This window comes from Equus przewalskii, chromosome 23 (genome assembly GCF_037783145.1).
Source record: "Equus przewalskii isolate Varuska chromosome 23, EquPr2, whole genome shotgun sequence".
In the NCBI taxonomy this organism is placed as follows: domain Eukaryota; kingdom Metazoa; phylum Chordata; class Mammalia; order Perissodactyla; family Equidae; genus Equus; species Equus przewalskii.
The window spans coordinates 11,010,103-11,586,818 of NC_091853.1; the positions used below are offsets into that span (position 1 = coordinate 11,010,103).

Below are 576,716 nucleotides of genomic sequence, written 5' to 3' on the forward strand. Positions count from 1 at the left end.
TATTGTAATGTAAAACAGCTACAGCCAGTGATTTTGTAAGATTATAAGATGTTCATTAAAAAATCAGCACACAAAATATGAAGTGTCTTTGGGGTCTTGTTCTTTGTTTAAATCATTTTGCCACTTCCAAGTCACTTTCCATTTGCTTGTGCCAGGTCCAGACGTCCGTCATTGTTTCATTGATTGATTGACCATTCCTTTCATTCACTTAAAAACTATTTATTAACTAAATGCTGTGAGTAAGGGAGATACACAGGAAAGTTCATGAGAAGAGATGACATATACGAAAACAAAGTACACAGTAGTAATGTCAAGTGCCTCATGAGTTGTGAAATAGAGTGCAGGAATCATTTACAGTTCAGAGGAGGTAGGAGTCACTCCTGGATGCCAAAGGCAGGTAGCATTTAAAGGACGGTCTGTGAAGGAGGCACATGAGCTTGATAGGCAAAAATGGGAAAGAAGGAGAGGAAAGTTCAGGCGAAGTGAAGAATAGGGCTGACAGTACGGAGGTAGGAATGTGAAAAGGCTGGGCAATCTTGAACATCACTGGGTCATCCAGCTTAGCTAGAAGGTAGAACCCAGCTAACATGTGTCATACATTTGGCCAACACAGTCTTATTTAATCCTCGCAAGGGATCTCCAACGTCCATATTCTCATTTCACAGATGTGGACACCAAGTGTCAGTGTGGTGAAGAAAATTCCTTAAGGTCGCATGCCTGGAAATAGCTCCGGGCCTGGTTTTGTGAGACACCAAGAAGTAAGACGGAAAAGAAAAATGATGGTTAATAGGATAGGGAAAGGGAAGGGGGAGGGCTGGAGAGAAAGGTTAAAGGTGATAACCTCTGCATTAAGGCTACACACCCATAACGATTATCACAATGGGAAAGGGAGGCCTCTTAAGAGGAGCAAGCTTTTGAAGAAAGGGCACATATTTGCTTTTTGATAAGGCCGATGTAAGGAACAGAAAGGTAACTGGTTGGACATTTCATGTAGAACAGTGTTTAGTGCACTGGAGAAGGCCTCTGCAGCTGGGGGCAGCGTGCCAGGGTCTCTGGCCATGCCAGGCCCCACCTGCCTGCCCGAAGGGTTGGGCGGTTATCTCAGCACACTGAAAGCCATTCGGGAAGGCCAGTGGGATAGTTAGAAGTGTGAGCTTGGAACTTGGGAGAGAGGTTTGTGACTAGAAATAAACGTTTGAGACTAAAAATAATATTACCTGATGTTTTCGTCATGGTTTACAAAGTACTTCCATCTGCTTTATTACTACCCATGGGTGAAGTGGAGCAACATTTTTTGTTTCCATTTCACAGATGAAGAAACTTGAGTATCAGAGAGGTTATTGAAAACTTTAAGTTCATATAACTAAGTGCAGGTTGGGATGAGAATCCGAGTTTTCTGTCCCCAAATGAGATGTACTTTCCACTACATGATGTTCAGTTGCAGGGTGAAGCAGATCCAGTTGAAATGGGAAAGTTAAGTGTCTTTTCACCTGTCCATGTTTCAAGGCCCTTACTGGTTTCCGTGTGACTCTCTTAATAGCTGATGGTAGGAACTGAGAGCAAACCTTCTAGATCACCCTTCCAGGGCCGTCTGCTCATGCCAGGCCCTGAGTATAAGCAGATGCCCCTGCACATGCCAGTTAGGCCGGCTGGACTGAGACATCTGGCAAGGCTGCCTTCTCCCTAATAGCTTCCCCAGGGAGCGTCCTGGAGAGAGACTTTGGAGCTCTGGTTTCTATTGACTGACAAACTTAAACGACATGATGAGTCACCCGTCAGCTAAGAGACTCACTACTCTTAGATTCAGGCCAAGGAGATGATGAGGGGCTCAGGATGGGGAGAAGGCCAATGAGAAGATTTTCCACTTATAAATAGCTCCAGGCATCTCTTTTTATGTCACCCTAGGAAGACCTCTGATTCTGGATGCCTAACATTTCAGGTTGCCCAATGGTTGGCTTACAAAAAAAAGGAGATGGTGATGAGAATCTTATATCTTACAATATACATCCACACCGATAAAACCTTCTACATGTGCCTTGGGTATTTGGGTCTGGAACAAGGTAAGATTATGGTAGAAAATAGTGATTATTTTCAAGTCTGCCATTGTGTGAGCCTGCTTGGGCTTGACTGCACGTTTTCCTGTCAGTATCCAGTCTGGTGGTCAACACACTGCGAGGTGTGTGGATTTGCCACATTCAGCTCTTACCACATGATCCCTTTGGGGTTTTATTGATCCTGCCACTAGATCTTCAGGTTACATTGCCAAGTGTTAGTAAGAACTGGTACAACAATGGCAGAGTATGTTCTTAAAAGAATCTACAAGTCAAATCTGGTTAATATTCCAAATCGGTATAATAAAAACATTTCTAAGCCCTGAAAGATAGAGCAGAGTGACTACAGTTGGCTAATGTTCTTCAAATTTTCTTCTAAGGATAATTTCATATAGACAAGCTTCCTTTTCTTTGTCCACATACAAGTCACTTATTTGAAAGCAAAATAAATAAAGGAGAGTGTTGACTTTTTAATGACGACCAATCGTATATCAATTTGCCTCTCGTCTCCGTTAGATAATCCCTATCTGAAGGCAGCTGCCTGTTTAAAAATGTCTATGCATGTACAAGTCACGTATTTAAGTCTCACAAAAGGGGATCTAAGTTAGAGAATGTTCCCATAGCACAGCTCAGTATGGGCAGCTCAGAGTGCTTTCTGCACAGTAAGTCAAGTGTGTTAGGACACAAATGACTTCCAAGGAATGATTTTATTGGTAGCGAATCAGTAACCTTTAGAATGATCTGTAAGAGAGTTCCTACAGCTGCTTAAAATGTCCAAGTAGTCTCCACCCTGGGAAATATCGCTTATTAACTCGACCCTGCTCATGCCTTCTCTACTTCGCTAGATGACCTGCTGCGGGGAGGCTGGGGGCAGGGATGACCGAGTCTGGACCTGTTCAATGGACCTTCCCAAGTCTGGAAGGTCAATGTGCAGGAAGTATTAGCGACTTATAATCCATGAGCAGCAGTATGGTGCTCTGCAAGGAGAATAAGCTTTTGAGCCTGACAAATCTGAATTTGAATTCTGACTCCACCACTAACTAGATCTGTCATCTAGTTACTTAACCTCTCTGAGCCTCAGTTTCCCAAAAATCTACCTTTGCAGGGTTATGTTGGGCACAGCACCTGAGCAGTGTCAGACAGGAAGAGGTTAACAAGTGGTTGATAGAAAGGATGAGTATAGTCTACTCTCTCAAGAAGTATGATGGTGGAGAAGAGGAGGAGTGGCCTTTATATGGCTTTTAAATATCCTTCAAATTCTCCAACACTGTGATACTTGGACATTAGATGGTCACTGAGATGTATGTCATCATTACTATATCCTCAGGACAGAGCAGATAGGAAGATCCCTTGTGGTTTGGCTGCTAGAAGATATCCTAGCCTACTGATTCAGAGAAATGTCAAATGGATTTGTAGGGTAATGGTGGTAAAAGCGTGGCACTGAGAAAAATGAAGTGGGCTAAGGGGAAATTTTTGGAGTTGGTAAAAAAGTTGGTAAGTTCCAGAATTTGGAGTATACCTGGAAGTTGCATTAGCCCTGTGGAATGCTGTTTCTTTTCTCCAGAAGATAATTGAATTGCTGAATTTATCTAGTTGGCAGAGGAGTGCCGTTAAACACAATATTCTGCGATGATGGAAATGCTCTGTGTCTGCGTTGGCCAATGTAGCAGCCACCAGTCACAGCTGCTATTGAGCGTTTGCACTGTGACTAGCACAACCGAAGAGCTGAATTTTAAATTAATTCCAATAATTTAAATGTAAATAGCCTCCTGTAGCTAGTGGCCACCACATTGGACAGCACAGGTCTAGAATATTTCATACATGTATCAATCACATTTGCTTTTAAAATATGCTTTGAACATGATTTTTAAAATCATTTGCTTGTGTCTCATGGCTGAAGTAAGGAGACATCATATTCAGTTGGGTATTTGGGTTATATTATTCTAGTTTAGAAAAACTTAAATTTAATAAATCATCTACAAATTCATAATGTCAGAAACCTCAAACCACAAGTAAAAAAGCAAATAAAAAGATCTCTCACTGGCCTATAGTTTCCATAAAGTCTACGCAGTTTTCTAACAGATAAGATAACTGCGTCACCACTGGGACCTTATCTTTGGGAAATCAGACAGTGACCGAGCAGGTGAAACACTTAACAAAAATGAGACATGAGAATTATTCAGAGAAGCACAGAGAGGCCCAACATGGCACAGCTAATAAGTGGCCGAGCCAGGACCTGGAACCCGGGAGTCTGGCTCCAGTCTATGCATTAATCCACTCTGCTATCTAGAACACTCTCTCTACTGGGAAACACCTCCTCAACAGACCATGGTAACGTCGCTAAGCGAGATCCCTTCTCCTGCTTCTTCCCCCGAATCTACTAGGCACAATGAGTCCACATCCTTCCTCCTAAAGTCTAGCTCTCGTTGAGTCGCCTGTAACTCAGGGAAATGAGTGCACTGATTCTGCACGTCCCCACTGGTCAAACCAGTCTCAGCACGCCCAACCTGTTACATGGACCTCCCACTGCTTCTGAACAAGTGCTCCTTCTGCTCCCCAGAGGGCACCTTCCCAGCCCCTGAACCTCCTGCTTTTGCTCATGCTATTCCCTCCTCCAGCCTGCTTCCCTCCGTCTCCACCTGCCAAAACCCTGCTCATTTCCTCAAGCCCTTCTCTCATCCTCCAGTTTCAGGAAGTTGTTCTTCATTCCCCTTTATTGTGTCCATGACTCCTTATTGTCTTCTCGTGGGATAATCAATCTAGTTGACTGACGTCTTGTTAGATGTGTTCTTGTCTTTCCCTCCTACTCAGTTGTAAACTCATTGAAAGCAGGTGAACTCAGGGCTCCACTAGCCTATTTGATGCCTTTTGTAAGAAGTGGATGAAGTACCCTGTCATCTGAGTAAGAGCAAACCAGCACCAGAGACCACGGCTTTAAAAGTGTAGCACAAACTGAGTTTTTAGCCACACTCACACCTTGGACCAGGCAGACTTGGGCAAGACACAACTTCACATCTCTACAAGGTGGCCCTGGAAATACTATCTTACTTGGTTTTAGAGCTTGGCGCTGCCTCGCATGGTGCCCTACCTGAGTAAGACCTTGGAATTTGCTGAATTGAATCTCAACCCTGATTTTTACAGATGTGAGAATCAAAAGAAAAGAGGAGGTTGTGTTTGGGGATGGGGTGGGTGGGTGGGGCTGTGGACAGTTGAGCTTTGCGCTTTGACTGGTTCTTTAACAATAGTCTGGAAGTGAAGGTAATACAGGGCTGACATGGAAGACTGTGGGTTGTGAGTGCATAGCATCAAAATGTCACATTGTCAAGCTGACCCTGGAATTCAGGGTTTGTCAGTCACTTTTTTTTTTTTTAAAGATTGGCACCTGAGCTAACAACTGTTGCCAATCTTCTTTTTTTGTTTTCTCTGCTTTTTCTTCCCCAATCCCCCCAGCACATAGTTGTATATTTTAGTTGTGGGTCCTTCTAGTTGTGGCATGTGGGACGCCGCCTCAGTCAATGTTTTGTTGAGGTGTGCTTTAGCCCAGCTAACAGATGTGCATATTTCGGTTTAGATGTATAGTCCACGTGAATTGGGAAGGAGGAGAGATTTTTGATCAAGCAAGATAGAGAATCTAAGAGACAACCTCACCTGAGATGGAGTTGAATGATCTTGGGCAAGTTACTTAATCGCTTGAGACTCAATTTTCCCATCTGTAAAAGGGAATGATAATTCCCAACTTAAAGAATTATTGTGAATTACTCTAATGAATGTGAAGTGCCTACCATGGAGCTGGCACTTTATAAATGATGGTTATAAGAATTACAACCCAAGGTAAACAGAAGTATTCCTGGCACAGAAGGGGCCAAGAGGAAACAGAGTAGTGGGGATGGTGATTGGCTGGCTTTTGAGTTTCTGGGCACTTTCTGGCCTAGGGTGTGAGCTATTCTAATGTCCTGTTTGGTGTTCTCTCCCTGTCTCTCTCTCTCACACCCACATACACACTTACATACAGTCAAGTGTTCTGTGAACCTTAGGCTATGTTTTAAGTATAATTTCATTTAAGGCCATTCCATGTGCCAGTTTGAGGCCCCAGATTAAATAGTTAAAATGTGACCCTGATTGCAAGTATTAAGGAAAGGAAAAATTTTTTTAAAAATGATGGCAGTAAGACAGCGTAGTTTACTCACAATTGTAGAGGGTCATGCTCATGCCAGAACACATCCTGGGCTCTGCCTGAGCGGCATGCTCATGCGGCATGAGCCATATGTAACCACCTATAATAATTTAGAGTTAGACAATTTACCTTCAGGAAGTAACAAGGGCCAAGGGAATAGTGGTGGCTTGGAGAGAAGCAAATTTCCCTCCAGACATAAATGAAGTCCCGGAAGTATCAAGGCATCTGTGTATTTTAAGCCTTGACTCTCTTAGAGTGAACTTTGGTGGGCATTCTAGGCCGTATGTATTCATGCCTGCCTATTGAGAGAGTATAGACTTCAGACTCGAGACCTAGTGTGGATTCCCAGCTCAGGGAGACCTTAAGCAGACGACTGAGTCTTTTAGGGCCCATTTGTAAAGAGGTCCTGAGAGATGAGTATATATTTGCAGGATTGTTATGAGCATTCAGTGGGTTAACATTAGTAACCCTTGAAAGCACTTGGTACCTAAAATGCTCTATGTGTGTTCATTTCCCATAACATAGCTAGAGCTCAGTAAATATCTATTAACAATAAATGTTTATTAATGAATGAATTCCTTTCCTTCTTTTTCAGTGAAGTGCCCAATATCACCCTATTAGCATTTCAGATGTTCTTAAAATCTCACCCCTTGTTTCCAGTTTCCATTCATGCTATAGCTTAGCTGAGAGTTTCCTCTAGGCTGGTTAAAGCTTAGGGGAAGATGAAATAGGACAGAAAAGAGTTGAGTCTGGAGAAGGGGAGAGTTGAGTCTGGCAAGACCTAGAGGTGAAGGCAAGGTCAGATTCTGGCAATATCTGTTTTCCAGGCTCTTGGGGGAGCTCCAGCCCTCCTTCCTCATGGATAACTGGCTAGCAGTTGACCTCATTGTCACATTCTTATCAGGTTTTTTGTGAATCTCCTGGCTAGTGAAAGCTTCATCTGACAACTGGGCTTCTGAAACCAGACCCTGCCTTGACCTCAGGCTTTTGCGTACTCTCTAAATCCACTCTTCATGTCATTCCAGCCCATCCCTTCACTGCCCTTGTGGTCTTGTCTCTTCTGGCTCCAGTGTCTTTCCAGACTTGCCTCTTCAACCCATTGCCACCCACATTCCCGTCTCTAACACACACCAAAAGTCTGTCTGCTGTTTGATCAAATTGTGAGGGTTCTGACATCCCAGGTCCCTCCCCACAGTGAGGATACCACCTTGGTGAAGGGCAGGCAGCAAAAGAAAAGACAGAAGCGAACTTTCGCAGGGAAGAACTTTCAAAGTGCCTCGTCATACCCTGAAGAATGTCAGGCTCAGAGTTTTTTGGGGAAAAAAAAAAAAAAATTTGTAGATCAAGTCTCTTTTGGCTCTTTGTGGAGTTTTCCAAATTTCTTCTGGGAGGCCCCCATTCTGTGGCTGTGGGTAGGAAAACCCACACCTGGGAAGCCTGCTTGTCTTTTCCATGTCTCTTCATCCTGAGCATTCCTGAGAGGTTCGGGCAGTCCTTGCTCATGGCCTGGCCCAGGCTCTGTGGCGAGGAATGCAGCTACACTCAGACATTCCAGTTGCTGCTCAAACCCCGTGGCACTTCGTTAAGTCCTGGGCCACACCCTCTCCTTTGAGTGTTTGCTGGTATCGCCATGGCAACCGAATACCCTTTCTTTCTGTTCCCCTCTCCTTCCTCGACTCCAGTCAGCTCCATCACCAACACTTCTATTGTGGGCCTCCTCGGATCCCTCCCTGGTTGCCAAAGGACATGGAGGCTACAGAATGAGGATCAAAACATCTTTCCCTGTCTGATACCCAGGAGTGAGACTGTTTGGAAGATCCGGAGGTCTGCAGTGCGTTAGACTGAACTTCTTGCTCAGGGGTTACCATGGTATAGATACAACAGATCAATGGGTGTGGTAGAATGCTTCTGTTCTATGACTGTAAGGACATCTGAGTGGCTGGGATGGTCTGTCTGAAAATTTGATCAGGCTAGATGGTGGGGATGAGGGTTACACCTCGACCCTTATACCAGGATAGACCAAAACTCAGTGAGATCAGAAATGGGAAGAGTTCCATTTCCAGGTATGCCAAAAAACTATGTCACAAGGAGCCTCAAAAGTGCCCAGGCCCTGCTCCACAGTCACACCTTTTCAACGGCAGGGGCTGACACTGTGCTGATGACTGGGGTGAAGCAGCAAGACTTGGACATGTAGAGATTGTGTTGTCAGTTTCACTGCCTGCAAGAAACACCCTTCCCCCTCATCAGAAAACAAAGCTAAACAGCAAAGAGAACAACAAAAAAAAACCTTTTCAGTCAAATTTTGCTGTTAGTTTAGCTCTTTTACTATGTTGACTTAATATAAATTCCAGGTGCTAAGGATGAAGAGAAGGTGATCTAAGTGGGCCACATGGCAGCATTGTAGAGTGGGAGAAGGATACATCCTGGCTCCCATACTTACTGCTATATGGCCTTGGGCAGGTTACTGAGGATCGGTAAGTCTGAGTTTCCTCATCTGTAAAATGTTGCCCATAGCAGTGTCTGCACATAGAGTTGGCGGGAGAATTAGACAAGAGAATCCAGGTAAAAGTGCTTAGATGGTGCCTGGCACATAAGAAGCAATCAATCTAGGTTACTTCTTATTAGAAAACAAAAGCATCTTCAGCAACCAAAGAAATCTCACATAAAACAGTGCAACCTCTTAGAGGCAGTTCAATTTCAAAGATATGAAAAGATCTTTGTCACGTAATAAAGAATGCATAATACGACCTTGGACCATGTTTTCTTGCTACCCTACAATGCTGTCAAGAGAAAGCAACTGGGAAAGCATAATATCAGTGGCACGTTTGGTTCCATTTCTGTGTCTAAGGAACACTGAAGAGGGCCATGGGGCACCAACAGTGTTGAGCACTTACTAGATATGTTCAGGCACCACACTAAGTGCCTTCAGAAGCATTATGTCATTCGATCTCCAGACTGCGTCTGCCAGTTACTAAGCTACCTGCTCTCAGCTGAAACCCACCCTTTTGTACTTTGCTTTAGGCTGCTGCTGTAGGAACATTGCAAACTTCGGTTCCTTTTTGTCAGTCAATTCTGCGCTAGGTTTTGTCAATAGGAGGCACTAGAGGGAGAGTGGAAGGAAGATGGAGAGAGAAGGGGCTAGTTCCTGGCTGTTTGCTTGCTGTTCACGTCAGCCTCATCCCCCAGTGGCTTTTCACCGTGGCAGCAGCAGCAGTTCATTCTAGTCTCTGTTATCTTCGTGTGCTTGGAGAACCAGCCTCATTATGTTCCCACAAAGAGGTTCTAGCACCAGGCAAATGGCTTCTCTTCCTCAAGGACATCCACTTTCTGTGAAGCCAACTTCCTCCCTTTGTTCTCCTGGCCCAAGAGTGGTGGCTGCTTCCTGTAGTTATTTTTAATATCTCTATGTTATCTCAGTGTTTCAAATATTTTTGCCTTTTTGATTTTCTAATATCTTTTAACCAAATTCCTACATTAAATTCTCTCTGTTGAAATCTTGACTGCCTCCTAACTGATACACTGCTCAAGTGGAAGGAACAGACGGAGACTTTGAAATCCTTTGTTTTAGGCCACCTAAGATACCAAATTAAAACCATTAAGACTATTTTAAAATACTGATGTAGAAACAAAAATGACAGTTCAGGAAACATAAATGAAATGCTGTGAAATTGATGAGGTAGTAATGGGGCCAGAAGGTCCCGAAAATGTGTTTTCCATTCTCACTCTATTTCCATTATCAATGCACAATGAACCTGTATTCATTTTTGTGTGTATCGTAAGTCATGTACAATATATGATGCATGCCTAATAGATTTTCCTGGATAGTCCTGATTTCAGGTATGCTGTACCTATCCTGTTCATATAAATCAGGGAAGACAAATGCATGGCATGCATCTTGCTATTCATCATTTCCATACCCATACCAGGCATTGATCATGGAGCTCATCACTCTTTCTGCCAAATACAGATCCATCCTCAGAAGCCTTTTCAAGTCAAAGGCAGCCACTACCACTTGAACAAATTTAGCATTCAAGCGGAAGCCTATTTGCTATCCCTGCAATCAGTCTTAGAGTTCATGGAAATCTCTTTACTTTGGGCATCAAAATTTTATCTTCCAGATTGTCATTCAGACCTTAAAGAGTTACAAAGCTCCTATGCCAGATGATATGTAATAATTTTTAGTTTGAAGTATATACTAGTTAAGACTCAATCAGGAAAACAGAACACATTTTAGGTAATCCAATAGAGGAAATTCAAAATGGGAAAGCAATTAGTAAGGCTTTGGAATAAGAGAAAGGGCATATAGAGAATTGTGCGGCAACCCAAAGATTAGCAGCCGCAGGAAGCAGTTCCTGCTTCGAGATGAGATGTTACTGAAATTCAGGAGTTGGAGCCACCTGAAGGGAGCCAAAAGTATGGAAGGAATTTGCTAGAGGAATTCTAGGCCAGATATGTAGCTGGAATCACAAAAGAGATGCTAGAGACACCATCCAAGTCAGAGAGGGAGAAGTACCCTGGCTGCCCACCTCTTTTTGTCCTCCAATCCACCCCAAATGCCTCCCATGGTCCCACAGGGCTGGCAGCCTGTTGACAAGGGAGTCTGGGAAATGTAGTTTGCAAGAGTCAGCTCTATGTGACACAGAGTGGAGCCGCAGAAGGTTGAGAAACAGATCTGAGGACAAAGAGGCAATTGACTTTTGACGAGTATATGCATTACCACGTAATGCTTAACAGTCACTAGGACAAAATGACAGTGAAGGCATGTCCGTCCTAGTCTTACCCATGGGCACTTAGGTCCTGCCATCACAAGGACATGGTGTGAGGTGGTTTCATCTCTAAATTGGTAGGTCAGAGAGCATTGTCCGACTCATTGGATAGCAATAGCCTCAGGGTTACTTGACATTTGAATCCTTCTAAACAAAGGAAGTCGTTCCTAATTATTAAGCACAGAATATGGCTGAGGATCTCCTACTGGGAAAGATAGTAAGGAACCAATTACACTAATTTGTAGCCCTGTGTGAAAAGGCATATTTATAAACTCTAACAAAAAGCAGTTTTGCTGAAGAAACATGATGTCAAAACCTCTCCATCCCTATGGGAATCAATCCAATTACAGCACACACTGTGAAGTCCCAGGAGAAAGAGGTTCACTTTTTCTCACTTTGGAATAGTTCAGACATGAGCCCAGTCCTGGACTCCCAAGTGTAAGAAAAATCATCAGCTGCTTCTACATAATGTTGAGGTTGCACTCAACGCTGAGCTGCTGGTTAATTGGTTCAGTTGAAATAACAATAAAATAGGAGGTGATGATGGAAGCAGCGGTGGGAGGCAGTAGGTTATCAAAATCAGGGCTGAGTCCTGGATCAGCATATCAGCCTATGCTGTCCTGAAGGGCAGGAGGCTTTTGTTCCCCAAGTTCTACTCAAGTATTGCGAGTTACCATGGATGCCTGGAGAACACAGAGAATAGGCCAAAGGAACCATTATGGCCCAATACAGGCTATGTTGCACATATAGAGCCAGAGTCAGAATTTCTCTGCTCTGCATTGTCTTCACATGACAGACAAAAAGACCAAGCCCAACAAACCCCAGAACAACCCAAACAAACAGACAAAAGGTGACAATATGCTTGAGTTGTGGAAACAAGCTATGCACTCTGTGTTGTCTTCCTGATGACAGTGTTTGGTTTGCACTGCTCCAGCCACATTCTCTCTTATTGCCTGACAGAGCGTGACCGGCCAGTGATTTGCAAAGTCTCAGTGGGAGGAGTTTTTCCCTTTCCAGGAAACTCAATGAAAAACAAACTCATTAACGGCAGAGGCAGTGTGTTGTGATGGTTAGAGTGAGACAGCCCTTGGTTGAAATGCCTTTCTTTCTACTTAGCTGTGATCTTGGGCAAGTTATATACAGTCTCTGAGACTCTGCTTCTCTTTCTTAAGAGTATGAATTTCACAGCATTGCAATGAAGATTGAAGAATATTATGCAGTTAAAGGGTTTAGCACAGTGCCTGGCATATATTAAGTGTGGGGTGTCCACGTTCACATCCAGGAAGTTCCAAATACAAAAGGACAGACAAACAAAGTAATTGGAAGAAACCCTTCCCTTCCAATATTTCTTCTTTTTCTCAAATTGTCTTCTCCCTTCTTCTTTTGCTGACCCTGGAACAATTGTCCCCCGTCCTGGGGTTTCCGTCTCGGTTCCTGAGGTTCACCCTCTCAGAAGTATTGGGAAGAAACGTCCACCCCTCTTTTTGCTCTCCTCTGTTGGAGGAGAGACTCACCTTTTTGGTGAGAGGGATGTTATGCATATGCAGCCCAGCCTGCAGGAAATCTCCTCTCCTGTTCATGGTGAATTCACATCTGGGACAGGGCTTACTGAATGCTCTGTCATTGGATGGATGGAATAGGCAATGTTGGCCCCCAATCAATTCCCGTTTATTTAGCAGACTGATCCCCATAGTGGCTTAAAACCACCACCACTTTATTCTGTTGCATCATTTGGTGGGGAGGAATTCAGGCAGGGCTGGGCAGGCGAGTCTTCTCTTCCATGTGACATTAATAGGAGTTGCTGGGTGGTATGCAGCTGGCAGGGAGATCAGTCTTGGGGGTCCAGGGCAGCTTCATTCACGTGTCTGGTGCCTCCGCAGGAATGTCTAGAAGGCTGGGCTCAGCTGGGGCAGTGACTCAGAGTGCTTCCTCGTGACCTCTCCCGCACGGTGGCCCCAGCATGGTGGCCTCAGATTTCTCATGTGATGGCTCAGAGCTCCAAGAGCAAGACTTCCAGACAAGAAGGCAGAAGGCCCAAGGGCTTTTATGACTCAGACTTGGAAGTCACATAGTGTCACTTTTATCATAATATGCAGGTCAAAACAGTCATAAACCTTTCAGGGGACAGGCAATAGAACACACTTCTAGATGGGAGACGTGTCAAAGAATTGATGGCCATGTTTTAAAACTGCCACAGTCTTCATTTTCTGTTAATAGTTCCTGCTCGTGTGGAGACTAGAACTCTTATCATTACTTTTCAAGAGGGCCTATTAAAGTGTGCAGACATTTAATATCTGGTTATTGAAGAATTTAAAGGGAATTATATGTTTGGGTGGCATCAGAGATAACATTTCTTAAAGTTATATTTTAGAGAGAGAAAAAAAATTTGAGTGTTTGGGCTACCCACTATGAAGCATTTCATAACAGCCGGCCTGTCCCAAATGCTTCTATAGAAAGTAAGACAGCAATGTGTCAGGGCTGGCCTTTTGCATCATTTTTCTTAGATACCCAAAGTGTAAATTTCAGCAACTCCCAAAGCATGGTGTGCTTCTGTGTCATAGTTCTCTTCACCCTTGTAATGACGGGTTCAATGTCTAACTTTCCCCGTAAAATCCCATGTACTTTGATGGAGAACAAGATCGTCTTACTCACCAGCGTATCCTCTGCACTGTGAATAGCAGCTGAAATACAGCAGATATGCAATAAATACATTCCGTTGGCTAATTATTTGGACGCTGACAGAAGATGAGAATCACGACTTCATAACAATAGGTTTGGAATTTGCTGTGAAGTATTTAACTTTTTTTTTTAGTTAGGATCATGGGCTAGAAGGCTCATGTATTTGGAATCTAAGATGAAACATTTAAAACTGACAGTTCCCCAGTGGGTCCAACCAGATCACTCTGATTATTGAAAGACATGCAGTAGCATCCACACACCCAACACTTACTAACAGCGTTGTTTATTATTTAGTTGATTATTCCATTTTTTTATAATCGTACAATAATCCCTTTAAACAATACTGTTATACCCGAAGCTGGTCACATCATAGTCTTTCTTCCTTCTATAGAAGTAAAGCGGGTTTTTTTCACACTCAGTTTTTTAATAGAACATCTGAATATCAAGAAGTGTAATTAACTAAAAATAATGGCCGGACCGGACTCCATGGAAAATGATTGCACACTCAGAGGTCTAATGCTGTCACAGTGGGTCCTGTCCATTCAAGAGGAGACACCGGCGGTCTCGTGGGAGCCCCAGAGCCGGGAGAGGGTGGGTAGACATAAGGGACTCCATTAAGACCTGTTTGGCAGCTTGGAAACTTGAGGTTGATTACTGGCCCAGTACCACCACCCTTTCTAGTCAGGATGGGTTCCTCCAGGCAAGCTTCGGGAAATGTCAGGGGGTGATGGCGAGTGTCTTCTTAGGGCAAAATCCCCCTGTTACATCCTCAGGGGGTCCTAAGACTCTCTCCTGCCCTATTCATTTTGGCCTTACTTTTAACTGACAGTAGGTGGGACCCAGCCCTAGGGGTTGTGTGTATAGTGTGTGTGTGTGTGTGTGTGTAGTGTGTGTATATAGTGTGCATAGTGTATTTGTGCACCTATAGTGTGTGTGTGGTGTGTATGTGTGTGTGGTGTATGTGTATGTTGTGTGAGGGTGCGGGGGTGTATACGGAGTGTGTTTGTAGTGTGTGTGCTGTGTGTGTATGGTGTGTGGGATTGCGTACAGTGTGTGTGTAGCATGTGCGTGTGTACATGCACACAGGTGTGCAGTGAGGAGGGCACCAGGGACACTGAAGTAGGAAGAGAATCACAGAGAAGGAAGGGACCCCAGCCAGGAGGAAAGGTCACAGACAGGAGAAGACAAAGATAAAGAGATGGAAAGGAGGTGGAGGGACTGGGAGAGCCGGGAAAAGATGGAAGGAGAAAGGGGGAGAGTGAGCCTCTTTTATTTTAATAAAACAGAAGGAGGGGACCAAAAAGGGCGATCCTGAGGTCCCTCCCTGTCCTCATTCCTGGCCCAGGGCTCGTACCGGACCCCCTGCCTGGGCAGGAAGGTAGCGCAGCCTTGGCAGCCTCCCACCCACACTGCGCAGACCCCCTTCCTGTGCAGACTTGAATAAAAGGACAGCCAAACAGGAGCAGCGGCACAGAAGCTCTGCCCTCAGCCCTGCTGCTGGTGGGTGTCCAACTGTCTACGGCATCTTCCTCTCTGCTCCCTTCCGGTGAGGGGCTTGTCCCTTGAGGCATTTTACCTGAGGCCCTGCATTGACCACAGTGGCAGGGCCGAGTTTTCTGCCAGCCTTCGCTCCAGATGTGGGGGAGTCTCTGAGGCAAGTGCATTCTAGAGGGCAAAATAAACCTTTAGATCTTTCTCTGGAAAGACCCAGACAGCAGATTGTGCTGGCAGTCTGACCGGAGGCTTCGCTCCAGGCTCCAGAGGGGAAGGCTCATACTGCAGACCGTGTCCCAAAGGGCACTTGCCCCAGCGGCAGAGCGCACCGTGGCACATCTGTACCATGGAGGGTGGGAGAGGCCAAGATCTCTGGGCAGGCCCCCCATGGAGCTTAGAGCTCAGACAGCTGCCCCGGCAATACTGAGTGCGGTGCTGAGCATGGCAGAGGAATCCTGTGCTCTGAGTCCGACTGCTTGAATCCATATAGTAGTTCCAGCAGATAGTAAATGAGGCATTTGGGGCAAGTTGCATAACCTCTCTCTGCCTCACTTTCCTCATCACCGAAATGGAGCCGAGAACAAGACTTCCCTTACGGGGTTGCTGTAAGAATTCAGTGGTATGAAAGTGCTAAGAGCAGCATCTGCATACAGTAAGCACTCAATAAATGTAATCTGTCATTATTACTATTCGGAAAAAAATTAATATGGCTCAGTGACTGGTCTTATGGATCCTGCATCTCCTTCCTGACCTTTCTCTTATGTTTCCAAATGAGGAGCCCTGGTCAAAGGCAGGGTGGCTGAAAGAGTGTATTCAGGCCTCCAAGGTGTTTGGGGACAGCTAAGGCTGTTGGTGGTCCACTTAGCCCTGCAAAGCTCTTTTTGAAAGGCTGGGCTTTCTGTTAGCTGGGCCACCATTTGTGCCTGTGCCAATCCTCGGCCAGTGGGGCAGAAACAGGGGCCTGGCCCCTACCTGCGGTCCATGGAGCCCGTCTACACAGAATCACTGCTACTCCTGGCCACTAGATGGGAGGGGAAATTGGTAGAATTCTGCTGATGGTGATCCAGAGCAATGATTTGCAAAACTAGCAACATAATTTAGCAATTTAGCAAGAAGGGAGGGAATGGACAGAAGCTTTCTGTGATCAGTAATAGCCTTAGTTCACTAAAACACTGACGTGGAGGTGTTAACCCCTCCTGGACCACAGCAGACATCAACCAAGGCTTATCTGTCCAGGGTAAGCGGTGCAAACACTGAAGAGAATCCAGCCATGTGATGTATACTGGTGGGCTGGAGAAGTCCATCCTGGAGGCACAGGAGTGTTTTAAAACGATGAACTATGCTCCTTTTCTAAAATGTGGACTGCTAACTAGTCTCCCAGCTAGACTACTCTGAAGATGCATTTGACAGGTATCATGTTGTTGCCTCTTAAAGATCATATTGTTTGGAGGAGAGGGCAGAGGCCACAGGAGATTTAATTCCAGTCCTGTCTTAAAATGGGGAAGGAGCTAAAAATCCAGAAGACCCACTGGAGCCCAGAACAGAGGCTGAGGTCACCTGTGAGGTGTGAAGATAGCAATAGGAGGGCCTGGGGGGAGACTCATGAGACCTACACAGGCATCCCCTTCCCAATGTTCTTACTGTCTTTCTCTATGAGCAGAGCTTAGGCTCCCAGATGCTGCCTGAGGAATGCCTGAGGCTGGTCTAACAACTTTCTGGCCTCATCTCTGTCCCCAGTTGCAAGGGACTCAGGAACTCAATGAGCATGGGGTGCCTCAACCTGATGGACCTTCACGGGAAGCATGACAGAACTCTTCTGCATTTTGATGAACCTCTTGGGAGAAAAATAAACAAAACAAATTAACCACAAAACAAGCCCCAAAGTAATCCCCTGAAGAGAAATGGCGCTGCATGAAGCCGCTGGCTGGCACGTTGACTGATCATGCAGATGAAGAACATCAGTCCGAAGAGGTTCTGCAAGGAGCAAGGATCACTTCCTCCCTGGTTTAGATGTTGCCTGTGGAGGTTTTAATGTTTCATTAAAAAATATTAAAAATCCACAAACCAACCCCAATGTCCCCCTCCTCTCTCCTGCTTCCTTTCGGCAGCCGCTCTCTGGCATCATGGTGCTAGATGTCTTTGCTGTCCCCATAATCGTTGTAGGGGACACTAAGGGTCTGCTCCTCGCACGTCTTCCTGAGGTCCCGGCTGAGCTCTGACCAGTCAAGTCCATAGGGCTTGATCTCGCTGTAGCGGCAGCCCAGGTACTTGAGGGAGCTGCGGCGCAAGCTTATCTTGGGTTCCCGAAGGAGTCCATTGCACCAACTGCTGAGATCCCCAAGCTGGGAAAGGATGAGGCCAGCTTTCCTGTGGATTGAGCATGGAGGAGACTCAGGTTAGAAAGAAGAGAAGGTGAGAAAGGCACATAGTGTGAGGCTGTCAACTTCAAGAGGGCAGAGCCTTGTTGGTTTTTCTTACTGTTCTATCATTGGCATGTAGAACAGGGGGTTTTCCATAAACATTTGTAAGTGAATGAATGCATGAATGAAATAATAGGATGGATGCACAAAGTGGGGCAGGAACCAAAATGAAACAGAGAAACAAAATGCAATAACAAAAAATAAAGAAGAGAAATTAACTAATATTTTGGTGGGAATGCATGCCCTTTAAAAATCATAGAGTTGGCAGTCTTGAGAGACAAATCAAATCAATTTTCTTTAAAGCCAGTAATTTATCATCATTAAATGACAAATAAGGTGTTTGACTGAATACTTCGCTCTGCAAGGCTATTTCTGAACTGAGTAGAAGCAGCCGATATACTGAATTTCAGGGGATATGAAATGTGACTAATTATGCCTATGTGGAGGTAATTATAGTCTGAGGGTGAGGACAATAATTCCCTTGGTACGCACTGACACATGGTCATTCTTTGGGAAAATGCAGACTCTCAGTGGCACACATCACCCACTTAACCTCCCGGTGAGCTCCTGCTCCGTTCCACCATCTTCCTCAGGAAGGAAGGAGGCCACTGCCATGGAGCTCCAATTGAAGGAGGGGGAAAGGAGGTGATGAGAGGGTGCCTGAGCTGCTGCAGATCCCTAGAGAGAAAGGAGCAGAGGAGGGCAAGTTCTCCCTAAGTTCACATGCACTGGAAAGGAGTGATCCCTGCGGGCCAGGAATAGAGAGTTGAGCCTCTATGCATAGCTTGGGAAAATGGGCTATTACCATGCTCTGTCCCATTGCCGTGTGGGCTTCTTTTGGCATGCATTTCTGGTGTCAGAGAGCCAATTCTCAGACCTCACTGGCATTGACTCTGAACACTTAGGATGAGTGAAGGAGCAGGAGTCCCTCACTCAGCTGTGTTCTCCTTCTTCAGAGACCTAGTGACCAGAGACCCATGGAAGCTTGAACTTGCTTGAACAAGCTTAGGTGAGGCTGGAAAATGCTGTTCTGGAAAGCTCAATGAACGGTACCCCTTGCAGTATTTATCAACTTCTAGGCTACTTTCTCATGTGAGGAACCATCTTTTTTCTAATTTAATCAACAATTCTTTCCAGAAACTGGAAGTTTCTGCACCCTGTCTAGTATGAGCTTTCAAAGAACAATAACCACGTTCATTTCATTGCTCTTCTTCTGTCCTGGCAGCTCACTGCATTCCTGGGAGGGCATGCTGAGAGAGGGGTGGAGATGACGCGGGAGGAAAGGTGTTGAGCTTTAGCAGCAAAGTCAAGGGGCTAAGAGAGTGTAAGGTCTTTGGAGAGGAAGTCATATTTTCTCCAACTTCAAGGGTGGGTCAGAGGAAATCAAACAAACACTCTGCCGACTAAATAGTATCTTAGGCAGATGCTCTCTCTTCTGCCTATCAGCTTTGCAGTTTGGCCAAGCGGGCTTTCCAAAAGTCGTCATCACCAAGCACTCTGGCAGTCCTTCCCCTTAATCTGTCCTCTACATGTCATTAGTTGCTGAAAAATTCTTGGGAGGTAGAGGAAGGGGGATTGAAGGAAGAATGAGGGGCAGTATCTGCATCATCTTCAAGAAATGGATACAGGAACACATCCCAGCCATCTTTTCAAACAAATGGATTTAATTAGCCCATGGGTCTTTGGACTACTTTTATTGGTCACTTTTTTTTTTAATAATAATAATTTGGGTCTGCCTTGGCCATCTCTGAGTCTGTGGCCCTGTCAAAGTATGTCAACCCTCAACTCAATCCAGAGGCCTCCATGAATTTTAACAGAATTGGATTTAACCGAACTGAGGGGACCTTTCTGCCTGCTCACAGGAGCTGTGTACCCCACAGACCCTTTTCCATTTGTTCTCATGGCTAACTCCAGAGTGGGTTGACGTATCTCCACGCAAAGGACCTTCCCTTTCCTCTGGTTCTCCCTGAGATCCACAACACCAAAAAGTAAAACTTTATTTTCCGCCAGCTGATGAAACTATACATTTTTTTCTAATATGTAGCCTTGAGAACCAGGATTACACACGAAAGAGTCTCCCAGGAGGAGAGTTTTGGGAAAAGAGCGTATGGTCAGCAGCAGGCCTTACTTTGTGCTGAGATCCACATTTCTTCCCCTGCTTACTTTCTTCATTAACCAATTTCCCTCCTGACTCTTGAGTTACAAGAGAGAAATTTTTTTTTTTTTTTAAGATTTTATTTTTTCCCTTTTTCTCCCCAAAGCCCCCTGGTACACAGTTGTATATTCTTTGCTGTGGGTCCTTCTAGTTGTGGCATGTGGGACGCTGCCTCAGTGTAGTCTGATGAGCAGTGTCATGTCCGCGCCCAGGATTCGAACCAACGAAACACTGGGCCGCCTGCAGCGGAGCACGCGAACTTAACCACTCGGCCACGGGGCCAGCCCCGACAAGAGAGAAATTTTTAAAACAATCCAAATACCCTTAGAAATCAAGATGATACAGGCAATGTTAGTGCTATTCAAATCGTGGCGTTTATGTTCCCTAACAAAGAACTGTAGATATACACTCAATAGATGTCAGAAGGAAGACGAAGGGCGGGGCGGGAGCAGAGAGGAAGGAGGGATTGGAGGGAGAGGTGGAAGGCAGTGAGCAGTGGGGGAGAGAGTTACAAAGAGGGGATGACATTAGGTGAGAGTAATAACAAGGGCAGGAGTAATGATAAGGTATTGAGCAGCAGGATATTTCTCAATATGTTTCTGCTTTCTAACCTAGGATTTGCTTTTTACCAAAACTGAGACAAAACAAATTAAAAGTCCCTTATATATTTCCCTCTGTGTCTTGGTCCATAGCAGTGGCATCTGTTTGCTCAAGGGCTCCCAACCTTTATAAACTTCAGGAAATAATCTATGGAATGGAGAAAGATTCTAGCTGAACTTACACATGAAATCATTTTATTTCAGGAAGATAATCCTAAATTTCTTTCTTCCTTCAAAAGTAAGAAAACAGGGAGAAATGTCCTGCACACTGGTCTTCTAGGAAAGTTTATAATTTCAGGTCATAAGAGGCTGGGTCTCAGGACCCTGAGGCTGAGTCTCCCTCCAGTTTGGTCAGAGGTCAGATAAATGGGGTGACTTTTGGGCCATACTTTCATTCAGCCCTATTGACTGGAGTGCAAGAATTCTCTAAGTGCTGGAAGATTCTACAGTGTTGATTTTCTTTTATTTTCCTTCTTTCTTTTTTCTATTCTCACAATCCTTGCCCTATTTTTTTTTGTCTTCAAGGGCGCCTAAATAATTTTGAAACAGATAGGGACTAATATTCCTGTGAAAAGCCTCTTCACCGTATCTATGGGAAAACTCCAGTATTTCCAGGGAAATCTGTTTTTCCCAAAGCAGTAATATACAGCCATGATGAACAGAACAAAAGAAAGATGATATGTCTATACATTCTTCCCATTCCTCTCTTTCAAAGATCTCTATTGGTGGTGTGCAATTAAAAAGCAGTGGGTATTGAGTATTGGGAAGTTGTAGCCTTGAGGCCGGAGGAGGTTGGCAAACACTATCCTAACTTTGGTCAAGATAGATATCAAGGTGGGTCATTGGCTGACCTCACGTTGTCTTTCAGGACAATGTGGAACTTAGCTCAAGATATATCTGTATAATGCCTATAATATACAAAAAGTTCATGTGCAATAAATATTTTTTGGATAACCAATAAATACTATGGACAATACAATAAAATTCTTTCGATATTCCTCAATAAATTCTTCAATTCTAAAATTCTTCAATAAAATTTCTAATTTTCTTTCACAATACTAAGCTTTCAGCTCCTTTAGTTTTAACATTTGGAATGTTGTGTCACTGTGAAACAGAGGGGGTAAAACAGGTCGAGGGCAATGTGTTTTGCAGAGTTCAGGAAATGCATTCATGACTCGACTACTTAAGTATAGTTTATCCAAAACTATTCTGTACGAACTGAGCTGTCTAAAAGCATAGGACTTACTTCTCCAAGTACCTAAGCTCATCCAGGAAATCTCTGGAAACTCGTGGGCACAGTATTACAGTGGAGGAGATACAAAATTTCAGAGAGCTGAGGTCTTTAAAAGAGGCAAGGAAATTTATTGATTACCTGGGGCCTAATTCATCCTCACACCGCCAGGTGAATTCTCCAAAACTCTCATAGTGCTGGTTATAGTGGTAGAGGACACGATGTAGCGTGGGGGAACCCAGATCCAGAAGCGTGTTGTAGGCGGTCTGTTGCTCCTTTCCACTGGTATAACCATTGAAGAGATTGTAGATCTTGTCTGCTATCTCTAAGGAAGGCAGAAAAGGAAATAAATAAGATTTTATATATATGTATGTATATACACATATATACATGCTCATACACACATATGTATATGTATATATGCGTATATACATATAAATATGTGGGTGTATGATGTTACTTAAAGAATACTGAACCTAGAGCCTGCAGCAAGCAGTTTGAGTAATTCACTTTACTTCTGCCCCATTGGTTTCAGTTTTCTCTTCTGTAAAATGAAAGCCTTCAACGAGAATATCTCTAAGGTCAATTTCAGTTATAATATTCTTTGTCTTTACCCATGTTTCCTGAAAATACAGAGCCTGAGGCAAAAGTGCTTAGATTAATACTTTATTGGCAAGTGCAACCCCAGGAAAGCAGGAGGGAGAATTGAGGGAGATGAGGCAAGAAGGTAGGCAGAGTAAATATAAGGGAGTGCAAACATAAGGAGCCGGTGGCTACATTCTGCAGGAGAGGATGTACGAAGCTACTGGATCCCCACCAGTCCATCCAGGGGGAAAAGGGAAGAAGACTTTCTCTCCAGTTCCCATGCATGAATGGTCCATGCGGGCCTTTCATGTTTGCCCCCATGAAGCATTAACCCCCCTGCACTTCTGGGTTGCATATACTTGGGTACCAAGTAGGTCCTGCAAAAGCAATAGGGAAGCCCCAGGCAGCAGGAGGCAGGCATTTGGTTCAGGGACACAGCGAGGCACTGTCATGACATGCCCTGAGCAACATGAAGAATCTGGAGTGGCCGCAGTGTGGCCGCAGTACCACAGCAGCCTGGGCCCATGACTGCAGGAATGTGGAACCTTTCCTAGGACCATCCAGACCACTATGCAGACAAGCTTGTCGATCTGTGGTGACACATAAATTAATCTAGTGCATTCTACAGTTCCAAATGAGTAATCTTTCAATTTAATTTGTATCCTTGATATTTCCACCTCCAAGGCATACATTGCGAAGACTGAACTTGGTGATGCGGCAAAGTGGCAGTGAATTTGGATAGCCTTCACATTTTTCCCTATGGAGCTCAAAGCTTTGTCATTAACGGTTTTCTCATTAAACCTGTCAGAAAGGAGATTTGTTTACATTTCCTTCCTAAGCAGCTGGGAACTGAGACCTGGAGAGCAATTCTTTGTCTCAGATCCAGTGTTAATTCTGGGGATGAAAAAACGAAGTCTACAGGTTTCTAAGCCAGAACTTTGCCCGCTTGACCCCTGTTAGCATAAAGGCATTGTAGCTTGATTCCTTGCCACAATTCCAAGTGAATTCAGGATTGCTGGTAATGACACAGTCATCATTATAGGGGGTTCCTGGGTTGGAATGGATAAAATTTCTACTCCTACTCTACCCAGACATTGCAATGATTTTCTTACTTTTCCATCTTGCCCATTGCTCATGAAGCCAGGGGCCAGATCTTGCTTCCCCAGTGTCCTAAGTGGCTAGTACAGGGCCAAACAACATAGTAGATCAAAAATGGTTAGCTAAGTGAATAGAATTCACAACTTTGGGAGCAATTTGAATCTACTTTGGGGCAAGGTTTCCAGTGACGTCTCTGCATACCAGGATATACCAATTCTTTAGCAACTAAACTCTTGTAGCCAGCACCCTCGGGTGCATTAAAAATAATTTCAGTCCAGAAATTCATTTAGACTTTCAGGATTTTAAAATTCTCAGTTTGTTAAAATAGGATCAAGAGACAAAGTGGATAGTGATTTGGAATATAAAGATCTATGGTATTCCCAGCTATTTATTAATGGCCTATTGACTACCAAGAGCTTTACAGATGTGAATTCCAATCCTTACACCACCACTGCAAGGTGGATATGAATGTCTCTGTCCTACAAATGAGGACATTCAGAGAGAGGCCAGGTTACCTGCCCAAGATCACATAGCCAGTGTGGGCTGGAGTCAAGATTTCAAACTATGTCTGCTTTCCATTGCTCTTTTGCACCGATGCTCAGGGGATGGTAGTGTTTAACCAATTTAAGATACAGGAGGCAGAGTCTTAGGGGATGCATTCTGGGGTAACTATTTCTAGTAGAGGACATTGCTCTGCTTGGCCCGTAGGTGCCAAATAAGACGGAGTCCTAGTAGGTATGCAGGGAGTCCATCATTTCTGGAGTTGAGATAGAAAAAGCAGAGGGACTATTCTAAAATAGTGCTGTGTTCAGTGGAAGGCAGAGAGTGTACTGCGAGAATGACCAATGGGACAAAAAATGTGGGTGATCAGACCAGATCCCAGAGAGGGAGGTTTGGGGCTCTTTCTCTACCCTTTTACTGATATCAATCTGTTCTTATTTCTGGTGATGCGATATAGCACCCTAGGCCCCAAGCCCTGGTTGTGACAGTCTCCACTGACGAACAGTGATGGCTGAGACAGTGTTTTCTGGCAGTTTACTATTCTCATAACACAACGGTAATACCCAGCTAGACAAAGCTGATGCTCCCCACTAGCAGCAGTGGACGTGCCTGAGACCAGGTGGGATAAGCCCGGGTTCCACAATAAATCTGAAAGCAAGAGAATCTAACTCCAAGGTGTGCTTCAAAGCCTACATCAGTAAATGGGATGCTATATTCAGAAAGATCTATGTGCTAGGCTCCTAGAGCATGAATATTTCTGGCTCCTCCTACCTCCACTGAGAGAATTTAGAGATATTATTCGCTTTCGTGGCATCTCAAGAATTCACTAACTCTAAGAATGGAAAAGAATAGAAGGTATTTTTAGTTATCATTTTATCCAGCTTTCAGCTTCACAGGAGTCTTGAGTTATTCGAAATAGGGATCTGCCTTCCCTCTTTATAACATGGATGATGTTCAGGAATAGTTAAAATGCAGGTGAAAAGATGGCAGGGAGTCTATATACACAGCCTCATCACAAAAAAGTAAACTGAGCTATGAGAAGGGAGCCAAGATCTCTCAGGCAATCGAATAAATGAACAGGACTGGGACCAAAGCCCTCAGACCCAGGGGCACAGGTGAGAACAGGCACCATGGCATCAAATGGACTTGGGCTCCACTACACTAGCTGTGTGGCCTGGACACATTACTTAACCACTCTGAGTCTTAGTTTCTTTGTGCAATGATGGTTAACAATATACCTTCTAAGACTGTTGAGAGACCAAAAGTGATATTAAATGTAAAGCCTTCCTTTAGCACAATGTCTGGACACAAGATGCGTATATTTATTCATTCATTCAATAAAATTTTTACTGAGCGCTTACCATGTGCTTGACATTTTTCTAGGCACTTGGTCTACATCAGGGAGAAACTCTGACAAAATTCCTCAGCCTCATGGAACTTATGGTCTGGTGATAGGAGGCATTCGGGTAAGCAATAAACATAATAAGTAAAATACAGTGTGTTAGAAAGTGGGGAAAAATAAAGTGGAAGATTGGAAGTGCTGGGTGGGGCGCTGCAAGTTTAAATAGGGTGATCATGGTAGGTCTCATTGAAAAGATGACATTTGAGCCAAGCCTTGGAGGAAGAGGGGAAGGAGCTGCGGGATATCTGGGGGAGAGCATGCCAGAGTGAGGAAATGCCAGCCCAGAGGGCCCCAGGCTATGCAGGCGGTGGGCATATTTGAAAACAGCAAATAACCATGGTGTCTGGAATAAGGTGAGCGAGGGGGAGAGTCGGACAAGAGCAGAGTGTATTTTTATTATCACCAGTTCTCTACTAGATCATGCTTTTCCCAATGCCAAGAGAGAGAGAAAGGGAGAGAACCAAACATGGAGTCCAAGAGACAAGGGAAGTAGTCTTATTTAAAGGATAGGAGTGACTCAGGGGCAGAAGTGAGCTTTCTTAACCCCCAGGGGTGGCTGCTGTTTTACCATGAAATAAGGAAAGCATCTGCACCTTCTCCTGATGCCTTCCTTGGCACTATAACAAAAGTCCCCTGAACGGAGGTCCTAAGTCATCACTTTCTTTATTCCTTGGGAGCTACCTGAGACCTCAGTCTATCCCCACATTGAAGTAAGTGACCAGAGAATTCCATAGGAAGACTTGAGGATAATGAATCCCAACTGGCTGTTGAGCTAGGTGGTCGCTTCCGTGTTCCCTCAGCACTCTCTACATACCCCTGTACAGCACTTTTCACAATATTTGGTAAGAGTGACATGACTCTTCTTTCTCTCCTGCTCCGCGTCCAATCCATTAGCAAATCTTTTTGGCTCTACCATCAAAATAACTTAGAGTTGGACCACTTCTCACCCACTCTATCACAGCATCCTAGTTGAAAACAACATCATCTCTCCTCTGTATTGCCATAGCCTTCTAACTTGTCTCCCTAATCCCTTAGACCTGCTACCTGGAGGCTATTCTCAACACAGCAGACAGAATGGTCCTGTGAAACATTGTCTGATCATGTCACTCTTCTGCTCAAAGTCGTCAGGGCTTCCTATCCCCATCCCGGGCAGAGTCTCGTTCCCTACTCTGAGGACCAGGCCCTATGGGATCGGCCCCGCAGCCTCTCGGAGCTCCTCTGTGAATTCTCTCCCTCTCACCATCCCTCTCCATCACAGGAGCCTCCTTTCTCTTCTGCTGACACGCCAAGGATCTCCGTACTGCTGCTTTTCTATCTGGAATGATCTTCCCCAGCTATCTGTGTGTCTTCCTTCTTCACCTTCTTCCCAAACCACTCTAAAATTAAATTCCTCCCTCTGCACTTCCTATCCCATTTCCCTGCTTATTTGTTTTCCTAACATATATTGCCATCTGAAATCATATTTATTTTACTATTTGATGGTGTTTGTCACCCCTGCTAATTTATAAACTCTATGAGACAGGGGTTTCGCCCTCTAATGCCTAGTCCAGGAATTTAGTAAGGGCTGAATATATGTTGTATGAGTTGATAATTTGTGACATCTGATTACAGAATTCTTGAAAATAGATTCTGAGTCTAACTATTTTGTTTCTTTAGCATCTAATATTAGGGTTCGGTAAATGGCTGTGGAAGGAGCAAATGCAGGAATGGACAAGTATTCATGTTTGGCATCAGGAAAGGAGGATGGATGTCGGGAGAGTGACGGACGAGAACTGGCTTTCACTAAGTGAAGCTTCATGAAGAACTTTTGGAAAGCCATGGCCCAACCTGGAGACTGGGTTGATCTTATTACTGACACTGGCTTGTCCCTACTGGGGGAAGGATGGTTTCAGTGAAACATTAGTAGAAACTTACTTGCACGGTGGCTTTAGTGTCATGATGTGGTGAAATTCTTCAGAGGAAGTATCTAGTTTAGGAAAAGTGTTCATTTAAGGAATGGAGTCTGGATTCCTGCTATATAATTAGGAGCTGAAGACATGCTCTGGGTCATTTAAAACATAATTCTCATTTGTTATTAGGTTTAAACTCAGACCCAGGTGGGTTATATTTATGATCACCATCTGGGTTGGAAGGAGGCAAAGCATATGGTTTTTTCGTGGAGCTGCTAGAACTGTATTAATTGCCAGGATACCCTCAATTAGTTCAACTCATGAATCTCCACATTTGCCCTGTACAGGACTCCTTCCTGCTGAAGAATAAGTGGATGTGGGAATGTTGTTTCATTCTCTCAGCACTAAATTGCCTCTCATGCTCCCAGCTGGTCTGCTGGGATTTCAGGAGCCCTTCTTTGCCAGGGAGCGCAAGTGGGCAGAAGCACATCTTGATACACTTCGGGGCTGGTGTTAACCCAAAGGAGCCCCACAGAGAAAAAGTATAATGATCTCTCCTCGCACACTGTTCTATGGTGGCCGCTCTTCATTCCAGATTTGCTGCCTATCCATCTATGGCTGCAGGCAGCATTATGCTGCATCCCTGCTCCCTGCTAATCCCCTCCCTGATGTCCCAACAGTCTGATGCCTGTTCAGCAAGCAGGTCCAAGGAGCCTACCACTGATGGCAAGGACATCAGCAAATTTCCCGAAACAGGAATAGCTGGGGCAGCTTCTCATCACCTGCTCCTCTCCGGCTTAGAGTAAGAAATCAACAGATGATGAAATAAGGGTCGTCTCCAGACGGTCTCCCATCTGGAGGTTTTCAACCTCAGACTCTGATTCGATCATCCAGGGATTGTGGAGCTCTTCAAACGTCATTCAGTCCATACCCTCTAAGCCAGGCAGACTCACTCCAGAGAGAAGCATGTCTGTTGTACTGAACATCCCCGTGGACACATTAGTCCTGAAAGGGAGAACGTTTTTGGTATCTAACGCGAACGCTTTTTAATGTAGGTCTTTCCTTCATTGGCATTCAGAGACAAAAAAAGGGTTTCAGTCTTTTATGTAATAACCTTCTAGATAGCCAATTTAACATTGTAGGCAAAATAGGAATTGGTGTCCAATAATGAGTCTGAGTGCTGGCTCTGTTAGATGGTAACTTTGTGACCCTGGTCAGCTTATTTATTCAACTCTGAATCTCAATTTCTGCATCTTTAAAATGGGGGCAATATTCTATGCATCCACTGAATACTTACTGAGTTCCTGTTAGAAAGCAGACTCTACGCATGGTTAATGATAGCATTCGCGTATTAACAGAGGCACTGACTGGTGCTGGAAGTTTAGTTGTGCAAGTTTCAATAAGAGAAATCTGCTTGTGGCCAAGCTGATTTGCTGGTACCCCCCAAATCACCTTCTTTATGGCTCCTGACTCCAGTTATATCAGGTTGACTGTGAGGGACATAATCCCAAAATGTATATTCCCTAACATTAACCTAACAGTTACTATGGGATGGGCACTTTTAAAAAAATACTTTAAATAAATTCATTGATTTAATTCTCACTAGAATCTTATTAGCTAGAGAACTATTATCCCACCCCCATTTTACAGATTCGTAAACTGAGGCATGAGGGAAAGTAACCTGCTCAAGGTCAAGTAGTTAGATGGAAGAGCAGGAATTTGAACCTGGGTCGTCTGACTCCAGAACCTAAGTTTTTCTGTAACCAATCAGTCACCATGCTGTCTTATAAGTGTTAGGAACACAGTAGTGGGCAAAAAGAGACTGGGACCCTGCTCTCATGGAACTCGCTGTGCAGTGAGGTAGATATTAAACACATGATTATAATAACCCGAGACGAATGAAAGAAATATGGTACTATGAGGATATCTAGCAATGACCCTCGACCACTTCTGTACTGGGGAAGGGACACTTGACCTGAAATCTGCAGGCTGAGAAGAGTTCATTTGTTGAAAGGGGTGGGGGTGGAGAGCATCTGAGGTAGTGAGTCCAACACGTGCAAAGGCCCAGTGGTAGAAGTGGACATGGTGTGTTGGAGGAACTGAGAAAGACAGGGAGGCTGAATGCAGAGATTGACCAGGAGACTGGGCAAGAAGAGGCTGGAGAAGTGGGCAAGGGCCACTCCCTTTAGGTCCTAACACGTCTGTTAAATATCTTGATCTTTGTCACAAGAGGAATGGCAATCCATTAAAGAGTTTTAAAAAGGGGCCTTAATATGATCAGATTTCGGTGTTGAAAATAACAATGCCTTTAATGTGCCACACGTGTTAAATGAGGCAATAGATGTGTGAATCCTTTCCGAAGCTGTGAAGAGCTACAACATCAGTGATTTTAATTAAAGTCAGTCTAGGTCACTCTTCTGTCTGTGTTTTCACATCATCAAGGTGTCACCCCTTGAAATTGTGGGATTGTGTCCCTCATGGACAACCTCATACAACTGGAGTCAGGAGCCACATATAAGGTGCTTTGAGGGGTACCAGAAATCAGCTTGGTCACAATATTTCTCTTACGGAAACTTGCACAGCCTAAACTTCCAGCATCATCAAGGACTCCATGAATGTGCAAATGCTACCAGTCCAGTTCTACTGACTGGATGTTAGTGGTTGAGCAGATCACTTTAACTAGTGCCAGAGCCCTGGAGAAGCAGAGCCCAGGACAGCTAGATCCTGGTTGTGGAGGGGATGTGCTCAGCCTTAGAGCAGGGCACGCGATCAAGACCAGCCAGGGAGCATCACAAGGCAAGGAGCACCGAGAAGCGTGCTGCTAGTCTGAGCAATGGACGTTGACTGAGACAAACTCTTCCTAACTGACAAGGGCCCATCCTGGTGCACTGAAGACAGACGCTTTACCAAAGAACTGGTCCATAATAACTCTAAAATATAGAATTAAGGATTTTGACACATCTTTGGTAGGGAGGAACATAGCATTTAATTCCAAATCTGTAGGCTTTCTGTGCTTTAATTCAAGATAAACTTTCAGATATACAAAAAAACATGAAAGGTGTAAGTGACCTGAGTGGCGTCCTGAGGGCAGAGGTCACGGGTCCTTCACCACATCCCAAGCACCTGGTATGTGACCACTTGTGCCTGGGGTTTCATCACATCTCCTACTGGCTCCTTGACTTACTGACAACGTGGAATAACGGGACACAGTGAGGATTTCTGCCAGAGGCAGAGGCTGAGGAGTGTCCCTGGAGAGGTGACGCTCCTGTGCTGGGCCTGGAATTCTCCCCCTTCCTGGATGAACTCCAGCTTGCTCCATTCGCCTCCCTTGTTCCCGCTTTCCTCATGACGAGGGGAGGTCCCTGGGGCATCCCTCTGCAGACTCTGCTAGCCTCAGTGTCTCTTACCTTGGGCTTTGACATCATCCACCACAGGGCAAGGGGTCTTCACGATCACGTCACTTGGTCTGGAACGTCGTCCTGTGTTGTCCACTCCCCACAGGGTGAACCTGGCAGGGAGGGGAGGGTATCATTATCAGAGAACCAGAGGCCCTGGCTGAGAGCCAAGCTTTGGCTAGATAGATGGGTGTGCCCCTGGCTGTTCTCACGACCCTGTGGGACACTTTACCGCACTACCCAGGTCACAAAGTGTGCAGTCTAGAGCCTCTCACTGCTTCCTGGTGGGTCTTGGATGCAATTTGCTGTCTTGAGTATGTTATTTGATGGAAAGCATCGTGGTATAGAGCAGCAGTTCTCAAAGTGGGGTCCCCAAGGCAGCATCATCATCACCTGGGAACTCGATAGCAATGACAATTCTCATGCCCTGCCCCAGCCAACTGAATCAGAGATGGAAACTCTAGAGATGGGGACCAGAAAATCTGTGCTATATGCCTTCTGGGTGATTCTGAAGCCAGTTCCATTCTGACAACCACTGAGCCGAGTGAGAGTAGCTATCTACGGAAACAGATGGTCAGAACTTGGGTGTAAGCCTCTGCTCCCCACCAGGAGTAAGAGATAACTCCTCTGAGCTTTATTTTCCCTATCTGTGAAACAGGGATGATAATAAAACTGTTTGTAGGTCACCGTGGAGATGAAATGAGGTTACATTGTATGGAAAGATCTAGTGCAGTACCTGGAACCCGCAACACTCTCTGGATCATGTTAATTCTGTTCTGTTCCCTCTTGTGCTCTGTTGAGACTTTCATGCAAAGGACTGAGGATGATTTTCCTCCTTAAAGTCAGAAGCAAAACAGCCAGAGTTGAGGGATCTTGACTTGCCTGTGGCTGGGGGCTCTATTTCCTCCAAGTAGCTCCTTCTGCCTCACTGAGACGCTACCCACTGTGGACCAGGAGTCCACAGCGGAAGCATTGCGCCACCCCTGACAATGGGAAGATGTGGTTCTAAGAGTCCCCTGAGGAAGAGGATGGAGCCCTGGCTTTCAAAGTCTGCACGTAAATTTTCCCCTTGGGTGATGGAGCTGGATGGAGAGAAAAATAGAGAGACTCTAGCTTCAGCTACTCAGAGAGGATTTCCAACATAACCACGGACATAAGTTGTGGTGTTGGTGCCCAGGGCCTCTACCGACTAACCTAGTGAGTCCAAAGCAAATCGTTACGCTGCCTTTCCTGTCCCTTTCTTTTTTGCTGTGTCGCCACGGGAGGCTGCATTTATTGGCAAGTCTGGATATTCTTTCCTCTTGGCAGAGTTACAGGGAGGAAGAGAGGTGAAAGAAAGAGAGAGGCCCCAAGATGGAGTGGCCCAGGTAAGCATGGCTGGTCCTTAGACAGTTGGACGGTCTAGTGAGGTAGAAAAGAAGTGGAAATTGCCTAATGAGACCGCCAGGAAATACGTGTTTCAGCAGAGAAAAGACAACCTTACATCCATCTCTCCCTCCCCACAGAGAAACCCAGAGAATGTTCCATGTAAGAGTCTGTGCTCCCCAGGTGTGACCTTCCCTCCCTCTGCCTTCCCCAGGTCCTCTTGCCTAGGAGTGATGGGCACCTCACAGAGAAGGCTCAGGAGCCCTGGTCTGGTAGGACTTGGGATGTGATGACCTGAGTGGGTGCAGGGCCCAGACCGCGCCTGTGGACTCCCGCAGGACTGCATGGCCTCCTCACTGTCAGTGAGACCAGGACCCAGTGCTCAGCTTTCCCCTGATCCACACAAGGTGGCTCAGTCCATTCCAGCGCCTCTGCCTCGGGCCCTGCTCCTTAGCTCAGATCCACTGTCTTGCCTAGTACTAAACCCCACCCTGACCTGATCCACCCTGATCCAGGCTCCTGCTTCCCTTCTCTCCCCGCCATCCTTCTCCTCCTAGGTCCCAGTAGGTTCTTTTCTCCCAGCCCCACACACTGAGCTGCCTGGATCCCTTCCATGGCAGCCACCAGAATCTTCCATCATCTGGCCCCAAACACATTTGATTGGCCTCTTGGTACTGTTTCTAGAATTGCAACTGAAGCCACCAAACCTGAAACTGGTGCATCGGATTGGCCCCGTGTGGCACCTGCTCCTTTTCCAAGCTCTATGCCACATCCGGGGTCTCAGGCAGAGTCTCAACTTCCTCCTTTGCCCTCCCGCTCCAGACCGTCAGGGATGGGCCCAGAGGTAGCTAGAGAGCAGAGTGTAGCCCTGCACCTCATGGTCTGGGGTACCCAAACACAGGTGAAGTTTCCCCTCCCACCCATCCGTGTCCCCTCCCTAGAGCAGGAGTGCTGGGGGAGAGTCCAAGGATGGACATTGTCCTCCACACCTTGCTGGACTGCCTCTGGGGCCTGAGTGAGCCCCCTTCTCTCACTGGAGGGCCCAACCATGGGGACCCTGATATGTAGGAAGGTCGATTTCACCGCCCAGAGGTAGGTCACTTGATCTTTGCTGCAGACTCTTTCCTGACACCTCTTCCTGCGTCAGTTCTCCTGGAGTCAGGAGATAGGAAGCCCTGTGCTCCCCCAGGCTGATGCCCTCTGGCCAGCAAGGTCATGGGGCTGCTAGCATGAGCCTGGCCTATGCCCCAGTCCTTACCACTGGGCTCCCTTCCTTCACTGTCCCCTCCCCAACCGTGTGTTTGAGCCCACGCTCCTGAGCGGCTGCCCTGGTTCTGAGGCTGAGATGGAGCACAGCCTTGGATCTGCAGCTTAGGGCTGGAGGCTTGCTACCTGCTGACAGGCTACATGATGGGGCCTGCCTGTATATGACAGGCTTAGGGGTCACCTGCCCTAGACTGCCTGTGGCTGGACTCCAGCCACCTTTTGTAGCCCACCATTGTTTAACTCTGGGCCTTTAATGTCTAGCGGGTTCCCTGGACTGGGATGGGAAATGTCCTAAGACTCAGATACCAAACTGGCTGTCAGAGGGGCCCTCTCTTAGTGCCTGGGATGGTGTTGCTCCTTGCCCTGCCCCAGCTGGTCCCACTCCTCTGGGCAGCTTTGCTTTGTGTCCTGTCTTGCAGTAAGTTCCAGCTAACTCTATGGGATTCTGAGCTGGGATGAACACGCCTGTGCTTAAATTAATTCGCACATCACTCTGAAGGGGCAATTTGCATAAAACTTAGAGTCCTAAGCCCTTACTATTTGTTTTTCCTTTTGCTGAGGAAAATTCACCCTGAGCTAACATCCATTGCCAATCCTCCTTTATTTCTGCTTGAGGAAGATTAGCCCTGAGCTAAGATCTGTGCCAGTCTTCCTCCAATTTGTATGTGGGACGCCACCACAGTATGGCTGATGAGTGGAGTAGGTCTGCACCTAGGATCTGAACCTGCAAACCCAGGCTGCCGAAACGGAGAGCGCAGAACTTGAACCACTCAGCCACAGGGCCGGCCCAAGGCCTAACTATTTTTAATAGCAACGCAAAGTATTAGGAAAGGAAATGCTTCCCATAACCTTTTATTCTTAACTTAATTGAGGAATTATTGACAAATATAATCGTCCCGCAGCCTTCTAAGTAGAGACAACCCTTGCCCTAAGAGCTGTTCCCCAGCTGTCCCGGCTCCCTGGGTCCTGGAGGGACACTGAAGGAGCCGCCTGCTTATTCCTACTGTTGAAGTCTGGGGAGACTTTACACATTCTCCTGGGGAAACGGCACATGCGGCCATTTCAGGAAGGCCTCCTCCATCTATTAGCATCGTCGTTCTACCACTGACCCTCGCAGGACAGGAAGGGGTTAGCTGGAATTACTGGACAGAAGAGACAAGCCTGCCCCAACCCGGAGGGCTGCTGTGTAAGCAGGTTTACTGCCTCGTCCGAAGCTCGGGGCCCTGTCCACAGCTGCCTGGCTGCGACTGTTCAGCCCGTCCTCAGAGCCCATGTGATGACACTTGCATCATGTGTGTGCACGTGCGTGTGTGTGTGTGAGAGAGAGAGAACCCACACAGCCTGGCTCTGGTCCAGGGCCGGGGTCTCCAAGGCCTGAAACTTGATGTGTGTGGAGTGTCCCCGGGCCTCCTGTCAAGAGCGATGCCTTTGTCTGCCCCTGTCACACTCTCTGCCTCCTGGGGTGGCGGTTTCTGCTGACTGCTCCTGTCCAGCTCCCTTTTTCTGAATTATCCATCTTCTGTCACATGCCCAAAAACACATGTGGTTCTCCTGTGAGCACATGCTGTGACGAACTGGGGTTGGGCTAGAAGGCGGGGGAGTCACTTCCCTACCCTGGCCTCAGTTTCCTCATCTGTAAAATGAAGATGTTGGACCAGACACCCTACGATCCCTTCACCCAGGAATTCCTAACTGTTTTTGTATCATGGACCCTTCTCAGAATGACGTTTTTTAAATGCATTAAATAAAATGCACAGGATGACAAAGTAAGCCAGCTGTGCTGAAATGAAGCTCTACCGCCATGGACCCCAGGTGAAGAGCCAGCTCTGTGCTTTAATGTGAGGTAATAACATCAGGCTCCTAGATCCTTCCCGTGGCGGGAGTGGCTGGGAGTGAGTCCCAGTACGTGAAGAAAATGCAAACCCTGATTCGATTCTTAACCCCCCGCCTCGCCCCAGACAACCAGCTGTGTGATTCTGGGGAAGTAACTCAGTGTTGCTGAACCTCAGTTTCCTGAGTTGTAAAATGGGAACAATAATCCTAATCCCACAGGGTCAGGGAGGGTTCCCAGGGGCACCCACACATAGTGAGCACTCTATAAATGAAGTCTGCCTTCCTCCATTTTATAGATAAGAAAACTTAGGTGCAGAAACTTTGTCTCACTTACAATCACCTACAGGTTAGAAACAAAACCAGGCTTGGGACCCACACGTTCTTAACTCTTAATCCAGGCTCCTCTCCTTACACCCGGGAGTGAAGTCAGCCTCCGGGATCCTTTGAGGGTGGAGCATCCCTCCCAGGCGGGCCCACGGGCCTCTTCGTGTGAACTGCAGCGCCATCTAGTGGAGGGTGGCTGATTTTTCCCTCAGACCCCCACATTGAAAAAAATAAACAACATTGACAAACGTTCCTGTTTTACAAGACATGAGAGGGCAATACTGAAAGTTCACCAAGGATAGCAGGAGTGGGACAAGGTGTCAGCTTCAGCTCTTTGATCAAGAAATGAAGCCAAATCAGGCCAACATGAGGAGGGTCCCAGGGTGGGGAAGAGCTGGTTCTTCCCACAGACAACCATGCCAGCCTCACGCTCCTAGAACTCTGAAAATTCCTAATTAACAGTTGAGACTTAGTGACAGGAATTACTGAGCCCTTATTATAAATGGCCATTCCAGTTTCACTGAGTTCGAGGCATTTTACACCAGGTTAGGTGGTCTACACTCCCAAATCTTTGTTCCTCTTGTCTCTTCCCGTCCTAATGAGGAGCCACAAATGCCCAACAGCAAGCGAGCTGAGGCTAACCATAAGCGGACTGCCTTCCTTTGTCCTACTAGTATCATTTACGTCTCTATATTTTCCAGCTCCTCTAGAACGTCACTCTTCTTCACTTATTTTACTTCCATCAGCGTGGCCCCCTGGTTACATCTCTGCTTCCTCTACTGAAGACATTCAGCCTGAGCATCTGAGTTCATCTTGCAATCAATGCCACTCACATTTCTCCTGCTTTTCCTCTTTGACCTCTTTAACTGTGGAAATGGAAATGATTTATTCTGGAAGCCTTGACTCTATTCTTGTGATCTCCTGTGTAAACTGTTAAATGTTTTTCATACTGATGGGGTCAAAAGGTTCCAGAACTACATCACTACGAATTCTGCCTTAGCCCCCACATTTTCCCATCGTGACTTAGATTCCATCGCTATCTCTCCTCTTCTGGTGTCTTTTATGTGTCTGCCTCACAAAGATTTTACAACTGTTCCCAGAGCACAGGGAGAGATGGAGAAGGGCTCCCGGAGAGAAGCGGGCTGTTCCTCGTGCCATGATAGAGGAGTTCACTGTGTTTTCTTTGAAGAAAACCTCTTCTCTAACCTCTATAAACTCTCTATTTCAATACCACTAGAGCTAGCTTTCCAAGGCAGAGTTCTTGGTATTCTATTTCTTTCCTCCAAAAAAATTAATAATCTCCTCTGACTTACAGCATTCACTCGATTTTCCCAGTCTCCCTTTCTTCCACTCCCTTTTACTCCCCGAATGCTTCCACCCTGTTGGACCACTTGCTACTCACCTTTATGTCTCCTTGCCTTCGCCCTTGCTTTTTCCTCTGCCTGGTGTGCCTTTTCTAACATTAGTCTACCTACTGAAATTCCACAACCCAAGTGAGCTGACGTCCACTCTAGTGAGAATTAAATGCTTCTTTCTTTTCTCTTTGACAACACGTTCCTTGCTCCTCTATCTAGCATTTATTTCATTCTACCTGAGGTTAAAGTTGGTTGTTTATATAGTTCGCCTCTATGTTGCAAACTCTTTGATGGGACTATATTGTCTTTCTTGATCCTCCCCCTCCAGTGCCTAGAAGGTTCTCTATAATGCTGATTGGGACAAGACTTGAAAGACTCAAAATGTGCTTCCAAGCCTCTGAAGGAACTCAAGGAGCAAAAAGGAACCAGCTAAAAGCCTCAGGACCTTCAGAGTAAGGAAGAACCAGGCAGGTGTGTCTCACTCACATGTAGATGGTGTCAGGCTCCAGACAGCGTATGATCAGAGAGATGGCGGTGAGCTGCTTGTCTGGCACCTGAGAGGGCATGGCACAAGGAGACTTCGCTCCAGAGATGATGTCGTCCACAAAGCTCAGCACCGTTTCTGCCCAGAGGGGAAGGAATGGAAAACACATGAGAAACAGCCAAGCAATGAGGAATGGGATCAACTCAATGAGAACTTAACATTAAAATCGCTCGATCCCAAGTCTTTTTAAATACTTAATAGAGAAAGAAGACCTAGAAGAATGGTATTTTCTGACTGTTTCATATTTCACTAATCAATTTAGAGCCATTTGTCCATAGTTAGTTCAGAAACAACTAAGGCAAGATGTGTATACCACATCTGCAAGCTCTTTAATGAAGTGTTCTTGGCATGGGCCGAGAACAGCTGTTCTGGTCAATGGTCATTGCCAGACCTTCACAGTACCTGTGCGCATCAGGAGAAAGGACCCTGGAGGAAGCTGTGGACAGCTCTCTATGCCTGATGGCAGTGCATATGTCTCCCAGCCTGGTGATAGTTTCCCCAGAAGCTATTTACCCTGAGTTAGACTGTGGATGCCACCATCCCGCTGATGACTACACTCATGCGTAAGTTTTAGGGCTGATTTATATTGACCTTTCCCTATGTGCAGACAGCAAAACATGAAGGCATGGAACATTTTTCATGGGGTGTTTCCACTCCTTTAAGACTTCCCTCTTCTAGCTGGACCTGGCAAAAGCAGAGTTTGCTTTAGGACAAGACATGGGGTAAGCTCATCTGTTTGCACATGCTTTTGCCTGGAGGGGGGTTATTAGCAAAGGAATTTTTTGTCTGTAATCATGGCAGTGGTTAGCACAGAATTGTTTCCTAATTGTGGGCTAGGATAACTAGTGTACGGTATTGTTGTTTCTTTGTGAGTGTGCCTAGAGGCAATGAAATGGACACCTCTTTTATAAACAAAAAGAAAAACAGAATCAAAACAAGACTTTGTCAGATGCTCACCATGCAAAAACTCTTAAATGGACAAGATGGCTGCTGCTGCTGCTCCCTACTCCTCCCACATTGCCCTGGGATGCGGGGGACCTGGGACAAAGCCAGGAGGCAGGACATTTTTCTTTTCCTGTTACCACCCTGGATCAAGGTGAGCCTGTGAAGGGAGAGATGCTCACCTGTCTCCACTTTGGAGTGGTCCATCCTGTCAGTGACCTTTTCTTGACGGATGAGGTAGTCGACAATCTGCACCCCGATGGGAGGCTCTGAGTGCTCCCACTCCAGGACCACGAGGGTACTGCTGGGCTCGTGAGCCGTGGAGAGTCTCAGCCTGAACGCAGACAGGGAGAAACATGAAATGGGGACCCAGTGGAGACCTGTAATGGTCTTCTGATACCACCACTGGCCACCTTCTCAATGTTGACATCATAAACTCTTCTTTCTAACCTTTCTTAACCAACCACTACAATGATCTCTTTGAGGGCCTGTCTCCTTCACCAGAGGGTAAAGGTTCTTGAAGACCCTTGAAATCTATATTTTATTTATCTAAGTGCCTGTTACAGATTAGGAACTCAACATATGTTTGTAAATAAATAAATAAGTAGGTGAGTCAAAGATGAATGAATGCCTGCATCTTACAGGGTCAGTGGGTACAGCTTTTAGGGTAGCCCTTTATAGGGTGTGAAAATATAGTATCTGGATGTGCTCTTGAAAAATAAGAGAATGTGCCTATAAAGCTCATACTGAGGCCCATTGAAGGTGGTGTCTGGGAGAGCCCTGCATTAACGAGGTCACAGTCGGCTCAATTCCTGTAGTACTATCAGAATCTGCCCTGCTGGAGGACCCTGGCTTCCCCTCTTGTGTGGGTACTAACATATCTTCTTTCCCAGGCCTTCTGCTGGCTGGGCCTTGGAACAGACTCCGTTTGGCAGTAATGCTCATAGGGGCTTTACTGGGTAGGAGAAGGTTGGCCACAAGTCAAGTTCTCCTCAGGGTGACGTCCTGTGTCTGCAAACTCAGGATCTGATTTCAGTTGCTGTCTTTGCTCTTGGGTTTCTATGAATATCCTGACTCCTGATTCTAGTCTTTCCCTGCTTTTCCCAATTCATAGTCTCCTCGTTCCATGTAAATTGTCCATTTTGACCACTCTTTTGCCTTGTCATCTCATATCTCTTTGTACCCTGAAGAGACTCAATAAACATCATTGACATTCACTCGTATGGATCTCCTAACGGTCCAAGTGGTTTCAATTCGCTGCCTAGTTCTGACGTCATGTGTGTGTCTCAGGTTTCTCACTTTTTTCCAGTTTCCTGTTTCTTCCTAGACCACTGACTTCTGGGAATTTTCCCAGTTCCTGCTCGTTCGAGCCTCCCTCCCTTACTTGCATCCCTGCATTCACTGCCATCCTTGGTTCCTATATTCCATAACCACCCATAATCCTGGACCTCTAGCCTCCACTCAGCTCACAGATGACTGTCACTGATCTCAAGGATCACTGGGCAAGATATGATGGATGGATGACGCCAAAGCAACATTCAATTTCAATTCAACAAATATTTATTAAGCACACATTACTTATAAGAATATGTTCAGTGCTGAGGATGCAGTGGTGCACAAGCCAGCTCCAGTCCCTTCTTTTATGAAATGGTCAATAGACAAACATACAATTATACATGTGATTATAATAATGTGTGATAAGAACTTTAACAAGAAACCACGGGAGGCTGTAGGAGCAATAGCAAGGAATTCAACTAGTGGGAAAATAATGTAAAACACATGCTCCTTAGTGGCTTACTATGAAGGAGTGCATAGTTTGCATATGACATTAAAGATGGAATAGACCCAAAACAGTGCGGATATTGACAAATTCATTAATTAGAGTCATATGCAGAATGCTATTTTGAAGAAAAAGCAGTAGGAAGCTTAAGTAAATAACTAAACCTTTCTGAGAACTCAGATCCTGTGAAAATACGGACTAAGGCCTCTACTATGAAATAAATGTGTATGATTTACATAGACTTGTATAAAACTAGAGTGCATTTCTATTTCCAACTACCCATAAAAATTCAAAATCTAAGGTGTGCCACTGATAGAAGTGATTAGATTTGACAAGGAAAGTGAAGTCCTTAATAGATGTTCCTGTTTATGGAAATGTAGCCCAATTTGCTCTTTAGCTCTGACATTTAGCAAATGCAGGTTTAGAAATGAAATCAGCCCTAGGACACTAACGGCTGGATCTTGTGTCCACCTGATGATAACTGTTTGGTGGCTTCAGTGTTATGTGTCAAAGGCAGCTTTGTTAGTTGATGAATCAGTTGAGAAGCACCACCTTCTTCTACTGGCTCCCTTTCTACCAAAAGAAAAGACTTTTACTAATAATGAGCTTGATTCTCTTTTGACTCAAGAGGTCCAAGCCATGGCTGTAAAGAGCAAGAAGCCAATGGCTGGTATATCTAAAACTACCCACAGAGAGAAGGCTTGTAGACAAGAGAAGACCTTGGCTTATAATGATATTCTGCTATTGTGTTCTCCTCTTTCTCAGTTTTCTTCCTGCTCAATCCTGGCCCTTTAATGCCCACTCGCACTTCCATGTAACAGGCCAGAGGGCAGTGTTCACTGAGACCAGCCTCTCCCTTGCTGGTTTCCTGCTGCCATCTTGCTCCTGCTTGCTCAGCCCTCCAGTTACCGTGGGTCCTGATCCTTACTTCGGGCCTTCTTTGCCTTGCCAGCCCATCCTACCAGCACTCTTCTGTAGACATGATATTTCTGTGCTTCACTCTCATGGCAGATGCCATATTAGAGGCTAAAATGTGTTCCTGCCTCAGGCCCTAGCCTGAGGATTTACATGAGCTCGGCCAGTTCTGTTCAGCCTTCCCCGGGGAGGAAGGAAAGTGGACACATTTATCCTCAGCCACCTTTGCAGCACTTGTCCTCTGTTCACCCCTCAAATGCAGATACCCCCTAATGCTCATCTCTGACTCTCTGCTCTTCCCAGTGATACTTATTCGGGAGCATCCTTTCTCATAGCTGTGGCTTCATTTCTTATTTCTTTGGGGTTGATTTAAATCTTCTTATCTCTAATGTGCTTTTTTACCGACCTCCAGACCATCCTTCCCTCTGACCACTGAACATCTCTATAGGGCTGCCCCACTACAACTCCAAGGCAGGTCCACACACAACCAGCCTCTTCCTTAAACCTGTTTATCCTTTGACGCTTCTTTTTTCAGCTGTGGTCTATTCATCTTCCCAGCTACCCAAATCATAAGTCTTAAGTCTATTGTCAACTTCTCCTTCCTTCTCACCCCTACTGTCAATCAGTCACTGAGCCCTGTTGGTTCTACCCACAGTCATCTCTCAGTTGTATTCTCGCCACACTATGATGGCTAAGATGATGGCTTCTTAGCCATTGCTCTGCTTCGTGCTCTATGACCTTGGAAAAATTATTCAGTCCATCTGAATCCATGCCCTTGTCTTTTAAATGGGGAGGGGAGGGGTGAAAACAGTACCTAGCTGCTCCACACAGTGCCTGACAGCCAGCAAGTGTGTGTAGGCCTAGCTAGGGTCTCATTATAGATCTCTAACGTCCTCCACTAAGGCAGCACTTTTACCCTCTTATATTCTAGCCATGCTGTGCTACTTTCTCCACCTTCGAGGAGAAATTCAAGTGCCAAGAAGATTGAAAGCTCCCTGAAGTCAGCTTTCATGTATCATGTTTTTCTTTCTGTTCCCCAAGACCCAGTCTATTGCTTTGCAAATAGTAGACATTCGCAGAATAATAGTGAGGCATGCGTGCAAGAGAGAGGCAGAGAAGGGGAATCGTACACAGGTTGTGGGAGAGGCGCACAGGTGGGGAGTCCATCAGCTCCAAAAGCAGTGGAGTCACATCGACACCAGTCCTCGATGACATCTCCAGTCCCTGAGCACCACAGAGAGCTCATGGTGGCCTCCTGCAAGAGCTTCAAGAGAGGGCAGAGAAAAGAGTGAGTGTCAGAGAGCAGGGCTGGGTCACCAGAATCAAGAGACAGAGCATCAAGGCTCTGCTTGGCCCTCAATAACTTCCAGCCAGTAGGCTGTAGCGCCACTCCACTATTTTTTATTTGTTTGAGGAAGATTAGCCCTGAGTTAACATCCATCACCAATCCTCCTCTTTTTGCTAAGGAGGATTGGCCCTGAGCTAAAATCTGTGCCCATCTTCCCCTATTGTATATGTGGGATGCTGCCACAGTGCGGCTTGATAAGTGGTGTGTAGGTCTGCACCTGGGATCTGAACCAGCGAGCTCTGGGCCACCAAAGGGGACTGCGCAAACTTAACCGCTACACCACTGGGCAAGCCCCCACTTCAGTATATTTTGATCTAAAATTCCTATCCCAGGAGATCGTTTCTGGGAAGCCTAGACCTCATAGGACCTCAAAGGCGCCTCCCTCTCATTAGTACAACAGTGCATCCCTGTGATCAAGGTCATTACCTTGGAAGCAAGTCTTCCTCCACCTCCCATGTCCCTCCTATTCTGTTCTATCATTCTCACTTCAGCTTCCAGCAAGAATGACCTCTTTCCCATACACTCAGGGGGCCTGCCCTGACCACTGTTCTCTCTGCCCAGAGGCATGGAGCCCTTTCTCAAATGGCTCTCTGTGCATCCTTATCTTCACCCTGCCCCGGTATCTCCTCTCACTTACAATATCTTTGCAGTTCTTCTTGGGCTGTAATTATGCAGTAGGCCTCTCTTTCCCAGTAGAAGGTGGAAGCAACGTGGCAAACAGGCTCAGAACTGCGCTCTGGAGCAGTCTGCCCCGTGAGAACTCCAGCTCCACCTATCACTGTTGTGTGACCTTGAGCAAATTACATACACTCAGTGTCCCCAGTGGTAAAATGGGGGGAAAAATAGCACTTTCCTCACAGAGTTGGTGTGGCAATTAAATGAAATAATATATATCATATGCCAAAGGGACAGCATAGGGACTATGCCGTGCACACATTAGTCACACATAAATAGTACACATGAATCATTGGTAAATGCCAGCAGTTATTATTGTCTTTGAATGACAGGGTTGGGTCTTATGTGGAAGCCTGTGAATGCCACAAAGCCTAGAACAATTCTTCATATACAATTTCACAGCAGAAATTCACTATTAAATAAAAGGACAAAAGAGTAAAATTAGACCAGTGAGGGAAGAGAACTTGTGATAGGGGCAATTCCCTGCTGACGAAGTAGATCCTGACAGGCACCGACCTTGCCTTGGGGCCCCGCTGCCTCAAGGGGGGCGAGCCCAAGATGGGGGAGAGGGTGAGACTGGCCGCAGGGCACATGGCTGTCCAAGCTGGCCAAGGTCAGAGATTTCACTCTGGGGCAACTCGACATCTGCAGCCTCTGCTTCTCCTGTGATGCTCTTCTCTGTCCTGCTCTCACCACCCCCACACAGAATTGCTAAATTAGAGAAATGAAACAGCTATCCTGGAAAACTTTAGGCCAAAAAATTAAAAGCAGGAAAGAAAGAAAGGAGGAAAGGAGGGTGAAAGGAAGGAAGGGAAAGAAAAAACAAAAAAGAAAAAAAAGAAGAGAACAAGAAAAAAAAAAAGGAGATAACTCTGCAAAAATCAAAATGTCCGAGCCCAAAGCCGGTAGCTTATGTTCCATTCTTCCAGAGCTCAACACAGGCCATCTCAGTTGGAATCGTTGAAATAAGGGTCCATACTGGCCCCCTCCTCAGACTGGGAGCCTCTAGGGAACAGAGACCAATTCTTGGTTACCGCTGGGATTTGAGCAGAGTCGCAGAATTGACAAGGCCCTTTTAGGTGCTAACACTTTCGTTTGGGCTCCATGATAAGCAGTATTGTGACTTACAGTAGAGGACATCTAGAGTCAAAGAGATTAGGTGACTTGCTCAGGGTCACAGCCTAGTGAGTGGGGCAGCGTCAGAACCTGAGCCCCATGGGATGGATTCGACCTCTCAGGCTCTTTGCATCAAGCTCTCTCAATTAACGCTGTATCCGCCAGCTCCCAGCGTGAAGCCTGGTACACACCAGGTGCTCACTTTAAGCTTTGCCTGACTGAACCTAATTCAAATTAAAAAGTGTGTTTTTTTAAACCAGGAAAACAGACTTCCTTTGAGATAGGTGGGATAAAAAGGAATTGCGGTTGCTGCCTTAGAGTCTTCAATCAACAAACGGCTAAGTACCTCCAAGGGACCATTTCTTGTGCTGAGTGTTAAGGGTACAACGGTGCATAAGACCTATACGGCCCCCGCCCACATAAAGCTTACAGCCAAATAATGAACAAACAAACAAACAAAAGTTACATAAATAACCAAATAACCACAACTGTGGTAGGGGCTCCAAAGGAAAAGAGTAAAATGGTGGCAGGATGGAAAAGGGGTAGGGACAATCTCACAGAGGAGTTTGGGAAGGGCTCCACGAGGATGTGAGTTTTTATCTGCGCTCAGAGGGACAGATCAAGAGTCATCTGGTCACAACAGCTGGGGAAGTGTTCAGCCTGGATGAAACTTGGTTCTAAAATCAACTGAGAAAAGGCTCATCTGGCTGTAAGAGGCAGTGGCGGCAAAGAGATGCTCAACAAGTGGAGGGAGGCAGGGCTGATGACGGAGGGCTGTGGAGGCCATGGTAAGGGGGCTGTGTGTCACAGTCTAAGACCAATCGTAACCCATTAAAATGTTTTAAACAGGAGAGCAATGTAGTCAGATTTTCAATCCAAAGGAGCAAGAACCAACACTTCTGATGACCAACATTTAAATGCCATTTCTTCAAAAGCTTTAACTTTCCATCTTGGATCCACACCATTCCATGAGAGTTCCTACTCTCTGAATCCTGGGCTACAGGTAACTGTAGAAGGGAGGATGAAGGTAGAAGAGAGAAATCAAGAAGGAACCCTTTTGGGAATGGAAGAGAAATGAAAGTTACATTTTCCTTAGTACCTACAATGTGCCAGGTGTTACATGTTAATTACAATCTAATTATTATTAGATTCAATCCTGATTCCAAAAAGAAATAGGCCTTTCCCATTTTTGTTATTATTTTTCTCTAAGGAGAGCAACTGAACTTTCAAGCCAAGTTCATCTATACGTTCATTTCTCCACCCATTCATCATTCATTCATTTATTCAGCAGAGTGCCAACTATGTGTCAACTATTGCTAGGCCCTGGAATTCCATAGAAGAAAAGGCATTTCTCATAGTCTAGAGGAGAGTAAACAACGATGATAGTAGGTGATGCGTGCTTTAAAAGATGTATGTACATATACAATGAGAGCTATGTGAAGGGACTCTGGGTCGGCATGGGAGAGTAAGGGAGGGCTTTCAACAGCTGGTGACATTTGAGTTGAAACTTGGAAGTAATAGTAGGACTTTGCCAGTGTCAGGAATGTGGGAGAGGGCATTCCTGGGAGAGAGAGTCTCAAGTCTAAAGGGCCAGAAGCACGAGAGAAAATGTGTTGTGTTTAAGTAAGTACAAGGAGTTAAATTTTGCAGGACAGAGTATAAATATAGAGTGGGTACAATTTAACCAAGTGAAGACAAAATTGGATAATGAACTGTGCTTGTAATGATGTGCTAATGACTTCAGATTGTATTCAACAGAGTCTGCAAAACCATTGAATTAACTTGCTGCAATATGATCAGAAGCCCATATTGGACAGATGACTCCGACTGGTCTAACAGGGAAACCAGTAAGGAGGCCACTATGATAAGAAGATGGTGGCCTGGTGGTACAATGGATGACTGAACTAGTCAGGCTGTGACAGGGGGTATGATAAAAAGAGGATGGATTCGAGTTATTTTTCATTCTTGGTGATGGAATAGATGTTAGAGAATGACAAGGAAAGTGTAGGAAGCATACCTGGTCTCCAGTTTGGGCAACTTGGTAGAAAATAATGCCATTCACTGGGATGGAAGCACAATAGGTGTGGTTTGGGGTGGAAGATGATGAGTGCAACTGTGCTGGGTTTGAGACACCTGGTTGGTTATATGGTTTGACCTACCTGTTTCTGGATTGCAATCACAGAGAGACTGAAATATGGTGTCAGAGATTATCTAGTCCAACAGAAGGAGGACAGTGAGGCCAAGGGAGGTTAGAAAATTCACCCAAAGATATACCAGAGAGGTAGAGATAAGAACACACACTGAGTTACCAATGCCATGACTTAGCACGCTTCCACTTCTCCTTTCCTTTTCACTCATCTCCATTCTTTGGAGAAAAGGGAAAAATTAGAAGGAAAAGCAGAGGAGCAGAGAGAATAGCAAAGACAGAATATGTCTAAGGAAGAAGAAAGGGAAGAAACATACGATGGCACTGAACTCCAGCTTGGGCCACCTTGTCTATGTGTTTAGAAATTCAAGTGTTCAAAAGATGGCCAGATGGAAGATATCTCCCAACCTCTCTCTTAAGATCAGTGCAGGGAGACAGGGAAGGCCAAGGTTTGGCAGGCAGAGGATCCAGAAAGGGGGTTGCTAAAGACAAAACTTCCTTCAGCTTCCTCATTTGGCTCGTGATGCCCCTGCAAGAAGCAGGGACTCCTTGCCCTCCTCTCCTGCCAAGCTCTTCTCTGTCCTGCAGCTTTGCATGTCCTGTCCCATAGGATGGTTCTGTGAGAGAGCTCCCTGACGCTGCACTTCCTAGGCAAGTGCACAGAAGCTCGGGGTACCAGCTGCAGCAGCCTTGGGTGTTCATAGAAGAGAAAGTGGCAGGTAAGGGGAGGGCTGGGCACTGGATTAAAGCCACTGCAGCTTCGGGTCTCCATGGTAACACAAGCCCCTCCTTCTCTTCATCCTTCCAAGCCCCCTCCAGTTGTCTCTCCTCTCCCGCTCCACTTCCTATAGTCACTTCTATCAGATTGAAGAGGAATTTGTTCCTGTGAAAAACCTTATTTTCAAATACTCAATGAAATATCTGTGGCAGAGGCAGATAGGCGAGAGAAACACACACACATGCAAAATCCCTCCCGTTGGTTTGAGCATCACCTATGAAACAAACTGTGACACACCAGGTGTCCCTTAAAGGAGGAAAGAGAAAGCAATTATCACCCCACCTGGATGGGCACACCTCTCAGGCAGGTAAGTGGCTCACTGCTGTGACTACGTCTTGTTCCCCAAGGTCGCCTTTGCTTATAGTCTCAGAAGTCCCACACTCTGAGCTTCATCTTTTTATTTTTGTCATTGTTGTTGTGTGTGTTTTGATCCACTCTATTCTTTATGTCCTTGAGCAGATCGGAGAGCAAGGAATGCACCAAGACCCTGTCTCTGCCACATTTCTCCAGCTTATCCTTTGGGGTCAATTCATTTTCTCCCAGCACCTTTGGAAAGGGAGCAGCAGAGGGAAAGGGAGGGTGCTTGGGAAATGTCATAGCTTAGCTGCATAATATAAGGCAGAAAGATCTGCATGGACTGGCGTTTTGTTCTTAGAGTCAGAGTGATGGGTGGGAAACCAACCCCCTCCAGATCCCTTTGGGATATGTGCCTGACATGCTCCTTCCAGTCTAGCTGAAGCTGGTCCCAGGCTTGGACCACTTAGGGGAGCTGGTCTACCTCCCATGCCAATAAAGGGGAGGCAGAGCTGAGCCTCCTCCCGTGACTGTCCCCCAAGGCTTTCTGAACAATGACTTTGGTGACTACAACTGCTATGCCGCCCTATCTACCTTCTGCTTTCCAGCCCTTGTTGCTCAAAGACCTATACAAATCTGAGCTGTGACTCCTGAGTCATTACCATGGATGCTGTGGATACACTGATTTGATTTAATATGCAAACATGCAAATCTAAGCAAATTAGGTGCCTGGATTACCTAAACAAAAAGTCTCACTATCCATATTCTAGCATGGAGCTCAACTGCACCCTGTCACCTCGTCAGGCCATCTGGAGGGCCCTCTGTAGTTGGTGATGCCTCTCTGAGCCAAAAGTCCCAGGCCTCTTACCCTCTGGGTCTGGTTGTTGGTCACCAGTTCATAGATAGGGGCTGCTCTGGTCACCTCCAGCAGAACTGGCTCGGCCGGGGTGTCAGGGCTGGACGTCACATGACACAGAGGGCAGGACGAGGGGCATCGTCCCTTGCTCTGGCACTCCATGCGGACTCCAGCTGCCATGCGCTTGGTGCCAGACTCTGACAGGCTGGCGATGTATTCTGGGAACGTCAGTACCTTGGGGTCTCTTTCCCGCTCCTCCGACTCATCAGATGGGGAGTTGCCTGCCGACACAAAATGAAAAGGAACAGTGAGGAAGGTGAAAGAGCAAGGACTTGCACGACCTCGTGGCCCCTGAGTGCTGGAGTCAAATCCTTGAGGGGTCGGCAATGTCACTGAGGGGGTAAGAATGTGATTCTGTCGTCCCACTTAATCTGGGGAACCCCTCCTCTCAGTGACCCACAGAGTTGGGAGTGGCCCCTCCCAATGTGAGACCAGGTTGTTTCCTTGCTGAGACTCGTCAGCTCCACTGCTCCTCTCAGAGGGATGCTTCTGCAGTATGTGTGCAGGATTTATGACTGTCACCAATAATACAAACAATAATGGCGGGGCTTAGTCTAGGATTTGTTTCTTCATCCATAAAACAGAGCTATTAATAGTACCTACCTCTAGCATTGTGTAATGAATAAACGGCACAATGTTTTTAGAGCACGTAACACAGTGGCTAGCGCACGTCACCGATTCATCATAATAGTTTTAATCATAACTATCGGTAGGATTTATTGAGCCTGTGCTATGAAAGTGGGAGCTGCTCAAGACCTCTTTAACCCTGATAACGGCTCTCTGCATGGAGTTCTATCATTACACCCATTTTACAGATGGGGAACGTGAGGCCAACAGCCTCAAGATCGCACAACTAGGATATTGTGAGAGCTGGGATCTGAATCCAATTCTGTCTGATTCCTGAACCTGTAAATCATAGAAGAAGAGGACTTCTCTGCCTCATTATTAATCAATGTATCAAAGATGGGGAGCATACTTTGGCTTTTTCAAAGAGATTGCCCTCCGAAACCTCAGAGACAGGTTCATATCACCCTTGACTGAGAAGTAAAAGACAGGGAAATTCTTGGTTTATTTTTGGCGACAAACATAGGAAATGCCTACTAGCAAATAATACTCTGTTCCCTATGGGAGAAGGCCCTGCTTGATATTTCTCTTCCAAGACTTCATGGTTTTCCATTTAACTTATGATTTCTAAAGCAAGATGGAAGTAGAGTCTGCTGACAAAAAGCCCTGGGCTACTTAAGAGATCCCTGACCCTTCGTGGCACAGCCGTCATCTGGAACATGAAACAATTTCAGGGAGACCCCTGCGCTTTTGGAAACAATGGCCAGACACAGAATGTTCACTCTGGTCCTCTCAGACCCATCCAGAATGCTATGCTTGATGGGGTGGATCTTTAGGGGAACTGGTTGGAAGGATTTGCACAGTGGTTCCAGAAGGTGCTTGTGAGATGTAACTCATCGACTTCATAATGGAGTTCTCTCTTTTGGGGTCCAGGGAGCTCTGCTTTCCTCCCTCTTGTTTGCCATGTAATAGGAGCCCATGTGGAATGTCAGGAGGCATTTCAGCCCTGCTGTTTCCCAGATGAGCATCATCATCATGCAGATGAGGCGCTTGTAACCAGAAGCTCCATTGACATGGGGCTCCTCTTGTGCACTAAGGCAAAGGATTCACTCAGTGACCATCAATATGCGCTATACTTCATTTCACATTTGCATCTTGTTTAATAACAGACCCAGAGTTGAGCTCAAGCCCTTCCTAGGCTATAAGAGAACTGCATAACTGCACACGCCAAAACCAACAATGATGTCATCAAATAGGAGGCCCAGAAGCCCCCACGAGCTAGCCCCCATGTTGCTCGAAGCCACATGTAATTTTTTTTTTTTTTTTTGAGGAAGATTAGCCCTGAGCTAACTACTGCCAATCTTCCTCTTTTTGCTGAGGAAGACTGGCCCTGAGCTAACCTCCATGCCCATCTTCCTCTACTTTATACATGGGACGTCTACCACAGCATGGCTTTTTGCCAAGCAGTGCCATGTCCGCATCTGGGATCCGAAACGGCGAACCCTGGGCCACAGAGAAGCAGAACGTGCGAACTTAACTGCTGCACCACAAGGCGGCCCCCGGACATGTGACTCTTGATTGACATTTAGCTTATGCAACTCATGGCTGGGAGTGTTTGGGAAGTGGCCATGATCTGGCAGGACCCTCCTCACCCAGCCCCTGGCCAGGCCTCCAATCTTCTTCAACCGGCTATGCGGACTGGGCAGGGATAAACTGGGGGTGGGGTGAGGCCTTTGGATCCTTAATGTGACTTCTTGAAAAACAGGCCTTCATTCATTGGGAAAGTGAATAAAATTCCAAAACAAAAACAAAAACAAAAAACAGTAGAGATGCAGTGCTTCTTTTCAAGATAAGGTTTTTAAAATTCTGCTGTGCAAGCCTTGCCTGAGAGCTTGAGGGTCTCTTGGCGGCCCTCAGGCCCCTTACAATCAGATGCATGGTCGACCCAGAGCCCTCCTGGGGGAGAATGTATTCGACTGAGGCTGGGCAAAGCGTTTCCACAAAATGACCACTAGATGGTGACATCAAGTCTAAAATGACTTCTGTGAGATGGAAGAAGGTGTGATCAATCCTGTGTGGCCACGCAGGCACCAGAGAAAATAAATTTACGGAAAAGTAATGCCTGGAGACTTAAAAAAATTTGTGGTGGCACAGGTTTTTTTCAATGGAATAAGAAAATATTAATGAGTAAAACAATTCCATAAAATTTATCCTAAGGAGAATAATAGAGACATGTAAAGTAACTGTGAGAGACACAAGACAATGAAGGGCAAATAAAACTCACAAGGGAAAATTTTAAAAAATGCCCCTCACTGTCCTTCACAGGGAGAACAAGTTACCTCAGGGGAAACAATATGCCACCAAATTCCTTTTCTCTCACCTTTAATCCCCAAATATCCAGGAACTCCCCACCCTCTGCATACACACCTATCTACATACCCTCTGCCTGTTCGTTACTTAGGATGTACTATTCCGACAGACAAATGAGGCCACTAGAGGGCACTGCAAGCCCAAACACTGCCTGGAGATGAATGACAGCCTCCCTGCCCTCCAGTGCTCCATCATGAAGGCTTGTAATTGCTGTAAACATTTGAGGGGCTGCTCCCCTCATTGCTGTCTTCTGGCTATCCCAATTAAAACCAAGAGGCAGCTCTTTCCCCTCAATATCCTTCAGCCCTGGATGGGTGCAAGGTTAGGGAGAAGAGAGGCATGGGAAGGAGGTTACGGAAGAAGATGGTGAGAGGTCACCAAACTCTTATTTGAATTCAGAATCATATTTTCCTTCTCCTGAATATTCAGGTCCATGTACAGTGAGCCCTGCTAGAGGCCGGGAGTAACTGCCCCTCCGGTCCCCTTGCCATGCAGGATGGAGCTGTCTAGAGAGGAGCTGGATTTACACAGAAGTAATGAGCAGCGAACTCCCCAAAGCCATCTATTCAGGCTCCAGCAAAGAATAGAGATGTGTGCAAGGAGGAGATTTTTCAGAGAGGAAATGCATTTTCCATGCACACTTAAAGATACAATTGGGAAATACTCCTTAGAATGATGGAGTCTGGTGGTGAAAGCCTCGATAAATCTCCCTGTGCCCAAAGAGAGCACCTATAGCCATCATGTCTGTGGCAAGCGGAAGAGTGGTCCAAATCCCAAAAGCTTCAGGAGAGTCTGATCTTTGAGACTTGCTTATAACTCCTCCTCAGGGTTAAGTGGGTGGCAGAGAGGTTGGGTGCGGCGAGTCCCAGGGAGGAGACCCCACCTGACCTCCTCATGGTTCCGTGGCTCCCCCTCCACTGCCCACTCCAAATACAGTGCACTGGTACTTCTGCCCTCTTCTGCCCTGCAGCTCCTGGGTAGAAATGCTCTAGTAACTTGAGACGCTACATTGTCTCTTAATAAAATGAATATTCTACTTCAACAAGTACGCAGTCTCTGGACATAAGAAAGAAGCTACAATTAAGGTCTTAAAAGATTATAATTCACAAAAGTATCTTCTGATTAAGAATACCCATGTGTGGCCCCTTCCCACCCCTGTTGGCAGAATTCACCCCATTCCTCTCAGGGGAGGCTCTGGAGTCCAGCCAGCACACTTAGTGCTCTTACAAGTAGAAGAACAGCCAACCTGGAATGTAGTTAACAATCTCAAAACTGCAAACCATTTTGCAAATACAGTTTGCTATAAATAAATGCCATTTGCTTTGGGCTAAATCTGTATCCTACAGCACTCAGTGGATGAATTTCCCCAATAGAATATGGTGGTTTGAGAATATTGGCATCCTCAATGTTCAAAATCTCACTGTGGATGTGCCCATGGCCTTAGGCATGTACATACTCACCCACCTAGACTCAGGAGCATACGAGAGTGATGAAGGTGACCATCCCATCCTCATGCAGGCTCTACTCTGCTGGTGGGAACTGACAGGCCATAAAGGTGAATTCATTGTCAGGAAGTAAATTGGTACAATTCCTATAGGATTCTGGACTGCTTAAGAATCTCTCTCCTGAGTTGTTGCCCAAGGCAATGAGATGCTAATGACATCACAGCTAGAATTACAGAGGCAGTTCATTAGGCAGCAAAGAAATCAAATGCAAACTAATCAGATCCCGGCTTTCGGAGACAGCTTACGATCCACACGAAAGAAAGCTTGACATGGGGCAAATGAAGCACGGCCATAGCAAACTGCGCCCTGAAGCCCCTGACACCCTGCATTCCAGGTGCTATCCCCACCCGTCCCCACCCCAGGCTATTCCTGTTCACACGGGACATCCTGGAGTTATCTGAATTCACATTTCCATCCGTGTGCCCAGGCTCAGATCAGTCTTTCCGGATGTTTTTGGACAGAGACAGAGAAGTTCAGGTCACTCTGGATGGTCTTAATCTGAACTCCTAGACCTGCCATGGGACACACCCTGAGACCTGAACAAAATACAATACAATGGATTAATAATCAGGGAAAAGAGGATAGAGTGTAAACTGGCCACTTCTCTCTACACCTCTATATGAGATGATGAGAGCTCTGGGGTCAGGCACTGTCTTCATCTTTGAAACTCCTTTCTCTAGTTCAGGTGTAGATATCCATATCTCTATCTTTCTATCTGCATCTATATATCCATGGATATATGTATTTTTTGGAGGGGAAAAGGGGTGAATATAGTTAAGTCATGACCATAGATTTAAATTTTAAACACAAGTCAAACAAAAAGCATTTGAAAACAGCCTCTAGCCCCTTACTAAAGTTTTACGTAATCAAGTAGGAAGAACAAAGCGTTATTCTGATGACAGCCAACTCTACATCTCTTGCCGGGATCTCTTCCACAAGTTTAGCAGGAGCTTAATATGCTTGCTGGGAATCCACTTGAATGTCCAACAGGCAGCTCAAAGTCAGCATGTCCCAAACTGCAGATGCCACTTCCTCCACGCCCTCCCCAGCAACCTGTTCCTCCTCTTGTAGGTCCTAGCCCAGCAAACAGCACCAATTTCCTAGTTTCTCAAGCCAGAAATCCTGGCTTTGTTGTCGGTTCTCTCCCACTCTCCCAATCAATCGCCCAGTCTTCTTAAGTCTCCACTTCTGACCTCCCCAAACCATCCACTTCTCTGCTTGCCCTCTGCTGCCCCAAGGGCATGGTAGTTGAAAGTGTGAGGTCTGAGTCAGACTGCCCGCGTTTGATTTCTCACCTTCCCACTTGCTGGCTGTGTAATTTGGGGTGAGTTTCTTAACCTCCCTGTGCCTGGGCTTTCTCACATATAAAACGGAGATAATAACTGACCTGAGTTAGTAAGTCTGTGATAAAGATTAACTGAGTCAATCCATGAACAGAGGTGAACAGTGCTTGGGACATAATGAGCACTCTCTAAAATTAATTATTCTCACAATGGCTGTCTACTTACCTGCCCTGCCCACCAGTCATGCCATCAAATGGTGGGCTCCTTCAGGGGTGAAATTACGTCTTGTTCTCTGCTATAATAATCCACGGTGCCTAACATGTAATGTAACTAATGCATTCAACAATTTATTAAACAAATATTTATTGAATGCCTGCAAATGTTTGTGGAGTTAATAAATCATTTATCATGACTTGTATACAAAGTGTTCTCCAGGTACTAACTACACAGGCTGGGTTTAAATTCATTTCTAGCTTTGCTGTCCTGGGTCCTTTTGAGATTTTCTAGTTTTCTTCTAAGAGGGACATCAATCCAGAGTGAGTTCCACTTCTTTCAGGTACAAATGGGAATTGGTCAGAGATAAACTAGTTGCAGAGATTTGAGGAAATACTTCAAAAGTACATTTTGTAAATTTTATAAAACATACATATGCATCTCAAAGGTCATTAATGTGCATTGGGTTGTTACCTAGGGATTTCAAGATTGGAGCTTAAGAAAAGGAATAGCCAACTGTGCTGCTGAAGAGCAGATGGTGGTTTTCCTATGGCCAGAAAATGTGAGAAAGTTGTAGCCAGTAATGTCACAAAATGTTGAAAGGACATGACTGGTACCTGGGCCTGTGAGGCCATGGGGACCAAGCAGCAGTTGGAAGGGACATCGATGTGGGGGTTCTAGGAGCTCTGGGAGAGGAGAGAGAGCATCATACTGGGATTCAGCATCATGTGCTCCACTTCACCAGCCAAAAAGGCAGTGGTTGTGACAGCAAAGAGAGAAACATTCTGGACCCCAAGGATGGTCATATGAACGAAAGATGAAAACCTGCGTCTTCTGCAGATTCTCTACGTTGCCCCATCTCAGCCTGCACACAGGAGACCATCCACATTTCCAACACACACTCCTCAGTACCCATTAGCTCAGAGGAAGCATATCTTTCTTTTAGGGTTAAATACAGGAAAACATGCTGGTTCGCATGTTCAAAAACAGTCCCAACTCCAAAGAGTTTATATTCTTGTTCCTCCCTACAAATGAACTCCGAATTTAAAAAAAAAAATCCTTTGTCAGGATGTATCCCTTACTTTTTGTTCTAAAATTAAAGTTACTGTACGCTTGGGATCTAGTTCTTTGGTATTTCTTCAGGAAGTTTCTGGAAATAGCAGATAATCTTTGTCACAGGCATGAGCAGCATCTCTGGGTGTGGCGAGGTTCAGTGTCATAACTAGCCCGTCAAATACCCACTAGGCATTTCAGCAAAGCTTCATTAACTGGGAGGTTCAAGAAAAGGTGTCGTCTGGAAAATTGAATTTTTTGTTTAATTGACACTTACCCAGAAAATGCTTACTTTCCCCCCAATCCTTGCTGACATTTTTCTTCTCTAAAAATGCCGTTTTCCAATTTTCCACCTGCCTTATGAAGCATTGCCCACCAAAGAGAATTAAACCTTTCTCCAGGGGGCCCCCAGGTGGTGATTTTGCTCATCAATTATGACTATGCAGATTTGGAAGCTGTAGGAGACAGAAGTGAAATGGTATCTATACCTTCAGATGGTTTTTTAAAAATTGATCAATAACATAAGGTCACATTTTCTTAAGATTGCCCTCTCTTAGTGGGTGTGTTGGCAAACAACTAATAGCCTGGTTGAAGTTCCTGGCTGATTAGGTTCAAGTTCAATTGAAGTTCTGGTGTAGGTGTAGTGCTCCGTCTCTGCCAAAAGTTGTTAGGCAGCTTTGGCATCAGAATAGTTAATTTCATAACAGATTGACTAAATTTGCTGAAGCCTCTGTCAGCCTCTTTCTGGTCAATAATTGTGATGTTCCATTTGGAACAAGAGGTTAAGCCCAAGAAACAGCAGGACAGCAGCATCCACCAAAGCATTAATAAAAACACAGAGATAGCCTTGGCCTGGCATGACTCTGATTGTACCCCTTTTTTAATCTTAAACTTACTGTAAAGAGGAAAAAACGAAGACAGCTCAGTGATGCAACCACCCCTTAAAGGATGCCTGGCGATCTCTCTCTACACAGCCCATGCATCTCAAGAGGAACAGAAACAAAATGCAAGAATGACTAGGAAGCCCTAAAGCTGGTGCTTCAAAAATGAACTCTTCTAATTAGTTAGACTGTCAGTCCCCAGCGGGCAAGAAGCTGCCTTATGTTTGCTGGATTGTCATGGCTCTCACCCAACGCCCCGCGCTTGGTAAGCGTTCAACAAATGCACAGGGATGGAAAGAAGCAAAGGGATTTTAGCTTTTCCTAATCTCTGATTGCCTGCAACTCCTCCAGGCTGCAGTCCAAAGCCTCATTAGGGTTTGCCATAAAGGCCAGGCCTGGAGACCTGCGGGAGCTCAGAGAGCTTATCTGAAAGCACTTACTAAGTGCGCAGGTGTGAGCCATCTGGGAGGCTGGGCTGATGTCATTCTCCTCCCCGCACATCCTTAAAAGTCTTTCCTTCTCTCTTCCTTCCTTTCTCCTTCTCTCCTTCCTGCCCGTCTGTCCTTCCTATATACTTACTGAGAGCCACTCTGCTCCCGCCGTTCCTAGTCTAAGTAATTCCACTGGTAATTTGTGCCCATGTCCAGAGGAACACGTGCCACACTGTATCAGACTGAGTTTGGTTTTAGGTCTTGTCTGCCCCACTCACTTCCAGGGTGGGGACTTACTCATCCGTTTGACCCTAGAGCCTAGCACCCAGAACTCTGTAGGCCCTCCCTCTGTCTTGGCTGAACTGTAATAAATTGGTGTGTGCTGTCTAACACCCACCTTTGGTAATATTTGCATGATTCTGTTTTTTCATTTGCCTCTTATGGTCACATTTCTTTCTTCACCAAATGCCTTTCATGCAACTCTGGGCAGATCACCAAGGTTTTTGTTCTTATCAAGTCTCTCGCTCTTGTTTCCTGGGGCTGCCATAGCAAATTACCACTGACTGAGCGGCTTAAAACAACAAAAATTTATTCCTCCAGTTCTGGAGGCTGCAAGTGCAAAATCAAGGTGTCAGCAGGACCACGCTCCCTCTGAAGGCTCGAGGGAAGAAGCCTTCCTTGCCTCTTCTAGCTTCTGGTGGCTCCAGCATCTCTTGCTTGGCGTTTCTTGGCTTGGAGCTGCCTCACTCCAATCTTGGCCTCGGTTGTTGGATGGGCTTCTTCTCTGTGTCTGTGTCCAAGGCTCTCTCTCCCTTCTCTTATAAAGACACCAGTCATCGGCTTTAGGGCCCGCTCTAAGTCCAGGATAATCTCATCTTTACTTAATTACACGGGCAAGAGCCTATTTCCAAACAAGGTCACATTCCAGGTGGGCATGAATCTGGGGGGCCCTGTTCAACTCACAGCAGTGTCCATAGCCTTTAACATGGTGACATTGGTAGGTGAGCCCTCCCCTGACCCACAGCCAGAGACAATTCATTTGCTGGTCACTTGGGAGCTGACTGACCATCCCATGGGCAACAGGCAATAGGAAGAGGGAAGAAGTTTCTGGCTCCATCAGTGTCCGGAGGCCGAGCCGCAGCTGTGTGCAGCTTCTTGTCAACATCAAAATAAACCTGACATAGAGATTCAGAGTCACAGCCTTCCGGATGTGCAAAGCTGCATGGGATTATCCCTGCTGATTCACCACGGACAGAGTGGCAGGGAGGGAGGGAGGCGGGGAGAGGACGAGGCTGAGAGAGAGGTGAAAATGAGGAACACCTGCGGGATTTGCTATTTTCAAATCTCCATTAGCAGAGAGACCACGTGAAGGAGTGGGCGTGCTCAGCAGGCTACCGGGAAAGAGGCTCCTGGGCACTTCTCTGGAGATTAAGGCTTTTTTTTTCCAGTCTTGTTTTTCTTTTCTGGGAGGCTGAGCTGAGAAGCCAAGTGCGCACCCCTAGACCACTCAAGAGCAGGTGCCTCCCCCCTTTCCTGGTCCTCGAAAGAAGGAGCCAAGAAAACTCAGGAAACTAGCCCAGGGCTAAATAGAGGGAGGAAACTAACGGAGAGAAACAGACAACAGAGAGCATGCAGAGGAAAGGGGGCTCCCAGCACCAGCCTCAGCCTCTGCTAATGTGGAGGGCTCCACGGGGGCCTCTCTGAGCTTCTGGCCCTATCTGTGGAGCGAGCGGAATTAGTGGTGCTTCCCTCTATTTACCAGGCAGCACTATTTCTCAGCTAGGGGGTGCCCATGAGTCCCTTTAGCTTTGCCGGAGCCATCAGCTCAGTGACGTGCTCTTTGTGACCCATTTACCCCTTACTCCACCTACTCCATCTCCTGCCCTCTATGCTCCAACTCCTGCCTCATCATCTCTCTTTTCTTTCTGGTTTCAAACCGGAGAAGAGGAGCACAATCCAGGGAAATCCCTTGACAATTCTGAAATGGTAAAGCCGACACATGACCACTACTTGCCTTGGCCCCACATTATAAAAACTCAGCTGCACCTTGTGTGTACCGTGTGTGTATGTGTGTGGCTGAGGATGCTCACATGAGTTATGTGCAGGTGGGAGCCTCTTGGGGCTTATGTGGTTCCACAGCCAGAAATTCAATGCCTTGCTGAGATGCTGCGAAGGCTGGCTTATAAATATCTTTAACTACCAAACGGTCTAGAAATTTTTAATAAAAATATTATTCAATAATAATACTACTCCAACCGGCAAGGGAATGTTGTAACGGTCTCCATTTTCCTCTTGATACTCATCTAGCTTCTGTTTTTCAAATGAATTTGGATGTTAAATCCTTTTGCTGCCCTGACCAATTTATTCCACAAATTAACTATATATGACAGAACTTAAAGCCCGTTACCACTTAGCTTTGCCTCACTGAAATTTATGCTGCTTTCCTGCCCGTTGGAGCCACCAGCTCAGAGAGATTGTAGCTCCTGGTTGTGATTCTGGATTCTGCACAAGTTCCTCACCTCTTGGTGAGTTTAAAATCAGCTGAGTGGACAGAGCCCTCAGTGACCGGTGCCCTCTGTTCTCAGACCCTCTGGTCTCTGCAGCTGGCTGTCCAGCCTTAATGAAACTCTTGTTATGAAATGTGGTTTCACCCAGAGCGGCAACACACACTGGTTTGTGAGGGAGAGTCCATGGCTCAGTCTGGTTGCAACATGGTTTGTAAACGGTGGAAACAGCTGGATGCACGAGAAAGCAAAAGTTAGAAGACGAAGAGACTGGCAAGGAGTGGAGCATGGCTGCCAAGCCACCAGATGTAATTTTAGATTGTACTAAGAGAGTGTGGTGGGCAAGGTGATGGAGAGAAACAGTGCCGTGTCAAGCCATATGCCATGAATTAGTTCAGTTCTGGGTGACTCAAGTGGAGAGAGACTCTAACAAAAGGGAGGCGGTCCAGGATTCCAGGGCATCTGGGCGACAGTGTCCTATGAACAATGGAGGGACTGAGAAGTTTGGGATGGATACAAGGAGACTTTGGAAGCAGGCTTAGCAGCTCTCTCTTTAAATATTTGAAGGGTTGTCACGTGGAAGTGGGATCACATGAATTCTGTATATTTCAGAGGGCAGAATTAAGATCCAAGACGGGAAGTGACAGGGAGATGAGTTCACTGAACCACAAATGTTCATTGAGTGCCGACTATGTGTTAGATACAGTACTTAGTACTCATACACATGGATAAATAAGAAAAAGCCCATTTTCCAGTGTGGTGTTGGGGGGAGTGGATAGAAGAGTAGACAGTGGACAGTGATATGTCAAGGAGTGATACTGAGGCATGAGAGTGAGGTTTTGGGCATACTCAGGAGAAAGTCTAGAAAGCTACTCTGGAGGGCGGGGGGAGGCTGAAGGAAGACTCTTGATTCCTTTAGGGACAGTTTTTGTAAGAATTCATAGGTGATACAAAGTAGGATGGGCAGCCTTGGACACGCTGAGCTCTGGACTATTCATGTGGAAGCCAGACAACCACTTGTCGGGGATGTCACAGCAGGGGGAGCACTTCCGAAGAATGGGTTCTAAATCCCTTTTCACAGCCAAATGTTAAACTTCTGTTATTCTGTGATCTGACCTTCTTAGTATTTCCCTAAATCAGTGGGGTGGAGCTGGGGATCTGCATTTTATCAGGCATACCAAATAATCCTGGCTCAGGCCAGTCTTCAGACAACAAGTTGGGATTCACTCCCCTAAACAAGAATAATTTATTTTGTAAAGATTATCAGAACAGTTTTTAAAAACTCTACAAGTAACCCCAATATGTACAAGAGAGAAAAGTGGGGCAGAGACTCCTTCAGCATTTAACATCATTATGTTTGGTAAAAATAACAACTCTATTGTTTATGGAACCCAGCAAGCATCAACTCAGGGCCCCAGGGTACAAGCAGCCTAATTTGAAAACTACTGATTCAGACTCTGATGACATTGGCCTGAACTGTTCCAGAAGTAACCAAGCATGCTCCCCAGCCCAGAGGACCAGTTACTGGCCCTGAGAAGCGTATTGTCACAAGTAGTAGATTCCATCACTGACCATCTATTGTCACTTTACTTCTTGGATTTTGTTAGACAAAAAGCACTGTGTGGTCAGTCCTAATAATGGTGATAATGAAAGTCAGAAAACTTTTATACTCTTGACCAAGAATAGATCTACTCAATCATATCAGTTCATCTCACAAAGAAAGGACTTCCTGGCCAAGTCAGATAAGAAGGTAATACCCACACAGACAGCTCCATTCATGGGGACAAGGGAAGGGTAGATATAGAAGCCAGATCTAATGCTGGCAACTATGGTGTTCTGGGACAGGCCCCTGCCAAGGAAGGAAGAGGCTGTTATTCATGGAGCAGGGTCCGGTTGGCAGTTATGATAACCAGTAAAGATGGCTATCTTGTCACTTTGCCCATTACAGCCCCTGAGACCAAGGTCTCCTTTAACTTCTAAATCTCTCATGCACACACATGGTTTTTTTATTCAATAAAGAAACTCCTGGGCGACAGCTGATGGGGAGCAGCAGCAGAAGTCATGGCAGCTAACAGCCAGCCAGCCAGCCGTGGTCCTGCTCAGCCCCTGAGCCAGCAGAGCCTCCCAGACCCAATGGTGTGTGAGGATGTGGTCTATGAGGAGCCCAGAGTCTCCGGGACCCCAAAGGTTGGACTACCAGTGAAAGCAGGAAAGCGGACGTCTGGCCCTGGAAATGAAGGAGAAGGCCAGAGAGGGGTGCATCCTCTGTCTGATCTCAGAGTAAGGAGCCGAGGCAGATGCTCTGAACATATCATGTCCCAGGCCACTATCAGCTGGCAAAGATCCATCTTCACCTGGAATTCCTTATCTCATGATGTGAGGCAGTTAGATCTGGGTTCAAATTCAGAGCTCTGAGACATATCACAAGATGCTTAAACTCCTTGGGCTACAGTTTCCTTATCTGTAAAATGGCTTAATAACAGAACTTATCTCACAGGGTTGTTCTGAGAGTTAAATGGGATAATACATGCAAAGCCCTCAGCATGGTGTCTGGCATCTTGGCTCTCAATGGTAGCTATGGTTGACCACTATATCCCCATTACTCAGCCAGTCTGGCACCCAGTAGGTACTCAGTACACAAGCAATGAATGAAAAAGCCATTGATGCTCAAAAACAAAACAAGGATCTCCACAGGCTAGAGACAGAAAGAGAATACTCAGTAGTAAGCGAGCCCTAAACTGGCAGGCTTCAGATCTGCAGGAGCTGTACCCACCAAGGTTGCTGTGAGGTCATTCGTACATAGTAAAGGGATCAGAAGTCCCCCACCTTGTGGGGAAACAAAACTAGGATTGAGGAATGGCTCCACCACTTGCCCCCCAAAATGAGGCTGAGGAAGCCATGACTTAGTCCAGGCCTCTGACAGTACAGAGTTGCCTGCCCCAGATGGCAGGAGGGTATAGAACCAGAATATGGGCCCAGCTGACCCACTGGCTTCAGTACCAGAGCTACCAAGTTCCCAGTAGCAACACAGGATGGGAAAGTGGGAAGGAGAAGATGATGCTAAATTTATAATTTGTGACAATATGCTTGCACTGACAGTTTTGAGGCATGACATCAATCAAAAGATGTGGCTGGTTTGCCTAATGGTGGTCTCTCAGGCATCCCTGTGGTTGACAGCACGCTTCATCAGAGTGGCAGGATCCCTATCTATGGTCCCGAGGGGACCCTCAAGCCTGGCAACCAATCTCTCTGGGAGTTGAGTGATTCTCTAATTAATATTAGGAGAAAAAATGAGTAGCTATTGACCATGCTGAGCTTTACTACTTCAAATAATAAAAAGTCCAATACTAGTGGAATAAGATTTAATTTTGATTCCCCAAGCCAACCTTTCTGGTTACAAAATATTTCTCCCTGAAATGCAATACTACTTGGATGGTACTTGCATGGGGTGGATGGTATATAAATGGCAGCATTTTAAGGACATCCATTCCACATCTTGAATAACTACTTATAATACTTAGGTGTTAGTACTAAGAGAGTGCTAGGATTTCTAGATTCTTTTTTATCTTCACAGAAAAGAGAAAAAGCAAATCCCTCCTAGGTATCAGCAAGACCCCAGGGGTATCTTTCCCCTGCATCAATCTGGAATCAGAAACCCACAGAGAAACGTGGAAAATAAGCCACTTCAGATATACTAAGTCATGAATTCTATCTCATTCTAAAGCTTATAGCTATGGGATCTTGTATTTAATTTTCATTCCTACAGTAACAAGTCTACCGGAGGACAATTCAGATATTGTCTTTATTGTAGTCTAGTGTCAAACCAATAAAGCCACACAATGGAATGAAGTCTGCCCCTGTATGCACGTGTGCACGTACACACTCACACATCTAACAAAATACAACCTCCCTTTCAGTGCCAGGAACTTAAATGGTGTCAAGAAAGCTGAGGGAACAGAACCCTTTTAAGGTGGTTGATAAGAAAAGTTCCCATTAGTATTTCCACATCCCTGAGGCACACCTAACTTTGTACTTTCAGAAACAGTGGGAAGTGAAGGCTGTCAACAGGTAACTGATGCTGAAGTTGTGTGTGTATAATGGTAAGTACTCATCTCGAGGTTGTTACCATTATTTATTTTTTTGAGTGCAAATCTTTTTCGACCTTTCTTGTGCTTTTGTCTTCAGCCTCCCAGGACTTTCTTTCCATCAAAAAGTTGATTGACATGAGGCAAAAGTCAGAAGTCCCAAACTGGAACTCAATTCAATTTGATAGAGCAAATACTAAGTTATTGAATGTCTATTTACAAGGTCCTGTGTAGGTCTTCTGAATGTACTGAAATGAATTATGTGTAATCCCTACATTCAAAGGATGTATTATCTTATAGAGGAGAGGAGATAAGACAGACATACAAAATTTAAGTACCATTTTTTTTAAAAAAGGTCAAATGAGGACCAGATGCTATCCGGATGTTAGACCAGCAGAGGCTTCACTGAGGAGGCAGTTGGGTTTGGCCTCGAGGGAGGAGAGCATTCTCACTAACAAGAGCTACCATTCATGATAGGAGTTGGCAAACTTTTTCTGGAAAAGGACAGATTTTAGGCTTTGTGGGCCATGCAATCTCTGTAGTGACTACTCAACTATGCCTTTGTAGTGCCAAAGCAGCGGCAGACAATACATAAACAAATGGGCATGGCTCATTATTAAAAACGTTATTTATGGATGCTGAATTTAAATCCTGTCTAATTTTCACATGTCATAAAATATTATTTTCCTTTGTATTTTTATTTTTCAATTATTTGAAGAGGCAGAAATCATTCTTAGCTTGCAGGCCATACAAATGCAGGTAGCAGGCCAGCTTTGCCTGGTGTCATAGTTTGCTGACCCCCGATCTAGGGAGTTCTCGCTGTAAATGCAATGTTTTATTATTCTTGATCTCCTCGAATTCTTACACCTGCTCTGTGATGTAGATATTATCATTTCCATTTTCTAGATATCCAAAGAGAAGCTTAAAAAACTTAGGTGGAACAGATTTCAAAGACCTTACTTTTAGCCACTAGGCCAGGGTACCTCCTCGTAACAGTAAGGAACTCATGGGAATGGTGAAATGAATAGGTTTTCTTTAGCCAGAGGCATTTAAAATCTAACAATACTTTGACAAAGACTATGAAGTTTGCTATCATGGCTGGCTCACAGTAAACTCATTTTAGACCTCTGTTATCGCCATGTTCTCTCTTCACAGTCATGCACAGGATGGATATAATGTTTAATAACTCCTGCTTTCTGGGATATAATATTCTCTCATATCTGAAGAAAAAAGAACAGGCCCCTAGCATTTGTTCCAACCTCTCTGCCCCGCACTCGCCCCCATGGTTGCCCAAAGCCCACACATGGCAGGCCTGGCTAGCCCCTGCAGGTAACCGGTATGCTTGGAGACACAATTCTCTCAAAGTTGCTAACTTCACTCCTCACCATTTTGAGTGACGATTTTCTCTTACATGGCTTCTTTACTGTCTCTCGTTTAAAAGCAATTTTATGTGCAAGAGACGAAGGAAGGAAAACAGGAGTTGCCATGGTCTCTCGTCACATGTTAAGATTACATCAGGGGGTGGTCTCAATCTTTCTTTGATCATCTTCTTTCTCTGAACAGAATGAAAGTGTCCTTTACACTGTCTGTAGAGTTTTTCACAAATGTAGGATCACATTGGGTGGTTAGTTTCCAGATATGATACCGACAGGTTCATCAGTCAGTCAGTACATGTCCATTAAAAATCTGTCGTGTGCCTGGCATTGTGCTAGGGGCTATGGGGAGCTCTAAAGTGTGATACTGACCTCAAAGAATTTGCAATGTACTTGGAGAGATGAGACAAGATAAGACTCCTTGGCACCCTACTAAACACTTTGTAAATATTCTATCAAGTAAAAAACAAATCTAGACTTAGTAGGGAGAACTTTATTCAATCAGATTATTGCAAGCCTGGAGGGTGGGGGCACTATTTCAGAAGGGGAGGGGAACTATTACAATTGGGAAAATACTCTGATAGGATCTTGAGAGTTGGGCAAAAAGTGTTTTTCTTCTAAAGGAGACGTAAACAAAGCTAGAAAGAACCAGGTGTGGGGAAGTGGTGAGGCCAGCCTATTCTCAGGAAGGGCTGTATGGTGGATCAGACTGAAGGTGAGCCAGAATTCAAGAGCCTGAAGGAAGGAGAGAAGCTTCATGAAAATTTGATTAACAAGCACTTTGTTCTGATTGATCAGTGGAGACAAGCAGTTCAGCTAATCATTTATACGGCAAAGAATGAGAATTTTGAGAGTCTGTGTCTGGCCTTGTCATCGATAAACAAGGGGGACATCTGTGAGTTCTCTCTGAGTCTATTGGGGAAGGGTGGTTCTTTGCAGTAAGCCATTTTTCAGGACACAAAGGGATGAAGTGGATTTCTCAACCTCCAGGTAAGATCCAACACTGTCAATTCTCTCTATCAACCTTAGTGGTTGGTTCCAAAATTGTCCTTATTTTAGAGATGACAAAACTGAGCAATAGAGAGTTTAATTGCTTCGCCCACATTCACAGAGTTGTCAGTAGAAGAGGTGGAACTTGTCCCCAGGTCTGTCTGACTCTGGGGCTACAACCAGGCCTACGTTATATGGCCGAGACTGCAAGTGTTAGAGGACAGGCTATCAGGGAGGGCCGGAGAAGTCACAGAGGCTCCTTGGAAGACTGTGTTTTGAAGAAGTGGCAGGAGCTGACCAGGTAGGTAGGAACAACGTGGATTATCAGGATACAGGCAATAAAGTCAAAAAATAGAGGTGAAGGTGGACAAGGAGGTCATTCAAGAGTTTAACTCTGTGACACAGAGGTTTTAACTGAAAAAATACTGAGCATTAAAGTTACGTAGATAGGGTAGGGCCATACTGAATGGGCCCCTGAAGAAGCCCACCGGGAATTTGAGGCTTGAAGTCATGGTTAGGAGCAAGCCTTGGCCAGAGCTGGATGGGAAATGGCACGGAGGATGAAAACGGCTGAGGAAGACGAGGCAGGCAGTGAACCACAGACTGACTCAGAATGGAGGGATGTATGGATGTATGGGAGACTGCGGCAGAAACGACCAGCCAGGAGGCTGTAGTAACAACGCAAGCTTGAGGGTCTGGGGGCCAGACTGGGGTGACAACCATGTGTAGAGAATGAGGGGCAAAGCAAGCAAGTATTTCAGAAGAAATAAGAGGATTTGTGCCAGTTCTGGATAGAGGAGTTTAAAGAGAAAACCTCTACCTTATTAGAAGCTGTATAACAAAAACTCAGATTTTCCTGAATTGATTTCATAGGACTTTTGTTTTTAGGATCTGTTAATAGCTTTACCCAAAATAACAAAGAGGCAAACAAACAAAAAGATTTTCAAGCTCTAATATGAAGGGGCAAGCTGAGTGAAAGGTAAGCAGGTTTTTGGTAAATCTTTGAAAAGCCTTTAAAATTCTCATGTGTATTACAAATCTCTGAGAAGGAAATATAGCATGCAGTGTTGTCAGAAATAATTTGAATGCAGAATTTATTTCTTGCAGAATGTCTTGGACTAGTGTGCTACAGAGCCCATTTTGGAAAATAACTTAAGAGTTACATTATTGAGGACCTACTATGCGCCAGATGCTCTGACAGCCTTAAGACACTTAGTCCTGACAATCCTCTGTGTTATTCTCATTCTCCCATTTGGCAGATGAGGACACCAAAGCTCAGAGGCTTTGAGTCATTTGTTTTAAAATCACCCAGCCACCGAGTGTCTAAACTCCCAAATCCTCCTTCTCCCTTTGCATCATGCTCCTTCCATACCATAGATACACAAGATCTTCAAACTCAGACGTCCCTGGCTTTTGCTAGAGTACTCAATTACTGCATCTGCTGAGTTGTTTTTAACAATTTCGGAAGTCCTTTCCTGGGACACAGGATTTCATGCATAGTGAGACTCCTGATACCAGCTTCCAATCTATTGGCATTCACCTGCTGTTACACACGGCTTCCAGTGGTATCATTTGGATTTTAGATTACTCCTCTCCCTTTGTTCCCCAGAACCTGACATCTATAAACATGACAACACAGGCAGGAAAGGGCACAATGAGCAATCTCCAGCCTCTTAATGCAGGCTGGTGTGATGTGGGGAGGAGAGGGCGGGCACCAACAAGGTCCTGATGTCTCAGACGTCCCTAGATTTGACATGTACCACCTCAGTGCTCATAGTTGCTACCAGCACAAACTGTTGCGTGTTAAATATAGAATAAAAACCAATTAAAAGATAACAAGGAAACATATGCTCAGAATGGCAAGAATCAGAGTGTTTATGAAAATATGACCTCTAGCTGCTGTAGAGAAGCATTGCTGCATGTTTTACGAACCTGAATCCTCCCATGACCCCTTCTCCACTTTTCGCCCATGTCCCTAGTTCATCTAGCCCAAACGGCTTTCAGTGGAAAAACCACCATGATTTTTACTACAGTGGATGGACCACCTTGTGTCTGAAAGCCAGAGCGCATGGAGATCACTGTGGGGCCTTTTGCTCGGCGCTAGGTCAGACGACTGAGTCTGGGCTGGGTTCGGGAAGAATTAGAATCATGACTCGGGCTGGGTTCAAGGTGCTTCTACTTGATGTTCCTGCCCAACCACAGGCTGTTTGTGGGATAAGGATACAGGTGACTCTGTAGGTTCCCCATCCTCCATTATATCGCAACACGGTGTGTCTGCAGTTCGGAAACCTAAAAAGGGAGGTATTGCTAGGGTGGACACCCCAGAAAGGTGAATTTGCTGCCTTTGACATCCCCCGCCATCTCAGCATCTGGAAACAAATTGTACTATCATAAAAAGCAAAAATTCTGCTATTCAGCAATCCATGTCAGCTTAGTTTAATGTCTAGGCTAAAGAGTTTTAAATTCTTGCTGTTCTGTAATTGGAGAAATCACCACAGGACCCTCAGGTTTTCCAGTTGTGTCTACCTAGGAGATTCCCATGCATAGGCTTTACCATGACTTACGACCCTCACCCTCCACATCCAATGAGTTACCTATTGGTGATATGTCCCAAATTACTGTCCCATCCACCCTACACTTGGACATTCTTCCCCTTTAGTTCAGACCCTCAGCAGTTCCCGCTTGGTCTACTCCAAAATTTTCCTTACTGCTCAACCTATCACTAGTTTTTACATCTCCCAATCTTCCTCTGTACTGTCACCAAATGCATGCTTCTAAAGCACAAGGACGTGTCTTCTCTCTGTTGACTTGATAACTTGTGCATGTCTTTAAGATAAAAAGAAGAGACTAGGGTATGGCCAGTTGGCCCTGTCCCCCTATCCCCTGGCCCCTCTCTAGTCTCACTTCCCCACATTCCCTGACATGTGCCAGGTGCATGGGGCTTTCTCACACCCTGTGTTTCACACGCCTGGTCTTTTTCCTGTTTAAAATATTCTTTCCCAGGTGCCACTCACCAGTGTCCACTCACCCTCCATCTCTCCGTGCAGGCAACACTTCCTCCAGGAAGGTTTTCTCAATCCTGCCCCGGTCTTGATTAGGAGCCTGTCTTTGATGCTTCCTGTTCTCAGGTCTCTTAGAGCCTTTATTACATGTTATTATAATTTCTGGTTTACTGGACATCCTCCCGCATATTTTATGAGCAACCTGAGGGTAGGGTGTGGCTTTTGTTCATCAACGTATTCCCAGCACTTAGCATAGGGCCCAGTACTCAATACACTTTTAGCAGTAGGTATTTAGTGAGTGTTTATTGGCTTGTGGAGTGGAATTCTCCCCAGGGGTGGGATGGCAACTGGGCAGAGTAAGGATCTTATTTTGTTTGCTATTTATGTTAAAAATGCCTAGTAATAATAAAACTGTTAAGAGTGGATGATCTCATGTTGGATCTGGCATCCTTTTGGGAGAGGGTGCTTATCCCGGGGCAGCATTGTGGGCAGATCCAAAATTCAAAGAGATACACCTGGGCAGTGGAACAAGACCCAGAGCCTTCCTGGTTTTTAGCACATGGAGAAACAGCTGCATAGCTCTGTGAGACAAGGATGAGCAATCAAGCCTGGGTTCCACTCCCAGTTCTGCCACTCTCTGTGTGACCACAGATTAGTGTCTTCACGTTGTGCGCCTGGGTTCCTGCCCTCTGACATTAGGGGTGCTGGACTGCCAGCGGGAGGAGTGAGAGCGAGCTACTGCAAGGGCATGTGGTCTGAGAGCAGATGTCCCCAGTGGGCAGTGGTTTTACTGCTCAGCATCCCGAGGATCTGGGACAACACTCACTCTGGAAAGACCACAAGGGAGAGAGCTCTGCTTTGCAAGGTGCCTTTCATGGTTTCACAATTCAAAGCGACTGAGCACAACTCACAAAAGACCCTTCACCAAACAGAGTCATAATACATAACCTACCTCCTCAGTTCATAGAGTGGTGAGAAATATGTTATATGTGAAAAATACCAATAATTCTAAGTTCCAGCATATGTATTACGATTATTATTATTTCTCAGGGCTTTTACATTTATACTATTTTATGACTCTAAGTGAACTAGGCAATGATGTTTGACCTACTAATCTCACTCTCCTGCTCAGCAGGAAAGGACACAGCTGCCCACCCCCTTCTTTACCACAGCCTTCCTCTGATCCTCCCACCTCTTGGCTGCTCCTTCATAGTCTCCTTTGCTGAGCTTCCCCCCACCTGCCACCTCTACCTGATCTCTAACTGTGGGAGCAACTCAGGGCCTGGTCCTGGGCCTGCTCCTCTTCTCTGTCTTCCTCCCTAGATGAGCACGTCCATTCCGGGCCTTTAGAAACTGGTTGAATTCTGCAGACTCACAGATTTGCATCTCTAGCGTTGACCTGTCCTCTGAGCTCCAGACCTGCATATCCAAAGGTCTGTTTGACTTCTCCACTTGGGTGTCTCTATGGAAACTCAAAATCAATAAGTCTGCATGAAGCTGTTTATTCCCCACCCTCCCCTAATCTGTTCCATCCCATGGCCACCAATTTGTAAATGGCACTTCGGCATAATCAGTTGTTCAAGCAAATACCTAGGAATTGTCTTGATTTCTCTTCCCCTGCTCCTCCCTCCCCCAGACCCACCCTGTCTTCAAGTTTCTTCCTTCCATAAACAGACCTCACTCTGTTCTTTCCTCTCCATGTCCTCTGCATGGGTTACTGCTTTGGGTCTCTAACTGGTGTCCCTGTGTCCACTCTGGCCTCCCTTGAAGCTATTCTGTGCCCAGTGTGGCAGGGATCCTAAAACATACATGTGACTGAAGCACTTGTCCCAGTGGCTTCCTCGCCAGCATCCTAGCTGGGGTCTGTGTTGCTCTGCATGGCCATCCCTGGCCTTTCCAGCCTCCGGCCAGCCCACAGTTTCCTCGCTCACTCTGCTCCAACCCCACTAGGTTTTCCCATCTCAGGTCTTTGCACTGGCCATTCCCTCTTCTTGGGATGTCTTTCCTCCAGTTCATCCTCCATATCTGAGCCCAGTGCCACTCACGCCTTCCCTGATGGCCGTCTCTAAAGTGGGCACTGCCTCTGTCACCCTCAATCACAGCACCCTCTTCATTACCCTCACAGCCCATTCAAAGTTCCTATTATTTCGTTTATTCTTTATTTACTTGTTTATATTCTGTCTCTTCCATGTCTGCTCCATGAGCGCAGGAATCGCGTCCCTTTCCCTGTGTTGTTTGCCCAAGGCCTGCACAATGTCAAAGCTCAACAAATATTCACTCATGTTGAAAAAATAAAGAATGATGAAAGAATTAAAAAGAAAAGGAATGGCTGATTGAATTATAAGAGAGATTTTCTTTGGTTTCAATTTGCTTTTATGCTTATCTGTAGATTACTAATGACCTTTACCAGCCCAATGAACGCAGGATACATGATCTACACAGGTCCCAACACATTAATTACCCTTGAAGAGAGATATTAAGGAAATTGTGAAGGAATGTCACCTCTTCTTTGTACCTAGCCCTGTAAAAGGATGCAGAGACCACTGAAGCTTGGGGACTGGTGTCTCCTGATTACCCTTGTCCACAGTGCTGTGAGCAATATTGAGTGTGAACCCACTGTGAGCGAGATCTACAGCAACGCCGATGGGGAGTTACAAAGAAGTGGGCCCAGAGACCCTGCTCTCTAAGGGAGGAGGCAAAACAGGCCAAATAAAAATATAGAAAGCTGTCAATGTCCCAAACACATCAATCTACATAGAACCAATTAGCACAGTAATTGACTAGACTTGTAATAAATTGACAGGAGGGGCTGTAGCAGTCAGTATGGGCAATAGAGGCACAGAGAAAGAGTAACTTTATAAGCCGCCTCTGTGGAATCAACCTGACTAAAGAAAAACTCCACGGAAACAGAAAAATGTCAAGGGAGTCCAGGCTGCTGGTTTACTCGATTAGGTTGTTTTTCCCTGTCACTGGCACTCACGTTTCACCCACAAAGCACATATTTTAACTGGCAGATTTATTGAGAAATCGAGCTGGAAAAATGCTTCTTTCTACCTTTCTTTTTCTTTATTTCTTTGTGATTTTTTTAATCAGCAAAGGCAAAAATATTTTAAAGGTCTTTTTGCACCTGCTTGATTTTTGCGATAGCTCTAACCTGAGGGCTCCTGTTATTACACACTAACCAAGCGGAATGGACGCTGTCCCTGGCCAGATTTAACCATGTTGATGGGCCATGTGTGGTTATGACTTAGTTGAGCTGTCTAGTCCTTTCTAGACAGTTCTAGTAATTACATTGGGCTTTAAGGGGAGAGCAGCATGACTACTTTCTGGAGCTTCGAGGCACGAACTCTGTTTAGGCAGGTCCTGTCCCCTTTCTGGTCTCAGCAGGCAGTCACCAGACCACAGCAGTCTACAAACAGCCCTTCACAAAGCCGCAAGGCACATTCGGGCATCTCACGTGTCCTAGGGATGGCCCGATCTAGCCCCATAGCTCCTGCCTCCAGAAATGAGTGATGTTGCCAGGGTCCTTCCTCTAAAGCTCTCCACATGTGCTCCTTTGCCTCCCTCCTTCAGTGTCTCACAGATTCCTCCCCAGGGCAGCCACCCTCAGAATAGGCACTTCGCTAGTTCACAGAATGTGCACAAGCCTGCCCCCCGAGGAACTTTCCAAGGAATGGGATGAACTCTCAAGGTGGAAAGTGTTTTCTGGACCTTACAACAGCTTTCTTTGCCTCTTTGGAGGGTCTCCCTGAGGGCTCAACCATGCTATCCTGTAGATATTCACTAGGCGATTGCAAGGAGAGAAGAGGTAAGATGAGGCTGGCAAAGGAAATAGTTATGCTTTATCTCCAACATCTAGAATTCCACAGTGCGTTAGGAGCCTTCTTTTGTTAACCATTGTATCCCTGATACCTGACACTCTGCCTGATCTATAGTAAACGCTCCATACACACTTCTGAAGGAATGAATAAACATCATTACCTTGCAAAGGAACTCATAACCTTCCCTCAACGTGCTGCTAATTGAGGTCCGCATGTCACTGGCTCTACCGACAGCAATATATCAGCAGTAAAGTCAAAGTGCACGTGGGAATTTTTAAGAAAAGGAAGTTGATCTGATTGGAAAACTATCTTCCTCTCATGAGTAACGGAGACAGACATGATGTATTCTGCAGCCTTTGACTGTGGTACCATTAATCATCTGCATTTTGTAGTGTAGCTGGCAGTTGGGGCCAGGTTTGAAGATGATGTCAACTACTCTCATTTCTTCAAAATTAATTACTTACTTGATCCATTTCTTGCTAATTTCCTTGACATTAGTTTTTTCTTATGTATTTTTAATTTTTCCCTTTAATTTATATCTTCTCATAATTGAACCAACTTCCAAAGAGTTCCATGAGATTCAGGGAGACTGGCTCTGACAACAGAGGAATGTAAACTAGGAATGGACCAGAAATGGCTAGTGGCCAAACAGTTAAGCTTAGATGAAAGGGGTTGGTTTGTTGATTTGTTGGTTTAGGTCAAAGCAGTTTTGTCTTATGTTTTAGTTTAAACACGTTTCCTGTTATACCTAACACATATCCCCTTATCCCCTCCTTCCACAAAGCAAACCTTCCAACTTCCTTTACAAAAGAAAAGTGATTAGAGTAGGGTGGTAAAAGAAAGGCTATTGTTGGCTCATACAACACTAACTGGTAGCCAGAAACTTGGAATAACAATCACAAATTGGAGGTTCACACATGGATTTACTCCAGATCCTGGTATTTAATCCTAGTCCTACCTTGTGTTGATCACTTGGCTTAATGTCTAGTCTATTTTTCTAATGCTAAATCCTGACACATGACATCATCCAGCCTTGCCCCCTACACACACACACACACACACACACACACACACAACACCCACCAATCAAACCTGGAGGTGTGGAGGGATGAATGAAAGGGTGGGCTGGTGCCAGGGGGTTGGAGGGGCAGGTGTTTGGGGAGATGCTGTTTTAGACAATATGCTGTCATTTCTCTTTGAAAGAAAAGAGGAAGAGAAAAAAGTATGGCATTCACTCATTTATTCATTCAACCAATATTTATTGACTGCATGCTAGATGCTGTTCATGGAGCTTTGCATTGCAAGAGGCGGGGTAGGAGTAGGGAGTGAACCCAGAGATTTGCAGATGTAGCCCCCATCTTTCAACAATTGTCGACCCCTCCTACTTCTGAGAATACAAAAGTGTTCCTCTAAATCAGATTATTAATGGAATTCAGGAAAAGATAGGAGCCTAACAAAAACACAAAAACTACTAATAAGTTGTCTCTCAACTCCCACATCCACTTATGTCGAAACTTGGGTTGTTAATTGGGCCAGGGTCCCACCCTTGGGGCACAAGAGGAATCAGTGTCTGCATCTGTATGCAGGCAGCGGAGCCAGAAGGCACAGGCTTTGAATCTCAGGTAAAAGAGAAGGCTGATAGAGCTGGACATTTTCATAAAATTTTCCCCCTTTGGAGGATGCACCTGACAGCTCCTTTGCACTTAAAAGGCAGTAACACCCAGGCTGCTTATCACATAAGCTTCCCTAGGGATCCTTTTCCACAGAGAGCACATGCTTATCGCCCCTACTCCCCCAACCGCCCCCTCCCCCCAAAAAATCCCTCTCATATGGGAGGGGGAAGTTGCACTTATTTCCGGGTCTTTTCCCAGGAAAGGGGCTGCAACTGGGACTGAAAATTGTTGCCAAAAGATGTGATGCTGATCCTGATTTTTAGAATGGAGGTTTGACCCCCCCTGTTACATTAGCCTGGTTTGTAGGCATTTGTGACTTCTTTAAAATATACGTCAGTGTTTCTGTGAAGAGCAAATTTACCCCGGGCAAGTTTTACTGATATCTCCTTAAAATTTTTATTAGTTCCTATTTTGTTCAAAAACAGTGAGCTGAACTGCAAATTTCATTACAATAATGCTAATAATAATAGTAATAATAATATGAGTCACAACGCTTTGAACACTTACCAAATGCTAGACATTGTACTTTCTATGTAGTATTGTATTCAATCCTTACATAATCCTTACTGGGAAGATAGCTATTAATAGCTCTATTTTACAGACATGGAACTGAGTCTCACAGCCATTAAGGAATCTTCTCAAGAGCCACAATTAATAAAAATTTTGATGCATATCTGTCTGACTTTAAATCCTTGATACAAACAACTACATTGAACTCCTTCCATTGCAACGTCAGTTGAGTTAACCTATTCAGGCTTGAGCCAGGCGTTATTGAATGTTGCATTCTGTTATCAGAAGTAGAAATCATTTGCTGAGTATATAGAGTCACAGAACATGAGAAGGAGAAGAAATTCTAAATATCATCTAATTCAAGCATATTATACACATGAGAAAATTATTTTGAAGAGGGTTAAGTAATTTACCCAAGGTCACCTGGCTGGCCAATGGCTCAACTGAGACCAAGAACCCAGGTATCTTGACTCCTCTTCTACTGCTCCTTCCCTCAACACGCTGCCTTATAGTAAGATGGGCAATATAGACATATTACTGCTTAAGACCCAAGGCACTCATCCCCAAAGATGTGAAAAACCCAAGTGATGTCAAGTTCAGATTGTCACATTTGATGTAGACTCTCTCCTTGCATCAACATTTATCTTGTAATTTTTTTTCCCAACATATTTTTTGCAAAGATAAACTGTTAGTTGTGGGATGGAGCCCATAACTTAAGATCAAGACAAAAGTCCTGGTAGATATATGTATTGTACTATTAAGCCTGTAGCCATATGCTTATTTCTCTTGGGTCTATGTTATCATGGCCAGCCCACTAGAGCATTGATCTACATGTTGGATAAAAGAGGATGGGCTAAACAAATAAGTCCTTCTTAGCTTGCTGAATCTGGGCAATGGAACAAGTTTGGCCAGAAGTAGAGTTTCTTCTCCTCATATCCCATCAGAGAAATCAGGCTTCTGTGTTCTCCACAGTCATGTTGGTTATCAGTTTGATATTTATCGAGTAACTTCTGTATGCCCCACATTATGCTTGAAGCTATGCGAATTCCAAAAAAAAATTACAAAGCCTTTATGTTTGCTATTTCCTCTACCTGGATTGTTCTGCCCCCAAATCTTTGCATGGTCAGCTCCTTCTTGTCTTTTGGGTCTCAGCTCAAACTCATCCCCTCATCACCATCACTGAGGCCTTCTCTGTACATGCCATCTTAATCAGCTCCCCAACCTCCATTACAACACCTGCTTTTAGTTTCTTTCTAGTACCTATCATTATCCAGAATTATTGTTTTCATTTGTTACTTGCCACTTTCTGTCCCTCTTCACTAAGGTATGAGCTCCATAAAAATAGGAAACTTCTCTATGTCATTCCCCATTCCATGCCCAGTGCCTGGACTGATGCTTAAATACAGAAGGTGTTGAATAAATGAATGAATAAGCCCACTCCTGGGAAGCAATCAATCAAGTTGTGAAGACAAAGCTTACATATTTGGAGTAGAGGATACCATAAAATTAACTACTAAATTGTTATGGACAATATGTTACTATTGTCAAGCCCATAATTATATGAAAGGAGTTTGACGTCACCACCAGAATTGCCCCATCAACTAAAACGCTAGCCTGGTTAAAATATGAAACTCCGTAACAATCTGTGGTTTCTAGAGGGAAAAAATGGGGACCTCTTGAATACTATTTCTAAAAATCTAGAAAGAATGCTTGAGATAGCAAGATGAGGACAGTGTTGCCTACCGTACAAAGCCTTAAACAAATCACCTTGTAGCCTTTAATCCTGATTGTTGGCATGTTTCCAATTCCTTTCAGTGTCAAGCGGCTTAAGACTGCTCAATTCTGCACACAAGCTTAATGATCAATGGCTTAATCAGAGAAAAGTCCCGATCCAAGTGAAAATCATACAGGCTGGTCCTCTTGTCTGTGACACTCCTCTGTGGAGATGACACCAGGACAGACCTGTGGAGGCCACCATGCCATGGCTCCAGTGTTGAACTTCCTGGATTGGACAGGGTGAATAGGGACAATGAGGGCGCCTGCTCCCTGTTGGTCTTTGAGAAAAGTACACAGCCTTGCTATTCAGAATGTGGTCCTTGGACTCACAGCTTTGGTGTCATCTGAGAGCTTGTTAGACCTGCAGAATCTCAGGCCCCGCCCAGACTTACTGACTCGAAATCTCCCTGTTAACAAGATCCCAGGTGATAAAAAGGCACATTAAATTTTGAGAAGCACAGCTGCACAAGAAAGCAAAAACTACCCCAGTAACTGTGTCGTCATCATACATCACGGCCAAAAAAAAAAAAATCCCACAGAAACAATAAAAAATTCAGAAACCTCAAAGTGCAAGGCAGTGGATCTGCCACGAGGTTGACATCTGGCCCTGTTGCGTTCACCTTAGACCAGCAGTCTGGCTTCAGTTATGTCTTAACCCCACCTCCATTTTGTCCACTAACCTTCCTATCTTAATCTCTTACGCCACTGGCAAGCTAAACAGCATGCAGCCATTCACAGAATATCTCAGTGGGTGAAAGTGTTCTTCTTATCGTGGCTCTGCCACTTACTAGTTGTGTGACATATGCAAGATAGTTAAGCTTTCTGAGACTTTATTTCCTTATCTATAAAATGGGGAGGGTAAGACTTAAGTGATATGTACGTTTGAGGATTAGCTGAGAAAGGCTATGTAACATGCTGTTTGGTAATATTATTCATAGGAACTTCCTCCCTCAACCTCCAGATCCAGTTTCCTCTGGGACTTGAAGACTCAAATTAAATCCTCACACATATGTTTAGGAAAGCTTAGATCCTCTTCGAAGCCTCTGTTTATGATAGCAGCAGGCTCAGCCTCAGCAACACCTTCATCAGGCCTGTGTGCCTGGGAACGCCATAGAACAGCTGTCTCCTCTAAACCCCATCTCTGCTCGCTACAGGGCTTTGCATGCAGCAGGCCCTCAGCAAACGTTTGTTGAATGAATTAATTAATCATTTAAAGAAAATAGCTATATGCCATAATTACTTTGCCACTTGAGAGCTAACTTCGTTATTGTAAATGTGCATAAAAAGAGACTTTGGAACTGGTTTGCAACCCTAGGGGTGTAAACCATGAAGCATTATAGAAACTTAAGTTATCACTCTTCATTCGATTTCTATGTTGTGTCCTTAACTTAATCAGATTTTTATGCCACGTACCACAATTATGCAAGTTAGCGTACAAACTGCACCAGCATCAGATACACAAGACTGGGGACTCTGCTGACCAGCACCCACAGACCAGGGTCAGAAGGCTGACTGCTGGTCCAGCTACTGGTTTTGGTTCAGCGATAGCAAAGATCTGTTCGCTATCCTGGGGAGAGGGACCAACTGAGTCTGTCTTGGACTGTATCCACCCAAAACCAAACTGATGGAAAGTGGAAGACATGGCATCCTGTGAGGTAGAAACACAATGCTGTGGAGGTGAGTTACTTCTTTCTTTGACTCAGATTAATCTGATTTAAGACCTCTCAGAGCCAGAGGGTCATCTTAAGGGAAAAACTCTCAGCTGTGTTTTGGAAGAAGAGGAAGCTATTCTTCTTAGCTTTCCCCATGGAAAGGAAACAACCAGCTAGAAAAAAACAAAAAACAGTGGACTATGGAATAAAATGTGCAGTGGAAAGGAAGAGCTTGCTATTGCCGACTGTCAACCCAGATAACCCCACTGCTGTGCACCAAAAGCAATGGCAAGAAAAGAAAGGCAATGGCAAAGGTCAGATCTAAAGTAACAGCGAAAGCGATATTGGAAAAGGGAAGGAAGAAAGACCCGAGGAGATCCACTCCTGAACGGAGCATCAAAAAGAAAAATGTGCTCTGCTTAGTGTGTCAGGTGGAGGATTAAAATTAAGCCCTTGGAAGTTCTTATTTGAAGAAGGTTCAATTTTTTTGGACACTTCTCTGGAATCTACAGATCTATAGCTCTTTATGGGTTTCTTCTGAAGCAAGGACAAAATAAAGGATTCATTCCTTCAACAAACAGTGGGTGCTCATTATATGCCAGGCACTGTGTCAGCGAGGAAGACCCAAAGATTAGCAAGAAATGGTCATATTGCTCTGTACTTCCTTCCAGAATTCTATTTGAAGTTCAGCTCTCTGTAGATACAATTGTGCATTCTGTTTTTTTCAGTTAACTTTATAAGTCTTCACTCAAGGTAACACAAACTTTTCAGGATATATTTTTCAATGTGTTAAGAGTTTTATTGTAAAAGTGGCACATGCTTCTTGTGGGAAAAGCAATATGGAAGTTTTTAGTACAAAAAATAAAAGTCCCTACCCCACATCTCTATCTTAGAACAATCAAATAATTTGTTCATTTATATATGTATGGAGCTATCTTGAGATTATATACACATTTCTCTCTGTATATACTATGTATATATATACTATGTATATATATACTATATACACACACATATATAAATATACACACATAGTGAGAGAGAGGCTAAAAGATTATACATCTATTTTTATATATGTGTATACACATATATTTAAATGCAAAATTTTTTAAACAGACAAGACCCTACTATATCTACTCTTTTGCAACTTGCTTTGTTCACCTCCACATGGCTGGGAACAGACTATCTCTGGGTGGAAGGACAGTAAACTGGTGCACTGGTGGCCTGGTGGCCTCTGGGGAGTAGAACTGAATTACTGGGAAATAATGGTGGGAGGAAGATTTATTTTTCACTTCATTCTGTTTTATACATATTGAATTTTTTAAATAAATAAACTTTTTAAATTAAAAAAAAGAAGAGAAATATGGAAGTGCTGTCAAGTCTACTATCATGGGAGACAGTTGTACAGGGAAATGACAATACAGGGAAATGTGAAGTGTGCCGCCAAAGGACACGTATGAGGAGCTATGAGAGCACAAAACAGGAAGCAAGGAACTCTGCCTAGAGCATCAGGGAAGGCTTGGTGGGAGTGGCAACATTGGAGCTGGCTCTTGAAGATTAGGAAGTGGGAGATGGTAGAACGGAGGAGGAACAGACGACAAGGGCAGACAGGCAGCGCATGCGCAAATGCTCAGGCCTGTGGACAAAGCTCAGCGCCCTCCTCCAAACCAGTGCGAACCTTGATTCTGGACCAAAGTTGGGGCCTGACACTGAGATGGGGTATCATTTAATTACATATGGCAATTTATAGAGTTGAAGGAGGCAATTAAAAAATGCAAACAAGGGGCCGGCCTGGTGGTGCAGCAGTTAAGTGCGCATGTTCCGCTTCGGCAGCCCGGGGTTCACCGGTTTGGATCCCGGGTGCAGACATGGCACCACGTGGCAAGCCATGCTGTGGTAGGCATCCCACATATAAAGTAGAGGAAGATGGGCATGAATGTTAGCTCAGGGCCAGTCTTCCTCAGGAAAAAAAGAGGATGATTGGTGTATGTTAGCTCAGGGCTAATCTTTCTCAGGAAAAAAAAAAAATGCAAACAAGAAGCAGAAATTATAGCCAGGAAGGTTAATTTGCGGATCCTAAGGGCCTGAAAAGTGAGGAAGACCCTCCCAAAAATTAGGTAACTGAACAGACACCAGGGAAAGGAGAAAGATAGAAAGTTCCAAGAGGAGGGCAAGAGAGGGACCCAAGAGAAAATTTCTCAGTGAGACAGAGTAGTTTTGGAGACTTTATGGGGCATATCTATGGCCTTGAAGGGGCAGGGAAGCCGTCTCTGAGACCTTAAAACTGTTTGGAAGCAAATGCTAGGGTTTGGGATTGGTAGCAAGTAGCCTTGTATCACTGGAGTGGAGGATGCTTGGGGCAGGGAGTGGTCAGTGATGCAGCAGCTAGAGAGGACAGAGGATGTGGCAGGCTGAATAATGGCTCCCAGGTCCTAATCTTCAGAACCTGTGAATGCTACCTGTGAACGGCAAAAGGGATTTTGCAGATATGCTTAAATTAAGACTCTTGAGATGGGGAGACTATCCTGGAGGGTCTGGGTAAGCCCAATGTAATCAAAAGGATCTTTCTAAGAGGAGGGAGGAAGAGTCAGAGAGAAGGCCGTGTGACTCAGAGATAGGAGTGATGCATTTTGAAGATGGAGGACGGGGCCACAAGCCAAGGAGTACAGGCTGGCCCTAGAAGCTGGAAAAGGCAAGGCAAGTGCTTCTCCTCTAGAGCCTCCGGGAGGAACCACCTCTGCTGATACCTTGAATTTAGCCCACTGAAACTGATTTTGGATTTCTGGCCCCCAGGACTGTCAGGGAATGAACTTACGTTGTTGTGAGCCACCAAGTTTGTGGTAATATTTTATAGCAGCCATAGGAAACTAACACAGGGAATGAAGTCATGTTTATGCTGAGAAGGCAGTAGGGAGTTAGTGAAGGGCTTCAAGCTGGAGTCACGTTATTAAGTGACATTTAAAAACGATAATAGATGGTGAAACATAGAAGGGACTAGAGTGGCAGAAAACTGAAGAAAAGGAGACACATGAGGATGCTATTTCAATACTTCTTATGAGAGCTGATACTGTCAGCTCATACAGTTTTGAGAAATGGACAGAAGACACCTGTTGAAGAAATAGTTAGGTGGTAAAAAGAACAGAAGTTTGCAAGCGGTTGAATGCAGAGGTGGAACAAGCATTAAGAAAGACTCTTCACTTTATATTTTGACACATAATGTAGTTCACGAATCTATTAGTGGCTACAGAGAAGAGAGATGTTAATCACTGAGGTGCCTGTAGGATATCCAGGTAAAAGTGCTACACACTCAAGGGCAAATGAGGTTTTGAATCTCAGGAAAAAAGAAGGATTAGAGATGTGGGTTGAGGTAGATACAGAAGAGAATCATCCAGCAACAGTGAAGAAGAGAGGAGCCTTAAGGATGAAATCCTGAAAAATGACCAAAATATAAATGATTTCTTTAGAGGAGTAGGGGCAAAGAAGAATGAGAAATAAAGGTCAAAGATTTATGAAGACAATCTGGCCAGAATAGCGTCAGGGACACCAAGGGATGCGAGAAGTTTCAGGAAGGCAGACCTGGTCAGAAGGGACAAATTCTTCAGCTGAGATAGATAAATAGTCATAGAAGAGAAAAGTGAGCCTCTGATTAGGAAGCTCTGTTTCTTTCTCCAGAGCTGTTTCTGTGGAGTGAAGTGGTTGAAAGCAATCATTTAAAGAGTGAAAGGAAGTAAAGGAAGTAGAGAGAAGATGAACAAACTACTCGTTCAAGAAGTTTGACGGTGATACGTTGAAAAGAAACAGTGGTAAAAGAGTGACACGTTTATAAAAACATTATTTGGGGGGAGATGTAGGGTTGGGGAAGGGATAACTCAGGGACTGAAGAGGTTGGAAAGATTAAAAAGGAAGAGTACTGAATGAGTGAGGTGTGGAGGAAGCAGGGGGGGAGAGGAGCAGGTATACAGGGGGAGAGGTTAGCCTGAAGAGGAGGAACGGGTTACATTTTCTGAGGCGTGAGGGCAGAGGAGGATCAGAGAAGATATGAGTAAGTTTAGAAGTGCAGGGAGGGGAGGCTGGGAAATTCCAATTCTGATAGTCTTTATTTGCTCTGAAAAAAAACTAAGATAGGCTAATCTTAGACAATAGGAAATGGAAGTATATTTCTCACAGGCTCCAGTGAGACAGGTGTTCCTAAATATTCGTATGGCCAAACCACAGAGTAGTAGTGTGACAATTAAGTGCCTGTTGAGGGGAAGGCTGCCTTCTGAAAATGTGGCCGAAAATCCGAGTTTTCATCAGTCAGGCATAACGAAAGCATGTTACATGTTTGTAATAAAACCCACAGGGGAAATCATCACAGCAGAAGGCCTTTCACCACTGTTCCTACGGCCACCACCACCGCTACCACCACTGTGGCTAACGACAATGGCAGCCACAACAACAGTAAACAACTGCTGAAGGCTTTCCGTGTGCTGGCTTCGTGTTAGACTCTGGGAGTTTAAATTTGGATAAGGTATGAAATCTACCTTTGAGATGTTTCATCGGGATTTGCAGAGGGAAGAGGAAAATCTTTACTCAAATGCCTGAGCTGAGAAAGCTTCTCACATAAAAGGGACTCATAGGGTCCATAAACCATCAGAGCTGGAAGGGACCACAGAGGGCATAACAGGTGAGGACCCGATAGTTAATGCACTAAACAAAAGTCACCTGGCTGATTCTAGCATCCCCACCCTAAGTCCTGTGCTCTTTCCATTCCATTTCATTTCACCCCTGAGCAGCCTCTTTTCCATTCAATGCATAAGCAATTTTAGGTATCGGATCATAGGTACAAAAGTAAAGAACAGAGAAACTCTTTTCACCATAGGAAGGTTTTTAAAGTTAGAACAGGCAAGAACATATAATCAAAGGACTTAAGTCAAAAAGGTGTCACTTTTATGTCATGGTAGGTATAGTCCTCCCAGAACACTTGTCACCACTACTGTATAAATCCCATTTTGGACCAATCCTCTCAGAGTGCAGAAGAGTGGAAAAAAATCTTCCTTTGTCTTATGCCCTTATAATTAATCAGCAGAATGCCTCCATGCAGGCTTTTGGAATAAAAGGAAATTAGTAGCTAAGGAGGAGAAAAATATTTAAGAGTAAGAATTGGACTAAATAATAAGAAAGATAAACCCTATGATGTAGAGGTGAGACTCAGGAGTGGGGGATGGTATCCATGGACAACTGAGGGAGATCAAAATAGACATACCAAAATGTGTGAATATCTTTTAAGCTCAATAACAAGAAATGGGTTGTGTACATCATATTTATAAGATCTAAAGTCAACAGTCAGACTATGACAATACTAGCTCCTGAGTGACAAGAATGGCTTGAGATCAAGAGGGATAGGGCACAGGGCCAAGGCCATGGACAAATTTCCCTCCTGGGCTCAGTGTTTAATCTTCAGGAGACTGCAGTGCTCAGGAAAGAAGCAATGGGTAGAACCAGGAGTTCCGGGGAAGGTCAGACTCTCCTCTCCCAGCAGTCCCAGGGCCTGGCAATCCTTGAACCAGTGGCCAACAGAAAGAGAGGAGGATTTAGCCCTTTGGTTCAGTCACCAGGCTCTGGCATGGAAACATAAGAAAGCTTTGCCAGCTGGGACTGCTCTTATCTACATTTGCTTACATTACAGTCCTTTCTTGGCAAATTGGAATCAGAACAATTTTAAGATGCTGGAGTTTGAAGAGATACCAGAAACCTGTGGGTATGTCTTTGAGTTTAGAGGAATCAGGGCTTGGGGGGAAATCCTGTAGCAACTGCAGCCCAGACACAAGCTTCTTGCTTCTTCTGGAAGAAAATGCCCAGCCAGAAGAGAGGCTCTCATGCCTCTGCTACCTCTTGAGCAAGACAAAGCAGGAATTTGTGCAGAGCTCAAAGAACCAAAAGCCTCTCAGACAGGAGGGCACATTGTTCCCCAATGCAGCACTACTGACAGGAGAGGGTCCCTAGACTCCGAGGGACTCTTGGTCATTAAATCTTGGGATGACCTACTTCTCGAGTTTTCATTGTGCTAATTTCATCACTTGCCCTTTAGCAACTCACACATCCATGACTTAGTCTCATCAGAATGCTGGCCGTGAGCATAAGCTCAGGAGAAGAAATTCCATGAATGGCAATTCTAAACCAGTCTTGGTTGATCAGAATACAAATTTCCCAGCCAGTACTCATCCTATATCAGAAGGTAAATTCAGAAAGTTTGAAAAATTCAAATGTCTTATACTTACTTGGATTGAATACTAACTTGTCATCAAACAGTGGACAAGGATTTATTTGTGAGGCTGTTATCCAGAGCTGTATAAACACTTGGGCCAATGGAGATTTCCTCATAACATAAATCAGGAGGAAAAATGGGCGTAAAGTCAGGGCAGGATGGAGTGAGACGGGGTTTACTATGTAGTTATTGTATGGGGTTGCCAGTCAGCATAGGCTGGGGGTGCTGGGGGCAGGAAGTAGTGGGGAGACTGTGACACTCTCTCCTCATTCTCCCCTATGCCATGAGAACAGTCTAATATTTTCCCTTGCTATCATAGCAGAATGTATGGTGACCGGTAAAAACCTCTGGAGGACCCTCTCTATGATAACTAACACAATGACCATACAGTTTAGACCCCATCCTGCATCTAAAGTTTCCCCAAATACTCTAATTTTGAGATTTGGTTTAGCAAGCAAATCTTGCCAATTTTAAGGATGGGCACAGAGCATTGAGGCAACAACTGAATTAGTTCTTTGCCTACAAACTCCTTAAGTTTGGTCCTATGGATTGTACCTATGCAGCCAGTACTTGCATGGGGTGTAGAATTTGCTGATGAGCATGTCACTCACCTTTGCTGATGTCTTCATATTCCAGCCACAGTCGCCGCTGGACCTGTTTGTTTGGGTACCAGATGGAGCAGGACTCCTCAAAGCCGTAGATAGCTTCCTGGATGTAATGGTTGCCAAACTGGTCCAACAAGGCCACAAAATCCCCACGCGATGTAGCCCCATCCAGGGAGTGGAGAGCATTGCTGAGGGCTATGGAGAAACATCACCCAAGAGCAAGAATGAGGACTCACAATGTGGGTACCTGGATTCCGAGGCCACTCAGCCTCAAATGTGGGAGTGCCTATGTGTCCCAAAGTGATGCTGGAAAGCTGGCTGCAACAGTCAGGTGAATATTTCCATTTAGCTAAATCCCACGTTTCGGTTCCTAAGTGAAAATCTCTTCAAGCCAGTTGGTTATGTTGTTAACTGCGTCCAAGTTACACAGTACACTGCCAAGTATCCACCACGCCCTCTGCTTAAGTAAATATTTTTTTTTCCCAAGTCACAAGTCATGACATTAAGTCAATTTGTGAGCTCAAATATAGCATTTGAAAAAAAAAATGAAAAAGAATAGCATAGTCTGAAATAGAAACACAAATACCGGCAGAGAACATTTGACATCGTACGATGAAGTTATCACTTCATAAAACTTCTGTCGTGTGTATATGGGAGTACTGTATGTACAAGGTCATGGTGTAAAATGTATCCTAACCAAAAACGTTTGTAGAATATTGCCTACAAACATAGAAATTGATAATGAGAAGATAATGAAAGAAGAAAGGCAAGAAGTCACTAATACACTGCTTATATTTATTTCAGAAAATCCAAAGTATAAGGATTGGGAAATGGCGAATGGAGGAAAGGATCTATTTGCCTCCTCGCTCTCCTCTCCAGCCAAAGCTCTTTGGATTTGCTTTCCCTGTTTAAGAAAATTCTACTTGTTGGAAGGATAGCCCATGGCAAATTTTCCAAATTCAATACCTGGTGAACCAGGCCAGCTGTATATGGCCTTCCTTTCTACACACCTGTGTCCTGTCAGGACCAGGCAGAGCCTGGCCCACACATGAGACCCCAAGCGCAGAAGTCTACACGACCCGTGATACCACGTGTGGCTTTGAAAGGCATGAGGCAACAGAGATAGCCCATTGCTAACCCCTGATAGGCACAGCACCTGTGCAAAATGAGCTTGCGAACAGGTTCGAGTCTGTACTGCCATGTTTTTCTAAAACGCAGAGCAGCCTAGTTCTTTCCAGGTGTTTTCTGCACCAGGAGAGTTTCCTTCAGTAAGATCCCCATCTCAATCCCTTCTTGCCCAGCATAACTTCATGTCAAAAAAAAAGTTCTGAGGCCCTTTGTGTCTATGGAAACGTTCTACATCCTCGATGCATTTTCCTTCTCTGTGCATGAAGCTTTATCTTTTGTGAGTATATATGTCTCACTTCTCTTTATAATTCTCTATCTGTCCCCTACCCTTTATCTCTCTCCTGTTGGCCCTAAGGCTCTGCCTGCTTATTGCTGACCCTAAGAGCTCTCTCCTTGTCTGTCATCCTGTGCCAACATATCCTCTGGCTCTAGTTACCCTCCATCTAACACAGAGAAGCCGGACTTTGACATACACTTCACATCTGGTACATTCTTTAGGTAGCTTCAGAGGATGGAGTTGAGTGTGTTCTCCTAGTCCAAAGGGATGAGGTGGAATAGAGATGTGTACCTATATTAAGGCCCTATTTGTCAAAATTTTCCCATTTGCAAACTGCACATTAGAATTGCCCAAGTGCTAGGAAAATCTTGACTCAAGGCATTTACCACTAAAATTTAAAGAATATTTGTACAAGGGGTCTCTCTGTCCCGCTTTAGAACAATTTGTCCGAAGCTTTAGAATTCACCGCTCCTAACTTGCTAGCTGTAGACACAGAAAAATCCCCTCCTCACTCTGTCTCTATTTTGCTTACTTGCTGTTTAGGGTCATAAGCTGTTTTCTACTTCTCCTCCTCCCCTTCCTCTTTCTTGATCTCTTTCCCTGATTTCTTTCATTGTACAGAAATTCTAAGTTATGCTCTTTGCATTTGGAAAGTTTTGTTCTGTTAATTTATTCAAAAAGTCTGCTTTTGCGCATCCTCTCTACCCATGGGGTGACCCCAGGAAAAATTACAAAATAGGTGTTTATCTTCAGCAGTTCCCAGCTTGCCCTTTCCATCTCTTCTACAGTCCAAGATAAAACTTGCAATTTAATCTCTACTTAGAAAAGGATCTGATTCCAGGTATTTGCCCTTAAGTGTGACTCTGGGTGAAAAGGTTACGTATCTCATGGAGTGGCTACGTTTTAGACTGCATCTTCAACAATGGGATAAAAGGCTTGTGCCCTTGGAAAGGAATTCCAAGCCCCTGGAGCAGGGGTGAGGGACGGCTTGCTGCTGTGCTCACCCTGCGAGACGGTCACTTGGTTGAGTTTGCTGTGGTACATCACAGACCGGACCTTCCAGTGCTGCAGCACGGGGTATCCAGACACCTCACTGAAGTTCACCATCCCTAGGGACAGAGGAGAGGGGGCTCAGTGTGCACGACTGATTCACAACTCCGAAGTCTACCAGGTGAAGGGTGTAATGGCGAGAAAATGAGACAGCATTCTTTGATGGAGAGAATTTCTGGAATCATAAAACAACTGCTGTCATTTATTGAACCCTTACTCTGTGCAAGACATTTTGCTAAGCACTTTGCATAAAGAAAGCCATTTGATTCTTGTGAGATAGGTGTTGCTATTTGCATTTTATAAATGGGGAAACTGAGGCTCAGAGAGGATGTTTGCATAAGGGCCTTAGGCCACCAGGTATAGCCAGGATGCAGTTCAGATGTGTCTGAGGCAGGGCTGGGGTTCTTAACCATTCTACCATAATATTCCCTAAATAAATTCATATAAAGCTCTCGGCTTCCTGTAGCACACCAGTTTTACTCTCTTTAATAGTTGCAGTAATTGACTCAGCTCACATACCTGATAACATTGATTTTTCTGTCCCATTTAACTGATTTGTGTTCAGCATTTAAGTTTTAATTACTCTGAAGCTGATAGTGCTATTTCTTCTTTACCAGGAGGGACAGTGTCAGCGTGATTAGGTCATTAAGGGACAGGGATGGCCCTGAATTGAGTCCCATGCCCATGCCAGACACCATGATAGACACTTTATTTGTGGTCCCCCTTTTATCGAGGGGAGAACTGAGGCTCTGAGTTGCTTGTCCAAGCTCCCTCTCAATAAACGCACCCTTGTAGCCTCTTAGAGAGGCTACAATGGGCTGTTCTTGCTTGAGCACCTCGGAGAAAGAGAGGCACTTTGTTGAAATTCTAGCCATTACTATAAATATAAAATGCTACAGACACAAAATAATTAGGCCACAGGAAATAAGAAAAAAACACCTTGCTAAGTCTAGAAAACCAATTTTAGCTTCATTTGTAAGCCTAAAGTTTGCTATATGTGTCCATTATAGGAATAAATATATATGCAAACATATGCACATATGCATATGTGTGTCTATATATATGCAAATGTAATGGCAATATATATAGTCAATTTAGACAGATATGTACATAGGTAGATAGATATTGTGTATGTATACATATACGGTCAGTAATACATACATAGTGAATTGTCTTGCCATTTGACCCGTGCTCCCTTCAGGCTAAATCAACTTATTTATTACCTAAACTGGATGAGGAGTGGGCAGGATTAATTAGCTGCTTGTCAACTCTGATCAAATTAGCAGAGTAATTGCCAAATTTCCATTGCTGTGTGAATCACATGGGAATAATTATTGGTAAGGCAAAAAGAAAAAAGGTCAGGAGAGATGCTTCATGAATCAATTGCTTAAATTTTGTCTCAGACAATCAAAGGTAAGTTAAACGAAGAGAAGGTGTTTAGCGCTTTTTCTTTTTCAAATGTTCTTCTTTGAGGGTTAACACTAAGCTTTGTGATGACAGTCATACCACTACCTACTCTGGCTTTTAGCCTTGATGTTAATTGTAAAAGCATACAAATGAAATTCTAACTTTGCAAGTTTAAGTCTCCAGTCACACACCTCAAAGGCACGTTTCATTAGAGCCTCAAATGTGCGTGCTCTGTAGAACGTTCTAGCTGACATGCGTTCTCTACTGACGTCAGCTCTTCAGCTTGCTGTTTCAAAAAGTCTATTAATAAAAAAACAGCAAGCTCAATAGACAAAGATTTTGCAATATACTAGAAAACGTTCGCTTTAATTGAATTGTTTCCCAGTGGAAAGAGAAACGAGCAGGAAATCAGGCGGCTGGAGTTCGAAGGCTGGCCAGGTTACCTCAGGGGATGCTTTCTGACCGCCATCGCTGGCTGGAGCTTCCTCTCTGGCTATCTGGCTAGGGGACCTTTTGGATCTCAGTTGTTTCACCTGTAAAGTGAGAGGCTTAGCTGAGATGACCTCTTGCTTCTTTTTCAATTCTATTATTCCAACCAGCTGTGTGCCTTTGGGCTAGGGGACCCACTTCCTTCAGTTTTCATATCTGAAAATTGGGGACAGGTGTATCCCTCTTGCTTACTTTACAGGTAGGTTGTCAGAGCAAAATAAAGTTATGGATGTAAAAGTACGTCGAGAAAAGATAAAGTGCCGTAGACATACATATGGCTTCCATACTGTTGTCATCCTCCTCTTCCTCCTTACCTCTCCCTTATCACCCCTAATTGTGCGAACCTGACATTTCTTAATTGATGCTTGTGTTATAAATTCCTAGGCTTTAGTTCAGAACAGAGGAAAGAAAAAATGAGGGAAGTTCAGATGGGATGTCGGGGCGTGGGAAGGGGTGCCAGTGGCCCAAATTCACCCAGGATGAGCTGAACACGTGAACTGCCTTACTTAACTGCTGAACAGCAATTCCACCGGGCACTGATGCTACACCAGTCAGGAGAACAGTAACATAACTGTCAGCACTCGAGAAATGTTGTTCTGGGCCCACTTACAGATAATTTTCCCATTAGTTGAAAAGAAAGGCATACTTTGATTCTTTCTCAGTGTGTCCTTGACATGCAGTCAGCTCTAGTTTTTTATTTTATTTTATTATTATTTGGGATACATTTCTGAATGACTCTTTTCTCAAACAAAATATTTCTAGATTTCCCCAAGAAAGAAAATTATTTTTTCCCTACCTACACTTGAAAAAAGAGTGACCAAAAAAGACCTACATGAAAGAAAGAAAGAAAGAAAGAGGGAAGGAAAGAAGGAAGGAAGTTAGTTTTCTCGTGTAATTTATTTGCAATACCAAGGGGACGTATTATCTCCAAAAGTTCTAAATCCAAGAGTCCATTTCCTTTGGATGACCTTCAAGAAGTTCCAAAGAGTTCAGAAGCTCTAAATCTTCACGCAGATTTAGCAATTGTGTCCCCAATAGGCCCATGAATGTGGCCAGCAGTCTCCTCTCCCTCCTTTGTCTGCCTCTAGAGTCTCTTCTTTTTCTCAACTAAGAGACTAAAAATATAAATGGACAATGGACAGACCACATCTAAAAATAGAACTCTGACCCACAATCTGCAGCAACCAGCCCAGGAAACCAAACTGTTATCTACAGTGACTAGCCAAAGAAGCTAGCCTACCATATGTAAGTCAGACTTGTAGGAAGTCAGACTACTGTCTCTAGCAACCAGTCCAGAAAGTCAAACAATCACCCAAAACAACTGGATAATTTTGGGGCCAAAATGACCAGGATTTGATTAATGACTGATTGCTTCCTTAATTTTTTTTTTTTTGAGGAAGCTTAGCCCTGAGCTAACAACTGCCTCCAATCCTCCTCTTTTTGCTGAGGAAGACTGGCCCTGAGCTAACATCCATGCCCATCTTCCTCTACTCTATATGTGGGACGCCTGCCACAGCATAGCCTGACAAGCAGTGTGTAGGTCCACACCCAGGATCCGAACCGGCGAACGCCAGGCTGCTGAAGTGGAACGTACAAACTTAATTGCTGTGCCACTAGGCCAGCCCCAGCTTCCGTAATTTTTATTCTTGCTTTCAACTTAGGTCTAACCAGAGAAAGTTAAATATATCCCCTAATCACCTACCTAGAACACCTCACTCCTGGTTAGTCCGCCCACCTACATGCCAACAGCCCCCAGTCAGGGCGTGTCTGAAGCCCTCCCTTCTCTCCTCTCTAAAGCATTCCCGCTCCTCTGCCTGCCTTTCAGCCTCTGCCAAACTAAAGTGATGGTGGCTGACTCCCTTGCTATAGCGAGCTGTGAATAAATAGCCTTCGTCTCTTTTCATTTGGTTGGTCTTCATTTATTTCCACACAACTTATAACACCAAAAGGGCTGGTGAAGCTCAGAGTTCTTAACTGTTATTTTGATGAAGAGGGAAGCAATCAGCAAGAAGAAACACATAAATCAGTATTTTTCCAGTACATTCTTCAAACCAATAATTCTGAAAAATGAAAATAGTTGTTACATGTCAGAGGATTCTCTAGTTAAATAAAGGTTTGAGAATTGCTGGATTAAATAAAGGAAAAGTGATTTCCTTCCTGTGGGCTTTTGGGAAGCCGTTCTACACTAAGGTGTGGCAAATTGCTGAGAGGCGATTCTACAGTCTTTCCAAACGTATTTGAAGTCAGAACCTAGTTATGAGTGGAGCACTGGTTTTTCATGAAAAAAAAAAAAATACATGGAAGCGCAGATACAGAAGATTCTGAGGACCGCTTTAGCTCTGAAATCTTCCAAGCTTGTAGGTTTGTGGGCATTATGACCTATAATAGCACATAGCGAGACGTGATATGATATTCTCTGGATGACTCTCAGGAAAGATGCAATTAAAATGTCACAAGGACTAGAAAGTTAATATGGAGGAACTTTGGTCAACCATCTGTTTAATTAGTTCTTCTAGTTAACCGGGGCTTTAAAAATACAGGACTGATTCCGTCATACATCAAAGGAAATATATGTTCTTGGCCTAACTGGTACCACTTCTTAAAATAGGTTAAAAACAAAGGCCGGTAGAAAAGCAGCAGGCCAAGAGAGTTCCCTCTACAGTTTTAGGAATGTTAGACTTCACTACCTCAAGGCTGTGACAAATGGAAGTGACCCATCCGCACATCCTTCTACTCCTTTTGCCCCCAATACGCCAAACTAGGAGAGGTCCAAGCGCACAGGGAAGAAGGACGTTTCTGTTGTGGATGAGGCCCCGCTTTTGATCTTTTCCTTATTTCTAAAGATGTAGATTCAAACATGGTTCTTCTGATGTTCCTCAGACCCATCCACCTACTTCTCCCAAGAGAGCTTCAGGCAGCATCCAGCACTTCTCTGTGTCCGCCCGGCCTGGTGACTGCAGGAAAGTCTCCTCACCACCACGATAAGTTGTGTGTGAGGTCCTGGCGGCTCTTTGAACAGAAGCCAGGTAGTTTATGGTTGGTGTGAGCCATGCTCTGCGGTGCCATCTTACACCTCCTTTACAAGGAAGGCATTTTATACCCACCTGGGAAATGCTTCTCAGCAAATGAGATGCCCTAACACTAGAGATGCAGGCTTCATTGATGTGTCCAGAGGCTGCATTCTAATTTCTTCAGTTTAGTGTGTGTGTCTGTGGCTCTGTGGTCTCTCAGAGGGCAGCTGATTTTGACGAGATTTCTTTCTGGACCGAAATACATCTAATTGTTTTCTCGTTTGTTCTCTCTCCTCCTCCTATAGGAAAATACTATTTGGTAGTTTGAATGTTCAGATTTTCTTTCTTCCTTGGTATATTCATTTATTTAACAAACATATATCTTACTACGTGTCAGGAACTATTGTAAAACTTTACAAATATTAATTTATTTATTCCTCATATGAATCCCTTAAGGAAGACAGTATTATAATGTCCATTTATATAGGTAAAAAAATTGAGGCACAGAGTAAGCAACTTGTCCAAGATCACACAACCAGTGAAGAGGTGAGCCCAGCTGTCGCAGGCACCAGCGCCTATGCTTCTAGTCACTGTGCCATACTACTTCAGACAGACCTCCTTCTAATCCCTTTCAGGTCTACACTAGAGTTTTGAACATAACTTGACATCTGAAAGAGGCTTACCCTCAGCTGAATTCATTCTTCAACAGGAAAGAGAAAGGGGAGAAAAGAACAGAATAAGAAAGACGTAGAATGAGGACAGGAGAGAAGTAGTGGAGAAAGGAACAAAGCCAGCAATGGAATTGAGCTCATGTCAAATCTTCCAGCAAGTGATGCTGGGTTTCTGCTCGGCTGCCTTTTATGGGTCCATGGAACCCTCTGACCTGTCTTCTTTGGTCCAAGAGGTGCTATCTGGGGGTCTTCAGAGGCACAGAAAGGAGAAGCATCCCCTGAGATTCCTGCCTCTTCCAATCAACCCACAACTTCATTCCATAATGCGCCCAGGGGAAGAGCAACACGGGGCTCAAAACAGCACTGACGTGCAGCGGGTGTTGGTCCCATCTTAAGATGAGGGCCACGAGGTCCCGAGAGACTGTGCTGTCCACTGTCATACAGCTAGAAAGTAGCAGAGCCCGGATTCAAACCCAGTGTCATTTGACAACAAAGCTCTATCATTTTCTAGTCCCCTCCATGGGTCCATAAGTACTCGCTGGGGAACCCAGCAGTCCCAGTGTCAGATAGTTAGGCAATGGTAGCAATCCACCTTCTCTCTGCCTCTACCACGACCTGGTCACTTCTGCGAATCCACTGAGAGCTCTGAACTCTTACATATCAATTATCCCATGTGTTTTCCAAGCGTCCTGATGAGACGAGCAGGGAAAGGTATCATTATGACCATTTTGCAGATGATTATATAATAACATTGGCAATTTTACTGACAAATAATCCTATTAGTGTTCAGTTTTAGAACTGAGCTTTTATTGTGAATTAAGGAAATCACTGGCTTTGAAACCAAAATAAGTGAGGTCGAGTTTGGATTTCATGAAACCATAGGGAGCTGCCTGTTTTTGCCAGTTAAGTAAGGGCAGGAACACACTCACCAGTCAGGAAGTCGGGGTCAGGGGTGGGCTCCGAGATTTCCTCCAGGCACTGATTCTCCAGAGGGACAGTGGCCACCACAAGACCATCTGGCAGTTGCTGGTCTAAACCTCGAGCGAAGTTGTTTTGCCTGGAAACAGAGGTAGACCTTCATTTCTTGAATGAGAGTTTCATTCAAGGAGCGAACCCCACTCCTTGGTGGGCAATCTATAACTCAACTTGCAATGAAAAAATTCTTTCTGGGCCAAAAAGTTCCCCGCCCCGCAAACCCCACTTGATGTACACGTCTGGAGTAAGAGGTAGGATGAGGGCTCAGGGAGATGAGAAATCAACCAGCTGAAAATGTCTACTCAAAAGATAGACAATATTCTTCCCTCCCTCCCATCCCAGTCCCTATGCCCTGACTCCCTCTCCATGAGATCTGGACATACTCAGTCTCCTCTGTAGACTGCAGTGAAGACTCCAGCCACCACAAGATTAGTTATGATGCCTCACCGCTTGCCTTTCACTAAAAGAGGAACTATTAATAAAGTCTTTCTGTCTGTAACAGAAAAAGCAACTGACTCTAAGAACTGGCTCAGATAATCACTATCAGTTTGCTTCTAAGAGTCGAGGCCCGGGTTGTTATCAACTGCTGGTCCTTACTACAACACTTTCATCATCATCATCATCTCCTGGAAAGCAGCATGGGTTCTGGGGGAGATATATTCAAATAGCCTAAGATAGAACAGGGACAGAGGTCAAAAGGAAAATCTCCTAAAATATTCCAAACCAATGGTTTGGAATTCCAATGGTTTGGAATATTTTGTTCTCAGGACCTTAAAAATAATTGAAGGCCCCAAGTAGCTTTTGTTAATGTGAATTATATCTATTAACATTTAACATTTTGGAAATTGAAAGATAAATTTTTAAAATATTTATTAATTCATTTAAAAATAACAATAATAAGGGCCAGCCCTGGTGGCCTCGTGGTTAAATTCGGCACGCTCTTCTTTGGCAGCCCAGGTTCGGACCCTGGACATAGGCCTACACCACTCATTGGTTAGCGGCCATGCTGTGGCAACAGCCCACATAAAAAAAGAAAAAAAGAGGAAAATTGGCAACAGATGTTAGCTCAGGGCTAATCTTCCTCAGCAAAATAAATAAATAAATAAAAATAACAATAATAAATCTATTAAATGTTAACATATACCATGAAACATGAGGAGAGGAGTGCCATTATTTTACGTTTTTTGAAAATTTTAATACTGTCTGACTTACTAGAAGACAGCTGAATTCTCACCTCTGCAACATACTGTTTGAGTTGAACTATATGAAGAAAATCCAGCCTTTCTGTACGTGGAAAAGAATATCCCCTGAAAGGCTCTCATAAACCCTAAGGGATCCTTCGACCATGCTTGAGGACTGATATTGTAGACTGACTCACACACTGATCCTTCCACTCAGAGGGAACAGAACTTGAGCATTTGGGTGTAGCTGTCATGGAAAATATTGCAGTCCTTGCCTGGGCAAGACAAAAATTTACCTAACACTTTCCTGTTCCCCAAGAGGAAGCATGGTTCTCAGATTCTGGAAGGAGGAATGTCCCATGATCTTCTGATCATGGGAGAGAACATAACCTATCCTTTTAGGATCACATTTACCTTGCTCCAAGATACAAAACTGTTTCCTGACTTTAAAGCTCTTCAGGGAAGAAGATCCATCAACAGCCCTGAATAATCAGTTCTGTGGACGTGAAGTTCACCTGAATGTGCCTTTCAGCACTTGTCCAGCGGCCACTTCCTTGGAATGGTTGTTGTAACCAAAGAACATCTCCCCAAAGAGGGTCTGGTTCATGGGAAGCTCCCTGATTTCCCCACAGTCCCCTCCCTCGGGGCAGGTCTCCGTGATGAGTTGGCAAGAGCGTCCATCCACACCAAGCTTGTAATCCTCGATGCACCTAACACAGTGGAAAACTCAAGATAAGAAGTTATTCCATCAATGAGCTGTGCCGTCAACTCAACCCAATAGACCGGGAAGAAATGCCTTTGGGAGAATGTTGGATGGCTAAAGATTATGAACATCCCAGTTCCATTTTGTCCCCTTTATAATTCAGTTTCTTAAGCCTATAAAGCGAGTCTCCTTCCATGATGTGATCACACAGAACCTCTCGCCTTTCCTCTGCAGCTTTCCTGTCAGGTTTTTGGTGTGCTCTCTCCTCTAATAAGTGCATATTTTCCCAGATAGGTCAGGGTAAGAATCACTGGAGATAACTTATAAATAAGTTAACACATTTAAACCCAAGATACTCTAGAGCCTTTCTCCAGAACCATCTATGTGGCCAGACCCTGCATCTGTTTGGAGGGTAATTAGGCAGCAAAACGAATGACACTGTGCTTAAGAAATTAATAACCTTCTAATCTGGTCCTGTGACAAGTCAACTAAGAAATTAGAAACATTGATCATTTTCTGGCTGTGTTCTGTTTGAATGTATCCAAACACGAGATCAACCCATATTAACTCGCCTCCATCAGTGTGGCCTGCCTGAACCAAATAGATGCTACGGCACGCTGTGTGAACACTTCTTTAGCAGCCTCCCCATTAAGCATATAGTCACTCTAATGAAGAACAATACTAATGCTGGTAAACACGGGTCAGTGACCCTTAAGTCATTAACTGGACCTTATGTGTAGTTATAATGAGAAGAATATAATCCGTTAATTCACGTATGAATGACTTTGATAAAGCTGTCATTTAAAAAGCATACTGGTTTAATTTGGGTCTCTCCTCAGAAATATACCAGATTTAGAATTTATAGATGATCATGACATTAAAACACATCATTTATTACTATCTGAGATATTTGTTGTAATAATATAAAAATGTCTGTTCTATATAGGGGAATAAATAATCATAGTTTTAAGTGATGAGAAGGAATATTGTAATGGTAATGACACTGTCCTTTACTGGGTGACCTTGGGTCAGTTGATTAAACTCTCTGAACTTCAGTTTCCACATCCGTGAAAGGAGGGAAAACTAGCTGCTTCGCTGGGTTGTTGAGAAGATTAAGTGAGATAATGAACTTAAAGGACGTCCATTGTCCCTAGCATACAGCGGGTATTCATTAAATGCTGCTGTCGTTATTATTAGCAGAGGTACAAACAGGCCCACTCTAGTGCAACTTTACAGCTCATTTTCCCCATTTACATGTTTGTGTGAGCAGTGTGAGTAGAGCTCTTCAGTTGTAAGTGCACGTGATCTGGCCTTCATATAAGAACCTCACATCAAGGACTTCTATTGGCAGGCTACAGAGAGTGGCTTGGAGACCGCTAAATACACACATGTACCAAACTCTGCTTGAAAGGGGAAAGTCCACTTAGGGAGCTACTGCATTAGTCCAGGCACCAGATGTGACTCAAAACCCAAAGGACTTTAATGGCACCAGCCTAGATCTGGAACAAGAAAGTAAAGCAGCTCCTTCCTTGAGCAATAACATAGTGTTTCTGGAAGGAATTTTGAAGGTGGTTGGTTCCCTCTCAGTCCGTCTTGAACATCTCGACAGCTTCCCCTTCCACACTGCCCCATTTCCCCTGTTCTCCTTTGTGTTCACGGCCATGTGTCCCACTGTAAACTCCTGTGAGGGCAGAGACCAAGTCTCGTATCCTGCTGTCACTGCTATACCTAACACTTAACTAGGTTCTCTGCAAAACTCGTGCTCGCATGCATGTTTATTAAATAAATAAAGCTATGCGACTTCGGCTGAATTTAGCTCTATTAATTGAAGTGGGTCAACCACAATGATAACATTAGAGAGACATTAAAATGTAGATCAAACTCCCATTTATAGGATGGGAGTTTACAAGAAACTGAATATGAAAATTGCTCAATTGCAAAGAAATAGAATAAAATGAAATACAATAAAATAACATTACTACTCCACCAAATAATCTTTTCATGATTATTCAGCAGGCACTGGCTTTTAGCAACAATCTGGCATAGCTTTATTATTACAAATATTGATTTCCATTGCAAGCCTTTTAGATTGCGAGATCCTTGAGGGCAAGGAAAGGGGCGGGGAGGATAGACAAGCAAACTATGGGTATAGAAGAATGGGCCAAATCTTTATTTACTTTATAAATATAACGTGCAAATGTCTTTAAATATAATTCCAGTCAGCGATGTAAATTTAAATGTTGAGGGAACCACAGAACTTTCAAGAAACCAAGGAGGCCTGAATTCTAATCCTAATCTTCCCACTTACTGACTCCCCATTCTTGAGGGAGTCACTTAACCTTGCTGTGCGTTAGTTTTCTCATCTGTAAAATGGGATAGCATTGCCTGCCTGCTCCCGCACGGAGTCATCCTCAGAACAAATGAAGTGAGGTGGGTGAAAGAGCAGATCCACAGTCGGGCTCTTTAACTACGGTGAGAAGCTGCTACGTCTGAGCAGGGCGGCTGCGTTCACAAAATGCAGGGACTTTAGGAGCAGAATTTAATTCTACATCCACTCCCCCAAAGATTCCCCCTCCCCCTCTTAGACAATTGATTAGTCTCACACAATCTTTCCCAAGCTTTTGGACTGTGGAATCCTTTTGTCACAAAACACCTAATTAACCTAGTTCCAAAAAACACAGCTTGGAAAATTCTGGTGTAAACGGGCAATGCCTGCGGTCAGTTTCCTCATCTGTAGGGGTGGGACTAGACTTTCCCTAAGAGCCCTCCCAACTCTGCCTTTAAAAGGGCTCCTCTTCCAGTCCTCCAGGCTTGCTCCTCAGAGTCTGAGAGCTGGTCTAGGGTGGCCAGCTCATTCAGATTTACTTTCCTAGTTTTAGCATCGAAAGTCCTGCAAGGCAGCAAGCCGGTTGGCCTCAGGGGCAGTTCAACTCACCCGCAGAACATGAGGATGTTGTATAAGGTGGGGTCCTCTGGGAAGGGCGCCATCTGCTGGAGACACAGCTGCTCACAGCCGCCATTGAAGCCGTCAGAGCAGTCCACCCCAATGTGGCGGTCGTAGCAGCCAGAGCTGTCCTTCATCGGGCTAAGTCCGGATGGGCACTGGCACAATCAGAAAACATGCACACAGTTGCGTGAATCAGGGGACCAGGTTCTCTGGGAACCAGAGTATAACCACTGGTGCCTATTTTTAGCACTCAGTCTTGAAATCATTAACTTTGGTAAGCAATGCATGAATTTCCCACTACGCTGGACTCCCTTTAAAAGCAAGTGACCTTTTTTGACATCTTGCTTCTTCTCTCTGGGCACAGGTCACACATATTCGCATTAAAGCCAATTCCTCCAAACAGGCTGGAACGGAGCATTGTAGCAAGATAGAGCTAGGTGTGCAGGCCTCCCGCTTGGGCCCAGGCTGGCAGAAGAGTGGAAGTGATGGGCCAGAATTAAAATGCATTAGCAGAGATTCCTTTTGGCTAGGGGAAGGGAGTGCTTCTGTTTGGACTTAGTATTAATAAGAGTTTCTTTTAATGTCCAAAGCACTTTGTCAACGTTGGTACCGGACAGCGGTGTTGGACGGAACGGACAGAGCCAGGGCTTCCAGCTAGAAGGACGAAGTGGACTTTCTCTGTGACCTTGGAGGGAGGTGTGACTGCTCTCCTCATGGGAGTGACCATACTCACGACCTTCCCCTTCAAGGACACCCTGCGGAACACGCACAGACAAGGCAGCTGCTACATGAGCACCCACAGGGGCTGCACTGGGCTCGAGCTTTATCCCAGTGCCCTGGACACTCAGTGTGAAGGAATTAGCTTTTCTGCACTGCTGCGTCATCAATAAACTCCTCAAGAACGACAGCAAAGGAGATAATCCAGGAAAAGATGTCAACCGGAATCTGGGGAAGACAAAGGGGCTTGGCGAGCAGTAGGAGCGCTCATATGGCACGCATCATGTGCTGGGCAGCGTCTAACTCACTCATTTTACTCATTTAACCCTCAGGACATCTCCTTGAGGTAAGCAGTGTGATCAACCCCATTTTACATATGAAAAAGCACAGAGAGCTTAATGTTCCTGTTCCTAAAGTTGCACTGCTGCTCACCGCAGGACCACACCCGAAGCCCTGGAGGCTGGCTATGACATCCATGACTTAGCTGCTCTTTCGTTCTCTTACACCATGCTCAGTCTCTCACACAACAGTGACCGTTTACCGAACACTTACTAGGAGCAGGGCGCTATGCTATGTGCTTTCGGTATTTCATCTCACAGCACCCTATATGAGTCTCATTTAATCGATGTGGAAACTGTTAACACTGCCAATTAAAGCATGAACTTCTCACTGCTCTGGATTCCGTCTGAAAGCCCATGAACATTTTTTGCCATCCTGCTGCTTTTGTCTATGCAACAGATCCTGCACATCTGCGTTACAGCTGATTCTTTCCAACAGGCTGGAAGGGGGCAAATAACTCGCCCAGGGTCAGGCAGCTAGTATGGGGCAGCGCTGGGGGTCTGTCTAGATCTGACCTGCTTTTAAGGACTGTGCTATACGCATACTGTCAGCTAGCTAACACACTCCTCCAAAACCAAAACCAAACCAAAAAAACTCTTTCAAAACTTGGTGGAACCGTGTTCAACACTTCCCCTCCTGCCCTGCTGCCTGGCTGCCTCTTTTTCACCGCTGCCAAGCACCTTGGCCTGGTAGGCCGGAGCTGCCGCAGGTGTGCCTCTGAAGACCCACCCCCCTCCCTCCCCGCTTCCGGATGGAAGATCACGCAGCAGGATGTGCAGTTTGCTGACACTAATTCTGCAATTTTCCAAACAAATAGCCCCGCTGTGGGCCTCCCAGGATCCCAGCCTGGTCCATCCTCTCTCTCCCCATGAAGCCAGCTGGAATGCTGGAAGGTGACAGCATTTAAAGAAGTTTCTAAGGGCTGCCTCATGTTGTGCAAACCCAGATGTTCCAGAGATGGTAAACAAGCAAATGAGGCAGCTGAGGATTGCACCCTACATTTTGTTAGCCCCCCCACCCATCCACTTGCTTGGCCACCCAGCTGTTAGGCCAGATGTGCCACCAGAAAGGAGCTGGCTTCACCACTGTGAGGCTTTCCAGGCATGCATGTAGGTTGAAACACAAAAGTTTGACTGGAATTAAAGAGGCTACACTAGTTGCCATGAATTCTTTTTTTTTCTTTCCACAAAGTTGGGGAAAAGCCGTCAAAGTAGGGACAAAGCCAGTCCATCCTGGTACCAGCTAGCTTTCTCAGTCACCAGCCAGGACGCCCCATCTTCTCAACCACCTGCTTTTTTTCGGAATGCCCCATCAAGTGTGATTTTTGACACAGACATCATCAAATGAAACTCCAGCAGGCTTTGTTCCAGCATTCCAAATCCTGGCACATCTATGCCTTGCCTGGCTCTGGTGTCTAGATGACCGTTGCTATGCCAAATTGGACCACCTGATATTTACACCCTCTTAGGAGGTTTGGAGAGAAGACAGTCAGCTACCTTGTCCATGTCGGACTTTTTTTGTTCTTATAAGCAAAGCTAAAAATAATAATAACAGCTATCCGGAATTAAGCAATTCTACGTGCAGGACAATCTACATATATTACCTTCCATCCCAACACACAAGGAGACTTTTTTCCCCTCATTTTACAGATAAGAAAACTTAGACTCAGAAAGATTAAGTAGTAACTTGTTTAAGGTCACAGAGGTGGAAAATGCCAGAATCAGACTTGGACCTAGATCTGTCTGACCCCAAAGCTCATGTGTGTCCCTTCCGCACTGCCCTGTTGCTTTACAGGTGTGAGATAACCTGGATTCATTGGAATCCAAAGAAATAAGGTCAATTTGTCAAGAGTTAAAGCGATCCTATAGATTTGTGGTTTGTTTGATTGTTTTAAGCAACTCCTGGAGTACATTCTCGGAGTAATAATGGATTTGTAGGTTCAGCCTAACATTCTCTCTCTCTCTCCTCTTTCACACACATGCACACACACCCCCCGTATTATGAGTCCATACATTTATAAGGCAAACACTGCACACTGTCCAGAGCCGTGACCTTGAAGGCAAGACAAGATCCTCAATCACCGAAAAAGATGCAATTATCTTTACCACACTATAGCTTACTTGGGCTGCAGTTCAGAGTAGAACATTTTTGAAAGATTTCCAGAAAAAAAAAAATGAAACGAAAAATATAGTTTTCTTCTTAACCCTTGATGAACCAGAACAGCCACTCCCCAAAGAGTCTAATCACTCATTTCCCATGGTATAAATTTGTTTTTGTTTTTGCCTAAATGTTCCTTGTGCTGTTTCTTCATATTCTGGGCTCCTGAAAATCTTTGTCTACCTACAAGGAAACCACAGGCTCCTAACCATGCCCTCTTCCTGGAAGTATTTGCTACCAGAGCCCAGTTGTCAGGAGAGAAATCCTGTCTCCAGGAGGAGCTTGTATTTTCTCTTCGTAAGCACCGGCCATTCTCTTCTTCTGGCTTGTGGACAATCCCTCCACTTGTTCCTTAAAATAGAACCGTTTGCTCAGGATTGAGCCCCAAGGTCATATTTTAACCTCTCTCGGCAGAGGTTACATGTGGCACTCCCAGGGCCTTTATCAACTACAGGCTTGAGAAGAAAACTCCATTTATCATGGCAACAGCCCTCCTCCATCAAGAAGGCCTAATAAATGAGCCCATATTTCAGTGACCCCTAAAATACACAAGGTTAATCATCGTTCATGAGACGCTCATGGCTTCGTGACTTATTACTGGTCTAAGGCACATTTTGCTAATGAGATTAAAATGGTTTTCCCCATTCAATCCCTTTTCTTCACCATCTTTCCCCTCTTTTTCCACCAATGGTTTTTGGTTGATTAATTACTTAGGATCCTAGTCGGATCTCACTGAGCCAGAGACACACACACCTTCGTTCCAGATTAGGAGGTGAATGTCTGATGGCTGCTGAATATGAGTGATGGACACATGAGCCTATTCAGGGCTCCTGGGAGAAGGGAACAACTTCCTGCCGTCGAGCCTGTCTCGCCTTACCTGCGTGATTCAGAAGACACGCAACCATAATTCCCACAATTCCTACTCAAAATCGATTCTCTTTTTCTACACGGCTGTCGTCTTCCTCTCACAAATAATGATTTCCCTGACTTTCGGATGGGCTCTGACACGCAAGCCCAAGCCACGCAGGCCTTCTCCCAAGGGGAAAAGTTTGATGGAATTAAATTTATATCTCAGCTTCCTGCCCCCATTTCTCTGAAAACCTCTGAGGCATACTCTTCTGCTTCCTGTCCTACAGAGAGAAAGAGAGCTGGTCATCTGTGATGGTCTCTGCACATCTGCGCTCCAGTAGAGGTGAAATGACACATTTCGTGGGAGACCATTGTGGACAGCATGTGGACAGAGGGCAGCAGGGTCATTGGGTAATTCGAAGCTCATTAGAGCATAATGCTCTGGTGGGGAAGGTCATATGTTCAATACACGAGAAAGCGGGACAGCCGACCTCTCCCTTCCAAGGCCACAGTCTGCTCACCTAAGTACATGCAGACATCTCACAAACCAAAGGCTTTTGTTTTGGCTACTTTTGGGAAGCTGAGAAAGGAATATTAGAACATGGGCTTTTCACTTTTGTTACGGCTTTGTAAATCATTTTCAAGACTTTCAAACAAAGTTTTATATTAAAGCTCAAGAGGTAGGCTTGATAAGAAGGAAGATGCCGTGGTTAAAGCTGAAAGTGGGGAGATGAGAGTCCTGCTGACCAAGTCTGCTCCAATCCCCACTGTCATCTACTGCCATCTCCCACTGATGGCCTCCCAAGGATGTCTGCCACATAATCCTGGGACCCTGTGAACATGTCAGCTTACATGACCATAGGGGCTTTGCAGATCAAGTTAAGGATCTTGAGATGGGAGATTATCCTGGGTTATCCAGGTGAGCCCAATGTCATCACAAGAGTCCTTAAAAGTACAAGAGGGAAGCAGAAGAGAGAGAGAGGGGGAGATGTGCTACAGAAGAATGGTCAGAAAAATGCAACGTAGCTGGCTTTAAAGATGGAAGAAGGGTACCATGAGCCAAAAATATGGGCGGCCTCTTGAAGCTGGAAAAGGCAAGCCAGTGGATACTCTCCTAGAGCCTCCAGAAAGAACACAGCCCTGCTAAGACCTTGATTTTAGCCCAGTGACACCAGTATTGGATTCTCATCTACAGAGCTGTGAGATAATAAATGTGTGTTGTGGGGCTGGCCCCGTGGCGCAGCAGTTGAGTGCACACGTTCCTGCTTCGGCAGCCCAGGGTTCACGGGTTTGGATCTAGGATGCGGACATGGCACTGCTTGGCAAGCCATGCTGTGGTAGGCGTCCCACATATAAAGTAGAGGAGGATGGGCACGGATGTTAGCTCAGGGCCAGTCTTCCTCAGCAAAAAGAGGAGGATTGGCAGCAGTTAACTCAGGGTTAATCTTCCTCAAAAAAAAAAAAAAGAAAAGAAAAAGAAAAATAATAAATGTGTGTTGTTTTAAGCCACTAAACCTGTGGTAATTTGTTACGGCAACCATAGGAAACTACTACAGGAACTTTGCAGGACCTTATGGGGCTCCACAGAACAGAGAACCACTGCTATTGTGCCTTCCAGGCAGGGACCCCTGCCCCCGCCTTAGCAGTAAGGACAAGGGGTAGAAGTAAGACGTGGTTATCAGCAGTGGGTGGCGGACCTCTGCTCCGGGAGCCCTCCCAAAGGTTCTGTAATCTCTCTGTTGGAGAGTGGTTTGGTCTGGAATGGAGTGATTGCGGCTTGTACAGATCTGTGCCTTTCACGGGTGTTTGTTTCCCATCCCCAGAGACTCTATAAACAACAGGGCAATTAACTGGGTAGCAATTAACCCTGTGGGAGTCCATGCATAACTGAGAAACATGCCCTGCCTTCCTGGAAAGAATGAAGGTTGAGCAACCCCACCTGTCTGGCTTGAATTCAGTCAGGCAAATATGCACATACACTGTCTCTTCCCATATCTGCCTCTTTCCTGGGTTTCTTAAGGGCCAGCATGTTCTGAGTTCCTGGGAAGCCTTTCAGTTCGGCACCCAGAGGACTGAGCATCAGGGTTTATGTGCAGAGGAGGAAGGGAGCCCAGTTCTCCCCCAAGTGCAGCTGGTGCAGCTGATCCCTTTGTCCCTGGTCCACCTCCAGATGACACAGGACCGCTCTGCTAATACACCAGGACTTCGGGATAGTACTGATGCCCAGGGGAGGCAGGTCAGCTCAAGGTAAAGTCCCCGGTCTTCTCAGTAGGGTCATAAGGGTCATGATGTGACACATCAGCTTTCAACCCTTCAGTCCTCTGTTTCAAGGATCATGTGCTTCGTAGCCAATGAGAAACAGACAATTGAATGGGCCTGCCAGTCAGCCTGGCCCCCTCTTCCCTCTAAGAACCACGTGGACCAGTGACTTCAAAGTGTTATGCTAATACCAGGCACCGGTATAATTGGGTGGCTTTCTGCAGTGGCTCCTATTCTAAAATGCAGTGATCTTATTGCAAATGCATATTCATTGGAACTATTCCTGCTAGCTCCGTCTCACAGATCACAGTGTTAAAAATATAAAAATACATCAGCACGGCTATGTGCCAAGTAAAAGGGGCTAGGATCACCAACAGAAGGCGTTTGACAGGCAAACCCTTAGGGGCTCAGGAAAGGGGCAGAGAAGTGAGAAGAGATGGAGAATATATCCGTGTGCATGTGTGTGAATATGTGAGCATCCTCAAACTCATATGGAGGTAGCTTTAGGGGGTGGGGATGGATGTTCACATATGTGCACACACAATATTTTAGTACTTAGAATGACCCGAGAGAGTAATGAGGAATGAAAGGCTGAAATCCGGATGAAGAAATGCAGCCCGAATAGTAAAAAAAATACGTCTCAGCTGGGAGTTCCATTAGACAGTGAAATCGTCTCCTGAGGGACCCGGTTGGGAAGCTCATTGCTTAAGACATCTGAAAGTGGACCAGGCAAAGGGAGGGGAGCATGGTGGAGCATCAGCTCACCCCTGGCTGCCTTTGGAAGACACAACCTACAGAGTGCTTTTCTTTGTATTTTCCTGATAGTCCTCTCTGTTCTGGTTTGCCTGTCTTTTGATTGACCTGCCAGGTTCTCCGTCTACTTGCTCCTCAGTGTTCTCTCTTTCCCTTTTCTTTTCTTCATTTTCTCTCCCTTCTCAGATGAATCAGGCTTCTGTCAGCTACTGCCTAGCCTGTGAAAGTCTGGGGAAGCCTAAGGGCTGAGAGAGTCCCACCCTGGATCCCAGGGACATATCCGTCTTTGATGGAGAGCAGCTCCCTGAACAGAGCAGGTGCTCAGAGACAGGAAGATGAGGGTGTGAAAGATGGCATGGGCCCAGCATCCTCACAGCTTGCCCCTGCTCTGAGTCCCCTTGCAAGAGCACAGCTGTCAGATTCAGAAGCAAGATGAGGCACCATATTCTCCCTGGAGCTGTAAGCTCCTGGTCCTGCCCCCAAAACACTGCAGAACTACATGTCTCAATAAATCATCTCTCCCTCTCCTTTGTGCCCACTTTATGCACAGCTTTCCTGCCTCCCTTCTCTGCCCCATTCCCTCTCCTCTCAGTGAGGATTTCATCATTCTGCCCCTAAAAGAAGAGAGGGCTGGAAACAGACAATAGTGTTGATGGACATGAAAGTGACCAATAGAAAGGCACCAGCAGCTGATGGCTTCATCTGCTCCTGCCTCCATTTATCTGTGTGGTTCGATCAATCTTCATACCTTTGGCGTGGGAGCTGTCTTAGTCTATCATAGCCCAAATAGTCTTTCTAGTGAATAGCATCACATATTTTAAAGGTAGCCAAAAACCACATAGCTGATAACGAAGTAGAAAACCATCTTTGACAAAGTAGGAGTTCATTGACTTCATCTCAAAGGTGACATTTTTTTTATTTTTCTTCTACCATTCCTGGAGTAACTTACTTCCTTCATCATTCTGGCCTTAGGCAAGTTCCTCCTAAAATTTCCCATTACAGTCAATGTAATTTGACTCTAGCCAAAGGTAGGTTTCTTCTAAATTTCCTATTACAGTAAACATAGTTTATTTCCTATTAGAGTCAAGATTATACTATTTAGCAGTTAATTAGTTTTCAGATTGTTTGGGGTATCCCTTACAAACTAGCCTGAAAGGCTGGAAAGAAAGAATCATGCTATATAGTTCAAGAAATTTCCCTTGGATAGATACACACAGTAGGTACTCCATAAATACTTCTTGATTAATGGACTGTGATTAGCTCCTCATGTCTGTCAAGGGAAAATTCATAATTTAGACTAGATGGTGGTTACACCTAGGGAGGGATCACTCTTGACCCTCTCTTTCATTCACAATATAGTTTTATCCATGTACCTGCATTGTGTCTTATCCTGTGCACTGCTCCCCCACCCTCAAAATGACAAGCTTGACAGGGCACACATACCACACAACCAGTGGAGTCCAGCTTGCGATCTGAGATGCAACGGAAGTTCTTACTGCAGCCCCCATTATCCTTGCTGCAGTCACGCACTGGACCGAAGGAATCTAAGAGAACCTCCAGGCTGTCGAAGGAGGATGAGGTCATCAGCTCCTCCCTGCGGGGAGAAACAGCAGGAGATGGCAGGCATCAAGGGCTCCACGTACAACAAGTAGCATCATAGTCCGCGTTCCTATCTGGCCAGCTGGATCATGTCTCACTCTCTCTTACAAAAAGGAAAGATCAACCATACCCTGAGCCTTGAACTGACGAATTATGGACATTCTCCATACCTGGGAAAGGAGCCAGGGCTGTAACGCCTGGTCAAAGGAGGTCTAAACTTGGGCAAGGAAATTAACATTTTATTGCCTGTCAGTGCTTTGGGGCTGCAGGAAGTGCTTACAAACTCGAATTTTATGTCCTTTCCCAGTGCCTGAGCCTTGGGGTGTGCAATATTGACCCAGATAGAGTAGACCCCGGCCCGGTGTCTGGGGAATTGGAGGGCAGCCTGCCAACTTCTCCTTTTGGCTAGGCATGATTCTTTTCCCAGCACCTTGGACCTTCAGGTCGTTTCTCACTGAGCCTCCCAAGCCAAATGCAGGCCTCAGCGTGCTGGGGCAGGGCTCACCTGACCTCCACAGCGTCCTCCATCACTGTCATGTCTGTCTTACACTTCGCTGATGGGTTGATGGCCAGTTCAGCTGGTGGAATCACAAAGCTCTTGCTGAGAGGCAGCCACATGCCTTCCCCAAGGGTGTAGGTGAATCTGCAGGTACACCCAACACCAGGTGGTTATGACTGAGGGGATAACCACCCCCACCGGGGAGCCTGGCATTCTATCTCCAGCTGCTTCCTTCTCACTCCTCGTAGTCCTCTTCAGAAAGGAGAGTTTATCGCCATTTTATGGATGAGATGACTGAGTCTGATGGAGGCAGAGAGGCCTACTCCTGCTCACATGTTGAGACAGCTGGAGAACTGATTATGGTACCCACACACCAGCTGCTAGAAGTGGTTTTTATTAAGTTGTGAGAAATTGAGTCCCAGTTTCCTTGAGATGTGAAGCTGGGCTTCCCCTATCTTAAGGCGGATATAATTGGAAGCATTCTAATTGAGGAGACATGCCGGCATCCCACCATCCGCATCCCTCGGGTCGCACACCCACGGTGGAAGTGATGGCTCCTCTCTGTGCCTGCAGGAACCCTACCCAGGAAAAGAAGGGAGGAAAGCTCCCCTTTTCTGACTTCTGTGTGGTGGGAACAGAAATGACCAGAGCCAGGAGCCTCCAGGGAGGAGAGAAGAGGGAACCAGACAGGCCTGGATGTCTTCTCTGCAGCACTCCCACCCACACCCTCAGATAATGGCCTTAACCCTCAGGAGACAGGGAAGATTTTTTTTTATTATTCTTACAACAAGGGCTAAAAGGAATAAAAGAATCAATCAGCATTTCAAGGGAGAGCTTAAGGAAACCATGAGAGATTATTTGTTTATTTATTCATTCATTTTATTTCAAAGGCATTCAAATGCTCTGTGTTCACAGTCAAAAATAGTCTATGGGATAAAAGCCAGTGTGGGTGGGATATCACGAGGCTGTGGCAGTCTGGTGTCCCCTTCCAACTTAATGTGGAGGGAGGAACAATGGAAGGATGCGCACAATTAAACAGAACCCAGCACTGGTTCGATTATCATGCTGGTCACAGAGTACCATTTCAGAATGCTGTTCCTTTCTCTCCCTTAACCCACACGCTCCCCTCTCCACTCCCCTCTCCACTCCCCGGGATGCCTGAGATGCTAGGAAACAAGAGAGATGACGTGAGATCTTTTCTGAGAAATGCAACCCCCTCTAGAATGCTGGCCTCAGAGAATGCCCACTGACGGAGGCTCAGGCGTTACCAGCAGCCAAGCCACACAATTCTCACCCACTCCCTGAAAGAGAGCCCTAGGCACCAGAGCAGCTGAAAGGGGAGGAAGCAGGTGCCCAGGGGAGAGGCAGACCACTGAGCAAGCGGGATGTGGCCACGATTTGGGAGATTTCTTCCCTATTCCCACTCTTACTCTTGGATCTCTACTTCTCTGACCTGCTGGGCAAACCTCTGCCTTAAGCGGCATTGAAATACCACAGATGCTTCTTGCTCTGAAGGAGGCTCTCAACTCTTCCCACCCACAGGGACATGAGGCAATAGGTGGCACGGGGTCTGCACAGGGGGCTCTGTACCAGGTAAGGGAGGGACATTACTGGGGGGACAGAAGAGGGGACCCACTTCTTCACTCTTCTGTGAAGCAGTTGGCAAAACTGAAGGCATGACAGCCGCTTTACACACACACACACACACACACGTGCACACATGTCATCTGACAAGATTAAGGAACCAGTTCAGGGCAAGTGATTGCTGTGAGGTGCCCGGAACCTGGGACTTAAGGATGAATGTGAGTTGAAGGCAACAACACGCAAGTATTTGTATTCACTTTGCATTTCCTAATGGACATTCTTGAGATTAGCAACACTATGATAGGCAAGCTGGGATGGGGGTGCCACTAATATTGTATATAATATATAGTTTCAGAGAGAACATGCACAAGTTTGCATGGTACCAGGGAGGAGGCAGTTTCTTTGGACATAGAGGTGAGTTTTTGTTTCCTGTTTCGGTTTTAAAATGACCAAGTTTTGCGTTGATGCAGAGCAACCGATCTGTGATCTGTAGCTTATAATTTATGCAACAGATTTTAGGAAACTGTTGGGAGTACTAGCACATTTCTGATGGTTAATTTTTCTTTTGAGAGAGAGATTCACATCCATCAATCTCACAGTTTTCCCTTCCTCCTGTACATGCAGTAATATTGCGAAAGGAAAAGCAAAGATCTTTCCCAACTGAAACTGTCCGATGACACCCCAGGCCTACAGAACAAAGTTCACATCGCCAAAGACATCATTGCCACCCACTTCCGCAGCTCCTTCTTTCACTAAACCCTGCTTCACACTATGTGCTCCTATAATGCAATCTGACTGTAGTTCCTAAAATCGTCCTAATTTTCACACTTCTTTGCTTTTGCTCCTAATATTCCCTCTTGTTGAATTTTCCTTCCTCTCTTTTTTGTAGGACTCCCACTCACTTTAAGATTCAGTTAAGGTCCCACCCCTTCCAGAAAACCCTCCAGAACCTTCACACTCAACCCTCAGGCCAAGCAAGGGGCTCTCCTCCATGCACGTGCACACAGTCCCTTGTCTCCCTGAGAGACTGAGTTGTGCCCATCTTTTCATGCGTCCATCAGCCTCAGCAGAATGTGCTCTCTTGGATGGCACAGGACAGTTCTTCATCATCTTTGTATCCCTATTGCCTAACACAATTTCTGGCCCAAGGAGGCCACTCCATCAATCTTGATTGACTGATCAATAAAGAGATTTAGTTATGCTCTTTAGTTTGCACAGGCTACTGGGGAATATAATCTCAATTTTCAAATTTAACGATGGGAGCGGTGGTGATTCATTTAGCGGTGGTCCTTCATTTAGAGCAGGACATGGAGTAACCTCTGGGTTTAAATGAATTTAATGGTCAAGATGGATCTGGGTTTGATATTGTGAGGAATTTTCAAAGTACACAAAGGCTTCTGAGATGTGACACTGTACTAAGTTAACAAGAAAAACAGTGTAATCTTCCATCTCTGGTGCGGTCAAGGTGAAACCCTGCAGGGGAAGCAAAGCCAGGTGGGCAGTGAGACTATCTTTATCGAGAACTCTCAAAGGGGCAGCTGCTCTGTAGACTGGCTCATTTATCCTCACAACAGCCCTCTGAGGTTAATCGATTGGCCCCATTTTACCAATTTGTCAACTAATATTGTAAGAAGTTTAGCGACCTCCCAAGGTCACCTCTCCCTAAGTGGGAAAGATAGGGGTTGGTCCAATTCTTAAGTGTGGCTCACAGCAGCTTTCCAGTCCATGCTAGCTCATGCCTATGCAATTCTAAAGTTTTTCTTTTATCTGCAAAATCTACTGAGTAATTCCAAAAACCAAATATAGAACAAACTGTCAGAGAAAAGCTGTGTCCTGAAATTTCATCTGTCCCTCATTCATGCAGATTTGGCAGGAATTATTTCAAAAAGCCACCAAAGAGAAGTTGGGTGAGCATCTGGAATGCTTTCCCAAGTTGGGCCTTCTCTGTTGACAGCTGGTGGTGACTATCACAGTTGATGGCTCGGCTGTAGCCTGAGTCCTGCACACGACCCTGTTGAACTAGAGCTTGAAACTACTGTTCAGAGGCAAACACTTGCCAGAGAGCACTGGACAGAACAAGCCTGTGTTCTCACTGTGCCTTGGCGTCAAGTAGAATGTGGGAAACCTGATAAATAGCTCTTAGCCTGGCTTCTCCACTCTTCCCAAAGCAGGCCATTCCGGGATGAGGTATTGTGCCCAGGGATGCAGGTACACACTTGGGAGGAAGGTCTCCAAGAGATAAATTTGGTCTACAGTAGTCCCTGCCACTAGAGGGTCTAGTGATATGGAGTGATCCTAGCCACAGTGGAAAGGTGGTCTTCAGCACTAGACCGGGTTTGGTCAGAAGACTCAGGCTGGAGGTTCAGAGTCCCTTTGGACCCTTCCCAGGATCTTTGGGATTGTAGATTACCAGGATTAGGTTGGGTATCAAGGTCTTTTCCTAGTCTGGTTTCAAGTTCTTAGGAAATCTGAAGTCATCATCTACAAATCTTTGGTGAAGACCTACTGTGTTTAAAATTCTATGTTAGATATTAAATTGTGTGTTAAAAATGTATGTTAGATATTAAACACTTAAAGCCATATAGGGTACTACCCACTCCCTCAGGAAGATGGCCATTTCATTGGGGAAACAAATAGGCAAGTTAAAAATAAATATGAAATAAAATAACTGACAAATAAACATTATAGTCAGCATGTTGTGGAAATTTGGAGGGGGAAGAGTCATTGTGGATTGATGAAGTGCGTTGGAGAAGCTTTAGAGTGGCGTTTCTCATTCCTGGGCACAGATTAGAATTACCATTGTGCTTTCAAAAAACACTCATGCCCTGGTCCCACCCCCCAGAAATTTTGAATTAATTGGTTTGTGCTGGGTAAGATTCTTGGTCATTTTTAAAGCACACTGGGGATTCTCATGGAGGGTCCGTGCTGGAGAACAATTTTTGGATGAGACTGTAAATTCCTTGAAGTCAGGGACTATCATGGTCATATTTGTTTGGTCACATCTACATCATCTAGAACAGCGCCTTGCGATGGTAGATGCTCGATAGATGTTGGGTTTAGCTGAGACTTGGTCTAGACCACGACAACGGGTGGTGTTATGTTAGGAGGAGAATAAGCATTCTTGCTGTAGGAAAGAGTATGAGCAAATGTGCAGAGTGGGAAATGTTCAGGTTGTTGGGGCAGTGGATCAGTTAGAAGATCGATTTGACTAAGAATACAAAGTTCTAGAGAAGAGCAGCTTATTAAAAGGAAGTACATCGGCACTCAATTGCAGAAAGATTTGAATGTCAGAATTTAAACTTTATTCCATAGCCCAGGCAAACGTGCAGTGGCTTGGAATGCATCAGGACACTAAATCATAGGGGAGCAGAGTAGCAAGTAAATAGTCATTAGCATCTTTAAGAAATTACAGTCACTGACCAGGCCATAGAATTTTCCAGAGTGGCCATTGGCAACTGGTTTACTCAGATCTCAGAGTGGTTTCCGTTAGAGTTCTTAATACCTAAAATAAGGAGATCATCACATATATCTTTTATCTGAAAGATTAGTTATTGTCATGTTAGAGCCCAAAATGATTAATCACTTAGTGATTAACCCATGGCCTCCTGAGGTAGTTGACCGCATGGGTCAAACCATGCAACTGATTCCCTCTGTAGCGTTTGGGTATCACATCCAGTTGGCAGCTAACAAACTTGAGAAGAGTAAACAGTGCTTGTGGGGATGGAAACACAGTTTTGGTGAAGGTTCTGTTTTAATAGCAATTTCAGTAAGGCCCTTGTTTTTCAAAGTGTTAGTTTCTGACTTTTCGAGGAGGGAAAACTTATCCGTTTCAATCAGCCCGACTCCACCAGGCCCTCCATCTGCCTTATCTTTATCACCATCATAGGTCCTGGCAGACCAGCAGCAAGAAAAAGGTGGGGGGAAAGTCAGCCAGATGATAAATCCTTGTTGGAAAGTTTAAATGCCCAAGTCATAGTCTAAGGAATATAGCTGACATCTCTTGTAGCACAAATCCTCAAAGGCAGCCTGCGGCCAATGCCATTAATGTGACCCGGCCTGCCCCGAGAGAGACACTCGGGAGAGAAAGGGAAGGGAAGGCTCTGTGAGGAAGTGGTTCTGAAATCTGCAGTCTAGCTAGGGGCATGCCTTAGGAGAGAAAACACCGCAGTGGCCAAGCCCCATCCATCCAGAGCCAACAGGGAGGAGCAGGAGAAGCTGGGGCAGAGGAGCCAGCTCTAGAAGGCAAATGCAGGAGCAAAACTGACACCCAGGCCAGGACTGGCTGATGTGGAGGGTCTGGGGAAGGAGTCTGGAAAGGCAGCAGTGAATACGTGAGACTCAGCACACTGTTTGAGTGCAGTGAAAATGAAGCAAGTTTTCCATTTGCCCCACACTGCTCACCATTCCTCCAGTAATGTCATGCAGTAGCTTAATGCATCCTTTGACATCAGACAGCTGTGCAAGACTGTTTACTTCCTCTCCCAGAGGGCTTGCTAGTGGAGGGAGATGCATTCATTTCCATACTGCCAGGCCAAGCACAATCTCTGGCACTTAGTAGGTACTCAGCAAATGCACATTAGGTGAAGGTCAGACTGACAAAAATAAATGGATGATAAGATCTTAGTTTGGAAATAAACTTCTGTTCCAGCTAAGGCCTGGTGTACATTAAACTTTCTGAAAACGAAATAGTTCATGGCTGGCACCCAAATTCTTCCCCTGCTTATTAACTTTTCTGATATGTCTTATTACTAGGTATGTAGGTAGAAATTTGGGAGGGACTAGAAACATCCAATTTGATAAGGAGGGTGGTAGATAAAAGAAAATAATAATGAAGTAGAGGTGAGAAAAGGGGAAGGCATGGGCGGGAGAGATGCATTTTGAACAACTTAAGACTTTATGAGGAAGGTGCGAATTAGGTGCAAAATGGAGAGGCAGAAACTGACAGTAATTGCCTGCTCTGTGCCAGTTTCTATGCCAGGGGTTTTCCCTGCATTATCTCATATATTCCTCACAACAATAGAGCCAGGCATGTAACGTAGCCCATTTAACAAGTGTGGAAACTGGGGGCTCCCAGAGGTGAAGTAAATTACTGGGGTTCACAGAACAGGCAAAGAAGGAAGCCAGGACCCAAACAGAATCTGTCTGACCTCAAAGTCCTCCATGCTGTCACTGGGCATGACTGCGGGACAGGCACTTTTGTTACTGGGAGGGCAGAACGACTGAACGTATTTCCTGTTTTATACTTTACCACTAGGAAAGAAAGTTCCATGAGATGTGGGACATGGTGCTTGCAGATGTACACAAGCAAGCTCCTAGACAACCACTTACCTGAATATTTTATCAGAAGGCTGTTCTCCCAAAACCAGGTCAAAGCCTCGCTGAAATATTGTGTAAGGCCAAGGCCTAAAAGGAGAAACATCATTCAATTAAAGTCAACTCAACAAACACTCTCTGAACATCCACTTCGTGCCAGGCACTATGCTAGGTTCTGGAGACCCAAAGACAAAGAGGACCTCGTCCTTGTCCTCAAAAATCCTACTAACGTGGACTCACACAAGACCTTGAATGCTGGAACCCAACCAACAACAGGATCAATGGAAAAGCCACTGCCCCACGAGGAAAGTGGAATCTAATAGACATGACAGTTGGAACTACATATAGAGTAAAATTATATTAATGTAGACCTCGCACAGCCATAATTCATGGTCCTTAAGATGTAAATTTAACATAAACTTAGCTTTGCCTCACTTAAGAAAGAGGGGCAGCATGATTTCTTGGGAAAGATGAGGCCTCTGGAATCAGACAGCTCTGAGTTCAAACCCTGGTCTTCTGTTAAACCCCATCTGACTTTGGGCAGATTATTGGTCTTGTTGGGCTTAATTTTATCACTTGTAAAAATAGGGTTACTAATGGCTGCCTCACAGACAACTGTGAAGATTAAGCCTAACTTTTAGTCCAAGGCCACAGCTCATACAGGGACCTTAGCATGTTCCCGTTCCCTACTCAAAATGACATGAATATTCTGGGTCTTTGACAGGTTCTAGATGGTTTCAAACATTTTAATGTCACTATTTCAAACAGAAACAACTGAAATGGTATTTTTAAAGGATCTTTAATTACAAGTCTCTCTAGCGAGCATCTAGCTGTTGTCCCATACACTTGAAGTAACAAAGCTATTTCCTTTAAATAGTAGGTATCTTTTCACTAACCCAGATGTCCAACTCTTAAATTATTTACCTATTCAAGCAAGATTTAGTAAATTCTGGACTTCTGTTGGGTACTAGATATTGTGCATGCTTGACGAATTGAGCCCTTGTTCTCATGGAACGTATAGTCTCCATGTATAACCCAGTTATAGCAATGCAATAACTCAAGTTTTGAGGACTTTACTGTAGACATGCCTTTGGTTTTCAAGGACTACAAAGAGACAGGAGAATGAATCGACATAAGTACTTGGGACTAAACCTAATACCAAGAATTAACCCAATGGTTGTCAATGAGAGTGGTATCACCCAATGGAGAGCATTTGGGGAAATGAATGACAGTTGCTCTTGAATGACACAATATTGGAGGATTTTACCAGCGTTTAGAAGGTAGAGGAAGAAAGACCAGAATAGTGTAGTGCTCAGGACAGCTCTGCACTACAAAAAATTGCCCCACATCCTGCAAAATTTTGAATGTCTTATTGCACATTTATGTAGGTGAAAACCTCTGTACAATTATCTGAGACTAGATGCTAACTCCATTTACACATAAGCACCAAGCAGCTTTCAGTATTTTAATATATGATGAATTTTCTAACTGCCTAACTACCATGTAAATTAAGGGAAGACTATACATTATTACTTAAAAATTTTACCAAGATTTGTTTATAATTTTGGAAGATCATATCATTGTCTGCAATGCTGTCCATGGCCTTTGAATCGTCAATATAGCCCGTCTGTATCAGTCTATGTTGGTCCTACATGTATCGTATATTACATGTTACTTTCCACATTACATTATGGTGAATCTACATTAGTTGCAAAAGTCTGTCAACTTCATATTTCTCCTATTGTAATATAGCAGAGTATTTCTTCATTAAAATAGTTATAATATCATTGTAAATTACTTTCTTATTTTTTCTCTTTTAATTACTCATAAGGCATTATATTTATTTTTGAAATTTTGTGTATAGAGATGTTATTATTTATGAATTTCATTTCAGCATTATAAAAGGGGTTAACAACATTTGTCATAAAATAGAGTTTTGGCTCTTAACCCAACCAGCTAAGTGATTAACTAACTAGTTGCAAGGGGATGCCATTGGGACTACATAAGGGAGTGGCTGGGATGAATGCGTTCATTTTTTATGCTTATTATTTATAACCACTTATTCCTAGAATTCAACTCAGAAATACCCTGAGGCAACTGGAATTGGATCCCCAAAGTACCCAAACACTGTGCTATGAATGACCCCTGCATCAAATGAACAGCTCTCCCCACGTGGTCTCCAGGTTTGTTCTCTTCATTGGAGGTGAACCCACACAGTGGGGCTGGAATCTGATTCTTTTTTGCTGAACAGTAAGTGGTGGCTTATAGGCAGCTAAAAAATATGTATTAATTCAAGAAAAAGTTTAGAAATTATGGGAAAAAATGTCCCATCTGATCTTAGACACCTAGAAAGGGCAATAAAAAGAGAAGAGGGATGTGCAAATTTATTTGTCTCTTGGGAAAATCACATTTTATTTACTCTCAGTTTAATAATTTTAAATAACACATTCTGCCTTCGAGTCATCTCTAGTACTCAAAACTGGTACAATGTGTAATTAGAGTTAATTCTTGGCATGGTTCCTAGGTTGTTTGAGAATATATTTTGAGGAGCCAAATTTTAGGACGAGCGTTGATTACAGCGTGAACAATTAACTGCATGGAATAACATAAATAAACCTGCATTCGAGCCATAGGTAATGAATCAGTGAGCCTGGGAACATTGATTAAGCACGCGTCAGCATGTTGTTGGGTAGGTCAGGTCAAAGAGACTTCCCGTTCTTGTAGGCCTGAACAATAAGGGAGGCAACTCAGATTAGAGGGGCACAGACGTGCAGCCCAGACTCCCTGCCATCACATTGGGAAGCAGCAAGGCCCAGTGGTAGGGTGTGGGTTCTGGAACCAGCCTTCCTGTTTAGAATTCCAGCTTAGTTATCAATCGCTGTGGGACCTTGAGCAAGTCTTTAATCAGGCTATGTCTCCCCTTCCTCATCTGTAAAATGAGGCTGACCGTAATAATTGTATCTACCTGGCAAGGTTGTTATAAGGAAGAACTAGTTAACATAGTTAAAGTGTTCAGAATAGTGTCTGGTATTTAGTGAGTGTCATATAAGCAATTGTTAAATAAGTTAAATTTACTGGTTACCTGAATCAAATTTAAATACTACAATAAGGAGAATCTCAAATTTGAGGAAGAGATGTCTTGCCTGAAGGTGCAAATACAAAATTAACACCAGGCTTAAACTCAGATAGTACATGTATGTGTATTGGCCGAGGAGGAGGCAAAGATGATTTGGGAAGACCACCACACCTAGCCCCACCTCCCACCCAGCGATCACTTGACAGGGCAGTGACCATACCGTATTGACATTAAATACAGAAAGGGGAAGAGCATATTGTGAAACGGCAAGAGAATTGAGAGTTGCAAATTGCTCCAGCAAAGGAATAAAGCAGAATTTGCTTATCTTCTTCCCACTAGTCAGGGAAGATCTGTCAGAGATGGGAATTCTTATTTGATTTATTTAGCAAATATTTATGGAGGGCCTATTGTGTGTGAATGGTGATACTAGGCAACAGAGCAGGGATAAATAGATTCTTTTGGTTTTTTTTTAAAGATTTTATTTTTTTCCTTTTTCTCCCCAAAACCCCCCAGATACATAGCTGTATATTCTTCGTTGTCGGTCCTTCTAGTTGTGGCATGTGGGACACTGCCTCAGCGTGGTTTGATGAGCGGTGCCATGTCTGCGCCCAGGATTTGAACCAATGAAACACTGGGCCGCCTGCAGCGGAGCACATGAACTTAACCACTTGGCCACGGGGCCAGCCCCTGGGATAAATAGATTCATGCCCTCAAAGGAACCTCCATTCTTTCTGAAGAAGCACATATATGTCTAGACAAACAGCACAGAATGAGTGAAAGGGAAGTGGAGTTATAGGAGATAAGCTAAATGGCAGTGTTAGCTCACTTGTCCTGGGTGCTGGGAAGGCTGTGTGTTGGCAGCACATGGAGCAATAGTCAGACGAGCTTGGTGCATGTAAGTAGAGAGGCCATAGGGCCATACAGGAAAAATCAGGGGTGAGTGATGGAGAGCTGGACCTAAAAGCATCAAAAACACTTTGGAGCTGAGTGACCTGAGACAGACTGAGTGAGCAAAGGCCTCTGTATCGGGCGCTCTGGGGTGTAAGGCCAAGTAAGAAAACTGAACTGCCCTCACCAAAAAGAGGCCCATCACTGAGTCATATGTCCAGGCTCAGATGGAAGTTGCCTAGGGGAAGCCTGTGTGGGGGATCAGAATTTGCCACCCCAAAATGTGTCCCTTTGGTTTAATTATTTTTAAGACCAAAGGACTCAGAAAGAAACTTTGAGCTTCCCCCTAACTGCCTAAAAGAATTTAAGATAGAAGGCCTGCTTCAGGAAGGAGCTATCACCATAAATAACTATAGTATAATGTGAACTTAAGTGTGGTAGACAAGGAGGAACCTAGCCAGGCCCATCTAATCAAAGTCCTCCCCACATGCCATTGTTTTTGCAAGGCAAACATTTGTTTATCAAACATTTGCTTTTCCATCTCCATGTGAATTGCCTGCCTCCTCTTTGAAGTCCCCAACCACTATGCCCAACATCCTCCTTTGTCTTTAGCTGAAGATGGTATTTAAGGTGGTGGCTGCAGCCGTTTTGGTGAGTTACTCAGTATTCCTGGGTTTCTCCCGTATATACATGTCATTAAATTTTGTTTGATTTTTTCCTGTTATTCTGTCTCATGTTAATTTAATTTTTAGACCAGCCAGAAGAATCTAGAGAGTAGAGGAATATTCTTCCTCCCCGACTCCTGAAAACAGGATCTATGGGCCTTTATAATTGTTCCTCTCCTCTCTTTGCTCTGTTTCTCACTCTATAGACTTGATTCTCTCAAAATGGCTGAAGTACGTGGTGGAGACGTGGCCTCCAGCAGCTCCAGCTCACATCTTTACAGGCTCAGACCACAAAGGAGACATTCCCTCTTCTTATTAGGAAAAAATAATCCATGGAAGAACAGCTTGACATATCCTGGGTGAGATGAGCAACCTGGACCACTCTCTGGCGCCAGAGAAGTAGAAGCATCTAAGCAGAGGACAACTCTCATTTGGTTTTCAGGGCTAGAGCTGGGAGGAGGGGAACATCAAACAAAGTAGTAGTTTCCCCCTCAGCTTCTGTCTGCTTATGGTGGCAAGAGTGGTGCCTCCGTCAGGAGTGGGTGGATTACTGAGCAGATGGTGCCAATATTAGTTTTGTGGAAAGAGCGCCCATCGAGGAGCTCAGAGATAGTGTCAGGTTAGACGGGGGTAGGAGGTGGAACCCTGCAATTGGAAGGAACCCTAGTCTCTTGACTCCAACTTAGATATGTGGCCTCCAATATTCTCTGAACTGCATTAGGCAACCCAGTCACATCTTCTTAGTTTAGGGAAATTAGCAGAATTAGAAGTCAGAATAAAGTTAGTTTGTTTGTTTGTTAATATCTTCATTCTGACAAATCAAGACCCTAAAGCTTGTCCTCCCTTGTGGGAGCTACAGATGGCCTACATTCAGGGGCATCACCGTCTAGCACAGGAACCATCTGGGATCCACTGCCTCAAGCAGGAACATAATCCATGCCACAGAGGAGCCCCATTGTAATGGAAACACAGCAGCCAGCAGGACACACATGCAAATTGTGTATACGGAGAACAATTAGTAATCGTTTATTTGCCTTTTTTCTCTCCCTGTCTCACATAATACCACGGTTTATGCAGTCTTCCCTAAGCACTGGCAATTTTCAAGCTTTCAGCTTCTCTCTTCAACTCCTGTTCCTCTTCCCCAAGACACATCAGTTGTCACAGGGTTTTTTTCTTTAGTTTTAGCCTTGGGCTAGGCCATAAATTGCCTGTGGCCTTGACCTGACTCGTTGCAAGGCACTTCTTTCACTATGTAACCTAGACCCAACTGAGTGAGTAAGAACTCTGCATGGCCAGCCCGACTGGATGACCCATTCATACTGGCCTTCCCAGTGCAGAAAGGGACCATTTCTGCATGGACAAGAACCCTTTAAAGGATGTTTTTGATTAAGTGCTAGACCCGGTTTTCCACCTAACTATGGCACCTGGAGATGGAGCTTGGAAGCTTCTGGTGAGTGTGCCCAGTGATGGGTTTCCTTGTGGAGAGATGAAGACTCATTATGGGTTGGGGGGCAGGGAAATAGATATAGATAGATAGACAGACAGACAGATAAAAAATAGGTGCAGGTATAGAGAGAGCAAGAGAGAACACAGGTGTCTACGCATGTTTATATGTATGTATGTATATACATGTGTATGTATATGGTGGCTGTGCATACACAGTTCAGTGAAGAGGGAATGTTCCAGCTGGAGGCAATGATGAATGAGGCATTTCATGATGAGCTTTTAGAAACTTAGGAGCTTCTTTTGAACGTATACATTCCTCCACCTATCACCAAAGAGAGCATTTTCCAAAGGATAATAATTTGCTCACGGTTAAATGAAAGCACATCATTTTAAGCTTGCCTCTGGCCCCCATTAGGCTATGAGGGTGGAAGTATGGTTTCCAAAGTTTCTGCCCAGCTATTCACAACACTTTGGGGTCTTGGTATAGGATATCATATCCATGTGTAATGGGAGAGCTGTTGAGAAAATGCTCTTTTTCTTATCCAGGTAAATGCATTGCAAGGAAGGAGCAGTGAAACAAGGAGAGAATAGAGGTTCATTAAAAAAGCAGTTCTGGAAAAGGTAGTTTGCAAGATATATAGGAGAAAAAGTAAGGAGAAAAGTGGTATAAATGACTTTTCCAGCTATGCAGTTGGCTGAAATATTCTATGCCTCAATTTACCCTAATGATAAGATAGGGAGATTATTATGGGCCCCCATCTTCACAACCCGTACCAGCTCTGGGAGGAAGAAGTGCTGGAATGCCTGATGCCTAGATTATCGGCTAAACCTGTGGCTTTATCAGAAGATCAATAACGAGGATAATGATGCCCAGGTTTCTACAGGATGCTTTAGGGCCTTGGGGTCTTTGCAGATGCTGTTTCTCTACCTGGAATTTCTCCTCCTCTCATTTACTTAGATAACTTACTATTCTTTAAGTCTGGCTTAAAAATGACTTCTCAAAATAGGCTTCCCCTGGTGCTCCAAGACTAGGTTATGGCCCCTGGTTACTCAAGCACTCGCATTTTCTTTTATAGAACCGATAACTGTAATTAATATATTAAGTATTCAGTTAATGTTTTCCACTCATCAGATGTAAAGAACCCTGTCATCAGTATTGCTGTATCCTCACGGTCTAGCCTTGTACCATCACACAGCATGAATTGAACAAAGAACTAGACTGCACTGCACATAAGGTTGAGGGTCGGGCAGATTGGGTTTGAGACCTGCGTTGGGTGGTCCATTGCACTATGCAACTGCAGGTAAGTCACTTAATTTCTCTCAGCCCCAGTATCTTCATCTGTAAAATGTGGATAGAATAGTACCTAGTGTTGTTAGGTGAGCATGTATGTACTCAGCACAGTGCCTGCCACACAGAACAAACTCACCAAATACTAGTTATTGTTCATTAGAATTAACATTCCCATCTGGAGAATAGAAAAGGCATCTTTAACATTACATTTTAAAAAATCAATCATAAGGAACATGGTATATTTTACAAACTCATGTTATCTTTAAACGTGTGAATCTCATGTAAAGAAAAATTAAATACTGATGCGATTTTAGTCACTCTGTCTATTAATAGGCAAACAAATTCATTTAGAATTGTGTGTGTGTGTGTGAGGAAGACTGTCACTGAGCTAACATCCATGCCAATTCTCCTCTTTTTTTATTTGGGATGCCACCACAGCATGGCTTGATGAGCAGTGCTAGGTCCCTGCCCGGGATTTGAACCTGGGAATCCTGGGCCGCCAAAGTGGAGTGCATGAACTTAACCACTACATCACCAGGCTGGACACCTCATTTAGAATTTTTCATGCAGAAAAATAACATATATATCTGTTAGTAACCAGAAAAGTAGCTAGGAGTGTGGCTCTAGCGCCAGACTGAGTAGGTTTAAAACCTGGCTTTACCACTTACTAACTCTGTGCCCTTGCTTAAGATCATTAATTCCTGCCTTCAGACTGCTCTGGCCACTTCCTCTCCTTGTTCCAGTCATGCCAACACCACCCCACCCCCATGTTCCCTCCACATTTCAGAGCCTGGATCACTGTCCTCTCCAACACTTCTCCATCATTTTTGGTGACTTCAATACCGACTAAGATGATCCTTTCAACCCTCAGCCACTCGGCGCCTTGACTTTTCTCCTCAAATGATCCTGTCCTCCACCCTCACAACCATGGTCATAGCCTACATTACCAATATCTGCAACCCCTCTTGGTCACAATTTGAAGAACCCAGTATTTGACCACGACCTCCTATCTTCCCAGCTCACTCCTCCTAAGGCCATAACGATTTTCCACCCTCCTGAGACTTAATATCCATTCATCCAACCACCGTTTTACTGACCCTCATTCACCTCACGTACTATCTCCCCTCTTTACTCAGATTAAATTCTGTGATCCATTAATATAATCACATCCTTTCACATAACCTTAGCTCTCTCACCCCTCATCGCCTCATCATGTTTGTCTGAAACACTCCAACACGGGTTAAACTCAACAACCCTGTGGCTTCATTTCTGTGTTTGCACTAATGAAAGCAACTGGCAACCACACTGATGGGTCTCATTTAAAATCCCACACCACTGACCTCGAGTGGGCTCTGAATACTGCCTAGTGATCAAACTACGTTTTCCTTGGCTGTTCACTCTCCCATCCTCTAGATCATTATTTCGTACCGTCTTCTTTCTCCTCAAACCTCCGACACCTCCTCCCCAATCCTCACCCTCAGCTAATGATCTGCTTCCTATTAATTGAGAAAACAGAGGCAATCTGATTAAAAGCTTTTACCACCACATCCGCCCACCTGCCTTCCCCTGTGCCGATTACTTGGCCCTCCTTCCAGTAATTAGGCAGGAACAGTTTGTGTTCTTGTCTAGAATGCTGCCATCCCAACTCACCCTCTGGCACTGATAGGCACTGGGATATAGGGAAAGGATCCCCAGGTGGAAGTCACAAGTCCAAACTCCCTTCTGCTACTAGGACCTCAAGCAAATAAGAGCATCCTAGAGCCTCAGTTTCTTTGTATGTAGAATGGAAATCATGAGGTATAACATAGTCCACACGAACTTCCATTGTCGGACAAAGAGCATGTCAACGAAGTTCAGATCTTAGATAATCTTTGATTATTCATTTCTTAAACAACTTTTTTGCGGTTTTCATTCTATATTTGATGTATGTGCATGTGTGTCTTTACCATAAATGATCTCATTTACAGATAGAACCGTGAAAACTGACAACCTCTGCCTCTCTGTGGCTCAGGTTTCTCATCTGTAAGATGGGATAATGATAGCCCACCAACTGCACAGGACTAAATGATCTGACATGGGCAAGCAGCTTACGGTAAACTTGGATGCAGTGAGTTCTGAATACATGTTGGCTGTTATTATTCACACATTATTAAGAAGGCTGCTTCTAAATGTTGAAAAGGGCCTTTTCCTGAAAAAATTTTAGAAGTATATAAAATGATTTTGAAAATGATGATAATGAACAAAATGTTGTGACTCCCCCTCCCCCCCCCATTTTGGAATTCAGAGATACAACTTTGACCAAAAAAGTGGCAATAAAGACAAATACACGCAATCCTGTTGCTTAAATTTATGTGTCAACTTGATTGGACCATGGGGTGCCCAGATATTTGCTCAAACATTATTCTGGGTGTCTCCATGAGGGTATTTCGGATGAGATTAACATGTGAGTGAGTAGACTGAGTAACGCAGGTGGCCTTCCCTGATATGAGTGGGCCTCATCTGATCAGTCGAAGGCCCGAATACAGCAAGAAGGCCGACCCTCTCCCCGATAAGAGAGACTTCTTTCTGCCTGGTGGCCTTTGAACTGAGACATCAGTTCTTCTGCCTTTAGACTTGAACTGAAACATTGACTTTTCTCAGGTCTTGAATCTTCTGGCCTTCAAACTGGAACTACATTCTCGATTCTCCTGGTCTCAGGCCTTTGGACTCAGAGCAGGACTATGCCATCGGCTCTCCCAGGTCTCCAGCTTGCTGACTCTGGATCTTGGGACTTGTAGCCTCCATAACTGCGTGAGCCAGTTCCTTATAATAAATCTTTCTATATGTTCTACAGCCTATTGTTTCTGTTTCTCTGTAGAATGCTGACTAACACACACATATACATACACAAATATGGAACCCACACTTAACCTTTTTGTCAACACAAAGTATGTCAGGGAATAAGCGAAGTGAGGGGATATGGGTACAGACCCCGGTTATGCAGGAGACATTAGTACCTTGATCCCTACCGCATGCCTTATGGGGAGAAAGGACGGACATCTGCTTCTGTAAACCCAGGGGGCATCAAAGAAGGCAGAGTCAGAGTCCATCTGTGCTCAGATGGGGAAAGTTGGCCCAGAAACCTGCAGTTTCCCTGTATATTCTGGGATCAAGGATTGTATAAAGGCAGAAGGAAGAAATCTTGAACAGTCAGAAAAAGCTGGTAACAGTAGTTGCCATTTATTGAATGAACATTTACCACGTGGCAGGCAAGCACCAAGTTCAGGGCCATCCATGCATCATTTCACACCACCTGTATCACTATGCAGCTATATGGTTATTATCCTCAGGTTGCAAAGGTAAACAAAGTTTCAGCAAGGTTAAGTAAGTTGTCCAAGGTCACACAGCTAGTAAGGGACAGAGGTGAGTGCTATCATGGAGCACATAGTCCTTACTTTTTTCACAGCTTGCCTTCCTCCTCTCACAATCATGGACATAGAGCTGCTGGAGAAAATACACAAAGACAGCATTGGGTCTAGAGGCAGGTATGTCACCTGGATATTGGCCTGGCTTGCCCATGACTGGCCTCTAGGTGCAGAGTGGTGGGTGGGGCAGGTGTAGGGTGATGGGCAGGGTAGATTGTATCCGTAGTGCACAAGAATTATCTGATGTCTTGCCTGTGTTTTCACGGAGTAATGCTAGCATACTCCCTGTGGTATTAAAGTCACCTGTGTATCTGTCTTTCTCTTTAAATGTTCTCTCACTGACATAGCCACTGAATCTCCTTTATCCTTGTGTCTTTCATAAGTGACATTTAGCAAAATGGCTCTCAAGCTTTGGGGTACATCAGATTCACCCCATATACGAGCACAGCAGTTCTCAGTTGCTCTCATTCCACATATCTAAGATGAGGTCAAGCATCAGTATTTTTTTTTTCCTGAGGAAGATATGCCCTGAGCTAACATCCATGCCAATCCTCCTCTATTTTGTATGTTGGTTGTTGCCACAGCATGACCGCCAATGAGTGGTGTAGGCCCATGCCCAGGATCCGAAGCTGGGAACCAGGGCTGCCAAAGTGGAGCGTTCAGAACTGTAAACACTTAGCCGTGGGGCTGGCCCCCAAGCATCAGTATTTTTAAAAAGTTAGATGGATGACTCTAAACACACAAGAAGTTGAGAATCACTGACCTGACCTGTGCCCACTCACGCCATGAGTGAATCTTTATGAATGAGCTTGGTGTTCTATAAGATACAATTGCCTCCAAATGGAAATTACAATCTAGCCTAAGAATTTGCTGGAACCCACTTTTTAAATTTCTGAATAATAATGAGAGGGGAAGTATATTGAGTTCCTTCCTGTCCCCTTTATTGACGAATTAAGATTATCCCAAATCTCATTACAATTATATAAGATACACGTTTGTTCTTTTTAAATTGTCAGTCATTTTGATTTTAGTGGATCAACATTTCCATTAAAACAGTATTATACAGAATTGATATTTTCAGACATTTATCCACAGGAACAACTGCCACCCCCCCATACATACATACATGTGCCCATGCACATGCTCCACACATGCTCACATACTCACGAACTCACACACACTCACAAACTCACACACATTGCCATGGCTGCAACATTTCCTTTGGGGTTGGGGGGCGGTCAGATGGCTGGGAGGACTCAGATTGCTTTCCTCTCCCTCTCTTTACCTCTGGCAGCTGCTGTGGACACTGAAAGCAGGACTGCAGAACAGAGCCGCTGAGAGCAGGGTCCCTTGCAGGCCACCACCGGGCCTCCAGTCATTCACACAGGTCACCCCAGAAAGGTCTCACCACGGCTCAGATTTTTGGGGTGGGCTCTGCAGTCAGACAGATCTCCACTCGAGTCCAAATTCTGAATTCGAGTTCCTTGCCAGCTGTGCGAAACTGACCAGATATTTAACATTTCCAAGCCTCTCTTTCTTTTTCTGTGAAATACTGAAATTCTAAATACTAAAATACCGAAATTCTGTGATACCAAAAACTGCCTGTTACTTTTAGGACTGTAAGAAGAGTCACTGAGTGAATAAACACCATTCCAGTACAACGACTGAAATAGTTGTCACTTTCTAAATGGAAGTTTCCTTCCCCCATTTCTCTCTGGACTCTGAATCTAAAGGCTCAGTCGATTTTCACCCTGGGCTACTGCAGCCAAGGTCTCCAGTTCAATCCTCCTGAAAGTCTGTTTGTCTCGCTTGCTCCTGTCCATGAGCACAGCCTGTGCTAGGCGTTCTTCGACACCCATGTGTGCTCACAAATAAACAGGACACGAGCTTGGTAATGGATCTGTGCAAATCCATCCCTGTGCAAGAAAAACAGCCCCACGCCTCTTCGCTGCTGTGTGCGACCTCTCTGTACAAAGGGGGGCACACACCCGGGTCTCCCTCCTCCTCCACAGACACACACGTCCAGTTCCAGCGAGAAGGAAAGAAAGTGAGAAGCAGTAACAAGAGGGAAGAGTAAACGATTAGAGGTAGAGGACGTGCAGAAGAGACAGCTTCTTATGCTTCTACGATCTTATATCAGGGGAAACTGACCACGTAAATAAACCAGGGAAGACTCTCACAGAGGACTTAAATAGAGCCTTACCTTCTCCCCAAAGTACTTTCCTATCTACTAATTTGTTGCAATTCAACATATATTTAGCAAGTTTCACAATTAATTCAATCCCTCACTCACTTATTCATTTCTGTAGTTACTTGAAAAATATTAATTAGCCAATTTCCATGTAAAAAACACTTTGCTAAACACTGTCAAGGGACACAGAAATGATTAATACATGTTCTCTGCCATCAAGGACTTCATTACTGTGATCCTGACACAGGAGAGCACTGGGACACGCAGTAAAAGGCTGGGTCCCTCTCCCAGATCATGGTCTAATGGGACAAGAATGACGAGTAAGCAATCCATGCCTTTGGGTTTGTCAATGTTTATGAGACAGCAAGTAAAAGCCATTATTTACGTACGTTTACTAGGAGTCAACAAGCCAAGTGCTTTACGTTTATTACTTCACTTTAATTCTCATAAAAACTTTGAGGCATAGGCATTCTATTATTCCCGTTTAATAGATGGGGAAAGTGAGGCTTAGGAAATTTAAATAACGTTAGCCAAAGTCTCCTAGCTAAAACATCCAGCCCAGTGCTTTCAGATGCTAAAGCCTGCTCTGACCTCCAGGTATGACCTCTCCCAGGTGCTGCTGGACCACAAAGGGAGTAACTGAGCTGCAGCAGCTGGAGGGGTTAGCAAGATGAGGACACATCCACAGTTCCAGGCAGAAATAAGAAGGTAGGATTGAAAAGGCTGAGTTTTAACTGTGAGCATCTGGCAAGATGTGCAGCAGGTAGCTAGATAAACTGGGCTGGCACTTAAAAGAGAGAGAGGCACAGAGATTCGGGGGGAAGACCAAGGCCATGAGAGTAGAAGAGATAGTACTAACAACAACATGGCCACTGATCAAGCATTTTCTCTCTCCATTTACCCCTATTTCATAGATAGGATCACTGAAGCTCAGAGCGGTGAAATTGCCAAAAAATCATTTAGAAGATAAATGAGGTAAGATCATTCATTCGTTCATCCATTTATTCAGCAAATATGTATTCAGCAGCTGGCATGGGCCAAGCTTGTGTTCTGGAGACATAGAGGTGAACAAAAGCAAAGATGGTGAGGTTCTGCTTCTTGGAGTTTGTACTAATGAATATAAAGTCACAGTTGCTCTGAGAAAGGAATGTGGTCCCTGAGTATATAAGGTCAAGGACTGCCTGTTTGAGAAGGTGAGGGTTAAAAAAGGCTAAGAGATCTTTTTACATACAAATTAGATTGAGTCGCTCCCCTCCTTTCAATTCCTGGCCCTCAAGCACCCCCCCCCCCCCCCCCCCCCCCCGCACCACCTAGCCCTTGCCTACCTCGCAGACACTCCCCCAGCCTCTCTCTCCCTGCTTATTACATATGCCAGACTCATGGCGTCTGACAGTTCCTAGAAGGGGCCAGGGCTTTTCCTCCTCCAGGGCCATCGAGGGTGTGGCAGCCCTGGAAACCTTACCCTCCCTCCAGGTCTGGCTGGTACTTTCTCATCTCTCAGTTTCAACTTCAACACAGCCTCTGAGGCTCCGGTTCCCAGATTTCAAGTTACTCTGCTCCTCCCCTCACTTTATCATTTTCCATTAGCCCTCTGTCTATTTTCCCTCACTGTACTTTTCACAGCCCTAAGTGATCTGTAATACGTTTGTTTCCTTGTTTGTTCTAGTGCCTTCCCCACCAGAGTGGTCATCCCTTGAGGGCAGGAGCTCTGTGAGTCTTTTCCACAAGGTATCTGCAGCTCATAGCAGAGCCAACACATAGTAAAGCCCTCAGGAAAAAAAATCACTGTTTAATGAATGATTTTGGTGATTATTAATAAGCAAAAGTATGTGGTATTAGAAAGAGCAGTTTCTACATGTGTGTGGTGTTTGTATGTGTAAGAGAGATGAAGAGAGGAAGTGAGAGTGAGAGATCACCAAATTGAGTCTAAGGTTTCAAGGTAATAATTATAACACCAGCATCAACAATCTTCAGTAAGAAATTAACTGAAAATAAAAGCAGAGACAAAACATGCAGGTTTTTAAAAGACATTTAGGCAGTGAAAGTAAATGAGAAAAATAATATGGAGAGAGAATAGGGTCAAGGGATCATCTGGCATTTGAACAAGGGAGAGGAGGTGTCTCCGTATAATAGTAGATACAAGAAAATGGCTGGGGGGGCAAGACTGTAGAGCAAATAAGAAGAGTCAGAATGACAAATTAAGGTGGAGAATTTAACAGTGGCAGTGAGAAGGACACATCCATTTTCAAAGACAGGAGTGAGAAAGGGTAAAAATGTGGAGAGACTGACAGCAACATGGAAGGAAAGTAAGGGAGCCTGTGCCCTACGGGTCTGATTTGGCTAAGTTAGATCTGAGGTCTTGGGCTGAGAGTGAGGGGCCAGGACAGAACTGGGTGCTTGAGGACAGTGAAGAGTAAAAATGCTTGACATGACCATGACAAGAGATGAGTAAGAAGATTGTGACATTGCTCTGAGTCCCTGGTTGGACTTACAGAAAGAATACCCATCAGAAGTTTCTATGGGGCTCTTCCTAGCTCTAGGAAGCCCCAGAGCAGCAGAGAAGCAAGCAAAAAGCTATCATAAAGCTTGGAAAGGCCAGACAGGAGTGGCAGAAGATAAAAAGTACAATCATTTGGAAGTGACTGTGAATGTATTTTTATAAATGGCTTCGCATGGGGCCTGGGCTGGCTGAGGAGACAATAAAGCCAGGAAAGGGACAATGGATTTGATGGATATTGAAAAATGAAGCCCAAGAGTAGAACCTTTGGGAGGATGGAATGGGGCAAGGAGAAGCTGGGGAGGCTGTGAAGAACTTCAAAGTTCAAAAGCTTAATGGTGTAGTGTTTTTCAAATAATAACGCCATCAAGGAGTGTCCTTGCTAGTAATCACCTAAATAGAGAAGAAGTGGAAGATACGGATGAACCAAGACACCTGTTAGAAGGGCAAATAACATGCATGTTTCTTCATTCATCAAAACAACTATTGAGGATTTACTTTGTGTCAAACACCACCCTCATCACTGGGGAAGTAAAGTCAAGTAAGACATGGCCCCTCTACTCAAGCACCTATAGTCTAATAAATGAACCAGCCAGATCAATGGATTATTATCATACTTGGTGATATGGGTGGAATTGTGTCCCCCAAAAAAGTTACGTTGAAGTCCTCATCCTCATACCTCAGAATGCAACCTTATTTGGAAACAGCATCCTTCCAGCTGTAATTAGTTAACATGAGGTCACAGGGCAGTAAAGTGGATCCCGACTCCAATAGGATTGGTGTTTTAACAAGAAGATGACCGTGTGAAGACACAGACACACAGAAAGAAGACCATGTGAAAAGAGAGGCAGAGATTGGAGTGATGCAGCTGCAAGTCGAGTAACATCTGGGGCCACCAGAAGCTGGAAGAGGCAAACAGGAAGCTTCAGAGGCAGGATGGTCCTGCCAACACCTGGATTTCAGACTTCTGGCTTCCAGAACTGAGATAATGCATCTCTGTTGTTCTGAGCCATCCACTTTGGGGCACTTTGTACTGCAGCCCTATGAAACTAGGACATTTGGTAAAATGCACTCAGTGGAGGATATTTGAGGTGTTATAGATCCACAGAGGAAAGGTATCTATTGGGGCCTGGGGGCCAAAGAATGCTTTGCAGAGAAGGCGGAAGAAACCCAATTCTGCAGGATAACTATGAATTGATTTAACAAAGATGGGGGGAGGTTCAGTCCGCAGAGAGACAAAGCCATGCATTTTGTCATGGAGATATAGCACAGCCGGTGGAGCTGTCCTCCTGGAGCCCAGCAGACAGACACCAAGCCTGGAGATGAAGCCAGAGCAGAGCCGGGTAGCAAAGGCTTTGTGCGCAAACATAAATAGTTGGAATTTTATCCTGAAAGATAATGGAGAGCTGCTGAAGGATTTTAAGACATGGGGGCAAGAAGAATGGTTAGCAGGCTGAGGGAGTAATCCCCATGAGAAGTGAGAAGGGATGGGAAGAAGTGAGCAGCCAGATTGGGGAGAGGGGACAGCTCTAAGGGAAATTAAGGAAGTAGAAATCAACAGGACGTGGTGATAGCCTGGATGTGAGAGTGAGGAAGAGAGAGGAAGTCAGGATGGAACCCAGATCTCTGCCTCGAGCAACCAGGTGGTGGTGGTTCTATTCACTGTGCGATGGGATCGAAAGGAGGAAGATGTTGGCAGCGAGTTCAGCTTTGGAGACACCGAGTTGGAATTGTTTAAGCTGGTAGGGTGAGGTCATGAAAGGCGAGAAGGTGAAGATCTATCCTGTTTTATTGCGTCAAAGAGTCTTGAGAAGTAGAAAATCAGGACGCAACTGGAAATACAGGTCAGTAGAAAGACGGAAGTGGCCTGACTGTGCAGAATCCAATTAGAAAAGAGATTTTTACAATTAAGCGTGCCCCAAAGCTTCCAGTTGCAACATAAGTGTGAGGCAGTGTCTCCGGAAATTTCCTTCTCCAGGGAGCTGGCCAATCCACAGAAAAATCCTGTGAGTCATGTAGGGTTGGCTATTAATTGAGTCCTGTGGGGAATAAAAAGGGGGGAGACAGAACAAGATTCTAAATCCATGGCTCTATCAGCCGCACGTATTCCGGGAGGTACTGAAGGCTGTGTATGCCGAGGGCAGATGGTCACACTGAATGTATCAACGACACCATTCTGTGATTGTTGATTGGCCTGAGTCTAGTACAACGGTGGTTCTCAACCTTCAGTGTGAGGTTAAATCCCCTGGAGGGCTTGCTAAATTGTGAATTGCTGGGTTCCACCACAGAGTCTCTGATTCAACAGGTCTGGGGTAGGCTGGAGAATGTGCATTTCCAACAATTTCCAAGGTGACACTGATGCTGCTGGTCTGGGGACCCCACTCTGAGAACCATTGTACTAGTGGTCATAACCCTCACTGGGCATCAGAGTCACCTGCAGAGCTTTTAAACTATACCAATGTCGGGTTCAATCCCCCGAAAGGTCTGATTTCATAGGTCTGATATGGGGTGTGGCCATGGACAGCTTTTACTACACCCGAGGAGATTCTAATGTGCAGCCTGGGTAGAGAACAGTAGCCTTGCTCAGCTCCTGCCACTGAGCTAGATACCCAGGAGCACAGAGTGAAAAGACCTGGCCCAGATCTTAAAGGAGTTCTTGGTTCGTGGGAGAATGATAGGTGTGCATACATTTATGTAACGTAAGGGAGGTGAGTAATGGAGGTTTGGAAAAGTGCAGTGTGAAGCTGAGGGGAAGCAGCGGATGCCACAGAGTGGATGATGACTGAGGTGAGGTTTGGAAAGGTAGACTGGAAGAAAGAAAGGTTTGACTTCTCCAGCTCAACAAATGAAGAAAAGGAGGGCAACGGTGATGTTGGGGTGGGAGACATTTGATGATGACAGGGGGCTCCAGTCATCATGTTTTGATGACATGATGATGTCATCATGTTTGATGATGATCATGTTTGATGTTTGAGAATGTGTTTTGTCTGGATAATGCAAGGGTTCAACATGGCAGATACACCAGGGCCATGAAGGTAAATGGGATGAGGCTGGTCGGGCTGTCAGGGGGCAGGTCAGGAAGCGGCATGCATGACAGGCTGAGACTCTGGGCCACTGGGGGTCATGTGGAGCCATGAAGAGCTCCCTACAGTGTCCCTGGCATTCCCACTGGGCTCCCTTCCTCGCCTCACCGTTATAGCCTCCACAGAAAATCTTCGCAACTCCCTGCGTTTTCTTGTTACTTTTCATGTAAAAGACAGACAGGAAAAAGCAATTCAGCACCTCAGTCTTGTTAGACTCGCAGCAGATTTCAATCCCCCTGACTTATTTACGGGCCTATTTTTCCCAAGTGCTTCTTTTTCCTGGTATATTTGTAAACACTGTTTTTATCCCTCTTATGCCTTTGGCAGCATTAACTCATTCTGCACTCATCGCCCTTATCTTTCCTATGAAAGATGTTCACAGACATAGTTAAAATTCACAGATTTTTTCTTTCTCCCAAAACTTTTTCTGATTTGCGGTTTATGGATGTTTCCTTGCAGAGACCATTTTTTTTTTGCTGAAGGCAACTCGCTCATCAGCTCAGGATGCGTTTTCTACTTTTTGCATCCCAGTGCCCCAGTGCCGTGCGCACGGGCCTCTTTCTCTCTCTCTCTCAAGCCTGGAAAGCGTTTGCGCTGACCTTGGACTTGGGCACGGTGGTCGGGCAGCCTCGGGCCTCTGGACTAACAAAGGTTTTCAGATTCCTGTGGCTGTCCCTCTTGCATCTCCCACGAGCCTCAAATCCACTCACACAAATGACAGCTGCTGGACCTGCCCCTCTTGTATTGTGCCACTGTAGAATATTCCAGCCAGAGCCTAATCCATTCTGTCAACCGACTGCAAGCAGAGACTTGAGGAAGTCCAGTGATTCTAACAGCCTAGCCAGAGCCAGATAGAGAAAGACACAACGGCGGAGGCTGGCCCCCGTGCCTCATTGATACCATGAAAGCTTTGCGATTTCTTGGGTCTTTCAGCAGTCTCCAAGATGGGGCTTCTATTCTCCCTCCACACCACCGGTGCAGCAGCCAGGAATAAAGGCTGGGGCTCAGTCATTGTTCAGTACTGACAGCCAGGAGAGTGGAGTGTTGGAAAGTGCCATTCTGCAGCATTTCACTTCTGATCTCCTCTCCCTCCAACTTAAATGATGGGAGATGGGAAGCATTTCTCTGGGGAAAAAGAAATGGTAGGGCTTTACTTCCTTCAGAACTATCCAGAAATGAAAATTATTGCCTTGTAGGTAGTAAGGTCACCATCGCACTGAAAGCAAAGAAGCTGGAGCCTTTTGGAAATGTTGTTGAGATGATCATAGCTCCAGGGAAGACTGCACTTCAGGAGATCATCCAACCACAGGCCTTAGGGACCACATCCCTCATTGCAAAACCACCACATGTCCACCAAACCGTTGAGAACCTCGGCTGCCAAATTTGAGAGATTTCAGAGGACGGGACACTGTCTCCTACGGAAGAGCATTCTCTTCTGAGATGCTCTTAAACATTCAACACTTTTCCACACTTTACTTGAACTAAAATCTTAGTCCCTCTAATTTGTACCTATTAGTCTTGGGTCTGCCTTTCTGAGGCCAAACAGAGCGAGCCTAACTTTCTTGCCATTATTACCACATCCTCCCTTCACTTCTCCTTCTCTAAACACCTCCAGGCGCTTTACCCAGTCCTGCGAGTGACTGACCAGCCTCAGGTCCCTCTCATCTGGACACTGTCCAGTTTGTCCCTGAACTGCCCAGACCTAAAACTTGACATCTACGATTGACCAATCGAGTGTACCACAGAGTAAGGTTCACACAAGCCCTGTCCCCACTGTCCCTTCCCTGGACCCCTGATCCTACGACTCAGTGAGAGACAGCCTTAGTCATGGCGCAGAGAAGCAGATAAGAGCTCTCACCATCCCCACAAGTGTGGCACATGGGACAAATGCCGACGAGAACACCCTGTTCTCACCACTCTGTCTGCTGCTGTGGATGCTCCAAGGCATCACCCAGAGGCCCCCTTCAGTTCCAAAGCTCTCACCCCCACAAGCTGGGACTGTGGCTCTGATGGACCATGGCTGAGGCCCGCTCTGGGCACTGCCCTCAGCTTTGCCTAGTGTAGGCCTCCTTCCCAGGCACAGCCCATGTCCAATGGCTGGTCCATGTCTGGGTCAAAAGCCTGATCTCCTTGCCTCAATTTGGAACAACTCTTAATGTCCCACCTCCAGAATTCCCATGGGACCAGCAGGTGAACACCTCCCTCTGCCCAATCTGCTTCTCTCACTCCCTCACAGGTGTAGCTCCCCAGGAGAACTCTCCCAGGTAAACCCCCTGCCTGCAAATCCTGCCTCAGGGTCTGTATCCTGCGGAAGCCGACCTACCATAGGCAGTCCCACCTCCACCTCCCTTCTGCGTAGGCCTCAGGTCTGGCTTGCAAGCCTGATGTGAAAGTAACTTTGTCCCTTCATCATTGTAAGCTCTCATCTTCTCCTCCAAACCTACAGACTTCTGCCTTCTAAACACCTGTCTGGTCTAGAGAAATCGTCTGTTCTGTGTGCCCCAAAGGCCTTCTCTCACTTTCGCCTCCTGGGGTAAAACAAGGCTTAGATGACATGAAAGTCTTTCCTAGGGCACAGAAATCTCAGAGAGGGATATTCAGAGCCCATCCTCCACTTAGCCACAGAATTCCATTCCCTTTCCCCACTGTTCTAGGCCCTTCTTCACCAGCTTCTTCTCCAGTGCTGTTCCATCCTGGGCTGCCCCAGATTTATTATGCCTCTCTCCCCAACCCCATCCTCATTCCCCCTCTGCCTAGTCTCAAGATCACTGCAGCTTCTTGCTGCTGATGTGAGTTCTCTGCTCTTGACAGTCACTGCACCCCTGACGCACTTTGGCAGTTAAGGAAGACCTGGAGCTGATCCCACAAGGAATCTGGGCCAGATCAAGTGGATTAGGAGGCCCATATGACAGACTCCTGCTTTCATCATGCTCCTTTGCTGTTTGTTGCTACCTGGCATCTCCCTTGGACCAGCCCAAAGCCAAGGAAGCAGGCCTGTAGGCTTGATTCCTCCTGGGCGCCTCATTCCTCTGTCCAAGCTCCAGGTGCTGAAAACTCCTCTACCTGGTTGGGAACTGACTACTCATCCACTTCATCTTGCCCCTCTGGAGTACAGCTATTCAACTCCTGTTCTCCATCAGCTGGGCCAATTTACTTTCAAACTGCAATCTTGAGACCTAGCTATTTCATTACCACCCTTTCCCCAACACACACACACACACACACACACACACACACATACATACATAGTATTTTTTCTTTCCATGCAGGCCATCTTCTGAAGACAAGAGGATCTACTATGCTTGAGGAAGACACAGCATTTTCTCTTCTTGCTGTAGAGGTGGCCAACCCTCACATTCACCTTGAAGCCCTGATGAACTCAGCAGACCCATGAGCAGGGAAGATAGGATGACAGGTTTCCAGAAGTGGCAGCTGAGATCTGGCTCCCGGCACTGCTTCTGAAGCTGATGCTCAAATCTGTTCTTTTGTCCCTAGAAGGATTGTCTCCCTTTATGAACTCCTTCCAGCTTATTTCATTTTCCCAGACTCATCTTCCGCCCATTTGTCTTCACAACATTTGCACGCAGAATAACCAGGAAGATGACAGAACTGTTGCCAGGTCCAAACAGGAAATGAAGTTAAAGATGGTGCCGAACCACAGGAAAGGGATTTTAATCACTTCATAAGAGTGAATAAAAAATCACTACTTAAAAAATGCAGTAGAATGATGAAAAATTTTAAGAACAAGAGAAAAATGACCACGAGCATCTTGGTAGTCCAAATGCGTGTGTATTATGCCTGACTTATGGACATCTCCAGATGAGTGGTGGATGTGGGTGGGGAGCAAGAAGGTAGCTGGGTGTCATGCCTTAAAGATGCAGATAGCTGAAGAGATTCTCTAGCTGTTTGTCCTTAGAGTGAAGTAAGAAAGGTTTGGAAGTGGGGAGAAGGATATGGCTCAAAATGTCTCTTTTCTAACTATCTCAGTATCCATTAATGCCACCAGGACATATAAGTTCTTTTAGTAGTGTCACTCAATCTAGTATCATGGTGAAGCATATGCATTCAGGAGCCAGGTGACCTGAGTTCAAAACCTGGCTCTGCCACTTATTAGCGGGATGACCTTGAGTAAGTCACTTTACCCGTGTCTCATTTCCTCCAATGTAAAACAATGATAATAATGATATTCACCTCTTAGGATCCTAAGGATAAAATAGGACCCACCTCATAGGATTGTTGAAAAGATTAAAGGAATTACTAAACTGAAAGAGCTTATGGTGGCTGGCACATGCTGAGCCCTACATCAGTGTTTACTGTTGTCATTATTCTTATCACCTGGTGCACCTGCCTTCTAAATTGTCTCCTCTACTGCTGGCCTCACCATAATCTAATTGGGGGTGATTTTGACCTCCTCTCCTGACAGGGCAATGTCTGGAGACACTTTCAATTGTCACAACTGGGGGCTGGAGAGCTACACATATGTATCGGATGCTAAACATGCCACAACACAGGACAGCCCCCCACAACAAGGAATTATCCAGCCCAAAATGTCAACAGCGGTGAGGTTGAGGAAACCTGATCTAATGCAGGAGTCATCAAACTTTTTCTGTGAAGGGCCAGATAGTATTTTTGGCTTTGCATCCATGCGGTCTCTATAGCAACTACTGAACTCTGCCACTGCAGCAGGAAAGTGGCCAGGGACAACACACAAATGAATGGGTATGGCTGTGTTCCAATAAAACTTTATTTACACAAACAGGCCCAGGCCAGCTTTGGCTTGAGGGCAGAAGTTCCTGAACCCTGAGGTCATGCCTCCTGTGCCTTCCTGAAATACCGTCTTCATTATCCCCGCTTCTGCTCAAAATGCACTCTATAGCTTCCCATTTCCTACTAGGTAAAATCTAAACTCCTTGTTTGAAATTCAAAGCCTTCTGGTCCCTGCCTGTCTTCCCACCCTTACCCTCCAGGTCTCTCCCATCAGATCTGCTGCCCTTCACACCCACTATTTCCTGAGCAGGCCATGTGCACTTCTTCCTCTGCCCCTTGCACTCTGCCCAGAGTAACTCCCCTCTCATACACATCCTCTCATTCCCAGGCTCTTTCCTTCTCCTCCTCCTCCCTTTCAGCAGGTGTGCCTCAGAACAGGCAGTGAGAGCAGGGAGGGAGATGTTAGAAACTGTCAAAGGTCATGGATTGTTTTAGAGTAAGGCAGTAGTCTTGGGACTAGAGAGAAGCAGCTGAGTTTGACAGACATTTCTGAGAAGAACTAAGAGGATTTTGTGTGACTAACAGGATGTGTGAATGGGAGAGTGAGCGGGGAGGGTAAGTGTGGGGGACTATGAAGAAGGCGCCCAAGTTTCTCATCTGGGAGACCAACTGATTGTTGATGTTATTTATATAAACCAAGAATTGTGGGAGTGAGAGCAAGTACCAGGGCGGGACTGGGTTTCGTGCTCAGGTCTGAACAAGTTAATTTGAGATTCTTGTAGGAAATCTACGAGCAAATATCCAAAAGGCAGCTGAAAATGGAGGCCTGAAACCAAGAAAAGAGATTCGGGCTGGAGATAGAGATCTGGAAAACACAAGCATATTTATAGATCACGTTTGAGGCTGTGAGAGGGGAAAAGCCCCCAGGGAAAAAGGACGGTCAAGTAACAGAAGGGAACCAAGGACTCTGCCAAAACCTAGGAAGAGGGAGGAATTGTGGAGGATGCTATGGGAAAAATACCTCCCTTTCAGATGCTCAAATGTTTGACCCTTGTCCAGGACAGTTTTAATTTGGGGAAAGCTGAAGACCAAGCTCTCACTTCATGTTATTTGCAAATTAATAGACATGAAAAAAAAACCCCTCTTATTGCTAGGTAGAGCAACAAAGCACTTTCCAAATTAATTCCTGACTCCTTCAAAAGAACTTGGCTCTGGGTACAAACCTACATTCTATCCAAACCTAAATAGGTTTGAGTCTCCAAGTGATGTTAATTCTGCCCTTGGATATGAAGCACAGAGGCAGCAGTTATTCCTTGAAGGAACCTAAGAGAGACAACTCCATTAGCTTCTTTGTACTCTTCAAGGATATTTTGGTTTAAAGATCTTGGAAATTTTTCAGAGTTGCAGTTAATAATGATATGTATATTCATACGCCTGGCACCTAGTACCCGGTCACAGCTATAAGTACAGGGGCGAGAGAAATAACTCACCGATGAAGGAAATCAAGATGCAGCATTAAGATGTAGAGGCCAGATGCAACTAAAGGTTTGTACAAGTACACACATTCTCTTGTCTGTTCAGATGAGGCTAAAATGATTGATTTCATGTGTAAGGAACATTGGCTGTGATAGTCATTCTTTTGTTAAAATTGCAAGGCTTTGAACAATGGAATTTGCATCTCGTCTAAACATATGCAACGTCTACAATGATCTGAGTTGACACTTCACCAACTCACAGGTCTTAAGCACTTAATGGGCTGAAGACCAGGAGTAAAAAGGGGTATTCCTTCAATGTTGACTTCGCCCTGGCCCTCTATGGAATTGGATTTAGGAAAGTAAGATAGATTTGCCACTGTTTTACTTACATAGGATTATAAGTGTGATGGGAGAAGAATACTATGACGAGACATTTCATTTCAGTGCTTGGGACTGGTGTTACCTTCTGATTGACTCGAGGTTTAGGCATTCAATTTATTCTTATTTAGCAACTTTTTATCCAGCTGTCAAAGGCATTAGATCTAATCACTGCCACTTTCTTTAGAGAATAGTAACCTCTGAAAGAGATATTTTTCCTCCTTTTCAATGGTGGGAAAAGAGCCAATTAAGCTTCATCCTGCAGAGGTACAATGGCCTAACAGATGAAACATAAACCTAGCAACCCCATTAAACTTTTGCATTTATATCCCTGGAAAAGGAAATACGGAAAGATGATGTCAGCCACTCTGGGTCTCTGAGGTTCTCTTGCTGTTTCTAAATCAAGAATATGTGTGGCCCCTTCCCTCCTCTTTATTTCTTCTCCATTCCTACAGAGCACAGAGAGGGAAGGAAGAGGCGAAAAGAAGAGGAGGGATTATCCAGGACCATGACTTTTGCCACCAATGGACAAATAATGGCTCATCCCAGGAAGACAGAGAAAATGGGCTAAATTAGCAAACATTTCACAATGCTGGGCCTTGGTAGCAAGTCGAGCCAAACTCAATCCAGCACAGCAATTTCCCACCTCCCAACTGTGTCTGCTTGTGCTCAAAGCTCCAATTATATCAGCCTGAATGCTTCTGCTAAGACGACTACTTCTCTTGTCCGCTTTCCCCTGCCCCCAGCCTGCGCTCTCTCTGGCTCCTAAAGGGAGTTTTGACTGTCAGTGGATTTGGGCTTCACTCCCTCCTTCAGCTTTCTTGAGCTGCCTCTCTCTTCTCGAGCTGCCTTTATTAAAAATGCTAATGCTACCATTTTCTGCCTGGATTTCAGAAAAACTCAGTATAAAGGAGCTGAGATGGGAGGGAACGTGAGAGCAGAGATGCTCTGAACCAAGGAGTGGCTTTTCATCTGGCTGTCCCTCAACTGATGCTCACAGCCCAGAAAGCAGTGAACACACAGCAGGGGGAGGGAGAAGAAGCTGCAATTTTTTTTCCTTTTAAAATTAAAACTCCCTAAAAAGAGAAAATGCTGTCCTTGTAACTTTGACAGAGACTTTCAGCTTTTGTTCTCTTTGTCAGAGTGGCAAATTTCGTTTTCTATTTTGGAAGAAGAGAGAGGAAGAGCAGTGGCCCGGAAACCTGGAATATGCCAGGTACTCGGGAGCACCAAGGAGGAAGACGGGCAGGGAGAGAATAACCAGAGGGGAAGAGCAAATCAAAAGTGATGTGAGGGTGAGGGGCAAAAGGAAGTAAAAGAGAAGAAAAAAAAATGAAAGAAGAGCCTGAAATGGATATAAACGAACAGGAAGGGAAAATATAGAAATGGTAAGGAACACAGTAGAAGGCAAATGAAAAACTATGGCTGGTAAAGAACCATAAAAATTGAGAATAGGAAGACCTTTCTAGGTAATGCCCCAGGGTCAGTGTAGTCACCCCCTCAGGTACCTTCCACTGAGCTTTGTCCAATCCAGCTTTACATTATTCAGGACCGACAGAGCCTTCCGCTGCCCCCTCCCCATACCAGCTAATAAATATCAACATCACATTTTCAGCCTAAGTTTTTCTTTCTCCTTCTTATCCCATTTCCTAGTTATATGCCCTAAATAACGTCTCTGCCCTTTCCTCTGACATTTATACCACTTACATACTAACAGATGACGCCACATCCCATTGACGTTTGCTTAACCCAAATTATATGCTTCATGATCATTCTTTTCATCTTTCCTTGTAAACCAAAACCTTTGCTGCCATAAACACTCTTGGGCCTGTTCCCCAAAGACCCTCATTTCTCTGTGCTTCAGGTAATAAAGCACCTTCAACATTTCGATCATGAAAATTGAAGAGCAATAATGAGTGGTTGTGCAAAGCTGGCAAGAGAGAGAGTGGAGAGGAAATAATGCAGAACTAAGAGTCAGGAGACCCGATCTAGACTAAATTCTACTACTACGTTGGGCCAGATTGGGTCAGTGAGGCTGAGTTATTGCTGAAGCCTATTTTGGCTCTGACAGTCTAAGATCTGAAAGATCTGATCTTTATTGACTCCGCAGCAGAGTGACTTTGTGGAGGCACGTGGACTTGAGAGTCTGGCAGTCTTGGGTTCAAATCTTGGCTCCACCACTTAAGCCATTTGACCTTGTAGCAATTTACTTGACTCCTGTGATCCTTAGCCTACTCAGAGACAAACTTGAGAAAATAATGCCAACCTTACTGGGGACATTGTATGAAGTAAAGAGAGGTTTCCAAACTTGCTTGGCTCAGAGCACACAAAGGGACTCAATTTTCACAGCTCCCCGAGGTCCAGAGAAATATCTACTGGTTTCATTTATTAGGTAGTTAGGTCCAAGCTACTTAACAAGTATTTGCATCCTAACAACTTAGTAGCCATTTGGAAAAATAATACTCATAAATTGAAAGCAGTTTGTGTGATCTGACAGATGTCCCTGTTTCCCTTGACAATTTAAAGTATCCCATGGGGCCCTGTAAGATGGCTGTGGTGCTGCACATCCCTCAGTGCGTAGTTGGGGAACCATGGAAGTAAAGTGTGAGTAAAGTTATTGGCAAGCACAGAGTAGGGACCCAACAAACAGCAGCTCTTTCTGCCACCAATCGGAATATCCCCCAGCATCTAAGCTGGACCTAAGGGAGTGAAGTGAAGTTGAGCCATCCAGACTCATTTGCTTCTCCATTAAGACGGGTTGGGAGGAGCTGGAAGAAAATTAGAGAAGAGACCTCCTGAATTGATCCCTGCCTTCAAAAAAACATATTCCTTGAACACTGTGAAAGAGAGTTACAAAGACGACTGCAGAGAGTGAGACTTCTGCTTCCAAACTCATTAGGGACCCCTAGGTGGGCCCTTGTGGCCACTGTCATGAAAAGGCAGGTTAGATGAGGATCAGAGAGCATCTTCTCAACTGTCTGGAATGACATATCAAACAAAACTCTTGTCTCCCTTGCTGTCTTTCCAATAAGATTTGGTATCTCTTCTAAGATGACCTTCGTTGCAGTCTCTATCATTGGGTGTTACTTTGGTTGCGGGTCCAAGAGTGGATGAGAGATTTACAAGGGCAAGAACAATTCCCGGTACTCCTCCCTCCCACTGTAGAGTGGAGTTGTCAATCATCTGGCACTATTTGTTCACTGATTCTACCATTGATTTAATGTTTTTTGAACACCTACTGTATGACTAGGAGGACTAGGCATCGCAAACACAAAAAAGCCAAAAAAACCCTAAAAGCTGAGAAAAGGTACAATCTGTGTCCTTAAGGAGTTTCTCACTGCTTGTACTGTCCAGTGGGAAAACAGACAAGAATACCAATGATTACACTGAATTGAGCTCTCATTCGGCTATATGTAGGTGCTATGGAACCCCAGGGAAGAATCTTTTACATCCACTACAGCAGAGATAAAGAGCAGAACAAATGTAAGAGTGTTCTGGAAGTTTTCTTGCAATAGGAGTTAGAGGTAGAGAGGAGCGGGATAATATTTATCCTCAAACAATACAGCCCCCACGCCCCCAGCAAAAAAAAGAAAAAAAATCTAGGAGCTTTCCCAGGAACACTCTCCTTCCAGAAAACCACCTGCTAAAAAGTCTAGCTGCAGCCCTCTCACCAACGCACACTGGGTGGCCTAACCTAGGTCAGTGGGGACTCGATTAGCCAGTCATCTCTCCGTGGTGATAGCCATTGTCCCACTGCTTTAGTCCTCAGACTATGAGTGGAGCCATTTCGGGACTACCTCTGTTTTCCTCTGTGTGTCTACCTAAATCACTCTTCAAGATGCTTCCTTCCCATTCTTTTATTCATCACAACTTATTTATTCATTCGTTCAACAGACTATATTTCTCATCAGCCTCCAACTTTCCGATATTCAACTCTCTTGTATCCTGTACTTCCTGCACATTACACATTGATCCAAGCCACATGTGAATTTTCATCACAATTCTGATGGAGATTCCTTGCTTCCTCACTTGAGGTTGAGCCCTATCAGAGCCTCACCAGGTAGTAACGTGTGTGTGTGTGTGTGTGTGTGTGTGTGTGTGTGTGTGTGTGCATGTTTGAAGGAAGTGGATAGCACAGGCTCTCTTCATTCTAACATTGTGGATGTCTGTGCAAGTTAACACCCCCCATGAGAACTCAGAGACCGGAAAGAATCAGTAGATAAATTCTTCTGCCGTCCGGCCTATCCTCCATCCCCATGGACTACTGAGACGTACAGATTGCCATAAGGCCTATCTATACTACATCTTGTGTCCAAAACCCAGCTTCTCAAAAAGCTGTGGCCAGCTTACTAATGCACCACCTAGCATTTGCTTTTCTTCCTTCCCTGTCTCAATTATCTTTTCCCCTCACTCGTGCTACCCAGGATTGTATCTTCTTATAAAATCTTAATACATTAGCTCCATGTCTAGGGTACTCAGCCCAGGACAGTCTATGTTCTTCAATATCTTCAACTATAAAATGAAAATGGATAGTAATAGTACCCACTTCACAAAGTGGTGAAGATTAAATGAGTTAATATTAAGTGCTTTGGACAGTGCCTAGCATATAATAAGCCCTACATTATTGTTGGCTATTATTATTTATCTCTTTTTTTCAGGCACCCAATGCAATCCCTGAGACATGGACAATCATTGGTAAAGATTTTTCAAATGAATGAATGATGGATATATCCTAATTTAATGGCACTTGGAAGACAAATGAGTTAACTCAGAAAAGAACACCATGCCAAATATTAAATATAAATAAACTGATTTCTCTTTTATGGATGGAGAGACCTAAGCACCAGGAAATGCACTGAGAAAATCATGCAGAGGTTTGCATAGAACTTACACGTATATTTCATGCGCAACCATTCACTTACTCATTCAACAAACATGTATTCAGTGCTAAATGCTGAATGTGACAGGAAAAGCCATAGGGTTACAAAGATGAATAAGACACAGTCCTGAACTTGAGGGACCTGCAAGCTGGAATAGTAGGGGCAGGGCAGATAAGTGAACCAGTGGTTAAGCTTACCAGATCATTATAATCGGTGTGAAAACTATTGCAGAGACACGTGTGGGGGTCACAGGGTCACAGAAGAGGGCCACTCTGTAAAGACTGGGTGGCATCATTAGATATCTCAGAAGGGGCTATCTGGATGCAGACTAAGCGCTCTGTAAGCAGGGAATAGCCAGAAAAGTTTGCACTGGGCTAGGGAGGGGAGTCGGAACAGCCTTTCCAGGCACAGCATACCCCACGAGCCAATGCCCGGACATGTGGGACAGCATGTGCACGCACAGGCTCTACGACAGATTCAGTGTCACTGGAACATAAAATTCCAGGTAAAGAGCAACTGGAAATGATAGGGCTGAAGGGGTTGGCCGACCAGGTCAGAAAGAGCCTGCAGGCCACCTTAGGAAGCTCCAAATGTATTCTGAGGGCCAGACGTTTCATTGGTGAGTTCTTGGCAGGGTGTAAAATGGACAGCTTGTTTAGACAGATCTTTTTGTTGGCAGAAGAGGAAGAACTTGAGGACAAGTCAGGGGGCAGGGAGCCAGGTGAGAAGTCTCTCATGAGGGTACAGGTGTGGGACAAAGTGCTGGCCTGAGAGAGCGGTGGCGCAGATGAGACTGTGCAGGCATGAGGGGCCAATTTGATAAAAATGACAGTGGTGAAGAGGAGACGTTCAATGCTGGAGCCCACTACGGCATCCCCTGGTCCTTGGCAAGGCTCCCCAGAGATCTGAGCTCCAACCCTGCCCTTAGGAACCCCATGAGAGAGCTCCACCACCTGATCTTCCGAAGATGGAGCAGGTGAGTCTGGTCGGAGTCTGCAAACTTCGGGGCTGACATCTCAGGCCCAGGTTCACGCTGAAATCTAAAATCGGGGTCTAAGTAAATGGCTTCGTTAACCATTACTCCATTCACAGTAGTCACTGAACTTCAAAGGGATCAAGAAACTGACAGTCAGAAATAAAGAGGCTACCCAGGCAAACAGCAAGGAAGAGGCAAGGCCTGGATAAAACCCAGGTTTGCATGATCAGTGACCAGGTGTGCTCTCTCGCTCTTTCAATCTTTCTCTCTCTCTGTCTTACACGCACACACAATGAATTTTAACTTCACAGTGGATTCCTCATAGTCATTATCAAATACATCCTCAGTATCTGGAGCCTCAGAGACATTTTCTTTCCTTTCCCAACCCCCATCCCATAGTGCCTTAGATTACCAACTGGAACCTTAACCATGTCCTACATTCCACATCTATGGCCCTAGCAAGTGTAATTGCTAAATTGGTTGAAACTGAAAGAATGGGGAGAGGTTTTGCGATAGCATCACCAGCCTCTCCCTGGGCTTCAGTTCAAAGGAATCTCGGTTCAAGGCCAGAGGAGAGAACAGCGGACTTATTGCACTCGTTGGCTTTTCTCTCTCTTCCTCTGCAATCCTCTGGTGTGCAAGGGCACAGCAGGGGTTGCTGGGAAACGGAGTCTTTGATGATGTGTTCTCCCTGCTGTGAAGACTAATGACTTCAAAGAGGGCATCCTGCCATGCTAGGGGCTTGCGTGGAAAATCTGCCTGCAGTGTAATTAGGCAGGAGACTTGAGTCGAGGCTCGTGTGTCCAGCAACACTCTCCTCGGCCCAGTGGAAAGCACAATTTGGGGAAGGGAGAGAGAAAGCTTTTGAAGAGCAAGAGTGTGTCTTCAGGACGGCTGCTTTGATGCTGGCAGAGGGAAAGAGAAAAGCTAAAACCAGATCAAATGACACCAAACAAAAAAAGCCCAGCCTGGCCAGTGGTCAAAATTGAAAGATTTTGAATGATGAAAGCAGGAACTCCTTCCTGAAGACCATCCCCTGACAGGTATTACGATGCCTCGTGCTAGAGTCTCTGACGCTCAGAGGAAGGACCCTCCGCTCCCATTGCTCTTCAGTATTACCAAGCACCCTCCACGAGCTACACACGCCCTTCTGTGATTCTCATTTACCTCTCAGTACAACGTTATGAGGTAGGTATTGTTGTTATGAGCCCTAATTGACAGGGGAGGAAATTATGGCACAGAGAGCTTAAGTAATTTGCCCGAGGGAAATGGTAGAGCCAGTAAGCAGCAGAGCCAGGATTTGGACTCAGGTGGTCTGCTTGTTGAGTCTTTACCATTATGTTCTATGGGCTCAGTTCCTCGTGTTTTTAAGGTCCTAATGGATTGGACCTCATAGGACTGTCGTGAAGATCGAATACAGTGTCTGACACAGAGGAAGTCCTCAGTGGAAATGATGTGTTGTGAATGGTACCAAGATGTTCCCTCCTTCCTGCCTCCAACACAAATAACTTCCCTGTTAGTCATGTCTCATAATGCTTGAAATCTCACCAGTAGCAATTATTCCATTTTTATTGAGCCCCTACTATGTATAAGACACTGTGTACATGAGAATGAGACTCAAAATTAAGCTCTTGCTTAAAAAGTCGTCTGGTCTACCAGGGGTCAAGACAAGTCTAGGGATAGAAATAACACAAGGCACAATGTGGCAATTGCCACAAGAGAGCGTTCCAGGCCTGAGCCAGCACAAAGGAGGAAGAGATGGCTTCCAACTGGGGAATTAGGGAAGGCTTTACAGAGGGGCAGGTATTTGGGCTGGGCCTTGGAAAATGGGTAGAATTAACTAGAAGGGGCATTGAAGGGAAGGAGCTGAAGGGGAAGAAATGTTCTGAGCAAAAGTGGAGTGGGGGTAAAGTCAAAAGGTAAGTGGGATCAAGAGCAAGCAGTTCAGTTGGGCTGGAAATAAATGCTAGGAGACTTGAGTGCTGGGAGAGACCTCTCCTGAGAGGGTAGATGGCAGCCACACTCGTCCTCATAGGTAACACTGAGAGCCTGGACTCAGGGCCAGACTGCTGGGGTCATTCCATCTCCTTCCCTTCCAACAAGTTATTGGAACCCTCTGTACCATGGCTTCCTCATCTGCCCAATGGGAGGAGGGAATGATACGAACACTCACAGAGCATTTACAAATAATGCCTGTCACATAGAAAACACTCAATGAATATTATTATTTAAATGAGATAATAGATATAAAGCACCTAGAAGAGTGCCTGACCCATGAAAGGAGCCCATGACACACTGACCTCCCCCTCTTGCTCCCAGGGAGCACTTCAAATGTCTAAAGGTACTTCATTGATGCCTGAAGCAGTTCATTCCTCTCGGTTACACTCCACCTCTCCACAGGCTTCTTTCAAAGTGCAAGTGCTCGGGGAGCTGAGAGAAAAAACCCATTAAGAGGCTGAAAGTGGGGAGATGATTACACTAGCTCGATCCCACAACGCTGGAGAACACGGGCTGGAGGGCTGTCCTGACCACTGTGTCTGCAGCCAGCTCAGCTGTCTGACTCACGTGACTGCCCTTCAAAGGAGGGAGCGTATGGGGTGGGACCAGACACAAGAAAAGGGAGCTTTTGCCACCCACCAATCTGCTTGTCCATAGGGTACACTGCTTTCCTTGTTAGGCAGCACCCTGGGAGTTAAGCGCATGGGCTCCAGACCGCCTGGGTTTGAATCCCACCTATGTCACTTACTATGATATAACCTTTGAGCAAGTTACTAAACTCTGTGCCTCAGTCTTCTCATCTGTAAAAAGGGAATAGCTTCAAAAAGGTGTGGTAAGATTAAAATATATAAAGATCTTAGAAGTATGCCAAGCAAAGGATAAATTCTCAGTAAATATTAGTTATTATTATTATCTTTACCTTCACTCATTGAGAAGGAACCCAGTAAGGGTCACATTGCTAGAACTGCTTGTATAGCAAGACTCTAAATGAGATAAAACTGCATGGCCTGAAGGAAAAGATGGCTTAAGGGTCACATTGAGAGTGTGGAGGTAAATTTTCAACAGCGTTGAGGTCTTTAGAGAAAGAGGATGGATCAATATAAAAAAATGAGAATACAAAGATGTCTGAGAGCTAAGATGGATTCACTAACAAGAGGGAGTTTCAAGCTAAGGTGATGACCATTCTTGATGGCATCTCTAGGAGGGCATTTCAAAGGGTGGCACAGAAGTCCACCAGATTGATGTTAGAAAGGCACTCATTCATTGGTTTAGAAAATGTATTAAGCATCCATTCTGGGCTATCTGGCACTTGACAAAATCTTGTATATGGACTAGATGGAAATATGTGCATTGAATGACTGTACATTTGACAAATTCCTGTGTAGCTGAACAAGTGTAACCAACAAGTTTTGAGTAAGGGGTCAAGGTCAACCTTCAGGAAGGTTCCTAACGGGAGCAAGGCTTGGCGATGTTCTCTTTAACAATTTCAGGGGTTACCTGGAGAAGGTCACCGAAGGTGTGTTAATTAAATTTATAGATAAGAAAGAAGGAGGGATAGCTAATACATGGGATAACAGAGTCAAGGTCCAAAGGATTTCAATGATTATAAGCTAAAATTTAATGGAATTGTATATAAGTCCTGCATTTAGGTCTTATATAAGACAATTGACTTTAGTCTTGAATATACTTTCTCTTTTTGACAGCAGTCCCTGTGAAAAAGATCTTCAGTTGACCATAAACTGGATATAAGCTAACCCCATGACTCTTCTCTTAAAGGACCTAACACAAACTTAGCTTAGAATTCACTAATAGAAAATACGGAGGAAGAAACAGGCACGATACAGCCTTTCAACATCGTCTGAAAGGTATAACGACAAACTTGGGAGATGCAGCAAACAGTCAGTAGGACCTGTCAGGGATTGAGGAAACTTGCAATCTAAAGGACAGTTGAAGGAATTAGGTATATTTGGAACAGAAGCCTTGGTGGAGAGAGCATCAAAATTATTTGAAACATTAACTCGTAGCCACCCCGTTTATGGTGGTCCTGTTTGTTTGCAGGCATCCACACCGCCCTCTGCAGCAGATGGGCACAATTCCTAATCCACACGAAGGCACCGTATAAGCTAGCAGTTCCGAGCCCAGAAAAGGAAATCAACATATTGTTCCAAAGGACACAGCTGACCAAGCATGCGGAAGTTATAGGACAACATATTTTGGCTCAGCCTAAAAATGCAGATTCTTAGACAATAACTGCATAAGAATCTGCATTTCAACAATGGCAAGAGCTGCCTTTTCAGAGAACTTAGCCCCGTCACTAAGAGTGTTCAAACAGTGGCTGGGTGGTGACCACCTGTGAACAAGGCTGTAGGAGGGATTCCCGCTCCAGGTGGCAGGTTAGATGAGATGATCGCGAGGTGGCCTTCTAGCTGAGGGTGTAGAATTGTCAGTGACTCAGCTGATTTTCTTACTCCCACCTCCTGAAATTGGGGAGGTGACTCACCACTCTCATGACAGTCTAAAGATCGAATTAGGTTCAGAAAACAGAGGTCTGTGTACCTCCTGACCAAAGATGGACACATTCCTTCATTTATTTGACAAATATTTATTGAGCACCTATTACGCATTAGGCAGTATGTTAGGATATGACAATGCAATGATATCCAAGAGACATTGTTTACGCCCTCATGGAATTTACATTCTGGAAGTGGGTTATTCTAAACCCAAATTGTCAAATTGATGTTAAGATCACATCATTTGGCAGCAGTTCAAAGAACATAAATGAGTCCATGACCAATGCAAACACCATCAGTGGGATACTTAATGCATCACTTACTGAGTGCTTACAGATTTTATGTAACATTATTGAGTGCAACATATTTCATTTAGGCTTTCTTCATAATCCTGATAACAACTCTATGAAGTAGATACTATTAACGTTATTTCTACTGATGAGGAAGTTGAGGCTCAAAAAAGTGATGAAGCTAGCCAAAAACACACTGCTTTCAAGTAGAAGAAATAAGATTTGAATCCAAGTCTGTCTGCCTCCACCTCTGTGCTCTTCCCGTTATGCTTTGTTGCCTTCCATACAGATAAAAATGTGAGCAGGTGAACATTAATCCTCTTGGGAGCGAGGTGTCCATGGCCTCCTGGCTAGGATGAAATAATTTGACCAAAGCTATTAAGGGAAGTCTGGTTAACAACATCCAAGGCTATACCCAGAAAGAAAAACCTCTGGACATATCCCTGACTACCTTCTTTTGTAGGCAAGTAGCTTGGGAAAACGGATGGCCCCATCCTTCAGATGTGACGATGTCACTCGTGACCCACTGGGCAAGGGCTCTGAATCTTTACCAATAGCAAGGATCTGCCTAGGTGTTTTATTTGCCCACATTTTTGCCAGCAAATGGGAAAATGCGATTCCTGCAGAGTCCATGGTGCAGGCTGTGCCACGCCCTCTGCTCCAACGGGCCATCTTGACTTGAACCTATGGTCATGATTTCACACTAGCCACAGCACAGAGCTACTCATAACAGACACTTGTCCTCAACAGGCAGTCACCAGCCTGGGGCCCCCAGGACGTGTCTAACTGAGTGCTCTTTTTACCAAGATTGGGCAGCAGCCAATGGCATTTACTGTGTTTAGGCCTCCAGCTAGGTCCCTCTAGTGACCTGTCACTTTCCCTAGGACTCTACATCATTCTGAAAGAGATGCTTAACTACAGACTACATACTTGTCATTGTTTTAATCTAGGCATCAACTCAGGATCCCCGGCCCCAGAGCCTCAAGGCTGAGCTGCGGCTTCTCTCGGCTTCGTGCTTTCATTTTGAGATTCTCAGAACAGTAGCCCTTGAGGGGTTTGGCAAGAGAAAGTTCTCTTTAGGGACAAAGATTCTCTTTTCTTGCCTCTGATACTCAATATTGCTGCAACGTTCAATAGATTCACCTGTAAAATGGGGACAACGATAGTTCCTACCTCATAGTGTTGAAAGGAGAATTAAATTTGTTGGTATATGAAAAGCAGCTTGGTACTATATAAAGAGAAGAGTGGCTGGCGCATCACAAGGACTGTATAAGTGTCAGCTATTATTATTACTAATATTAGTATCACTCTATTACTACTGTACCTGATGGGCAGATCGTTGGGAATTCTATAGTACCAGGCACGCAAAGTACGGATGTTAACTCAACCCCAGGTAGGCTTCTCCCAGTGGGGAATAGGTTCCCATTTGTGACCATCCCACAGTGGTGGCACTCACTCCATTTAAAGTCCCCCTTCTCGGTGGTTATAAACAAGGGAGACCTTGCTGTACGTCAGGATGGGAGGAAGTGAGTGCTGAGAACTGTGGTCGGGGTGGCCCCATGGGAATTCTCCACCTCCAGGGCTAAAGGGGCCAGTGTGTCACTGGGGCTGTTCACAACCTCCTTTCACAGTCCTGCACAACAGGAACCTGGGGACCCACCTATATCCAAGGGTCTTAGAGCCAAAGGCCGACCTTGACTGGAAGGCCTGGTTTGGGCCACATCCCCTCATGCCAGCAACACTACTCTCAGTGGAGAGCAGGGTGTGAATTGCTCTTGTAAACAAAAGATAAAGTAAAAAATGAGATGTTCAGTGTCAAAATGCTTGCTATCCAATTTCTGAAACTATATGCTCAGGAAAAAAATAATTATGGTATGAAAGTTTGAACAAAAATCCCAAGTATTTATGTAGGAAGAATAAACTTTGAGGTTACTTTTACTGAAATTGTTTTCACAGAAATTGTAGGTGGAATAACCATTACCCACTGCTCACTTCTTAACCAGCTTATAGAATTTTTATCAAGATTAGTGGTAATATTAAAAAAAAAAAAACACTGAGCCCAGCATTACATGTTTAATAAATGACAGCTATTAATTAGTGCTACACGAGGGGCGGCTGAAAGTCTTCAGTGACATTGAAGCTGTACTGCGTCAAATATTGTGCTGACCGTGAGGGTCACTTTGCGTGTCCACACAACCCTTTGTTACACAAAGACTTACAGAGATGTTTATAGCAGAGGAGTCTGACCTGAATCCTAGACCCTGAATCACTTTCTTCTTTCCTCCAAAATCAGGTTAAAATTGAGGGTCTTAAGTTAGACATTAAGCATAACTTCCCCACATGGAAAAAGTTTTGAGAAAATTAGTGTACCACAAAGATAATTTTAAAGCTTCCTTCTTTATCTTTTTCCCCCCAAATTCTGTGATTATAAAAGTAATATATACTCACTGTTAAATTATGAGAGAGAAGAAAAATATATACAGAATTGAGGAGGGTGGTGGCACGCAAAACTTTTGATGCATAGAAAAAGAAATATGCCAAAATGGTAATGGAAGTTTTCTCTGAGTATGGGACAATGAGTGGATTTTTTTCCTATTTATTTAAAGGAAAAAAGATAGATAGCCAAGATCTCCAAAGGCAGGGTAAATGACAGTTCTCTCAAACCCAGTCTTAGACAGAAACCCAAGGAGGCTGGACCCAGCGAGCACTCCTAGTGGAAAACATCCATGCATTCAGTAGAATATATAAATTCAGGACACTATCTGGAAAGCATGGGCAAGACATAAAACATTCATTTCTATAAAATTGAAACAATTTATCTTCCATTCTTGAGCAGATGGGAGGGTAAATTGAGGTTGATTTTTTTTCACCCTGGTGGTCAGGAAATACGAGTGTTCCCGCCCCCGGCACTGTTTAAAATAAGTCTCCAAGCCGGTGACTGGACTAGTCAGAGAGAACACTGCGGTAGTTTCACCCTCCTCTGGGGGGTAGGCAGTACTGTTGGGGGACTGCAGACATTTGTCACTGAGGGAAGGGCGGGATGAAGATGAGTCCCCTCAGTCCTGGGGGAGGAGGATGCGGAGAAGCAGGTGGGGACCATAGAATGTCCACCACTCACCCACAGCGGTAACTGACTTTCAGAGTGCCATATGCTCTTCACATTGTGCTCTCTTTGAAATCTGTATTTATCCAACTGATTTATCTCCAATTCCCTCCCGTCACTGTAAAAAGCTTGGCCACCAGCTACATGACCTTGAGCAAGTTTCTTCACCTCGCTGACTGTTTGTTTCCCAATCAGTAAAATGCAAGGACCCTTTAGGATGCACTCAAGCACTGGTCTACAAACCCATTCTTATTTCATTGGAGGGGATGGTGTGCTAGTCAGAGAACTCCTTCCTGAGGGGTCTGGAGATGCCACATCTTGCTTGGGAGGGTCCTTAAGCCTGGCTAAGTATTCAGAATCATTTAGGGGAGCTTTTTGTGTATACAGATTCTGGCCCTCTCCAAGACCTATGAAATTAACATCTCTGGGGGTAGAAATCAGAAATCAGTATGTTAAATAAGCTCCTGAGATGAATCTTAAGTATCTGCTCCATGAACTGGCATCAGGGAGTCAATTACTAGGGCATATTTTGCTCTTGTATTATTCTGGGTAAACAAGAAGGTCGCAGTTGCCTCTAAGAGGGGAGCAGAGGGCATCCCCTAAAATGACAACAGCAGGGTCAGCACTAGCTCACCAGATGCCTTTGTCAAATCAGACAGAGGTGGCCATCTGGACGAATGTACCCTTTGTCTCGGGGTTTGCTTGCCTTGGCAAGCACGGGCTCGGCTTCAGCCCTCAGTTGCTCTCTCAGCCAGATGTCTATCAGCAACGTACAAAGTGTATCACTGTACTCAACAGATTGACCACAGCTTTTGTGAAAATGGGTTACGTTAAATATCTTTGCATTTGAGAAAATCCCTGAGAATGAGGTGCAGAGTTTCTCAAGGCAACTCGGGGACTTGATCCCTTTAAGCCAGTCTGGGGAGGTCCTGGTAGGTGTAGATCCACTTTCAGTCCCTCAGCTCCTGCCTGCTCACTTGCGGAGGGGACAGTTCTCCTTCTAAGCGGCAATATTTCATCTGGAATCAGGTTACAGTGGGGCTTCTGGAGAGAGGAGGGATCGGGAACTTTAGGTTTAATTCTAAGAGCTTCCTTCATCTGTTTGACATTGAAATGGGTGGAAGAAAGGACAGCCACGTTTCCATTGACTCCTGGGGGAAGAGGAGGAGACAGAAGTAAAGAAAAAAGGAAGGAAGCAAAGAAGAATGGGAAATAAAGGGCCAAATAAATACACTGGAAACTCTTGTTAGGAATAAGTGATTAAGTTAGGAGTAATTAGAAAGAGTGACATACACACACATGCACGCACACATGCGCGCACAGGCACACACACATGCGTGCACATGCACACACACACACACAGAGAAACAGAGAAAAGGAGAACAAAAAGAGAGCTAATGGGAAGATAATCCCATTTGTGCATGGCGTGGCAATGACAGGAGCTGGGTCCAGACAATGAAGTCAGGCTGCAGGGCAGGGGAGGAGGGCGCCCAGAGATAAAAGAGCAGCAGCAGGCTGGCCTGCAAATCTTGTCTGAGGGGTTGGAGGAGGGCCAGTGGGGCATCAGTGACTCAAAAACAGGCATGTGTGTGGGGAAATAAAAGCCAGATGACGAGCTAGAAACGGGTAAAGGAAAGTCAGGAAATGTCATATGTCACACGGGATGGTCTGATTCCATCTGAGTCACTTCTGAAGAGACTTTGGATAGGTCAAAGAAGGTCAAACATTGTCCAAGACCCGGACTTAGAGTCAGAGCTACCCGCAGGCGTTTCAGTCCAGCCCTACAATGGCGCAGCCTTTGCACTTTGATTGGCAGACAGGTGACAGGAGATTCTTGCTCAGTTTTAGTTGGCTGGGAGAAGTGAGGATGGGTTTGGGATCACTTTGAATAATCAGTGGAGGCTGGTCCCTGCTCAACACCTAGAACCCAGCGACAAAGTCATCCTCTCCACTGGACTCTGGTCATTGTTCTGTAAGCAGTTTCTAGGAGAAAGTTAAGGATGGCACCATTCAGCCAGGCCGAAATAAAATTACCTCCTGTCAAGGACATGTTTTGAGCAAGACAGAGGGGCTGAGGCCAACCATGACAGACACCGTCCTCATTCTTGTCTTGAAAAGGAAACTGGATTCTACGGCGTGGGACGTCGCTCTTTCTACGGATTTAGAATCCCTAAGCAGTCACTCCCGGGATGCTGAGCAGCAGGGAGGAGTTATAGAAACAGAAGAAGAGAACAGTAGCACCTGGGACAATGGCAAGGACATATTAAGACACTGTGGGCTCTGCGTGTGTGCGCACGCCCATGCACACGCATGTGTACTAATCTGGGGATGTCATGGTAAGCGTGTTGCCTCCTAAGTGGGCAGAAAACGAAGGAGGTGTTAAGATGAGCAGGGCCACTCCTGACAACAGCTTCTAAAATCTTGGAGAAACACCTGTTCATTTTCCATGGCAGGTCTCTTCCCGTCTCATGAGTTATCACTCCATCACCACCCTTCACCACTGAAACCTACTGGGACACCACAGTTCTCTAGAGGGGGATCTCCTTGGTGTTGCCCTCTGTATCTGAGATGCCAGAATGAGAAATCAGACTATTATTTACCAGGAATCTTCAAACGCATGAGTTTAATCTAATTGCAGCGTTCAGAAAAAAGTATCTGGAGGCCCTTGGGTATGCTTCTAATTTAACAAAAAACATTATTGGAGTCTTTCTTAATAATTTCCAAAGTAGCTAAATAAATTTGTTTTTTTCTCCTCTAATATTTTCCTGTAAATCAATCTCTCTTGTCTCCTCTAAGCTCATTTATTGTTTTCATTTCTTGTCTGAAAATTTTCAATTTGTCCTTGTTGCATCAGCAAATGAATATCACAGTCCCTGGCTGTGGCCACAGGGATGAGAGGCCAAGGAGGTCTTTAGTGAATTCAGGCAGGTTAGAGAGAAGACGAGGTAAAGCCCCACGCTGGGGTAGGACCCTTCATCCCGGGTCCTCTGTTGGGCACGGGAGCACCGGGATTGCTGTGGCAGGGAATGGCGGACTTTGATGCCAATCACAAAGACCAAGATGTAATCTCAAACATCCCATGCAGTTTTACTAACTCAGTAGAAACCTGTCATCCACGGCTTCATTTAAATCTTTCTGAAGTTATTTTTACTTTTAGTGAACAGGAGCTTCTTGTGTAATGAGTTCAACGATTTTACAACCTGCCACCTGGATCCTGTCACCTGGGAGAGCTACAGAGACCTGCTTCACCACTCGGGTCCACACACGAACGTCTCAACCCGCTTTGTTTGTCCTTGGGTGTTTTTGGCCGAACCAGTCTCCAAAAAAATGGTTGCAACCCCCTCGATTCACGTATCTTGTACATATGGTCACCAATTCTCTGTCCTTCTTTGCTGTCTGGTCTTGAAAACTTTATCTAGAGGATAATTTTAGAACTATACTTTACTTGCAGAATTCAGATAAATAAAGATTTAGACAGTCTCAAGAGGTTTTGGGTGCGTTTGTTTCATCTTTTATTTTCTTTTTAGTATTATTTTAATTTCTTTTGAAGGGTCCGGAAAAATCACACGTAGGGAGGGAATATCCCACCAAATATACAGTCACCTTGGAACTCCTCCCTCCTGCTAACAATTCTCGGGGCCAATACGTGGAGCTTTAACGTCCGAAGCCTTTCGTAAGCAAGACTCTTCCAGATCTAGTCCTTCTCCACCTTACCAGCCTCTTCTCCTGGCTCTATAAATTGTACTTGTAAGCTACATTGAGGTATTTATTTTCCATTCCTGGAAAAACCATGTTTCTTATCTCTCCATGCCTTGGCATATGCTGTTCCCTTTGCTTAGAATTACCTTTGGTACCTGTTAGACAGAATAATTCAAAATCTAACTTCTCCATGAAGCCCTAGTCCAGATTCTTAGACGTCACATAAATCACCCCTTAAACCGTAATCCCATAGACCTTTGCTTACACTTTTATTTTAATAGGTTTTAGAATTCACAGAAATTTCTTATGTGCCCATCTATCTATCTAGATTATTAGTTCTTCGAAAAACAGAGACCACATCTTCTTATAATTAGCAACCTAGGTTATCCTGGGCCACAATAGGTAATGGAGTGAAAATTCATTGAAAACATGAATGACGGTCCAGGTAAACTGGAGCACGAGGCAGAGGCTGGATAAGTTGCAGGTGTAACTCTGCCTCACAGAATCATCCATTGTAATTTTTTGTATTAGTGTTCTTTATCAAGTTTCTTCCTTGTCTGAAAGTCATGAATGCTTATTGCTACTTTTCTCCTGGTCCATTAACCTAGATTTCTCACAAGGGAATTCATTTTAACTGTTAACTGGCCTAGGATTTGGTTGCTTTACTTCAAAAGAATGTTCAACTACTTTAATGTATGTAATACAATAATGCAAAGTGAAAAACATAAACACCACACATGCTGCTTACCTCCGCTTCCTGGAAAATTAAATAAAATACTCAGGAAAATCAGGCTTCACATTGATTTTTCCGTAATCCCCCAATATGTATCGTTAGTTGGCAATCTGTCAGGGAGTTTTCAATTCAAGTGACAGTCTTCATGTTCAAATCAATTTCGATTAATTTTGTAAGAATCATTTAAAGAAACGTGGCATCAGTTCTCTGATTTAAATCAAGATGTATGGCGTCTTCCACTTTTCATTTATCTTGTCACTTTATGAGGAAAATGCAGTCATTTGTCTGGCACTTTTGTATATACATATAAACTCATGCTGCTTATCACTGCTGGTTCCATTATCCTCAAGATAGTCACTTTCTTCTTCCTCCTAACAGTTGCTCCATTATTTTATTAGTGTCCAGAATGAGACCTCATAGACAGTGATGATCAGAGAATAATGGAAATTAGAGATGGAAATGACAGATTAGGTCTCCTTGTCTGTTTCCTGGGGCTAATGTTCCTGTCAGTCTGTAACTCAGTGCTTTCGCCTGTCTTATTTTAAATGACACCAACGTGGGGCCTCCATCATGTCCCTGGAGGCTTCTGTCTACATCCTAAGACTGTCTCTACACACAGCCAGAGGGAATGACGAAGGCTTGTGCAATTACCTAGTGAAGTCAGGCCCATCCTCGCGTGATCTGTCTACAAGGCAAGGGATGTGGAGGCTTGAGCGATTAGCCACCAAATGCAATCACTGCAGAGAGCCAGTCTGGATCATTCAGGGCAAAAAGTGAAACGACATTTTGTCATTGTTTTCTTCGGCAGCAAGTTTGCAGGCTAAGAGCTAGAAAGCTGATTATGCGTTACCCTTTACAATATTTTACTCAATGAGAACCAGAGTCACCTGAGACTCTCAGCCATCATATAAGCTACAATCTTGGACCCCCAGCAATGATGCAAACATTTCAGGGGTCTGAGAGTAGGGAATCTAAGGGACTTTCAACAGTGAATGGCACTCTTTATTCATACCCCGCTTGACATCTATTAGCCACGTCTTCTGCCCTCCTCACCAATCTTCCAACCATAGGCCACCTCACATGTTATTTATCCTTCTACAAACATCTCCCTCTAAATTTTGTGGACTGCCTCTCCAACATGATCTCAAATTCAGCAGAAATGGAGCAATCCTTCATTTTCACCAACAGAAAAATTTCATGGCGTTTTGACTTCCCCAAGTTTTCTGACCTGTGACTCAGATTTCCCTTCTCTAACTTCATTCTCTCTTGTCCTTATCCCTCAGCCTCAACCCGTTCCAGAACATTTGCCCTCCTCCAACGTCTACAGGCATCCATCATGCCTTGACTTAGTCATCAGCTGGCCAAGTCCTCCGAGTTGCGTTCTTCTATCCCTACATCATAAATCACTCCCTTGGGCTCTTCAATCATTTTTATTGCTCTTCTCCAAACTCTCACCCATTTGTCTCCATATTTATTGCTTTGAAAGTCCAGAACTACACTCAATATTCTAGGCTTGGTCTCATCAGAATCACACAGAGAGGGCTGATCATCGACCTCGGGGATATGAGTGCTCCCTGGCAAGGTGTGAAATGACAGTGGTTTCTTTCTTCCACCTTGTCAGGCCGCAAACACATTTCTAATCTGCAGTCCAAGCCATCGCTCCGAGATGGCATTTGCCTTGATTTCTTTCTAGTTTTCCCTGTTCCATCGATTGCTATTATTAGTTAGCGTTTATTGATCCCTTTCTCCTCTCAGCCTCCTCCATGACCCAGCCAATGCCAAAAGCAAGCTCTCAGCACCCAAAATAAAGCAGAAAGTTGCTTTTAAAAAGCAGTAGAAGATGGACAGTGGTAATGGTTGCACAACAACGTGAATGTACTTAATGCCACTGAATGGTACACTTAAAAATGGTAAATTTTATGTGATGTATATTTTACCATAATAATAAATTCAAAAAAATGTAAAAAAAAAAGCTAAAATAAAAAAGCAATAGACAAGGTAACTTTTTATCCCAGTCATGTGTGCTTGGGGGAAAGCAAGGTCTCACAGAGAGAGGGTAATTGGGGATCAGGCAAAATTACTCTTACTCCACACGGAGCTCTCCCTGAGACTTTGCCCTTCACCCCTGCTGACAGTCCTGGGGAAAACAAGTTTCTGCTCATGTCAGTCTTGCAAAGCTCATCAAGCTCTGGGAGAGCTACACTGGAGTCTGTGTGGCTTCGTGTGTCTCCAAGAAAATCATCAGCTAAGTTCTGCCTGTGGAATCCTCGTGGCTGGTGGTGATGTGAAAAGGAAGAGAGGGACAGCTTGATTCTCAGATCCCAGCTGGAGGCTGCAGGGCTGCGAGTCAGAGGCATCATCTCTGAACTCGTAAATGGAGAAAAAGATGATATGGACGTCACTGGAATGGTATAAATATGGAAATGCACAGTGACAGTTTTACCCATTTGCTGTTCAGAATATAACCACCCTTTAGCTCTGCTCCTCTGCACGCAGTTGCTCCACGTCATGTCTGCGTGACGGAGCAGTGACATCTGAGAACTGGCTAACTTGCCATCCCCTCACTTACCCCTGGTTTGTCCCCCATTCATTCCGAATGCAAAGGTGCTTGTGCACTGGATCCTTCATGTAACCTTCGTAGCAGAGGCATTCCCCTTAGAAGCAGGGCAAGGAGGAAGAAAAAGAAACATGAGGGAATTGATTAACTTGTCTGTGTTTGAGAACATTAATATGAAATGATCAGATTAAACTCTGACTCTAACAGAGGCACGGATGAGACAATAAATCCCATTATGTCACACGCCGTCTCCACCACCCACGTGAATGAGCACACCACCAATCTCTCCATTTTCCACTACATGATAATTTCCACTCATGGAGGGTCCAACATTCACAAAGCACCTGTTACATGTGCTCTGTAAACACAAAGACCAAGAACTCTTTGAGCAAAAAACTTCTGAATCTTTATTTTCTCAGCGCCCAGTTTACACCTATTAGTTGATCAATACATGTTGAAAGACCACATAAGTGAGTTACTTCATCAAATATTTCCAAGAAAGTTGAAAAGTAGGTATCAATAGCTATGCTATGCTGATGGGGGAAACTGAGGCTCGGAAAAATTAAGGGATCTGGAGACAGCTTGTAAAGGACAGAGTTAATATCTGAACCTATGTCTGTCTGACTTCAGACCTTTTTCCTCCACCATGGCATGCTGCTAGCCCACCGAATAACTACTGTAATTAGAGGAAGCCACTTATACCTATTACGGTTTTATAGGAACTCTGGGTTTTCATTGTTAAGTGAAAATGGCTAATTATCTTGGAGCTGGTGAACAGAAAGATCATCTATAATTCTCTATTTGTTTAGCACATTACTATGCTTCATGATCATTCGTTACTCCATTACTAGAACAAGAGGTCCACAGCCCCCCGGAATTGTCTGCAAAACTGTACACGTATGTGCGTATGTGCATCTTTCTGTGGCAGGGTGCCATAACATCCATCTGATTCACAAGCAAATCCGAGACCCCCAAAAGATTAAGAATCATTGCTCTATTTAGTACTGATGTTGAAGAAAATTGCTGCTGCTTCCTTATGTGAATAATTCCTTAGGCAATGCTCTGCAGCCCTACACTCTGAGGCAGTTCACTGAAGCACTAGTGTTAACTATTTCACCGGCTGGTAATTTAATTTGCAGGCAGAGAAAGCACAGGGTGTGACTTCCGGGAATTTGTAAATAACAAAGGTGCCCTGCACTAAGGAGACAAGGGGCAGACAGTTTCTTTGTCTCCTTAGGAAGAGCCACTTAAAAAGGATATAGATAGAATAATACCTTTGAGTACTGTTTTCTCTTTCAAATATAAAAACCAATAAAAATGAAGTGAAGGGGCCTCACAGTTATGAGGGAAGGAATTGGGTAGGCTCTGAGAAAGGAGTTTTTTTGTTAAGATCCAAATTCAACCATTCCTTTCAGGATTGACCTATAAGCTACTGCCCATCAGGGCCTCACTCCCAGATAACACTCATCTTCTTCCCCAACACCTGCTCAGCTCAAGGTGCTGAGGAGCGGAGTGAAAATGAGTAGCTTCTTTGTGGGGATCCACAGAGAGGATTAGATCAGAACTTGGTCTCTCATATGGCAAATCCAGGCTTCCATATGGGTTAAATTCGCAATAGGCTCAAATTTACTGGCTTCAGTGGTGCTGAGCTGTGTCTAGGAATAGTCAGGGAGCTATGAGTTGAACATTGGAGAACAAGGATTGAAATTAGGTCGTGGATGATAAGTCTTTCAGATGAAGGCTGCTTCTCTGATAGAAGTTAACGATAAAGAAGGCAAGTACCACCACCACCTCCCCTCAAGATGCAGATATCTAAGCCAATCAATGGGTCAGAGGCCAGACATGCTTCTCCCTTAAGGAGATCCTCTCCCAACTGTCCTTGTGGACATAAGGCATGGGTATGATATTAAAAAACAGGAAGTAACCTCGAGAGGTTGTCAAACCCATCACTCTGACTCTTGGAATGGTCTTGGCTGGCTGCCTTGCCTAGAATTAAGGATTGACAAAAAAGAGAGTCCTTCTTCCACATTTAATATCTAGTTACCACAAAACATGTAAAAATAAATGCAGTAGCAACTCAGAGTTCAAGCAGAGCCTGATTTTCCTAATGACGGCGTTACCTACCATTTGTGGAGCACATTTACCTTTCTCAAATTGCCTTCATAGTCATTATCTCCTTATGAGGTTTCCATCATTCATTACTATGTGGGGACACACTGCTGATGACAGATAAAGCTTTTCTCCATATAATGTCATACGCAGCCCAAAGTCAGAGCAACAGAGAAATTTTCAAACACATCAGGCTAGAGTTTAAGGATATCCAAAATTTGCCTCTCAAATAATCCTCATTTCCGGAAACCACCAAAGTTCCCTCTTCTGTATTTCTCTTCAAAACCAGTCTGGCCATCTACATTGAGAGTTCAGACTTGATGAGGAAAGTTGCCATGGCAACCAACTGCTAAATCTTGACTTTAAGAGGGGTTTCGTGCAAGCACAAGCTCCGACTGTTAGCTGTGAATTTTAAAGACCCCACAAGGGTGTTGGATGCCCTCCTAAGCTAGAAGTGTTACAGTCTCTGCATCTGCTGTGACAGATGGTGGGGAACACATGACGTGCCGACTCTGTGGCAGTGTTCATAGGAATCCAATGGAGAGACGTGTCATGGCCACGGTGAAGCGCCCAACTGGGATGCAGTGTGCCCTGCAGGAGGCACTCCCAGGCAACCACACTGCTACAGAGTAGAAGCCCACCGAGAGGAGATCTATGCAGCGCCTGGAGATGCCTATACTTTGATTTGTGCTTGGTACCCTGAGGGCAGATGCCTTGAGGTACCTTGTATGATGGACAGTGCCTTGGGTCATTTCCCATCCTTCAGATGAAGGACTGAGGCACAAATCTCATCAAAGGGTTAAAGAAAGACCTTGAAGCCAAGGCTCCTCAGACATGACTGGGCTCACCACAAGTTCTTCATGAGGTAACTACAGATCAAGACCAAAAGCCCTGAGTCATCTCTATCATTCAGGTAGTTGTGGCTTTTATTAAACGGAATTGGGTGTGCTTCATCTAAAAAGTGAAATCTTTGTAAGACATCTGGACTTGGCCAATATCCGAATGCCTGGTCTCCTCCCCTGTGGAAACATAAGGCAAGAGGCAGGCCCAGAGTCAAACAGCCACACATGGCTCCGGGAGGGCAGACAGATGGAAATATGCCAAAAGGACATCCAGAAGGAAGGGGCTTTAATAAGCCACAAAAGGGAGTTTGGAGTGAGTGGGCAATCCAGGTGGCTAGAACAAAATGGGATCTGTGCTGCCCTGCTAATTGGGTTCAAGAAAACAAGGAAGGCTAGAGAGAGGGAGGCAGTGGTTCAGAGAAGGGCAGGGGAAGAGGGCTAGATCAAGTCTGAAAATCTGCTCCACTGCCCCTCCCCAGGTTTTACACATTTCTACATGGTTGGGACTAATGTACGGAAAGATCTGGGACAGAAGGAATTTCAGGGAACATCTTGAATGGTGACTAAAACTTGATTTAGCTTGGAAGCCCATGCTCCTTGCAGACCCATAACAGCTACATATCTTGAAAAGGGCAGTGAGGGTCTGTGGCCAGGACTAATAGGGGCTGTGAAATTAAGCAGCTGCGTAAAGCCTCCTCAGCTGTCCATGTGGCAGAACAAAGGCCAGGAATGGGGTAAAGAGAGAAGTCACAAAAACCATGTTTTTGTCCATCAAAAAACAAACAATCAAACAAACACACAACCACAACAAACACCTTTAGAAAGGATAGGAAAAGTCAACCTCTGGCTGGATCCTGCCAGAGTATTAACCCATACAAGCTTAGTGGTTTGCTTTTAGCCCAACTTGACCGGAGATACACCTAAGGTTACAAACCTGGGAGGATCTGGGGACAGTGTCACTGCGAAGTTGGCAAAGGGCCTCTGGGCATTGGGCTAGGAGCTTTAGGTACCTTACAGCCCTCCTGAGTAGCATGTTGCTAGAATGTAAAAGGAAGGCTGGAATGGAAAAGAAATCAGTGTTTCCTCCAGCTCCAGTTCGTCCATAGATCCCTGACACATCTGCAGGAGGTCTGTGTAGCCACCCTTTATGAATCCTATATAAATTTATATAAAGAGGCACATAACACTGCTTGTTCTTTCACTGTCCTTTTTCTCCTCCCCTGGTGTGTTACTTTTCTATAGCTGCCATAAAAATTACCACAAACTTAGTGGTTTTAACAACATAAATTTATGATCTTACAGTTCTGTAGGTCAGAAGTCTGACATGAGTCTCACTGGGCTAAAATCAAGGCGTCTATAGGGCCATGTTCCTTTCTGGAAGCTTGAGGGGAGACTCCATCTCCTTGCCTTGTCCAGCTTCTAGAGGTCGCCCACGTTGCTTGGCTCATTCCTCCTTCCTCCATTGTCAAAGCCAGTAATGGCTGGTTGAGTCCTCCTCATATAACAGCACTCTAGTTTCCTCCCTCTTCCACTTTTAAGGACACTTGCAATTACATTGGGCCCACCTGGATAATCTAGGCTACTCTCCTTATTTTAAAGGCAGCTGTTTAGCAACCTTAATTCCACCTGCAACTTTAATTCATCTGTGCTATGCAACGTAACACATTTACAGGTTGTGGGGATTAGGACATGAACATCTTTGGGGACCCATTATTCTGCCCACACTTGGTATTCCGGACGCTGTGCAGGTGACGAGTAAACACATGCTTAACTATGGAACGCTATGGAAGGATGCCTGTGAAAAGCTCTAGGCCTCAGAGGTTGCTCCTTTGCAGTGACTGAGCGTCTATATTTGTGTGTTTGTGTGTGTGTGAAAAAGTATACACGTGCACTTGCACAGTTCCACATATCCATATGAGCAGACCCCTCAGCAAGGCTGGGAAAGCACATGTCCCAACACTATGACATTTCCAAGCGAGTTAGCTGGAGGATTGCAAAAATAATGTCGACTTGACTTGCAGCCAATTCCCACACTCAGCTCTTTGGAGAAAGGCTCTAGGATGGAGTGTGGGAGGCGATAAAGTTTCTTACTGATGAGCGTGTGGGATGACCACATCATCCCATGTGTGGAAAGAAGGAGGGCGGGAAGGGGGAGGGTTTCCAATTCCAGCATTAATGAAAATAAAAATCTCTACAACATCATTTCTCAGCTGCTACCCCAAATGAAGATGTTGCACCTTGGTTCTGTTGTGGGCTTTGGGTCCTTATTTGTATTCTCCCTCCATGGCTTTCCAGTTGGAACTTCATTAATCATCACAGTCACTGGGAAGCCACTAACAAGGGGCTGGGCTTCCCAACGTCATTTTCAGCCAAGATAGGAAATGAGACATCTGGGAGGGACTGAAGAGGAGATGGGAGCTCTGCTGTGGACAAGCAGCTTCCTCCGCTCCTGGCTGGGAGGCGCGATGCTCAGTAATGGTGGTTGCTGAGTTTTGAACAACAAATACGTTGGTTCTGACATGTCTGGAGAAATTAAGAAACCTTTTATAATCCCACCTCTGCTCTGGTTTACGATGGATAGAACACAACTCTGCCATAGGTAGCTGTGGGACTTTGGGCAAGTCATGCAACTTCTCAGGGAACTCGAGCATTGGTCTAAAGTAAGGAGGCAGCTTATCTCTAAAACCCATCCAAGTCTAAGACCCCAATCCCTTCTTTCCACATGTAACAAAAAGTGCTTTCTGTTCTTTAAAACCTCAGTGGAAGCTTCCAAGGCCCTCTGAAGATCATGCTTCTCTCAGAAGTGAGATTAATAGCTAAGAGTATCCCAGAATCTCCTAACTCAAGTCAGCAGGGGGACCAGAGACAAGCTCAGTTGCAAGGAGAGGCCCCACCTCTGAGATGAGCCCTTTTTCCTTTCTCCCGAGCACACTGGCTTTTGGGCCTGGTGCACAGCCCATCTGTTTGGTTTGGTGTTTGCCTGACAGTGTGGGAGGAGCAGCAAGTAAGCACAGTCTTAGACATCAGATGTTTGAAATGTTGTACTTTCTCCTCCATATGGGGGCCTAGAATCTCTGTGACGGGCCCACGTAAAAACAACTTTTAGACCTAAGAAGGTGATCTTTAGATGGTGCGATTACCTGGAACTCCCTCAAAGAAATACAGTCACAGATTATAACAGAAGTAAGGGCTGGATCTCTTGGACTTGACCTCCACTAATATCCCTCCACCCAACCACCTGAAGAAGATGCATCTGTAGGGGTACGTGTGTGTGCATGTGCGTGCGTGTGTGTGTGTATATATATGTGTGTGTGTGCATGTGTGTGTATATGTGTGTGTGCGCATGCATGTGTGTGTGTGTGCATGTGTGTGTGTGTGTGGTGGAGGAGGGGCTGCACATGCGGTACAGAGAACTGGAGGAGTTTGCCCCATCTGCAGCAACATTGCACGTGGGGGTCTTAGATGTCACTACATCCCCTGCCCGTGTTTCAGGTACCTCTTTGCTGGGAAGGCTCTGTCTGTGGTACTGAATCTACTGGGTGCAGGTCTCTATAAAGACTACCGTAGACGCAATCCCTTCTACAATGAAAGTGCAAAGCAACCTGGAGTGAGGGATCCATACTCCTGGATATCTTGGAGCTCAAGAAGCACCGTGAGGGTCCCAGTGCATGCTGTGTCTGAATCAGGGCCCACCCTCAGAGAAGCCCCAGCCCCATTTGAAAATATAACAGCCGGAAAGATGTCTACGCCCTTTGGCCCAGTAATCTCTCTTCTAAGATTTATCTGGAGAAGATAGCTTCAAATGTGCCCTGCGTTTATGTGGAAAGATATTCATTTTAGTAGTATTTGTAAAAATTAAAAATTTAAAGCATCCTAAATGTCAAATAATAGGGAACTATTTAAATGAGCTATGATATAGACATACAATAGAATACAAAATGACCGTTAAAATTATGTTATTGAGGGTTATTTAATGGTTCTGGAAAACTCTCACGATAGAATGTTAAATGAAAAAAATCAAGAAAACTCTACTGGACTTAGCGAGCTTGTAAGCCTCTAAGAACCATGCATAGATAAAAGATTGGAAGGGAGGACATTAAAATTTTAAAATGATTTCTCCAGGAGATAGAATTATAGATGATTATCATTTTCTTCTATAAGCTTTTTTAAATTTTCCAAATTTTCTACAATAAGCAAGCATGAAAAGTCTAGCCCCAGTAGCTGATATCCCCTAACTGGGTGGCAAGTGGGCTGTGGAGGTCACCCCCAACTGATCTGTGTGGCGTGGGGCTACAATTAGGATACTTCCAAGGTTTGAAGATGCTAGAAGCTTCCATGATAGAAGATGACCCCACATCTTAAGCCAACATGCTCAGGGGCCCAACAACATGCTGGCAGCTTGCGCAGTCTAGGCTCCCAATGTCAGTGGGACAATCAGGAGGGATGGCCTGGGTTTCAAGGGGGTGATTGCAAGAGGCATGAACTCTGACAGTTACCCTCTTCCCGGTGCTCCCGCCTACCAGTTTCGGGGTCGCATTGGTGTTCACAGGGGTCCAGGAGCCGCCGGGCACAGAGGTCCATGGCCCAGGGCCCACTGGAGTTCTGCTGAGAGAACAGCACCACTTGAGCAGGGTTCAGCCAGTCACTGGCATCCAGCTGGCTCCCCTCCAGCAAGATGAAGCGGCTCCCTGCAGGGGGAGAGGAGGCATGCCGTGTACAACACATACACACACATCACTGAAGACAGAGTAAGGGACACTCTGCAGGTTAGCCCCAATCTGAGGTCATTACTCCCACAAGTCCTGGTCCGTAATGAGCCCCCAAGCAAGAAATCAGCAGGTGAAGGCTTGGCTACCACACAGACCTCCCACCATCTCGTCCCCTGCTGCCTTGCTCCATCCCATCTCTACCAGGATGGACCTAAGGGATACAGGGACAGAGCCACTTTGTGATGGCCGTGGCACGGCTCCATCAGATCCAGCCACAGGCATTGGCACTCGTCCAAGGAACAGGGACCTGCTGCCTGTCTTCACTTGCCACGAAATAGCAGGCCCTCTAACACCATGGACAGTCCCCACCTGTTTGCAGCCTTACAGCAACCAAGAGAACAGACAGTAACAAGTCAATTATGTGCTCTGGGCTTAACTAATTCAGGGACTCTCAGAACCTATATTACTCCCTCATTATGTTGGGGTCCCCCTGGATGAAAGTAAATTATTGCTTCAGAGTTCTAGGCTTATAGCAAGTTATTGCAATTAGGAATGTCTCACTCGGGCATGCCAAACCGAAGTGTGGCTCATCCTTAAACGCCTCTACTTCTCCACTGAGCTTCTCCCCTCTCAAAGGCTGCGAGAATCTTGGTATTGACCTACCTGTAGCCAGCATGCTCTGCATTTCTCTACAAAGACAAGGCTTATATAAAAACAAACAGAAATGGGAAATGGGAGTGGGCGCAGAGAAGGGAGGAGATCTGTTCAGTTCCTTTCTGCTTTTTTTAAACCTGCTTTCTGATTTCATCTGTGGACGATCCAATTTTGTCCTAAGCCTTACTCTCTGGGTATACTTCTTTCCTCACTTATAGTAATAGGCAACAGTGACCCCTGGCTTCTCTGTATCTTCCTTGCCCAATCTGAACCCTTCCTCTTTAGGGAGGAGGTTGCATCCTCAGAAGTGGGCTCACCATCGGCAATCAGGTGCTCAGGGACGTGCAGGGTGATCTTGACAACAAGAGGGCAGCTGACGTGGGAGGAGCACACGAGGCCAATCACACAGCTGGTGATGCTGATCAAGGTCAAGGTGGTCTTGTTCACAGGACTTCGGGGAGAGCCCACTGAAAGCAAGACAAAAGCAAGACACCGGGTGGTGAAACTCTTGGCCGTGAAAGGCCAACTTGGCCTTTTGTTGCCTGGCCCGACAAACAGGGGAGGCAGCTGGCAAACTTAGCCCACTGAGAAATGTCTCTATTCAGCCTCATGGAACACATGTCATCAGTTGGAGTCAGAGGAGACTTGGCCTATTGGTGGCCCTTAGGGTCAACAAGGGTCAGCTGTGTGCACTTCCTCTGCACTCCTCCTGGGCCAGATTCACAAGAGAATTCATGAAAGAGGGCATTCTGCCCTCTACTCGCCTGGCGGGGCTCCAGCCTCTTGCCCAAGGGTGGCAGGAACCCTTTCACCCCACGCTGCAACTCCCTGCACTTCCCATCGCTTTCTGTAGAGGGCGCTCTAATAAACAGCTCCTCCACTCCCAGGGCTCAAACCAACCCTCTGGAGGAACTTCTGTGGTGGGGAGTCCTACAAGTGACTCTTATTTTGTGGGGCCTGGAAGGAGGAAAAGGAGGAAAGTCTGCTCTGCATGAGTAGAGGGCATTGTCGCACCAGAAGGCTCTCCCCAGTCCTGCAGCCACTGGGGTAAGGTTATAAATGGAAGCTTAGCAAGAAAATAATAATGCTGGGAACAAAAAACACTCCCGGGTAGGAGGGCACAGGGACAGGAAGGGAGGGTTTTTGGGTGTGTTTTTTGTTTGGTTGGTTTTGGTTTTGGTTTTGGTAGAAAGGATAAAACGGTAGTAACAAGAAGGACTCTTCACATAGAGGCAGAACAGATGCAGGAAAGTAAGAAAGCAAGGCAAGTTGCCCACTTCACAGGTAAGGAAAGTAAGTCTCAAAGACATAAACATCACAGTGATCGTTGACACTTATGAAGTGTGAGTATGTGCCAGGCACCAGCGCCCAGGGTTCTACATGGCTCACGGCATTGAACAATGACCACAATCTGATAAGGCAGCTCCCACAGAGGAGCAGTGAGTTAGAGAGGCTATAGGGCTGCCCAGGGTCAAGCAGCTACTAAGGAGTGGAGAGGGGATCAAAGCACAGGTCCAACTGAGACTACAGCCCCCAGACAATGCACTAATCAATCTTTGGGCCCAGCGGAGTCTCTGGAGCCGCTGTTCTCAGGAATGCAGAGAAGGTTTTGGTCCATGGCGGCACCCGTGCTTCATGGGAGCAGATGCCCTGAGAGAGTGTGCTGGCAGTAGCTGAGAGGGAGATTCTCCAGGGTGGCCAGCAGCCTCTAGATCCTCTGTCCCTTGCTACCTGGAGATATTCTATTCATGATAGCATCCTTTCAACACAGGATCTATTTCCCCACACTTACAAATTTCTACCTCCAGCCCGGACCAGGCCTGAGCAGCAGATGGCCCACCAGAATGTCCTTCAGGCTCTCAAATGCAATGTCCAAAACTGAACTCTCTCCACCTTCCTTCAAACTCTCCTCCCACTCCTATTCCCATTGCCCAGCAAATGGCACCATCATCTACTGGGTTTCTCAAGTCTGAAAACTCTATCACGTCTAACTCTTCCCTCTCTTTCATAAGCCACGCCCTCTTCATCACCAACGCCATCAAATCTTTTTTCTTTCTGTTTCTTTTTTTTGGTGAGGAAGATTGCCCCTAAGGTAACATCTGTGCCAGTCTTCCTCTATTTTGTATGTAGGATGCTGCCACATCATGGCTTGATGAGCGATGTGTGTCTGAGCCCAGAATCCAAACCCATGAACCCCAGGCCGCCAAAGTGGAGCATATGAACTTAACTGCTATGCCACTGGGCAGGCCTGAAATCTTTCCTCATTTTGCATCCAAAAGTTCTCTTGCCTCTATTCTCTCCATTCGTACCTACGTTTATCATCTCACACCTGGACTATGGCAATAGCCATCCACCCAGACTCCCTGCCTCAACCTTCCCCTACTCTCACCTCTCCTCCACAGTGCCCTAGCTGGATCCTCCATGAAGCAGAGTGGACAAAGGCAATGCTCTGTAAAAGCCTTCAATGACTCCAACTGAAGTCTCACGGCCAAGTCCTTCAGTCAAGGCCGTGCACTTTCTCCTGATCCTCCAGCTGTGTTTCCTAAGCAAGCTATCAGCTTGCACCATAAGCTTTATTCTAGTAAACTATTTACTGCTGTCTGACTAGACCATTATCATTTACGTCTCTGTGACTTTGCACATACTATTTCCTCCTCCACAGAATGCCATTTTGTCACCTTGTCAGCCTGGTATACACCTACTCTTCAAGTCACAGCTCAAACAACATCTCCCTGTAAACACTTCCTTGAAACCTTCAAGAATAGATTCTCCCTTATTCCTGGCTGTTCCTCCAGCCCCCAGGTGCACCCTGCTGCTGTAGCCCTTATCACCCAGCACTGTCACTGTTTACAGGCACTCGCCACTGCTCTCATGGGAATGCACTAACTTGCTACTGATTTTCTTGTCTCTCTGGTCCTTCTGCATTATCAACCCATCATCCAGCATCTCTACCTGTCTTCAAAATCTCCAGTGGTTTCCCATTACCTATGGAACCAAGTGCAAACTCAGTCACATGGCGTATAAGGGGTCCTTTGGCAGCCAGCCTCTCATCCATCCCCATCCCAACTACCCCCGTGTGTTTCTATGTTTATATCCTGGATTACAGCTGCCATGTTGAACTGCTTTTACTTGTTGAAAATACCATGTTCTTTTGTGCTTTCAAGGCTTTTTATATGCTATTTTCCTCTACCGGAATGCCCTTACCCTAATTTTCTTCTTTCAAGAAATCCTGTACATTGTATATAACCGAGGTCTAATTATTTTCTCCTTTTTTGCCTCCTGTTGCTGCCAGGTAGAATTAACTGTTCTCTCTTCTGAGCATTCATTTCACTTTATTTATATGATTAAATTAAGCCTTTCCTTGTGTCCTGTTTTCATGTTTCTACCACCTATCACAAAGCCTGACCCATGGCAGGTGGGTTATAGAATTTCTGGCTGGCCTGATTGATGTATCCAGTTCAATTCAACAAACCCTTACAAGTTTCTATTATAGGCAAAATCCTTCACTAGGCACTTTGGAAAAATAAATTAGACATGCCCATCCCTAAAAAGCTTACAATCTAGTTAATAGCAGCAAAGAGTTGAGGGACTCGGAGCGCTTAGTATTTAAAAGGAACAGTGTTACGCTGCAAAGAAACTCATTCTGACTCATTACTATGGATTTTCTTAAACAGGATTTTATTAAAGCAGAACACACCCTGCTTTGGTTTAGCCTAGGTTGACTATTTGCTGTCTATAAATATGTAATGAGGATCAGGGGATCCACATTCTCACCTCAGGGAAACTGGGGCATCAGATATTAGGCTGCCCAGAGCCCCAGTGATCTCTTAAGAAAAAATGCTGGGAACAACTTTTGTAGTGAAAGCAGCAAAGCCTACAGAAACTGGAATTGAGGAAATGAAAGGGGTTCTTCTAATCCCTGGGAAGAATGCCCTCCATATGAAAGGAACTCAAGTGGAGGGAGGAGACGCTCAAAATGTAGGTGTCTTTTGGGGGGCACTGGTCGGTTATTGGTTGGAGAAAATGCTGTTGAGTATAGCACAAGGTGATGTCACTCAAATATCCTCCTTTGTATCTCCAGGAGCCCCTGTCTAAAATTCTTAAAGATGGAGTGCTGTAGAAATCGCAGGCTGCACTGGGGAGAGTTCCAACAGCAACAATAAGAATTTCACAGTGCTTTGCCAGGCACCAACAAAGCACATTTTAATAGAATTTAATTCTGACAGTAGACCTATGGGTGAGGTATTATTAACCCATTTAATATGTGAGGAAACTGAGGCACAGAGAATTTGTTGTCCTTATCCAACATTACAGAGCAGGTAAATGGAAGCCGATTGGTGCTTGCGCCAGACCTCCCTCAGTGATGATGGTGACACCAGCAAAGTCATAGGTAGTGGCAGCCACAGCTGCAATAGCTACACATGAAGCCGCTAAACATCAGGGTGGCGTGGCACAGACGGTGGCTGCATGAAAGGACAACCCTTTTCAATGTTGAGGAGGATGAAGTAACTAACCTGGACCCTGCCAGGAGAAAGGAGGGGACTCGTAGGCTCGGGGTCCCGCGAGCCTACTGGGCAGGGGCTGAAAGGCCAAAGAGCATTATATACGTTTTCCAGGCCATAGATCATTCCTCAACCACCCTGCCCCCAACGCCTGCCTCGCCCAATCCCAAGGCCGGCGTGGCTAGGTGAGCACAGGTACCTAGACTGTCCATTTTTCCACATAAAACACTTTATCAACTTTATTTCCTATGTCTAAACAGCAAAATATGACTCCTGAGGCTTCCAGAAGGAATGGAGAGTCTTCTGACCAAGAAATAGCCTTTCAAACAACTTGGAAACTTGTTTGAGAGTGCCATTATCTGGGAGAGATGATTCTCTGAAAGCTCCCACTCTAGGCTCTTCTTTCTTCCTTAGGAGGAAACACCAACTGTGGTCCAAGAATTCTTCCTGCAGAAACTGGCTTTGGTCCACAGAGCCCCAGCCTGACCCGGCACCTCGGCAGCTCCCCGCCTTCCCTCCTCAGAGCCCCTTCCACTCCGCTTTGCCCCTTCATCCTCCCTACCTCTACTGCGCCTCCGGCTCCGAGAGGGGTCGGTGTAAAAGGTCAGCTGGGGGTCGTTTTCTGCCTCTGTGCCAGAGTCCCCTTCAGGGTTTAGGAAGGCGGAACCAGCTGTAATGAAAAGAAGCACGGCAAAGACAAGATATTCAGGTTTGTCTTCATGACACCAAGTCATTGGGCAAGTTCAAGAGAAAAATCGATAAAAATGAGGGTGGGTTGACTGACATTCCGGGAGGAGTAGCCTTGGGGCCTGAAGTTTCCTGATATAAAGATTTATTGGAGAAGCAGTCCTTTACATAATAGCAGTCACTAGGGTCCTACAGCCACCGGCCCACGCTCCTATCAAGGAGGGCCATTCCTGGCAGCTACCTGCCAGAGAGGACCTTCACGGATGGTGGGTGGAAAAGGAAAAGAGGGAAATTTCTCTCATTACAGGTCATGATTCTGGTTGACACGATACTGCAATTATTTCTAAAGGGACCTAGGATATTTTTTTTTCTGGTTCTAGAAGTAACATATATTTAATGTGAAAAAGGCAAAAAAGAATAAAGAAAATACACAAAATTGTGTAAAGGGAACAACTCTGATGTCCCCTAAATCCGAGAAAAAAATGTTAACATTTTATGTATATACCCGCCATCATTTTCTGATTCAGAAACACATAAAGCCTTTTTAATCTCCCCTCAAAAATGGCATTCTGCTGTATCTTCTATTTTATAATCTCATTTTTTTTCCATTTAATAGATGGGTGGGCAACTTTCCATGTTAACAAATATAGATCTATCTCATCATCTTAAATGGCTGCATGCTAAGGCACTGGACAGTAGACAGATGTGCGCATAGTTAACCAATTCCCCATTGATGGACATTGAAGCTATTTACAATTTTCGCTCTCTTAAGCGATGTTGTGATGAACAGCTTTTTACACACATCTTTGTGCACTTGTTCCATTATTTCCTGAGAATAAATTCTTGTTGTTGAAATTACTTGGTCAAAAGGTTTGCATATTTAAATTTTTTGGTAAGTAGAACTCAACAGGCCTCCAGAAAGACTGCGCCAGGACACATCCCTCTAACCTGCCTGAGAGCGGCTGAGGACATTAACGGCCCCGCCTCTACCGATATTGAGGAATCCACCTGGAAGCCCTGACAGCAGACACGGGTACCTCTTGCTTTGTTGTTGATCCGCTTTCTCTGGCTGCTGGAGGTGTGAGAGAGCAGAGTGGCCTGCTGGTGGTTGGAGTCCACAGGGCTGGTGGCAATGATGTTATCTTTATACTTGTTCATCAGTGACAGCTTAGCATTGTCACTTCCTGCATAAGGAAAAGTCAAGGGAAAGATTTTAACAGAAAAGGCCAAAGGAAAGTGAGAGCAAGGAAATGTGCCTGAACCAAGGAGATGGAGTTTCACAGAATTGAAATAAAGAGCCTTTAAAGTGAGAGACTGGCCGAGATTGAAATACTCCTCTTTGATTTCTAGAGGACTACAAAGTTACAAGAGAAGAAGTGAAGTAAGAGTGATCACAACCAAAAATCCAATTCAACTAATTCTGCATTGACAGGGTCACCACAAGTGGCCCTTTGGTGACATACAGACTGCCGATTTCTTTCTTTTGGTCTGCACAGAGTTTTAACAGAATTTGAATCTGAGTGCATTCAGGCAGAACATATCTTCTCTCTTTCATCACAGTCTGCACCACTCCCTATTGTCTGACACCCAGCTATTTCACACATTTGTGCTATTTACCTGCTCCCTGAATGATTTGTTTGTTATCCCCGAGTATCATATAGCTACTTGGTGGGCTTAGCACTATGCTAGGTGCTATGGGGAATATGAGATATTGAAGATGGGTCCCATATTCTCCAGAAGTTCCCAGACTTGAAATCTTATTAGGAAGTGGCTATTCAAAAAGGATCGTTTCTAGATAAGAAGCAGAATGGAAACCTCTAGGACACAATTCTCTCTTTAAGCCCCACTGAAAGTCCATATATCTTAAGTAATAGTCAGTATCAAAAATGTCTTCTTCAGGGGCTGGCCCAGTGGTGCAGCAGTTAAGTTCGCACGTTCCGCTTCAGCGGCTCGGGGTTCGGTAGTTTGGATCCCAGGTGCGGACAAGGCACCTCTTGGCAAGCCATGCTGTGGTAGGTGTCCCACATATAAAGTAGAGGAAGATGGGCATGGATGTTAGCTCAGGGCCAGTCTTCCTCAGCAAAAAAAAAAAAAAAAAAAAAAAGGAGGAGGATTGGCAGCAGATGTTAGCTCAGGGCTAATCTTCCTCAAAAAAAAAAAAAGTCTTCTTCAAAGATGATTGGGCAGTACCCTGAAGGATCACTGTCTTGGGGTTTTACCTATGGAGAGCTGCTTATTTATATAAGTTTGAGCGAAAGAGACAGGTGGGCTACTGTAAGAGAAAAGAAAAGGACTTGTTTCCTCTCTGAATTTTGTTGACCCTGTCTCACTCAGCTAATTAGGTCCAAGTCTCTTCCCCCAATGTCTCCAGAGATACACAAAGTGTTTGAGGTCTGGCAGCTTGACTGCATTCCTTCATCTTTTTTGAAGAAGTACATCCCTTGTGAAGACCACTGAGCCATGGGCAAGACAACACAACCAAAACCCCCAGGCCAGAGTCTCAGGAGTCATAGAAAAGAACAGATACCTCTGTCCTCTCCACTTCAGTGGAAAATTAAATTGCCTTAGTAAACATCCTCTGTACGGAAGTCTCATACACACACGCTGATCTCTCTTGCTATCTCCTTATTTTCCCGAGGATTGCTCATTATGTACTGTAAAGACTCTAACCCACTCTTCTGTTGGGTGTAAAAGGATCTCTGCTTCCAATGCAGAGTGGAAGTGGAGAGGGATCCAATTTACACTTATTCTTCTGATTTCTTATATTAGAAAACAGCTCCCATCATCCCAGGAAAGCACTTACTCTTCTTGCTCACTTGGGAAAAGGCACCAGCACATCCCGCTATGTATGAAAACCAGCCACGAAATTAGAAAACAGCTGTTCTCTACTCACTCCCTAGCTCCCTGAGAGGAAGGACCAAATTGCCCCTTGCCCTTCTCCCCTCCCCACCTGGCGTGAGGTCCATCCCCGTCTTCTCATTGCAGCCCTGCAGGGAGTCGAGGGTGCGAGTGACCTGGCTGGCGAAGTCCTCCCCTCCGTTCATGCACTCCCGCTGCAGGTGGTGGCGCAGGTCAGTGATGTCATATTCATAGCCATCCAGGATGGGCGTCTCGCGGATGCTCAGGGTGCCACTGGAGTTATGGCCCTGCACGCGGGCGTTGCGCAGACTCTCCCGCCCGTGCCCTCCGATTAGCACAGAAGGAATGTAGTGAATCTCGTTGGCTGCCTCGGCGCTGGCACTCTTCTGGGGCTGGGGCACCCGGCGGCGCTTGCACCAGCGCCGGCGAGTGTACAGGATCATCACCAGGCACAAGATGGACAACAGCAGAGCAATCATGCCACCCTGTTAAGAAAGGACAGCAGGTGGATGTGGGAAGATGGGTGAGCTCGTCCCACAAAGAGGCATTGCCCCTCCCACATCCACCATCCATCACTCACTCATTAATTCTTTCATGCAGGTGCGGTAAGCACTTAGAGCAAGCATCACTCAGCAGCAGAAGGACAGTCTGCTGTGATCAGTGTTTAAGGTGAGAGAAAAATGGGATGACCTGGGCATTACTTCAAGTGATCCATGGTTGCTTCTGGCTTAGCAAACAATTTGAAGAAGAAAGAAGTCTTTGTAATTGTGTGTGTGTGTGTGTGTGTGTGTATCATTTCAGCTGCAGAAAAAGGGGAGAGAGTTTGCTAAGGCAAATCTACCACGCATAAAGCTGGTTTCAGGCCAATTTTTAGCAGCGGGATGTCATCTGGTTTCTTCCTCCCTTGCATCTTAAAATCAATCCTGTATAGATTCTAACTCTGGCTCCACCAATGATCAGCGAGTCCTATAAACTCTAAACCTGAGATTCCTCACCTGTATAATGGAGAAGACCCCACTTACCCTCACAGGGTGGTGGTAAGGACCGAGTTAGGCACCTCTGGGAAGTGCTCAATGGAGTGCATCACAGGAATCCAGGCTGTCCTCAGCCCAACCTTAAATGTCTGAATCAGAGTAAGTGCCCCATCAGGGGAAAACCACCGACCAAGCCAAAGAGAAGTTTACATCCATCAGGTATTTACAACCAGGTGTGCAGAGGAATCTCAGCATCTGAACATGACTTTTTGGGTCACTACTGATTTAGGAGACCGCTCTGCCCCAATCCCACAGTCCTGAGTGATGCTCGCATTCCTGCTGCAGCTCGAGGGGAGGAATTGAGACCCACATTCTGGGGTCAGCCCGGCAGAGGGGTTTCCTTCTGAACCTTCTTGTGCTTCCAGGCCATCCACTGAGGCCATTACCTAAAAAACCAGGACACCACTCAGTTGTCTGTCAGAGGCAAGGATATAGTGCCCAGAGAGACTGAAATCTCACCTTGACGTCCACCCTGGACAGGGTTTGGAGGGAGGGCCTTGCAAGCCCGTTGCTGCACAGCACTCAGCAGGCATAAATCTCCCCATGCACCATCTGTCTTCACTCCCTTTATTTTGGTCAATATCCCTCCAAACCTATTCCATTAGATGGGGGTGTGCCAAATGGTTCTGCTCTCAACCTTGCACTTCAATCACTGCCACCCCATCACATAGGCTAGAGATGAAAACCCCCTATTAACTCCCAGGAGGCCCACCCACACAAGGCTGGGTCAAGATTAGTCCCTCAAACACATTAAAGGGGTTTTTTTCCAGTCTCATAATAATTATCTCCTGGATTTATAAAGTTCCTCTCCCCATAAATCTTCCCATTTATCCTCCTTCTCCCACTATCACCATGAGCAAAGGAGCATGCATACACACACACGCACACACACGATGTTGCCACTTTCAAATAGGCAGCACAGAGGAGCTGAGACCAAAGTCAGCTGCCAAGTGACAGGTCATGTCAGGTGGCTGGTCAGAGACATACGCTGGCCTCCTGGCTTTCAAACTGTTCTTTTATTGGTGGAACCCTTTCTCCTGGTGAGATCCCTACTGCCCAAGTACAGAGAAAGCGTCATTATGAAGCTCCTCAGCTTACGGTGGGGGTGGGTGTCCAGAGCCAAGGATTCTAGGTCCTGCCCAACTGCCGCCTCCCTCCACCCATCATCCCTCCTGGTGGCCGTGCAGACATGCACACAGAGACCCAGAGCACCTCAACCGAGCCATAATCCAACCCGGCTCCAGTTTGCTGAGAGTGGGTGTTCGAGTCCAACCCAGCAGTTTTTCGGCAGACCCTTTATCTCTGAGCCAGACCCATTATCCTTTCCTTCACCCCAAATCGAACCTGCAACAATAGGTAATTAAGCCACACAGAAGGAATAACTTCCTGAGTGAGAGAAGTTGTCAGACATTGAATTAGCCTAGTGAAAGCGAGAGGTAATTTTATTCCCTACAGAGCTGTAAAGGCAGCATAAACATCCATCTCCCAGGAAGGGTTTAACACCATCTTTCCTGCTCACATAGAGGTTTCAGGAGCCCTTTCCACTCCTCCTCTTGAATTCTCCTCTCAGATGGTCACAATAGGGCTGTGATAAGATCCAGGCCATAGGTTCATTCCCCTTGCAATGCAGTAATCCAACGAGAACAGTTGTCCATTATGGAGCTTTCACTGTGTAGCAGATGTTTGTTCTAACTGCACTACACTTTCAAACTCTAAGAGGAAGGGTCAACCAGCTCCCATTTTACATTTGGAAAAGCTAAGGCTTAGAGGTCAAATAGCTTGCCCAAGGTCGCACAGTAAATGAATAGCAGGGCTGGAATGGGGACAAAATGACTCCCACTGCAGAGCCTGCCATCTTAACCACTAGGCTACAGTCATCCAGAAGGAGCTTTGCTCACTGGAGACTTCCACCCTGGCGTCTATCTCATAAGGGGGTAGAGTAGGAGACTAGGGGGATCCCACCTAGATCCAACCTCACCGCTCCAGGGAAAAGAGAAACGATCCAAAGTGCACATCTAGCCGACAGCGGGTCAGCAGAGGCACGATCATCAACAAAGGACCTTTGACTAGGCACCCACTAAGTGTCACATTCCAAGATCAGTTGGTCATGCAGAGACAACAATCACATTTCAAGCTCTCTGTGCTTAAAAGAAGACTAAGCGGATCACACATCACCACATGCCTGGAGGATACCATGAGGCCTTCAGTCCAGTTGAATTTCAACAAAGTAGTCTGAGTTCTCTTTCACCTGCAAGACTCACTGAAATTCCCCAGGTTCAGCCCCTCCTTTTCCCAAGAACCAAGGCCCACAGAAACTACAGAACGAGACAGTGCAGAACTGGTTCCAGACCCAGAGCCTCTTTCACCGCTCTTTTCCTGGCACCATTTTGTTAGGTTAATCTAAAGTTCCCTTGACCACATATGGGCCAAGACACTCAACTGGAAATACTTTATGTTTATTGTTTTAAAAAATATAAAAACTGGGCTGGCCTAATGGTGCAGCGGTTGAGTTCACACCCTCGGCTTTGGTGGCTGGGGGTTCGCCAGTTGGGATCCTGGGCGCAGACCTGCCCACCGCTTACCAAATCATGCTGTAGTAGGCATCTCACATATAAAATAGAGGAAGACGGGCACAGATGTTAGCTCAGGGCCAATCTTCCTCAGCAAAAAGAGGAAGATTGGTGACAGATGTTAACTTAGGGCTGATCTTCCTCAAAAAAAAAAAAAAAACGCACAAAAACTTACAAGGAGCTAGACCACACGTTTTTGTTTGGCTAAGCCAGCGTATTTAGCATCTCTTATCTTGCTTTAGCGAAATATTTCCTCTGCTTGAGTCACTGACTCCCAACGACCTCAGCTTTTTAATAATCAGTTACCAGCAATGAGTTTCAGCCATTAGGTGAAACCCAGCACAGACACATGAAAAGGAATCCTCAGTCACTCAAGCTGTGGAACAACCCAAATTGGTGGCAGGTGTCACAACACTTTGTGATGACTTACTAATTGTAGATTATTATGTAAATAATAATATACATAATGTGATATATTAATATGTAATATTACTTAATAATATTTTATGATAATAATAATTTATAAAACCACTACACACAAATTCATCTGAATTACTTATCTGCTCAATCCAGCAAGGTCATTGGTTGGAGAAATATATATACAGGCCCTCCATTATCTAGGAAAAGGCTCACGTGTAGTCACCTTGATAACTTTATTTCTATGGTAGGAACTTCTAGAAATCCAGTGCTCACGTTCGATTACTTTTGTGTTCATGTTTTGAACCATAGTTCTTTGATATAATCATTTTTTTAACCCTTAAACTTCCAAAGAGGATTTTTAGCAGTCTCAATGAAAGTCAGAGATGCTCTAGGATTTTTCTTTCAAATAATCTAATGAAATCAAGATGTAGCAGATGGAATTGAAAGAAAGCCTAGCCCAAGGGCTAAAGTTGGGAGCTTCCTGATAACCAAGTCAAAAAGAGAAAGCCAAGTTGCACGTATCTTCTTGTCTGACAAAAGAAAGTTCATTGAGAGGAACAAACTACATCTAAGCATTCAACCCCCAAGGGACTACCACGTGGAGTGTGAGCACGAGCCCACTGACGAACAGTGGATGATGTCATCACACAAGGCGTACAGAGAACCCTCAGGAGTTCGTCCCAAGCCTTCACACAGCGCTCACGCCTGGCTTTGAGTTTCTGTATTACCCCAGCTGTGCTCAGAGTGTGTTCTTTATTTATGTGTATTAGTTTCCATTTTAATGGCATTAAAAAAACCCAAAACAAGTTAAGGATCCAAGCAACGAGTAACAAGTTGCAAACTTTGAACATTAAAAAAAAAAATAACACTGACTGCAAGATATGGAATTGTTTTTGCTCTTTATTCATCTTTTCATGAGTTTTCTGATTATTCCATTGATTTTCCTCAAAACTGTTAACATTTTGTAACTATAAGCACGTTTGAGGTATATGAGAACTCCACATCTATGAACAAGTAGCTTGCAAAAAAAGTGGCATTTAAAAATATATTTTCTTTAAAAAAATCAGTAAATCATTTCTACTGACTTTAATAGAGATCAAACAAATGAAATCAGCTTTTGTTTTATTATGAAACTGACATTTTCGGTACTTACCTGAGAGAGTAGTATGAGATTTGTCAGATAATTTGCAGACTTTGAATTTTTTATGTAACAATGTTTTATATAACATTGATGGTGACTGCCCAGGGAAAGAAAGTTCCGTGCAGGTCTCTCTTTTATGCTCATCGCACTCACGCAGGCCAACCACAAGACTGTCTCATTATCTGACCTGTGTATTCCTCCTGGGTCCAGGTCTCGCCTCCCTCCCTTAACTAACTCCTATTTGTCCTTCAAAGTCAATTTAGTGACATAACCTCAGCCAGTTCTTCCCTAGTCCTACTGAAGCACCCACAGAACCCACACATAACTCTAACCACAAGTACTGTTTCCTTTGATTTGCTTGTCAATCACATCCACTAGACTTTACGCTTCATGAGAGCAGGCGTCATGTCTGATGCATCTCTCATGGCTCTGAGCATAATGCCTGGCATAAAGCAGGCATTCAATAATTGTGGAAGGAAGGAAGAAAGGAAGGAAGGCAGGAAAGAAGAAGGAAGAAGGGGAGGGAGGGAGGAACGGAGGGAGGAAAGAGAGGTCAGCTTTGAATATATTTAACATGGGCATCTTCTATGTGCCTGCAAGCAAAGCTTATGAAACTCAGTGGCTTATATGATTCATTCATTCAATTCATTACTCAATCATTCAACAAGTATTTACTCACTTCAGCAGGGGATTTTTCTAGTGGTCACTGTTATGGGGATACTGCCGTGAATAATACAGGTACAGGTCCTGATCACACAGAGTTTACATTCAAGTTAGAGGAAATAATTGGTGTAATTTGGTTTTTAAAGGTAAACACGGACACAAAAGGAAGATAAAAACAGATCTCAAGGGCTGTAAATAGCCAGTCATCACTCCTCTTCTTATAACAAAAGAAACTAATAGGTAAAGATATCTTGGGCTAAAGGTCACAGTCTAGGCAATACAGCAGGGGCCAGTGGGAATCCTCCTCTTATTTCAAATCAGTGTTTATTCTGGACAGTCAATCCCAGAATAAAGACTCTGGATCTATCAAATATCACCAAAGTTTAGAGAGTCACCTGAGTTTTGTGAACCCTTGGCAGAGGAATGGAAAAGCTGAGATTATGTTTCCAGCTACCATCTGTCAAGGGACTGGAGCCAATCAATCAGCTCGCATCTCAAAGCTGCGTTTCATCCTGGGGGTAACCAGAAGACTGAATCTGAGACATAATTAATTATCCCTCAAGGCAACTGGACAAGCTGAATTCCAACTATACTCCTAAAGGAATTAAATGGTGGTTAAAAAAATAAGAATCAAATACACACGTTTGGTGGCCCGTGTCTCCTATTTTTCCCCAAAAACAATGCCGAAGGTCTGGGGCAAAGGCCCTCTCTCATCTATGACAGTGATCACTCACCTCCATCTCTAGCTCTCAAAGGAGACAGACCAAGAGGAGAAAGACTGCAAATCCATAGATGGCATCACTGGTCATATTCTAGCCTAGATCCAAATGCTCCGAGGGTAAGGAAAGCACGAGTTAAAGAGACTACTTTTCAAGTTCCCATCTGTTCTTGTGTTTCTATGAGCCCAATGGAAAACTAGACCTAAATTACTAATAGACTGAAGGTCACCAACAAAATAGCAGAGCTAACCAGCAGAACCACTGGTTCAAGTCGCATAATCTCTTTGAACCTACCCCAGGCCTTCGTCTATCAAATGAGGTGACTGAGGGAAATGCATTGGCTCTTCCAACTTGAAAATGTCCTGATTGTAACACTGATCCCTATCAAACTGGAAATAGCTCTCAACTGGTAAACTAATGGTAGAGAAAATGTCTGTAAGCTCTTCCTGACAAGTAAAGCCAGAAACTATAGACCAAGAAGATGAGGGAACTGATCCTTAGAGGTGGGCCATCAACCACAGCTGGCCAATGGAGCTCCTGATAAGCAGACCCACTCTCTTCCCCAGTAGCACAATAGGCCTTTGAAATCAGATGGTGTCATCGAAACTGTAGTAACATGTTCTTGACCTTGCAAATCCCTTTACTGCCAGAAGGAGTCACCTAAACTAGAAGAGAAAGCCCCTTGGTTTGCTCTTCTGGCAGATTCTCTTTTCTGTGGTGGCAGGTGAATAGAAATCCATTAGCCCCTGCCCATCTCCTTCCCAAATGGAAGAAGAGAGAAACACATGAAGCATATCAAGCAAAGAGTTCACTTTACAAATTATTAGGAACATTACCTCCCCATGAGGGTTTTCTGAAGTCTTTAATTTTGTGGAAATGCTTACCAGTTGCCTCGGCCACCATGTTAATTAAAAGGCCTCCATACGTCCTCTGGGGCTTCTGACATGAATTGCACATCCCACTGGCAGGGGACAGACCTGTCCTGCCTGGTTAGCCTCTCACGGGGGCATGATATTACTTTGGCCTGCTGCCTCAAGATGCTCTAGAACCCCTTCCCCATCCTTAGAGGTCTAAGTACCCAAAGCTTAGAGAAGAAGTAAGATTCTGTCTCACTAAAATGCCATTTGTTGGGTAAAGATAGGGACCAAACTACTTTCTATAAGCAAGAGACAAACTCTAAGACTAAGAGCCTTCCAGGTAGGCAGGTTGACATCTGATGACCCTTCCAACCTAAAGAGATTCTGAGCATGAAGTTCTAGTTCTTCTCAGCAGGAAATTTGACTTTAGAGCTCTTTTATCTTCTAATTATTTATTTATTTATTTTTTGCTTTTCCCAGCTCTAAAAGTTTTAATTCTGTTAGGTTTGATCATGGTCTTACTTCTTTAATCCGGGAAGTGTGGCTTCAATTTCCTTATGAGACTTCAGGAGTTTCATCTAATGAGAGCCTGAAGCCCTACAGAAAAAGTGGCTGGAGGCTGTGTGCTGGAGTCAGCCCGGGCTATTTCAAGTTGTCCTCTTTCAGATTCTTTTTATAGAGCTGCTTTTTTGGTTCTTGGGATTTTTCTTGCCTCAGAGCCTTGTCTTTGCTGTCCCAGAGCAAAAGCAAAGGAGTGCATTTGTTCATAGGGAGCTCAGACCTTGCTGATCATGAGTAGCGTCAGCGACCTATCGGTTGCCTTAATGAGAATGCTCAGGCAGAGTAGGGCTGGGAGAAGCAAGGTGACAGAGAAGCAGATTGCTGTGGGCTGGGTTTTCCAGGTCCAAGGCTACCCTAATAGATCCCTGAATTCCGAAGACTGGCCTGGATCTCTGCAGAGTGGGAGAGCAGTGAGGAATCAGGCCACCAGGGCAAAGCTGAGGTTTTCCTATCCCTCTACAGGTAGATTTAGCAATTTTCTGAGAGATGACACTGCTTAGTCAGACTTTATTGCTGGGACCCCAATCAGCGCTATGTTAAGAGGCTGGTCTCACATATAACCCATGTGTGTGGGTGTGTATGTGTGCACGCACGTGCATGAATGTGTGTGCTCTGCATAACAGGCAGGCTAGGGGATAAAAGAGTCCATGCAGAAGCAAAAGCACTCCAGGTCGCTGTCTCTGCAGCATGTGGGCAGAGCGGTGTGAGACAGGCTCCCTCCGTGGGTACGTGCATCAGCCCTTCCAAACTTCACAAGCCAAGCATGAAGCCAATAAATAAATTTCTCCAGCTGGATAATGCTCAATGCCTATTCTTGGCCACGTTCTCTCCTCCTTTCCTCTTTGTTTTTATGCAGTAGGTGATCTTGATGAAATAAAATAATAACAATAATCTGCTCCATTAGGACCAAACATTAAGGGAATTATTGACCAAGTGACAGAAGAGGCAGCTGGCACAGAATAGACCAATGACTGTCAGACTTTAACTCTCTCTCTGAACATAATGGAGTTGTTAAGTCCCTCTCCCTCTCATCTCGCCAAAAGTCGGGCCGTGTGGCCCCCAGGGAGGAAAGGAGGTCTCAGAGACCGAGTAGGTCTGTGGGTAGTAGCTGGGGCTGAGCAAATGCATATCAACATTAAAAACTAGTCACTGAGGGCAGACCTTATGCAAGGCACCTGTGGGGATTCCCTGACCTGTGGGGATTCCAGCGACCTCAGATGAAAACAGTTGGGAATAAAAGCGGAGAGAGAGTCAAGATGTCAAGATTTCCCTGAATTTGGTACATACCCATCAATATCACTCTCTTAACCAGTGAAGATTTAAAAGGTTTGTTTCCTCCCCAGCTAAAAACTGAAATGAATCCTTAAAGGCCGTGCTTTTCAGAGATGCCTGATAGTCAGGGGACAGGGGGAAGGCCCTTCACATAGAGTGCGGGCCTTGATCATATTCTTGTCCCACACAGAGAGGTACAACTTCATCATCATGACTGCCATAAGGTCTGGTGTGCCAGAGTCCAGTCAGGACCCTGCCCAGGTTCTCTTCCACGGTGGAACCTCCAGTGTCTGTACTACGAGAAGTGATGACCCTATAGAGCTGATGGTTAGTTGTGCAAAGATCTCAAAGGCTACCAACCACTATGAAAGCATTTCTCAGCTTCCTATACCAATCCCATATAGATGCTTAATTCCTCCCCTGAATTCCTGCCTTATTTAGTGCACACATGGCCTTATTCCTATGGTATCAGCCCACAGGAGAAGGAATAATGATAAAACCCACCATTTGTGAAGAACTTACCACGTGCCAAATGCAGCACATGGTGAATTACATTCATTATTTTATTTAATCTTACCCACAAATATAAGTAGTAGAAATTATAATTTCCATTTTCAGGTGAGGAAAAAGATCAGAGGGGTTAAGTAATCTGCCCAAGTTTATGTGGTAGTATGAGGCCAAACCAAGCTCAACCACTCATCTTAACGTTGTTATTTTAGTACCTTGTGAGCAGTAAGGGGCCCAGCACTGTAGCCTAGGCCCCAATTCCCATGTTCCTATCTTCTCTAGAGTGAGCCCTGGATGGCCTTGCTCCCACACCTAACTCTTGGAGTTACGCAAGTCAGGATTCTCAAATGTCTACACTCAGTATTGTCTTCACTGCCTACCCTAGAGGCCCCCAGTCTCCCTCAGTTAAACTTCATCACCGGGTTAACCAAATGTATAATTTCAAGCAAAAATTTAATTGTGCCAAGGGTGGCTATACTTATCAGGCTGCCATTTTGACACGGGCAGAGAAAATTTGTGGAGATATCTGTTCTTGATAAATGTTCTCTAAGTGAAATCAACTGTCTTCAGGGTCAGCAGCTAAAGATGCTCAACTGCTTCCTTGAGAAAAGTCTGCCACACATGCACAGAGACTCAGGTCTCTCTGCTGCCTGTAAGTCCTTGTTCTGGGGTTAGAGACCTACGAGGAACAGTAGATGTTTTCCACAATATAACAACACATGTGGAAGACAAACCAGGGAGAAAATCTTGGCCTTGAACACTTTCAGGGAAATTAGGAACTGCATCACAGTCAGGTCACCCCAAAGATTGCTGGCTAATAGATTTGAAAAAGGCAGGAGAAACCCTGCAAGTCATGTCTTGCACTAGGACCCAAAGTGTGATAATGGGCACTCCCAATGCAAGTCATTCAAGGCTGGTCGAACACAGAGGTTAGCAAAACTCACACACATGGCTTTCTGTTTGTAAATCTCCTCTAACTTGTAACTTATTTAACCCACAACTCTGAGGAGAAGAATGGACATTGCTGGTCACATCTCTTACAACACTCCAAACGTGACTCAATCTTGGCATCCAAGTAAGATGCATATGAGAGCTGAAGAAGTGCAGCAGAGGGGACAGGCGAGGGGATTAAGGGCTAGAGGAGATGCTGATGTACAAACACAATTAGTGCATCACACACTAAGATCCCTTCCAAGCCCCTCACTCCTTGCCTGCAAGCTTTGTCTGGCATCAAACAGGGGAGGGAGGGGAAGATAGACAGTCCAAAGAGACTCCTCTTGGGCCATGCATTAAGTGCTGCGACTCTTATTTCTCCCTCTTAAAAAATTATTATAATTCAATTTTTCTCTGGAGCTAATCAAGCACAAAATCTGGAGAAGAGGCCTGGTTTGTGAAAGCAGTCTCTGAGCGAGACACTGACATTCTCATTAGGGCTGGCTTCGTGAAACCACCAGCTCCAACATCAGCAGCATATTGTCTTCAGCTAATTATATTTTTGCTGGCAAAGCCATTGCACAAGTCTTCAAATCCTTCCTATCATTAATTTGAAAAAAGAAAACAACAACTGCCCTGCTCTGCCTCCTCCCTCCCTGGCATCCCACCCACCCAGCTCCACGTGCCATCAGCTTCGTTCTGGTTTTCCAGGATTTCTCTCCTGTATTTGGCTTTTGAGGGGGAGGAGATGAGTTGGAGCAGAGAACCCGTCACCTGTAAGCTTGATTTCTTCACTAGCTGACCATAGCTCACTTTGTTCCTGGCCAGATGCTGGTCCTACATACCAGGACCTTCGGCACAGGCCCAGGGCTCACCAGCCAAAGACCGGCCAGAGCAAAGGGAAGCTAGAAGCTGAGCCCCAGCTCTGCCAGACCCCATGTGGAAAGTGACAAACTCTGCTAGCCCGACTCTGCTATTATTTTGATTTACTGATCATTGGCTTGATCATGCAGAGGGACTCCATAGGTCAGGCTGACCTGGCCAGAGACATTCATATGATCCAAAGGCCGTCAGGGGTTCTTGCTTCCAAGGCAGCTGACGAGACAGATATCATCTGCCCAGCCAATAGAGAATTCTGTACAGGGGGTGGGCATGTGTTCCCGACCCGAAAGGGCCATTCCCAGCCAAGCTGCAACCTCATTATGACCTAATTTAGATCATAGTGTTCATGGGGTTTCATTTTTCTACTTTTTAGCAGTGTGATTTATTTTTTTCTGTTCTTAACATTCAGTTCCACTGTAAGGGAGAGAAGGGGAAAGAGAAAAAAAGAGAAAAAGAGAGGTTGGGAGGAGGAAGGAGAAGGGGCAGAGGGAGAGAACGGGCCTAGGGTGCCAGGGTTTGTCGATGCCGTTTTCCAAGCCTTTGCCCTCTCTCTTCCCAAACACGCCTTTCCTCTCCCTCTACTGAAGTCCTTCACAGCATTTAAGTCCCAGCATAGGCCTTCTCCTTCCTAAACCCACTTTGATTTCTCCAATCCTCAAACATGTCATTCTCTCCCAAAGCCTACCGCATATGTGGGCATCACTTAATCTTTAATCTCTAATTCTGTTGTTTCCCAAATCACAGCTCTGATTACACTTGCAGGCAGAGACTATGCCTCAGAGACTTTCCACAGCCCCAGCCTCAGCAGAGGGCCCAGCCCAGAGCTGACCCTCCGCAAACAGGTCACTGCTGGATTAATGAGACGCACATTCAGCTGGTTTGGCGAGGTGGAAAAAGCACAAACAGCATGACGTTTACAGTTTGTCAGCTCAGACCTAAGGCCTCCATCTGGAAGTCCATCTTTGCGCCCCTCAGCTGGCTCCTTGGCTGGCTCCGAGGTGCTCCCTCGGTTGCAGAGCCTTCTAGGAAGAAGTCAGCTACGGTAGGGTGTCAGCTTCCACCCCTCAAGGATGTTTGAATAGGACGTCCACGCTATAGGTCCATGGTCCGGAGGATAGTAGCTGTGTTTTCAGAAAGCAGGATGGTGTATATTTATCCAACCTTGTTCTAGTTTGCACCTTTTTGTACCATTAGCAAGATGTAGTGAGGTGGCGGAGGGCTCTTTGAAATTAACAGGGGTTTTTTCCCTTGTAAAAACTAACTGAGCTGGACTTGGGTCCAACTGTTCTTGCTCTGCTCCACAGAGCTCTGCACGAAGAGCCTCATCACCAGAGAGGTCAAAGAAATTTGTCACTGCATTTTAAAACATCTGTTTAGCACCTAATTACAAAAGGAGCTATACTACGTGCTTTACAAAGAGAATGGTGTAAAAAAAAGTCCCTTCTCTTAGAAACTAAAGCTTTAATTTTTGATTTTATTAATATATGCATATATGTATTTATGTCTGTGTATAAATGTACATTTGTATTTCTGTTTCTGCAGAGTGACTATGGGTAGGATGGAGAAGTTCTTGTTAACTCCATTCTGTAGTCAGAGCAACTACATTTGGCTTCCCAAGAGGGCCAAACCCTGTCAAGACCAACAGTTTTCTCTGTCACCACACCACGACAGCTGGGGGCTCCAAACTGGGTGGACCCCACAGGCACCCCGAGGGGTCCATGCACTCCCAGCACCAGCTGTAGCTCCATTTTTTTCTCTCTCAGTCAAGAAGCCTTACCAGAATGCACGCTGAGCGAGAGTGAGGTTATTATAGGTCATTTACAATGTTGACTCCACTCTCAGGGAAAAAGGAAACCAGTCACAAATTTCAGCACTTTCCCTATTATCAGTATCAAATTCACTTGCCACACTTTACAATTGATGGGAACACGGCACTGTGGCTGCCAACTGGAGAGGTGTGACAGCAGCCACTGCGGACAGGAAGAACTAGCTGCTGCTTGCTTTACCCAGAAGGCCGGGTTACGGACTATCCAGTCCTCAGGTCTTGGGAGGGACCTTCTTCATTTTATAACACCAGGTGGTGCCACCCTGGTCCTTACGCTATGTCCTGTAACGCTCAAAACTGAGGTTCTCACTCTGGAAATCTTCCACAATGATTTTGTTCAGCGTCCATTAAAAAAAAAGTTTTTAAAGATAGATATATGGAGAAAAATGGCCTTGTGACCTATCCAGCTCTGGTGTGTGTGACAGTCTTCCCTAAGGTTCCTTTTCCATGATTATGTGAAGGGAGGAAGGAAGGTGAGGGTTTAGTGGAGAGAAAGGAGCCACAACAACCAGAGAGGAGACCTGAACAGAACATTGCACTGAAGGTCTCGCAATACGGAGAAAGCGGCACTGACTGACCACGGGGCTCCCAGTCCCAATGGTGCCACTTAGCGGTCATTTAGCCCTTTGACCTCTTTGAGCTTCAGCTTTCTATTTTGTCAGACTTGCTCAGCTTTCCTCACAGGGTTGTGCTTTCATTCCCAAAGTCCCTTTTGGCCTCCCAGCAAAGGCCAGGTCCTCCACTACTAGGAGACAGAGATGCATAATCCCTCCTAGCGAGGAGCTCATGCTCAGGGGAGACAGCCTCCTGCACGGATGAGGACAATGGCAGGGATATGCACCAGGGATTGCACAAGCTACTCAGCCGCGCCTAGAGGGAAGGCGTATCAGAAATGCTTCCTAGGGGAATTCATGGGGCGAATTCTAAAGAGAGTAATTAGAAACAATCCTACTCAGAGGGAAGATATTTTAGGCCAAAAGTATATCAGTGAAATCACAGAAATATTAAATAGCAAGGGAGGTCCAGGAAAGACGACTGAGCTGGTCAGTATGGCTAGAAGAGAGAGTGAAAACCAAGGATTGGTAGGAGATGAGCGTCAGGTCATGAAAAGTTTAACATCTTGGAATTTACCCTTCAGAGTGGAGAGAACTACTCAAGGCTTTTCACCAGGAAGATGATGCTTTCCAAGCTGCATTTTACCAGGAACAGTCTGGTGACAGTGAGAGGGAAGTTCTGAGGGGAATGAGCCAGAAGGTGGAGTGAACAGGAGGAAAACCCTTGTGGCAGCCTGGGGAGAGGTGATGGGAGCCCATACCAGCAGTGGCAGTGGAGAGGGAAAGAAGAGAGGGATTCTAGAGACATTTGGGGGCAAAAATCAGAAGAGCTTGGTGCTGGGTTGAATGGAGAGGAAGAGGAAGAAAAGGGGATCTAGCCTGGGTGACCATGTCAATGGTCCTTGCACCAACTGAGGCAGAGAACACTCTCCACAAGAGGTGGAGAGAGTGGCTGGGAAGACAGATGATGCGTTTCATTTGACCCATGTTGTTTGGAATGCACACTGGACAATCAGACTGACAGATCTACAAGTCAGAAGCTTGGGGGAGAAAGGCCAAAACTGGAGATTGAGACAGTTGTAAGGACCAAGTGAAAAAAACATGATACAAACAAATTATATTCATTCTACAAACACCAACTGGAGATGTTCCCTGTGTGAAGTGTTGTGCTGGGAGCTGTAAGAAATATAAAGATGAATCAGACTCAGACCAGATCCTGCCATTTAAGAGCCTCAAGTCTAGTCAGGAAGAAAATACTTGTCAAAACACTAACACATTGGTTGGAAAAAGATACCAGCCATAAGAGAGACTCAGAGAAGTCCTTCTTGTAGGCCCAGCCATAGGAAACCAAGAATGAGGCACGGCCTCTAGTTGAAAGATTGGGGAAGATGGCCAGGTGGAGTGTTTGAGGTAGCACCTGGAAGATAGGTAAGATTTTAACACACACATGGAGGGGCAGGGAGTGCACAAGAGGACAATGCCATGGCCATGGCAGGTACAGGGACAGTGAGCAGGAGGGTGCAGAAAGCAGGATCCTGGGCAATAAGAATGAAGACTGAGACCCTTCTGTCCCCAAATCATAAAAGGCACTATTCGTGTAGCTGCTTCTCAAGTGAAATAACTGTCTTTCTCCTTTCGACTGTTCTTTCTCTGCAACCCTAGTGACCTGGAATGATATTGGCTGGGTAAGACAGCATTTAACACAGATGCTGGTGAAAATTTCTGGATGCAGAAACAGCCCTTTGAATGTGCTCACAGTATCACACAGGCATTGCTACACAGCCCACTCTTAACTTTTTCATTCGATGAAATCAGGTGAAAAGGAACATTAGTTCCAAGCTTGATCAAAGAGGCAAAGGAATTCACAAAGGGCATGTGGAAGAGGGAAGCAGGGAAGAGGAACACAGCTGAGAGAGGACCTCTCGTTCCCGATGGAAATATGGCATTGACTTGTCCTCGCCCTTGTCTGGAGGCTGTCCTGAGAACTGGCGAGGCGCGCCTGAAAGGGCAGCCTGGAGGCGCCCTGCAGTCCGGAGCTGTTATCTGGCAAAGCAGAGTCCACTATCCTGTTAAGAATTTTCCTCCTAAAGAAGACTTTTCTCCCTAAGATATAACTGCTGTCCTGAGAAGAGAGCGCACAGGACAACTGAAGAAATAGGCGAGGAAGCAAAATAAAACCACTGACTCGGCTGTGCCTACCAGGAATCGCTCTCTGGCTTCACAGAGGTCATTTATGTAGGAGGATAAACGTCCTCTTCTTAGAGCACCCAAACTCCTCCACAGGTGATTCCACAGTGACCCCTGGGACATTTCCTCTTGCCAAATCCCCCAAGCTGGAGGCTGCGGGCCCTTCCCATCACCTGCTCCCTCACGTGGTCCTAAGGATCACTCCATCCTGAGGCCAACCCCAGGAGGCTCCTGGAGCACTTCCTGCCAGCAAACATGGGGGCACATATAGGGGGACTCCATGGAGGCTGTGAGGAGTAGCACTGGCTGAGCACAGAGGGCCCTGGGCCAGCAGTTCAGCAAATCCCAGGATGCCTACAGACAGGCCCCACTGGGCCTGGGGAAAGGGCTGACAGCCACCAAACTCATTTCAGGGGGTCAGCACAGTGTGAAGCGACAGCTCTCTCCCAGGGCAGAACTGCTATCATTCAGCCCAACCTATAGGCACACAAGCCCGCCATTTTCCCCACAGACCATCATCTCATGTTCATACAGAGAGAAAAGAAAAGCAGAGTCGCTGCAGGGAATGGAATAAAGATTCTTCATACATTACTCTGAAGTCTGCTATAAGCAGAGATTGCTAGTGCCCCGTATGTCCTTCACTTTCATATACCTAGAATGTGAGAGCTGGAGGCAACTTGCAAGATCATCTAGCCTGGGACTCCCAAGGCAGAGTACCCACAGCCCATCTATGTACTCCTGGTCAATGGCATGCCAATGGCTGGTGAGAGTGTGGACCATTTTTATTTTATTGCTTATCTTATAAAATATTATTTTTCCTAAAATGTATTGAAATAATTAACTACTATAACTCCAACTCCATGATGTTTATCAGCATTTTCATCTAAGATAAGGCTATAATAAGTTCATACTGGAAAAGCCAGTCACTTTAAATTAAAATATTCAGAAATATTAATACAGATTGTACAAAAATATGGCAAAAACCCTGAATGCCTAAAGTTTCAAGGACACTCATTTTACAGATGAGAAAACTGGGCTCAGGAAGGTCAAGGAGCTTTCCTGAGGTTTCACAGACTTTGGGGGGAAAAGGACTATAGGAAAGCTTCCTGACTTAGAATTCAGTGGTTTTATCCAACATAAGGCTGCTCGTTTCCTCTGCCCAGCTTTAATCACTGTTGAGGAGAGGAAGAGAAGATGCAGTCTACATGAGTACAGCTGGGTTCTCAGCTGCATCTCTCTGCTATGGAAGCTCTGAGCAGAGCCCTGGCTGGGACATGTTGGTACTGCCCCATCCCAACCCACGTCCTGAAGTCCAGGGAAGGCGACCATGCCCTGGAGAGGCTGGAGGCCTCAGATGCCAAAGCTGTTGGCTCTGATCCCCAGAGCACTGAGGCGAGTAGGGCTGGGGACTGACACAGCCAGCTGAAAGCCCAGGATGGTGACTTGGATGAATATACTCCATGACACTTAGGGAAATAAAAGGAGAATAAAAGAGGGATGCTTTAACATCTCTGTGGGGTGCAGAACCCTTTCGAGTTTGTTCTGTATGCCAGCTTACCTCACTCTATAGGAATGTGTCTAAGGTCCATAAATACCAAATTCTGACATGTTCACTCTTATAAATCCAAAACGCATATATGTCTTAGTCCCAAAGCCTTCCATCTTCTTCCTCAGACAAGATACAGGAAAGAAAGAAGTAAACGGTTGAATCCTTTAATAAATGTTGGTTTCTGATTTCTCTTAGGGATCTCACATGGCCCTATCTTCTTTATGGTATTGGGGAGGCAGAAGTCACCTTAAGTTCACCTTAAGCAACCTTGGGGATTGGGAGCCAGAGCCCAGAAGGTCCCAGATACTGCTCTGTGAAGCACCCACTGCTTTCAGCCACAGTACATCAACAAACTGAGCATCTGATTCATCCCAAGTTAGAAGGCTCCTTGACTCATCTCTATTGCTATTCATGGATGTCAGCAGCCGCGATGGAGGTAGCAAGAGAATCATAAATAGCAAGGCAGCAGCAAGTAGCTCCTAACCTCCCTGCATGTACCATGGAGACCCCTATGCAACCTGGAGGCGGGCGACTGACATCAGCCTCTCAAATAGGCAAGACTTTTCATGAACTCTAGCAAAAACTTGAGAGAGTCATAGCTGATTTTATGAGGCGAGATCTTAAAATGTTTTGTCCACTCTCAGCCTCCTCACCAAGGTGGAGAACCACCAGTAACTCTTAAAGTCCTTAACTATCAGTCCCCCACAAACCAACCAACTTGATCACGACATGTCTTGAAGCATAATTCCACTTTCATGCATACATGCACACCCATATTAGGTATTTTCCTATAAGAGGCTGGTCTAACATAGCCAGGCATTTAATAAAAGTCTACTGTGTGTGTAAAAGCTGAAACCAAGCAGGAGCCATCAGCCTCACTGGGAAAAAAAATAGCATATTTACTAATAGCTACCCTGTTAATACTTCTCTTGTCAAATCTAGGCATATTTTTGTTTTCATCAACTTTTGTCTTCACTAAACCCATTAATACCTCTCAGGCAAGGCTAGTGTGCTGGCATTTCACCTGAATAGGGAATACCACATGCCTTGAATCTGTAGCAAAAACAATCTTTGTCTATGCCTGGCTTAAGTGACAATTATAATTAATCTATGGGAGTCTGACTAAACCCAGCAAACTATTATCTTTCACACTGCAAATGGGACACTTATTCCTTCTGCTAAGTTAGATTTTAGGTTCTATTTAGGCTCTGAAGGCACTATGAGAATGTACATGATCAGGATCAGCAAACTATGGCCTCTAGACCAAATGTGGCCCACCAACTGTTTTTGTAAATAAAGTTTTATTGGAACACAGCCATAATCATTCATTTCTATATTATATATGGCTGCTTTGGCATGACAGTGGCGAGAGTTTGATGGTTGCAACAGAGCTTATATGGCCTACAAAGCTGACCATCTTTGCCACTTGGCCCTTTACAGACCCCTGGCTTAATTTCCTGCCATTATCCATGCTTGCGTTTTCTCTATGGGCATATGGCTGGCTACATCTACTATACCCAAATCTAGTCTGTCTCCAACCAGGGCCCATGGGTGTGGGTTTGAGGTCAGATTTAAAAGCAAATTTCAGGCCTGTGAGAGAATCCCAAAACTTTACAGATGAGCAGAAAGAGAGGGGAAGATAGCATGATCTGGAGGAAAGATAATAGCATTAGGAATAAGAATCTCTGAGTTTTTCCACCAAATTCAGGCCATGAACGTCACCCACTGTCCTGCACCTTCCTTTCCCTGTTGTGAATGTGAGTAATAACAATCTGTGTATGTGCGGATACCCAGGCAGAAAAGGAATTCCCACAATGACATCATTTGGTTTGATGAAAAAATAAATAAATTAGTGAAGTTCTTCCAGGAAAGTTTGGAGCTAGGATTATCATCCTAAACCATAGGTTAGCTGCTAGGAAACCCGGTAAACAATGAAACAGAAGTGGCTTAACAATGTCCTGGATGTACATGACCACATCCCAGCTTTGGAACGGGCCAGTTCTGTTGCTCTGATGCCCTTAATTGCCTAGGTCTTTTCCCTGAGCACAACCCTCTAGGACTCTCTAAGAGGTTGCTATGATCCCAGCTGCTTTTCTGGCTCCCTAAGGTGGAGGGCCCTGGGGTGACACATTGCATACAGAATTGTTACAGGCAGCTTGCATGGCACCCCAAGAGTTTACCTAAGTTAATAGTTACTGGGCACTTCCCATGGGCCAGGCATTATAGGAAGTGTTTGATAAGAATCATCTCATTTAATCGTCAAAACAGCCCTATGAAGTAGAATCTATTTTTATTCCCATTTTATAAATAAGGAAAGTGAGTTTAGAGAGATTAAGCAATTTGTCCAAGGACACTAGAAAATCAAGTAAGTGGTAGAACTAGGATTTAAATTGGTCTCTCTGATAGCGAAGTCCTGGCTATGAACTTCCTCATTAAAGTTCAATACCATAGAACTTAGAGTCTTCATTGGCTTCTCAATGACCTTTGCTTAGAGCCAACCCCAGCCTTCTTTGCAATGCTTAATCTGTGCCCAATCCGGCTCTTCACCTTTTGAAGTGGTTCAGAGACTCCACCATGACAACATCGTGCCCGATTCTCTATGTGCCTTCCTATTTTTCATCAATTGAAGGGTTTCTGCTGTGATTGCTAAAAGAAGCAAAATTATTCCACAGCCCAAACTGGAGAAACCAACCGACTTTGAAGCCATCAAGCAGCAGAGTGAAGTCCGAAGTCAGATACGCTTGCCTTGAATCCTGGCTCCATCTGTGTGACTTTGGGTTTGTGACTTACTTTCTCTAAGCCTCAGTGTTTACATTCTGAAAAATGGGGGAATTACTATTTCACACGGTTGTTGTGGGAATTGATCGATATTATGCATAAAAATAATCCCCTACATTGCCTGAGACACAGTGAGTGAAATAATGGCTTCATTACTATGAATATTACTAGTTCTTTATATTGACTTAAACCCCACAGAGATTATGACCCCTGTTTTCAAAAGAATCTTCAGAGATCTTTGGAACTAAATACTTAAAAGCAGTGTGTTGGCTTCTATGTCGTGAACTAAATTGCTGAACAGAATATTACATCAAGTTGTTAAAAGACATTAGTATCCTTGTGAAAATTTGGCCTCTTAGCTATTTCCCTTGCTGTCTGGAGAAATAAGGGTAACTTAAGGCCTCTATGAGCTTCAAGAAAGAGAAGAACAGAGCTGTAAAGAGGATGTAAAGAATGGCAGAGAAGGTAGACATTCCACGTCACTCTCAGTTCTGCCAAAGGCTATCCTCAGATGTTAAGTATTAACAATACGATTAAATGTTCCATGAAAGCAGAATCTTGTCTTATTAATTTTCTATCTCCTTAGTAGCTAAAAAAATACCTGAAGCCTGACAGATACTCTTAAGTGAAAGAATCAATGTCCAAATGAATGAATGAGTCAATGATTCTTTTAAATCAATGATAGGTCAATAATGCTTTTAAAATGCTTTTTTAGTTTCTAAAAATGTACTGCGAAAGTAAGTGCATGAAGAAGTCTAAGTTTATTATTACATGACATTCACAATTTTGGAGTTGGAAGTCCCCAACCGCCCTTCCCTGCCAATAAACCCACTGCCAGCTGTGAGGCGGTGTGGCTGAAGCCAAGGTTAGCAGGTGGGTGTAGCCGAGCTGAACAGAATCTGAGCTTTTGGGGTTAGCTGCCTGGCGTAGTCACAGGAAGAAAGCACTGCATCCCACCTTGGTTATGGGTCCTAGTGCTCACAGAGTTATTAGTTTTGAAGGAGCAATGGGAAAAAGTTCAGATGAGTCTCAGCAGACACAAGTTGACAAAACAACAAAAGGTGGGCGAAGGACATGTGACAAATACATATTGGGCACTCATTACAGGCCGGTACTCGAGCTGACGCTTCTTAGAGTGTGAAGTCCAGACTCTGCCAACTGCCTCAGTTCAAATCCTGGCTCTGCAACTAACAGCTGTTTAACTTCAGGTGCGTTACTTAGCTTGTCTGGCCCTCAGTCCCTTCATCTGTAAAATGGGATAATAATAAACCCCACCTTATGGTATTGGGATGAGAATAAAAAACAAAAGCTAATTTGTATTGAAAGTACTTAGAGTAGTGTCTGGCACATAATAAGTACAAGATAAGATGGCGATGATGATGATGACGCTGATGACATCTTTCGATCCTCCTAACATCTCTACAAGTTAGATCGCAGTATGCCTGTCATACTGAATGAGTGACTCATGGAATCACGGCTTCTCAGCCTCTGCTAAAGGAAGTGGTTCCGGGCTGTGCCTGGAGCAGGAGCGGTCATTTTCCGTCCCACGTGAGCCAACCTCCCCATAACCACAGCCAAGAGGAGAAGGTTAGAGTGACATCCACCTGTGAGATAACTTGATAGGAAAAGTTCTGAACACAGGAACTATGGGAACTAGCTAGGTCCACCTGCTCATCTCCCTAAAGTTAGAACAAGGGAAAAAGCAGGGATTCTGGCAGCCGGAGGAACAAAGTTGGAAACATCATAAAGCTGAGAAGTCAGGAGGGGTCATAAGTGAGGTGACCTGATGAGTAAACGGATAGTGCACACATATAAAAACATCAAAGCGGGGAAAAGATTTACAGACTAGACTGGACGACGGAGCTAATTCATGGCAACAGGAGCCAAAGAAACAGGTGCAAAAGAGCCAAACCACAAACTGCGGAGGCTGGGGGCTGACAAGACGACTTGGATCCTGCACGACCTTCCAGTTCCAGCCTTTATGAAATCCTGCTTTTTGGATTTTTTTTTAAAATCACACCATTCCTGTCTCCCTTAGCTTCTCATGAATTTCTATAGTAAAACTCCATTACGGAGAAGGCCTGAGTGGATCTCCGGTCTTTAAAAAGCCTAACCAACACATCCATTTCACAGATGACATAATGAAGCTTCCAAAGAGGTCAGCAAATTACCTACAGTGGTAAAGCCGGGATCTGAAGTCCATCTTCCAACTCTAAGCCCAGTGTTCTTTCCACTACCCCCCAGCTCCCACTCCACAGGAATACTGGAGGGTAGCAACCAAGGCGGAGCTGAGCAATTGAAATGACTAACGGACTCACATGTACCTGGGCCTAACGCATCTTGGCAAGAGATGCACAGCCCAACCATGGTGCCAGGTGGGGGAATTTGCAAGCCAACTCTCCCTTGGCACTTGGAATAGCCCCCAAATGGACCCTGGCATCTCCAGTCTTTTGCACATCAGCCATCAGAGACAACCCAAAAGCAAACAGGTTTTTTTTTAGGGATATTGCTGATTACGTTAGAAACTGTCCACTGTTTTCTTAACAGGAGGCCAAGTACACAATGATGGCTTTGGCCGGTGGGCAGTATGGCCAGTGTGTTGGTCCAGCCCCGTAACGGATGGCTTGAACTGCTAGATAAGTTCCTAGGACTGAATCAGGACCTGTCTCTTTGTACCTTCCAATTTATTACTCTAGTTCTGTCTTTTGTGGTAACACAAGACATGTTTAAACTCCTCCATTGGTTTCTTAAAGATCAGAAGGATTGGTTCTGATAAATTAGGGCATCCTCAGTTGAACTGAACAAAAAATATCAGCTGACAATAAAGATGTAAAAGTGACCCTGATTAATGAATTTGCTAATGAATTTTTGTAAGAGATTTGCTGAAGGCAAAAGGTACTGACAGATAAACCACCTAGCCCTCTCTCCTGTTCCCACGAACACTTAATAAGTACTGGATGTTCCTGGCGGCACATAGCAATGACCATCCTTGGAACTCCTCTTCTCTGCCCTAGAAGTGGCTGAGCTTTAGGAATGAAATGAAGACAGCTTCAAGCAAAGTAACACGTGATGCTCAGGCAGCTGAACTGAACTTGAGCAAGGATGTTCAAGTAAGAGTAAGTAAGTAAGTGTGAAGATGGGTCTTCTGGCACAAGGTTGTCTGTAGTCCTGGAAACACAATCCTGGAGGCTCCCATGGGTGTGTTCTGGAGGCTTTGTAACTGAGCCCAAGTGTTACCCAGAATGGAACTTCCTTTCTGTTTCCTGGACTCTGGGACTTGACACCAGCACCTATGTCCTCAAACCTCGTTCTCTACATTATTTCTCCCAAAAGAAAACTCTGTGTCTTTGGCTCACCTGGTGCTCCCAGAAACAAGGAAGCTGGGGACACCTGAGGAGCCAGCAATCGAAGACCACAGGAACCTACAGACACTGGCCAATGGGCTCCACATGACTGGGCTAGCTCAACACCCAGGCTTGATTGATGGGCTCTATTCACAAAATCCTCAGGGGGATAGGCAAACGCTCAAAGATTATTTTTTTCCACAATTGTGAATTGTGCCTAAGAAGGCTGAACTATGAAAGATATTATCTGCCAGTGGGAGTTACCACTACAAAATATATACATATATCAAACCGAAGCATTTTTGAAAGGCTACTTGCTGTGAAAAATGTACTTAACCAACCTATATGCATATAGGAAGTCTATTAACACTGCCATCTTTAATTACAAAGATGAAATATATGGATAATACATTAAAATCCTATTATACGCCATTAAATTCCTTTGCATACTTTAAGAAGAAAAATGGAGATCATATGGTAAATTAGCAAAAGTACAATATGGAAATTTAAATCCACACAGAGTCTGCATATCTAATGTAAAGTCATATTAGAACCTGATCTTCTATGGGGTAAACAATTTGCTTATAACTGAAGAATTCCTGGACTTCTGGTTTAAACTCACACGTCAACTTTCATTTGATGATTTTGCTTTCACTTGTTCAAGAGTCTGCCATCGTATCCTTGCGTACGTTCGTAGTTTTAAATGTCAATTATCTTGCAAAATTCTAAATAAATCTCTTCAGCCAAGTTGGAATCATGCAGGAGGTTAAAATGCATTGTTTGACCCTCAAAGCAATAACATAAGATTTCAGAAGGGAAATCCAATTATTCTACGCAAGGAAGAAATAGCATCTCTTCGAAAAAAAATAATTCAAAAATTTTAGGATGTGATTGAAACATAAGAAAAGCAAAAGGTTTTTCAAAGTTTTAAATTGCCAGGTTGCCAGCTGAGGTATTGGTTTTCTGCAAGCCCGAGGTTTCACTGATGGTATATTTATACTGGGCACAGCATAAGAGAGGACTTACAGATTCTCATTCATACACTGTCATAAGGATACAAAAAAAGGTTTTCCTTTTCATCTCATTCTCACGTTACTTATATTTTGTGTTTTTAAAAAAACACAGTCAATGCAAAATATAAAAACAAACAGTGGTCCCTGCATCGAGGCAATATGGATGAGAAAAGTATAAATACAAAGTGAGAGAAATGTATACTTTAAGGTTTTCATAGAACCATTAATTCTCTCTGCACATATTGGAAATATTTAGGATTATCAGTTAAGCTTTTAGATAGACATTTTCTTAACAAGAGAGAAAAAGTTGGGTGTATTCATATTTTGATAATAACCTTAACTTTTCTCTCTTTTGAATTATGCTATTTGGATCCAAACTGAAAACTGCATCAATATCGATCGTTATAGTTAATGAAAAATAGCCCTGCTATTATTATTTCATAACTAACAGGGTTTGGGTAATAAGATTTCATTTAAGTGCGTTTTGCTGCCCAATACTGTTACTAGTCAAGGGATTTTGCTATCTCCTGACATTTATAATGCTGTCATTCCGGATGTCTCAAACGGCTGCCTACTTTACCTCCAAACGATGTGGTATGAAGTGTATCAAATGATGTCTACCAATCCATGACTCTCTGAAGAGGAAGCCATCAGAGACTCTAGGAACAACATCTTCAAATGAGATACCCTCAGGCTTGATTTCTAAGCTGAGGGTAGATACACAATTTTAAAATGTTTCTAGAATAGAACGTTAAGGATAGGAGAGGCAGAGTGCGTGGATGTGTGGCATGGAACGAGAATGGAGGAAGGTGAGAGGGCAAGCTGGGTTGCAGGAGACTCCATTGCCCAAACCATCTTTAACCAAAATGGAAGGGAGTATTTATATCTTTAGTTCACCCTGGGATCCATGTTCTCCTGCAGAAGTCAAAGGCCTTCCTGAACTTTTCATGGAGATGTGGGTCCATCCACATTCAAGACGCCAAGCCAGAGACAAACACAAAACTTGTCCACCCTCGCCCTTTGCCCAGGCCCTTTTAACCTCTGCTTCCTCCAGCCTAGTTGAAAACAACATAGAATAAAAAAGTTGAAGGAATCATCTCTTTCATTTTCTTTGGAAAATGGAACATTATTGATGGTCTGCCAAGGGGGATAGTAGCATATGAAGGGCAGATTTCAGAGAGAGGTTTATAGTTGATTCTTGTTCTCTCTCCATTTCAACAACCACTGTCCATTAATCCCTGCCCAGGGAGTCTCAAAAAAAAGCATTAGTGATATAGGGCATCTTACAGGGGTTATTATATTTTTAAGGGCGCAACCTAGTTCCTCAAAACCATTGGCATCCTTAATCAGTGTATTTCTATCTTCACTGCCACCTACCTGCATAAACATGCATGCGTGTGCACACATGCACGTCCTCTAGAGAACTTACTGGAGCACCTCATTGTGATGATAGAAGGTGGGGTCCTAGCTACACTGAAGATACGATGTAGAAACTAGGACAAGCTTTAGCTGCCTTTTCACGGATCCTCACACTACTCCCCAGACCCCACTAAACACACCTCTGACACACTGCCTGTCTTAAACCTCTTGTATTCAGGGTCTTTCTTTCAGACACAATCACACCCAATATCAGTCCTCTAGAATCTCCATATACTTTTCTTCACCTTACACATTTCTTTGGTGTGACAAAGACTGGTTCTTTGAAACGGTCTTGGACCAAAAGAAATAGAACAAAAACTACCCGTGACCACGACTGCTTCCCACATTGATGGGAGGATGTGGACAGCTGGTGGAAAGTCCACCATTGTGCCCTTCCTGTCAATCAGATATTATAAATGTGAAGACAATGTGGCCTCTACATCTGTTGCCTTAGTCAATACCAGGGCTGACGTGGCTGATCTGCCTGGTCTCACCACTCTCTGGAAACTACAAGCTACAACGAAGAAGACAACCTTCCCTGAGAGAGGAAATATTGGTTGTTGATTAAGGACGTACAGGTACTATGGATACTACGTTAAAAACCTGAATTAGGGGCTGGCCCCGTGGCCGAGTGGTTAAGTTCGCGCGCTCCGCTGCAGGCGGCCCAGTGTTTTGTTGGTTCGAATCCTGGGCGCGGACATGGCACTGCTCATCAAACCACGCTGAGGCAGCATCCCACATGCCACAACTAGAAGGACCCACAACAAAGAACATACAACTATGTACTGGGGGGCTTTGGGGAGAAAAAGGAAAAAAATAAAATCTTAAAAAAACAAAAACAAAAACAAAAACCTGAATTAATTTATAACTGTGATAGTAACAGAGATTGGATTAGCGGTTACCAGAGGGGAAAGGGGGAGAGAGGAGGGCGAAAGGGGTGATCAGGCACATGTGTATGGTGATGGATTGTAAGTAGTCTTTGGGTGTTGAACATGATGTAATCACACAGAATTCAAAATGTTATGATGTACATCACAAATTAATATAATGTTATAAACCAATGTTAGCATGATAAAAAAATTTATAAATGTGGGGCACAGCAAGCTCATTTACCTCCTTGCCTCCTGGCATATCTGGACACTGAGGTTTACCATTTGTGATTTAAGGGCTCTTTTCTCAACCATGTAGTTTAAATAGAGTAGCTTGTGTATATGCAGGTGATCTATCAAGCCAGTTACTCATGGGGACACTGGTTGAGGAAGAAATGGAAGGCTTACATTCTGAAATGTTATCAGAGATTTTATGGGGAGATGTTCCATGCCAAATATTTGGATAATGGAAATTTTTATATATCTAAAATGTGTTCAATTTCCCTCAATCTGATACACAAACTAAACAGCATGTAGTGATGGTACCAGAGTAATAGATGAATCAAAGTTTAGACAAGACCTAGACTGGTTCTCTGTTGAGTTTCCTAACAGTGAAATAGCTCATGCCCTCCCAACCTACGGCCCAGTGATAATCAGTCAAGCCTGAACCTGCTCTCAGGCTACCCTAGGAGCAGAAGATGTATTGGTTTTACCAACACAATGCTAACATATAAAATACCAAGTGAAACAGGTATTTTCTATCTCTACTTGGAAATTCATTCATTTATTCCACAAGTAAGGCTTAAGTATTAACTATGTGAATGCATTATTCCAGGTGCTGAGGATATATCTACCATGAACAAAACAACACCAAAGATAACCCCTGCCGGCTACTGTAGCACTTACTTTCTAGTGAGATTCTAAAACACAGTTCCTAGAACTTTAGGAAGGCTCTTCTCATTTTCTTGAGGTCTCAAATTTCTGAATTAGAGAAGGGATGCTAATGGGGAAGTTTCTGAGCTGGGCTAGAGGGAGGGGCAAGTAACTATTAACATACTCTTTAGTGTAAGAGGAGAGAAAGTCAGGATGCTGACTACCAGTATCCACTACCCCCATCTGATATGCCTTGGGTTTATAATAGTTACTCCATGTCTAGGCATGTTCCTAGAGAGAGAACAGTTGGATAATGGTGCTGTAGAAATAATTACAACTTTTACTTATACCACAGGTGGAGGCATTTCTCATAAATGGGAAAGTTACTTATTAACATAATCAGTGATCATTATGCAGTTGGGTCTTATAGAGCTATGTCTATGGCACCAAGACTCTTAATGTCAAGGTAACATAAGCTATGGCCTGAGAGGCTAAGGCCACGTGGCTCTTACCATGACCGAGATGTGGAGGATCCTCAGCTCCTCTTCTGCTGACTCATGCTGGGGTTCTTCAGTCGGGTCTTGTCCAGGGAGGCTCGGGGCGCCATCTTGGTGATGGATGTGAAAAAGCAAAGTGCCGTTCTCTAGCCACTGCTGCCTCCAGCGCACCAGAGGGATGTCCTCCGTGTTCCCTGAGATCTCTAGAGGACATACAACAAAAGCACAGGTCAAAATTCTGACTGCACCGGTCCAGATCTTCTGTTTCATCTTCTTCCCAGACACTGGTACCAATTTGCCAGCATTAGGTGAAGATAACAAAGGGTTCCAACGATAGTTAGGTCAGGCTTACTGCTGCTCCAAATCTCAAGGAAGGGAGGAGACCCTGAGAAGAGGAGAATTATTCCCTCTAGGTCTTTGCACTATAATCTAGTGAGCCAGGCTCTCACCCATTGAGAAAAATACCAAGGTGAAAATTCAAGTTCTTCCTTATATTTCTATGATCGATAGCATCCTTTACCCAGCACAGTTTGAATACCCTGATAACCCCCTGAGGTAAATACAAGGTTGTTTGCCTCTTGTAAATTTGAAAGTGTGAGTCCCCTAGCAATTACTTCTAGACACCGGTGAATCTACCAAGGAAGGAGTTGGTAATTACTGTGCACAAAACTGGCACTTACAGAACAGTCCTGGGAGGTTAGCAGAGCAACTAGGGCTGACAGGTTATTTCTAAAACCACAATCATTTGCTGCATAGTCCACTGGAGATGTTTGATACTTGCTGTGGCAGGGAAATTAATGTTTTAATTCCCTTTAATTGTTCTTTTCACTTTTGCAGAGCAGAGGTGGCACACGTGGAGAGGGCGGTGATGAAGGGGGCCCTTATCACAGACACAGGCACTCACCTGCTCCCAGGGCCTAGACCGAGGCACTGGACTATCATGAACAAATTACTAACAAAACACCAAAACCCTACTATGTGCTATGCACAGTGGTGCTAGCTGGTGTTGCAGAAGTATACTGTTACGTGACCCTCTCGCTCATATTCCTAAGCAACATCATATCAAAGCTTTGAGACATCCCACAATAGAGAGACCTGATTAACACAGCTTTTCTGAACTTCAATTGGCCCCCAAACCATTTTTTTTCTTAACAACTATTACCACCCTCAGGAACCAATATTTTGCTAAACACTTTGGCAAGGCATTGATTTATAAAATTTCATTTTTTTCCCAAAGGCATGGCTTCTTCTCTCAAAATTTATCACCTTTGGCCAAAAAAATAATAAGTCCATATACATAAAAAAGATTTAATAAGACACATTTAGAATAGTATTCACATCAAGTACCACAATCATAAAGAGGAAAGCAATTTTAAATATTTATGGAGTTTATAAATATCTTTCACTATTTGTGGGAGGGCACAAATGATGTTCTGCTTTATTTATTTACTTGTATATTTATTCATTAATTTACTTAACAGACATTGGGCATGTATTATGCACCGGGCACTGTTCTAGCCACTAAGGTACGAATCTAAATGAGGCTCTCAACAAGTTCTCAAGCAACCCACTGTAAATGAACGTGGTAAGTGCCACACAACGTGCATAACAAAGTTTTATGGGCATATAGAAGAAGGAAAGAGGAATCTTGGGTAGATGATGGAAGAGGGGAGGATGGTAGCCTTTTCAGAAGAAGATAATAATGGCGTTGAACCTTGAACTGTGAGTGAATTTCCTTTCAATAGGGAGAGGACCAGGGAGAGGACATTCAGACACTAATACGAGAGTAATGATGAGGACGAGGAAGAAGAATATTGGCTGGTCCTCTCAGGGTAGGTCAGTGAGAAGGATCTGCGTGAGCCTCAGGTCATGAGCCTGCCCTAAAAGACGTTGCTATGATTCCCTCTCTCCTCCTTCCATCCTACAGCCCAGGGAGCAGGGTAAACTTGGGAGTGTGAGGGAGGACAAAAGGCAGCAAAGACAAGGTGATCAGAGTCCCCTTCAACCTTAGCCCCTCTCCATAATCACCCAGAGGACTCAGTCATCCCTCTGGGCTGGTAAGCTGTCCATGTTCGGGGAAGTAACCACCACAGCATCCAGGAAGCTGCAGTGGGCGGAGGGCGTGAGAAGGGAAGATTCCCTGCATCCTGCTGCTGGTTTCCGCAGGTGCAGCCCCATCTGTTAAGTGAGGTGATGTCACAGGCTTCCTGGAGTTCACCTGTCTCTTAAAGAGCCTTTCCAGATTTCCCCAAGAACAGGAAACCTTGGGCGCAACTTGGAGAGTGCCTGCTTCGACCAGCGGCAGCAGTGTGACACTTCACCACAAGCAGTCCATTCAAAGCCCACTGATAGCCACATGCCACTTCAGCAAGCCCTCCAATCACAGACCCCACTCAATAGCCACGTGACACCTCACCGTAAGCCCTCCAATCACAGACCCCGCTCGACGGTACTTACCCTTTCTAACTTCTCATCAAGCCTTCACATCAAAGCTCAGGGAAGAGTCGTCCTGGGAGACACACCCTTCTCTCCCAAGTCCCTTTCCAGCCACTGCAGCAGAAAGCAAACTCCCTCTCCTTCTCACCACCGCCATGAAAATCACAAGCAGCAACAGCTCCTAAAAGCACCTAATGGCGTAATGAAATCACCCAGGGCAACACACGTCCAGCCTCCTGCCGGCACCTGCTCTCGCCCAGCCTGGCCTTTATTCCACACATGTCTGGTCCCACTTCAGCCCTTTGTTTAACTATTCTGGAGGAATATAGCACCTCATACCTCTAAAGCACGGAACAAACCAGATTTTCATTTCCTAGGAGATTGTCATCAAGTAGGTCAGGCTCATTACCTCTATTTTAACTGTGGAAGCAAAGAGAAGTAAATACAGGGACCAAGGTCACCCTCACCTAACACAGAACAGGGACTAAGATGGATGAACTTCTATCAGATCCCCTCCACTCCAACACGCACAGCAGATGACATGACCTTCGCACACGCACAGCGTGAGGAAGCAATGGCGTAGGACGTCCATGTGGTCTTGTAGGAGTTTTGGTGCTGCACTATTTTAATTTTTTGAACAAGGTCTTAGTACTCCATGACTTCCTTTAAAATTAAGATATAATTCAAATACCATGAAATTTATCCTTTCAAAGTATACAATTCAGCGGTTTTTAAAATATTCACAAAGTTATGCAACCATCACCGCTCTAATTCCAGAACATTTTCGTCAGCCCAAAAAGAAACCCTGTACCCCTTGGCAGCCCAAGACTTTTTTTTGAAAGGAACGTGTTCTGCTCCAGGGTTCTAGGAGTGGTGGTACCAAGGAAGAACGGGTGCAGAGGGAGTACTGACTAAATGCTCCCATGGAGAGGTGGGCTCAGAGCATAGACTCTCTGGCCTGGGCTTCCCGGCCAGCCCTCTGAACCTCTCTCTGGGTTACTCATGCCCACCTCTATTGACAGTGATATCCTGATTCTGCCCAGATAGGCCTCATCATAGAGGGCAAAGGGAGAATGAAGGAGGGCACCATGCCTGCCAGTGAAGGTGCCTGTCATTTTTTAGATTCAAAATAATTATGAAATGATAGCTTCTTTCTAGGCTTTTTGCCCTCTGCTGGCAGAATCTGACATGGGCAAGCTGAAATACTAAACCAGGGAACTTATTTACTTCTGCTATATCTGGCCTGGGTCAGCTAATGAAAAAACCACACAGGACATAGTAAATGTCTTGTGAATTTCATCGTGATGTGCATGAGATCAGAGCTTGGAACATCAGTGCAATCATGGCAGTCTGGATGTCAGCAGAATATCTCAAGAAGAGGAAGTACTCAGAAATTTCTTCACTAATGCAAGTCTCTCCTGAGACTCCCAAGGAACAAATATGGGAGGTGATAGAATGGTTAGTAGTCCAAGGCCTTCTGAGGGCTATGGCTGAGGCTCAGACAGAGCCTTTCCCACCGTGTACTGAATAAAACAAGTGCCAGCAGGAGCCTGTGCAGTCATCGCAAGATTCCACAGGTGGCATGAGCACCACAGCCACCATTGCACCGTGGGACAGAGACTACCCTGACTTTGAGCATGTTCATTCTTCCCCTCTACAAACCTCACATCTCTCAGCCCCTCCCCAAATTCTGGGACTGCCTGGAATACACAGAAACCAGGGTGACATTTATTCTCGCATACAACACAGATTTTTGGAGCACACTATATTCGCCACCTTCAGCATATTGTGCTACGTGATCCCTACTCTCAAGGAGCTTTTGATCTAGTGAGAAACTGAAGACATAGCCATGAATAAGTACTCTAAACAGTACCAGCTGTGCTGAGTGAGAGGGAGGAACTTGGCTGGGCATAAACTCATGGGAAGGGATAAAATAGGAAGACACGTTGGGAGGCAATTCCAGATGAAGAGAACAGTGTGTGCAGAGGAACAGCAGAATGATGCACGTCTGCAGGACCGCGGGAGGTCTGGTGACGCTGCAGGGCGGAGGATGTAGGGAGGAGGAATGGAGGACTGAGGCCAAAAACCCAGACTGGTGTCAGTAGTGAAAGCCACTTTAAGGAGATTAGAGCTAAGGGAAAGTCACCCATGGTTTCATTAAGCAGAAGAGTGAGGGGCAGCCCCGGTGGCCTAGTGGTTAAGTTCAGCACACTCTGCTTCCACAGCCCAGGTTCAGTTCCCAGGTGCGGGCCTATACTGCTTGTCTGTCAGTGGCCGTGTCATGGTGGCAGCTTACATACGAAAAGAGGAAGATTTGCAGCGGATGTTAGCTCAGGGCAAATCTTCGTCAGGAAAAAAAAGGCAGAGGAGCAAACAAAGCCATGATTTACAAAGACTAAGAAGACTGAGAAAGAGTAGCAGATAGAGTAGACTCAATCACAGTCTCACTGTAACTCTGATCCCACATTCTGCAGTGACCAAAATACTGAAGTGGGACTCACGAGACCCAGATCTGGAGTAACCTTGAATGGCATGCCTAGCTTTTGAGTTTTCTCATCTGAATAAGGAAGAGATGTATAGATGAATTTCAAGATCCTTTGGTATCTTGACATTCCACGATTATAAGTCCAAAAGTGTGTGCTTCACAAGACCGCCTAGAAAGATGATCGTTTCCATGTCCCAAGCAAAGTCACATCTTCTTTCAAGTCTAACCTGCACTCCACCTCTCCTTTCCCTCTGAGCACAGGGTGGAAAGGTTTGGGATGATTTGATGAGAGCCGTTAAGAGCCAGGCCCATCTTCAGACTGGACCTCAGGCTGGTGAGAAAGGCTCTCATTCATGCTGACACAGATGTGTGGTTTCTAAGAAAGAAAGAGCTTCCGCAAGCAATAGAGAACCAGGAAAACGGGACCTTGGGCAGGGACAGCCACACTCCAGAATAATCTGGGATGGGGAAAGGCAGAGAGCAGGAGAGTGAGATGAAATCACTTTAACTTAGCCTTAGTCATTGTTCTAATGTTAGCTTGTGTGCTGTGAGCTTATGGGACTGTCTTTTTGTGGGGTTAGCTTAGGACACCCAAAACTTGCTACAAAACTTCCTTTTCCAGGCATTGCAACTTCCTCATGTCACTCAAGTGCCCTGGTCCTTCTTTGGGCATCCTCTCATGCTGAGAGTCCCAGAGCTGAGCTACTAAGACAACACATCATACCAGGATCAGAATTTCCCCAAAAGACAACTTCACTGAGGATCAGATCCCTGATGCCCTCTTTCAAAGAATTTGGCAATTTAAAGTCAAATATGGATCTGAACTGGGGAAATTCTCAAAGGTCCTTTAATTCACTGAATAATTTAGAGTGGCTTACAGCAGTCCTGGCATTCTGGGCCCCTTTTTTCTCCTGGAAAGGCTGAGTTTCAAGCTGAATCCAGCTGAGCATTAATGAGGTTGCTCAGGTGGTGAGGTCAAGCCAGGAGGAAGCATTAACTTGTCAAGTCTTAGCCTCATGTTGAGGGCACCTGATGAATGACCCTGCCGTCTTTCAAGGTTGAGGGTGACACTCCCTGATGGCCATTACTGGCTATTAGAAGACCTTGCTTAGATCAGGATTTGCAAACTTGCTATTAATCTTAGAAACCCTTCCTTTAAACCAAATCTTATATGGCTTCTGAGGAGGTTTCCCAGAGCAGAGTTAGAAAAGAGCTGAATCAATTGGAAGACAAATAAAATGCATAACTGCAAAATTCCCTGCTGTTAGGGGATTGTGGCGGGAGGTGGGGAGGTGTCTAAGGGTTAGTAGTGTTGCTTGGTCGTTTTTCAAGTCTGTTAAGTGTGGCATTGTGAATAACCTCGTATTATTGATGAAAGAATTACAAGGAAAAGGGAACATCTCTAAAAATAGAATCTAGCCACCCTTGTACCCTATGCTATCTCAGCTGTCTTTCTGAGTTTCCCTCTGTGATGAGGATGAAGCTCAGAACTTTAGTAGATAAGCCAACTGTCCCAAACGAAGAATAACGAATGGGCGGTGTCCACCAGTGACTATCAATAAAGTTACCAAAGGTAGGCCTGTGATAGAACTACCCTCTTTTCTTCCACTCTTTTTTACTTTCCTTCCCTCCTTCCTAATTTCAGAGTTCGAAAGATATTGATGGTAGGCCTACTTTCCCACATGGTTTCATTATGGTCTTCCCACCGAAACTATTAACAATGGCATTAACTTTCAGCCCCTTTGTAAGAAAATAACCTGCTTAAGTCAGGGGTTAATAACAGTAGAGCATCACTAATTATCCTGCAAATCTTTACCCTGGTATCAAACGTGACTTAAGTCTTTAATGCCTCTGGAACGTCAGCCTCTAAAGACCCTGACTTGTTCCATAAACATAATGACAGCAGCACATTAGTGTCCTGGCCATCTGTGACGAAAGATGAGGGACAGATGAAAAGCAGACAAAGGAGAAGAATGCAGAGAGCAAGGACAAAGTCAAGGAAAGTGAAGAGAGGAGAGTAGCCAAAGAAACGAGGTCCCTTGGGTTGAGTTGGCTGGGCCTCCACACCTCTCGCCACGGGGACCATCCGGCATGGAGTTCTGAAGTGGTACAGTCCCAAATCCCAGAGTGAGAGCCATATAAAACAAGACACTCTGATGGGCCTGAATTCAACCAGCACAGATGCCAGGAACACCAATGGTTTGCTTGAAGTTTGTGTCTATCTATGCTGGGCTGAGCGAACAACAAAATGGGAGCTAGCACAGCCAGGAAATTCTTTAGTGAAGATGTTCAGAGTCCAACTGGGAGTGGAACTGCCATGATGGCTCTTCTATTTAGCTCACTGTCTGCTGCTCCTATCTTCTCATTCTCAGTCCTCTGCCTCCAAACACGCTTGAGCAGCAGGCACAGAACCATGTGAGCAAAAGCTTTATAGCAAAATGGCTTAAAGTTTCAAGAATCTCTCACCCAACAGAAGCACAGGAGGTTCTTTTTTCAAGTAACTAGAACCTTCTTGACTTGCTGAGATTTGAAATAGAAATTTCCACTTATGACCAGGAGAAAGATAATTGAATTTCTATTTCCCTTGCTTGGTGATATTTGCTCTCAATTTCAAAAACAAGAGAGCCTCAAAACATTAATGATCCAATGATGAGAAATGGAATAGCAGGTTAAAGGCAGCATTGGATGCGGAGCTGGGGAACTAAGGCTCTGTAAACTCTCTGGAGCTCACTTTTCTCATGTTCAAATGATGGAACTAGAAGGTCTCTAAGGACTCCCCAGCTCTAACCATAGTATTTAATGACACAAAACCACACAAGACACTTGGCTCTAGTTAGACCCCAAATCAGATATAGGCTGGTATATTTTTGCATGCCAAGTGGAAAAAAGTCTCTGAGTTTTTCAAATCAGACTTCTCCTCCTGGAGTTTGGACTGCTTCCAGCTCAGTCCAGCCTATCAATTTATAGAGTAAGGATTGACTGTATTTAAACTCATGATAGTGACCTATGGAAACACCAATCAGTGGTCCCCAATAAGAAATCATCCACATATAGATGCTTCCAAATGGTTTCCAATGAGTTACGTACCTTTGATCAACTATGTTTGCATGGACAAGGGTAGTCTAGATAAGAAAATTTCATCTGATCTCCCTCTGCAGCCCCACCATATCGCTTTATAGACCTATACTCTAAAAATCAGAAATATAACTTTCTTTACTGTTGCCCACCCACCCACTTCTATTTTTCCAGAAGGAGTTGAAAATGGACTAAAATGAATTAACACAGAAAGCAGGAGTGATGTGAGAGAAGAAATAAGGACCCTCAATGGTCCATGGCATGTTGTCTCCGAGAGCAGGCGAGGGCAGGAACTGTGGAAAGCAGAGGGTGGCTTTTTAAACCAGACTTGGCAGAAAGCAGCAAAGCTTTCTATGGCTATGCTAGAAGTAGGTCACTCTATGCTACTCTGTGCTGGCATGAATAGCAATCGAGCAAATACACGAACATTCTATTTACCTAGCCATGGAGATGAAAACATTCCTGTGGGGGAAAAATGCAGCCAAAAGGTTCTGACACAACCAGAGGGATGAGGAGGCATTCAAATGGCTTATGATTTCATCCAGAACGGTTTGCTTGTTCCTAACACAGTGTTTCTCTGGATCTTTTCAAACCTCTGCAAAGAGTTTATCCACATGATACTCATTAAAGTCTCATTTGAAAGGGAAAAAAATAAGCCCAAAGTTCTTTGAAAAAGGCAGGGTTATCTGAGCCACAGATGTACTGGTAAGAAAATTTTTAAATACATCTACTTCTATTCTCCACTGCCACCCGACTGACCTTTGTAAATTGAGATAACGGCACGCATTTAACAAAATCTGACATCAAGTAAGATGTGTAATAATATTTAAACTCTGTAATGTTAAAATATGTATTTACGGATCATTTCATACATTGTAATGAGAATAAGTCATTTTGAAGCCTGCAGTTTCACGACTGGAATTCTGATTTGAGCTTTGCAAGTCCTTTGGGGCCGCGTCCCTGCAGTGTGGCATTGGAAACAAGCTGGACGCCTGGATTTGGGGAAGCGGGGGCACTGGTTACAGGCTGATTTCAGGGAGACTGCCTGCTACACCCAGTGAGAGCTCTGCTAGTTCTGAATCCTCTCTCTTGTACTCTAGTCTTTCTTTAACAAAGAGTTTAGTATTTGCTCTAATTCACTGATTCTGAACTATTTCACTGAGGTCCCCTCTATGGCTCTCACCTTATAAAATGGATACTGATAATGACAAAATATCATCTGTAAATGACTTACGAAAGGAGAATAGTCCACTGCTTGTCCTAAACTGTCTTGATTCATCTCCATTTCTAATTAGTTCTCATCCACTTGTATTTCTGTTCTTATCTTCTATGATTCAACTCAACAAGTAATGATGTACCTATTATGCACTGGCTCTGCTAAGAAGCCCTTTCAACATCCACGAGCTAACTTAATCCTCAATGACCCTTTTATGTGGGTATTCATATGCCCATTTTACAGATAAGGAGTTCCGAAAAAGTCAACCTACTTGACCAAGTTCACCAGGGAGTAAATACTAAATTTAGAATAAAATCCTAAGTCTCCTGGCTTCAAGCCCACTGTTCCTTTCCACTATTTCAACTCCCATTCTCTCACTTTGCAAATCTCAACCCCAGAGTAATAGTGCTTAGCAGTATGTGGCATATAATGAACAACAATCAACATCAATACCATCAACATCATTATTAATGCTGTTTGTTGTTGTCATTATTAGTACCACTCACATAAATTCGAAAACTGAGCAATAATCCTCAACCAAGTTAAGCAAACAGTACCTTTAAATGACTCCAGCTGCTTAAGAGTCTTTGTAAGTCCAGGAACCATAAGTCCAGGAAACTCCTCAGTTCTGGCAAGGAACCTCAGCCAAGTCATACTGGTCCATTTCTCTAAGGCTCATTTGCAAACTGAATACTCTTTAGATAGCTCTGATAAAACTCCACTTATACCTTCTTTGCTTTAAGATCCAGCCACAAGGGCTTTCACAGAGGGATGCCATGCTATCCGTGCCCATTCAAAGCTGGCACGCAAGGTCAGCTTCAGTGAGCTTGCTGTCAGGCACTTAGCAAGGTGCTCATGAATTAAAATGGGCAGTTTCTCCCAGAGGGACGCGGGAATGATGACTGGTCAAGGAAGAGGGAAGGAGCCAGTGGAGATGGTGTGCAAACAACAGCTGAGCTTCCTTCAGCAGTAAACTGAGTCCTTTTCTGCAGACTAGTCTGTGTAAGTGCTTGTTATCATAAATGCCAAGAAGTATTGTACTCAAGTGGAAGCTTCCATTCTCATCTTCACCTCGGGGAACGAGGCTTTCCACCCCATTCCTACAGACCCGTGAGCTCACCTTGCTGACCACGAGCATCGCCTTCTTATACACACACAGCTGGGGAGCCCAAAGCTCAGTGCGCCAGGCATTTCTCTAGGCTCTTCTCTCTAAATGATTCCCTCCTATAGAACGGGAGTCTAAGGATATGTATATCAAGCTGTCACGTCGTACACTTTAAATTATAAAATTATATTTGTCAATTATGCCTCAATAAAGTTAAAAAAAAATAAAAGGGGGTCTAAGTGAACTCTAAAGCCTCTTCTCCCTCTAAATTCTCTGATTTTACTTTTTCATCTTCCTGTGATCTGCAATTGTCATACTCAGGGCTGAACCTTAGGTTCCTACAAAGTGAAGATGAGAGATGGTGATAATCTTAGTTATCTCTGTTATGTTATTGAGCTTGAGAGAGGGGAGTGAAGAGGGAATTCTAAAAAGACTCAAGCAAGTGAAAAATTCCTTATTATAATCCCTGTTATTACAGCTTGCAAGGGCCTTTCTCATAAAGTGCCCTCCCTATTCATTCATCAATCCTGTGTCGTAGGTTTTACAGAATTAGAATCAGAAGGCCAGAGGGGAAGTGACATCTCCAGGGTTAGAGCTAATGAGACGGACATAACAGGGCTCAAATCCAGCCTTCCGACTCCTAGCACAGTGCTCTTTCTACCAAACTGTGCTGTCTAACAAAGCAATGTTTATTTATACTGAGAAATCATGAACCACTGTGCTTGTATTTCAGCTTAATGAATTGGATATACAGAAGATATACATCAACAGTAAACACTGTCAGGAGTTTGAAGAGTTTGGGCTTATAGACCTGGGAATGAAATTGAGTTATTAACCAATTCACACTAGCGCACAAATCAGATGGCAATCTGATATGGTTTCCCTGTGACAGACTCTCCTGGAGGATCGGATCCGCTTCTAAAGACTCTCTTGACATTGCCTTGGGCCCATTTCTGCAATCTTGTTTGTGTAAGTGCTCATGGCAAAAGGGGTCAAAGTGACCTCTAAATGACCTGACAGATACCCCCATGGAAATGTGCATCTAGCCATCTAGTCCCTGCATGATAATGATTTAAAAGGAATACAAGGTCATCTGATTGCTAAAATGTGTTGCTGCTCAGCTGGGAATAGCATACATTGACAGTACCAATTGCTAACATCTTTCCACTTTTCTCCTCTCTTTCTTTATTATAGCTCTCTCTCTCTCTATTCTTAATTCCAAAGCCCTCCCTCCTCTACAGGCCCTCCACACAAAACACCCATTAAGGGGCTGGCAGCCAGAAATGGGAGCCATGCATTCTTCATGAAAGGTGTATTTTGGAAAACAGATGAAGTCTGTTCACCATTTTGCACTCATCAGTAGCCCATTCCTCACGCCTACTTTGTTCTTTGACCCCTTCATTGTGCTGGTCACTGCTCTGTGATGTGTGTCTGAATCTGTGTGTTTATATTATCATATACACTTCATGTTGCCAGGGATGTCTTCCTCTTTTTCTCATCTCTCTTTACAAGAGTTTAAATTCATGCCATGCACAGGCCTAGGCTAGAGTTCATAAAGTGCTTTGTGTTGTGATGGTCAGGCTGAATCTAACAAGAATGAAGAAGGACAATTGATAATTCTTACTATTTTTCAGAACTAATTTTTATTGAGCACTAACTATGTGGTAGGTAATGGGCTAACCTCATACATTCTCATCAAGCTACTTGACAGCCTATCTTATCCTAGGACTAAGAAAGTGAGGCTCAACGAGATTAGGTAACTGGTCATATGACTTTGGCATTGTGACTCTAGAAAAGGAACACATTCTTTCTGAAGTCTCTTTCCACTTGCCAGTTAGTTAAGTGATAAGTCCAGTGAGAGATCACCAATATGCAGGCCAACAAATAGACTTCAATTCTTGCCACCATTGACCAAAGAAGAGGCTGTAGACACACTGAGGTGAGAGGATAAGTGAGGCAGTGTACCCCTTGGTATCTTCTGCCATGGCCATGAGAATGGAGAGTGGTGACACATGAAGTGGGACCTGATAATCTGTCTATATATTCTCTCCCTTTGACCTTGATCAAGAGTAGAAAGGCACTGTATGGGTGCATGGACAAACACTGGTCCCCAAACACATACTGTCTATTAATTCAATATAGAATAATGGCTAATGTTTATGAAGTATTTACAATATGACAGGCTCTAAGGGCTTTTGAATATATTAACCCAACTCATCTTCACAGCCACTATATGAGGTGGGTAACAATTACATGAGGGTTGAGGTACAGAAAAGTTAAGTAACACGCCTAGCATCATACATTTAGCCAGTGGAGGAGACTGGGTTCAAACAGGATGTCTCACTCCAGAGTATGGGTTCTAAACCGCTATGCTTCCCTGACTCTTCCCTGTGGGCATCCTAATATATAGTCCCTGTCATAAGACTAATTTCTAATCAACCTACTTGTTCACTATGTATTCTGTTCCCCTTTTCTCTTGACTTTCTGCCATAGCCTTGTTACTATTCTCATATCTTAACTGGCATTACATTTCTTCTGGAGTTTAATTTTTAATTTTCAGCAATGCTCCACATATATTTCCACTGCAGTGTGATCCCCCCGCCATGGATAGTTTTCCTTCTTAGCTGATCCTGTCACACCTTACCACTCTCAAAAATAAGGAAACTAACAGGTGGAGGTGGCATTGCCATTTCCATTCCTGACTTAGTAGCACTGGCTCATTAATTAGAGGCTGTAACTGAAACAATGTTGGTTGATTTTTGCAAAATGAAAAAAAGTGCTGGGTTTTCTGCTTCTAAAGTGTAAGAGCACACTCTAAAGGAATAGAGCCAAAAGTTTCATAATCAAGCCATTAGATGGTGAACACAGTGATGATAACCAGAATGAGGGGACTATTAGATTTAAGTCAGGACACAAAGAGAGGAACTCAGGGACAGCTGATAGCTTCTTTACCTAGTCCTCATTCTGTGGCCAAAAAGGCAGAGGGCTGGGAGGCAATTCTGGGTCAGGGGCTTATATTCTCTCTGACCTCAGTCTGAAAGCTGAGGTCCATCTGAGCTTCTCAGCAACTATGTCCTTTTCATTCATGAAATTTTCAGCATCTTTTTTGTTTTGTTCACTGCATCTATATTTTCTGATTGTACCACACCCTGGGAAATAGGTTCCACATGAATAATACCTTCTGGGTGAAGTGCTTCTTCCTTTCATTTGCCCTAAACTCACTTTCCTTGGATTTCAAATACAGTTTTGAATCCTAGCACTTGAGCATTTGGTGAACAAGGTCACATACATTTCACATGATAAATATGGATCACATTCCTCTCCAGTCTTTGTCTTTATCAGCAGACTCTTCAAATTTCTTTCATCCATATTTGCTGTGGTGACTACTATGTGTCAGGCTTTTTATTCTGCCTTCACAGAACCACAGCTACTTCCTACTGACCATTACAGCTGCCTTTCTGTGCACTTTCTCTGGGCTCACTAAATGCGTTCCCTAGAGTGGAGTAATGCAGCACGGCAGAAATAGGGAGGATTCTAATATTGGAAAACCGAAGTCTGAGACATGGCTTCTGCACCTAATACCTCTGAAATCCTTATGTCTCAGTTTCTCCATCTTTCAAAAAAATGGAAATAACATAAACAGGGTTGTTGAAGTGAAAATGCATATGGAAATGCTTTGAAATATGAGAAATATGAGTTGTAGTTATTGTTAATATTAATACAATCATTAGAGATTAGTGACAAGAATAACTGACTTTATTCCTGGTAAGAAATCAATATAATTCTACATAAGTGTAGAGTACTGGTGTGCTTCCACACCCTTCAGGATGACACGGGTCCCCTTTTTTAGCCAGGATAGCATATTGGGTCAATGTCTTCAGAGAATGATTTTAATGAACTCTAGGATATTTTCCTGAATCATTGATGATATAACAGAGAGCCTTTTATTTTATAACTATAGCTTCAGCCTTTATCTAGGATGGCATTACCTTGAAGCTGATGACATGAAAATTGCCTCCATCTCTTCTGTCTTCTAACATAGATTCTAATGATCTTCTTGCAATCCTGTCTCCACTAACTTGACTTTTTAGTATATAAAGTTTAGCATCATCTAAATCATGTATAAAAACTGTTAATTATACTGTTTTCATAAGTGAGGCTCCATGCCCAACAAATATGGTGGTAACTTGCAATTAAAAAAAAAAAGTTTTAAAGCTAGAACCTGCCAAAGCTTTTTGAAAATCTAAGTAGATCCTTTCGATCAGCATGTATGTTGCACCCCTGCAGAACAGTGATCATTCACATGATTTTTCTTTATAGACTCCCACTATTACCATGTCTCTCTACTAACACTGGACCCACCTCTTACACTCGCACTAGGTTCAATTTGTGTTAAAGTATTAACAGACCTCATCCATCATCATCAACTTGGGTGGTTTGCCCCCAGTAAGGGCTCAGAGTCCTTACAAATGGGGATGGTCTGCCAGATCGGGCTGAAATAGACACTTCAACTCTACCTTCCCCGACTTCATCTCTGAAATCCATCAGGATGCATGAGCGTCTCTTCTGCAGCACCAGTAATTTATTCTTGTTACCTGGTTTGGGGTATTCCTAGTCCTCACTATTATTAGTTTTAGTACTTAAATTTCACGAAGTAGCATGCTTGCTGGAATTTCACAAATTCTTCACTAAAAACTGAGAAAATTCATTCCATGAGTTACTTTTCTCATTTTTCCCCTCCGTAATCATGGGAGAATTTGGGGGATTTCTGACTGGCACTTCTTTTTGTTGTGTGGGGATTTCTTATGCCCCTGATGGTTACAAAAATCTATTTGTGGTCAATTAATTTCTATTTAACATGCATTATTTCATACATAGTCATTGAAGAACCTATTAGAGTTTTCTAAGTCTTTGCTTTATTTTTGTTTAATTTTGATACTTAAAATGTTCCTTTGGCACAAAACGTATACTAAGTAGCTTTTCTTTCTTTGCTAGAGGTTTCTTCAATTATGTCATAGATACTTGATATCCCCCTTTGTGTTATCTTTGGTTTCATCAAGAGCCAGACCTGGATTTGGTGGGAAAAACTTTCTGGTATAAAGACAGCTTTTCTTTTTCTGGGCAAACCTTTCGACCTTAGGTGAGGGATCCCTAAACTGCAATAGAAACCCCTCACCACGTCCACTATCCTCACAGGAGAAAACCAGAAAGCTCCACTGACTGGCCTCTGAATGAGACAAATGGAGGGCGAAATATAGCCCATGCCGAGACAGAGGGCCAGTCATTAGGGGAGGGATGGGAGAAGGAAAGACGTTTCCCGTCTAGAGTTCTGAAGACTGTGCTACAGATGATAAAACTAAGATGAAGGGACTTTCAAAAGTAGCTGGCTCTGCCTCTTTAATTACCCTGTCTAGGAGGAGAGTCTGTCATCAGGGCTGGAGTCTGGTCTGTTCGGAAGATTGATGGGAGTAAGACACTTTTTCGTCCAATCTAGATTGCTTCAGTTTTACTGGAATTGAAGCAGGCCATAAACCTATCAGTGACTCAAGAAAATGGAAGCAATTAAGTCTGCAGGTGTGCATATTTGTCATATTAATGATGGATCTGTGTTAATATAAGTCGCAGAAGGCTTCCACATGGCACGTTTATGTCTGCTGGTTGGGAAACGACCTCGAGGGGGCACTGCCACTCCAGAATGCTGACGTCAGGCAGTCCGACCACTGGGAGACGTCTCCACAGCCTCAGGAAACTGTGCCCCTCCATCCCAGCACTGGCTTAGGATGCTCTCCCCTCACGGTTCCAATTCCAATCAGATTAGTTCATAGATGCTAAATTTGACTCGGGTGAAGAAAATGGAGGTAAAGATACCATGTTAGATGTGGAAGGAGTATAATTTGCAAGCATGATTTTGGAGTCAGACAGATTGAGTCTGAATACCAACCTTTCCACTTAGTACTGGTTTATCTTGAACAAGCCCAATAAGGATTATGATATGTACTTTACAAAGCTGTTGTGTGCAGGGAACGAAATAATACGTGTAAACCTCTTAATACGCTGTCTGGTAGCTACAGTCACTTTAATGATTTCTCCTTTTCTGACCTTGAAAATATTTTAGCTCCTAGAATTAATTTTCAGTCATTCCTCAAAGGCTGCCAGACTACTTCAGGCTGAGGAACAGTACAGGATGGTTTCTGAAAAGACGAGCAGGCCAGTACCCTGAGCATGCCGATCCTAGGGCTTGCCCATGTTCCTTCCAGAAGAAGCTGCTCCTCCTCCCCAGCCCCTTCCTCAGGCTCTTCTTTGCACTTGACTCCCTCGGGGTGGGCACCTCCCTCAAGGGCAGCCTGTCTGTAGATTGGGCAGTGACCCATGATGTGGCTTGGCACAAGAAGATGAGCTAATCAGATTCTCACTCTTAGGAATTTGAAATGGGGAATATGGAAGAAATCAGGCATAAATCAGCAGAAGCAGAGCTCAGAGAGATGCATAGTAAAAGCACAGATGGGAGTCTGGGCCGTAAGAGCCACTTCAAGCTAGAGAGATGAGGAAATAGAAAAAACATGAGCCAGCAAAGCTCTGAGGTAGAGAAAAGACATCAGGCATAGAGGAAATGCTAGGCAAGATGGCAGGGGAAGAGAAGGAGCAGATGCGCGGCAGGAGATGAGATGCGGTGAGGCACATTAATGCAGGACAACACGGGGAAGACCCCGAAGCCCTCAAGGGAGCCCCAAGAGCCGTCCTGGATCCAGTTCACCTGCCTTGTGGCCCGGCAGGAGCATGGCTCCTATGCCTTCATTCCTGCAAGTTCACTGCCTCCTGCTGACATACGGGAGTCCTTGCAAGGATTCCCCATCATGGAGTAACTTGAGTCAGTCCCTGTGCCTTGCAATCAAAGGAGCCTACCCACTGAGATGTGGACACCCTTCAGAGGATCTGCGATGCTCAGAGAACTCTGAACTCTGGCCCCTTACGACCTGGCCTTGATCATGGCATCCAGCACAGGCCTTCTCTGATGGTCTGTCACAGCTTACAGAGGAAGATTTTATTTTTTTAATTTCCCCAGAACAACAGGTAAAAATATATCACTCCATATGAGAGAAGTCATAACATAAAACAATGTTAGTTTAGACAGTGAAAGAGTAAACAGGACCCAGGTTTCTTGAGAATCGTGTCTTTTCAAAGTCTAGGTATAGCCCTGAAGTCTCTCTGTAATTTTTCTTCCATCTGCAAAATGGGAGTTGTAATAGCATGAATACTGTCAAACCACAATACACAGCATCTGTAAGGTCGTGAAACACACAGGCAGATAATGATGCTGGAAGGTAATGCATTCTCCTTTATTATAAAAGAAGAGATTTTCCTTTGCCAACCCACATAACTTAACAGTCAGCAATAATGAGAAAGAAAACAAAAAAATCTCTGTACATGACAGCTAAAATCAGAATTTGATAAAATATTCTACTTCTAACGGGATACTGGCAGGTAAAAAAAAATCAATTTAAGTAGAAAAAAATCTGGTTTGTTTATTAGTTTTGCTCCTAATGCCACCAAATGGACCTCAATCTGAAATGGCTTTTGAAATCAAATTTGCTGTTCTCCAGTTCTGCAACTTACTCTTTATGCTAATTTGTCTGCACCTGCAGGGACAAAGAAACTGGCAGCATTGAACATGAGATCCAGGAAGAAAAAGCAACACAAAGATTCAGGAAATGAAACCAGGACTAAATCATATTAGGTGTATAAAGGTTGGACTTCTTATAAAACAAGGAAAGAGTGGATTGAATGTCTGAGAGAATATTCTGAATGTAAAAATGACAGACTGTTGGTGAAGGAGCTGGTGTCTTTCCCAGGACCCAGAAGAATGACAGCATGGGCTATGGGGCAATTTGTAAGGCCAAGTATTGGGACCAAGCTAGATCTCTCCCAGGCTTCACATCCCATAATCATGGGGGTTTATATAAAAATGTCTAAAGGAATTTCACCCTTTAGGAATTTCACTTCTAGGAGTTGGGATTAATTCTCCCTTCCCATTTAAGTCTCTTTATGTATGGCTCTATTTTGAAAGAAGTATCATAATTTTAGGAAAACACTCAGCCACCATTTCCCCATTGTGTTCCATTTTCTGGGCCCTCAAACACTTCTCTTCTTCTGCTTCCCTGCTGCTACCTCATCAGGCGCATTCTGAAGGGGGCTGGAGACAGAATTGAGTATCCCAGCCACCATAAAACCTAAGCACACAGTCTCACAAAGAAACTTAGAGATACTGTCCTCATTTTACAGATGTCCAATCCTTCAACAGAATAAACTCCACATCCCCCATTTAAAATGTAACAAAAGCTCAGAGAGTTAAGCATTTTGCCCAAGGTCACACGGAGCATTAGCTCTTAAGAAATCCAAGGAAAGAATCTCAGACTAAGGTTCTTTCTGTTATATTGCCTCTCAAAATCCAGAAAAAATTGAAAATATAATTTTTATATTCCAAGATGCTTCGACTTTGAATATTTTCTTTATTGCTCCATCCAGTATATTTAATTTTAGACTCTCTGCACCATATAAAGTGCTGTCAAAATTCAAGTTCTGTCAACAGCCGGTAACTGTTGTGGTCCAACGAATGCTGTGAATGTTATGTGTTTAATGCTCAAGCAAAAATGTCAATTTTCACCTTGGCGTTATTAGACCTAGGGAAAAAAAAATCAATTTGGCCCATAAGATGTTCAACAGCCACTCTCCTACGTCCTACCTTTTCCCCTCCTAAGCATATCTCTGTTCCTCCATTTTTTGTCCCATCACCAGGTATAAAAGAATATAGGCATCGCACATCTCAACAAAGACTTTACAGAAAATTAGATAAAAAGGGAATCAATTTTTTTTATCCAATGCTTGATTATCATTAGACCAGCAGTCTTATTTCCTTTAGACCAAAAATAGTTTCTTGTAGAAATAAAGTCACTTTTATGGTTAGTAATTGCATCCAATGCATTTCTGTAGCAAATGACACAAACTCATTTATGAAGTAACTCCTTTTCGTTAATTGAGGAAGAAAGTCTGTGTATCCCCCATATTTGTGAATATAAAGAGATGGAAAAGAAGAGGTTAACTGACTTTCTCTAAATCACACCACGAAACAAATTAGAGTTAGAGTTCACAGCTCCTGCCTCTTCTGTCCAATTTGTTATTGGAGTCACAGAGGAATGTCTTTCAGTGAAACTTCTTGAGATTTTATGTACCTAATTCTGTTCTGTTTCCCTAGGGAGGAAGTGTAGTGAAGGGGAAAGAGAATGGACTTTAGAATCAGACAGACGTGGTTAGACTCCCAACTCTGACATTTGCTGGTCACACGAGCCCAGGCAACTTACATAACCTCGGAGCCTCTGTGTCTTCATTTGTAAAATGTAGATAATAACACATACTTCAAAGGGTATGTGAGGATTAAATGAGACTGGGTATGAAATGTACAGCAGGTACTCAATACATGTATGCAAACTTCTTGTCTGTATTTTTTTTCCTGGACAATTAAAATATAACTGGGCCACAAGAGAGAGATGACATATTAGAAATTGGAGACCCATCCTCACATATTTCCCAATAGCTTGTGAATTCTAACATTTCAACTTGAATTTAGATAAATTTTGTAGAGAAAATGCACTGATGGTACTAGTGAGAATGCTAGTGCCTTCTCACTGGGCAGCATGGATTAGGGAAAATGTGAACTGGAAAAAGGAAAACCAAGGATCTCTTGACTCGGCCACTAGTGGGCTGTGTGAACTTTCATTCATTCATTCATGCATTCATTTATTTCTTTAAAAAGTATTTTACTGCATCCCAACTTCATGCCAAATACTAAAGGTTACAAATATGAATGAGCCTGCCCATAAGGAGTTTACATTCTAGAATGGGCAGGGAAAAAACAAACAAACAACAACTAGGAATGCAATGAAGGGGCTGTGAGAGATGTGTACACAGGACAGAGTGAGCGTGTAAGGAAAGATTAGCCAATTCTTCCAAAGGAGAGACCATCAGGAAGGTTTCAAAAGAGAGATGATATTTGCACTAAGTATAAGGTAAGAGTGGTTATCCAAGCACAGTGTGTGTGACAAGGGGAAGACACACTCGTCTTACTCTTGGCTATGATGTGAAGCCATGTAATAATAGTAAGGCACATCCTAGGCCATCAAGATGGCGCGTGGCAGGCTGTACAAAGCTGAAGAGCTCACTGGAGGCCAGATTACAGAAGACTCTGTGTGCCATGCTTAAGAGTTTGAACTTTACTCTCCAGCAAAAGGGAGTAAAAGACAAGACCTGATTTGTGCTTTTAGAAAGGTACCTGTGGAATGTAAGACCAGAAGGGCTGAGATCAAAGACAAAGGGGAGATCAACTACTAAGTGTCAAGTTAAGAGGGGTAAAGGGTTTGCCCTATGGAAAGGAGATGACAGGAAGGGCAGAGGAGAAATAGAAAGGGAAGAATTAACAGAGTGAGCCATTCCTTGGACGTGGGGATGAGGGGAAGGGAAGATGTGTGGATAACCTTGGAAGGCTGACGTGAGGTTTGCGCCATTCACCCATAGAGGAAACACAGGATGGGAGCAGCTGTGAGTGAGAAAGCGGAAGTTCGATAGGCTGAGTTTGAATTACATGTTGTACCTCCAGGTAGAAACATCCCATAGATCTGTAAATGGACATGTCAGAAGCACATGGAACACAGCAAAACTCTCACGTATCGTCACGTACAAGTTATGGCAAATTGAAGTCATGGGAATGGATGAATTCACCTCCGAGTGAGCATTGTGTAAGGTTAGGGGCCAGGGATGATACCAGGGACAACACTATCCTTTCAGGCATAGGCTTCTCTGGGCCTCAGTTTCCTGTTCTATCAAGTGAGAAGAATGGGCTTTGTGCTTTCTTAGGTGACTTTCTCTTCTACAATGTCTCATTTCGTGCTTTTATACTCGGCTCAGACTTTCACTTACAAACGGCTCTCTTTTCTTTCTTCCACCTTTGTTATTTTTGGAAAAGGTTGTTTGAAGCTTAAGCTCCTGTGAAGTGGCCCCTTGATCTTCCTGTCATGAGGACATGCATGCAAAGAGTACAGCAGGGAGACTCCACAGAAGAAGAAAAGGCAAGCGAGAATCAGGGCAGGTCTCAGCTCCAGGACGTGGCCCTTCTCACGCCTTCAAAGAAGCCACAAGAGCATGGAGTTCCCTCCCACTCCTCAGTTGTTCAGGGTAGGTGTTTTTGATACAAGCCAGAAGAGTAACACTGGCACTTTGCATTAAATCTCCTGGCTTCCCCTCCATACTCTCCCTTCTTACACTGCCACTATAGTTTCTGCCTAAGGTACTGGTACCTCATTACTTGCTAGTTGATTTAAAAATTATTAGTACCATAAAGTTTTCATTGGCCATATCCTCGTTTATAATTTTGCCCACTCTTCCTCTTATCAATGCACAGTATTTTCTATTTTTCTACATCCCGCCTGCATAAGGCACATGTAGATGTTCTCTGCAGAAAATACACCCAAATTCCTATTAAACCCAAGATAAAGAGGAGAAAATTCAATTTATTTTTTGTATACTGCCCGTTTCTCATTAGCCTTGACTTCTTAAGCCCTTGGGTTATGGGCCAGTGCTTATTTTCATGGCTGAATTACTAGATTTTATTACATTTGTACTGAGAGGCAAGATAGTCTCATTTATATCTGGAGAAATAGGTTTAGTGACCTGGTGACAACAACTGGCCATGGATCAGTATATTTTCCTTATTATGTGAGCCCAGGGCCATATGTTTTTGGTTGTCCAGGCAGAGTGTAAAATGTGCTGCTCATCACATACAAACTCAACAATCGTGCTCCATCGCCCTCTTTCTGGCACCACCCAGCATCAGGAGATGACAGCCCTCAGGATTTTCTATAATTCTTGTAGGAAGTCTGAGGGTCCAAAAGCATCATTCTTCTCTCTATGCTAAATCAGGTCAGGTGCCATTGAGAAAAAAAATGCTTCATCTCATCTTTAAAAATAAAAACATCGTTTTTAGGTATTGGAAATTAAGAATTCCAAGTGTAAAGTCAGAGGTGAATGAAAATATAGCAACTAGGGTTTTCCCCGGTATAAACTGCGACTAGGCATTAGGTTACTAATCCCTGGGATAAAATACTTTCCTCTTGCAAAGGCCCATTACATATCAGGAAAGCAATAGAAGAGTTCTTTTCTCCCTTGTTTTTTATGGAACTCTTTCCCAAATCCTCATTTGTCACGATGGTCTCCTAAGTGGACAACTCTCAGCAATAACCACCTGGGGTCAGGATATCAAGATTACAAATTAAACAGAGAACTATAATGGCATCTTAACACCACCTGGAGCAAACCTCTGCAGGAAGCTCTTCTGCACCTCTGGGCTCCAGACCAACGAGGGCCTGTGGTCTCTAGGGGGAGATGCTCCACATCCTCTGGCAAATCCTATTCCACAGCATGCTTATCCTGCCTTACTAAGATTTTTTCCTTAGCGCAAATGCTCCCTTGCTGTCATTTAAATCTGTTCTTTTTAGCTTTGTCTTCTGTGGAGATGGAAAGTAACCACTTGGGAGCCCCTCGTAATATCTGCAAATGCACGACCACTGCGCTCTGCAGCCCCAAATGCCTTTGACTGCAAAGCCCAGCGCTGCTCCACTTCACAGGAGGAAGCTAAGTTCGCGTAGTCATACTTCTGAAACTCCAGCAGGGGTGAACCGTGGGAGGGGGTCACAATTTCCACTTAGGAAGAAAGAAAGGCAAATGACTGCACTGACCAAGGATAAGACAACCATCTAGTTATGCTTCACCACAATCCAAGACCCTACATGTCTCCACTAAAGATAGAGGCTGTCATGTGAGCTCCCAGGGTTTATGCGACTTCTCAACCAAAGAGCATGTCCCTCTCAAAATAAAAATCTCCAGGGTGGTACATTCTGAGTCCAATTCCTGTTTTCATAACTCAAACCTATTATTCTAATCCCAACCTATCTATAGGAAAGGTGAACTCCGATAACTGCCTTGCTTTCCACTTTAAGGTTTTTCACCTCTTCACTTTTCCTTTCAAATTCTTTCCATTTCAGAGGGAAAGCTATTCTGTTTCTTCCCAAAGTTCAACCCCTCTACCTAGGCCCTTCATCTTCTTCCTCACTTGCTCTCTCTCAGGATTTTGCTCTATTACCCTATCTCTTTTACCTTCAATCTGTCTTTCCAGTATTTCTTCCTCCTTGGTCTAAAATAATACTAAAAGTCATTCTCACCTCCATCTGCTCCAAAAGAAACTTTGCACCTTGATTTTGACTTTTCTTACCGCCTTTTTTCCTTTTCATTAATTGCTAACCCTTCAAAAGTGGAGCCTACAAATTCATTTTCTTCACTCATTTTCCCATTTACTTTTTAAGCTGCTAACTTCTGGATTCTTCCCCAAATGATATGGGGTGTGAGCAGAAGAGTTCTAACTGGGCCAAGATCCTCTTGGAAACATGGCTGGGATACAGCAGTCAATGTCGAATAGATGAAGGCATCAACACAGGAAAGGGATGGAGTAGCAGAGGCTATGTATAAGGAATGACCCTTCTGGAATGACTGGTACTAATCCATGCCAGGCACTGTTAGGTGTCACAAATACTTGTCTCATCTGATCACAGGTGACTTTCGTTCTTAATTCAGTTCTCCTCCTAACCATCTAAATGATACTGAACAAGCCAATTACCTTTTGCTGGACCCTAGTTTCTTATCTATAAAACACAGTGATTGGACTAAAAGATTTCTCATGTTCCTTGACACCTAAAAGATATGAAAGAAAAGCATTTGGTTGTATATGTTGGAGTAGAACTTAGAGATGAAATAGTCCTGGGTTTCTAAGGCATCTTTTTTTAAACCTGACAGCAAGACTTGTATTAGATTTTTCTTCCCGTTTATCAAACTTATTAAGTGGATAACATTTTTTTTTTCTCTTTTTATTCAAAGACATATATGACTGAGGCTGTAGGACCCAGTGACAAGATCACAGTTTTTAAGGCCAGGCTGTATGAATTTGAATCTGAGTTAGCCACTTAATAGCCACACGACCCTGGCCAGGCTACTTAACTGATCTGAGCCTCAGATTCCTCATCTACAAAATGCAGCTAAAGCAGTAAAATATACCTGCAAAATCCCTGCCTCCCAGGATTGTTGTGAGAGGTGATTGAGATAAAGAGCCTGGTTCACACAATGGTTGGCACAGAGGAGGCATGGAATAGACAGGAGTTTGCCCGGTTTGCTCTTTCTTCAACAGCAAGGACAGAGTTTCTATCAGGTTCATCACAAATATTGCAAATACCTCATAGACACACTTTATTCTCTCAGTGGCTCCTAGGTGGGCTGGTGTCTTTCATGGGAAATGACTGACCTACTGGAAACCCCTCATTATTTGATGAAATAACCGAGTTTGGCCACCTGCCCAAGTTCATGGTGTTAGTGGTAACATCACAATCAGCAACCAGGGGGTTTGCTATTCATGCGGTTCTTAGCCAAGCCCTTCCCAAAGCTCCTTGGGGCGAGCTACACAGCTGCTTTTGTGTTCCTCAGAAATGGAATATTTTTTCAAACTCTATCATTATGATCTGACACAAAGATTCCCCCCCACCTCCGCTTCTCCTAGTGTTCTTCTTTCCTCTTTCTCGTCTCTCTAGTGGTATCTTCTCCATAGTATCATGGATCCATTCAACCAACTCTTTTTCTCCACCTTTAGCTTTTTTCTCATATAAACTATTTTTAGACATAAATACAACTTTTCAAGAAGGGGAAAAAATAGCCATAACTCTAAAACTAAACAGTCAAATAAATCAAACAACAACAGCATCCACAATTAACTTTAAATATATACCTGTGGTGGATAAAGAATTATTCCCCAAAAAAGCTCCTCTTAGAATTTAACTTGCAGACACTGGAATCCATCTAGATGCTCAGAACTAGGAGAAGGGATGGATAAATGATGGTATGGACATATGATGAAATACCACGTAATACTAAACGCCATTAACCATCACATGTTTCAAAGAACATTTAATGACATGGCGAATCACAATATAAGGTCAAATAATTTTTTAAACTTTTTTTTTACTTGTGTAAAATGCGAGCTCAGTTTTCTAAAAAGAAATTTTATATTAATAGGAAATTGGCAAAATATGCAACTAATGTTTATAGTTCATCTCTGGAGAGTGGGGTCATAAGTGATTCTAAATTTCTTCTTTATATTTTTTGTGTGTTTTTCCTAATGCTTCTATGATCAATAAATAGTTTTTAATGAAAAGAAAATAATAGTTTTTATTTCGACACCATAAATTGTTAGGTATCTTCCATGGTAACTAATATTCATACTCTGGGTATTGTGTTTGTGAAACTGCCAAAGCTATTTGCATGGGCATAGACTATTACAGCTAGAGAGAACAGGAAAATGGCATCTATTCTCAAACCATATATTTTTTAACAGCAAACTCTTTCTTCAAAAGAAATCTTAAAGAGACGCTTATTATGTCAACAAAGATAAAAGAAGAGTGGTCCTCATCCCAGCAGGGATAATGGGCCCAGAGTCCCATCATCCCCATCTTCCCGCCCTCCTGGTGGCAGCTGAAGCACGTTAGTGAAATCCCTAGGACTCTGGGAAGCATAATTTGTAACGATCCTGATTTGGTACAACCTCTCCACGTCACAGATGAAGAATCAGGCACCAAGAGTGGCAATGACTTGCATAAAGTCATCAGACTTCCTGACCAGAGTGAAACAGAAAACCCCAATTTTCAGACTCCTAAGCTGGTTGCATTATAAACTTGCCTAAAAGTGGAAAGCATCAGTCAGTGATGTTCTTGGGATCCAAGACTATAACAGGACCTGTGATGCTGACCATGAAGAGTTAGCCATCCTCAGCAGTGCGCTCAGCAAGCCATATGTGCAATTCTGCCCATTCAGCAAGAACCCGAACATTATTTATTATTTGGAGGTGACCATGGCCTCTTTTACAACCTTCATACTCTGTGAATCTCCTCTAATCCCCACCTCCACCCTCAGGCTGACTAGGTTTACAGGAAATAGTAGTAAATCCTTTCCCCTCATTGCAATGAATCAATGTCCCTGTAGTCTGCTAGTCCTCAACTGTGTTTCACACAGAGCCACCTTTTGGATGGAAGCATAAAATCCCACATCTTGCTGAAGCCATTCAGAGAGCCCAAGGTGCTCATGGAAGCTGGGGAGTGTTAATCCCCGCTTGCGAGGCCGGTTCCTACTCTGGTAATTACATTTTGCCTCAAAAAAAGTGTCCCTGCTGCTGCTGTTAGATGCGGTCTTCATTTTCACCTCACCGAGAGCAGTCTGGAGTAAGGTCTCTCTGAGGGTGGCTCGCTGACCCTGGAGGCGGCTTCGTTCAAGGCATGGCTGCATTTCAGCACCAGCTGAACTGGGCTCTCCATCCTGGGGTTTGCTGAGCTGTTTGCAAAGAGCTTTGGATTGAAGAAGTCGTATACCTGGAAGATATTATTATCACCTCATCTTTTTCTATCTTCAACTCCGGTAATAGCAGTGAGGAACCAACCTCGTGTGCCTCAGAGTTTCAGTTTAGCACAAGCCTAAAGGCTTGGATTTTGAAAATATGTCTGAACCCCTCAGATGTGACAGAATTGGACTAGAGATCTACTTAAGCACCTAAGGAGAATGGAAGCTTCCGACTGCTACACGTGGAGATGCCTGCCTGCTGCTTCTGCCTCCTCCGAGAAGCCAAGACAAACTTGGATTATGTGGATGGTTCCATCACCAGAGTTGAATAATACTCACTCCTAAGTGTCCTGATATTCCCCCCACTTCACAAGAGGGGAGATGAGCTTAGGAACCAGGCCAATAAGCCAAAGACACAAAGAGGGTGGAACAGCGATGGCATTCCCCACATGCCTGATGGGACACTTTGCTGAATGTAGCACGTGTCACCATCAGTAAAAATCAAGCAGGCAGGACATTCACAGGGAAAAATACATGTTTTTTGGAGTTATCAACAAACCAAGAGATGCTACTTTAATTTTCCTGAAAAACCCTTCACTCTATTGATACTATACTACTTTAAAAGTTATTTCAAACATTTCTATTTTAAAATGTAACATGCTCATTCTAAGAAGTCAAACACTCCAGAAGTTTTTGAAGCAAGACTTCACCCCCTCTCCTGGAAGTAAGTGCTATTAAAGTTGGAAATATATCTTTGCATAACCTTCTCCAAGCTCATGCAAATACATACAAACGCATGTGGAGTTTTTCTTCCCTTTCTCCTTTCCTCTTTTTTTCCTTCCTCAACAAAACAGGGTAATAAAAACATGAAAATGCTTCCAATAAGGTTTAGAAAACAGTACTACTCATTTGATATGAAGTATTTCACCTGGCCCAGAGTCAGAACTAGCCACATTCCTGCATGTGTTTCTTCTGCCTCTCCCCCTGCCACACTCCCCTCCCCTTTATGGGAAGGACAATGGGCAGATACATCCGCAGTGAACAAGGTCGAGAGGATAGTGATTTTTCTTGGTTTACTAACTAGCCACAGTCAAAAGCAGAGGAGGTTACCCAGGAGCCCACACCCTAATCTCATCAATGTGGAGGCATGGAACTCCCTGATCTCTGAGATTTGTCTGATGCCAAGAATCTTCCTGCTCAGTGGGAAGCTCACACCACAGAGTGGTCCTTGAAGGCCCCAGGAGAGTTTCTAGATTGTTTCTGAATGAGACCGGATTTGACCCTTCCAATAACAAAAGCTCCTATGGGGGGACGTTAAAGCCATTTGTTACCATTTGGTTAATGTATTAATCTTGGATCCATAGCTATGACGGGAAGGAGAGGGAGAAAGAGAGAGAGAGAAGCACCATAGGGACACGATACCCTGAAAAATGTTTGAGACAAATAAGATCAACAAGTACAAGTACTCCTCAATTCTCAGAGTCCAGTTGACAGAACACTTAGAAATCTTATCTGATGCCCCCAGGATACACCTACCTACACACTTGTACCACGCTCTCTCACACACACTCACTACTCACACATAGACACGTACATGAAGGGTTGTTGTACCTTTGTTCTCACTCACTCTGGCCTCCTCCCTGCCCTGCAGCCCAAGGGCCTGCTCTCCACCTGCATATCACACTCTCCCCAGCACCGTCAGCACTGGGCCTCTCGGGTGCTTCCACAACCCTACAAACCCCATCAAAATGGACCCTTAGAAAAGGGCTTGAAATCAGACACTAAAACAGAAATTAGAAGTCACTGAAAATGGTCACCTTTCCTAGAGTGTTATCAGTCAGTGGTTGAGTGAAGCTTTTACTTTGTTTAACAAAAATAGAACATCCTCTTCACTTCTGACACCAAAAACGCCAGTTGCCCATATATTTGTTTAGCCCTGCTCACACGAGCATAAATGTACACACTTGTAAAACACACACATACACACCCCCCTCAATCACCATCACCATCACCGATGCAATTTAATACAATATAACACAACACAAAGGCCCCAACAAGTAAGAAAATTATGACTTACATGCAGTTAAAGTGATAACCTCTGCAATCCATTTTTACCGTAAGAGCCAAGCATCACCATATGACAATGTCCTAGATGGAGGGAACTCACACTCTCAACAATCAGTAACCCACACAACAGCACTCTGTTCATCTACTATACATACATATCACATTTTCTAGATTTACTTAGTTTCTCTGTCTTCCCTAATTTAAAATATTACTAACATTAATCAAGTATATACAAGTGCTAGACATAGATGTTGCTTTACAAACATTATATCATTTAATTCTCCAAATAACTCCATAGTGTTGGTATTCTTACTTTATTTTTTAGAATATGAGCTTCCTAAAGGACAGGATCCATGAAATAGTCTGTTTCCAGTCCTTGATAGAGTGTCCAGTAGATAAACCAGGAGGGTGGATTGACAGATTAGCATCACCATGAAATCTTAAAACTAGCGGAGATGACAAAGGTCATCTACACCTTATATCCACCTGATCATAAATTCCATCTAAATGGTCACCAGCTTGTGCCAATAAAGCTCAACCAATCCTCCACCTTTGGATAAAGACCACCATCCATGGGGAGCTCAATTGAATATCTTCTCTAAAGCCTCAACCCATCAATCCTTGTACTCATTTGTCTTTTCCCACATCTCCATGAAAGATCTTCAAAGATCTGAATTCAGCTCCCATAGTTCCCAGATCTTTTTCTGATCAAACACAACTAATTCATTCTATTGTTCCTTATCCTTTCAACATGATTTGGGATCCCTTTACCATTCTTTTTACCCATCTTTGTTTTTGAGACTGGGTGGAGACAGAGGCTAAATTCAAATGTTAATAAAAAGCAGGTGGGTGACACACACATGTGAGACTGGAGCTGCTTAAGGTAATGAAGGAGTGATGGGGCTGGTGGTGAAGGCAGAGGCCTGTCTACCAAAATGCCTTCAAAGGAGAAAATAGACTTTGTGAAAGCCAAATATCATGTATATGTGGACTAGATTCACCCACTGCACTAGATGCTTCTTTAAACATGGCAACCAGAACTGACCCCAAAAGCCTGGGTGTCATTTGACCAGCACTCAAATAAATGATGTTAATTGCTCATTGGAGTAACTGTACTTCTACGAATGCTGCAAACGTCCCATTAACCTTTTAGGATGTGACATTCTGTTGACTCACATCAGGCTCCCCGTGAACTAAAGCCTGGAATTATTTTTACGGGGCTGTTATTAGTTGTTTTTCTTGAATGCAGTTTTAGGATTCTATGTTTATTCCTACTAAATTTCATCTTGTCAGAGTCAGCCCATCTTTCCAATCTGTCAAGATTCTTCTGAGTACTGACTTTGCTCTCTTTGCCATCCAATGCAAATATTCCCTTTGCAAATTTTGTGGAACCTATAATTATAAGCATGTCTTTTTTATTAAGATATAATTCACATACCATAAACTTCACCCTTTTAAAATGGTACAATCAGTAATTTTTAATTTATTCACAAAGTCGTGCAACCATCACTGCTATCTGATTCCAGAACATTTTCATTATGCCAAAAAGAAACTATTCCCGTTAGCAGTCCCCATACCTCTTCCCTCTGTCCTCTGGCAACCACTAATTTACTTTCTATCTCTATGAATTTGCCTATTATGGACATCCCATTTAAATGGATTCATACAATATGTGACCTTTCGTGTCTGATTTCTCTCTATTAGCATACTGTTTTTAAGATTCATCCATGTTGCAGCATGGATCAATACATCATTCATTTTCATGGCCAAACAATAGTATTTTACATGGATATAGTACATTTTGTTTATTCATTCATCAATCGATGTACACTTGGATTGTTTCTATTTTTGGGATAATATCAATAATGCTGTTGTGAACATTCATGTGTAAGTTTTTGTATGGACAGATATTTTCAATTCTCCTGGGTATATACCTAAAAGTGTAATGGCTGGGTCATATGGTAACTCTATGTTTAACTTTTCGGAAAAATGTCAAATTGTTTTCCATACCAGCTGAACCATTTTACATTCCAACCAGCAATGTATGAGGGTTCCAATTTCTCTGCATCCTTGTAAACACTTATTATTGTTCGTCTTTGTGATTCTAGCTATCCTAGTGGCTATAAAGTGGTATTTCATTGTGGCTTTTATTTGTAGTTCCCTAATGACTAATGATGTTGAGCATCTTTTCATGGGCTCATTGGCCATTTGTATATCTTCTTTGGAGAAATGTCTATTCAAATCTTTGTCCAATTTTTAATTGGATTAGTTGTCTTTCTATTGTTGAGTTGTAAGAGTTCTTTATATGTGCTGTCTATAAACCCTTTATCAGATACATGATTTGCAAATATTTACTCTTAATTTGTGGGCTGTATTTTCACTTTCCTGATGGTGTTCTTTGAAACTCAAAATGTCAAATTTTGATGAAGTCTGATTTATCTACTCTTTCCTTTGTTTCTTGTGCTTTTGGTGTCATATTTAAGACCCACTTCCTAATCCAAGATCATCAAGACTTATACCTATGCTTCCTTCTAAGGATTTTACAGTTTTGGCCCTTACATTTAGATAGTCACTCCCTTTTGGATTAATTTTGGTACATGGTATGAGGTACAGAATTCTTCATTTTTCCATGTGGGATAAGCAGGTTTGCAGTTGTCCCAGCACCATCTTTTCCCCATTGAACTGTCTTGGCTCCCTTGTCAAAAATGAATTTTCCATAAAGATAAGGGTTTATTTCTAGGCTCTCAATTCTATTTCATTTCTATATGCCTATCTTTATGCCAGTACCACACTGTCTTTGCTACTGTGGCTTTGTAGGACCAACATGTCTTTGAATGTCATAGAAATCAGTTATGAAAATGTTGAACAAGATATGAGTGAGGAAAGAGCCCTGGGGCATGACATTAAGTATAAGCTCCAGGAAGGAGGAGCTTTGTCTCCTTTGGTCACTGGTGCATCCCTACTATCTAGAAAAGGGTCTGACACACAGTAAAGCTCTGAATAAATATTTGTTGACGTTGAATGAATGATTAAATGAAAAATATGATTAGATTCCACTATCAAATTTGAACCACATGTGAATCTACTTAGTTGGGTGAGTATTCTGCCTTCTCCTTCCATCGTGTCTGGAAAGCCAATATGGAAGACCTTGACAAATGCCTTGCTGAAGTCTAAAGGGCATTTATTTTAACCGTTAGTGTCAGAATACTGTATGTGACATCTGTCACCTTGGAGTTAACAAAAGAACAATTACTTCAACCATTCCTGGGACACATTGGACTTCGCCTGTTGATTTAAGAAGGAAATCCTCTATTACTTAAACCCCTAAAAACAGTATTACCAACTTAGGAGAATTGCAAAATCCTAGGGCGACCACACTCATACCATTTGGTAGTTCAAGTGAAGAAAAAAAACCCTGTCTAGTGAGCTAATACTCTGAGATGTCACATTTGCCCTTTTGGAGAGCAAGCCCAGGAAGCAGCAATGGAGAACAAGTAAGACTCTGCATACACTTTCAAGACTGGCTCTGCCATGGCTCTTCCTGCTTCTGAATGGGACCTGGATGGTTGAAAAATGACACGGTGGGCAGATTTCATCAAAAGATGAAAAAAATCAACAAAGAGAAGGAGAGATTTCAATCATTTTCCATAGATTAATGACTAACAGAGTTTTTTTTTTCAAAGTTCAGTTCATTCCTTAATTGTATGCGGCAGCTGACTTTTCAGCTGTGTCTGTACATGGGATTGTTAGGTATCTGAATTTAATTGAAGGTTTATATTTTGAGGTTTACATTTTGGGTGCAGATCTACATACAAATACTGATGCTGACATTGGCTCCCAAGACAGCCCGACTTGTAGAAATATCCTTGCCTGGAATTTCACGACTTTTCAGGCAATTCCTTTGAGTCAATCATTCCGGGTTCATGTATCCATGCTGCCTCCGTGTTACTAAATAACCATCACCACTTTCATTTGAGATTGCTGCACAAATTATTTCATTTAATATTTTCAGTTGAGAGAGATATTGTCCTCTGCTGTACAGATGAGAACAGTAGGGCTCAGAGAAGTTAAGACAGTTTTCAACTCATAATCAGAGCCAAGACTCAAATTCAGGTTTGTCTGATGCTAAACTGCATGCCCTTAGCCACTCACTGTACATCCTGCCTCTCAAAAGGATAGAATGCACCATAAGTGAGCACAGCGTGGTTTTGAATGAAAAGAGGCTTCCTGTGCACATGCTTGTCTTCTGAGTATAATTCAGCTGCTCCTCTTACTCTACTCCCCTGCCCTGGGCTTGGCCAGTTCAAATGTACATAATCTCAAGCCCATTACTTTTCCTTTTTATCCTTCTCACATTCTCAATATGTACTTCCTGCTCAATGTGGGGTTTTGTGTGTATATGTATGTGGTAAAAACAATTAATGTGAAATCTACTCTCTTAGCAAAATTTTAAGTGTACAGTATTGTTAACTATATACACATTGTTGCACAGCAGAGCTCTAAAACTTTTCCATCTTGCCTGATTGAAAGTCTATACCCACTGAACAGCAGCTTCCCAATTCCTCCTCCCCCAGCCTCTGGCAACCACTGCTCTGCTTTCTGCTTCTACGAGTTTGACTACTTTGGCTACTTCATGTAAGTGGAATCGAGCAGTATGTCCTTTTGTGATGGTTTATTTGACTTAGCATAATGTCCTCAAGGTTCATTCATGTTGTAGCATATGACAGGATTTCATTCTTTTTTAAGCCTGAATAATATATATATATATATTTTCTTTACCCATTCGTTTATCAATGGACATTTAGATTGTGCCCATAGCTTGGCTATTGTTAATAATGCTGCAGTGAAAATGGGAATGCAAATATCTCCTTGAGATTCTGTTTTCAATTCTTTTGGATAAATACCCACAAGCAGGATTGCTGGATATATGGGAGTTCTACTTTTAATTTTTTGAAGGCTCTTCATAATGTTTTCTACCATTTTACATTCCCACCAACAGTGCACAGAGGTTTCAATTTCACCATAGCCTTACCGATACTCATTATTTTCTGTTTTTTTAATAATGGCCATCTTGACAAGGGTGAGGTGAGATCTCATTGAGATTTGCACTTCCCTGATGATCAGTTATGTTGAGTATCTTTCATATAGCTGTGGACCATTTGGATGTCTTCATTGGAGAAACGTATATTCAAGTCCTTAGCCCATTTTTAAATCGGGTTATTTGGTTTTCACTATTGAGTTGTTGGAGTTCTTTATATATTTTGGATATTAACCCCTTATCATATAGATGGTTGGCAAGTAATTTTTCCCATTCCATAGGTTGCCCTTCCACTTTGTTGACTGTTTCCTTTGCTATGTAGAAGTTCTTTAGTTTGATGTAGTCCCACTTGTCTAGTTTTGCTTTTGTTGCCTGTGTTTTTGATGTCATATCCAAAAAATGATTGCCAAGACCAATGTTATGAAGCTTCCCCCATGTTTTCTTCTAGAAGTTCTACAGTTTCAGTTCTTATGTTTGAGTATTTAATCCATTTTGAGTTGATTTTTCTGTATAGTGTAAGATAAGGATCCAACTCCATTTTTTTGCACATGGATATCCAGTTTTCCCAACATCATTTATTAAAGACACACTTCTTTCGTCATTGTGTAGTATTGGCAACCTTGTCAAAGATCATTTGACCATGTATTCTTCGGTTTATTTCTGGGCTTTCTATTCTGTTCCATTGGTGTCTATGTCTGTCATTATGCCAATACCATACTGTTTTGATTACCATAGTTTAATAATATGTTTAGAAGTCAAAATGGAAACACATTCCCTGTGCATGGATTGGAAGACTTACTATTATTAAAATGTCCATACTACCTAAAATGGTCTACAGATTCAATGCAATTCCTATAAAAATCCCAATGGCATATTGCAGAAATAGGAAAAAAAAAAAATCCTGAAATTTCATACGGAACCACAAAGGATCCCAAACAGCTGAAACAATCTTGAAAAAGAAGAACAAAGCTCAACAAGTACTTTCATTCTTGTTGCTTCTTACAGTTCAACCCCCTAACAAGACCACAGCAGGAATTTTTGCAGGTCTATGACACACTCTCTCTTTGGACATTAGCTTTGAGAGGAAACTTGTGGGTCACTCAGATGTGTGCATCCGAAACAACCAAAGCCTTCTTGGACACCTTAAGTCCAATATAGCTAACTTCTAAGAGTAAACTCAGTACAGAACAACCCATACAGAGATCTTCAATGGTTTCCTCACCTCTTCCCCAGTCTTGACAAAACTCCCACCATTTTTTCTCATCACTATCATTTCTCCAATCATCACCACCACTAGGAACAGGCTGTGGTATTCTAAGAGAAAAGTCCCATTATTATGTTTTTTCCCAACTGCCAAATATCTTCACCTTATTTCATACAGAAATTTCTCGATATCAGTTCAGCCTGACAATTGCAGCTCCCATGAACCCAGTCTCTGGGGTTAGAACATGAGTTAAATCCTAGTCCCATCATCTACCAGCTGAATGTCTCTACACAACTCATTTAATGAATCTAAGCCTCAATTTCCTCACCAAAATGTGGGTTTAATAATGACACCTATATCAAAGGTTTGTCATAAAGATGAAATAAAATAATGCAGTGCCTGGCACTTAGCAAAGCCCACATAGTGGCTGTTCTTAATTATTATTATTTACTTCTCTGGATCCTCTGGCTCAGTCACTCTGCTCTGTCTCATAGTCTCTTTCTACACAGTAATAACATGACTTTTCCTCATGTGGCATTAGGAGAGATGGTCAATGGCAAATAAGCAAACAACTGAGAAGAAGGAAGCAAAGAGACACCTTAGGAATACAGAAGAGAAAACGAAGGGGAAGAGAAGGACAAAGCAGAAGAGTGTTAAAAAAAATCATTGTTTATAATCTCTTGTGATAAACCGATCTCCATTCCCACTCTCTGTCTGCCCCAGGATGAGGAAGTGAATCTCCTTGGGTGGCTCCATGAGGGGAATAAAGGGAGAACCCTCATTCCATGACTGTTGCTACCGGGCTGTCTACTCAACCCAACTCTCTTCAATGACCAGTTTGTGAGTTAGGTTCCCAGAGGTCATGAAGGACCCAGATCACTTTCCATTAATGTTAAATGAGCCTGTAAGTGCACTTTGGGCAGCAAATCAAAACCACTGTTAGCAGCAACTCCAACTCAGGAGGTTCCTGTCTCTTAAAGGACCAGATGCCCTTTCATGAAAGACTGTTTTTTCTATGAATAATACATATACTACTATGGAAGAATATACATTCCTATTAAGCAACATCAATTCTCAACACACTGGATGTAATCTTTTGCACTGCTATAATTAAAAATTAAACACGAAGTATTATGTTGAAGAAACTCCAAAGCTAATTTTTATGTACTCTTTTTTTTCCTCCAAAAACATCATTCTTACCAGCTTTTCAATGTAATTATATTCCAGGGAAAACAGGCAGGCAAAAGAGAATAAATTAACATATAATCTTTCTTTAAAGTCCCAGCTTACATTTTGTGATCTGTATAGTCCGTTGAAAAAAATCAGGTCTAAAGTCTTCTGCAATGAACATATACTATATTCCATTATTTTTTTGTTTGTTTTACAAAGGATAATCTCATAAAATATCAGATCAGTTGTGTATTTTAGACACAAAAGACACTCATTGACTGTGTGGGTTTCCGTTAACCTATGTCGATATAAGTCCCTGACATCTAGCTGGTGCTTAATGGATATTTTCTGAATAAATAAATATTAATATTAAAAATAAAAACTAAGAAGATATTTGAGGTTGGGACAATTCAATGTTTTGCCGATATGATTGCCTAGGGGATTTTCCCCTCCCCTGCTCCGTGTCTCCCTTTGCTAAATGAAGAAAGAGTAATTTCAAGGGAACTACCACGGGGAAGTAGGAGGGTTCTTATTGGACTTAATCCACTTAGGAGAAGCATTCTCATCTTGTTTATTTAAGAACGTCCATGAAAAAGGTTGTTAACCTCAGAGAAGTGTGAGGATCTATCTTCTTAAGCTATGAAGGTAAAACCAAACGAGACAAAACAAAGAATTATATATTTCATTAAAAGGAAAATTTGGTTATATGCATTTTGATCAAAATATCCAAATTGGGGGCCAACCCAGTGGTGCAGCGGTTAAGTTTGCATGTTCCGCTTTAGTGGCCCAGGGTTCACCCGTTCCGATCCCAGGTGCGGACATGGCACCACTTGGCATGCCATGCTGTGGTAGGCATCCCACATATCAAGTAGAGGAAGATGGGCACGGATGTTAGCTCAGGACCAGTCTTCCTCAGCAAAAGTAGAAGGATTGGCAGCAGATGTTAGCTCAGGGCTAATCTTCCTCAGAAAAAAATCCAAATTGCTTAAAATTCAAATCCCGGGATTCAAATTCAAATTCACAAGAATCACTGGAAAGATTCTTACAAGTCATGGAACCTAACCGCTCCCTTTTAAAATCGGGGAAGCTGAGATGAAAGAAGTTGCGTGATTGTCCCAAAGATGCAGAACTAGTGAATGGCAGACAGACTTCTTCCCAGGCACCTAATTCCAATTCCAACAAGTATTCCACTTCACCACACTCTACTGTAAACCCCTTAGTGCTTTATGGACAGATAATAAAAATTAGCTAATGTAGATGATGACGATAATGAAATTTCACTGTGCTGGAAACAGGGAAATGAGGTCAGTTAGCTGGCATTTGGCGATGCTTTTGTTAAGGCAGAACATCTATTACTTTTCATCTCTCTCTGTATTAAAAAAAAAAATCTATATTCTTTGCTTAAAAAAAAGCCTTAGGCAACTAAATATCATTCATTAAAACATTTAAGACAAGTGACAGTTTCTAGTAATACATTTCCAGAACAGGACAAGCAGGATAAAGATAGCTTAGAAACCGCATACAGATCGAATTTTTCTACTGATACCCTAATCCCCTGCTGGCCAATTTTTAAAAGTGGGCTTTTATTGGACCATAAAAATGAACAAGCTGAGGCTTTCACATCCACAGAAAGGCTGGTACCTCCATGGAAAATGTTTTGCCTTCAGGAATCCAGGATGAGAGAAAATCATTACCACTGGGGAAGGATACTAACTACGGTGATAGAACTTGGGTATTGAAACGCCACTTCCGAGTAGCACATAAACTACAACTTAAGGAGGATGATTTCATTTCTAAGTAGAAGTTGATTACAGATGCAAGCTTGGTCTTGGGCTCTTTTCCTAATACTACCACTAAGATGACTTTGTCTTGTAAAAACCAAAGACCTTGCTTTGGAGAACTGTTTGGCAGTAGCTATGAAAGCTAAGCACTTGCATCTACTCTAAGCCAGAAATTCCACTCATAGGTATATTTCTAACTAAAATGCACTTATATATGAGTCAAAAGACATGCACAAGAATGTTCATAGCAGCCCTATTCAAGATAGCCCCAGGGGCCAGCCCAGTGGCACAGCAGTTAAGTTCACACGTTCCACTTCAGCGGCCTGGGGTTCGCCAGTTCGTATCTTGGGTGTGGACCTATGCACCGCTTGTCAAGCCATGCTGTGGCAGGCATCCCACATACAAAGTGGAGGAAGATGGGCACGGATGTTAGCTCAGGGCCAGTCTTCCTCAGCAAATAGAGGAGGATTGGTGGCCAATGTTAGCGATGTTAGCTCAGGGCTAATCTTCCTCAAAAAAAAAAAAAGATAGCCCCAAACTGGAAACTACTCAAATGGCTATCAATAGCAGGACAGATAATACATCATGATATATTCACACAGTGGAATACAATTTTGCAGTGATAATGAGTAAACTGCAGCTACTCTCAATAACACAAAGAAACTTTCACAAAAACATAATATAGAGTACAAGACGCCAGGTATGCAAAAAGTTTGCACTGTATGATTCTTTTATATAAAATTTAAAAGTGGTCAATTAACGTATAGTGTTACAAATCAAGTTAGTGCTTCTCTTAGGGATGGCCATGACTGGAAGGGTCACAAGGGGAATTGCAGGGGGGGCGGTGGCTGATGCTGTTTTGTTTCTCCATCAGAGTCCTAGTGAGACAGGGTTGCTATCTTTGTTAGAAGGCACTGACCAATACGTTTATGATTTGTAAGTTTATATGAGTGTATGTATTGTCATTTAAAAATCTGAAGCCCTAAAAATTTCCCTATGAAAGTATGATAGTGCAAGAGTGATAAATTAGCAGAAGAGATGGCCCATCAACAAGATGAATGGTGGCACCCACAGGCAGCCTTTCCTCCCTTGACCTGTTTTTCCCTCATTACTTATGAAACTGGTCACCAGCCTGCAAAGGAGGAACACAAATGTATAAGTGTCACATTCTTATGCAGGAACCAAGGCACTCAGTTCTTTTTGCCCGAAGGCAAGACTGGGTCTCAGTTTTCATATACTAAAAATGGACCTATTAGGATAATGAGTGAGTTCACATCTGTCATTTCAAGTTGATTACTGGTACTCTGTGGTATCAGAGATGTGTCCCTTAATTACAAAGAGAAATCAGATACAGTCAGGGACCATACATCATTTTGGGACTAAGTGGCATTTGTCCTTTGTACTCCATCTGTAAGGTCTATTGGGGGAACACAGAGGTCTTTCCTCAAGGTTTAATCAAGGGAGGAAGGAAGGGGAATAAACTTTTAAGTACCTACTATGAGTCAATACCGTGTTAAATATTTACATAATCTTCACAATAGCTTTCAGTGATAGGTACTATCGACCTCATTTTACAGAGAAGGAAACAAACCCTGAGAAAGGATGAAGCCTATGCAAGTTATACTGCTGCTAAATGAGGGAAGAAAGATTCAAATGTGGAACCACTGACTCATCGGGCTCCTTCCACATCACACAACTTCTAGAGAGGTCAGTAGCCCTTCACCAAAATGTCTGCATTCCCTAGAGAAAAGAACCACAGGGTTCTTTTCAACTCTGCTTGAGTTCTATCCTAATACCCAAAAATATTCCAAATACAAAGAAAAACACAACCACCCTTTTGCCTGAAAAAAAAAGTCTTAAATAGCTGGGGTAGTAAGGGTCTAAGATTATAATAATTGTCATCACTGGGTCAGAACACTTTCTCAATCCGGCCCAACATTCTCTTGTAAATGGTGGTATCGAAGCTGTGGTCTATGAGAGACCTTCCAAAAACCCAGCCTCAAAAGGTTAGGTGTCCAAGTCCAATGTGGGTAGCTTCTCTTAGACGCAAGAAGAAATCACTCCGAGCACTAGAGAACTGGCCAACATCCAAAGAGAAGAAAATGAATGGTGGCGACTCAAAAGACTTGAGAAACCATAAACCAGTGTACTGCCTTGAGGTATCAGAGCTCAGACTGGGAGCCGGTGTCCCCCGAAAGCTATTCCCTGACCATCACGGCTGCTGCTATGACCTAGAAGAAGCATCTGACTCTCATCCCACAGTTTCCCCACACTGCAAAAGGGTGATAACCATTCCTATCTGTCCTCAAGGGTGTTAAAGGAACTAGTTAATGTCTGCAGAAAAAAGTACCATGTAAGTGCCAAGAATCGAGTGACCATTAGCGCAGGGAGCCTGGAGCAACGCAGACTGGTGTTGGTCTCGCACAGATCACACATGTTCCCTTCTCAACAGAGAAGGTTTGCAAGCAACTTTCTAACTCATAATATGAGACATTAAGGCAACCAGAGGACGTGGAGTCATATTTGGGGACTGAATGGATCAAGAAGCCAGAAAAAAAAGATTAGAGTGAAGTTCACCAGGCTAGAGGAGATCTATAGTAAGACTTGCCCTTGCCTACAAAGTCACAAGATGGACATTTGTCCTCTGCACTGTCTCTGTCTGGGTTAGCAGGACTGGGCACGAGAAGAATTGACTGAAACCACGCTGCGGGGCTGGGCAGGAGAGGGTAACCACAGAGACTCTTTGAACTAACACTGATTTAAGGTGAGAACAGAGAATAGGATACACTGAGCTACAGAGCTGGGGCTGCAGATGCTCAATGGTCACGCAAAAATAGCAAAACAAGGGGCCGGCCCAGTGGCGCAGTGGTTAAGTTCACACGGTTCACCGGTTTGGATCCCGGGTGTGGACCTATGCGCCACTTGTCAAGCCATGCTGTGACAGGCATCCCACATATAAAGTAGAGGAAGATGGGCACAGACATTAGCTCAGGGCCAGTCTTCCTCAGCAAAAAGAGGAGAATTGGCAGCAGATGTTAGCTCAGGGCTAATCTTCCTCAAAAAAAAAAAGCAAAACAATAGATAAATCAAACTTAACAGCTGGCTCATGATCAGGTGACTGTCTTCTAAGGCTCTCATCCGGAGGCAAGCAGCAGTGAATAATAAAAACAACCTCCCAGGCCTGAGTTAGGTCATTTTACATGTTTATTACACAGTCCTCACACCAGCCCCTGAAAAGTGGGTATTATCATTTTTAAAGAAATGAGGGTCAAAGTGACAAAGTAACTTGCCTAAGACAGTGAAGCCATCACTAAAATATAGGTCTGGCTGACCCAAGAGCCCTTGCCTATTAAGCTGGATGCTCCTGTCTCTTATCGCAGTTATTCACAGTGTGTACTAGTTCTGAGCAGATCCCTAGGCCAATGCACTAAGAAAGCCAGCCCATAGGATGGCTTTGGAGTTAAAGGGTATGGTCTGGAGTGCAGTCACTCATCCAGCAAGCGTTTGAGGGGACCTACTGCGGGCCAGCTGTGCTAGACCTGGAGGATGCGGAAAAAGAAGACCGCACCCTGGCCTTGGCAGTGCCCACTGAAATCCAACAAGGACAGCACAGCAGCCATTCTGGGCAAGTTCTCTACAGCACAGACGTCAGCCACAGCTGGCGAGACACGTAAGCCACCGCAGAAGTTATGGCCCCCTTGAAAGTCCTTCTCAAGGAGCCCCTCAGCAAACGGAGCATACTCTTTAGTCTGACTTTTGACAGTTCTTTATTAATCTCCCGAGGATTATGGCTAAAAACTGCTGTATATTCCTTTACATTTAATCACAGTCTTATGGAAGGTTTGACTTTAAAAAAAAAAAAACTAGTAAAATTACTTCAGAAGAAAAAAAAGTCCTTAATAATTTATTCATGATGTTATTAAGACAAAGTCATGTTTTATTGGCCCATGTGTGTTTACGTTGTGATGCAGAAGTCAGTAAGGAGGAGCTTCAGGAATATATAATGTCTATTAATATTCTCCACATATGTTCACCAAACAAGCAGTGTCTCAGCATCAATAAATGGTTTCAATAATTAAAAAGTATGATTTTCCCAGTTTAACTATTTCCTACTGAAAGATGCCATGAACGCTTATGCTCACAGCCTCTCCTGCCCAGCTGCAGCGACTGCAACTGTAAGGAAAGTGAGAGAGGAAAATGAATGTCAGTTCAAGAAGGGGTTCTTGTCTCCTCACTGACACTAACTGCAAGTGACCCCGAGGTCTAGACCCTTCCTTCTTCATCTGTACAAGGAAAAGATTTAGATGAGATGGTCCCCATGTCTTCCCCAGCTTCACAACTCTAAAACAGTACCCCTTATGGGCCTTATCTTCTTCCCTTCCTGATCACCTCTACCTTTCCCCAAGTACCATTTTGAAATGAGTTTCTTTTTTCCTAAACGGGCATGCCTCCTCCACTACTTAGCCTGGCTCACAGAGTTAATAAGTAGAATGGAGACCCACTGGCTTTGGAGTCAAGCGATGGTTCTCTCTCTGACTTGCTGTTTGCCCTTGAAGAGGGAGTCACTTAGGAATTCTAGGCCCATCATTTCCTCACTGATAGGGGATTATGTGACAACACTTAGCTGCCATGACCGAGTGAGAGAGGATTAAATAATATGCTTGTATGGGGCTTAGCCAATACTTGATGTTACACTGGATACTCTGTAATAATTACCTTTTGAGTCTCACAGAACTCACCTGAAATACCTTCCAGATTCAAGGGCTGAATGCTCCCTTAAGAGGGCTTAGTACCTTCTCATTCCCCAAAAGAGCTATGCCAAAAACTGAGAGCCTTGATATATCATTAAAGAATGGATTTCCCTCACCTTAGCTCCTCAGAATCACTAAAGAATCATGACCGCTATGTTTTAGTCTCAAATCATTTTTCCCATATTCCTTTCCAGATAGACGCTTGTTATGCTGTAAACATAAAGCGAAAATATCCTAGTGGTATTTCAACACTATTAAGACTCCCCCCACCCCGTAACTAACTTGGTCATCCCATTATAAACTGAATTTTCACCAAGCTGGAAGAGACGACGTGGCTTCATGGAAAAAACTCACATTGAAGCAGGAAATCGAACTTGAGTAGATGATAATAATAATCATTGGTAGCATTGACTGGGAAATTAGTCTACGCTGGCATTGTTCTCAGTAATTTTCACTTACCCAGTCCTTTATTCCTCAAGACAACCTGTGAGACTGTTACTATTTTTGAGTCCATTTAGCTGTATGAAGAGCATGCAGCACAGGGAGGTTAAAAGCTTCCTAAGGCCACATTTCCAGGAAGAGGTGCATGCCAGATTTAAACCCAGGCGATTTAGAGTCTGGGCTCTCACTTATACTATTCTGTAGAGTTGGCATGATAATCCGAAAGACTGTGCAGAGAACTGGCCATATTTTAAGTGCTCAGTAAACAGTATTGCTTTTAAAGGTTGGCACCTAAGCTAACATCTGTTGCCAATCTCCTCCTCCTCCTCCTCTTCCCCTCCCCTCCTCCTCTTCCTCCTTCTTCTCCCCAAAGCCCCCCAGTGCATAGTTGTATAGCCTAGTTGTAGGTCCTTCTGGTTGTGCTCTGTGGGACGCTGCCCCAGCATGGCCTGATGAGCAGTGTCACGTCTGCACCCAGGATCCAAACCAACGAAACCCCGGGCCACCAAAGTAGAGTGTGTGAACTCAACCACTCGGCCACAGGGCCGGTCCAGTAAATAGTATTTTTATATTATCTAGATTAACAGCTATTTTCTTAAATGTTGTTGCTTTTCCCAATCAATTAGGACACAAATTCATCCTTTATATATTCTTCTTCTCTACCTTAACTTCCCATATTTTTAACTCCACTGGGCTCATTGTTATCTCAGCCCATGGACAGAATGTCCAGTGGCATCCATGGTCATCCAGAGTGAACTCTCCTTATAATGCATCTTGAAACTTCCTTAGGTCCTGGCTGTCAGGGTTCTGCTTACGGACACATCAGCTTACTATGTGAAATAAAGTTGAGAGGAACAAGTCCCCCCCCACCCCCCCATACCTTCCCCACTATTTGTAGAGCTTCAGCCTCTGATAAACCGGTCACTTATTTTATAAGTGCTGTTTATAAGTTTTGCTAAAATTCCAATGAACATAGGACCAAGGATATGTTAAGATACCCCAAAATTTTAGTCTGTAATGCCTTGCCCTGTTAAAGGAAAATTTACCCTAAGATTACAGACTCCTCATTTCCTGCAACTGACTGATCCAATCACCAAAAAAAGTACCATCAGCTTACTTGGCTCAGGTAAGCATCAAGCTGAATGTTCAAACAACAGCAACAGCGGGGTGGAGAGCAGGACTTATAAGACACCGTTCCCAGAAGATAATCATAGTAATTAGCTGTCATCGTTCCCTCACAAATCCAGGAAGAAGAACAACATTAAATCCCACATGGAAGGCAGAAATTTTGAGGCTTGGAGAAGTACATGGTACACCTGAATCCTGGGAACTAGTGGCAAAGCCAAGAAATAATGAAGTAGCATATGGCAGGCCATCAGCAGAAAGGTGGACCCGCCCACTGCCTCACCTAACTAATTTGGGGCAGCTGGTAGTTTATCTAAAGACCATCTTCAAATTGCACAGTGCCTTCCTCTTCATAATGTGGCCCATGGACCAGCTGCATGGGCATCACTTGGGAATGTGTTGGAAATGAAGATTGTCAGCCCCTCCCCAGACTTCCTGAATCAGAATCCGCATTAGAAGCTCGTTACTCTCGAGTGCCTTATGTACCGAGAGCTGCTGGTAGAGGGTTCATAGCTCAGGTTAAGACTGGCAGGGCCGACCTAGCTATAAAATAGACTCCACTTTGAAGATTCAAAGAAATAAGTCATACATATGATAATATAAAAGCAGAATTAGGAAAGGAAAAAAATGTTTAAAACTATGCTCAGGATAAATGCAGTGAAGCCCAAGAGGAGATGGCAAGGGATCTGCATGGAAACCCAACAGGGATATCGCATCTGCTGCTCTGATCCACCCTCCACTTTTCTTCCTCTTGCTCTGTGCCGAGAGAGGCTGACCTGCATGAGAGCAGAGGGAAAGAGAAGAGTGAGGCTCCCCATGGGCTGGCTGTGTCCCTCAGTGGAAGTCACAGCTCCTCCAAACAGTGCTCACCATCTCTGGATTCCAGCAACTGCCCCCTTCTCCTCCCCTCCAGGCCAAGGCTGGTCACAACACTTTGCTGGTATTGGCCTCTGTACACAGCACTATTCCTTCCTGCACCTTTTAAATAATCCCTCAGTAAATTCTGTAAAACTCAGTTGGAGTATATAACCTGTTTTCTGCTGGGACCCTGATTGATGGATTTAGACAAAACTGTTGGTTCAAAGAAAGAAAGAAAGGAAAGCAATAATCTATCATGGGGGGGGAGGGGACTTAAAATAAAGAATGATCCAGGAGGAAAGAGGGTGCAACCAATTAAACCAAGGGCTGATGCTCCATCACATTAGGTGTCAAACACAGGAAACATGCTCTGAATGTGTTTAAGAATAAGCTCACCCTTCATCTGTTAAAGAATCCTAATTCTCAAAATAGGGTTTCCACTGTATTTCAATCCAGATTCTCTATTTATCGGGTGTATACCAGTTGTGTCTTCCATTTAGGTGCTCATCTGGCTTGCTCCACGAAAGATAAGACATCTCCCGAAAATATCCCCTCTCCTACCCTTCTAAAGTACAAAGTTGATTAGATAAGTCACTGGTTTCCCTGTAAGGTCTATCCTTTCACAATCAACTTGTTCAGGTCCCCCATTCCTTTGCATAGCATGACCCCCATTTTCCAGAAGCTTCCAGAATTAGATCTGATCAAATTTCTTTCTGATTCCCTTACATCACAGAATGTCAAATGTGTACACTCATTGGCCTACCTACAAAATACAATGGGACTCCCACCGAGTGGATATGGCACACACCACTCCAGAGGGCACACTTCTACCAGCAGCAGTGCGACCAGGCTGGTCACGTGAAAAGGCTTCCCAGCAGCTCCGCATCCCTCACTGCCACTCATGCGTCAAGCCTGTTCCCACTCCATCCTCGTTCTGTCCCTCTCGCTAGAATCTTATCTCCAACAGCCAGTTCCTAAGTAACTCAGCATTACCCAGCATTCAAGATCCTCAGCAGGCCCACTTAAGTCTTCCTTTCAACTTTAAACCATAAAAATGTCTCCTTTATTCAACTCCTTTGGAGCTTGCTTGCTTCTAAGTCAGAACCCAGGGACTTCCTGTAAGCAGAGTACATGGGCAATGGATATACGAGACAAGAAGATTCAAGGATGACTTCTAGGTTCCTGGCTTAAGAAGGAAGCCAGGTGGAAGGTGGTGTTGTTTACCCATTTTTTTAAACTGGGTAATTTATATTTGCCTCTTAGGCCTCCTTTATTCTATAATAGTCCTTGCCTGTTTCTGTCTTTTTTTTTGCGTGCCTTTGATTTTTTTGAGAAACTCAGTCATTTGTCCTGTAGTATGTTCCACAGTGTGGATTTGGCTGATTGCTTTCTGTGGTGTCTTTTAACACGTTCTCTTACTTTTTTTCTTTTTAAAATTGTGGTAAGATACACATACCATGAAATTTACCATCTTAACTATTTGTAAGTGTACAATTCAGTGGCATTAAGTACATTCACATTGTCATATAACCATCACCACTATCCATCTACAGAACTTTCTTCATCTTCCCAAACTGAACCTCTGTACCCACTAAACAGTAACTCTTCCTTCCCACTCCCCTCTCCTCTCATCTTCTAGCAGCCACTACTCCATTTTCTGCCTCTGTGTATTTGACTGCTCTAGGTACTTCGTATAAGTGCAATCTTACAGTATTTGTCCTTTTGTGACTGTCTTATTTCACTTAGCATAATGTCCTCAAGGTTCATCCCTGTTGTCGCATGTGTCAGAATTTCCTTTTTTTTAAGGCTGAATAATATTCCATTGTATGATATAGCATATTTTGTTTATCCATTCATCTGTTGATGAGCACTTGGGTTGTTTCCACCTTTTGGCTATTGTGAATAATGAGTGGCGTGATTTATCGAAGTAAAGAAAAGAGAAGGAAGAGGTAGGGAAAGGAGAAATGGTGAATTCAGTTTGGAGCGTGTTAACTTTCAGTGCCTGTGAAATATATAAATGCTCATATTCAATATACAGACATACATATGGTGCTCAAGCTCAGAAGAACATCTGGACTGGAGGCATGGATTTAGCAGTTGCAGGCATTTACATAGCAATGGAAACTAAGAGAATGAATGGGATCATTGATGAAGAACAGGCAGGGCACAAAGCAAAGGCCTAGGGCTGGGTCTTGAAAAACTCGGACTTTGTGGGGAGTAGAGGAAGAGGAGCTATCGGAGGAGGCAGAACAGCACACAGAAAAATAGAAAGACATTCAATAGAGGGGGGTTATTTGATTCCAAAGAACATTTGGAACAGATAGAGGATGTCAGGCCTCATCAGTTGGGTAAAAGCTAAGACTGAGAATAGATACAATTGAAATTCATTAAATTATGAATATTGATTTTTCAAATATGGTACGCCACATTTAATAGTATCTCCTTAAAGCGTGCAGAAAATAGGTAGCAAATCTAAGAAGCAAATTTGTTCAAGAAATAGTAGAATATAAATATAAGGAAGGTATGTATAAAATCACTGATGTTACATTTGTGACAAATTGTTAGAAGATGTTTGAGATATACCTGAAGAACCTTTCAAAGTTTCAAAGGCGAGAAATCGTTTCTCTCACACACACACAATAAAAATATCCCAAGAGACAGACAACCTCACTGTGGGAATGCTCTAGGATGGCATTTTTGAACTCCAGCCCTGAGCAGTATACCATCTATGAAAATTGTTGTTAAGCAAGAAACATGGGACTTAGGTTACATTTCAGAAAAAGCTCTCTGTGACTGAACATTCAAAATCGTTGAATGCTGATTGGAATCAAGAGACCAGGGCATATCTTCCTCTAACACTGTTTAAAAGCAGAACTGGGTTCTCATTTGTCCGGAGCTTTCCAAGTGTGGGCATGCCTCAAGATAAAGAAGACCAACTTGACGACCTCAGACGGGTCCTTCCTTTCATAATATTATATGATTCTCTCTACTGTTTTACCACTTTTGGTGGAAGACTTTTCATCTTTCCAATCTCCAATCTACCAGAATAGATAGCCCAGCCAAGTCTCTCAGACTCAATGATGTTTCCACTTTCTTTGAAAGCTCAGCTGAAGGCATCTTTCATCTTTAATTAAACTTCTGAAGATTTCTCTCTTATATTACTTATCATCATTCACTTATTTGCCCTCCTTCTCCATCCTTTCTCTACCTTATTTATCTACCCATAAAACACATTAATATTTGCTTCTTTCTCACTGGAGTATCGTATTTGAGAACTCAAAGTTGGTGGGTAAATACGAACTATACATGGCATGTGAGACATAAGAAAAAATTAATAGGGATTTTACTAGGTTAGAATTTTATTGCTTTTGGCCAAAGGCCATCACAGACTTACAGAGGAAAGATAACATACAAAGAGACCTTTAAAATAAGTTATAGAGATCAAACGAGGACTAAGTTAGAATGAGTTCCTAGGTGTAAAAATAGGTAACATTTCAAAGTTAATTTATTAAAATGAGTCATAAGACCAATACATCATTATGCCATTTTTGGCTGGAGTGTCTAACGTAACATTAACTCTGATTCTGAAGTGGCCAGTGAGTATAAGAGAATCAAAAATTATGCATATGTCCCTGACATGCAAACTTTCCTTTTCAAGTGATGTTCTAGAATAAATATTAGTTTAATTACCCCCCAAAAATGGTTAGAGTTACTTCTAGATACAAAGGAGGAGGAAATAAGTATGTCTGGAACACCTACTATGTGCAGGGTCCTGCTTTTCTGCTGTATATACCTTTTCACAATGACCTTATGAGAGAAAGACTCGTCAGCTCCATTTTCTATGTACGGAAACAAAGGTTTGCAGGGATCAGAGAACTCCTCCAGGTCAAACACTAGTAAATGGCAGAACTACAGCCTGGACTCAAGACTCTCAAAGCCCACGCAGTTGTACTATGGTCCGCTTTAGAGAAGGAAATGCGGAAAAGCCTCTGATTCCAGGTTGCCTCCAACACAGGCTCAACGGATCAGGAAATAAGCTGATCTCTTGCCTTTAATTATGAAGTGGACATGATTTAGAAAAAGATTGCTATGAAAGCCTGGCTGAGTTTGAGAGAGAAGATCGATCAAGCAAAGTGGAATTCTGTGTAACTCTCTTGTAACACTTGACAACACCAGCTTCTATAGAAGCTAGCCTTTTAGGGACAGAAGGCAGGGTATTTTATCCTTTAACAAGAAGACTTGGTAGTAGGGAGACGGTTAATTCACTCTGGTTGCCAGGCACTTGATATGCAGCAGCTCACTGAATTCTCACAATCACCCTGGTATTACGACTTTATACTGGAGAAACTGAGTCTCAGAGAAGTTAGGTTTTTTGATCAACGTCATTAAGAAATGGAGCTAAGATGCGGTTCTAGGGCTAATTCCAAAGACAAGGCTTGCTCCACAGTGATGCCGTTGAGAGAAGCAGCACTGAAGACACCTACGGCAGTGTGTCTCAGACTTCGGTGTGCATATGAATCACCTGGGATCTTGTTAAAACACAGATCTGATTCACTTGGTCTGGGGTGGAGCCTCAGATTCTTCATGTCTAACAACCTGCCAGGTGATGCTGATGCTGTTGGTCTGTAGAACACTCTTAAGAGAAGAAATGATGTAAGTATTTACAAAGCAAACCATACAAGAATGCGCCCAAACATGGCATCTTCTGCCAGATGGCTTCAGTGGAAACTTTGTGCTTTCTAAAATATTCAGTTATTGCTCTAAGTGGTGGGATGGTAATCTTCTCTGTTAGAGCTGCTGAGACAGATAGTGGGGGCACATAAAAGATTAGGATGGGGTTTAGGTGTACCATATGTGTATCCCTCAAGCCCTGACCGCAGTTCTGCAAACATGTGGACAACTGCTTGGCAGAGGAAGGAGTCTACAGCAGGAGTCCCTGTTGGTAAGGGAAACTTTGGTATGTCTCCTGTGATCTTGGAGGCTGCGGCAGTTCTCAAGTTATCACGATCCCATCCATCAGGCGCGCATCCACAGGAGCCTCAGCACTCAGCCAAGAGAGGGGCTGACAACTTTCAGGGGTTTGGGGCAAAACTCTTTTGCTACGCTTTGCCATGTTCCACGGCTCTGCTTTGCATTTCATGCCTTTTCTTCCTGCCCCCTCTCCCTCCAAGGTTTCTGACAGCCTCCTTATCCATTATCAGAGCCCAATGTCAAGCGACCCTCCTCCATGTCTGCAATCCGGCTTCAAGATGGTTTTCCATGGACTGTTTTGCTATTACAGTGGAAACCAACTTCACAGCAAATTGCTCTAGTTACCACTGGGGTCACTTCAGTGTTTGCAAGGTCTGCAGTAATTGCTTTACATCAGCAGGAAAAAAAATACTTAGGACCATGCTTTTGCAGCTGACAGTGGCTTTTGTGGAGGGAATCATTCACATCAAAGGAAGAAGGACTATGTTGATGACACACAAGCCAGCTGTTTCCAGAACTGCTGGCTCCTACCCACCACGCCCCCTCCGTGGGCCGGCTGAGGCTCCACTCACCAGGGAGGAGTTCCTAGAGGACACTCTGCATTCAGCCCATGTCCAGCAGGGGAGGGTGCCACCCGCGACAATCAGACTGGGGAATACGGACTCAAAGGCAGTGGCGGTTTAACGAGGTCAGATGGTGGAAATGGCTTCAAACTGCACTTGATCAATATCGCCGCAATGAGGGGATTTTGCACCCTCCCAAACAGGCATTTCCTTTCTCTTCATCTCACATCTCTAATGCCCTTGGATCTAAGAGTAAGTCGGAGAAGGGAGTGGGGGAGAAAAACATGCAGTGCAGACATCCCCCGATTCTAATAAGATGGCCCTGTTACCTTTTATCTCTACATTTCACGCAGCTTAGACAGTCCCGGGGCAGCCCAGGATTCTTTCCTCTATTCCCTTTTTCGAGTCAGTCTGTTATCATGCTTGGTGCTCTTCTCATTAATTTTTTCCCTACATCATGTCCTGCTCCTCCCTCTGCAATGACCTCTCTCCCCTGTGACCGATTGTGAAGGTTCTCTTCCATTTTCCCTGCAAGGCGATCTTTGTAGCACTAACTTTAACTAGCCGACCAATTCTTTCTCAATCCTGTACAAAGCATCCCATGAAAAGGGACACACGAGCACAGACAGAACCAACCCGCAGGAGGCCAGCAGCCCTCCCCGCTCTCCAGCCTTCTCGGCACATGATCAGCATCTTCCCAGAGATCGCCTGGAAACTGCCTCTTTATGGCAAGGAATTCAGGCTCCCAGTGGCACAGGGAAGTCAATCCACCATAGGAGACAAAAACTCATAAACACTGCACTTGCTCCAGAACAAGCCATAGACACTTCAGATTGTTTCCAGCTTCCACGTGGCAGAAAAGAGGCCACTTCCCCCCAGAACTAAAAAAACAATCATGTATAATATTAGGACATTCAAGGTTCGGTGATGAAAGTCTTACACCAACTTGGAGTCAGGGCCAGCTGGGTGTTGTGCATTGCTGTCCATGTCCTGGAGCTGGCTGTTTCTCATGGGAAGCACATGTGACAATTCCAGCGTGGAGAAAGTTTCCTCTTGACCTTGGATTTGTTCTCCCGCTTACCTTTGTCTGCCACCGCCTTGTTTTCTTGGATGTGCCAGTTCCAGAGCTAGCCTTGCTTCGGTCTTTATCTTTTCTGTTTTCCCCATTCCAGGGCACCTCCTTGGTTTAAACCCACTTCTTGGCTCTTATCTATACACGCTGAAGCCCTGCCCTCGTCCAGAAGCTGGGCTTTGTCCTGATTCCTTTCCAGGCCCTCCCAACCTTGCCACACTCTCCCAGTTCCAGCTCCAGGTTTCATCCATAGTAGATCACATACCCGGCACTAGCTGCTTATACAGACAAGCCCACCTAATCTTGAGAATTAATCAGCGGGTAGAAAGGGAGTGGGGAGTTTCCCACAGAAACCTAAGAGAAAGAGCTCAATTTAAAAAGACATATGTCTTTACAGAGTGGGGCATAAACTTGATTGATAGTAAAATTGAGATAGTAAAGTAGAGAGAATAAAATTGATCACATAAATAAGTGTAGTAAGTATTTAGATAAACTCATAGGGGAACGAGCCCCAAAGGATCAATGTGAAGAAGTGATGGCTGGGAGGAGACAAGATGCCGCTACCCACCTGAGTCAAGTACCATTCAAGGCAAACACGTTCCCTGACAGAACACGGAGGGAGCACAGCACAGTGATGAAGTGTGCACACTTTGGAGTCAGACAGCCCGGGTTGGTTTCTTCCTTTGTAATTACCAGCTGCATGCGCATGGGTAAGTTACTTAACTTTTTTGAGCCTCAGTTTCCTTATATGTCACACGAGGATAATAATACCCATCATAAGGTTGAAGAACTGATTAAAACAGAATAATGCATATAAAGTGCCTAGTTAGCATACTGCCTAATACATAATAATTTCTTAACAGGTATTTGTTTAAAACCCTTTTTTATTTTTACTATCAGAGCAGAATCCTGAGCCACATGGGCAATGGATCTTACATGACGTGAATGGCTCACACATACTTTTTATTTTTATTTATTTATTTTTTAAAGATTTTATTTTTTTCCCTTTTCTCCCCAAAGCCCCCCGGTACATAGTTGTATATTCTTAGTTGTGGGTCCTTCTAGTTGTGGCATGTGGGACACTGCCTCAGCATGGCCTGATGAATGGTGCCATGTCTGTGCCCAGGATCTGAACCGCCGAAACCCTGGGCCACCTCAGTGGAGTGTGCGAACTTAACCACTCAGCCATGGGGCTGGCCCCCACTTTTTATTTTTTAATTAAACTTTTGAGATAATTGTAGTTTCACATGCAGTTGTAAGAAATAATACAGAGAGATAACATGTGTCCTTAACTCAGTTTCCCCCAATGGTAACATCTTGCAAAACTATACAGTACAATATCAGAGCCAGAATATTGACGCTGATACAACCCACCAATCTTATTCAGAATTCCTGTTTTACTTATACTCATTTGTGTGTGTGTGTTTATCCTATGCAATTTTATCACATGTGTAGCTCTTGTATCCGCCACCACAGTCAAGATGCACAACAGTTTCATCATCACAAACACACACTTTCTTTTAATCAATTTTTTAAACAGCCCGATTTAGGTGGCCACAGTCAAAATGCTCATTTTGCCTTTCTCCTGGTTCCTGGTGCATTTTATCAATGATGCCTATGAACTTTTCCCGAGCCAGCTTTTCATCCATCAGCGCATGTGGTTCAAGCACAGGGAAAGAGCACTTGAGAAGCAGCTCCAATGAAATGAGGAGGGGGGGAGGGGAGGAGCAATAGGAGGAAGGGGAGAAGAGAGAGGAATAAGAGGAAGGGCGGTTGAGGATGTGGGTAAGGAGGAGAAGGAGGGAGAGGAGAAGTCCTGGCAGCCCCTTCCATGTCCAACAGACCAGGAGTGGCACCACCATCCCCCCAATCTCAGTGCCCACTCATTTCACCCACAGGGAAATATCTGGTGAGTAGGTCAGTTCTGATTTGCTGTAATCTAGATTCTAAACAGAGCCCGTTCTGATTCATACTGAGGTTTGCTTGTAAACACAAGCCCACAGGGGTTATAAAATTAGGCCTCCCAAACCCAGACCCTATTCAGATGAATATTTAACAGAAAAACATATATGAGGGAACACATGTGCAATTACGCTTTTGTGATATTTAGGTTCGGGTTTAAATAATTTTAATGACTATACAAATAAAGTGTGCTCATGATGTAAAACTTGGCAAGTACATAAAAATATAAAGAGGAAAATAATAATTACTCATAATCCCATCACCATAGACAATTACCGTTAACATTTCTGGGGTATAACATTCCCTTAGGTCTTTTCCTATGCAAATATATCTATATGTGCAACATTTAATTTCACAAAACTTGTATCATATTTTGTAGAGATTTGTATCCTGGATTTTCCCTTGAACATTTTATTGGGTTTCCTCCACATTTTTCAATATGCTAAATAACTGCATATGATGAATTTGCATCAGTGCTGTTTTCAGCATTGGTGTGCAGTGGTCTTTTAGTTCTGTTTTTGAATGGTGTTAAAAAAAACTAACAACCTCTGTGTTGTCCGTGTGTTTTCCATTCAGCTGGGATACCCAGACGCCCATGTTGATCCAGACACGTCCAGATTCTGGACTGAAGAGGGCCTTGAAATCTATAGAATCCTTTCTACTCACATTTCAGCCAACTTCACCTTTCCATACAATAATTCTATCCTAGCGCTCTGAAGACACAGGACAAGATAAAATCTTCAACTTCCAGGAAAGGGATAAAAAAATTTACTTGCTTCTATTTGGCGATATTATTTAGTCAAGAAAAAAAGGGAAAATGTTTTCCCAATGTTTTCTAAGCCAACTCTACTCTCTAGCTAGCCAAAATAAAAAACAATTACATAAAATTCCATGAGACTCTTTCCCATATAACTAATATCACTACCACCGTAGGCCCCAGGCACATTACCACTGGGCAGGACATCATAATTCTGAGAACTTCAGTCTCATAGGTATTCTCTTGAGCTTCTGGAAAAGCTTCCTACCTTGAATCTCCTGCCTAAAATCCTTCTTGTTTCCTTACTTTCACATCATCCCCAGAGATGAATTCCTAAAGCTTAGTAGAATCCCATTCAATAGTTATCTACTGAGGATCAACTGCGTGCCAAGCACTGGGTTAAGCCCTTAAGATGAACAGAGCAAACAAAAAGCCCCACCTCGTGGAGCTTATGGACTACTGGGAGAACAGACAAGAAGCAATAAACATAATACCATCAATTCCCCACTTAAACATCTTCAGTGGCTACTCATTTCCCACCCTCTCTATCATAAAAATAAAATACAAACTCCTAAGCATGATGATGTCTAAAATTCCTGAAAACTCCAGTGCATGATTTCCAGGTGTTTCACACTGTCTCCTTCCTCCCTGGACCATTCACCATTTTCCAGGCGCTCCCTGCGTTGTCCCACCTGCCAGCCTTTGCCAGGCTGCTTCCTCAGCCTATACTGCCCTTCTCCTCTATACCTACGAAATAGCACTACTCTTTAAAATTCCACGTAAATGTTACTTCTTCTATAAAGCCTTTCTGTCCTGAAAGTCCTGGACACCCATCAAAATGAATCATTTCTTCTCTGCATGTTTACAGCATGTTTATTTACCCTATCAATCATTTTACACTTATAAGACGTGTTACGTGTGAGGCCAGTGCTAGGTTTATACACACACACACACACACACACGTATAGCGCGACTGCTTCATTCTGCTCTGTATCAGATTTATTTATACATCTCCACCCTCCCTTCCACAAACACAGTAAAGTGTAAGATTCTTGAGAATAGGACTTGTTCTTTTTTGTATTTATATCCCCATGACGTTGCCTTGAACATCACTGTTGAATGAACAAATAAAAGACTAAATATATATTAGTAGTAATATTGATTATGATAATGACAATCTGATTATTTAGTGAATCTAGGTAATAAAAATAGCCTTTGTATAAAAGTGCAATCAGTTGAGGCGACTTTCTTCTTTAAGGATGACGGGTGTTATTTTTTAATTATCACCAATTAATATGCAGGGAGTGTTTGCAGGATGACTGGCATTGATCCGACGGGGGTTCTGTGGAACATTACTGAGGTGGGCCTTGCTCTCCAGTGCTCTAAAAGAAGTAATTTATCTTTATATTCTTGGTGTCAATATGCAAATTAGTATATTCCTAGGAGCCTAAAGAAACCAGCTAGTTAAAGTAAAGACCACTAAGGCAGTTCAGAACAGGTATGTCCCCCTTCAAAAAAGTCATTACATGGCGAGTCCAACTAATGGTGGGGATGTCTTAGGGGGAAAGCATTCTAATCCTCAAATGATTTTTTAAATATTTAATTACAAGCTGTCTTTAAAAATCAGCCCTGACTTCCCTCTGAGCCCCCATGGCATTTGGTTTGCCAGTATCACATTTCCACATAATGTCAGACATGTGTTTGTCCCTTACAGCCAGTATGTACGCGAAAGCCCCAGGAAGGCTTGGGAAATGCCGTGGGTCCACAGACTTTACTCAATCGGAAGTGGTAATGCTGCAGCCAGACCTTCAACAGCTGGTGGGCAGAAGCTCCAGAGAGGGCAGAATCTCCCGGGGGGCAGGGGGGCCTCAGTAACATGTCAAGAGGAAAATATCATAATTTGGTTTATTTTCTGCTTAATAGATGTTATTCCCACAAGAATTCCCTCTCCTCACATTCTCCACCTGGAAAACTCCTACTCACTCCATTTTGTCGCTTCTTGAATGTCATCATCACTGGGAAGCCTTCCCAACTCCTACCAAAGTGACACCCTCCTCTGTACCCGTGAAACACCCAGCGCGCAAATGCTCTGTGGCACAGATCTCATGGTGTGGTGACCCCACCAAGACTGCAGCCTCATCAGTGTCAAAGACTTTGTCTCATTCACCTCTGTATGCCCAGGACCCGACCTGTGTTGTGCAGAATAAAGGCTAAATAAAAGTAGAGAATGTGTGTTTAAGGTCAAGGAGGAAAAACAGCGTTCGCTACCAAATACATAGATTCTCATATACCTCTATGTGTATGTATTTAATGCTAATAATCCAGGAAACAAAACTTCTCCTATTGCATTTTCTGGTTCAGCAACACTAGCTCCAGAGTGGGCTGTCACAGCTTTGCAGGCTGCGAGTGGGTTGCCATGGAAACAAGGTTCTGGATGGAGGCTCTGGCTAAAGAGCTCTTCCCAACTCAAAAGAAGCTACAGAAATACAAGGGGTATTTTGACTCCCCCTCCTCCTCTCCTTTTCTCCCAAACCCTTCACTCATTTGAGCAATGTGCAAGCTGAAACCAGCTGAGTTCTGGGAGCTGGTTCTCCCAGAAGTCCATATACTCCTGGAATGGCCTTGCCCACACAGAACAGTGTAGATTTAGCTCTGGGCTATTTTTAACGCCTTCTGTACTTCCCTTACTTTCCTTCTGCCTTTCGTTGCTGTTGTTATTACGGCTCCTCCTTCCACTTTGTCTCATTCTCAATGTGACACAGACCTGCCCCAAGTATTAACATTAACACCCTGCCTCTTCTTGATGACTATCAGCGAGCAGAAGCTGCCCCTCAGTCCTAAAATGGCAGGGAAAGAAGCAGGGCAGATCTGAGCGGAAGCTATTAAAAGAACCCTTCCCCTCATACAGAAGCCGCGTGCCTCATTGCCTGGTCCACCAGAGAGTCATGGTCCAAAACTTAATAAACAATCCAGGAAACAGCCTGCTCTTCCCTCTTCTCTGTGACACAGAAAGCAGTGACATTTTGCCGATGTTTGCTCCACTCTACACAAAAAGCAGCAGCACACTGTCTGGGAGCTGGAAAACGGAGCGGCAGTGGAACTCTTATCTCCACCTCGTGCTGGAAACCCCCTAGAAGTAAGTTTGTTTCATTACTTGATATTTAATTGAAGTAATAACATGCTAAGCTGCAACAATAATATTCACCTTAAAACATCCTCAACTACCCCGGTGAGATCTAAACATTGGGAAATGTTACATAAAAACAGTATAGAAACCAAGCATGGAGAAGCCTGGCTGGCACCATGAGCCCCACTCGTTCTGAAGCCGCTTGCCCGCTATCTTTTCACGATGGGCTCTCCCCTCACCACGGGCATCCCAAAGGGGTTTTCTTGATCTGGATTCACACAAAGTGAAAAATCCAAGGGCACAACCCTTACAGGAACTTACTTCCACAATCAAATTGAAAAGACCTTCCTAAGGCTAGTTCCCAGGAGTTATTTAATTCTTCAGCTTCTGGGTTTCTTTTTCCTTTTCTTAAATAAGCTTATTCTTTTGATGCAATATTCATGACTCCCAGACACAAGGAGGGTCCCCCCTTGCAAAAAGACAGCCCTTTCTTCTATAATGAGTTTCGCCCTTCCTATCTCACACACACAGGCTCTGTCTCTTGCTTCTTCTAAGTTGGTGTTGGCCTTAGCTTTCCTCTTAGCTGCAGGAATCCCGTGGGAGAAGCCCACGCTGCACGTCCAGCCATTAGAAAGAGGACTTCCACCTGAGCGGACGACGTGCTCCAAACGACGTGCTCCAGCTGCACCGAGTGAAGAATTTCCCTGGCGCAGGATCCTGCCTGTGCCTAAGGATCCTTAGCGAGGGCCTCTCTCTTCTGAACTGAACTCAGCTGATCTAATACCAAGATGTCCTCTGGTCGCCCCACTTCTTGTGCGTTAGACTGCTGTGAGCTGAGGTTCAGAGATGGAGGCTCACAAGAGTGGAGCATTTTCATTTCAGAGGAATCAGAAGATTTGTGCTTAAAAACTCCGTAGGCAAGGTTTTGTTTGTTTGTGCTTTATTGTTGGGTGCTGCCGCTGCTGTTTCCTTCATTTTAAGGAGCAGCCTTGCCAGTGTCGGAACATCCAAGTTGACCTTGTGCGCCACGCAAACTACGTGTGAGCTTTATGAGGATAAAAGCTTTCAAGTTTCGATCGTGACTCAGAGACAGGGCCCGCAGACATCCTCATAATCCTGCAGAGGTGAAGGGAGTGCTGGATGCCGTATAGGAAGGATGCTGGTAAAAGATTGAGATCTATGTCCCTAAAAAAAGGCCAGAGACCTTGAACAAGAGATACACTATTTGCTCAGCAGAGAACTGGAAGGATGGGCCCAGGTGAACTTTAAGGCAGGAAAAGGGCATTCGTAGGGGAGCACTGCCCTTGAAATCAGATGCATCTTAGTGTTCAGGTCCTGCCCCTTGATAGCTGTGTGATGGTGGGCAAGATACTATCTTCTCTGAGCCTGAAGTTTCTCATCTATCTGCTCTTACACTTTATGGGGTTTGGAGTGAAAATGAAGGGAGATAGCGTTTTACTACTCGTAGCATAAAAGAAGAGAACTATAAAAGTTAGTGTTTCCATTCTACCTCCTTCCCTTCCTCCAGCTCCTTCAGGCTTCCAGTAGCTCACACATTACATGTGATTTGCTGATCTAAGAGGCCCTGAAATTAGGTGAAAAGGCAGGCATAGGGAGTATTTTCCACATGTCCCTTTCAAGAGTCTGGGTTTGTGGTGAGGACCCAGATTTGAGCCGGGAGGAAGGGTAAATGTGTCAAGAGTTCAAGCTGGGGGAGTTCTGGTGGAAGAACTGGAAAGGTGGCCCTGCTGGTGGGACAGAATGGCTCAGGGGTGTTGTCAACAGGGTGGAAGCAGATGCACTTAGCACAGAGCTGGCGGTTTCACTCTGGGCTCCAGCAGAGGCATAAATGCTGAGGGAAGGAAGTACCGCTGCTACCTGGAGCACTTAGGGGTTATCAGGTTAAAAAAGAGATCGATGGAGAGCCCACTATTACCTGCCAAATCTCGTTCTCAAGTCAAAGTGGGTTTTAAAATGAGTTGCAACAAGGAGGTAGTGAGGGTAAACCCTGTGTTACTGAGGGACCGAGAGAAAGCGCACAGAATCAAAGTGGACGGCCAGAGGCTTGGAGAAGGAGGGAGGTGGGGACCAGAGTGATGGGAGCCATGTCTCACCTGTTCTTTAAGAGGCAGAGCATGATGCTACCGAAACAAAGTCCAGAGAATGGAACTGTCTTTGCTTCCTGTCAACCTGATTAGGCGTAATATCTGGGGACATTGGAGCTGAGCAATGACAGCTCAGAAGTACTTGATTGCTGCTGGAAGGTGACAGCAGGGCAGAGCCTCAACTTGCAAGGTCAAGGGTGCCAGAGAGAAGACTTTCATGGAGTAAAATGGAGACACTTCCATTTCCCTCTCCCCTATCTCCTCCTTGCCACCCACAACCCCACATTCAGCTCGGACTCCTGCTGGCAAGGCTAGGGCCACACTCCCCATCCTAGTGACTTGACCCCTCATGTCACCGCTTGGTTCTTTTGCCTTTGGCCACCCCATGCTCCTTACTTCACAATGGTCAGTGTTCTGTCCAGACGTTACCTAACTCGTCAGACTCACCGCATTCCCACAAGGGAGGTGATGGGAATATCCTCCTTATTTCAAAGCACTGGAGGCAGAAATGCCGAGGAGCTAAAAGGCCTTCTCAGCTGCTTGCAATAAATTATGGAAAAAGCTAAGAGAGAAGATCCCTCGAGACAGTGAGCTAGACTCAGAACACCAATCTGCACTGCCTCTTCGGGGCCCTTCACCCTTCTTCCCTCGAGGGATTATTGTGGCTGAAGCGCTCCTTGGAGCACCAGCCCCAGCTTCAAGGCTGGGGGGGCCTCTCAACACTCCAGGGAACACGCAGTGCAGCTGGCTCTGCCTCGCTTATTTGAAAACCGCGCATCAGCCACACGCAGCTGGACTTGAGCACGGGGGGTCAGTTACCAGTTGGGAGTGAAGAAACACACTCTTCCATGAGGTTTCGTAGAGGGAGTCAAGGAAACCAGCATATGCTGAGTTGAATAAGCAAACCCTCACAGTACAGGGTATGGCTTCATTCCAACAGTCAGTGGGAAATATGGAAGGTCAACACAAATTTGCACAAAAATTTTTCAAAGCATTCATTTAAAAGAAAATTCACCAAATAATGATCATTGTCAGACTTTTATCTCCACTAATGACAACTAATACCCACCAACTGCCCAACACCTTTTGTGGTTTACTGAGTTCTTGCAAATATATTGGAGCATCTGCTCCTCATCAGAACCCCATGGAGAAAGTAGGATAGGTCCTATTTTTCCCTTTTTACAGATGAGGTAGGCAACAGAGGCTCCAAAATATATAACCCTAAGCCAATGTGCCAAAGATGGCGAGCACAGATCACGAAAGGTGCATCCTCACGTTCCTGCCCCACCTGCCTACCCTCACACCAACCCAGTGGGCTCCTGGTGGCCCAGGGGCTACCTCTTTTTTTGTGCTACGAAATCAGGGTTCTTGACAGCAAACTTTCTTGACAGCAGTTATTCATTTCAAGCTGCATCTTACCCTTCCTGGCTCTGTGATCTGATTATATCTCGGCTGGTGGTGCAGTGATCAACTGGTACAGCCAACCCTTTGAGAGGCCTAAGGACCAACTGTGAGCTAACCCCGGGCAGGATGCCGAACTCAGTGGCTGCTCAGTGAGGAGAGGAGGAGTAAAAGAATGAAGCCCCAGAGTTGTAAGTCTATTTCCATCTTGCCCAGGAAGGGACAGGTCCATTGAGTAAAAGGTTTGATTTAAGGACATTTAATTTTGTTCTCTCTGATGGAGATGTTTTCGAGGAAGCCTTTCAGCTGTGCATCTGAATATCGCAGGGCTCTGGGACCTGCTTCCCACGGACAGCTTGACGCTTCCTTCCAAGTATACCACAGTCCTCTTTCTAAGAAGCACAGGGCACGACTTCAGCATCTTTTCCCTGCTGGGAGGAACACATTAGCTTAAAGCAGGTAGCCAGAATCCTGGTTAGGAGGCTCACCCGGCCAGCGAAGCACTAACTATCCTCACCTGCCTGTGCATTTGTGTATTTTCATCTTAGTTCATCCTCCCAAGAAGCAGCTGGGAGATATTAAAAGCGAGGTTGAGAGAAGTTCGGTAGCATGTTCCAGGCCACATTCTTCAAGTCATTCTCGCTTCAAGCCTTTTCTCTATTGCAGATGAATCCCCTCTCTCAAAATTCTCTCCAGGAGAGACAAGATGAAGAAGGCCCTTAAGATCACACCACACATTTGGTGAGGGTGTGAGTGTGCGTTGATGTTGCTTTGGCTAAACTCTGGGGTATAGTCTCAGATTTGAGCCTGGGAGGAACTTAGTAAAGATGGATTTCCGTATCTGATGTATATTGCCTGAAGCATTTTGCTAACAGCTACCACAGAAGCCACTGCCCCGAGGAACAACAGGACAAAGATAGGGCAGGTCAATTCTTTTTTAAAATCAGGTAGGAGATTAAATTCTGTTTATGATCAATTAGGAGGCTTTTAGGATTCACCAGCATGTTTTGACAGAGGAGGAGGAGGAGTGGGAGTGAGTGAGCACTACTAAAAGGGGCAGTAATGTTTATGACTCTCAGTGAAAATTAAGGACTGCTTCTATTATCCATAGGCAATGAGGAAACATCTTCACACAGGGCTACAGAGGGAAAGCTGCTTGCTGTTCACAGTCTGTCTGGATAGCAACACATACACTCCTCTCACCTGCCAACCTGTCACTCAGCGAGTGTTCACCAAGCATCAACTAAGTGCCTGGCACTGTGCTACATGCTGGGGCACCTGACAGGACTGGGAGACCTCACTCCTGGTTGTACAAGGGTTTCAAATCTACTTAGAGCGACATGATCTATGCACAAACAAAGTGATTAGCAATCAATTCAAGACAGCATAAAGCTTAGTATTTATGATAAAGACAATAAATGTCAAATGATTTAAAGCAGTGAAAGGCCACGAGGAATGAAGTGGTCAGAGGAGGTTTTATGGAGACATGGGAATTGGCCTAAGCCTTTCGGTGCACGGATTTGGAGAAACGGAAAAGGAAATCCAAATATAGAGATTATCTTAGGCAAAGAACTAGAGATCATTCAGAATGAAAGTGATGAAACCAAAGTATTTTATTATATCTGTGTTTCACACAACTATGCAAAGATCAAGTGGATTCATTGTTCACTTAATTCCCCTCTGGTCTGTGGAGGAGAATTCAATGCTAATAGACTGCGTATTGACAAAAGCAGAGCAATCCTTAAAATGAAAATTGTCCCTCTATGAGAAGGCAGGATGCTTCCCAAGATTTGGAGACAACAATTCTGATGCCCCCTCCACGTCTCCAATGCCTCCTTCAAGGGAAAAAGTCCCTGAAATTACCATGGATATTAATGATAAAAATAGGTATGTAAAACACTCCATATTGGCTCAGACCAATGATCCATTCAGACCAGGCTTCAGTCATTGAAAATGACACCAAGTATATTAAAGGAAGGACATTACTGTCTTTTGTGATCTCAATCTCAAAAGGTTAAGGCTCGTACCCCAAATATCCTCAATTTCCTCTTAGTAGCTGATTATTGCTCCATAAAATATAAACTTACCTAAATTATTCTTCAACCAATCTGTAGTTTCTGACAGTATCACCTCTGAGGGTAATACGTTCTACATGTTTACTGCTCACTATATTAAGTAATAATAATACCCCTTTTCATTTCGCCCAAATTAAGTCTCTCCTTCAAGCTTCAAAGAATGCCCCTTATTTTTAAGATTCCAAGATGTTGTGAGCAAATCCGTATTCATTAAATTGGAACTACTCTTGGCTTTCACCTCTACAAACAAGAGTGCTGAACCTACTCTTACATTAAAAATTTCCTCTACTTATTTCATTCTTCTTGGCCTCTTCTGGAGCTTTCTTGGCTCCATTTCTTGCTGACAGTGTTTCCTTAGCATCATCATACATCTTTTTTTTTTTTCTGCTTTATCTCACCAAACCCGCCCTGTACACGGTTGTATATCTGAGTTGCATGTCCTTCTAGTTGTGGGATGTGGGACGCCACCTCAACATGGCCTGACGAGCAGTGCCATGTCCGCGCCCAGGATCCGAACCCTGGGCCGCCGCAGCGGAGTGCGCGAACTTAACCACTCGGCCACGGAGCTGGCCCCCAATCAGCATCATACATCTTATGAGCTTCATCTGATTCCCTTGCCCTCACCTGCCTCTGAGACCCTCAGCTCCTTGCTCCACCTCAGCTGTCTTCGTGACTGATGAATTAACCTACGCCAGCATGAGGCCAACCAGTTACTGCCTGGGAGTGACAGACCTTCCCTCCCGGCTGGGGACATACAACCAGGCTAACTAGCTGCACCCCTTGAATCTTGGATCTTCTGCAACTTCTGGATCAGATCTGGCTTGCTGAGTGGCCACTGCAGGGGCCAGTGGATGCAACCCAGAAGCACAGGGGAGTTAACCCCCTGGTACAGACTTTGACCAATGGAAATAGGAGAAGGGAGGGAGCTAGGCGGAAAAATGATCTCTCCTTCCTCCTTTCCATGGACTGCTCCATGGTGTAGTACAGCCCTGTCCAAAGGTTTCCCATTTGGCAGAGCCAAATGTGAGTGCCAAGTGACATGCTGTGTCTTCTTGCTGGTGTCATGAAGCAGTGGCCATGATGGTAATGTATGATCACACATCTCATTCTTCCCTCTCTCACTGCCCTTTCTATTTACTTTTATGGCCCTTGCCTTGCAAATAAGCATCAGAACTTAGTCCTTCAGCCCTGTTTTCTAGGGAAACTGGACTAAGGTAATCATGAAGAATACCACTAAAGGGGGCCAGCCCTGTGGCTGAGTGGTTAAGTTCACAAACTCCACTTTGGCGCCCAGGGTTTCACCAGTTTGGATCCTGGGCATGGACATGGCACCGCTCATCAAGGCATGCTGAGGCAGGATCCCACATAGCAGAACTAGAAGGACCTACAACTAGAATATACAACTATGTACTGGGGGGCTTTGGGGAGAAGAAAAAAGAGAGGAAGATTGGCCACAGATGTTAGCTCAGGACCAATCTTTAAAAAAAAAAAGAATATCATGAAAGGCTTATTAAGACTCTAGTGGCTTCTGGGCTTGGTGGGGGGTTCTAGTGATACTAGAAGGAAAAAGACAATGTGACTGGAGATTTAAAATACATATGGAGAAAGGTAAATAATAGTTTAAAGCTAAAATATGCTCCACGCCAAATTAATAGCATAAACAACAGGCATCAAAGGCATTAAGAAGGGTGAACAATCATTGGACCATGAGACAAATCTTGTGCAGGTAGGCCATGATCCTCTGAGCGGCAAAGAAGGAAGCTTTAATTTTTTTTACAAACGTTACCTTTCAACTCCCTCATCTAATCTTCTCTGATATTTCTGAAATTTATTTCTATTGGCTTGACATTCCCGTCTGTGCAAGACTTTAATGTCCATTGCACACTGAAGAAATTTCATTATGGCCTCTCTCTTCTATAAAAATATTAAAATGTTAAATTAAAAATTTTGAAGTAGTGGTTTCTAGAAGGCCCCGCGGTTAATGCTTTTTCTTCCGAGAAGTACCCATTTATTGTCTCCCTTGACATCTAAGCCAGTTCTTCATCCATGTCACGGTATTTTCTGCCATTGTATCCACACCCAGTGCCTTCTCCATAATCAAATAGCTTTGGCATATCTTACCCACTGTGTCTGGGTCTGAAGCCCAAGATCCTAACCACTCTACTGTCCTTCAACTCTGGCTATGGTTTTGTATCCATTCAGTGACCCTGTCTTTATAAGTGTTCTACCTATTTCCTGCAACGGAAGGGGGATCTGAGGGCCCAGAGGTCCTTTCTGCATATCCCTGGGTGTCTCTGACAGTTACAGGGGCAATCCAGTGAATTAGGTTGCTCATGGAGGAGCCATCTGACACATTTGGCCCATAGTTTTACAATTTCACTCTCAAGTTCTTTCAAAACTGTTGGATGGATGGCATCCCATTTTAATGATTTATTTAAACAGTTTGTCAGGTCAGCCACATCCTGTACGCATATGATTCAAAACATAAAAGTTTGCTGTAGAGCTAATTTTTCACGTCAACTTATGCACCAACAGAAAATGACCTTTATCCCAGAGAGATGCAATTTCTTTACCAATAGTAACTCGCAATGCCCTGGTGAAGTAATCATCAGGTTCTGATAACAATTAATAATAATAACGCAAATGTAAGTTTCAGTTGAACAGCAAAATGGTTTGGGGGCCTTCATCGATTCTTAAGTACAACACTACATGTGGATTTAAGGTTATTCACATAATTTCTTGTCATGAGATGAATTGAAGCAAATAATACATTTTTGAAAAGGAGGCATAACTTGCAAGTACTGTACAAAATATAAAACAAATGGTACCCATTTCCTTCTTTTCACAAGCCTCTCAAGTTTCTTTCTTACCTTTCTAGGCTATAGTCACTCCCAATTTCCTTATTATGCACAAAAGGGATTCTATGCCTGGGACTGGTCTTTTTGTGGTGAATTCAAAGACTGCTAACCACATTTAATATTAGCTTAATTGAATCAAAATTCTAAAAGTCAAACAATATTAGAGAGTTAACATTTTTATCCTCAAATTTTCCATACATTGCTTTCAAAAGTCAAACAAGTTACTTTAGAAAAAGTCCACAATTTTTAAAATATTCTTTCCCTTATTTTGGGGAATTCACAGTACTGCTGCTGTTTTTGAAGGTGGTATATGTTTGTCTGCACATGTATGCACCAAATACAACATGCTATAAGCAGCTCCCAGATTAAAATCTAGAAGAAACATCTGTGATAAAATGAGTCCTCTCTTTCTTCTGTGATTTGCACAGTGTGTTTATGCTCTTTGAATATTAGACAAGAGTCTAAAAGACTGATCCCCGTGGAGGCACCTGAGGGAAAGAGTTGTTTAATTTTGAAGAATGGATTGAAGAGAAGCTGGAGAAGTGGGTAGAAGTAGCAACCAAACCAGCAAAGTGTGGATCAGCAACTGGCCTTAAGACACAGCAATCTCAGTTCTGAATGTGATATGAGGGTTGGAATTTCTTATCAGCATGAAATAGGAATATGATGAACAGTCAAAAAAGAGTGTGAATCTAGGAAAAGAGATTGAATCAGCCTCTGATTGTCAAAAGTGTAAATGAACCCCAAGAAAAGATGGTGCCACTGCCAGGATTATTCAGGCTTTAAGACAAGGTCAATGTGTCCAACTAGACGAGTAGGTGAAGACGCCACCTTTCATCAAATGGTAGGCTATATATAACATTCATTGTATATATTTCATCTTACTGGGGAAACAAACTGAAGAACAAGCTTCAGGCAATGTAAAAAGTTCTCGTGTAAGGGATGAGGGTATAACCTCCAGGGCTGTATGATCACTGAGTTCATAAAACAAGTTTGTCTCAATTCCAAGCGAGAAATTCACATCCAGGACATTGGGGACCAGACGTGAATGGAAGAGAGAATTATAATTTCAAAGTCAAACTAAAAATCAGTTTAAGGACAGGGGAATAGTTTAGGGAGGTGGAACCTACAGAAATAAGACTTGAGAGCAGTTTCTGTAGGATCTGAGGATCCCACCCAACAAGGAAGTAGGTTGTTGGAAAGGATCTAAGTCGCTACCAGATCTAGATGCACTGTCAACCCAAATCTTCCTCAGACTGGGAGTCCTAGTGTCATTGGATAGCATGCACCTGAGGAAAGGGCTGCATAAAGAACAGAACAGCAAAATAATAGTAACAACCTAACAACAACAACAACAGAAAGCACCTGCCATTTCTCGAGCCCTAGGAGGTGCTGAAAGCCATGCTCTATTCTCTTCTTTGTGCATTCTATCTTTTGATGTTAACAAGAGCCATACAATGTGAATACTATTATCTGCATTTCAGAGATGAGGAAACTAAGGCCCACAAAGGTTAATTAACTTGTTCAGAAGGTCACAGAGATTATGAATAGACACCCTCATCCACGGCTAAACCTTATTTTGTAAACTCATCTACTTTTTCAAATTCATTTGACTTTTTCTTTTTCTATGGTTTCTCGCTGTTGAAGTTCCTGTTTCAAAACAGTAATCTTGCCTCATTTAACAATGAAGACCAGGGGTAAATCTCACCAGCGCTGGACAGGGTGGTCTATGCGCCCCTGGCTATAATGTAGGATACCCTCTCGGAGTAGTCAGCAGGTGCACCCTCCCACCCCAGCCCCGTGGTAAGTAAATAAAGAGACTTTTAATGAAGAACAAAAAAGGAAAATGGTCCCTGGCCCCGGAAAGATGAGTGTGTGACAGCGAAGGTGACATGGCACCATCATAATACCGACACTCAAAATTGTCCCTGCAGTTCTTCCTTTCCAACGTTTGAGCGCCAAGAAAACATCACACAACACCTCACTTAGAAGCATCACACTGCAGGTCACCAGATGCTGCCCTGTCACTTGCATTGAGGTCCCTGAGCTGGGAGCTGGTTTTCTGCATCCACCAGAGTCAGCCTGGGTGAGGGCCACACCCACCAGGTAATGCTCTAAAACCCCAAGATGCAGCTAATTAGGGACCCTAGCTCATTAAGGCCCATCACAGACTGTCAAAGGTAGTTAAATCAGGGATTAGTGTCACCGAGAGAGTTTGGCGTGAGCCTGGTCCACGGAAAGTGTTTGACACTGAGTGGTGAAGGCAGACAAGGTTACTGGTAGCTGCTAGCTGGCAGGCTCCGCTCTGAGGCTTGCAGGGGCTGGCTGTTAGGTCCCTTGAGTAGAAGAAAGCTTTGTATGTATTGTAGTTTTCCTAAAACATTTTTTGCTCTACTCTGAGCCCCACTTTGCACTTATTGGATTTTTTAATTAAAGTACCTGACATACTTCACTCTTTAGATCCTATTTAAAAACACCTTCCCCTCAATTCACCAGAAGTTGCTCTTGTCTGTCCTCCCAGATGGATGGAGCTTCCCAAGTGGTCCTTGATGTCCCTGTTACATCGCTATCTGCCTGGGGTACGGTGAAATGTGCTTCTTGTGGAAGTGCCAATTAATTCAACTTTTAATGGAAAGCAGTTTGGAAATATGTCCCCAAACCTTTAAAAATTCTCATAGCCTTTTGACCAAGTGTATGATTATACTTCTGGAAATCTATCCAAAGAAAATAATCAGAACTACAAAAGAAGCTTGTTATACCAAAGATATCCACTGCAGCATTATGCATAAAAGCAAACAAATTGGAAATGTCACTATTATTCAGTAGAAGATTGGACATCCATGTTAGAAGATCATTGTTCATCTTATTCAACAAATATTTATTTGCTAGGCACTGAGACTTTAATAGTAAACCGTCTACACCTATCCACTGCCTTCTCAGAGTTTATAAAACTAATGTTTTTAGATTTTGATAATACGGGAATTTCTTTATATTAAAATTTCAAGTAAAATCTCAAGCTTTTAAATTATATATACAATAGTATTTCAAGCACGTAAAACCTATGCCTAAAAAAGAAAGAACTACACCTATGTGTCAACAGGATGACCTCCGATTGGTGAGGGTAAGAGTGATTTATTTTTCTTCTTTATGCTTTCCTATTTTTTCTGACAAATACTGTGAACATATATTACGGTCGTAATTGAAGGAGGTGGGGAAAGTATTGCATTTCTAAAAACATGCGAAAAGACGAAGATAAACACAAGCTATCCAACTGCTTTCTCCCTGAGTAGAAACTGTGACTCTTATCTTGGCTGAGAAGACTCCCTTCTGCCTTTCAGCCTTCCAGTCACTATCTCCCACCCGGACTTACTAATCACCAAGCAGAGGTGAGTAGGGAGCAAAGGAAGTCACCACAGAGGAATGGTGACAGTCTGCCTCCCCATCCTGTGGCTTCATTCAGATGGCTTTGTGATTCTACAGCTGAATCCATGCCTGCCCCTTCCTGACTCATCAGGAGGAGAGTGCAGGTATATCAGCAACCGGGGCTCCATTCTTCACTAAAATCACCCCTTCCACAGAAAACCCAAACAGTGGTCCAGAAGCAATAATCCAGAATCCCACCAAGGCCCAAGTACAAGCTTGGGAAGAGCGGGGTCCCTGGACTCCAAAGGTCCCGAAAGAGAACAAAGCTAATGGAATTTCTCTCTGCACACCACCCTGCCTTGGTATACCTTCTAGCATTTGCTTAGCAAACTGCCTGTGTTGAACAGGTGTGAACTGCTAAGACACCAACAAAGCTGTTCGCTGAATACCTGGAATCACATATGTTTGCTTCTGAAGCTCACAAGCAGGATTACAGGTGTTAATGGATATTCATACCCAGAGTGACAAGCGGGTAAAAAAATGAGAGAGATCTTCCAATGCTGGTACCCCACTTCTCCATGTCACCTGGCTCGGATCAGACTCTCCAGAAAAATAATCCTTTAGATTAGTTCACAGAGCACAATTGATCACACATTAAACTTCCCCATGGTCCAAAAGCCCCCTAGGCTTAGAGAAGTTAAGTCACTGGATAGCAATCACCCATAGACAGAATTCAAAACAGGGTCTATCTGGATACAAAGTCAAAGTTCTTCTCTTTCCATAACGTTCTGTGACCTCAAAAAATATTAGGGTTTTTTTTTTCTGAGACTGAAAAAACTCCTCCCTACTTAACAAAACGCATGCACAATATCCATGTGCCGTGAAGACACGAATGCCCTATAATCCCAAACACTTCATCATTGCCTCTCTCTTCTCTCGAATTGGTGATGGGTAAAGCAAGGACAGAGATGGTCAAAGCATATGATGGGGCAGGAATGAGGCTACATCTTGTGATGAATATCACTTGCACATTGAATATCATCAGAACAAAGATGAAGGCTATTATTCTATCTGTAGCCCAGCTAACATAAAAACTTAAACATCTAACGGTAATTTGTAGGCAAGCATTTCTACTTATCCAAAAAGGTGGGAATGGATGAGTTCACAGGTTAGCCCTATACAGGCCTAGTTTATTTTCAATTTTGAAGTGGAGAAAATGAGACACAAGAACATGACTAACTCGCTACGGACTACACACTTCTGAAAGCTGTATGTCGGCAAGGAACAGGTCTCATTTGCCTTAGTTTATACGTTAATTCATTCATACACTGACTTGCTCAATGAGCTTATCCTGAATACCTACCATGTATCAGATGCTAGGGGGACAAAATCATCTGTGCCTAGGACTGTGCTGTGTCCAAAGTAATCACCCAGAGAATGTGTGCTGAAAGCACTTATTGGTTACAGATAACACTAGCAGAAATGAGGGCTCCGATCTCTGGATCCACAAATCCCAGTCTCTTGCTGTAACATCTACAAAATTCATCATTCCATGTACGTAGCTGGCCTCTGTGCTTCCAAGGAGCCCTGAGATCCACAGATTAGTAGTGGATTGCAAACCTAAGAATGTCATTTCGTCAACACTAAGTGGGTTACATTTTCATTTCACTGAGTGCCTTCTTGCTTCTGAAACGCGGGCCCGGGAAAGCAACAGCACCTAACTGACCTCTCCACCACTCATTATCCACTCCTGCTCCATCTCACAGATCTAATCAGCTCTTCCAGGCCTGATCTTGTTAGAGAACACTGATCTCCCACCCCCGGAGGCCTGCCTAATATACTACTGGGAGCAACCTCACAGGAGTTGAGAATCACAAGGTGTCTGGGTTTCAGAGAACCTAGTTTTATTCCTGATGTGGGTCCACTCCCCGCCAACCCTCAAGAGTCATTTTAGGCCAACACTAAATTGCTATGTTTCAGTCTTATTACTTAAGATGGAATGAAAAGAGCTACCCTCCTTAATACTTTAAAGGGATATGAAGGAGATTTATTATCTTATGTCTGCACAAATTCTCAGAGAAAAATCCTGCAAAAAACAATGGATTTTTATTGCTTAAAATATTGATTTTTTTTTTCCCTCAAGTTTTAAAAATGGTTTCACTGGATGCTACCACAGAATGCAAAGAGGAAATGTTAAGAACGCATACAGGAGGGAGAGGAAACTTGAGCAATAATAACCATCCTATGAGAAGAGGTATAATCATTATTTTCAAATGAGTTGTGAGAAATGCCTTAGGAATTCCCAGAGGGATGTCCAAAGCTAACCATAGTAGTTGGTTATGACAATGACCTGAGAAACAATAAGATGCCAGGGAAGACATTACAGCAGATGAATAACAAAGAGGCTCAAGTGAATGAAGACAAGGTCCCCTCTCTCTCCATCCTTCCCTCTGCTCGCTGCCTTCCAATGCAATATTAATAGAAGTGCCATCCCTGGGATCCTAAGAGAACCTTTGCTGCATGCAGAGGGGCAGGTAGATGTGCTTACTGCCACAGGATGCTGCTTTTGCTTTGTTGTCTGTGTCTCAGCAGCGAGCAATGCCAGTTCACATTAAGCTCTGTGCATCTCATCACATCAGTGGTGGCCCTGAGCCAGCCTGACGGGTGCTGTGACTCATTTGTGACCAAGGTTAGAGCCCGTCTCAAAGAGGTGCGCTCAAGAAATGAAGATGGCACCTGGGTATCCTGCTAGTTCCCCATCACTAGGCCCCAGCAAGCTTCTGCCCACCCAGCCCTGCTTCCTGCATCCTCCGGATTCATTCCCTAGAGGCAGCAGGCAACAGGAAAAGAGATATGAGCAGTGGTGACCCTCGACATCAAAATGACAGAGCTTGGAGAAATGATGTCCCAGCTACAGCAGAATTCAAAGAGACCACAGCCCACATGTTTCTAAAAAGAGAAATACAAGGCCCAGCAGCCGTATGTGATCTGCCAAAGAAGTGCAGCGAGGCTGGAGTGGGGAAGGAGTGGGGACTGGGCTGGGCACGGACATCTGGTCACCACACTCTGTCCATGACTGCCCTGGAGTCTCGTCATTTGTGAAATACAGGCTTGGACTAAATGACCTTTAAAATTCTTTCCAGCTTTAACATTCTAAAACTGTCACTCCGCGTGTATCCATGGCCCGGCAGCACCTATACAAATTGTATCACCTATAGCTTGTTAGAAATGTGGCATCCTGGTCCCACCCCAGAAGTACTTCATGACACTCTGCATTTTAACAATATCCCCAGGTGATTCATATGCACATTAAAGTTTTACCAGCATTGTTCTAGAATATTTCATCACAGGTTTATAGAGAATCATCAGCTCTAACTAGAGAATTATAAAATAAAGCAAAACAAATGCCAGACTAGATGATCTCTCCTCTTGAAGAAAGTATCACTGTTGCCCGTTAAGAGGGCTGACACTGTGCTAACATTTGTCATCAAATCAAATCCCATCCTGCTCAATGCTTCTGCTCCCTGTTTTCCCTCACAGGAGACACTCCAAGCCTCAGCAGTCATTGCCATGGTCCTCCTGGATATCGTCACATGGAGGGTCCTCCTTTGAACATATCTCAAATGGGTTGCCTGCGGGTCTTTAGCCTTATTGCATTTGGGTAAGTGTCCTAACAGAATAGTCCTTAGATACATCAAAGTATTATATGAAATATCAAACTGGTTCTAGGCAGACCTCCCTTCCTAGATGTGCTTAGAGATTGTAACATGACTAAGGTTACAGTCACGGTGGCTCTGTTCGCCTACCCGGGATTAGTTAGCCAAACAATAATAAATAACTCCTCTTTGTCTTCTTCTGTTGCCCTGTGCTGCATGCTATTCATGTGGAAGTGGACATACTTGGTTTCTGCACTTAAATAATTAAAAATGGTTATACGAGGATTTCTCAACATCAGCACTATTAACATTTTGGACCTCACAGTTCTTTGTTGTAGGGGCGGCCCTATTGCAGGATGTTCAGCAGCATCCCTGGCCTGTACTCCCCAGATGTCTATAACAGTCATCACTCAGTTGTGGCAACCAGAATGTCTCCAGACATTGCCAAGTGTTCCTTGGGGATGGGGAATAAAATCACCCCTGGTTGAGAACCACTGGGTGGGCTAGTGTGGACAATCAGGAAAGCATAAGGAAGAAGTCCATGGGGATGTCATTCAAAAGAGCCACAGTAGAAATGCCGAGCAATTATACACGTGGGTGAAATAAACAGAGGTGTTAATAACACATGCAAGTCAAGCAGCTCATGAAGATAGGAGGAAGAATCAAGAGAGACACCTGATTCAGAAAGGAGACACCAAGGGGAACAGGCTACCTCTAATTCCAGCAAACATCTCTCACGGAAGAGCAGAGGGCCTCATCACAGGCTGTTTCTCAGTCATAGACATTATTAACTAAGATGCAAATAATGTAAGAGACAAAGACAAAAGTTCAAGGATGTCACACAAGAAGGGTTGTTACAGTATGAAAATGTCACTTTGAAGTATTAATTCTCAGAGGCAGGTCAGCTGCACATAGATTTGTAAAATCTACAGCTGGAATGGGCGCTAGATGAAACTACTCCAATGCCGGCATTCTACACATCACCCAGAGAGGTGAATGTGCTTGGCCAAGGTCACAGTTACCCAGAGGCAGAGCTGGGACACAAACCCTCAAGGTCTGTGAAGGCTCAGGCTCGTCACTAACTGTCTTTGGTGGCCCAGCTCTGGGTGCTGGGCCTGGAGAAAGCTGGGGACCAATGACAGCTGTGCTTGGATCTCCAGCCTCACAGCCTAATATGCTATATCATGCCACTCTGCCTGTTGTGATTTATGAAGATTTTTAGAGTGTGGAAGGTCTGTTAATAAAATGTGAACTAAAATAGCATCTAGTATATTAGGAAACATAAAATGTGCATCTATGGGTCTTAGACTAGAAAATGATAAGGATGGGGTTTAGAATGAATGAAGATACCTCACTTGAGGGAGGGAAGAGGTGCCTTCCAAGGTACCTACGGCAGAGAATAGAACCGTCCAGAGGCTGTAAGGGGTTTATGACACAGTACTCACTTCTCTATCCAGTCCCTGCCAGCCAGTAGACCAAGCTCCAGAACCCAGCCTAGGTCAACTCTTCCCAGGACAGGAGGGAGCCAAGCCATCAGGGAAGAAGAGAGATTCCCCTTCTGAACGAACATAGCCTATCATCTTAAAAATGCTAAGTTTGGTTATGTTCAAAGTCAACCTTAGAGCTGGTGTATTGGGAATGTAAAATTTCCCTGCTCCAGAAAACTTCTTTGCAGGCTGATGTTGGAGATCTCTTATCTTGGGACAAAGTTTCTTATACCACCCGAGACAGAAAAGGCTTAAAATATAACTGCTGGTTGAAGTAACATACTGGGTAAAACTTATTTGTATTCAACTATAATCAGTTAATCAAAGCATTAATTATATCAGATCCCTCAGTTTTCATGGTGAGATGGAGGCAAAGTCATTGAGGAATCTCTGGTTGCTGAGGAGGGGAAAGAGGGAGGGAAAGCGTAGAAAGAAGAGGCTGTGAGTCCAGATATATTTAGAACACTTGGTCATTTTGCTGAGCCAACATGGCTCCCTCTTCAACTGGACTGGGACAAATAGCTGTGTCCCGAGGTGGTTTTGTCATGCTAATGCACCCAGACAGCTCTGCTTTACAAGATTTAGGGGAGGCTTTTGTGAGTTTGTTTGCACCAATCTGAGCTTCCTTAGAAAGCTTTCATTAATCAGGATATCACTGAACAGAATGGGCACTGGGAGCTACCTGATTCAAGGCAGAGAAGAAGCTGCAGCCTGCATGGAGTCCAAGTGTGTGGTAAGAAGAGGCATTTCTTTGGTGCCAAACACTGTGCCAGCTTCCCTAGGAAAGTGATTTCCTGCACTCTTGGGAGAAGAATATTATCTCTCCTATGCAGATGAGGCTGCTGATGTTTAGAGGCTTTGAATAAAACTTGGCTGTGGCCATTTAATGAATAAGCAAGTGGTGGATTCTCTGACAGCAAAGTTTATGCTCTTTCCACTCTACCACTCAGAAAAGTGAACAAGGAAAGGACAAGCCATTGAAAAACGCTTCCCAGTGTGAGTCACCAACAGAGCTCGGGATTGAGTGAATCTCAGCAGATGAGCATCTGTGATGAGCAGACCATTGTTCTGGACTCCAACAAAGACAAGCGCTCTAACAAAAGACACAGAGAAATAGTACCTCCTATACATGAACTTAGCACCTAGCTGGAAGGAAAAACAAACACAAAGCGAATAGTTAAGTAATATAAAATAATGACAGATAATAAGAACTATGGAACTTTGGAAATGAGGAATATCTATGTGAGATAGTGCAATTATGAGAGGGCTTTATCAAAGAGAGGGACTCATGCTGGTCGTTGCAGAATGGCTAGTATTTCAGGGAGTAGAGAAGGGAAAAAGAACGTTCCTGAAAGAAAGACATCATATGAACCAAACCAGGACCAATGCATCTGCCTTGAACAGAAGCTCAGAGCTAGAATCAAGGAGGGCACTTTGGATGCAGTGATGGGGACAGCCTTGCTGGAGCAGAGACATGGTGGGAATGACCAGGAGTCTTGAGTGTCAGGAAGTCTATTAGAAATGAGGGAAAAACCTAGTGAGTTGTTAGGATTTATCTGATAGTAATTATTATTCTAATTTTACAAGCAGAAGACTCAAAAGTGGACAGAAATCCAGAGGCTTTGTCTACAGAGAGCAGCAAGAGGGTAGGACCAAGCCAGGACATAACTCCACTCACCTTTCTTGTTTCTCTTCTAGGGGCCCCAGTGAGAAAATATTCCCAACAGGATGAGTCACAGAGCCTTGGTCTGTTCCATCTAAATATCCCAAGCATTTTCACTGCTTTCTTTATCAGGGTATTTTTATCACTTACACAATAAATCACTTTGGGAAGTTTTCTATACATAGCTGAGAGACGTTTGCATTTGGCATAGAAAGAAAACAATTACCTGTAAATAAGCCAAATCTCACTAACCACCAAATGAGTGACAGCATCCCCAAAACACCGCCATTCTGAACTCAAAATTTTTTTCCAATTGGCCCAAATCAGGGAGAGTCTTGAGAAATAAACACATGGCTTCACAGCCATCTTCAAGTATGTAACTGAATGAATGAATGAATGAATTCTCTCATTGTGGTGATGCTATAAGCAGTTCTGACATAATAAGAAATACATATGTGGTCTCTGCCCCTGGTTCCTGAGACAGCTCCTAAAACCCTTGTGATTTCCTGAGTGATGACGGTAGTAGGAGTGTCTTACAAGGAGCTCCTAAATCTCTGAGAATTTCCTAGGTGAGGAGCATCTTTTATTCTAATGAGGTGACTCTTGGTGGGCTCCTTGATGAGGACTGATCACTGGGAAGGACCAAGCCATGATTAGATGCTTGGAACTTCCAGCCCTACTGAATTAATAATTGATCATGCTACATGATGGAGCCCCCATAAAAAAACCCTAAAGCACGAGGTTTGAAGAGCTTCTGAGTTGGTGAACACACCCACGTGCCAAGAGAGTGGTGCACCACAACTCCACGGGAACAGAAGCTCTCATTTTTGGACACTTCCAGATCTCATCCTATGTACCTCTTCATCTAGACGTTCACCTGTTTCCTTTATTATATCCTTCATAATAAATAGGTAAATGTAAGTAACTGTTTCCCTGAATTCTGTGAGCCATTCTAGCAAATTATGGAAACTGAGGAGGGGGTTGTGGGAGCCCCAGTCTGCAGCTGATTGGTTGGAAGTACAGGTGACAACCTGGGACTTAACTGGTGTCCAAAGTAGCGGGCAGTCTTGTGGGACTGAGCCCTTAACCTGTGGGGTCTGCACTAAATCCAGGTAGTTAGTGTCATGATTAAATTGTAGCACACCGAGCTGGTGTCCAGAGAGTTGGAAAATTGGTTGGTGTCGGAAAAACCCCTACACATTTGGTGTCAGAAGCATTGTGAGTAGAAACAGCATTTTTCTTTTAGCAGTCAAATGCAGTGAAAGTGTTTTTGGAAAGAATGAAAGTTATGCCAGCTGAAAACAGATCTGTCAAGAATCCACCATAGCTGGACAGACATCATAATCTTCTAAACTACCTGTCCTTTTATGGGTATGTACAGAACCTCATAGTCCTGCACCATATGAGCATTATCTGTCCCATAAAGCATCCCCCTAATTTAGCCCCAAGCCTCCTGGTACAGAGTGGAGACCTTATAAGTGTTTTATGGATGGACAAGTGAATGAAAGAATCTCCCAAGCACAGCGTGAGCCAATTTACCACTTTACGAGAAACAAGGCTAACCTCCACTCAACATATGTCAGCTCACAGATAAAGAACATTTTGAAAAGAGCACGGGCACACTCTCTTCCCTATTTAAAGTGCATATCCTTCATCCATATGTGCATTTGTGAGTATCCATGTGTGTGTCAGCTACCCGTAATTTACAACCCTTCTTTACTATCTATTCCTTATGAGAGTTCTCCCATCTAAGCCAGGATTCTTCTCCCAATGGAGCAGATAGTGAAACCAAGAACTAGCTGGGGCTGGCCTGGTAGCACAGTGGCTAAGTTTGTGCGCTCCGCTTCGGCAGCCCAGGGTTGCAGTTTCGGATCCCAGGTGCAGACCTATGCACCACTTATCAAGGCATGCTGTGGCAGGCGTCCCACATAAAAAGTTGAAGAAGATGGACACAGATGTTAGCTCAGGGCCAATCTTCCTCAGCGAAAAAGGAAGATTGGAGCAGATGTTAGCTCAGGGCTAATCTTCCTCAAAAAAAAAAAAAAAAAAGAACTGGAGACACATGGCATTATGTTCAGGTGCATGCTAAGGTGAGAAGCACTATTAAATGTAAAATGTCTGAGACTTCACTGTGCTCTGTTGAGAGCATAGGATTTGGGATCAGGCAGACTGAAGAATGGATTTTATTCACGTGCTTTCTAGCTGTGTGATCTTGGGGAAACTACCCCCATGAAGCCTTAGTTCCAGATTAGTAAACGAGCACTTACTTCACAGCATAGTCGTGGCGCTTGGAATCATGGAAGTGGAGTCCTTAGCACAGGCCCTGGCACACAGTGAGCATTGGGGGATCCGTGCTTCCACATGCAAGAAGCCTCCCTTTGGGTGGCACTGCTGGTCTCTCTGCCCTTGCGCTCCTCTTGGAAAGAGGAGGAACCAATCTGAGTGATGAGAATGGGAAAAAGAGCTGGGTCGACTAGACTCAGCCCTTCTGCTCCTCACTATGTGTGTTTGGTGTCTGTGTGCCTGAGGAAAATGCATCTTCTGCTCTGCTCTCCACACTCTGCAAGGACATAGAGGGCGAGCTCTGTTTCCCAGGAGGGAGACCTGACATTTGGGAACACACGTTTAGTTAAAAAGAATATTAGGGAAGCTTTTTGACCAAAACTAAGCCACGTCTCCCAGCATAGTTTTATCAGTATTAAAGGTGATATTTTCATTTCCAACCGCCTATCTCTTGTCTCTGCCTCTCAGTTGGTCCTGAACTTGGGTGACATTCATTGCCCGCTCAAGCCCAACAATAAGTATTTCACAAATGGTACCTGGAGTCAAAACCAAAGCCTAGCTATGCTCTATACTGTCTCACTTGACTGTGTGAAGTCACCCAACAGATTAGTTTGTATCAGTGTCAGTGGGTAGCAGGACATTACAGTGCACGTGAGTGTGGTGGTTCCCACCTGCCAAGTCAGTATGAATAAATGAGCCAATTTACTGGATGCCCCTCATGTATCCAGGGGGCAGTACCAGTGTCTTCAGTATAACAACAGCCACAGGGGACTGTGTGCGTCATCATACGGTAACCCCAGCTCTAACGGTTATGTAGCCATGCTCAATGATGGCTCCCTTTGGTCTTCTTTATTCTGCAGTTATTGTTGTTTGAGGCAATAAAAATAATAATTACACATTGCCAGTAAATTTACAAATTCTAGGCAAAGTGGTCAGCATGTGGCTCAGTGGTCAAATTGCTGTTGCATTTTTTTTAAATTATGCATAGTAGTAGTGCCAGAAGTTGTTACCTGATAAGCAAACCCAGGAAATGAAATAAAAGAATAAAAAAATTAGTAAACAAACAACAGCCAATGGCAGAAATAGAGACTTGAGTTAACTGCAGTTCATGTGCTTGACATTCAGAAATCAGAATCCTTCTCCGGTTATTCCAGAGCACCCCAGGACTTGGTGTTACTTTGGAATACCAGATGATGTGGAATGATCTGGAAAGCCAGGCAAATATAAACAAGACAAACACAGAAGAAGACTATCAAGCAGTAACTACCAATCAAACAGTCCTTTATACATCACTGTCACTCTTTGTGTCCAAGATTTTATTAAAAAAAATAAAATAGGGAAAAGCAAGAGTGTCTGAAAGTCAGCGGCTCAGTCTACTTTCACTGAGAAAGACTCTGGTTTAAAAAAAAATTCCAAAAGTATACCCTGTACCAAAAAGCACTTTTGCTTTATCTGGGGGTCATGATTTAATCTAGAAAATACCTGACTTCTATAAGGACAATGAAACTGGGGAGCCTTAATATAAGCCCTATGTCTCACCAAGCTTTCATTCACTGACAATGAGAGGATGGGAAATCAGGATTCTTTGAGCTGGAGGAAGGAGGGAGGAAATATAACAAGGAAGGCTGAGTTTCAAGGGTCACAAATTATTTAAAGTGTTTTTGACTCCTGAGGGAGGAAGAGAGGCTGAACTTCAGAAGACAGATGTGGTCAGCAAATTCCTTTCCAGATTAAACACAAGTCCTCTTAGCCTTCTACACACCCCTCATGGCCATCTAAACTCCTCAAATAGCCACCCTGCTCCAAAGTTCTTAGTAATCACCTCTGTACAGAACCTGGGAGAACGTAAAACTGCCAGGTGGCAGTGTGATTTACATGGTGACCTGAAGATGAAAGCAGTTTTTGCATTTATATTGGGAAAAACCCATTAACTGGATAATTTACATTTCCCTCTCAAATCTCCCTCTAGTACGAACATCTCCAAGCTTTTGTCAATGTCCAGTCTTGGGAAGAACATTAACTTCCATGATTACCACCATAATCATCAATCTACATTGTAATGGGAGCATTATAGGCAAGTCAACTTTGCTATGGACATGTGCAGGGACATCATTCTAGGCTTGACCATCATCAGCCTTCTGGATGGAGAACACAAATCACTCAGAAGCGGCACTCTGAAGCAGTAAAGCCCGGCCTGGGAAGCCAGCATCCAAGGGAGTAACGGAAAGGAGGCAAATTCTTAAAATTTCCAAATAACGCATTAACTTTGGCACAGATTTCCAAATGTCACTCATTCAAGTAATATCATCATAACTTAATTTTGCCATGTCCACATACCACCTGAAATTTTTGTCACTTTCATATTTTTTAATTAAAATTTACTTTAAATCAACTTCTTGCTTAGTCTGAATCTTAGTGACAAAATCAATGAAATTATGTTTCATATGCCTATTATTTTCTAACACACATATTTTCTAATATATGCTTAAATATCCTATTTTTTAAATAATAGCCCATGTACCAACTGAAAATATTCTCAACTAATTTCTTAGTTTTGATCATTCATTACAGTTGGGCAAGACGTTAACTAGGAGAACTGGGAGAAGGGTATACGGGCATACACTGCATTATTTTTCCAACTTTTCTGTAGGCTTAACATTATTTCAAAATAATAAGTTACCATTTATGGGAAAATGCTGACATCAAACAAGTTCCCACAGGTAAACAAAATGTCGAGTTTCTTTGCCTTTAGGTTGGGTTAGAACTTTATCAAGTCCCTGTGGAAATTACAGTTATTACATGTTTCCACAGTCTATAACTTGTTGTTGATGAGGTCATGAGAAATTCTGGAACATGCTCTTTAAGCAGATTACTGGACTAAAAGTGAATAATATTTAAGGCTGAGCACAAAACAGATCAGGAGCCAAGCTTGGGGCCCAATGGTTTGGCGCTATCTCTGAGCTGGTTTAATCCACTGGATAACAGCCCCAATGGTTTAGGGACAATTTGGTCCAATTTGGAGATGCCACAGTTACCAGACGCCTGGGAAGGTTACTAGTGATCTCTCACTGAACACAAGGAATCCACACAGGGTATAAAGAGAATCCAGCTTCTTCCCACAAACACACTTTGGAAAAGAATTTCCCAGTAAGCATGCCACAGCATACTGGTAATGCTGCAAATGGATTACAGATGTGCGTGATGTTCACCTCCAACCATTGGGGTAACTGGTGGAATCTGGTCCTTAAACCCATCACCTCCAGCCATGAGAAGACATGTAATATACTCTAGGAAGACAGAGAAATCATTGTTTTTAGAGCTCTCCTGTCAGGAAAAGTTTGTGAAGCACTGACCTAGAAGCATTCAGAGTGCCTTCAATCCTTAAATCTCTGGGTCTCCAAGTGTCTAATCCCCAGGACTGTGTAGTCCAAGACTTGAGAAACTCGGATTATTCAATAGCTTCCTTTAACCTGTAACCTTGAAGAAATCAACTTTCAGCTCTGATCCTCTGGTGGTAAATGAAGGCAAAAACGCCTCAAATTTAGAGTCTCTGTCTTAAAATAGCCCAAACTCTTCCAAGTGGCTCTAGAACAATAACTATCCCCCTTGCCTTTAATCTCAAGACCCCTGGGAAATAAGCCCAAATTGCTTTAAATGTAATAGTCTCTCAATCGGCCTCCCCCGTGACCTTTATGTAATGGTAACAGTATGCCTTCCAGGCTCACTGTATATCCAAAACCCCAAAGAAAGTGGCTAAAGAAAAGCACCTCTGAATGCACCTTTAAGCGCTATGATTTGCAGATTCTTAATCAACCTCTTTCCTTCCTGACCTCTAGAAACTCCCCACATGGCTGGAGGAGGTGGGGGCTAAACATAGCAAATTTCACTGGGATTGGTTATTACACAACACGGACCAGAAGACACTCATTAAAATTCACTAACGAAAAACAGAGCTGGCAGTAGAATGAGGAGACCAGGAAACTTTATGTGTTCATTCATTCATTCATTCATTCCTTTTTCTGTTCATCCATCAAGTACTGAGTATCAGATATGCCCCAGCTCTAGGCTCATAGGCTAGCAAAAACATACGTACAAACTAATATGCTCCTCTGTGGGAAGCACTGTAATAGACATGCAAATCAAGTGTCGCTACATTCACATGAAAGAGGATTCACTCTCCCCAGGATTTCAGGGTCAGTTCCCAGCTGAGGTGCCAGGTGAGCTAGGTCAGTGGTTCTCAAACTTCTTGGTCTCAGCAACCCTTTCCATTCCCAAAACTATTGAGAAATACAAAGAGCTTTTATTTATGTAGGCTGTAATCAGTTTACCACACTTGAAGCCAGAATTGAGAAATGTTTTAAATATGTATTAATCCATTTAAGAACAATAAGAAACCCACCACATGTGAACATAAACCATACATTTTATGAAAAAAATGTTTTTATGATAAAAGAAATAGAAGAGTAACATTGTTTTACATTTTTTGCAACTCTTTTAAATATCCAGCTTAATAGAAGACAGCTGTGTTCTCATCTCTGCTTCTGCACTGAATATACTGTAAGATGTTATTTGGACTGAAGTATATGAGGAAAATCCTGCCTCCCATAGAGATAAAGTTAGAAAAGGGAGGAGTATTTTAATAGCCATTTCAGATAATTGTGGATATTCGTTGACACTACATGGAAACTCAATGAGTATTAATTTTTTAAAGGTGAATGGCAATGTGGAAACAGAAACCATATAGTCAGCATTTTGTATACTCTTCATTAAAATCCACTATCCATGTTGAAATCTGAATGTACTTTTTTACTCATTCATGGTTTTGAAACGTCACGCATTGGTCATTTGTAAAATATCGGCTCATGGAGTTACACAGATCTTCCCAATGTTGGCACATTTCCTTATACATTTCAAAAGCTCTCATTCATTAACAGCATTACTGGTCTCATAAGAAAAGTCTGTACGTATCGGAAAGCTGTCAAGCTCACCATGGCATTTGTAAGTTTTTATAATATTCAACTTCTTTCTCTTGAAAGCTCTGATTTTATCATTGGCAACAAATATTGTCAGTTGTTTTCCAAGCTCAGTTTGTTCATCTTTAAGGAAATGTCAGTCAAATCCCCAAGTCTGAGTAACTACAGTTTGCGAATGCTTTCAAGTTCTTCTTTCAAACAAAAACTGTGGTATAAGACAAAAACAGAGAGTTCAGCTTGCAACTTAGACAATCACACTTCAGCTTGTAGCAGAAATGCTGTATGCGGACTTCCCACTTTGTCACTTAGAATATTAAGAGGACACGTACTCAAGGGTCAGTATTTAATAAGTTAGTAATTTGTACTGTCTCAACTAGGATATCTGTAAGTAAAACTGGATTTTTTAAAAAACCTGCGGAGTGTGGAGAAAAGTGCAATTGACTACTCGAATGGCTTGGTGTCACTGTACCTGCTAGGTGGGCACCATTCCTGCTATGGTACCTGCAGCGAGGGCCACCTCTGCTTTTGCACCATCAGTGCAAATATCAACGCACTGAAAAACCAAGTAACATCTTAGGATTAGGAGGAAAATAGTTTTCACTTCAAAGAGCCTCTGGAAAGAGTCTCATCCATGCTGGGAAGATCTGTGGAACACTGTGAGAACCGCTGAGCTAGACTTGAGGGCTGCTCAGGAGTTAGCGTGGCAAAGTTCAGTGGAACCAGGCTCAACATGTATTCACGAAGGACGTACTCCAAGCCAAACAAGCACTGTGCTAGAAGCTGAGGAGACTGAGGTAATTATGACACTGTCTGCCTTTAAGGAGCCTATAGTCTCATGGGGCATGCAAATGGGGAAGAAAATAATTTTAGAATGACAGACTATTACCAGGGAGGTCTGTATGGAGTGCCATGAGAATATGGAAGAAGAGTGGGGAATCTTGAGAAGAGGAGGTTGTACCTAAGATGTATATGGAAGAATGAAAGGAATTAGGGGGAAAAAATAAAAGAGAGAAGAACAAGTCACCGTTTCTGAAGAATGAAGTGGAGGGGGTTGTGAAGTGACTTTGAGGTTTCCTCCTCACCGCCCTCTCCCCACACAGTCTGGGAGCCTGATCTCAGCTCCAGGATGGGCCCTGAGTAGTCAAAGCTGACCAGTTATTGCATCCCTCTTGATACAGAGATTGGTCTAGGAATGGGCAGGCCTAAGTCCACTCATGCCAAAGAGTTGAAGGAGTGGCTTGCAGATGGCTGCTGGGAGACAGCAGCCTTCCTCCTCTTGTGAAAGAACTCTCAGAAGCAACCCTGACTCTTCCTCTGGGCGTTCTTCCTTAGGGATGCGATTCTGGAACTGCTGCAGCTATCTTACTACCAGGCTAAGGATGAAGCCACATGTATAAGAGGCCAAAGCCATGAGAACTGCAGAGACACAGAGTCGGAGCCCTGCTAAAAGCAAGCCTGATTACCACTCTCACTGACCTGAGCCTGTGAGTCCTCTTCATCATTTACATCAGTTCAAGCCACATTTTCTCTTATTTGCAATGGAAAAGTTTCAAACCAATAGGAGGTTAATTGAGATGGTGCTAGAGAGGTAGGAACCAAATCATGGAGTACCTTTCATGCCTTGCTAAGAACTAGGCATTCTCCAGCAGGTCCTGGGAGTCAATACGGTGTTGTAAGCTAGCAAATAGATAGGCTTTTGAAGATTCCCCAGCTGATTTGGGGAAGACTCTTTCTACTTTTATGCCCTGGCCACACTGGCTTTCTTTCAGTTTTACAAAGTTCCTTCCTACCTATAAGGAGGTTGTGCATTACCCAAGAAAAGGAGGAGACAATTTCAAGAAAGATCAACAGTGGCAAATGCAACAGTGGGCCCTTAAGATGAGGACAGAAGAGTATTCCTTGGATTTAACCTTGGGGGGTCAATGGCAACCTGAGTGCCCTGAAGCAGACAGGAAAAGTCATTATGAAGAGGGAGAGACTGGTAATGTGCTCAGTAAGAGGATACACAAGTAAGTGGATCTTTTTTCTTAAGATAGGAAAGACATTAACACATCTATAGGCTGAAAAGAAAGATCTAAGAAATAGAAGGGGAAATAAAAAATAAAAATCTAGAAATGAGGAATAATACACACAGTGAGGTCCCAGAAGAAACAGAATTCTTGGTTCTGTGAAGACAGGATTGTGCCTTTTTTTATTTCTCATTGCATCCCAAGAGCCTAGTATCATGACCAGTACTTAGCAGCTGTTCAGAAAATATTGGCAACTGGAGATGAGAAGGTAAGAATGAATGTGAAAGCAGGTCTACAGGTTTGAGAGTTGGGAGTGTACAGAAATTCTGCCTTATAGCCTCAATTTTTAGGTAATGTATGAGGTAAGGTCTTATGTTAACTGTAAAATGTAGAAATTAAGTTGAGAGCTTAACTATCTTACTAAAGGTTTGAAATAGTCCCTTGGGGGATTGAGAGGAGAGGTTGACCAAGGAAATAAAAAATTAATAAGCAAGGTTTAGGACCAAACTGAGGTTAGAACCCAGATATCTGCAATACTTCCAATCCATGCAAACAGCAGAGTATCCACACAGATCTTGGCATTCGGTCTGGAGGTAGAAACAAAGCATGTGGATCTGGGGGAATGGATCCACATTCGGACATTTGACTAGTAGCTGCTGTGTAATGACAAGGGCAATGAAACTGAGGACTCTGATATAAAGATACTTCAGGAAAAGGAAGAGATGCCAGAAGTTTTCTAATAGACACGAGGAAAATAAAAAGATGAATGAAATGGTTAATTCAAAGGACCAAATGTCAGTCAGAGTGAGAGGAGGGCATGGGAGAGCTGGAATGACGAAACTGTGGCATGAGGACTGGTTTCGGAGATGGAGAACTTTTAGGGATGAAGGGTTGTGACCATAGTTACGGGTGAATGAAATGTTGTTCTGAAGGTCAATGGAGTTGCGGGAGTCAAGGAATTATAAAGTAGGAAATTGGATGTATTGTCTACCTCTGGGGTTGCAAACTATGGCATGTAGGCCACTTGCCCGTTTTTGAAAATAAAGTTTTAATGGAACAGCCAAATCCATTCATTTACCTATTGTCTATGGCTGCTTTTCTCCTACAAAGATTTAAGTAGTTGCAGGAAAGACCTATGGCCTGAAAAGCCTAAAATACTTACTATCTTACCCTTTAAGAATAAGTTTGCTGACCCAGATCAACACAGTTAATGAAATATTCTTGGGTAAAGGCAGGATATGAGAGAGAGAGAAAAACGAGAGGGGTGGTGCCGAGCAGATTGGTGAGCAGCCTGAGAGCTAATAGATGGAGGCACTAGGAGGGGCAGAAGGCGGCAAAGCTGAAGATGCGTGCTTCCAAAAAGAAGGTGCTTTCTGGAAGGAGAGAGGAATTGTACAAGTCTAGAAGGGTGCTTCTTAACTTTTTTGAAGTTCCTGTGACAGGGACTGCTATTTTTCAAAAAAAATTCATTCTTTCTTCTTCCTTCCATCCTTCCTTCCTTCTTTCCTTCCTTCCTTAAATAAAAAGAAAATTGTTACCCTGGACTTCTGCCCTTCTCCTTCCTGTGAGCTGAAACATACATGCTGGTGAACTTGCTTTCCCATGCAGAAGAGGATAACGTCCTGGGGGATGGCAGAGCAACAAGATGGAAGAATCCTGGCTTTGTCAGCAACTGCATGGAGTAGTGCTGTCATTTCAAACTGAACCACTCACCTTAGAACTGCCATCTGAGGGAGAATAAACTTTTCTTCTTTAAGTCAATTTTTTAAGGTCTCTTTGTTCCAGAAGGTTAACCTTCTCTCTACTTATAGTACACCTTTAAAGATATGATTTTAATGCTATGAACTCGCTTTTCAGGAAATTGCACTTACACATAAATTTTATACTCAATGGACGCTGGAGCCCATACATGGTCCTGAGGCCAAGAACCTGTGGTATAGAGCATCAGTGAAGAAGATAGGGAATGGCCGCTCCTCCCATGTGCTTGGGGAACGTTCTGAGAAAGTGTACAGAGGGCACTTCTCAATAAAGTAGCCACTCTTTGCCCTTGCATCCTTTAAGGATATATCCATGATTAGTGCTAGACTGAAAAGAGCCATCCAGAGAACACTGGGAAGGACAGGAGAGGGCACATGGGAAAGAAAATAAGGTCAAAGCAAAGGATGAGTTTATGACAGGGAAAAATGAGTGAGAGAGAATTTGAAGTCTCAGAATTTGGGGGAAGAGTAGATATCCAGGAGAGAACAGGACAATCTGAAGTAATCAGTCAGGGCCACTAAATGCACACAGGCTTGCATTGCACAACTCCAGATGATGCTCAATGTACAACGTACGTAAGTTTCATTGGGAATGGTGCCTCATGGAGCTATGTAGCGTGGCATACTCACTGTGAGTATTCTCTCACTATTTAGAATTAAGAAATCCACCTAGAAACTGGCAACGGTAAAAGAATTTCAGTAGGCACTTCTATGGTTTACATGCTTAGCTTCATGCCCCCTCAAAGGTTGTCAAATTTTGATGGAGGTATCAAAGATGGCACTTCAGTATTTCTACACTGCACATCCTTTCATCCATTTTGGTTTTCATACTTTCTACTTCCTGCTCCCTTAGGCCAGAGCTCATAATTTCTCCCCAAAACTCAGAACCTCCATAGTTATCAGATTAAATCTCACCATCCTTTAATCTCAATTTAGATCATTTTCTCTGAAAAGAATTTTCTAGTCTCCCGTATGAGTTAGTTACTATTTACTAACAAAATAACCAGTTCTAAATTCAGTCATTACATTCACCACACTGTATAGTACAGTGGCTCAGATGATAGGCTCTATAGATAATTTCAATGCTATTTAAATTGTTCTAGAGCATACAAAGAAAGAAGACAAAAATTATTTTTATGAAGTAAACGTAAAATTGATACCAAATCCTGACAAAGATTACATACACACAAAAAGAAAATCTAAGACTAACCTCACTTGAGAATATGGATGTAAAATATCCTTAATAAAATATCAGCAAACAGAATCCATCAGCATATTAAAGGAATGATTCATCATTTACCAAGTGAGGGTTGTTTAAGGAAGGCAAAGATGGCTCAATATTGGAAAATCTACTTATAATTCATCCTTTTAATAAATCTAAGGAGAAAAATCATATGATTATCTGTACAGACACTGAAAAAACATTTTTAATTTTTTTAAAAAAATCATTCTTGATAAGGAAAAAAACACTCAATTCTTTCTTAACATGATAATTTTTACCTATCTCAACCCAAAAGCCATTATTATGATTGTAAGACAGGAGTGTTGTTACCATTCAAGTCAGGAAAAGAAAAGAATTCACATTATCACATTCTTATCTGACACTGTACTGGAGTTACTACTAGTTTAATTACACAAGAAAGTAAAATTAAAGATATAAAATCTTGAGGAAAGGATATAAAATGACTAGTATTTGCCTATGATATGTCTGCATAACTAAAATATACCAGAGATCCAACTGAACCACAGCTACAGCTAGAGAACTCAAGAAGGTGGTGGGGGTTGAAAATTAACACACAAACATCAGCAACTTTCATATATACACACTGTAATCATTTAGAATACATATTAAAGAAAATACTCTTCCTACAAAAGCACAAATAGATAAAATACCAGGAAGTAAATCTAACAAGAAGCGTTCAAGAACTAAACAACGGGGAAAAAAGCAAACCTTTAAAACTCTACTAAAGGGCAGACTAGGAGATTTGAACAAATATAAACATGTCAAGTTCTCAAACAGAAAAATTCAGCATCATAAGGATTCACTTCTTCCTTAGTTAACTTAAACTTTTAACAAGATTTCAAATAAAAATGCCTCTAGTTTTTGTTATTCTTTTTTTTTTCTTAAACTAGACAAGCTTCGTTGAAAGTTATATGAAAAAAAATTAAGAGAGCAAGAGAGAATGGTTAGGAGAACTCTGAAAAAGAATAGTAGCAAAGTCCTCTCTGGTATTGCAACATGCTACAGAGCTTCAATAGTTAAAACAATACAGACAGACACAGGGGTAGACAAATACAGTGATAGAGCAGAAGTTCAGCTAGACCTAAATGTACTAAGGAATTTAGTATATGATAAAGGTAACATCTCAAGTCAGAGGGGAAATCACAAACTATTTAATAAATGGCACTGAGACATCTAAGCAGCCATCAGAAGAGCTAATGTTGGTGCTTCACACAGGACATCTGGAGAAGGTTTTATTTCATAGTATACACCAGAATGAGTTCGAAATATATCAAATATTTAGATGCAAAAAATGAAACCATTTGAGTTTGAGAAGAAAAATTGGTGAATGCTTTTATAATCTTAAAGTGAGAAAGAACTTCTCAACTAAGACTTAACATGTAGAAGCTAAAAATAAATACTTAATAACTTAAGTTATGCAAAATTCAAAAGCTTCTGGGAAACCAAACAGCCAACCAACCAATCAACTACACAAAAACATAGGCAAAATCAAAGGACACATGACAATCTGGGAAAAAGCTTATTTGTAACTCACATTACAGTCAAAGGGATAATCTCCTTAGTATTTAAAGTGCTGCTAAAAATACCAAATGAAATAACACTGAGATATCACTTTACACTTAGTGGATTGACAAATAAAACACTGGATAATGGCAAGTGTTGGTGGGAGATGGGGATATACGAACCCTCAAACACTACTGATGAGAGTGCAGGCTAGTATGGCCATTTGAGCACAATTTGACAGTATTTAGTCTAAGTCAAATTAAGCATACATAATCTTTATGAACCAGCAATTCTACTCCTGCTTATATATCCCAGAGAAATTTTCACAACAGTTCTTGAGGAAATATGGACAAAGATGATAACTGCAGCATTATTTATAGTGATGGGGCGCTGAAGGGAACCCGGGTGTCCATCACTGAGAGGACTGGTAAAATGTGGGGGATGCCCATCATGCAGTACTCTGCAGCAGTCAGAATCAATGGACTAGACCTGTGCTGTCCAATAAACCTTTCTGTAATGATGGAAATGTTCTATATATGCGCTGTTTAATATGGTAGCCACTAGCCACATGCACTTACTTAAATGTAAATTAATTAAAATTTTTTAAAAATAAAAATTCAGTTCTTCAGTTGCACTAGCTACCTTTCAAGTGCTGAAGAGCCACACGCAGCCAGGGACTACCATGTTGGATAAGGCAGCTATAGAACAGTGCCATTATTGCAGAAAGTTCGTTTGGACAGTGTTGTGCTAAATTCACACCTAGTAATATGAGTGGATCTTAAAAATCTAGTGCTGACTAAAACAGTAAGAATCAGAACATTATAACATCATCGCTATTTAGTTAAATTTAAAAATACATGAACACCAAACTACTCACATTTTGCAAGAACACATACCCCAAAAAACACAAATATTAGGAAAATTAGAATGTTTGCCTATGGAAAGGATAGGTGGGAATTGGGAGTAGCAACAAAGAGAAACAAACAGGCAAATAAATGAAGCATTGGAAGGAGGAAAGCTTTTGTAGACCTATGATAAAATGTAAATTGAGGAGTATGAGTAACTCAAAAATCTGCATTGAGATTACAAAAGCAAAACAAAACAACAAAAAAAGGAAACACGCGAAAACCTGTATGCTAGTATTTATAGCACTTTTATTCATAACAGCTAAAAACTGGAAGCAATCAAAATTTTTTCCAACAGGTGAATGGATAAACAAACTGCAGTATATCCACACGATGGAATATTATTCAGCAACAAAAACAAATGAGCTATCAAGCTATGAAAAAAAAAACACATGGATGAATCTTAAACAACACTAAGTGAAAGAGGCAAGTCTGAAAAGACTACATACTGTAGGATTCCAACTATATATCATTCTGGAAAAGGCAAAGCAATAGCGACAGTGAAAGATCAGTGGCTACCAGAGTGTGGGGGTAAGGAGGGGAGGGGTGAATAGGTGAGGGGGAGGGGATTCGTAGGGCAGCAAAACTATTCCGCATGATACTATAACTGTGGATATATGACACCATACATTTGTGAAAACCCATAGAACTTTAGAACACAAAGAGCCAACCTTAACGTGTGTAAATTAAAAGAAAAGAAATCATTTAGGAGGTTGGGTGATCCCAGGATGGAATGCAGAATGTACAAAACACTCACTATATCAAAAATACATGAAGCAACCTCACCGGAGGGGTGGGGGAAAAGGTGTTGACCCAAGTAACTTTGGCAACGCGTGGAGTCCGTAAGACTAAAGACAGAAGAAGCTGTACATAACAATTGCACTCTGATAAAGTTTTCCCTTATGAGGGTATGGGTAAACAATTCTGGTACTGCTATACACACACAGTGAAACTGAACAATTAAGTAAATGGATAGAAGATACTGGGAGCCAGGTTTCTCATTGGTGGAGAGGGATTTCAAGGGGAGGAAGCTAGAATGATCCATGGATTAGATAACGATAATTAGATAGTGACAATTAGATAATGGATCAGAGCTGGAGACATCAGTATGAATTCATGCTTAGCTTAAGATACAGTTGGTTAAACAGAGAAATATTCATAGATATGTGTACATATGAGTTGGCATACACACATATATTTCCTCGCTCTGTCAGCTGAGAGGTCCTAGAAGCAACAACACCCCAGTATAAATAAGTACATCTAGTACCCAGATCTTGGTTTCTAATACCATTCTCCAATGAAAAGAATCTGGGCTCCTAGGAGAAAGAGCTGATTCTAGGATGAGGACAGGCAATACATAATATGAGCCTGGAGCCACTTGTAGTGACAGAAAGTAATAAAGTACTCAAAAAACAAAAACCCAAATTGACAGTGGTCTGTCACAGAGACACGGGAGCCATCTGAAAGAGCATCCATTAGCCAAAGCTGGAACAATATGAGCAATAAAATCAATAAAGTAGTATTGGATAATAACCCTAAGTATAAAATAAATATTCATGAGTCCATATAATATAAATAAATGATTAAATAAATAAATAAATGGGATAAGAGATGATTCTGTCATGCAGAATACTTCAAAATAATTTACATGGATGCTCAGCCTTCAGAAAGGTGGACCATAACACCCCATTCCTTTGACATGGGCTATGCTTAGTGACTTTCTTCAAAGAGTACATTATAAATACGGGGAAAAAGAGTAACTTTACAGTGGAGAAACCTGACAAATTCTACTTCAGCCAGGTCATCAAGGTCAACATCAAGTCATAATGATAGAATGTACCCTTGACATGATGTGATGAAAATGACACTTTATCTCTATGACTTGCTGCCTCCAACGCACAGTCCCAATCTGAGGATGAGACAAACATCAGACAAATCCCAGCTGAGGGACATTCTACAAAATACCTGACCAGTACTCCTCTAAGCTGTCAAGGTCATCAGAAACAAGCCTGAGAAACTGACACAGCCACGAGGAGCCTAAGGAGATGTGATGACTAAGAGTAACGTGGGATCTTGGAACAGAAAAAAGATATTAGGTAAATAACAAGGAAATCTGAATAAAGTATGAACTTTAGTTAACAGGACCGGATCAATATTGGTTCTTTAATTGTAAGAAAGGTATCATACTCACACAAGATGTTAATAACAGGGGAAACTAAGTGTGGAGTATATAACTCTGTAATTATATTCATAATTTTTCTGTAAATCTAAACTGTCATTAAAAATTAAGGTTTCTCTTTTTAAAAAAAGAGAAAGAAAAATTATGTACCGCCAGAAACTTTGAAGCCCTCTTCTTTCCCTCCTCTTTCACATTATCTTTTCTTTCCACCAGAAATAACACTCATTCTTTATTTTGTGTTTTTTGCTTCCTTGCTTTTAATAAAAACTTTTACCACATCCGTACGGATCCTTAAAGAATATGTTATTTTAAATTTTACATAAATGAAATTGTACTGTAAGTATGTTTCAGCTAGTTTATTTTCACTTAAGGTTACATTTTGAGATCTATCCATGTTGGTATATGTAGCTGCAACTCCCTTATTTTCATGGACAGATAACATTCCATCGGATGACTGTAACACCTTGTATACGTCTAGCCTCCTGTTAACGGACATTGAGTTGCTTCCAGGTTTTGCTATGACCGACAATGCTGCTACAAATATTCCTGTGTATATACGTAAGAATTCCTGTGTATTGAATACCCAGAAGTGGAATTGATAGGTCGTAAGTCATGCACGTTTTCAACTTTACTACACAATACCAAATTGCTTTACGAAAGTCGTCACGTCAATTTAGATTACCATCAGCAATATTTTAATATTTCCAAATTTTGTTTGGAAACCTAGGGATCAATAGAGGCACTTTGTTTTTTCTCAAAGTTTTAAACTGTATGTGATGAAAAAGTAAAATAACTATTTCATATTTGTAATAAAAAATGGAGATAGATGCCAAATTGTGGGACATGAGAAATTACTATAGGCCTTAACTTGTCCTAGGAGATTAACTTGCTCAAAATAGAGCTTTTTCTGCCATCTGTGTGCATATATTTGAACTTGGTGTAAAAGTGAAGAAATAAAGACTTGGCATCTCCCTGCTGAGAAGGTGCCAAGTTCTGTTCTCGTAAACTGGCCTTAATCTGAGAAACTACTAGCCTTTTAGGTTTAATTACATTCCTTAAAAAAAAAAAAAGAAAGGAAAGAAAAAATATATATAAGCTCTATAAAACGAGACCTCAATCTTTCCTCCAAAGATGAATAAAGAAATTAAGCTTGTATTTTATTTTTCCTTCAAAACTCCAATGACTTGAATTCAAGCCAGATCAGGATAACTAGAAGAGCATTTGAAGTGTTGCAAAATTCATCATTCTTGCATTCAAAATTTCTTTGATATAAAAATCTACATTTCTTTAGAGAAACAGTAAATAACAACCCTCAAAATACTATTAAATTAGTGCATTCTGCTAGTATGAGTTATGTAAGTGCTGCAGACCCTACCTGAAGTCTGCTACCACCCACCCTCCCATGGCTTGGGTGCGGCTCCCACTCTATAAGGATTTATTCACTGTTAGCCTAGGCAGCTCACTGTAGCACAGAGCAAAAGGAAGGAAAAGAAACAAATTTTAAAATTTCTTCTCAAAGGGGGAGACGGAAAGATGTGTGAAAAAAGTTAGGGATGCTTCCTATTAGGCAAACGCTCACCGGTATGTAGAAAATTATATCCAATATAACCCTTGGTGCCAATCAAAAAGCTCAGGAACTGCTACTCAAGCAGCTCCACTGGGTTCTAAGCATGGATTCTAAGTACAAGGCCACCTAATACAAAGGTCAGTGGCCTAGGACAAGGAGCTGAGACCACAGCACCTTCTGGATGGCTCCATTTGACAGTGGAGCATTCTCTCTGGGATTCTCAGTTTGCATTTCTTGGGGCCCTTCTTAGAAGAGCACTGGACATGTGATCTTCAACTCCATGATCCTATCTTATTCATCTTGACTGTGGGTGCCATGACACACCATGGAACATGGTACCCAAACCTGGAAACTATGAATGAAATAAGAATTCCCCAATTCTGCTTAGGTAAGTAGGCCTACTTAGGTAAATATTTCTTGATGAAGTTCACCCTCTTCTGAATTAAGGCTTTGTGAGAAACCACTCAATGGGCAAGAATATTCAAAAGGCATTTACATTGAAACCATAAAGGACTCATCCACGCAAACTAGATGAGTGAGCTTTCCCTATTCTAAACATTGCCAGGGCTCCTTTTATCCAATTGTGAAAAAGAACAGATTTTGAAAAATTTTAAGGCATATAAAATAGTAACTAAGAGAAAGGTTTATTGACTTGAGTTTGAGTGATGGGTCCATCAATTATTAGGCATGTGAAGGTAAGTTATTTAACCTCTCCAATCCTGACTTTTCTCCACCGTTGAAAGAAGTGGAAAGCCAGGAGTTGACACCAGATCTGTCTTCAAAGCCTGTCCTTTTAGCCAGCACACTGGACTGCTCCAAACACTTTAACCAGCACCTTGCCTGTGGGAGCTCATTACATCTCCGGAGGCTGAGGGATTTATCTTCAGGAGCACTTCCTTCAATCAAAAGCCACGACAGCTAAAGCTAAACTCCCAGGCCCAAGAGAAACAGCTTTCTTCACTAAGTTTTCCGCAGACACAAGCTCAGCAGTTGGGTCTGAAACAGAGGCGCACCCCCTTCAAACAGTAATGAGACTGATCAACACGTTCTCTTCACAGCCCAGAAAACCACACTTCGGTGTGGAAGCCACACTTAAGGTGAACCAGTTGTCTCAAAACCAAAAACGCCCCCAAAGCAGGAATGTCTACTGTTTTGAAAATTGAAATTTTAGTTGAGATATGAAATTTTAATTGACTAATTTGGCAAACCTTTTATATTCTCCTGAGAGGGTAATTAGGCCTATGTGTCTAAATACCTTAAAGTAGAAATTACAGTTATCTTGCGATACTGTAGAGAGTTTTACAACACTTCTGAAAGCAAGGGCTTAGATTACCAGGCTTAGAGTTGCCAGAGAAGCAGCATGAAGAGGGTCAGCCATAGTACCATCAGTACTGGCAGCAAGTATGGCCATCTAGAGACGGCATGCCTTGACTAAAAACAATCAAATTCAAAACATTTTAAAACTATGTGTAGCCAAACAAAAACACAACAGAAAGTCGCATATAGCCCTCGCACCACAATTTGTAATCCTGACCTCAGAGAACAGGAGATGCTGTCTCCCCCAGTGCCTCTTGGGATTATCCCACAAGCAGAATCGACCCCATTGATGGCTAAGCCAGCCTCTTGGGGTCAGGCCTCACTGTGCTCTACGTTGGCAGCCCTCTCCTGCCTGACTTTTAAGTGGATAGCCATGCCCCATTCTATGGGCCCAGGTGCCATCCTCACTACTCTCCTACCACAAGGCTGACCTCTGTATGGTGCCATACACATGCGTCGTTCCCACATTCACTCCCACCACCATCCTTTGCTCATCCTTATTTCCATGACCTCAAATGGCTTCACCGTTTCCTAGGCGAAGCCAAATCTAATCTATCTTTAATTTTGTTCATTTGCCTTTTGTTTTTTTAATCCACACAAAGAGCACAGAAGTGGGATGGACTAAGACTGCCTTGGAAGGGTAGGGAAGGCTTCATAGAGCGGTAACGTGTGCAGGGGTTATAAAGAAGGGATGACTGCCAAGTGGAGAAGGGGGAAGAGCATTCTAGGAAGAGAGAACAGCATGTGCAAAGTCTTGAAAGAGTCCTGAACGGCCACGGCAGGTTGCAGGGAGAAGAGGCTGGAGAAGTTGGCTGCAGTCAGAGAGAAGATCCTTGTTTGCCTGCTTGAAGTGATAGGACTTGGCCTTGGAGACAAAAGGAAGCCAAAGGATCTGATTTTGGTCAAGGCCCTATACAAGCCCATGTCTTCCATGGAGTCTGCCCTTACCAGGCAAGCATCTCCTTCCTCAGCACCCCTATACCCCTTAACATCCACCCCCTACAATCAGGTGTTACTACATATAGCTCTGACAGGTATCTCAGTCTGCGTTTCCATGGACTAGAGAGCACCTGAGGGCAGCAGCCTTTTCTTTCCTTTAACGTCTGTATCCTAATAGTGCCTAAGAGTGCCAGGCACATGAATGCTCAATAAAGTCCCAGGACTGAGTGATTCAGATTCCTCCAGGGGATGGATTAAGCAAACTTGGCTTCAGAGATAAAAGTAGGGAAAGCTCTAAACCAAAGTCACTACAGCCCTTACTATTGGCCATGAGAGACAGGATCCAGGGCCACAAAAGTTAACTTCAAAAACACCTACACTTCAGTCTACCCTCCATGAACCTGGACTACCCTCCCTTTCTGCCCAGCTCTGCTCCACCACTCAAGCTGAGATTCACTCCTCCTCCCCCTGGGAATACCAGGCCAGAATGGATAGGTACCAGCACATCTCTGGTTCTGACCATATCCTACGGGCTGGGACTGCAGGGGACAATCAATGCATTTAACAAATGCATCTGGCCTTGAAGTGAGAGTCTGTTCCTGTGTGTAAATGACGAGTTGCAGGAGGTTACCATAGCAACTCCAGCAGGGTGCTGCAGTGGGCAGCTTTGCACAGAGGTGCAGAAAACCCATTCTTTAACATCTGGGCTTTTGCTGTGTACATTGGATCCTAGTAGGCACATCATGGCTTTAGGCCTTGGCTTTGGGATTCTGCAAAAAAGGGAGTGGAATTTTGAATGCCTGCTCATCCAATCTTCCTTTTTTCATGTACCACATATATCCCTCTTCATGCACAGTAAACACTGCATGTAGGGCCCAAAACAGGCTCTTTGGGCTAGGAATTGGGAAGTAATTCCCTATTCTTATTCTTATGTACTATGATGAACAGATTGTACTTGCACATCAGCATGACTTCAACATGAAATTTACATCCACTGAATAACTCAGCAATTGTACATTTTAATGAGCAGCATACCCACAATGTCCCCATTCCCAGCCAACCCCCAGTTTTTATTATGTTATTGGTGTTTTTTAATGCAAAAATAAATAAACCCATCAAGAGTGTAGGTTGGGCTTAATGGGGTTGACTAAGCTGCACTCCAGGAACTATAAACCAATTTTTCAAAGGACCAAGCAATTTGTGAAATTGCTTTTGTACAGGGGTTGGAGAGTGGGGCTTTACTCACCCACTTCATAAGGTTTTCAGTGTGACGATATCTCTTGTAAAGAAAGAGCAAGAGGGAGACGTTAGGTGGTATTCCACTTGGGGCTCTAGCCTACCCATGGTTGTCAGGAAGCCATGTTCCTGCACAGTAGGCTCTAGCTGGGAGGGCGTTCAGTAGATGGAACAGCCTCCTGGGCATTTTCATTTTTTTTCTTGGCTCCAGAGACTTACTTGTGGTTATCTTTGAATTCTATCCTGGGGAAAATAAGAATGATTGACAGCACCACTATAGAAATGGATCGTACGGTGGGCATGCACAGCAGGGTGAGAGACACAGCTGCACATGGAGAAGTGGGGGCAATTCTGGTTAACGAAGTCACATGAACCTGTGGGGCTTTGCAAGATGCTGGAGCAGGACCACAATATCTTTGGCAGAGAAAAAGAGGGGTGGATTAGAAGTGATGTAGACTTCCCGTTATCTGAAGGAGTTTTGTGACCTAAGGAAATCAAAATAGGGGTATTGAGACAGAGAGAGAAAGATGTAAACAAGCAAGCAAAGGGAGGAAGGAAGAGCCTCTTGCCCAGGGAAGTCAGCCTGTGTGCAGGAATGTCTATGCCGACCTAAGGCAGCCTTGGGAACAAAGAAGACACCACCACTAACAGGCTACAGTTGGATGATTTCTTTATCCAAGGAATTGTGATATGACACGGAGATGTGGAGATGGCTGAATGAGAAGATTGTGACACGTGGGCATGGAGGGAGGACTTGCCAGGATGGACACCAGGGGTATAGGAAACTTGAGTGTTCTGAAGGAAGGCCAGAGAGAGTGTCAGTAACCTGGTGACAGATAAAGAGATCTCACTGAGCGAAGACTAGAGATTCAGCAAGAGCGATCTGGCCTGCACATGCCTGGCAAGGTGACAGGGGACACCTGTTTCTAACTCCCCCAGGAAATGCTCTGGGTGATGGGTGTCCAGTGGATGTGAAGCAAAGAACGGAGCATGTGGCCAGGGAGTGGGGAGAAGGGCTTATGGGAGTTGAGCTGGTACCAGACAAGAAGTGCTCTGCCAGAGTGCTCCCAAATGAAATCTGGGAGGTCAAGTCTGGGAAAGGTTTCAGAGAGACGCCTGCAACCTGTTCCTTTGGGGCAGGGCGGCTGAGGGGAGGTCGAGGGCCCAGCATCCAGGTGGGATTTCGGGAGAAGTCAAGCGCAATGAGGCACCAGCCTGCAAGTGGGTGTGGAGAACGGTCTGCGAGCGGGGCGGATCCAGGGAGGCAGCGGTGGGGGAGGGGAGGTCGCCGGCGAGTAGGTGTGCACTGCGAGCCGGAGTGGGGGGTGGGGGCGCCAGGCCAGCGCCTCCGGCCGCCTCGACCTCCCCTGGGACTCACCCAGCACGAAGTAGGGCAGCTCCGTGTTCTCCAGGTCGTCCACCACGACCATTTCTCCCGGGAAGTCGTTGCGCACCGAGAAGAGGAGCTTGGGCTCAGAGGCCGAGGGGCTGTGCATGATGCTCAGGTCGTTCTCGCGCAGGAAGGGCAGCGCCGACACCGTGATGCTTTTGAGCTTGCACTCCAGCTCCTTGGATGAATCCACATCGCCGGCGGCCGTGGCCAGCACCGCCGCCGGCCCCCAGCAGCAGGCGAGCAGGGTGCAGAGCCCGGCTAAAGCCATCTTGAGCCCGGGCCGCCTTCCTCCCAGCGCCGCGAAGGTGGGGGAGGAAGCGAGAGGGGAGGGAGCGAGCGAGCGAGCGAGCGCGGGAGGCGGGGGAGATTGGGGAGGGGATGTGGAGCGGGAGAGCCCTGGTCCCCGGAACGAGATGCCGCTGGCAGTGTGCTGGGCTTAAGCGCTGATGCCAGGAGAGCCCGCGTTCTTTGTTTCTCGGAGCTGCTTCTCTGGGGAGGGGAAGAGGGAGGAAAGAGGAGAAAAGGGAAGGAAGGACGTCGGAAGAAGGAGGAAGCGAGCTGAGGATTCTAGGGAATCAGGTCAGCCCCCAGCAGGCAGCCGGTGCTGCCGCCTTTCTCCTCCTTTGCATCCCCCAGGATAAGCACGCTCTTGGCGATTAACTACCTGCACAGCATTCTTTAAAAAGCTGTCTTTGCAATGCAAAATCTTCCCTCTCGCATCATCATCCAGATGGTTTGGGAAGGGCACACACCTTAAAAGGCGCTTCCTCAGAGCAGGTGGGGGCGGGGTGGGGGGGAATCTTTCTCTAGATGCAAATCCACTCCCAGTTATTTATTTTGTGGATGTACGGGGTCCCATTCTTGTCTTTTTTTACGCACTAGTTGGATTTGTATATTGGATAAGCGAGTGCTGGAATACAGGCACGTGTGTATTTTTACTCAGAACTAACTTTGCAGAAATGTTTAAAGGAAATATTTGGTGTATAGATGTAGATAGATCAAGAGGTAGATGTGAACAACAGAGAACAAGGCCAGTGTACTGCATGCAGTTAAGCAGGAGATCAGAACTTTTATTTGCAACTTCTCTCTGCCTCTTTGTTTTGTTTCTGTTACAAATGTTATCTTTGGTAACCAATATAAAGGTGATTAGGGGAATGCTATAATTGATAGGAAAAGTAGAGCTAGCTCAAAGAAATGTTGAGCCTTTAATTTTAGAGAATCCAATAAACAGAACAGAGCTGGAAGAAAATGTGAGAAATACTGAAGTTTCTAAGTACCCTTAACAAATGGAAAAGGAATAAAAGAATATCCTTGGGGATGGGCCAAGTCAATCCTAGCCCAGTAAAGAGTAGAACAGGGTAGATAAGAACAAAAATCCACACAAGTTTTGCTCCCATTAGTGCTGGACAGAGTTGCCTTGGCAAAATGATGGTAGTATGCAATAAACACACAGTGGTAGGAAAGTGACGTTTGTTCCTGCTGGAATCTGATGTTTAATGGAACTTTCTCTCAAGCGATAACCAATAACATTTATAAAGTTTGCCTCTCCAACATCATTTGTTCAATGCTGATTTAAATACGAGATGCTGCAAGACAGCGTGATAGGTAGTTCCCACTCTCCAGGAATTTAATGCACCTCCCTTTTCAAAGAGGATCCCCATTTTAGAAACAATTTCGTGCTCATTCTACCTGGTGTGAATTTATTGGTGTATGTGAATGCATGTCCTTTAAAAGAAAAAAGCTTTTGCCACATATTTCACAAGGTTAATCTAGTTGATGGATAATAGAGAAAATGAGCCATATTTAAGGTCATGTTTAAGGGGTGAAAGATCTACTTACCACAAAAAGGAACAGAAATACTTTATTACAAGTTGAGTCTTTTGAATCTGACGTATCTGATAACTAACCCAGAGGTATATTACCATGTAGCTTTGCAAACTACTGCAAAAAAGATTTATCAGCCAATGACCTTTCTAAAACTCATCTTCATCTTCATTGCTCCCCTAGGAGGTACTGAGGGAGAGAAAGACTCCATGAATCCTTTTTTCCTACTCTCCCTAGCATAAAAAGCAGTATTAAACTCAGCTATGCAAAGATTACCTTTGAAAAATTAGAGTGGATGCCATGAAAACACACTTAGTCCTAGAATGTGAGAAATGGCGTGAAACTACCAGATCGTCTGTTAGTTCAATTGCTCATTTAACAGATGATGACATTGAGGCCAATTAAATAGTGAGATGACTTATCCAAGATCAATCTGCTAAGAAGGGGTGTAGCTAAGACCACAAACAATATTTCTGCACCCAGTGCTCTTTCCACTGCACAGTTATGGTACATCTAGGTGCACACGTGATAATCATTGAAGTTCATGGATGATGGTAATTCATTCAGTTAACATTTGCATACCTCCTAAGCATGGACAGATTCTAGAGGAAAAATACTCCTTGAGTAGCATATAATCTACTCTTATTTTGAAATCTTTCTAATTTTCTGAAGTGTCTTGAGTCATTTTAGAAAACTAACATGAACCATTGGGATTGACTTTCTGATAGTCAATATCTTGTACTCTTTGCCTATCTATCGTCATCTTTACATGCTTTCTTATTCACATTTACAAGAAACAGAGTGCATGACTTAAATGGCCATTTAAAATGTAGAGTTGGAAATAGTTGGAAGTTGGTGCCTTGAGCTTTATAGACCTTTTTCTCTTTGGAAGGGTCAAGCAAGAGAACTATACAAATAAAAAGAGCTGGTATTTTGCCAGGGCACTGGATTCCAGTAAACACGGATACAATATCACATGGCCTCCTCTTAGGGAATTAAATACCTAGAGGTGTGGGAGAGGTTGAAGTTCATGGAAACCAGACCATCTGTACTGTGTGATGTTTTACATTTAAATGAGACTGGGAGAAATTTATATGCCTCTCAATCATTACCTTTGGGTACAGGCAACATGATGTAGTGAAACAACAGACTTGTATTCAAGTCTCAGCTCCATAATTTGCTTATTTGGAGGTGAGCCTGGACCATTCTGATCTTCAGTGTGTCTATCAATAAAATAGGGTCAGTGATCTCTGCCCATCCCACAGGCCACAGATCATATAAGTTCAAGTACTTATATTCACTAAGGCACTACAAAATAGCAGGTGCTGTTATCGCCAATGCTGACTGTTTCTCTTGAGGTCCAACTTCCTGGATTCAAATACACGTGGCCTCTTTCCTTGACTCTTATAATAGCTTTCAAATGCTTTCTCTGCTATTAACCTACTCTTTACTCAATTACCAGGTTGATCTTCATGAAATCTTGCTTTCATCATGCCTTTCTAAAGTTTTCCTTTTCCTACAGGATAAAGTTCAAACATGGTTTGAAAATTTAAAAACTCTTCCAATCTCAAACTGATTATTCTGTCAGATTTATTGCTTACTACACTATCCCTGCCCGCTTCACCCACATCACACATACACATCGCAATCAAATTAAAGCCCATTTTCCCTCTTCCCATGCCATTCTGCCCCCCTGGAATGCACCATTCTGTGTTCTCCAGATCCTCCCATCTCCACAGACCAATCTCCAGCCTCCTCTATGCAGTGAGACCTCCCATCACTTCCTTTCCTCCTAGCTTCTCTCACAGAGCACGTATACACACACACACACACACACCCCTTAGGAGGCCAAGAGCCATTTCCTAATACAATGTCTTGCATTCCGTATTCTTACTTATGAAAGAGAAACAATGATACTTACTTTTTAGAGTAGTTATGAGGAGGAAACGAGATTGTGCATGTAAAGGATCTGACACATTTTAGGCATTTAGTTGGTGCTCAGTAGTGATAACCTTTGACATTATCCCCTTCTTCAGTTATTTCAGAAAGAAAGTAGGCTTCAGAATCTTCTTCATGAGATTTTCTCCCATGTAGTAGCCAAAAGCAAATTAAGTGATTTATACTATTTGCTGCATACGAAGGATGCATGATTGCATGTGTCCACCAAAAGAAGTTGACAAGAACGTTCATAGCAGGTTTTTATTCATAATAGACAAAAAAAATGGAAACAGCTCAAATATGCATCAACAGGAGAATAGATGAATGTCATATAGTCATGCAATGGAATACTACACGGCATTGAAAAATAAGCATGCAACTACCTGGACGAATCTCACAGACATAATGATAAGTGAAAGAAAGCAGACACAAAAGAGTGTATACTCAGATTCTATATTTATGAAATTCAAGAACAAGTAACATTAATCTTTGATGATGGAAGTCAGAGTAGTTGTTATCTATGGAGGGTGGGGGTTTTGACAGAGAAGGGCAGGGCATGCTTCCTGGGGCCCTAGAAATGATGTGGGTAGTGATTGCATGGACACATATATAGGCAGGAATTCATCAAACTGTACACTTGTGGACTTTTTAATGTTATACCTCATTAAATTTTTTTTACATGGCTTGGGCCTCCCTAAGAGAAGAAAGCAGTCAAGCTTTTCTTTTTGCAAGTTGTTTTCTTCTCTCCCAACTCTACCCCCTTTCCTTCTCCTTTAGAGATCTTGGAAATTTTAACTTTCTGTCCACTGAGATTAATAGCCGTTTGTTCAACTACTCTATTCTCCTATTTTACAAGAGTCTCAACATCCAGTGTCTTGTCACCTGGGACAAGTTGAGGGGGCCTCTGTCTTAAGAAGCTCAGGAGTCAATAACTCAGCAGTTGGCCAGCAACAGTTGTAGGCTTTCACTGGTTCACTTGGATATTTTATCCAACAGGAGAGCTGGGGACCTTCTGGGACCACGGCTCTCTGACATGTTTTGTAGCTCAGCAAACAGATACCTACAGTATGGAGAAGGTCAAACTTTTTCCTCATTCATTCAGAACATCTGGTTCCCTGATGCTTTTTAGTTTTTATTACTTTGGCACTCAATAAACCTCTGCATTCTTTTATTCTTTTTTCTAGTTTTTTACAAAATAATCTTTGATGTTGCTCTCCATTCAAGGAAACTAAATTGAAGCGCTTCTCTCCCTTTCTGACTATGTATTCTCCTCTCCATATTCCCCCATAACACGACTTAGAACGAGCCCCCCAAATTCCTTTGCCAGCTCCAACCCCCAGCTCTTCTGTTGAATTGGACTTTTCTTCAACAATTACCCTCCCATGCTCTCGCCAAATTTAGTGTAGTATGCTAGTTAGCTGGACATAATTCAGTTTTGCATCCTCATTAGGACATCAAGAATGTATTTCACACTCTTTGATTCAAAGTTAATACTTTCTTTCCTTAACCTTTCCTCTCTCTCTGTCTCTCTCTCAGTTCACAGGCTCAGCAAGAACACCTGCTTCACAGAAACAAGGCAGGTCCTGTTCTGATTTCTCTAGTCTTCCTTTAAAAATCAAATGGAGAGCCATCGTCCCTCTTCCTCACACACAGAAGTGAAAGGGGACACACAGAAGGAAAACATCACAAGCAAAACAATTCCCTTTTTTGGAAGCAGGATATTTTTCCCCCTTAATTTCTCCCCAGAAATCTGAAGTTCTCCTCTTTGTCTTCACAATCCTGGTTTGGGGACGGAATATTTCTTGATTTAGCTGTTCAGAGTCTCTAAATCTGTTCCTCTCTCTGCGCTTCTTACTGAGTTCCTGCTATCTTTTGCCTCTCTGCTGTATCTCTGATGTGTGCGTCTCTATGTGTGTGTGTGTGTGTGTACACTGTGAGATAAGTATTTCTCACTTGGGGACTCATTTTTAATTAAGTAATGCAGGACCAAGAGGCTAAAATGCACAAAACAACTGAATGAAACTTTAAATTAGAAGGAAAATGGCTCAAATGGGTCCCTATCTTTGGGAGTTCTGGTTAAGCAAGCAAACAAAATGGTCTGGGACAAATGATTATTGCAACTCAGGAAGATTAGAAGAAATGTAATTAGCTCCCAAGCTTCTTCCTGTTCCTCAGCCTTCTTACAGTCTCCAACTCCCCAGCCGTGAATTTATCCAAGGCTTCCTTATCCACACCAAAAAGCCCCTGCTGCAAAGCTGGGAGGGTTAACCAAGCTGGTACCCCAGCCTGCCAGCTAACCAAAGGATACAGCGGAGAGGCTCCGAACCCGCCCCCTGCCACGCCGCCCAGCCAATGGGCGCCTGCGGGGAGTGTGGCGCTGTGTCCCATTGGCTGCCAACCTACGTGCATAAGAAAGAAAGAGAGAGGCAGGCAGGGCAGCATTGTTATCTTAAGACACTCATCTGGTGTCTGAGTCTGCAGGTGACACTGCTTAGGTACGGAGCGCAGAGTCGGAGCAGAGACGCGCTGGGCTGCAGCCCTGGGATGGAATCGGCTCGCCTCGGAAGCTGCCGGCGGCTGCTGGAGCGGCGCCTAGGCTGAGCTCGGAGGATCCCATTAGGACTTGCCGGGGGATGTGCACCTGCCGTGCGGGGCGAGCGCAGGGGCAGGTCTGCAGGCAGCCGAGTGAGCGGTGAAGCCGAGGAACTGTCTTTGCTCATGTGCAAGGCAGAGATTTCGGGAGAGAGAGAGAGGCCGGGTGAGTCTCTTTAGAGTTGGAAGGAAGGCAAGATCTCGGGTTTCTCTTCGGTGGAGGGACAGGGGACTCCCGCGGTTGGGTTCTGCACTTTGCTTCCCTCTCCTACCGCGTGCGCCCCGGCCCAGCGCCGAAGCCCCGCTTCAGACATGCTGTGGGTGCCGGGGCCCCTCGCTGCTCAGCGGGAAGGCAGCAGGCAAGTGGTCTAGAGGCGGCGGCGGCGGCGGCGGCAAAGCGGGGAGCAACAAAATTTGAAAAGAGACATCCGCTGCCTCTCACACGCTGAGGGGGAGGCATTCGCGTTTCCCCAAATGAGAAAGAGCCACAAGAAACCATGAAGTAAAAACTTTGGAGAGCTGCCACTGGAAGATGTTGCACAAAAACCTGGAATCCTTTAGGAGTCTCCTCCCAGTCGGTGGAGGTTTGGGGAGCAGCTGATACAGCAAGGAGGGCTCTTGCAAGGCTTCAAGGTAACAGTGCAGGGTTTTGGTGATTTTTCTCTATCCTCCTTTCGTTGTCCTTTGGTGTGCCCCCGGGGAAGGAGATTATTTTGCCCTCCTACAACCCTTTGCTCTGGTGCCTGGCGGTTTGCAGGCGAGGGGAATGATCCCACCTCTTAGTTTCTGTCTTGTGGAGCTGAGCAGTGGACTCTGGGTTTGGTAGAGATCGCCTTGTTATTGCCTCCCGGTGTTACATGGCTGTCACTCGGCGTGGGCACTCTGCCTGACCTATATTGCTTTTGCCTGGTTTAAGTCCTCAAAGTTAGCGCAACTCCCATTAGCTTCAGAAAATCCAATCGGGCTGCATAATTGCAGAAGATGAGGAGGGCTTTTGCCTGCCGAGCCAGTGCTGGACTGAGCTGTACGTGGTTCACTGTGTTTGGGAAGACCGCAAAGAGCTGAGGTCTTGATACATGATACGTCTATATTCACATGTTCATAGAGCTACGTTCACACGTTTGTAGAGCTCTGTGGCATATCTGTAGAGGCCTGTCTCTTTCTGCCATGCACAGGCAGCCACGAAAAAAAATTCTGAAGAGTGAACCCTGTAGGCTGCAAATAGTCTCCCCAGGGTGGTGGCAGAAACCCCATTGATTGAGTTGAGCCCAGCAGCGCACTGGAGACACAGGGGAGAACATCGCTGTGCTGGAAGAAGGCGTGTGCTGGGCTTACCTAGCGATCTCTCTCCCTGCTTCTGTGATCATCTGGGTACACAGTCTAAGGTTGCCTATGGTGTGTGTGTGTGTGTGTGTGTGTGCCTGTGCCTGTGCTCACAGCTGTATGCAGGAAGCAGGCTGCCGACAGAAGAACCATGCATGTGCAGCTCTCTGCCCAGGCCCCTGATGCCTGGAGTGTTCCTTCTAGCAGGAGCATGAACTTGGGAGCTGCTGTTCCAGCCCAGAGGAGTTTTCTCTTCACCAAGCAGTGCTTCTGCCTGGTACATATTTATCCAGGGTATATAGACCTAAGCCTAATATTAACTAATAATCAAGCTAATGCACTGTAACGTGATTGAACAGACCCCTCTGTAAAGAACTGTGTGTGTGCTCTTTCTAGCCCTGGGAGCTGGGTGCCCTGAGCAGGAACAAATGTTTTGTTAAAGGGATAGCAATTATAACAAGCCATGCTTATAGCTGGGTAATCTGGGTCTTATCCAGCAGGGACAAGAATATGTCAGCATAGACCAATCAGGAGGATGAAAGGTATATTGTAAGTCAAGTATTCTGCCTCTGTCCTTCTCCAGACATGTGCATGTTGAAGGAATGCTCTCTGGCCACGCTCTCTAGAATACATGCCATGCCAGTATACCAAGTTAATACCAAGCAGCTAAAGTATTTTACAAAATCCCCTGGGGGGCAGTCTGATGACATCAGGCAACAGCAAAGTGATGCTGGAGTTTGTGTGTTTTCCCTCTTGACTTCACGCAGTTGTGTGTGTGTCATTTGTTTAAGGCAGGACCCTCTGGAGTTTGCTTTCACGCAGAATAAGTTGCTTTGCAGCACTGGGGGCATGACCAAGCAATGCTGTCACAAGATCCTGAAATGGTATCAATAGCATAGCTGCTGCCTACTCTGGAGAAAGATGCATGCTTTGCTTCTTTGAGGAGGGATATGATTTGAGTAGGTGCAGCGCATGGATACTGTGAAATGTTTGAGGGAAAGGAAGTAAATGTCAGACCATGGTCTTTCCTGCTAGAGGGCAGCTGGCTTCCAAGGGTTTGAGAGCTGGGCTACAGCCATGGAGAAGACAGAAGCATCTTTGACTCTTGCTTCTCCCTCCTCACCAAAAATGGGGCTGGCTTTGTCTCCCAGAATGGAGTGATGTGTGCTGCAGTGTGGACACAAGAAAGGAGGAGAGAGAGAAGGGCTAGGGAGGGAAGAAGGTTCCTGCTCTGCTAGCCCTGGGCCAGTCTCAAGGATGAGGAGCATCTTCTTCTTTTTGGCCCTTAAGTTCATCCTCTGGGTGTTCCTTTCTGGCCTCCTAACAGGTTGTTTACTGAGCAAGGCCAGAGGGCAAAGAACACCCCTGCGTCATCAACTCCTTCTGATCCCCTTTCCCAAGGCACAGGCCAGCCACTGGAGAGCATTGCATGAAAAGGATCCCCTCTGAGACGGCGCTCCAAAATCCCTCCCCAGCTCACAAACAAGAGGTAATCTGGAGGGACTGGAGACATCCGCGTGGACACGTTCTGCTGACTGGAATCCTTAGTGTTGAGGTTTCCTGGTTAGGGTTTTGTTTTCCCCACTGTGCGGCATATTTTTGGCGATTCAACTCTTTCTCTTAAATAATAAGACCTTGTATATGTTGTATAATGGCATCCTTTTCCAAAGGGCTGAGAGCATTTTAGGGAGCTCGTCTAATTAATCCTCACACGGCTTATTGTGTCATGTACCTTTGATCACCCTAAGAAGTAGAGCTAGAGTGATTCTAGCCTCCGTCTTGGGAAAGGGAGGGCAGAGACCCTCGGAACCATGAACTGCTTTACTCTGGGGCACACGGCAAATAAGGGAACCTGTGGAGTGGGGTCTGTGTCTCCTCACTCCTAAAGCAACCCCAGCCTCCACCGACTTCCCCTAAGGACTGGTTTAATCTTAGGAACTGTGACTTGATTCAGTTGTTCTGTACTATTCAGGAATGGGAGGTGGCAGGGATGTAGGGCTCTTCCTCGGGTGCTGACCTAAGGGCTGTGAGGGACAAAAGTCTTATAAAACCTTGCTCTTGCCCTCAATGATCTTACAGTCTAGTTAGGAAAACAGACTTACCTCTGGGAAAAAGGTAAATGACAGTATACATGCTAAACAGCAGTTCAATACAGGAGCTTCACAGGCTGACCTAATTAATCTACGATTGATTTCTACTGATAATGAGAGCCATCAGTGTTCCAAGCAGGGGGAACTCGAGTGGGGCCACAGGGGATGGGGTGGGGTTTGTTTGGAGAGGGAGGAATGGGAAAGGACTCCAGCTGACAGAGATGTTCCCTGCAGCACAGTTGAGAAGGCTGGAAACTTCAAGGCTTTCATGTCTCCTTGGGGTTTACCCAGGACCACTTCTCCACCTGGATCCGGGAAGTACCGGACACCTGGGTTCAATATTTGAAGCCTATATTGGCCTAGAGGCAGACTGGCCTCAGGCCAGTCAGAGGGCTCTGAAACATTGGGCGTCTCATTGGCTATTGCAAGTTACCTAGCCTTCCACCCACCCTCAAGTCTCATCCATATATTATGAGGAAAACAGTGACCAAGGTCGGGGAGCTTATCAAAAGCATATCAAAAAATTTGGGTAAAGAAACTGAGGGGGAAAGGAGGCAGATTTCAAGAGAACATGAGAAAATCTTCGCATACTTTTTAGAATCAGAATCTCCTAAGAGAGAGTCTTGATTTTCCTCCAGTCTCTGTTTCCCCACCCAGCTGTCCCTATTGGGGTTTACTTGAAGCCGGCAAAATGCCAAAGCCCTCAGGCATTTAGCACTGAGCAGGAGATTTTCAATCTTAAGATTCTTGAGCAGGCCCATGTACATAACCTCCTGTCTCCCCTCCTCTTTCCCTTTTAATAAAACATATGCTGTAGCAGGCACAAAGGAGGAGACCACAAAAGCAGGAGAGGTGGGGTGTGGCATTGCCTGCAGCTGTACCACGGGGTACTGTGATTGCTCAGCTGAGCAGCAGAGGGGAGAGGCAGTCTGCCAGCCTGGGCAGTGCCAAGCAAGGGCCAAAGGCTGCAGACCACCAGGAGATGGCTGTGACCGGTCAGCCATACCCATTTGCTCCAACAGTGAGCCTTGTCTCCTTGAGAAAAGATGGCGGCAAAGCACAGGTCCTGTGGGAGAACTGGTGGCACAACCAGACTATGCATTGTTCTTCACTTGGTTAGAGAGAGCTAGTCACCCTGCGTGATTGCGTGGGTAGTCCCATTCCAACATGGAGGAAGTTCCTATTGGGCACGGAGAGTGGAATGACTTGACTAAAGTCACAGCATACTTGCTGTCAGGTCAAGAGGAAAATCCCTAATAACGCAGTCTGTTTGATTGCTTACTCCCAGGAGTTCACTCTGGGGCCAAGTCCTGAGGGATGTGTGCTTTCTCCTGAAAATCCTCCCCTGGGCCTTGTCACCTTTGTTTCCTGTGTTAAATGACCACGTAGCAGGATGTGGGACCAATGCCTCTTCTCTTGACTTTTCACAAGTATCCACTGCCATGTTTGGGGGCTGAGGTGGAGGTCCAGGCACATGGGGGTGTCTTTAGTGATTGTGGGTTGAAGCCTCTTCTATTTGGGAGTGCAGAGATAGGCAGCTCAGTTATGCTTCAGTCTGGGAGCTGCAGGGGACGGGTCTCATCTGAACAATTAGGATCTGCATCTTCATCTCTGTTGAAATTGTCACCCTTCCATGCAGATGGAAGCGAAGTTGAGTAACATGATTACAGCATGGAATCTTCAACAGCCAATTCCATCCTTCCCTTTACTGAAGCTCACATGAAATGCAAATATATTTGGAATGCTGGACTGAGCAAAGGAAGTGGGCAATCTGATCTTCTCAGGACTGAGCTCTAACCTGCACTGTACTACCAATACACTAGCTACCAGCTACACGTGGCTCTTGAGCACTTGAGATGTGTGCTGTAAGGGTAAAACACACACTGAGTTTTGAAGACAGTTTAATAAAAAAGAGTGTAAAATAGCTCATCAATAATTTTTTAATATTGATTACATGCTAAAAGGATAATATTCTGGATATATTGGGTTAAATAAAATATGCTAAGATTAGTTTCACTCATTTCTTTTTACTTTTTAATGTGGCTATTAGAAAAGTTAAAATTATATACGTGGCTCACATTGTGTTTCTTTTGGACAGTGCTGGTCTTAGGCCCTGCAGAGTAGTGACACATAATGTAGAGAAAGGGCAGGGGCATGAGACAGGAGGAGTCAGAGATATAAAAAGAGAGAGAACATGGAGAGAGGGATGACGAGCAGCCAGAGAGCCTCTGGGCGTGTATTGCTGAAATCTGAAGTCTAGGAGAGTACAAATAGCTTGCATTGGCTTATATTTGAGGGGGACCTTATCAACTCTGACTCAGCCCACCCAAAGCGTTTGCAGAGCATTGCAGCTCTCAGTTCACATGCAAACAATTGGCAGGTGGGAGGCATTGTAATTTTATCCTAATATTTTCGTATTTCTGCCTGATGGTAGAAATAGCCAAGTAAAGTATCTTTAGGGTCTCACTCCAAAGTGTGAAGATAGAACGGTTGGGATCAGCTGGGTATGTTTGATTTTCAACTCCCCTTCTTCCTTCTCATCTCCTCCACATTATCATCTTTCCTTATGAGAGTTTTCATTCAAACCAGACAGGTTGATAGTGTGGTAGGGAGAAAGAAAAGTCACTACTATGTGTTAAAGATTCTCTTGTGGACCTATCAGTAAGAGGAATGGGGAGAAGACATCACTATTGAATTTTATTTAATAATTATAGATTTGAACATTATAATTCACTCATTATTATTATCTTATTAATAATTATTACTCATTGCAATAAGGTTTGGCCAGAACTCAAATTCCTCATATTTGCTCAGCATTTACAAAATGTTTTACAAGCTTTCTCTCATCTGATTCTCGCAACACCCCTATGGCGTGGTGATTACCTCCATTCACAGGTTTCCGTGCTCTGCCCCCAAACTACCTTTATTACTTTGTTTTCTAATCCCTCTCTTTCCAGGCACTTCATTCAGTCTTGCTCAGTCGAACTGGTCTACTTACTGTTCTTCAACTTAGCTATGTAAAGTGGGGATCATTACTGCTGTAAGCCTCAATTTCATCATCCATAACACAAAAAATAATAAGGCCTCATCTCTCAAATGGTGTTCTAAAAGTTAAATGAGACAAAATATACAAGGTGCCAAACACAGTTCCAGGCATATCTTAGATGATCACCAAATATCAACCGCCTTTCCTACCAAAAGCTTCCCTTCGAAAGGGCCAAGATGAAAATGTCCTAAGGTGAGCTCAATATGCACCAATTTCACACATAAAATGATTCCCCTCCAAATTCCCTGCTTTGGTTAGTGGCACAACCAAATCCCAAGAGGCATAATTTAATGTCTATCTGAAATTTATATAACGTTATAAAGCAATGTTACCTCAATAAAATAATGAATGAATGAATTTTTTTAAAAAGAAATAGGGGTTGTCCTTCCTCTCACCAGCCCCCCACTCCAGTCAACCCGCGAGACCTGACCAGGTCTACCTCCTCGTGAGCTCTAAGCCATCCTCTCCTCCTGCCACTCTCTCTGTCAGGCTCTCATCCCTTCTCACCTGCCCTGGCCCGATACCCGGCCTCCCTGTTTGCTCTCTTGAAGGCTCAGAGTCCAGTCTCCTCCTTGCAGCTAGGGTGATCTTTCAAAAAGGTGAATTTGGTTATGATTCTCCCCTTGTGGTCATTCTCCAATGACTCCTCACTACCGTCAGAATAAAATCCAAATCTCTTAGCACAACAGACAGGAGATCCTCCACAATCTGGTTGCACAGCCTCTCTCCACTTGCCCCCTCCCCCTGAAACAATGGGCAGCTCCCTCAGTACTCCCGGGCTGGCAGCTGTGCTGTGTGGGTTTCCTCCAGGACCTTCCCCTGCCCCGTTCTCTGTTTCCTTGGGGGGTGGCTGAGCTTCAAGACTCTGTAAGGATTGTTTCTTCTGGGAAGACTTCCCCGAGACTCTGGGAAAGCCATAGTTGCCTCCTCCTCTACACTCCTACACGTCTCACTCAAACTCTGTTTTTGTGCTCCCCCACCACCCTGTGGTAGTTTGTTATATGGCTCCTGCACTCAGAGGCAGGGGTGGGGATGCGGATCTAAAACAGATTCTCAGGAAATACTCATTCAGTATGTTGTTATGAACACACGAGCAACAGATAAAAGCCCTGCCATCAAGTTGCCTACGTTGTAGAGGGAAGATAGGATGATAACCATCATAATTATTATCATTGACATTGCTGATCATCACTAGCACTTTAATAGTGCTCATGGGTCAGGCACTGCACTGAAGACTTTACACACGTTCACTCATTCACTTCGTCCCATGATCCTATGATCCCCACTTTAATAAAGCCTATATTCCCATTTTATAGATGATGAATCGGAGGTCCAGCAAGGTTAAACAGTTTGTCCAAGGTCACACAGCTAGGAAGTGGGGTAGGTGGCATTCTAACCCAGTTCAGATCTTGAGTCCTTATTCTTATTAGTATGATATCCAGAAAAATAAACGTAAACAAATAAATAAATGGGATAACTTCAGGTGCTGATAATGAAGAATACTAAAATAGAGTATTGTAGGAGAGAGTGATGGAGGAGGTGGTCAGGGAGGGTCTCTGTGAGGAGGGAACACTTAAATTGAGATCTGACTTGTCAGTTGAGGAAGGTGGGAATCCCAGGGTAGGGCAGTATCTGGGATCTAAAGAAGAGAAATGGTGTGCTCTGTGTAAGCAAGGCTCTAGCTGCTGAGCTGTCCTCCCCCCACTGCTGGAGGTACCAGACTCAGTCCGGATGGTGCTGGGGAGCGGCAAATCGTCCAAATGTTACCAAGCCCCTCTCCCATCAGTCCACTTGTCCCTTCTCTTCATTTGGGTTAAGACGTATCTCATGGGGCGTCTGGTTTTCTGCTGTCCACAAAGGTAGAAAATGCGGACACACACACACACACACACATGCACACGCGTCCCTGCTCTGCTGAACCACCTTATTTCACTACTCTGCTCTGAATGACGTGTCACTCAGAACCTGAGTGAAGTGACAGGCACAGGCTCAGAAAAAAGGCTGGAGACAACCCAGAGGCGTGAGCAAAAGGAGAAAAGAAAATTATTTTTTAACAAGATGAGAAGTGAATCGGACTGGAGGGAGAAATGGGAATTTGATCAGGGAGGAGCGTGCGGGGGGCTTCTGCGATGATGGCAGTGTTCTGTTTCTTGACTTGGGTGGCAGTTTGCACTATAATTTTTCATATATGTGTATATATATGCACACATATACATATAGAGACACACAAATACATATTCACACACATATATGTATCTTCTCATGAATATTTCTCATAACAACGTTAAGAAAAGGAATGATTTAGAGATCAGATAAAACTGGGGTGGGGCAAGTTCATACCTATTTAATATTCATCCAGAGCTTACTTTATGATAAAAATTGTGCTAGGCTTGTTTTTACTTATATTATCTCATTGAATTTTTATCACAACCTTATGAAATAAGTGTCCTTCCTGCTCTTGGACTGAAATTGAGGAGGACAAAGCACAGAGGAGCTGTCCTTCAGACCAGGGCTCTTGCCCCTACCCCATGCCCTCTGCCTTCCACGCAGGAAAGCTCTGAGAATCAGCAAGGGGGAGAACAGGCTTCTAAATTCTGAGTCAGACAAACTTGGGCTTCAATATAGTCTTGGCCACTTACTAGCTGTTTGACCTTAGATTCATGACACAACCTCTCTGAGCTTCAGTATCCCCATCTAGTAAAATGGAGATGATAACCCCTTATCTTGCACAAACATCATGAAGATTAAAGTCAATGATTGAAAAATATCAGCAAAGTAGCTGCCACACAACGGCCATTCAGAAAATGGCAGCTGCTGTTTTTGTGTCCCCAAGTGTTAAAGCTCAGAAGACACTGACTTCCATGGAGAGCAATGGTGGCCTTTAGCTGTGGTCAGCAAGACTCAGGTAATAGCTTCGGCACCTTCTGTTAGATGCCAGTGGATCGGGAACTTCCTGCCAGTAGTTACCATGTGCCTGGCACCATGCTCAGTGCTTACAGGCATCATCTCATTCAACCATCTAAACTCTCTGAGAAGCATTGCTGTCTTCTGTTTATAGATGTGGAAATTCAAGTTCAGAGAGATTAACTAACTAACCAAGGTCACACAACTAGAAAGTGGCAGAGCTCAGATTTGAACCCAGGTCTGTCAGATCCCAAAGCCCATGCTCTTCATCATTGGGCTTTGCAATGTGGTCACTGTGGTGGGTCATATCCAGGGGAAAGGGCACCTTCGTGGTCAAAGTAAGGGTAGCTCTCCAAGGTCTGGGCTAACTCCCTCAGGAGTAGAGGAAAGCACTGTTAGACCCTCAAGGGATGTCTGGGGTGGGCCAAGAGGGGTGGTGCAAGTTCAAAATGCTGCAAAGCTTCAAGTGCAATGCTTTACACACTCTGGGTACTTAATGTGTGGGCTGCATATTTCAAGTGCCTCTGTTTCTGAATACAGGTGTGCTCCATTTTCAAAAGAGCAGGCTTTCAAAACAAATAAAATAAGAGTTGAGTGTCCTCAGGCTTGGAGGAAAAGTTTTCTCTGCATTGCACAAGGATAGAATAGCAGTGGTTTTTGACCTTTTAAAAAAGCAGAAGACTCTAATCAAATAAACGCTCATCTAGAACCCCAGTATGTGAAGCAGATAAGAGTGGAGCTCCCTGATTGGAGCAGGCCTGGGGGCCCGGAGCTCCTCCACCTGTCACTTCTCCTTCCTCACCCACGAGTGGTCCCTGAGGCCCCTCCTTGGAACCTAAAGGCTGTTCAGAACACAGAAATGCGCCGGCGAGGTTCAACCTGGAGGCTGCTGAGGAGCGGCTGGTACCTTTCTTAAAACCCTTGCCTCTAAGTACAGTCCTGCAAGCTCCAAAAGACAAGGAGGACCTGTGTTGTGTGTGTGTGTGTGTGTGTGTGTGTGTGTTGTAGAAGCAACACTGTGCCTGTACGTGCAGTCCTGCAAGCTCCAAATGGACAACACCACACTACAGAACTCCTTTAAAAAGCAAGACTTGTGATTCATTTAAAATAGGAGACATACTAAAAGTGATTCTAAAACATGACTCTCACCAACCCCAACACACCTGTCAAGTTCAGTGGGCCTAGGACAAATTGCTGTTGTCCTCAATGATTAAAGATGCATGAAATCCAGTGCCTATGAATAAATGTCTGCTGTGTGTCAGGCACAGTCCTAGACACTACTACTAGCTCTAAGATCTTAGTCAATTCTAACTACTCCCTATGAAGTAGATATTATTATTCCCATTTTGAAGATGAGAAAAATTAAGTACAGAGAGGTTAAGTCAATTGTCTAAGAACTCACAGCTAATGAGTAGTGGAGTGGGATTCAAACCCACGTCATAGGATGGATTAGAGAGCCAGAGTCTTGCCCCCCACCCTCGCAGGCTCTTCAAACACGAATTGGGTGAAATATTGCCCCTCTGAAAGTTTCTTACTTTTTCCAATACTCCTCAGTTGTGAGATTTTACATAAAAACTCACTCTGGACCTTCTCACCTTCAATGACTCTGCTTTCATAGGCACTGAGGTCTCCCAGGACCCAGGCTGTGGTCCTTCTCCCCATCCCTTCCCTTCCTCATCTGCAACTTCAGCGAGGGTCTGGCAATCACAGTCCAGCCCTAGGGGCAGCAGGAACCTTGCTGATTAGGGGGACCCTGCTCTATCCCTCACTCCTGGGCCTTGTGCAGCCTCCTGAGCGCTAGGCTGCCGGGCTGAGAGGGGGAGATTCCAGCTCAGCTGTAGTCCGGTAAGCCGGGGCTTACCGGAAGAAAGTGGGGTCTTACTGCAGAGGGAAGTCCTTGGAATCCCCTTGAGGGATAGGAATGCTTAAGCACGCAGTAAAGAGTGTGGGGGCAGTTAATGTCTGTTCTCCCCAGTCATTGTTCAGCCATTTAGTATACTATAAACACGCCGTGAGGCAGGAGCCGGGGAGAAGGATGAGCAGCATTCGGCAGGTGCTGGGGTCCTCGGGGCTCCCTGCAAGCAGCCCTTTCCCTTTCCGCAATCTTCACCCTTTGGGATTTGAGCCCTGAGGGATAACGAGCAAGGTCAGCCTCCTCCTGAAGCCTCGGGGCACTGGAGACCCCTAGAGGCAAAAGGCTGTGTTACAAGCCCCCTGGCCGAGGAGGCACCGGCGAGGTTCAACCTGGAGGCTGCTGAGGAGTGGCTGGTACCTTTCTTAAAACCCTTGCCTCTAAGTACAGTCCTGCAAGCTCCAAATGGACAAGGGCGGACCTGTGTGTGTGTGTGTGTGTGTGTGTGTGTGGTGTGTTGTAGAAGTAACACTGTGCCTGTAAGTACAGTCCTACAAGCTCCAAATGGACAAGGGCGGACCTTGTGTGTGTGTGTGTGTGTGTGTGTGTGTGTGTGTGTGGTGTGTTGTAGAAGCAACACTGTGGTCCTCCCTCCCTCCTGACCCCACCCATTCTCCCTTTGCTGCCTTGCTGCCAGCACCTCCCTCAACCCCTGCAGCCACCCAAAGTCAGCCCTCCTGGGCAACTCCCCTCCCGCTCCATCAACACCTCTCTTTCCCTCAGGGCTCTTCACACCTCTCAGTAACCTGATCAACTAATTCGTGCTGAAGTATTAATGACTAATAATGATTTAATGTGCTGCCCTCTCAGTTAACACTCCAGCATTTCAAAAGAGAAATTCACAGATTCTAACCCAAGCAGGAGACTCATGCTTTTCCCTTTTGAGAAGAACTGTGGGCCCCTCAAAAGGACCCGCACAGACAGCTGCCTATTCAGTACATATGCTGCTTCGCTCCTGAGCTTAGCAATGTTAGGAGGCATCATGCAGGGACTCAAGCAGAGTTTCCCAAAGAAGACTTGCTCTAATCCGCAATCCTTGAAAACAGTGCCTTGTGCTGGTGGTGGGAGAACAGAGGAGACCCCATCTCTCCCATTTCCTTCTCCAAAGCTCAAAGGGGAGAACCCAGGGCAACTGAGCTCATGATGACACCCATGTCACCTTCATTAAGAGGGGATGGCTGGAATGCAAGAGTTGACATTACTGCCTACTGGCGTCTTGATATTATCCGTCTAGAAGTCTAATGGGCCTTCGCTCACACATGAGTTGACCTAGTCATTGAGAGGATAGGTCCAGGGATGATGAAGTGGGGTTCAGGTCTTTGTCAGACTCTCCTATGCACTAGGTATGTGACCTTGCCAAGTTACTTAACCATGTAAGCCTCCATTTCCACATCTGTAAACGATATATCCTGTGACTCATATCACAGGATTGTTTTGAGTATGAAATGAAATAATGCAAAATTAGCACTTCCTATAATGTCTGGTGCATAGAGAGTGCTCAATAAATGACAGTTCTTTTCCTTAATCCTCTTATTTTTATTTTTATTATTTTTGCCCTATCCCAAACTTTCAGTGCAGGGAAGCATACAAATACTGTATTTATTATTTGAAAGCAGGTGAAACAACCCAGCCTCCTAGGCGTGGTTGGTGTGGTAATGAACTAGATTTCTTTCCAGGTGACAGCACCGTATGAGATTTTTTTTTTTTTTTTTGCTCTGCTTGGTTTCTTTAAATGTATCTCACAAATGCAGTGAGCGAAGTGGATTTGGCAGAGACTTAAAAAGACTTAATGCATCTTGCAAAGAAAAAAAACCACAACAAAAATTGGTTTGTTTCTGTGATATATGGTTCATGTGATATGACAAAAATCCATTTTTATGCTTAGAAAAATTGGCTAATTTTAAAACAGTTGACACATGCCATATGCATATAGAGTGATGATAGATTTTGCTCAGGCAAACACCAGAAGAACACAGGGCCAGGGAGATCTCTGTTAGAGTTTTAGTCAGTGAAATTCTTATTTGGCGGCACACCTGCTCCATGTAGAGAGGAGGGTGAAACGGAAAAGGGACTCACTGTGGCCTCTGGTGCTGGAGTCAGATATTTGTAGTAAAGATACAAACTACCAAGCTTGGGACGCAGACACTATGTTTTCATGAAATGAGTGAGAAGAGACTTAGGAACCTACCAATATAGCAAGCTTTAGGGGCAAGAAAGTTAATAGTTTATAAAGATATTATCTGGATAAAAGGCGAGAATAGTGCCAAGGCTGCGGCTGCTGAACTGCTGAGCCACCCGTATCCGAAGCAGCTCCTGATCTTTGCCTGGGCGTTTCTCCTGTCAGACACTTGGATGACGTTTGGACTTCAGATACTACTTATCAATGCCTTTAGGATCCTCCGCTTACAGCTCTGCATAAATCACACTGAAAGGACAACCTCGCATATTTTCGATTACTGCTAGTTAGGGCAAAGAGATTACACATGACAAAACACTATGAAGGTTGCACACGACAGAAGAAGTGATTATGAAAAGTTTCAGACAGAGATATTATCTTGATGTCCCTCCTATGGAGCCCTCCACTTTCAGCTCCCAGGATAGGTCAACCAGATACCCACCCCCATTACAGGCTAAGGATTGCATTCTGCTTGACTCAAAAAGCCTTTGGGTTTTTATTTTATTTTATTTTATTTTATTTCTTTCAAGGCAATATTTAATTAGCAACTGCACAGGGAAAAAGCTGAACAGCTTAGAGAAGGTTTATGGTTCAGGTCTGCAGGACTCAGCAATTTGACATTCTAATCCTGTTATTTCTCACCTTAAACCGAACAGAGTCAGCAGGGCTGGGTTTTTTTTTTCCTTCTCGTAATTCATCTAGCGATTAGGTTTCTCCTCCCCTTACTTTCCACTCTCATCCTTTGCTTCATTTGACTTTGTCCTGTTTCCTATTGCAGTTTTTTGCAAGATGTCAAAAACAAAACAAAACAATATCTTGGTGGTTCACTCATGACTGAGCCATTTACAAGAGAAATTAATTCTTCCTCTCCCTACTTTGATTTCCAGAATGAGCTGCTGTATCCCACGTGAAATTGACTGTTAAGGCAACTGAAGCTGAGACCCCACAGTGATGCTAGGCCAGACACTAAGCAGTGTCCCTGGTGCCTTTCTTAATTATAGGTGTAAACACATTGAAGGCAGGGGCTGAGTCTTATTTCTCATTATGTCCCCAGCTCCTTGGCACAATATCTAGCACAGGGAAAACTTTTAATGCTTATACAATTAAACAAACAAACCTCGCCATCTACCCCACAGCACCCACTTTTCCTTAAAATAGGGGTTTCTGGGAAGTCAACAAGTATCCTTCCTATTAAGGAAAATTTAGTATTCAGGATTTCAAAGGTATAGAATTCCAAAATTAGGGAAGCGTTTTCTTTAAGGCAGTGATTCTCAAAATTTAATGTGCACCTGGGGAGCTTGTTAAAATGCAGAAGCTTCAGCCCCTCCTTCAGAGAGTCTGCTTCCATAGATCTTGTGTAAAATTCAGAAAACTGCATTTTAACAAGAAGTGATATAAAGGCCACACTTTGAGAAACGTCATTTTAAGGCAATCCAAATAAAATGTTACCCGATTCAGTTTGGTAGAAGATTAGTGTCCCTGAAGTACTTAATGGATGTCATATAGAAAAAAAGGCTGTGTTCCTGGAGAAGTTGGGAACAGAGTACGCTCCCACCCATCCCTCATATATTTACAGCACACTTAGCGTGTTAGAGGTTCTGAAATGTTCTGCAGTAAAAAATACGTTTTAACTTTGTTTAACCAAATATTTCCAATATGTCTTGACCTTGAAACTCTTATTTATTTAATTGCTCAAAACCTATTGAATTTTGATGAATTTGCCATGGGAAACATAGCCATAAGGGAGTGGGCAACACCTACTGGACAAGGAGGACACTGCAGCCCAGCTCTACTACTCCTATTAAATTGCCAAAGGAGAGAATGAGCAAAGGGGGTGTGGACTTGGGGAAGTCACTAACCACAGGGGATTCTTATAGTCTGGAGAAGGGTTTGTTATAATAGCCATAATTTGTTAAGCATTTACTATTTACCAGGCATGATTCTCCATTTTTAATATGCGTTAAATCATTTACTTCTCAGAACAACCTATGAGTCAGATCATTTTTATTAAGCCCGTTTCACTGAGGATGAAACCGAGATACTGACAGGCTAATAATTTGCTCAAGATCACAGAGTTAGGAAGTGGAATTTAAACCCAAACAGTCTGCCTGCAGAGCCTGCCCTGTTAACTGCTCTATCAGACAGCCTCTGCTTCAGAAGCCAGCTTCTGGAAATTTCTGCCAGGGAGAAGTGACAGCTCCAGCAGACATAGCCTGTTCAGGAGCCATGCTACCTCAGTGCCTCAGGATTCTCTTCCATACATGAGAGTGTGTGATCATTGCCCCTTATTCATCAGAGAATTTATTATAATAACTGCCTGAACCTCTGAAAGATTTAGCTGTCCTTAAACACAAAATATGCTTAGCCAAACAACCTGACAACGATGATGCATGGAGAGCAATTAGGTGCAGAATCCTGTGCCTACCAAATTCCCAAACTGAGTTGAGGATCTGACCATCCTGCTGACATCTTGGTGGGGAATGCAATAGCCTGGTCCTTGTCACTCTGCCCCACTCTCAACCCCCTCGCTGACCTGGAGCATGGAGGTGTCTCTGAAGGGGCAAGCTGGCTGCACGACATGATTCCAATGTTAGCTTTTGGCAAGTTACTTCACCTCTTTGGCCCTCTGTTTCCTAACCTTGATAGAAAAAGAGGAGAAGGGAGACTAACAATACCTATGTTATTATAAGGAATAAATTTGTATATATGTGTATATATACACACACATTGTGTATATATATATATATATATACACACACATATATATTGTGTGTATATATATACATATGCTGTGTGTATATGTACATACACTGTTTATGTATACACATACATGTACATATGTCTACATATGTCTACATATGCGTGTGTGTGTATATGTGTATATATATACATATATACATATCCATATATATATATATGGATAAACACTATATGTATATATACAGTGCATATCCCAACACTTGGCACAGGGACGGTGTCCAGCCTCTTGTACTATCAAGTCCTGGGAGTCACATGGTGACAGTAGAAGACATGTCCTCATCAGTGCCTTCAAAGGTATTAATGTGGAGGTAATAGGAGGTCAAAGTTATGGCCCTGGGGAGTGAGAGGGAATTGAGGAAGACACATCTTGGCTCCCAGATCCTGGATCTCTTCCATACCTGGGGGATGTGGGGCACTGGGACTTAGAATCCAACCAGGACTCCTGGTTACTTTAACTTCCATCTTTGTAAAATTATGAATAATATTAGTTACAGGCAACCCCACTGGGGAACTCTGCATCTTATTCATTAATGAATGCTGGAGAGGTGTCACATGACAATGAGGGAGAACTTCCCAACCAGATTTCCAAAGAATTAACATGTGCCGGGCATCACTTTAGAAACCCTACAAATGTAAACTATACAGTTCCCCCTTTTAAGATCAGGAAGCTGAGTTTTAGGTAAGTTTGTTGTTAGCCTCAGGTCACACAAGTGGGAGAGGCAGAATCTCAACCCAAGTCATATCTGTCTAACCCAAATCCTTGATTCTTCCTCTCAACCACTTGGAAGAGGTATGGAGAAGAAAGGAGGCAGGAGGTACAACTGAGGGCTGGCTCTGCCATGATGGAAGCTTAGAAAGAGCTGCTCAAGATCACATCAGGATCTTTGGGAAATAAGCCTTCCCTGTACCCACCTCTTAATGCCCCAAGTTCTGTGACTCTCTTAAGTCAGCTATTCCCTGCTTTAGAATTTTGTGTCCATCCCTTAACAGAAAATGCTTGGTGCATCCAGGCTGACTGACCTACCATCAGCCACCAGCCCCAGAAGCCCATGGAGAGATCTGGTCTTAGTCCTTGGCTACTTCGAAGGTCTCTCTTTCTGAACTTGTTCCTCTGGACTCTGAATCCGTTCACAGTAATGAGGCTTAGTGGAGAATTCTTCCTTCCCAAACTGAGCACGTACGCTTACCAGAATGAGTTCTTCTCATGCAATTTTTTCTTTGGATCGGGCCTCCTCACACACCCTGAGCACAGGGTCAGGACTAGAGCAGAAACAGAACATTCCATCCCCCGGGGCTTCATGTTAAGCCTTGTTGATCAGCTGGTGAAAAGGAGGAGGAAAAGGACAGGAGGGGAGTTTAACCAAAGCAGACCTCATGGAGGCTTTCCTGAACACTCCCTGTGTAGAGTCCTGCTCTTCCTCTACTTATTAGGAGTAAAATTTCCATTCCACTTATTTGATCACATAGCAAGTGGTCAAAATGGCAAACTCTGGAAACTAGGTTTGCCATGGGTTTATCATTGTTGGTTAAAGCTGAGTGGTGCATACAGAGAGGTTCATAACATGATTCTCTCTACTTTGTATATGTTTGAGAAAGTTCTATAATTAAAAGGATAAAAAAAATCATGGATTCTGGAGTGAAGGAGTCTTGATTCCCACAATTCCAGCACAACCATTTTCTTGCTGTGTTATCTGGGGCCAATGCTTTAAATTTTGTGAGCCTTCGTTTCCTTATCAATATAATGTAGATAATATCTATCTAAAAGGATTATTGTGGAAATTAAATGAAATAGTGAAATAACGAGCTTAGCCCAGTGACGGGCCCATAATAAGTGCTCCATAGATAACGACTCTCAATGTTGCTGTTATTATTGCGTATCTTTGTTGTTAGTATCATTTTGAGAGCTCCTTACAGCAGGTACTGTAACTTATTGAGCTTCGTATTCATTCTATCTAGTCCAATTCCAAGCTCATATAATGAGAATCACAAATATTTATTGAGCTCCTCCGAGGTGCCAGCCACTTCCTAGGAGCTGCAGATATAGCAGTGAACGAAGCAGACAAAAAATAAAATCCCCGCCCTTATGGAGTTTATATTTTGGTGGGAGGAGACAGAAAATAAGCAAAAAGTCATAATAAACAAGTGAGCTGTATTTTTTGTTAGAAGGTGGTAAATCCTATGGGAAAAAAATATAGTATGGGAGGTTGGAGCACTGGAGGAGGACAGCAGGATTAAATGGGATGGTCAGGGTAGGACTCAGTGAGGAGATAACATTTGGGCAGGCACTATAAGAAGGTGGGAGAGTGATCCATGTGGCTATCTGGAGAATTTTCCCCACAGTGGAAAACTAATATATTTTGTCTAATAACTCTTTGATACCTATTCAACTCTTATATTACCTCTTACCTTCCAAGGTGTGCATGATTTATCCCACGGTAGGCTCCTTGAGAGCTCAGAGCGCATATTATACTTTACATTTGTGCTAGTTCACAGAGCTCCCTACTCAGTCTTATGCGTAGGTTAAGAACTCAGTAATTGTTTATAGAAAATAAACCCACACCTATCTTTCCTGAGAGTTCCTTTCCTTTTTTTTTGAAGAGCAGAAAATGCGGTGTATAGGTTTACAATAAAACTCACTCCTTCCGCCCGTACCTTTCTAAAACATTCATCTTTTCTAGTTTTATTAGCTTGATGTTTTCAATTAAGCTAATTCAGGACAAAGCACAAATTAATAGTAGGGAAATCTGTAGCTGGAGAGAATTCTTGAAGAGATGAAAAAGGGCAGGGTGGAGGAGGATAAGAGAGAGACACAACTAATGTCTTTAATGTGGTCTTAACTGTGACAAAACATTTAAAAAGTCTTAATGCAACTTAAGAATTGCAGTTATATATTATGTGACCTTAACTGAAAGCAGGAGTTTCAGTCAGATTTGATTCCAAAAATCCAAACAAATGGCCAAAGACTGCTATCAAGGAAACTGAAAGAAAGATATCTGAGAGAAAAGGGTTCTCCTGTGATGCAGTCAGCAAGATTTTCTGACAGGTGAGACCTGTTTGTCAACAAGGTCCATTTCGTAATCAGGTCCTTCAGTAACCAAACCTCCCAGAATAGGGTCCAAGACAGCCCGGCCTCTGGACAAGCCCCTGTCTAAAGGGAATAGTGTAGAGAGGCAGCAGAATGAGTCATTTGGTTGTCCCTAATCTTAAGAACCACAACCAAGAATGGTAAGTTACTTTCAGGCTTGTTACAGATCCAACCAGTCAGAAGTACTGATCTGTCCTCCTTAACACAGACCTGCCCTTCTGGTCGTATAGAATCTTTCGATTTTTTTCTTCAAACAACTGTATCAATGTAAACGTTTCTCAGTTTGGGACCTACACAACACTGAACATCGTTTTAAACAGAGGCCTCTACATTGAGATGTTTCGTCCTCTTAGAGCCTGATGGAGGAACACCTTGTGCAGCTGCCACTCTCCAGAGAAACCCTCACAAAAGCGGGTTATCTATCTCCTGTCTCTTAAGACAACTTCATGAATAAACCATCTTAAGGTTAAGTCATGTGCACAAATAATTTAAGCTTGGCTTGTGAGGGGAAGGGAAAGGAAAGTATGTGGGACACTGACCACACCATCAGTAATCTCTCAGCCAAGATTTGGGAAGGTCCTTGGAGCTTGTAAAGGTGTACTCATAAGGTTTGACTGAACAGAAATTTCGTCACATCTATTGTCCCCTTTCTGGAACTCAGTTGACAACGAATGGAGATTGATACAGTTCTGGGCTTCCTCAAAATGTTCCCGTCTCTTGCTCTTCTGCGAGGCTGACTCCAAGCTAGAATGACTAGGGCAAGTTTTCTTTGGACATGAATGTGGATCCTTAACTCCCTGGAGAGGGGGACCCATCACGAGTCTTTTGAATCATTCCATTGAGGAGACTGCAAAAATACTATGGAGGGGAGCTTGCTTCTCTTGTTCTGATCATGTCTCCTCACTCACTTTTCCTCACTAGACTGGAGTTATGTGCCATTTAAAAAATGCCCTTTCAAGTCTATTTACCCATCTGTCCCCTAGACCAGTCCTTGTCTTTTAATCTTCTTTTCCACATATATTTCAAGTTTAGCTCTTTCTGCTTATGTCACATTTCTCTCCCATCTCTTTCCCTTGTTCTTTGTCAGCCAGCAAAAATCTCTCTCTTCCCATCTCCAAAACAGCCCACACACCATCTGTCGAGGTTGGCAGGCTCCTGTTCTCTTCTCTCTTTCTTCCCTGGTGGGAGTCAGTCAAGAAAAGCATGTGGATCCCCTTTGAAGCAGCTATAGGCAAACTGGACCCATCTGATGGTTCCTTCTTCATTAATGAACTGCAGTTTCACAGGATAGGAAGTGAGCTTTGGGGTAACAGTCTGTTTACTTGGACCCAGGCAAAGTGATACACAATAGGGTGTGGTTAGGAGAACAGACTGTAGGGTTAGACAGCCTGGTTTCAGTTCTGGGCTCCACTAGTTATGTGACCATGGGTGAGTCACTTAACAGTTCTAAGCTTCCTTATATAGAAAATGTAGATGATCACTATATCTTCTTCACAGGGCTATGTAAGGACTCAATGAGATAATTCAGAGCTTAGCACAGTTGACTGGCTCATAAATGTTAGCTCTTCTTATTATATCATCCCAAACCAATGGGCAAAAGTCCAAGATTTCCCTCAACAATCAAGAGAAGTGCCCCAACACTTTCATATTGCAGAGGGTCCTGGCTGTGTCATTATTGGTCCAGGGAGCATTATCCGTCCAGGAAAGTATAACGTCTCCATTGGTTTCCTAGCCACAGAGTACAGGCATACCTCAGAGATATTGTGGGTTCGGTTCCAGACTACTGTAATAAAATGAATATTGCAATAAAGCAAGTCACACAAATCTTTTGGTTTCTCCATGCATATAAAAGTTACACTTACACTACACTGTAGTCTATTAAGTGTTCAATAGCATTATGTCTAAAAAAATTTACATACCTTAATTAAAAATACTTTATTGCTAAATAATGCTAACCATCATCTGAGCCTTCAGCAAGTCATAATCTTTTTGTGGAGGGTCTTGCATTGACATTGATGGCTGCTGACTGATGAGGGTGATGGTTGCTGAAGGCTGGGGTGGCTGTGGCAATTTCTTAAAATAAGACAGCAAAGAAGTTTACTATATTGATTGACTCTTCCTTTCATGAACATTTTCTCCGTAGTACATGATGCTGTTTGATAACATTTTACCCACAGTAGAACTTCTTTCAAAATTGGAGTCAATCTTCTCAAACCCTGCTGCTGCTTTATCAACTAAGTCTATGTCATATTCTAAATTGTGTGTTGTCATTTCAACAATCTTCACAGCATCTTCACCGGGAGTAGATTCCATCTCAAGAAACCACTTTCTTTGCCCATCCATGTGAAGCAACTTCTCATCTGTTAAAGTTCTGTCATGAGATTGCAGCAATTCAGTCATATCTTCAGGCTCCACTTCTCATTCTAGTTCTCTTGCTGTTTCCACCACATTTGCAGTTACTTCCTCCACTGGAGTCTTGAACTCCTCAAAGTCATCCAAAGGATTGAAATCGACTTCTTCCAAACTCCTGTTAATATTGATATTTTGACCTCTTCTCATGAATTGCATGTTCTTAATGGCATCTAGAATGGTGAATCTTTTCCAGGAGGTTTTCAATTTACTTTGCCCAGATCCATCAGCGAAATCACTATCTATGGAAGCTATAGCCTTATGAAATGTATTTCTTAAATAATAAGACTTGAAAGTCGAAATTATTTCTTGATCCATAGGCTGCAGAATGGATGTTGTGTTAACAGGCATCTAAACAACATGCATCTCATTGTGCATCCCCATCAGAGCTCTTGGGTGACCAGGTGCATTGTCAATGAGCAGTAATATTTTGAAAGAAATCTTTTTTTTTTTTTATGAGCAGTAGGTCTCAACACTGGGCTTAAAATATTCACTAAACCATGTTGTAAACAGATGTGCTGTCATCCAGGCTTTGTTGTTCCATTTATAGAGGACAGGCAGAGTAGATTTAGTATAATTCTTGAGGGCCCTAGGATTTTTGGACTGGTAAATGAGCACTGGCTTCAACTTAAGTCACCAGCTACATTAGCCCCTAACAAGAGAATCAACCTGCACCTTGAAGCTTTGAGGCCAGGAATTGACTTCTCCTCAGTAACTGCTAAAGTCCTGGATGGCATCTTCTTCCAACAGAAAGCTGCTTTGTCTCCACTGAAAATCTGTTGTTTAGTGTAGCCCCTTCATTAATTATCTTAGCTAGATCTTCTGGATAACTTGTGCAGCTTCTACATGAGCACTTGCTGCTTCACCTGGCACTTTAATGTTATGGAAATGGCTTCCTTCCTTAAACCTCATGAAACGACCTCTGCTGGCTTCAAACTTTTCTTCTGCAGCTTCCTCCCCTCTCTCAGCCTTCAGAGAATTGAAGAGAGTCAGGGCCTTGCTCTGGATTAGGCTTTGGCTTAAGGGAATGTTGTGGCTGGTTTGATCTTCTATCCAGACCGCTATAACTTTCTCCTTATCAGCAATAAGGCTGTTTTACTTTCTTATCATTCATGTGTTCACTAGAGTAGCACTTTTAATTTCTTTCAAGAACTTTTCCTTTGCATTCACAACTTAGCTAACTGTTTGGCACAAGAAGTCTAGCTTTTGACCTATTTCAGCTTTCGACATGCCTTCCTCACTAAGCTTAATCATTTCTAGCTTTTGATTTAAAGTGAGAGACAAGCAGCTCTTCCTTTCACTTGAACACTTAGAGGCCATTGTACAGTTATTAATTGGCCTAATTTTAATATTTTTGTGTCTCAGGGAATAGGGAGGCTAAGAGAGAGGAAGAGAGACAGGGGAACAGCTGGTCACTGAGCAGTCAGAACACACATAACCTTTATCACTTAAGTTCACCATCTTATATGGGTGCAATTCATGGCACCACCAAACAATTACAATAGGAACATCAAAGATCACTGATCACAGATCACCATAACAAATACAATAATGACGAAAAAGTTTGAAATATTGCGAGAATTGCCAAAATCTGACACAGAGACATGAAGTGAGCAAATGCTGGTGGAAAAACTGTGCCAAAAGACTTGCTGCATGCAAGGTTGCCACAAACCTTTTATTTGTAAAAAAAAAAAAAAAAAAAAAAAAATGCAGTATCTGTGAAGCACAATAAAGTGAGGCACAATAAAACAAGGTGTGCCTGTACTGGTTTGCTAATCCAGGATCTCATCACTGAAGCTCTATCAAAACTCATGTCCTAACTGGGCAAGTGGAAATTTGTGCTTAGGGTGTTTCTGGGGCTAAATTTCAAAGAGCAGCCAGGGCTTGTGTTGGGAAGAGTTTTTAACGGCGAGCTCTGTTACCCCTTTCCTCTGGGAAATGCATTGCTTAAGACATTTCAAACTAAACTCGATAAAACTCTGCAGAGTGTGAGGATGGGTACAAACTGAAGTAGCCCTTGGGGACGTAGGACTCAATGGCCTGGTGGTCCCTTTCCAAATCTAGTCCATTCGATTCAAGTGTCTTTCACCTCTAATGTGTTCAGAAGAAAGCAGACTGGAAACACACAAAAATTTGCAGTTCTCTAGCTGCATATTTTGAAGCTAAAAATTTGCAGTGAATAACCCTTACAAAGATCAGATCTATTTTCTATGTTATATAAAATATGTATTTCTTCTAATATTTTTTAATATATATCTTGGTTTAATCTACCTTAAAAAATAAAAATTATAATGAAAAGCCATATTTCTTTCAAATTGGTTTCAAAGTGGCATCGATCCATTGGACTAATGGAAATAATGGGGAAACTTTAAGTGTGAGATTTGTGTTCACAGTGGAGCAATTATTCCAATAATTGCTCTGCCACAAGCGGAGATAATAGGGGTCTCCTGCGAACCTCATTTCCTCCCATTATTTCCTGTCTTTGATGAAGATTCCTCACCAATCTTGGAAACAGTGTTCTGATTTGAACCTCCTTGAACATGGAAAGGGTAGACCTTTCGCAGCTGAGACAAGAGACCGGAGTCTTTATCTGACAGCCTCCTGCTTATGTCTTCCTGCCTCTCAGTGTTCCCGGGCATACCCACTTTGGCTGTGTGTGGACGGGCCTGGTGATTATCAAAGGATTAGTCTAAGAGGGAAGTGATTTGCAGAAATATAGGAGAGATTAGAGAGACCCACTGTGAGAGCCGTCTGGTCCCAAATTCAGTCTAACTTATTTTTTCCCCCTTCCTACACTGCCTGAGTGTGTGCATACATGTTGGTTTGTGGGGAGGAAATAAGCCCATCCAAGCTCTGTTCTTATTAAGAACATCACTCATCTCCCTGGTACAACTGAGTTTCAACGTTTATTACTACCACTGACCAGTGGCCAGGCCTTATGTTCAACTTTCGATTATTTATGGTGGTAGGTGAGAACATGAATAAATGCAATTCACTGAATACCTAAAACTTATTTTACCCTAGCCTTCCTACAAATACCTCATTGGAGCAATGAACAAGGGCAAAAGAGATCAGGGTTTACCCTGCTCAGCCAATATGCAGAAATGAACGAGCAATCAGGTAGTTGAAAACATACAGTGAACAAGCAAAGACCCTGAATAACGTAAAAATAGACTGGATTTAGGAATATCCAAGATTGAGCAGCCCAAGAATGACAGAGATTTGACTGAATGCCGAGAGCCAGCCTACAAAGGCTGCAGGGTGAGCCTGTTCCAGTGGCTGTAACTACCCAACTATAGCAAAGCACTGCTCACATTGGGTGGAAGAGGGAGAGGGAGAGGAAACCCCCCTGTGCTGTGAGGCATAAACTGCTCCTGAGACCAGTCTGTGTCCATAGGCAGGGCAGTAAGGATGGGGCAGCTTCTGTCCACCTTTCTCCTTCCTCCCCATGGGTTTCCATGTGGGAATCTCAGTACAAACAGTTCATTTCATCCTCCTGGAAGACAGGAGCATGGTTGGAGGACAAGAGCATGTGATGAGTGAAGGGAAGGAGCCAATCCTCCTCAATAACACTGTCATGTTTCCAAAGCAGTTTTGATCGGCAATAATAAATGCCTGAATTTGAGCAATTGCAAGTGATTTTCCAGGCTGTGAGGAGGAGGGATTAGAGAGACAATTAGACAAAATCATCTGTGTTATCTTATTGAAAGCAAATATCTGCCTTATGTTAATGGCATTTATAGGATTCACAGAAGTAATACAAATGGAATTATAGGGGACATGGCCAGGAATGCCCAACAGGCGCCTATGGTAATTCAATTAGAAGAACCTTCAGAAACCATATAATTGCATGAAATTCTTAGTTTCCCCCTTGTTGGGAAATTTAACAAAATATTTATTTATCTGCCTCTCTTTGCATGGGGAAGGAAATAAAATATGTCCTTTGTTGAACTTGAACCATGCCACTAAAGCATCTCTCGGGTAGAATTTAACAGTGAGAACCTTGCGGTGTCCAGTCTGTACTCTCAACGAAGATGAGGTCTTTTCAACAGATACTGTTGCGGCATTTACAGAATTGTGTTGTTCTGTGCTTGTCTTTCCCATCACATGGTGAAACTGTGTTTAAAAAGTATCAGCCTGCCAGTGCTGGAAGGAGACCCAGCCCTTCTCTACTCATGTCAATTTATTTTATTCAGGAGGCAACTAAAGCTCAGGGGGTAACTGTTCAAGGTCACAGAGCTAGTTATTGGCGAAAGCTGCCACTGGAACCAAGGTTCCATTCTTCCCAGTCCATGACCCTGGACTTTTACATGCTGTAGTTGCAATAGAAATACCAGTGTTAAGACTAGACAGAGACTGACACGTGAAGAAGATGCTAATGATGCTTATGAGATGTTTAGCTATATATCTTATTGTTCATACCATGCAGAAAAGAATAACACTGATGTTCTTTATCTCCCATTATTATTCAATAGGAGAGACATGGGAGGTTTTTTTGTTTTCTATCTTTCTCAGTAACATTTCCAAGGTAACTTGTAAGAAAACAAATTTTCTATTTCTCCCAACACCCTAAAAATCTCTCTATAATATGATCTTAGTCTTGCTTCTTTCCATAAACAGGATATTTTACTTTGCCATTGTTTTGTCATCCACAATTCAAAGAGGATAGATGTAGAGTTCTTTCTCCCAATAAAATGTTTCTGAGAACTCAGGTCCAGACCGAGGACACTGTGCTGTGTCCTGGACTCCACCTCACCAGGATATGTAAGGTTTAAATGGACAGGACAGCAAAGAAGATGAGAAGTGTTCATTTGCCTGGTATCAGGAGTAGGGATAAGATACATTCTTAATTTGCAGGCAAAACCTTGTGTCTAACCATTTAGTGTATCAAATCTCCTTCTATCCCCTTTTTGATTTTAATAAGCCTTCATTTTTCTCTCTCTCCTGAACAGCTACCCATGACTAAGAAGATTTAACTCTCCTTCCATACATATAGGGATGTCTCATACATATTTACATATGGATAGAAAAGGTAGGAGTGTAACGAGATGAGGTTGTGTGTGTGTGTGTGTGTGCACAAGTGTGAAGCATATACATCAGGACCTGCATTCCGCAGTGAGAGTTGACTCTCAAACAGCCTCTAGTCTGCTTGAGAGGCTCAACACTCTCTCCAATGATACTCTACTAATTAGAACATTTTGGGTATCCTTTGAAAAATATCACCTTCTAGGCCTCATAACACAATATTTCCACTCATTTGCTCATTGTTTCATCAAACACCTACTGGTCAGTTATCCAGCAGTATGGCAGAGCCTAAAGGTATAAAATAAAATATGACTTGCTCGCCATTCTTGAGAAGCTTATGACCCAGGTTTTTCCTAAACAAACCCCACTCATCTTCACTGTTTTCTTTCTTATTTATCATATTTTATTCTAAATGACTTTTCATCTAAATGTAAATTATCCCCCGAAAGGGTAGCCATTTGCCACGATTAATTATATTTACAAGGATGTGCATCAGGTTTTGGAGGCACTTCCAAAAGTGTTTTTGGGTCATTGCCACATTCCTGGAATAGAACAGTGGACCTAAGGGACTCTGATGAGCAAAATACTCTTTTTGGATGTTTAAATTCTAGCATATTTAGCTGACTATTGTTACTGTTTTATTTTATTTTTTAAACCCTATTTCATATCGCTAAATATCCATTTATACCATTGGTTTCATGATTTTTTTTTTTTTCTGAGGAAGATTAGCCCTGAGCTAACATCTGCTGCCAAGCCTCCTCTTTTTGCTGAGGAAGACTGGCCCTGAGCTAACATCCATGCCCATCTTCCTCTACTTTATATGTGGGATGCCTGCCACAGCATGGCTTGTCTAGCGGTGCCATGTCTGCACCCGGGATCCGAACCAGTGAACCACAGTGCACTGAAGAGGAATGTGCAAACTTAACTGCTGTGACACGGGGCTGGCCGCTGGTCTCATGAGTTTTTGACTCTTCCCACCAAATGGAGTGGACTCACGTGCTGACTGTATCCTCACACGCACACGACTGATTCCACCAGGTCACCAAACGGCGCCTACCCTTACACGGACGGCTGCTCTCTACTAGTCCCTTTCGAAACCCTGAAACAGCCCACAGCTCAGCTCACGGCCCAGTAAGGGATCTTTACTGCAGTGCAGGTCACTCTGTCTGACACTGTCGTTTACGTTATTATTTTTTACTACATGGGTTTAAACATTTCTCTAAATACAATACAGAAGAACTATCACATCCGTTCCCCAAAATAACAATCTTCCAAAGGATCCTGCATTCACCGCTTTTAAAAACAGTTTTATTACATGTGTTTTTATTTGTTTACTTTTTTTTTTTGCTACTTTCCCTGTTTTTACCCTATTCTTGATTGCTGAGTAGAAAAAGTGCTGCCAACACACCATGATGACTTTTTACTTTCTACTTTTACCCTATCTCTGTGCTGTATTTATTTCTAGGCTGGTGGCATTTTCTTATTTAAGCACTTAACAGCTATATCAAAAGAAGCATTTAATAAGGTTAGGTTTATTGCTTAATTGTGATTCTTTTGTTATGCTGAGTGATGAACTAATTGACTTTTTTTTTTAACCTTTTGACCCCTTTTACCCATCTTAAAATAGTATTGTTACTAGTTGATAGTCTGATCTTATGCCCACAGACTCAGAAGCGCCCCAGGCAGACTCGTGTAGGACAAGCAGGTGTCCAATGTCCTCTGTTTCCTTACAGCATCCTTCTCCCTCTTCTGTGCTCTATCTCAAAGCACTTAGTCCTCTTGAGTTGTTTCCTACTTCATCTGGGTTTGAATCCCAGTACTGCTACTCACTCACCTTGTGCCTCGAGGCAAGTCATTCAACTGCTCTGAATGGAAGTTTCATTAACCATAAGATTGGGGAAATTGTGGGATGCTGACTGTGGGCAGAGTGAAGTCAAACCAACACCACCGCCTGCCAGTGGGGGAGGGAGTCAATCCCTGAAAAGCAGCTGGCGAAGATCCACGCCAACCTAGAGACGCCAAGGGGCAAAGGAGAAGTCGTTGACCAGCCATGGAATAAGGTATGCCAAAAACCAAGCGGAGAAAAGCGTTTGGAATCCAAGTGAGAGATGAGCAGCAAAGATGGCCTGTAGGGAGCATTGTCGATAACAGATAGGCCAAGAGCAAAAAAGCCTGGCAGATGGCATTCTGCTGATTCGTTGCTTCTTTTAAAACGGTTTGGTGTGTACCCGCCTCCCTACACCGTTGCCTCAAAGCATTTGTAAAGAATAATGATACCTTCCTCACTGGGTTATTTTAAGATTTTGATGACACGCTGAGTATGAAAGTGCTTTGAAAACTGTAAAGTGCTCTACAAATGCTAATTTCTCTATTTACCCCTTTTCAAAACTGTTCAAAGCTGGCAATTTATAGTGGGATAAGAGAAACAAATTCACAGTCAGGAGTAGAAGACTCATAATGTTGAATGAAATGCACATTTTAATAGATTGCATTCTTCTAGTCCAGTTGTTTTCCACCTTAGCTATACATTAGAATCTCCCGACAAACTTTGTAAACTTCCCAGTGCCCAGGCCCTGTACCCAAAGATCCTGCACTGACTGGTCTGGGGAGGGGCCCAGGTGTCAGTTTGGTGTAAGAGGTGATTCTAATGTGTTGTTGGAATTGAGAACCTCTGCCGAAAGAAGACATCTCCTGTGTTAGGATTTAGGTGAAAGACTGAGGCCGGATAACTTCTCTTACTGAGTCCAGTCAAGGCTGCATATACACTCGCAGATGCGTGAGACTCTGCATGAATTTCTTCAATCAGAATATATTCAATGGGCAACTGCTCTGTGTCAGGCATATACCAGGAAATCAAAGATCAATGAGACAAAGTTCCCATCCTTAAGCGGTTCAGCCCGTGGAAGACACAGGCGTTCGTGTGAGGAGTAAGTAGCTACGATTCCACGTGGTGAGTTCTATAACGGTATAAGGAGGTTATAGGTAGAAGACTACAAATTCTGCCAGGGAATTTCAAGAAGGCTTTTCAGCAAATGTGAAATTTAAGATGAGTGATGTCACGAACATGTACAATTTTGCCAGGCAGAGAATAACAATGACAGCTAACATTCATTGGACACTGAGTGCTCTGACCACTTTGCCCTGTAACTCATCTAATCATTACAGTGAGAAACTTCTGAGGCAGGTGCTAATATTAGCCCCATTCTATTATAGGGAAGTGGTTCTCCAAATGTGGTGCCTCCAATAGTAGTATCGCCATCATTAGGGACATTGTTAGAAATGCAAATTCCTCAGTCCCTACCCCAGACCTATTGACCTGGAAGCTCTTTGGGTGGACTCCAGTCACCCGTGTTTTAGTAAGCCCTTCAGCTGATTCTGATGCATGCACAAGCTTGAGAACTGCTGCAACAGGGAAACTGAAACCCAGATGGGGTAAGTAACCTACTGAAAGTCATTCAGAGACTAAATAGCAGCAGGAAGCTTCAAACCCTGGCAGTGTGGCTCAGAGTACCCACTCAGCTTCTGTGCTGAGAAGCAGGGAAAATCCTCAACTCTGCTGTGGACCAAATTGTGTCCTCCCCAAATCCACAGGTTGAGGCGCTAACCTCCAGTGTGACTGTATCTGGAGACAGGATCCTGGGGCGGTCACCAAGATTAAAGGAGGTCGTAAGGGTGGAGCTCTATTCCCATAGGACCGTGGCCCTATAAGAAGAGGAAGGGAGAAAGATCTATCCCTCTGCCATGTGAGGACACAGCAAGCAGCCAGCCATCTGCAAGCCAGGGAGGAAGCCCTCACCAGAACCCAACCGTGCTGGCACCCTCATCTCAGACCTCCAGCCTGCAGAGCTGTGACAAAAATAATTTCTGTTGTTTAAGCCACCCAGTCAATGATATTTTGTTATAACAGCCCAGGCTGACTAGTGCATACCCCCACCCAAGTAGAGGGAAGAGCATGCGCAAAGAGCAGAGACAGGAGAAAGCATGAAATACACCTGAAGCACGGAATGAATTGGGGCGGGGGGGGGATAAGGCATTGGATGAAGTTCACAGGATGGAGTGTGAGGTGTGACAAAAACTAAAGCTGGAGAGATTGAAGTCAGATCCCGAAGGCCCTTGTATGCAAGGGAAAGGTGTTGAAACATTTTTATAGGAGCAATGAGGAACCACTAAACGATTTTAGGCAGATCAGATTTGCATTTTAGAACAATAACTAGTAGGAGGGAAATGAATGGATATGAATACGGTGATTTGGGAGGTAGCCTGATGAGTTAGGAAACAGTTGTATGATTCCAGGTTCAAAGCAAAGAAAACATAAACTAAGGTCATAGAAGTGTGGGTTTAAAGTCTAAATATAAGATGCTTTGATATTAAGATGCATATGAAAAATTTATATAGAAATGTAGAGATGTATATATATATATATATATATATATATATATATATATATAAAACATGTAAACAGACATGTAGATTTGTATGAATATGGATGCGAGAAATCTGCTTAAAGACATGCACTAAGCTGTTAACATTCCTCAGTCAGACAGAGGTCAGAGTGGTGACACTGAACAGAGAAAGGACAACTGATTGTGCCCTTTTACCTCTGTGTTGTTTTATTTGTTGCAATAAGCCTGCCGTACTTACTTAATTTTTTAACAAACCCAATAATGGCTGCAGGTGCACACACTTAGACACACGTGCAGTTCTGGAGCTCGAGGGTGAGACCTTGGCATGAGATGTAAATTTAGAAGACATTGCTGTATGGGTGATAGTAAAAACTGTGGAAGTTTGGCAACCTTGGGGATGAGGGGAAAAGTCCCCGGAAGATGGCAGGCTGGAGACCACCCTGTTTAAAGGACAGGCCGAGAAAGTGTAGGCACATAGAAGGACTAGCCAGAGAAGGGGCACGAGAAGAAGGTTCCTGATGCTGAGGAAGCAGATTCTTCATCCCTCATTGTACCTCGAGGCCTTCTTGACACCTGACAGAGGCTCAGTCGGCCATGCGGTAGCTGTGAAATGAAAGAATATGTTTTAGCAAGGGGAGTGACATCGATGCCACATGCTGCTAGAAAAGTCGGGCTAGCCCTGCAGAACGCCCTTCAAATTTGTCAATTAGGAGATTTCTGAGAGGCAAAAGAAAGGCCATTTTTATTTTTATTTTGTTCTCTCTCAGTCATTTCTTGTATCTGACATCTGCCTTCCTGATCCTGAAGAGAGATACGCACTGGTAGATGCGCGAACACACACCATCCACATAAGCTTTACAAAGACGTTGCATTCCCTTTTTATCCTTGAGGTCATATTTTAGGAAAGAAAATAAAACACTTTCAGAGATTTTTCTCGTTGCGAGATGGGACTAGGGGTGGGGTTAAGCGTATGTAAAGATCTTTCACCCTTTTATACCTTATTGCTCCCAAACGGTTGAAGTCATAAACCTTTAAACTTGGCAGCATGATAATTCTCTTAGAGACAGGAGTCGTAGGCCAGACTTGAAGAAAATCAATGACCTATTTGCCGCGGGTGGTGGTTTTGGTTTCCAACTTTGGCTGTCTGCACTGGAGAGCTTTCTGTTTGACTTCTTAAGGGCAACTTTGCTCAGCAGCAGGCCAGCAGAGAGGAGGAGGAGCTGATCATTTTGATCATCAGGCCCTTCTGAAGCCCAAGTCACAGAGATGGGAGGAAACCGGAGGGCCATCAATCCTCCCCCGAATGTCCAAGGCAGATTGGAATTCAGGGCTATTTTAAGGATTCATTCCCATATTTAGTCACTCACAGCATCCGATCTGAATTTCCTTTGTATTCAAGTGGACTTCACCATGCTCCAGCTGAAGCCCTTTATCCCATCTTTCTTTGGTGAAGATGGAAAAAAGATAGCATTTTCAGGGTAAAAAGTGCTTATTAGCATTCTAATTTTTAAATTTTACTTAGGTTGAGAAATTTGGGATTCAGGCACGTCCCAAGATTGTTTGGTTAATGTTGCCATATGAAAGCAGAGCAGAAGAGAGATTGAAGGATGTCTTCTTAAAAACAAATATCCTGAATTCTAGCATACGGGCAAACTCTTCTTCTTCCTTTATTCTCCCAGCCAACGCAGCAGCAGATACCGATGGCTCCACATGTAAATGTAGAGAGAATTTGCCCATTTTTCACCACCTCCACAGCTACCACCCTAGTCCAAGCCACTATCATCTCTTACCTGGCCGCTCTTTGTGACCTCTGGCAGGTCTCTGCTCCACTCTTGGCATCCTAGTCTAGTCTCAGGATAGCAGACAGAGCAAGCCTGGTACAGCATAATGCTACACTCAGATTAAAGTGCAAATCCCTACAGGGTCTTACGGAATCTGGTTGTCTGCTCCCTGTCAGGCCTCAAATCACCCCCCTCTCCCACTCCCTCACTGCTCTGTAGCCCCTCCGGCCTCTTGGCCAAGCCTCGAGCTGGCAGAGCAAGCTCCTGCCTGCACTTACTCCTCCCTTGGCTTGGCATGCCTTCATCCTCCAAATGACCCCTCAGGTGCCTACCTCACCTGCTTCAAGTCTTCGCTCAAATACCCCCGTTACTTAGTACTCTAGAGAACCAGCACACCCTCCCTGCGACTCTCTATCTCCTTGCCCTGCTTCATTCTTCTCCACGGAACTATTACCACCTGATACATTACATATTTATTTGTGGAAATGTTTACTGTCTGGACTTCTCCACTAGAATGTAAATTAAACAACGTGTTGATTAGTGCTTAGCAGGTAGCAATTAGTCAATATTTTGTGGGATAAATATAAGATATAAAAATAATATTTATTGTGCCTCATAGTGTATAAAAAAGGCATTGAATAGAACTTGGACGTCTAAGAGTTGTAGAAAGCTAAATTATGATGGCACATCTGTGCCCTTACTTTGTCTTCTCCTAACTTGTCCCCCTTTTAATTAGGATGGGCTTGAACAGAAGTCTTCGAGCAATTTGAGCTTCATCAATTGTATCAAAAAGGACTGTTTCTAGGGAGGAATCCACTGCTGGGCTCTTTCAGCTTGTTGGTAGAATTTATTTCCTTGCAATTATACGTCTGGGGGCCACAGGTTGGCTGGAGGCTGCCCTTGGGTCCTAGAGGTTGTCCATGGTCCATGCCGCATGGCCCTCTGCAGAGGAAGTTCACCACATTGCCATTTGCTCCTTCAAGGCCAGAGGAGAATCTCTCTCCAGTCTGCTAGAATGGAGTCTTATATAGCATAGTGTAACCACAAGCGTGACCTCCCACCAGGTGCTCCCTGTACTCAAAGGGAGGGGATTATTCAAGGGTCTGACTCACTGGGGGCTACCTTAGGGTGTGTCCACCACAGGAGGGACAAAGAGATGACATGTTCAGATCTGATGCATTATGAGAATGCATTGAAAGTCCAGATGAGTTTTGATAGTTTAGATTAGGGTGGTGACAGAGAGGACAAGGACTTACGGTTAACTTTGAGCATGTTTTAGAGGTCAGATTGATGGAACTTAGTGATAGGTTACACTTAAGGAGCAAGGAAGAGGAAGATGTCAAAAATGACTACCAGCGTTCTGTTGAATAAGTAGATCAGTTGTGCTTGACACTGCCTACTCATTAAAATCCTTTGGGGGGCTTTGAAAAAGTACTCACTCCAGGGTCTGACCCCAGACTTTTTAAAGCAGAATTTTTTGGGGTCCAGGTGTAAACCTTTTTTAAAATGTTTTCTAGGTGATTCCAATATGCACTCAGGATTAAGAACCACAAGAATGAATGAATTATTTTGCCCTTCACTCTGATAGCAAACTGCATAAGATCATGAGGCCACTTTTGGGTGTGTTGAATTTGAGGAAGTTTCGAGACATCCAGTTAAAGTACTCGCTTAGGTTGTACACAAATCATTCGAGATCAGGAAGGAGGTCTGAGCTTAGAGATATGGATTTCACACGATCTACAGGTAACTGCCTCAGGTAGCCATGGATGTGGGTGAGGTCATATAGGGGCAGAGCATGTATGAGGACTAACGGCCTGGAGCTGAGTTTGAGAAACTCCAACAGGCGTTGACTTGGTATAGGAGCGTGAGTCTACAAGAAGTGGTCACAGAGAAAGCAGAAAACAGTGAGGGTGGGGTCAAGGAAGCCAAGAGAAGAGAGTGTTTATGAAAGAGGCAGTGGTCAATGGTGTCAAGTGAACTTACGGAAGTGGGCTGGGGCACACTCGAATGCCTGACGCTCTCTCCAAGAAAGGGTATTAGAAAGCTCTCCTTACTTTTAATTGATCCCCAGACTAGCATTTGCAAACTTTTTCTCCTTTTTTCCTCATTATGAAGGTAATGGCTGTAAAATGTAGGAAATTTAGGAAACACAAATTTTAACAACTCATACACCTGCCAACCAATGATAATTACAATTGGTACACTGGTATATATATATATATATATATATATATATATATATATATATATATATGTATATATATCTCCTTAGAGTTCTTTTTTAAGCATATATGCACTATTTTTAACAGAATAATAATTTGTATACTTTTTTATAACCTGTATTCTTCACTTAATATATCCTAAACAATTTTCCATATCATTAAATATTCTTGTATAGCATACTTTTAAATAATTGCATTATACTGAATTGTATAGATATGCCATAATTTGTTCTAACAATTTATCATTTGCCATTTATTTTGAATTTTATACTATTATAAAGATCACATTATGAAATATAAAACATAATTGGGAATGTGAGGAGTCCAAAAAAACACCTAAAAGTTGGGATCCAACAGAGGAATAAGACACAACTGAAGATCAGCTTCATTTCTGAAAAAGGTGAGTAGAGAAAGTGACCTACGTCTCGAATTAAATCAGGCTTAGACAAGACAAGCCTGCCCATCGCTACCCCTCCAACCTACCACCATGCAACAGAGGCAGAGACTGCTATGCTAAATTCAGGGGATGACAGAGCAGGCAGAATGTACATCCACTGCAAGCAGACAGCCGGCTGGCAAAGAGAAAGATGTCTAGAACTAACAGGGCCAGACCAGCTCTGTTCTTTCTCAGACTCACATTACAAACAAGTCTTGGTGAGGAGAGACACCAGGGGGACTTCTCTTGGTGAAGTCTCCCCCATTGTTGTAGCCAGCCTTCAAGGTGGCCTTCAATGATTCTCAGTTCCTGGTATCCACACCCTTGTGTGCTCCCCTTCCTCAGTGTATCAGGGTTGGTCTACATGAGCAAGTAATACAGCAGAAATGATGGCACTTGCAAGGCTAGGTCCTAAAAGTCACTACAGCTTGCGTCTTGCTCTCTTTTGGATGACTTGCCTGAGGGAAGCCAGCTTCCATGTTGTGAGGACACTCAAGCTGCCCTATGGAAACGTCCCTGTGAAGAGGAACAGAGATCTCCTATCAACAGCCAGCACCAACCTCTCAGCCCTGAAAATGAGCCATCATGGGCACCAACCCTCTGTCCTCAGTCACACCTTCAGAAGCCTGTAGCCCTAGCTACATCATGACTGCAGCCTCGTGAGAGCCCCAGAACCAGAACCACTCAAATTCCTGACCCTGAGAAATTGTGTGAGATAGTCAATATTTTTTATTGTTTTCAGCTGCTAAGCTTTGTGAAAATTTGTTACACAATAATAATTAATATACTTTGGAGACATAAATGGCACTTTCTCTCTCTCTCTCAGTTGCCAAGCAATAAACATCCTTGTAGCTGAATCTTTGTGCTAGATCAAAGGAAATGCAGAATTCCAATGTTGTACGGTTAAATCTTAAGTGTGTTATCTGAGAAATCATGGCATTAGCCTTAAAGAGTGAGGTCACACCATCGAGAATCTTGTCCCCTTCACACGCTTGTCTGCGGGGCTGTGTCTTTGTTTTCTGCCTGAAGACAATTGAACTGGAATAGGAGTAGGGACAGAACAACAATAGGAGTCCCCAAAGGTGGTAGGAAGTATGAGGGGTCCTAGGGCATGTGCTGACTTTTGGAGGACCATCTTTGTAAATATATCAGAAACATATGTGTTTGTGGATACTCAATGTGGCTACGTTGAGAAATGAAATGTAAGGTGCTGGCAGAAGTATTTGGTGTGTTAGACAGAAACACACTGATAGATGGAAACTCAAAGATTCCTAGAAAGAAGAAAAAGGACAGATGCAGAGACCAGGAACGAGATGCATGGAGAGAAGAGGGAGCAGGCAAGAGTAAAAGAAACAAAGAGCCCAAGGCAATAGATAATACATACGGTGTTGGAGTTAGGGGAAGACATAATGGCTGCAGGAGAGGGAGATTTCAGTTAATGATCCCACCCATAGCAAGCTGTTCCTGTTTATGGGCAGGAAGCTATAAAGTTCTAACAGTAGCAGCATTGGGCTGTTCAAAGGCCTAATTTTAGAATGCTCCTGATAATGCCCCAGGAGTTGGTAGATCTGAATTAAAAACTCCAGGTCCCTACCTCCCCTCTTTTCTAAATAAAGGGTTATCGATTTACTAATGGCCTTTGTATCCTGCTGAAAACAACCCTGTAGAAGAAGAAAGATGTTACCTAGAGCCAGTGTGGCTGACAGCTTGGAAAAACCAAGCTTGCAGGTGGGCAGGTAGACAGAGAAAGACTCTGAGAAAACTCAGAGCCTAAGACAAAGGGAGGGTGGGAATGCAGGGTAGAAAGAGGCTTTGAAGGGGAATAGTGGGGCTCCTGAAAATAAACATTGCCCTGGATCCAGTTATGTAAAGGCGGGCATGTGGATGTCCCTGGTGGATGGTAACAGGGTCCCTCAGGTCTCTGTTGGAACCATACAGATTTCTCAGAAGAGTGGGGTGTGATGAAGGTCTCTGGACTGAGTGGCAAAAACCTGCCCTGATTCTAATCCCAGCTCTCCTTTCACTGGCTACATCAGCCTGGACCTTGTTACCATACTCTGGACTCTGGTTCTTCCTCTATGAAACAAGGGGCCCTTCTTTCTACGAGTCTAGAATTCCAGATGTTCATTGTTGATGTGGTAGCCATCTTTCTGGGATTTTTCTCTATCTGCATCTTTTACAGTTTTTTCCGGTTGGTCCCTTTTCCCCACTCCCTCAAGAAGGCTGGTTGCCAGAGCTGAGAGTTAGAGCAGGCCCACACTGGATGGATGGAGGATGATATGAAGCGAGGGGAGTGGATCAGGAAGCTGTGTTTGGAGGAGGAGGTAGGGAAAGCAAGAGAAGGTGGAAATACAGAAGCAGGGGGAGAGAAGTCAGGCGGGAGAGGCCGGCAGTGCCAAAGCTGCAGAGAAGTCAGGGTGGTGAGGGAGAAGTGGATTGAGGAGGGCAGAACCCAGGGGTTACGGCCTGGGCTCTGGATCCAGACAACCCACTCTAGCAATAGAATGCTGGCACCTTGAGAAATTACTTAATCTCTTTAGCTCCTAATATCCTCGTCCATAAAAAGAAAATAACAGGAGAACACGATGCTCTTTATTGTCCTCATCTGAAGCAATGAGAACGATGTCAGGCACCCAGTTATTACTCAGTAAGCATTAGCCACAGGTAGTAAAAAGTCCCTCCGTTTCGGAGACTGGAAATTGCTGTGGGTTTTGAAGAAATCAAGCTTAATGATGTTTGTGGAACGGGCGCGGGACTCTATGTGCATAGGTTCAAGAACAGTGTCGAGAGGCAGTCTGGTGGGGGATAGTTTCGTGTCTCTGAAATAAGTTACCCCAACGGAAATGGGAAGATAAATATTTTAAGAAGAGTGCTTACCACCTGCCCCAACCCTTGTGGTGGCAGTTATGACCCACTAACTGCTGACAACTGCCCTTCAGAGAAATACCCCGCAGGGACTGAATCTATAAACGGTGTGCGTTACTCTCTGGCCTCTCCTCCATGACTGTCTATATTTGTATCACAGCCTCAAAGGTTTTAACCCTGTTAAGCCACCTCAGAGGACTCTGTTCTTTCAGTGTGTCGATGGTACCCAGAGATGTCCTGCATGGTCAGACAAGTTTACTTTCTTGATTTTCTTTGCCGTCTGCGTCTTTTCTTGCACATGCTCCCTACCTCTCTACAACTGTGCTGCATCACCGAGAGGGAGGCTAAATTGTGATTCTGGAAGTTAAGAGAAAATGTAGGATGTGTCATGGCCCCAGATGTGACCACACAGGTTTGTTCTGCTCAACAACACGGGATGCCATTCACTTAGACTACGATGGGAATGGTGTCTCTTGGTGTTGTGCAAGGGCAATCTGAGCCATTATGCAGTGACCCTGTGGGGCAGGGGAGGGTTCTGAGAAACGATGAGAAGAAAAAACATGAGAACGGAGACCATCTTTAATTGAAACTTCCGGGGACAGCAAGCACAGAAAGCATATGGTTAATTGCTCCCTAGGTCCTCCGCACCAGCTGCAATGTCAGGAGGTGGGTTGAACCTTTGGGCAGCTCATTAGGGCAGAGAGAGAGGATGGATGGGGTGAGACAGGAAGCCCGTCCTCCTGAATCACCAGTGCCAGTTCCAGGTTCTGCCTGGGCCATGCCCCCAGGCTGCCTGGCCCAGGACTGTCTAAGCACCAGGCTGTAGAGTGGGCAGAATGTCAAGGATGGTGTGGCCAGGCAAGAGCTGAAGGAGCGACATTTGTGAATGAGTGCAATGAATTGTTTCTGTTTGTTTCGACTAAACCCCAGCTCCGCCTCGTGCAAGTGGAGCAACCAAGGGTGAGGCTGAGATGGTTGGAGATGAAAGGATGGTCTGACAGCTGCTCCAATTGGTGGCTGATGCTCTCTAGTCAGAACAGCTGACTCCAGTCTCACTCAGTTCTGTAGACGATGAGAAAAATGGAGACCAGAGAGTACTCCTAACACCTTCCATTCAATTTTTTTAATTAGAAAATGTTTTTTTTCTGATTACAAAACTAATGCATTGTTTTGTAGAAAATTTGGAAATACATAAAATCCTAACAAAGAAAATAAAATGTCTCCATAATGCAGCACTTGGCAACAATTATCAATATAGATTCACTTGCAACGCTTTTCTCTGGAGAGCACAGCATTTTGCAGATATTTTCGAATTCATTTGGCACTGCAGGTGTGTGAAGGTTGGTTGGAAGAGGGTAATGCATCCTTTCTCCATTATCATTATGGAGAAGTCAAACAGCTCACTCACCGACTTGTACAAAGTCTGTGTGATGGCAATGTCTTCTGTCCACTGGTTGTGGCCTCTAATAATTTATTTATAATAATTTATAATAAGAGGAACAATTGACATTCACCTAGTGCTTTCAGTTGTAAAGAACTTTTCCTGTGGTATCATTCTGCTATGTACTTTGCATACTTATTCACCTAAGTTCTAGTTCAGAGGCAGCCATGATTTGAGGGAGATGAATTTAGTAGCTGGAGGTTGAAAACCAGGAGCCAGGACCTCTGGTCCCTTCACTTGTGCAGAACCATGCTTCACTCAAAATCTTTATGCTTAAGGCAACAAAACGAAAAGACTATACTGCTCCTTGTAATGTTACCGTGTGTCTCTCTCTACGGCAATGGTGTAAGCAATGTGCATGCACAGGAATGTCTAGGAGCAGGTGCATTGTGGAGCTATCAGACCCTGTGTTGTCCACTTGGTGGCCATTAGCCACATGCGGCTATTCAGCACTTATTATGTGACTCCTGCCACTAAGAAACTAAGTTTTTAGATTTTATTTAATTTTAATTAATATAAATTTTAAAACATATCAACTTGGTTGTTAGAAAATTTTTAAGTATGCTTAGAATCACTTGGGTATATGAATTTATTTTTTTAACTGTAAATTGTTTCAAATCTAAATACGGAATCTGGTATTTCTGATGAAAAATTAGCGTCAACATTGAGATGTGCTATAAGTGTAAAATACACCACAGATTTCAGAATCAGTGTGAAAAACTATAAGATACCTTGGTAATAATTTTCATGTATTAATTTTGTGTTCAAATGATGATAGTTTAGATTCATCAGGTTAAATAAAATATATTATTCAAGTTGATTGCAATTATTTCATTTTACCTTTTACTTGTAGCTGCTAGTACCTTTACATCTATGTAGTTTGGATTATATTTTTATGGGACAACACTGGATATAGCCACATGTGGCAAGTCTCCAGTTATATCTTCTAGGCTGTAAACAGTGACAGTCTGTCTGTCTTTAAACTATACCTTAGACATGCCAAATTTATTTCAATAGACAAACATTTTAGAATCATGGCTTGGTAAATAGCATAGGTGTCAGAGTTAGAATGACTAGGATTTCAGTGTTGGCTGCATGAGCTGTGTAACCATGCGTGACTTTTTTTTTCCTTTCCTTTTTCCTTTGTACATTGTAATCATTTCAATCTCATAGAAAAGTTATCCAAGAGTACAAAGAACTCCCATATGCTCTTTACCCAGAGACCCCATTGAAGTTTTGCAACTGACCCAATAATGTCTCATAACAAAAGATCCAACCCAAGATTACTTGCTGCACGCAGTTGTCGTGTCCCTTCAGTACCCTGCGATCTGGAACTGATTCAATCTGAGGAATTAGTTCCTCAGTCCTTCTCTGACCTGATGACCTTAATCTTTGTTAAGATTATAGGCTTGTTAATTTATAAGATATCCCTCCATTTAGGATTGTCAGATGTTTCCTCACACTGACTTCAAGTTATGAATTTTTGTCTGGAATATCATAGGAGTGACGTTGTGACCTTCCTGGATCCTGTCAGGTGGCCCATGATTTCTATTTGTCTAAATCTGGTAATGTTAACTCTGATTACTTGAGAGAGATGGTCTATCAGTTCTCTCCACTGTAAAGTGATTTTTTTTCTCTGTGTAATCAATTAAGTATTTCAAGGGAGATATTTTGAGACTATGAAATACCCAATTCTTCACCAAATTTTACCTCCTAGTTTAGCACTGATTTATGTTTCTTCCCTGAAGAGATTATCACTGTGATAATTCCTAAATGATGATTTTCTAAGTCCATCCTTTTTTGTACATTTATTAGTTGGTATTCTATTACAAGAAGAAATGTTTTCTTTGTGTGTGTGTGTATAAAATGTGGCCTCATGGATTCCCAGGAGGGAATATATGTATTATGTATACATATATATGCATATATACACTTTAATTTTAAATAAACATTTTATTTTGCAATAATTTTAGATTTACAGAAAAGTTACAAAGAGCACAGGCTTCTTATATATTCTTCACTCATCTTCCCCTAATTTTAATATCTACATAACCATGGTACGTTTGTCAAAACTAAGAAATCAACACTGGTGTAATATTATTAACTAAACTACAAACTTTATATTTCATCAGTTTTTCCGCTAATATCATTCTTCTGTTCCAGCATCTGATCCAGAATATTATACTGTATTTAGCGAACGCGCGCACAAACACACACACACTTTTACTTATCTGTCTGTCGTCTCCCTATCTATCTGTCTCTCCATCTCTCTGTCCCTCTACTTCTCTATCTATATGTAGAACCATGAGTTCATACCTCTAATCCCAAGGTCACACCATGGGGTTTGTTCTAGCTTTTGCCCTTTCCATATATATAACTCCCTTCTTTGACCATGAGAACCTTAGCTCCTATTATTCTCAATATATTTACTTATTGGCTAAATCTCCCTGTATGTAAACAATTTCTTGACTCCACCGGGCTGCTGGCCCGCGCCACCACCAACCTCACATGGATTCAGACCCTTACTTGGTTTACCCCCTCACACAGGTCTGCCTATTGGTTTTTTGACTGAATTAGGAAGAAAGGAAAGAGGAAGTTATACGAGTGTCTTAGTCTCTTAGAATCTCATTTTCCTTATGTTAATTGCTCACGGATTAATAATACCCACCTTGTTGGAAGTAAAGTGCTTAACACAGTGCCCTGTAGAAAATAAGCACTCAATAAATAGGGCTTTTCACAGTTTTTTTGTTCTTATTGTTATTAAGGACCAATTAATCGTGAAACAGGAGCCCTAGAAGGAGGAGCTGTGGAGATAAGGAATTTTGGTGTTTGCCACCGTGACATGTCTTGACCAACCAGATATGCATGAAAAACTTTCCTAAAAGGTGGGTCTCCCATTATTCGGAGAGCCTTTGTGGGTCCAGAATCTCTGGAATTTGTTGGCCTAAGTCAGAGATTCTCAGCGTCAGCACTACTGACATTTTGGGTCAGAGAATTATTCGTTCTGGGAGGTGTCTTGTGCATTATAGGATGTTTAACAGTTGCCTGGCCTTAACCCACTAGAAGTAGCACCACCCTGCAATATTACAACCAAAAATTTCTCTAGAAATTGGTAAAGGTTTCCTGGGGGCAAAAATATCTCACACACACAAACACACACCCCAGTGGAGAACCACTGAGGTGAATGGTTGGCTCTGTCTTAAGGATATTCTCTGTTATTTGCCACACTTGAGGATGGAATATTTGATTTAATTTTTAAAATTCTTAATAGAGTTACTTAATACTATTTTTCCAAATATTTGGGCTGAAAATCAATTCAAAATTAGGCTGAAAATAATAGTTTTGATTCAGAAGTTGCTGATTCGAGCCTCAGTTATCACTGAGCTGTGGGTGAATGAAGATCCTGGTCAGCATAGAGTCTTCCTAATGTGACTTTAGCTAATAAGGCTCACATAAGAGAATTATAACAAGGATTTGCACTCACCTTTCTTTCAAAGAAATCCAAGCATTGCCTTTTAGTCTTTTCTTCTACCGTCCGCTTCATGCATTTTTCTATTGTACCTAAATGGAGTGTTCTTTGTCCAATAAACATTAGTGGAATGAATGAGTAGATATTTATTCACTTTCCTAAAATGAAGGAAGTGGGAAACCTATTACCACATCTTATAAAGGGTTTAATTTGTGAAAAATAGTTGAAGTAGTCAGTAGCAGCATGAGCTAGAATGAAGTCTGGATTAAGATTTTTAAAGAATTATTCTAGTTCTTCCATTGGAGGCTCTTAAACCTTTTTGCAAAAGGACCAGCAGGCAGTGCCCCAGTCGCTGCCATCTATCTAAGTCCAAGCTCCACTTCTTAGTGGAGGAAGACCTTGTGTTAAGCAATTGAAGAGTAGCACAATAGATAAATAAATTAATGAAATTGGCAACAACACAGCAATTGCATAAATTCAAAACTCCACACAAGTAGAACCTTGACTCCTCAGGACAACATTGAAGTTGCCCTAAATTCGAAGCACCCTTTGTTTTGCACCACCTCCTAGCGGTGTAGTTTTGGTGATCTGGGCAGGGCATCATGGACTTGGCATCAACACAAAGGACTGCATGGCAACAAGCCTTCTCAGCTGAAGACTGAATGAGAGTCCTCAGTAAACTTCTAGCGTGCTGATTTTAGTGTATGACTATCTACTTCTGGTAACCTGTTATTATTAATTTAAGAGGGTGCTAAGATACATGCTACAAGCAACCTATAGAAATCAACGTGAGGGAAAGAGAGTCACTTGGCTCAAGAACTGAGAAGAGGATTCGCAGTGATGGATAAGCTTGCTCTCCATCAGAAGGTCTTTCCAAAACACCAGTGCGCCTTGGACTGTACTTTGAGAAATGGTGCCCCAAAGCCAGCAAGCCCAAAAGGTTGTGCGATTTCCTAGTCTGCCTGGGAAACCTCCAAGTTGACCCTTGCCACCACACCGCACACACTATACCCAACATAGTCACCTTACTCACTGCACCAACTCTGTCTCCTTGTGCCACTGTCCACCCAGCTGCCCACCGGCACCAGTCAAAAGCCTGTGGGGGAAAAAGTCTCCCTCATAAAAAAAAAATAATGAAAAAAATCTGCTTAGGGATGGTTTTTTAGACAACGCTACAAAAAGGGATAATGATTCTTTCTCAGTGCACTTATTGACATTCATTGAGCAGCATATAGTTTATTTTAGCTAGAGTTTGTGATGTAGCATCTATATTTAATTCCAAAAACTGTCGGCCAACTCATATATTTACAAACACAGTCCTGGAAACAATGTGTTTGCTGGTCAAAGCTGCATCTGTAACATCTCAGGAGCTCTTTGCTGTTTGGCACAGCTCAGGGTATTGTCATTTTACATTCTGGTCCGTGCCAAACCCAAATAGGGCAGAGCTTGGACTAAAAGTTCAGATTCCTTGACAGGCCTGGCAGAAAGCCAAGAGCAAGAGTAACATTGAGGGCTGCAGGTCAGAATGGAGCGTTGCTTGTCAGCCCCACCTCAGTTCTGCAGCCTGCACAGTGATGAGCAATTTCTATGTGATTGGCTTAGGTTTATTTTGGCTTCCCAGGCCTAAGAGAAACACTTAAACTCTGCTATGTGGATACAGAGGCTGGCTCTGCTGGGAAACAAGCTGGGGAGTAAGCGATGGAAGCCAGGCTGTTGGGAAGGAGGCTGGAACAGAGAAGGTTTCCTCTTTGGAGGATGGAACCAGATGTCTCCCAGGGGTGTGGGGCAGATGACTAAGCCAGCTTCAGTAGCTGGGCTCAGGGAGAGTGGCAGGGCGAACCCAGAGGCAGGGACCAAATGGCATGATTCAGGCAATCTTGGTAACAAGAGGACCAATCTGTTGGCCAGAATATATAAAAAAGATTATATTAAGAGGTGGTGGGGAAATTCGGAATCAGGCAAAGGGGCAAGCAAATCTTGGGGAAGTAGGATAGCAGCTGAGAGCAGGAGGAACAGGAGCCAGCCAGGGTGCTAGTCCCTTACACCTTGGATGCACACCCTGAGATGAGGCAGAAAGGAGCAGGATGGAGAACTAAGCAGAAAGGAAGGAGAGGGGGCACTTGAGCACAGGCTCAGTTGGGTTGGGGTCTGAGGGAAAGCACTGCAACTCAGGGGCACACAGGAAACAGCCCTACACCAGGCCCCTGGTTGGGGGAACATGCCTGACCTTATGGTTTTTAAGACAGCACAAATGAAATATAACTGTTTTCTCATGAGGCCATGCTGACAGGCCATGTAAACGGGATCCACACAGCTTTCCCCAAAGCAGAAAGCTTCAAGGTCCTTATCCACGCCAGGAAAATGATTTTAGGTGAGTCCTGCTTTTGTACTCTAAGATTTTAGACTTTTCATGAATCCATAGCAAAATTTCAAGAGAGAGGGATATGCAGGAATCCAGGATAACCTCCTGTAACTACAGCTCCCTTATCAGCACAGTCTGTGCATCTTAGCTTTACAGGTCATTTAGACTGTAGGGAGGACTTTCCCAGGAGAACATTCTTCGCTTCTCTGTTCTTGGGTTTTCTCCTCTGTAAAATGGGCATGATAACAACATCAACCTCATGCGGTTTTGTGAGAATTAAATGAGTCAATGAATGGGAAGTGCTTAGACCAGTGTCTGGCACATAGTAACCAACATCTAAGCACAACTGACAGTGACGATGATGGTACTTCTGGGACTCGTGTGTTACGGCTTCTGAAAATTTCAATTTACCGTGGACACAAGTAAAATAGAGACAGAATGAGCTGTAGGCTTAACATTGGGAGAACCAGGTTCAAGTCATGGTTTTGCCCCAAATCAGTGGTGTGACCTTGAGTAACTCATTGCACTTCTGTGGCCCTATGTTTTCTCATGTACGGTGCCAAGTGAAGGGGAGTCCATCACGGACTCGCACTGTGTTAAAATCTCATGGAGGAGTTTTCAAAATATTCCAAAATATAAACATATACCTCAACCCAAGGTACCAGTTATTTTTCTCTTTTCATTCTTCTCTGTCTCCATACCCCCACCCCCACACACATATACACACACCACAGGGGGCTAAGAATCACTGGGCAGGTAACCTCTAGGATCTCACCCTTTCCCCCAGTTTTGTGACAGGATCAGGTGGAAATTAATCAGGAGCCAGTGGCTGTAGGAAGGGAGGGTGACCAACTAACCAACATATGGCCTCGCTCTGAAAGGTTTCTTGTAGAAAATGAGTCTAAAAGACATCATGGACAGATATAGACTAACAGAGAGGAAAGGAAGGCAGGAGTGAGTACAATGGCAGGGCCCATAGCTGGACACTTGGGGATCAAGTGACGGAGGCCACAGATAAAGGCAAAAGGACTGCCCGCCTCTGCAGTCGTTAGTATGGAGGACCAGAGGAGGAGGACCCGTGAGTCACTCGGAGTGACCTATAGGGACCTCCAAGGGCTGATGAGGACACACTTTTCAACAGAGACTTTACCTTCTCAGCCTTCAGTTTTCTCACTTGTAAAAACAACAACAAACCAACAAAAGCCGAAGTGGGGCCTTGGGACTCTGGACTCTTCTGGTCTCCAACAGCCTATGTTGAAGGATCGAAGAAATAACAGTGAACACACCCAGCACTCGCCACAGGCTAGGTGCTTTTTAAGGGCTTTACAGATGTGAACTCATTTCATCTGCATGACCTATGAGGAGGCGCTCTTCTTTTTTTTCACAGATAAGGAAGCTGAGGTGAGAGAGGTGGAGCTAGTGTGAGAAGCGGGGCATCCTGGCTCGGCGGGGCATCCTGGCTCGGCGGGGCATCCTGGCTCCGCGGTCAGTGCTCGGAACCCCTCAGCATCCCTGGAGTGGCTCGTGGGGTCTCAGTGCCATGGGCGGAGGAAGGCAGATTTTTTCTCAACGCCACAAAGAGCTGCTAGGGTTTCTTAAAGAAAGAGTATAATGGAAACAGCTTTGAGGAAGGTTACTCCGTGTGGAGATCAGGGTTTCAGGGCTTTGAAATGGGCACTTGCCATTTAGAGGTTCTAGTTGATCGGCAGTGCGTTTTGCCTCTTTCCTGGAGACACTGTGACCTTGAAGGAAGCTCTGGGGCAAAGGGGCCTCCCTGATCTGCACACTGTGACCCACGCTTTGTCCTGTGAGGCTCTGGGCAAGCCTGTCAGTTAGCTCATCTCTCCAAGGAAAGTGGCAAGGACAGCCGACAGACAAGGATGGAGCCTCTGCCGCTGGCGGATGAACCCATCCTTTGATAAGTGAGGTCCTGGTCATCACACGGCGAAACCTATAAATTTAGGGCCTTGAGGGACTGCAGCCTACAAGGTTTAATGTCACTAAAGCTACATGTGTGTGTCTATCATTCTTTTAAGCTCATTACAGGACCCCCAAGTTCTACGTTTCATTCCTCTTCCATGACCCAAAGTGCTGGGTCTGTCTTCTGTGCACAAGGGTGCATAGAAATTGCTTAATGACTGATTGACTGTTCGATGGGCAGAGGTGAGCGAGGATGAGGAGAGCCGACTTATAGGTCTTTGAGTCAGAATATCCGAGTTTTGCTTCACCTTCCTTGCAGCGTGGCCTCCAGTAAGTCCCTTCACCTCTCCCAGCCTCTCCCCTCAAAGGTCTCAGACGAATGTAAGAACGTTTAGTAAACAGTAGTTGTGAGTAGCTCATGCCGTTGCACAAATAATCATTAATATTGCTAACTTGATTCTATGCAGGGGGTGTATCCAGATGCTCACCTGTTTTAGGTCGTTTGTGACTAGCAGTGGGGAAAGACATCTGATAGGGCTGGCTGATTCCATGCCGGCTCTGCAGGTGAGGCTGAAGGTCCTGTCACAGCCCGGAGAGGACGGTGGCGGCCGGGCCATGGCCACTGCCTGGGTTGCCGTGGGGGAATGATGGACACGGCTGAGGCTCTCTGAGGCGCAACCAGGGGCATATTATCTGGGGGAAAACGCTGTGGTTAGTCTCTGTGGAGGGTGGCAGGTCATCCCAACAAACGAGAATGAGAGTCATTGATCTGAGCGGGTAGCACCCCGCTCCACCCTTGCTCTTCAGGAATCTCCACCCTGGAATGGCCTGCCACTTCTGCTCCCTCTCTAGTCAAAACAGGAGGTTTTGCATCAAGATGTTGTGGATGGCAAGAACAAAGAACACTTTCTGTGAGTTTTTACCACTGACGCCCTCGGATTTATTCCAGAAAACATCTCCTCAATAGAGTTGGCCAATTAACCACTCAAATGGCTTGAAAACTTATTTAATGTCACTGCCTAATCACTTTATTAAATGTCACTGCTCCAATAGGCAAGAATTTCTGCTTTATACCTCACGTCTCTTATGCTTCACTCCCTTTCTGAAACACAGAGACTCCTCCCAATGAAGATGAAAATCTGAAGGCCTGTCCCCTTATATTTGGGCCCCTTATATTTGCATAGAATTATGGAATTTCGACACTGGGCGGGATCCTAGGGAACATCTTACCTCTCAAGTCATCTTACTGATGACCATAGGGAGGTTCCCAGAGGGAAGTGACTTGCTCCCAAGGGCACCAACTTATAAGTGGCAAAGCCTACATGTGTTATAGCAGTCAATCACCTAAGTGGTGCAGTGAGGTGGAAATACTGGAGGTCTAGAGTAGGCAGACCTGGGTCTGCCCCTGAAAGACATGACCTTGTGCCATTCACGTATCCATTCCTAGCCTCATTATTCTCATCCGTTAAAAGGGGAACATAAAATCAGGGAGGTGAAGATTGAGTGTAATTTTATTATTCCTGCTCCATAAGCAGTAACTACCATACAAATATTAAATGATTTATATTCACACTTATTAATGATCGTTGTTAACGTCATTAACAATTTTGTTAATTCTAAATATAATTTCACACCTATTTCTCCTTTTCTTCTGGCCTCTAACGATAGCTTAGCCATATCCTTCACTCCTCCAACATGTAACCTGCCCTCTACAATAATTTTCAAAGAGGAAACTACTTCTCTCTCACTCGCCAAGATTTAGTACATAAGTAGCTGATGCCCCAAATCCTAATTGCTCTGTCTCTTGACCCACTTAGCATAAACGTAGATTGAGACCATCAGGAGGACACAAAAGGGTCCCCGGCGTCCTCAGCTGGGTGACCATCTCAGCGCGGAGGAGATATGCTTCTTCTAAGCTCTCCCATTTTGAAGACTGCCCTGCCTGCTTCTCACATGATCTTGTCTGTACTTGGTCTTTTCTATCGACAAAACTGTAACCCCTGAAATTCATGGCTTAATGGACAGATTCGAGCTAATGTACTCACAAAAGAAAACCGTGACATTTATTTGAACCTTTGGTCCAAAGCTAACTGATGATTTGTGTAGGTGTAAAACTCTGTCTTAAGGATGGTCTAAGTCAATGGTTTAGGTATTTGACTTTCACAAGGAAATTTATAATTTTCCTGTCAAGGAGCTAGCTTGGCCATTATTTTGATATACTCACATGGCACGTGGAGGTTTCCTTACAGACGGCTTTAGGACAAAAAGAGCCAATGGAAGCCTCATGGGGAAGGTGCTGTTTTAACCTGCTGAACATTAGTGGTTCCACCGGAAATCATGAGAATTTAGACAGTTAAAATTTGCTTGACAGGTCGCTGTTACAAAATTGCTACTGATATTATTTGTGGAGGTTAAACAAGATATGGTCAAAAGCTGTTCTCCTTAAAAAGCCTAATTTTTACACAACTGTCAATGTAGCAATTATTTTGTCCTTTTTTTTTTTTTTAAAGGTGAAGGAATATGTTCCAGGAGTTTTTCTTTTAAAGAAGCTTTTAAAACCTGTTTAAAATTTCTCTTTCTTAAAAAAGAGATTTTTTAGTCGAAACGTCTTCAGATCCTGAGGGAAACCAACGAAGTGGAAACCGTGTGATGCTCAGGCCAGGTTTTTGGCTTTCTTGCTGTGCTCAGCAGCCTCGGGCCGCCATCAAAACCGCTTGATTCTAAAGCTGGTCCTCTCCACCCAGGCGGGTTCCAGCACATTGTGTGCTCTGCAAACGCATAATTGCAAACAAAGAGTGACAAGAAGCACACGGTGACTTCATAGAGCTCGCTCCTTTCAAAGAGCACACAGCTTCTCGCACACGTGCTCTCACCCATCCTGAGGTGGCGGCTGCCACCCCATGTCACAGCACAGCGCATGGAGAGGTTTGGCGCCTGGGCCAGGGCCACACACTATCACGGGCTCACGATGATCCCTCTGTGAAATGTATGGAACTGACTCGTCACATGTGGTTAAGGACAGACTAGGTGTGAGTGCTGGAGTGACAGAAGGGAAGACCCGGCCCTGGCCTGGAGGGGGCCACAGTCTAGGCAGGGGGCATGATATGACTCAGCAGAGAGGATCAGCTTTGGGGAGATGATCCACACTGCTCTGTCTGGAAACCGCCATGCTAGCTTTTTCTCATGCCCAGAATAACAGCTGGTCTTCTTCAGGGAGCATGAGGAACCCGCACCCGCCCAGGCCTGTGCAGAATGGGAGAGGGTGTCATTGTCCTTTATGTGTCTATATTATCTTTCTATTGCTGTGTAACAAGTTATCACAAACTTAGCGACATAAAACAATATCATAAGAACATGCCATCTCCCGGTTTCTGGGTTTCAGGGGTCCAGGTACGGGCTGGCTGAGTCCTCCGCTCAGGGTGTCGCCAGACGGAAGTCAAGGTGTCGGCCAGGGAAGCAGTTCTCATCTGGGTGGCAGGGCTCTCTTCTAAGCTCAAGTGGTTGTTGGCAGAATTTCTCTTCTTGTGTTGGTAGAACTGAAATCAGTATTCCCATTCTCTGACTAGCTGTTGACTGGGAATTGCTCCCCGTTTCTAGGGGCTGACTGCAGCCCCTTGTCGCACGCCCCCCTAGGCTGGTCACAGCATGGCTCTTTGCTTTCTTCCAGGCTAGCAGGAGTTTGTCTCTCTGACACTTCACTTTTCTTTTTAAAGGTTCACCTGATTAGATCAGGCCCACCCAGGACTCTTTCCCATTTGATTAACTCAAAATCAACTGACTAGTAATCTGATCATGGGAATAGTATCCCATCATATTCACAGATCCTGCCCACGCTCAAAGGGAGTGGGTTGCATAGGGCATGCGCAGAAAGACACAGAATCTTGGGGGCCATTTTAGAATCCTGCCTTCCACAGTGTGTCCCACCCATGTCAGGGCATGTCCACCTTACTGTGTTTGCTGCCTTGGCTGCTGTGTCAAGTGGCTCAAGTCTGCAAAATGAGCATTCTCCCCTCCCCTCCATCAATATGCTTTTAAAAACGGAACAATGTTTTCTAAGAGGAATTAATCACTAATGGTAGAGTTTCAGATGATGTCATGAGCACCTGCTTTTGTCCCGTCACTGCTCAGCAGCGTCTGGCACTTATGAGCCTCGGTATATGTTTCTCAATAAATGAATGCGTGAATGATTAAATTAGAAATATTTTGGGCATCCTCATCAGATTGCATCCTATAAAAAAATTGCCTACCTCCCCATGCGCAAGGCTGATTCCTCCTTTTAGTTTATATCCTTTTCCCCCTGATTTAAAAGTAATGAATGCTTGTTATGAAACACTTGGGGATTTTTCTTCCTTCTGAAAAATAGGATTTTGTTTTTTATATTTAAGTTTTTAATCCATCTGGAACTAATTCCCCAATATGATATATAAAATATTCCATCCCCTACCCAATTAGTCTGCAATGCCTTTTTTAATATATTCAACGTTCTCGTGTAATAAACTCTCTTTCTGAGCTATCTGTTCTGTATCGTTGATCGGCCCATCCGATTTGTGTGCCAGGATCACCTATTTTGATGATTGGAGTGTTATAATATGCTTCAAGATCCGGTAGGGCAGGTGTCACCTCATTCTCCCTATTTCCCCAGCCCCTCACAGCCAGTTGGTTGAGCGAGGGTCCATCTTCCTGCGCAGCATCTTTTGCAAGGTCTGGACATGGAGCCAGATCTAGGTTCATAATCTACCGCTGCATCTTCCTTGCTCAACTCCTCTGGGTCCCAATGAAATGTCAACCTATAATAATGATGCCTATATAACAAACTTACCGTGAGAATTAACTGGGGTAATTTCTAAGAATCCCCCAGCACATAGTAGGTGGTCAATACCTCCTAGCTGGAGCGGAGGAGTGACTGCGAAGGTACGGCCACTCATGCTTCTGTCTCTCCATCCTTACAAGCAGGTTCTGCAGCTCTTTTGAAAGCATCCTGGACAAATGCTGAGGTCCGGATCTCTCAGACTCCAGTCAGCCTTTAGGCCGGCAGTATCCAGGATTACTACTGGGCCCCAGCCTCCCGGCAGCCTCCTCAGGGTTCCCACTGGTCCAAGGGAAGTCTATTGGTTTTGTTGAGCTGGAACCACCCCAGAGTACACTGGGGGACTCTGGAGGGGCCATGGATCAAATGCCAAAGCCCACTTTGCCTGCCCTTACGGGACTCTGGAAGTGCTGGGGAACCAACACCCCTTGCTTCATCTCCAGGGAGCCCATCTCTGGGTTTTGGCATCCAGAGAAAGTCCTCAAAGCCACAAATTACAGGTTCTGGGGATTGGAAGTCATTCTAGCACACACTGAAGTGCTGCTGGCAAGGGGACATGGGCGAGACTCTGACAGCCTGTGCTAGAAATTAGAGATGGAAGAAACGCATGCAATTGCAAGAACCCCAACAGTACTGAATCGGTCCCCTGCATCTGCCCAGAGGTTTCTAAAGGTGACTAGTCATCCTTAGATGAGGTGCAGGCACCGGACATCAAAGGCCTGTGATGAGTCACAAGGCAGCCAAGAGTTTTGTGGCCAAAATCTTTGCTGGCACCTTCTCACCTTCTCTCTTTCTCAGAGAAGACAGGGCCTGGACTCATTCATTCCTTCAAGAAGAATCTCTGAAGGCCTGCCATGTGCTCTCAGGCACTGGGATGGAAGGCTACACAGCCCTGCCCTCAGGGAGCTCTCATGCTGCAGGCTGAGGAGAGAGAGGCCCCACAGGCATCCTGTCTGCCTGGATCTGCTCTCTGATGATGGTGATAGGCAGTTTGATTGCCCGCTCTAACTCCATCCCTGGAAGGCCTTCTAGAAAAGAAAGGACCAGGTGTTCCAATCTGGAAGGAGTCCTAGATAGTCTCTAGTCAAGCCTCTTTGTTTTCTGTAAGAGAAAACCTAACCCAGAGAAGGGAAGTGGTTTGCCCAAGTTCACCCAGCTTCATAGCAGCAATGGGACTTCACTCCTTCTCTGCCCCACAATTTGCCAGCTGAAAAAGGGGGTTGCTAGTCACCTTCCACCAAGCTTCTAGAGGCAGCTCACAACCTACAGGGCTATTAGAGAAACACGAGGAACCTCTCTGAGAGAGCAAAACAGCAGTAGATGCTGTTGAGTCAACAAAGGAAACATGGAAGCAGTGTAGTCTAAGAGCTGAGAGTCAGACCACCTGAGTTCAAGATTCTGGTTTCTTCACTTAAAAGCCGTATGAACTTAAGCAACTTTCTTCATCTCTCTAAACCTCATCTCATCTGTAAAATGATGACAGCGATGTTCCCTTAGGATTGTTTTAAGAAATAAATGAAATATACATCAAGTGCTTAGCTCAATGCCTAGAATGAAGATGTGTTATTGGGATCAAGGATTCCTCGAGTGGGCCCTGCTCAGGGATGTTTGATGTCCACAAGCCCGTGGAGTAAGACCAGGGGCTTCAACTGACATCTCACTGTTGTACTTCTCTAGTTCCAGGAGCCCCGGAGGAGCGGCACAGAGCGGGAGAGTGTGGCGAGAGAATGAAGAGACCAACCGCCCGGGAGAAGCATGAGGTGGCCGTGTGGCACTCGGTTTAGAGGGCTTCGGCTGGCGGCGGCCCCATGGGCAGCTCTGCTGGCACTGGGCCTCCCTGGTTGGGTGTTGGCTGTCTCGGCCTCGGCCGCCGCGGTGGTCCCCGAGCAGCATGCCTCCTCCGCCGGGCAGCCACCCCTGGACTGGCTGCTCACAGACCGGGGCCCCTTCCACCGCGCTCAGGAGTATGCTGACTTCATGGAGCGGTACCGCCAGGGTTTCACCACCAGGTACAGGATCTACAGGTGAGTGGGGGCTCCCAGCCCAGACAGGGGCTTCCCTCACAGCCCAACCTGGGCAGGCGGGGCCCCAGCCACACACCAGCTGCCACTCTCGCAGCCTGAACTGAAAGTGAGAGCTGGGGAGAAGCAGGCAGGGAAAAAAGCCTACCATGTTGGTTTTTAAAAAAAGAAAGAAGAAAACACACAAGCTGGAAAACCTGCTGATGACTCCTGGGGAACTTAGCAAAAGGGTTTCTATTTATAGGTTGTGCTGCTTATAAATTGAGGACAAATCTGGCGGCACAGAGTCAGCGTGTGGCCCAGGCTATGCAGGAGGTCAGAGTCAAATGCTGGGGCCGGGTTTTAACTAATGGGTTAGATTCTTTTATGAGTTGTAATTACCTAGACATGCAAATGAAGGAAGGCAGCTCCAGCTCCTGCCTCAGAGGTCTGGGGAGCCTTGCAGGGTCACAGCCTCGGCTGGCCTTGCGCGTGGAAGTGGGCTGTGTCTTCCTGGCCCCTCAGGCCGGTCCTGCGGAGTATCAGAGCTCACAGTCAAACATGAGACCCTCCTGTTCCATCTGATGAGGGAGAAGCCAGGCACACATTCCCAGCTGCTGGACCAGCACTTCAAAAGCAGAAAGTTTCTCGAAATCCTCACCTGGCATTCTGGTGAGCCTCGGGGCTCCCACAAGTGCATCCTTTAATTCAGACCCTTCATCCCTCTGCCCACTTGCCCCCTCGTCCTCCTTCCCTTTTCCTCCTCACTTCACCCATAATCTTTAGACTACCTACCCTGGGAGCTTTGCTGAATTTTTCTTTTTTATTAAAGACATTTGTTTTCAAATTACAAATTAGTTTCTAATGCAAAGAGAGAGAGAGAGAGAGAGAGAGAGAGAAACATGAAAAAGCACAAAGAGAAACAAAACCAGAAAATCACCTATTCTTTTAGCATCTAGGAATTGTTTGGCACATGATTCATTTCCAGTCATGCGAACATACTAAAGTTTTTGGCCCTCTTGCTAGATCTAGCATTTTATAAACCTTATGCACATTAACTTGTTTAATCCTTCCAACAGCCCTGTGTTGGAAGAACAATTATTCTCCCCCTTGTACAGAGGAGGAAATTGAGGTCCAGAAAAGTTAAGGAACTTGCTGAAGGGCACACAGGTAGTAACTGATGCATCCAGGATTCACTGCCCAGTTGTCAGACTCCAGAGTCTGGGTTCTTAAAATATCTTTAGAGGTATTTTTCTGTTTCTGAGCTTTTTAACTTCTGCAATAAACATACAGTCTGTTTAGGTTAGTACAGAGTCTCAGATACAAGGTTTCAAGGTATTTAGCACTGGAAGATTCCCAAATGGTAAGAGCAGCCATTTATAGAGGCCTTTCTCCTGGTACATGATTCCTACACTCGGATGGAGAGAAAGGTCAAGGTCAGGTGTGAGGGTCTGGTGTTGATGGGTGCTTGATGGGGCACAGAAACAAAATCCTGCTCTAGGAATAGTCTGCCCAGCTCTCCTTTCGGCCCCTTCTCTTCCACTCTGCTTGGATGCCGTCTGGTCTTGGAAGGGACTGCAGTTCACACTCTGCTCTGGGGGCTCTGGTCCTTGCCATCCTCCAAAGACTGCAGTGGAAATTCACATAGGGCCACTGAGGCAGAGTGGCCAGCTCAGGCTGGGAGGGACTGAGGTAACACCTGCTCAGGTGGAGGTAGATGAGCAGAAGAGGCTAACTCAACCTTCAATAAATATACAAGAAGCTAGACATACGCTTCCCACAAATTTTCTATAAAGTAAATTCAGGGCGATGCTTCTCTTTATCAAAGAATTTCTTTTTCCATCTCTCCAAAAACAAAAGAGAGAGAGAGAAAATCCAGCTTAGAATGTGTTTAAGCAGTGAGTCCAGGAAAACAAGATTTAATTTACCTTAGACTTCTCAGTTTATCCCAGATCTTTCAGAAGCACTGCTATCACTCAAAATATATTTTTAAAATGTATACCAGAACTGAAATATCGGGCTGGGAATCCCAACACCGCCATCCACTTCAGAGGGCTGTGGAGACCAGAAACTAGAGGGAATAAACCATCAGTTTTCTTCTCCCCTCAATAGATTTTTCTTCCTCAAGCCCCAGCCCCAGGCCTGGCAGCCCCCGTATGCCTGAGCAGCCGCTCAGAGCGGGCCCGTGGGGACTGTCTGTAATCACTTCTGCACCACCAACCATTCTATCAGTCGGTAATGGTTTTCTGATCATTTAATGTGACAGGCTCTTACACTGTGCCATTCTGTTTCTCTGGGGTCAGTTATTGCACATGAACCTGTACTTGGGGAAACAGTAACCAGTCATTCTGACAGGAAGGCAGCATTCTGATTTGTGACCCTTTGGTTGGGCGACGAGAGAATGGTCACACACAGCTGGGCCAGGAGCATTCTGGGAGTTTTGCTTTTAGTTATTAAGCAAAATGGTGGATCCATGGATGCTTGTTGTGGGGCTCTCTATCATCCCTGTGGGGTTTCACTTTTATCCCTTCCCCTTTTGTCTCCAGTGGCAATTCCCTCTGGCAAATTCAAGACCTTGATTACTCTGACTAAAGCGAGTCACAGAAAACTGGCAAAACACACATTGAGGGTCATTCTCAATGACCAGAAGGGCATTTTGTCTAGAGGGGGCAGAGAGAGAAAAAGCTTACAGAGACTATCGGAAATGTTCTGTTGTGAAATATTGGGTCGTGAACAGAATTGGTGTTTCATTGAATTCTTTAAGAAACGTTTTGGTACAGAGAAATCAAAGGGTACCCACGTGTGCCTTCCATATAAGGAAGGAGATGAACGGTGATGGGGAGGAATAAGGCTTGCCAGGGGGGCTGGGATATTTGGCGTAGAATCACATGATACTTGGTTACTAAACACAACAGGAGAGAGACCCGCCTTCCCTTCTAGTTGTGTGAACAGATCACAACTATTGCACAGCGAGTTTCTAATATTAAGCTCCGAATCCTCCCTATTCTTCTTTGGACATCGGAGTGTGCTCTCACTTTAAGGAGATGACTCGTCGTCTTAGAATAGCTCTGGCCTTTCTAACCATGGGCCCCCGTGGAGATTGTTGCTCTCTCCATTTCAAGTTTGCATTTAGGTAGACATAGGTGCTTCAGAGAGAAGGTTCTGGAGCCAGATGACTTGGGTTCTAATCCTGGAGGTGTAGCTTACTAGCTGTATAATGTTGACCAAATTATTAAATTTCTCTGTTTCCCAATTTCCTTATTTGTAAAATCAGGACAATAATAGTGCCCGCCTAATGGAGTGATGTAAAATTAAATGATTTCATTGATGTAAAACACATAGAACAGTGCTTCATAAATATTGCCTACTGTTATTAGATTGTCCTCAACAAATATTAGCCAATGCAAGAATGGTAATGAGATGAGAGCCATGGGTGCTATCTTTGTCATAATGTCTGCTGAGGGCTTAGCATTCAACAACCTATATTAGAAGGAGAAAAAAATTGTTCTCATGCTTTCCTGTTTAAAGTATATTAACCCGATGCCCCTCGATCCATCTCTGCTGGGAGAGAAACTCAACTGGAGAAAGAATGAATCTTTTCTGGGGCACACTTTTACTGGTCTTGTGGGCTACAGAGGGAGCTAGATGGTCTCCAGCATGTTTTAGAGTCACCGCAGGTAAAGATCTTTTTCCTAAAGTCAGGAATGGTCAACTGAGCAAGCCTTCCTTAGGACATCCTACAGAAACTAGTCACTGCCAGCTGCCTGGTCCTAGGCATGAAGTGAACAATCTCAGGATGGCACCATTGTGAGAAGAGAGACAATATGCACTCTTGTTAAGCCTTCCTAAGTAACAGGATGGGCTTGGTCATCTCACCCAATTTTTGGCAAGCTTTTGAATTCCATTAACCAACCTCCCAGCATGTCTCCAGCCCTGTCAGGCCAGGATCTGAACAATCAGCCCACTTCTCAGACACTATTAACAGGCTAATGGTAAGAGCTATAAGAGCAGAGATCCTGTCTCGAATTCCATTTGTGACCCCCAAGCCCACCCTCCTTGCTCCACCCCATGGCCCCCACTACAATAAACACTCTAGTATCAACATCTCACAGAAGTCCTATGAGGCAGATGGGGGCAATTATGGTCCAGGGCAGTGAGATGGACGTGGTCAAGGTCGGAGAGGTCATTGCCAGAAATAGCACTCAGGGCTCCCGACCTGACGTCTCCTGCTCATTACCCTAGACTACACCACTTCCCTTTGACTGGTAAGTGCATCTTCATCATGACACGCAACTTAATCAGGCACCTAAATTGAGCTGATGCAAATGTAAATATGGTTTCTCGAAACACTCTAGCGGTAATGTTCCATTCTCTCTTTGCTACAAATCAAAGTAATGAGCAGTCTGTTTTTTCTAATTTCTTTTTGTATTAAGGCTTTAATAGAGAGATAATCATGAGATTGGAAAAAATCCAAGCCACTATGATGAAACACTTAAAACTCGGAAAGAATAAATTAAAATTAAGAGAGAAAGTTAGAAATCCTACAGAACAATGAGTGTAATATGGTGGTTAAGAGAGAATCAAGGCTAGGTATACTTCCAAATTATTGGCCGTAGTCATTATTACCTCCATTTATATCTGCCTCTTTCTTAGAAAGGAAGGGTCTGGGGATACATTAGAAGTCTTTGGGGAGGAAAACAAATAAACAAAAAAAGAAATTAGTAGATATCTTCATTGACAAGAAGGGACATTATATTCTGATCATATTCTGGGCAAAGTTTGCAAATTTTGAGAACCAAGGTAGAACAAAGCTGAAAACCAAGAGGGTGGACTGGTACCCAGACGTAAGTGGTGTTGAGGCAGGAAGGTATTCTGGCAGGTGCATCTGAAACATCCAATAGGACAAGCAGGGGTCCAATCAGAGGACGTGGTGAACGTGGGCAGTGGAGGCAAAAGAACTTTTCAGCAGGCAGGAGAGCTATATCCCCAAGAGAAGACAATCTGTTTGCAATTCATCAAGATGAAAAATAAGATTTGGCAATAGCTTACATGTGAGGGAAGTGAGAAATAAGAAAAACCAAATATTTGATCCATACTGCTTCAAGTGTGGTCTGTGAACCAGCAGCATTGGCATTACCTGAGAGCTGGTAAAATTGACAGAACCTCAGGCCTCACCGCAGACCTACAGAATCAGAATCTGTATTTTAACAAGAGCCCCAGAAGAACAGTATGACTTTAAAGCTTAAGAAGTACTGTGTTTGATTACACTGAGTGCTTGGGAGATGATGAGGAGAGCAGGAGTGCCTAGGGTGGAAAAGGACAGCAGGCTTAATGGTAAGGCAGCATCCCCCATGATGCATTTGAGGTAGTGAGGATATTTACAAGAGATATTACAAATGAAAGAGAACAGTAGTCAAGGGAGGTTAAACTTAGGTGTTATTAGTGCCGAGGCACACAAACTCCTAAGAATAGACCCAGAAGCAGGGAGAAAAGTTTAAAAGCAGAAGAGGCTGGAAGGCCCAGAACCAGCCTGTGGATGCCTCCTGGGAGATGGAGAGGCGAGGAGGCAGAGAGCAGCTGTGGAAGCAATCACAGGACGAGCTCCAGAGCTGATTCATCACCCAGACCACGTCTCATGGACTAACTGATTTGGATAAACAGCAAACCCTGGGAGAGGCACCATCTCCAACTGAGAGACCACAATCCACATACATAAACCAAAGGCAACCTCTGCTGCCCTGGGTAAGTCCCAGCAATTTCCTAGGCATTCATGACAGCTCCTGAGGTGGAGCAGGGCTGTGTTATCACACAGCTGCAGGGCACCACAGGGAAGCCGTGGTTCTCAGGTGAGCGTGGACGGGAGAGGCAGGGAAGGAGGTGGGCCTTTCGGGAGAAACGATGATCACCAGAGTAAACTGGGTGATCTCTGTGCTCCTCACTGGGTTTATAGTTTAACAAGGGAGTTCCTTAAGATGGAAGGAGAGAAAGGAACGGTGCACACACTAGAAAACAGCTTAGAGAAAAGTGTGAGACAATGTGGTAGTGCAGGCAAGTATGGTTACAGGCACCATTTCTCAGTCCACGGAGGTGAGTAGGAGAGAGACAGAACAAAATGTTCAGAATTTGCTTTATCAAGAGTTCAGTGATGGCTAAATGTATAGCACCTCTGATACATAATATGCAATGTAGGCTGCAGACCCAATATAAGGCCTTCGCCCAAGGAGTTTCAGTCTAGAAGTCTCAGGTGACGAGTTCCACAAGGGGCTTGCATCAAGCCTGCATATCTTCATCCTTGTACAGAATCCTATCTCCATCTCTGACATGGAAAATACCGCACGAGTGCAACAGACCTTTATGACGCTTCTGTTGTGTACAAAGAACTGAATGAGAAAGTGTTCTGGTCTCTTGGAGCCAGGAGAAATAGCACATAGACAAACAACTACAATTCAAGAGCATAGGAAGGGCAATATTCAATCAATCAGTACTTTTGAGGGCCAACTCTAGGCTTATGATTCTACAAGATTCTGATAATAAACCATGAACAAAGAGGACACAGTTCTTGATCTGATGGAATTTACACATAAGTACATTTGGAGAACGTGCTAGATTACTCTGCATAGAAAGGTCAAGGAAAGCTGGAATAAAAGGTGAGGTATAGGCCCAGCTCTGATGGGTGAGTGGAAGCCCTCCAGGTGGAGAAGCTGGAGAATGGTGTGGTAGGCACACGGGCAGTATAGCCACAGGCAGGGGAGCACAGGGTGTGGTTTAAGAACTGAGCTGCCAGCCCATGTGCCTAAGGCAAATGTCAAGAAGCATGTGACTGTGTCCCTTTTTCATCTGCTCTACCCCACCCTGTTACTTCTGCCATGTCTTGTCCCTCCAAAATGCCAAAAGGGACTCTTAGACAGTGATTTCTTCCAAGGTGCAATTTCGAAAAACTCTCACCAGGAGGGGAATGTCATTTTTCCTGTATCAGGGGTGAGTAAAATGAAGGAAAAGTAATTGCATATCTGGAGAAGGAAGGACCAAAGGCAATTGGAAAACTGGAGTGTGACTATTCACCTGGTGAGAAAATGGCAAAGAGTGCCTTAAGGTCCTATGAAGCTACTGGTTCAACTGAAAATCCAGCATCATTTATGCTTAAACAATTGAATTCAGGTAAGCTTACCACACTGTGTATTTTCTTACTTGGTCCTCTTACAGGTATTTATGGAGCATCTCTTTTGTGCAATGCATTATTCTGGGCACTACATCAGGCTACAAAAGCTAGAGAAAACAGGGTTCTACTGATTTCCAGGGGTTTGGCAGTCTAGTTTGAGTGACAGCACACACACCAAAAAACACTGGAATGTAGCATCTCAATAACTGGGGAGAAGAAGTCATTTAGTACGCTCTCAGTGATGGATGGATAGATTTGGTCCATGGATGCCAGTCCTAGGTTCCCCCAGGACCAAATGACCCTTGCCCTACATTTTCCCATGTCTTTTGGGGCTAAATCGAGGTTATCCACCCTGGCTTGAAATAGGATTGCAAAGATGGTCTGTAAAGAGAAAATGTAAAAAGAAAAATGTGCAAGAAATGAAGGGAAAATCTGGGAAAGCCAAGGGGAGAAGGCAAGACTGGTTTTGTTTTCAGATGAGATTTAGTAGAGAGATCTTGAGTCAATCAGGCAGAAAAAAAGAGGATTAATTTTTGCTTCGAGAAATAATTAATTTTATTCATGAATGAATTGCTACTTAGAGACGTGTATATGTAGGAAAGAGTGAGGTAGGCTTAATCTAGAAACCATCACGACGCAGATGCAGGCAGACAGGGACACTGGCTACTTATGCGGTCTTTTCTTTTTCTTTTCATTTTTTTCTCCTCCAGAGAAGAGCTTTTTCTGGGTCAGTGATTCTCAATTTTTTGTTCTTTATTCAGCTTCTGCTACATTTATCCCACCTCAGCGCTTCCCACATCTCCCACAAGAAAATTATTTCAGTCCATGTTGCTTAGAACAGTGAGTGGCATGTGGCGGGGCATTTATTCACTCAGCACATATTTATTGAGCATCTGTGTGTGCTGGCCACTCCCACAAGTGCTGGAGACACAGCCATGAATGACACATGGCCCAGGCTACAGGGAGCTCTGCCCTCAAGGAGGACCCATGGGAGCAAGTGGTTGGAAGTAGGCTGAGGTCTGTGAACCAGTAAAAAGTGGCATGTGAGGAGTTTGGTTCCCATGTCAATCATCCATCTTCCCCTCCAGGATTAGAAAAAGTGAACGCAATCATAAGGAGCTGAGGGAAGGTGGGGCAGATTTATTACCCTAAAGCTGGGCTGGAGATGAAGGTTTGGATCTGAGTTTGAGACAAGGATTCCTATCTTTACAATCCATCACTCACTCAAATGGAAGACAGCTGGAGCCCGTTGGTCCATCTGACTGATTTGCTCGGCCCTAAGTGAAGCAACTGGAGAAGGCATGGCTGCGTACTGTGTATGGGTTGGGCAGGTGGCCTCAGATGGAGCTCCACCAACTGAGCTAATTGTGAGGAGGAGGAAACCCTCAAAGGGACTGCCCACTGGAGAGCATGGATGTCCAAGAGCCAAAAGCTTTTTGTCAGGAGAGATCTCAGTGCATTGACTACACAATATTGATGCCTGGACACAGGACAGCAGGCTCTCACCAACCTCCCCGACTTCCCCATGGGATAAAAAGAGTAAGGGAGCAAGGAAAATAGATTGTTCTGAGAGGGCAAACGCGTTGGCCAAAGTTTCTATTTAACTTAGGGAAAGAAAGCAAAGTACTTCTTCTGTACTATGAAATATTAATAACATTAATGTGTAATAATAACTATATATGTTGAGTGTTCATCAAATGCCCAACATTTTACTAAGTTGTTATGTATATATGCTAAAATCATTCTTAGGAGAAATCTACAAGGGAGATACCCTTTGTATACATATATTACAGATGAAGACACTGAGTTTTAGAGGGTGTCACACAACTGGCAAGAGGAAGTGCCAACATTCAACCCATATAATAGAGGATCTGACCACTAAGTGATTATTATTGAATCAAATACATATTCTGAACCTGGAATTCTTAATGCTTTGAGAGAATGGTGCTTCCAGTTGTAACCACCTGTGTTCTCTGCCCCTCCTACTCTTTCTTTTGGCATTCCAGTAGATCTTTGGGATATAGAAGATGGGGGTTGGAGAGTGGCTCATCCCACTCAAAGACCCTGCAGGCCTCTGTTTCCACCAGAGATCTCCACCTGCACTTGGGCTCTGGGGAACCCTGAGTGGGAGGAAGTTACAGATGGGTGTTCCTGAAGCAATTCACCCACAGCAAATTCTGTATGTGTCGACTTTGCACTGCCGGTGTTTTCCTATAAGGGTGCAGTGTAAATTGAATTTCCATAAATTGAATCCTCTACTAGAGGGACACTTAATGACATTTCCAAAATGCGGTATCTTATTTTTTGCCTGGCAATGGCTTATAAAAATTCAGTGTTAAGTAAATCTCTAGCCCCTGACTTTAGGATCAGGTAGCTACTGACTTGTAAGCACACATATCCACTTGGAAATGTCTTATATTTCGAGGAATATTTTCATAAAGCCAGAAGAAACCTTTGGGGATGCAAATAACCTCTGCTCATTGGGCTACTTCGCAAATTTAGATTTTCTTACAGTGACAAGTTTGGTATATGCTCTGGGTCCCTTCCGCTTACCCTTGGCCCCCACAGCACCATGGAATCAGATGAAGCGTGGAAGAGACCTACAGGCTGGGACTCCTGGGTCACTTTTAGGATTTGTAGATCCAGGTGTGGGCAGGTTAGGGCTGTCACACCCAGGACGTGGTTTGGGGCAGATGCTGGAATCTGGCAGAGCTCCCTCCGCCTGCCGTGTTTTCCTCTCTGCACCTGTTTAACGCTTCCTGGTTGTGCTGCCGTGCCAGGCTCTCCCCTGAGCCCAGAAATGGGCCTCTTCTCCCTCCCCCATGCAAAGAACAAACAAGCTCCAGACGTCAGAATGAGGCAGGGTGAGCAAGGAGTCTCACTGGCCAGGCAGGAGGCCCTGTGGCAGGAAAATGAGGTAGCCAGAACCAGAGCTGCTCCAACCCCTTCATTACCAGCCCCAGGGCCTTGGAGAATTCTCATTTTTCTTGTGTGTCAGGAGAGCCCGTGCCTTACCTGGGGACATGTTAGTGACGGAGGAGGGACAGGAAGGAAGACACTTTGGGGAGTGAGCTCTCCTTGATCCACAGAGGCATGTAAACACCTAATGATCCCTTGACATGGGCTGCATGGTTGGTTTACTAGTAACGGAGGTAAACTTTAACACCATAAGCCAGTCTTTGCTCGTTTGGGTCTGTATATGTTCTAAATTGTGAGTCTGATGAAGACAGAGTGGAAAGGAAGGGAGGCTGTGCAAGTCCTTTAATGTCCACCTCAGTCATCGAGAAACAGACTCAAATGGGACTTGGTAGAAGAAATGTGGCTTTAGAGGCTGATAATACGTTCTTTTGTCTTCTGTTACACTAAGTAGAACAATGTTCGTTTTGCTGCCTGCAGGCCAGGAGATGAAATCTGGGAACTGCAGACTCAGTGCTTGGCCTGGGACAAGAGGCCAAAGCTGCAAAGCCAGACAGTGTCTGGCTGTGGAAGGATGCCTGACCATGGGGGATGCCATAACAGAACTGAGTGATGCTTGAATCTGTGAATTAGAAGGAAACTTTAAAATCACCTGTTTCCTACCCAAAGCGGATGCCACTCTACAAATCCCCAGGAAGGTCAACCATCCTTGGCTTGAGCAGTTCCAGTCCTGCGTGCTCATTGAGGCCCATTTCCATTCAACAGCCCCAAACACTATAGAGATCTTTCTGAAACTGAATCACAGTCTTTCTTACCATAATTCCACTTACTGGTCCTGACTCTGCTTTCTCTAATTTCTGTTAAGTCTAAATGCTTCTTCTTCACGTCAGGTCTCTAGATATTTGAAGGTCGTTATTACTCACCCCGATTCTTAGACTTCTTAGCACTCCAGAAGTTCTTTCCTCTCCCCCCTCCTCTCACATTCTCTCTTTCAAGCTGTCCTTTTCTCTTTTTCCTGACTCTTCCTTTTCCATCTTTCTTCATAAAGACAATGTAAGAAATTTATTTTGACATAAGATTTTCTTCCTGAACAAATTCTGGCTCCTAGGGAGCTTGCTTGCTTGCTTGCTCCTCTTTCAAAATACTCAAGAACTTTGTCACCGATCAGTATCAGTTGCCCATTCTGGAGTCTCTCAGATCAGGCATTTTCCTCTCCACAGATTTCTTTCACGTCTTGAATTCTGTGCAGCTCTTGAAGGTTAGTGACGGTGGATCTAGGTCTTAGGCACACCTCAGAACTGTGGGGACCCTGCTCTGGAACTGAAGCATCAATGCTTTAAGAAAAGTTGGAAATACATGCTGAGCAAATGGTGAGAGGATACAGGTTTTTCAGTGAAGTTAAATTCAGGGAAAAAAATCCTAACTTTTCCCCCAGCTTCTCAAAGAATTGCATCCACCTCCCACTTGATTTGATTTTGGACCGCCAGATTGAGTTTCTGTGATGAAACCATAGCCAGAACTGCACTCAGCAGGTTTCATATACACTTTACTCTGTCTCCCCTGTTCTTTGCCGTGCTTCCCGGTATGACCAGCCACTTGGCTGCTATAACTCCTGCCTCTTCCTCGTCCCCATCTCCCACTTGAGTCGTTTGGCTTCCATCTCAGAACCATCTTTCAAAGCCAGTCTCTTCTCTTTTCTCCTGGCTTCGTTTACCACTTGGACTTTCTTCTCTTCTCCTATCCAACCTGCCTAAAGTCCTCTTTTGGTCTCTCTGTACTCAAAGGATAAAACCCAAATGCATTTTCTTAGCATGAAAGTCCATTCCAAATCCATCCATTCACTATGTCAACAAATATTCAATGAATATGGACCCTGTTCCGCTGATTATGCCCCACCATTTCTTCCTACTTATCCTTTATTCCAGCCTCAGGGAACATCTCCAGATTCACCAGACACAGAAGGCTCTTTCCATGCCCTGTTCCCTCTTCCTGCAAAGCTCTTTCCAGTTTCTCTGCCAGCTGAGTTCCTACTTGCCTTTCAAAGCCATTTAAATATCACCTCCCTATGAAATCTTCCTTGGCTCCTGCAAGAGAGTTAGTTTTTCCTACTTATGATTCCCCATCAGTCTGTTCATATTTCTGCTATAGAACTTATTTTGTGCATTCATTTATTTGTTTACCTATCTCTATTTGCTCTTCACTTGGCTCTGAGCTCCTTCAGGCAAAGAACACGTTTTATTTTGTCTTTATATCTCCAGCTCCCAGTACCATGTCAGCCACATGTAAGGATATCATAAGAGAATGAAGCCCCTCAGTAAGGGGAGGATGTTCTGGCACTGAATTAGATGCAGCAGAAAGTCAGTGGCTTTAGTTTAAATGGAAGCTCTGATACTTCTAGCCATGTGAACTTGGACAAGTTATTTTGCAGGTGAGGCTCATTTTTCTCATAAGTAAAATGGGTAGAATAATAGGACTTGCTTTATAGGACTATTTGGTGATAACCAAAAAACAAATTTGGTTTATTTCAAGATGAGCGCTTATTCTTTTTGTGAGGAGTCTCCTGAGAATAAATGTGGAAAATCATAGAGTGGGCAATCTTTAGAAGAGGAAAGAAGAGAAAATGCAGAGAGGTTAATTGAGAAAGAAGAAATAAAGAAGGGGCAATCTCACTCTGTCAAACCGTTTCTACTGCGATCTCCATACACAATTAAATTTATCACTTAAAATCCACATACTGTTCTCCCTAACTATAGCCTGCTATCTATTCATTGACTTTATAGTTATAGATAGTCCCAAGTAAATCCTTAGCAGTGACGGATGCTTTCGCAGTAGAGCACGACTCACATGCCATGATCCCACAGCATAGAAGTCCAGACCTCAAGACCAACACCATTTCCATCTAGACTCAGAAAACAAGAAGAAGAGAGACCTCATATGGGAATGTTACTGAGCTGAGGAGAAATGGGAGCATGGATGTTTGACCATAAAGACAATAAAATCAGGTAATTGAAAGGGACCCTTATCCAGCCAGGCAATCAAACCAAGAGTGAAGATTACTTTGTCAGGCTGGAATGTGAGATTGGCAAGATCAAGGCAGTATTAGTCAGAGCAGGCTAACTACTGGAACAAACATTCCCCAAATCTCAGTGATTTAATGCAAGTTTTTTTTTTTTTTTGCTCATGTCCAATGTAATTTATGGGAGAGTTAAAAGGAGGTTGCTTCATGAAATCATTCAGGACAAAGACTCCTTCTATCTGGTCACTCTGTCATCACCCAGGGTCTCAGAGTCCTCTTCTGGGAGGTCTTATGGTCTAGGCCCGGGCTCACATTCCACTGGCCAGAACTCAGTCACACGGCTACACTTAAATGAAGAGGAAGCCGGGAAAAATAGTCTGTGAGCCCAGGAGGAAAACAGAAATAGCTTAGAGCACAACTTTCTAGTCTCTGCCACAAGGGGTGGAATGCAAGAAGAAAGTGAAATGCAAAGCCCTAAATTTAAGTTCAAATTTCACAAATGTAGGATATAGGAGGCCTGGTTTAGCTCTGAAAGAAAATATCTAGGGTTGGAAAAAATGTGGGGTTCTGGTCGACCATACTATTTTTGTCTTAAAAAAAAAAAGGAATGCAATATTCAGATGCATTAATAAAGGAAATATGTATAAGAGAAAGATCATGGACTATCTTCACTTTTCGTTAGCTTTGTGTCCTTAAATTGTCTGAGCCTCAGCTAGCTCAGCTATAAAATAGGACTAAAGCTTGTGGTGTGTATCAGTGTATCAATTAGCTATTGCCACAATTATGGATATAAAAATAACCTCAAAACTCAGTAGCTTAAAACAATAATCATTTATCTCACTCACGTATCTGTAGGTTGGCCGCATTAGCTGTGCTTCAGGCTGCAGGTTTGCAAGGCGGCCATTAGATCTTTACTCCAGTGATGTTTATTATGGGTCTCAGGCTGAAAGGGCAGCACCTGAAGCTACATGGGGGAAGCAATTCTCATGGCGAGGGCAGGGATGCAAGAAGGAGAGTGGCAACATGCAATGCCTCATGAGATCTTGGCCCAGAATTGGCACGCTCTCAGTTCTGTCTGTATTCCTCTATCCAAAGCAAATTCACATAGCTGAACCCAATATCGATGGGGGAGGGAAATAAGCTCCCTCTCTATCAGTGTGTAATACTGCAAAGTCACATGTAAGAGGACATTCTAATACAGGCGAGAATGGGGATTCAATCTACCACAATGACAATTGTAAGATTGTGGTGGTGATTAAAACATATGTAAAGCATCCAGTCCTATGACTGGCAACATAGGGGCTCAGTAAATAGACACTCTGATGATAGTCACAATGATGATGATAATGATGTATTCAGATATTGTATCCTCGTGTACTCTCAGTGGCTCAGAACATGTCTACTGAATTGGGTTTAATTTTGGTTGCCATCTTTAAAAAGAAATACAGTGACAAACTAGATTGCAAGTAGAGAAGTTTGGAGCATAAAGGCCTAGGGATCTGGAAACTGTTTTGAAGGAACTAAAAATATCTAGTCCAAGGAAGAATGGCCCATATAAAAAGTAAATGCACCCAAATGCCAGAAGGGCTGTCTCCTTGCAAAAGGAATCAACTTGTAGAATAATGGAAGGAAGTGCCAGTCTGGGGGAATTCTCTTAGAGTTAAGTAGATAATGGGAAGCCTGTGGACATTTGCTGAGGAGAAGCGTGGCATGGGCTGTTGGCTTGCTGAGTGAAGATGAGCACAACAGGAGGTGCAGAGTGGTGAACAGAGCTATTTTCTCCACAGTGGAACAGATGAGCTGTGGGGAGCAGGATGGGAGGTCAAGGCAGAGCTGGGGTTTCTGTGTCTGATAGATCTTAGCTCCCTTTTCAGTTCCTTCTGGTGTCATAGATTCACTGGTCCTTCATTCCAATGTAATATTGGAATGTATTTCATGTTGACTCTACAAGCACACCACTCTCAGTACCCTCTCCATGCCCCGGAGCCCCAACTGGGCAGCGTGAGATTCGCCAGCGGCGATCTCCTCCTCCTCCTGAAGCTTGAGTCTCCCCTCCCCATTTCTCCCAATCAGCCTTAATTAAACTGTTTGAAAGCTACAGCTTGATTTTAATTAGTGCAAAATTGGGAAGATTAGAATGAAATTGGCCAATCATTGTTTATGGGCCGTTGTTTGAGAACACAGCAGGCTGCTAAATTACCTCCATGCCAGGCTTCTTGAATTCTTCTAGACAGTGGGAAGGATGGGGACACTGGGGCATTGGCAGAGGGCTAGCCTCATTTCTGCTCTTGTGCCTCCTAGAGGTGCAGGGGCGGACATATTATTTAACCAAAGGGCTCCTGGATTGCAGCCTTCCTGCCTGGGGATTTCTCCCTGCTGCAGTGGTGAATGAGGAGAAAGAATTTCCTGGAAAGTACGAAGAAGGTGTACAGTGGTCTCTGAACTTGAGCACAGGTCATAGACAAAGACAGAAATCATTTTTAACATGATCTGGGTTCTCATCAAACTCTGCCACTGATCAACTGAGACTGGCGTCCCCTCTCTCAGTTTCTCTGTCTCTTTGTTAACCTATAAAGGGTTAATAGCTGAGTAATGATAGTTCCTCTTTCTCTTTCCTGAGGTCCTCACATAGATAAAATAGTTGAGCTTGTGTGAAAATGTGTACAATTTTTTTAAAAAACTAAAGGAAAGCTCCACACCAATATAAGAGATTATGGTTTTTTTTTTATAATTTCTTTTTATAGCTCATATTAATCATGTCTTATTCATTATAGCAGTAAAGGCTGTAATAGCCAAGTACATTACAGTAATCTGTTGTTGAGATAGAAATCTCCTCATGATGTGAAGTGTCTGGAAATACTGCTTTCTGTATAAGAGCCAAAGCATGGTATATCTCCCAGCCTCCAAAATGTCCAGCTAAAGAACATGAAGGCATCTTAGCTGAGCTGCTGACGTAAATAACTGGTATCCCTCAATGTCTATGTTGGCCAACTCGTTCATGTGAATTTTTCAAGATGAAGAATGTGAGCCTTGTGGGAAAAAAAGTGGTCATGTCTTATCTTGGTGGATTGAGTTCTGTGATGGGAGCAGTAACCCCGGATGTGAGGTCTATCAGTAGAAGGGGGAAGAAAGAGAAGGCTTCTCTGCGTCTGGAACTTGCAGGAAGAGAGCAGTACTCAGTGGCGTTTACTGAGACCCCTGTGTCAAATTGGCAAGTCTCAAGCTAGTTAGGGAAAGGCAACTCTCCAAGAGAAAGGTGGGCTCTGAGAACAAAGATGTTTGCATTTATCCAGAACTGGGTTGGTGGGTGAGAATTTTTTTCCATGATCATTGGTTGGCGGTTTACATAGACAAAGTTAAGTCACAGGAAAAATGACGAGAAAACTATTTGTGTCCTTGGCTTAAGGCCAATCCATCTTTTTTGCTCTAAAGTTCTTAAATATTTTATTCAATGACCTGTCCTGTGTCTCCCTTCATTTTTCAAGGAAAACCAGTTATTTTTTTTTTTTACAAGTATGGTTCATACCAAAACAACCTTTTGGAGAATGTAAGCTTGTCCCTTTCAGCACTGCAGTCCCTTTGAACCGTAAAGGTTGGAGGAAGATACCCTCCCGAAAAAGGTTATCGGAAATATATCAGGAGGGCCAAAGAATAGAGAAAGGCAATATTCCCCACCGTGACAGCCTGTTCTCTCTGTCATTGTTTTCAAAGTGGTGCTTGGAGCTGTGCATCCTGGGCTCCATGCTGCCTTAAGGCTTCTCCCCAACCTCTCAGGGAGCCCTAGGACCTATTCTGAGAACTGCCACCTGAGTGAGCAGGTAATGATTGGTTGGCTCTGCAGGAAAGAGCATTGATTCCTTCCCCAGTAAGCCCAGCCTGGAGTCGAACTCAGGAGGAACAAATGGGCTCTCAGCACTCAGGGGCACGGTGACACTGGGATAGGAGGATGCCAAGCCTGCAGGAGTGCCACAGCAGAGTGGGATGGGGAGAGCTGCATACTCAGGATACAGGAAGTAGGACTTTCCAAATGACAGCCATATCGGTGGAATTGGAAATGGGCCTGAATGTGCTTCCCACACAGATGGAAAGATATGTCCATTGGAAGAACTGATCACAGAATAATCTGACTGTTAGCATGAGGTCTCAGCACAACCACCCACGTTATTGGTTGCAGTATTCATTACTACTGATTTCAGCCTCATTGAGATATGGTTTTGTTTTTGTTTTTAAACTATGGATTTTTAAAAAATACTCTCTCCCTTAAGGCTTCATTGGGAGGGAGGCTTCCATAGGTAATGACTCCTCATGGAAGCCAGATCAGTGTTCTCAGTTTACAAGACCGAAGGGTGGTGCCTCAGCCTGCAGCTGCTGGAAGCCACACCTGGGATGGAAGACCCGAGCTGTGCTCTGAGTCTTTCACCGCCAGGAGCACAGGACCCTGTGGGGGACACTTGCTGGCAGAGTTCTTGTTGACCTTGTGTAACGTGGGAGGAACACAGTGCTGCAGGGTGGTTGGTGACATTAGAGTCAGTAACTATGACTTGGAGGCGTCCCTTTTTATTTACATCTTTCAAACTAGGAACACCTTGTAGCCATTTAGTATTCTCATTGGAGACCCATTTGCTTCAAACCTAGAGCTGGCCGGTTCCCAAAGCCCTGCTGAAGCTCCTGTTGCCTGAGGCTTGGCGTGGCTGTGGCTCAGCTCTCCTGTTACATGCCCCTTTGGATTTCGGGAAAATCCCTAAACTCATGTACAACCAGAAGCATCCTTTATTGGCAATCTGGACCATTAGTGTTAAGCAGTTTGGGAGAAAGATGACTACGATGCCTTCAGAATGTAGATATATAGAAGGATTTCTATCTACAACATTCTCAGCATCGGTAGCAGTGTGCACGGTTGCTATAACACCATGCATTTTACCCTTCAATTCGGATATCCCTTCCTAAACTTTGTTTTGGATGTTTTTAATGATTTTATAGGTATGTCAATCCTTTGACAGAAATATATGTTGTTCACTCTAGGCTCATCTAAAATATGATTAAAAAAAATTGGACTAAACTTGGGGCCAGCCCAGTGGCACAGCAGTTAAGTTCACCCGCTCCGTTTCAGCAGCCCCGGGATCACCGGTTCGGATCCTGGGTGTGGACCTACGCACTACTTATCAAGCCATGCTGTGGAAAGGCGTCCCACGTATAAAGTGGAGGAAGATGGACACAGATGTTAGCTCAGGGCCAGTCTTCCTCAAAAAAAAAAAAAAAAGGACTAAACTTCCGTTAATTGTAGCAGTTTGCTGAAGCGCCCTTTTGAAGGGCTGTGTGGACACCTTTACAGGCAGAGTCCACCTTGGAGATCTCTGGTCACCCTTTGGCTTAACCTGTGAGCCCTTTATGTAGTGGCCTCTGCTGTTCTAAAGGCACTTTCCATAGGGGCTTGGAATGTTTGCTTTCTCAGACTGTTTACCGTGTAACAAACGCAGAGGGAGAAAATTTTAGGAGAAATGACTAAATTGAAATCGAGATTTAGTTGATGTCTTAATTGAAACAAAGTTGATGGCTTAGTTGAAGTAGTGTGTGTTAATATAATTGATATATATATAAAACATCCTTTTCCCAGGGGAAAATAAAAGAGCTTTGATTATTTTATTACTGGAAAAAAACTACTAAATGAAAAATCGGAAATGAACGTTTATTCTTTGAATGGCACAGGCTCCCTTCCAGTATTGCCTTCTGAGGTTTTCAGATACTGGGAAGAACCAGGTTAATAAGTTCTGTAAGCACCTTTTTACCACTTTCTGGCTGCAACTCCATTCACAGATGTTTCCCCCATTATCCTGATTCAGTGAAGGGCCCCAAAGGGAAGAAACAGTGAAGTAGAAGAGAGAGGCACGGGGCGCCCTCAGAGCCTCAGCCTTTCTGCAGCAGCTGAGGCTTTATGCCTATCTCTGAACTGACACCCCGTGCCAGTGTCCGGAAGCAGGTTTTGCTTATTGTTTTGGGCTGTGTGGTTTGTTTTTTTTTTTTTTTTTTTGCAAACATAGTTCCCATCCTTATGTATCTATTTTTTCTTCAATGAAATTATCACCTTCTCTCTGTCTTATACTCAACACACACGTGTGTGCACACACACACACTCTTCCACTCACAAAATCATGATTGCCTGTTTGAGTTTCACAGGGGAGGTGGGGAAGACTGTGGATCATGAAGCCAGACAGCCTGTGTTGAATTCCTGACTCTGCCACCTGCTGGGTGTTACCTACGGGGCAAATTGACTTATACGTGCCTCAATTTCCTTATCCATAAAATGAAGATAATTATATTTTCCCTCTTATGGGGTGTTTTGAATATTATATTGGTTAATACTTGTAAGATACTTGGAACGCCTGGCACATACTAAGAATTCATTAAATGTTAACCATTATTTTTTATTATTTGCTCATAAAAAGCTTCCTAAGACAGTATCACTCATTTTTCGAAGTCGTTTATTATTCTCTGTTATGATTTCCTGAGCAGCCATGGCAGCTGGAGTCAGCCCTTTATCCCTGATTCCTCCCGTGGTACCCCGTGTATGGGCTTGATTTTTTTCGAGGCCTCAATTTCCCCTCCTGCAAATGGATGTATTGAAACCACGTTAATCCAAAAAGGTGTTTTGCTTTAGTGTATATATGGCACTGTGTTTTGGATATACAATAAATTCATGTTTTGTGTATTTAATTGAAGGAATGAAATGTTCCTGGTAATGAAAATATTTTTGTCAAAAGATAGTAAATATTTAAAAAGAATTAGGATGCAATAAAATACACTGAACCCATCTATAGAGGGGGAAATAGTGTCATAGAAACAGCAGTGTGGTGTTGACCTGGGTTTTAATCTCAGCTCTGCCACTTATTATGTGACTGTGCAAGTTACTTTCTTAACGTCTCTGGGTCTCATCGCTGCTATTGCCACCATCATCATAGTTGCTGCACTGGTGTGGGGTAGGGGGCAAGGGAACGAGGTCAGGACACTAGCTTTTTGGTCTGCTACTGGTGCCAACTGGTTATATTGCTCTGGGCAAACCACTTCCCTCTCTGTTTCATGGTTTTTTCATAACAAAAGAGGAATGGAATAGACCTTCTCAACTGGTATGGATGCTGGCAGCTGGTGGTGCTGCGAATGGATTACAGGTGTGTCCACATCTTGAACCCCTTGGCCCTTGGAGCAATTGGGTGGGGTCTGGGGTAGCAGGACTCCTTGTGCTTCCTCCTCGGATCTGAGCAGGCTCATTCATTGATCCTGGTGTATCACATAAAGAGAATTTTCAACATACATGATAACATGAAAAAGATTGGCAATACTACTCAAATGTTTCTTCTAATTGTAATAGCCCAAATTTCCCTCTTGGTAGACGTGTGATATCAGGCAAATTACTTAGCTTTCTGAACTTTGATATCCTCACTCATTTAAGTAAGATATACTCAAACTCCTTTTGGTTTGGATAAAATATGTGACTTTCCAAGTCTGATGTTGGAAAAAGGAAGATGAAGACTAAGGAAAAGTGCAAAACTCCAAGATGGTTGCTTTTTGGAGGGATATTTAATACTACAAGTGTGGCAGATATTGTTGTTAGACCCAGTGTAAAGGATTGGAGCTGTTGATCATTAACACTGGGCATAAAGCACAGCAGAGTCTGAATGGGGCCTCTGGACTCGCTGGACTTCAGAGTGTGGACCGTGGACAGTCATTGGAAGTTGTCGGTGTCCACTGAAGACAATGGAAGAGAACCCAGACTCAGTTCCCCAAAGCGTAAGAAAATACCATGAGTGCCTTGATTTATGTATTAAAAAAAGCACAAAATTATGCTTATAAGTTACCTTTTTGTAAGTCAAATCTAATTTCTCATTGGTATGTGTACATACTTAAAATGCTTTACTTTCATTCCAGATCAATCACTAGTTGGTGGTTGCTTCTGTGTACTCTCATCCTGTAACTCTTTTTTATCAAGTTGTCAATAATTTGCAAACAACTAAAGGACTAGGGAAGTCATGACATAAAATGGGTGACTATTTATTTTAAACAAATAAAATAACGAGAGAATCTCTCAATCATTCAACAAAAATATATTGAACACCTACTATTGTTCTATTGTTAGAACATCTAACATTCTTCTATTGCTGTTGAATAAGACAGAAAGAATCAATCCTGCTCTCAAAGAGTTCATGTTCTAGTGGGAGAGAAAGAAAATTAAAAAATATATTATGTCAGGTAGTGATCAGTGCTCAAAAGATACATAAAGCAGAGCGTGAGGACAGAGGGTGAGAGAGGGTGCTCTTTTGGATGGGATGGTCAGGGCCAGCTTCTTGTAGGAAGTACTGGTCAGCAGTCCTGAATGAAATGACTGAGCAAGTGATGTGACCACCAAGTTTTATTTATTAGATTTAATCGAAGTGGGAGCCACCCCTATGGTAAGGTGGCCTTTCCTTTCAGTGAGGGACTTTGACCATTGTAAGAAATTATGGAAAATGGAAGAATGCCTGCCTTTTTTTCCCCCTAGCAATCTAAATGATAAGATAGAAATTCTTTGTCAGTTAATGAAGTCTAGGTGTGGCCTATTGCAAAACAGGGAGGCTGGGTTTGGTTTTAGATTAAAAAAATCATCGCCAAGACCAATGTCAAGGAGCTTATTGCCTATGTTTTATTCTAGGAGTTTTATGGTTTCAGGTCTTAAGTTAGGTCTTTAATCCATTTTGAGCTGATTTTTGTGTATGGTGTGGAGTTACAGCTTCATTCTTATGAGTGTGGTTATCCAGTTTTCCCATTACCGTCTATTGAAGGGAGTATCCTTTCCCCATTGTATATTCTTGTCTCCTTTGTCATAATTGGCCATATACGTGTGGGTTTATTTCTGGGCTCTCTATTCTGTTCCATTGATCAATGTGTTTGTTTTTATGCCAGTACCAAACTGTTTTGATTTCTATAGCTTTGTAATACAGTTTGGAATCAGGAAGTGTGATGCCTCCAGCTTTATTCTTTTGTTTTCAATTATTTTATTGAGGTTGTATTGGTTTATGACATTGTGTAATTTCAGGTGTACATTATTATATATCAGTTTCTGTATAGACTGCATCGTGCTTGCCACCCATAGGCTAATTTTTGTCAGTCATCATACATATGTGCCCCTTTACCCCTTTTGCCCACCCTTCCATCCCATTCCCTTCTGGTCACCACTAATCTGTTCTCTTTATCTATGTGTTTGTTTATCTTCCACATATGAGTGAAATCATACAGTGTTTATCTTTCTCTGTCTGGCTTATTTCACTTAACATCATACCCTCAAAGTCCACCCATATTGTTCCAAATGGGGCAATTTTGTCTTTTTTTTATGACTGAGTGGTATTGTGTTGTGCATGTATACCACATCTTCTTTATCCATTCATCAGCTGATGGGCACATGAGTTGCTTCCATGTCTTGGCTATTGTGAATAGCGCTGCAATAAACATAGGATTGCATAAATCTCTTTGAATTGTTAATTTCATGTTCTTTGGATAAATACCCAGTAGTGGGATAGCTGGATCATATGATAGTTCTATTTTTAATTTTTTGAGAAATCTCTATACTGTTTTCCATAGTGGCTGCTCCAGTTTGCATTCCCACCAGCAGTGTATGAGGGTTGCCTTTTCTCCACATCCTCTCCAACATTTGCTATTTCTTGTCTTGGTAGTTATTTATGTCTTGGTAATTATAGTCATTCTGACAGACGTGAGGTGATATCTCATTGTAGTTTTGACTTCCTCCAGCTTTATTCTTCTTTCTCAAAATTGCTTTGGCTATTAGGGGTCTTTATTGGTTCCTTACAAACTTTAGAATTGTTTTTTTCTATTTTGTGAAAAACACCAGTGGAATTTTTATAGGGAATGTAATAAATCTGTAGATTGCTTTGGGTAGTATGGACATTTTAACAATATTAATTCATCCAATCCATGAGCACAGAATATCTTTCCATTTATTTGTGTTTTCAACTTCTTTCATCAATGTCTTCTAGTTTTCAGTGTACAGCTCTTTCACCCCCTTGGTTAAATTTATTCCTAGGTGTTTTATTTTCTTTGATGCAATTGTAAGTGGGATCATTTCCTTAATTTCTCTTTCCGATATGTTATTAGTTTATAGAAATGCAACTGATTTTTATGTGTTGATTTTGTACCCTGCAACTTTACAAAATTTGTTTATTAGTTGTAACAGTTTTTTGGTGGAACCTTTAGGGTTTTCTATATATAATATTATGTGATGTGCAAATAGAGACAATTTTACTTCTTCCTTTCCAATTTGAATGCCTTTTATTTCTTTTTCTTGCCTAATTGCTTTGGCTAGGACTTCCTGTACTATATTGAATAAGAGTGGTGAGAGTGGGCAACCTTGTCTTATTCCTGATCTTAGAGAAAAAACTTTCAGCTTTTCATCATTGAGTATGATGTTAGCTGTCGGCTTGTCATATATGGCCTTTATTTTGTTGTGCTACGTAACTTCTATACCCAGTTTGTTGAGAGTTTTTATCATAAATGGGTGTTGAATTTTATCATAAATGCTTTTTCTGCATCTTTGAGATGATCATATGATTTTTATCCTTAGTTTGTTATTGTAGTGTACCACATTGATTGATTTGTGGATGCTGAACCATCCTTTCTTTCTTAGAATAAATCCCACTTGATCATGGTGCATGATCCTTTTAATGTACTGTTGAATTCAGTTTGTAAAAATTTTTCGAGGATTTTTGCATCTATGTTCATCAGGGATATTGACCTGTAATTTTCTTTTCTTGTAGTGTCATTGTCTGGTTTTGACATCAGGGTAATGCTGGCCTCATAAAATGAGTTTGGAAGCTCTCCCTTCTCTTCTGTTTTTTAGAAAAGTTTGTTTTTTGATAAATATTAATATTAATTCTTTTTTAAATGCTTGGTAGAATTCACCAGCGAAGCTATCCTGTCCTGGACTTTGTTGGGAGGTTTTTGATTACTGATTCAAATCTCCTTACTAGTAATTGGTCTGTTGGGATTTTCCATTTCTTCGTGATTCAGTCTTGGTAGGTTTTATGTTTCTAGGAATTTATCCATTTCTTCTAGGTTTTCTGATTTGTTGGTATATAATCATTCATAGCACTCTCTTGTGATCCTTTGTATTTGTGTGGTATCACTTGTAATGTCTCTTCTTTCATTTCTAGTTATATTTATTTGAGTCTTCTATCCTTTTTTTGTTGGTTAATCTAGCTAATGATTTGTCTTTTTTTTTTTTTTTTTGTCTTTTCAGAAAACCAGCTTTTAGTTTCATTGCTCTTTTCTATTGTCTTTTTAGTCTCTATGTCATGCATTTTGCACTCTGATCTTCGCCATTTCCTTCCTTCTACCAACTTTGAGCTTAGTTTGTTCTTCTTTTTTTAGTTCCTTGAGGTGTGAAGTTAGGTTGTTTATTTAAGATCTTCATTTTTTTCTTAATGTATGTGTTTATCACTATAAACTTCCCTCTTAGAAGAGGGGGGTTTTGTTTTTTGTCTGTTAAGCCATTCCATGTCAACAAAACTGCTTCTGTTGCATCCCATAAATTTTGGTTCCTCTGTTTCCATTTTCATTTGTCTCAAGATCTTTTTGATTTCTCCTTTGACCCATTGATTGTTCAGGAGCATGTTGTTTAATCTCCACATATTTGAATTTTCCAGTTTTCTTCTTGTAATTGATTTCTTGTTTCATACCATTGTGGTTGAAAAAGATGCGTGATATGATTTAAATCTTCTTAAATTTGTTAAGATTTGTTTTGTGGCCCAACATATGACCTTTCCTGGAGAATGTTCCATGTGTACTTGAGAAGAATGTGTATTCTGCTGCTATTGGATGGAATGTTCTGTAAATATCTGTTAATTCCATCTGGTCTGACTTGTAGTTTAAGTCCAGTGTTTCTTGTTGATTTTCTGTCTGGATGGTCTATCCTTTGTTGAAAACAGGATGTTGAAATTTCCTGCCATTACTGTATTGCTGTCTATTCCTCTCTTCAGATCTGTTAATCTTTGCTTTATATATTTAGGTACTCATATGTTGGGTGTAAATATAAATATTTACAAATGTTATACCTTCTTGATGAATTGATCCCTTTATTATTATAAAATAACTTTTTTTGTCTCTTGTTACAATCTTTGGCCAAAGTCTATTTTGTCTGATTTAAGTATATCTACCCCAACTTTCTTTTGGTTTCCATTTGCATGGAATATCTTTTGTGATCCCCTCACTTTTAGTATATGTTTCCTTAAGGCTGAAGTGAGTCTCTTGTAGGCAGAATATAGTTGGGTCTTGTTTTTTTTTATCTGTTAAGCCACTCCATGTCTCGATTGGCCATCCAGCCAGTGACAAATGAGATCAAGCAACTGTTGTTTACACTGCTGTGGGATTTGGGATAGAAAACACTTTTGACAAATACCCTGTACTTTAATTACGGTTTAGCCTTTCCTGCATAAAGGAAGCAAATAATAATGTATTATTATGAACTTGCCTGCTTAGATAAATAAAACCTCACAGTGGGAATTTTAAAAGACTTTGTTGGAAGTGCAAATGATTAGTCATCCTATTTCTTTTGTTCCCCTGGCAACGTTTGGCACACGCCCCTCCTCTCTGTCTTAGTCTCTGCAGTTAGATGGGGGGAGTCTATAGCCTCAAACTGGGCATGGATTTTTATTTATTTATTTTGACTTTATTTTTCTGCTGTCCTGTCACTTGTACTCCATGGATTTGGGGGAAGGTTGGGCCAAGGTTTAGCCCTGTCGTGAAGAGCAGAGTGGGGATGAGTGAGAAGGTTGAGAAGACTTTCCATTTTATTGTTTCCTAAGGTAGTGGGGCTGGTCTTTGCTAGTATAATTTGGGAGACAATGGAAAACTACTTTCTTACTCATGGATATGATCATTTAAATTAATGTCCAGGAAAGATTCTCCTTGGAAATATGTCCCCTTTAAAGTACAAACATTTCACTGAAGAGCAAAGCATGAGGATTAAAATTCTAGATGGAACTGGAAAGGAACTCTGCCATCCTCTGGAATTGGGCTTCTCACAATGTGAGTCCTCGTGGTTCTTTTCAGGACATGCATGTTGACATTTTCACTGAAGCTTCAAAAGCAAAGGTGAATAGAACTGCTGGCATCTAATTTGAATAAAGGCAGTCTCATCAAATGACACTAGTCGTCAAGCACTCTGCCTCGTTACTCAGTTGCACCTACACAAGCACACACAGTCATGCACACCAGCTTCATGGAACAATGTCCTCGAAGCAGTAAAATTTATTAATTTAATTAAATCTTGACCCTTGAGTACATCTGTTTAATATTCTTTATGATGAAATGGAAAGTATACATAAAGCATGTCTGAGGCTACTGGAGAATGATGATTTTCTCAGGGAAAAATACTTTTGTAATTGAGTTGTGAGATGAACTAGCCACTTTTTTCATGGAACTGAATTTTTCTTGAAAGAACAACCAACAGATGAATTATGGTTATTCAGACTTTAGTGTTTGGCAGACATGCCCCCGCCCCCACCCCTAAAAAAAGAATGAAGTAAGCCTGCCTCTTCAAGGAAAACAGCTGACAGTATTTGTTACCAATGATAACATTTAAGCTTTCAAACAAAAATTAGAATTTTGGAAAACTCGTATTTGTCATTGTGAGCTTGACAGCTTTCCAATATTTAAAGACTTTTCTGATGAGATTTGTGGTGATATTAACGAAAATGATGTTTTGCTATTGTATAATGAAAAGTGTCAAAACGTGGAAGATCTGAATAACTCAGTGATCCCATATTTTCCAGATGATCAATGCACGATGTTACAAAATCATGAAGGGTAAAATGATCCATTCAAAGTACAATATAGAACACTGGATTTTAATGTTACAAAGTGTGAACTATATCATTGATATAGTTTCAGATTCCACATTGTAACTAACCTTTGAGAAACCTCATTTGTTGAGTTTAGTGTGGAACCAAAGAAGAATACCCATAATTATCACAACAGATTGAATACAGAAGTAAATACAAGAATGCAGCTCTCTTCTGCTGGGCCACATCTTAAAGAGATTTGCAAATATGCAAAGCAATGATGCTCTTCTTGATAAATTTGTTTTGTTTCAGAACATATGTTGTCATAAAAATATGTTATTTATCTTATATGTAATGGATTTATTGCTGTTATCTTTAAATGAAATAATAAATAAATTTAAATTTTGTTTTAATTTCTAAAATGGTATTTACGAATAGATATAAGCCACACATATATGGGGACTCAATCATTTTTATGAGTGTGAAGGGGTCCTGAGGCCAAAAAATTTGAGAACGGTTGTTGAAGACCAACTTCCTGACTTTGCAAATGGGTAACTGAGACCGTGATAGAGAGGTGACTCAAGCACTGGGTGGCAGTCGTGACTAGATCATATCTCTGCAAACCTCTGTGGCAACGTTTTCATTGTTTGTTTTCTACCACTACGCTCCTCCCATGACTACCTTCATACGAATAAGCCAACCAGCTCCTCTCCAGTGAGAAAGCTGGTGGCAGGAGGCCCTGATGGGGGTCGACTGGGATAGTGTTTTCTCACAGCCTGGGAATGAGGGGCCAGGGGGGAGGCTGAAAGGGCCTCTTTCTGGGACTGGGTGCCTCCATCTGGAGAGACGCGTACAGAGAGATGATGAGGGGCGCAAGTGCAGGAAGCACATCACCTACTTCAGATTTTATGCCTCCTGTTCCCAAATACAATGAGCCTTTCCCCATCCCTTGACTTTTCCTCCAGGGAGTTTGCCCGGTGGAAAGTGAACAACTTGGTTCTGGAAAGGAAGGACTTCTTCAGTTTGCCATTGCCTCTTGCCCCAGAGTTTATCCGGAACATCCGCCTCCTCGGAAGGAGACCCAACCTGCAACAGGTTACTGAAAACCTGATCAAAAAGTACGGCACTCATTTCTTACTTTCTGCCACCCTTGGAGGTAAGCAACGTCGTGATCCGACGCTAATCGGTTGCCAGATCATTGAAAATAGCTTTAAGATCCATTGAGTATAGCTTCAGTAGTCTTCCCGGGTCTCTGTGCTTCCCGGCCTATTATTGCCTGAGAAATGTTTTCTTTCTGGTTTCTCTGAGAACAGTATAGTGTCGTGACGTCCAAACTCACCCCAGAACATTGCTGTTTGTTTATAAGCATCCTCCTAAGTTGGGGGTGTGGGGTAAGGTGGCTGGGGGGCGGACAGGCTCCTACTAAGCACGTGCCAGCAGGGGGCGCTCCCAGTTTTCTTTTGACTGAGCCATCGAACCCAGAGGCTTCTCCACATCCTCATACTTGCTGTGGCTGCAGCTGTCAGACCCATAGGCAAAGAAGTAAATGTCTGTTGAGTCCCTGACCCCTGCTTCTTCTCTGTAAAGGCTGGTAACCAGCCAAACCACTTCCAATGATTCTGGGCTGGATGGGGGCGAGGTTGGGAGTGGGGATGGTACAACCTGTGGCTAGGACCCAGGGCAGAATCAAAGATCTGAAGAGGCAGAGTTCTCTCTGCCCTGGGAAGAAGAAAGCAGGATTTATTACAACATTTAGCTTGCTGTCTGATGGACAAAAAGGAGCTCTCGAAGGGTTCACGCCAGCTGGGGCGTGTGGTAGATGTCAAGTGTTTGATGGGGAAGAGGGAGGTTGAGCTTCAAGGATTTTGCCCTTTCCAAAGGAGCAGAGATATCCGGGGTGACTTCGCATAAACAACTTGAGAAAGAGAATTTTATCTCCCCTATGGAGGTAGCTTGCCTGAGACGGAGATCAATAAAGGATGTTAAATGGATAAGCTGGGGAGGAGGGGGATGAACTTTGGAAGACTTACAGAATTAAGGAAACAGAGGAGGGCCTCTCAGGCACTGATGCCTCTTACCCTGTGGCACAGTCAGAAGACAGTGTTCTAAAGTTAGCAAGGGATGGGGAAAAGGGCAAGAGCAGGGGCACCAGACTCCTTCTCAGCTCCATCGATCCTGGCCAAGGGTTTCATGTGCTTATTCACTGGGGATTAAGGAGCAGAAGGCCTCACCAATGAACCCATGTTGTTTGCTACAGGAGAAGAGTCCCTGACCATTTTTGTGGACAAGCGGAAACTGAGCCGAAAGACAGAAACAGCAGGAGGTGCCCCTGTAGTTGGGGGCAGTGGGAACAGCTCTGCTGTGTCCCTGGAGATCCTGCACCAGCTGGCAGCCTCCTACTTCATCGACAGAGAGAGCACGCTGCGACGGCTGCACCATATCCAGATAGCCACAGGGGCCATCAAGGTAACGGTCTGGAGGTACTGGGAGAGGGAGGCGGAGAGGCAGAGAGAAACCGAGGGGGAGGCCGGAGTCTTAACCAGCTCCATGTCAACTGGGACTGACTGATTCAAGACGCTTTCTGATGTAGGCACAACCAGCCCTAAAAAATGGTCTGGGTCTCCACTGTACAGCAAATAGTCATGTGCCATCTACTCTGAGGCAGGCTCCAGCCAAGGGACTGTTGTGAAAGTAGACAAGGTCCCTCCTCTCCAGCTGTGACATTCTAGTGGTGCGTGAAGATAATAAACAAGTAAAAATCAGAAAGTAATTTCAGATAATGATATAAAGAAAGGGCAGAGTGTTAAGACACAGATTTCCTGGGGTGAGAGAAGGGAGCAGCTAATATTAGCCAGATTGGTCAAGGGAGGGCAGTTTGGGTTTAGACTTTGAGGCTGAGATCTGAATGATAAGGTAGCTGCGTGAAGATCTGAGGGAAGAGCGTTGTGCAGAGGGAAGTGTAAGTGCTAAGGCCCTGAGGCAGGAACCAGCTCGGTGCCGTGGTGGAACACAGAGAAGACTGCTGTGACTGCAGTAAGGAGAAGAAGAAAGACGCTGGTACAAGATGAGGTTCAGAAGTAGGCTGGAACCGGTTTTCGTGGAACATGGAGCATGGCCATGATAAGGAACTTCAATTTGTCAAAGTGCAATGTCAAAACCAGAGAGTTTTAAACAGAGGAGTGATATGATCTCATGTATGTTTTTTAAAAAGATCAATAGTTACTGTAACTTTAATACCTATAAGCCCCGTCCCATCTTCTCTACTTACATCTAGGAGATTTCTAGGAAAGTTCATAGTTTTAGAGAAGAGAAGATCAGTGAAAATACTAGAGAACGCTGGATTTTTTTATTCTAAATATAAAGTTAGGGTGGTCATTCAGGGTCAATCTTGTCTTATAAGCCTGCTTTTGTCACACCCACAATTCACAAAGAAGTTTCGTTCGTTTATTTTTTCATTCAATAAATATTTATTGAGCACCGATGATGTGTCAGGCACTGTTCTGGGGACTGAAAATCCATGAACAAAATATGTAAAGTCCCTGCCCTCATGAGGCTTAAATTCTAGTGGTGGAGACATAAATAAATACACAATGTCAGGTGACATTAACGATATGAAGAAATAAAGCCAGGGAAGAGGATAGAGAGTGATGGGGACATGGTACTTAAGGAAGACCTCTCTGAAGAAATGTCATTTAAACAGAGATCTGAATGAAGTGCGAAGCGAGCCACACAGGGATCTTGAGTGAGAGCATTCTACAGAGAGAAGAGCTAGGGCAGTTGTCCTCAAGTGCGAGTGTGTGTGGTATGACCTGGGAACACCGTGTAGCATAGCTGGAGTGGAGTCAAGAGAGAAGAGGGAGATGAAGCTACAGAGGTTGCAGGGGCCAGATCATGAGGGCATTACTGATTAGGGAAGAGAGGGCAAAGGGGGATCCTGGAGACCAGTGCAGTGACTATTGTCATGGTCAAGGTGAGAAATAACGGTGGCTTGGACAAACTGGCTGTATAGAGTTAGCGAGAAGTTGGCAGATTAAGAGTATACTTTGATGGTAAAGCCTACAGGATTGGTTAATGAATTGGAAGAAAGGAGTTCAGATTAACAGCAAGGGTTTTGGCCTGAGCAATTAGATGAAGAGGGATTCCATTTACTGAGAAGGGTAACACTGTGGGGAGGAACTGATCGGAAAGAAGTAAAGCAAGAGTTCGGTTTTAGACATACTGAATTTGGCATTCCTATTAGACATCTAAGTAACAGCGTACAGGATAACAGTGGCAGACCCACCTCACTTCAATGCCCAGGAGGTGAGGTTTGGGAAAGCAGACAGAACTAGAGAAGACTGCGGAGGAAACCATGCCCTCAGGATCCACTAGGTTGTGGTTAACGCAAAATGGTAAAGCCAACTCTTGAGAAGAGATGGAGTCCATAGGGGATCTTGCTGAGGGCTGATCATGAGATTCAGAGAGCCCGATGGAAGTTAACATGAAGAGAAGGGGTCATTTAGGGGATGTACAGTGTTTGGAGTGAGAGTCTGAGAGAGGAGGCTGACTGAGGTTAACAGAGATTTAGGGTACATTTGGGAGGCTAGTATCTTAGGTGGCTTAAGATGATGAAAAAGAACTGTTAGTAGCCTGAAGTGGGTTTTACTAAGAAGATAGACCCCTGTGGAAGCCCCTCGCTCCCTGGTCCTGGTGTGGGCTGTGTCAAAGTTGGAGAAGAATTGATAGTGTCATGACATGAAAGGTAGGCCTAGATCAACAACTCAAGGATTCCATTAATGTTCCTTCCTATCCTTTGACCTGACCAACTTTTCACTTTCTATCACCGCTTCATGGCCTCATTTCCCCTTCACCCAGCTTAGGTTCCCTGGTCAATCACTGTAATCATTCCCTTGCATGTATCTTTAACTTGCCCTTTGCGTCCTCTTCATACCCACTGCCATTCTTTTGATTCAGGACCTCGTTTTCTGGCATTGTCTTTTTAACTAGGCTTCCTGTCTCCATTCTCAGCTCTTCTCCCTGATTCAACCTCTATGTTGCTTGCATGAGTGCAAATCATCATATAATATCATCCCCTTGCTTAAAATCCTTCAGTGGCTCCTGACTGTACACGGGACAGAGTCCAAACCCCTGTACCCAAGCCAGGGTGGCATTGTGTTGCAATGGAAAGAACAGATGCTCAGTCCCAAGGAGTCTGAGCTCTGCCACTGCCCATGGTGGGGCTTTGAACAAGTTACCAAACTTCTCTGAAGCTCAGCCTGCTCATCCTAAAATTGTTGAATATAGAATGCATGAGCCACAGCACAACTGGAGCTGGAAAGAGATCATTCCTCTTCTTCCTAACAAAACGGTAAGGCCATTGAAGATCCGTCCCTGCTGTCTTCTAAGTTTCATCTCCAAAAAAATCCTTTTTCACTCTTCTCTACCCCATTTCCCTCCTCAGCCCTTCACTTACCATTTACATCATGTAACCCAGTCCTATCTACCAGCCTTCATTCAGACATCCCATGCTCTGTGTCTCCCTTCCCTGCACCTGCTGTTTGTTTTGCTTGCAAGGCTTGTCTGTTCACCTGAGTGGCACTTTCTACTTCCTCACCCTTCTTTGCTCAGCTCAAAAAGATAATTCTTTGGTGGAGCCTTTCCTGACTCCCAAGGTAGTTTAATGCCCTGCCCCCCCCCACCCCCCCCACCCCCCCACCCCCGCTCAGTGTTTCAAGCACACGCCTCTTCTACAGGGCATATCATTTGAACTATAATCGTGGGCTAACATGATGACCTCTGAGACTCTGAGGTCCTTGTGGGAGGGACTGGGTCTCATTCATCTTTGGTTCCCAGTAAGAATACATATTTTGCCACATTCTGAGTAATGAGGAGAGGTTTGTTGAATGAATGAGTGAATAAATGAATGAGTCATTGACCCCATTTTCCACATGGGTTAGGCTCTTCTCAGTGTGTGCACAAGTGCATAAAAGCAGTTTTAGCTGAAAGAAACAAATCTACTCAAGGCAGCTTGAATGTAAAGCTGGTTTATTAAGAGGATCTTGTGAAGAATATCACAGTCTCCAAGGACAAGACACTAAATCCAATCCAGACACATGAGCCTTGTAAAAGGACAGTAACACTCACAGTTTACTCTCTCTGTTTCTTGTTGGAACATGTCTTTACTTTTTCGTCTCCACCTGCTTCGTCTTCCTGCTTCTCTTGTCCAAGTTCTGTCCTCTGTTTATTCTAGACTTTTCTGTGCCCCAATGACTTCAGTTTACAGTAAGCTTTATCTTGATCTGGAACTGACTCTGGCCTTGACTGAGTATTATCTTTCTGTTTCATCTCTCAGTCGGTGCCATCAGGGCAGGGACCACGCTCTTGTTCATTGTTGTATCCTCAGTTCCTGGGACATAGTAGGTGCTTGATAATTATTTATTCTGAATTTTGTGTCCATAATCACCGTTTAAATTTTTTCTCTCAGTATCACTGTTCCAAATTCCTTGGAGAAAGAATCTGGCTCAGGGTCCACCTGAGTCCAATATGAAGAATAGGGGTTATTTAGTCTCAACATGGCTTATGGGACTCACCTCCTCAGCAAGGTGTGTAGGCGGTGGAGTAAGAGGTGGGCAGGCACCCCAATCCACATCTATTATAGTGCTGTGGATGCATTTTCCAGAACTATAGCCACTTCCCATCTCCTCAAAAGAGGAGCCGCCATCCTCGGAAGCCTCTTTTTGAAATCAATCACACATGGAATGTGAGATGAGTGTTCAGCTTCCCTTGGGCTGATGACCCAGCGTTTGTTTCTCTGTGGAGGACTACAATGGGTTCTCCTCATGGGATGCAATTCAGAGAACCGTGAGAAAACAGGATCATTTAGTGTTCTCTTTGACCTCCACTGTCCAGCCCCTTATCTCCACATCACTTTGTGAGCTCTGATGACCTGCGTGACTTGTGCAAGGACACTCCACTAGACCAAGGAGCAAAGGGAGGTGTCAGTATCCCATCCCACAGTTCTGCTCACTTGATAGGGTTGACCCACCCATCTTGTCTTGACAGTAAAGGTGTCTCACCACAACCCATCTCTTTGCACTGATATACTTAGCACTTACAGATCCACAGAACCAGGGCCAGCAGGCTGGAAGCACCTAGCATCCTGGCTAGCTAGCACTCTCTTGTTGGCCATGCAGCACCCACCACCTACTTCCCTCCACTGAACCTGCCTTAGCAGTAGTTGAGCTGGCTTCCAGCACTGTCCTTGCTCCAGATGGAGGTGGCTGGGGCTGAGGGGCTCTGCTCATAGGCTCACCCTTGGTGAAAAAAAATTCCTTGGGCCTATCCGCCTGTTTCTTCTTTCTCTAAGCTGGTGTGCTCCTACTTTTTACCCTTTGTTAACGACTTCTTTTCACCAACATGGAGAAAGAGGCACTCTACCCCTTCTGTTTACCCGACACATTCCTCTGAGATCCCACTGAATAACCCCCTCGGTTGCAAGGTTTCCCCTGGTCAGCACACACCTCTCTTATAGGATTTGTCACATTATGTTGCAGCTGCTTACGTGCATGTATCCTCCTCCCAACCCCCATCACGACAGGAGATCTTAGAGCAGTAGAAACTCTGCAGAGTCATACAGTGCCAGGTCCCTTCACAGTATCTGGCATGTGGTGAGACACTCAATAAAATGCTTGATGGGGGAAGGCAGGCTATATGGTTTAGTGAGAAACAAACTTACTCAAGTGAGAAGACTTGGGATTGGGTTTCAGCCTTGATGCTTACTATTTCTATGACCTTGAGAAGCTATTGAACTCCTTGACATGGAGTTCCCAGCTCTTTAACTCACCTGTACCGGGGGCGTACATTCAGCAGATATGGGTGCACCAGTTATGAAAATATTAAAACACTTCCATACCAGCTTGTAGATAGTCTTCACCCAAGCCCCCTGTGTGCCACCCTAACCACCTTGATCCCTCCCCTGAACCCCCAGATCTCCCCCTTCATGGTAACCAAAGGGGTAATGCCCCTCTGGAGGCCTCCAGAGTTCTGCTTTGACATTATGGCTGGCCCATCTTCTGATTAGTCAGCACACTCTGTCCTACCTGCTGATAAATATTGTGACTGTCACCCTTGACTCTACCATAGGGTCGGGGTGACACCACATGGTATAGTCCGCATGGAATACTTTGCAAACTGTAAAGGGCTGAACACTTATCCCTCCTGTCCGTAATTCCCGGGAAGGGATCAGAGCCGTAAAGGAGGGGAGGGGCCTGTTTCTTAATTGGAGCTCACCCTGTATTTAATCGGAGGCTGAGGAAGGACTAGGTGGGGAGAGTTTGAGACGCTCATGGGCTGATGAAAAGAGCCCACACCAAAGTTCAGGTGGATCCCAGGATGGCGAAAGGGAGCGGTTCTCACAAAGCATCCTTACACTGACTTGTCCGAATCCCTCACCGCAGCAGCCTGAGCTTCAATTTGCAGCTCTTTTAAGCATACACACCATCAGCTGTGCTCTTCCTGCCCAGTCTATCGCTCACAATTAGAAGCCCATTTTGCTGGGCTCTTAGCTTTGCAGGTGTCCCCTAGGTAGGACAAGAGCAACGGGGAAGTGAAGGGCGGGTGCGGGGAGTAGACTCCGGAATGAGGGTTTGCATGATCTGGTATTTATGTAAAATTGGATCTGCTAATGAACCTGAGATCCATCAGGGCTTTTGGAAAGCAGGACGGTCTCTGTCAACAGACCAATTAGCACACAATTATTTTCCCTTTCTGAAGGCTTATCTGAGGCGCTCTTTGAACACACGCCTGAGTGAACTGCACTTTCCATTACCTCTCTGGGCCCTCTTTATAATCTGCCGAAGCTGTCTGCCTCTTCGACAGAGAAAGGCCCGGGTTTCTCTGCACCAACCCTCCAGAGACTCTGGGACTTTCCTCACTGGGGGGAGGGGTCCTCAGGCCATCCTGCTATCAAGTGCTCAGGCACTAGGTGCAGGAGGACCCTCTCCAGCTCCCTCTCTTCTTCCCACCTCCCTCCTTCTCTAGAGAGGACAGAGGTGGCTCAGAGCAGAAGAGCAGGGGAAAGAGCAATGACTTAGGGATGTAGTGAAACCTGATGGGCCTTCCTTGCTCGGAGATCTGGCTTGGATCCTTCCCCCTAACAGGAAATGAGCCTGGGCATTATGGTCTTTGTCTCATCCTCATCCCCATCTTTGTGCCACGATTAACAAAGGGAAGCTACTCACACCCTTTCAAGGATTTACCTAATTGATCATCCTCTTGGGGAAGTGACCTTTGGAAATAGCAAAGTAAAGGTCAGATAACAGATCAGAGCCAGCCCCTAAACGCTGAACAAGATGGTGGTGGTGGTGGTGGTAGGGAAGCGGATGGATTGGTGGTAGATAGGTAAGGATAGTGGTGAGACAAGGGAGAGGAACAGGGCTGGTCACTGTTCTCCTCCTTGGGAGCCATCCTACTTCTATATAAGGTGTATAGCTCCTGCCCAGCCTGGACCTGATGCTGATGAGTGACCAACTCAGGGGTGGGTGGATGGAAAATCCAGGGCAAAACTCAGTGACAGTGTAGTGGCCAGCTTACCTGGAGATGGGGACAGAGAAGTCTCCCAAATTCTGCACTCACCATCCCACCTTGACCACCTCATTCCAAGAGGGGCAGTCTCCCCCAGAATATCTGAGTTGTCTTTAGCCATGGCTCTTTTCCTAGGGGTTTTTATACCATATAGATAAAAAAGACTTTACTTGGAGAAAAGTCTGCCTCTGCCTTCTCTGCTGCAGTCAGACAACTTAGCTTGTCACCCACTCACTCAATAGAGACACTATTCAACACCTAGTCCCCACCTGTGGGGAGAGGCAGACCCATGGTAACAAGCAACCAGAACACTGGGATGATGGAAACATGTCTCCGCTTGTCTGTAAACTCCTTAAGGTAACGACTGGGTCTTACTCACTATGAGTTCTGCTCGCTCCTTGAATATTTGTTAAATGAATAAATGAGGGAAGGAAAGAATGAATGTATGAGTTGAATGAATCCTAGCCCTGCAGGTGACTGGCTGTGTGATCTTGAATAAATCACATGACTATCTGGCCTTGATTTCCTCATGTGTAATATAGGGATACTACGATCTCAAGTCTACACTGTTTCGCCCCAGGTTCATTCTGAGGAGAGGGCAGATCACTAAAATACATTGGGAGGACTGGTCTGTTGAAAATGTTTGTTTTTAGGAGTGATGTCATCCAAAGGGATTTTTATTTATCTTTTGCAGTCCTTTGATGTGCCCTCACAGTAGACACAGGCATTGAACTGGAGTCTGAGGACTCAAAAATTACCATCTTGCATCGGCTACTCAGCAGCCCTGTGAGCTTGGGCTCTGTAACTCTCCCAACTTTGGTTTCCTCCTTTGGAGAGGGTAGTAGTGAGATTTGTCTTCGGGAGTCACTGTGAAGGTTAGCTGCGATGGTCTTGGAGGATGATCTGGCAAACTGTAGAGAGGTTGTTCCTGCCCCTGTCATGGTCTTGGTCCCTTTCTTGGCTCAGGCTGGGCCTTACTGCTTCTCATGCATTGTGTCATCATGGCCCTTTGGTCTTTGTCTGCAGTTATCAATTTTTCTCCCACTCCCCTTCCTTCCCTCCCATCCCCACTTATCCTTCAAGACCAATTTTGGCTTCACCTCCTCACAAAGCCTTCTCAGACTACCTTAAACCACAGGATCTCTCCTGCCTCTCTCCCCACTGTATTTTTAGTCAGTATCACACCATCTCTCACTTGATTACTCTGTTCCATGTGTATTTTTTAAGCCTAAGTATACTAATTCCCTAGAAGGATGTCCCTTACACTTTGGTGTTCACCGTGGTAACTGGCAGGGCACTGGACACATGTACTACACACATTTGAGCTGGCGGGTTGTAGATCATGCTGCCCCTTCTTCTTTTCTCAGAGTACCTTTCCCTCCCTTCTCTTCCCATCCTATTCTTACTTAGCTTTATGAACCAATTCTGCCGGTGTCTCCTCTGCTACTTCTTCCCTTGTTTTCCCTTTGTTTAGAGATGTGTTTTGTCAGGGCTCTTTGTGGCATGTCACTTTTGCTCCGTTTGGATGTGTATCAGTCAGTTGTGTGTGTACCTGCCTCTCCCACGGGCTGTAATCTCCTGGAGGACACAGTACATCACTTGTGCATCTTTGTGCCCACCTCTCCACTTCTCAAAGCCTGCACCATATTACTCATATGTTCTCTAATTTATTGAGTACCTAGTATGTGCCAGATTCTGTGTTAATTGCTGTTGACAACATAGCGAGCAACATAAATATGAGCTCGCCTCTATGGAAACTTTAGTGTGTGGAGGACCCAGACTTTTACCAAATACTTGCATAAAAGGATAGAAAACTACAACTCATATGCCTGCTGCAGAACTGAGGTGCCTGGATCTGGGAGAGAAGGTCAGAGGGACCAGGGCAGACTTCCTTGAAGAACTCTGAGAAAGGCAGCACTCTGTCTGATGAATTGGATGGAATTGAACAGTGGCTGCTCAATAAATACTTGTTGATTGGTTGATTGATTGTTGGCAGAGCCTTCGGAGATCCTGAGAAAAAAGGGCCTCAGGTCCCCATCATTCTTGTTACATAATTATTTCAGTGCATTTAAAGCTCCCCATTTTTCATCTTATACTTTAAGCATCAGGGAAAAACTGATAGGCCAACTTTATAATATTTTAAAATGACTCTATGGTGTTTTGGCATATTACATGGCTGTAAGAGTTTATGTATATTTAATATACTTATTAAAATATGCACTAAGCCCATGGCTGATTTTCTCTAAGGACATCTCAGTGCTGAGGTGGGACTTAAATGTTTAATACCAATAATAATACTCATAACTCAAATTTCTCTAGTGCTCTTCATCTTCAGGATCACTAAAGCCTGCAAGCACCACGTCAAGTGGATGCAGCTGGGCTCGCCAGCAGGCTGACAGCGTCCACATCTGGCCTCCTGTCTTCCTCTGAGGAGGAGAATGGGGTCTCCAGCTGAAAAGTCCAGCTTCCTCTGCACTGAATTTTCTTTCCTAGATGCAAATTCCCTTTGGCGCCCTCTGAAAGGCTCCCACTTACGTAAAACTGCTCCTGCCAGCCATGTACCAAGGATACTCACTATCTTAGAACAAAGAAGAAAAGTGGCTTTATGCTGCTAGTGTGGGGAAACATAGGCTGCTCCTTTGGCTGGTCAAAGGCGGGACACAGAGCCTGAGACTGGATGACTGGAGAAGGGAGGTGCAAAGGGAAAGTTTCTGCTTGTTATCTAAATCCACACTCTGTGCTTATTTCTCTAGGTCTCGGAGACCAGGACCGGCCCTCTGGGCTGCAGCAACTACGACAATCTGGACTCCGTCAGCTCTGTCCTGGTGCAGAGTCCGGAGAACAAAGTGCAGTTACTTGGTAAGCTGTGCGGTGACGGGTTTCACACTTTTCACACCTGGTGAAAACCTTGGCTCACCAAGGAGCAGAAAACAGTCTTGGCCACGCCATTTGGCTAAACTCTTCTTAAGACAAGAACTGTCAAGAGTTCAAAGACCTGTATTTAACAACTTTCCATCATTCTTTTGAGAAAAGTGCTGACATGGTTTACCCTGCACCCAAGACCATTGCTGATACTGCTCGACTCCCAAATCCTCCCACCTCATAGTCCTTCCCAAGGCCTCTGTGACTCTCCTACAACCACAGCACATCCATCCTTTACGCCTTGATCTGGTTCAGTGATCTCCTTTGTTACCTAAAGAACCCTCTGCTTTATTTTAAGGACACATTGGGGAACAGCTGGCCTTTGCAAAGTGGTTATGGGGCCACCATCTCTAGCTCAACTAAGAGCTATACAAACTATGGGACCGTTGGTTACCCTGAGAGTGGTCCCTACTTTCTGTTATTATCTTCAATCTTCCTTGGGAGATAAAGCCAGGAGAAGAATTTGAGAGGAATGGAAACCTTGACCGGAGACAGAAGAAGCCTAAACAGGAAAGCGAAAGGAAAGGGAACGAGACTAGGTCTGGAGGCTGGGAGATAAGGGGAGGCACTGGGCTCCTTCTCTCTGTCCCCCACACATCCTGGGGCAGGGCTATGCAAACTGATTCAGAAAGAACTGTTTGGCAGTGGGAAAAGTTCATTTTTCTTAAACCTAACGGAATTGGACTCTGTTTAAGATATTATTGTCTCGGTATGATAAAATCAATAGCCCTCACCCAGGATCTACGATTACAAATTCCAGGTAACCTGAGCCAGATGCGACCCATCAATGCTTTAGGAATCAAGGAATATATAATAAAAAGGAGTAAAAGACTCCTTGATTTCGAGCCATCTAATGCCATTAGCGTCCCTTTTCTCCTGTGTGCCTGGATGGGCTGGGTTTGTGTCTGGAAATTAGCGACAAGTGAAGTTCAGAATGTCTGGTGGTTCATTTGGAATAGTTTATGCCATTTAATTTTATAGCCCATCACTCATGCAGACATAGCTCGGGGCACTTATTTTATAGCAATGGGAAATGTTATGGTGAGGAGGAGGGAGGTAATGGGGGAGGTGAAAGGAAAGGACTTGGAGGAGGGTGAGTGTTGAAAGCAAGCATGTGGACCGGGTGTGCGGGGCGGCTGCTCGAGCGCCACTGCGGGCACAGTGTCAAGAAAGGAAAATCCAGGAGCAGTCCCGAACAGGAGGTAGACCTCAAACAAGAAGAACAAACCTCCGCTGCCGCTGCAATCCTAAGCTGTGTTGTGAGGTCTGCTGAGACTGGGGTACATACTTTGGGCTCTCTGACTTCCTGCCAAGGACAAGGTCAAGGGTATGCAAATGAAGAGCTGGCAGACATTTGAGGGAAGGGGAGCCCATCCTACGCAGAAGGCCTCATGTCCCTTGCTCTCCTGTTGCAGCGTCTCACAATGTCCCTACAGGGGAGCCTCCTGCAGGACTGACCTCGACCCTGGCCCAGGCTGCGTACAAAGGCGTGCCTGTCCTTCATTCATCTCTTGACGGTTTCCAATAGCCACCCTCTGTGGCTTGAAGCCAACTAGGAGTAGATTCTGCTTTTGGTAAACTAATATCCACCACAGATGGTCAGGAAAAGTGAAGCGTGGAGCAATTTAGTGGATTATATCCAACATCAGAGGCAGCTAATTAGAAAAGAGCTGAGAACCATTCATCTCTATCCAGGCTGGACTGAACTTGGGGTGTCTACCACCATCCTGGTTTCAAATCGCCTTAAAAGTCAACTCATATTGAGATGGGGCAGCCAGTGCCAGTTATGCAGTCTGAGCTGATGGGACAAGGGCAGATCTGATACCAAGTCAACTTTACTAGTACTGTGACCTGGGCAGGTCACAGTGGTGGCTGGGCTTGGATTTCCTCATCTATAAGAGCCTCAGTGTGACCACGAGTGTGACTTGTGCCCATACCTGGAAAGTACTTGGTGTAGTGCCTGGCCACTCCGTACCCACAACACCTGTCCCTACCTCCTAGCCAGGGCAGCCTCCTTGGTCCTCAGGGCAGGGGTGGGAGGCCAGGAGGGTCAGCATTCAGTAACATCCTAGGATGCCTGCTGCTAATCTCAGTGAAGCCAGAAACAGGGTGGCTATTGGAGGCAGAGCCCATCAGTCTTGATTCTTCCCCCATGAGGGCTATAAGTTCTTCTTTTATCTGAAACATCGTCCCAGTTCCATCCAAGAAACGCTGATGTGTAGCCAATAAATCCGTTCATATGATATACATGCTCTCAATGTGGCTGATGTGAGGAGCTCGACTAAGCCTTTGGCTTTGACGTTCCTCATTTTCAGATCCTCCCCCATCTGTCATGAGGGCAGCCGTAGCCTTCTCTCCCAACCAGCTCAGCAAGATCAGGCCCTGGGGTGACCATTCTTGCACCCAGGAGGGACAAGTCAGAAGAACCCCAGCTGGGGATCCTGCAGCCTTGGGTGTGGGAAACTGAGTCCCTGCTGGTCCTCCCCAGCAATTCCTTGACCCGTCCTTTCCCTAGGCCTGCAGGTGCTGCTGCCCGAGTACCTACGTGAGCGCTTTGTGGCCGCGGCGCTCAGCTACATCACCTGCAGCTCTGAGGGCGAGCTCGTCTGCAAAGGGAATGACTGTTGGTGCAAGTGCAGCCCCACCTTCCCAGAATGCAACTGTCCTGACACCGACATCCAGGCCATGGAGGACAGCCTGCTGCAGATCCAGGACTCCTGGGCCACTCACAACCGGCAGTTTGAGGAGTCAGGTGAGCAGCAGGGCAGCCCAGATTTCCTCCCTGTCAAAGGGTGAGTGCAGGACAGGAACATGGAGAACTCAGCCTGGATCCTGGCTCAGTGACTTACTGTCTCTGTGACCTCCAACAGGTTATATGACTACCCAAGTCTCAAGTTGTTTTCTTTTGTTGTATATGCACAGGGACATAATCCCTACCAAAGAGATATGTTTGAAGGACTTAATAAGCTAAGGTCAGCATAACTGAGGGCATAGGCCTTGTCTGTCTTGTTTGCTATGGATTCCATGGTGCCTGAACATAAGGTGCACAATGAATACGCTTGAATGAATGAAGCACATAGACTAGTTCTAGGAGGTGCCCAGTACATGCTGCTTGTTGCAGGTATAACTAATTCAATGTCACCTTGAGACCTAGATTCAGAGAACTTTGTTTTGAATCTCTGTGTTAGCATTGAAATTTTGTATCCCCACCAAACTCGTATGTTGGAAATCTAATGCCTGAGGTGATGATATTAGAAGGTGGAGCCTTTGAGAGATGAGGGCAGAGCCCTCATGAATGGGATTAGTGCTCTTATAGAAGAGGCCCCAGAGCCGGCCCTGTGGCATAGTCGTTAAGTTCTGAGCACTCTGCTTTGGGGGCCCAAGTTCACAGGTTCGGATCCTGGGTGAGGACCTACACCACTCATCAGCCATGCTGTGTTGGTGACCCACATACACAAGAGAGGGAGATTGGCACACGTTAGCTCAGGGCTAATCTTCCTCAAGCAAAAAAAGAGGAGGATTGGCAACACATGTTAGCTCAGGGCAAATCTTCCTCAAAAAAGAAGAAGCCCCAGAGAGATCTCTCACCCCTTGCACCATGTGAGGACAGAGTCAGTCATATGCAACCCAGAAGAGTTCTGCCACCAGAACCTGACTATGCTGGCCTCCTGATCTTGGACTTCTGGCCTCTGGAACTGTAAGAATTAAATTTCTGTTGTTTACAAGCCACCCAGACTGTGGGATTTTGTTACAGCAGCTCAAAGTGACTAAGACACTCTGTTACTGACCAGCTTTGTGATGTATTGGCTGTGCGGCTTCTCAATGCCTCTGTTTCCCCATCTGTAAAAGAGGGAAAGTGATAATAATAGGTGGACGAGAGGCTCCTATGGGACAATGAGGATAAAATTAATCCATAAAGAACTCTGCATGGTGTATTCATACTGAATAAATGATAGTTATGTGGATATATCTCAAAAACATAATGTTGGATAAAACAAAGCAAAATGAAAAAGGTTATGTATTATATACATAATATAGATAACATAATACACTGATATAATAATTTATTTAATATAATACGTATTTAATACTATTTATATGATGTTTAAAAGCATACTAGGCAGCACTTAATATTTTTAATAGATAAATATGTTTGTAGAAAACGTTAAAAAATATATAGTAATGATAAAAAAAATCCAAGCAAGTGGTTACATCTAGATGGAGGTGGAGGGGGAGTTTAGGGCCTTTGAGTATATTTGATTTGCCTTATTTCTTTAAAAAAACAATCTTAAGCTAGTATGGCAAAATCTAGGTGGTGGGCATGTGGGATTTTATCCTGTTATTCTCCATGCTTTTTGTATGCTGCAATGTTTTATAAACAGAACTATGTACATGCTAGTTGTGAATGTCATTACTAGGCGTGATTCTCCAATGTCTGGTGGGGGGAGGGGGCATGAAGAACCAGGTGCTTGGGAAATCAGGATGAGTTGAGGCCCCAGGCATTGCCATTTCAAGTCCCAGACAAGGTATTTAGTAGCTAAGGAAGACATCACTGTCCTGTCCCCCAGCTCAGCTGCATTGGACTAAAGGTGGTGGAATGTGTCCATAAGTCTCAAGTGCATGGGAGATGATGCTGGGCTTTCACCACCATAAGTTACTGCTAATGAGTAAATGAGGGCTGTCTGGACCCCCACCGGGAGACTGGGTAGCTGCAGGTCCCAAGTAAAAGCAGAGCCCTGGACAGAGATCTAAGCATGAATTCAGAAAACGTGTTGTGCCCAGGAAGCTCTGAGAAGAACTCAGACTTGCAGTAGGAGCCAAGAACCAGAGAGCGTGTTGCTCTGGATTAGCTTCAGGAAAGAACAGGTATCTGGCCAAGAGTTAAAGCTTGAAACAGAGCAAGTATATCCCAGAGTCAAAGAGAAAGATGGGGAGGTGGGGGCTGATCTCAGGGACTGAAAGATTTCTGAGAAGATTTCTGAGCTGGGTGCTTGGTCTCCATGTCGACATTGGCCAGTCTTGTGCACTCTCCCCTTCACGAGTGCCTCACATCCTGCATAAGGGTGTTGTGGTCTTATTGAAGACGATTGAGTGAGACAGGGTTGTGAATGACTTGTAAGGAGGTATCAAGGCGAAAAGAGATGCGCTCCAGTGTCATCAGCAAAAGCAGGACCTCTGGCCCCTTGGGTGGTGACAGAGATCCGTTTTGAAATTCAGAAGCATATTAGGAACAGGAAGGTTGGGAAAGAATCCTGAAGCCATATTTTATGGTATGTTAATTATTTCTCAATAAAGCTCTTTAAAAAGAAATAAATAAAAGGGTCTGGGAGAGTGGCTATGAAGTGTCCTTCCTCATGCGGTGACTCTGAAGGGCCAGCTGGATCTGGGGAACTCCCTCCTGCCCCTCCCAGGGTTTGCATGGCTCCCCGTCAGCTCAGTCCTATGTCCTTGCCCACAGAGGAATTCCAAGCTCTGCTGAAAAGGCTGCCGGACGACAGGTTCCTAAACTCCACTGCCATCTCCCAGTTCTGGGCCATGGACACCGGCCTCCAGCACCGCTACCAGCAGCTGGGAGCCAGCTTGAAAGTGCTCTTCAAGAAGACCCATCGGATCGTCCGCCGGCTCTTCAACCTCTGCAAGCGCTGCCATCGGCAGCCTCGCTTCCGCCTGCCCAAGGAGAGGTGAGCACCCCCAGACCCCCGAGTCGGAGCTCAGCCCCTTCCCCCAACAGCTGCTGAGGCCAGGGAGAAGCCTCTGTCCACATGGCAGAGCTGGGAGTGGGAACCCACACACAGCCTTTTAGAGTCTCCTGTTATCTTGACCTGCTTGTATGGCATTCTCCATTAGGAGTTGCGTGGGAACTGAGAGAGAGAAGAAAGAGAGAGGCTAATTTTTCTTTTATATAGATTATAGTAGATTCAGATGTTATTCTACTAATACTCCAATTCTCACTCATTTCCATTTTAATTAGTCTTTTAGGAAAACAAGGGGTGGAGTTAAAGTTTGTACACCAATTGCATATGGTGGGAAATACACACATTGGACTGTTTCAAATAAGTGGCTGCTCTGAGTCACAGGAGGAAAGAAAGCTGAGGCCCCATGGCCTAGGGAACAGGGTGGGGCTGTATGCTCATAGGCACACATTTATCCATTCATTCACTCCTGTATTCAACAAGTTTTTATTAAGTCCACATTGTAAGTCCTAATATTATACAATGGGGGATATTTGTTAATTGGGAAGATATAATAAATATACAGAAACATAAAAACTAGAAAATTATAACTATGTGGCAGCCACTTAAAGCCACTTAAATTCATGATCATGGAATATAAATCAAAGGCACAGTCTAGTAAAAGCAAAGGCCAGAGAGAAAAGCCACCTTGGAGAAGAAAGTCTTGGCCAGACTGTGTGGGAGGAGATGGAAACGGACTGGGTGTATGGGAGACGGAGCATTCCAGAAGAGGGCAGCTGCTCTTGCAGCAACCCAGAGGGGCGACTCTAAGTGATGCACAGGCAAGAAGGGAAGCCAGCACGGAGAGGACAGACCAGCAAGGGCTTTTGAGAGGGGTTCATTTTTTTTTTTCAACAGATAGTTATTAAATGCTTGCCATGCACCAGGAACAATCCTAGTTTCTGAGAAGATGTCGGTGAATAATGCAGTGTCCCTGCAATCATGACATTTGCTGGGAGGTCATCTGTGAACAAGAAAACAACAAGTAAACACAGTGATTTCCAATACTGATCATTGCTGTGGATTACATAAAAACAGGGTTATACGATAGAGAGTGACTGGGTGGTTCTTTTGAAAGGGGAGTTGTGGAAGACGTCTTTGAGGAGGTATCATAAGAGCTGAAATCTAAATCTTGGGAGAGAGCTAGCCACAGAAAATTCCTATTCTTGGTGCAAGAGTGATAGAAACAGAAAATAGAAAGGACAGAGACCGTGAAGTGAGAAAGAAGTTGGCATGACATTGGAAAGTTTGGAGAGCAGTTGTTGGAAGATCTTATTTAGAAGGCTGAAAACTAGATCTGATATGGAAGATGGTGGAGATCTTCTCTAGGCTTTTGAATAGAGAATGAGGTGGTACTTGCGGGGATGAGCTTGGCTGCTTCCAGGACAAGTTTGATGTCAAATATTTCTGGTGCTGATCCATCAGACACCAAGCTCTAGGCCCTACTCAGTCATTCCAAAGTGGTGCAGTAGGGTCTCCATCATTCAGAAAACTTGGGGCTTTTATCTTCCTCATCGCCTTTCCTACCTATTAGTCAATGTCCTGCTACCTTTCAGGAAGATGGCAGTGTGTGGCTTCCTATGACTCTTGCTTCATTTTATCTTCGCTCCCAAAGGTCCTTGTCCTATTGGTGGAACCGAATCCAGTCTCTCCTCTACTGTGGAGAAAGCACGTTCCCTGGCACCTTCCTGGAACAGAGCCACAGCTGCACCTGCCCCTATGACCAATCTTCCTGCCAGGGCCCAATCCCATGTGCCTTGGGTGAAGGGCCTGCCTGTGCCCACTGTGCTCCAGACAACAGCACACGCTGTGGGAGCTGCAACCCAGGCTACGTGCTGGCCCAGGGGTTGTGCCGGCCAGAGGTGGCCGAGTCCCTGGAGAACTTTCTGGGGCTGGAGACAGACCTGCAGGACCTGGAGCTGAAGTACCTGCTGCAGAAGCGGGATAGCCGCATCGAGGTGCATTCCATCTTTATCAGCAACGACATGCGTCTGGGCAGCTGGTTTGACCCTTCCTGGAGGAAGCGCATGCTGCTCACCCTGAAGAGCAACAAGTACAAGCCTGGGCTGGTGCACGTGATGCTGGCCTTGTCCCTGCAGATCTGCCTCACCAAGAACAGCACCCTGGAGCCTGTCATGGCCATCTATGTCAACCCCTTTGGGGGCAGCCACTCTGAGAGCTGGTTCATGCCCGTAAATGAGGGCAACTTCCCTGACTGGGAAAGGACTAACGTGGATGCAGCTGCCCAGTGCCAAAACTGGACTATCACCTTGGGAAACAGGTGGAAGACCTTCTTTGAGACAGTCCATGTTTACCTACGGAGCCGAATCAAGTCCCTGGATGACAGCTCCAATGAGACAATCTACTACGAGCCCCTGGAGATGACCGATCCCTCCAAGAACTTGGGCTACATGAAAATCAACACCTTGCAGGTCTTTGGCTACAGTCTGCCCTTTGACCCGGATGCTATCCGGGACTTAATTCTCCAGTTAGACTACCCATATACTCAAGGTTCCCAGGACTCTGCCCTCTTGCAGCTCATAGAGCTTAGGGACCGGGTAAACCAGCTTTCTCCACCCGGCAAAGTCCGGCTCGACCTTTTCTCCTGCTTGCTCCGGCATCGGCTCAAGCTGGCCAACAACGAGGTGGGCAGGATCCAGTCCTCCCTGAGGGCTTTCAATTCCAAGCTGCCAAACCCCGTGGAGTATGAGACAGGCAAACTCTGTAGCTAATGGGGGGCCCATGCCAATACTGGGCAGGGCGGGGATCCATGAATCGGGGCCACAAAGATCCTCCAAGCCCTCACCTTAGTGCCAACACGGTGCTCCACTGAGACTGAAGGCACCCAGCAGACAGGACCTTGGGGCTTGGACTGAAGCAGGCAGGAGAGAAAGAGACAGCCACTGCACACATGCGTGCACTCACCATGCGTGTGCGCACGCACGCGTTCACACACACACTCACATGGGAAGGCTACAACTCAGCATCTCAGATCTGTGAAGTCAGTGCTTTCTAAAATGAATGCAGTTGAAGGAGAGGAGCCAAGGGAGAGATTAAGAAAAAGAACCAGCCAAACCATGAAACAAACGAATCCTTAAAGGTGATTCTTATCATTCAAGAAAGCCAGAGGGGACAGTAACAACAGGAGAGGGAGGAGCTCGTCCTCCCCCTCTGTGGAGTCGCTTTTGTATTCTTTTTAACCAGATTTCTTAAAATGGCGTTGTTTCGTGATTCCCCACATTGGTTCTTACTTTTTGTACGCGGCCTCCTCTGCACTGTCCTGAACACTGACTGCTCCTGAAGCCGCCTCCGTTGGATAACTCAAAAGTGACACCGATAGAAGACCAAGACCGCTGAGAGCGGGCAGGCAGCCTGGCGCCCCTCCTCACTCCTCCCTCCCTCTGGTCCCCTTGCTTCCTCTGCCACCCTGGTTCAGAGGCCCTGGCTTCCTCTTTGTTCCCCTCCTGGTCCAGCCAGAGCTCCTCTTCCAACAGCACTATTCTGTTGGAGAAAGCAGCTCTGTCAAGTTAGAGGGAGACAATGTATAGGGAAATGTTCCTTTTTTTAAAAAAAAAAACACAAAAAGCAAAAATATTTATTTTGTGATTGTTTTCCTTGTCAATCTGCTCCAGCCACGTGAACATATGAGTAAAAATTTACCTGGTTTAATATATTTTTTTAAAAGCTGTTTTTTAGGGGGAAAATGAGAGAGAAAAGAGAAAAAAAGAGTATAGTTCCCTGGGCTGCCTGGATTTTATTTTAATTGCTGTGTGTGTGAAATGTGGGTGTCCACGGATGGTGGCTATTGCTGTGTGGGAGGCTGGTTGATTGGTGTATACGCAAGGGAATGCACGTCTGGCTTGACTGGGGTGTGCGTATCAGGGGTAGGGGTGGGGGGGGTATTGAATGAAGAATGGGTTGAGGCAGAACTCTCCCAGAGAGTTATCTGGCTGCTCCCATCTCCTTTTTCCCCAGGAGTGAGAACTAACACAGATCCTGCACCAGGATTTCCCACTCTCTGGAGAGTAGTATGAAAATTCTTACAGGGGGAACTGCAGCCTTTGTGCTGGGGCAAACGCCGGCTCAGGGGGGCTTCCTCTTTGCCTATACTGCTGAGGACATCAGGAGAATTTCCCAGACTGAAGCTTATGGTCTAGGATCACCCTCCGAGGAACTTGGGAAAGATGCAGATGTGGTATTGGTTCTCTCCATTCTGGCTGATTGCCACTTTCCCAGCCTAAAATGTGGGTTTGACATACACTACAAAGAACAAGGCATCATTCTCCCCTTAGGACCTCCCCAGGTGGTATGGGAAGCATTTCATAGCAAATCTTTTGGAGAATCACTTCTCCATCTATTCTCCTCATGTTCCAAGTACAATGCGTAGGCATGACAACCCTCATTTCATTCAGGCGAATGTCACCATCTAAATACTAAGTACCTCATTCCCGACCTGTGGAACATCTCAGTTGGTACAAAATGAACTGGGAGACAGAAAGGATGGTCATGTCTGTCTTCTCAAGAGGCTTCTACAGTTATTGTTGCAGAGGGAAGACTTCAGCATTCTATTTAATCATTGCACCATCTTTCAATCCACGAGGACCTGCAATCCTTGGTAGATAAGCAGCCTAGGGCATTTCTTTCTTCACAAGTCCCCTGAAGGCTTCTAGGGTAGAAATCTGGAGTGATGGGATGATCTAGGGGTGAAACAAGTACTGCCTGTCTATTTCTAGTTCAGCCACTTAACGAGTCCAGAGGGAGTGTGGGGAATTTGTATCAAGCTCCTCATCTGTGGAAGATGGAACCACAGATGCCACCTTTATCAGTGGGGGTGCTCATCTGCCAGAGGAGTGAGCTTTTGTTGGGAAGGGGGTTGCAAGTGGTGGGAAGTCTTTGGTACCTTCCAGTGATGGGGTTTGAGAGGTGTAAGGTGGACACTAGATTTGGATTTTAGCACTGTGAGTGTGCATGTCTACATGCCATAGGAGTGGGTGAGCAGAGGCCTTCACTGATGAATTACAGGCCCGATGTGCACAGCGATATTCAGAGTGGGGAAGAAAGGAATCAAGAATGTGCTGTGCACAAAGTTAGCAGCGTGGACCCTCAGTACCATGAAGGTAATTGCCCTGGTGGGAACAGAGGCCCACCTGGGCCAGTCCCACAGCTGAGGGATGGAAATCCTTGGGTGGCAGTCTCTAAATCAGAGACTAGATGGAGGGAAAAGCATATCTATAGAGTTATTAGGAAGGTTTCTGTATCTCCTTATCAGATTCCTGTCTTAGGAAGGCTCTGGGAAGATCACGGTATGATGTGTTATGGTTTTAGAAATATACACATCCAGTTACAAGATTTCCACTTCTTGCCTGCTTGAAGGTTTAAAGCATCAAGTGTATGAAGCTGAGTGTCTCAACACCACCTAAAATACTATTACACATTGGTAAATATTTGGGAGGGCCCTTCCGAGCCCAGATGCAAGTACCATATTGATGGGAGGCCTAAAAGACATTATTAATTAATTATAGTAGTAGAGATGTTTGTATTTGACCTACTCATCTGTTATCTGTGATGGATGCCTAACCCTTCTGTTCTGAAACAGTGGTGGGATGTCTGGTGTAGAAGAGCTTGAGTCAAAGCAGCAGACCAAAGACTTTGCTTCTAGAAGGCAGGTGGAAGAAGGGAGGGGAATAAAGGATGGGAAGGATTCCTTAGGCTTTTAAAGGCTTGAAACCATCAATTCAGCATAGAATGTCTCAGAACGCTAGGCTGGGAAATGCCATAATAAGTAGAGGCAGTCCCCAGTCAAAATTGTTGCCTTAAAAGTCTATAATAATTAGAAGATGTGAACCACCTATTCTCAAACCAGTTGCAAATAAAGAATTGTCATTAATTAATTAGTACTGAGTTGTCAATGTTGGTGAACTCATTGTGGAATTAAGAACCAAATCACAATTCAGTTACTAGATAGAACAATAAGGAATTCAAGCCTTAATTGTAACCCCAAAGAGCTAATACATCAAATGCTAATCTACCCTAATGCTTGAGACTAATATTTCTAATACTAAATACTATATTTAATACCTGCTGCTAATAATAGAATGCTATGCTCTACAAACATACTCATGCACCCGCAGCCAAAAATATAAATGAAGATTGCTTCAAGTACTGGGTATCACAAATAGTTCAGATCCAGTTCTTGGCTTCTTTTCACAAATATGAAAATAGTCATCATGATGGCCACAGCTGCCTTATGAGTAGATGGAATACATTGCCTAAATGATGTTCTGCCCCAAAATGTCACCTCCAAAGTCTGTAATTTCATCATGTAAGTCTGTTCTCTTGCATATAAGAGAGATCTTTTTTCCATTATATTTTGTATGAAAATTAAAATGCCCTTGGGAAGAAATAAGTCTTAGAAGTTAACCCACTGGCAAAATAGAGGATTAGATTTTTGGCGGTGGAGAGTTGTTAGAGGTCATCCAGTCTACTCATTTCTGACATGAGGAAGAAGAGGTTGCAGAACTTGCCCAAGGTTGCATCTATTAGCAGAGCCAGGAATAGCAGTCTAATCGCTTCCTTCTCTACCTCTCTGCCGGTAAATGACTTCTGGCTTCTGAGATTCAACAGGGACCCAGTTCAGGGCTTGGGAGTGTAAGGGTGGAGGAGGGAAGACAATTTTCTAGGCAGGAGAAGAGGACTACTAAGAGGTGGGAGTATCTTCACATCTCTCCCAGGGATTGGTTCTAGCAGAAATAATCAGCTGCTATAACTTATTGTTAGTGCTCTCCAGGCGATTCCGACTCCTAGGGACCTTGTGCACAGCAGAGCGGAACCCTGCCTGTGCTTTTTGCTCCATCCTCTCACTTTCTGGCACTGTATCAGACCACGTTCCACTGCTATTCACAGGGTTTTCAAGGTCAATTTTTTCGGAAGTGAGTGGCCAGGTCTCAGTCTGTCTAGTCTGGAAGCTCTGCTGAAACCCGTCCACCAGGAGTGACCCTGCTCGTATTTGAAATAGCTGTGGCATAGCTTTCAGCATCACAGCTACACTCAGCAGCCACAGTGTGACAACTGATAGACGGGTGGTGTGGTTCCCTGACCAGGAAACAAACCTGGGCCACAGTGGCGCTGAATCTTAACCACTAGACCCCCAGGGCTTGCTAGCTGCTCTCACGGGTGAGAGAAAAACAGCGAAGTTTCTCCCCTGAGAAGCTTTAAGCACAGAGTAGACGTGTTTCTATCTAGGCTGGAGATAGAGGGATCAACTTGCTGGTTTCCTGATGACTCTATCAGCTCAATGGTTTTTAATTACAACATCCTGCCTCCAATTTCTTGATGTTTTGTATAGACTACCAATTAGAGTTTGAAGGTCTTGACAAATCTGATAACTTCTGCACATCTTCCTTGTGAAGGCTGGAGACATCTGGGTCCACCAGCATCCAAAAGTCTTAGGCTGAGCAGTCACCATGGTGAGTGTCTGACCTAGGTCTGGGACCATGGCAGAGAAGAGTAATAAGGCAACACTCTGCTGCGCACTCAAGAGTCCTTTCTCCTTCCAGCAGTAGACCAAGAGAACACAGACTGGAGGAGACACCCAGTTCTCAACTGTGGTCTGTGCTCCTGGCCTGGAAGGATAGGTTGGAAAATTCAGGTAGTGTGACTGGCTGTAGACACATAACTTTCTTCTGGTTTCTTGTTCTGGTTCTGCCGCCAGTCAGCTCTGTGACTGTGAGCAAGTCACTCCACTTCTCTGGGGCCCGGTTTGCTCGCTGTAGATTTCCTGTGCAGGTACTGGGGGTCCTTCTAGTGCTATCCTTTTACGGTGTGAAAAGCAGTGTGGGGTAGGAGAGGCCACTGGTCAGACAGACCTGGATTTGCATGTTGGCTCCACACTTATATTTAAGTGACCTTACTTCTTAATTTGTCCCCTTAATCTGTAAGCCAACTGCTTCCCAACTCACCTCCCTAGAATTTTTCTTTCTGAACACTCACCTCTCTGCATACTTTTCCTCTATACTCTCCAACTTCCAGAGTACATGTGTCCCTTCAATTCCTTAAAACTCAATCCATCTCTTCCCTCTCTCCCTCCCTCCTTCCTTCCTTCTTTTATGTGCTAAGTGCTGGGCACTAGGCTAAGTGCAGGATATCCAAAACTCTATGAAGCATGTTTCTGGGCCATAAAGAATTGCACAATATAATGTGGGGGGTGGGGTGGGGAATGCATAAACAAATTGGACCAGTGCATTCTCTAGTAGAGGGGAGCAAAGTATTTATGGAGTCCAGAAAGGGAGCAATGACTGCCTGGACGAAGCACATTTATAGTGAACCTTCTAATAACTATGGAAACAATACTCCACGTCTCCAGATGTTTTACTATCAGTGAAGGGAAAGATCTAACATGTACGTCTGCATCCCTTCTCAGAGAGCAGGAAAGAGTAACGACAGCAGCAGAGCCCCACTAAAGGCACACGCTACATCTGGCTGGTGCTCTTATTTGTGACTCCTGTGCACCATGTCAGCACCTTTTTATTCAGTCCAAGGCACACTCAGGAGACTGCCTTGTGAGGTGGCAGTGTCCTGAAACCCGTGCTTCCCTGCCTTTAATGTGCAAATGACTCACCTGCAGATTCTGACTCAGCAGGTCTGAGGTGGGCCCAGATTCTGCAAGTCTAGCAAGCTCCCAGGTGATGCTGCTGCTGCTGCTGGTCCGCGGACCACACTTTGAGGAGGAAGCTTGCAGAGAATAAGCCTGTCATCTTCCTGCAGTGCTCAGGACTCTAAAATGGGAGCCTCCCAGGAAGTACAGGGGCTGAGAAACCAAAAGGTCAACAATGTCTGGCTAGGAGGTGAGGACCTCACTTATGAAAAACTTACTGCCCTACTGGCCTTTAATCTCTCAACCAGTTAGGGGCCAGGTGTCTGACCAATGTTCACCAGTAAGGTCAGAAAAGAGAGGAGGAAGGAGAAAGAAAAGGAAAGGAAACAGATAAATCAAACTCCACGAGCTGAGAACTATCTTGCTTATGAATGTGTTTACAGACAAGCAGCCCCACAGATCAGTTGAATTATGCTGGCTGAGTAAAGGTCTTTTCCTGCAAGGCTATCAGAGTAAATCTGTTCAGAAGTGGGACAGGGAGTACCTGCCACTCTATGGAAACATACATCAAATGAGATGATTAAATCCACACCGGCAACACACAAGCACCCAGAGGCTCCAAACTTTAGACTGCTAAGGTACGCGCCACCTCTAGGCACCTTATCTAGGAAGTAAAATGAGTTATTTCTGTTTTCAATTCTGGCCTCCTCTCCTCCAGCCTGTGTGATTACTACTCTTACATCATTAATAAAAACAGCCACCAGAATTTATGTGGGGTCCTTCTTCCAAGGATCACAGAACTTGGAGGGATAAATCAATCAATGTTATTTATTGAAGATTTTCAGCTAGGAGATGTGGGGAATAAAGAAAACATGTATTTAGTACTTACACTCCCTTAATTCAAAAATTTTGCAGATGCCTTGGAAAAGGAAACTCAGGGGGGCTATCCAACTAAGTGAAAGCTGAAGCTGGGCTTAACACGCTTTCTGGAGTCAGGCTGCCTAGGTCCAAATCCCACCTCTGCCACCTACAAGTTGTGAAGGGCGGGATGTCATGAACCTCTTTCAGCCTCAGTTTGCACATCCATAAAGAGGGGCAATCACAGTGTGTATATCACAGGATGTTGTGATGGTCAAATAAGATAAAGCATATAGAGGGCGGGGCAGGCTTATAGTACATACTCCATATGTGTGGATCATTTTATTGCATTAGATAGTTCCTATGTTTTGGGAAAAGTAAAGGGAAGAGAAGCAAAGGAAAGGAAAAAGAAATATCCATGTTACCCACCTGCAGAAGCAAACTTCTTCCTGGAAACAAAGAGAAATTTATGATCTGGGCCCTTACATAGGGTCATTGGTAATATAATGGAAAAGGTCTTCAATTACAGTTTTGTGGCAGACATAGATAAAGCATCAAATGGATATTTCTTATATAGATCCACTATAAAAGGAGAGAATATAATAGCATAACATCACCCATCACCAAAATGCCTGTGTCTGGCTGAGTCATGTGGCCCAGGTACGTTGTTTCTGATGATATAACTTATTACAGTGATGGAGCTTGCAATGTCAAGAGAATGGCTAGTTAACATGCCCATTAGACTGTCTCTTTCAAATAGCGCATCTTAAGTGCATTTTTAGCAAGTACCTGATTGCAGTCAATTCCTAGTTGAATTCCTTGATGGAGAACCAGGGTGTAGTACTGCCATAAGGTTTTTAGATACAGACATGAGGGAGGCAGAGTTTATACTCCAGTTATGTTAGAACTATAAGACATGGATAGGCAGAAAGCTGGGGAAAATGTTCTAAGAAGTGGGAGCAGCGTATATCCAGGCCCACATTCATGGACACAATGATGAGTCAGCCTAATGTTCACATTCCATGTCTACCCTCGTGCTCTTTATTTTTCTCTTCTTCTTTTTAAAATAACAGGTTTCTTGAGATATAATTCGCATACCATAAAGTTCACCCCTCTAAATTGTTCAATTCAGTAGTTTTTATTCAAAAAGTTGTGCATAGATTGCCACTAATTCCAGAATATTTACATCACCCAAGAAAGAACTCCTGTCCCCACTGGCAGGCACTCTCCATTTCTCCCCAAACCGTAGTCCTCGGCAACCACTAATTTATTTTCTGTTTCTATGGATTTGCCTATTCTGAACATTTTATATAAATGGAATCATACATTATGTATCACACACAAACATTATGTGATTTACAAATGCAAATATTTCTCCCATTATGTGGCTTTTCTTTCCATTTTCTTGATAGTATCCTTTGAAACACAAGTTTAAAATGTTGATGAAGTCCAATTTATCTATTTGGTCTTTTGTGACTTTGGTGTCACATCTAAAAATCCGCTGCCTAATCTAAGGTCGCATAGATTTATGCGTATAGTTTCTCCTAAGAGTCTTATAGTTTTAGCTCTTATATTTAGGTCTCTGATTCATTTTGAGTTAATTTTTGTATATGGTGTGAGAGAGGGGTTCATTCTTTTGCATGTGGATATCCAGTCATCCTAGTACCATTTGATGGAAAGACTTTTCTTCCTCCATGGAATTATCTTGGCACATGTGTTGAAAGTTGAAAATTGATTGACCATAAGTGTATAGCTTCATTTCTGGAACCTCAATTCTATTTGATCGGTCTATATGTTTATCTTTATGCCAGTACCACACTGTATTTATTACTATAGCTTTGTAGTAAGTTTTGAAATCAAAACATGTGTACCCTCCAACTTGTTTCTCTTTGTCAAGATGTTATGGCTGTTCTGGATCTCTTGTATTTCCATATGATCGTGAGGTTCGACTTGTCATTTTCTGCCAAAAAAGGCAAATGGGATTTGATAGAGATTGTTTTGAGTCTATAGATCTATTTGGGGCATATTGCTGTCTTAACAATAGTAAGTCTTCTGATCTATAAACATGGAACATCTTCCATTTAAATCTTTAATTTCTTTTGATGTTATTTTATAGTTTTTGGTCTTAAAAGTCTCACATTTCTTTTGCTAAAATTTATTCCTAAGTGTTTAATTCTTTTTGATGCTATTATAAAAGAATTGTTTCCTTAATTTCATTTTTGGATTATTCATTGTGTATATAACTACAATTGATTTTCATAAATTGATCTTGTATCCTGCAGCCTTGCTGAACTTGTTTATTAGTTCCAAGTTTTTTTGTGGATTCCTTGTAAATATGCTATTTACAAAGCATATCATCTTTAAATGTAGTTTTACTATGCCCTTTATTCTTTTTTTTTTTTTTTTTGAGGAAGCTTAGCCCTGAGCTAATTACTGCCAATCCTCCTCTTTTTGCTGAGGAAGACTGGCTCTGAGCTAACATCTGTGCCCATATTCCTCTACTTTATATGTGGGACGCCTACCACAGCATGGCCTGCCAAGCAGTGCTATGTCCACACCTGGGATCCGAACTGGTGAACCCCGGGCTGCCGAGAAGCAGAACGTGTGCATTTAACCACTGTGCCACCGGACCAGCCCCCATGCCCTTTATTCTTAATAACTCTTCTTCAGCCAACAGATTCTTATTCTTGCTGTCAAGATCCACTCTTGCTTGTGCTGCCTCCTTTGGAGGCAGGAGGACTTCTTTATGATCTTACTGGGAGCATCTGAGAAACTGTTTTACTGCAGAGTCAGATTGGCCTACAGAAAAATGTATCACTCTCAGCACTATTTGTGGGCACACAAAGGCATCCAAAAGCTAGCACGGTGAAAAAATGAGATGAATCAATAATCTAGAGTGTTTGTTCAAAGTTCTTAGCCCATCTCCAAAGTTCTCAGCTGCCTCCAAGGATTATTGAACAGCAGCAGTAACTGGATCAATCTTAATGGACGGGACCCGTGCAAAGCCTCCACACTTGCTCCTATGGCTGTTTAGCTCATGCATCCATTGTGCCAGCATCAGAGTGTCAACAACAGATATTGGCTTCCACCAGCTGAGCGAGTTATTCTGTCTAATTGTTTAGTACTTCTTCCATAATAGATGATCTCTGCTGAGCATTAATATGCAGTTCAAAACCCTTCGCACGACCTGTCCCCTTCTGCAGATTCATCCACATGCCTTTTTCTCAGACCTCCTTGTCTCTGATCTTCCAATCTTTCTCCTTCCAGGCCCTTGACCAACAAACCATGCCATTCCATAGCCCACGAACTCATCCATATTTCAGGCCACTTCTCTTTCTACATAAAGTTGATGACTAATTGTACCTAACATCAAAACTCTGCCCACTGAGAGGACTTCTGTTCATCACTCTCCATCACAGCCACCCTGTATATAAAGGTTGGCCTTTTTACTTCTCCGCTATCTGGTCATAAAGGTCACAGATGTGAGCTGCGGGAGATATGCTAGTGCAACACTAATGAACGGCATTTGGCTCTGGGCCACCTGCTTGGTTAGCCTACTTGTGCTCTTCAGCTCTGCTTCTTCTTAATATTGGATGTACCATGTCCATCTTAAAACAGATTGTTGCAGGACTGGCCCCACCTTATGACTTGGTGGCTTTGACCAAACCCAGGTCATGATAATAGCTCTAGCCATAACGTTTCTTGGTATCTCCATGGTCAGAAGCTGTATATTTAGCAAGGCCAAGTAGCATACCAGCACCTGCTTTCTGATGGTGATACTCCTCTGTTGTAGATGGCAGGGACTTTCTCCAGAACCCCAGAGGTCTACATTATGATTCTTCTACTGGGGCTTTTCATAAACTGTATACACTATTGTCTCCTGCCGGAGATGCTGCTGGTCCCATACGGTCTCCTCAGTCATGGCTCAGGGTCAAGACCACTTTAGCACAACCTGGTCCTTCTGCTGAGCTTTCCTGCTCTGGACACTACTTAGGGTCACAGCTTTTAGTGTTACCCAAAAAATGGATCAAAACAGTATTTCTAGGTACAGAATGTGCTGCCTTCAGAATCTGAAAAGGATATTAAGATTTATGCTACTTTCTTAGCAGCAGGAGGTGTAAGATACAATGGTTTGTTGTTTAATTTGGAGAAGATGTTCTGGCATTCTTCAGAACTTTGGATCCCTAAAAAGTTCATTAATGTGCTGGGGTTCTGAAGCTTTAATCTTCACCCTTTGGAGCACATCTGTTTTCCCAAGGCTTCCAAGATATTGCCACTTCTTGTTCATCTGGTCTGATTAGCATGGTATTGTCAGTATAATGGGCCAATGTGAAGTTCTATGGAATGTCAGACACTTTATCCCACTTCTAGTGATATTATAACAGAGGATGGAAGTGTTAACATAACCTGAGCAAGACCATAATTGTGTACTCTTATCCGTCTCACATGAATACGAATTGCTTCTGATCCTCTTTTCTTATAGAGATGGAAAAGAATGCACTCACCAGATCAGTGGTCACTTAATATGTTTGGAGGCTATATGAATCTGCTTTAGTAAAATCACATACAGCACAACAGTGCAATTAGGGCCACTAGTTGATTATGTTTGTGGTAGTGAATCATTCAGTCACAATTCATTCCATTTTTGTAGGGGCACTTCTACTGAATTAAATGGGGATTTGTCACAGACAACCTCCCTTGCATTCTTTACGTCTTTGAAGGTAGCACTAATGTCTACCATTCTCCTGAGGTTACAATATTCTCTCTCTCTCTCTCTTTTTTTTTTGCTGAGGAAGATTGGCCCTGAGCTGACATCTGTACCCATCTTCCTCTACTTTAAGTGTGGGACACCTGCCACATCATGGCTTGATGAGCAGTGTGTAGGTCCACACCTGGGATCTGAACTGGTGAATCCGGGGTGCTGAAACAGAGCTCACAAACTTAACCACTTCACCACCAGGTTGGCCCCTGCCATATTATCTTTTTATTTATTATCTTGCCTTGAGTGGAGGCACAGTTGCAGAAGCTTCTATTCAGCTTTCCCTACTATGATATTTCTTACTCCACAGATTAAGGAACCAATGCCAACTCCAAGGGTTTCTGCCAAATTCCAAGTATGTCTATTCCAATTATCCCAGCAAATGACCATCAGGTGGGTCTGTAAACCCAGTGGACCCACTGTGAGCCAGACCTGGAATCCCAGGATTCCATTTATTCCCTGGCCCACATAGCCCCACTGGATGACAATATTCCCCAAATTGATATCTAGATTCAACCCTAAGAGGAGAGCTGTTAGGGCATATTGGGTCCCATTTTGGGTATCAATGCCAATTCTGACCCTAAGTCCAACAATCGTTGCAGTTTGGGTTTTCCCTTTTCCCAAATGCAGCATCACTTCAGTAAATACTGTAGTCCTTGGTAGGATTGGAGGGATTCCAGCTGAGTACAATTGCTGTGGAGCTACAGTATTGCTTTTCATGGGGAACCAGCATCTCTTTTTGTCCCCAGTGTTCTGGGTCTGAGAACTGTATCAAGTTTCAGAACTTGACAAAGTAACATGAATTTTAATTTGAAAGGCTTCCCTAAGCCTTCTTATCATCCACCCTTGATATCTTTTGCTTCTGTAAACTAAGAAATATCCCCTTTGCCTAGATACCCCCTAACTTGCCTCTGGAAACACCAAGTTCCATTAATATCGCCACAGCTTCTTAGTAAGGTTCCCTCTCCAGCCCAACCAAATGCCACTCGGATTTTGCCACATAATGTGATATCTGTGGCCAGCTTGCTTCGTTCCGAAAATTGCAGATACCTTGCTTCTGAGGGTTGAGTGCCACCACCTGAACTTTATTGTTTGGGGATCTAATCAGGCTTTTAGGAAGCCCGGTTCTATATTAGCCTCTACTGTCATCAGCCTTGGCCTATAAAGAACAGTCATCACTGGGCTGATCCCACTTTCATGAGTGTATTCCCTACCGGTTTGACACTGGGAGTGTCCTTCAGGCTCTCCCGTGGAACACATTCACCTGGTAGGTTTCCAGCCTTACGTAGTGTGCCAAATTCTTTGAAACTTTCTATTCCTTCACCATTCTCCATGGCAATTCTAGCATTTCTACTTCAAGCAGTGTGGGCTTTTGCTTTTTTCCAGATCCCGACAGCCCTTCTAGCAACATATTCGTGTCATTTCCTGGGTCCTCGCCAAGGTGTCAAGTCATATAAAAAGGAGACTCTTTCCATACTAATAAACTCTTGATTATCTGACCTTATGTTCTGCCCCTCTTGGTCCAGTACTCCAGGACACAGTCCCACGTATATGCTACCAGCTACTGCTAGTACATATGAGCCGTGCCTTGCAGCTCCTTTACTGTGTACTCTCTCTCCTTCCACAGCGGGCTTACATATCTCTAGTCTGCCTGTAGTGAGATTCTATCTTCCTTGTTGGACTGGTTGCCAGGAGGGGAGGTGGTGTGGTCCTGAAGCAGGCAAGCATTGTCTTATAAAGTGCATGCCTCACTTGAGGTCTCGGCATCATCTTTAAGCAAGGAGAGCGCTACTATCTTCTATTAAGGCAGAGGAGAGGAGGGGACTTCTGAAGGCCCAGCAAGTCAAGGTACTTAACTGTGTCTACTTAGCCCACTCCAAGTCTCAGCAGCCTGCTCCTTCCCCATTAGGGCCCTGTACTCGGCATAGGAGGCTTCCTGAGGCTGAGAATTCAGTCCCCTCTGAAGCTCTACTACTTTAACGATTAGGTGCTGAGCCTAGTTTCCTATTCTCTTGGTACTCTGGTTGCAGGAGACTGGGGTTTCCCTAAATGCTGCTAAGGAGGCCCTCTAGCTTTCATATTTTGCCTTGAAGTGGTGATTAGTCATCTGAGCCTGTCATTATTTATCTTTCAAAAATCAATGGTGCTCAGCAACAGCCACCCAATTCTGTGGTCCTTATAATTACCATTTCCCCTATCCCTCTCAATCATGTGAAACACTGCACCAGGCCATGTATCTCCTTCTTTGGATATCTCATGTCAGTCTACCGCTGGTGAAAGCTTTAACAATCACACAGAAATTTCCCTGCTTTTAACAATTGCACTGCGACAACATCTCAGGGGCTAGCTCCACTCCACCTACTACCAGTGGTGGGGTTTGCATGGCCAGAGAGTCAATGAGTGACTTCTCTCTAAAATCCCATTAGGAAGTCAGCTTCCTAAAAGTACTTTTGGTTTCAGCTAATTCTTAGGTGAGAAGCTGCACACAGAGGGCTTAGTGGGGAGAGTTCTTGAGGGATACATATGTAAGGAAGTGAAGAAGGAAAGTTTGGGCAGAAGGAGAGGCTGACCTGTAATGAGGTTGTAACTGAGACCTAACCAGATTGTATGGGGAGTTTTGGAGCCTGAATAGCCCTTCAGAGTTGTCCCAAATTGAGGCAAGAGGGCGAGGCTTTTAAATCTCCAAGCAGATAGTCATCAGCCATAGGTTACCCGGGAGGAGTTATGCATGAGAGGAGGCATAAGTTTGGGCAAGGCAGCCTAGGGAGAGGCATAGCTAGGAACTGTGAGCAGTCAGCAGTCGGCATTCCTAGAAGCGAGGAGATGTGTGTGTCAACCCTGAAGAGGGGACCTCTGTGGCACACCACAACATCTGTTGCAATGACCATCTCTATTATCACTCCACCAGGACCCCTGCCTGTCTTTCGTAGTGTCTTACCAGACTGGAATCTCCACACCTTTGCAGATAATGTTGCTCATTCTGGACATGCAGGGTTGCTTTTTAAAGCCAACTGCCATAGTACCACCACCACAAATGACCTGCTAAGCTTGGCTGGCAAGTGGGGGCCGTGGGTGACAACTTGGTGCCAATTAGTGATGGGAAGACTAGCCTAGCTCTCCAATCTGTTGGCACTCTGGTTGCAGCTCCTTCCATTCTTTGGCTCGGAAACTAATAAAATAGCTCTGGAATACAAGAGAGAAAAAATTTAGTTTGGTATTACGAGGACTCCTTGACTGTGACACTGTCCTGATTAACCATCACCGCACAGCTGCAGGGCATCACCCTTTAATTGACGTTGCCCCTCTCCTGCAGTCTCCCGACTCGCAAACCTCCAGGGTCAAGTCGGAGCCCACAACAGTCTATCTTAGTCTCATCAGAGAGAGAGAGAAAGAGGAAACGACTGTGGCAAAGACTGACTAGACATCTGACAAACCTTTTTCCCATTTCTCTTTAACACATAGGCTGTATTTGCCACTTAACTCTTGAAGTTCAGTGCAGCCATGTACCTGAACTCTGGACAAAGGAATTGGGCAGAGATGATGTACTCCCTCCAAGGCCTGGCCCATGGATGTTCCCAAATGCAACTCTCCTTTTTCTTTTCTCCCCTTTGAGAAGACAGGAAAGGGTTCTGAGGAGTGAAGGTTAGAGCCAGGAGATGTAAGTTAAGAGGGTCCTTGGACACCTGTTCAGGGGAGCTGCTCTCCAAATCAGAGTGTTACACAAATAATCATTTGTTATGTTATTCCAGTGGAATTTGGGGGTTATTGTTATAACCGTTGGTGCACACTAATACAGAGATAGCAAATTAGCGTGAGTCAGAGGGACCCCAGGGGAACCTGAGCTGTACGGCTCACCAGCTCTAGCCACTAACTACTCAGTAACATTTTTAGATTCTCAGCAGCCACCCAATGACTTCAGCTGACCAAAATAGTCATTTTGAAAATAAACTAATATTCGTCTGAAAGTCACTTTGGTGGGAATAGGAGATAGGCAGGACTTCCCTGTGATCAGAAGGTTCTTGATGCAGCTAAGATTTATTTGTAGTTTCTGTCTTACTCTTCGGACAGCCTGCATGGAGTTCTCATGGAGCAGAGATGATCCATCTTCCCTCCCCCCTCCCCTAGACTCTCTCCTCAGCATGAGCAACTCTGGCTGGAGGGTTATAGGCTACATCTACTCAGAAATGCATTTTTTCTTTCTTCCAAGGAAATACAAGCTTTTGATCTGTGCACAGGGGTTTGGCTGGGAGCATCCCCCAAGAGGGTATGGGCACATCAATCTAAAGCAAGGAATGCGGGCTCTGGGGAAACATTCTTGCACTTACTGTGCCAGCCTGGCATGCCACAATTCGCGCTCCTCCAATTAAGCTGTTCAGTTCTCAATCATCTGGAGCTGCTGCCAACTGCTGGTTGCTGATAGTCAGAGTGGCTGCTGCCTGAAATGTCAGCAATTCTGCCTCTGCTGGACTGGCTTCACTGCACTCTTCCAGCCTCCCCATGACAGTGAGGTACTAACTTCCCTTCATCTGGGTGATATCAAGAGAGACACCTGGGAAGGTGCAGTGGGGCTACTCTGCCGGGGTTTCTCATAGCGTCTGCAGTCTACACCCGGTACTGTACCATTTCAGTGCTTTAACACCACCTTATCCAAGCAGGATGTCAATTCTTGTTCCTGGGGGGAGCACACAGCTTGGGTAGTGGGGAGAATACTGGCTGAGCATACTTTCCGTGCCAGCCTGGGCTGGTACCCTATATATATCATCTCAAAGAATCTTTATATGAGCCAGGAAGGTAAATACAGAATCCAGATTTCACAAAGAAGCTAGAAAAGCTAACTCACTTGACAATCTGCCTATCACCTTCTCTCCTTTCCCATTACCAACACCCTGGACTATAAACTTATCATCTTCCCTAGAACCTTGTAAAAGCCTGCCTCTGTGTTTTAGCATCTAGGTTCTGTCCTCTAGCCATGCGTTGTTCAATATTGTAGCCATTAGCCACATGCGGCTACTGAGCACTTGAAATGTGGCTAGACAGAATTGAGATGCGCCGTAAGTGTAAATTACACACCGGATTTTGAAAACTTAGTATAATGAGGAAGAATATAAAATATCTCATTAATACTGTTTAATATTGATTACATGTTGAAATGGTTATAATGATTACATTTGGATATGTTAAAGACAAATAAAATATATTATTCAAATTTGTTTTCCTTTTGCTTTTTCTTTTTTAATGAGCTACTAGAAAATTTGAAGTTACAAAAGCAGCTTGCATTTGTGGTTCATAATATCTATGAATTAGATGGTACAGTGTCTAGAGATTGACCAGAATGTTTTGTTTGAAGCATAAACTGACCGTGTCACCCTCCTGCTCCCATAGCCAGTAGGACAAATTCCAAGTCCTTAATATGGCTAAGAAGACCTCCCCTCCATGTTCTCTTCCTCTTCTCTCTCATGTCTCCTGACTCTCCACGTTTAATTTTATGCTCCTGCCACCTCCACGCATGGGTAATTCTTTTTATTTTATTTATTTTATTGAGGTCACATTGGTTTATATCATTGTGTAAATTTTAGGTGTACATCATTAAATTTCGGCTTCTGTATAGACTACATCGCATTCACCACCAATAGTCTGGTTTTTATCTGTCACCATCCATACGTGCCCCTTTACCCCTTTCACCTCCCCCCACCCCCCTCCCCTCTGGTAACCAACAATCCATTCTCGTATCTATATGTGTATTTGTTTCTCTTCCACATATGAAGGAAATCATAGGTATTTGTCTTTCTCTGTCTGCCTTATTTCACTTAGCATAATACCCTAAGGTCTATCCCACACCATAATGTTTCTAGCACCTCTGCTTTGTTTATGCTCTGCCTGAAATACCTTCTCCCTAAGAGTCTCCAGGAAAACCCCTCCCTCTTCGTCTCTCCAGACTTGATACTCCTTCCAGAAGCCTTCTCTAACCCTTCTCGCTCTCCAGGGCCAGGACTCTATGGTACAACATTTAAGGCGGCACTTCCACAAACCTGAGAGTAGCCTCCTTAAATTCGGTGTCCCAGTGCCTCCCCCTAGTCCTGGCCCTGCCGGCCTGGTTGGATACCCTCCCTCCCCAAGTAATGCCCCTGTGTAAGTCTGTGCTGAGCTTCAGGGACGTCTTAAAGGTATCTCTGCGTGTGAGTGTTTTGAAGGTGGGGACCATGCTTTATTCATCAGAGAACTTCCAGCAGCCTGCTTTCTGCCAAAACACTGACTGTGACACTCATGAAACAAAACTTTGTCCTGAGGTATCAATCTGTTGTTTATCAGGCACCGTGCTATGTGATGGGGACTCGACGATGACGGAGCCCATGAACAAACAGTCCCTAGAAAAAAATCACAAAACCTTGTTATATGTCCTCCACTTTCTTACTTAGAACAGACTTCCCAGTCTTTCAACACTGACTACCTGCACTGCCAGCCGAAGTGCGGATTCCCAGGCCCCGTCCCACAGTGTCTGATTCTGCAGATCTGCAGTGGCACCCAGATGGTCCATGATCAAACTTAAAGAAATCTTCTCTACTACCTCCCTTCATCCATTTATTTATTTGTTCCTTTCACTAGTATTGAGTGCCCATTCTGTGTAAGTCTTTGTGCTGGGGGTTGTCAAAGAAGCAAAGATAAATCAGGGAAGAATAATGTCTCATAGACTCCTATGGTTTATGAAATGTCTCCATAAGTGCAATTCTGTTTGATCAGTGGATTAAAGATGATCTTCCTTTTAGAGATAAGGCTTATTTGTTCAAAATCACGCAGAAGTAGGTAGTGGGCACTAGGATCAAGGTCACATAGTAAGCAGTGGGGACTGGAATTGAGGTCACAAAGTAAGTAGTGGGGACTAGGATCAAGGTCACATACTGAGTGTAGTGACTAGGATCAAGGTCACATAGTCAGTAGTGGGGACTAGGATCAAGGTCACATAGTCAGTAGTGGAGACTAGGATCAAGGTCACATAGTCAGTAGTGGAGCCTAGGATCAAGGTCACATAGTGAGTAAGTGGTGGGGATTGGAATGTTTTTCCACTTGACACAAGAGTCTGTCTTGAAAAGGTGATCTTGAGATTCACAGAAATTTCATGACTAAGAATTTGGGTCCCACAGAAAGAAAGGGAAGAGGGGAAAGCAAGGGGATTCTGGAAGCCAGCTTGTGTAGAAGAGAAGAGGGGAGGGCTGGCTAGCCCCTGGAGCAGCTGCTAGCTAGTCTGAAGGCTCTTACTCAATCCCAATATGACAGGGGCCGAAGGTGGGTTCCCCCACACCTGTGTGCCTGGAGTGGGCTCTGGAAATCTCTGAACTTCCTCCTCCACTTCCACTCCTCCCTAGCCCTTAGGAACCTCTCCTATCCCAGCAAAGGAGGGCTGTCCTGAGACGGGCCTTGCTTCTCTTCTCTGCAACACAGCTGCCTCTTCGCCCTGCGGCCGCCTCTTCCCCAGGATGACTGTAGAACAGAGAAGATGCCCCCTCTCTTCCAGCGCCCCTCCCCCTGGCTTGCAGATTAGCCGGGCCCTGACCCCACAGGCCCAGGCAGGCTGGGGTGAGGGAGGGAGGCAGTGTGGCAGCCGGCTACAACCCCCACCCTGGCCCGGGCCAGCCCTCGCCTCTCCCGGGGCTGGGCGCCCGGGGCTCTGGAGACCAGGTTGTCAGTTAAGCAGACCTGACAGCTGACAGCTTTCCGGAACAGCCGGAGCGGTTAGCTTTCTTTCTCTTTTTTTTCTCCTCTTCCCTTCCCCTGTTGTTGTTGCAAGACTGGAAGCCTGACTGGAATTTAAAGCAAGGCTTTGGGATAAAAATGTATGCTAGCACCAAGCCCTGCTCTCTCAACTCCCTTCTCAGACCAGCTGGCTGCTTCTGGGGACCAAGAATAGAGCCCCTGCCAGTTGTTAGAGGAGGGTCTGGAGCAGGAAAAGGGGGAGCAGGGCACTCTGACGCCTGAGTAACCATCTCTGCTGGGCACTGATCATGTTTTTATTTGGGACATGGAAGGGGCAGGAATCCTCCAGGGAAGCACCTGTCATCCGCTCTCCAGGTCCCAAAGCCCCTTCTCTCTCCTGAAGTCCGGGATGCCAGGAGGCTCTCATGCCTGCCACTAATCCATCCTGCTCATATAATCTGTCTGTTCCCCGATCAGTCCCTGCTTACGGCAGATAGATAAATAGATAGACAGATGAGGAGGAGAGACTCTAAACAGCTTAGATAAACTATCCCATTTACATCTCCAGGGCCAATCTATCAATCCATCGGTCTGTCTGTCGTGTTTGTGTTCTCTCTCAATCTGCCACTTCAGCCTCCATCAACCATTCATCTGTCTTCCTTCTGCCCTACACGTTCCCCTTCCACCCCCATTGCCCAGCATCAAAATAAATCCAAAGCTGAGACACAACGAGGCATGTCCTTTCACTCCAGTTATCCCGGAAGGGTGTCTGTGGCAGCTGACCCTGGTGACTTCCTATGACTCTTCTCTTTAGGACATGTGCAAATATCCTTTTGAACACTCACGGGGACAAACATCAAGAGTCAGGTCTGCTGCTGGGCTGGTTCCAAATTCACAGTTTTGCAAATAGAGTAAAAAGTTCCCAATCTAGGCTCTTGTGGGGTAAGGGAGGTGGCGGGAGTGGGCTGGGGAGGGGAGCGGAGAAGGCATTGTGTATTTGCACAAAAAACAATTTTATCACTTTTCAAGTGATTTGGACCAACAGGGTGAAGTGAGAGAGTGGGGAAAAGGGAGAGAAAAGTTGGGAATTTTATATATCTCATAATTAGTACTATTTGTTGACGTTCAAACAGTTAATTTCTTTAGATCCTCTGAACTTCAGATTTTACTGCCAGCGGCATAAGAGGCTATTTTCGAAGATCACATTCCCGGTAAATGGAGTGAAAATTCATGATATTAATTGTATACGAAAATATCAACAATTTAAAAGAAACATAGAAAGAAAAAGGAAAAAAGACCACCAGCCTCACGATATCAAGAATGTCTTCTGCAGATGAGGCGCACACACACACGCACACCACGTGCGTGCGCAAAGGTAGAATGTCTTAGTATCTTGCCCTTACCTGGGCACCACCAGGCATCTAATTTTGTTCGGTCCAGAAAAATAGAGCAAATCTTGAGCTTCCCATTGACCTTATGAAGACCACCACAATCCTGTTCCCACGATCAATCCCAGGACTTGGGTCTCCAGCTGTTGGTCCCGAGGCCTTCTCTGGTGCCTACACATCCCTTCTGTTGACTTCTGGATAGATGTGAGAAAAGAGGGCAGCACCTGTATCTAGAAACCCTTAAAAAGAAGAATACAATAAGATATGGCAGAACTTTGCTTAAAATGAAAACTATAAATTCTATGATTAGCCTGATCCCTTGACATACAGGTCAGAGATATGGGACCACCCCGTTTGCCCCCATAGGATGTGACTTGCCACAGAGGGCAGCACCATCCTGGACCCTGGGAAGTTTGAGTCAAGTACCCAGAGGAAAAGGGATGATGGGGGTCCCAGCTGCTGCACCCTTACTCCAGCAGATCCCATGACAGCTTGCAGAACTACCTGGAAACCTGCCTGCTGGTGACAAAGGAGCAGAGCATCCCCAGAACAGAGATGCAGTAAAGACTGGAGAAGCTGGGCTCAGGGGGAGGCATTTCACCCTCCAGGGCTGGAGAGAAAGAAAAGAACCCCAGGCCCCATTGCAGCCTAGGAAAATAAAGTACTACAGCTAACCACATTTTCCTCATCCACCATTTAATAGAAATTGTCTGGCTTAGTTTGGGGGCCTGTGATATTTATTTACAAGCGTACACTAGTGAATATCAGATGTCAATAAGTAATTATGAGCCCTGCAAAAGGAGAAAAGGCCCGTTCCTCAAGCCAGCCAGATGACTATTTGAAAGGTAGGATGTTTTTAAGGGGTAGGATGTTGCTCTCACACACATTATTTTAGAATAAAAAATTCTGAATAAACATTATTTTAAGAAATGAAAGGGGAGAGATAGGAGATTTAAGCCCTACATTTCCCGATTCTGATGCTGGGAAATCACTTCATTTTCCTGGCTTTTATTTAGTTTATTTGTAAATGAGGAAACAGGATGATGCTATCTTACATTTCTGGGGACTGGGCCTCTTGAGGCCCCAGATTCTGACCTCAAGATTCCGAGGCATTCAAGGATTCATCGTTTAAGGGAAGAAAAGCTTCTTTCCTACTTTAGAGATAACCTCTGGAAAAGAGAAAAGCAAATATGAAGCAGAAGGAGAATCTTCCCCCCCTCTATTTATTCAAGGCAAAAAAGGAGAAATAAGAGGCTTTAAATCATGGGGTTCGTGATGACAAGGGATATCCTGAGAAGGAATGCAGTGAAATAAATTAGCACAGTGCCAGGCTCATAATAGATGCACAATAAATGTTCGCGTGAATAGATAAATTAACGAATAAACCAAGATGCCCTGAGTTGTGGCTGTCTCACATGACCACTTGGTACAAAAAGCATCCCTAGTGAAAGAAGTTTGGAAAATTCCATGGAGATCTTTAAAAAGAAATGGATTCTTTAGTGCGATGCTTTAGGAGTGGTTCTGTATGAAGATGGCAGGAAAGGCTAGATAGTATACGGACCAGCTGCATCACATCTCCAGGAGAGCTGGTTAAAGATACAGATTCCCAGGCACCACCTCAGATTACTGAAGCAGAATCCCCAGCGTGGTGCCTGGCAACTGTACTTCCTGAGCTCCCAGCTGATTGTATGTAGCCAGCCTTTGCTAGTCCCCAGATCAGCATCTGGGAACTACTGTTCTAGGCGGTATCTCAAGGGTCCTTCCAGACCAAGGAGTCCATGATTCTGTGGCACTGACACTGGGGAGAAGTGATCCAGTCAAAGAGAGTTCATTGACCCTACATTTATTGAGCGTGCACTGGATGCCAAGTGTTGGAAATGTAACAGTGGATAAGAAAGCATAGTCACGTTGCTACGGTCTCTCACTGAGCAAAAGCAATCTGACTGCCAGAGAAAACCAGTAGAAATCTACCCTCACCATCATCATCATATAGCACAAGGATTTTTTTTTAAATTTTGGGTTTCACAGACTAAAAATAATTCCTAAGATTGCATAAAGTTCTACATTTAACAAAGTGATTTTACACATGCCATTCACATGATACAACAAGGTAGGTATGGTTTTATCCCAGTTTCACAGATGAGACAAGCAAGGCCTAGAAAAGTTTAATTACTTCCCCAGCATCATTTAGCCTGTGTGGAGGACTGGGAATCCAATCTAGGTTTTGAAACTCCTAACACGATGCTATTTTAAGTATTCCCTAGAGACAGATCGCCTGGGGAGTTTGGCTTAGATGTCCCTGCGAAATTGCTGATATTTTTTCATACTTTACCTGTACAATAATATTACCCCCTGAGGCAAGGCAAGTGCCATCTTTCCTTTTAAAATAAAACCCAGATCTACAGGGAGAAGGGCAGCTGAACTGATCAGCTTTGATTTTTCCCCAAGATTCATCTTAACTTGGTGAAATTTCCCAAAGTGTGTTCCTTGGAAGAGTGATCCTACAAAAATTTCCCATAAAGTGGGTTTCTTTGTCATAGAGGTTTGAGAAATACTTCATGACTCTTACCTCATCCCAGAGATGCACACTACTCATAACATATTAGAGGCTGTTGTGGGTTAAATAGCGACCCTGCAAAAAGATGTAGTCACTGCTTAAGCCCTGGAGCGTGTGAATACTACCTAATACGGCAAAGGATGTGATTAACTCAGGGATCTTGAAAGGAGGAGTTTATCCTGGATTATCCAGGTGGGATCTCAGTGGAATCCCATGTATCCTTATAAGAGGGAAGCAGAGGGAGGTTTCACACACACACACATAGACAGAGGACAAGATGATGTGAAGATGGAGCAGAGAGAGATTTGAAGATGTTGGCCTTGAAGATTAGGGTGATGTGGACACAAGTCAAGAAATGTGGACAACCACCGGAAACTGCAAAAGGCCGGGAACAGATGCACCCCTAGAGCTCACAGAGAGAACACAGCCCTGCCAACACTTTGATTTCAGCCCAGGATGCTGCCTTCAGACTTCTGCACTCCAGAATTGTGACGAAATGCAAGCCACCAAGTTTGTGGCAATTTGTACAGCAGCCACAAGAAACTAGTAAAAAGGCCTTGAGAAGTCTTATTTGGAATCCACTCATTTAAGATGTTTAACCTAACAGTCCTCAAACTTGGTTGACCGTGACGCTCTTTTTCCCTATAAGGTTTATTAATATCCAAACAGAACTCACATTATATGCAACCCACTTTGGAAAATGCTGCCTGAGGGAAATCTTTTGTTAATTACTAGGGCTACCAGTGCTTGTCTTGGGACAGAGCTACTCCTACTTAATGTTCTGACCAAGCATGAGCCAGGATCCTGGGCTGCCAACTCCATAGCACGGCTAAGACCAGTGGGAACATTTAAATAAGACTTTTGTGAAGGCTGGAGATAACAAAAGAGGAAAAACAAGAGGGATGTAAACATAAAGCTAGATGATCCTGATGCCAAGGGACTTTTTGGGGTGGGTACATGGGGGTACTCTATAGGGATACTGTCTTGCTTAGCTCCTGGCCACTGCCATATGGCCAAAAACATCGATAAACCCCAATACCCTAGAGTACTGAAATGCCTCCAGCCTTCTCTCTAGAGAGCAAGGCCCACCTGGCAGGAAGTCTAAGACGGCTCTTCTGCAACGACCAAGACTTGGATAGTGGCCTTCGGGCCTCAGCAGAATAACTGTGTCCGACTATGGCGGGGTACCTTTGGCATTAGTGCAAGAGACCCACTTCTTTCTCTCACTTGGTTCCAGATGACAGACTTGTTCTCACCATGCAGTTGTGCATAATCAAGGACCAAGTCAAAAAGGAGGCACAAAGACAGGGCAGGTAGCCCCCACCGAGGAAGGGGATGCGTCACACTTGTTTTGTAGGAGTTACACAGAGAACCACGATAATGGGAAAGATGAATTTGATTACAGCCCCCATTTCCAGTTTTCCTTCCCTAAGATCTTGTTGTGATGACTATTATCATCATTTCACACACCTCTTTCACGTGAACATTTGGCTATAAAGCCACACTTGTTTTGCTTTACTGCCGTTTGCCTTCTGTAGGCCATTAAGACTTTACCACTCAAGCAAGGAGGCTTAATTTTATTTTTAAATAAAAAGATTCTATGACTTCAAGACATTTGTAAACTCCAGCTGGAAGGTATTCAGCCTTTCTGTGGAGGGCAAAGGACTTGGTGTCTTGGCCATTGAGCAAGGGGGTCACCGTAACATTTCAACAGTTCGCCCATAAGTGTTAGTCTGGCTGTGAGTCCTTAGAAAAAACACAGAAAGTGGGCAAGAATGAGAGAAAGATAACAGCAAGATGGAAAAAAATGTTTCGAGAAAGAGGAACACACAAAGGACATGACAGATGCAGAAAAAGGTGGCTGCTGGCTCAAGAGGCCAAGTTTCAGAGCAATTCCTTAAAGCTAGACTGCCCACGCTCCTCCTCGCTGAGCTGATTCCTCTTGACAAGGAAGGGAAAGGGGCCGGGGCAGGAAGCAGACTTATTGTCTCTACTACGCCGGTGAATATTAGACGAATGCTCCTTTATGATGGGGAGAATGGTGACGTGAACTCTATTGATAGTCATAATGTGCCAAAGCCAGCCTCCCCATAATAGACTCTAAAAGCATTCACAAAACCTTAGCAAGCAGCAGCGAGAGAGGCGTGTGTCTCTTCTTGGGATCTGAATGGAGTCCTTTTTTCAAACAGCGACCTCGGGCTCATACCAAGCCATCCCCCTACCCCATCCCCCCGCAGCTGCAGAATTGCTTTATTAAAAAGCTGAATAGGTGAGCCAGAGGGAAACATTTTTAAGGAAGTTTCTATAATTTCCATTCAGTGATAGGAGAGGAAGCCACCTCCTCCTGCCAGGGCAACGGATGGCAAATACTCCCCAGGCAGCCTCAATAAGGAAGGGGAATGCATTCTCTGGGTTGGCAGGGTGGTCAGAGAAGGAAAAATGTCACTCTGAAGGCTGAACAGCAGGCAATACTCTCCCCTCTGGCTGAGCACTCGGCAGCTACGTGGATGCTCCTCAGAACTGTGACAGCTGGAAACAGGTGAACCGGTGCAGATAAAAGAACCCAGCCCTGCCTTTGGAAGCACGAAAACCATCTCCGCTAACCTTTATATGAGGCATGTGTTCTCTTCCTTCCATTGTCTCTGCCTTTCTGAAGCCCTGGACAGAGCCGGCATCGTAAATACCAATGTGCCAATTAAAAATGTAAGGATGCAGGCCCACCTGTGCCAAAGTCCATTGGTCTGCAGTGGAACAGTGATGGAGAGGAAACAATTGAAATCTAATGGACTCCTTGGGGATCACCTGCCTCTACACATTGTTCCCTGCCATCATCACTGACCCAAAATGGGACCATCTGACAGGGAATGGGCTGTGCAGTCCACAGACAGAGTCAGCGCCATATGGAACAGGCATTCCAATTGCCCATTGCAATACATAAAAACAATTCAGGATTCTAACTCTATTTTCCTGGCAATCGAGTTTAACTATCACTGGGCTCGCTATAATCGGATTCTGCTGCTGTATTTATTAAATATAAGTTGCTAAACATATGGCTCAAGGGATGGATAATAGGACGTGGAGTCAGGCTTAGCAGGAGTCTCATTTTTCAGGTCTGCCCCCAGGTATTCAAGGCCAGCAGTGTCAACCAGCCCGTGGCTGCTCAGAGCTTATGAAGAATGGGTCTTCTCAGTCATGGAAGTGGGTTCTCTTAATGGTATACATAGTTGGTTAGAAGTTATAACTAAAGAGGTCAAGATTATGAGTTCAATCCTCGTGCCAGATAGCTCTGTCTCCTCTTTGTTCAGCCAATATTTTAGCAGCAACCTATTACATACCATGCCCAGTGCTAGGACTGGATGATCCCAAGCTGAGTTAATTCTGGCCAGTACACCTGCCCAGAAGCCACTCAGTCTAATGTAGGAGGACAGCACAATATAATTTAACACTAGTGTGATTTGTGCTGTGAAATAAATGGGCACAGATTGATTCGTTTGAGAGGCAAGAGGGGGGAGCAACTAAAATAGAATGTTTCGCATTATTTGTGTAGAGCTTTACAGTTTATAATTTCTAAGCCTGACACAAAACTTGGAAGTAGAGATATATTTTCTTCACAAGGGGAGGAATTGAAGTCAGAGATTTCAATTGTCCAGGGTTATACAGCCAGTGAGTGGCAGTCATGGGAAAACACACAGCTCACCTGAGCCTTGCCAGCCAATCCACAAATGTGAGTTGCTGATCACACGCCGAGAGCCTGTTGGCAGGTCAGGGAAATCCCCTTTCAAGACTCAAAGCTCCAATCCCCTTCTGATGACTTGTAGCGACATCCTCATAGACTAAGGAAATCTATTTATTAATTATCTAGATTGTGGCACTCATTATTTATGGTTCACTGTGCAGAACCCAGAATCACAAGAAATGCACTGAGAAGTATAATTGCAAAGAGTAGTAGATAGACCCACCTGTGTACCTCTGTTCCTCCTGAAACTCCACAAACAGGACAATAAAAGGATTTTTAAAAGGCTGCATACAGTCATAAGGGTCAAGAAAAAATAAACGGGGAAAATGGCCACAAAATTTTAGCACTAGAGAGTAGATGAGCAAGTGGTAACAGACATAGCATGTCAGAGAAGGCCGAAATCAAAGCCTGCAGTGAGAAAAGTCCAGAAGCAAGCAGGTTTGTACCCTAGAGGCCCAGAAAAGCCCAAGAACTGTGGGCATTGATACCTCTGGGAGTGGGAGTTCAGGCGGAGATGAAAGCAAAGGTATTTGTTAAATGTCTATGTACGGTTCCCAGATCCCCTCTATTATTCTGCAAAATAGGCGACTGCCAGCTCCAACCCTGGTGGAAGGCTGGAGGTGGAGTCTCTGAGGGGGGGCTTCAGGCTCAGGCATGTGAGGCCCAGCAGAGGCAGGGGCATGTGCCTCAAACAGTGGCTAGAGGGAGAGTTGGCATAGTGCACTAGAGGACCTGGGCCCCTTCCCCGGCTCAATTCCAAGGACCCTGACTGCAAAGTTTAGACTCCCAGGCAAGAGCCTACGCAGCCCAGGTTTACTCTTCTTGGGGGCTGGACAATGACATGTCCAGCAGGTGATCTACAGGGAAGCCCACCTGTCTGCAGCCCAGGAATAGACACACAGAGCATCCAACCAGCGTTCCAACTCGCCACTGTTACACTATCATGAAATGTTTGAGGAAAGCCTTGTGAAAGAAAGAGACCAAAACAAACAGGAAAAAAAAATGCAGAGACACAGCAGGAAGCAGAAAAGACTTTCAAGAAAAACCCCTGTAATTAATATCTTCAGAAAGATGAGAGAAGCTATCACATCCGCAATAATGAGTTGGCACATAGTGAGCACTGTCCACGTGTCACAGCTCCAAGTGCTTTCACAGTAACTTCCTAAGTCCTCACAACAACCCTGCATGCAGCGGTGTTGTCATCATCCCCACTTTACAGTTGGGAAACCGAGACACAGACGGTTTACATATATTGTCAAGTGTCACACAGCTGGTTAAGCCGTTGAGCTGCATGTGTACCCAGGTAATCTGTTACTTCAGGTCACAAGCTCAACCGCCGTGCAAAGTACACTGCTCTAAAGCAAGTGAGGGGCCGTAAAGAGGAACATTCAGAGAACCAAAAGGAGTTACTGGGAATTGAAACTACAATTGCACAAATGAAACATTCATTACTGGAAAATAACGTTGAGGAAATATTCCAGAAAGCAAACACACAGAGAGAGAAAACACACACAAAAAAACAAACAAAAGCTACTCGCCTGCAGAAAAATCTATAAGATCGGCCCGGCAGGTCCATCCAAACAAAAAAACGCGTGTTCCAGAAAAAGAAAAGAGAATGTGAAGGGGAGGAAATTATTAGAGAGGTAATTTGAGAAAATTTCCCAGAAGTAAAAGGTCTGAGTTTCTAGAATGAAGCTCCTACTAGAATAAAAAAGGATGTACGGGCACAGCGTTATGAAATTTCAGGATGCTGGGAAAATGATAAAATCCTAAATGCTTCCCATAGACAAAAAGAATAGACTAAAAATAAAAAATTGGAATAAAAAGACAATCTGAGACTTTTTCAATATTCACATAGGAGAATAGAAGAAAATGGATAGATGACTTCCAGGTTTGGAGGGAAAATTATTTCTATGCTCAGTCTATTAGAATAGGATAAAGAATTTTTTTCAGACGTAAAAGTTCTCTAACATTTATCTCCAATTCATGTACCCATTTTGGAAAGCTACTGGAGGATCTGAGATTAAATCAATAAAGAGGGAGAAATGGGATGTAGGAAAGCAGGGACACCCCCCAACACGGAGGAGAGTGTAACTCCTGAGTGTACTGTAAGCTAAAGAGGATGCCACAAGGGCAGCTGGCAGCAGCCCCAGACAGCAACCATCAAATGGCAGGAGAGGATGAAGGCTCCCGAGGGATGTTTCCAAGAAAAGCAGTGGCACCAATAGATTACCCCATGGGTTTTGAAGCTGTTGAGAAGAGATCTAGTTTGGGGATGAATTAAAGATAGTTGTATGTATAACTGAGTGAAAAGAAAATTTAGGCAAATTACTCACTTCAGGGGAAAAATTGCACACAAAAAAATCATAGGCCTCCATAGGACTCAGTAGTGTAAGCAACTTGTTTATAACCTTATAGTAATGTAAACAACACATATTGATCCCGTGAAAAATTGTGATTGACTATAGTGGGAGAATGAGGGGAAGAGAAGTTGTGTGTGTGTGTGTACATGTGCACATGTGTATGTATGCATCAGAGAGCCAAAACAATTTTTTATAGTAGGAAAATTGATAGATTATGCCTAAAATTGAAAGACTAGCAGTGTAAGCATGTTATTCAAAATTATTGAAGTAATTACCAAAGGAAGGATTAAATAATTGAAAGTGATTGTCATGGGGAGTAAGAATCTGGGGGTGGGGCAGGGCACTGAGGGTTTTATTGTAAACCTTACAGAACCATTTGAACTTTTTGAACTATCCACATCTTCTCAAAATTAAGATTTTCTTTTTTAAAAAGAACCGCAATTGTGTCACTGAAGGCAGTATCCAACGGACGCTAAAGGGTCATTTTTGACAGGACTACTACAGCTCCTTTAGCGCGGGTCCTGCTCCCAACCGGGCACTCAGCCTGCTGTGCTGAAATTCAACCTTCAGTGGGCTGGAGCTTGTTGGGCCTGGGTGATCTCATTTCTGCCAGCCACAAATGCCAAGAAATCCACTGCTAATGGATCCTAGGGGACTCCACAGGAAACACTGGGATAAGCAGGATTTCACTGTGTGTGAATCAGACCGGGCCCAGTCTGCTTTCCCAAAGGAGGAAGCGCTTTTTTCGCTCCAGCTAGGATATTTCCCTTCTCTGCAGGTTGTTCCCCAGCAACAGTAAGGTTTAGGGAAGAAGAAGAGAGGTTTTGGATGAAATAGGGGAGAGGTAACTGTTCTCATTGGCCTGAACTCAACAACGTTGAATAGCTTTGTTCTTAACCTTATTAATCAGTAAGTCAAACAGCAAAAATTGAACTTCCTTAATGGAGCCAGACACTCTGGATAGATATAAAAGCAGCCAATGAGGTTTACATACTAATGGAAGGGGCAGGGCATGCACGTGGGCCAGGTACACCCCTGCATGCATATAACCACATAGTGCTAGTGAAAAGACCTAGGAATCAGCTAAGACATTAGCCTAGCTTAAATGCTGAACACACAGCGTTTCCTCTTATAAATCCAGTTTAACCATAACTGTGATCAAAACCAAAGCAGAGCTCTACCTTTCCCATCTCTGATGGATGACGTTGGTTGGCACCACCCAATGGGAAAAAGGGTTAGCGAGGATTGTGGGGGATTTCTCCCATCCTCAGCCCTTTCCATTCCACTGCAGTAGTTTGTTTCTTCCTTTCTGCCTTCTCTAGTCCAAACATACAGTTAGGCACAAACCTAAGTAGCTGGTGTGGAGGAAGCTTTTTCTTTGGCTTCAAGTTTCCAAATGAAGGGACTGCCATTTGAGGAAGCCTCCTGACCTCTGCTCCCTATGGGAAGAGGAATGACTTCTTTGATTGGTGGCTTTGAGAGAAGGAATTGAGTTATGTGGTCCAGCCCCTCTTTCTTCTCTCTTTTTGGGGTGGCACCCTGCCCACTGGGAAGACTCATTCTCTGTTTGTCAGTGGGGTAATTTGCAGAGGCAGGTACAACGGGGAAAGCTGGCATCTTCCAACTAGACCTGGGTGGCGAGTTTAATTCTGAGGTGTGTTAGTTAGCCACTTACCCAGAGATCTATACCACACCCTCTAATCTAGGTTTTTTTCAGCAAGAAAGCTGTCATTTTGATCTCCAACTGACTATTGTCCCCTCATACCTCAACAGTATCGCATATCTCCTACCAGGTTGCCTGCTCATAGTTCTTAGAACGTACCCAGCTGTTTCACCCTCTGGGCCTCTGGGCCTTCTGTCTCCTTTGCCTTCACTGGCTGGAACCCCTCTCCACAGCTCCTTTATCACTGGTTGCTGACTTTTCAGTTCTCTCAGAGAGGCCACCCCAGACCACTCCTTCTACAGTAGGCCCCTCTCCCCTCATTTTTCTCAATCATAGCTCCCTCGTCGTTGTCGTTATGGCACTAGTCACAGCATACATTCTTATATAGGCCTTGATTTACTACTGTAATATACCTTCCCTATATGATGAAAACCTCATGGGGCAAGGGCTTAATTTTGTTCTAAATTGTGTCTCCAGCACCTACCATAATGCCTTGCACATAGCAAGTCCTTAAGGAATATTTGTTGAATCAATTAATGAAGTTAATGTTTTCTACAAAGGAAGAAGTTAATGTTTTCTACATGTTCAGGTGTTAAAGCATAGAATAGCTCTGTTGCTAATATGGGTAAATAGCTCAACAAATGATACTGCTTCAGGAATCCCATTTCCTCTGTTTCACGAGTTTGCCAGTTGGCTCCTGGTCAACAGTATACTGATAGCACTGGGGCTTCCCAGCCTAGCATGTGGACCTGGTTCTTACTTGGGATGTTTTGACTTATCTGCCTCTTTTCTTCAACCAGTGACATGAGACCTTGCACATACTGTATTTAGCTTCTACACAACCCAGCCACAATTTTAGTCATCGTTTGCCATGTCATTCCATCCAAACCTAACTTTTGGGCTTTTCTCCCCCATGTCACTCCTTTCTTCCTGTGTCCACTCTGTCTTCAGTTTTGCTTTGGTAACATTCTGTCTCTCTGTCCAAAGGGAATCAGTACCACTGACTCTCAACTCTGTCTTCAACCTGGAGATCATTTTCTCCTTGAGATTTCTCCTTCACGGCTTCACAGCACTTTACATTTAGAAATTAATATCTGTATATCTTTAAAGATTTTAAAAAGTCACGAAGACATTACATTTATATTTTTATAGAAATGATTCTCATCCACAGTCTAGGTGGCTTCCCTGGAATTTTTAACCACAGTTCTAGGAAGAGTTTATGCTATCTCTTGAAGGGCTTGTGAGTGAAACGCCGCAGTTGGAAGGTACTAACGAGGTCAAAGCGCTCCCTCTGGAGCCAGAAGTCTCTATGACTATCTCTCTTAGATGGTCCTGCCAGGACAAGAACAAGAGACAAAGCAAATGATGGGAGGTTTTGTTCTCATGAGATTGGAGTTCAGCCCAACTACACTTGACCTATAAGTCTCTTAGGTAGTTCAAAGTCACACTTAGACTTTTCTAGAACTAGTGTGAGATGTAAAGTTTATTGAGGTTTTACCCATCATGACTCATTGTCTTAAAAGCCTTCTGCCTATGAATCAGAACTATATATATGAATATACATATGGATGTATAAATGAATCCTATTTAAGGCACAGCTCTAAATGGTCTTTGAAAATAAAAAAATTATATATCCAATTGCAAGTGGTGTTCCAAGTTAGAATATACTTAAATTGGGATGTTTTCTTTGATCTTTCCTTCACACAAGGGACAGGCTCCCTTCCCAGTAGACTTCCCTGGATTTCAGGAAATTCTTACTCTTCTTACCCTGAGCTTGCTTGGACCTGGGCAGCCTGGAGGTTTAAATGGGTGCTAGGTTGGAATATTCGGATTTCATACACTCATGGGCCCTTCTGGTATAGCTAGTGATGTCCACGTAGCCTAAGAAAGTCCTAAACCACTGGCTGTGTTCGTGCTCTACCCTTGGAGAAAATATGTAGCAAGATAAATACATTCAATTATCTGTGCTTTTCCTATTTTACCTTAATTTTTATTTCTTCATCCTAGTAGCTTATGAACTTAACATATTTCTATTATGTCCATATTGTGCCTAATATTACAAATAGGCAAAAGCAATATTTATATTGTCTTATGTATTTTATATATATGTACATATGCATATATAATATATGTACACATCTATGCATGTATATGTGTGTATGTGTATGTGTGTGTATAGTTATATAAATTGAGAGATAATCCTATAATAAATGCCTAGGTCCAATGAAATATCCCTATTATGACAGTTTGACCTGACAAAAATACTTTGTCTCCCATTTATTAAGACTCATTAAGTCTCTCACTTATAAATGTTGTTGAAAAATGTTCTATAGTGAGAAATACAACCTTATGGAGAACAAATCTTGAAAGAAGAAGGTATGTCTGATGATATGCTTAAGCTAAAGCTGTTGCTAGAGGCAACCTGAGTCACTGCTTGCAAATGAAGTATTGATCAAAAAGACAGAAACTTGAAGGACTTCTCAAGGAAAAAAAAAATATATTTTTATATATATAATACATAATTATGCCATGTTATATATATATATATATATATATATATATATATATATATATATGGCAGGGAAAACTGTTGTAATTGCCAGGGAAACGGTCTTGAGGTTCTGTTATGTGGCTTTTCTCACTCCTTCTGTGTCAGACTAGCCTACAGGAGAGAAGACACAGGGGTGTCAGAAAAACAGAGCTGAGACCCAGAGATGTAAAGGACAAATAAAATCTGTCCTTCTAATTCAACAGAAGTTGGGTAGCAGGTAGTAAACAGCTAGAGACACAATCAGGGCTCAGTAGCCTTCCTTCCTCACCCACTCTGCTCTGCGAATTCCCAAGAAGTGAGATTCTAAGTACAAAGCTAGAGCTGGTGTAAGCCACATGCTCCAGGCCTTCTCAGGGCAGTCCCAGATTCTAACTAACATCCTTTGCAAAAGGGGCCCTCAGAAGAAACAGCCCCAAGGAGATGAAGAGAATGCCTCAGACCCGGGCTCAATAAATCTCCTTGACTTGGGTCCATTTATATCTCCCTTCTTCAGTAGGAGCCAGAGGCGAGTCAGGGCAGAAGCGGGCAGAGAGGGCATTGTGTTGCCCTGGGCCTGGCACCTCACTCCAAACTCCAAACACGTTGAACAGATCAATAACAACTGGGACAAGGGAAAAACAGTCCCTGGATCTCTGGCAGCTGAGTCAAGGCCCCAGAGGGGCCGCTGTGGCAAAAAGTCTCCAGCGTGACATGCCGGTTCCTAAGAGCAGTACCACGATGAGATGCAGAGTTCATAACAAAGGAAGGAGGTAATTTTAATCAAGGTATGAGGATAAGATGAGAATTAGATTACCATAATTTGTGAGAAATGTTCCATAAGAGCTTGTTCTTTCTGATTAGGTGCATCATCAATAAATTAGAAGTTGATAGTATAAAGTTTCTATATAAAAGTAGCAATAAATATATGTTTATTTTCATCTAAGGCAAACTTGCCAGTATGTAAGTAGTTTCACCTTGCAATGTTCCTGGCACATGATAGGTCTACTAAATATATGTTGAATTAATGAGTTACTGAAGGAATAAGTGGTAATCCATATTTTTAACTTTATGATCTTATATTGCACACTTCCATCTAGTGGCTGCCTCCCTAATTGTGAACAAAGTGCCAAATGAAAAGAAATTTAACAATTCTGAAGTGTTGATAAATACCACTGGGAAGGGGTTTGTGGGTTTGTTTGTTTTGTTTTTGTTTGTTTTAACAAGGAATATACTAACAATAGAGTGTATGAGTGTTTGTATTTTTATTCTCGGTGATTCAGGAGAGCCAAAGAAAACCAGTCTCAGAACTTCTATCTTCCTTACTTGGAATTTATCTTGGCCTTCAGAGCATTTTCTCAGATATAGGACTCTGATACAGTGGGACTCCTTTCATGTTTACAATGTCCCTTGACTCATAAGTCACAGGAGAACTAAGGACTTAACACTCTCAACTTTTCTAAAGCATTTAAGGGACTATTCATTCTCCAGTATCGGGAAATGAGCGCACAGGCCCAGTGGGCTTTGAGAGCCACCCCCTTGCTGATAATGGGATGGACTTATCTTCTAGCCAAGAAGAGAACAGAGGGGGCTGACACAGGCTTTCAATTTTTTCCTCTAATGAATGCTATTTTCTTTTGCTTTAGAGAGCAGTACCCAAGAAGACTAGTGACAAGATGAAGTTTCACTGGTTTCCTTTTTCCCTGACAGGTTCAAAAGTGCTGTGCAGGTGGCAAATTAGACTTGGCTGCCCATTAATTGGTAGGAAGAAACTTTCTCTCCCACTGTTCAGATTGTCATTGGGTCCTTCAGCTCACATTGCGGTTTTGTGGAATTATCATTATTATATTTATCATTGCTGCTAATGCCATAGGCCACATCTCTGAGAAAAGGATGAAGGAATGATATCAATTAGAAGCCTCTCTGAGTGAATGTCTTAAAATAACTAGAAACTTGAGATAGCTCTTGGTAGAGTGAGGAGCAAACCAACTGATACAAGTTTTCAGCTCTGGGTTTGGGTAAAGAACTTACTCTGTGATTGTCCTTAAAGACTGAGAAAATAATAATGAAAAATACCAATATTGAGATGATAACAATTACGATGCATCATTATTTATCAAACTTCTACACTGTGCAGGGCACATCCAGTGGTTTACTTATATTTGGTCATTTAACCTACAGAGCAACCCTAAGAGATGATTATTCTTTGAGCCCCGGGGAATAAGGGATTGGCCTAACTTCACGCAGCGTGTAAGTGGGAAAGCCATTATTCAATCCCTGTGTATAAGTGGAAGGACTACAGAAAAGCAAACCACCAGGAGAAGAGTGTAGATCCTTCCTTCCCAGGACATTCCAGCAAACAGAGCCAAAAACTGACATGGTGAGACCAGACAAGATTTAAACCTGAGGAGGAATACTAAAGGAAGAAGAGAAGAGGAAACGCGTCTTTCTAAAGCCTGGTGGTCTTTTCCACGGAATTCAGCGAAGATTCTTTTGACAGACCAGCCCTAGACATGTTGTGGGATAAACACGTGAGCGTGAAGCAGAAGGACACATGTAAGACTGAACACTGTGATGGCTTTGTGATGTGTCAATTTGGCTAAGCTAAACTGACACTGGAGTGCCAAAGGGAGACAGCAGCCATTTTGTAATATACACACCTTCTCCCAGTTATTTAATCAAACACTAGTTTAGATGCTACAGGGAAGGGATTTTTTGGATGCAATTAAAGTCTCAAATCAGTTGATTTTGAGTTAATCAAAAGAGAGGTTATCTTGGATGGGCCTGTCTTAATTAGGTGGAAGCCTTTAAAGGGGGACTAAGCCCTCCTTGAATATCAAAGATTCCAAGCAATACAGAAGAAGTAAACTGTAAAACCTTTCTACGTTTTGAGGTCTCTGTACTTACCTCATGGGTGCAGGTCTGCTGCCTCACCTCACTGATAAGAAGCAGCAGCTGGAGCTATAATGGCTCCTTTCCTTCCTGATGGCCCGCCCTGTGGACCTCAGGATTATGAAGGCAGCTCCTCCAATTTCACAAGCTTATTCCTTGTAATAAATCATACACACACCCACACGCACTCATACACACACAAATACACATATCCATCTCCTACTGGTTCTGCTCCTCTGGTTACACTCTGACTAATACAAACACCGAGGGACAGTAAAATCAGCTCATCTGAACACCAGCCCTGCCCACCAGCTATTAGGCTTATCTAAGGAATTATCTTTCCAAGAGAAGGAGAGACGCTGACTGCTACAGCACTCCAAATAAAAGAACAAGGAGGAGAATTAATAGAAAGCCATGTCCAACAGTGAGGAAGAGGGTGTTCTTTTAATAGAATGACACATTGTATTAGTCTGCTTGAGCTGCCATAACCAAATACCACACACTGGCTGGCTTAAACCGCAGAAATTTATTTTTCTTCACAGTTCTGGAGGCTGGAAGTCCAAGCTCAAGCTGCCAGCACGGTTGGTTTTAGGAAGAGGCCTCTCTCCCCGGCTTGTAGACAGCTGCCTTCTTACCGTGTCCTCTCATGGCCTTTCCACCGCACGTGCACAGACAGAGAAATCTTTGGCGTCTGTTCCTTTTCTTATAAGGACACAGGTTTTATTGGATTAGGGCCCCACTCTTATCACCTCCTTTAACCTTAACTACCTCCCCTAAGTCCCGATCTCCACATCCTCAACCTTGGGGGTTGAGGCTTCAACCTATGCATTTTAGAAGGACAAAATTCAGTCTAAACCACACATCTAGTGAACAAAAAAAGAAGAAAAATGTTTCCAAAACTAGGGAAGTTGCAGGATGGCCATTGCTACTACAGATTAGCTAGTTTTTGGTAGAGAGAAGAATTCTTCTACTGTTCAGGTCATCCTCGGGTGCCTCAGCACACTTATTATCCAACTTCCCTCCTGACCTCTGGTTCTCATCAACCATGTAGAATGTCTTTGTCTTCTCTTTACCAAATTATAGCTCAGTGTTGATTCCTTCACTGTTTTTCAAAAGAAAATCAGTTCGTGGTCTGTTAACAGATTTTACTGAAGAATCATAAGAGAAACAGAGGGAGAGTTTCCATGGCATGCCCCATGGCAAAAGACTTCAGGTCTTCTCACCAGCTATAACTCTCCCAGAACCCTGCTGTGGGCCTCACACACAATTCCCACACCCGAAGTCAGCCTTTTGTCCCTCTATGGTCCCAATAATTCTGTCCCTATCCTGAATACCTCATCAGGCTATGGGTACTTAATATAACAGAAATTTGAAGTCTCGTTCCACTAACGCAAGTGATTTATCAAACAACACACAGCAGTCTCCCTCAGAGAAGTTCTAGTAAAACATACTTTTCTCCATTTGCTTCCATCAAAATAGCGTTGTTAAAGGAGTTTGACGTCTGTACTAGGCAGGGACACTCAGTCAAAAGGACGCCCCCTGGTGGATGACTGTGGCACACCGGCCTGTTAGTCGCTGGCGGAGGGTGGGCGGATTCCAGAAGGGACAAAGGTAGAGGGAGCCGTAGGCTTCAAATGACCAAAGACAAGCACATATTATCTCCCAAAGGCCAGACTCAATTCTTCAGGAAAGAAGAAATGCAACAAACCCGGTGTCCTTCTGGCCGGGGGGTTCCTAATCTTCGAAGAGCAACAGGCACTGTCCTGACAGCCTGTTGGGACAGTCGGGCTCATGGAAGATAGTGCAGCTCCCCCTGAAGGAATTCTCTCTGCTGCTCCCAAATATGGCTAGTTTACCACAGCATCAAATTAATAATGGAACATAACTTTGCCACAGCACTGGAGGCCTCACATTCGTCTGCTGCACTGTTGCGACATGCCCTCCCTATGCCCTTCCCTCATCTCATTACATGAGCACCTTTTTCCGGAACTCGCTGAGAATCGTTCCCTGTGGAGCTCTTATATTTGGGTGCCTGAAAAATGTTTCAGCAGTTCAGTTTGGAGAGGCAACAAGGAATAACAGGGAGAGTTCGAGGGTAATGTATGTGAGTGTGCTTTGTTTGTTAACGGTTAAGATAGCACAGAAATGTGAATTTTTCTTTTATGCGTCAGAAGCTGAGGGTATTAGTACCCATTTTGCTAATGGTCATCAGCAAGTCACTTTACCTCTCAGAATTCTGTTTCCTTATTTGTAAAATTATAGTTTTTGACTAGATACCTTCAAAGAACCATTCTGGATCAAAAATGACCGATATCATAACAATGACTTAATGTTTATTGAACGCCCAATACATACTAAGGCACTCATCTAATGCTTTTGCACATACTATCTCATTTATTCCTCAAAACAATCCTATGGAAGTATTATTGATACCATCATCCTTACTTTTCAAATTAAAAAAACCAAGGCACAACGACATTAGGTAATTCATCTAATGTCATGCAGCTAAGGAATAGAGCTGGGATCTTAACCCAGGCAATTTGCCTCTGGTGCCTACACACAGCCACTATGGTCTACTGCTACCATGAGTATGTTTTAATGATATGCTGTATAAAAACAAAAGTAAACAAACAAAAAACCCCACAAACTTTGAGATATGTCCACACAACATCAGTAAACACGGCAAGTATTAAAGTGTGGATACTTTAATGGTGGTGGCAGATTTATCATAATCCATTTATGTTCTTGTCTAGGCTTCTTACGACTACCAGGGAACAGTTGGCCCAGAGTTAGCAGCACAAACCCACGTACTGAAACAGGCAAAGCTAACTGGCCTACCCAGGATGGAACCCCTGACTCGGGCACTCGATCACTTGGAAATGTTTTACTTCCCAAGTTTCTGACAGATATTTACTCATGCTGTGCCTAGAAAACAAGGCTTTAAGATCACCAGCACTCCCTGTTTTGATTGCCTGCCCACGGACAAATGGCGTCTTGCCATGCCTTGCACTTGGGAACCTTCCAAAGGGGCAAAACAAAATCCAAAAGAGGCAGCCTTCCACTGAGTACTTAGAGATGGCTCAGAGCACCGGCTTTAGGTTAGCTCTGATCTCTACTACAACCCAGCACATTTTCCATACATTGAATAGCATTCCTCTTCTGCCTGCTAACCCCAATCCACTCAAGCTTCCAGAACAGCTGTCCATATTGGTTTATCCTTCTGTGAACTCATCTAGTATTGTCAGCTCTGCATCAGAGTTTAGTGCCAGATTGTGAGCTTTATCCTGCTGCTTTGTGACGATTTCATGTGTAGTCGAGTCTCATTTGTATCAACAGGTATCTTGGAGAAAATGAGGCACACTTCTTTAGTTCCTCCACAGTAGCCAGGTCAGTGATGTACTGAGCGCATGGTTCTGTTACCACTAGCAAAACATTTGCTGAACAGGATTGAAAGGAGAAGTTTCACAGAGAGCATCTTCTGGGGGAAAAAAAAAACCTTCAGAATACGGGAGTCTTTGTAGAAATGAGAACTCCTGAGCACAATCTGTGTGGGGGCTCCTCTGGGCCCAAACCCCACACTTAGCATGGCTCCCACTGACATGTCCTCAGATTGTGAACATCAAAAAGCTTTTAAAGAATAAGTGCCATCTAGGAAGGATATATACACTGTTATAGCTGGCCTTCCCTAGCTCGATTCTAATTAGGCTGATAGAAAACCAAGTGGAAAGTTAGATTTCCATGGGAATCTCCTCAGGAATGAAAAAAGATCAGGTTTAAGGAGTCACTCCTGGACAACAACACAAAAGGTGAGGAAAGGAGGAAAGTAGGAATGCCAAAACAAGGAAGTGAGGGAGCCAATGGAAAATGTTGTCTTATTAGGCCAACCTTTGGAGATGCCTCTTAAGTATATTTCTGAGAGGACATGAGCATGTGTAGATTAAAGCCATTGCATTTCCGCAAGCAGGTGACACCACACCATAACACCTCACCAGTTTACAATCTAAAGGAGCCAAGGACTCTCCTTGTGTTGCCTGACCTGATTTGGCATTCTAGGCCCCAATGGAATGCTGATGTCTTATTTTGAGGAAATTGCTTTTGAATTATCCACCTCATTCTGTAGAGATATTATAACCATGATTCTCGAAGAGGACTTACTGGGTTGAAGGGGCATTTGAGCATCTTCCCTTCACAAGGTTTCACAGTGGGTGGTGGAATGTCCGATCTGCTCAGCAGGGTTTACACACGCAGAGTCTCTCCTAAGGGTGCATCTGCTCAGGTCAGGGTAGGGCAGAAGGGAGAGCATCTGATTGCTTCCATCCAAGTATGTTGAGGTTGACTGTGAAACAAATGTAGGCAGTCCTGAGCCAAACGCCCATCGCCGTCCAAGGCATCTGCAAACCACATTTGTTTCTTGGCTGTGATGGAAAGGGTTGGCTACCTCTGTCTTGTCTTCCTTTACCGCCCTGATCCCTCGAGCCAGAGGAAGGTGTTGCTATTGATGTCTTTCCCAGGCATGGTTTGTTGTTTTTCTTTGTAGATTTTATACATTGGCAGACAAAGGCCTTGAGTAAGGAAATGATCTTTTAGGAACAAAAAAGCTCATTTGTATGTGATATTCAGGACACCAGGCAGAATGGTCTTTCCGGATAAAGTTGGCTGGCGATGGAAAGAGTGGCATCTACGGGTCATAAAGCACTGTGTCTGTACATATTTCCTGCCGACAGGCACTCGCTCTGCGTGCCAATCCCATGTGTTAATGTCAGCACTTCCTTCTCCATGGGCCATTCAGGTCTTTTGGCTGAATAATTCTGCCTGGGGAAGGTCCTTTGATAGAGCGAGGAAGGAAGAGTGCACTGACTTCAACACCTTCTCAAAGGATTTGACTTTTTAGTTGGCTATTTCTAAATGTTTAAGTCTTTCTACAGGCCGAGACAAGAAGGTAAAACAAAAAGAAATAAACAGAAGCTAAGTATTCATTTTTTTATTAGACTCAGAACTTAGATTTTGACTGGGTATTGAATCTAGTCCTACTGCATGTGCTTAACAAACTTTTTAGGATACAACAATACAGGCAAGAAAGTCCCAAGCCCCCTATGGTACCAGAAGTGTCACAGGATAAGCGAGCACAAATATTAGCCAAGTGCTAGAAGAGGGACATCTTGTCAAAGTGGTTTGACTGTGGATGGAGACATCTGCTCCTTTCTGTTAGCCTCGTCATATCTCCCAAACTGTTGTTTTTCTTCTAGGGCATTTCTATGATCTTTTACGTCATAAGAAAATAGATGCATGAATTGTCTTTTTAAGTCCAAACAGGAATTACCTGCCAGGAATTTGGAAAAAGAAATAGTTTGTTTTTTTGGGGGGGAAGAGCAAAGATCAGAGGAAAAGAGGGTGTTTTTGCCGCTTTTACTGACACTGTCTTTCTTATAAAGAAAAACAAAGCTAAAGAAAGATGGGAAAAGATTTTGAGCCTATCTGACCAATCTTTTCCCCAAGATAATGGGCAGCTATAAATCTTGACTTAGCAACAGGTAAAATTAGTCCAATCGCTTTCATTGATTTGCACAAGTAGTGTAACATTACTATCAGCGATTTTGGAAATTACCATTTCAGTTTACATGTTTTATAACTTTAGGTTAGGTTTTTTTAAATAAAATGTAGGGCAACAAGAGGAAATGGAAAATGTATGTTTCCATTCTTAAGTGAAATCAGTGGGAATCTTAAATAACATTTATTAAAAGTATGGTGCATTGGAAAAAAGTATATCTTTGGAGCTCGTCTGTGTTGCTATCCTTGGGGTCTACAACTCAGAGCTGCTGCAGTCTAAAATATTTCATAATTCTGAGGCTAAAAGGACAGAGTATTCAGTCTGAAGTAGAGGATTCTGAAGAAAGACTTGAGTTGCTTTCAATTATAAGGACGTTATTACATGAGGGATGGTGACCATATGTGCTTTATTCCTAATAAAAAAAAACTGAATAAAGAAAAGCTATAGTTAGACGCACAAGAACTGTGAGGCTTATTAAAAATGAGAGAGAATGAGGGGTATTTTCTTGTCTCCCTTCTAAAACAGATTTTTAGATGAGAAGACACTCATAGACCAGAGGGTAGGGAGAAACCAGGTCTTCCAACTCACAAAGTGTAAGTAACCAAAAAAAAAAAAAAAAGAAAGAAAAGAAGACATAGGTTCACAAATTTTGGGGTCAGAAAAAGTCACCTGGGGGGTTTGCTTAAAATACAGATCCTGTGGCCCATTTCCAGAGACGGTGATACAGTGGATTTAGGGTGGTATCTGGAAATCTGTATTGATTTTGAAACATGTCAACGCTTGAGAAGCACAAAGACAGCGCTGGGCCACTGACTTCGATGCAGGAACTGGGGTTTCTCCCCAGTCTGTTGCTAATTCATTAAATGATCCTGTCAAGCTGCAGCTTCCTTGCCTGAAAAATCCATACTTCATTTGTTCCTTCTATCTTATGAGACAAGAGCCGCAGAAGGTTGTGTAAGGTAGAAAAGCACTTTCCAAATCTGATGGCATATTCTATTTATCAATTTTTACATCCCTCATTAATCACTCTCTCAAATTAATCAGGGAAGGGCTTCTCTTCTCCCTGCTAATTCTGCACATGGAATTTCGAACCCGCAGATGTTAATTAGGAGCCTGCCCTGTGTACAGACTTGTAGAACCCACTTCTGCTATCTCCCACCTCTGTGATCTTGGGCAAATTATTCAAATTATCTGAGTTTCTATATCCTCGTTTGTGAAATGGGGATGCTTTTCGCCGCCTCCCTGGTTGCCTTGAGGAGAAAATCTGTAAAGTTCCTGCTACCTCACAGGAGCCTGATTCTTCCCACCTGTGGATCCTGTCCCTCCTCTTTCACCATGTCCTTGTCCTCCAATTGACAATGACTGTCTTGTGACAGAGACTGAAGTCTCCATTGTTGTCTTTGGCAAAAATCAGGTTAGTAGACGTTTGCCCAGAATGAACAGAAATAAGCTTTTTATTTTCTCGAAAATCTCAACAGATTTCTCATTAAAAAGAATATATACATACATGTCTCCAGAAATGAGGCAGTGGTGCCTGTTCCTGGGTGTGTGGCCAGGGACACAGAATTCCCTTGGTGCTTCTGCAAACTCAGCTTTATTGAGCGCTCGGGGCCCTTCAGCAAACAGAACTCATGCAATTTCCAGAGGCTCCTGTGATGACGTGAAAAAAGCAAACAAAAGAACATTCAGTGGGGTCTTTTCTGGCCTCAGTTCTGGCACGTTTTCCGCACTCATTCTGCTAAGAAGGGACTTAGGGGAGGAAATTATTTGTGAAGCTGCAAAGTCAGACGGGAGAACAACTGACCCATGTTTTGGGTGGAACTCTAAAAAATAAAGTTATGGAACATTTCATCCATAAAAATCTCTGACATCGAATGAGAGCAAATACGGCAGGTGACTTTGGGCACAGGGGTTTTTTGTTTTTTTCCTTGGGGAGTCCTTGTTATTTCAAATACCTTGGTAGATCTGTAACCTGTTGTTGGTATAACTGCAGTTCTCAAAGAGCTTAAAACACCCAACTAGAAATTGCCTACTATTTCATTTTACTGCAGACAAGCTCAACACGATGGGGGAAATGTCCTTGAACCTTACAACTTGAGAGTGTCTTTGTAGGAGGTGGTGGCATTGCCATCTGACAATCGACTGAATATGTGAGCAGTTGCTTCTGAAGCCAGCCTCATAACCCAAATGCTTAGTGGGAGAAGAGGTCCTGGGGCAGAGGCTGCCAGTCACTTCCCCAAGTCTAGGGGTGTGACAAGTAATCAGACTGAAGCCCAAGCTCCCCCAGGTGACACATGAGGCCTTTCCTGATATGCCACGGACTCACCTTTTCATCTTATCCTTTTCTTCCTGTCCCACTCCTGCACAACTCACTGCACCCCTCACTCATCAAATGCAGCTGTGTGTGGTCACAGGAAGGCACCACACTGTCCCCCTCCATCCACTCGCCTAGCCAACACTTGCTTCTCTTTCAAATCTAACCTCTTACTTTACTTTTTCCCTGAAACCTCCCTAACTGTCCCACCTCCCACCCCTCAAACTCTCAAACAGGAGAAGAACCTCTCCTCTGTGCTCCATCGTAACACTTCATTCACAGATGCATTTGTTTATATTCATGTCTTTCTCCCCTGCTACACTGGGAGCTCCTGAAGACAGAGTTGATGCTTTAGTCATCCCCGTTCCTAGAACTAGTGCTTGTTCAAAAGGGCTCAATAAATGTTAACTGGCTGACTCACTGGATGAATCATTGAATGAATCCTTTGAAGCAGCTTCTTGAAAGTAAAAATCCCACCCTCCTCTCCCCCGATCCCTCACAACTCTATATTTTGGGAGATGGAACTATAGTACTTTCCATTTTCCTAGAACCAAGAGATATTTGGGTGAGAAGCATGGCTGACAGGTGATCTTTTGAGTTTGTCTAAGCTAAGTACTCTAATCCCATCCCCCACCCACAGATACAGGGTACTACAGACTGAGTGTTTGCGTCCTGCTCAAAAGTCACAGTTGAAGCCCTAATCCCCAAAGTGGTGGTATTTGGAGATAAGGCCTTTGGAAGATACATTAGGGTCAGATTAGGTCGTGAGAGTAGGGTCCTCATGATGGGATTAAGGCCCTTATAAAAAGAGGAAGGGACATGAGTCCTTTGTCTGCATGTGAGGATACAGCAAGAAAGCGACCATCTGCAAGAGAGCCCTCGCCAACCAGGAGCAGCCAGCACCCCAGTCTCGGACTTCCCAGCCTCCAGCACTGGGAGAAACAAATTTCTGTTGTTGAAGCCACGCAGTCGATGGCATTTTATTGTAGCAGGCTGAGCAGACTAAGACAGAAGTTGGTACTGACCGTGGGGTGCTGCTCTAACAAATACCTAAAAACGTGGAAGTGGCTTTGGACCTGGGTAATGGGCAGAGGCTTGAAGAGTTTTGAGGCGCTTGCTAGAAAGAGCTGATATTGTCATGAAAGGGCTGTTTAAGGTGGTTCTGGTGAGAGCGCAGACAGTGTGGGAACAACTGGCTCGGCCATTGTCCTGCGAGGGCTTTGGGATCTTCTCACAACTAAACTTCCCGTACATGGAGGCCCTTTATCTGTCTGTAGCACAGGCAACAGTGGCAGGGCAGAAGGCTTGGATCCTCCTTGCGCTGGTGGCAAAACCTGGATTCTAAGTGCCGGCTTGGAAAGGGGGAAAGCATTCTGGAAAGCCGAGCTGGTGTCTTTTGCAGTTTGGAAAATAGAAAATTTAAAATGGAGAGAGAAATTTCCTGGGTAAAGGAATCCTGTAAGAGATAAAGTGGGGGAAATTGAGAGAGGGCAGGTAAAGGAGCTTGTTTGAAGTTTAAAGGAGAGGAACATTGTTGCATGGTGTATTTAAGAGTTGTCAGAGAGTAGGGGGGGCTGCCCAGTGGCACAGCGGTTAAATGCGCAAGTTCTGCTTCAGCGGCCCGGGGTTCATCGGTTTGGATCTCGGGTACTGACATAGCACCACTCGGCAAGCCATGCTGTCGCAGGCATCCCACATATAAAGTAGAGGAAGATGGGCATGGATGTTAGCTCAGGGCCAGTCTTCCTCAGCAAAACGAGGAGGATTGGCAGCAGTTAGCTCAGGGCTAATCTTCCTCAAAATAAAAAAAAATTGTCAGAGAAAATGGCTCAGGCCCCCTGCCACTAGGTGAGGAACTGGGAACTCCCTTGCTAGTCTTTCCTGTCACCAAATCCCACCGTGCAACTTGTTGTACTACTTGTGCTGATCCACCAAGTGTTTGCTCTCTATTTGTGGTGCATTCAGCATTGTGCTGAGCCTTATGTCCCACATAGACAATGCAGGGGACACAGCTGTGTACCCAAGTTGTTTACAGCCTCACAGAGGAAACGAGGTTCACTTGTGTGCAGATGGCACGAAAACAGAACACAATGCTAGACGGTACAAAGGGCTCGAGACAGGGCTTCTTTGCTGCATATTAGAATCACTGGGGGAACTTTTAAAAATCTTGAGGGGCTGGCCCAGTGGCGTCGTAGTTAATTTTGTGCACCCTGCTTTGGTGGCCTGGGGTTTAAGGGTTCAGATCCCGGATGTGGACCTATGCACCACTCATCAAGCCATGCTGTGGTGGCATCCCACATATAAAATAGAGGAAGATTGGCAACAGATCTTAGCTCAGGGCCAATTTTCCTTACCAAAAAAAACAAAAAAAAAAAACTTGAGCCCAGGCCATACCCCATATAAATGAAATCAGAGTCCCTGGGAGTGGGACCCAGATGTTTGTAGATTTAGTTTCCCAGATGATTCCAATGTCCAGCCAGGTCTGAGAAACCATGCTGAAGAATGAGCATTAGCTGTAACGGAAAAATATCTGAGCCATTCATTCACTAGCTCTGTGACCTTGGGTCAGCCAATGAACATCTTGAGGCCTGGTCATTCCAGAGACTTTTGTTAGTCCTATGAGGGGCATTTTATATCTGCATGATTAGCATAATGACTGACACATAGAAGGTACCCAATAAAGATGTATTCATTTGAACCAATAGTATACGTGGACTTATTTAATAAGCTTGAAAATGTAGTTATTAATAATAGTACTATTTGCAAAAGATAGTTTAGTGATAATATCTGTAATAATGGCTGTGGTAATTCAGGTTCCAAGGTGTACAGTAGAGAGAGCCCCAGTATTTACCTTGGTGGCTGTACATAACGGTGCTCCACACTGTGTGTTAGATTGACAAGTGCCTTGGGTGCATTGGAAGAATCAAGAGCAAAGCTTTTTAGTTCACCTTGGGAAACTGCCTCTTCATCGCTCTGGTCTCTGTCCATCTGTCCATGTACCACTGAGATGCCAAGCCACTAAGCCACATGGCAGAGGTTGAGAAAAGTACAGAGAATGAGAGAGGGAGAGGAGGAAGGAAAAGGAGCGATGGGAGGAGGAGATAAGAAGTCTTGGGAAAGAAGGAATGATGGGAAGGGATGTAGCCGAGGTTGGGAGTGTGGAGAGTGACTGAAGAGACAGTGCAACACTGCATGGGCCCAATGGTTCAAAGGGATGAGATGACAGTCAAGGTTTTGTTTTATGATGATGTGGAGGTCCCACGAGATGGAGGCAGAGAAGAGTGGGGGTTGGACTTGTAAATGGAGCTGATAAACCATAAGAATTCAGAGAACAAGGATATGGAGACCATCAAGAGCATGTCAGGTTTTACCTTGCCGACGCTCTGAAGGTCTGAAGGTTGTTAAATTGACTCCCATTCCTGAAAGAGCCCAGGCAGGCAGCTCCCTCTGGGACTCCCATTAACCCTCGTGCTCCACTGCCAGAAACATGAGCTCATTCCGCTTGTCCGTCTGCAGTCCTAGCAAGCACGATCAAACTTTATGAGGCTTATTACAAGCAAATTACATGGGAAGCTGCAAAGGATTGGAAGGAGGTGGATAGCGGCGGGGGGCCAAGCACACTATCGGGAAAGGGGAGCAGGGGTGGGGATGCTATGCACAGCCCAGACTTGGAAGGCATCAGAGCCCATCACCAAGCAGCTGGCAGCTCCCGCCTCCGGGGCCCAATTTTCCAAATGATGACTTGAGTGTTCACACCTGCACTGGCTGGGACCGGGGGCCCTCCCTCTGCAGAATTAATGGAGCGAGCAGAACCCAGGAATGCTTTTGGCCACAACAACCATTTCTCTCCTCCTTGGCCCCACCTTCTCTACTGGCAAAGCAGGTTTCTCTCCAGCTCCATGTCAGCTTCTCCTTCAGGCCTCTCTGCTGCTAAGGTGTGCAGATGCCCCTGGCTAGGCGTCCTCAGAGAGGCTAGATCCAAGGCACAAAAGAATCCCAGGACTTTTTCCCCTTAGATGGGCAGCTGGGCTCACCTTCTTATTGGCTTCCTCCTCCCCTTCCTAACATATAGACCCAAAACTATTTGCGACGCGACTTTTTTTGTTCCTACATAACACAAGTTTGGACAATTCTTTTTACCTTTTTTGGCTTCCCCTGGTGCATTCTGCTGGAAAGAGCCTGGGTACAGAATAACTGGGAATATCCCAGGAACTGGGATTCCCGTGGCTCGGTGTAGCTCCTACAGAGAGAAGCACAAAATTCATGTAGATCATTTTGTTTGAACTCTTTCCCATAGCAATTGCTACTGGGAGAGTCCCCCTAACCAAGGCTCGGCTCTCTTCAGTGCTGCACACTTGTGTGCGCACACACACACACACACGTGTCCACATGCTTACTCAGAAACTTGCTGAAGCAGAACCAAATCAGGGTATGCAAACAGGCCTTATGGTTTTGGACAATTTAGGAGATGGATGCAGGGTAGGTTCAACTGGGGAGAGGTCTGGAGAGATGCCTTAGACCAATCTGAATGCACAAAACCAAGGAAGCACAGAAAAGATGCCATGTGAATGTCGTTACATAAATTTTCTCTCCCAGCACAGCCTGAGGTGGTTAGATGCTGTTTCCATCCAATGGGAGCTCCTTAAGCTCTCCCACTAAGGCTGGAAAAACATTCACTTAACAGGCTTGTCCAAACAATTCCCTTTTTAATTCAGACATGATGAACAGCAGGGGGAAAGCAGAGCCCCAGGGCTGTCCACCTGAATACCATCACTCCTGACAGGGCACAGAGCCACACGTTCACCTCAGCAGTCCATTAAAAAGCCTGATGGGGAAACTGTGTTTATGGTCAGGTTACAGAAACAGGAGGGAAGCAATTAATGCCTTCCCCATTGCCCCTGTCCTTCTATTTTCTGTTCTTTCCAGCACGCACACAACATGCTCACACAGACTCAGCGCCATCTCTTGCCTTCGCTTAAATGCTTTCTCGCAAACTCTTTCTCTGACACCCACCCACCTTGCGTGTGCTCCCTTAAACGATGGCTTTATCAGTACACTTGCAGGAGAAACATGTTCACATGTGTACTACGCGCTCATATGCCCTCTCAGATCACAGCTACACCCACAGCCTCTTTCTTCTTTCCATCCACACTCTCTCCAAACACGTTCATTTTGCTCTTTCATCTCTCTGACCTTGAACTTGCTCCCATCTTCCTTTCTCAGTCAGTCTTTCAGGAAAACATCTCTGCCTCTCCACCTTCCCCTGACCACCCCCCATCGCTCTTCTCTCTCTCCACCTCTCAGCGGCCAAATCAGCAACCCCAATTCCTGGCTGTCACAGGAAGCTTTCACACGAGGGAACCTTATCATTATTTTATTGCTCCGTCTCTCTGTCAATATATTCCTGTCCTTCCAGCTGAACTAGATTCCCCTGAGTTAAAAACTCGACTTCGGGTTATGTAACAAGCTCCTTGGGGAACACATGAGGTTTCAGCCCGGCACTTAGAAGGAAAGCAAACTGCCAAAATAAAAAAAGCTATTTTAAAAAATGGCTAGTTTACACAGGAACCTAATTAAAGAAAGATCTAGTTGGTGGAAAGTAGCGGGAATAAAGGCAATTCTGGGCTGGGAAATGTTCGTTTCTTGTCCAACAGCCATTTTGCAAGCGTTAACAGGATCAAAAATGCTACCGGGGAAAACACGCATCTGAAGCGCGCCTCCTGAGTCCGGCGACCGGGTCAAAGATGGCAGTGCCACTGCAGGAGCACCAAGTGTATGCCACGGGTATGAGAATTAGCCGTAGACTAGCTATCCCACGTGATAAGGAGCTCACTTCGGTGATGAAGTTTCATAACATCACACACCACACTGTAATTAATACATATCCCATTATTCAAATATGGCTGTGCTGTGCTTATAGTTTCTTTATAAAAGATGGCAATCACTGTAACACATTTCACACATATTTCCGTATATAACTTTTTTTCCTGTGATATTTCAGAAAGTTGGATGTAGTCCCCATGTGATTGCTCAAATGAAAATCTCATGTACATTGAGTTCCACTGGCAGGATGGCTTCCAAAAAGAGCAGCACGGCTGTGCAAGGAGTGGTGCAGGCAGCCGAGGGGCAGAGGAGAGCCGGGGAGAGGACGCGGAAGGCCTTTCCCTACCTGCCTTTGCAGCGATGGCCCTCAATGTACCAGAAAAGACACACAATAATAGATAATTGCTAAGCGCTTCTTCTCGGGGAAATGTAGACTACTAAATCGAAGTGACAGGCCAGCGTTTAAGACACTGTCTAGTGCAGGGGTCAGCAGATAGTAAATCTTCCAGTAAAGGGGCAGATGGTAAATTTTTGTCTTTAGGGGCTGTATGGTCTCTGTCACACCTGCTGGACTCTGCCATTGAAGCAGGACAGCATTAGCAGGCAATAACCAATGGGCAAAGCTGTGTTCCAATAAAACTTTATTTATGGGCACTGATATTTGTATTTCATATAATTTTCTTATGGCACAAAATGTTATTCTTCTGTTGATTTTTTCACCCACTTGAATCTACAGAAACAATTCGTAGCTCGTACACTGTACAAAAACACGTGGCGGGCTGCATTTAGCCTGGGGGCAGTAGTCTGCAGACCCTGATGATGCGTGTTTTATCGCAGACATTTACTGACTGTGTCAGTCCCTCCCCGCCCTGCCCTCTCCACTTTGCCCCTCTCCACCTGCTTCCCTCTCTTTCCTCCTCCACCTCCCAGCTTCGGCCTAAACCACCTCCAGGAGTTATCAAGCACTCACTGGTATGCCAGATACACTCTCTCTGTGTCTGTGGCGTCCTTGTTTTGTTTGTGTTGTCGTTTAGAGTGGGGATTTCTGTTGGTTCCTCTAGAAAATGCCACTGAAGAAATGCCTTTCTGGACACCCTCGTCAGAAGCTGCTTCTTGCTTCCAGGCAACAGCAGCCCTTGATTCCTGTTCAGGAGTAGGGAGGGAGCACGAGTCTTTCGGTGACTGGTACCTTCGCATGGGCAGTGTTTCTTTGCATGTTCCCACAACACAAGAAGAGTCAGCCTTGTGGAGATGTATGGAGGAGAAAGGGGAATTGATCAGCCATTTGAGCCCCTGAATAGCTGCTCACAAAGCATAGGTACTAACACCCCGGTTACTAGTTCCCTGCTGGGGCATCTCCAGAGTCCACTTTGACATTCATTCTGCACTTGCAAGCGAGAGGCGAAAGGGAGACATTCAGAGGCTGGCTGCATGTCTATCTCTGATTTTCTCATCCATGAGCCCAGAGCTGGAATTGGAAGTGGACCTCCAAGGATGCTGCCTATGAATATTGCATGGGGTACAACTTTGCCTCAGGCCAGCCCTGACTTCTACAGGCTATAAGCATTTACCAGAGCTAAGTGACATGCGAGGGGCCAAGCGGAGGGTTTTATTACCCCCACTTTGCAGAGAGGGACACTGAGGTTCAAAGTCAAGAATTAATATGCTCACAATAGGAACGTGAGATCCAGTTGCAGCAGAAAATCAAAAAGACTTCTCTCTATTACCAGCCTTTTGTTCCTATTACAGGAGCCCCGTGTGAGTATGTGTTACTTTGTTTGTCCTTGGTGGGCATCCTTGGGATTCTATAGCCACAACATTTGCCAAAATGCTACATTAATGTCATATTCTAAGCATCCCCCACTTCCACCTCCAGTTTCTGAGGGTGGGAGAAGTTAGACTCGATCTAAAACAGGCAAAACTACAGAAGTACAGACAAGTACACACCGTAAACACAAATGTAAAGGCTTATTCTCCCTCTGGTGCTGTCCTTCTCCGCTGATCCACGCTCCTGCTGTACGAGCCACACCTGCAAAGAAACCAATCCGCAAAAGGTTTCTGAGAGCTGGTGAAAGTTTGAACATGTCTCTAGCATTTGAAATCTCTCTGCCAGTCTGATACCACTGCCAGCCCACACTCTCCCTCCAACTAGTTATTTTTAACCACAGCAAAACAACAGCAGCATAGCTGTGGGGATGGGCAGCCATGAAGGGCTGTACCAATCACCAAACGTCCCTTCTGCCTGCAAGCAGACAAGCAAAGCATCCTTTCTTTGCACAGAGAACTCATCCCTCCAGGGGCCTAGAATCCATATCAGTATTAAACAATTGGTCAAGTCTACTAGAACTGTTGGAAAAACAATAACGACTTGCTTCTCTGCATTGCAATTGCAAAGAGGTCAGGACAGATTTAATAAAAGCTCGCATTGCGTGGGCGAAAGGCAGGAATCAATATAAAAAATAAAATTGATATGTGGAAAGGGATAATGATCAGCCAGCATCTAGTTACTCTGAATCAAAATACACGATCATATGAAGAGCAGCTCAGACTGCCAAGGCACATTCGAGGGCACCCAGTGGGAGTCTGTAACCATATTCCTCTAAAGTATGAGTTATATATTAAGCAAAAGGTCTCATATGTTTCATGAACCGAGCTACCAAGGCCAACTGTCGACCTTGTGTGCTTTCCTTTAGAAAGAGCCAGAATGTATGACCGCCTCACAGGCCCAGTATCTAAGACACTGAGGAGGGAAGATGGATCTACCCAAATCACAGCTTAAAAGATAGGCCTTGCAAGCCCAACTGAACAGAATTATGCCTGAGCAAGTCTTTAAAGAAATGTTTCCAACATTTAAGACCCAAGGGAGAATACTTCGTAATCTCCTCGTGGTAACTATTTCAACTGATTCCAGCCCTTCAGAGGCAGTAAGGAAGAAAGTGTTGGCGTGAACTCCCAGGCAGCCAGGGTCGTCCGGCACTGTGACCCAGGAGGAATGTATTTCTGCTTACTGAGGATATATCGCACCTTCATAAACGCATGCGTGCATTCCTCCCTTCAGCAAACATTTATCTGAATGCCTACTTTGTGCCAAGCTCTATAGTAGGTGCTAGGGAGACCCCCCCAAAATAAGTAAATAAGTAAACTGACATGAAAATGATAGATTGCAACACAATTAGATAATATCTATAAAAGATATATGAAAGAAATAGTTACTACTTGTGCCAAGCCACTAGGTGAGTTAGAGTCAGATTATTTTGATTATTTTTACGCAATAAATATTCTCAGAGGAGATAATATTTGTTTTCCAAAAAGGCATCCAGGGTTGCGAGCGTCCCAGGCAGCAGAGGCAGCACGCACAAAGGCACAGAGATGTGAGAAGGCAGGGTGTTTGCAGGCCACCGCTAGTAAATCAGAAGCTTCTCAAAGAACTGCAAAGGGAGAATCTCCCCTAAACAGCACTTCCCACTAAGGAGATGAGAAGTGATTCTTCAAGCCCTGATTGCTTTTTTCCAGGGGAGGCACGGACATCCTAGCTGAAGACCCGTGTGTAACCTCTCCACACCCCTCTTCCCTTACGTGTTCTGCATCCTTACCGTGCCAATGATCCGTCCTCACAGGAGTGACAGCTTGCACTTTAGTTCTCCAGCCTGCAGGCAGAGGCAGGCTGAGAGGCGCTGCTGCCAGGTGGCCTCCCCTTATCCCCTGGACCAGTCAGGAGTAAACACACTCTGAGGGGCTGGGGTCCAAGCATATTTCCCTGCTGCTAGGTTTATGGATTGAAAGCAAATAATAATAATTGCCACACATTTATTGATCATTTACTCGATGCCAACATGGTATTAAATATTTTATATGGATTGTTTCATTCATTCCTCACAACATCCCAAGAGAGAGACCAAAAATGGAACAGGCTTTAACAGAGAAAAGGGGAGGTACCTGGAACTGTATGTTTCAGTAACTAGAAGTACTTCGAGGAGTAGATCCTGATGGAGAGAAATAAGACTGAAGTGTGGGTTTTTAAATAGTGATCTTGAGTACTTACTAAAGTACTTAAAGAAGTTAATCTCCTTGAGCCTCAATTTGCCAATCTGTGAAATGTAAGGCTAGAAATAATGTGTATATATCATATGGAACAGTATGTGGCACAGACATGGTTCTCAATAAACAATAGTTATTAAATTATTGTTGTTGTTGTTATTAATTGTCCTTGACCCATCCCCTGCTTTATTATACAAATTTTAACTCAAATATTCTGTGAGAGGGTATCGCAAAAATTATCCAATCACCAGTTTAATTTCTCTTTTTATAGTTATATAGATAATTGCAATTCCAGACCAGAAATACATATGCTTTCAAATTATCTTTTAAAATAACTTGTTGCAAGCATATATAAATTCACTCCACGTAAAATATTCTTTCAATTGACTTAGAGATTGAAGGCAGACTTGTTAGAGGGAAAAAAAAAATCTATAAAGGCTGCATTCATTCATCCACCAGATATTTATGGAGGAACGTTTCCAGAATCAATGCAAAGAGCAATAATTGCTCTAAGAGCTATGAGTAAAATGCTGCGGGATTATAAACAGAAAAATACAATAAAGTTCATCAATTAAAAAATTAAGTGTGAATTCAAAAGTGGGACCATTCCATTCCAACACAATGTGAGGGTGGGAGGAAGAGAAATGAATGATAGGGAGGAAAGCATAGCATAACAAGAGGCTCTGGGAAGGAAGCAGCCTTCTAGTGGAATCTTAAAGGAGAAGCTGGATTTTGACATGGAGAGCAAGGGTCTTCTAGACAAAAAGATGGAGACTGAAAAATTCTATGCGCCTGTGGGAGGCAACAAATGAGTCTGTTCTGATGGGGCAAATGTAATATAAAAGTGAATATTTGATTTAATATTGGAAAAGGAGATAGTACAGGCCTCAAATATGACCTGAACATTTCAAACCTTATTGTTAGGTAGTGAATGTTCTTAAAATCCTTGGTAGAGGACAGAGAGATGATCAGAAATGGGCATTTTGTAACTGAGGCATGTGTGTAGCCTGTGTTGGTGGCAATGGAGACAGACAGACCAGTTAGGAGGCTAGGTGATGATTTGGTGAGAGGAGAACGATAATCAACTAGTGGGGAGAGAGTGGGATGGGAAAGGATGAGAAGGAGTTAGCCGAAGGACAGTTAACTCATTGGATGTGGTGGGCCAAGGAGGGAGAAGTCAAAGATGACTCTGAAGCTTTAGCTCCAAACGCCTAAGAAAATCTCATAGTAACCTGAATAAGGAACACAGAACAAAGGGCAGACTTCTCGAGAAGAATCGATATGCTTAGTTTGGGATGCATGGAGATGCCCATCATGCAAAACAACAACAACAAAACCTTTAGTTTAGAAAAAAGTTTGACCCTGGAAGTTGAGAAAGATAGAGTTCTATATAAAGTAATGGTTGATGGCCTTGAGAAAGCTTCAGATTACTAAGGAAGAAAAGAAAGAAAAGAAAAGGAAACAAGGTCAGGCTTTTGAGGGCAGGATCTAATTTTACGGTGGTAGGAGTAAAATGACATCCAGAGAAAGGGCAGTCTGAGAGGTAGGAAGGAAATAAAACTGGTCCAATGTCTCTAAAGTCTTTGAAAATGAGGAAGGTAGAGATACCTTATAGACCAAGATCTTAGAGAAAGCTGTGCTTTTGCCAACGCTGTTTCTCTGTCTGGAATGCGTACTCCACCCCACCCCTCTCCATCTAGCCAATTCCAGTTCATGCCTGAGTCTCACTGTAAATGCCACCTCCTCTGCAAAGCCATCCTAAGCCACGTCCTAAGCAAAGTTAGTCTTGTTTTCTCTCTCAGGAATTCTCAGTCTACATTGTCATTGCTTCTAGTCATGTGGTCACATGGTAGGCACCCTCTAAATGCTTGTTGATGGGTGCCAGGCATAAGAGAAGGAGCTAGTCTTGGTCAGCAGGAATTGTACTTTTCTTCTAAGACAGGAGAGAAGGGAGGAAATCTAGACTCAGTATCTAGGACATACAGGCTTTCCAAGGGCTTCAAAAATATATGAGACCAAAAAAAAATTTTACAAAATATGAAAAGAAAACTGAGAGCAAAAAAGTAAATGTTTAAATATCTGCAAAAGTTATATTAAATAGTCGACTGTAATTTGTCTTCTATTATTATGTGTAAATATGATTTAACGTGGGATGTAGCTGCATTAAATACATACATAATACACAAACAGGTTTGATGTGGTTTGAGGTGATGCATCCAACAGTCTGCACGCCCAGAACCTGGGAAGACCTTCAACCATCCATCTGGAGAGAAGACCACGGGAGGAATTTTGAAGTGGAGAGGAGGAAGGTAACAGCGCATGCTTCATAAGCCCTCTATGCTGGCCACTGTGTTTCACAAACACCCTTGAAATAAAGGTGTGAGGATAGGATAAAGACTGAGAAACTAGTGCCATAAAAATGTTCGCTTCCTGGAACCTGGTTATTATCTTCAACTCATCCTTTCTTCATTTGCAGGAATGACTGACACGGAGGCAGGTCTCCCAAGCATGTCCTTGACCTTCAGGAACAGAACACAGTCAACTACTGTCCTAGCAGTCTAGTGATCTCAGCCCAAACCTTACAGTTAAGTATTTAATTATTATAAAAAGCTTAGATTATGAATAAACAGATATAGACAAAAACAAGATTTCAACATCCCACAAAGAATAATTACAATGTTTTCAGAAACAAGCTATGACTTGCCAGACAACTTTCTAGGCAACTTGCGGCCTATAGCAAATCTATATACTTAGTTTTATGGTCTTTATAAAATATGGTAACATAGTAATAGCAATATGGCTGCTGAAAAGATGCAATGCGTAGATGAAGCCCTAAGAGAAATTTACGGAGGGAAGACATCAGTTGAAGGGAAGAAGTGCCCTTTCCCTCAAAAAAACTTCAATGGAGTTTTTTATTAATTTCAGATTTAAATATGGGACTACATGCACAAAATATAATCTCATTTATGAAAATGACAGCCCCAAATCCTATTTCAAAACCAATTTTCAATACATGGAAGTCGTTCGTGAGTATCTGAGTCATATTAGGATGTTCTTGTTAAAATTACTACAGTCTGTGGAGAAAATTAACTTTCTGAAATATCCTATAGGTGCAGAAATTATAGGCTTTTTTTAAATTAACATTCAATTTTCTAAAATATATTGCTGGGCTTTCCTAGGACTCTATATTTAAATAAAATAGGCATCCTATATATTAAATGCATATACGTTTAAACTATATTCAGTTTTCAATATAATTATGGTATGATACTAGCTATCTGACATGATATCAATTTCTCTACATATGCATCTTTCTTTCCGGTTATTTAAAATGAAAAAGCTCACTGGTGTTTTATTAACTTGTCTCTAAGAAGAGAAAGGCAGAGGCAACTGCCTTTCCTGGCAATCAGTCGCTGCCATGTTATTTTCAAATGTTCATCATGAAATTACATTTATGAAAAGCAGCAGCCATAGAGGAGGAGAGGGGTGAGTATCACAAGAAACCAAAGTGAAGAGGCAAAGATAAAGTCAGAAGCCAACGATCATTTGTAGGGGCAAATATAAGGCCAGGCATACTTTTCCAAATAATCAAGCATGATCTCAGCCTCTCGGTGTTGTTCTGGATATAAAGATGTGGCATGGAGTATCTCCCTCCCCTGCAACCACAGAGAAGAATCAGGAACGTCTGTCAGCTTCCTCAGACTGCAGTGGAGTTGGCAAGGAGCAGTAATCAGGCAGAGCGACACGGAGAGTCTGGAGAGTGGAGTCGGGCTAGCAGGCCATCTCTAATTGCCCCATTTGCACTTCAATGGTTCTCTCTGCTGACTTCCCTTTTGCAGAACTTCTATTAATGATCAACAGGCTATGCACAAGGTACTTACTGTGCTTTTTAAACTTTTTAAACTACTTAGAGCCACTTACACATTTGGGAAGAATTCCATTTGCAGAGACCAAGCTATTACATTAGTTGGGAGAGTGTGCTTTTTAAGGATTACATGTTAATGAAACCAAGTAAAATTTGGTCATTTGAACAACTGACCAGGCATGTGAACACTGGGACTCTATGTACAAAAGGAAGTTCTTAATTGGGTCGTTGATTTGCATAATAGAGGTAATTCTCTTGGTGCTCTGCTTCACTCTGACCATAAAACTCACTAGACCATGAACAAAGGTCTGCACGTCAATCAGAATGATGACACATCTTAACCAGCCCTCTGCCCCAGTTGCACTTCCAGGTTATCTGCTCTGTGGTGGGAAGGGTATAGCTGGTATATTAGATCACTGAGAATTTCTCTCTTGTGTTCAGTTTGGAGAAAGATAGAGTCATTACTTTCTAGAGTCTGATTTCTTGAATACACTCATTTAGCTCAGAGAAAGGATATGGAATGGAGGCCAAAAGAGAGGATGAGGTAGGAGTTAGGAGAAGACGTTTTTAATCTAAGTCTGGTGTCTACCTAGTTGAAAAATACTAATCAATCATTTCCCCTCTCCAGCCCTCAAACGACCCCAGGTAGAGTGACCAGAGGAATCAGGATGAGGGCCAAGAGAAAGGGGGTTGGGTCTAGATTAGACAAAACCACTTCCTAAAGCTCAAAGTTGGTCAAGCTCATCAAAACAGGTTTGGGGAACAATGCTCAAGTTGTTAGGACGAATCATATTAAAGGGCCATTTTTTAGGACAAAATAAATGGATATTTCACATGGTTCAATTTAGTTATAAAGTGTTTGTTTTGCTGGAGTGTCCTAACTGGGTCTTATTCTCACCAAAGACTCAGGTTGGTATGGGTGGTTAGATAGGTCTTAGAGGTTCTGATGATGATTCCTTTCAATATATTCTATTTCCTCATCAAATGTTGGTTTTAAATAACAACTTTACAAGTGAAAACTGGTATAGTATTCTACAGCTAGGAACTGCTTCAGCACATTTAATCTGATTGAGGCCTCACAGCCCTATCAGAAAAAAACCCATTGTCATTCCTTGGCTTCCAACACACGGCACTATTGGATGTGTTCTTCCATGTGCGGTCCATTCCTTTTCTAGTTTCCTAACTGGCTTTTCTGTATTGGCTGCTTATTTAAGGGTGAGCATTTCTCAAGGTTCAAGCCTCATTCCTCTTCTCTACCCCAGAGACATCACTCATTTTTCTGCACATAACCTTCATGTTTTCATCTCCTACCTGAAACATTTTCCCTAAACCCCACTTCTACCATTCAAACTGCCTGCTGGACACTTGGTACTTAATTTTCCAGCATCATCTCAAAGTAAACAACTTCGCAGTTGAATTTATCATTTCTTTCCCCTCCTCCCTTCACCCCTCAAGCTCCTCCTTCTGTCTTTTCCACTTCAGTTAATGGCACCATCACTCTCCCAGTAACCTAAGTTTGATCTGTTTCCATCATCCTGGACTCCTCTTTCTCCCTTGTCTTCTACATTTCATCAGTCATCAAGGCCTTCTGATTATTCCTCCATAATTTCTCTCTACCAACAGTGTCAGAGAATGGAGGCAATAACGGGATAATTTACTCATTATTACCCGAATACACTATACCTTACCAGCCAAGGAACACTCAGATAATTTCCTCCAAGTTCCACGTCATTTGTGCCCTAGACCTCCCCCTTTGAGTGGTAAGAAATGTTAAATTCAAGAGTGTTAGGTAAAAAATAAGTGAACCAAAGTTTCCCTGGGGCTGTCTGGCCTTCGGTTGCTGACTTGGGAAACTGAGGTAAAGAGGGGCTTTTCTACAGTTTATTTGGGGGATCTGGACTTTAAATTCACAACACTAAATAAATGGAAACTCCAAGGAATTCCAAGGAAGAGTAGAAAACTCTACAGAGGAAGATAGATTTGGCCCTGAGATCCCAATTTGCTACAATTTCAAACATTATTTTAGTCCTCAGGACAAATAAAGTGATACATTGCAACTGTCAAAAAAAAAAACCCCAAAGAAACTCCTACTCCATTTTCTTTTCTATTTCTTCTTTCTGAGCAGAGGTAGGGGCACAAATTGCAAATTTCAGACTAGGCTGATAAGGAAAATAATGTAAAATTTTAAGTAAGTCCAACTCGATTAATTAGATGATTGAGAACATAGTGCAAAAGTGACCATGGACACAATAGAGAAAGAGTGGTCACCAGGGAGATGCCCAACACCCTTAGGGTTCAGCAATTTGTTGTAAAGTTGTTATATAATTAAATATATGTACAATGCCTGTAAAGATTACAAGGAGAGATGAAATCAGTGGACACAAGGGCTGATGTGTGCCTTAGGGAGAGCAATGATGTGTAAGTTAGCAAAACTGTGTATGTCGAAGCAAGGATTGTAGCCTTCACATGCTGGCATGTTATTCCCAAGGGGATGATAAAGCACAGAAGTTCAGAGAAGGAAAATTCACACCAGACAGACGTGGATTTGAGTTTTTTCCTCCACTAATTGTGTTACTTAATTTTTAGGTTTCAATTTCTTTATCTCTGTAACATGGGAATTAATGATAATGTCTGCCTCATAGGTTGTGAGGATTTAATGAAATAATGAATGGAAAGTACTTAGCTTTCGTAAACTTTAGTAAGAGCTCAATTACTCATAGTTTTTATTAGTGTTGCCATTCCATTTTCATGTAAATATGCACCTAGAAATCAAGTCAAGCTGTGGACAGTGCCGTTGGTTTAAGCAAATACTTATACTTCTTAACCTCGAGTCATGGACACATAGGCGGAACATAGATGGATGCGGATGAACGCTGCTTTGTGAGCTGGTAAGAGTTCTAGTAGACGAATGCAGAGCTCTTTTGTGCTTAAGCACAACAATTTAGTGTGTTTGAACAACCTGCAATACATTTAGGAAAATTATCCATTTTGGCCTATTACATTGCCGAATGCTCTAAAGAAAGCATGCTATTTGTCAAGTCCTCAGCCTTAGGGTGAGATCATTGGAGACTGAGAACCAAGGTTGGTCCATCTCGGAGCACTTCTCCCCAACATCTTCTATATGAATGCCAGTCGTTCCCAAGGAGAAAGAAGAGGAGGAACACCTCACCACAATCTACTTGAACTGCTACAAAAACAACTCAAAGGGCACTCCAGGAGGATACATGTAACCCAGAAGAGAGAGAGGAATGGCTTTCTCCTGTGTTTCCTTCTACTGAGATGGAAGGAATGGAGGACACTCTTTTCGGAACAGTGTTATGACACAACATATTGGTCATCCTACACTGTGAGTAAGATGTTGGAGGGGAGACCATAACACTTAAGTATTTCACAAGGGGAAGTCTTACAAGAGGTTAAACAACTTTTTGGAAATATAAATACATTTATATTATTATTATTATTTATTTCAGAGATCAGAATTTGTTAAAGTTAAATGAGCAGTTAGTGGGCTACTTTGTGGTTGATCTTTTTATCATCATTAAATTTAAGAGTGGGCATATGCATGCCCCTGAGTATGCTGGAAGGAAGATGGTTTCAGTTTTTTTGTATTTATTATTGTTATTGTTGTTTTATTAGTAGCCAATGAATTATTCCTAATGAATTATCAAAGGCACTGATGATATCTGGGCTCCTGTATTCCACTGACTAGCTCAAATGTAGAAAACTTTGCATTTTCTGGAAAGCTTTTTTTTGTAAACTAATTTCTTTGGTCTTCCATTGACCTCAAACTGACCCCTCCCACCCTCCAATGAAGGTTAGAAGAAGGAGGAGCGTGCAGAAGGAGTGAGAAGTTTTGAAGAGTATAGTGGTGGTAACAGCCCTTCCCAGCTCCTGCCCAATGCTAGAGGAAGGAGCTCCAGTAAGTAAATCAAGTCAGCACCACACCTCCTGTTCCTTTGTCCTTTTATATCCAACCACTTAAATTATCTTTAAGTTCCCTGAAGGTAGGAATAAGGTCTATTTTCAAACTGTGTTCAGGATCTAGCAACTCGCTTAATCAATGTTAAATAGTAACAGTGCATTTTAATTGGCCTACTTTCAGAGCATCAGATTAAATTATTCTGCTAATTAATTGGTTGATCTCACATTTCACTTATATTGTCAGGTTGTTATTTTTCCCTTTAGGGCTCAAGACACCACTGACAGTTCAAATACTTCTTCATTAATTACCATGTCTTAGATTCCACATAATCTTATTATAATTATTTTGATATGATATTTATTGAGGACCAGCATGTATTATGAGTGATTAAGAACAGAGAATTAGTTTCACCTCCTCTCACTAATATACACATTGGTTCATTGCTCAAAATGATGTAGAAGGTGGACTTGGCTTGGCAGAGGAGAGCTTTCAATTAGGTTTAATTGGTCAGACATTAAACTAGTTTCATACAAGTGATCGATAAACATTTTATAACATTGGATCAAGTTTCTTTTTCACCAGCCAAACGTTTCCTGTTAATTGGCTCATCCTGTCTTCCCTAGGTGGCTCTGATATGAAACCAATCACCACACTTTAAGAAAGCACTAGGCAAACCGGTAGTTTTTAAGAGAAAAGGAAGTAAGGGAAGGATTCGAAAATCAGCACAGGTCAAATGGTTAAAGGAACTGAGTGTTTAGCCTGGAAAACAGAAGACATGGTGACATCTAAAAACTACATGCAACATATAAAGAGCTTACGCAAAGAACGGGTTAATTTCACGTAACAGAACAAGGTCCAATGGGTGGACGTTACAGGGAAAGACCATTTTGCACAACATAAGAAAAAATGAACAAAATGTTAGAATAATATATACACTGGGGACTCTTATACAGACAGTCCCTTGTCACTCAAAGAGGTGTTCAAAAGGCTAGATTTTTTAAAATTCAATAATTATGAAGGCCTTCTCTGTGAGACACGTTTATAAGTAGAAGTGAACAAATCAAAGTCAGGGTGGCAAGGAACTTAGTTTTTAGAGTGTGTTTTGGTGTGTGAGTGTGTGTGGTGTTTTGGGGGCAGTAACAGGAAATAAGCAGTCAAACTACGTGCCTCAGGTAGCGTGAGTCAGCTGGGATGTCAGGGAAGTGAGGTCAGAGAGGCACGTGGGCCTAAGCATGTCAGGGATTTATGGGGTAGGGCGGAGAGTTAAGATTTTAATCTAAGTGCAGAGAGAGACCTTGGGGGGGGGGGCGGTTTAAGCAGAGACGACATGATCTGATTTGCATTTTTCAAAGATTACTCTGTCAGTTGTGTGGAGAACGGATTACGGAGAAGGAAAGGAATGGAAGCAGGGACACCGGCTAGGAGACCACAGGAGTGAGACAGGTGGGAGACGTGGCAGATTTGGGGAAAGTTCCACAGGTGGAGTTGCTGCTAGATAAGAAATAAAGGATGAGAGAATGGGTAGAAGGGAAGGTGGTACCCATCGCCAATGGATGCTTGAAGCAAGAATTCTTGCTTTAAACGAACTCTATATGACTCCACTCATAGGTGGAAATTAGTATATTGAGAAGGAGATCTGATTGGTGGTTACCAGGGAAAGGGGGGTGGGGGGGGGGAGGGGGAAGTGGTGTACCCACAACATGACTAACAAAAATGTACAACTGAAATCTCACAAGGTTGTAATCTATCATAACATTAATAAAAAAAAAAAAAAAAAAAAAAAAAAAAAGAATTCTTGCTTTAAATGGGAGGTTGGAGATAATGGTCTCTGAAGGCCCTTTCAACCCTAAAGGTGTGTAATTTTATGGTAGACTTGTGTGGCAACTGTGTATCCTCCATCTAATCTCTCTGCTAATACAGACGCACTTATGTGATCACCAACGTTGATTAAGGGACTGAAAGAGAACACAACATCTACGAAGACAGAGATGTTCTATTGGTTTCTTCACTACTATACCTCTAGTGCCTAGTACAGTGCCTGGCAAACATTAGAATCCAATAAATATTTGGCGAATGAATGGGTGAAGAGAAGGATGAAATGTCTATAAATGTACATTTTTTTAAAGCTGTAGTTGACATTCAAACTAACTCATCTCCACTACGTCCACCTTACTCTTGTTGCAATGTAAGAGTTGTATTTGGTGACAACACAAAGAATACACAGTCACTTACATAGGTAGGTGTCAAAGCTTAGCAGTTGAAATGAGTCAGAATGGTCTTCTCTCTCAAACTCACAAGTCTTGAAGATCTATTTTCTTGTACAGCTATGCCAAGACTTCCAAACGAAGTAAAATAAAAAACTGGAGTAAATAAAACTGGAATAAATACCAAGCTAATGTGAAGTGAAACCACTTGAATAGTATGTTTGTGCTTTAAGCACCGTGTGCTATGTGGACACTAGGGAAGTTTTTCCGAATTGTGCAGTTAACCACACGGCCTAGCTCTGAGCAGGCCCTCAGTAAATATCAGTGGATTCCCAAAGTTGAAGTTCACTGAGGAGGAGGAAAATATATCAAGTGTGGTTCTACAGTTTGCCCTGAAGAGATATTCAGCTCTGCCTATGAAGTGCCCTGTTCTTATGATTCTCACAGACTATGGTCCATCATGTCAAGATCTCTACATACTTGCCTTGAAATCATTCTAGATAAATTGCTCCTGGTGTTAGTTTTCGTTAAATGTGTAACTTACCTAGTAGGTTTCAAAGGCCCAGTGGTGGCCTTTCTAGAGGCTATCTGTGCCGCTCTTCCCCTTCTCCTGTCACTCATTGGACTGCTTCCTTTGTCTCACCTACTCCACAGAGTTTCTTTGCCCCTCTTGCACTATGAGGCAGAGGGGAGAACAACAACAACCCAACACTAAACTGCACTCAAAACAAACAGAAGTTGTTGCCAAGGCAACTGAGCCAGAGAGTCCTGCATCCAGTCATGGCAGTGTGAAAGGGGTTTCAGATGAGATCGCTTGAGGGGCAGGGGGACCCTTCAGGAGAAAAGCTGGCCTGATAAGGAACCAAGGATTTACCCTTCCAAGTGAGGTCCTTTTCCCTTCCTCAATAAAGAGAAGAGCTTGCAGAAGCCCTGAAAGACAGGCAGGCTGGGTAAACTAGATGGGATTTCAAAGGATCTTGTTCAATTAATCTGACTGCGGCTAGATCAGAACAGTTGTGATTCTGGGTACAAGCAGAGGGGAGACTTTAGGGCAAGGAGACGCAAGGAAAGGGGACAGGGCATTAAACAGACTTCTGAACCGCTGTGTACACTATAATAGGAGTGCTCGCCTTTATTTATACAATGCCTTTTGTCCAGGATCCTGCAAGCACAGCACAGACATGACCTCCCTGGGCTTCCAAACACCCCCTTGAGCTACGGATCAAGGACAGGGATTATTTTACAGATGGAAAAACTGGCGCTCAAAAGCAGCACATGCACCAATGCCCCTTCACAGAGCAGTGGCAAAGCCAGGAACAGAGCACAGGTAAAAATAACAACAATAAATTTCCTTTTTTTTTTTTTTTATTGCTTCTTAACGTCTCCTCTGCTGGATCAAGATCTATTTTACAAAACTACTTTAAAGAGCCAAAGTCTCCCTTTCTCCCTGATACAGTGAGCTTGCACACTCTGAATGTGGTTGTTTAAGCCTCTGACACTATGGACTGAGGGAGGTTAGGGGTTGGCTTGTGGACTCCAGCCATCACATTAAAACGCTCCCGAACAGCACTGCAGCCGCTCTGGACCTCACCCTCCCGGTTTCATGGCAGTATTTTAAGGGGATTTATTTTAGCACCTCCCAACCATGTGGATTCTCTATCTGGGAATCTTAATCAATGAGACAAATGTTTATTGATTGCCTACTATGTTCAGACCTAGTGCTATGACTGAATAACAAATATTACCTATGGTACCCACCTGCAAAAAATGCTGCACATCTACCACAGAGCCTTCTACAAAAGAAGTACTGAGGACATGTAGTGCACAGCAAATAAATGAACAGAAAATGAAAATTGAGAAACCATAGACCAAATGCAGGTAGGAGTGCGATGGCTTGAAGTCAGGGGTACCTCGATCAAGGAGGGGTCTGTGAATGGTTTGTCAGGGTTTGTTCTCTGAAGGGAATGATACGGTGCCAGCCCCAGATGAAACAGACCTGTGCACTGTTTCCCAGGGCCCTTCACGTGTGCTTCAGTGATAGGACCTGGCACGCTGCATTGTAAATATCCGTTTACTTTCCAAGTCTAGCTCCTTCACTTGACAGGGTCCTCCTGAGTAGGGCCCGTGCTCTCTTCCTCACTGTATCCCCAGTGCCTAGCTCTATGCCTGGCACATGGTAGGTGATCAGTAAACATGTGATGAATGACTGGATGGGGGAATCAATGAATAAACAAATGTCCTGAGACAATAACAATAATAATAATAATAATAATAGTAAAGTCTAATGCTATCTTCCATGTAGCAAGAATTCATAGTTGATATTTAATAAAGGAGACCTCTAAATTCCCACACAGAAAAGAAGGCCAAGATTTGGGGGGTTTGAGTCTTGGCTCTGCCGCTTACTATCCTTATGTCCTTAGGACAAGGCTTCAAGTCTGTTTCCTCATTTATAAAATATAAATGAAATAACTGTATTTACCTCAGTGGTTTTGGTAAGGATGAAATTAAGTAATGTATGCAAAAGTGTTTTGTGAAGTGTAGAGCAGTGTACAAATCTCAGTCATTATTGCCATCAGTAGCGTAAGTTAGCATATCATTAATCTATGTCATCCATTACATACTTTTCCCACCAAAATACTGTTGTAAATCATAGGCCATTTAAGGAAATGCCCTCATCTTAAGGTAAATAAGCCAAAGTTCATGTAAAATGATTTCTTCTAAGGTCCAACAGCCAGGAGCAGAGCCATGTTTCAGCCTCCTGGCCTGTACTCCTTCCATGAAGCAGCTCCTAGAAGGCCCCCTCAGCAGATGAGTCTTGTAAGGATGGAAACTATGGGGTTGCCTTTCTCACTTCTCTGTTCTCATCATTCAGCATCCTCACATCAAAGCAGAATTGGAAGCATTTCGTAGTCATTTCTTGTCTCTATCCTCACTCAAGGCCAGACGCTCCCCCTCTTTCCTGAAGAGTGCGGCAGCACTTGGCCAGCCTGGCAGCTCAAGTCCTCCCCACCCCAATACACTCTGGACTCTCATGTTAAATCATCTTCCTCAAGCATCGCGTGAGTAGGTGACTGCCCTTCTCAGAAACCTCAAGAATCTTCTGATGGCTTCTTTGCCTAGAAGCCCCCTTCATGGAGTTTGAACCTCTTAATGCATGCCCTCCCTCCCACTCTTGCAGAGCCCCAGGTTAGGTAGGGTGCGACGATGTCAGTTATCACTGTATCTACTAGGTCTTTGCATAGTACCAAGCACCTGCCAGATCCTTAGTACAAATTTATTAGAGAAATCATATTGAGCCCTACAGAGTAACCACCCTTCCCACTTCCCCTCTCATTTGTTATCCAGAAGCTCACAGATTCCCAGCCAAGCCTAACATCCACAGATTCCACGGAATATAGTCTATGACACTTGATAAAGGCAGCACTTCCCGTGGGGATGAGCATTCTTGATATTTATCCTTCTTCTCCCATCTTGTCCACCAGCAGCTCTCCTCTTATTCATCGCGTCCACCCACACTCCCTGGCTTGATAGCAGGAATCTCCTTCCCCACTAATCCTGCACACACTTCTGCTACCCTTTCTACGTTCCATTACACCCACAGAGCCTCCCTCCCCAGTCTTCTTCAGCAAACCAGGCCCGTCTCCCATCAGAACTGTGTCCAGAGTCACTTTCAGCAGGAACCCACCAGACACCCTTACCATATCCTCTTCCATGTGGTCTATTTCAAAATGGGATTCTCTTCAGCAGCAGCCAGTAGGTATTGAGTGCCTGTTACAGACAGGTCTTAACATTAGGTGCCAAGAAAGGTACATGGTGTGTGTTTTAGTCCCTGTCTTCGGGGATCTTATAATGTGCTTGATGACACAAGAAATATGCATAAAATAGTTATGTGGCTTACAAGGTCCTTACATCTCCAGAGGTTTCTCTCCCTCTTTCCTTGTGATCTATTTATACAACTTGAACCAGCTTGCCCACTGGTTGTTTTCATGTCTATGTCCCTTTTGCACTGAGCTTGTTTGTGAAGATTTCTCTGTGTGTGTCACTTATGCTCAGAGGTATTTCTGTACATGTTTTTTTATGTATGCCCAAGCTCTCTCACCAGAACATAGGCTGGAGGGTTGCGGTAATTAGGTCCTTTCTATCACTCCACAGACTGCTACATGCAGAGCCTTTCAGGAAGGGATCGTGATGGAAGCTGGCTGAAAGAGGTCATCTGGCCCAGTTGTCACTGTCCCACACACGCACACACACAGAGAACTGGACGTATTGAGTTCAGTTACAATCACAATGCCACCTCTTCCAGAGGAATGTTAATCAACTTCCTGTGATCAATGGACTCCATAACTTAATGTGACCCCAGGTGAGAAGTTCCTGGGCCTGCAACCAGGTGCCTAGGGTCACAGAAACTGCCATTCACTCATCCTACATCAGCTCTGCAATTTCACCATAGTACCTCAATGAATCACTTTCTCCATTCCCTTCTAAATTCCTCCAGAATTTGCTGTGTCTTCTCTGCTTTTTGCATGTGAAATATGCTACCTCTTACTTGCTGATTGATTCATTCATTAAAAAATATTTATTGAGCATCTCTCTATACAGTATGCTGGCAATAAAACATTGTGCTGATCAGTCTCTGCTTTTAAAGAGCTTACAGACTAATGAGGAAACAGACAGAAGCATAGGAAATAGCAAAGTGCAAAGGTGAAGGCCAGTAAGAGGGTTTCCCAACCCAGGAAAAGCAGATTTCCTTGAGAAAGTAACCTCGAAGTTTGACCTGAGGATGAGACGCGAGGGGAAGGAGGGAGAGGAACACCTGGAGATGTAAAGACTTGTAAGCCTTGTAACTATTTACGCATATTTCTTGTATCACCAAATACATCATAACATCCCTGAAGACAGGAGCTGAAACTCGCACACTGTGTTGCTTCCTTGGCACCTAATCCTAAGACCTGTCTATAACAGGCACTCAATACCTACTGGCTGCTGCTGAAGAGAATCCCATTTCGATGCATTGCAGTTGTCAAATTCTGAGGAAAAGTACTAGCTCTTGAGTGGGATATCTTGCTAGTCCACTTGGCTTAGTTGACAAGATGGTCGCAATATGCAGGTAATGGGGACTCCTCCCATCCTTTCTTCCCCAGATAGTGTAGTAGAGAATTAGACTTCTCCATCCTCAGCTGTTCTCTTGTACACTGTGGATTTCCTGAGACTGGGGATGGTGAGGGCTGGGAAACCAAGCCGTATCAGAAAGGGAGGGGAGCCATAGATGAAGCCCTTCTGGGAAACCTCTGCTGTCCGCTACAAGGCCTGGTGGTTTGAAAGATGCACCTAGCAGGGCCACATCTTCCCCCAATTAGAAGCACTCTTCCTAACTGTGTTTGTTACAGATAGATTCTCCGTGTTCTCACGATGCAGGGAAGAAGGGAAGAAGGGAAGAGAAACAGCTCAGTGAGGAGCAAAGATATGTCAATGTGTTATCTGAACCCCACCCTTATTCTCTCTACTCAGGCCACCCCCTCCCCCTGGCTCTTCTCCAAGCCAGGCTGGAAGCACTGCCTGGGAGGCAGTTTTCTGCTCCATTTCCAACCAACCCAGGGCAAAGCAATCAGATGATTTACTCACAAGCCAATGATGGAAACTTTGGAGAACATAGATTTTAAAATGCATGACTTTTCTGAAAATGCCTGGGCGCCGTGAGCTGTAAATAACTAATACTCACCAAGTAAAACATGCTCTGTAAACAGTGGGATTTGGGCTCATAGTCTCCAAGTCTCCCAGGGAAAGATTCATTGCAAAGCCATCTTCAACTAAGCTAGGAAATCTATGGAGAGACATGGAAAAGACGTATATAGCAGCATCTTGGAGTAAATGGGAATAAGAAAGCCTTCTTGTTTCTCTTTTAGTAATGTGGGCTCTCTATACCATACATACCTCTAGGCCGGTATTTTGCTGAGTCACTACGAAACATGGCAAACAGTAAGATAAAAACTAAAATGGAAATAGAGAAAGAGAGAGCAAAGAGTGTTTTTAAAACAGATAAAATACAGACTAGGAAATAAAATGAAAGACCAGAAACTTTAAAAGGAGTTACAGACAACTAAAAGCAACAAGACAAAGGAAAGAGCTAAAATTTACGTTAAACATTTCAAATGATTAAGAGTTGAAAAATAAGGCAGAACAAAATAACGAGAGAAAACAAAGAGAAGCTCAGAGCAATCAAAGTAAGAGATTAAAATGAGGAGGTTAAAAGATGTAAGATTATGGTAAAGCTGAAATCCAAAGATAAATTTAGAGTTTTGGGGAAATGGGGCTAAGAATCAACAGAAAGGACGAACAAAGGTATATGTGGAGGGGTATAGGGGAGGGCAGAGGAGAGGAAAAAGGAGAGTGCTGCGGGAAGAAGATAAGAGGAGAGGGTCTGATGGAAGGGTCTGGAGCCCTCGGCTTCTGAACAGTGTGGGCTTCTTGGGCCACAACATTCCTGATGCATAGTGGAGACAAAGCATCCAGTGTCATATGCAGCCATTTCTATCTTGGCCCTTCGGGGTGTTTCTGGAGATTTCTACCCCAGTACCAGGCTTCATTTTCACTCTGCCAACGGGGAAGAGGATAGATACATAACGTCCTCAGATCCCGCGGATCCCAAGAGCCTTTGATAATGTTACTTTTTCCCAGAGGAAAAGTCCTACTCTAAGCCCTCCACCAGCCCTGCATCAGAGCACTGGACTGCGAGTCAGGAATTGGTATTCATGATCCCACACTGCCAGTAGAGAGCTGACTGTTGCTATCAATCTCTAACCACCCTGGCTTTCAGCATCACGTCTAATGTAGAAAAATTGTCAGTAGCTAAATTGTACCCAGCCCGTCACAAACTGAGCTGGGCCAAGGAGAGGCTGCAGGGTGGAATCATTGGGCTCTCCCTAGGTCCTGTCCCCCAGAGTCCAGCTGTTTTCTCCCCTTTTGTTCCAAGTTAGTGCTCCTCTTACCTCTAGAGACTGATTTGGCTTATCCCATCACCTCCGAGTGCCCTCCCACCATTTGACTCTGCTTTTTGGATTATTAATTGAACTCACTGTCGTCCTGGTTCTCCGGGGCAAACCTCGATGTCCCGTGGTGTTGATCTCAGTTCTGTGTAATGCTGGGCATGGCAGCTTCTGTTTCTTCTCATGATAAAGTACTCTGATTCTAATTCCAATCAGTTGTCTTAGAACCTTGGTTACAGGGGAGATCAAGAAACTGTGTGTGTTTGGTTCCGTGTAAACCCATCCTGACTGCTGGAAAAACAAAGCCAAACACACACTCTAAGAAGAGTGTCAGTAGCATCCTGATCCGATGTGAGGGGCAGCCTAATTCATGTTCTAAAATCAAGACACTTTGGGGGAAGCAAATCCCTCATATTTCTCTTGTTCTTTGCCCTCAACTAACTCTTTGAAATGTAAAGACAGCACCATGGGAGGAATACATCCTGGTATTACTAACAGACAAAAATCCTGGGGAACGAGAGATTTTTGTTAGCACCGAATTGATGTCCATTCAGAGCTGTTGTGCCTGACATTGCTTCCTGTCTCTTCACCTTAGTAATGAGTTCCCAGATATCAAGTGAAGGCTCTCTGAGTAATGCTGCGGGAGAAGCATACATCTGTGATGCTGCAAGTGACAACACAGACGGATTTTCATGTTGCTTAAAGCACACAATATGCCATTCTTGCAGCACAGCAGCTCACCAAACCTGTACCTGGAAATGATGCTGGAGGAGCATATCAACCCTAAAGCATCAAATCTTCCTCCTGATAAGCCGAACTTGCAGATCAAGCAACTAATTAGGTCCCATGTGCTGGATCCAGAGGGACTTTCAAACAGTTTTTTTCTGGGTGACCTGAGGCTGGAGAACAGAAAGTGTAATTTAATGTAGACAACCAGGAAGTGTTGTCTTAGGGCAAAGAATCCATGGAGTGAGCCCAGCCTGTGAGTGTTAAGTGGGAGGGCCAACAGCTCCCAAGTGGGCCAGGCGAGTCCTGCGAAGGATTTGCTTGGTTAGCTAGGACACCATAGCATCATCTTGATAAACACTGACCTCGTCTGGAAATGTAGGTCAAGGTTGGGGAGAGAATATCTTTTATTCATTAATCCAAGTACTATTCGTTTCTCCTGGGGCTGGATTAGTGTCCTTTCAAAGAAAGAGCTGGAAAAACAGTGATCAGTGTGGCAGGTTATCAATTGAGGGCTCACAGCTTTACAACTCAACAAAAAAGCAGTCACCCAAGAGAGGAGTTAGCTGGGGATATAGTCTCTTCTAAAATCCCCAGAATTTTCCTTTACCCAGAAGCACCCAATCCCAACTCTCAGGACAGCACATGCACATGCAGGCATTCAGAGGGCACACACCACTGCCCTGTATGAACCTAACTTGAGGTCCAGCTCTATCCAAGTCTATAATGATAAGAAATGGGTCTTATTATTCATTTGAGTTTGACACACATGAAGTCGACACGTCAGGTTTTTGATGACACCTCCATCTGTCCTTCCAGGGATTTCTCCAGGTAGAATGCAGAGCAGTACCCCAGGCTTCTCAGTGACTGAGGGATCCAACTCCATTCTGTCTCAGTCTCGTGGAACCAGTGCTTAGTAGAGCTCAAAATGACTCACTTCCATCCTCTCAAAACTCATCTCAGACACATTCCTAAATTCTGTGCACAGAACTTCCCCGAAACCCCACTTTTGTGGATACGAGAAAAGTCAATGACTCTTCCATGTCTATGTTTTCAGACTTCTGTGAACATACTCATTGAGAGTGTGTTGAAATTTGCATCTTCTTCTGTTATGAATTACTGCATGAACTTGGACTCACAGTCTTTCTGAAATAGCACCTGAATTCATTTTCTTTATGAAGCTTCTCTCTGTTAGAGACACTAAATGAAGTTTCACACTTCTCTGCATAGGTGCAATCACATGGTCCTTCCATATATGGAACTTTCCACCGGCAGAAATAGATCCCCTACTGCCATCTCAGCACAAATACTTTAATAATTCACCTTCTTTTTTTATACCTACTCACCCAAGGGTAGTGAGATGAAGGGTGGGGATTCTTTTTTTTTTATTTTAATTTTATAGCAGTAACATAGGATTGTAACATTATATAACTCTCAGATGTACATCACAATATATTGCAAATTCTGTGTAGATTACATCATGTTCACCACCCAAAGACTTATTATAATCCATCACCACACACGCGCCCAATTGCCCCTTTTGCCCTCCTCCTTCCCCCCTTTCCCTCTGGTAACCATCAATCCAGTCTCTATTGCTATGTGTTTGTTTGTATGTAATCTTCTACTTATGAGTGAGATCATATGGTATTTGATTTTCTCTCTCTGACTTATTTCACTTAGCATAATACCCTCAAGGTCCATCCATGTTGTCACAAATGGCCAGATTTCATCATTTCTTATGGCTGAGTAGTATTCCATTGTGTATATATACCACATCTTCTTTATCCATTAGTCCCTTGATGGGCACCTAGGTTGCTTCCAAGTCTTGGCTATTGTGATTAATGCTGTGATGAACGTAAGGGTGTAGGTATCTTTGCGCATTTGTGTTTTCAAGTTCTTTGGGTAAATACCCAGCAGTGGAATAGCTAGATCATATGGTAGATCTATTCTTAATTTTTCTGAGGATATTCCACACTGTTTTCCATAGTTGCTGCATCAGTTTACACTCCTACCAGCAGTGTATGAGGGTTCCTTTCTCCCCACATCCTCTCCAACACTTGTTGTTTCCTGTCTTGTTAATTATAGCCATTCTGATCGGAGTGAGGTGATATTTCATTGTAGTTTTGATTTGTGTTTCCCTAATAGTAAGAGTGGGGATTCTTAATCCACGAAGGTAATTAGGGGTTGAAGAGAATCACTGAAAATGATAAAATGGTAAAAATAAAAAACAAACAGGCAAATAAACTCTGTGAAAATGGAGTAAAATGCTCAGACTGTGTGAACACTTACTCAAACTCTCCTTTTTAATTCTCAGTGTTCTTAATAAGTCACACTGATATGGAGCAATGGGAAGAGAAAGAGATAGGTTGAACTGAGGATAGTAAAAAGCTCAGGTACCCACAATGACTGACAAGCCAAACAAGAGATGATCATTTCAGGAAGCAGCCTATTGGAATACAGCAAGTGGAGTATGTTATTTAAAGAAAATAAAGAAAAGGAAAAGTCAAGCAACTCAATTTCCTTTTACTAGTAGGAATTCAGCTAGAGAAGCTGTGCAGGACAGGGACATTTATTTTCAGATGCACGTATTATGGAAAGAGTCCACATGAGAGCCATGAATGTTACCGTCATTCTTAAAGGAGCCATCAGAGACAATGGGCTATGGAGCTGGATAATGGATACGTATGTCCTTCTAGCAGGGCCACTTATAAACAACAAGCAATGTGACAAGGACTGAAGTCCTGCATGCAGATTGCCTATACAACTGTTTGTATATTAAATGTCTCTGTGCTTCAATATTGCCTGCCTCCCTTAAATCGTCATTTCCTAGCTGCCCACCCAAAGGCTGATCTGATCGTGCCCAACATCTACCAGGCAGTCGAGTAAATATGAACATTCAGACTGCTAGAATTGTAGAGGTGGAGGAAACCTTAATGATACCCTTATAACTCAATTCTCATTCAGTAATTTTTTTCTCCCTCAGATTATAAAATTGACATATGTTCATTTTAAGGAGTATGAAAATGAAATAAGCTATAATTCAATTATCAGAGTTCTGAATTTCTTCTTAGTTTTTTTGGAGGGGAGGAAGGCTGTGTATATGTATATAAATATTTGTATATATGGATAAATACATATGTTTATGCACATATATATGTGTGTGTGTATATATACAGACACACACATATACGTATGTACACACACATACATTTTTAAGCTTACAGAATTGAGATTATATTGTAAGTCCAGTTTTCAACAATATGTACATGATGTGAATTTTCCCATGTCAGTAATATCCTTCAAAAACTATAATTTAAAAAAATAATTTATTGAGATGAAATTCACCTAACACAAAATTAAGCATTTTAAAATGAACAATTCAGTGGCATTTAGTAAATTCACAATATTGTGCAACTACTACTACTATCTAGCTCCAACACATTTCTGTCACTCCAACATAAAACCCCATACCCATTAAGCAGTGTTCCCCATTCTTCCCTCCCCTCAGTGCCTGGAAACTACCAATCTGTGTTCTGTCTCTGTGAGTTTACCTATTCTAGATATTTCATATACACGGAATCATACAATATGTGACCTTGTATGTCTGGCTTCCTTCACTTAGCATAATTTTTCAAGGTTCATCCATGTTGTAGCATGTATGAGTACTTCATTCTTTTTTATGTCTGAAAAATATTCCACTGTATCTATATACCACAATTTGTTTAGCCATTCATCCGTTAATGGGCATTTGGGCTGTTTCCACCTTTTGGCTATTGTAAATAGTGCTGCTGTGAACGTGTGTGTACATGAATTTCTGTGAGTGCCTATTTTCAATTCTTTTGGGTATACACTGAGGAGAAGAACTATGGGGTCTTATGGTAATCCTAGATCTAAATTTTTAAAGAACCGTCAAATTGTCTATGAAGCTATTGGATCATTTTACACCTCTACCAGCAATGCACAAAGGTTACAATTTCTCCACATCCTCACCAGCACTTGTTGTTTTCTGCATTTGTTTTCATTATAGTGATTGATTACAATGGGTGTGAAGTGATACCTCATTATATTAAAACCACAATTTTTTAATGTTATCTGTTTTTTTCATAATGTATTAACCAGTCCCTACCCTGTTGTTGGCATTTAGAGTGTTTTGAAATTGTCCCTATTATAAATAGCTATGAAATATGAATAGTGATAAATTCTTATACAATACATAAATCTTTAATTAAATCTCATTATTTCCATAGCAAAAGTTCCTGGAAATAGTCATCTGATTTGGCAGGTGAAGAAGCTGAGATAACAGGAGCTGAGACCAGGACTCGGGGTGCCTATACCTCGGCCAGTTCCTTCCCTTGGCTTTTTGATGAGGTTGGATTAGTGTTCCATATGTTAGATGGATAGCAGATTAGGTGGAACTCAGCTAAAAACAGCGGATTCTTCAGCGCTGGGTCTGTTGCTCTGTGGAACTGATGACTACAATGTCACTTCTATTACTCTTTTCACTCATTCTGTTTTTCCCTGAGTGAAAAAGGGGCTATAAACACAGCAAAACTCTGTGTGCTCACACGCTGTTGTACACAATGTACCATCACCAGCTTTACATGCGTCACCTTCAACAAAGTCTGCCATCACTCCATCAATTCTGCATGTGCTACAGACTCCTAACGGCATGAGTTTAACTCAGTCACTCTGGGTCAGCTGTCCTGTGACATTGTTTTTCGACCCTGTGGCGTTCCATCAACGGGGAGGAGAATAACCTGTAGATTTGTGCTCTCATTGGCAGACCTCTATTTAAATGGCATTTTCAGTGAGATTTGAGCTGGTAAGAGAGTGAGATCCAATGATACATTTTGAAGTTTTTAGTGAGATCCCAAAAAGAAATATATCCAGCCACATACAGTGCATAAAACTCCAGTCTGTTTCCCCTCTAATTGGTAATAAATGTAAATGTTTAGTTATGCCTGACTAGGGAGCTATGAACAACACATCTGTCTGACTGCTTTCTCAGTCTTCACAAGGACTGCAGCATTTATACCATCTGTAGTTTGTGGAGGAAGAGAGAGACGGAGAGAAAGTGAGACTGAAATTTAGAGAATGGATATTGCTACAAGTGCACAGGGAATTGACTCATTCAACAAATATTTATTGAGTATCTATTATGGCCTGGGCACCAGGCAAGAAAAAGAGGATGTTGTAGATTTGAGGGAGATAATAAATACCTTCCCTTCCTAAATTCTAAATCAATTGATGGGGTAGGGATCAGACAAATGAGATATATCAAATTTGTTATCGAAAACAAATTTTCCAGTATCCAGTATTAGGTTTGGGTGAGAAGAGCTTTCCTAGCAGTGAGCTCCACAATTAAACAGGCCTATCTGCCCAGACACGGGCAGCATTGGGGGACTGCAGGCCTTGCCCACAAGGGCAGAGCACCGACTGTTTGTCTCCAGGCCTGGCCAGAGGCAGAGTAGGCAGGCTCCCTGAGGGTCAGCAGGGCCCGGAGAGGAGAAGGAGGGGTAGGGCTGGCTACAGACCAGTCTTCCTCTTAAACTCAGTCAGACGTGTGGGGGGCAACAGAGAGAGACCAGGACATATGCACAAATACTGTGGCTCTCAGCCCTGTCCGTGAGTTAGGGCCACCTGGGAGCTTCAGTAAAACCTGGACCCAAGCCCTAAACCCGGGTATTCTGATTCCATAGGACTTGGGTTGGGCATGAGCATGAGCAGTGATATGTTTTAAAATTCTCTATGTAATTCTAAATGTGCATCCAGGGGTTGAGAATCATCTGATAGGAAGTGAGGGGATAGGAGACCCCATTTCACACAGCCCAGCAGACACAATGATAAACGAGAGAGTTCCTGTCTTCCAGGATCTCTCATTCTCCTGAAAGGGAAGTCATGAAAGCAACCACAGTGCCGTTTGCCAAGTGCCATGGGCGCTCAGAGGGGAAAGACCAAAGGCCAGGGGTTCCAGAGAACTTCCCAGGACCATAGGTGGCCTGGATTCAGAAGATCACCCTGGCAACTGTGGAAGAGGCAATAAGAGAGAGGCAGATGACCAAGAGGTCCCCGTGTGAAGTGATACTAGATCAAGAGAGAGAATAAAGTAAAAAGGAAGCAAGGTAGCTAGGGACACAGAGTGCTCATTAATTAGCATCCTTCAGGATTCAGACTGAGGATAATGAGCCTGCCTTCTTAGAGCCGGCTGTCTATGGTCTACCTTAGCCATACGTGTGTGCCCCCACTGGGGGCTGTGGTGCTGTGCTGAGGAGCTCAAGTTTCTTGAGGTTACACTGAGGGTTAGAGGCGAGGATGCATGTCAGGTGCACAGCCTACTGCCTTGTCTGGAGTGTGTCCTTATTAGATGTTGGGTGCTGCTGTGTCATTGTTTTGAGAGGCCACCCAAGCTGAGGAAGCCCAGGTCTTTCCTTGGCTTGTTCGCTTGAGCACTGATTCACCTGTGTGAAAATGGACATTTAAATGGCTTATCAGGGACTAACAGTTTTGTAGAAATTCTAGATGTTCTAGTCCATTTTTTGGTTCAAACATCTGTAACTGGCAAAAAAAGAAAAAAATGTTGTGGATTCCTGAGCATCCCATCTTAATGAGCTTTATTGATAACTGGACCAAAGTAGGATTAAATACCAAACAAGTACTTTTACCTTTCATTTAATCCTCATAGCTACCCTGTGAGGTACATTTTAGGATCCCATTTTACAGATGAGAAACTGAGGCTAGAAGTTAAATAATATTTCTAAGGTCAGCTTTTAAATAACAAGGAAAGGAGGAAAATCGGGGCTTTTGGTTCCATACCCAGCTCTGGTTCAATTATATGACAGCAAGATAACAGTGCTTATTGCCTTTAGAGACAGGGAGGAAAAGAACGGTCTGATTCTTAAGCCCTCCAGAAGCACTGCCTGCCAGTTGCCGTTGTGGTATATAGAGAGAGTGTCTCATCAGTCTGAGAATTCTTGCTAGGCTCTCCGGTCCAGAACAGTCAGTTTCTCTTCTGCACATTGTAAAAATTTCTTTTGTGAAGGCGAGAGTTAATTAATATTCATACTCTCTACAAATTTATTTTTCAAGGGGTCTATTGGAGACCCTGCGGACTCTAGAAAAATGGAACTTTTTGAACTCAGAGTCACTTTTTCCCCAATTTAATTGCATGCCACGTCCCTTAGACTGGGATCCTCATTTTATGTTTTATGTGCCTGCAGACACTCCATGGCAAATATCATGAAGAATATTGGCCATAAATTTTTTAAATTTGCACGTGTGACTTGCATTTGACGGATGACTTTTGACCGACTGACTGAATGAATGTTGGGAAGGACTGATAGCGTTCAATTCAAAAGGTGGCAGAGGTGCTGTGCTTTATTAGGAAATGCTTCTAGACGGCTGAGCATTTGAGAGTCCAACCAGCTGGAGTCTGACAGGACAAGGGGAGGCTGAGAAGGGAAGAGCGGTGTCCTCATCTCTCCCAGGGCCTGGTGACAAAGCTCTTCACTATGACTATAAGTGCTTGACGCTGTTACTCATCTTAATTTCAAATTGATTCTTTACTTTGCATCAGCCGCTGCGTGTTAGCAGTGCTGCACAATACCACTTGTCTTCCAGGCCTTCCCAGAGGTCATATCTTGGCAGCACTTCCAGCTGACTAGCAATTATCTTCACCTGTCTTTTAAAGAGGCATTTGACAAGGAAATTCACTGCAAAGAGAAGGAAATGGTCACCACATATTTTCCCATGACTATTGCAAACAAAAGTGGATCTCAAGTGGCTTTGTTCCACTTAGCAGCCTCAATTCTACTCAGCACACATTTATGGAGGTCACTCTCTGTGTGGGACACTGTGAAAGAGACTCTCAGAGTTTCAAGGGTAAACGAGTCCCAAGCCTTGTCTTCTTTGTGGAAACATTGAGGTAGGGAAGAAGGCATGAACATAAATAACAGTAACACACTGGAGTCGCTATTGTTTAATAACTATCTACTGTTAGATCACGTGAAGCTTCATCGCCTTGGCTTTGGACACACATCTTACCATCCATCTTATTTAATATGGGTTTAGCCCCAGACGAAAAAGGGGAAGAGAGCATATAGCTGCAGCACTGGCACCCTCGTGCCGGGAATCCTGCTGCTGCGGCAGGAGGAATCAGACTAGAAGAGCTTTTGAATGCAAGGTTTGCAATGTCAGGAACCATGAATGATGGAGAACTACAAACACTTTCATTTCGTAATGTAGGGGTATTCTGATGTGTGCACCTACACTTTAGGTCTAAAAGTGCCATATCTAGAACTCTTAAAGTTTCAGTCTCTTAAAGGACACAATACTCACTATTTGCTGCCCACTTATCTGTGTCCTAGGGAGTAGGTACCACGATAATTGAGACATTTCCTGCCTTTAAGGAGCTTTCAGCCTTCTGAGGGGGGCGAAACAGACAATTTCAATAACTAGTGTTGTGTGCTTAGGTAGAGAACCACACAGCACACTATCCTAATAGAACAGTGGGATGCACAGCCCAGGCAGAGGCTTTGAAAGGCTCCCAGAGAAGCAGCTGCTCCTCTAGGCCTGGAAGGGTAATGTTAGTCAGGTGAAGAGAGGTGTGACGGGATGTCCAGGGAGAGGGAGAAGAAAAGGCCCAGAGGATAGAAGTGTCTGGTAAGTGGGGGGAATTCTTAGTTTAGTGTTTTAGTTAAGTGCAAATCAGGAAAATGTGGATGCTGTGGACAGGTAGACAGGTCAGGCCTATGGAAGCTTTGAGCACCATGTTAGGAGGTTTAGGCCCCAACATAAAGCAGTTGCAGTGAAAGTGCCCATGACTGAAATGCAGAGAGCAAGGCAGAGGGTGGGAACGTGGGGAGCCCACTTCAGGAGGCTACAACCGAGGGACCGTGAAGGTCTGAGCTGGGGCTGTGAAAATACAGGGGAAGGAAAGGGGGAAATTTCAGGCTTGGAAATTGATTGGATGTGAATATTGAGGGAGAAGAAGGAGGGTAAAATGACCCTGAAGTTTGAGGCTTGGAAGTCTACATGGGTGGTGGTATCATTTACAGGCACTGGAAACAAAAGGGAAAAGAAGGTTAGGGGCAGAAGAAGAAAAGTCCATCTTGGAATATGTGTTGAATTTGAGGTGCCTATGGGACAACCAGGGAAGATGCTGAATAGGATATTGGATGGACAAGTCTGGAGTTCAGAGGAGAGGCTAGGGCTGGAAATACATGCAGAGACTGTCTTCTAGTTCTTTCTAGATCAGAGCGCAGGAAGAAGTAGGCAAGGAAGCAAATAATATAAGTTCAAGGCTGATTGCTTGGGGCAAAAGGGGGGAAGCTAGGAAAGAAGATCTTTTAAGATTTTCTATGCCTTAAATTTTGCAATATAGAATAATACTTTAGACTAAGACAGAAGTTGGCTCTTAATCCCAGCCTGAAAGCACTATTTTTTTCATTACCTATTTTTGGTTTCATTCAGTTTATTTTTAGATAACCATTGGAATTAACTTTGGAGAATCTTCTCTTGAGTTTAGCCAGGGGAAGGTGACCTTGATAGCGAAGTATCTGGAAATCACTTCATATGAGGATTGATTTAAATACTTGCAGATATTTATCCAGGGTAACCATATACCTAACACACACACACACACACACAAACACACACACCTACACACACACAGATATATTTGCATACATAATAAAGACTTCCTCCAAACATTTAAAGGGCCGTCACATAGAAGAAACAATATACTTACTGAACATACTCCAGCAGATCAATGAGAGGAATCTATACGCAGGTGGAGTTCACATTTACTCAGTAAATAATTACGAAGGTCCCACATTTAGTAGACTCTGTTCTAGGTACAGGTACATGGATCTAATGAGGAGCAAGATGGATAAAGTCCCTGTTCTCCCAAAATAGTATAGTGATGGGGAGACAGATAATCAACAAGATAAATGCCTTTAGCCACATCTGATAGGTATTGTGAGGCAAGGAGAGCAGTACAGAGAAAGTAGGGCCAAGGGATGAGCATAGGGTGTGAGGAGAGCTCATCAGATCAGATGATGGGGAAGCCCTCCCAAGGAGGTGACATTTTGAGATCAGAATGACGCAAGAAGCCAGTCTTGGGGAGGGCTTTCTGGGCAGGGTAAAAATCAAGTGGAAAGGCCATAACTCAGGATTGAGCCTGGGCTACTGAGGACCAGAAATTAGGCCAGGCAAATGGGGTATCAGATGAAGTCCAGGAGGTCAGCAGAGGAAGCTTGTACAAAGTCTCTTCGCATTTTATCCCGAGTGTGATGGGAGACTATTGTGTAAGTTTTGAATAGACAGGATTTGTTCAGGCAGTAAAATTATCTAAATTGTGCTTTAAAAGATCACTCTGGCCACTGGGCATAAAGTGGAGTGTGAGGGAGTCAGTCCTAGAGCAGAATTCCAGGAGACGAAGGACAGCAGCTGGGGCAGGGTGGCAATGCCGTAGATAGACAGAAATGGGTAGATTCCAGAAACATTTATAAACAGAAATAGCAGGAGTTGCTGATGAATTGTGGGGGCAGCGAGGAAAAGAGAATTAAGAATGACTCTCAGGTTTCGGGCTTGACTGTTCAATTGGATGGTGCTGCCATTTCTTAAGATGGGAGAGAGTGGGAGGAGCAGGTTGTGGACAGTAGATGGGAATTTAGAGTTACGTTTTGAATATATTCTGTGGAAATCCCAGTGTGACTCACAAGCAGATAGATCATGAAGGAAGTTATATACACGAGTCTGGAGCTCAGGGAAGAGGTCATGGCTGGAGAAACAAAGAATGGGAGTCATCAACACCTACATGGGACACGACCCAGGGGACTGGGGATAGAAGGAAATAAGAAACCTCAATACTGAGCCCTGGGAACTTTCAATGTTCAGAGATCAGTTAGAAGAGGCAGGGGCAGGAAAAGGGATGGCTAATGAGGTCAGATAAAAACGAGGAAGGTGGAATAATGAAAATCAAAAGAGGAAAGTATTTAAAGAAGTCATCATTCCATTTAGGGAAAATTCCATAAAAATTAGATTTTTTCCTACCGTGGAAGCATTCTCACAGTACCCTGTGAAGACCTTACTGTTCCACATCTCTCTTCTGGATGATGAAAGCAGCTTAACCCTACCAGCAGGCACAGATCACCCGGGCCAGGACTGGCACTGAAGAAGGGGCAGGGAGACATTTAATGGTTGCTTAGGGCTTTGCCTCTGGGCATTCTTGTTAAAGATCCTACTGTGCGCTGGGTGACTCCTTTCCCAAATGTTCGGTCCCCGCCTTGTTCTCAGGTCTTCAGGAATGTTCTTCCTGTTTACTGCAGGACTCACTCCTCTGGTTGGATTCTGATTCTTGCTGTCAGACTTCACAACCAACACCACCCGGGTCCTCTACTGATGGCCTCGCCTCTCATATCCTTTCACTTATCATTACAACTGTGGTCACTTCCCGACCACAGACCGACTCTCAGACTCACATCCATGTGTCTTGTAAAACCAGAGCCCTAACCTTTGCCCAGCACCACAGATCTTTCTAGATTCCAGCACTTAGACAACTCGTGGCATCAGAACCTGGTTATGATCATCGTGGCTGGCCAAGCTCAGGTGGGATGAACCACCTGGAAAGGGCCCTACGCTAAGGAGGATACCTGACCCGCACAGAAGTGTCTTATGGATGGCCTTTGAAGACCCTTCCGACACCCAAGACTCTGTGGGCATTTTCAGACACAATGCAAAAGAATGAATCCTGGGTTCCTTTTCAGGGAATCATTTGGAAAGCAAACATTTAGTGAAACACAGTTACATTTCTTTTTCTCTAGCTTATGACTACTCTCATTCTGAAATTCTGTTTTTATGTTTCTTTCATATGTTTTGTTTTGGGTTGAGGAAGCTCTTACTTTGCTGACAGGATATTATGCTTGAGGCTTAGCATATTGATACTCAGGCATAATTCCAAATTACAAGATTATATACTAGAGAGTTCAGATCCTTCTGGTTTAAGCTGATCTCCTAATATTTTCTTGCATATAGTAGGCACTCAGAAAAAAAGAGGAGGATTGGCAGTGGATGTTGGCTTGGGGCTAATCTTCCACACAAAAAATGGCGTCTGTTCAATTAATTAAATATTTACTTTTTTCTTCTTTTTTTGCTGAGGAAGATTGGCCCTGAGCTAACATCTGTGCCCATCTTCTTCTATTTTATATGTAGGATGCCTGCCACAGCATGGCTTGATAAGTGGTGTGTAGGTCTGTGCCTGGGATCTGAACTGGTGAACCCCGGGCCGCTGAAGTGGAACACACGAACTTAACCACTACGCTGCCAGGCTGGCCCCCAGAAGAATTTTAAAAGTAGTTTCCTTGCTAAAGCAAGTAGCTTGTGTTGGTGTTCATTGTCAGGATCTGGCATAGGATGGGAAAAGGAGTTTTGTGAGGCACACTTTCTGTTTCTCCCCTCATCTATCCTCCCACTAATATTAAGATGACAGATTGATACTTTCCTATTTGTACCAAGAATGTTGACAAGAAATTATAAATTACAGATTGGGGAAATCTCAAAATATTTCCACACTTACCTGGTAAATGGCATTAGCTTAGTGTGTATAAATGTGAGACAGGAGCATGTCACATTGCCTTGTCTCCCATCCCCCTCCCAAGGCTACACTCCTTGCAACGTAGGCTTGCAATGTCTAGGCAAGGGAAGAATTGCATCTAATACCTAACACCAAGGTTACAAACTGGTAGTCCCCATGTGTATGTTGTTTGACCGAGAGGGTTTCTAAGACCTTTAGAAGCCATGCATTCTCCAGTTCTCACTCTTCTCGATTGTGTTGCTCCTGGTCTGAATCACTCATTTTTGCTACCTGCTCGGTTTTGGGATGGTTTTAAACGTGCAAACCTGGTCTAAAGCATGATAGAACAGGAAATATGGTGGTGCTTGTAAATTATGCAGGTTTCATTTGGACTGCAACAGTGTAAACATCACGAAGTTTTGAGATAGAAACAAATGTAAGCTATAACCAGTTTACTTCACAAGCTGGAATGAAAAAGGGCCAGGCAGAAAGAAACTTTATTCTTTCTCAGCACTGCCCCTTACACTCCAGATGTGAAATTGTTCTCCCACACCAGTGGTCAATTCTTGGGCATATCGGGAAAATAAAGTTTTTGCCATTGCTCTCAGGCATAAATGAAAAATCTGGGTTTTAAAGTATTCAGAAAGTCCAATCCAGTCTGACAGCAAAGCTTCAATCTCACCTGCAGTTCAAACGCCCCCCACTGCTCCGCCCCACATGTCCCCTCAGACGCACTCAGGTCCAGAAGCCTGCAATGAAGAAGGGGGATGAGACGGGTTTCTTCACTCTCTGTCCACTTCTACTTTCGTTTTTCTTCTCTCCCTCTTTCCCACTCTCTAAATCCTGTTTCTAGCCCCCTCTGGAGCTGGGCTCAGGGGACTAGCAATCAGGAAAAACCACAATCTTCTTTTGCTGGTGTGTTGGTATCATGGTACTAGGATCCTCTCTGTGTCGGAAGCCCAAATGTAAGTCTTTCCCTTATAAGTCGCTTTTGTGGGCCCTTCACATATCTTCCCATCTGTAGTTCCCTGATGTGGGAAATATCCTCTCCTGTGGGACTTTTCTGATTCCCCATCATCCCCTGGATTCTGGCCCATCGACACAGACTTTCTCTCTTGGTGTGCCTCATCTCTCCAGATTATTCTACTGGGAAAGTTCCTTCTAAGAAGTCGTAAGACTACCTACTTTTTGTGGGGACCACATACGGCCTGCAGGAAAAATTAAAACATTTTGAACCTGGTGACTTTAGAAATGTAGGTCATTCCTAACGAAGCCCTCTTTTATCTGCTGCTGCCCACCACTCCATGCAGCCTTTCATCCTTAGACTTCTTCAGGTGTAGTTGGGTAGGTCCCTGAGTGCCCCAAGCTCCGGGAATACATATCAAGCTTCCCAAATGGTTCTATGAAGACTTTCCCTCATTGGCTTGAAATGGAGGGGAAAGCGCCCTGGTGCTCCCTCATGTCTAGCAGAACAGCAAACTGACCCTCTCTCAAGATTCCTCACTCACTACCAGCTTCTCATATGTTGCCTGGAGTTGGTTAATGAGCCAAAACAGGTTTTGTTCCACCTCTTTCCAAGTCCTACATAAATGATGCCATGCCTCACTTGAGAATGCAGAAATACTCGCCATCTATTATTCCCAGCATTTAAGCCTCAACCACGAAATAGGAAAAGTAAGTACTCTTTACATTGTGAGTCTCATAAAATAAAAACACCCCCCCACCAAAAGCCAGTCGATCTCTGCTTCCACTTTGGATCCCATGCCCTGTTGACTTTTAAAGGCATCCTCCCCTCTCTTTTCTGCGCAATCTCTCCCTCTCTACTGGAGCAGTCCCATCAGTATCAAACAAGTTCTGTAGTCTCCATCTTCAGAAAATATTGGTAAGTTCTCCCTCGACCCAACCTACTTCTCTAGTTACAGCAACATTTTTCTGCTCCTCTTCACAGTCAAACTTCCTAAAAGGTTTTTCTACACCAGCTGTCTCACTCTGAATCTCCAGTTTACTCTTCCCCCAACGATGTCTGACTTCCATCTCCATTACTCAACTGAAACTGCTCTTGTCAAAGTTAACAACCTCCATGTTGCCAAATGCAACTGATACTGTTCTCTCCTCGTCTTTCTGAGTGTAGCACCAGCATTCAACCTAACTGACAAACTTTCTCTTTGGTCCCCAAGATACCACTCTATCCTCGATTTGCTTTTCTTCACCTTTGTAACTTTCCTTCCCAGTGTCTGTTCTTCTTACTGATTGAGGTGGTTAGACTTCCCAGCACCTTTTTCTGGGATGTGTTCTCTTCTCTTGTCTTTCCTGCGTGACGCTTTCCGTTCCCATATCTCTAAATTCCATCCACATTCTCACAGATACAAGATCGCTACCTCCAATCAGACCTCTCTTCTGCTCTGCACTTGCACATTCAACTGTCTACTTAACATGACGTGCTGCAGCCATCTCGCACTTAATATGTCCAAATCAGAAGTAAGCTTTCCTCGCAAAGCTCTTTCTGTCTTCCCTATCTTCTCAGAAAACAACAATGCCCTTTCTCCCCGTTGTGAAAGCCAAAAGTCTGGGAAATCTTCTTTTTCCTCTTTCCCCCCAAGTACAATATAACCACATATTTATAGAAGATCTGTCATGTTTCTCGCCCTGGGAACCCACAGTCCATCCCTCTTCAGTTCCTATTGATTCTACCTCCAAAATAGATGTCTAACATGTCTACGTCTTTCCCTGACCCATCACCACTTTAGTCCAAGCCTCCATCATTTCTAGCTCAACCATCACAATCACCTTCTAACTGACCTCCTTGCTTTCATCCTGACCCCAGCTTCGCACGCAATCCATTTCTCACCCAGTCCCTAGTGCAATTTTTAAAATATGATAATTTCGCTGTGGCCCCAAACATTTCAATTGTTTTATAATTAATATAAAATATGATCCCACCTTGGGTAAGCCCTGGCTGCCCAGCCTCTGCCTCTCTTTTCAGTGTCAAACATGACTTACAACTCTCCAGCCAAGTAGGTGTTTTGGCCCTATGAACTGGCTGACCTCTTCCCTAACTTGGGGACTTAGCACTCGCCATCCTCTTTACAACATCCTCATTCTCATCCTTCAGGCCTCAGCATAAGGTCATCTCTTCAGGGTTGCTGCCTCTAACCAGCCTCTATAATGTCTCCTGCCATTCTCTGTCTTGGTACTCTATTGTTTTTTTCCTTTATAGGAATCCTAATTTGTAATTATTTGTTTACTATTTAATGTTTTTGACTCCTACTGGATGGTAAGTTCCATGAGGGCAGAAAAAATTTGTCTGGTTTGCTCATAGTTGCATTCTCACCTCCTACAGTGTCTGATTGATAGAAGGCACATAAGAAAGATTAGTCACACAAAAGAAAGGGTGGGTATGAGCACATTTCACAGAAAGACATCTCATTTTCCAATTGCCTTTCCAGTTGCAATGGGTTTGGACATTAAAACATGGGAGAAACAGAGAAATATGTTGGGACACTGGAACCGTTCATTCATTCCACAAAGATTTAACAACACTGTTGTCCTCACTGGAGATACAGCAGTTAACGAGGTATTCATTTCTGCCCTTAGGGAGCTTTTGCTCTCATGGAGGAAATATAGCACAATATATTTAACAAATAAAGATATACTACGATGTCATTCCATAGCATACATGTTAAAAAGAAAAGCAAAGCAGACAACAGGATACAGAATGAGAGGAATGGGGCCATTGTAGACTGTTTGGTTGGTAAGGATATCCTCTCTGAAGAGGTGACAAGTGAGCAGGTGCAGGAAGAGCATTTCTGATGAGGGAGCAGCAAGTGTAAAGACCCTGAGGCAGGAAGGAATTTGAGAAGTTGAAGGACTAGAGGGAAGACTGAAGACTGCCTGAGTGCAGTGAGACAGAGTGGGAGAAGATGAGGTTGGAGAGGTGGTCAGGGGCCCGATAGCAGGGGGTCTTAGAGGGCGTGGTAACATGTTGGCATTTTATTCCGATAGGAAACTTTGTAGCAGTTAGAACAGAAGAGCAATGCCATCTCGTTGACATTTTAGACACAGTCTCTCTAGCAGCTCTGTGGGAACTGACCAGAGGCAAGAGTGGAATTAGGAAGACCAGTTAGGAGGCTACTGTACTAGCAGAGACAAGAGATGAACTGTGGAAAACATGGGCATGGGGAAAAGTACACAAATTGAGACTATCCTTTGAAGATAGCATTGGGGCAGCCTGTTGGTGCATAGGCTGTGGACGTGAGGCTAGGTTTGAGTAAGGTGCTACATATGGGCCTGAGCAACTAGATGAATACTGGTGCCATTTACTCTGAAAAGGAAGCCTGGGGGAGAGCACATTGCAGGGGATGGTAAATAAAGAGTTCTATTTCAGCCATGTTATGTTTGAAACGCATTGAAAATTGACATAAACCAGTTTGATAGTTCACGACTCTTAGGTTTATTGTGGTGTACAACTATAGCTGCGGAAAAAGTTGAAATGGGAGAATCAGTTACTGCCCCCACAACCTCATTACCAAGTTATAATGAAAGCAAGTCTTGGATCAGATTTTATCACATATGCAGACATAATGTCATTACAAGTAGGTACAGAGCAATTTATACACCTGCTCTGTAAGCCTGGCATAGACCCAACTCACTGGCCTTCCGGTGCTCCAACCACCACATTGTATGAGGAGTTCACTCAGCAGAGGATCGTATTCCAGAAATCCTTTGCCCTAACAGCTGGGAACGGAACTGCTTAAGAATCAAGCTTCAGGTCCTATCCCTAAAGGTACGGCCTCTTGGCCTTGCTAGATTCTTATATCCTATTTTTATGTGGGTACAGAATGTCTATAAAATATTTTAGCCAATTCCCACATCTTGATTACTTCTAATTTGACCTATGAAAGCCCATTTCTAACATCCATTATGCTGATTAACAAGCCACTAATTTCACAAATGAAAACCCAGTTTTTACTTCAGCATGCTAATTAGCAAAGTGTCTGGTGTTGATCAGAGTTAAAGATAGCTGAAGTGCTTGTAGTAGCTGCCTCTGGAGAATGGCCTTTCTGCAGTGAAGCCAGCTGTAGTGCAAATTCCTGATGAGAGCAAGTGTTGGTACCTTGAAGAAACTAATACACACTTTTGGAGTGCACCCTCTATGTTACAGTATTATAAAGTAGATGACAGATAATATCACAAGCTGCCTAGTAGACAGCCACATGGAGGTATCTCGTAGGTGGCTGGACACACAAGGATGACGCTCAGGACTGCAGGAGTACATTTTTGAGTCCTTAGCATATGAATGGTATGTAAAGCCATGGAACTAGATGAGCTCATCCAGGGAGCAGATATGAGAAGGAAAGAGGTCCAAGGATGGTGACCTGGGATACTCCAACTTTTAGAGGTCACTTAAAAGAGGAAGATATAGTTAAGGAGCTCAAGAAGTATCCAATGATATTGGCAGATGGCCAGAAAAGTTTATTGACCTCAAAGTTAAATGAGAAAAAGAGTTTCAAAAAGGAGGAATGACCAAAGGTATCAAATGTTCCCAGGGGCTAAGTCATGAGGATTGAGAACTGACCACTGATCACGAATGTCTTGATGAGGGTAGTTCCCATCGAGCCACAGAGATGGAAACCTGACTGGAGTAGGTTGAGGAGAGAATGGGAGGCAAGGAAGCAGAAACAGAGTTTGGACAACTCTTTGGAGCCGCTTTCCTATAGAGGGAAAAGAGAAATGGAGTGGTAGTTGGAGAGTACAAGAGGACTAGAAGGTCTTCATTTGGGTCGTTGTGGTTTTTACCATGTGAGATAATACAGCATGTTTGTATGCTGGCAAGAGATGGCCACTCCAGAGGAGAAATTCATGAAGTAACAAGAGAGCCTCTCTTGATGCTATGCCATGGGTGGGACACTGCTCCTACCCACTATTCCCATCGCAGTCACTAAACTGCCTGCCACAAAACTAAATCTCCATCCTAGAGTACAGGTATAGGAATTGCTTAGCGATTTATTGGGATGGAAAAAGAGTTTCTAGGAGAATTAGAATTTTAAAATGAAAGACCACCAAGGAAGACATGTGCCAGCCTTTGCACCTCTAGACCAAGGGCCAGGAGAGAATGAGAGCCTTCTTCTTTGTTACCCACTGGCAGTGGATTTTGCCTGAGAAATGTTCTAATTGGCCAGATCCTCAAATCCCAGACTCATCCTGACCACCTGTTACATGAGCCTCAGCAACTCCGAAACAGGCTCAGGTAACAAGATCAGCAATTGGCCAGTGTCTGAGTGAAAGTGAAGAGAAGAAACATCCAACCAGGAACCAGAGAGAGGAACTCCACACTCCACCGAGTGGGTACTGAGGCTCTCTCCATCTCCTCCTGAGATTGTGGGTCTCAGCTTATCAACTCAGAAGCCCCTGTGCAAAGGCTAAACACGGCAGACCCAGACAAGCCCAGGCAGGAAGGAAGCTGAATGTGACCCTATTCCCCTCCCGCCCCACACTGAGATCCCTGCCAGGAGGTGAGATGTGTGCACTGTCAGCCTGCTCTCCTACTCAGTTATCACAGTCAATTCATTCTTGTGTTTCAGTGACCCTGACTAGGGGCCTTAGGAGGAAATGTGACCTCACAAAGGCCCCCTCTACCTCCTCAACTCTGCATCTATGCCCAGCTTGATTTAGCCAGGAGCTCACCATCTTTCACCTGAAAATTTGTAGCTGTCTTCTTGTTGCTAGCCTCTCCATTCTTCTGCACTCAGGTTTATGGAGTTAATAATCCTGAGAGAATTTTACCCCACATTCCCTGCTGTAAAATGAAAACTGCTATTTTTTCTCGATTGCGGGCAGACTGAAACCAAATACCTCACAAGGGGTGCAACACTCCCCCATAGGTTTCCTCTACTTCTTTTAAAGCCTCTTTGCCTCTCTCTGCTTGGCTGCCACATAACTGCCACCACAGATGTCAAGGGTGTCAGGTCCTTGGGCAAAGGCACAAGCTGTTTCCTTCGCTGGAAATGCACTTTGCCCCTTGTCTGTCTGGTGAGCTCTTGCTCCTCCATCAACACCCAGCTCAGACGTCATTTCCCCCCTGAATCCTCCTGCTGTGGACACGGTTGGTTACCCAGCCAGCATCTACTCTCTTCCTCCTTTGTACCACTTCCTATACCACACACGTGACTCAAGAGAAGTTTATTTCAGGGAAACGGTCTTTTTAGCCAAAGCCCGTCATGATAATCCCTTTCCATTACCATGCCCCAGGTGAATGTTATTGTCCCAGGAGTGGGGATATGACCTGAACTAACTGAAGGGAAGAAATTTTCTTGAGCAGCCGTTTCTGTGTCTCTTCTATTGGACGCAAACAAGGAAGCTGCTGGCTATCATCTCGCAGCCATTAGGGAAGTTGATGATGGTCAAATACAGCCCACAAAAACGTGCAGAGCTGAGAAAACAGCAGAGAAATGGAGCCGGGGCCCTGGCTACACTGTGGCTTTTGCCCACCATGACTTGGACGTTAGGTATTGTGAGATAAATTTATTACTGTTTAACTCCATTCGATTTGGGTTCTCTGGTACTTGCAGCTGAATGCCTCCTACCTAAGGCATCCACTCTCACTTGCCTTGAGAGAGTTAGCGTTCCTGGATGCTCTCCTCCCGTCAGATTCAGGCGCAGCACATTTACATTTCTCTCTCTCCACAAGACTGTGACCTCATCCATATCTGTTTATCTTTAGTGACTTGCACAGTTCCCAGCGGACCGTGGCTTGATGGATGTAGAAGGTATAAACAAATGAATGGATGTAGCACTTGGTAATCCCAAAATCCACAAGTTGTTAAAAGGAAGGTAATAAACAAGAAAGAAAGGGAAGAGCCTTTTCAGAGAGAACAGGCCAATAACAAAAGAGGTGTCAGCGTTTTGGATTAATTAGTGTCGTTAAACTTGGTTTCCTATTGTGTCCCTACTTGCAACAGGGACAGGAAATTGCAGAAAAATCAAGGCAGGTGAATCCACCTAAGAACTTACGTAGAGTACAAGTTTGTTGTAGGTTCACATCGTGTCCTCTTTATGTATGATGATGGATAAAAATTAGACTACTGGTGGTGAGCATGATGCAGTCTATACAGAAACTGACAAATAATAATGTGCACCTGAAATTCTGCAGTGTTATAAACCTTTATGATTGCAATAAAGTAGTTGAAAAAATTTTTTAAAATTAAAAAAAAATCTTGTCTCCAGCACTCATCGGCAATCACCCTTGAGCAAACTCTCTGAACTTCACCTTCTCCTCTGTGACATCAGGGTGATAATATCTCACAGGATTGCTTGAGGCTTAAACAAGGTTAAATATTAAAAGAGTCTATCATAGTACCTGGTCAGAATAAACACCTAAGTCACCCAGGGAAATCGGGAGAGGGGCAGCTTGTTATGTGTCTGTTTGTTTTAATTGAGAAAGGTTTCCTTCAAGGGGAAGCACTCAACTGCCATCCCCTGGAGCTAAGAGACTTGATTTCTGTCTCCACTTGTGTCTGAGCTTAGCCCAAACACAGCTGCAGAGAGGAAGGCAGGGCATCCTTTATGTTGTGACAGGGGCATTGTAGTGTGCTAGTTAAGAAAACAAACTGAAGCAGAAGAAGTAGGAAGCTCAAGCAGGAAGCTAAGGCTGGAAATGGCTATTTGCTGGACCCCTCTTCTGGCGAGGGGAGCTGTTCCCCACCTCGGCACTCAGTGAGGTGGGGGTTACTACGCCCATCTATAAAGAAGGACTCCCAGGCTCAGGGAGCATAAGAACTTCCCCAAAGTCACAGCCTAACTGGGGGCAGAGAGCCAGAGAATCACGGAGAGCCTGAGGGCCCAGTACACCAAAGTGGAATCACAGGGAGGCGAGACAACACAGCCAGTCTATTTGCGGTTTTTTCTGTGTCCTGAGAGAGAACGATCTATTAGTAATTTAATTCATTCCTTGGAGTTGATGCAACATAATTCTCTGACAACATGCATTCAGGCCAGTCCACAGGGGGACCGGAGAAAAAATGAAGCAGGACTCTCAGAAATCATGTTCTTTACATGAAAATAGATCAGGCAGTGGGAGGGGTGAACCGAAAATAGCCTGAGGGAGTGAGAGACAAAACATGCGGAACCTCGAGAGGGAGCCTGAGACAATGGTGATGGAGTGAAGAAGGGCAGGATGCAGAGAGAGGAGCAGGCCAGGGGGAGAGATGGAAAGTTTTTTCCCGGAATTCTGTTAAACCATCCATTCATCCCCTCAGGCAAAATCATTCTTAAAAAGACAGGTTATTTTAAATCAGGCCAACTTAAAGTACCACTTCTGTGGTAGTCTACCTGCTCTTCCAGGAAATAAATAAATAGATAGATAGATAGGTAACATTTCTCCCCTGATTTGAAATTGGTGCATGGGTATTATACAAAATTTGCAAAGTACAGAAAAGCACAATGAACAAATCACTCGTCCCACCACATAGATATGACCACTACTAGCGTTTTATATGTTGATTTCACGCTTTATATATGTGTGTGTGTGTACATATATATCAAGATAAGTCAATGACATTGCAAAGTAATAAACACAAATATTTATGAATTGCCAAGTTCCTGAACAGAGAGTACTGTTGCTGAGGTTCCTGAGGTCTCCAGAATTACCGATGCTCTAGTTGACATCAGACTCTTATCTCCTCAAAGATTTTGAGCTTTCATTTATTCCTCGTCTCTTCTGCATCATAAAATAGATTTAAAAATACTAATTAAACCCACACATTCCTCCACCTACCACCTCATTTCTCATCTCCACCTCTTGAAAGAGTTGTCCTTATGGGTTGATGCCACTTCGTGTCTAATTTATTATTGCTTTAAAATTACTATATATATGATAGATAATTTTGTATTTTTATTATTTATTTAATTAAGTAATTGTTAGTTATATAGTTACATATATAACTAATAATTGCTTGTTTTAAAATTATACTTCATTTTCCACGTACCTCCACAAATTCGTTCCCCAGTGAGCATTATCTGTAGGTCTTTTCTCTCGATCCATTCAGTTTCTCCAGACAAGACTATCAATTTCTTCCGCAGACTTGCTGGAGGTAAACGGGGAAATGAGGCCCCACGCTTTACTTTTCAAAATGCAGACCTTTGCTTACGTCCCTTGTGTGAGCAATCACCTTATCAGCCTCTGCTGTGTGTGGATCTGGACAATGAAATCTGGGGCTCTAGCTGCTCTTCAGAGGACTTCTATGCAGTTCGCTTCTCTGTAGCTCACCCTCTTGGACCTGCTACGGTAGATGATATTAATGGACCTACTTCTTCACCCCTCCCTCCATCCATGGCCTTCGCTATGTGACTTTGCTGTTCCTTTCACTAAAGTGTCAGAATCTATTCTCCCACCCGATGAACTCGCGTTTGGCTTTGTGACTTGCTTTGGCCAATAGAGTGAAGTGTGAGTGACAGCATGCCAGTTCTGAACCTAGTCCTTCAGAAGTGGGGAATTTTTCATTTGTGCTCCTGTGCCTCTGCCCTCGCCATGAGAAAGACATGACTGTGCCAGCCTGCTGGCCTCAGGAAGAGGAAGAGAGACACTTGGAGCAGAGCCGCCCCAGCTGAGGAGGCCTGGCCAAGCCCAGCCTTGAGAAAAGTCTTCAGCTGACCTAAAAATCCAGCTAGTCTTCTGAAGTGTGAACAACAGAAGGCTTTCATAGGCCGCTGGGGTTTTATGACAGTTACACATTTTATTGTGACCATACCTAACAATGCACCTTGTTCCTCCATACCTGAGGTTTTCAAGGGAAGTAGGCCTGTGTGGGAATATCATCTGTTTTCTCTTTGTCGTCTTCTTTCCAAACATTTACAACTTCTCCATCTGATTTTCACGTTCCAAATTTTAACATCTCTCTTTCACAGTTTTCACCCTCCCATTCTCTTTGCTCTTCTCATCTTCTACTTTTTTACTCCTTTGTCATCACTTTAAAGTGTTATTCCAGGGTTGGGAAATAAGAGATAAATACATATGTTTGATCAGAAGTCCCTCTTTCCTAAAGCACTCTGCTTTCTTAGTATGACAAAGGCAATGCTATTGTTCACCAAATAATTTTTCCTTTTCTCCTGGGTCCAGCTCTCCTAGCTGCTTGCATCTAAGTTCTGACCTAGATGATTAGTTTTGGCCAACAGAGTGTGAGCAGGAATGATTTACACCACTTTCATGACTCTCTCTTTCCCTACATCTTATGTATGGTATATTGATAGTAATTATTAATTTAGTCTTTGGATTACAGAATATCAAAAGGAATTTTGGCTGTGCAGGGAAAAGAATAAACATCCTCCATGCATGGGTACATGGGATTTTGTATCTCTCTTCTTTGGGGAGAGGAAGAGTAACTTCTTATTCATACAACTTATCAATCCATGCTGTTATGTGGGTGCATGAGGCTGATTTTGTTATTGCTTACAAGTTAAATATTGATAGAAGGGTGTGTTTGGACACTGAGAATTCAAAGGGGTGGCCTGTACCAGATATTATTAAACTTTGTACATTTTGCTGCCATTCTCAGCTCTTCTCTCTACCCAAGGGTTTAACACCTAAAATAATGATTTTCAGACTTACTCAACAGCCAGTTTCCAGTTACATTCTGCTAATTAGAGGTGCTAACTACTATGCCTACCCTGACTCCCTCAGGAGGTTGTGAAGTCCACACCATACCCTGTGCTAAGGAGTGGACAGACACCACTCAGAGGCACTGCCTTCTTCCAGCTGGTTATTCGTAGTCCAGCCAATCAGGCGACTCAAGGGAACCCACATCACTTTTACCCTATCCCATGTGATATTGAACTTCTGGACCCAGACACCTTACCCTGTGCTTTCTATGTGCTGGCACTACGCCACTTTGTTCATCGTAAGAGTAAAGCTGCATTCAGCAATCACAGAACCACGGAGTCGGAGCAGTATGGAGGTGATGGGAGGATCCCAATGTCCCTGCCAAGGTGATGGGCTCCAAGTAAGGGACAGACAGTGAGGATACTTCCAGAAGAAGGAGAAGCCTCTCACTTAGCCAAAAGGAAACATCTGAGATGATGAGGGTACATAATAATTGAACTTAAATACTTCCAGAATTGTCACATAAGCCATTATGAGTTCTTTGGTGTGTTTCTCACAGGTGGTGACTTCAGCTAATCTGTCATGATGCTGGGCTTGCTATTTGGTGCTGGTTATGCTGAGAGATAGTTGGTAGCCATTTTAGTGAGTGCTGATAACACCAACACTTTTGCCTACTTCTGATGCCTTCTGGCAAACTCCACTGAATTACACCACTTAGTACCCTACCAATGAAAGTATCAACAATGAATCCTAGGACTAGAGACTGAGCGAGCCATGGAAGATGTCTCCTCTCCCTTCAGGAGACACTGAAGGAGGCTTGAGAATGATGCTGCAAACTTTAGTTAGCATTTTCTCAACCCCTGGGCTACAGCTGCAGATGTCCTGACCCAGCTATACTTTTCAGACTGAAGAATATGCCCTCCTAGCTGTTCTTATGAATGGACTTCCTTGAACGCCTTAGGTGAAAACGACCTGCCCCCTGGGGGTAGTAAATTGACCATTACTAATCTTCCAGTGTCTCTTAAAGTGATGTCAGTGACTAGTCTCACAGCTCTCGGATTGAAATGATACAGTTTTCTGACACTGGGATAAAGTGCATAGACACCACCTTTGGGAATGAGAAGGTAGATGGAGAGTTAAGGCTCATCTCCTGAAGGACTCCAGGGAAGATCCATAGAAACTGACTATGGCCCAGGACTTCAGTCAATCAATGCTACTCAACCAGAAGGCATCGACACCAGGAACATGATCAAACCATGGGAGGGTCTGATGCTTCTCCAACCAAGAATGCTGATGTAGGGAATCTTGCCAGTAAATCACCATGTCACACAGCTGCAACCCCAAGTCTTGGATCTCAGTTTCCTGTTCACGTCAAGAGTAGGGCTGTTGCTTTATCAACCACAAACATGGAGCTGGCAGAATTGGGCTAGAGCAAAATTTCACTACTCACATGTTATTGAATAGAGGCCACTGATTGTGCCAGGTGAGTGGCTGATGCCTTTTCAGATAGTTTAAAACTCCCACTGCACAGGGGCTGGAGTCCAATATTTGGCCCTACTGAATTTCTGGGCCTGGACCTAGAGTACAACAAGTAATGGGGAACCTGAATACTTGCTACAATGTCTATATCCAAGAGTTTTTCCCAAGGAATGATGCTCTGATAAGCCTAGTAGGGTTGCTGGCTTGCTGTTTGCCCTGTTTTCCATGGTATTCAGTACTTAATTCTGGTTTTTTTCTCTCCCCACACTTTCTCTCTTGATGACATCATTCATGGTTTCAAATGTCATCTCTATGCTGATTGTTCTTAACTATGTGCTCTACTTGTATCTTCAACTTCTTCTCTGACCTCAGGAATTGTATTCCTAACTAGTTACTTGATGTCTCCATCTGAATGCCTCATAGACATCTCAGATTTAAGTCTCAGCTAGAACACTATCTCTTTCTCTACTGCTACTCCCCCTTTCTATGCCATTCTTCTGCCTTCATATGGATGTCATCATCTCTCACCTGGAATACAGATTCCATCTTTGCCCTCCTCTTCTCATTCTCCTTATGGCAGACAAAGTGATCTTTCAAAATGTAAACTAGATCATCCTATTCCACTGCTTATGGGTTTAGTGACCGAATAAATGCCAAATGCATATGGTATAAAAGGCTCCCAACCATCTCCAGGATGAAACATCTCATCCTTCAAGGCTCAATTTGAAAAATCACCTTTTCTGACCACCCTTCCTTACTATCTTATCTAAAGTAAGTCCTCATCCTTATTCTTTAACTAAGAATCCTGCACAATTTATAATCATTTGTTTGTTTAATTGTGAGAAGTGTTTGCTCTGTTTGTTCCATTAGGGCAAATATCATATCTGTTTTATCCATTATCATTTTCCCAGATTTGGGACAATGACTGGCACATAGCAAATGCTCAATAAATACTTATAGCATAAAATAATTGATACATATCTAGTATATGTTTACTGAACATATCCTCACAGCGTTAGTTAATTGCCTTTTGAATTTTGCTACTGTTTTTCTCTCAGTTGATGGCAATTTTTTAAACAAAGAAATGATTTTATTTTTAATCATTCTAGGAGAGTTTACTAAATTAAGGGAAACACCACACACATGAAGATGCAGATGCTGAGTGTACGGATCAGATTAGCTCCCTAGTTCTGTGATTCACTTGTCACCTTTCAACACAATTAAATACTGCTATATATCATAGGTCTTCAGGATTGCTTGAAAAGAGTTAAAACCACAAATATGAAATCTACCAATGCCAAAGGGTTCCCTATGCAGTTTTATATTAAGGCTTGTATTGTAATAATGCCTTCCCACATAATTATTAAAAATTCATTAGTCAGTTGGAAAAGGTCTTTAACTAATTTCTTCAGAAACGGTTAGTGGGTAGTATATTCACTAGTTCTATATGAAAACGTTTTGAACAACTGTTTAGTTGGGTATAAAATGTGGGCTAACCATCTTTTTTCTCATGGCTACCAAAATTCCAGATGTTGTTCCACTGTCTTCTAGCATTTATGTTGACGAAAGTAAGCTATCACCAGATTAATATTAATGCCTCTGTACATAAACTTTCCATTTGTTTTGTTCCTTTTGTCAGATGTTCTCACAGGATTTTTCCCCTTTATAATTCAAATATTGTGCCTGACTATATCTAGGTGTAGATATCATTTTATTAATTTTACCTATAAAAGTAAGCAATTTTGGTCATCCCAATGTGAGATCTTTTCTCAAATCAAGAAACATTTTCAATAATATCTTTCCTAATTTAATCTTGTTCCAATGGCTTGGGTTTCCTTTTCAGAAGCACTTCTAATTATCTGGTAAAGCTGCTGTCTTCTATCATCTGTATTCATAATCTTCTTTCTCATTTTTTCCCCTATTTCGTCTGCATATCTGAAGAGCTTCTCAAGTTATTCTTGCCAATTGTGATTCGCTTTTTATTTCTCAGCATCAGTTCTGTTCCTAAGTGCCTCTGATGCAAAATCAAATTCTTCCACAGGAGACCCTGACCTATAGTTACTAGACTCGTACTTCCTCATCCCCACAATTTTTATATTTCTTTTCATGATCACAGTAATGATCTAAACTAGTATTAAAGATCATCTAACGACTGTGAATGACACCAACACTAATGCTATTGCTATGGCCACTTAATTATCACACTTGGTTAGCTAGTGACATAGATCCTGCAAACATGCTTGAGCTGTAAGAATCTCATTCACGTAGTCTCTATAGGGAGGCTCTATAATGGAAGAAGAAAAGATGAACAGAGGAGAGGTAGAAGATGGGCATCTCTGCTGAGGGGACCAATTAGGGAAATGCACTGCCTCTGGGAGGACCTAGCTCTAAAGAGGAGCAGAAGGTACCTTTGGGTAGATAGATATAACCTTTTGCCAAAGAGCACAGATCGGGGAATGGAGCCAGGGCTGGATTCCAGCTCCTACTTGCCTCCTTGGCTGGACACCTGTGCAGTACACAATATGTGCAATTGTACATGGCAGCTCTGATTCCATTTTCTCCAAAGGCCAGAGCTATCATATCATGATTTGGTTATCTGAGTAAATAAATCTTTTGTTTGTTTGTTTAAAAGGATTCTATCACTTACAACTGAATGAAATTGGTTGGTCTGTACATATGATACAATTATCCCTCCAAATGTTAACAAGTAATATGCAGAAAGCGCTGGAGTCAGTGTTTGGCTGAGGCAGAACAGAAACTCTGAGAAGAGCTGTTGTTGATACAGCCTTTGGTAGCCTTACTAATGAGCACAGAACATGTTACGCAGTAACCTGTGAGCTGAGGTTACACATATCAGCCAAGGAACCAGCTATCAGGGCAATGAGTCCCTGAGATACCATATCACAGTATCTTAGGATTGAGAATGGGGTCATTTCCTTAGTTATAGGGACCAACTTAGTAAGACAGAGTGTAGTATACTTACACCATCTTGAACAGTCATAAGGGGAAGGACTTAAAAACAGGTCTTCCAGTCTACAATGGAGACTTCTCCTGGCTACCACTTAGATCCACTGAATCTATGCAGTCTCTGAGCCCCTGCCTTTCCTCAGTATGGGGAGACCATCGTGTAACAATCCAGTCTGGCCCTTTCTGTCAACAATTAAAAGGAAGAAAGGGACGAGAGAGGGCAGGGGCAGGGAAGAAGGAACTGAAACACTCACAATAACGTTAAAAAATTGATGTCAGATTAAAGTGCAATTCCTCTTAGAGATAGCTGTATTATAAATAAGAGGGAAAATGCCAAGCTACTGGAATTAAGCTAAATATATAAACTATTTGAAGGAACTGAATCTAATTAGTGTTGGTATCTTTCATGCCTAACAAAGTGCATAGCATAAACTAGGTTTCCTGAGTGGGAAAATCTATGTTGAATGAGCCAGCAAGTGAGCTGGGGAATAACTGTGGTAGTGTCTACTCAATACTCCTGAAACCACACCTCCTCAGTGAAGTTACCCGTACCCAATCCTCAGAAGCAGTTGATGTGTCCTTTGTGTTCTCATCAGACTGCACACAACTCCATTAGCACCTGTTAACTCTACCGTAATATTTTCCTCCATGTATGCCCTCATTAGTTTATGAGTTTTTATCTTTGTATGCTCAGCACCTTTATATGCTCAGCACCTCAGCACTAAAACTGAGAGCTTATTAATCTTTAATAAATTAATCAACAAATGAAAGAAAGGAAGGAAGGCAGACAGACAACCTCCTAGTCTGCTCATATAAAGCATATAAAGAGTTAGCAGAGTTCATCAAGCTCTGAGAGTTGAGATGTAGAGTTTGGGGCTGCAGCAGCTCACTCTGAGCATCCTTATCTCAAGTCTGTGAAAATGAAAAAAGAAAGCAATCCATCCAGTTCGGAAGCTGCATCAGTTAGCTTTTGCTGTGTAATAAACTATATCCAAAACTAATGGCTTAAAATAACCATTTACTTAGCTTCCAAGTTTTTAGGTTGAGTGATCTAGGCTGGGCTTAGCAGAAATTTTTTGCTAGTCTTGGCTTGGCTCTCTCATACACCTTTGGCCAGCTGGAGTTCAGCTGATGCAGGCTAGGTAAGGCTGGCAGAGTGTCTACTCCATGTGCCTGTAAATCATCACCGTAGAACCAGGAGAATAATCTAGGCTTGCTCATCTCATGGTGATGGTAGAGGAACAAGTGCAGGCATTTGCAAGGCTCTGCTTGAGTTACATCTCTTAACATTCCATTGACCAAAGGAATGAAGAACTGGGGCTATTAATGCAATCTACCTAACTGCATTAATCTAATTGGCTAAACTAATGAAGAGGCTCTTCATCCCTGTGAAAGCAAATAACTATTTAAAGCACATCACAGACATGCCATTGCTTGGCATAGAAATAAATACTTATTTCTGGGAAAAACAACTTTTAAAGCTTTCCTAGAAAGCCAAATCACCAATCACAAAGTAAAGCTTTTTATAAAACAAGAAGTGGTAATATATTGGTCAATAGCTTGACAAGTCTAAGATTTTACCCTATTTACATGCTAACAAGGTAGCCTACCATAGTTTCATGCATACTGGCAGAAGACATGAGACTCCTGGGTCAGAAACAAAGAACATTTTATTACTCACAGCAATAGCAGTAGCCAACGTATCACCATTTTTGCATTAGTTCCCTGAAACCAGTTCCCATAAGGCAATACTTAGAGGGCCAAGTGACATCTGTGCACTCCATGTGTTGCATTACTGGAGAGGAAAATTGAGTTTAGGAAACCCAAACCTTATATAATAGATAGTAAGCATCCATGCCCTTGCCGTAGAAAGAGACACTATCTCTATCTTCCAAGGCTTTGACTATACAACATCACTGAAAAGATAGGAATAAAAACAGTCAGAGCTTCTTCTCATAAGAGTATGGAAATGCAAGAGATTCTTGGAGAATTGTGTCCTGACAACATAAAATAATCTTGCCCGTTCTGTGCTGGACTTGGCCAGAGCTAGGATTCATGTAGGACTTAAATTTCTGTTTTTGGTACCAACACTAACTGTAGACCCAGGGTCACATGCATAGACAGAATAGTGTAGGGCAAATGTCAACAACCTCCATCCTGCAATCTATGCTCACTAACTCCATTTGAGTCCATGCTCTGCCACTGACTGGTTGGATACCTGGAAGAAAAAGCTTATCTTTGAGTCTCAGTTACTCCATCTGTAAAATAAAAGGTAGGGTCAACACTGTTTTCCACCTGCCAGATCCTCTGTCCTGGGTTATAGAACCCTCTCCCAGCAGCCATGAGCGCTGGCTGGTGATCTTCTGTGGAGAATTTCCCTCAGCTAAACAGAGGCTGCCTCATCCAAGATGTTAAGCCATGTCCACCCCTACCCTGGGGGCAGCCAATGACTGATGGAAGGTATGACAGTGCACATACACACACACACACACACACACACACACACACACACACACACACACACAAACACCCTTCCCTTTAAGGTAGAACAACTCCATGGTGCCATTTATGTTACAGAGCTCCTGTGGGATCAAGCTGAGACCAAATGCTTGCTTAGCTCTTTCTGCCGTATCCTACTTCCCTCACACTCTTTATCCTGAGAGCATCCCCTCTCTAAATCATGTGCACTCCGATGCCTGACTTAGGCCCTGCTTTTAGGAAAGATAACCTAAGACAGAGAATAATAGCTCCCCAGAGGGCCGTGATCAGACACAACTGGGTGTAGTTCAGAGGTAAAGGAGTTGTAATGGTTTTCCTACCATTTCTGACTCTTAACTCCAAGAATTATTTTATGCACTGTCCTGGTTTATATAGCTGACCTTTCTACTTAAGCTGATGTTTCTGGGTTCACCAGGATCAAAAGTGTTCCAGACCCCCTACCGTCTGTCACATCACACTCTGTGGTGACTTATATCAGCAAAATTCTGGATTATCCGGAGAAGTCTTATAGCCTTCAAATAAAGCCATGTGACATGCAGGTGTGGTATGTGTGTATGAGACAGAAAGAAGACTGAGCCCTGCCATAGCACAGTACACACTATATACAACCTAAAGTAAAAATTAATTTGTCAGGCTAAGCCTGGAAATAACGTCAGGAAAGACAGTTATTCACTGGGACTGCTCTCAGCTTTCGGGTCACTGCACTTACCCACTGCTACTACAACTTATGCAAAAATCTATTCAGGTACATACCAACAATGCCCCTGGCAATGCCAGTCCCCAGAAAGCTGCCTGCCATCTTCACTGGCACTGACGCCATCATTAATGCTAGGCTGCTACTTCTGGATTAATCAATTTCCACTTTGGTTGCAGGATCAGCCATTTCTTAACCTATATAGTTAACTGTTTGATCAGACATATCCTACCAAAACTTTGAGGCCTTTTTACAGTTCTTTAATTTCTGTTTCCAGGACCACTCTGAACTCCAAAATGAATTCATACGTCCTTCTTTTTTGCCATGATAGGTGGCTCGTCCATCCCAAGAACTCATCTTGACTGACACATTTCTGCCTAGAAACTGTTCTTTTGCTCTCCCCCTCCACCTGCTTCCAGTTAGCTACTACTCTCTTGAAGAGTTCAATCAATCCATTAGACTCAGGTTGTGCTCTTTTTTTCTGATGCTATTGCCATCTAAATAAAGAATATTCTGGACACAATGTACTGAATCCTTCAATATGACACTCTGATTGACAGCATCTTTTGTAGTACAGAAGCCGTGCCCCCAAGTCAAACTAGCCAGGAGTGAGTCATGAGAGTCCAGTTCACATCAGCAACTCCATCCCATCTCCACATCCCCGCCATGTGCAGGCAGAGCTGTGTCCAGTCTTCACGAGTCAAAGAAGGCAAAGAACTTGTATAATCATCTAGACAATCTGGGCAAGGCTCCTCTCTCATATGTAGGCATGTATCTCCAACAGGGTCTCAAATCAAGCACAAGTAAAAAAGCATAAAATGGGCACAGAATCACATTCTATCCATCCTAACAGACTTGGGGAGCATGTCTGCCTTCTCCACAGCGTCCCATTTTAGAAGAGTAGAGGCTAGTCTTCGGAATGTAAATGATTCTACTTAGCATCTTCTTTGACTCAACAAGGCAACATCTGCATATTGGGAGATCTGCTGGCACGAACTTATTTCAGAAGAAAGGAAGAAATTTGTGAGCAATTGGTACTCGAGTCATATTACTTCTCAGTGCCTCAAAGGGAATCAGAGATGTGACAAGGAGACGGGCACAGATGCTGCTCCAGCGCTTCCTCATTTAGAACATTCAAATCATCAGAACACCAAGATGCATTTATTTGCTGCTCTGAATTGTTGGGGTTTTTAAAATCTAAAAATATTTACTCTTTTGTCAGGCCTTAGAAAATCAAGTTCTGAAACCCTCTCCTTCTCCCCATCCTCACTTCTGAAAACATTCACAACAATTCACAAGTGGTCCTGGATGAATAGATATATAGACTATTCTGTGGAAACCAACACAATGACAGTTTTCAGACTCTAGTTCTGATAGTCAAGTAGCAGAATTAAAAGTAAAACAACCACCTCCACATTTAGTAACAAGACAAGGAATTGTCACTGGCGAAGCTGCCTCAGAGGCATCCACATACCATGGAAGGGATTTCTTTAATTTTGTCTTACTTTGGTGCATGAGCATGGCTAATAGCCAAATAAAGACATCTAGATATGCTGTCAAGAAGAAGACATTTGCCCGTATCATCCTGAAAACTAGAATGGATCATGAAATATTGACGAGATTGTAATAAGAGAAGGAAAGATCTGTAGAGTCCAGAAAGTAGAATATGTAAGAGTGTTTGTCCACCACTGTCTAATAGAAAATACCTGGAGAGCTGTGCCATAGGGTAAAGCAAGGGCAGTGCACGTTCTCTGCACATTTCTTGGGCAATTTCGCCTACCCTTATGGCTTTGTATATGCTGATGACTCCCAAGGTAAGCTCCAGATCTGCTGGACATTGCCACTTGCATATCCCATTGACATCTCACAATTCATAAATGTAAAACTGAATTCAGTGCCTTCTCTTCCATGACTAAAACTTAGAGTTCCTTCTTACTCAACTGCTACAGCCAATCACTCAAATTCTCTTAATTCTTCATCTGTAATATGATTCAAGCTCCATCTCCAATATGGATCTTTCCAGCACAAATGATACTACACGAATGTTCAGGTCCATCTCATGAATTATTTCAACAGTTTTCTAAATGATTTCCCTGCTTCCAACTTTGTTTCCATGAATTCGTTCTCCTTCAAACCTTTCCCCCCACCACCCAAATGACTTTTAAAACCACAAATATGATGACACCCTTGTCCTGCAATGATTCATTATTGCCTTCAACTCCCAAATGCTTTCTAAACTGTCCCCCTATCCTGCCCTTCCAATCTCACATCGAATCATTCTCCCTCCCCTTTACTCTGTATTCTACCATCGTGAACAATTCCTTATTCCTTGGAGAAACTACTTACTCTTTTCTCACCACCTACCCTGGCCTTTCCTCTTGTCTTTTACCTAAATGGATCCTCCTGCTCAGCTTTCAATATTCAATTCAGGAACACCTGACTTGAAACATCTTCCTGTAGCATTATTTAACATTATGCATCACATACTGTAAAAGTCCTCTCTGACTAGGCTAAGCTCTTGAAGAAAGGTACCATGTCTTATGTGGCACACGATAGCAACTCAACAGGAATATGCTCAATTTCAAAATTCTGGTCTTTTGTAGAGTATGTGACATTTCTTGTAAAACTTTTCAACTCCTTTTCATTCTAAGTTCTCTGAGCAACTTCAAATTGCTATTCCTGTATCCTGTTACCTTGATATTGGGAAGAAATAAAGATTAGAGAGCATAAGCATCCCTAATAGTAATAATGCAATTTTTTCATTGTAAAAAAGAATATGAGTTATCAATCAAACTCTATGTTTAATCATTCATCATATATCAATTCTAGGATTGCTTCCTCTGAGATGAAGTGATGAAGATGAGGGGATAAAATATCAAAGGAAAAGTCACATTGTAAACTGTGGCATACATCCCCAGGCCACAGGTTAAGTGACCCTATCAGGATAATTTTTGGCTTGACCTGTGTCCTATGGCTAGCTAGCTTTAGGTGGCTGGTATCATCACAAAGGATGTGACAATACAGCAAACTCTGCCTAATGTCAAGCAGTGAGGGAAATGGTAGCTGGAAGGTGGAATGAGGGAACAGACATGCAGAGCCTTCTGCCTTCACCTCCATGGAAACTGTTCAGAAGTTTACATTTGCTTTCCTACTGATACCAATGGGTTCTAGAAATAAATACCTTCCATTTCTCTCACAGATGTTCAGTCAGTGGGAATCTATCAGACACAAAGGAAGCCATCTGTCTTTTCCCCACACACCTATTGTTAGGAAATCTTGCGGGTCCTTTTAGCATTTGGCCCACTCTGCCCATGGCAACACAGCAGGAGTAGCCTTTCCAGATCTGACCCAGGGCACTTGGAGAAAGTATCAAAGAAAACCACAAAAATGATAAAAACACAAACTTATTTACATCAAAAAAGATAATGTTTTCAAATATAGCATATTACCTCGCCTACCAATTCCAAGTCTCAGCCAGGGGCTGTGGATCTATATAGACAACAAGTCAACGGCTTCCAACCCTAATTCTCAGAGAGGTTAAAAGAGAAACACCCTACGATGAGGATTATTAAGTAGTAGAATGATTCGTCCAGAGTGAGGAATACACTTTCTTATTCTGGAAAGCTATAAAGAGAGAAGACGGCCAGGCTACTTGCAATGCCATTTGTTGACCTGCATGAAGGCAAGAGAATGGACTCTCTGGGCTCTTAGGTTCCCTTCTAGCCCTGTGATTCTATAAATCCTTCTAATTGAAGATTGTCCAATATACCAAGTAATTTTTGTTTATTTTTCCCTCTGAGTTAAAAAAATAAAAGGTAAAAATCACTGGCAGGTGGCTCCTCTGAGGGCCAAGATTTCAGGAGAAAGGAAGCCTCTCTTCACCTGAATAAATACCCAGTGGCCATCCTGTGGGCTTGACTGACACCTGCAAATGAGAGCCTAAGCTAGAATTATAAATGGAGCAGCAATGAGGCAAAGTATCACCAGAAAAATATCTTGCTGTTATGAGCACATATTAATTTAAAAACAAGTTAGAGGAGATCTCATCAAGATGGTGGAGTAAGCAGACTCTGAACTCATCTACTGTCATGAACACACCTAGGTTACAACTATTTTTGGAAAAATTACCCTGGATAGGAAACTGAAAACTGGATAAAAAGAACCCCCACAACAAGGGACAATCCTGACTAAGGTGGAAGAGGTAGAAATTCCTTCTGGAGAGAAAAAAAAGCCACCTTTAGGAGCAGCAGAGTTTCTCAGCCAGCCAGGTGGGAGCCACCCTAAGGTATGCAGCCCTCCCTGGAGGAATGAGGTCTGGAACAGGGGCTGATACTGCTATAAGCATCCTTCAGACTCAGTACAACTGAGATGAGGGTTTTACTATCTGGCTTTGCGGGCTGTTAACTGCAGTGGGGATACCCCCCAAAAAGCTATTGGACAAAAGCCAAAAAGATGTGGGCCTTAAATGGCACATGCACAAACTCACAGGTCTCAGCAGCCTAAAATCACCAGAGAGAAGGCTGACAGTCCTTTGGTGAAAAGAGACTCACGTGGTGGGCTCTGGGGGCATCTTGGTGAGAGGAGGGATCTCTCCAGAGACTGAGACATTGGTGGTAGCCATTGGTGTGACCTAGTCCAAGTGTGCTGACACAGACCCTGGCAGATGCCATTGAAATTCTTCCCCTGGGCTGTTAGCCCAGGGGTCTGTCACACCCACTAGAATGAAGATTTAGTCCAGTTCAGCCAGGGCAGGCAGCCAGCCCTAGGAACTGGCCCCACCCAACAGGCTACTTGTTGGCCTGCATTGACTGGGTGCCTTGATCCTCTACAGGCAGGCGAGTGTGTCCCCCTGTGTGGGACAGGGCCTGTGTGAGGACCAGGTGAAATGTGGGGGGGTATTGGTGGAGAAGTGGGGGCCTCTGCAGTGGGTCATCAGGGTATGCTCCAGGGCATTGGGAAGTGTGCATGGACCAGGACTGTGTTGACAGTGTGTGTGGTCCTGTGGGAGGGCACCTTATCAGTGGCAGAAGACCTGTGCTTCACAAATAGCCATAAAAAGGATCAGCCCCAACTTTCAAAACCTGAAACAATTGAGTGCTCCTGTGCCTAGTGCTAGCCCCACTCAGCTGCACTCCCACAAGAACTGACAACAGCCTTGTAGGCCTGAGGCCTATAGCAACTATAAGCCCCTGAGCCTAGCAACTAGCTACGCTAGGTACCCACCCAATTAACAGGAAAACTGCAACAGGAGTGTGCTGTTAGACCTTGTAGCCAACAGCGCTGAGACTCCCCAATCTGGATTTACAAACAGCTGGCCAGGGAAGGAAAGACTAGAGTCCGTGTATACCTGCATTAAGAGCAATCCTGCCATAGCAGAAGGACATAAGTAGCCCACAAAGGGGTTACTCCTGCATCTTTTGGATTAGTGACAAGAGGGAAGCACACTGCTGGGCCTCAAAAGACATCTGTTACATAAGGCCACTTCTTCAAGATAAGGAGACATAGCCAACTCATCTAATACATAGATATAAGCACAGAGAAAGAGGCATAGTGAGGAGACAAAGGAATACATTTCAAGCAAAGGAACAGGACAAAACTCCAGAAAAAAGACTAAATGAAGCAGAAATAAGTGGCCTACCTGACAAAGAGTGTAAACAAAAACTCATAAGGATGCTCACAGATATTGAGAGAAGACTAGATGAACACAGTAAGCTTATCAACAAAGAATTGGAAAATATAGAAAAGAACCAATCAGAAATGAAGAATACAATACTGGAAATGAAAAATTGACTAGAGCAACTCAGTAGCAGAGTAGAGGATACATAATAATGGATCACTGAACTAGTCAAAAGACTACAGGAAATCACCTGAGCTGAACATAAAAAAGAAAAAAGAATTAGACAGAAGGAGAACACTCTAAGGGAACTCTGGGACAATATCAAGTGCACTAACATTAGTATTATAGGTGTCCCAGAAGGAGAAGAGAGAGACAAAGGGGCAGAAAATTTATTTGAAGAAATAATAGCTGAAAATTTTCCTAACTTAAGGAAGGAAACAGATATCCAAGTTTAGGAAGCACAGAGAGCATCAAACAAGATAAGCCCAAAGAGGCCCACACCGAGACACATTATAATTAAAATGTCCAAAATTAAAGATAAGGAGAGAATCCTAAAAGCAGCAAGAGAAAGGCAACAAGTGACATACAAAGGAAAGCCCATAAGGCTATCAGCAGACTTCTCAGCTGAAACACTACAGTTGAGAAGAGAATGGCATGACATATTTAAGGTGCAAAGAGGAAAAAACCTATAGCCAAGAACTCTATTCATCAAGGTGTCATTCAGAATGGAAGGAGAGATAAAGAGCTTCCCAGACAAGCAAAAATTAAAGGAGTTTATCACCAAGAAACCAGTTCTACAAGAAATGCTAATGGGACTTATTTAAGTGGGCAAGTGATGACCCCAAAGAGGGATAAAAAAAATATCAAAAAAAACCCCCATAAAACAAGGCAATAAAATCACTGGTAAAGGTAAAAATATAGTAAAGGTAGCAGATCAACCACCTGTGAAGATAATATGAAGGCTAAAAGACAAAAGTACTAAAATTACCTATTTCAATGATAAGAGGGTAATGGATAGACACACACAAAACAAGAGATTAGATATGATTCCAATAACATAAAATGTAGGAGGAAGGGAGTGAAAAAGTAGAGCTTTTAGAAAGAGATCAAGCTAAAGAATCTATCAACTTGATATAGACTGTTATATACATAGAATATTATATAGGATCCTCATGGTAATCACAAATCAGAAACCTATAATAAGTAAGCAAATAAGTAAGACAAAAGGAATCAAATATATTACTGCAGAAAGCCGTCAAACCACAAGGGAAGAGAGCAAGAGCAAGAGAAACGAACAGAGAACTACTAAAACACTCATTAAAAAGTAACAAAATGGCAATAAATACATATTTATCAATAGCTACTTTAAATGTCAGTGGACTAAATGCTGCAATCAAAAGGCATAGGGTGGCCAATGGATAAAAAAACAAGACCCATATATATACTGCATACAAGAGACACGCTTTAGACCTAAAGACACTCACAAACTGAAAGAGAAAGGATGGGAAAAGATATTCCACGCAAATGGCAAAGAAAAGAAAGCGAAGGTAGGAATACTTTTATCAGACAAAATAGACTTTAAAACAAAAACTGAAACAAGAGACAAAGAAGGGAACTACATAATCATAAAGGGAACAATCTAACAAGAAGATATAACACTTATAAATATCTATGCACCCAACATAGGAGCACCTAAATATATAAAGCAATTATTAACAGACATAAAAGGAGAAATAGACAGTAACACAATAATAGTAGGGGACTTTAACACTCCACTTACACCAATGGATAGATCATCCAAACAGAAGATTAATAAGGAAACACTGGCCTTAAATGACACATTTGACCAGATGGACTTAGTGGATATATATAAAAGATTCCATCCAAATACCACAGAATACACATTCTTTTCAAATGCACATGGAACATTCTCCAGGATTGATCACATATTAGGACACAAAACAAGTCTCAATAAATTTAAGAAGGTTGTAATAATACCAGGCATCTTTTCTGACCAGAAAGGTATGAAACTAGAAATCAACTACAGGAAGAAAATCAGAAAAGCCACAAAAATGTGGAGATTAAACAAAATGCTACTGAACAATGATTGGGTCAATGAAGAAATCAAAGGAGAAATAAAAAAAATTCCTGGAGACAGATGAAAATGAAAATACAACATGCCAAAATCTATGGGATACAGCAAAAGCCGTTCTAAGAGGGAAGTTTAAAGCAATTCAAGCCTACATCAACAAAGAAGAAAAATCCCAAATAAACAACCTAACAGTGCATCTAAAGATACTGGAAAAAGAAGAAAAAACAAATCCCCAAATCAGCAGAAAGAAGGAAATGATAAAAATCAGAGCAGAAATAAATGAAATAGAAACTGAAAAAAACAATGGAAAAAATTAATGAAACCAAGAGCTGGTTCTTTGAAAAGATAAAGAAAATTGACAAACCTTTAGCTAGACTCACCAAGAAAAGAGAAAAGGCTCAAATAAATAAAATCAGAAGTGAAAGAGGAGAAATTACAACAGAAACCTCAGAAATACAAAAGATAATAAGAGAATAGTATGAAAAGCTATACGTGAACAAATTAGATAATCTGGAAGAAATGGATAAATTCTTAGAAACATACAACTTTCCAAAACTAGACCAAGAAGAAGTAGAGAATTTAAATAGACCAATCACCAGTAAGAAGATCAAAACAGCAATCAAAAACCTCCCAAAAAATAAAAGTCCAGGACCAGATGGTTTCCCTGGTGAATTCTACCAAACATTCGAAGAAGACAAGACCTATTCTTCTCAAACTCTTCCAAAAAATTGAAGAGAAGGGGAGGCTTCCTAACTCATTCTACGAAGCCAACATTATCCTGATACCAAAATCAGACAAGGACAACACAAAAAAAGAAAATTACAGGCCAATATCACTGACGAACATCGATGCAAAAATCCTCAACAAAATACTAGCAAATTGAATACAACAATACATTAAAAAGATCATACATTATGATCAAGTGGGTTTCATTCCAGGGATGCAGGCATGGTTCAACATCTGAAAATCTATCAACGTGATACACCACGTTAACAAAATGAAGAATAAAAATCACATGATCATCTCAATAGATGCAGAGAAAGCATTTGACAAGATATAGCATCCATTGATGATAAAAACTCTAAATAAAATGAGTATAGAAGGAAAATACCTAAACATAATAAAGGCCATATATGACAAACTCACAGCAAATATCATTCTTAACAGAGAAGAACTGAAACTATCCCTCTAAGAACGGGAACCAGACAAGGACGCCCTCTGTCGCCACTCTTATTTAACATAGTATTGGAAGTCCTAACCAGAGCAATCAGGCAAGAAAAAGAAATAAAAGGGATCCATATTGGAAAAGAAGAAGTGAAACTGTCACTCTTTGTTGATGACATGATTTTATATATAGAAAACCATAAAGAATCCACTAAAAGACTTTTAGAAATAATAAATGAATACAGTCAACTTGCAGGATACAAAATCAATGTACAAAAATTGGTTGCATTTCTATACACTAACAATGAAGTAGCAGAAAGAGAAATTAAGAATACAATCCCATTTACAGTTGCAACAAAAAGAATAAAATACCTAGGAATAAACTTAGCCAAAGAGGTGAAAGATCTGTACACTGAAAACTGTAAAACATTGTTGAAAGAAGTCGAGGAAGACACAAAGAAATGGAAAGATATTCTGTGCTCTTGGATTGGAAGAATTAACATAGTTAAAATGTCCATACTTCCTAAAGCAATCTATAGATTCAATGCAATCCCTATCAAAGTTCCAACAACATTTTTCACAGAAATAGAACAAAGAATCCTAAAATTTATATGGAACAACAAAAGACCCAGAATAGCCAAAGGATTCCTGAGGAAAAAGAACAAAGCTGGAGGTATCACACTCCCTGATTTCAAAATATACTGAAAAGCCATAATAACCAAAACAGCATGGTACTGGCACAAAAACAGGCACACAGATCAATGGAACAGAATTGAGATCCCAGAAATAAACCCACACATTTATGGACAGCTACTATTCGACAAGGGAGTCAAGAGCATACAATGGAGAATGGAAACTCTCTTCAATAAATGGTGTTGGACACCACCATGTGCAAAACTGGACAGTCACATACAAAAGAATGAAATTAGACCTTATGCCATGCACAAAAATCAACTCAAAATGGATTAAAGACGTGAATATAAGACCCAAAACCATGAAACTTCTAGAAGACAACATAGGCAGTAAGCTCTTTGACATTGGTCTTGCAGCATATTTTCAAGTACCATGTCTGACCAGGCAAGGGAAACAAAAGAAAAAATGAACAAATGGGATTACATCAAGCTAAAGAGCTTCTGCACAGCAAAGGAAACCATTAACAAAATGAAAAGACAACCTAACAATTGGGAGAAGATATTTGCAAACCATATATCAGATAAGGGGTTAATATCCAAAATATACAAAGAACTCCTACATCTCAACAACAAAAAACCCAACAATCTAATTAAAAAATGGGCAAAGGATCTGAACAGAGATTTCTCCAAAGAAGATATACTGATGGCCAACAGGCATATGAAAAGATGCTCAACATCATTAGCTATCAGGGAAATGCAAATCAAAATGACAATGAGATATCACCTCGCTCTGGTCAGAATGGCTATAATGAACAAGACAGGAAACAACAAATGTTGGAGAGGATGTGAAGAGAAGGGAACCCTCGTACACTGCTGGTGGGAGTGCAAACTGGTGTGGCCACTATGGAAAACAGTATGGAGTATCCTCAGAAAATTAAGGATAGATCTACTGTATGATCCAGTTATTGCACTGCTGGGTATTTATCCAAAGAACTTAAAAACACAAATGCATAAAGATATATGCACCCCTATGTTCATTGCAGCATTATTCACAATAGCCAAGACTTGGAAGCAACCTAGGTGCCCATCAAGTGATGAATGGATAAAGAAGATGTGGTATATATACACAATGGAATACTACTCAGCCATAAGAAATGAAGAAATCTGCCATTTGTGACAACATGGATGGACCTTGAGAGTATTATGTTAAGTGAAAGAAGTCAGAGGGAGAAAGTCAAATACTGTATGATCTCACTCATAAGTAGAAGAAAAAACAACGACAAACAAACACACAGCAACGGAGATTGGATTGGTGGTTACCATAAGGGAAAGGGGGAAGGGGGAGGGCAAAAGGGGTGATTAGGCTCACATGTGAAGTGATGAACTATAATTAGTTTTTGGGTGGTGAATGTGATTAATCTGCACAACATTTTAAATATATTACTATGTACATCTGAAACCTATATAATGTTATAATCCAATGTTACTCTGATAAAACAAATAAAGATATTTCCTCAACTTTAAAAAAATAAAAATATATGTATTTGACAAACGTGTATGAAATGTTGAATCTAACTGGTAAGAGAATTTGTTTTAATTCAGTTTGTAATAAATATCTATTTCAAGATTTTCCAAGAACTTTTCTGACATTATTCGTTAATTGCCACAAAACCAAAATTTGGAAGAAGGAATTAATTCACTTCAACTTTTAGGTGAGAAAACAACATTGACCTGAATGCAGTAGCTTTCCTTTTACCTCAGTGAGATGGAGGTTTTGAAGAACAGTGACTGGGAGGATAAAGAGGAGAAGACGTTCTGTCCCTGGGCAACCTGTTCTGCCACTTTCCCTAATCTCCACCTTAGCGATTTTCTTAGAAGGAATCCAACCTTGGAGAGCACCAGGGGTCAGAAACCTTGGACAAGTTTTTAAACAGTTCAGAAGGCATTGCCCTACTTTAGAGACCTACGCCAAACCCTGGTCTCTCTTACGGTCTAACTATGCCCAGTCATCAGGCTATTCCACAACAGCTGAAAACCTACCAGCCACAGAACAGCTAAATAAACTCTAGGAAAGCTGTACTGTGGAAATCTATGCAGCAGTTATAAATAACAACAAAATCCAAGTGTATTGACATGCAAAGATCTCTGAGACATACTGCTGAGTGAGAAAAAGGCAAGTTACAGTAAGATATATACATTAGGACATTATTAATTTTAGGAAACACAAACTACACTATATCTTTCTGTGCATAACAGATTTATTGAAAAATCTGATTCATTACTATACAAATATGGAATTGTTTTATTATTTTTTTTTCAATCACTGCCTTTAACTGTGTGAATCTCTCTTTTCAATTCCTTAATGATGTGCAGGACAGATCCATTAGATTTTTTATCACTTTCACATATTAAACACTCCAGTTTAGTCTTGTCCATTTATCCCAGTTTAAACCATCAGTCTTACATCCTTCCTCCTACCTAGTTCAGCCTGACCTCAGCTGGAGGGACTTAGATTTGGGAGGATGCCTGGTCTGTTTGTTTGCTTCTTCCCCTCGTCATCCCTCTCTAGACCTCTCTCTCTCCTCCAGTGTTCTGAATTAGAGAGGTGGAATTGGAGTCTCTGTGCCTTTGAAGTCCTCTCTTGGTTGACATCCTCTGGCTTTAGATGCCATTGAATTGGCAGGCATCTTTCTTGAGAAACATGAATGAGTTCTTCCTGAAATACAGTAGTCTCCCCTTATCCACAGGAGATACATTCCCAGACTCCCAGTGGATGCCTGAAACCACAGATAGTACCAAACTCTATATATACTATGTACTTTTCACTTAAACAAAGAACTTTACAGTTTCTCTTTGGCACAGAGATCAGCAAGTCCACTCCCTAAGCAGATGTCCAATTAGGGAATTAGAAGCCAGTCTCCTTTTCTTGCAGACATCTCTAAATATAAGTGGTTCTCTTGGAAACTTCCTCCTTTGGTTTGAGGATTAGGCTAAAGCACTTCCTCTAATTCCCCATGGAGATGGAAGGGAAGACCCACAGCTCTCTCTCTAAACCAACAAATCACATCTCCATTTCCTTTCTTATGCATCTTGAGGAAGGACTTGTAGGGTGATGGGAGCAGGGTTAGTTCTACTGTTTGTTATAGACTCCTGCAGGGAGGTCCCCAAGGAGTCCTCAGCTGCACTCCCTTCATCATCTTGTTACATATAGCTATATGTTCCCAAAAAACTAATAGATTGATAGTGTTCTCCTCTGGGTAGGGATGTGAGATGATAAGAGGTAGTAAATGAACTTTAGTTGATCTGTATTGTTTGAGTTTTTGCAAAGAGAATGTTCTCACGTATTTCATTCATCAACTCAAAAGAATACTGACTGGCCTCTAGAGATAGGATGGTTAACCAAAGCAGCCAAAGTTGGAATCTCACCCATGACCACCATATCGCGCTGAGCACCATTAACTCTGCATTGATAAATTTTCTCAAAATTTGATTGAGGAGTTGTACTTTCTCCAAGACTATAACTGGCAAGTGGAACCACAGAACACAGCACAGACTCTCTTCACCCACGTTGCTAATGGGATGCAGACTACAAGTCAATGTTCCCCTCCATGTTCCACCTGCTACAAGTCTGTGTGATCATCTGCTAGACTCTGACTAATGAGAGCAGTAGAAACCCTGCCGGGTGGAAGGGGCAGCCTGGCAAGAGCATGCAGAGGGAGAAGATGGCATTGTTCTGCGGTGCTGAGTGCCTCCTGGAGTTACCACTTGTCAGGGCTTCCTGACAAGTATTTTGAGGGCTGGGAGGGGCTTAGTCAATAAGAAAGAGGCCTGGGATGCTCTCCTGCATGTTTTTCTGCATATCCAGGATAAGAGAAGGTCCCCAAGGCGCTTCTGTTGGCAAGAAGAGGAGGTAATAAAGCCAGCTTCTACCATGGTGGCAATGGGCACATGAAAACATAGTTTTCACTTCTTTGCCAAGACTTAAGAATCTCAGTGGGTATCTGGAAAGGAGAGGAGTTTACCACCTCTAGCAAGCTTCACTGACACTGGACCAATGATTCAAAGGGAGAGAAAAGGGAAATTTGAAGGCTTCCGATAACAACACAAGTGCTGTAACTTTGGTTCAAGACAAGTTTACCCTAGAGAGTACCGCTCTTTAAGCTGTTCCAAAATTTCCTTCATGACCTTGTCCTTTAACATCAAATTACAAGAGAGCTGTGATCTTTTTGTTTTAGCAATTACAACATGTGCTCTTTCATTCCTAGATTACCATCTGGATATCCATTACAACATCTCTTTGATCAAAGACATACAAAATTCGGTGCTGGAAAGGAATTTTAGGAATCCAGGACAGCCACCTCATTTTATGGATGTGAAAAGGGGAGATGTTAAGTTAGCTGCCCAAGGGCTCACTGTGTTGTAGCAGGAGAGGCTGTACTAGAATCCAGATCCTCAGGTTCCCAGGTCCATCATCTTTCACCACATAATTCTGCTCTAGTGGCACAAAGGAGTAGTTCTGAAAGGTCTAATTTACCTCTGTGATTACTGCCTTTCAGTGTCAGGGCTGAGCTGATGGAGAGCAATAGGAGCACCTTAAATGCTTACAGACCATCACAATTACATTCACATACACGATCTCAGGTGGTTACAACAACTCTGAGAAGCAGGCAGCACAGCCACGATTAGGCCCATTTTACAAATGTGGCGACTGAGTTCAGAGAGATTATATGGCTTGCCTAAAATCATGCAGAAACTGCCAGTTCCGACTCTTAGTTTAACTTTACTTTCATGCCATCAATCACAAGTCTTTGTATTTCCCACAAATTTTTAACATCATAATTGACTATTTTACACCTGAACTTGATGTTTTATTCATCTCCACCTGAATAAGCCACAGATCAACCATGTGTTTATTTTCGGATGTGTCTGCTGGAATTTTATTATGAGATACGGTGTATTGAAATTAACCGCCAGAAGTCACACCGACTCAAAGAAGAACAATATGAGTCTGCTTTCCGTTTTCTTCACTTGGGCTGGACGTCTCTGGGGAAAGGTTTCTGTCTGTGCAGACTCAGAGATACAAAGGTAAGAGCGTGATCAATGACCTCAGGTGGGTGTTTCCAGATCCTTCTGCCTACCTCCCACTCGCTGCCCCCCATACACATCCACAAAGGCACCCTCAGCTGGCTCTGGGAACAGCAGTATAGGTTAGCGGCACCAGGCAGGCCCTGACACATGGCTTGCTCAGCCCTTGGTGCCTCCTGCTTCTTACCTTCAACACACAACACTTGGCCATATTAATTTTTGTCATGGGGGGAGATTGGTCAGTGAAATCTAAATGGGCTTTTCCTATTTATTGATACAGTTTCGTGGCAAGAGCAATTTTCAGAGCTTATTTTCCACTCCATTGAATCCCATGTTACTGCAAATGAATATATTCCTCGGTCAGTGCAATGGCAAAACACAGTTGTAAGTGCTTTATGCTTCATTTGGATAAAGAGTTCAGGATATTACTAAATATAAAAGAAGTTAAGGGCCATATTTCATTAGAAAGCTGTCTTCCGTGTTAATAAAACCTGATGTTGGTGGTAGATGTGTGAAAAACCAGAGCAGGGACTGGAGACTCTGGCTGATGTTCAGTAAAGCAGTCCAGCAGTTCCAAACGCCACCCGAGGAGCACACCGCCTCTCCAGTCAGGCCACTGTCAACACTCCAGCCTGCGGATGGGGAAGAAATTGGACTTGTGAGTTGGATGTTTCATAGAAAATTGAAACTCTCACCCCCAGGCCAACGTATAATCTTCAAGTGATGGCTTTGCTATCATTAAGGGAAAGCTCACGTTCACATCACTAAGTCTAGAAGGTACCAGGTAAGCCTGTTGTGGCTTTACAGAATGACCTCCTGAATGGGCTTCCTGTAATTTATCTGTGTAGCGGATATAGGAAAAGATAGCATTATCTCATTTCTCAAAGGGGAAAACTTAGGAGCAGCCCCAGACAAAATTGGGGAATTCAGACTTTTATAAAAACTAGGTCATTCTCAACTTGAAGGCTCCCCATTGTCATCAACAAAGGATGAAGAGAGCACTCCTTTGTGAATCTGGACCCATAACCTAGTCTTTTCTGTACCCCCATCTCTATAGCAAACGATCCACATCATACCACTATCCATCAAATTATAGTTAGTTCACACTGAATCTGGTAGCTCATTTTATTTAAACACCAACCCCTGAGGAACAATAGGGGCTATTGGTTTTCACAGGTGATACTAAGAATACCTTCCAAATCCGGGATATAAATGTTTCCTTTGATCAGTTACCTGACAAATAAATTATGTCCCATACTCCAACCTCACTGAACTCCCAAGTCCAGGTCAAGAGTTCGATCACTGACATAACTCCTTCTCATCACCTTCTTGTTGGGCAGATTCATGGGCCCTGCCCTGCCCTGCCCTTGACCTCCACATTTCTGTTTCCTATCTTGGAGACAAGCTTTTACACAAATTTACTTTTCTTTTCCTTTTTGGTGAGGAAGATTGGCCCTGAGCTAACATCTATGCCAATCTTCCTCTGTGTTTTTGTGTGTGGGATGCCACCACAGCACGGCTTGATGAGCAGTGTGTAGGTCCGTGCCCAGGTCCCAACCCACAAACCCTGGGCTGCTGAAGTGGAGTACATGAACTTAACCACTACACCACTGGGCTGGTCTCCCCAAAATTACATTTTTTATGCCCAAACTACTGTATTTCATCAAACTCATTTTTGTGTCACCCAAGAAGTTAAGAGGCCACCTCAGAGGGGGGACATCTTTAGACACTTGCCTCATCTACCTACCTGATTTATTTGTTCATGCCAAGAAAGGAGCATCAAACTGAGGCATGAGGCTGGCAGTCGCTGCCCCAGCATCAACATTCAGTGTGGTAGATACTATTTTGGCGCACTCTCAGCCCTGAAGCTCTCTATTGCAAGCTGGTCAAGTCTGAATTCTGCTTCTTTCCTTGTGTTCGGCCTGGATCCTTTTATCAGGCCTCCTCTGTACACAAATTCTGACGCTAAATATTGAGGTCTGCTTTGGCCATGTTTCTGCCTGTGCTTTCTGTCCAGCTGGGCCTTCTGAACACCAAGCCTGGCTTTCTAACTCAGGCAATGCCTCCCAGCACATCTAAATGCACCGCACATTGACCTCAGGTGCAAAATCTTGCTCTGCCACTTTGACTGAGCAAGTTTTCTAAACTCTATAAGCCTTATTTTCTTCGTCTGTAAAATAGGTATAATACTCATAAAGTTGTAGGGATGAAATGATTTAAGATGCCTAGCTCTTAATAGGGACCCAATACAAATTATTCTCTTCTCCTTTTTTCTGGATGTTCTACCTGGTCCTTGCTTAGTGTTCAAACATGGTTGCTCATGCTGACTCTCTGACATCGTTTCCTACCAGAGACACAGCTCACCAGAGAAAAACCAGCCAGAATTAACCCTTTGGGCTTCAGGATGTAGTGAGTTTGATTCAAAGCGTGGTACCTTGGAAATATGCACATCCAAGCCAACTTGTAACAAGCTCTCATCCAGATTTGAATTTAACACCTATATTCTGGAAAATTTGTATCCTTACATAGGTGAGATAGTTTGTCGTGATGTGTTCCCTTCAGTTTCAGTAAAAGGCATTTAAACAGAAGTCCAAAATCATTTTGTTGGAACTAAGAATAAAAAATTTTCGGATATGTGTGTATACATATATATATATATATATTTTTTTCCTGAGGAAGATTGGCCCTGAGTTAACTTCTGTGCCCATCTTCCACTATTTTCTATGTGGGATGCCTATCACAGCGTGGCTTGATAAGCACTGGGTGGGTCTGTGTTCAGGATCCGAACCGGTGAACCCCAGGCCGCTGAAGTGGAGTGCACAAACTTAATTGCTGTGCCACTGGGTCGGCCCCTTGGGTATATATATATATATATATATATATATATATTTTTATATTTTTTTTTTTTTTTTGAGGAAGCTTAGCCTTGAGCTAACATCTGCTGCCAATCCTCCTCTTTCTGCTGAGGAAGACTGGCCCTGAGCTAACATCCATGCCCATATTCCTCTACTTTATATGTGGGACACCTGCCACAATTTGGCTTCATAAGCAGTGGGTAGGTCCGCACCCAGGATCCAAACCAGCGAATCCCAAGCTGCCAAAGCAGAATGTGCGAACTTAACTGCTGCGCCACCGGGCTGGCTCCTCAGCTATATTTTTAAAATCATAACTTGATCAGCACAGGCAAAGCCTTCCTCGCAGAGTTAACGCAAAGGAGCTAACATTGGTCTCACACACAGTTAGTGGTCAGTGTTGGTCTCCTTGTCTCCACCCCCAAGTAATCTCCCTGATTCTCCACCCTTATTCCTTAACTTAGTCCCCATGTTCTCTCATTTGAGATGAGCGAAGTGAAAATAAGATCATCAAAGAAGAACTTGTGGATATCGCTAACATTCTCCCAGGAAGGCCTGTCTTTGGTTTTTAAGTATTTTTCAATATTCGTGAATTCATTCACACATAGTTTTAAAATATACATTCACTGAGTTCTCCCCATGTACCAGGGACTGAGCTGTGTGCCAGCCACACAAACTCCTTGACCTGAAGACTCTCTCTCTGCGGGGGAGACCAGGAGGGAAGAGACAACTTGAACAGTGCTTACTAAGTGTGAGAGGACAGTAAAATGACTCTGATGGAGGCATAAGGATGGCTCTCTGCCTTTCAAGAGAAGCCCAGAGTCACAACTTAGGGGCTGACAGTTTATACTCCCAACCATCAACCACCATCTGTGATGAATCCAACATTTTCCTGAAGAATGGCCACGCGTTGAAAAGCCTAATGAGAAAAGGACCTTCATGTGAGTATCATGGAGGAGACATCGTCAAGACAGTGAGATGGGGCTTGGACCATGATGGATGAGGAGCATCAGCAGAGGAGCAGCGAGTGCAGAGGTGCGTGAATTCTCCTCAGCCAAGGTGAGCGACATCAGAAAATGGCCACAGACAAAATACCAGAAATTATTCAAGTGCTTGGACTTTAGACCACCTTTGGGTTAAGGGAAAGCGGGAAAAAATTCTAAACTGACTGAGTAAGTATTTCTCCAAGAAACTTGAGAGGAAAAAGAGTAGAAGTGACTGTGTTTACCTTAAATAGGTAAGATTAAAATTTCTCCCATTGGTGGAATTTGAGATTTAAGAATTCAGGTAAATTCCGATATGAGGAAATGAAGTTCCGTTGGCTCAGCAGTCTACAACTCTGAAACTCATGCCATCTACATAATCATAGTGTATTTTTACTGCATTGAGCTATGACCTACCAAGAAGAAAGATTTGGTCTTGTTCATCGTTTGAAGAGCGGGCAGAGAATAGATTTTGGGAATAAAATCTGGTGTTTGAGTTTTATCTCTGTCACTTATCAGCTGTATAAACTTTTGGAGTCTCCGTTTCTTCATCTGCAAACTACAGATCACCTAAGTTAACACCTACTAAGGATGTTGTGAAGATTTAATTAAACAATGTGGAGAAGGTGTCTGGCACTCAGATACTCAATTAATGTTTTCCTTTCCCCTTGTATCTCCTCTTTCCCCAGCACACAGCAAAGAACATAACACATAGTAGATACTCAATAAACACATGGCTTGCCCCTGCTGTAGCACCCTCCCCACTTGCACTGCCCAGAATGATCCTAGAACAGCGACTCCTTCCTCTCCCCTAGAACATTTTCAAGTGGATCTTACTTAGGTTATGTCCTTCCAATAACCTGATGAAGTTATTAATGTTATTATGCCCATGCTGCAGATCAAGATACTGCAGCACAGAATGGTTCAGTAGCATCCTCAAAGTCACACAGCTAGCAAGATGATGGAACAAGGTGTTTCCAACTCCAGAGCCTATACCTCTAATCACTTTCCTCTCCTGACTCCAGGGCCATCCAATTCCAAGCTCATACGTCTCCCACACGACCACATGCCTCCCTCCCACAAATCAGTTTTCTTCCTATAAACTCTTCATTTGGTTTGAGATAGCTTTGGTGCAATTAAACTTTAAGCTCTCAGGAGAAAGACTTCGTGATTCTGAGCTCTACAGAGCACTGTAGCATGCAGGCACCTTTTCAAATTTCTGCTAAATCAACCAGTAAGCTCTTAGTAAGAACCAATATTTGGTCTTGAGTTCTGAAGGATTCTGGAACTGCGGCTGAAGATCTTGAGATGTGAAGACAGATGGGACGCTGAAATTAACCCAATAAGTGACATGTAGTTCCTTTAGACGTCTCTTTTCTCCATGGAGAGTGGAGCACCCGCTCCAGTGCTGTGGTGAGATGGAGCCTGGCCGTCCAACTCAAGGAGAGAGAGGAATCCAAAGGCAGCTTCCTCCTCAAACAAAAATTTCCTTGGGTCTTTCATGAGATGGTACTCACCAATGTTTCTTTCTGTACCTAAAATATCAAAGTGAGTATCTCTCACCCACTAAGGCTAGGCATTTCCGGTACAATGCAAGCTCCAGGATGGCAGGGCCCATTCTCCATTGTATCCCAAAGTGCCCAACACAGGGCCTGGCACACTGCACGTTCTCAATAAATATTCATTGGATTAATAATTAAATGAATTTTACTTCTTATTTTGAAAACTCTGATTCAAAAACATTACATTCTTTCCCAGTTGACTCAATTTGGCTAGAGAGAGCAATGGAAGGGAAGTGACATACATTGACCATTACTCTGTCTCAGGCACAATATTTCCTATACATGATGTTATTTAATCCTCATAACAACCCTATGAGGTAGATATTACTATTCCTTTTTACAGATAAGAAACTTGATCTCAGAGAGGTATGGTAATGCGCCCAAGGTAGCACAGCTGGAAGTAATTTCTAAATCAACGATTTTTCCATTGCACTTGTACAGCAGTTTTCATGACGGCCAAGAAACTGATGAATTTTCATGGTTTGCTTCCTCTTCGACATTGCTATTAGCCAGTTTGACCTAATTATCATTAATTCTAAGTGTAACATTTTGAGCACTCATGGTGTGCCAGGAATTGTTCTAATGCTTTACGTGTATTAATACCTTTAATTATTTCAACATCCCTCTAAGGTTAGTGATGTTATTGTTTCTATTCTATGGACAATGGTGAGAAATTTGAAGCACAAACCACTTGTCTAAGGGTACACATCTAATAGGCAGTGGGCACATTTCATATCCAGACATTCTGGTTTCAGTGCCCAAACTCTTGTCCGCTTTGCTACACTTTCTCTCCAAAATCCACCCGTATTGGGCGTTTAATAGGATCAGCCCAGGGCTGCCAAAGACTAGCTAGTCCCCACCACCACAGAGAAGGATACCCCAGAAGCAATTCGTCACATCCTAGACATTCATCACCAACGAAGTAACCCCGGAAAATTCTGGGTTGTGTTGAACTGGGTAAGTCTGACCCTTTCATATACACAGACTAACTGGTGCCATGGCATGCCTTTTGACTTCTCAGTGTAATCATAGTTCAGAACATTACAATTGAGGTGGTGAGGTGGGACTAAGTTTTTTTTAAAGAAGACTTGCACAGTTGTTTTTGCACCAAGTTTTATCACTTCACTGATGATAATTTTGCCCAAAGTCACTAGATGCTCACATTTAAAGAAACTTCAGAGTCAATGACTCAGCTCAGCCCACTGACACATTATTCTGTAAAGTGGCTCAGAATGTGAAGCAGACAGTATCTGGAATAGCGAAAATTCCAGAGGCATGAGGTATTGGAGGCCTAATCCTTTGAGGAAATAAGACCAAAATCAGGTGGAGATATACAAATTTCCTGAGGATGACCTGAGGATTTAACCAAATTATGCTGGGCATGTGTCTAAAAAAGAATTTTCCCCACAGCAGCTGCTTTTTGAAATTAGGGGCACTGACCAGCAGGTGAAGCCTCTGCAATTAACCTGAAAGTGAAGACGAACATAACAGGCAAGTTTTTCCTTTTAAGCCATTCCTATTCCTAGATCAGGCCCAAGAGGAGCTGTAACAAAGCGATTCTTCTTCACGTCTGTTAAAGTAACAGAGCTGGAAGAAGGAAGAGGCATTCTCTGACAATAAGGGTTAATTCTCCCTGGTCCACAGATGCCTTGCTTTCTCTTCATTTTCCTTTTTCCCCCTCTCTCCCTTCAGCCACCACCGCTCCCCCGACCATGAACCCAAGGCAATGTACTCAGATAACTTCGTTCTAGGATAACAACAAAGCCCCTCTAGGGTTCCCAAAGACTGTCTTAATTCCAGGCAGCTTTGAGGCCATAGTCAAATGAACTATAGCCCCACAAAAACTAAGAATGACTACTCAGAAAGAAATGTTAGAAATATTACTCCCACTGAGTAGAACACACCGAAGACTAAGTCTATAAAAGCAGACATACCTTCCTTTCTAGCATCCACAAATCATACTGAACTGGGCATAAAGAAACACCATTCCTGTGTTTAAGTAACCACATGACCTAGAACAAACCACTTCACTTCTCCAGGTTCCCATTTCCTCATCCGTAATGAAAGAATATCGGATTATTAGATCAGATGAATGGTCGTGGACTTCTCTTCCTCAGGCATACCAGGATTCTACAGCAAGCACATTGTCTCAGTTTTGCTATTAACATAACTTGAGGACCCTAAGCCATTTTATTTTCTAACAAAAATATGTCTATACACCCTAAAGTGTCTCAGCATTAGGGATCATATTCCTGAAGGCGGAAGGGGTTAAATTTAGATTTTGTGTTTTGATACTGGGAAATAAGTGAGATTCTTTAAAAACAAAGTTATGGAAATTTGGAAAGGGGGTGATTTGGAAGGATGGGTGAAGGAGTATTATTGGTTCAGTTGTCTAGGAAGCAAGCCTTTAGTTGTCAACGGCTGCCACCAGTCTGCAGGTGACCTGTGTTTATAATTTATCATTTACTACTGATGTCCATCCAACCTGTTGGAAGTGGATGCATGCAGTTCCCATCCTGAGGGGCAGATCAAGGACAGCGATAAGTAATATTGACTCATGTCGGTGTCATCACTTCTACCTAAAACATGAGCGCTGGGTCAATTTAACAAGCGCATCGACCAACATAGCACAGTGTCTGCACAGAGGGACTTTACGCTGTTGAGAAAAGATAGAGATTTTTCCTGAAGCTTTGCTGAGCTTTACATAAATGGTTTATGGGCAGAAGAGAGAGCTGGCTTTGCTGAATGTAGAAGATACATGCTACATTGAATACACGGTTTTTTTCTTACCACGCTCCCGAGATTGCTTACATAAGTTTGGGAAAATTGGAGGGTTCATTGAGTTAATATCAAGAATTATGAAAGTACTTGAACTCAGGAAGAAGACCATAAATATGAGCACTGCTATTCTGAAGTCTAGACCATATCACTGCAGTGCTCCCTAGTGTGCTGTTTGGCATTCCTTTTAATTTTCCTCCAGTTGTATCAAGATAACCAAGGTTTACAATACAGTAAATGTATAATTAAATGCAGATTATATGGTATTCCTGGCAGTACAATTCAAGACACCAGGTTGACGCTACAAAATACCATGACCACTTTGAACACAGATTTGTTGTTCAAGGAAATAAAATCCATATAAAATGGCTCACTTATAAAAGTCCACACTGTTAACTTTGGTGTCTATTGGAAAATTTAGCCATTTCAAGCATCTGTTATCCATTCATTCAACAAATGTTTGTTGAATGCCCACTATGTATCAGGCACTGTGCTGGGCCCTTGGTATGTAACAATGTACACCCACGGGCACCTTACATTCTATAGGGGAGACAGGTAGGGCTGGGATAAGGCCTGTGAAATAGTCAGCTTTCAGGGAGAGGCAGCATGATACCCAGGGTTATGAATTACAACACCTGGACTCAATTCTTGGTTCTGCCAGTTGTTAACTGTGATTTTGGTCAAGTCAACTGCTTCAATTATTGTTTTTCTGATACACAAAGTGAAATAATGCCTGTTTTGCTTATTTCTATCATGGTGGTGGGGAAGAGCAAATCAATATGAAATTGTAAAGTATGATACAAATGTTAGTTGTGTATTAATAGGTCAACCTTAGGAATTTCACTTCCTATCTCATAACTTCAAGATGCCAGCCAAGGAGACATTACCCTGTTCTTTCTCTTCTGGCTTTCTATATCAAATGCCAGGAAGATAAACTTTGCCTGCAAAATGTGCTCTCTGACATATAGTGTGCACACTTCAATCTGCAAGCAAGAGAGGCATCTTAAGTGCTCCACACATCAGGCGTTGGGAATGTGTTTATTAGTCAGTTGTTTGAGGTCTTGGTGGTGACTTCTTTTCAGCGATCAAGTTACATAAAGAAATAATCAGTAAATAGAAAGATTGCCTCATTATGCAAAGTGAAATACACTCTGCTTAGAAAGGAGAATCATGCCGAGAAGCTTGCTGAACAGACTCTGCCACCAATTAAGCTCCGATTATAGAGCTGTACTTTAGTTGAAAATCCATTCTCCAGAATGGCTTAGATTTCAAGGGACATGGTCAACATGATAACAACAATGATATCATGCTGTTTTCTACAATTCCTTTTCCCCGGGAACTCAGAGCACCATCCCGACATTGTCTTGGCTTTTATCTCAAACCCAGTTGGGAGGGTGAGAGGTAGAGATTCTTGCTCCATACTTCGAGATAGAACCAACAGGGTAAAAAAGTCCTGTGAGGTTTGCTTGGGGAGCCAGGTTAGGAATTGAAGCTAGGTTCCAGGTGCTTCCTCATCCATCTTATTGGTTAGCGTCATTTAAGTACTGATGAGTTTGTGGTATTAAACCAAGAGTTTTAAATAACAGAGAAGCTGGCTTGGCCTCTCAGACAAAAAGACGTTGGTGGCAAAAAAGCACCTGAATAAGCAATGAACAAAACCACAAATTAAGTAAATCCTGGGGCATCCAAAATGCATTTTGCAAACGTTGCCACAGTGCCCTAGCATCCACTGTTCCACAAAGACCAACAATATATTAATATCGTATTTCATGAAATTGAAGGTGACAGTCAAGACATATCATTATCTTTCCTTACTGCTAAGAAAAAAAAAAAGGCTACCAATTAAACTTTGACGCATTGTTTTCTTAACATTAATTGCAGAACATATCTTGATTTTAGAGATGGTAAAATGTGGCGGAAAATATGTTTAGATTAAATGATAAATCTGTTTTTAGCATATCCCTAAAAAGACACACAAAAGCTAGGGAAATCTCAGGAAATTGTGTAGCTGATTTGATAACAAAATTTGAGGGTCTTCTCTATGAGGAAAAACAAAGACCCTTCAGAAAAACAGAGGTTTAAGGGCGAATGTGAAAAAACCCTGTAATATCTTGCAGGGTTCAGGTAGGGCACACATCACGAAGACCTACTCACCAAATCCTGGAAACCCAGAATTAGTGGGAGTTCCTATAAGTTTAAAGGATGAAATTTCAGAAGCAAAAGAATGTGCTATTTCACACAGCAGGCAGGCCATGTAAGTAACTCATTACCTCTAGAGACAGCACAGAAAAAGAAAAATAATTTGGTTCAAAAGAGTTTTAGAAAAATTCATGGGTAGATAGATCCATAATGGAGTCCATCCTCTGTTCTCTTAAACACTTTTATTAAGTTATCACTTCAGCTCTTTCCTTCTGTGTTAAATAAAGGTGCTTCCTCTGGCTTTCCCTAATAATCCTCATTTTTCCAAGCCTTCAATTTTATCTGTCCTCCTTTAAACCAGTGGCCCCTTTCAATGAGTTTTTCCACCTTGTAATGAGATCTTGAAAACATTCTCATGGGAAGTTCAGGTATAATGTGATCCCAAGTCACTGTCAGAGTTTAAAGCTCCTTGAGGGCAGAGACACATCATCTCTACCTTTGAAACTTCACAGCACCCAGCACAGTGCCTGGGATAAATTTCCATTGGATGGATGAGCAAACAAATAAGTGAGTGTGTGTAACCCCTGTTCTCTGGAACCCGCATGGAGACTCAGGTTGCCTAGATGTCCCTGAGCTCTGTGTGGATTGCTTGTGTGTGATGGCAGATGTTGGGGGTGGTGTTTGTGGGGAGGGGAGGGAATGTAGGTTTAAGTAGGGAGGGATTTGAGTCTGTTGCCAAATGCCCCGGATTCCCAAGTTTGGTTATAACTCTTACTATGACTACCCTAAGGGATGCTTGAGGAATATGGGAGCTCAACCTGAGTCTCATAGTCAGATGTCTGTTCTTGTCCTAGGACATAAGATGAAAGGACAGATTAGACGGATAGGTAGAAAAGTTAAGCACAAAGGCAGTTGTTTTTTGTTTTTGTTTTTTGTTTTGGGAGGAGGGAAGAGGGATGTTTCTTCCCACAGGAAAAGCTTCCTTAAAGTAACTGTTCTTTGCATGACCTACATGATTCTACAGCTGTCCACGGGAGGTCAGCTGAAAGCCTTCTGGAAGTGAGGCAGAGGGAGTTTAATAGAGCTGTCTCCACACCCTCCGCATTTCTAGTTTGGAGAGAATCAGCAGCTGTTCAAACGAAATACCCGACAGGGCCAGAGGTGAGACTTGAATATTAGGAGTTGCGAGACCAGACTTAGAAGATCAGCTTCACTTCCTCTCATAGAGGGCTCCTTCCTGTGCATGGGCATGAAGTGCTGATAGAAGTCCTCTTAATTAGAAAGACCATCACTAACCAGAGTGTGGCTTTGGTGACCTGGGCAAGAATCATCCAACAAGCCTGAGCTGTTCTCCAGCGGTAACCAGATGTGGCCTGGTAAAAAGACATCAGAGGCACCATTTAGGACACACATAAGGAAAAAAGAAGAGTTAGTGATGCTTTGAACTCAAGGATCGTGTCCCTTTGGCCTCCTTACTCGGCAGGCTAGATTCTTGCTGATGGGGAAATACTGAAGGAAAAATCATTATTCATATATTTATATAGTTACATATACACACATGTATATGTGTGTATTTCTTCATAGCAGTTTTTACATCCTTTTGAGACAAGTTCTAAAACCTCACTTTGACAACCAAAGCTCCTTTGTGAACATTTGTTTTTTCCCTAATGACCTGACTTAGCACTCATCACTGTGTTCTTTATATACCGTATTTATGGAAATGACACCAGGTGAGAATGAGATGCTTTATGGCTGGTAATCTCTGACTTGTTACATAGGATTTATGAGACCAAGCAGGCAGCCCTCAACACCGGCCTTGAGCCTGATGTTGACGTTTTATACCTTTTCCCTTCTTCCCTGTTAAGGAACTGAGCATTCATTTTATCTTATATTACCTATTGATTTTCCTTTCCTTCTACCATATTTGCTAAATATTAAAATAATAAATACTACTTAAGCGCATCTTTTGCAATGCGTGCATGGGTCTGTGTGTATATATCTGTCCCTATGCACTTGTGTGTGTGTGTGAGCGTGTGTGTATGCGTGTGTGTGTCTGAGTGGTTGGGACTACTTGGAATCACACAAGAGACAAATACTAGTCTTAGATAAAAAATATTCCATTTCCTCTAAGAACCCATCCCATTCATCCTCTGTGCACCTGAAGCAGGTTTACATTCTTCAGGAAGCAAAGAAAGAGCAGTTACCTCCTGCTGTATACACTGGCTACATCTCCAAGTTTCCTGACCCTTCCCACTCAGTAAGTACTATTTATCTTCACAGACATTTTGCTTCCACTATCCTTCATTGAACATCCTTGATGTTACCAGTTTCTGCATCTTTCAGAGGAAAATGACAGATCATTCAGTGTCCCTGAGCTTTTAGACAAGGGGGTCGTCTTCTGTTTTGGTCAAAGAAGGCTAGGCCTCAGTCAAGTGGACCAGAACCAGGAACTGTTCAAGGCATTCATATTTATAGAACATCCTTCATATATCGTGTGGAGAAAGAGGGAAAAGACAGAAAATGTGGAGACCTGTTGAGATCCAGGCTCTAATTGCTTACCTTGACAAACTTTGTAGGGACACAAAATATCTGCCACTATGCTGATATAAAATGGCACTTTTCAGCCCTCAGTTCCTGCATCTGTGCATTGTTACCTCCACGTTATAGATGAAGAAACTAAAGTGCAGAGAAGTTGGATGGCTGGCCCAGGAGCAATAACAGAGAACAATGGCAGAGTGTGGATCCAATCCCAGTCAAATACAGCAGCACAAAGTGATGGCTAGGAGCATGGCACCCAGACTCCAACACCCTCGGATGCCACAGCTGCCTTCTGCGAACTTCCTCCCTCATGGGAGGACTCTGAGCCTCAGTTACCTCTAAGTGGAATCACTAATGGGAGTAGTTTCTACCTCATATGAGTTGATGAAATGATTGAATGTGATAATGAATGGAGAGCCCTAAGAAGAGTGCCTGGTCCAAAGTAAATTTGCAGTAATAGTTAGTTGATATTTTATTCTTATATTTTATATTATTATTCTTAAAGAGAACCTTTGAAAGTTGCACATTGTCCCAGGGTATCACGTGGTTCATTTTGGTAAAGTACATAGAATTTTCAGATTACCCAGGAGAAATGGAAAGGTAATTTCTTTTCTGTGATAAATAAGCTTAGCATACGGTTTTTATGAGTTAAAATGTTTAATAAAAACATAATAGAAAAAAATCACCAAATCAATTACTTCCTGGGGAAATAAAAAAATTTAAAAAATATCTTTAATTACATTTGTAAGATTCTAAATTCTAGAGGTTACTGAGGTCCAGCCTTCCTTGCATACCCCTAAAAATTAATCCTGGTTGTGTTCTATATCGCAAACAGTGATGGTCGTCCAATCGTTTTCCTCTGCTTTCATGAAATTTTTTTGCTCTTCTCCACTGCATGGAACATTTTTACTTTAAAATCTGGCATCACCCATCTTCAGGGGAGGCCTAAGGAGGTTTCTAGGGAAATACAGACCAAAATATTTATTCTTTAGACTTAGATCAGGCTTCAATCAGCTTTTGCTGCACAATCAACCACTCCAAACTCAGAGGCTTAGAAACATCAGCATTCATTTAATTCATGATTCTTCTAGGTGGTTCTTTTGGCCTGGGCTGGGGTCTTTCAGCAAATATCAGCTAGGATTGCCACATTCTACTCAAATGGATGATCTATTAACCTGTCTCAACTCTCGCAGTGCCTGAGGGATACAAATTGGAAGCTGGTAAATGTGTTTTGAATTAATGAATTAATGAGTTAATGAATTAATGGATGAATAATTGAAGTTATCTGCACTGGGCTCTTTTTGGACATTGTGTGGTATAGGGCTGTCTCTTGGAGAATTGCAAAGCAATTAATTTATTTTCCCCAGCAACTTCACAATGTTCTCTACCTCTCAGGTTGATCCAGTACATTCTGCCTCCCAGGTAGACACACCCCCAGACCTGCCTTCCCTGAGTGCTGTGCCAACTAAGTCACATAACTTCCCCCAAATGTTCCCTTCCCTCTTGCCCTTTAAAACTTCCCTTACTTCAATGTTCTGAGAAAAAGAGAACGTCTTCTCTGCTTGACGGGAGGAATACAAAGTCAAATTGCAGAGGCATGGACATTGTGGCCATCCTTGTAATTCACCACAGTCCTAGTTTATGGATTCCAAAGTGCACCACGCCACCCCAGATCACTAAGGAGCACAGACATCTTGCGATGTAAAAGAGAGCACGGCACCTCTTTCTAGTCTCTTTCTCTTTCTAGTACTCTTCTTTCTATTAAAAAAAAATGCTCCTGGATATCAGCAATTCTCAACCTAAAATAGATGCCTCAGCCCCAGTCGAACAGCCTTTTAGCTCTTTAATGCATTCATCAGAGACTGGAGAAGTGACAGACACACTCCGAAGAGGAAATCCCAAGACCAAAATAGTCATCTGTCACTTCCGACAGAGGATGGCATGTGAGCTGGGACGGGGAGCATAAGCTGAAGAAGGGACCCTGCGGAGAAGGCTGCTCTGGGTCACCACACTGCTCTTGAGGAAGCAGGGCAAGGAGTCTGGGGCCTTGCAGAGAATGTGAGAAACTGGAGACCCCTTTCTGTGAAAGGCTGCTTTCCATGAGCTCGATTTCTTAGAGTAAATAACGGACTGGGCATGATTGATGGTGGGACTCGTTCTCCATTTAACTGAATGGAGCTGGAGATGATGCTTGGTCCCTCTCCCACAGCCTGAAAGTAAGTAGACCATTGGCAGATACCCACACTCCCTATGGAGTAAAGGAAGGTTTTAATAGAAGGCGTCAAGTGACCAAAACTGTATTTTTCAGCTTCTGAGAGCCACTCTAACTTGTCACACTTAGACTTCCATAATCAGTTACAGCTGTGTACTATCAACTTCTGCAGATTCTGTTAGCTCTGCTCCCTTCTCTCCACCCCCATGCCTAGGCTACTGCCTTGCTTCATGACCTCATAGCCGCTGCTCAGACTCCTAACTGGGCTTTCTGTCTCTAGGAATAACTAGTTCCGATCAATTCTGCCCTCTTTCTAAAATGCAATTCTGCCATGTCACTGTCACGCCTTTTTCAGGTTCCACACAGCTGTCAGGGTCAAGTTCAGATATTTTGGCTATGCCCCCCCTATTTCTCTGTTCTCCCACCTCCACACACACACCCCTCTTCCTCCCACCCACCCTTCACCACACACCTTCAAAGCAGTCATTTGAAACTACTTGTGGTTCCTTAAAATACAACAGGCTGCTTTAGGCTTCCAAGTCTTTGCACATATTGTTCCCTCTTCTAGGAAAACACGTTCTCTGTCCCCACGTCATCTAAGACTTGCTCATCCTTCTAAATTCAGCTCAAGCATCACCTCTTCCAAGAAAGCTTTCTCAAGCTTCCTAATCTGATATAGATGCTCCTCTTGTTAACCTTGCTGCTTCTGGCACAGCTTTGCCACGTTATGCTGAAATGGGTGATCTATTAGTCTGTCTCTGCCCCCACTCTGTGCAACTGTGTTCTATTCAACTCTCCTGGTGTTCAGTGCAAAGTGAAAAGTGGCTAAATGTTTTTTGAATAAATGAATGAATGAGTGAAGTTATCTGCACTTGGCTCTTTTTAGACACTGCATGGTCCAGGGCTCTGTCTTGGAGAACTGCAAGGTGATTAATTTATTGTCACCAGCAATCCCCCACCATCACTGTGCCTTGGCTTTATCCAGTTCATTCTGCCTCCCAGTTAGACACACGCCCAGACTTACCCTTGACAAGTAAATCATGTAACTTCTCCCAAATCATCCTTTCTTTCTTTTCCTTCAAAACTCCCATTCTTTCAATGTCCTGAGATAAAGAGAAAAAACTGGCAGATAATATCATTTACAATACTTACAATCAAGTGGGAACACCTGGAAATAATAACCCCTTACAATGATATGGTACTTTATAGTTTATGAAACTCTCACCTTCATTACCCTTATCTTTCTAATAATCCCTTTGAGGTGGCCCACACAGCTACTCTCATTTCATTTTATAGTGAAGAAAACTTTGGCTTGCAGAAGTTTTGTAACTTTGCCAGAATCATATAAGCAATAAACAGTAGAACTTCAACTCAAATTCTTTTAAAAATTTTTTCCCATTTCATTTTTTAAAAGATTATGCTTGGATGGGTAAGCAAAACCTTAAACCTACAAGAAAAGCATTACTAATCATGGAGCTAGAATATAGGCAAAAGGACCTCTCTAAATCTGCCAAATAATACGGTTTAGTCTGCTCTAATCTTTGGTTGACTGGGGCTAGTTAGAGGCAAGATGGTAACAGATTCTGGATTCTTCAATTCCATGTGTAGTGAGAGTCAGTCTATAAGCAAGATTCATGGAATGAGAAATGTGGGAAACTCTTTACAAAACCACATTCATACGTCGATTGAAGGTCCTGGCTGATGCCCTGAGGTCCATGGCCTGCTCATCAAAGCCCCATAGCTTTGCATCACAGATAGATTTCTCCTAGAATCTGTATCTAAGTCCACGACACAGCCATCTGCCCTCCAGATCTGCTGGGAGGCCACCATAACCCTCAGGGCAAGCACATGTGCAGCAGGAACCAGGGGGTCTCGAGCAAGTGAGTGAGTGGAGGAAGATGGAAAGAGAGAATAAAAAGGAAATGGTAGCTGAAAAACTCTAAAAAAAGGAGTTCCAGACTATACTCATTAGCTTTGCTCTTAAGGTATGTGATTATATAGATTATCCTCCACATCCATCAGAGACCGTGAGCTCCTTCAGGGCACGAAGGTGGTGCATCCTTTCTCAGCCCCTACACAACCATCCCTGCCACCATGTTCCACCACCCCTGCCAGCATCTGTGGCTGTACTCAGTTATCTGTAATCATTTACTTATTGATTGCTTCCTTCCACCATTTCATTCTGCAAAGGAATTTAGGCCATTTCTGTGAGTGACTGTTGAAAATCTGAAGTGGGGTGAACTTCTAATTCTGAAGTCTGGTACCCTTATAAGTGAGTATCACATTTCCGAAGAGAAAGATATGGTTAACTCTAACGGATTCTGTTTGTTGTTCATCTATTTGTTTGTTTCCTTGCTTATAATTTCCCTAGGCCCTGTGGCAGATTAGGTTTGCAGGAAAGCAAATTTAAGATGGAGTTTACTGTGCAGAATGTTTATTAGGAAGTACCCTTGGGATGACAACAGCAGAAAGAAGGAAAGAGAGCTGGATTGGGAGAGGAAGAAATTAAGCTCTGACGGTGGCCTGAACAACCTCAGCCTCCTCTATTGGAGAGTTGTGCCATGAAGCTAAAATAACCCACCAGAGTTACCCTATGTTGGCCTGAACTGACTGAGCCTTTAGATTGTTTCTTCTGTCCATCATTGGATGTGGAATGCCTCAGAAAGAGCACTGCCTTGAGCAAAGTGGCTTTCTGCAGCTCAGGCAATCTCTGAAGAGTCTGAGAGCTGAAGACGGCTCACAACACTCTCTGCTACTAGTGCAAAAAGTTACTCCTTAAAAAATCTGGAGAACATATACCATGTCCAGTACAATCTACCCCTTGCATCACTTGGGGTCAACTTTTGCATATGCTCTTGAGGAACATTTTCTCCAGCATTTCTCTAGGCCTCTGTTCCTGTGGGAAACTTAGAAGGGAAGTTTAGTGGCAGATCCAGGAATAGGCAAGTAAGACAACTAGGGCACAAAATTTAAGGAGGTACTTGCCTGAGAATAAGTGCCTCTTTAAATTTTGCACCCTCAGTGCCTCCCTCTCCTGTTGGGCAGCTTTATTTATCTATAAGTCACACACCACAAAATTCAACCTTTCAAAGTGTACATCTCAGTGGTTTTTACTTTTTGTGTTTAGCTTTTAGTTTGAGTTTGTGTGGACACATATTTTAATTTTTCTTGGACCTATGAGTACGATTTCTGGGTCATCTAGTAACTCAAAATTTAGCATTTTAGGAACCGTCAAACTATATTCCAAAGCAGTTGCACCATTTTACATTCCCAAATGCACCATACAAGGGTTCCAATTTTTCCACATTCTCACCAGCACTTGTTATTGTCCATTTTTTTGATATAGCCGCCCTAGCGTGTGAGTAGTGGTATCTCATTGTGGTTTTGATTTGCATTTCCTTAATGATTAATGAAGCTGAACATCATTTCATGTACTTACTGGCCATTTGTATATCTTAGTTGGAGAAATTTCTACTCAAATCCCTTGCCCGTTTTTAAATTGTGCTGTCTTTTTATTGTTGAATTGTAAAAGCTCTTTATATATTCTTTGGACTAGACCCTTATCAGATATACGATTTGCAAATATATTCTCCCATTATACGGGCTGTCTTTTCAATTTCTTGATGATGTCCTTAAAGCATAAAAGGTAGGTTTTTTAAAAATTTTAATGAGATCCAATTTATCTCTTTTTTTTTGGTAGCTTTCGTTTTGGTGTCCTGTCTTAGAAACCATTGCGTAATCCAAGGTCACAATGATTTACACCTATATTTTAAGAGTTTTATACTTTTTGCTCTTTCATTTAGGTAGAGCCTCCCTTTTGAGATAACTTTTGTACTGAGGTAAAGCTGGTCTCATGGAATGGGAGAAATATCCCCTCCTCTTCTAAGTTTTTGGGAGATTTTGTGAAAGTTTGGTGTTAATTCTTTTTAAAACATTTTTTAGAATTCATCAGTAAAGCCACCTGGGCCAGGGCTTTAATAGTGGGCATGTTTTGTTTTTGTTTTTTTTGCTCATTTAATCTCACCACTTGTTTTATGTCCACTCATATTTGCTATTTCTTCTTGAGTCAGTTGCATTAGTTTTTATCTTTCTTGTAATTTATCCATTTCATCTAGGTTATTATTCATCTTTTGGCATACAATTATTTACACTATTCCTTTATAATCCTTTTTACTTTGGCGAGGTTGGTAGTGATATCCCCTATATCATTCTTGGTTTTAGTAATTTAAGTCCTTTTTTTTGACTTGGTCAGTTTAGCTAGAGATTTTTCAATTTTCTTGGTCTTTCCAAATAGTCAGTTTTCTATTTTATTAATTTTCTCTACTGTTTTTCTGTTCTCTATTTCATTTATTTCCACTCTAGTCTTTATTATTTCCTTCCTTCTGTTAGCTTTGGGTATGCTCTTCTTTTTCTGGCATTTTAAAGTGGAAAGTTAGGTTATTGATTTAAAAAGAGATCTTTCTTCTTTTTAACATACATATTTTTAGCTATAAATTGCCCTCTTAGCCCTGTTTTAGCTGCATGCCATGCATTTTGGTATTGTGTTGTTTTTATTCATCTCAAAATATTTTCTAATTTCCCTTGTGATTTTTTCTTTGACCCATTGGTTAAGAGTGTGTTGTTTAATTTCCATATATTTGTGAATTTCTCCAATTTCCTTCTGTTACTGATTTGTAATTTCATTCCACTTTAGTTGAAGAACATACTTTTTTTTTTTTTTTTAAGATTTTATTTTTTCCTTTTTCTCCCCAAAGCCCCCCCGGTACATAGTTGTGTATTCTTCGTTGTGGGTTCTTCTAGTTGTGGCATGTGGGACGCTGCCTCAGCGTGGTCTGATGAGCAGTGCCATGTCCGCGCCCAGGATTCGAACCAACGAAACACTGGGCCGCCTGCAGCGGAGCGCGCGAACTTAACCACTCGGCCACGGGGCCAGCCCCGAAGAACATACTTTTTATTTCAATTTTTTTAAATTTATTAAGAATTGTTTTATGACCCAACATATAATCTAACCTGGAGAATGTTCAGTGTGCACTTAAGAAGAATGTATATTATGCTGTTGTTGAATGGAGTGTTCTAGAGATGCCAAACATGTCTAGTTGGAATATAGTGTTGTTCCCATCTTCTGTTTCCTTGTTGAGCTTCTGCTTAATTGCATCAATCCATTATTCAAAGTGAGGTATTAAAATTTCCAACTATTATTGCTGAATTGTCTGTTTCTTTCTTGAATTCTGCCAGTTGTTGCTTCATGTATTTTGGGATTCTGTTTTTAGGTCCATATATGTTTACAATTGTCATGCCTTCCTGGCAAATTGTAGGTTCTTCATTCTTAAGAACACACTCACTCCCAGAGTCACACAAGTACACAATCAGCACATGAATGACCTGAGAGAGTATCTCTCTAAATTTTCCAGTAGAGTGTTGGCTCACTCTAGTCCTGGCCCTGGTTAGCAGGATAAACTGCAGTGGGTCTCAGAGTGACAACTGATTCTGATCATCTCCCTGCTATACTATCTGTTCTAGATTCCCCTCACCCTAAGCTAGTTCCTCTGCCATTCCTTGTGGCTTACCTGATGATGTGACACCCATGAGTTGTCTGAATTCCTGGTAACCATGCCTTTCTCGGCTGTTTTCTGCACTTGTTACAAGTGGGCAACAGAGAACAAGGAAGTACCAAAGTATTTGGATGCCAAATAGATTCCTTGGGTAAGAGCAACAATACTTCCTTTTGTATCGGTGTCAATTACTAATGCCAAGATCATGCCTCTTCTTGCCTGCTGGTAGTTGGACACAAAGAATCCTAAGTCCCCAGGTGGTAACTATAACTTACAGTTCAAAGGGACTCTTGCTATATCACCTGATGAAAGTGTTTCCCAATGGGGAAGATCTCTAAACCTTAAGTTCCCAGAAGCACAAATTCCCCAATTGGGTGATTGGAAGTGATGGTCACCAGGGCTGTTCCTGCTTCCACCCCCTGGTTCCTAGACTCATGTATTCTTGCTAATAGGGACAGAACATCATATGAAGGCCTTGATTACTATAAATGGGTCCCTGGGTCTGATGTAATGTTATATAGGATCCTATGTGAGCACGTCAAATAGTGTAAGCCCTCAGTGGTGTTGTCTGAGGTCCTGCCAGCAGGAAAGGAAAACCTATTCCTAGAACACATGTCTATTCCTGACTGGATGAATGACTCTCCCTTGCAGGACAGAAGGGGCCCAATGTAGTCAGTTTGCCACCAAGTAGCCAGTTGATCTCCAGGGATGGTGCTATATTGGAGACCACACATTGATTTCCTTTGTGGGCAGTGTGGATATTCGGTTCTGGATATTCGGAAGTAGCAAGATCAGCCTTGAAAAGTAGAAGCCTATGCTATTGGGCCCATGCATAGCCCTCATCTCTGCCACCATGATCACTTTGTACATGTGACTATCAGATTAGCACTGGGGTGACCAGTGGCAGAGGCTGGTTGACATCAACTGGACAAGTTATTTTGTCTACTTGTTTCTTTAGAGTCTCTTCCATGATGGATGCTGTCTGGTGGGTTTTAACATGTTATCTTCACACTGTGTTTCCACTTCCATATATTTACCCAGGTGCCTCAATCCCACACTTCCTTGGTCTCAATCTTCACATTTTATTTTCTTTCAGGCTACTCATCAGCCATCCAAGTCATTTTCCACTGCCCGTGAATCCGTATAAATTTTAACTTTGGACCACTTTTCCCTCAATACAAAGTGTATGACTGCTCAGACTGAAGTTCTGCCAATTAAGAAGATTTTTCTTGCCACTATCTCTCAAGTCCACCTGAGAGACCATGTATTGTCGCTATTATCCATTTTCAGCATACATCCACATAAAGAGCTGACCCATCCTTAAACCAAGCTCAATTATTTTCCACTTCTGTGAGCTACATTTAAGATAACCCATAGGTCATAGGTATGAAATGAGAGAGGGGCGCTGATGCAACAGTGGTAGAAGACGTGGGATCTAGGCTACCTGTACATTCTGCTTGCTCATGCTCTCTTGTCCTTCCTGTACGTGATCCCAGAAGTGCAATGTACAATTACATTTTACAATGACTTACTGCCAGACCTGTCCAATCTTACAATTTGGTAGGCTTGAACAAACTCAGATCCCAATGGGAAGCTCTAGATACCTAGTCACTTGGTGATTCGTGATCTGCATAGTCTCTATTGTCTCTACCAGGGCCCAGTATCACATTAGATGCTGTTTTTCAGACGTAGTATAATTCTTTACCACAGATAGCATGGTCCCAGCTCCAGAACCCCAGGATACCTTGAGATTCTCCTATTGGATCTTGACATAAACTCCACATGGCATCTTTTCTCACCACTGATATCTCCAATACCATAAAGTCTGCTGTATTGTATGACCCAAGTGGCAGGCTGCTTGGCCCATAGCCTGGATCTACTGAAAATCCCTTTCCTGCTCTGAGCCCTATTCAAAGCTGGTGGCCTTTTGTATCACCAGCAATGTGGCTGAAGCAGTATTCTCAGGTGTGAAATATGCTGCTTCCAGGGCGTGAAAAGCCTTATAGGCCTGTAATTCCTTCTTTGTGATGCAAGGAGCAAGATGCAATAATTTGCTTTTATTTTGGATGTCTTAGAATTCCCCTGATCGCTGGGCTCCTACAAATTTTACTGATATTGTAGGCCCCTGAATATTCATAGAGTTTATCTTACACCTTCTTGAGAACATGTGTCTTACCAAGGTCTCCAATATGCTAGCCACTTCTTGCTTATTCAACCCAATTAGTATATTGTCTTTGATTTACTATATCTATGTGACGTTCTTCGCGATATCCTGATGACTCAAATCTCTTTGGTTTGTATTATGATAGATGCAAAAGAATTAACAAAGCCCTGGAGATAAAATGCAAATAACATTGTTGTCCAATCCACAGAAATGCAAACTGTTTCTGATCCTCTTCCAGCAGGGATAGGAAACCAAACATTCGCTAAATCAATGGACGTATTTCATGTACCCGAAGCCATGTTAATGTTTTTTAGCAAGAGATACCACATTTGACATGGCAGTTTCAATAGGGGTTACAATTTAGTTGAATGTGTTGTAGGATCAGTCTGGTTTTTCTATAGGTACCAGGCTGGTGACTTAAATAGAGATATGATGGGGACCACCACTCCTGATTCCTCTGGATCCTTAATGGTAGGACTAACTTCTGTTCTCCCCACCCCTGGAATGCATTTTTTTTTTTTTTTTTTTTTTTGCTTACTATCTTGCCCAGTGGAAGGGAAGTTTAGGCACTTGCTCTTGACCTTCCTCATTATTATAGATAGCTCTTACCCAATTGGCCAAGGACCCAATGTGGAGGTTGCACCAATTGCCAAGTATTTCTAGTGCAATTATACTTTTATGACTGAGGAAATTACCACAGAATGATTCATAAGCCCAAGGAACCAACAAAGAGCTAGACCTTTGTCAAAGTACACGTTTTACCTGAGGCCCATAGTTTCTTAACAGAAGGACCACAAAAATATTTCCTGTCTCTAGGTGTTAACTCTAACACTGTGTCCAACAGTCCTTGAAGTATTTGGGCATTCTCTTTCCACAAAGTCCCTGAGAAAATGCTATACATCCCTTGGGGAAGAACAGGAGGGATCATTACTGCATACCTTGCCATGGTGTTACAGTCTTTTGTCGCAGAGGCCCTGTTTCCTCTTCAATCAACAAGTTTGGTGTCCAAAAACTGGCTCAGGTCCAGAAAATGGGCAAAGAACCACAACTTTTTATTGGAATTACTGCCCGTAGCCTCTTGATGATCCATCCTTGATTTCCTCTGATGGCACAAGTTGAAAAATTCGTTTGTTAGATGTACATCTATTCTGCCCCATGGATGCCGCAGTCTGTTAATAATTCATATCTTCACACAGATCACATCTTCTTGGCTACCATTCCAACCTTGCTGTTCTTTATGAAAATTGCATCCACCTGGCTTCTGACTGTTAAGTGCTGCCACCTGGCCTCAACTGTTTTAGTGATCCAATCACCCCACTGCTATCAGTGAGTCTGTTCTGTGATGGTTTTTCCTATCATTATCCTTGGTCTATAAATAAGGGGCAACACTGAACTTCTTGATGCTGGTGACCCTCACATGAGATGGCCTTGGTAAATTGCATGTCTTCTGGGTCTTCCCATGGAACATAATCATCTGGTGGAGTTTTTGACTTTACATAGTATATCCAGTCAGCTTGCCTACTTCCCAGAGTCTTTTAATATTGGCTCTGGCTTCTTACATGGGAATTCTGGCATATCATATCTCTGGGGTCCTTGACAGAGTATTAAATTCTGTATCTCAGAAGAATACTACTAATTCATTAGAATTTCCCTTATCCAACCATATATTTCAGTCCCTTCGATCAAGAATCCAGTCTGTAGAGAGCACTCTTTCCATTGGGGCAATGACTACTTCCTTGGAAGGTAGTACATTTCTAAGTAGATCACAGCCCTCTAAGCTCAACCCCCCACCTACCCACCTCTCCCATCTGTGTTGGTCCTTCACCACCCACACTGGCTTTGCTCCTGCCTCTTTGCTAATTCTGGCTGGAAGAGGTTTCCTGGCACCTTTCACAAGGCCGGCGCCCCATGCCCCTTTCTTCTTCTGCTGACTGGTACTCAGATGATGGCTCTCACCACTAATTTTCTGCTTCTCAGAATCAAAGCCTTCCTTAATAATGATTTGCAGTGTTATCTCTGCTGCCGCTTCCATGATGTTTCTGAGCGTGGTGAGTGGGTAAGCACCTAGGGGAGGCTTTTAACAATATTTATGTTTGTCTTCAAAAAGCACATAATTAGAGACTTATTGGGGGTGGGAATGAAAACCAACAGATAAATAAATTCAAAGCTTCAGTAAAAATGGTCAGACAGCTGACAAAACGGTTTCCTGTTGAGTGGGAGCAACAGAGGCATCCAGAGAAGAGCAGGCAGCACTCAGCACAGGCTCATTTGTCCGGTGCCCTGGGGCAAGTCTTTCGTGCTCTATTTCCCACTCTCCTGTCAGCCCATCTGGATATTGAGAGCTTTTCCTCCACTTCTGTTCCCTGGGGGTTCAAGACCATTAAAGATGCATGTTCTTTTGAAAAGGTGATAAACAAGTAATATTATTTTGAAGAAATGGAAAATACTGTAGAGCGGGAAGGAAGAGAGATTCAGAACAAAACTGTAGAAGAAGAGTTAGGTTTGAAATATGAGGAAGGAAAACCAAGTAAAATGAGAAATGAAGTGGAGGAAGTAGAATGGAAGAAAAATAAAGTATGGGCAAGGACACTGAAGAAAGAGGAGGAAGAAGAGGAAGAGGGAGAAGCAGATGAAAAGAAAGAGGAGCATGGCTGTAAGGAAGAGGAAAAGGGGTCAGGGACGACCAGGGCGACCACTGACTAGGGACGAGCTTTAAACTCCCAGCAGAGCAGCACCCTCCCTTTAACAAACCATATCACATCTAGACTGAGCCCGAGGTTCAGCCTGGAAATGAGACTGGCAATCTAGAAAGTGGAGTTGGATGAGGAAGCCAAGATCTCAGACAGAATTTCCTCAACAACAACCTCGCCTTGCCCCATGTTTATTTGCCGGATGCAGCTTGTTGGCTGGGATGAATTCTCCCCAGAGTCCAGAAGGATAACCTAAAATAGGTTCCCAGAAAAACCAGAAAAGAATTCTGGCTTCTAACAAAGAATAGAACCCACAGAGGTAGGAAATTACACATGCAGATCTGGATCAGGTTCTCTGGTTTCCCACTCCACTCACCCCATCATCTGAGCATATGCTGAGAAACTCAACGATTATCAAAAATCTTTCCTAAGGTCAGGAGACAGTTGCATGTTACCTTTGTCTGCAGATTTAATACTCAAAGAATGCTATAAGAAATTTAAGATAACTAGAATTATTTTTTAAATATAGCTTTACCGTGCTCCACTCCCCTGCCAGCAGTAAAGTGGACTCCTTAAATAGGCCTTGTAAAAGCAGATTATAAAAGCAAAGATCCAAGAGAAGCAGAGATTTAAGCGCCCCACCTGCTGTACATCCCGGTCACCAAGGACCTCTGAATATGCATGCTAGAAACAAGCACAGATTTTTATATTCGCTTTGCCTCAATTATACAGGTATCATACTCCCAGTCAATCTCCTTCACCTTTGGCAGTAATTATTCCCCATCTCAGCATTTACCTTTTCTTCTCTTTCTTCTTGGATAATAGTTTTAGCCCTCCAGGGTGTAATCATTTCTTTGATCCAGAGGACAGAATCAAATTGGTTTTATAAAGAATCTCTCATGGCTGTAGCTCAGACGCTTGAAAAGGCGAGGCGGATGCACAATGGTGAGTAGGAGAAAGGTTCTAAGGTGTTTACTTGGCTAGAGAAGCCTGCCTGACCCCTATTCACCCAGATGTTGTGAGTCTGAGCACATCACTATAAGATACATATTAACCCCTGAATGATCCTCACACCAAGACTCTCCTTTCCTGACATTGACTGGAAAGTAGTCAGTTGTGTTGGCTGTTGTCTCATTTCATTTACAAGGTCTTTGAAGTCCATAAATTTGCGTAAGGAAGTGGGGTGGGGTGGAAAAGAGGGTGTTAAGAGCTCTCTGACACGGGGAGAAATAGTGAGGATGGGAAAGTCCTTAGGGCAGTATATTTTGGGAGGTAATCTTAACATTTCCACTTATTAAATGCCTGCTATGTGCCAGGCACTTTACTTAGATTATCTCTAGTCAAGGTATGAGATTCAGGTCAAACCTGGGCTTAAATCTTAGCTCTACCTCTTACTAGTTTTGTGATCTTGACAGATTAGTTTGCTTTTCTGCACATTGCTTGTCTCATCTGTTAAACACCTACTTCACAGAAAAATTGAGGAGGATTAGTGCTGGTTAATGGAACATGTTTACTACATGATAACCATTATTATTCCCGTCTTCAATCAAACTCTGCCTTCTATGCATTTAAAAATGAGAAAACTGAGTCTTTGGTGAGTTTAAATAACTTGTTCAAGGACATAGAGTCAATGAAAAGTAGACCCAGGACTTGAGCCCAACTCTGCATGATTCTTTCCATTGTGTGATGACACCTCAGAGCACCCAAGATAGTATCCATGGCAACTACAGAGCGACTTTGGTGATGGTTTTCCTAGCTATCAGCAAGACACCAGTCCAACTTCTGGGTGTAAACTTCCCCATCCCCTATTCCTGCCCATTCTGGGCTTGGCTTAGCCCATTACACTGACCTCCAGAAGGTTTCTTTTGGTACAGTAAGAAAAATAAACCAGTGAAAAATGAGTGATGAATAATTTTCTACCTTATAATAGAAGAACATTGGACATTAAACATTAGAGGAAGATCCCTGAAATGTATGGCCAGTATCTTTCAGCCTGACAATTTCCCTCTTTCAAGTCTCCTTTTTATTCATTCATTCAACTAATATGTATTGAGCGCCTACCGCATGTCAGGCACTATTCTAGTGCTGGTAATACAGCGGTAAACAAGAAGACAAGGTCCTAGCCCTGAAAACTAACAGGAATCATTGCAAAGACATCCTAATTGAATATCAAGACAGGAAGAAACCCTGGAGATCATGTTGCCAACATCATACCACCTAAGAATGTCTTCAATAAAAAATATGTAATTATAATAATTGAAGTAATTACATGAGTTAAATGAGAAATAAACAAGGGTCAGAGATTTTAATAGCAGCGTGATGGATAGATTTAGTTAATTAGTTAAGGCATCTTCTTTACTAATCCCCCCTAAAATGGGCTTGTCAGTCGTAGAGCTTGCCACATTCACCATCCCTTCTAAGGGCAATTGTCTAGCCACAGCCTTCTCCTGAGGGAAATGGCCCTAGGGTGTTCTATAAACAAGGCTTGGCCACTGACTGGACAACAGAGAAATCTGACAAAGTGTAGTCAATCTATATGCTGGTCACCAACCATCTGATACTCTTGTAAGAAAAGCTCTACATAATAGAGGTCATATAATTTTCCAAGACATCCAGTATCTTTCTCCAGAGTTAGAATAGGGGGAAATTGATATTAGTAATAAGGACTTTAAATACATGAACTCATTAGTTATCAAAGCAACCAATGAGGTAATATCATTATTATCCCTGTTCTATACATAAGAAGACCGAGGTTAAGTAACTTGCATAGCTAGTAAAGGGAATAGAGTTAGTGTTTGAAACCAGGTATTTTAATGCCAGAACCTATGCTCTTAGTTACTTTGGGTCTCCAAATAGTTGGAGGAGAAATGAGACAAGACACAAAGGAAAACATAAACAGAGAATAACAGAGACTTGTCAATAGTGTCAGAGTGCAGATCTATAAATTCTTTCTCCTGAGGGGACCTCAGAGATGATTCTATCGCTCAGCACTATATGGGAACATGGGTAATGGATGCTCCTAGATTCACGTAAGAATACTGTTTTCTCTGTTGCCATCTGTGCCCTTTCAAGAAACTTCCACAACTAAGATGCCTTGAGCAAGTTTCCTGCAGCCCAAGCTCCTAACACACTTTTTCAACTATGAGTTCCCCATATATAAAATTCTAGAATTTCAGAATTTGGAAGTCGCATCTTTTGCAACAACACTGTATCTGTTTTTTTTTTTTTTTTAATCTCTTTCTGGTTTTTTCTTTCTAGCAAATACAAATTGTGAATCACTCCTGATTGGGAGATGTAGGAAAAGAGGAACCTGGAGGATGGCTGACTACCTAGAGATCTGGCTGCTGACGGCCAATCTGCCTGAGGACACTGGGGATCATTCTGCAGGAAACCTCAGCCAGCCGAGCCTGCCAGGCCCCATGTGTTTGTCACTCTTGGACACAGACCAACATGTAAATTCTCCGGGCGTCTTTCTGCTCTTCATCTCAAATCCCCATGCTGCTTTATCCGTCCCAGACTCTTGACCCAGATTTCACTGCTCCTTTCTTTCCTGTATTTTTGAGGGTGGCCTCTGGAGTTCTCACTCCTCACAAGTGAATTGCAGTTAAGATGTCTCTTCCTTCATCTATAAAACAGGACAATTAAATGGTAACTGCTTCACCCCCTTTGTTCTATCGTCAGAGCCTCTTTTTGCTCATCTTACATACACAGTCTATATATACAACCTCCTCCAACTCCCTTCAAAGACTCTTTTCAAATTCCTTCTTCATTTAAAGCGGTCCATAGGTAATAACTACCAATTGTCTTTTCACAAAAAGCATAGATGTTTAGATAAAGGAAGATCTGAAGTTAGAATTTCATTTGTGCTAAAAATGGGGGAGGATCCTGGGGTGGGGAGGTACCTTGAAGACAATCACCTCTTTTCCTTACGATAATTGACTTCAACATTAGACCTGGTTACAAATTACTCTAACAGAAGATGAAAAGCATTTCTCACTTGCAGGACTAGAGCAAGCTTTACATGCCATCACTGATTAGAATAGGAATATGTCCCCATACCATATGTCAATAGGATGGTGTTATTGAAATCTCCTTAGGCAATACAATGATGCTATCAGCAAGGAGAATGAAAACATGTAAATACAACTCCACATTATTTTTTAAATTTAACTAACTTAAAAGGAAAAAATACAGTGAAAGTTTTCTCCTTCAGATTTTCCTGATTTTTCTTTCTTAGTGAAGATGACAACCCTGCCAAGTTTGAAGCTTACAGCTTTAGACATTTCTGAGTTACACAATCACAAGAAAGAGATTGAAGTATTTTCTTTGAGAGGGGGACTTGAAGGGGAAAAAAAGCCTGTATGGTCTGAGTTAGAGGCAGAGAAGCCAGTGGAATTGTATCAGTTCAAACTTTCAAAAAAAAAGAAAAAAAACACCCGACTTCAGTATGAGCTATGAAGCATGGCCATTTCCAGGCTAACTCTTTTTGCGATGAGAAAGGTGAATATCCTGAAATGTCAGAGGAGAAATGGTATATGGTTCATAATTATACAAGGCTTCTCTATCACTCAGGATCCAAGTCCACAGTTAACTCTAGCTGACTCTGGCAATAATCACTCATATAAAAATACCAATTTCTATGAAATAACTGTTTACAAGGTCTCCAATATGATCCTCAAATCAACTTTTGGATGTGGGTATTAATAAGCCCATTTTAGGAAGAAGAAAGCAGAGGCTCACCGAGATGAAATGACTTGCCTAAGGACAGATTGATGTTAATTGGCACAGCCAATAGTGGAAATCCAGATTTTCTGACTTCAAATCCTGGGCACATTTCATTAGGCCATAAAAGAATGGATGCACTAGCCAATTAGGCTAAGTCGCTGGATCACCAAAGCAAGATGCTACTCTGCATCTTTCTACCATCATAACCTGGGTTGTAAAACTCAAAGTAAAATTTTGGCCCATTAGAGAGGGATAAGAAAAATAAAGGATTCATCTCAACGGCAGCATAACTACCTGTAGTTTGCTCTACTCCAGGTCAGACTAAAGGAGCAATAGCTTTCAGACAGAACGCTACATCCAATGACTTTAGTTTTCCATGACAATTTTTTATGTAAACTTTATAAATCCTAGAAAAAGCTGTTTCATTCTATCATTAATCAAATGTCATGAAGTTCCAGCTATGTAAGAGGCATTGTCTTAAGTCCTGAGAATGTAAAGAAGAAAAAAATGTATTCGGGTCTAATATTACTTCCTAGTATTGTGGAAGAATGGAAGAAAGAGTTATTATACAAGTGTAACAAAACAGAATGAGCAGAGTGCAGAGGAAAGACTTCCAGGAGAGTCAGAGAAGTCTTTATAGAGATGTTATTTGAGCTTAAACGTGAAAGATGATGAGGACAAACGAGATAAAGGTACATGCTAGCAATTAATTCCTTTATTTGAATTGCATTCAGGGCCAAGTTGAGGAGTGGGGAGGGGTTAACTTCCTAGATTACACAGCACATTCACGGGTTTCCAATGGTTATCCCTCATGTCATGATATTGGGTTGGCTCCAGGTTTATTAATTATGTAAGTTTTGACCATGGCTTCAGGTTTTAAAGACCCAGACTTTGTCTTTACCCACGGAAGGACAGTGGATTTTATTTTATTTTTTTCCAGCTGTATTGAGATATAATTGACATACAACATTGCCTAAGTTTAAGGTGTGCTATGTCTTGATTTGGTATACTTATATATTGCAAAATGATTACCACTATAGCAGCTAACACCTCCATCACAACACATAATTAGCATTTCTTTTTTGTGGTGAGAACATTTAAGATCTACTCTCTTTGCAACTTTCAAGTATGTAATACAGTATTATTAGCTATAATCATCATGCTGTACATTAGATCCCCAGATAGCGTATTTCATTAATGGACTTTTTTTTTAAAGAATGGGAACTCTTATTTTATAGGATACAGTATCTTCTTGCATTAAAGAATTGAGAAAAATCTCAGTGACTGCTACTATAAACTCAAAGGCTAAAAAGGCCTGTGTCTGGAATAATCTCAAAGAATCGAGTTTGTTCAGGAAAGAAACTGAATTCGCTTTAAAAATATCCATCATCTTACTATCATATTAGAAGATCTGGGAGAAAGAAAGAAAAGATTTCCTTAGGAGATCTTAGGGGACTGCCTAGATCTATCTGAATGTGAAAATGAAGTCTTGGGGGTCAATAGGCAGATGTGAAGGGAAAGAGATGTTCCTGGATCAAATGGCTCCAAAAGAGACCATTCGAAAAGCGGAGGGGATATTTTACTTGTTCTAGATGCAAAAGGGTGGCTCCAGTCCAGAGAAACCCCACAGAACAAGAGAGCAAGAGCCCAGCCTCGCCTGCAGTGTTTCCCTAAAGCGAGGTGGGATTCAGAAACTGCTCATTTTAAAGCTGTCGACAGTCTCTACCTGTAAGAACACTTGAGGAACAACTCTTGAAAGCTGGGATAGCTATATAAAGGATTTCCGAAAAAAAAAAATCAGACGACTTTAATAAAGAGCAGCATAAATGCTCACAGCATTATTGGGGTGAGTTTCAAGGCAACTGAGTTATTGCAGGCAGGGGTGCAGTACCATTGTGACAGCTAATGTTTAACATCTACTCACTGGAAAACAATAATAACCTTATTTGTAGTGTTTGTCAATTTCTGTGATATGAACACTCCCTCCACGCTGATTTCAAGCATTCAATATAATATCACAGAACATGGATTTGGGAAGGGACATGCACAATCAGCTCTTGTGAGCCTGTGTGAGCCAGCTCCAGCACACCACTGGGGGCTTGGAGTTATTGAGTATGCTCAAAATTGTGTCAAATTTGGCCTCTAAGGGAATGTGAGGAACAGGTAAAAAATACTAACAGGGACCCAGGGAAGACAACAAAAGACCAAGTCCTGGACTGCTCTGGATGTTGGTCCGTTAGGATAATGCTTCCTGGGTGCGGTTAGCCAACTCAGGGGTGGAAGTTGCGACTGCTTCACCAACAGGTGAGCTTATCGACCAGAACACACTGACTTGTCGTGTCTCACTGTGAGGACTCCCACAAGAAAAAAATATACAAGCATAAATGTTTAAAAAGCCAATGTCTGGGGCTGGACCAGTATTCAGCTAAAACGTACCACTATGTACAAACACACCCACAGACCTTATTCACAGTCAGCATCTCTTGTGATTGGTTGGTGTCTGTACTATGCTGCAGGTTACATATTTGAGTATCATTCCTGTCTAGGCCAGAAATCAAAAGGGAGAGAGAAAAGAGAGTATTTAGTCCAGTAACTACCACCAGGCTTCCATGTGGTAGAGAAGAAAAGGAAGTCACTACAGGAGGTTACAATGTCAAAACCTTAGCCAAGCCTTTCTCAAAGGCACAAGGGGACTGGCGAGGAAAATGAAGCACTAGAAGTCTATCCCATTACTGCAGAAAAAACATTTTGGGAGAAAGAAATGTTACTTAAGGCCTGTTAACACCCAAATGCAGAGGAAAAATAACAACCACATGGTGGATGTGCTCAGGGGCATAGACGTGAGAAATGTCAACTGCAACTTCTGCTTAGGAGTCTCCCAAAGGTAATGCTCTAGCTAAAAGGGATGTCAGGGCGAGGATGAAAACCTTCTTAAAAGACACATTTCTTAGGATTAGACAATGCCAAAGGAAAAGGCAATGGTGGGGCCATTGAGGCACAAGACTGATAAGTATCTGCATATGAAGCCCCAAAGAGATTATGTCTCTAACTAGAGCTCACACCCAACTTGGTTCTCAGGGGCCGAGTACAAGGGCTCCAATGGGAAAAGGCAAATGAAGAGGTTTTGAATAAGCAAAGTGGATAAAAAGGAGGTCTCACATTAAACGGATGCTTGGAGCTGCCACCACTGCATACGTCTACATTTAGAAGAAGAACCCTGTCTTTCTAAAAAAGGTGACTGTATGTATATCTGAGTTTCCCCTCAGCTCTGATGAACCCACGGCCACTGTAGTCTCCTTCAGGGCAGCATTTCTCCCAGCTGGGTTTGAATTCATAGGCCACAGCAAGCACGGACAGGCATCCTGGCAAAGCTGAAACCTGGAGGTTTCCCTCTCTTTAGTCTGGATTCCTTTAGAAATGACTAAGTCTCAGCTATAGTCTTTGGCAAAGGCTGGCATCACGAGCACAGCCAGTCATACTCCCCGGTCGTGCGTATGTGAAAGTCTGGTACTCCTCATTAGGACAAGTTCCTGGCTCAATTCCAAGTTGTTTACTTAATCTAAGATGCTACTAGATATACTAGGTCAGCCTTCTCAACCATGGCTCCCTAAAAAGTTAAGACCTGATGAAGATCTACGGCCCTAAAGCAGACATTGGCAAACTTTATTAAAGAGCCAGATAGAACGTATTTTAGGCTTTGTGGGCATATTGCACGTATTTTTAATTTTCTGCATATTATGATGTCTTGGCATCTTAAAAAACGTTTCTAGGGACCGGCCTGGTGGCATAGTCATTGAGTTCATGTGCTCCACTTCAGCAGCCTAGGGATCCCATGCGTGGACCTACATACCGCTTATCAAGCCAAGCATGGCGGTGTCCCACCTACAAAACAGAGGAGGATTAGCACAGATGTTAGCTCAGGGAGTCTTCCTCAAGCAAAAAGAGGAAGATTGAAAACTGATGTTGGCTTAGGGCCAATCTTCCTCACCCCCCAAAAGAAAAATTCTGGCTGGGGAGAGACTACTCCCCTCAGGGCTAGCCAATTCCTAGAGAAAGCAAAGGGCTCAGGCTGGAAGGTACTTTTGATATGTAAACTAAGCACTCCAGAGCCATACCTCCTTTATCTGCCTGGTGCACCCCAGGAAGCAATATGCCTCTGCCTTAATCATCCCAGGGCCAGGAACCAGACCATTAGGAACCACCCCAGCAGCCCAAAGCCCTCTGAAATTGTTCCAACTAGTCAAGTCTAAACTCTTCACTCTGCCCTGCTTTGCTTTTCCAGTGGAAACCCCAATAAAGGCCATGACTTAAGCATTCCTCTCACTCCTGTCTTCTGCCTCCTGACCACCCTGCTGTCTGTCCCTAGTGGCTGTGCCTGTGCACATGCGGTGCCTCCTTATCTAGGACATGTGAGTATTGTCAACTTTGTTTTCCTGAGCCTCTTCTCTGTGTGCTCTTGTGGCCACACCTGACTGATCATCTCTTAAAAGAATATACAACAGCAAGCCACACATTCTCTGTTCCAACTACTCAGCTCCACGGTTATAGCACGAACATTGCCATGTGCAACTCCCGTAAACAGATGGGAGTGGCTGTGTTGCAATAAAACTTTATTCATAAAACAGGCAATGGGCTGGATTTGGCCCCCAGTTGTAGCAGTTTGTCACCTCTTGAACTAAAGCATCCATGGTATGAAACAACTTAGCTCCACTTCAGTGCATCTAGAATGACAGCAGTTATACCAACCTTGAGAAACCAGTTCAACTCATTTTCTGTGTTCTTTGCTTCAGATGAGGAACTCAAGGTGGGCAGAGACTGTGCTAAAGGGTGTAGCTAACTTTGACTCCAATAATCCCAGGCAGACTCTAAAACGTCTCTCTTAGATCATCTGAGCCCCACCCCCCACTCCAATCCCTATGCTCCGACACACAAACCTGCTCCCTCTGTTTCTGCCTTATCCTGGGTGTAAAACTTAACACGTCTTCAAATTCCAAGGGAATCCAATCACCTTAAAATAGGGGCTGGCATCAACAAGTGATGGAGTAGGACTTTCACTTTACATATGATATCCCACCAGAAACTTCTTAAATGTTCCCATTAGAACATGTCTATACCTCAAATTCCCTTCCCAGCCATGCCAGTACTGGGGGCTTCTCTGCATATAATTGCACAATTGCCCTTTTGCCTGTCACTTACTCCTGGATCTTTCCTTGCCCCAGAAACTTCAATTATCTTTTTCCTCCATTACCCAAAGCAATTCTGTTTGGCTCCAAAGCTGTCCCCTCAACTTCAAGTAACCAAGTCTATCCCAGACTTCAGAGAAACCACGGCCTTACTGCTGACAATATTAACCCTGTCTAGGAGGAAGCTGAGTCATAGATGGAAAACAAACCATCTTGTTTTACAGATATAGTTTGTCAAGTGTTCTAAAATTGTGTGCGAAGGAGAAAGGCATGCATATTTTACTATTCATGTTATCTACAAGCCATGCTGTTTGACCTTGGGATTCAAGCCATGTATGCCACCCATAGTCTAGGATATCCTGACTCCTGCACAAACCTTCCATGCTGGCGAAGGCCTGATGCACAAGATGTATGACAAGGATGCTCAAGTTGCTAGAGAGAGAAGTGATCAGAGGATGCTGATGTGATCTAGAAAAGACAAAATGGATCCTGGCTGGGTAGGCAAATACACAATGATGCTAAGAAGAACAGGCAAACTACTTGAGAAAAAGGGTGTAACCATATATGAGTCATTCAGGTACATGATTATATAGTATGCTTCAAGTACCCCGAATGAGTGAATGACACTGGGAGAGAAATCCAGTTGATACACCTTCTGGGCTAATTCCGAAGTTAGTGAACCTCTGGCCAGAAGGAAGTCACAATTGACTGAATGACAAACAAAACAATTTGTGTGTGTGTCACTTATTTGTGTCATGAATGCTTTCTGCTGACACCCACCTTGCTTCTCCAGGTCAGTGGGGCTTCATCCCCAGGCCCCCGCATTCGCATTCCCTCTTCATTGGAGCTGCTTCTCCAGCAGAGTGGGTTACAGCTATAACCCTAATGGTCTAGCAGTAAAGTCCACATCCGCAGGCTTTGGAGAGAACTTGAGAGACAGGGATGGCAAATAACTTCCAACCTGCATACAAACACTAATTGGTTGGTAGGGGCCACTTAGAGGCTACATTGAGAGGGATTCTGAGGTCACATCCGGGTCAAGCAGGCAAAAGTTTTGTCTCTTTTGATATTCTAAGTGCTGTTGGCCTGCCTACCTTAATGAGGATTTTCAAGGAAGAGTTTGGTGGAATGAAGAAAAAGAAACTGCTTTGGAGGAACAGAAGCCTAGGTTTGAATGCTGACTCTTCTCCTTAGTATCTCTGTGTTTTAGGCAAAAACCTTAAAAGCATCTGAGTGCAGACACATTTATTTGTGAAATGAGGATAATAGCATGCACCCACAGAATTGCTGGAAAATGATTCAGCACATGCTGAAATCTAACACAGTCTCGGCACACAGTTAGTAACTCAAAGTATGTTAGTTCTCCTTCCCGACTAGAAAGATACCATGCTGTATCATGCAAAAATATCACATCTATCAACTGGTATAAAAAATCATCTGAGGAAAGCATGACTGAAAGACTGTAGATCTTTTCAATCTGGGACAGAATGTTACCGAGACCAATGGGACTGTCAATAAGTTTGTTTCTTTTTGAGGGACACAAAATCAAGAAACGAGGACTTGAAGTGAATGAAAATGTAACTTAATTCACAATCAAATAAAAATTCTATAGCTTTAGAATCAGAGAATACTCTTGGAATGGACTCTTTGCAGTACCATAAATTTAACCAGTTGAATTCTTTAAGTATCCACCTTGTCAACCTTTTGAAATGAAGGTTGATTAGGTTCAGTGGCAAATCTGCATTTCATCATGAAAATGGGGCACGACGTCCTTGGCTTAGTCTCCCGAGGAGTAGCAATTTGGGGCACTATGTGCAAAGCATGAGGTAAAAACACAGGTATCACATTTATTTCAGGCCTGACAAACAAGGGCTTGCATATGCAGAGGCAGCGAAGCATGGAAAGGCACAGCCTCCACTCTCAAGGTACAGACCTCCGTGAAAAGAAAACTCCCCAAAGGGCCTTCTCCAGCCTTTCATTTTACAAAAAGTAGTTTATGAGAATGGAGACATGACAAGGAAAGAAGACACTTTAGATTAAGTGAGTTGATGTATTTAAATATTAGGGGGAAGAGGAACTCAGTTATCAAGGGGTAAATGCAGCAACACCAAGTCTTATCAAGAGAAACCAAGCCCCATTTAGTGTTTCTCAAATCCTCGTTTCTTTTGAGGTTTAATGCACAACCCAAGAGAACACCACTTTCTAATAACCTGAACAAATAAAAAAACAAGTGGAGTAGAGGAAAAAGTGTGCATATTATGCACCTCGTTTCTAAAACAACAGTGAATCGTGCACTAGATTTAGCAGGTTAATTAAGGAGTATGTTAGCAATGAAGCGAAAGCTGGCATACTCCCAACTCTGGCTGATACTAGCCAAGACATAGACGTACCTGATGTTTCTCCGATACAACCAAGATGTGCCACCTATTCCAGAGAAAACTCATTATCTATAACAGGCTTCAAGTCAGACTGCAGGCCAAAATGTTGCCAATGTTTTCAGATCAAGTAATAGGCCTCTGAAAAGCTGAGTAAGCTGTTTGGCTGACGGAACAGTTAAAATTGAAGGGACAGTTCAACGGACTGACACTGGTTAAGAGAATCCTTTAGTCAAGTTCATGACATGTTCTTCCTCAATCCTGCACCTTTAAATCAAGTTGGCCCTCCCCTGGAGGAAGTGGCTGATGGCCAGTTATCATGAGACGTACAGGTAACCCGTTTGCTGCAACTGTTGTAGCCCTGAGCACCTGTGCAGGCCCACCAAGCTTTGGGAACACCAGAGCAAAGTGCAGCAGGAAGGAGACCCAATTCAGTACAGTACGTATCAATGAGCACCCAGTATGCATCTGCTGCTAGGCTTATTATTACAAGTATGCTTGGTATCATGGATACACAGGTGAACGAAACAGGAGTCTGCCTGCAAAGAGCTGGGATTGAGTGGGGGAAACAGATGGTAAAAAAATAGGGTATAGTCCAACATGTTAAGGTTGGACACAAATGACAGAAATTGACATGTGAAAGGACAGCTACTTCTAAATCAAGAAAGTGAACTGAAGGTCAGGGAAAATGACAGAGAAGTGGTGATCTTTAAATAATGACTGAAAGTTTGTCCTGTGGAGTAAAAGGAGAGCGCATTCCAAGCAATGCAGACAAAAGCCAGTGTGTGGAGGGCTGATTATGCACGGCGGGCTCAGGGACAGTGGTAAAGAGTTTGCAGAGGCCAGAGTGGAGAAGCTATGTCCTAACTCTGAGATTTTTGACCCGTTGGGACATGGAGGGTAGACCTTGACCCCTTCCACAGTGCCCTGTAAAATCCTCGCCCCTCGCACACACCCCAGTTGAGATGCAGTCCTAGGGACACAAAGTCACTGCTGACAGCATCCTGCACCCTTCACCCCTTCCTCTGATGAGATTGAATTGCTTTTCTTTTTTTCTTGAGCAAATATTTTCTTTCAGCCAATATGCATTGAGCATACTGTATGCTGGTATTACAAAAGGCACCGAGAGAGAAGTATTGTCATAAATGGAATTAGCATAGGTTAAAAGTGAAAGTCTGGAACCAGACTGTCTGGGTTCAACGTTTGTTTTCAACGCTCACTAGCTGTATAACTTTAGATAAGGGACTTCCCATCTTCAAATGGAGGTGATACGAATATTTTCACTGTGGCATGGCTATGAGGATTAAATGAAACAAAGCATGTATAATACTTGGAACACTGCCTGGTACAAAATAAGTGCCCAGTAAATGTTAGCTGTATTCATCATCTTTAGGTGCTAGAATGAGCACTCCACAAAGCAAACTCTGACACAGCTGTTAAATATGGAGCTGATCTCTTTTTCTGCTTGTCCATTGCCTCCTCACTGTTCCATTGACATTTCACTGCTCTGCAACAGAAGCAACACCCTTTCTACATGGCTCCAGAGGGTCTTCTCTGGACTTTTGAAGAGCTTATTGTATTGGGCTATTTCTCCTAGGAAATCGTATCCATTCCTCACAGAGTACCAAGACTCCTGAAATGTGAACAGATCCTTCTCACCTTCACCCCACTCTCATATTCCCACAGACAGACAACAAATGCTGTTTGCAGCACCTGCAAAACTCATTTATTTCAACACGATATCAGCTTGTTCCTGATGAATTACAGCAACACAGGTAAGAACCATGGACTGTTCAGAGGTTGGTGGTTCCCCGAGTGTTACAAACCAAGGCCTGACATTGGCGGGATCCATCTGATGTTCACATTTAGCAGATTCAACAAAGAAAAAGGACTAGAAAATCATGTCTGTGTTTGGCATGAAGCAGGGAAGAATAGGGTGGGGACATGAGCTTGGGGACAGAGTGAGGAAGGAATCAGCAAGACCCACAGTGCTCAGGTTGCCCATGAAGAATTTGAGTCCAAAGAAACCTAGAAATCCTACGATAGGCCTTAAATGGCATGCTTCTTTCTCTGATTCCTGAGCCTGAGTGATTCAGAAGGGGCCCAATGCACAGAGAAAGGAATGAGGAGGGGGGAGAAGATGATCAGAGTGACTATTATTGGCAACAAATAATGGAAAAAATCAGTAAGGCAGCATAATGATGGAAAATCTGTGCCAGCATCTATAGCAGGATGCCACCTGCAAGCTGGTCACTGTGACATTCTGAAAACAAAACCAAAGGGAGGCGTTCACGGTAACCGGCAGCTGCGGATCTCGGGTGCGGCAGCCTGGGCAGAAAGTAACGAGTGGTGCCAAAGAGCTCGCACGCCGTGCAGTGCGTCTGAGGGTGGCCAGCGTCGCCCGGACAATAGATGATCTAGCTACAGCCTCCTGATTAACCTGCCAGAAACTGAAGTTTAAGATCGGGGAGATGGACGGGGATGGACCAAGGAAGCAATGATTTAAAAAGAAAAACTCCAAACAGTCCATCTTAGACAAGTTATCTGCTTTTCCTGCCATAGTGCTCCCTCATTATGCCCCACTTCTCCCCTAGGGAGCTGGCAGAGGTCACCCCTCTGGAGAAAGGGGACCACGTGTCTTTCCCCCTCCTGCCACTATCAGAAGCCAGGGCAGGATCCTCATCTCGAGTGCCCTCCCCAGCAAAAAATCCCCCCTGGAAATCTCTCTTCTCTCAGACTATAATGTAACTTGCCATCCATAACTTACGTCCTCAGATTCTCTGAAAATGCAGATGTCTTCAAGAAGAGGTGGCACTTCAAGCAAGTGGCCATTTAAACCTCAGGGAGAAGGATTTATAAGCAGGTTTTAATAGGACCGTATAGTTCTTGCTCAATACACCTTTGCTAAGTGAGTCTGCAAGAATTCTACACGTTAAAATTTGAGAGAAAGAAGAAGTCATACCCAGAGGAGCTACGACATAGGACTCATAGAAAGAAAACAACAGTGCAACAAAAAGTAAACGACACAGCAGCAGAGGAGCAGTTCAGATCTCTAGTCACACATAATACACCCGTTTTTCAAGGATGGAGGAGGCTGGCAGAGAGGAGAAGAGAGGAGCAGCTGGGAAAGGTGGCGTTGTGAGGTACTTGTGACTGTGATTGATGGTCCCGTGCGGTATTCTCACTCATGTAGAAAATGAGAGCGAGATCACCCCAGATAGCGACCCATCTGAGTTCCTTCTTCTGTCCAGCCCCTGTACCCAGTTGCTAACCCTTCCCACCTGTGGCCCTCATTATTCAAAATTCCAAGCCAAAGAAAGCAAAACCACTTCTTTCTTTCCTGTTCTTTCTCTCTTCTGCTGTGAGGAATAAAATCATCATTTTGAGGACTTCTTCACTTAGTGACTTGAGGGAAAATTCATTTCTCTTGGTGCTTCAGGTTATTTTTCCAGAGGGTTCAAAAGTGACACTGACAATTACTCCTGAGAGTGCCTTCATCAAATTTGCTGTGGCGCCATCTCTGCTAAATTGGCCTAACTGTCTCTCTACCCCTCCGCAGGGCTCCCCCGCTCCCTCCTACGCATAGCCTGCTTGTACCTGCATTTATTTTATAACTTTGCCTCTCCATTTAATTAGTTTGCTACCATTTGAGGCAGATCTCACAAGGTTTCAGTTCATATGCCAAGGGGTAGAGCAATTGAGCATCTGTATCCTTCACGGGGTCCATACCATGTCCAAATTCACCCTCAATCCAACCAAGGGCGGCCATGTATGAGCCACTTTCACGAGACACCCCCAGGAAAAGTAAGGCAGAACGTTGTAGCATCATTCAATTTTAAAAGAACGTCATTCTATGAATGACATTCACTGCACTCACATTTATTTTTATAATCTCTACTAAAAATCACATTTTATAAAAATCCAAAGTCCACTGCAAATTTTGGAAAGTATGCATCTTTAAAGTTATTATTGGATATCATTTTGTTTCAACATGGAAGCCTGGAATACCCACCCAACCTGGGTTAAAAGGGGACCATATTTATCAAAAGTCGCCACAGAACATTCATGCCAACCAACAGAAAGATGAAAAATATGTATCTAATCAGTTACATATAAGTCTGATTTGAGGCAACCAAGCCATATTTTTACTTTGTTTAGGAGAAGATTTCTTTTTAAAGAAACCTCGTCATGAATCCTAGAGCGAAGCAGATAAATTGGGATCCCACGTTTCTAACCTCACTGCCTGAGAACAAGCAGTGTGTTTGCAGCACAACACATGGGAAAGAAAAGGGGCTTAAAAGATACCTCTTCACACCCTCCCCAACTCCCACCAGCGTTCTTTTACCCCACATCACAAACACTCCAGCTCTCAAGTTCTTCTCAAGTTCAAATCAGCACCAGGAAAGTGGCTCCATCCAGCTGGGGATGCACAGCGTCAGGGGTGACCTGGGAAACAATTACGCTCCGCACTGCTAAAACTTTATAGATTAAATCCAGCCACTTGAATTGCATGAGGGAGTGTGGTAAGCAGGGACAGACAATGGAACTAAGACCTCCCTGAGCTGGACAGGTAGAAATGCCACTGGAAATATCAAGTGTGTCTCCAGTGAACTTTATTTTTAACACAAAGACCTTTTTCTGCAGGAGGACACTGGCTGAAACGTGATCTAAACTCACTTCAAGAAGAAAAGTACATGCCTGGAATTGAAACCAAGAGCAGTCTTCCCACCCGGGAGGCCCCTGGCCCTCATGGAAGGTGATTCCTTTGGGCTTGGTTGGAGGCCAGCCTTGACAGAACAGCACGGGAGGTGATGCCTCCCCTACTTCCTGGCTAGCTCTCCTCTCTGCCCTTTCTCCCAGCCTAGACCTCCCCGCTGTTCACGCCAGTTGCCTCTGCCCAACATGACAATGATCTAGACTCTGGTGACTGAAGCAAGCTTTGGTTTCTGCCTCCAAATGGGTGCGTCTCTTGCTAAGCCCTGAGTCTTTGCTTTGGCGTATGCCCGCTTCCTTTGCCGCCCTTTCTGTTCTTCTCAGTTTACGGATCATCTATGTGGTTTTTCTCCCAAAGGTCTGGCGGTCATGTGGGAGTCGGTCTGCTGAGCTCTGTCCTCTTCCTTGTTTTCCCCAAGATGACCATAAAGTCCCTTTTGGTTTCAAGGGTTTACTTTTAAGAACTAAAGAATAAAAACAGCCAAAAAATAACTGACAATAAACACAGTGAAGTTGCAAATCTTAAGAAATCTTTCAAAGTTTCTATAGCATTGGCTCGAGGCTATAGTTATGGCTCCCCTTAAGATGGTAACTGAAAACTACCGTTGATTTCTGTTCCCCATTTTTACTTTTTAAGTTGGAGCCTGCTAACCTCAGGTGCTCTCATGCACTGACCAGCCTTTAGTTAAAGCACGGGCTGTGTTAGTTCCTAACCTTCCACCTTGAGCGGCCTTTGTTTCTCTTGGCCTCCACCTCATGTAGAATGGGTCCTTTGGCTGTAGATTTTTAAACAAACATTTAATGTCTACCTAAGTTCTCATCTTAGCCATCCCAATTTAATGTGGTACTTAAGCTTATTTACACCAAGGGGCTAATAACTACTTACTGTGTTACCTATCTAGGGGCATTTACATTTAAGACATTACCGTTCTTGAAGGGAAGAGAAATAAATGGAATGACACTCTAGTAGGGGAACTTTTAGGCATTATAGTCACAAGTGAGAGGGGAAATTGACTAACACACTTGAATAGTCCCAGTGCCTGGGATGGAAAGTTCTAGCTCAGTTCTATCTCTGTCCACCGTTAGATGCTCTTAATATTAATGTGGATTATAGTCGAGAGCTGTTCCAGCACATTCTTCACAACAAAATCAGAAGAATGTGGGGGTATAAAATGGGATCTAAATCCCAGTGGATGTGAATTGTGGTTAAGTAGACCTGAGAGGAGCCAAATCAAAGAGGTACCATCTGGTGTTCAATCTGGCATCCAATTAGCATGTAGAGGGCACCCACAGTTTGCTCAGCACCATTCTAGGCACTCAGCAGACCAGATAGAGCCTTTGCCCTTTGTGAACTTAATTGAGGATGCACAGTGGACAAATAAAAAATCGGCACTTGATTGCACATGCTGATGTTGGAAAGCAATGGTGCAGATAATCAAAAGCAGCAGATCATCACAAAATTATACATGCCCTGCTCCCTGCCATGGAGGTGGGAAGCTAAAGGAAAGAGAAATGCAGCATCAGGCAAAACAAGCAAAATAAGCTTCTGGAGGGAAATAGACAGAGGATATGCCGGGCAATAATTTGCATCACAGCAACTGTCTTGGCAAACTGAGATGAGGGAATGTTTTGTAAGTTTAATTATATGTGTTGGTTAAAAGACATAACTGTTTAATATCTATCAGTTGTATTGGGGTTTTTAAAAATTCAGGTGGTGGAGTCACTTGTTCAGAGAAAGCCCGAGGAAGATAATGATGATAACATTATCAACAACAACAAAACAACAGATAAAAGCTGAGGCTTGGAATTTGGGCTAGGATGACTTCACTAAAATACATGTTTTGCAGGGTACTTTATGGTTTGCAGACTTATGAAAGGAATTGGTTAAATAAGAACTGTCACCTTAATTTCTCAGTCCTTTTCAGACTGAGGGAGTTGACTCAAGCCTACACCAAGAATTCTCTTGGCTCAAAATGCATTAGCGTCATCACTGGTGGCCTGTGGGTTAAACAGGGCCTTACTGTGTCCACCTCCCTTTGTGTGTCAGAGCAACTTAATGAAAGTAGTAAGAGAAGCGCGCTGGTCTACAGGTCTCAGCCTCCCTTTACCAAGGCCCTGGCCCTCACCCACACCACCCACACCTCTGCCTCTCCCCACTAGAGCCCTGTTCCATTTCTGCTGAGGGTGCCTGTGCCTCCTTCCCCAAGTGAAAAGGAAATCTTCCCACCAGGGGAATGGTTCTGGCAGCCTAGGCCAACTTCTAAATGTCTGCAACTCCACTGATCTCTGAGATGAGCCAGGTGGAGAAGAGATGCTCAAATCCCAGAGGAATCCACCAGAAACTTGCTCATCTGCTCCTCACCCTGGGATCTGAGGTCCAGCACAGTCCTCTGACTTTTCCCACATCAGGATAAATTTTCTGACTTCCTGAGACACCTTCCCAAGGGCATGGAGGGCAGACTTTGTCCTCATCTTCTTTCTCAGGGTTCTCCAAAGCTCCCATCACGGTTGTTCCACAGTGACTTAGGAAACTTCATGAAAACGGAACCCCATGTAACCTGTTACAGCATCACAGAATTCCTGAGGTAACTATGCAGATTAGACCCCTCTATGATCCTGGGCAACTTTAAGGCAACATGCTAATGAAGTGCTAAAATGAGTGGTACAGGCAGCAAGTGCAAAGGGAGTTCAGAGTAGAGAGAAAGTTCATATCTCTCTCAGTTATGAAGAAGGCCAAGAAATTTAT

General features: G+C 43.6%; 2 protein-coding genes and 2 long non-coding RNA genes across 11 annotated transcripts; 2 read left to right on the top strand and 2 right to left on the bottom strand.

The window, feature by feature from the left end:
- Positions 1-13,937: 13,937 nt before the first annotated feature.
- Positions 13,938-305,235, bottom strand: ASTN1 (astrotactin 1). Of its 6 annotated transcripts, none has more exons than XM_008522143.2 (23): positions 304,733-305,141; positions 205,174-205,361; positions 176,783-177,176; positions 174,870-175,016; positions 173,708-173,815; positions 168,961-169,110; positions 167,801-167,968; positions 160,342-160,426; positions 114,498-114,572; positions 107,592-107,729; positions 106,931-107,081; positions 98,402-98,568; positions 95,279-95,473; positions 93,537-93,664; positions 86,984-87,088; positions 84,581-84,769; positions 47,989-48,257; positions 41,894-42,027; positions 38,251-38,402; positions 37,069-37,204; positions 30,452-30,552; positions 21,711-21,894; positions 13,938-17,531 (listed from the first exon to the last, which is right to left on the bottom strand). In XM_008522143.2, exons 1-23 carry the CDS (start codon positions 305,013-305,015, stop codon positions 17,294-17,296), a joined length of 3,885 nt encoding a protein of 1,294 aa, XP_008520365.1. In that variant the 5' UTR covers positions 305,016-305,141; the 3' UTR covers positions 13,938-17,293. The 6 variants fall into 6 exon arrangements, with proteins under 6 accessions (XP_008520365.1, XP_008520358.1, XP_070447457.1 ...); XM_008522136.2 differs by having other exon boundaries at positions 167,777-167,968; XM_070591356.1 differs by lacking the exon at positions 86,984-87,088 and having other exon boundaries at positions 167,777-167,968; positions 304,733-305,235.
- Positions 213,621-228,412, top strand: LOC139078857 (uncharacterized). The gene is made up of 4 exons (XR_011532005.1): positions 213,621-213,859; positions 223,119-223,220; positions 226,490-226,698; positions 228,018-228,412. It is a non-coding gene; the product is annotated as an uncharacterized lncRNA (long non-coding RNA).
- BRINP2 (BMP/retinoic acid inducible neural specific 2) lies at positions 305,118-414,334 on the top strand. 3 transcript variants are annotated; one of them, XM_070591361.1, is made up of 8 exons: positions 305,118-305,326; positions 365,215-365,561; positions 393,414-393,604; positions 394,706-394,914; positions 404,763-404,868; positions 407,447-407,683; positions 410,390-410,612; positions 412,279-414,334. In XM_070591361.1, exons 2-8 carry the CDS (start codon positions 365,293-365,295, stop codon positions 413,393-413,395), a joined length of 2,352 nt encoding a protein of 783 aa, XP_070447462.1. In that variant the 5' UTR covers positions 305,118-305,326; positions 365,215-365,292; the 3' UTR covers positions 413,396-414,334. The 3 variants fall into 3 exon arrangements, with proteins under 3 accessions (XP_070447462.1, XP_008520375.1, XP_070447461.1); XM_008522153.2 differs by lacking the exon at positions 305,118-305,326 and adding an exon at positions 308,964-311,734; XM_070591360.1 differs by lacking the exon at positions 305,118-305,326 and adding an exon at positions 310,919-311,267.
- Positions 414,335-456,743: 42,409 nt separating this feature from the next.
- LOC139078899 (uncharacterized) lies at positions 456,744-461,792 on the bottom strand. Its single transcript, XR_011532084.1, has 3 exons — positions 461,691-461,792; positions 460,922-461,068; positions 456,744-456,886 (listed from the first exon to the last, which is right to left on the bottom strand). It is a non-coding gene; the product is annotated as an uncharacterized lncRNA (long non-coding RNA).
- Between the last annotated feature and the right edge of the window lie 114,924 nt (positions 461,793-576,716).

Coding starts and splice junctions, on each gene's coding strand:
- BRINP2 (XM_070591361.1), top strand. CDS start 365,293: ATGAGGTGGCCGTGTGGCACTCGGTTTAGAGGGCTTCGGCTGGCGGCG. Junction 407,684..410,389: donor CCGGCAGTTTGAGGAGTCAG/GTGAGCAGCAGG, acceptor CCTTGCCCACAG/AGGAATTCCAAGCTCTGCTG. Junction 410,613..412,278: donor TTCCGCCTGCCCAAGGAGAG/GTGAGCACCCCC, acceptor TCGCTCCCAAAG/GTCCTTGTCCTATTGGTGGA.
- ASTN1 (XM_008522136.2), bottom strand. CDS start 305,015: ATGGCTTTAGCCGGGCTCTGCACCCTGCTCGCCTGCTGCTGGGGGCCG. Junction 177,177..205,173: donor TCCTCCACATCTCGGTCATG/GTAAGAGCCACG, acceptor CTTTCTTAACAG/GGTGGCATGATTGCTCTGCT. Junction 173,816..174,869: donor GATCAACAACAAAGCAAGAG/GTACCCGTGTCT, acceptor TTTTCATTACAG/CTGGTTCCGCCTTCCTAAAC.